Here is a 419338-nt window from a genome sequence, read left to right as displayed (position 1 = left end):
TCTAGCAGGACTGTGTAGATGGTGTGTGGCTGACCCGCAGCACATGTGCCAGAACACAGCAGCAGATCAGGCAGGGATCAGACAACAGACCAAGCAATCAGGCTGGAGAAGGGTATCAGAGTGTCACTTAAGGAGGGTGTAAGGCTCACTTTGTGACAGGCCTGCCAAAAAGGTTGGCCCTCACTGAGTAGATGATTCCTAGAAGTGAGATTTTTCAGAGGGGCCTCAAGGAATGTTAGCTCAGCAAGCAGCATAAGCCAAAGCTGCTTTCACTTTCAGTTCATGGCTTTCAGGGTGGACATGGGTTTGTGGTAGGGTGAATGTACTGAGGTTTAACTGTCATGGCAGAGAGATGGAATTGTGGCAAACACTGTCAATTGGGCAGCTCAGCACTGGGCTGGCTCCACTGTACAGCTCTGCCAAAGATCCTTTCCCTTGAGCCAAAAAAAATCTTCTCCATCCTAGTTTTGAAGGTCCTGCAGCTTTTGACCAGAGCTGGAATTCTTAGTGTTGTGGCCCAAAGCCACCTTTTGTCTTCCTGCCAGATGTTGATACCCAGGTCGCCTCACTTCTTACTGAGTTCTGAGACCAGGGGAGGAGGCAGAGGGGCTCAGAGATTAAATGTGACCCTGCTGTGGAAGGCACTGGTACGTGTAACGTCACCCGAGATGATTTGTCTTCAGAAACTAAACCAACGATCTTAAGAATAACACCTATGAGTTTCTGTTGGTTGAGCAGGACAGCCAGGCTGTCAGATTGAAGACAGTAACCGATCTAAGAACATATTTTTACAGTGCAGCACCTAGAGTGTGACACAGCTTCACTCAGCCAGGCTGGGACGGCAGCTTCCAAAAAGAAACCCTCTGTGCCAAAAAAATAAGCCCTTTTGTTCCCAAGCATGGGCTTCAACTAGTCTCTGCCGACACACTTTAATCCTTCCCTTATACATCCCCTCCTTATGTACTTTTAGAGATCTGCATGGGTCCTGCTAATGCATCTCACCCTTGCCCTACACCATTCTCTGCTATTTCAGTCCCTCTCCCCATTTCAAGCTCTCTTGATGTCCTTCCTCCTCTTTGTGCAGTGCCCCACCATTCCTCTGCAGGCCTTTTCCAAAAGCCAAAGGTAGCTGAATTGTGTAGAGCATGATGGTTTTATGCTGGGGAGAGCTCCAGTAAAAGGCTACTTAGAGTTCACCAGGCTGGAGGGCTTCCTTTCATGAGGCTGAAATCCCACATCCCTGGGAAAAATAGCATTCTGACTTCCTCCTTTCCCAGATATCTGACTGCTAGTGTTCACATCTGAGAGCTCCGGGCTGCTGCTGTGCGCTGCTCCTTGCATTGCCTTGTAGAGAGAGAGAGTGAGAGAGCACATAAAGGAGCAGGGGAAAGGGAGGGGCAGAGGGAGAACCCACACAAGCCTGGAGAGAATATCTCAGGGAAGGAGCCACATGTTTTCAGAATCCTGATGTGACAATTTGCTTAAAATGGCATCATGCTGATGTCAGTGCACTGCCAGTCATGCCCTCCAAGCTTTTCTTGGTGGCACCTGCATATTAGGAAGTGCATGTTATTTTAAACACATGCCCCAAAGCCCTGGTTCACACACCCACAACTGAAGTTGCTGTAAATCTTGCTTCTCTGTGAGCACAAGCCTGTTGTGATTTGAAGGTGGTGAGGCATCTTCATCCTCACTCAGATTTGCCTACTTCTCTTCCAGCAGTTGGGTCACTAATGCAGTTTGTTAGCCAAGCTTTGTGCTGGGATTTTTTTTGGGGGGTGGTGGGGGAAGAAGGAAGGGCCTGCAGGAGTCTTGACAGTCCAGTGGCTGCTTCTGTTCAGCCTCTCCTATGCTAGTTCTTTAGCCTTAAAACCCATACCAACCTCCTGCTTTGCAAACCAAAGACTAAATTCTGCCCTGGATGGAGTGGTTACAAACTCCCAGTGCAGTCATGGGAGATCAACACTGTTCTGTGCTCCTGGCACAGGTCTCCGGATGTGCAAGAAAAGTGACCAACCATCCCTTGAAACAAAAATCTGCCTGCCTGTCTGTCATCAGGAAACCCCATTTTCTGCATGTTGCATCTCTTGTGTCAAGTCTGACCTGGCTATCAAAGAAATACTTTTTTTCACCCCTTTGACTCTCCCAGATATGCTGGAGGTGTGTGCACAGACACCATAAATGTCCTAGGAAGAAGCGTAAGCCAGGTGCAGAGCAGAATCTAGAGTAATGATGAGCAGAGTAGCACGTGATCAACAGGAGCACGGGTGAAAGAGGCTTTCTAGGCATGGAAAGCATGACAAGCCTGCAAATGCTCTATTGATACTAGTAACAATGGATCCCTTTGCAGGGAACTATGTGCGAGAGATGAAAGACTCTCTTGCAGGTAGGCAATATGACAAATAGTTACTTGGCAGTATTATTATACATTCAAAGCAGGGCCAGAGTCTTGGAAACAAAAAAAAATTGCTACCACCCATTCAGAGTGCCTAAATAATCATCACGGCAATGTGCTCTGCATGAGTCAGAGAGGGTTTTTTTGAGGGTTTTTTTTGTCCTTTGTGGTATCCAAATTGGGAGAACTAGCTGTTAGATCTCAGGCAGGAAGGGGCTATGCTGGAGAAAGGTGTTTGCTTGAAAATGACTGCAGTTACTCCTCAAATATAACAGGTAACCAAATGTTGCTAGTAAGCTCCTGTGTTCATGATTCTTGATGTTGACTCCCCTCTTGAACAGTGTTTCCCTTTGCTTAGCAGCTGAGAAATTTCTCCCAGGAAAGAGACATCTGTTTGGCCTTTTAGGAAGCATAACTGTAAATATTTCCTTCCCTGTGGGAGCGAAAGAAAATGTTCACAGAATGGCAACTCCAAGAGGAAAAGAATATGAGCTCTGGGCCTGTTGGGCAAGCAGGGGAGGGAGGGCTTCATTATTTTCCTCTGAAATGCCCAGCTGAGCAAAGCTGCCATGCTCTTGAAAAGGGAGATCCCTCCTACTGGAAGGGGTGGGGAGGCTTTATTTGCTGCTTCCTTTCCACGGAGGACCCTGCACTGTTATCAAACTCCCTTGTGCTGGCTGCAGTGTAGCTCTGCTGGGAGGGCCTGTAGCCAGATGGCACTAAAGGTTCCGGGGATACTTGCATCAGAGCTCAACACACGCACCATTGCAAAGATATGGAAGACTCTTGACCTGCCCAGGCCTTAGCTATTCTAGTGAGACTTGTATCCACTACACTGGTGATTTTGATACTGCAGATTTCATTGTGGTGGGAAAAACATGGAGGCACATCTCACAAAACATGGAGGCACATCTTTGGTCTGGTACTGGCCAAAGTTGAGGAAGACTGAGTGTCCCATTGCCAGGGCAATATGTGTCTCTAGGGCTTGGACAGCACTACAATTGCCCTACCCTCCAGGTGTTCACCACTTCCCTCGGACAGGTGCTCTGCAGTCAGAGTAGTGGCATTGTTGGGAAAGTGTCCCTGATCTCAACTTCAACTTCACTTAATCCCATCCTGTTGCTTTTCCAAATGGTACCTGACATCTCCCTAGATAACTCCCCTCCATCCTCCCACTACTAAAGCTCAGTGACCTTTCTCCTCCATTGTTTCACTCTTTCCAGCTCTTGGGGAGCACAGCCCTCAGGTGTGCATGGTGCACAGCTGAGCAACAGGAAATCCTGTCCTAGCAACTAGTAAAGGAAGAAGCCAGCCACTGATCAGGTTTGTCCATGAGCCCAAGTTCTAATTCAGCCCTGAACCATAGATACGCTGCACAGGAAACTGAGACAAAGGGCCAGCCCATCACACCTATGCTGTCCATTCCAAGCTGGCACAAAGTAGCAGAGAGTCAAGGCTGTATCAATTTGGCTGGTGTTGAGGGGTGAGGCATGTGTTACCAGAAAATTTCTAACAGGCTGTTGCCCATAAATTCCCCTTTTCCCCCTCTTCTACAAAGTCCACTCCAGTGCCTGGCCTAAGGGCCAGAAGGACCCCATATTTTGGGTAGGTCTGGATTTAAAATAGCTTCCAACCTCTGCTTCCTCAGCAAGAGTTCAAGATATGTGGGGGATTCTACACACACAGGCCTGCTTGGATTTGGACCCTAGATTCATGCTTCCTCCATTTCCTAGGTAGACAGCACTCCTATGGCCAGGCCTGGAACCCAGAATTCAGGAGGGAATGGTAGAGAGAGTCCTTTAGAAGGATCTAAATCTCGGGGACCATCCTTTCCATCAGTAAGCAGCTGGACTGGGCCAAATGTTTATACATTAAGCAGGGCAAAAGCAGGTGTCTTGGGAAGGGATGGCACAGTGGTGTGCCCAGGAATCAGAGTGTGTCTCCTGTATCACCTGCTAGCAAAAAGAGATTGTGTGGTTTCCATGCAGGACTGGGAGCTAAGGGTCTGATTTCTCTTTCTGGCTCTGTCATGGCCTTTGGGTAACTGTAAGCAGGTGGGAAGCCCACTTTAACTCAATTTCCCTATCTGTTGATAGAGTTGATAGAAAATAATACAGCTTTTTTTAGCTGGGGCACCGGTGTACTTTATATGTTACAAAGTGGCTGATGAGGTGCAGGTATGTGCAGCAGCCGTTCAGTATTTAGCACTGTCTCACACACCCTCAGACACTAGAGCTGGTTCTGAAGAAGAGTGGGGAGGTGAAATGTTCATGAGGAGAACAGAGTTATTGCCTGGCTGTCTAGAAAAGGGCTGTGGGATCTCTTGTTACCCAGGTAGCCAACAGAGCCAGGCAGGAGGAACCTGACTTGACATACTTGATTTCTTAGGAGAGGCAAGCACCTGGATTAGAAAAGTTAATGTATTTTGTACATCATTGCTTTACTGTCCCATGAGGGCATAACATCCAGCTGCAACATACATTGTGCAATGAATATGCCTGTCTGATGTCATAACCTTTTATCTCTAGAGAAGATCCACTAGTCCTATATTTAACAGGAGCTGACACCGATTCAGTCAGTGTGTAGATGCTAAGGATTGCTAGCCAGCCCTCCCAGTCCTTCCTCCTACTGTCACTGCAAAATCAAAGTGGCCCTTTGAAACCAGAGCCCAGCCAGAGTCCTGGTCCTTTATTCCCCATGCTGGGGAGTGCTGTGTTTTATGCTGCAGCAACTCCTTCGGGCCAGTGCAGGAGCAGCATTGACTGGAGCCTTTTTGCCTTCTCTCACCTCATCACCTTTCCCTCACCAGTCCGAGAGAAATAAAGGGGGACTGGAAAGATGCTGTACTTCTAGGGGATAAAGGGAGAGTAGTTCTAGGACCCAGACCCCAGCAACACTTTGTAGATGCAGCAAGATACCTCCACCTTCACTGGGGTCGTAGAAGCTGACATTTTTCTGCTCTTAACTCATCTCCACCCAAAACACATGTCCTCGTAGTCCTGGTGCTGGGAGCTGTGGAGAAAGACTGGGAGCAAGATAATCTTATGGCAGAAGGGGTTTTTCAAGGTGGTTCTTTCTCTGTCTCGATGCATGTTAATAAAAAATGTGCCAGCAGGCATCACCATTCACTTACAGCCCCTGGTCTGGCAGTGGCTCCTGCAGGTTCCCCTGTACAAATTGTTCATGCTGTCAGGTACAGACTGCTGTGGGGTAGATACCAGCCAGAATATAGGCACAACCACCTGCTCCTTTTGCACCTGTGTGTCAGGCCTGATCCTTATGATAGAAAAGGGGACAATTTTCTGTTTGGCTTGCCCCTTGCAATCAGAGCTGTGAGGCATCAGTGTTGCCATCAGCAAGACAAGGGACAGAGTCATCGCAGGCCCTCAGGAATGTGAAGCACTGTGCCCAACCTAGATGTCTGTGGCTGTCTCCAGTTCAAGTCCACAGAATTTGTCTCTGCTACTGTGGGTGCTGGATTTACCCTACAGGCCAAGATTATTTTCTTGGCCTGTAAACTCTTCAGGGGCAGGGGCTGTCTTCATTGTATGTATATATGGGCTCATGAGCACCTAACATCTTCCACATGCACATCATGAGAGCCCCTACTGCTGGACAGCAAGTGTCAGGTGGTGAGAATCTCTTAGACCCTTCTCTTGCCTCTTATAGGAATCCTGCAAAAGGGGTCAAATGTCCTCTTGAACCTCTGGCACATCAGGGTGGCCTGGTTAATGTACACCAGTTTCAGTAGTGAGTATCACGTTCAGCTACCTGTGACTCCCCAGTCCAAATGATAGTGTACCATTTACAGGTAAGTGGGCTAGGACCGGCCTTCAGCACAAGTCTGAAGGAGTTGTAAGAGGCCTTGATCACACATATACTGCACCCCTCCTTGTAAGGGTGTATGTGTAAAGAGTATGTGGACATGCACAGCTGTTTGCTTCACTGCATTGTTAATAGCTGAGTACCCTCCAGTGCCCACAGACACTATTGATGTCCTCCTATTGATGGAGAGATGGGGAGAGGGTGCTTCAATGTTGTTATGACAACCAGGGAGCAGCTAGAATCTGTGATTGATCCATGAGAACAAAATGACCTACAAAGAGGCCTCAAAGACTTGAGGGGTAGAGAGAAGGGAAAACAAAATCTAAACACCTCAAAGAATCATGAGATTCATTGTGCTACAGGAACAAAATTGGGACAAAGTTGAGCTCAGATGTGTCTAATTCATATCACAGGCCCTCTGAATATAGGGAATAAACTGCTGAATATAGGGAAGAGGCCTTGCTTCTGGCTATTAGTCAGACTCCTGCACCAGTGCTTCCAGCAAAGTGAATTATACAGCCTAGGCAGTGCCCTTAGGATAGTTATTCCTCTGTTTGAATAGACCGTGGGCTCAGGTGCGTGTCTGTGTGCACATGTGTATGCATGTAAACTAATTCTTTCTGTGCTGACCTGCTCCTGGTATGCATATGAACCCTATGCTCAAGTCCAGATTCCTTTGCACAGAGCGGTCTGTTGCAACTGCATTTGCACCTGTGTGTCCTTATTCCTCCCATCCACAAGCACAAAGGGCAAAATGGTCTCGGGGTTTGTTTTTTTCTTTATTGTCTCTGCCTGCATGTTGACCCCCGAGATGCATCTGTGCTTTTTCTGCAACTAAACATCAGCTCCTATAAAGATGGTACGTACAAATCACTGTTGATCAATTAGCCATTTGCTGTTTCTCTGTTTTTGAAAACAACAACAAAAGTTTTTCTGAATTAATTGAAAGATGCCCCAGGACCATGGACAGCTCTTCTGGCAGAAGTGGCCTTTGTTGGTTTTTAGAACGATGGATAGGTCTGGGGCTTATACATCTGAAAAATTGTCCTCTGAGACTGGTCAAACCACTTCAGGTAGATGAAAGAGTGAGCTCCCTTCTGAGGCATGTAAGACACAGTCACTCCCTCCTGGCTCTGGTAGGAAAAGGAAGAAATCACCGTATCCTCTCTCCTTACAAAGTACTAATACTTCAAGGCCCAGAATAGGTCCTGCTGATGCCCTCACAAGCACCAGTCATTGTTCCCTGGTACCAACTCAGGCTGAATTTTTCTCCTCTCAACACGGATCCCTCAGAAACCAAACCCTTAATAGCATCCTCAATACCCACTTCACTGGTACACAACCTCCTAGAACCACCGCCATCATTGGTGTCACCACACTGGTACAGACAGCTTCTATCCATCTTCCCTTTCTTATGTCATTTCCAGAGCTAAGCAATCTTACAGTCTCAAAGGAGCCTGAATCAGCTTTGCTCTCCTCTAATTTGAATACCCGTCATAGCACCAACCACAAGAGGTGCTGAGATACCAAAACCTTCATCAGCATTAGTGAGAGCTTTCAATAAACATACAGTGATAGTGGCTCATTTGTGCAAGTATGGAATCCACACTCACCTGAGCCATGGCAATTTTTCCTTTTGAGGGAAATCACCCCAACCCACGAGTGACTCCACTCATCTGGCATTTCAGCACTTTACTACCTCAGGGCAGGATCAATCAAGAAAAGTCCTGGTTTTTGCAAACCCACAATTCTTTGTGTTGGCACTGGGTCCCACAATGGGAAAGGCCTGCCAGTTTGGGGAATAATTCAGTACCATATCAGATCAGCCAGCTGCAGGTTTATTCTCTGACACCAGTAAGTGCCTGCCTCAGACTCCTGGAACATGTGGCTGCATTACTTAAGGATGAGTGTTGCTTAAACCGTGTTAGAGCCCACTTTGCTCAGGCCAGGGCACTTAGCCGTGGCTTCTTTCACAGGTGTCCCCACCTCTGAAAGCTGCAGGCCACAATGTGGTGGTCAGGATACACATTTGTACAGCACTACTCCCTGGTTGCAGGATCTGAGGCCCCCTCTGGCAGAGCTGTCCTTAGGGATTGTTCCTAAAGGCTCCAAGCACCTTCCTGTGCAGCAGATCACTGCAGCAGTGGGTTGTATCTGGACAGGCACTTGAGGAAGAAGTTACTTGCAGTAAGTGTGGGTTTTTTTAAATGAGTTGTCACATGTATCCCACAGCCTACTCTCTTCCCCTGCTAAACCAGGGCACTGTAACACTCATATTCTATATTTATGAAAGAATGGACGAGTGGTAGGCCCCAGAGTGGGGAGAACAAAGAACATTAGGCTAAAACATGTCACATTTGTGCCAGGACAAAGTGCAGTCATTCAGATGTTTATGTCCATTGTCCCAGATTAAATCCTAAAAAGGTTAATGAGGTAAGAAGTACTAATAATTTATCCCAGGATATTGCAGAATGCACCGAACAGGTATCCTAGGATTGCATCATGGAATTAATAGCAGAAAAGTAGCAATGCATTCGGCCCTTCACTAGACCCTGATTAGAAGTGTGGTGTGTGTACTTACCAGTCCTGGGACATTTCTGTTCTGGGAAAATGCAGGCACAACTTATCCAGGGACAAATGTAACATATTTCTAGTTTAGAGCACAAATACAGCACCCAGTGAACACTGCTGATGATAGGAATCTGAGCTCAAGTGAGGAGTCATAGGCACCCAGAGAGGAATGCCGATGGACTGCACATCTTGGAGAGCTCTGTTACTATAGGTAAGTAATAATTTCTGCTTAATGCTCCTCCAATACTTTTAAACTGGACTATAGATAAGAACTGTAATACTGTAGATAAGAACAACTAATAGTCATTTTATTTAAATGGAATAACTCTCCAGTCTGTGGCTGGTTTTAAAAAGGGTTTCTTTCCTTCCATTGTCCAAGGGATAGGTCTTATATTCTGCTGTCCCATCTTAGTAGGAGAGCTGGCAAGAAGGGACTAAACGGAACTGCTCAGCATTCAGTAGATGAGCACTAATATGACACGGGCACTGAAAGAATAGCTGGCACAGATGCAGACGGAGAGAGCGAGTACATTTTCCCGACATGACATCAGGGCTTGGAAATTATTCAGGAATAACAAATACGCAGAAATCATTTGCATAAACAAGCAGCGAGAACAATGCATGTTATTTACACGATTGCTTGCTGGCAAGAAGAGCAAAATGCAGCTGAGATAAATCTACAATGCAAATCAGGCTTATTTAGAGCAAGTGTGGCTTGTTTATGAGCTTGTCCAGAGAGACCAAGGAGGAGGAGTGGGGAACATCTATTACATCTTTTTTTTTTCTCTTCCCTCTGCTTTTAGTTTTTTCCTTAAGAGATTAATGGTAACACTTTGTCTTGTAATGTGACTGTGCCTTATGAATTCTCTGTCTCACCCTCATCCTTTAAATTATCCACATAATAAAATATGTATTCAATGATTTCAGGTCATAATTTGATCTGCTTAGGAAAGAAAGAGAGTGATGGAAAAGGGTTGCCAGCATACTTCACTCTCCTCTATTTGTCTTTATTTATCATCTTTTCCTAATAATCTGTGTGCGTAGACTGATGGAAGCTGCAAGTACCTGGCTGCTGTTTGTGTGTGGAATGACATCATGCCATGTGTGGCCTAGATTCATTTCAATTCAGAGTGCAAGATTAGTGTTACAGACATTTGGATTAGGCCAAAAGGGCCAGAGGTTGTGACTGTGAATCCATTTTTCTTCTCCCTTCAAGAAGGCCCCCAAAAGAACTTGTCAGATCAATGCATTCATATCCATACGTTATTACTAAGCATCCTGGAGGGATTCTAAACCTTCTCTTAATTGAGCTGCCTGTTTTTAATTAATGGGGATGTGGATACCATATGTGTGAAAGGGAATTGAATTGTGGGCAACCAGCCCTACTTGGCATAAAACTCTGTCTCTCTCCTCCAGGATATTATTCAGGATGGCTAAGCCAATCGGAGTTTGTCGGATGATGTCATGCTTTGAACTTGGCATTTCATTGGATGGATGCCATGGAATGCTGGGTGTGGGATTCTTTGGCTACTCTGTGATTTCTCCTTCCTTAACACACTGCAGAGCTCAGCTCTTTAAAAATATCACTGCTCTACCTGGGCTCCAGGCCATTTCATCTTTTTGCATCAGGTGTACCACGTTAAAACTCAGGCTGGGTACCTTCTGCTTCAAAGCCATTTACCCAGTCAGGTAGAAGAACTGCTGCCAGGTAGACTTTGAGACAAATGAGAATGAGTAAGCAATTGGAACAGATTAATACCTATTCCAAGTGAAGAACTATTCTCTGTCAGTGGCCAGTGGTTAACTCCTTCCAAAAAAACATTCCCTAACCCCTCCATAATGCACTTAATTATGCAATGCAACTTAAACTAGAGAGAGATTTCTCCTGGCCCCTGTGATCAGCTTATGTCCAAGGACATAAGGATTCATGGCCCTTGTAGTGTTTATTATTAAGTACCAGAAGAGGGCAATGTCTAGTCCTCTGTACTCACATCATACATCAGAACAGTAGGTGGTGTTAACAGTGGGGAGTCTCACCAGTCTGCAAATAAAAGGTCAGTGAAGTGCTTTCAAATAAACATCTCATGGAGAGCTAAAGAAACAAGGCCTCAAAGCCATTTGACGTGCCAAGTTCAATCCCACACACCTCTTGTATTTGAAGGGGGCCATGAGAGGAACGCTGTGCATCAGACTTTTACACGTGGTAGTGTGTAGCCCTGGAAAAGATTGTGATGCTATGCATGTTGGAATGGGACATGACTGTACCACTCAGGAAAGAGGAGTATGATAGCAGCCTCTCCATTCATTCACAGGCTCGCATCTGTGGATTCATATGCTTCCTCTGACAATGGCCCTGTTACAAGAGCACATGATCTGGATTTAAGCAGATGCCAGGACATGACACTCAGAAATAGCATGGTTCTGTAGGACCATTAGAACTGATACTACCCTGCGAATGACTTCCTCTACTAGCTCTTTGTATGAAGCCCATGACATGTCATCTCTCTAATGAACTTCTCCTGGAAAATGGCTTTTAAATGTCAGATTAGTAATGGCTCTGGCTAACACTTGTTTTGCATGGTCATGTGGACCAAGAGCCTGGTTTCCAGCTCCAAGCCTTTTACATGATGAAGAGCTCCGATTTAGATGCTGTGAGTAGCATTGGTCATGTTTGTAGGGGCAAAATCAGAGTCCTAGGATCCTGCTTGGTCCAGCAGCCTCTTTGGCCAGGTCCAGTCCACTCTGATCTGTGTCAGAGAGAGTTCTTACCATGCTTTCAGATTCAGAAAAAGAAATGAATGTAGCATTGCTCCTATGCAAATATTTCAAACACAAAGGATTTTCTGGTTCAGAGACTGCTAGATGTTTTCACAAAAAGTTTATCTAAAATAGGTATTATCAGAAAATGGTGGAGGGTTACTTGGACATAAGACTTTAAATGATACATGGCCACTCATACCACAACACCAACATGCCAGTGACATAGGCTGAAGTACCAAATGCTGCTGAACCAACCAGCAAACAAAATCCTTGACCTGGAAAGATTATTGATTATTGTTGGTATAGTAGCTAGAGGGCCTACAGAGATTGGAGGCCCATGGAATGTAACTGGGATGAACCTCATAGGGCATCCAGTCCAGCCACCTGCGATCACAGACAACCTTGCAATACATGTCTGTTCACAAGGGCATTTATTCTGGTCCCTTCCAAGCTCCACAACCACATAACAGCACTTACATTAGAACCTGTAGAACAAACTCCCCCATCCCTCCCCCACCAAACAAAGCCATGATATACTATAGGGAGAAGAAAAGACAGACAAAAACACTCCCATTGTCATAGGCCCCTGAAATGGCAGGGAACTTGTTAGATAAAATATGCCTCAATGATTCTAATAAGTGGCCCACACCTCACGCTGCAGGGAAATGCCATAACCTTCCTCCACCCCCCAAAACGCACTTAAGCCAAGTGCCTTTGCTAATCTAACCTGAAGGAAACCTCCTTTCTGCCACTTAATCTAAATATTGGTTTGACCTTAAGTGTATGAGCAAGACCCACCAGCCAGACACCTGAGAGGGTTCTTGGTACTAGGAACGCCAGTATGCCCTGCCCAGTCCCCCATCTCTACCCATGACCTCTGTTTTTTTCCCACCTTCCTCAAGAGAAGCTAGATGATGTGTTCAAGGGGGGGAAGAACTTCTTTCTGGCCCTTGTCGGCAATCAGTGGAAGCCCCGTTGTGGTTGTGAGATGAGACAGTGTACACGTGCCCTCCAGTGCACATCCTGAAGAGCTTATAGCTGAAATGCTCAAGACCTGACCAATGATAAAAGGAGAAAAGGTTAGTCCATGGCAGGTCAGTGACAGCTGTGAATAGAACCCAAGTCTCCTAAATCCCAGGTCAGTGTCCTCACACAGCAGAGCCTGGTGGCTGGGTCAAGGGATATGCTCTAGTGCCTCTGAAGAGAGATCGCAGTCCAAAGTCCCTCTGCCAAGCAGGGTCTCCCTCTGGTGCTCTCCTCAACATTGCAAGGAGAGGCAAACAGATGCAGGAGGGCTGATCTGATTGGCTATACTCTTGACAGTGCAAGGGCCCAGGATGTGTTTAAGGCTCAGGAATGAATGGAAAGCAAATTACCTTTTAGTTATTCAATGTCTGGACATTTCTTATGCTCTGGGACCAGTCCTATATGACTCCAGGTATCAAGTCCTAATAGATTCTGCATCAGTTTACTAACTGGGACCCTCAGCAGGTTACTTTGTGTGGGTGACATTAACTCTGAGGGCACAGAGGCTGGAACGCTCCTGGCCATAGTGCTGTGCCCACGCGTGTAATATTCAGCATATGGGATGTCCTGAGAACTAAAAAATGAAAGCTTGTCTAGCAGCTGGTGCAAGCTGGGGACATGTTTAAAGGCCCAGCAATGGAATATTGCAACCTGCTCTGTGCGCCTGCCCCCCTCCCCCTCCCCCCTCCCTTGGCTTGAGTAGGTTTGAAATAGAGCATCAGTGGCAAAGCCCAGGCGTCAGGCTTACTTTCTGTCAGCATCTAAAAGCAGCAGGGGCTAGATCAACCAGGTCCCCTTGCACAGAGCAATATATTTATGTACTTGGTGCCTGGATAGATTTGCTAGTTGGGAGCCATGGCTGCAGTATTAGGAAGGGGATTTAGGATTTAGAGGATATTTCAGTGTGCAGTCTTAAACAACAAGAGTACATGAGATATCGGAAAGTGGGATGGGGCAGAAATCTGGATGCCTCTTCGCAGGTGGGCCAGAGGGGGAGAGGATAATGTGTACCTCTTCTTCCATCTCTAGTACATCTCTTCAGGAGCCAGCATAATATACAGTCCAGCCCTTCCATGAAGCATGAGCATGGGGAACAAAGAATATTATACAGCCCTCTGGTCCTGCAGAGACTTGGGCATCTGCTCCGGCCTTGGACACATTACAGTGTTTTGATGGAAGAACTCGAGTGAATACTCAACCTCCCCTGTGGCTGCAGAACCCTTCTTTCCACCAACAGAACTACTCCAGCTCTTCTGAGCAGAGCAAGACTTCTGCTGCCATCTGGCAGCTGGCAGAAGGCTCATCTAGGCTCTTCTGTTGGCTGCCATGATCCCTTCAGCAGCTGGTGCTTTCCCAGGGTGCACTTCACTCTCTGGCAGCATAGCTGCTGCTGTTCAGGGATGTGCATACACTCTGATAAATGGGCAGAGGTAGCTATTGTCTTCCACTAGAACTTCTGCCAGCAGACATAAGTGAGCAGAAACAAGGCCCCTATTTCCAGTGTCCAGGGGTATGCAGAGGACAGCATGCCATCTTCCCTTTTCTGCAACAGATATAAGGCATGTTGTAGTTCATTGCACTCCCTGTGTAATTCTGTCTGCTTTTGCCTCATAGGGTATGTCTACACTAGACACTTAATGTACAGTAGCCTAATAACACTGCACAGTAGTGTGCCGGGCAAAAACTGTGCTAATATACTACTGCAGAGTCATATTAGGGTACTGTGTATAGTAAGCATCACTAAAAAAACCCATGCACTGGCACTACTGTGCAGTAACTGTAGTTACTGTTCATTTACATAGTTCTTCATTAAGCGAGTAGTAAACTAAATGCACAATAATTACTGCTAATTAATGCTCAGTTAGACAATCATGCCCACAGTGTCCTAAGACAGCTCCACTCAACTACTCTTATGGTCTGGATGGTCTTTGGAAAGTGCATGACCATGGCCGGCCCGCACTTCATCCACAAGGGACCTTTCCTTCAGGTGCAATGGAGGAGAAGCATTTGACCTCTTAAAAGGAACCTGAAACAGATTCTGGTGCAATGCTGGTGAGAACTAAAACATGGACTGGCTGGTGTGAAGCATAGGGTCTGATCTCTCTCACCAGTTTCACAGTGGTATGACTCAACTGATTGTAGTGAAGCTATACTTGAAATATATCAGTGTGAGAGGACAGGGATCCAGGCTAGGAATTCCTGTTTGTTCAGTGTTTGGGATCTAGAAGTTATGGAGGCAAAAAGTGTCATTGCTGGAACATGCAAATTAGAGCAGTGCTCTTATCCAGACGAACAAACATACCTGTGGTGCCCACCTATTAGGAGTGCTATTAGAGCTTGCACTTCAGCAGCCTTAATCCATGTTTTGCAGCTGCTGTCATTTGATTAAAAGAATTTCTAGAACAAACGGATTAAGAGTGAGAGAGAAAGGGAGGAACTATTCTGCAATGACAAGTGTTGCCCCTGGCTGGCCTACCTTCGTGACAAATGTGCCTTCTAATCTCACTGGAACAGCTCCAGCACAGCACTGAAGTTGGGGTTTTAAATTGCAAATTTTCATTAAGGCCAGAGAATTCCTTTTGGGGAAATCAGTTTGTGGGAAAAGTTATCTATCTCCCTGCCTCATTATCTAATGAATTCTGTTTTTACTTTCCATGCCCTTCTCAACCATCAGTGCAGTATGGACAATGCAGCTAGCGCTTTATCCAGAAGCTAAGCACAATGGAAGTAGCAAGAACAACTACACCAACAGAAAAAGGGATGCAGTAGAAACCTCTGGAAAGGTAAGGGTTAACAGGAGAGTGGACTGAGGAGACTGTAAATGTACAGGACATTACTCCATTCACTTAATATAGAGGCAAGGTTGACCTGCAGTGCCTAGTACCCTTCCAGAACATCAAATGTACCTATTTTAATCTCTGAAAGCTGGGGAATAAAGTGTTAAGTTAAAATTAATTTAAGGCCTGGGAGTTCTTGTATTTCTTCTCCCACCCTCTGGGCTGAGAGCGATTTCCTTGTGTGATGTTGGACATGACATGGATGTTAGTTTAATTCAATTTTTTCAGATGGGAATAGTCCTGGAAAACAAACATAAGCAAGTGCTGGTTTGAGCTCTGCTATTGGAGTGGCTGTAGCAGTGTATTTCAATGTGGGATATTGAAATGAAGCTTCAGGTGATGTGATGCGATTTGTGCTGTGTTAATAAAGGCCTGTCATCCAATGATCTAGTCACTAGCAAAGAGGAAGGAGGGATTTCCTAATTAAAGCATAGGATTTGAACTCAGGTTTAATTTCTGGCTTTGCCACAGACCCTGGGCAAAGTCACTAAATCTCTCTGCCTCATTCTCCCATCTGTAAAGTGAGGATACCAATCCTTCCTTCACCCTGCCTATTAGGCAGTAAGCTCCTTACATCAGAAACTATTCGTACCATGCCACACCATTGAAGTTACAAGACAGAGCCATTTGTCCTCCCCCCATTCCCAATTTAATCAAATTCCATTTGATCTAAAATGTCTTTGTGTCCCTCTGCCCAAGATGAGCATTCATCACTGAAACACCCGGGGCTGTCAGATTTTAATTTTAATATTGGATTCTAGATTTGAATGTACGTTTTAATTGCTTTAATACACTCCTTAATATGCTATAACATTTGAATGAATTGCAGTGAATAATAGCAGCACTAAAGGGTATTTTGCATTTTTAAAAATGAATTTATAATGCCTCGCTGAATACTGATGCCTCTCCAGAATATTTCAATCCCCACCCCGCCTGGAATTAAGAAGCCACCTTTCCTTCCCCCAGTCGTCTGACAAAGCTTAGGGCTTCTAGGGGCTGTCAAGAAAGCTGTGAGAGATCAGGGTTCTGTTATTTGCTGCAGAAATGTTTCTACTGCTCATTTAGGGAGTCTCTGTTACTGAGCCACATCCAATAAATACCATCTTCCCAAATAAGTGGCAAACAAAAATCCCTGTGATAGTAGGTAAGTGACTGGGAGTGGGAGTGGGAAAAGTGACCATACTCTGAAAGATTCTGAGGATCACGTGCCTAATTTTTCCTTCCTGATTCCCACTTCTAGCTCCCTATCTTCCCATTTGTTTTATGGTAGGAGAGCATGGGCAGGCCAGGACTGCCCTGGGCAGGTGCCCCCAGGCCTATGTGCCCCCAGTAGAATCGGGCTCTTCAAGCCCTGGGCACATCTGACTGGCTTTGCCTTCATACAAAGATGTGCCCCTGGGAATCTCCAAAGCACATCTCTGTAAGCAGGGAATCCCAGCTTTCCCTGCTTAAGACATGTCCCATGTCTCTGCAAGTGGGGAACATGTTGCCCATTGTCCTGCATGATGAATGGGTAGGACACCAGGTGACATGTTTCACCCAGTGAAGCAGATCAGCTGTGCCAGGATAAATCTGGGCACAGACAATCCACTTCATTTGGCGACAGCTATTTATACCCTCTCCCGCCTCCTTGCCGTTTACATCCTTTCAAGATTTCCATCCAGTTGCATGCTCTCTGCCTCCAAACAAAATGCATCCTTAAATCCTTGCTGACCCATGCCTTGGTTTCCATGGGCACAGACACCTGCTTGAAGACAGTCACGTGTTTAAGTACCCTGCTGAATTGGGCCCTTCATCTTTTCTCAGGAATCAATGTCCAGTCACATTTGTGGTTCCTCTCTGAACTCTCTCCAATTTGCCTGTTTCTAATGCTTCTTGACAGCAGCCCTCTAAATTGGCCAAGTGGTATCTCAGACCCTTTGAAGCGTCTACCCCCTCCTGCCCTTAACCTCCCCCGCCCCATCCCTCCCTCCCTGCACTGCGTGACCTTCACAAAGTTCAATTGATCCTATGGTTTGGGTAGTGAGGACTCTTTCTCTTTTTCTCCCCCCCTTTCAGCCAGTCAAATTCAGGTTTATTGACAGGGCCAAAGCAGCCCCTGGGCTTTTCCAGCAAGCCGACCACAGTGCGCAGCAAAATAATTAGTTGCTGAGATGTCAGGAGCAGATGTTGAGCTGACATCTCCCGTTTGTGGGTGTCAGATTCAGCCATTCTCTGCCTCCTGCTAAATTATCAGCTGCTCGCCTGACACTGCGATTTTTCTGTCATTAAACCTGGAGTTTCTCCCATACAGAAATAGTGAAAAGCCTCTTGCTGCCCTTTCTCCAGTGCCCTTTGCCTTTTTGCTTCCATCTCCCCCTCTCCCTTCTTTATTTTGAGGAAGTGTTTTGTTCCCCTTCTCCCCTGGAAATCCCAAGTGCTTAAAGAAATGCTCCCACTCTTCCTCCTAAGCCTGCTCATGGATAGTGAGGGTCAGCAATGGGGATCTAGCTGTTTGGTGACTGTTAACCCCTGGCACTTTCCTGCCTGCATCCTGCTTTGTTTACAGCGCTGAAGAGGTCATAGGGTGATGCAGGGAGATCTGAAGCAGTTCTGATGAGCAAGGGATGGATTTTTCTCTTCTTCTAGCAGTTTTTCTCATGAGGCAGCCTCGTTTCTTAAAGAGGCACTCTTGCCTCATGAGAACTGCCAATAAATGTTCCATTTAGAAGCTGTTTGATCTGTGGATCCCAGAAGAGGACTTCAAAGCAACCAAAGAGGTTTGGATGCACATCTGCTCAGGGGAAAAGAATCAGTGGGAAGTACATGGTGGCTAAATCCCTCAGCTCTGTAAATCTCAGCCCTTCTATTTCCTACAAAGAATTGCTTGAGCCATTGGTTCAGCAGGTTCAAATCTTGTCAATGCTAGTTCAGCCTTTCACCTTGAGACACATGTACGGTGCAGCACAGGGCTCCTCTGAGTGGCTTTTACACAGGGATAGGAGAGTGCAGGCACGCAACATATGAAACTCCACCTGCAACCCTGACCAGGCTGTTGTAGGTTAGAGCAGACCCGTGGGCTATGTTGACTCCTGGAGCAGCCTAAATGCAGCATGGTCTCAGGCAGGGTGTGCGTGTGTTTCTCAAGATGATTTCTTTAAAAAGAAAGGTCTTGGGTAGCCACTTGGCATTCCTTAATAATTTTCCAAGGGATCTGTCTTTTTGGCCCTGTGCTAAGTTAACTCTCCGTGACCCAGAGCTGTATGCATTTTAGTTGAGTTGTGCACCATTTACACAACTGTAAGGTACACTGTGATAGTTTCAGCTGAAAGGTATAAAGTCAGCAATGGGTGAAATAGGTCCTTTGCTCCTTTTTTTTTGTTTCCACCTGGCATCATAATCTTCTCCTTGCATCATAATTATCTCTGCAGCAACTAGCTCTGACATCCATGGTTATGACTTCAGCAGAGGGAACAGAAGAGGACTTTCTTCTGCTCCCACAATCTCTTGCTTATGAAGCTACCAACAGTTGTTTTAAATAAAGGGAGATGATAGAAGGGAAAGAAAAGCAGAACAGTCTCTAAGCAGGATGCTTTCCCTTTTATTTTCTTCTCAGAGACACCAGAAGCTTTGTCAAGTTGCATCTGGCCCTGCTGGCTGATTCCTTGTCTGAAGTCATACCTGTGTGATGTCATAGCTTGCTACCATAGAAGGGATTATGAAGGCACAATATCAGGCTTATTTGACTTCAGGACAGGAGGTGGGAGAAAGTGAAAGCAGTGGGAACCAAAATATCCTTTATAAAGACAAAGATTTTGTTTTCATGTAAATGTATTCTCTAATAATAATTACAAGAAAAAAACTCCAGGGGGGAGAGAGACAGACAGATGGAGATAGTGAATCTGCATGAAAGAAATCTAATGGTGTCCAGAGTGAATGTTTTCTGTTTTTGCTGGGATCTCCTCAGCTGTTTGGAAGGCATGCAATATAACTTTTGACAGTTATGCTGTGTGGAGTGACAGCCACTGCAATTATGCTCTATGCCTGTGTTACTTCAGTGGACAGCTCTGGTATATCCAGTGAAAGGGATTGGTTTCCCAGAAGGTGTGTAATCCAGTGGGCTAGGAGACATAACAAACAGTAATATTAATTTACTATTGGTATTGCAGTAGCATCCAATGACCTCAACAGGGATCAGGTGCTATGCAAGCACACACAGAGGAAGGTAGCACTTGTTTTGTCTATTTAGGTTGGTGATTCTCAGTTGGGGTGCCACGAGGTCCTTTTACGGGTATCACAAGGTGCCGTGAAACATTAGCATTGTTAGGTGCGTTAACCCCCGTACGTGATTCAAAAGATAATCCCAGAGGTTTTTGAATAGGAATCAAATCCATTCTGACCTGTTGTGATCTTGTTGAGTTCTTTGCAAAGAAGAATGGCTGTATTACTTTTCTGTAATCAGAAAATGAATGACAGCTAAGAAGGGGCACTTCCCACTTCTGCGAGTTCAAGCAGTTGCACTAGTGAATAACTTGTACATCTTCAAACAACCTGTTCAGGACAGGCCAGCGAAGTTCAGCTTTTCTTGCACAGCGTGCAATGTCACACTGCCATTTATATTGCTGATTGCCGAGTATCCCCCTGTGAACTGTGTGGTTTGTTGTGGTTAACAAATTCAAGATATTTGCATAAACTGCCAGGCTTAAGTGTTTCATTAATTACAATATAATATTATGGTTATTCATGAGTGGTTTTTTTCCATTTTGGTTAAAAATGTTTTCCCAGTCATGTTGGTTTTTTTATGTACTGCAATACATCAATTCATTATTGAAATGCCATGCTGCTGAAGTCAGAGAAGTTAGCAGCACCCCATTTAAAAAAATGTTCTCGTTCTTTCCCCTTTCACCCTTTGGTCTGAAGAACAGGCAATTAAAATCAATGGACCAAATGCCAAAAATGTAATGTAGCCATACTTTGAATGTGGTACATTCCTCTAGTGTTTCTGTCACTAGATGTGAGGCCAGGACCATTCTCCTACAATAAATTATTTTGGGTATTTGGCACATTCAAAGCAGGAGAAAGAGCAGGGGGAATTGCCAGGGTTGATCCAGCATAGCAGCACTGAGGCAGGATAAATATGCCCTGAGAAGTTGCACGGGGATGGAAAAGTGCACAGGCATCCTGCTGCTCATTTTACAACACTAAGTCATGCTGCACTACTTGTTCCTGCTCCATGCTGAGGTGGCTGTGCTGCCAGAACAGAAAGCGGCTTACTTAAGAGCAATTCTGTCACCTGCCAAGGTGCAGGGAGGGATTTGGGAGAAGCTGTGTGCCTGAGGCACTCACTCAGGAGTGGGGTCACTTCATACTGCTCCCTATGCAGGGCAGTAGCCATCAATCTACAGTCTACCTCTCCCATCATATGTCTATGTTTTCTTAGTATCCCTCACTCCCATCTCCTGTCTAGTGGTTGCTATCTGTGCGCGCATGCACGCACACACACACACGCGCGCACACACACACGCACACACACACAGAGCGTTTTACGGCCTGGGCAGGAGAACCCAGACAAATTTCCCTGCCAGTGGCAGGTGAGTATTCCATCCATCTTCCCGATCCCAGGCCGTGTTGCTGAGCAGCTGGGGGAGCAAGTGTATGTTTTTGTTTTACAGCCTATTCTGCTTATGGCACTGGAGGAAGGAGGAGGAAATGCCACAGTAGTGAAAAAACAAAGCTTTTTGCATTCTTGGCCCTCCGGCTGAAAAACCACCACGATACGGAAGATTGGAATCAATGCATTTCTCTCCCCTTCATTCCCAGATAACGTATCAGGAACTAGAGAAGAATTTCAAAAACAAAATCCAGCACTGGGGCAACTGGAACAGGGGGGGCTTGTGAAAAGAATGAGCAGAGGTGGTCTGGGCTTCTGGGACCAGCAGACAAAACTGGGATTCAATGAAAGAATTACAGGAGAAGAAAAGGGTTATGGGGCTTATTTGCAAACAGTTTGAAGATCCTGACTTTGGAAGTCAGGAGAAGGGTTGTACTGTTGGAAGCAGTTGGGCCAAACTTCGGACCCAGTGGAAAGCTTGACTGAATTGGGATTTCTGTGATGGGGCAAGGTGGGAATGGGGTCCCGCACGGCAGGCTTTGTTTACCAAAGGGTGGGTCTATCGTCTGCCCCCTCCATGCTGTCTTTTCCACAGGGAGCATGGCCATTGCACCTGCCAAGTTGCATGTAGAAGCTGGGTCACTCCCAGGACTCAGGTGCAAGTGGGGGCACCCCTCCACACTCAGTGATACTTCAATGCCTTTCTTGGCCTCCGTGGGCAATACAGAATGCAAACCCCTTTTTCTCATTCGTGTACTGTACTCAGCCTTATTTCACATAGCATCAAAGCCAAGAACTGGGACTTTTTAAAAGTACAATAAAAACCTATGGCATACTTTTTATAGCAGTAGAATTAGAACATGCAAAATGACCAAGGTCAGGTGAATGGCAATTGGCTAATAGCTGACAGAGAACAGGATTGTCAGGATGAGGTTTGTGTTCCCAGCCTCCTCTCCGCCAACACACATTGCTTCCTGCAAAGTGAACTTGATCCAATTTCTTTAAGTGATTGCACACAGAGTCGTGGCTCCTAGGGAGTCTAATATTTGTGGTTTTCATTTTTCACAAGCTAGGTTGAATGCCTTAGGGAGCCCTTATTGGTCTGATGTTCCATTCATGGCATGATCAATACCAGGATTGTGGACATACCACAAAGGAGGCCTATTTCCTACCAGCTGCTTGAAGTATTAAAGCCCTCAGTTAGGAAAGTAAGGACACATAACATGGCTACATGGATTTATTCTGGTTTATCCCCAAACAACTCATCTCAGTTTTAGTCTAATTCCTGCAGAACCTGGATCTGCATTCCCAGCTTATTAAAATACCTCTGCTGTTGTCAAAGAATAAGCTGTTTAGGATTGTCTTAAAATCAAATTCCAGGGTGAAAAAAAGCCCTCTTTGTATTCTTCTCTGCTCCCTGCATGCATATATCATCCCCTTGCAAGCCAAATAAACGTGCAGACTCGGCTCCGGTCAAAGTGATGCTTTGTGCAGGTGCTTTTAATAAAATGATATTATTACCTATTACAATGTTATGATCTCCATCAAACCAAGCAAGCATGGGAAATCAGAGTGAAATTCCACAATGACACCTATCTCCCACTGAAGTTTTTGAAAGAGAGAATTTCTTTGCAGTTTGAATACTGGACTCTGGGACCCAGGAGATCTGGCACCTTATCCCTGGTATTGCCGCAACTCCATGTGGCCATGGGCAAGTCATGTAAGGCAGGGGTGTCAAACTCATTGGGCTCTGTAGCACCCCCACCCATTAGATCCAATACATGGGCATAGACTCCAGCCAGTCTGCGATTGTACTGCATGTGCTGCTGTGTGGGACCAGTCTGGGGTAGATGCCACACATGGAACTCACATCTGCCAGTCAGGGGCCCAGTGGGAATAAGCCTAGCATCCCAGGTGCTTGGCTACTGCCATGGGAAGAAGCCATAGGCCAGGCTTCTCCTTGCAGTGCTGCTGGGGCTCCAGTGCTGCTGCTTTTGCTCGGGGGCTTGGCAGCTGAATAGGCAAAAGCTGCAGGGCTGGACCCCAGCAGCATCACATGAAGAAGCTGAGCATGCTCAGTGCTTGTCTGCTACTCTGAAAACAAGATACAGTTCCAGGCTTGCTCCAGCAGCGTGGATCTCACCTGGGCATTTAGATGCTGCTGCTGGAAAGTTCCCCATCACAGCCAGGGTTAGGACAGTTTGCAGGCTGTATGACATGGCTCTGTGGGCTGAATGGTAAGCTCTTTGTGACAGAGACTAGGGGTGTCTATGCCATGGTGGAACTATTCCATCATGCTGCTAAGGCAATAAGCCCTGGCTACCTGCTTCCAATTCACCAGTATCAACCCTGGAAATGAGGTAGCAAGGCTGTCTTGTGGATATCTCAACACTGTGTGCAAAACCTGGGTTTCCAGAGTGCTCAAGAGCAGCAGCTTGGAGTGCTCACAGAGTATCCTCCTCCCTTCCCTTATTTCTGGGGTTGATGCACATGGAGCAGTCGCAGAGCTGTCTGCCATTGTGGTGTAGACAGACTCTCTGTGTCTGACTGGGTTTATACAGCTTCTAGCACAAGGAGACCTTCATCTTGCCTGGAGCCTCTAGATGCTCCTGGAATAGAAATAATAATCTTTGTGATGATTACAGCACATCAAAACTGCTAGGAGAGGGGCTGTCTGGCTATGAATAGAATTATCTCATAGCTACCTGTGTTATATCCCCACTCCTCTGCTCTGTGACCATATCATCAGCTGGTGTAACTTCACAAGTCCCTTTGAAGTCAATGCTAACTTGCATCAATTCTGTCTGCGCTCAGGATGTTGCCCTGTGCTCTGCTCTGAGTGCAGCTGTATGTAAAACTGAATGAACAACTCACTATTATTTGGTTACCCTGAGGCCCAAGAAAGTGGATATTAAAAAGCAAGAGATTATAAACCTAGATACATTACATTAAATATCAGGCAGAGAACATCTCAGATTTGTTTGTAATAAAATTCATGTTTTAAATGTTTTGCATTTAACACGCTCTTTGGAAAGACCCCGCCAGTTATTTTATTTTCAGCTGTTTATATTGCTATTTGTCTATCTGTGGGGCTGTAAAGTCTTCTCTATTGCATTGCTACAACCCTATTGATTTCATTACAGTTGGCTGGTATAACAGGGATCGGGATATAATGTAGGAGTAATGCAGTCAGCAGTTTATAAGAAAGGCTAGAGAGGTAGAAAGGGGCAGGGAGCATGGTGGAACTTGCAAAGGACGGGAAGCTGGTGGGGGCAGGGTCTCCCAGGAAGTTGGTGAGATCTCGCTAGCACTGAAGCATAAGAGCAGCACACTGGAGTTTCTTGTTTCCAGCCCTCACCCAAACCAAAGAGACGCACAGAAAAAGAAACCCAAACTGAGGCATTTTTTTCCCCAAATCTCAATAGGAACTTGTTCTGCGTGGTAGTCAAAGACTTGCATTGGTTTTCATTCCACCTAGAACTGCTTTGCCCTAACCTAGAGGGTGCAGTGCAACTAGAGGGCTTTGTGGGGAAACGCAGTCAATGAGAGAAACTGATTCAGGATGAAACTCTGATAGAAACTTGGGGCCCAGATCTAAAAAGTTGCTTCATGCTTGGGGAGTAATGTGTTGGCCATGAGCAAGAGAAGTGACCCAACAGACTCCCTCAGTGCTTAGAAATGCTAGCTTCTGCTGGGATGGCCTGAAGTTCCTGATGGGCATGCTTATGTGGATAACATCCCAAGCCGATGTAGATACAAGGCAGCCCTTTTAAAAAAAAAATTCAGGATGCCAGGAAGGAGGATACATGAGAGTCTGGTTGGCTCCAACAGCAGGACCTTTGTTGAAGTACCCCTGTGCTGCTTCCATCTGGTATTGCCAGCACCTTTAGGAGTCAGTTTCCTCCAAAGAATGTAGCTGGTAAAACCAGAGTGACAGGTTCTGACAGAGGTGTCCATTCTCTTACCAAGGGGGCAGTTTTTGTAGCCACACAGTTCACATTAAGAGATGCTGTTTACAGAGACCTTCTCCAAGACATGTACCCAAATCTTGTGATCCTGTCAAAGCAGAAGACCCCATGTGCTTCCCTCCTATCCTTAACTGAAGCCTAATGGGCACTTTCTACTCTCCTGTGATCTGAGGACCATCATGCAGCAAAATAAACTATCTTTCAACACTCGTTTTTAATGAGCAAGGTCTGATAATAAATATCAGTGTTGTTATTTTTAATTTTTATCTGTAATTTTAGGCCTAAAATTACAGATAAAAATTAAAAATAACAGCACTGATATTTATTAACTTAATTCTAGCAGCATTAACACAATAGTCTTAAACTGTCTTTACCTTGTTTAGCCTCTGTGACCAAAGTGGGGTACAGATATTCCTATAAGTCCTCAACTGAAGAAAAGAGAAGGACAAGCTGAAGGGCATTTGGCAGATGTAGCTTGTTTAAACTCTTGGCTTGTGGAAGGTGGACATGAAGAGGTGCATAATGTTATTTCCTGCTCCTCAAAATATCATGCAATGAGGTGGGGAAAGCACAGGACACCTGCAGTGAGGATTGGGGGAAACATTATGAAAGGGAGAACTTTAGGTTAGTTTTGGAGGCTTGATTTTTCTAGCCTGTTATACCATTTTCACTCAGAAGTCTAGGAGTGAAAGGTGTGAGCACTTCTGTATGAAGAAGTAGTCACACCTGGTCTTGTGCATGATGAGACAAACATGGGGAAGCCTTGAATTTAGACTTGGTCAAAAAATGCTGATTGTTTTTATAAGGAATTATGTTTTTTAATTTCCCTGTACACATTTTTCATGTTTTGGGAGGGATCCATTTTGCTGAAAGTGAGCCAACTTCCCTTGTGCTCATGAAAGGCAGTGACCCTGAGTATGCTTATTTGTCTCCAGGTCTGCAAGCATGTGTCCCTACAGCCGTTGCTGTGAGAGGGAAGGGTTGGGTGTCTTGAGAAGTCAGTAGTAAGGATTTAGCATTCACCGGCAGTGACAGCGGAGTGTGGCAGCAGCACATACTGTTCAGAGGCAGTTTAGCAGCTCATTTAAAAGAATACGACAGACATAGCAAAAATGAAGCAAGGGCTGTTAGCACTTGTTCACCAGCCAGGGCTCACCTTATTTCTCCTGCCATTTTATGTAGACACCAGAATTGCTGCTAGCCATGATGCTCAGTTAAGAGTAAATATTTCAAGTTGTCCAGAGTTATTTAAATAATGATGCATTACAACACAAAACAAAACACGATTTTCTTTCTCCCAGGAGCCCTGCAGCTTTGGGGACTCCCACAACAACCATCTAATTTAATTCTATAACACAGAAGGATTTTTATGTGCTAAATTGAATCCAACAGCTTGCTGGCACTGGGGGTGCAGGGAGGGAGGCAGGATATCCTGGGACTGTGGGAAAGAGCATGACTGATCTTCCAGGCTAATGCCAAACCTCTCCATCTTCCAAACCCCAAGGCTCAGAGAGAAACAGCCTCAGAATTTGTGAAGTTTGTGGTGAAGACCTGGATTTTATAGCTGTGCCCATTTCTACTCAGTAGGGTTTGCTTTGGGACGGTCACTTAAATGAAAAATCATGTGCTACCGATGCAGTAAAGGACTCTCAGGCCTCCAGTCCCTGTCCCATTTCTTCCTTTGGCTGCAGGGTTTCACTAGAGCCCTGATGTGCTCAGCTTCTGCAGAGCTGTGAGGTTGTGGCTATTAGCCACCAACTTTGCTATCAAAGTTATAAGTAGAGACTTCCAGGGAACATCATGTCCCCCTCAAGCTGGCTCAGAGGTGAGAGATGAAGCAGAGCGGTTAAGATGTGCTGCTGATGTCTCGGTGTGAGGATACTCCATCTCTTCAGCCGTAAGAAAATGGGGGGAGACAGCAAGTACTCACCGCCTAAGGACAGGACCTGCATGCTAGAAAATGGCCACTTCAAGTTTACAGTTTCTTGGCCCTGCCATGTTTAATGCACAAACCCCAAAAGGGTACTGGGAGAAAATATTCTAGTGAGAGCATCCAAGAAACCACCCAAGACAGGGACCACCCCCCGCCCCACCCTGAGGGAGGGATTGGAGGGGTGGCAAGTGCTACAGTTTCATACATGAACTTCTGATTTCTGTTCAGAACTCATGACACATTGCTACATCTGCTCTAGACTACAGGTGCTCAACCTTTTGGCCCTGTGGGCCAGGTAGGTAGCATAGGACCCATCTGTGGGCTGGATTCGGCTCTGGGGCCCAGCACCACTCCTTCCTGCCCCCTGCATGCCAGAATTGGGCCCCAGGGCCCAACAACACCCCCTCCCAGCCCTTGAACATACGATTTGGCCCCAGGAGGGCCCAATAATCCTTCCTCTTGCCCCCTGTGTGCCAGAGTTGGATCCCGAGAGGGATGGCACTGCCCCTTCCTGCCTCCCATGCACTGGGATTGGGCCCTGGGGCCTAGCACAGCTCCCATCTGGCCCTTTGCACTGGGATTGAGCAATAGGTCCATAAAGAAGGCTCAGGGCTTCCCATGGGTCTAGAGATTTGGCAGCAGGAGAGCAGTACCATTGCTCCCTCGCCACCAAATGTCAAGACCTGTGGGGAGCCCCATGAGCCTGATGACATGGTGCTCTGGGCTAGAGCTAGACCATGGGCCAGAGGTTGAGCAACCCTGCCTAAGGCCAATAGATATCAATAGATGCTCCATGGTTACAGGACTGGATCCTGCTTAATGTAGAAAACTCCCATTTAAGTCCATGGAAAGACTTCCACAACGTTTGTTGGGCTTTGGATCAAGCCCACACACCAGTGCCAGGCATGACATTATATGAGAGTGACGTGAGAGCTCAGTAATTGAGAATGTCATTGAAGCAGTTTCTCCTGCGTACTGTCAAGCATTGTTCAGCCATCTCCTACCGAGCTGCTCAGTAGGCCATCTCAGCTCTGAGCCCCAGGAGACTGCTTGCCTCTTGCCTCTGCTTTTAAGGTCTGTTTATTTTGAAGATGAGGGTACTATCTATGAGGATGCCATATATCATGCATGCAAAAGCAAGAGGCCCATCATAGTGACGAGGCTTTAATGGTGATGAAGTATCAATGCCAGTATTACTTATCTGGGAAGTTGGGAAGGGGGAGAAAGAAAAAGCAAGTGGGTGTCTAGTGACACTCGAGTCTGAGTAGACAGAAAATGAGCATCTGCCACTTCTCATGTTGGACAAGACCACCTGTACTTGACTTCACCAAGACATTGTCTCCAATCCAAGGACCAGAGGAAGCATAGTGGGTCCTTTTGCAAAGGGAAGAGACTATTTGACCAGGTGATTCACCCTTCCAGAAAAGGCTGGAAATCATCCGAATTCCCCTCCTCTTCCAAGTGCAGGGAGCTAGGCATGACTTCCTCTGGTTCATCCCCACAGCCAGTCCTTGCTGTCCAATAGCATTGAATAGCAACCCCCAGCACTCTTACAGGCTAAGAACATTGAGCCTGGCTACTATGAAGTTCCTTTTTGTCTGGATGTACCCATTTAAACATGAGATATAATGATCAGTCACCATCCAAAATACTCCAGAGCAAACTCTGTGTCTGCTTAGCCTTCCCATCTGTGTTTTCTCTCCTAAGAACTTAGTTGGGCTGGGCTGGGGCAATGGGGATTCACGCCTGCCTTGGCTTTACAGCAGGAGCTGCAAAAGGCACTGCTTGTTGTGCCGCCTACCCTACAATATTATCAGCTGCGTCCTTGAACAAAAGTGTATGGCATATGCATTTTAAGTGAAATATTTTTATCAGACTAACTGGAAATTGAGATGCAGCTTGATTTAGTACTGTTTCTCAACCAGTGAGTCGTGCTTCTGCAGCTTAGGGGGTCACAAGGTGGCCATTTCATAACAGTTCTAAAGCCACAGCAATGACACATTCCAGAATAACTTTAGAGCAGCCAAAACTTTGGTGTAGGAGATTGTTAGCATTAACATGATTTTTATTTCCTTTTTATTTTACTGGAAACAAGGGGGGTTATGGAGGTTTTTTACTTTGAATACGGAGCCACCGCTGCTGACGTGTGTGGCCTCAGGCAAGTTGCTTCACCACTCAGTTCCCCCTTCTGCTCTTTCAAGCCCCTTCTAATGTACACCTGTGTGCCTGGCTCATTCACAGTCCAGATCCCTGGCTGAGGCAAATTAGCATAGTGATAGTCCAATTTATGAATTGGATTGCTGATAGAAAATTGACCTAGAGTATGCAGCTCTTTGCTGTCAGCACGGCAGGATTTCATCCCAGAGAGATAGATTCTTCATTTATTGCAGGCAAGTTCTACAGAAGAACAGTGGATCATTTTTCACCTGCCGAGATGGCCTTGCTGCTGTGGCTGCTGTTTACGTGAAGCCAGGGAAAAAAAGTAAAATTCAAGGCAAAGCCACAATATCTTTTGTGCTATTTGCAAACCCATAAAAACATGATGCTTTGCCAGTGACAAGAATGATTACTTTTTTTACACTGCTCTACTGAAACTGGGATAAGAGGGTAATTTAAACCTCACGTCCTCCAAGAGAAAGAGAAGAGAAAGGAGGAGGTAGAAAAAAGGAAGAGGATACATAGTTCTCAGCCTTATCTTTACAGACTTTGCCTCCATTTTTCTTGTTAACAGCATTGCCAATATGCAGCAAGGCACTTAAGTACATGGCCTACTCTATGCCTGCAAAAAATTCCAGTTCACTTCAGTGAGACCACTCATAGGATTAAGGTTAGCTATATGCTTAGATAACTTGTTGAATCAATCTAAATATGGCAGGAAACCAGAGAAGAATTGTCCCAAATACAGCAATAGAGTTAGGAAGGTGGTAGTTGGGGTGGGCAAGGCAGGGGGATGCATTTCCTACCTACCCAACTTGCCCACAGAAAAGAATCATAGCTCGCAGGTGGCTCCTTTGCCCAGAGTATGGGTGCAGGGGGTGGGGGACAAGCTCTTTTACTCAGAAAGAAGGGCGTGCCCACTACTTTATACAGAAGCCCTGGGGTTCTCTGGAATTTCAGCCTAGAGAGGTTGACGTACTGAATAGAGAGATACTCAGACACAGAGGCAGATGCCATTTCAAGTCTGTGTTGTGTCTGTAGCCTGAAGCCATGTGCTGCTCCAAACTGAGAACATTAGTGGTTTGCATTCCAAATCTGATTGTTTGAGACAGACTCAAATCCTCAGAGGATAGTAAAAAGCAAAAACAACAGAGAGAGACATTTCAGGAGTTTAGACGGGAAGCCTTAGCACCAAGAATTTCTTTCAACACCACAGAGCAATTCTCTCTTTAAGGGTTTTATATATAATGTATAATTACATCTCCTAAAAACTATGCTCAGGGAGTGTTATTAAGGCTGCCAGGTCAAGCACTCAGAAGTTAGGAAATGCTGGAATTAAGGTTTCTGTGAAACCTTAATTCATCCTCCTTGTGCATGTGCATCCTGGTAGTCCTTAATTTACGTGCTTGCATACTCCATGTTCAGTGTTCTCCTGCCTCGTTAAATGCACAGAATGGACAGGACTCATTGAATGAGCACCTAGTCAATATTCTGTTTTGTCCTTATGGTCTACTATGTGGCCCTGTGCCATATTTAGTACACACCATTCAGCTCCTGCTCAGAGGACTGAATTATTAATTTCCTCATGGGCTTCTCTGTGGCGCTCATCATTATTGCATTCAAATGCTCCACAAACGTCCTATTTTCACAACACTGCTGTGAGGTGAAGGGATGTATTTTACAGATTGGAGACTGAGGCATGGAGAGCTTAAGGTCAAAAGCAGCTGGGTGCCCAGTTTGAGGTGCCTAGGGGCTGATTTTTCTAAGTGTTTAGCATTAGATATGCACAGCAGAGCCGACACTGATTTCGGTAGCAGCTGTGAGTGTTCCACCCCAAGCTTTCAAGCCAGGCACCCAGAAATTGAGGCGCACACGCTCTGTGAACAGCAGTGAATATTTAAATGACTTGCCCCAGGGTCAGGTAGGAACTCTGTGGCAGAGGCTTGACTGCAGTACTTTATGACTTAATCATGAGATGCATCATTTCTCTACAACACTTGAAGCACAGATTCTGTACACAACAACCTCCTTCTCTGTACAACCTTGATTCGGCTCCAAAGCAGGCCCATCCTGACTCCTCATCCAATTTGTCTCACTCCTGCTCTTCTTCATTCCCACTCCCACTCTTTCACTCCTGGCCCCAGTCTCCCCCGCAGGTTCCTATTCTAATGTATTCCCCCCACTCTGCACCCCAGCAGTCCCAGCTGGAGTATGCTCTGTTGGAGTGATGCATACACGGTCCGGTCAGCCTGTTCGAGCTGTGTAGGGGTAGAGCATGCTCAGTGCAGTGGGATTTACCTGCCCAGCTGTAACAAGTCTTCACTGAGCACAGCAAATGGGGTTTGTTGTCAAGTCTTAGAACATAGCCAGATTTAAACCAGGTGTACCAACCTGACTTGATCTGTTAACACACAGATGAAGATGGAGGTAGATCCTTGATCTCTATCTGCCTGGTTGCCTCTAACCAAGCAGCTGCTGCCTTTTTGGGAATTTCTTCTCAGCTTTCTGGAACACTCAAGTCTAGCCCCTCTTGCCAAAGATGGGGCCTGAGATGAAAGGTCTGCAGCTGGGTTAAGACTTGCCAAAGCTTAGGGTGCACAGCTCAGAGTTGGCTCGTTGTGGCTACCATCAATAGCAGCTGGTGTTCACAATCATGGCAGACTGCATGAGTTGGCAGGGGCCAGGTGCTACAGGGAGCACATGTAAACAGCCCTGGGTGCTACTTCTGTAGAAGAGATCTCCCTTTGTTCCACTAAAGCCTGTTGTCCTGGCTCTGCCTGCAGTCAAGTCAGTGTTGCTCCAACTGTGTGTGACTCCTTCAATGGTATGCAGCAGACAGCACTGCATCCTGGAGTTCACCAGTCACACTACCCAATCGTGACATCACCACTGGTAAGTTTAGCCTCACAAGCTCGTATGGACTGTGGGATATAGGGGATGAAGCTGAAGGAACAAAAGTCACCAGAAGAAATGCAGTATTGCCAACTCTCATGATTTTGGGCATTGTTCTTAAAATCTACACTTTGGGAATGTGAAAAATGTAGCTTTTTTTCGTGTGTGTGTGTGTGTGTGTGTGTACACACACACACACACACACACACACACACCCATAGATAAAAGGAAGAGCTACATTTTTCACATTCCCAAAGCGTAGCCTTTAAGAACAATGCCAAAATTCAGGAGAGTTGGCAACACAGGAAATGGAGAGGTTGTCTATACTGCAGGACTGGACTTGATGGCCCTGAGGAAAGAAGGAACAATTAAGAAAAGAACGGATGACACTATGCTTTAAAGTCCTCAAAACTGGGGTTCATTTCACCTTAAAAGATCATGTTTGTGAGCACAATAGCAAAGCAGTGAAAAGAGATGGGAAATCTGGGTGCTTTCCAAAATTTCAGAGGTTTTCTGAATTAGGGCTCTGGTTTGACACAGTGAGTGCTATCTTTTAATACAAAATACAAAGGTATCTTGCATCCAGACCCAAACATCTCCAGCACTTGGAGTGGTAGGAAAATAGAGTCAGCTTTGGAGCCATCACTAAAATTGTAGGTTTCTCAAAGTATGAGATTGTGCTACAGATATATATAAGCTATCACATTTTATTCAGTGTGGCTTTGTGATGCCCTCTTTTCGAGGTCTGCTAGCACTGAAATGCTGGGAAAAGTCTTTTTTCTTGCTGTGGCTGTTAGATTTTGCTTTTATTTATTTATTTTTTCTCTTGATGCCACACGCTGCAGAGTCCCCTGCCTGCAGATAAACACTGTCTGTGGCTTTCTGAAAATTACCATCTGCAAGAACGCGCCTCATCTTTAGCATGAGCTATAAAGCCAGGTTCTGAATCCCTGTGAGTATTAAAAATCTGGTGGCATATTTTTGTAAGGAGAAACGTTTGAACTAGTCCCTTGGCTAAATTCTAAACAGGTAATTGCATCTTGCCCTCCTGAATCAGTCTTGCAGTGTCAGACAGACACGTGATTTTCTCCATTGCCCATTCCAAACAGCTGTGTAGTACTTGGTAGGCTGCTCCGCAGCTGCTATGTCCCATCTTGGAAGTGGTGACATTTCAGTGGTAGGTGAAGATAAGGCTCTTTGGAGTTACAAATAGGATTGTGTATTGCTTTGGGGCTCCGGGGTGGAATTCTCATTACAAAAGTTGCTTGCTATCAGGTAAGTCATTATACTTCTCTACCACACTGTCAGCTTAACTCATCCCATGACAGAGGGTAAGAGTTTTTCATTTTGGCTTTTGTCATGCATCAGGCCACAAGTCTGGCCCCAACCTTCAATCAGTTTGGTAAGTTGAAGGCAAGAAGATGTTAGCTTCATTCCCAATGTTAAATTACACTCATGTTATTGTTCCCAATGTCATAATTAGCGCTGAGTGATTTTTAATTTTACAAATAATACAGAATGACCAAAAAAAAAAAGGAATGTTAAGGGTACCAAGTTTAATACAATTTGGGGTCAAATTTGATGATATTTTTGTTTGAAAAAAATGGGGGGGAAATGTTTCATTTTGGAAATGCTAAAATGTTTCATTTGGATATCTCCAAAATGAAACTTTTGGATTTTTTTTTATTTTGAAGCAGTGTTCTAATCTAAAACTTGACCTAAATTAAAAGAGTTTAAAAAAGATATTTCATTTTGGCTAAAATGAAACATCTTGAGTTGAATCAAAATGGATTTTTTTCTTCATTTCACTGAAACATTGCTTTCAGTTCAACCTAAACCAATTATTTTGTTCTTGACATTTTTTTCAGCTCAGCATCCAAACAAATTATTTATTAGTCACCCAGCTCTAATCATGACTCAGAAGTTCTGCTTCTCAAATTAATGGGGGAAGACCTTCCATGACATAAAATAAGTGCCATGACAACAAGCTTTGGGTAAGAACTCTGATGGAGTTTGGAGCTGAGGACTTCATCTGTGATTTATCTCTCTCCTGTCAGCTTCTAGGGAGGAAGTTGGCTCTAAGCTAGGCTGCTAGATGGCTAGCGCTAAATTAGGAAAGAGACTTCCTGTTCATCAGTGACTCGGATCTCTTGGGTTACTTACATGGCTTTTATCACTAATTCAAGTCCTTTTCCTCAACCACTCAGGTGAGACAGAGAAGACCTGTTATCAGAGAACAGGGGATTTAACAAGCAAAGAAAGAGACCAAGGTGAAATAGTCATGTTCAATGGCTCTAGCACTGGTGATATATTCTGTATTTGCAGATCTGGAGACTGGCAGTCCCTGTTTGTCCACACAGCAGGTGTGGTACAAGCAGCAGCAGTGCTAGTTTCCCCCATAGTGACTCTTCCAAAAGTGTTTAAATCCTGACCTAGAATGATGCATCTCCATGGGAATTCAGTCCCAGTTGATCCTAAGTGCCTCTGATGGAGTTCCTAACAAAGCACCTGTTAATGCCACTGGATGTGCTAGGTTTTTATGATGTGGGGATCACTGGGAGTAGGAAAATCCTACCAAATGCAATAGAATGGTCCATTCCCATTAAAATGGTCTGTTTTAGGAGTGGTGGGGTTTGCAGGAAAATGGGCGCTCCAGGCAAGAGGTTTGAGGGTGGGGTAGAAGGGGAGAGAGAACCCAGGATGTCTGAACTCGGACCCTCCCTAGATCAGGTGTAGAGGACCTGTGAGATGCAAGTTTCTGGAGTATTGGGCACATCTGGAAGACAGTAGTGTGGAGAGCAATCCTGCTAGTGGAAAGCCTCAGCAGGGACAGGTTTAGGATTCAGTTTAGAGAACGACCCTCTGAACTGAGGGTTGTTCACTGTAGTGGTGAAGAGGCTGTTTTTTGCATTCCTGATAACTGTTATCAACCCCTTCCCAGGAAGGGCAACACTCCCTAAATATTCTAAGCTTGACTTAGGTTAAGGGGAAGGATCTGGGATAGACTGGGAGGTACAGGACCATGCTGTGCCAGCAAGGGGACTGTTCTGAGATGGCATTTAGCTATTCCAGGTTCCTCTGTAGCTTAGAAGCTCTGTTTCAAGTAAGGGGGCAAGAAGAAGAAAAGGAGAATTCAGCTCAGAGTGACCATTGCATCTTTTCAAATATCTGTTGTCTCTACTCAGTCTTCTGCCCCCATTGACAGCTATCTCATCCTCTACCCCTGACTGACATCACAGCAGAGTAGACTGGAGTGAACATCAGTAGTGTTGTCCAGAGGTGAGTTCCAATGCCCTATTCTCTTGTGTTGGTCACTTGAGAGAAGAAGTGGTTGGTGATGCAGAGCTTGGAACATTTTCTGTTTGTAACACCAAAAGCATGTCCACCACTGATCCCAACGTGGAAGGAGGGTGAAAAAGGGTGCCTTTGGGGATGATCTTATGTAAGGAGGAAGGAAATCTGCTCTTTGCCCCCTGGCTTTTGTGCATGCTTAGACTATGACCTCCTTGGGGCAGGGACTGTGTTAGTTGCATGTGTTTGTACAGCACTTAGTAGCATTTGTGACTGACTTCCTATAACATATACTACCCAGCTCAGGAAATACAAACACCCATTCCCTCAGTTCCCATCCTTGAATTCAGGTTCATTATTAAGAAACAGATTGACACTCCAGATGTGCTCTTCTTAGACACTAGAGTCCCTCAGCTTCTAGCCTTTGGCCTAAGGTGTTTTTTACAACACTGAGGACAGAGCCAAAAAGAGAAGTTAATGCTGCTTAGGGTGGCAGAAGGGTTATGATTAAGACTAGCAGGAAGTAATCAATCCAGGGGAAATTTTAGGCTTTTTCTCTGAGGAACCCATTCCTCCAATTGATCTACCAGATTGTACAATAATCTCCCTCAGAGAGTAGGGAAAGCCTCGCTGCTTGAGATATTGAAAAGTAAAGTGGAGAAAACCTGGAAATAGACTGTAGAGAACAAGCCTGTCCTGGAGAAGGGATGGCCATGGAGAATAATGACCTGTAAAGTTAATGATTCCCATGGTCCTAGACTGCCTAGGAAGCCAGCTCTGCATATTTCTAAGACGTCTTACACAATTATCTCCTCCTCTAAAGGCAGGGAGGGTGAGTATCCTTCATACTGTGTTTTGGGCCCAGCCTCTGAAGCAGGAGCAGACCACAGGTTCTGGTGGGCAGGGGTCTCTCTGCCTTTTCTGGGTGGTGGTGGCAGAACTGCTGCCCTGCCTCCTTTACCCAGACTTGTGTGTCTGCCTACATTGTCTGTCTGTGAGCCGGTGTTGCCCTTCGTCTGTGTTCCTTCTCCGTCTATCTCACCTGGGTGCTTTTGTGCTGAGGCAGCTGATTACACGCATATCGGCAGCAGCAGATCAGGGGCTGGGAAGATAAACATGCCAGCTGAAGCTGGCAGTTTGCATTCAGCTGACTGATGCTGCAGCTTCATCTTTGTGGTTTCCAGGAGAGAACATGTTGCTTGCCTGACCAGAAGGATCTGGGATCACAGTGATGTGCTTGGCCAAAATACTTGCCTATCTCCCATAAAGACTCTTCCTATCCTGTTCTCCAATAATAGGGTATTCCTGCCATACCTTCTCATACAACCTCCAGGTTTCTCTCCTGCCTTGAGGTCTCCAGCCCAATCTTGCAGGCAGCTGGCTGGCAGCATTCAGGTCTCCACTACACTGCTTCCTTCTGACTAGCTGCCCTACCTGACTAGGTGCCTTTGCCCAGCCTGCCTCATTCCAGACTTTTGCATGTGCCCATCCTAATCTTGCCTCCAGCAGTAGGGTGGTTCAGCCCAGTTACCCAGCATCAGATGCATATGGTATCCTCAGTATGTTGCTTCTGCCTGAAAAAACCATGACCCATGCTGCTGCTGTCTCTGTGACTTCCTCTCAGGCATCAGGAAATTTCTTTGGGTAGGAATTAGGTCTGTGTCATTACTGCTGCAAAGGGAGAGGACTCCCTGGGGGATATGTTCTATTCCACTGCTTAATTTAGCTTCTTTTTTTTTAAGTAAAACCAAACAAAGTGTGTATACAAATCTCTGCCAAAGCACATATGCAGGTCCCTTCGTACCAGCACCTAGAGTTCCCTTCGTAAATTTAAGAGGGAAAGGAAGAGATTGGGAGAGTTCTCCTTAACTCGTTCATAGCTGTGAATACGTCTACTGGCACTTGCTTACTCTGATTTTTTTTATACTGTTCCATGGTATAGTGAAGACCCTGGAAAGTGAATCGTCCAGAGCTGTTATCCACTTGCCTGAGATTTTGCACAGGGTGCCTGGGACAAGGAAGGTGTTATATCAAAGACATTGGACCAGTAATTCTCACCCAGAGTGCCTTGAGATCCTTTCAAAGGTGCTTCAGGGTGTCACACGATGTTAGCACTGTTAGGTGTGCAAATATGAGTCACAAGATAAACACAGAGATTTCAAATAGGAATACTAGTGTTAAAAAGGTTGTGGTCTTTCTGAGTTTTTGCAGCAGAAGAATGGCTCTGTTATTTTTTATAGACAAGAAATGAGTGAAAACTAGGAGCTAGCATTTTATGAGGGGTGCCTTGAGTCTCTCAAGGGGTACCTCAAGTTTTATTGAGGGATGCTTCATGTCTAAAAGGGTTGAGAACCACTGCATTGGACTGACTGTCAGGAAATGTAAGTTCAGTCCCTCGCTCTGCTGCAGACTTCCTGTGTGTCCTTGGGAGGATACTCAACCTCCCTATGCCAGAGTTTTTCACCTGTGAAATGAAGATAATTCTTCCTCTCACTATCTAGGGCAAAGGGACCCCTTTTCTCTGTCTGCACAGCACCTAGCACAAACCCCCAGTCTCATTTGAGACTCCTACTGTTACTACTATGTAAAAGAAATTATATTTTAGAGGTGGGATATCCCCTTGCAATTCAAAGTGCCCTACTGACTTAATACAACATATTCAGGAATTGCTGCAAGCACAACCCTGCCCGACTAAAATTCATGAAAGTTTAGGACAGGAACTGGGTATTCAATCAAGCATGCAGTAAGAAATGTTAAAAGCCCCAATGGAATCTGGCCAGGGCAGTCAGACTAATAACCTTGCTGTTGGAGGAGGTTGGGGCAGAAGTTGTAGTGAAATGGCAAGAAAACATTCTGGCTCCCTGATGGGGAATAAATGTGAATTATTTCAAATAGTTATGTTCCAGTGGTGTGCAAAGAAAGGCATGACAGCATCCACATAAGAGAAAGCATCACCAAAAGCTTAATCCTCAACACAATCAGTAAGCACAACACAAGGAAGACGCTGTCCATATTGCAGGAAACCCACCAAACTAGTAGGTATGAACTGTAACTTCCTGAGCACCAAGGTAGAAGTATTCTAAGCAGTCTAGGTGACGTGGGGATACCCTTCATGTGTGGTATCTGGGTGTCTAGTTCCTTTAGAAAGGGTTGAAGATCTCAGTAGAGGATGCAGTCACTCTGTATTTGCTGATTCATATTTCAGAAAAAGCTCATTGCAGGCTGTAGGCCAGATTTCAGCTGGGGCTTCTTTGATGTCAATGCAGCTATTTTGATTTCTAGCAGTAATAGGTTTGCTCCTAGGACTTGAGGGCTGTAAGTTTTAATGGACAACAGAGCCCTTAGCAGTTATGCTGGGAAGTATGCTGTACATGTCTTTAACTGACTTGCTGGTGACTGATAGTTTATGTGTAGAAGCAAACTGGTTATGGGCCCAACCAGGAGAGGGGGAGTCAAAATGGTGTGATTTGACTCATAGCAGGTTTGGGGTCAATTAGTTCCTCCCTCAATTTTTCAGTGTCCTTTTATAGGCTCACTGCCTCTGTTTCTGTGTATATTCCCCTGGGGCAAACTCCCTCCTTGCAGGAGTCAATGAGCCTGTAGAACTTTGCACTGTGCAAACTACTTGTACATGACCTTCTCCCAGACCACCCAGTTTTTGGGTCCTGGCTCTGGTGTGAGACGCGCGGGTGAAAGCCTGCTGCACCCCCATGAGCCCAGGGACCCCCCCAGAGAGACCCCAGGACCTGCAATTAACCCCGGCCTGCCTGCAGGTAAGCAGGGCCCGTGGTGGGAGGGACATAGCCAGCTGTGAGGCGGCTGAGTGGAGCCGAGGAGGGTCAGGCCCCACCCCCCACCGGCTCCTACTGGGCCCAGCCCCCCAGGGAGCCATGCAAACAGGCCATGCAAATAGGTGCTCTTCTGGGCCCGGCACACAAGTGAGCATGGGAGTTTGCACAGGAGGGTGAATGGGAGGGCCTGTGGCCCTGCCAGTGCACCCTAGGGAAGGCAGTCCCAGCCGTAGCTGGCCTACTAGTGGCACAATTCAGATGGGCACATGCTACACCCTGAGGGTCCCCTCGGAGTCTGTGGCCCCCCCCCTTCCCCCCCAGCACCTCAGAGGCCTCCACCCAGACAAAGCCCATGGTTCCCGGCTCCACGCAGACGAAGCCCCTGGCTCTCAGCTGCGGGGGCTGCCTGGCATGTTTCCAGGCTCATGGGATCAGGAGCATGGCCAGGAGTCTCTGGGGCATCAGATTGAGGAGCTCCAGGCTGCAGAGACTGCGTGTCATCAGGGATGGCGAGCAGGAGATCGACTCCTACTGCTAGGCCCTTCACCCCCTGGAGGTGGGGGGTAGACCAAGGTCACCTCCTAGGACAAGGGAGGACTCGGGGATCTCCCATACTGCCCAGCCAGGGGGTTGGACCAAGGGGGTCAAATGCCCCAAGGCCTGCTGCACCAAGGTCCCTTCCCCTTTGGGGCTCTGCAACAGGTATGCACCTCTTGCTGCCCCAGTTGAGCCTGTGGAGATGCCAGCTCCTGCAGGCAAGGGAGGATCACCCTCCCCTACTCTCCCTAAGATGAAATGCAGATTGATCGTCATGGGAGACTGCCCCCTCAGTCCCCCTCAAGAGAGAATCTGCCGCCCTGACCCCGTAGTCCAGGAGGTCTAGTACTTCCCAGGGGCCCGCATCAAGGACATAGCAGAGAGATTACCAAAGATTATCTAGCCCTCCAACCGCTACCCTATGCTCCTTATCCATGTGGGCACAAATGACATGACCCAGCTGGGATTGCTCCGAGCCATGAGAGACTACAAGGCTCTGGGAGCAGAGCTTAGGGGTTGGGGGCACAGGTGGTCTTTTCCTCTCTCCTCCCGGTTGTGGGTCATGGACTGAGGAGGGAGAGATGAGTTGAGGTAGTCAACCAAAGACTGTGGCGCTGGTGTCATCGTGAAGGCTTTGGCTTCCATGATCACAGTCCGCTGTTTGGTGAGAGAGGCAGTGGTCTGTTGGAGAGAGACGGCCTCCACCTCACTCCGCTGGGGAGGAGTCTCTTCTCAGCCAGACTGGCTGACCTGCTCGACTGGGCTTTAAACTGAGCCCACCAGGGGATGGGGGGATTACCGCCGCTGCTGGCCCACTGGGTAACCCTTGTAAATCCAGCGGGCCAAGGCACTTAAGGGAACCCACCCCTACCCTAGCCCCAGAACGATTGGTGGGGAAGGCAAGAGCCCCCAATGGGACACTTGCCTGCCTCTAAACCAATGCCAGGAGCTTGGGGAATAAACAGGAGGAACTGGTCCTCCTGCTAAACAAGAATAACTATGACCTCATAGGGATAACAGAGACCTGGTGGGATTCCACCTATGACTGGGCCACAGGTACAGATGGCTATACTCTGTACAGGCGAGATCGTGCAGATAAAAGGGGTGAGGGGTGACCCTCTATGTCAAGGAAAGCTACACGTCCCTCCAAATTGATATTGGCACCCAGGAGGGATGACTGGAGTCTCTCTGGGTCAAAATACATGGGGAACATGGCTCAGCGGACATCATGGTAGGAGTCTACTACGGACCTCCTAACCAGAAACGAGCTGGACCAGGAATTCACCAGGGAACTGGCTGACCTTGCATGCTTTTAGTGCATGGTTGTCATGGGGGACTTCAGCTACCCGGACATCTCATGGGAAGAGCATTTGGCCAAATCCAATTGGTCGCAAAGTTTCCTCACATGAGCTCTACCTGACTCAAGAAGTCTATGGGCCGATAAGAGGCAAAGGGTTGTTGGACCTGGTACTAGTCAAAGCAGATAACATAGCCAGTGACCTAAGAACTGATGGAAAGTTGGGTGATAGTGACCACGACCTGATCACTTTTACTATTTGTTGCAAAGCTGGCAAGTCAGTCAGCAAAGCAGAAGTTCTTGACTTCAGGAAAACTGACTTTGACAAGGGAGCGATCCTGACGGCACAAGGGATGGCCATCCCATCTCGGAGGAAGGGTAGCAAAAGGGCGCAGCAACCCCCTTGGCTCAGCAGGGAACTCGAGGACCTCTTATGCCTCAAAAGAGACTTATAAAGGATGGAACGTTGGAATTACCTCCAAGGAGGATTACTCATTACTGGTCTGTACCTGCAGGGAGTGGATCAGCAAAGCCAAGGCTGCAACAGAACTCCATCTGGCTTCACATATCAAGGATAACAAAAAGTCCTCTTTCAGATATGTAGGGAGTCAGAAAAGAAGCAAGGGTAACATTGGACGCCTGCTGAACCAAATGGGGCAGTTGATAACCGACAACCAGGAAAAGGCCAACCTGCTTAACGGGTACTTCATGTCGGTCTTTCATCAGTCCAATGAGACTGCCCTGCCTAGCAAAACACAGGACAGCCAGGGTGAGGGCGTATTTATACCCAGCATTGTGTTTATCTAGTAAAGGATCACCTTGAGAGGCTGGATTACTTCAAGTCAGCTGGTCCTGACAGACTACACCCTTGGGTACTCAAGGAGCTGGCAGGTGTCATAGCTCAACCATTGGCAAAAATATTTGAAAATTCATGGTGCTCAGGTGAAGTACCTGAAGACTGGAAGAAGACCAATGTGCTACCCATCTTCAAGAAAGGGCAGAAAGTAGATCCCAGGAATTACAGGCCAATCAGCTTGACCTCAATCTCTGGTAAGATTCTCCAGAAAATTATCAAGGAGACCCTTCTGGACAAGCTGGCCAAGGGCAACATCCTGAGGGATAGCCAGCATGGGTTTGTTGCGGGTAGGTCTTGCCTGACCAATCTCATCTCCTTCTATGACCAGGTGACATCGCCTGGACAAGGGAGAAGAGATTGATGTCATATACCTGGACTTTAAAAAAGCCTTTGATCTGGTGTCCCATGACCTCATGGAAAAATTGGCCAAATGTGGCCTTGGCTACACCACAGTCCGATGGCTAGGAAATTGGCACCGAGGTCGGACCCAGAGAGTAGTGGTTGATGGCAGTGAGTCATTATGGCACTCCATAACCAGTGGTATCCCCCAAGGCTCTGTCCTTGGACAGGTTCTCTTCAACATCTTTATCAATGTTGTGGACATTGCTATCAGAAGCACACTGGCTAAGTTTGCCGATGACACTAAATTTTGGGGCACAGCGTCCACACCTGAGGATAGGCTAGTGATCCAGGCTGACTTGGGTAAGCTTAGTAAGTGGGCAGACACAAACCTGATGATGTTTAATACTGATAAATGCAAGGTACTCCACCTCAGGGGGTGGCAGGGAACCTGTGGCATACTTATAGGCTCGGGAGCACTACGCTTGCTAGCACCACTGCTGAATGAGACTTGCCACCAATGCGATGTCACAGCTGGTAAAGCAAACAAAACCCTGGCTTGCATCTATAGATGCTTCTCAAGTAAATCCCAGGATGTCATCCTCCCCCTGTACTTGGCCTTGGTGAGGCCACAGCTGGAGTACTGCATCCAGTTCTGGGCTCTACAATTCAAGAATGATGTCGAGAAGCTTGAGAGAGTCCAGAGGAGAGCCACGCGTGTGATCAGAGGGCAAGAGAACACGCCTTATGAAGAGAGGCTGAGAGCCATGGGACTCTTCAGTCTGGAAAAGCACAGGCTCAGGAGGGACCTGGTGGCTACCTATAAGTACACAAGGGGTGTTCATCAGGATCTAGGAGAACATCTTTTCACCAGAGCACCCCAAGGAAAAACAAGGACAAATGGTCATAAACTACAAAACCGTATTAGGCTGGCCATAAGAAAAAATTTCTTTACTGTCTGAGCCCCCAAGACCTGGAATAGACTCCCTCCAGAGGTGGTGCAGGCACCCACTCTGGACTTATTCAAGAAATGTTTGGATGCTTATCTTGCTGGGGTCCTCTGACCCTAGCTGACTTCCTGCCCCTGGGGCAGGGGGCTGGACTTGATGATTTTTGAGGTCCCATCCAGCCCTAACGTCCATGCAGCTAGTTCCCCATCCTTGTTTTACTCTAACCAGATATACAGTCTCTACTGCATACATAATCTCTCAGCAACTCCAGGAGAAAGGCAGTCCAGGCAGGGTCCTTGGACGCTGCTATGCTGACACTAACATGGATGGTCTGACTCTTGCTCTCATGCTGCCCCAACCCTCCCTTTCCTGGGAACCATCTTAACCTCCTGTCAGCTAATGATCTGGCCCCATTGCCGAGACAGCATGTAATCCCCTCTACTGCTTACAGCTGGGCTGTAAGCCCTGGCAAGCCTACAGACTGTCCCAGGCTACTTGAGCTGGCAGGCTGCTCCCTGTTACTGAATTGCTTTGTGACCTTGGGCAATCATCTAACTTTTCTTTGCTTCAGTTTGCAATGTAAATGTGCATCTAGTAATCTCAGCTTCATAGCTCATGTAGCTGTGTATGGTTTCCAAATATTTTGAGTCTCAGATGGTCTCTTTTTGAGAGGGTTGTTAGTAGTTAGAGGCCAGTCCACCCTGCGGTGTTACTAACTGCCAATCTGTCATGTTAGAAAGAAAGCAATGGGTTATCCTATAGCCTCTGTGATCAAGGTCTAGAGATGGTGCAGGATGAATGATTAGATCATAGAGATCAGTCTGAGGTGTAAAGTGGATTCACAATGTCCCAAATCTTGGAGGTTTTCAGTGCCCCTATACTGCTGTGTAATTGTCATTCTGGTGAACACTGTGGCAGAAACCTCCAATGTGCAATGTGCCTTAGCAATGTGCTTATGCTTAGCCACTGTGGTTAGATACAGTAGCAGATAGGGTAAGGGGGTGGTGTTGTGAATGCTGCATGCTTGTGGTTACTGAGCTAGGGGACAAGGAGTCCATATCCTAACCAAGAACATTTTGAGCCATTTCTACAGCCACCCATAACAGGAGGGAGGGAAAGAAGAGATGTGTCCTCTTGCCAGTTTCAAAAACCTCAGGAGTTTCCTGAGTCCATGCTTCAGATCCTCCACTGGTGTAAAGCAAAATAATTATTTTGACTTGCATGAAGCAACAGGAGTTTACAACCTCCCCCCGCCTAGTGTTGTATGTTCCAATATTCTACTGCCCAACTCTCAGTTGCCCATTTTACCCGCTTTCTCACCCCCATCAACCTCTACAATGCCTTTTGGAACACCAGTACAGCAAGTTGTGCAAAACAGAGCACTGGGGTTTCAGCTCAAAATTTATATAGCTCCTGGGAAACTGCTCTGTTTTATTCACTTCTGGACTGTTTTAGTGTAAAACACTGGGTATGGAGCTGCTTGAAACTGCCATACAGTTCCCATTTTGCTCCAGAAACTGTGGCCCTTTGGAGTAGGAGATTAGGCCAGTTTGCTTCAGATGAGGGCCTTTTTGGATGATAAAATGGCACCATGAACTCATCAAGCAGGACTTGTGTAGTAAGAGTCAGCTGCATACCAAAGGGATCAGCTCCTTCTGGAAGGACAATACCAAGAGCATTCACAAAATACCTTGGTTTGAGCTGAAAATATGACTAAATACACAGCCTAGATTATGGAGGGCAAACTAAATCAGTGGTCTCTCAACCTTCTCTGGCCCTTGGCAATAATGCAGAACAAGTAATGCAGCATAGGCGAAGTCATGCTCTGTTCTGCCTGTCAAACTTGGTTTTAACCTTTTTAAGTGGCTATGAGCAACATCAGAAGGTCTTACAGGCAGTGTGTCATCTGTGAGCCAAGGGATGAGGACCACTGAACTAGATAATTGTAATAGTGCCTCTGGTCTTACAACACTGAATCTATAAATGAATGCAGGGTTGGAAGCACATGTTCCTTTAGTGTCAGAATCCTTGTCTATTAGATATTTTTTGATTGATCTCAAAGAACCTTGCTTCTCATAATAGGTGACTGCTTTTTTTCCTACAGGTCTTTTGGGTTAGTTTAATAGAGACATGAGAAATATGCACAAAATGAGAAGGAACAAAGTTGGATTTGGTGCTGAAATTGCCCTAACCTGCTGATTGAACCCAAATACGGAAGGTGCACTGGGACCACTTTCACCCTGTTGACCACTTATTGTCTCAGTGTTTCTTTCTGTTCCCCAGACATCGGCATTCCTCTGTCTTCTGGTTTTGGTTTCGTTTCTGGTTTTTTTTTAAACTTGGGCTGTACATGGTTTGGGGCAAGAACATTCTTTGTGTTTTCTGTTTGTATAGGCCTAGCCCCATGGGCACTGATGTGCTACTGCAACATGACTAAATAAAACATACCAAATTTACACTTTTTTTTTTAGTTTCAAAAGAAAAAAATAACTTAAAAATAACCAGCTCTTCTTTGTGTGCTGCACCATTGCATTGGATCCATGGTATTACCCACCTAAAGGGAGTTTAGCCTTGTGGATAGTGGTTTGTGGTATTTTTTTGTACTTCTGCAAATCTGAGATGGGAATTAAAAAAATCTGTAAATAAATACAAGGAAAACTGTCCCCTGCCAAGAACAACCTGTTTTTAGTGTTTTAAGCTGCAGTGCTATTTAACCACTTAAAATGCAACAGATGACAATTCTATTTGCATTTTATCATATGCTGTCCTGGGTGTGTAAACTCTCATGCTGGATATTTTGGGTATACAGCTGTATGCAATATTACACCTATAACACACACACCCACATACACTATATATAAAAATGTGGAGACTTTACCTGTGTCTGTATCAGCTGCAGTCACCTTCACAAGATTTCTTGGATTTCAAGGTGATGCTATACAGTAATATTAATATTTAATACTTGTATACTCCTTCATATGTGGAATGCATGTGTCACCAAAAAGAAAAGTTTTGCTAGATTTGCACCAAGGTCTCTGATTTGACTTTTATCATGGGAAGTTAAACAAGCTCCATGAAGATCAATCTGGTTTGGTGTGTAGTGGGCATAGTAAACAACAGCAGCCCTTGATACACACTTTAGGTATAACAGCCAGGCTAGTAAGAAACACTTTAGAAAATGCAGTGAGAATGAAAGAATTTAAATAAAAAGTGATTTCAATAAGTTGCACTACGTATATTTTCTGACTGGGCCTAAACAGAGTGAAAACCCCTGTCGTTCTGAGGCTGCAGGCATGCAAGTCATAGAACCATAGAAATTTAGGGTTGGAAGAGACCTCAGGAGGTCATCTAGTCCAACCTCTGCTCAAAGCAGGACCATTCCCAAATAAATCATCCCAGCCAAGGCTTTGTCTAGCTAGGTCTTAAAAACCGCTAAGGACTGAGGTTCCACAACCTCTCTGGGTAACCTGTCCCAGTGCGTTACTACCCTCCTAATGCTTTCAGGTAGTTAAAGGCTACTACTAAATACCATCTCAGTATTCTCTTCTGCAGACTAAATAAGACCAGTTCCCTCAGCCTCTCCTCATAAGTCTTGTCCCCCAGGCCCCTAACGATTCTTGTTGCTCTTCATTGGACTCTCTCCAATTTGTCTGCATCCTTTCTGTAGTAGGGGGCTTAAAACTGAACATAGTACTCCAGATACTCCTCACCAGTGCTAAATAGAGGGGAAGAATCACTTCGCTGGACCTGGACCCAGTATGCCATTAGCCTTCCTGGCAACAAGGGCACACTGCTGGTTCATATTCAGTTTGTGTACTGTAACCCTCAGATCCTTTTCTGCAGAGCTGCTGCCCAGACAGTCAGCCCCCAGGCTGTACTGATGCATGGGATTACTCTGTCCTAAGTGCAAGACTTTCCATTTGTCCTTGTTGAACCTCATGCAATTTATTTTGGCCCAATCCTTGAATTTGTCTAGGCCACTCTGAATCCTAGCCCTACCCTCCTGCTCATCTACTACTTCCACAAGCTTGGTGTCATCTGCAAACTTGCTGAGGGTGCACTCTATGCCATCTTTCAGGTTGTTGATGAAGACATTGAACAAAAGCAGCCCCAGGACCAACACCTAGGGCACTGTGCTTGAAACCAGCTGCCAACTAGACATTGGGCCTTTGGTTACTACTCTCTCAGCCCGATGCTCCAGCCAGTTTTTTTTATCCACCTTACAGTCCATTCATCCAGCTTATACTTCATTAGTTTGCCTGAGAGCATGTTGTGGGAAACCATACCAAAAGCCTTGCTAAAATCAAAGTATATCACATCCACTCATCTCCTTGCCTCCACAGAGCCAGTCAACTCATCATAGAAGGCAATCAGGTTGGTCGGGCAATGACTTGCCCCTAGTGAATCCATCAGGGGCCAGTTCTAATCCATGGGCTAGGGGTTGAGCACCTCAGTTTAGACTCTAAAGTAAAATTACAGCAAATTCTTATCCCATTAGAATAATAGAAAATTAGGGTTGAAAGGAGGGCTATTCCTAATCAACTTGTCCTCCAAGTGCTTAGAAATGGATTCCTTCAGGATCTGCTCCATGATTTTTCCAGGGACTGAGGTGAGGCTGACTGGTCTGTAGTTCCCTGGATCTTCCTTTCCCCCTCTTAAATATGGGCACTATAATTTGTTAACCCCCTTCCAATCGTCTGGGTCCTCTCCCGATCACCATGAGTTTTCAAAGATGATGGCCAGTGGCTCTGCAATCTCATCAGCCAACTCCCTCAGCACCCTCAGGTTCATCCCATCCAGCCCCATGGACTTGTATCTGTCCAGCTTTTCTAAATAGTTTCTAACCTGTTCTTTTACCACTGTTGGCTACTCTCCTCCTCCTCAAAGTGTACTGCCAAGTGCAGTAGTCGGGGAGCTGATCTTCCCTGTGAAGTCGGAAACAAAAACGGCATTGAGCACTTCAGCCTTTTCTGCATCCTCTGTCACAAGGTTGCCTCTCCTCTTTAGTAGGGGACCTATATTTTCCCTGATCCTCTTCTTGCTAGTGACATACTTGTATAAACCCTTCTTGTTACCCTTCACGTCCCTTGCCAGCTGCATCTCAATTGTGCTTTAGCCTTCCTGACTTCATCCCTGCATGCTCAGGCAATGCTCTTATACTCCTCCCTAGTTGTTTGTCCAATTTTCCACTTCTAATAAGCTTCCTTTTTGTGACCAGTTGGCTGCTCCAGCACTTGCGCCTGGGTTGCCTGTGCACTGCTGTATTGTCCTCCCAGCAGTTGTCAGGGTGATTGAAGTCCCCCATAAGAACCAGGGCCTATGATCAAGCAACTTCTGTTAGCTGTTTGAAGAAAGCCTCATCCACCACTTCCTCCTGGTCTGGTGGTTTATAGCAGACCCCCACCACAACATCCCCCTTGTTGCTCTTCCCTCAGGCCTGTTGAAAGTTTCTGGGTTAGGGTCAATCTCCAGTTTCCTACTGGAGCTCTGAGCAGTCATGTGGCTCGTCTACATACAGCGCAGCTCCTCCTCTTCTCCCCTGCCTGTCGTTTCTGAAGTTTGTACCCATCCATGACAGTGCTCCAGTCATGCAGAGTCTCTGTTACTCCAACCACATCATAGTGCCATGACTGTGCAAGGACTTCCAATTCTTCCTACTTGTTTCCCAGGCTCCATGCATTTGTGTACAGGCACCTGAGGTAACTAGTTGATTGCCCTGATTTCTCAGGAAGGATGAGAGCACCTCCCCTGCTGCCCACTCCTGCTTGCTCTTCCTCCAGGTCTCCCGCTTCCCCACTTACCTCAGGGCTTTGGTCTCTTTGGTAAATGCTAAGATGTGGACAGGTCCCGCTGACATTCCTGGTTTACCCATGATGTCACCATAGTAGCCATCTTGTGACCATTAGGTCTGTGCGAAGTGGCTAATATTCACTTTGGATTCGGATCTGGCCAATTTGGGGGATAGTGATTTGATTTGGTGATTTGAATCACTGTCCTGAATCGATTCAGCTGAATCTCCGAATCGCCCAGGCCCCTCCCCCAACCCTGTCCGGCAATGGCTGCCCTGCCCACCCCAGCTCCCAGCACTTGTTAAAAAAAAGTGCCAACTCAGCGGCTGCTGCTGGACAGGGGGTGATCCCTGCTGCCCCTCACTGCCCCACGCTGCATGGGGGGCTCTGCCACAAGCCCCCGCCCACTGTGGCTCCGGCCCTTTAAGAAAAAGAAAAACAAAACACCCCTGGACTCACCACTCCTACAAGATGGGGGGGCAATCCCCACTGCCCCCCACTGCCCTGCACCATATGCGAGGCTCTGCATGAGCCCCCTGAAGCCCCAAGGCTGCTGCAGGAGCGGTGAGTCCTGGGGCTTTTCTCTATTTTTTTTTCTTAAAGGGCTGGAGTTGGCTCAGGCAGGGCACCCATGGGGGGAGGACTGGGGGGTTGGGGGGCTCATGCAGAGCCCCCCATGCAGCATGGGGCAGTGGGGGGCAGCAGGGATCACCCCCCTGCCCAGCAGCACCTGGTGAGCACCAGGGCTTTTTTTTTAAAAGGCCAGGAGCTGGGGCAGATGGGGCAGCCATGGGTGGAAGGGCTCGGGGTGCGGGCAGGGGCTAGCGGGGGCCCCCCCCATGGTCTCCCCCACACCCAAATCCTCTGTCCTTAGTACTTACCAGCTTGGAGTGGCTGCAGCTCCCTGCTGCAGCCACTGGGGGCTGCCCGAATCATCAAAGCTGTCCAAATCTCTTCCAAAGATTCAGAGAGCTTTGAATCGATTTGGACCTTTTCATTGGTTCTCTGATTTGATTCAGAGATTTGGCCACCAAATCGGGCTGAATGTCCTCCGAATCAAATCGCCACCCGAAACTTCACACAGCCCTAATGACCATGCCTCCTGACTCAGTCAGGGTTGAGTGAAGACTGGACTTTATTTTTCAAGGCCTACTCTACTCCATTATTATTTTTCAAGGCCTACTCTACTCCATTATCCATCTGAGTTTAACCTATGTACAAGCATAGCTCTAAATATGAATCTTATTCAATGGGGTCTCCTGCATCTTTCAACTGGCCTGTTCAAATAAGGTCAAACTCTTGAAAGAAATATGCTCAGGCCTAGGTATAGACTGAGCTAACATGGTTTGGTGCCATCTGGGAGGGGTGTCTAATCAAAATAGATTTGGTGCTTATCCTGCTTAACCAGGGTTCTGAAATGGTGGTGTTAATTAGGTATGAATGAGCTTTGGGGCTAAATATGATGCAAAACCCAGGAAAACTAGAATAGAGTTGATCTCTCGAACTGATTCGAGACAAACCTATTTCAAGACATGTCCCTTCGGGCATGCTGTTTTTGTAGAGTGGTAATTAGAAGCCTGGGCTCTGGTAACTTTGTGCTCCAATTGGTGTTGCCATAGCACTCCAGGTCTTGAGAGTTATTTTGGTGTGGGAAGCTTCAGCATTCCTGCTCCGTTTTTTTCATCGCCTTGTATCACATGGTATGTTGTCACATCCTTTGGCCCTTAAATAATTTCCCCAACCCCTGCAGACCTGCAATTATCTCAACACCTAGCATTGTCATTTTATGAAGAAATTATAAAACTCCATTTATTGTAAATGCCCTTAAAAAATTATTCCTACCTCATTTAGAATTTCCTGCTCTAATAACTTCAATTTTAGCCCTTCGGTTTGGGTCATTCGTCCTTGTTTTTTTTGTTTTAAACAGCCAGTTTGGCATGACTGGCCACTAGCAGCCTCTGAGGTATATCAGAAATACAGGGAAAGGAAAGTTGCTTTTACAGAGGTAAGACAGTGTAATGCTAACTCAGGGTATGGGCTGCTGGTGTGGATAACTTTCAGAGAATGACCTAGACCTGACTTGTGTTCCCAGACTTCACTGAGGTGAGAACGGGGTGTTCTTCAGTCCCCCTTTTCAGGGAGTGCTTGGGAGAACATTGCTACTTCCATGGCTAGATTTGCATCTTATAGACTAATTAAATCAGAGATTCATAGCATTAGCTTTAATAAGCGGCAGGCTTACTTCATCAGATGCTGGGAAGAGACTTGCAGGAAGCAGAGCTGCTAAATAGAAAGCATTGGTTAGAATACAGAGGGTAGAGAAAAGGCAGGAAAAAGAAGAGGAGGGGAAAGACACTGCTGAGAGAGGCAAGGTGGGTAGGAGTGAGAAAAAGCAGTTAACCCGTAGGGGGTATAAAAGCTAATCCAGGTAGGTGGGGGAATCCTCCATCCTTGGAGGTTTTTAAAGCCTAGCTTGACAAAGCCCTGGCTGGAATGAACTAACTGGGGAGGCCCTGCTTTGAGCAGGGGCTTGGACTAGATGACTTCCTGAGGTCCCTTCCAACCCTCATTTTCTATGATTCTAATGGGATAAGAATCTGCTGTACTCTTACTTTAGAGTCTAAACTGGGGTTATCGACCCCTAGCCCATGGATCAGATCTGGCCCCTGATACCACATCATTCAGCCCACGGGGCTCATGAGCCTGTGGAGAGCCTCACAGGCTGTGGCCCTGCATACTAAATAGGGTGCACAGGGTGGCTCAGGGCCTGATCCTGGCACAGGGGGCCCTGGAGCCCAGTTTTTTTTCTGATTCAATGTGGTAGTGATATGGGCACTGCAAACTTTCCCAGGAGTGTGCAAGAAATGAACTTGCTGAGGGGAGTAGTCCAGAGTAAGTTGATGGAGGGATGGAAGTTGTTAAAGACCTGGTAGAATTTCTCAAGAGATTCCTTCCTATGTGTCCATATAATGAAGATGTCATCAGTGTACATTTTGGTATACTGGGGGGCTGCGGGGTGAGAAGGCAGCTGTAAATCCATTTTTTGTCTCATGGCTACAGCTTCTGTCTGCCCCAAATCTTCATCCCAGTTCTCCAGAATGTGCATGCTCTGGTTGCTTACTGAATGCCAGAGTCTGAACCTGTGGAGCTTCACCTATCTCTGGTTATGAAGCAATACCCTGTGGCAACAGTTGCAAAGACTTTGCTCTGCAACCCCATTCCTAGAATGCAGAGAGGAGGCATTGGATCTGTCTAACATGGTTAGAACTAGAGATGAGCCATAACTAGAACCCACAACCCTTCAAGCTTTGGGGATGTACCACACTTGGGTCCCTGCCCAGGCCCATCTCTCTAGGATGGATTTGAACCCTGTCATGTTCCAGATCAGTCCAAGCTTATCTTCACTTGGACCCTAGCTGTCCCCAGCAGGAAATGCAATGAGAAAGGAGTGCACATGCTGTTTGTGGGGTGAGTCAAAGAGCTTGCATTGCACGTTCCCAGAAAGACTGAGCTAAGTTCTGATCAAGCTACGGCTTTGCTTTCCGGGGGCTTGATGCAAAGCCAGCATTTATTCCCCAGCTCTGTTTGCTGGCTTCCTCATATTGCCTAATCCATAGTTCTTCCTCCCTCACCCTCCTTTCTGCACATCTAGCAGTGCTTGCTGCCCATTCAGCTGTTGCACGATGGCAGATAATTTGGTTTTTGATTGTAGGGGATTAGATGGATTTAAAGATTTGGGTTTATTGCTTTCACGATTATAGTCAAACCTTCTTAATATCACTCCTGGTTTATAACGCATTCCCTCTTCAACCCCCTGAGCATTTATGATACCACAGGAGGCAGCTTTGTTTATTATTAACTCTTCTTAGTATTCAAGTATGTCTGCAGTCCCCTACATGTGACACTGAAAGGCCTGACAGTAGCGTGCCTACATATTTTGCAGGTTCTAATAAGTACCGTCTTACTTGTATCTTCTGTTCATACATCAAACCTTCCTCACGTGAGTAAAACTGCTTTATTTCCCTGCCTTGTCTCTATGGTTCTGTAATGCTGTAGTCACAGATGTGGAGTGGATGGCTTAGGTGACAGGTAATGGGTTTACTGAGCCTTTCATCTTGGTGGCCTGTGTTAAATGAGTTCATAGTCTTGGTTCTAAGGGATATGTTTTCACGCTGCAAAACTGGCATGTTTGGCATCTTTGTCTCTCACAGCTAAGGAACTCTCTCAAGGTAAGCTAGATCCTGTAAGGGGAGTCAGTTGAGTTTTACCTCAGCCCAAGGAACAGATGACTGGAGGACTGGACTTAATGACCCCTTCTTCTTATGTCTCTGAAGGGATGGAGGGGAATCTTGAGCTGAGGCTGCAGCACACTCTGGGGAAGTGTGTGTGTGTGGACCTGTCAAAAGTTTTTCACAGGGTGATCCGGGGACTATAAAGTCAGGGAGTATAGAGTATGGACAAGCCACAGCCCAGAACCTAGGTGGTGAGTCCCATAGGAGAGAATTGGCATGGTTTCCCCCTTACTGTACTATCTAAAGGGACAATGCAGGCTCCCCTTATTAACAGAACTGAAAACCTGGGTCCATGGGAGGGTCAGCCAGCAAGGAAGAGTCAGAAAAAGGGCAAGGGAGCCCTAGGGAAATGTGAAGCACCCCCTTGCTGGTACAGGTGGTGTGCACAGCCCTGCACTGGCAGGACAAGTGCCAGTTGGTATCCAATGAGGGCAAACTAGCTCTTTGGCAGGGGGCAGAAACCCCTGAACAAACTGGAGAGACAGACCACATAGCTTGCAGGACTTCCTTTCCAGAAGGGAAGGACTGTAAGAGGAGGCTTGGTCATTGCCTGCAACCCTCCTTTGCCTCAACTCTCCTTTCTGCTGGGGGAAGGACAGGATACCATCACTGAGAAGTGGAAGCTGAAGCTTGGCAGTGTGGTTGGTTGACAGGAGGGAGTAATACCAATGCCATAGTCCAAGTATACTGGATCAGCTGTGGGTGCCAATTTCCCTTCCTGACCCTTGGGTCTTGCATTCACTAGAAAATTCAGACCTGTTGGTATTGGCCTCATTGAGCTCAGTTTGTTTTTATGGTGTGAAACCTGGCTCTGTAGCCCAGGTGAGCTGGGACTGTTGTCTTGCACCATGCCATCTGTTTGTGAGCAAGCTCTGCAAGAACCAGGAGGCATCCACCCCAGAGCACATGGGAGTTACTTTGAGTAGATGTAGGGAAGAACACACCTGATGACTGTTCCAGTACTAACCAAAGGATTTGTTGTGACGGGGAGGTGTCAGCGCAGTACTAAACTAACCGGGGAAGGACATGAGAATAGTTGTCTGGAAAGAGACCATTTAACTGGTGTGTATAAATAAGACCCACCCTATGCTACCCAGCTGTTCTTGCTGCCCATAACACCCAAGCCATTTGAGCATTGGCTTTACCAGAGATCTCTTGCTTCTACCTTTTACATGATACCACATCAAAATCCTCTGGTTTGTGTGTGCACATATGTGAAATTTCTGGTGTCTCTCCCTCAAGAACGTTAGCTGAGGAAATGGAAGCTGCCACTCAGACCCTCAGGATTCTTTTCTAGCTTCCTGATCCCAGGCAGAAATCCTGCCCCTTTCCTTCCTCATCACTGCAACTCTGTAGAAGATGAGGAGTTAGTGTGCTCCCTGTCTCAAGGGCACCCCTGTATCAAACGGCCTGTGGGAGTTACATGCCCATCTCCTGCAAACCTGAGGGCTGGCATGTTTTTTGGGGGACAAATTGACCATGGTGCTCTCATTGCTACATCTTGTAGCTGTGCCCTCATAATGGAAATGTCATCCTGCCACTGTTCTCTGGCTCAGACTCTGCTAGGTGATGGCATGGCATTGCAACAGCCTCCAGGGTGGCGGGCATAAGGTATCCATCCACATGCTTCATCACCCACAGAAATATATCCCAAGTACCCCTGGCATGGAGAGGGCTAGGTGGCACAGCCTGATATGGAGTCAAATACTTAATTCACCATGAGATGCAGGAGCATATGCAATGAGAGCTAATGATGTCTAGCAGCACACAGATGGACTAATTAACACCAGCCCCCATATTGCAGCAGTGAAACCAAAGCACATGACCATCCAGGGGATGTGGCTGACAGACTTGCAGTAAGAGCTGGGATCAGCGCTCATGAGTCCATGATTTCTAGTCTGGTGCTCAGCCCACACTGCCTCTGTCAGCATGTGCTTCAAGGATAATAGACAAGGCGATAATTTCCTGTATGGTTTTCAAGTCTATTTAGAGCATCTCTGTGTGTGACTTTCTTGTGTCGGCAGGGGGAGCTGTTAGCACAATATATGCCATATGGTATAATGGATGTTGGGGTAGGGAGCCTGCAGTAGGAGTGCAGCTAGCATTCTGTGATTGGTGATGCCTGTGTACAGTTAAGGGCTAAGGTCACAGTCAGGTGGATAAAGCTGCTTTCCCAGATAGACCAGCTTCCTAACCCTACCCCATCTTAGGCAGGCCAAGACACTGAGGCTGGAGTACACATAGTTCAAACATGGGTCCACAAACAGAGGAAGGTGATGATGTGAAACATTGAGCTGTGAGTTTTCTAATTCCTTGCCTCCATTCACACTGCCAGGTGCAGGCTGAGTTATAGATTAGCCACAGAGAACAAAGCAAGTCATTAAAAGTACAGCACCCAAAATGTTCCCGTTCTAAGGAAAACCCAATCTGGAAGAAGCAATTGTACTGGATGATTCAGCTTACTCAGACAGGCTCGCAGTTGCAAAGCAGGTGACAAGCTGAACCTGATGTGGATTTCTGTGCTCTTCTGGTATAGATGGCATATGCCCTTGACTGTAATGGAAATAGATGGAATCAGAATGGATCGACACATAATTCCTTACCTTGGTGAATGGAGACATATGTTTAATTTTCTGTTAATGCAGTCTGGGAGCTCTGGCTCATTGTCTAGTGTACAAATAATGATCACTATTGGCAAGAGGCAACCCTGCTTGATACACGCAGGTTTGTCCAGTATTCCTCTGGAGCTGCTATCTATAATGTTGCAGTGGTGAAACAGTGGTCACTGCGTTAAAATCCTCCACAGACACAAGCTCTGTGGTTTGTTGGCTTGTATGTTTGCCCTGTGTGCTGTGTTGCTCATTCCTAAAATAGAACAGTTCTGTTCAGAAAGTCCCCTGCACCAGCTGAATGCATGGATCCATTTCTGTAACTTGATAGATGGGAGCCTGCGTATGAGGAAGAGAAGGTGCCAAGTCTGAATGTATGTGCTTGGCTGACATATACATAGTACATGCATTTATGCAGCCAGTGATGTTGACAGAATGGCAGTCATCCTTTGGGCTGAATGCTTATGAACCTCAGCTGTTTGGCTTGAATCTTCAGAGCATGCTGTCTTGCTCTCTGCTGGGGAGAGCATGTGCTAAGATGGTTTTATAAACAATGCCTAGTATTGCTACCCGACCTGCAGGAACCTAAGTTATGGGAGAGCATCCCTCTGCCCAGCCAGTAGATCTATTCTTTTTGTTGGCTCAAATTTTAACCTCTTATTTTCCTAGACAGGCTGGTTGGAGGAACATGGAGTGAAGACCCCCTTCCTCACAGTTCTCTGGAGGGGTCTCTGCTGTCCACTCGCTGCAGCCAGCTGGCAGCATTTAGGAATAGCATGTGGCCACCCAGAGTCGTGACAAAGTGGCCGCCAACCAAGCAACTTTAGTGAGTACGGAAATGCTTGCCAAAGCAGTGACAGATGCTGAATCACAGGTTATTGGGAGCCTGTAAATGGTCTGCTAAGCCTCATTATTAAGGTACAGAATTAGCAGCCTTAGTCAATGCATTCCACTCTGTGGGCCGAAGGAAGAGGCTTAAGGCTCTAGCCTCATTATGGTTGCACTGTGTACTAAGTAAAATGTAGGCTGGCATTAGCAGGAGCTGTTTGTTTTAGGCATTTCAAAGTCTGGGTCAGGAGTATGGAGGGAGCTCTTGTTTTGTTTGTTTTAAGGGTATCAGGACTGGAAGGATGATAAAGCTGTTTGATACCAGTATTCTTTTATGAAAACCCAAAGGTCTCTGCCTAGGATATGGGGACCTCCCTGTAAATGCATAGACTGTCTCTGCTTAAAGTGTAAATAGACCAGATTATTTTATCCCCATTTCACAGAAGAGGAACATAGAGATTACATAACATGGCCAGAAAATCACTGGAAAGGAACTGGGCTTGGAACTCAAGTCTTTAAGGTCAGTGCTCTAACCGCGAGATCACTTTTGCTTCCTGCACCATTCCATTGCAAGAAGCTGGATTTAACAGCACTTTGCTGACAGTGAGTCACAGTCAGGTTAAGTGACTTGCCCAAGGCCTTGGGTATCAGAAGGATTTGAAATAGAATCCAGGACACCTGACCCCGACCTTTTGTTCAAATCACCTGACTGCACTCTATGGGAATTAAATTAGACATTTTTTAGGCTGCAGGCAGCAGGACACAACTAGCATATACCAGCTTTTGTCCCTAACCAGGAAGATATAACAGCAGCTGAGTAGTATGAACAGAAAGCTCATAGCAAACTGTACAGGGATTTTGATCACTGTGAGGGTGGGTTTTGAGGGGTGTCCTGCTCATCTCCCTTTTAGCTCAGCTGCTGCAATGCTTGTCCAGGGATGGACTTCCTCATCCAACTGATGACTCTGCTATCAACATGATTTTCCTAATTGCAGCAGCATTGTTCTGCTGTTACGTAGATGTTTGTTTACAGGGCTGTGTGTATAACACCCTCAGGGTCATGTACTTGGGGAGCATTGCAGGGAATTTTATGTTGTGATGAGGTATGAAGGTGCACAGTAAGCAGCTTGCAGCTGGGCGTCACTGCCAAGTGGGCCATAGGAAAAGTTCCTGTTTATACAACATGTCTCACTGGCTCTGGTACGGCCTTGGTGCTCCTTTGATGAACAATGTTGTGTCACTTAGGTTTTAGTTGTAACCTCAATTTTAGTTGGGTGTTACTGCAATCCAAGTCCCATAGTGCTGTGTGCTGTACATATTGCCTTGTGGGAGAAAGTATATTTTACTTTGAGGAAAACCATTTTGCCCTGGAGGCAGAAAAACAACAGAAATGGAAGGAAAGGAAACTAGACTGAGAACCCCATGATCTGACCCTCCCTTTAACCATGACCTATGGCATCTGTCAGAGAGTTGGTGGCTCTAAGATTGGCCTTCCTAGACATCAATGGACTCATCTACAACTCTTTACATGACCCATGGGAGTGATCATCCTTGACCATGAGGGATCACTAGACATACAAAATAAGAGGAAGCCCCTTCCCCAAAGAGCTTGTAGTTTAAGCAAGCAAGACAGACGAAGTGGGAGAAGGGGCAGTGATGAGTGGGTGACTTGCCCAAGGGCATGCAATAGATCCTTGGTAGTACTGGGACTGGAATCCAGGACTTGGTACAAGGCATGTGTGTGCATGCCTGGATTGGTTCTGCTGCTTATTAGCCTTGATCTTAAATGTGTGCACAGAGTAGGGGAAAAATTAAAACGTAAATCAAGTGAAACGTTTTAGGACCTAATCCAAAGTCTTATCAGTGGGCTTCAGATTCATAGCAAAAGGGAGCAATACACTAGGAATTGCTTTTTATCAAACAAATTACTTATACTACCTTGAAATGGTCTCAGCTTTTCTGTGGCTCAAGTTTGGCTCCTATCCAAGTTAATGGCAGTGTCTCCATTGATTTTGATGGTTGCTGAAACAATCCCTTAGAGCAATGCTGCACTAATTCAAGTGATCAGCTGCTGAATTTATGTGGAACTCGAAATGGAGGATGAGAAGGAAAATAAGATGAAAATCAGAACAATGTCTTCTTTTTTTTTTTAACAGCTTCCTGCCTTGCATCCTACTAGAGTTAGGTACCAGATTGAGTTGAGAGAGGTTTTCTTCCCCACTACACACATGGTGGTTTGCTGAAACTTTTCAAATTTTCTTTGGAAAAATGAAATTGGCTTTCCAATGAAACAACTTAGAATGGTGTCAGACACTTCCTGCAGAAATTTCCATTTTGACTAAAAAAAAAAAAAAAAAATACATTTATCCTCTCACATCTCAAATGAAGAATTTCAGTCAGCTCCACTTGATGCACTTTGGCAGGACTGGTACACATTCTTTCAGGCTGAGTGAACCTTTCCAAACACTGCTCACCGGCCAGTGAACAGAAAGGAATGGAAAAATATAGTCTCTGCTCCTTGAGAGAAATGATCTCCCCGCTGTGCAGAGAGTGTCTTTCATACTACTTAATGGTTCTTACACAAGTTTTCCCAAACTACTTGCTCACTCTTGGGAGATTTCCTCAGACATATCTGACTCCTGGTTACAGTTTGCATCTGTTCTTTTCCCCCATCTCTAAAGGAGTTGTTCTTAAAACCTTCCTGTGATCACATCATGGAAAGCGGATTACTCATCCTCTTGACAACGTTTCCCTCAAGTATTTTTAGGGACAAGGTTTTCTGGCACTTTTTTTTTTTTCTTTCTGCCACATTGGTTTCATGTACAGTCCCTTTGTACCTATAGTGGCTATAGGGCTAAGTTGCTCTCCCTTTTCATTCCACTGCACATCTGAGTGGTATTAGACCTAGAAGCAATATATCCTGATAGCCTGAACAACATCATTCATGTCCTGAAGAGGCATGTAACATTAACTCTTTTGTCCTGACAAGAAGTGGCATGTCAAAAATACCAGACTTGGTTGGATTGCAGGTACAGTGATTTACATTGCTTAGGGAATACCGTGTCCTGCTTCACTGTATTCTTGATTTTAAGGCTGGGTTGTTACTGTTGGTTAAAATGTAAGGTAACTTTTGAAGTGAAATGCCATTTTGATACAAAAGTGAAAACAACATGAAAAGTTCAAAACAAAACATTCTGAATGTTAACAGGTGGGGTTTTTTGGCTGAAATGCTGATGAATTTGACATGAATTCACAAGCAGTTCTGGCTGATCTCGAATCCGCAATTGTTTTGTTGAATGGCATGTTACCAAACCCGTCTCTCCCAGTTCTAATGGTGACTGTTGGCAAGAGGACACAGATCTGGTCCGAACCATGTTGGTGACACCATCAAACTGCCAGAGGGAAGAGCAGAACATCCTGAACTCAGAACCTCGCAGGTAAACTGCAGAGGGACTGACTAAAAATCCCCTTGTCTTATGCCTTGGCCAATCTGGTGAACCTGCCTAGAGACATATCCTGCTCCATGCACCAGCAAATGACAACCAGCTCACTATCCACTTCATAACAGGGCAGTTCTTTTCCACTTTTGGGAAGCATATTAGCTGGGAGGAGAGACCCCCTTGTGTCCTCAAAGTGGGGTATCCAGAAGAAAGTGCTTAGCAGCCAAGTAAAGCTCCCTAAATTGCTGCCACCACCTCTCCAGAAATGGCTGCATTTCAGTCTTAGGCAAAGGGATTTAAATTTATGTTGGGCCTGTTTATTTTGCAAACCAGGATGGAAAATCCTTTTAACAGCCACCTACTGAGGAGCACCAAGTGAGGGAGTCTGTGTGGAGGACAGCCTGTTTCTGAGAACATGATCATCACCTCCTCTGCTGCAGAAACTCCCTGCAAACTGGCTCAGGCTCCCCCCAGGTCTCTTTTGGAAGCTAGTGCCTTGCTCCTTGCAGCAGGGAAGTCGGGACAGGCTCTGCTCCCTGGTGGTGCGGCATCGCTGAGGATTTGTTTTGCTTTGTGGGATCTAGGTTGGTTTCCTTTCTGCCCACTAGGTGGCTGCTTGCAGGGAAATCGGGGAGAGAGAGAGGCGAATAGAGGGGAAAAAAAAAAAGCCATGCTGCTGAAATTTAAGCAAGAGAGAGAAAGCGAGCGTGTGAGAGCGAGCAAGCAAAGCAATCGCAGGCTTTCTCCACTCCTCAACGCGGCTGTTGCAGCAGCAGAGGCCGGCTGAGCTGAGGCTGTTCACTAGATACAAGCAGCCTGAGAAGGACCGGGTGGGAAGGGACCTTGAATCCTGAGGGGATTTGCCACCATTGGAGTGGGCCGACTGACTTTCTTTACCTTCTTCCTCACCCCTCATCCCCACTCCCAACCTGTCATCTTGGCTGCTACTCTCTATGAGAAGGAGAAGAGGGAGGGCAGAGGTGTGCTTGGGAAGCAGGAGACCTAGTCGCCTTGAGTCTCAGGAATTCTCCCACCAACCTGCACCCTCTTCCCTGCTGCTGCTGCTGCTTCCCAGCTTGGGTAAGTCCTGTGCACTTGTTTCTTGAATTTCCTATTTTCCCAGATTTCAGCACCAAGGAGAGCTATGCCTCCAGCTCTGCTGGCCTGTGTGCGTGTGCATCCCCTTGGCAGTGCGTGCGCTTCCCGGGCCCTGAGCAGCAGATGTTAGGAAGAAGAGGGGGGCAGGAAAGCCTGCCCTCTCCCCATAGTTGTGTTAGGAAAGGCAGGTGAGGGCTGTGCCGCGTAGGTAGCACTGAGCGACTGTGCCATGGACAACCCCCAACTCCTTCCTGGTGCATCAGAAATAGACTTGGTGAAGGGGAAGCCAGAAGTTGAGTTGTTGTGGGGGGGAGAGAAGACAGGCGGATGCATTAAGTGGAAGGAATCCTAGCTACTCTCTGTCCCTAAATTGCCATCATGGGTCAGTGTGGGTGTAACAGGTGAACGTGAATGAGGGCAGTGCCAGCATCACAAGGTCAGGTCCTTGGCTGGTGTAAATGAGTGCCACCTCGGAGGCCTTGGCAGCTGTAAGTCCACCTCCCCCTCCCACCCTGGTGGCTCTCCCCAGGTATCTGTCAGTGGCATTGTTTAATGAGGAATGGCTCAGTCTTGTGCTGCAGCAGCAGGGTGTTCAGACACTCTGTATACTTTTAGCCCTTTCTCTGGCTGCAATGAGGTTAAAGTGATTCTGCCATAGTCTTGCTCCCAGCACCTGCAATTTAGAGAGAATGCGGGGGGGGGGAGGGGGGGAGCGTTGCTTGTTTCTGCATGTTAAGCAGGCAGCAATGGGCCTGAGATGAGCACTGTCTTGGACAAGCCTTTCTCTCTACACTTTTTCTCAAACCTGGATATCCCCAGCTGTCAAGAACCCCCCTCCTGCAGCCTCTGAGCCAGCCCTTCCTTCCCTCCCTGCTGACTGAATACTGGCATGCTCCCATCTCAGTTTTCTCCTTTTCTCTCACCTGCCTTTGCTGTGCCCCTCTTAGCCTTCCCACCTTCAAACCCACATCTTTCTCCAGTTCTGTGGGTCATTCTGTAGTGGAAGAGGGGGTCAACACCCCAGCACAATGGTAGGGGGCACTGCGTCATGGGGGTGCTGTCTGTCATCTGCTATTAGATGGAGGTCCCCACTGTTTATGGTCATTAACAATCCCATGGTGGTTTTGCTAAGAGGAGGGATGTTAACTCCAGTGTTACAACTAAATTCCAGCTTAAAGATCTGTATTTTTAAAACCTCCTTAAATTTCTTCTACAGTCTGAACTGGTTGTGATACTTTTTGCTGCTGGGTCAGGCTCTCTAAATTGCTTCTGCCTTCTATCCCAGAAGTGACTGCATTTCAGGGGTCAGAAATGTGATCTCATCATATATTGGATCAGGTCCCTAGTAGGGGTAAATGCTCCAATGGATTAAAACAGTTTACATCAGCTGGGGATCTGACCCAATATTTTGTTAAACTGGACTCATCGATAAATGTAGGATATGGTCTGATTTTGATACAGAGCCAGAACATGGGTGCAGAGAGTAGACTGAAAAGTCACAAATGGGGCAGAGAGAGGGAAGAAATGGATGAAACTGTTAACACCCAGAAAGAAGTGCCCAGCATTGAATTTTTTCATGTGCCCTTTCCCTCACATCGTAAATGTTGCCATTCCCTGGAAATGAAGCTGAAGATGTGTCAAGCTGACTTGGGGTTGGCTCTTCTGTTATGTTTTGGTTATAACTAAGTAAGAGAAGCTCTGATTTTGCAGATTTCAGGTTGGCTTCCCATGGATGGGGGAGGGGGAGCATCTGGAAAGGGGAAGGTTTGGTTGTTTCCAAGGCACAAATTAATTAAATGTGCTCTGTTAGCAGTTACCTGTAACAGCTCCTAGTAGGGAGCATCTGCCCTGGGGGCAGGAAAGCTGGGCCTCAGATAAAATGGTGGAGAAATAGATAATTTGACAGCAGGTGCTAGGGATGCCAGAGAAAATGTTTTCTGCCTATTCTGCTCTTCCCCAGTGACAAGTGCATCCTTTTGGGCATGAGATGGGGAAAGGGAATCCCATAGGCTCAGTCGACTACAGACATGGGGAGAACTAGGGATGTGCAGCACTTTGTCTTCACAACCCTGAGACCTGAGATTCCCCTGTGTTTTTAACCATTGTCTCCCACTCCCAGGGAAGATGACCTACTAGGGAACAACTAACATTGATACATGCTCTGCTTGCCTGCTGTGGGACAGTGTCCTGTACTCCTTGGAGTCAGAACTTGGGGGGAGCTAGCTTACTGGTTCATTGGGAGTCTGTGTTGCAAAAGAAATGTCTCTTTTTCCCTTGGATTTTTGGAAGGCTTTTTGACAGCTCTGCCTTTGGGGCTGCCACAGCACTGGGTGAATACACATGTGAGTTATATCATTGGACAGGGAAGCTGCAGTTTAATTAATGGCTGGAAAGAGTGAGCAAGGACAAACAGACAGGGAAGTACAAACTTTAGCGATGGATGGGCTCTGTAACCAGCTCCATGGCCTTGGCAAAGCATCAGCTTGCTTGTTTTCCAGGGTGTTGGGGGATTTGATGGCAAACAAAATACTGTTGGTACAACAGGAAGTATCTAATACAGACTGACAAGAGGCAGAATTGCTGGTGTTCATGCTTCTGAATTCAGTGCTCCAGGCCTTGGCTTCAGGGTGAGAGATGTGTTTTGGACCACGTGGTCAGCATCACAGGGACTTGATGGGAGTTAAGCAAAAGACTGAAGAAAAATTCAATCTGAAAAAAAAGTTGTCGTAGAAGGCTTGAATTGTGAATTTCTTTAGGACCAGTCTTCACAGTCCTTAACTACTGGCACTGGGAGGTTTTGCACAACCTGATCTTTGCACTTTGCAAGGGAAACAGGCATTCAGGTCAGATGGCTACACTACAGGTATAGTGATCATTGGGTTCAGTGAAGACAGTCAGGCATGAATGACAAGAATTAAATGAGAGTTTTACTGTGGAGCAGTAGTCAAGCCTCTGCAGACAAAGAATTTGTTTCTCTAACTGCCTACTCCCCAACTGAGGGACCATCTTCCAAGTCTTACCTCTTCTAAATTGGGGAGAATCTCTAAACTTAAATTATCACAACAAGAGGAACCAGGCAAAATGGGCCTGAGAACTGCTTTTGTTTGTTTGTGTCCACAAGCCAAAACCCATGCTGTAAGAAGAAGTGCTGACTCATTGATCTGGAGCAGTTTGAGGAGGAAGAATGTCTGCCCCTTTTCCCCAAACTCCCAGGGCCCAGTCCCCCTATCCCCCAAGAATTGCAGTTGCAGGAATATAAAAAAGACGACTTAAAAATAAGGAGCTGGAAACAAAATGGTGTGAAGAGTTGGCATCCTCAGTTGTTCAGGCAGAATCTGGTTAAAGGCAGCAGTCCATGGGTGGCTCCTTGGTTGATCTACAGGAAATGAATCTAGGGGGCCTCAGTCCAGCTGGAAGCTCTGAATGCTGGTAGCTGTAGGGGAAGAGGGCAAGGAACTGGTCAGTTTGGATAGGCCATGCATGAATGCTCCTCCCCTTAATATCTGCTTTCTACCACTGATACTGGGCTAGATGGACTTGGTATAGCATTTGTAATGTTATTCTCTAAGTGGATAGGTTTCCATGTCATAAAAAAAATGGGGGGCCTCAGGAGTCACTGAGGTCATGTCTACATGGCCTGATCCTTAGTTTGCCACTGGCAAAATAATCCTCATGCATTTGTTCACACCTGGGCTTGGAAGTTAGGCAGAGTAGAAGGCTTGTTTCCAGGTTTGATATGTACCAAGTGGAAAAGTGTGTGGGGGGTCAGCTTCTCGGCAGTGCTGTCAATAGTAATGAGTAGGGTAGGCATATGATGAGTACAAGCCTGAATGGTTAAAGTGGGCTTGAGCAGAAGGGAGGTGGAATCTTTAAAGCTCTGGGATACAGACAGAATTAGAGACGCTCCTATGTGATGCATGCTGGTATCTACTGATGCTGATGGGCACTCAAGACTCCAGTACTAAGAGGAATGGATTAGTGCAGTGGTTTTCAACCTGGGTGCTGTTAGATCCTTTTAAGGGTGACATAATATTAGCATTGTTAGGTATGCAAGCACCTACATATGATTCACAAGATGATCCCAGAGGTTTTGAACAGGAATCCACAGTTTCAAAAACATTCTGACCTGTTGTGGTCTTTTTGAGTTCTCTGCAACCGAATAATTGGTCTAGTATTTTTCTGTAGTCAAGAAATGAGTGAAAGAGCTGGCATTTTACAAGGCGTGCCTTGAGTCTGAAAAGAGCCTTTGAGTCTAGAAAGGTTGAGAAACACTGCACTAGTGGCTGCATGCAGGAGGAAGGACTCCTGGATTCTGGGTCTGAGCAGAATTTCTTGCGTGGCTATGGGCTAATTGCTCCAAGGGCCTTGCTGTAAGAAGCAGGTAAGCACCTGTGGCTTCAGAGACAGCAGCTGGAGTTCGAGGCCTTAATCTCTCTGTGATCCAGTTCACCACTAGCATGCAGAATGAGGGTTGGGACGTGCCTTGTAGGAGTATTTGTTGAGGCTTGTAAAGCTCATGGGGATCCTTGGCTGGAGTTAATTAGGAAGTATGAATTTGGGATTTCTTTAGGGCTGACCTCAAATGAAGTAACAGGGACAGAGAATCTGAATTTGTTTTAAGATCAAACTCTGTAAGTTTGTGGTTGGGGTACTGTGGCAACACTCAGTTGCAGGTGTGGTAGGTTTGGGGCAATCCCATGCTTTGTGGCTTTTACTGATTGTCTGTAGGGAACAGGAAGGAATCCTCTGCCCCCATGAATACTGCTGGCATCTGTTTCTTAACTTCCTCCTGAAGCATTGGATGTTTAGTGAAGTATGCTGGATGTTTAGATTGTGGTGTGCTGCCAATACTTATAAAACACAGAAGTTTCTGGCTAGAGGGTCTTGTTCCTTTTCTCGGGGCTCTCATCAACTTTAGTGCGTGGAAGGATTTTTTTTCCCCCTTGGTCAGACTGTCAGGGACTCTGGGAGTTTTTGCCTTCCTCTGTAGTGTGGGTCGTGGTCTTCCTCCTAGGATTGTCTGAGCATATATTAACAGCTACTTCCCTATTATTATAGTGGCAGGACACTGGCAGTACTCTCATCTCCATCCTATGACGTGTTATAGCGTGTTCCTAGTGTTCAGGTTTTTTTTGCCTTGTAGTCATGGGTGGAGGCTTAGAGTGGCAATTTTGAGGGGCCTGGACTAGGAGGCCCCCCTCCAGCTTTGTGTTTGTGTTCCCTGTAGTCCCTAATTAGACTGGACATAGGGCAGCTCTGAGGTGCAGTGTGCTAGCAGGCAGATCTTTGGTTAGCAACACAGTCTTGTCTTTTCAGGTGGATTATGAGAGAGTGGGGGTGGATGGGGCAGTTTCTACCTGGAGGGATGTGAGCAGTGGTGTCCCCCAAGGCTCTGTCCTTGGACCAGTACTGTTTAATTTCTTCATCAGCGATTTGGATGATGGTGTTGAAAGCACCTGGTCCAAATTCGCAGATGAGACTAAACTATGGGGCATAGTAAACACACTGGAGGGCAGGGAGCAAATTCAGGCAGACATGGACAGACTGGGGAGGTGGGCAGATCAGAACAGGATGCAATTCAACAAGAATAAATGCAAGGTGTTGCAACTGGGGAGAAAGAATCTCCAACATACCTATAGACTGGGGGTACCATTCTGAGTACCACAACAGCAGAAAGGGATCTTGGAGTCCTGGTTGACGCAAAAATGAACATGAGTCGCCAGTGTGACAAGGTAAAAAGCAAGGCTAACTACACTCTTTCTTGCATCAGCAGAAGCATCACGAGCAGGTCTAGGGAAGTGATAATTCCCCTTTGTGACACTGGTCAGGCCGCAGATGGAGTACTGCGTCCAGTTTTGGGCACCACACTTCAAGAGGGATGTGGATAACCTTGAGAGGGTTCAGAGAAGGGCCACTCATATGGTTGAGGGCCTGCAGGTAAGACCCTATGAAGACAGACTGGGAGATCTGAATCTCTTCAGGCTCCGCAAGAGAAGGCTGAGAGGCGATCTTGTGGCTGCCTACAAACTCATCAGGAGGGGCCAGCAGGGAATAGGGGACACTCTGTTTACCAGAGCACCCCTCGGGGTTACCAGAAATAATGGTCACAAACTGAAGGAGAATAAATTTAGATTGGACATAAGGAAGAAATTCTTTATGGTGAGAATTGCCAAAATATGGAATGGGCTTTCAAGGGAGGTGGTGCTTTCCCCTACCCTGGAGGTGTTCAAAAGGAAATTAGACAGGCATCTGGCTGGGGTTACTTAACCCCAGTGCTCTTTCCTGCCTGGTGCAGGGGGTCAGACCTGATGATCTACCAGGTCCCTTCTGACTCTAGAAATCAATGAATCTATGACCACCATTTGGAGAGAGTGCATATCCAACTTCCTACAAGGAGCCCCTACAGCGAGTACAAGTGAGATGGCCCTAGGGTATAAATGTCACTGTCAATGTCATTCCAGCTTTTAATCACATGGCCCCTAGTGTATAACCCACTCAAGTGTCACAGACTCCATGCCATAGAGCAGCTTTTAAGAGCAACAATCTCTTCACTATTGCTGGCTCAAAGCAGTTCCCAATCATGGGGTAATTTTATCTGAAGAGTCACAGACTGCTCAAGAAGAGTCACAGAAAGCAATGATACCACACAGCAGAATCCATGCTTCTCTGAAAGGCAGCGTGATAGTTTCATAGAGCTTAGGGTCAGAAGGGATCATCAGGTCCGACCCCCCCGCCCCAGGCATGAACAAGTGCTGGGGTCATAACACCCCAACCAAATATATGTCCAGCCTTCTCTTGAAGACCCCCAAGGTAGGAGAGAGCACCACCTCCCTTGGGAGCCCATTCCAGAGCCTGGCAGCCCTAACTGTAAAGTAATGTCTCCTGATGTCCAGCCTGAACTTTCTCTCTACCAATTTGTGGCCGTTATTCCTAGTAACCCCGGGTGGTGCCCAGGGGAACAGAGCCTCCCCCAATTCCTGCTGGTCCCCCTGGTGAGTTTGTAAATGGCCACCAGATCCCCTCTCAGCCTTCTCTTGTGGAGGCTGAACAGGTTCAGGCCCTTTAGCCTCTCTTCATAGGGCCTGCCCCGCTGCCTCTGGATCATGCGAGTGGCTCTCCTCTGGACCCTCTCAATGCTAGCCACATCCCTCTTGAAGTGCGGTGCCCAGAACTGGACACAGTACTCCAAATGCGGCCTGACCAATGCTGCATAGAGCTGGTCAAGGGGTGATGTGCTAGGATACCATGAGCCACCCAGTGAAATTTGTGGGCTGGGTTTGTTGGCAGTGCCAGGGAGAGCATCTAACCTCTGGCTCAGTAGAGTTCTGATTTACAGTGTATTTGGGAGAGGCAAGGGGGGGTGGGGGTTGTTTGTTTTTTGGTTTTTTTTAACCCTACATTTTTATGGGTTTTAAAGAACCATTCAGTCTGGCCTCCTGTATATCACAGGTCAGAATGATACAGACTGAATTTCAGCTGGGCACAAAGGCACAGCTTTCCAGCTGTCTTTGACTCCCCAAGGTGAATGACCAGATTTATAATTGGGAATGGTCATCAGCACAGACCAAGAGGAAAGCTCAAAATCCTGTTTCTGGCTCCAGAGTAAATACCTTCATTGCTCTGCTGCTTTGGTGTCTCCACCACACCAGCAGAGCCATTGAGTTCAAGACAGTTCTTCGACCTTGACCTCAGTATTGAGCTCAGCCACTTGTGCTTGATGCAGTGTTATAAATTACTTCTGCTTGCAGACTCTCAGTCCTTCCCTGGATAAGCCAAGGCTAAGACAAAACTCACCTTCTTGATCCTACAATTCCCTCTCTCCCCCAGTGAGTATGCCCATGTTTAAAAACCAGAGACCCCATCTTCCTCTTCTTTGCCCCTTTTGCCACCCCCATAAAAGAGAGAGGTTAACACGATTTCTTCTATTATCTCTTTATACTAAGGGGCATGTCTCTGGAGGACCAGGCCTCAAACTGGCTCTATGGTGTTTCGTTCTAAGACATCAGAACACATTATGAACCAGAGTGAATACAATGCTCAATTTACTCATGGCAATGATTGGGGACAGGTTACTTCACCTGTTTGCCTTGGGACTGTGGCATGTAGCAAACCACTGGCAGGGGTGGATTTCAGATCCTAGTATCCTGCATGTATGTTTTTGGAAGGTGGGGTGTAGCGTGGGGTGCAGGCAGGATGATGATTGCATTGGGAATTCCTCACTCAGCCATGGTTTCCTGGTTCGTAATCTGGGCCTAGTCTAGTTTTGTTAGCATTATGTCATCCACGAATGTAAAAATCTCACCCCTGGCCAAGATAACTGCACAGTTCCTAGGTAGATGTAGTTATACTGGCAAAGCAGCCCTTTTGCTGATAAAACTCATTTTCTTAGGGGAAGCAATGTAAACTATACTGGAAAAAGTTGTCTTTTGCCGATATGAGCTGCATTTCTACTGAGAGCTAGCAAGGCTGTTACACATGCCTAGTGATACTGTAGACAAATTCTGAGGGTACTGTTGGTGGTTCAGCACTCCTGGAGCATAATGCTCCAGGTGTAACTTTTACCTTTCTGGAAAAGCTAATTTGCAAACTCCACTCTGTTTCTGGAGTAACCTCATTAAGGGTTCTGGTTGGTTTTATAGAAAAACTCAGCACTTTTTGGCAAGTCCAGACATTCCTCCCTGAACCCTAGCTACTGTAGATAATTTGCTCTTTTGCTTTTGATGTCTCCCATTTGCTCATTGCAAATTTCCTGGGTTTGCCTCTCATTTTTGCAGACAGAGAAGGGATATTTTTGGATTATCGCGCAAAGTGAGTTTAAAGTTGGCTAAAGGAATGGGAGTCCTGTGAGCTAGAGTCCAGTCTCCAAGACAGGTACAGTGCAGATGGTGGCAGTGCAAGCTTCCATTTTGCTAGAAGCTTGACTGATTAAATGTTCAACCAGTTGAAGAGGAAGCAAAAATGAATAGAGGTTGAGGATTGGTAACAGTCCTGGCTGCTGTTTTGGTGTCCTTGGCCATTCATAAATATGGCATCAGCCTGTGGGGGAATTTTCCCCCTTCCTCTCCAGATCCGCTCATCTTTGTCCTCTGCTGTTGCTATCTGATGTGTACCAATCCTGATCCCTGAAATGGATGAAAAGGTTATCTAACTTCATGGCTTTTGCAACCGTCAGCCTTTCTGCTGGGATTGGTTAGCAAGGGTGTTTGATTAGAGCTAACTGGTATGTGACACCTGCTGTGAGAGGAACCCCTGACTGCTGGGAGCTGCACTGAGATCACCAACTGTTCTCATGCAGGCCACAGATGTTAAGAACGTTTGTCCATACTGTCCTAGATCAGGATAGGTCTGGTAACTAGAAGTGAAAGGCTTATAGCTGATTCCTAATCCCTTGAGCCATTCAGCCCTCCCCTTATATTTATGTGTTAATCTTTCTTGAGTACATGGCAAAAAGCAATAAACATATACAGGAAGAGGGAATGCTAATTAGCAAATGCAAGTGTGTAGGGTATAAAGTAGGCATTTAAGAATATATTATAAGCAAACGTAAAGCAGTCATAAATTAGATGGTGGAAGAAGTCAATTAATTGATGAAATTGCCCAAGCAGAAGAGAGAAACCAAGTGCACCGTAGCTGAGGCAAGGTGTAACTTGATGCGGCCTTCACTTGTAATCCTTTCTCTTTAATTATGTCCATAATGAGAAATGAAATGTCAGTTTCATTAGATTCTGTTCCCCAACCAGGGAGAGCTTGGCCTTTATCTGCTATGGGTTTTTAGTGATGGCTTCATGATTTTCATTGAGACTGCATCAGTGCAGTGCATGGCTTGCCAGCTTCCCTTAGTTGAGGATTAAACCACAGAAGCAACAGTAGTGGAAAAACACCCAGTGTGATCTTTACAGTGCCATAGCATGACCTGCTCTGGTGCAGAGTACCTAGGTTGGGGCTTGCATTATACGTAAACCAGTGATTAAAATCCCAGTGTAGACAAGGCCTAAGTCTAGAGGAAAAAGTAGAGCCTTCATGAACTATTGACTTCTCTCTCTTTAATGGCTCCAATAAGCTCTCCACAATGGTTTTACCTGGGCAGGTGGGTCTTGATTCCCTTCTGGAGCTAGGTGAGGCCACGAAGCTTGATGGCTCATATGCACCTGCAATCTGAAGGGGCCATCAATGTTTCTGTAAGGACAAAGGTAGAGAATCCACTCATTTGATGATAATGCACTAGTATCATACTACAGGCAGCCCTCAACTTACAACGTTTCAAGTTGCAACATTTTGCACTTACAACATTTATAAATTGACACCCTATTTCAACTTTACAACGCTTGATCCAATGCGATGCCACACCAGCGAACAAGTTCACTGCATCGTTCATCTCCCTGGAGAACATCTGTCCAAACTTCCTTGGACACTTTCTTTAAGAAAGCAGACAAGACTCCAGAAAAACCTGCATCCAAGACTCCTGAGAAGACTCCAGCCAAGAACCCTTCAAAAAGTCCAACCAAGAGCCTTTCAAAAAGTCCAGCAAAGTCGCATCAAAGAAGTCCTTGCAAATCAATATGATTGCTATTTACAATATAAATACATTAATGTAGCTATATTACTCATCTATAATTGATCGAGGATCTGAACCTGAGGGGGGATCTAGTGGCCTCTTACAAACTAGTCAGGGGGGACCAGCAGGCATTGGGGGAGTCCCTGTTCCCCCAAGCACTATCAGGAGTGCCTAGAAATAACGGTCACAAGCAGGTAAATTTAGATTAGACATCAGGAGGCGCTACTTCACTGTCAGGGCAGCTAGGATCTGGAACCAACTTCCAAGAGAAGTGGTGCTGGCTCCTACCCTGGGGGTCTTTAAGAGGAGGCTGGATGAACACCTTGCTGGGGTTGTTTGACCCCAGTGCTCTTTCCTGCCATGGCAGGGGGTCGGACTTGATGATCTGTCAAGGTCCCTTCTGACCCTACAAACTGTGAAACTATGAGTACAAAATTCTGGGGTATTTTTGTTAAAAATAGGGTATTGGGCCTTGGTTCAGGAACAAATCCCCCATTTATAACATTGTTTCTTATGAGAAAATTGGTTCCGAGTTACAACATTTCAACTTAAGACACGGTTTTCATGAACCAACTGTGTCATAAGTCTGAGGACTGCCTGTATTTCAAAATTGCTTGGTCCCAACTGCTCTGTTGTATCATGTCAGCTTTTTAAATTAACTGTAAGGATAGGCATTCTCTCTTTTCCTTCAGCCTTTCATGGGAAAGTCCATGAAGAAAATAAAACGTAGGACAAAAGACGAAATGTGGACTCTCTGGTGCACAATCCAGTCATACCATCAGCCCCTACCAGATTCAGAGTATTTTTACAGTAGCATGATTTTTTCACAGAATTGAGCATGCTAGGTATGCTTTTCTGCTTACAGTTTTATCCTATGAATCAAGCAATCCTGCACAGCAACCTTGTGTATTTGTTACTTGAGAGGCTTTTTTTCCCCGACTAATGTTCTCTTCTGCATGACTTACCTCGTACATAGGAATGTCCTGACTTAACAAAACATTCAAAAGTAATCCCAGGGTGTCCAGTACACTTTTATTTGACCTTTAATTAAAGACCATCTCTATACTGAGCAACTAACTCTCGTGCTGGTCTCATAGCTGGTTGCGTGATTCAGGTTTCAGTGTAATTTAGGAATCCTTTGATTCCATCCTAATTTTGGAGAAAAACATTTGCCTTATTCCAAGACAGACAAAGGACTCCATGCCAAAGGAGTGCCACCTTGCTTGCCCCTGCAAAGGTCAGACTAAAGGTACTGCAGTGACTACACTGTAGTATAGCCATACCCCAGCAAGTTTTATACTAGCTAACTTGGGCCAGGAGCAGTCTAGTTGTGGCAGCATGGAGGTCAGTAAAAGTTAACTTACCCTGCTTCCCAGGTGCTCTTTGCCTCTGCCTGAGTTACTGAGTTTGAAGCCAGCTCAGGTATGTCTAGGGTGAGGTGTAATCATAGAATGAGCATCATTTGAGTCACATGGATGAGTGTTGATGTACAATATCAAGGCAAGTGCTACAAAGACTACTGTCTGAAATGACTGGCTTCAGGACATCAAGATACTCTACTATGGCTTGTGGCTAATCAGCACATGGGGAACCTACAAGCTGGTATCCTCTTGTCAGTCAGTGACCAAGATGTACCAGTCTAGAACTATATATGCATGGTTGGGCGGTTATCATGTTTCTGAACATCTAACGATGCTCTGGGTGTCTCATTCAGTGCTAGCAGAACACCTCAGTGCCTTGTATTCTGTATCTGTCTCTGAGCAGTTGCCCTGTTCGTGGCAATTTCACTGTCATGTGTAGGTAAAAATAAGAAATCTGTACTGAATAGAACCTGAGCTGCTGTGTTTTGAGGTGCTCTGGGACTTCACCTGTGAAATATGGGTGATGCAAGAAGAGAAAAAGTTGTCTAGAATCTGTTCTACTCAAATCTGTCCAAGTGGCAATAAGAAAATGAGACTCCTATCCAGTTTTGCTGCCAAGCAGCCTGCCTTGTCCTGTTGTCATCTCTAGAGATGCAAATGAGTCTTGGATTTGGATATTTGGCCATATGTTAATCTGAGTCCAGACTAGAACTCATTCATGTTCAGGGTCATCTGTCAAGCATGAATAACCAGAAGCAAGCTAAAAAGGGACGCTGCGGATCAGGGAACATGGCCAGAGGAAACCTAGATAGAGCAGCTGATTTGAGGCAAATGAGCATGTGGCCATCAGCAGGACACAGCTTCCTTACTGGGGAGGGAATTGCCTCTTTGTACCTAATCTTTTTTGGAAGGAATATCAAGGATTCATAACGGGGAGATGATGGGGACCCCTATCTTATGGGGCTGGCCTGTCAAGAAGAGTGGCAGGAACACTTGGGTACTGGGGTGGGCTTATCTACTTTTGTGTGTTCCAGTTCATTTTCCTAAGAGTTTACAAGCACCAAAGTCTAAAGCAAAGAAAAAACAAGAAAAAAGAAACACCCCCCCCCTTAAAAAAAAATACATTAGTAGATGGGAGGAACCTTTGATTTTTGGATTATACAAGGAAGTTTGGACAGACGGTATAAGGGGTAAGGTGTTTCTAAACTTCAGTTGTATGTTCTTTGGATATGTCCATGTACAGGTAAAAGGCCAGTGGTCTCTGAACTTGTGATATACTTCCCTGCAGGTTGAAAGGGCATGGAATGGCTGCATTATTATAAAATGCAACCCATCGGTAAACAAAATACAATTTAACAATTAGGCCTGGTTGGGGATCTTCTGAGAAAATATTTTTCATCAGACAATGCCTATTCATCAAAGCCAAAGTCTCTGGAGGAGAGCCCATCAATTTTGACATGTGAAATTTCTGGTCAAAATGAGGGCTTCACCTAGCCCAGAATAGCCAATAAACAAGTGGTTAGGGCCTTCCTTTGGGAATTGGGTTGTTTGAATTCAAATCCCTCTGCCAATTTAACTTGGGACTTTAAATTGCTGTTTCCCATGTCCCCAGACAAGTCCACAGATCACCAGGATATTGGTTATTATAGGCTAGCACATGCAGATGTGGGTTTCTGCATGTAAGTAAAAAGCTCTTGGCTTTTTTCTGACATGAAAATAGAAAACATAGAAACTGTGAAGTCATTTGTGGGATGGGAAACCTGTTTCCTGGCCAGATCTACTTGTAGGGACATTTAACTTGGACAAATCCAACTGTGTGAAAAATAGTGTTAAGCAGCAACAGCACAGGAAGTTGTACTAGGTGTCCTACAGATTGTTTCCAGAGGTGCCTGGTGCAATGCCTAATTAGCCCACTTGAGAGGCTGCAAGCTTTCTGGGTTCTGTGTAGTACGAAAAAGCAATTCTTTACTAGCATCACTTGCTGTGTCATGGGGGACCCATGCTGCCAGACACCATGATGCCTTTTCACTATCCTTGAGGACTATAAGGACTAGTTCAGCTTTGCCTTGTAACCAGGTTCCAGGGAATTTTTAATTCTGGTAGCCTAACCCATGCCAAATCAATCCTCTTCTTCTGCAAGAGGATTTCCCTCCCCCTCCCACTCCCCCCCCCCCTCGAGTTAATATGGGTCTATTGATGCACTAAGACTTTGCTTAGCATCAGTAAGACAGAGAATTGGACCCATAGCCTTAGTCCTGCTTCTCATGAACGGTGTCCTGAAATGCCTCCCTTTGGCCATTTCCTATTCATGTAGTTTGGGTTAGTCTGTCTTGCTACTGTTGCTCTTTTATATCTTACTGGCATGGGTGGCCTGGTTTGGCTGGCATTTTGTATGTCTCTGGCATGGGAAGCAATGCCTGTGTGGCATTCTGCATCTCTGAAATCACCGGCTAGACTGTCTTGTAGTTTGAATCTCCTTGACACTAATGGTCAATGCTGGCTGGTATTTCAGCTCTCTGGGGCATTAATAAGCCTAAACTAGCTGGTATTGCATATCTCCTGGGGCATGAATTGTCTATGCTTGCTTGCATACTCTTTCCCTTGTGCTAGTAATGTAGACTGCCTCTGGCTATTAGTTGGCTCCAGCTAATCACCAGGAAATGGTCTTTTAATATAACTAGCCGGTGCCCTACACTGACAGCGGCCACTGAGTTTGAGCTGGTAGCTGCTGCTTTCTAGCCCCAGGGTCAAGCTGGTCTCTATACTTCCATTTTATGTCTGTCCCCTCCCCTCTCTAACTCTCATCTCTGGTTTTGATTTCTGAATCACACTCCTTTCTTTATAATTGTTCTAGTGCAGGGTGTAATCTCCTGCAGCAGCCTCCTGATGAAGCCCAGGTAATTGCTTGAATTTTTTTGATGCTTTGCAATGTCAGAGCCTTGAGTTTGTATAGATTGCTACAAATTTATCTCTGGCAAATGCATCCAGAGAGGGAGAGGGAACGGAGCCTACCTCATGAAGTATTGTAAACACTGCAGTGTGGGGAACAGCAGTACTTGTGTGTTCTGTGTTTGCCTAAATGGATTTCAGTAAAACACACACTTTAATAAGTCAGCTTTGTCAGCCTTGCCTTTTTAAGTGGCAATGGAGAGCTTCCCATCAGCTTGTAAATATCAAGGTCAACCTTGGCTGGCAAACCGGCATGGACCAGAGGTCAGGGGGTACAATATTTCTCCCTGTTCCTCCCTGCATTACAAGTTGAACTGCCTAAGGATTCTGTGAACGCTGCTACAACCAGTGCCATCCCAGGTCTGGAAGTAAATGCCCAAAAGGAGGTTAGACATGGAAGTGGACACTGGGGACAGATGTGGCTGACACCAGAGCTCAGGAAGTGTAATTACAGAAGTCTGTTTGGGGGTGGGGAATAAATAAAGGGGTAGATATACACAGAGTCCATAAAGGTGCTGTCTCCTCTGCAAAACATTGTCTCTACCAGAGATAGATGGAACTTATAAACTCCACAATAAAGCCTCCCATTCACAGCCGTATATATTTATAGATGTATAAATGAAGTTTAATGCTGTTGAAAGTCCCTGTAAAAAACAAAAAAAGGCAAAAGACTTCATCTGTTTCTATACATCAAGCAGGGATCAATATAGCTCCCATGTGTCTGTATTTTCCGAGCATATGTGTCCACAATGTGATATGTACATAAGCACACCAAATGATCAAGTCAAATACAACTGAGAGGAGGGTGCCTGTAGTGTTTATAGGAAGTGAAGGAGCAGCTGAGAAATGCTTCCTGGATGTTTGCAAAAAGCAGCTCTGGAAAAGTCCCTTTAAATGATGCACTTAAGAATTAATAAAAGGAGGGTTTAGATTTGCTTGGCTTTTAACAAGTCTGAGAGATGGTTATTTCCATGTGTGATAAGGCATGATGGAATGTGTGGTCTTAGGGCTGGGTTGTGTTGGATGGTATACAAGGACTTGGGTGGGGGGTGGCCAAGTGGTTTCCTTTTTCCTTATCAGCAGGAATCCAGGTTTTCCATTTCCCACAAAAAAAACAAACAAACCTGGAAAAAATGTGGATTTCCTCCTTTACCCAAGGAAAACAGATTTTTCATTTTAACAGAGAAACCCGGAGAAATTTATTATAAAATAAGTTCTAAATGCCTATAAATTTTGGTATTTGATTTTGGGTTTTTTTATCATGGAAAATCACAGCTTCCCCTGCACCCTTAGCTCACAGAATGCAGGTCCAGGCCCCTCACTCCCAAGCCACAGCCGCCCACTTCCCCTCCTTCCCCCCCCCACAGTCTCCCTGGCCCTGCCAGTGCCCTTCAATACCACCCCCACCATAATCCTCCCCCAGCCCTGCCAGTTCCCCTTACTTCCCCCACCCCCATATATACATAGCCTGCTCTTCACAAAGAAAAGAAAACTGTCCCCAGGGTATATACATGTATATAGTGGCCTTTAATTTCAATCATGAATTTAGGGTTTTTAATTGGAGAATTTTGCAGGGGGGTTTTTGGTTTTTTTAATCGGGGAAAACCAGGACCCCTCCTTATCAGCTGTTTCATTTCTCAGGAGCTACATCACATGCTAGAAGGAGGTGTCTAGCTGCTGGTACTTGTCACAGAGTGAGATCCCCAGGAGTGGCTGTGATGCCCCTGGGGGCTCTGTGACAGTGCAAGCTCTGCCCTTAGGGTGCCCTCTTACCTTACCTGCCATGTCTTTGATGGAAAAATAACTTGGAAGGCTGCCCACAAGCCTTCACTTCGTCTTGGTTCACTGAACCTTACTCAAGCTCTCTGATCTGTAGGCCCTTTGCCAGGCCTCTCTTCAGTACGGTGCTTCATGAGACACCTCAGGCCTTATGGGCCAATTGCATGGCTCCAGCCAGCCCTTTACCATGCCCCATGCCTCGCGGGTGTTATATTGCTGTTATGCTCTGTTGGAGCCTTGGCCTACTCAGACCCCGCCCCTTTGATATAGGTAGGCCTTCTAGCCTAGACCCACTGTGTTGGGCCTGGCTTTGAGGCATTAGCCCACAAACTCCTCTTATTACTGGGCTCTCCAGCCCCCTGCAGCTCGTGGTCCCCTGGCACCGGGCTCTCTGACTAGAGATGACACGAGCAGGGAGTGGGGCCTGGGCAAATCAGCCCGTGCGGGGTCCTGCCCCCAGACACAAGGAAGCCGGTGGGGAATGCCAGGTGGCTGGAGGTGAAGCTGGCAGCAGCACGGAGTTGCCACACTGCTCTGCCCAGCTCTGCAGGGCCCCCCAAAGCATGGGGCCTGGGGAAGTCACCCCGTCTCCAACCCCTTGCAACTTGTGCCCCCCTGGCACTGGGCTCTCTGGCCCCCTGCAACTACCGGTTGGAACAATGACACAAACTTAAGCCCCTGGGCTACAACTTAACATTAATAATAAAGGCAGCACTCTGCCCCTTTAAGAGTGCCAACTCCCCATCCCCCCTGCCCTCCCTTAGAATACCAGCCCCTTTTATCTCTGGCCCCCTTGTGAGCCCCTAGACTCTAACTGCATTTGGAGGTAGCAAAGCAGGCAGCCAGATGCATTGGACCACTCTCCTGAGCAGAAGCTTCTTCTCCTGGCAGTTGCCAAAGAGAGAGTGACCCTAAGCCAGCTTCAGCCCTGAACTTATATGTGCCCTGGGCCTAGTCTAGCTCCTTCCATTAGCTGACCGCCTGCAGGAGCCAGCTAATTACCTTGTTAGCCTGTCACTCCGGCAACCTGCAGCTGTGGGGCTCTGTGTAGCCTGCCAGGCACTTTTGCTAAGCTGCTTCTGCTCTTAAAGGCACAGGCACCCCTAGGTGCCCTGCAACAGTACTCTACAGGCAAGAGTTCTGCACATGGGATGCTGTGCTCTAAGGACTGCTTCATTGCTGTGGTCAGATTCTGACAATTCTTGTCAAAGCCTTAGGGTAAGGCTTATAAAAATGTTTATGAGTTTATAAAATGGTACCAAGCAGAAGATATAAAAGCTGGTCCACTAAAAGAAGGGATTGACACAAACACTGGCTACCACTGTACAGTCAGCTTTGTGGTTCATCATCTTCTATGGCTTTTGTTATTGTGGCACCTGAACACCTTGCAGCTTCCATTGAATTCCATGCAGGGAAAAACTCATGTAGGAAGTAATGGAAGTGTGTGAGAGGGAGAGGCAGATGGGAAAGGTAAAGGAGGAATGGGTCAGTGGAGCTTCAGACAGGAGGTAGCTTTGTGGCCAACTCTTGCAATTTCTGCTACAAGTCTCAGAGGTTTTTTGGTGTATTCCTTAAGGCTTCATTCTTGGCCTCAACATCCTCAAGAATAGTGAATTAAAAAACCTGAAGCAGAAGGAAGTTTCTAGCCCTCATAGTTGCTATGCTTCATTGCAATGTTACCTAACACAGTCCAGATGCAATATAGCCATACTGAGACTTTCTGTTTTGGGTGGGTAGAATTGTGTTCATGGAGATCCAAGGACCTATGGCCAGGGGATGGAGAGGAGGAGGGAGCAGAACTGTCTTAATAATGGACTTTACAGTTTTGATTTAGGTGTTGACATGTATTTTTAAATGCATAGCAGTTATTATCTTAAAATTTTCCAATGCTGAGAAACTGTAGATATTAAAATGTAAAGTGTGAGCTTGCTTTCCTTCCTTCCTGTATTTTATCAGCTTAATTTAAGTCCTTGGCGAATGCAGCCTGTCCTGTATTTATCTGGAAGGCAGGTAACGCTAAGTGAGTTTCTTCAACAGTGTTGCTCTTTCTCTGGTGGTACATTTGTGGAGCAGGCCTTCTTGTCAAGGCATAATAAGCACAAATTCCTCTCAGCTGTGTTCTAGAGCGTATGGTGCATGACTGATAATTAAAACAAAGCCCAGCTCCCATTGACTTCAGTAGGTGTTTAACTCCCCTGACAGTTAGGCTTGCCTGCCTCAAGATGGCCATGAAAATATTTGGGCTTGTGAAAGGAGCTGATGCTTGACTTAAAAGGGCCGGGGGGGGGAATGTAATTATCCTTGGCTTTCCAAAGATCATGGACTGCATCCATGCCATGTCAGGAACACAAATTCAGACTCTCCTCAGAGGCTCAGTGATCCTGTCGTAACACAACACTGATTTGCCTGGCTTTGACCTTTGTTACTGACTAAAGCCACTGTTCACTGAAGATCTGGTATTTCTAGCCCACCTGGATCAGTTATATGAATCTGGAGCTCCTTGTGATTTTTCTCCCAGTGTAAGGAGACCACTCCAACACCCTGTCTGCAGACCACCACAAATGTGATATTCAGGCTGCACGATCTTCATGTTTTTATTCCCTTTATAAGCAGCATGTTTGAGTTCTTTTCATTATGTAAAGTCTACTCGCCATGGCAAGTTCACCCCAAGAGTAGGTGTATTGCGTTCAGTGAGATTATCTCGGGGACAAATTAGGCCCAATTCTTTGTCTCCAAATACACTGTTTTGTTCGTCTCTTGCCATGGAGGGACCAGACAATGAACGCGTTAACAAAAGCTGGGCTCAAACCTGTTGACTGTATTCAGTGATATTAGAAGATCTTGTGCACACTCCAGCTGATTGTGGGAAAGTACTACAGCATGCTATCAGGTGCACATCTGGCCTGTCCTGCACATTCACAGCATCTGGCAGTTCTCATTGTAGTGCATTTGAGCAGGAGTTATGGGACATCTGCTTAGATGCCTTCTGAGTTAAGCTGATAAGAAATTGATACCACAGAATATGTGTATAGGATTTTAGGATTTGAGATTCAGCAGTTTATAAGATTCAGATTGGTTATAGGAAATTAATTGGCAAATTAATTTGGACTTCAATCCCCCTCCCCCCCCCAAAAAAACAAACAAACCCCAAAAACCAAACCTAAGAAGTAAGCCATGAACTGGTCCAATGTGCAGCAGTCTATTTTTATAGTAATGCAAATCAGCCTGACTGCATCACTCTCCTCTGCACTGGTTCAGTGTGGAGCACAGAATCCAGTTCTAAGTCGCTGCACTGATACATTTATGGTTTGAAACTGGTTACCTGAGAGGGGGCTTGCTACGCTGCTGTGGCCTTCCACCATAGCTGTGCTGCACCAGCACAGTGACAACCAGCAGGGAGAGCTTTGTAAAGGAGCAAAATTTCCACAGAAGTGGAATTAAATCCAGCAAGATTGAAGGCCTTGCTATGTCCAAAACCAAATGCTACACTTGTGTCTTTACCTTGGCTTTCCTTCAACTAGGTCACCCTCCCTCTCTTGTGCACACACACAAATCCTAATCAAACTGTTTCTCCTACAGCCTGTGAAAGAAGAAAGGGAAATAAATTATTATTTCTGTTTAAACACTTGGGCAGCCTTCAGCTGCTACAACGATTGCAGCCATTCAAGTTGCTTGCTAGATAGATGGGACAAGACTTTTTCTGCTGTGCTGTAGATAATTCTGCGTTACTCTGAGCATAAGTTTGTGCCAGCCCTAGCAATGTTTTCCATGAGGTGGGGGGTGTGTTAAAAAAATTTACACACACACACACAGCTATTACACAAGAAAAAGAAAAGAAAAAATATATATATTTCTTTCCTTTTCTTTTTCCTAGCTTTGCCTTAAACAGCCTTGAACAGGTTCCTGGAATGGTCAAATGGGATTCTTCCTAGTTGACCCAACTGGAGAGAGAAATAGTTTGGTTTCTCAAAAGAGATAAAGGGCTTGTCAGCAGAGCTCTCTCCTAGAGATGCAGAGCATGTGGACCAAAGGGTTTTTTGTGCTAGTATAATTACACCACCTCCCCAAATGACAGCAGCTGACCCAGGAAAAGCCTCAACATAGCTGTGTGGAGACTGGGAGTTTCATCAGTATGGCTATTTTGGCTGGGATGTGCATGATCTTTTTTGGGTCCATAGCTGTGTTGGCAAACTTTGTAGTACAGACCAAGCCAAAGGTTTAAGAGCTCAAAGCCTGTTGAGAAGTCAGTAGGTGTCAATTCCAATGGTTTTGGATTAGGTTTTAAGAACATGTGTTGGATACAGGAGCTCAGATGAAAGAGGCTGTGTATGTAGGGGGGGGTAGGGGGGGGCAGGTGCATTGCAGCCATGAGGAGAGCCAAGTGACAGGAAAGGTACTCAAGAGTTAGTAAGGGTTTCAGTGGTTTGGGGCAGGAGGAGGAGATGCAGGGAACTATCAACCCAGCTGAGTCTGCAGTATCGTTTGAATTTCTTTGCTAAATAACAGATTTACCAGTAGTTCGTGCTTCCCTGACTTCTCTCCAAGAGCTTAAATGCTACAGTGCACAAGAGAGAAGGTTAAAGAAGAAATTGTGCTTAATGAGCACAAAGCAGGAGGAAGGGAGGGGGAAGGAGGAGCTTCTGAATGCTCATTCTATGCAGCTTAAGTGTGGAGGCTGCCGTGGCTCTATTTAAGAAAATTGTCTGTTCTGTTTATTCAACTCATTTTCATCTTGAAAGAATGCGCAGCTTGGAGGCTCTCTAATGCCAGTGAATCCACTCAACAAGAGCACTTCCCTATTGATTTGTATGTCAGCAATCCAAATGGGGGTATTCATGCTGCAGCGAGCACCTAATAAAAATTTAAATTATTGTTTAAAAAAAAAAAAAGTGGTCAAGCAACAACAATAAAGGTGTAAAATACTAATGTCACAGGAAACCAAGGGAGGAGGGAGCTGGTGTTTGTATCTCATCTGATGCCCTTGTTTGCAACTTTGAGCTCCAGAGCAGAATTGGCCTGTACGTGCCTCTTGAAGTAGAGGGGAATGTTCATTAGCCAGTGTAGCTTGGTGGCGCACCATTGATTTCAGTAAAGCTATACAGATTTGTACCAGCTGAGGATCTCGTCCTTAGAAAGGCTGTTGATTCCACTCCTAACTCTTCACTCCAATGCACCTTGGTATTAAGCTTCTTCCATTCCCCTCCATGGGGATTTATCTTGCTTCTCACAGGCAAAACCAAATGACTTTGGACAAGTCTGTGTAGTTGAACAATTCTGGCTAGATCCAAGCTGCATTTCATCTGTCTCCACTGTCTGGGGGGGGAAGGAGTTGGGCAGCCTGAAAAGCTTTGTGATGAGGTCTCTCCTGTTTTTTGTGACTCTGCTCATTAAAGGCCTGGTGATTTAAGGCCTGGGTCTGTCAATTAGGAGATCTGGGGTTTTGCTGTTTATTTGCTGTGTGGATTTTGCCAAATCGATTTGTGCTGATTTTTTTTAAGTAGGTGGGCACCTCTGAGTCCCTCTGAGCTGCAGATGCTCTTGATGGAGAAACTGAGACATGTGCAAGCCACAGAACCACTTAATGCAAAATAAAGAGCATAATCCCTAGAGTGCATGAAACCAGGAACTGCTTCTAAACTGCCTCTGACATTCCATGGGCTTGTCTAGGGGAATTTTGCTTTGAGACCATGTCATCCCATTTCTATTTGGGCAGGAGAGTGAAGCCTGTATTAGAGAAGGGTGTTGCAGGACAAGACTGATGTGTCAGAAAAGTTTTGGTTTAGAACAAGACAGGGGCACATTGTCAGAGCTGGAGGGCAAAGATCTGCAGGAATAAGCTTATGTCTGTAGTACACAAGGGGACACAGATGTTGAGGCAAGATTGGAGAAGTAGTAAGCTGCATTGACATAGCTCCAGTGGGACCCAGTAGTGGTACAGCAGGGGGTTTGGAGGTCAGGGCAGCTTTGCTTTAGCAGAGTTTGCCCAGCGTGTCACTCTAGATGATATCGTAACTCTTGTCTATGATCTCTCTCAGTCCAAAAAACCAATATAAACCTGCAAGCAATTGTCCTGTGAACCCTATTCTGATTCTGTGGTGCACGGGATAGAGGGCCCAGGATCAAAGCAGAAATTACCTTTGAATTACTCTAGACACAAAACTGGAAGAGAGAACTCTCATGCTGTGTCAAGAAAATGAAGATCACAACACTGAGTGCAGAGGGAAGGGTGACATGACAGATGGAATGAAACCGGGAGCAGAGGAAAGGAAGAGGTTCCACTTATCAAATGGACAGGTGCTGGAAGAGCACCCAGTGTGAGTCTCAGCTGTGCTGCAGTCACTGAGCAGGTAAACCAGCACCATGTCTATACATCTAAAATCACTTATGGCTCTAATAGCAGGCAGGCAGCTGATGATTGAAGTTAAAAATAAATCCTGGGGTTTGGGCCAGCAAGACCGTTCTTGAATTGCAAAAAGGGATAGGGGGAAAAGGAAATTGCAGGCAGAGGCATGGGAAGAGAGTGGTGGGAGGTGGTGACGGTAGCAGGTTATATTACCTTGGCACTGGTAGTTCTGTATGGATGGCTGAGGGGAAAGACTGTGTGGGAGTAGTATGTTTCTCCCTCAAGGATGATGGGAGGAACATCATTCTAGAATCTCAGCTGATCAGAGGAACTTTTGTAGCAAAGCTCATCAGGTAATGATTTCAGAAGCACTCGGAGTCCCAAACCATATCAGGGGCCTGTTGTGTTTGATGTTATGCGAGCATGGAATAGGGAACTGCATGGGCATATCTGTGCTGTCAAGGAACTGCCAGGGAGTACTGCAATGAAGCATGGCATGCCTGATCCATGAGTGGACTGCATCCCAACCATGAGTGACTGGTGCCTCCTGATGGCGGCGGCCCCGTCAGAGGTAGCACCAGCCCTACTGACAGCATCAGTGTCGGCCATCAGGGGGGCACATGCACCCCTGTGCACCCCTATGAGTTGCCTATGATCCCAACCTGGATGCAAGATGCTCATTTTAGAACAGCATTGGGCAGACACCAATAAATGCGCCTATGACTGGGAGCTTATTGAAACATGTCTTTTGATAGTGCCAATGGGCCCTCCCCGGCCCTAAAATCCTATCACCTACACATGCCACACAGACAGTGGGAATGTTGTTCCAAATCTCTCAGAAACAGTCATGCAAGGAGTTGCCAGGCATCCCCATGCTGCTTCACAGAGCTTCTGGGAGTGTTACCAAAGGGCATACCCTCCAGCCCACCTTTAAACCCAATCTGGAAATGAGGCTATGGAGCCCCTGAGGTGCCCCTCGCTGCCAATCTTGAAATCTCTGTCCAACCTGCTTGGGAGTAGCTCCTATCAGGGCAGCTTCACCGCCTCCTTTCTGGGTTTGGCACATGTAGTGGGTAGGAAGAGCATGCATTTCAGGAGTTCTCTGGAAGCAGTGTAGACATACTCTGGGAGAGCCAAGAAGTGAGATGGTAGTCAGAGGGTGACTAGAAACATTTTAACAAATTTAGTGAAAGCAGAATGAAGGAAGGAGGTGCTGGGACTATTTACCAGCCCCCAAGAGTGTTATGAACCTAAATATGTGACAAAATTCTGCTGTATCAGTGCAAGAGAATCTGGGTCATGTTGCCAGCAACACAGGAAATTCAAACTGAGCAGTTGAGTCTGATCTCTTCAGGATACAGGGAGGATGTTTGTGCGGTTAGAGTACTGCACTGGGTGTCAGGGGCTCTGGGCGTTCTGCCTTAGCTTCCTTGAGCAAGCAGTGTCTCTCCATCTCAATTTCCCCATGTCTCTAAGATGGGGGTGAAGAGAATAGTAAAGTGTTAACTTTCTGTGCTATGCTTGGGTACTACAATGATGAGCTCCGGCCTTGAAATACAATAAGCTCATTTCACTGTCAAAGCTGAGTGAGCATCAAAGGGTGAAGAGTAAATGGGTTTTAAAAACTCCATTCTGCTTTTAATCATGCAGGTTGTTATTAGCAGCACAGGAAAGGAATTATTTTGTACTATTTAATTTTTATCTGGAGTGTGCCTTTAATTTCAAGTCTGGTAGCTTGACAGACATGCCTGAAATGGGACATTAAAAAAACTGAAATGTTCCTCTTGTCCAGATTTGAGCTGTTTCTCTCTCGTATGGGGAAAAATTATTTGAAAGAAATGTATTTGATATTAAGGCCCTACTATGAATGTCTCTTGTCAATATTAGGCACAGGGATTCATAATCTCTCATCACATTCAATTCAAAGCCCACTGAAGCTGATGGAAATGCTCTTATTGCCTTGAAGAGATCCATGTCTCCAGGCCTTTTTACACCATTCAGTAAGACTGTACAAATTATTCTTCAAGGAAAGAAAACTTGCAGAAAAGTTTCTGCATTTGCTTTGAGAGTTTCTATGTTTTGATGAAACAAAATGAAAACTTTGCTCAAATGTAGAAGGTGGTTTGCTTTGGTTTTGGTTTAAGTAAAACCAAAAGAAAATATAGGTTTCCATTTGCAGGAAAGGAGATACTTCCTATATTTTCCTTCCTTGGTCACATGCTTTTCAGAGGAGCGGGAAGATGCATTTATGAGAGAGAATCTTTTTTTTTCCTAAAATGGAAAGGCTTCATTATCAAATCCCTGACATTTTTGAAGAAATTTAAATTGCTTTTATTCATTTGGAGGCCTGTATATAACAGCCCTGACCTCAGTCAGGGCTGACTTATAAATACAGCCCCTTTTTTGCACTTACGTAAGTCCATAAATTTGGTTTTGCCTTTACTGCCTCAAAGGCACTTAAGTAGCTGCATAACAGTATCTGGTCTTCACATGTAGTTTGGAGTCTGTGTAGCTATGCTATCCTGTGCCTGTCTACTAAGCATACACAGGAGGCTAGACTAGGGCCACAAAGGTGCACCCATGGCCCCCAATAGCTTTTCTGCACTTTGCATTTTAATATTAATTAGATAAAACAGGAAAAGTGTGGACTGGCTCTGCTCCTTTGGGGATGGGGCTTCAGGCCAGGGCTTCCTCCCTCCCAGGACAGTATTTAGCTCACTGAGCCACTTTTACCTTTTAATTTGTGTACTTCTGAGACTCTCATATCTTCCCCTCCTGGAAGCCCAGTGGACCAGCTTCGAGAGGAAGGCTGGAGGGTGCCCTGGGCAAAGCCTAGACTGTGGTCTGGTGGTTTAGAACAGGGGTTGACAACCTGTGGATGTGGTACTTTGGCTTTGGGCTATGGGGACAGTAGCATCTGCAGCCTAGTTCCTCCCTGCCTGCCAGTCTCTGACCCAGGCTGGGTCATTCCAGCTCAAAGCTGGGTGCTCCCCTGAGTCACCAGTGTCCTAAGCAGCTTAGGGGAATGCACGGCTTTAAATCCACAGTTGAAGAAATTTGCTAATCCTGAATTTGGCAACACAAAGCCAGCACTTGGTAGACGTTGCATTTGCACACATGGGGAGGACTGCATGCCAGGCTCAAGATGTGAGGGCAGAACCAAAGCTGGCATAGAAAGGCTGCTTCAGATCAGGGTGGAGGTATATTGGCACAGCTGGTGGTGCAGGGCCAGAAAAGCAAGTGATGTTCAAAGTTGCAATTAAGATGTACTGTATTAACAAAGCTATGTATGGAAGCTTGTATCCCACTGTGTTCAGTTCCAGCAGCAATCTTTCTGACATGTCAGTGCTGTGGCAGTTGTCCATCCTGGGAGGAAATGATGATTGTTTGCCCTTTGTGAATTAGTTTGGGCTCATAACAATCACAGTTTGTGAGTGGGGACAGGATTGGAACCCAGGTCGCCTCCTACAGTAGAAAGTCTTCTGTAATAACCCCCTGCCCTCCCCCCAATCCTAATGCATGTTTTTCTATGAGAAGTCTCTGCTGATTATATGGGGGAAAAATTCACTACAACCAGGTATATCTGGTAAATAAGTATCCACTAGAGGACAGTATCACAGTTATTCTATCTGCTCTACCCTTCTTAACCTGTTACATGGCTTAATGTATGAGACAGCTTTTATGCAAAATGTATAAAGTCCTCCTCTCCTTAGTTTGGCATTATAATGTATTGCACATATTTATATATAAAACATCTCTAAATTAGATGTTCTGCATGAAAGCATAAAGGCCAAGCTAGATAATGAATCCCAGTCAAGTGCCTCTCATTCTGGAGTTAAGAACTGAAATAATGTCACTTGCTATAGCCAACAAAGGCTGAAGAAATGCTGCAGTTAACTCCCAAATGTTAAAAAGCTGGAAATCTCACATGAAGATTGTACTTTGCTGGTAAAAAGAATAAGCAACTACCCAATTATGGGAACCCAAGCAACCTTAACTCTGCCCTTATAAGGCCCCTCTGAGACTATGGCAAACTAATTGATATATCCTGCATTTTTACCTCTTGTAGAGTTACACGCATGAAAATACTTTCCTCTGAGTCATGCAGCAGTTGTCCAGACACCTTGTTTTCTTTATGACTATGAAAAGAGAATTACTTTAATTCCTGATGAGACAGACAGCAGACTGAGGTCAGTCATGCACTTGAACATATGCTTTTTAAGTGACTAATCAATTTGTGCTTCTGTGTTCACACAAAAACAGATTTTAAATCTGTTATGATTTCATGCTGTTTCCTATAGGGATTGCTATTAAAAACACTCAAAGGCCTCTCTACTCAAGAGAAGTGCACTTTGAAGTTTGCAGGTACAGCTGTTTCTGAGATATGATGAGCCACAAACACTAGGAAAATTGCTTGAAAGTGTTCTGAAATTACATTTGTGAACTTCTAGATTTCCAGGAAATGTTCTTTGATTTGTTTGATGGTTAGCAGAGTAATCTTTGCAGGGAAGAGAAGTGGTATGTGAAGTTCCAGGTCAGTGGCTTTTGATTTGGTCATGAGGCATAACTTTGGGCTTAAGACCTGTGTCTAGTTTTGGCCTGTATTACAGAAGGCAGAGAACACTCTGCAGTTTGACAGTCATTGGGAAGAAGAATAGCCCAGAAGTGCAGGACCTATCCCAGAATAGCTACAAGAGCTGAATTGAAGTCTTCACTTTGCCACAGTCTTCTTGAGTGGCCTGCATCAGGTCACTGAGGGCTAGATTTCCAAAGGAAACCAAGGGCCTATCTTAGTATCTTTCTCTTTAGTCATTTTTGTAATCTGACTGATGAGGTTAAGGAACCCCACGTTGGGGAGCAGAGAACTGGGAATACCAATAAGTTGCTAGTGACTTGAGCTGCTGGCTACCCTTGACTTCATCTCCTGGGGACTATGAAGTCAGTGTGCCAGGGAAGGAGAATGCATCCTGGTTTGGGAAGCCAAGGAAGCAGGGGATGCCCAGCTAACAGATGTAGAACTGGAAGGCTCTCAGTGAGGAGAGAATTTCCTAGTTGGAGGCCACGTTGAAGACTTTCAGAGTCCAGTGGCATTTCTGTAGTAGAGGAGGATGAAGCCCCAGAAAGGGACAATTGGCTCAAAGTATGAAGGAGCCTAGGGAATTCATGGCTGGAGTTTGAGAAAAGCTGTATGGGTTTATACGTACAGGTAGACAGGGGCCTGCCTGGGAACTTGGTAGAACAGGATGGATCCAACCTCACCCCCCAACTCACTCCCCTTGTTGTGGATGGTGTCAGAGGAGCCTCCACTGAGAGACTAGTGACAGTAACAGGTAGAGTAAACTGAGGCTTTGAGCAAAGGGAGGAGAACTGTAGGCTGGGTTTTGCTATGCCTGAGACAGTAAACCAAGCTTCATGGGCAAGGATGGAGAGCAAACCCCAGATGCAATCACACTGACCATACTCTTTCCCCTTGTTCCTCCTCTATAAAACTTCCCTACTTTGTAGGGGGGCAGGGGTGAGGATAAAAATGTTGGATACTGTGAGGTGTTCAGGTACTATGGTGGTAAGGCCTGTGTTAGTGCTGTTGACTGATTTCACCCAGGCTTGTCAAGATGCTTTATAGAGGTGACTAAGTAATTATTATTCCTATGTGGGGAAATTGAAGTGGAGAGAGGCCATGTGACTTGCAAAGCCAAGGACAGACCCCTGGAGCTCTGACTCTCTATCTCTCACTCCAACCACTTGACGTCCTCCTCTCTTCCACTAACAAGATTATTTTGTTGTCTTGTACTATGTGTTGTCATAAACAGGCTGTGCAGTTTTGCCCATTGATTTTCTGGTTTGGAATTCTTGGGAACTAGAAACAAAAGGGCACAATAGACAATAATATGAAGACAATTTCTAAGTGGAGAGCTGCTCTATTTGCATTAGCTGTGGCATGTGACTGGGTGATATAATTACTCTTTGCTGGCCTGACTGCGTTGAATTTGCAAATTGATTGTTGAGTCAATACTGATGCACATGAACATGAAGGAGCTGCTTGCTAAAGGAGAAGGGGAGTGTTATAGGTAGGCTTTCAATTAATAACCTTACATCTAATCTTCTTCAGAGCAGCCAACTATTTTGGCAGGCTACAGGCCAGCCCATATAACTCCCAAGCTTCCCTGATGGTTGAAAGACTGTGGAGGACTTTTCCATGGCACTAAGTGGCTCAGCCTATTGACATCTATGTTGTCTCTTACTCCAGGAAAAGATGGCAGCAGAACTCCCTTACTGTGGCATCCAGCTGCTGTTTCATATACTGTGATCACTAGCAAAATACACAGACAAATGGATTGTCTTGCCATATTTTTGACTCGCCCCCACCTCCATTTACATGCTCACAGCTCAACTGTCGCACAGGTTTTGTTTACCAAGAACAGAGCTGCGTGAATAACTTATTTTACAATTTGCTGGCTGAGCAGAAAGCCTAAAAAAATATTTGCAGTTGAGGTTCTTTAACTTTTATCTTAAATTTAAATGTAGATGGAAAATGTAATTTCAGAATGAGAAATCCAAAATGCTGTGTGTCGAAAACCTTAAAATGAGATGTTTCGGCCCTTAATTATTTTCTCAGTGTTTTTGGCCAAAACTCTTCATTAAATTTTGCACAAATTTTCAAATCTTTTTGATCTGATGGAGGACCACAGTAAGTCATACGAAATCAGCTGCACAGACACAGAGTTAATGTTTCATGCTTATAATTGGAGAGAGCTCAGACCTAAGCACTCACAAGTTTTTAGGGTGTCTGGTATCTTAAGTCAGATCTATATCTTGACTTTGCAAGAGAGTCCTTTTCGTTGGGACTGGTTCTGTTTAGCAGGGTATTACGCTTTGCAATAAAACCCCAATATATTGTATTCAAGGTCTGTGCAGTCTCTCTGTTTTGTGATGTATGAAACTATGAGGCATCTCTTGCTAATCTACCTGAATACCATGTATGGCCCATGGTGGCCAAACTTTCATAAAGCTCAGAATTAGATATTCCATTGCTTAGTTTTCATGGCTGGCTCCCATTTCTTTTTCAGCAGAGCTCAGTCTTGATTTTAAAAGAAGGCAAACACAACCCTAAACAGGCAGATTTTCCCAAAGGGCCTGGTACTTGGCATCTCCCTTTGGCACCACCAGCCAGACTTGACAAGGAACAGCATGTCCAATATATATATCGCATTTGAAAATCTTGTTCTTCCTTCATGTATTGCCTAATAGGGAGATGAATTCTTCTGAAGGTTTTTAATTGCTTTCTCTTTCTCTCTGGCATAGATTCTGCACTTCTCTCACCAGTTCTCATCTGCTTTGTCTGTTGCTGCTTACTTGTTGCTCAGGTTCTTGGTGGTGCTTACAACTCCTGGTGTTCCTTTATCTCAGGGAAGGCATTTTCCTTTTATGGCTGCTTTGAGGTCCATGGAGGATTTGTCCCAGGGATGAGTTGAAAGGACTTGGGAAGTCTTATCCACACCATCAGGGTGCTTCTCATGGAGTAGGATGGCAGTGGGAAGAACAGCATGACCAGTCTCCCTCGGGAAGATGTCAAGTTCTCATTGTTATCTCTGTTATATGGATATGGAGGTGGCGGGGAGAGATGTGAGTAACTGGCTCAAGGTCATACAGCAAGGTGGTGACAGAGGAGAAAGAAACTTAGATCTTCTGATTTCCCCATGTCTGTTTTCACCACAGGATGCCACATCCTTCCTCCTTAACTGGTGCCAGCTGACGAGCTCTCAAATTGAAATAGAGAGTCCATTTACAGAGCGTGCAGCTGGCCTAGTAAATAATAGGGGGAGAGAGATACAGAAAATACACCCTATAATATATATAAAATAATGGCATATTTTGTAAGTCTATAGTACCCCAGTCTCCTCTAAATGGTGGTCTGGGCACCATCAGTTGATTTTTAATAAGCCAGGTTCCACTGCTATATCCAATCTATACTTATGCCTGGGTTTGTTGGTGCATTCATGATCTCTGGGGCTCTGGCATCCGAATAATTACAGCAGAGGCTCTGATGAATTTGGGGCTAGTAATTAAAACTCCTATTGATTTCTTGCCCCCCTCCTTCCCCTCCCTTACTTTGGAATTCCCTGTAGCTGGAAGAAAAAAATGAGGGTGCGAGGAAAGAATAAACAACCCCAGGAAGGCAATTTCTAAGTAGTGGCTTGTTCAATTTACATTAGCCAGGGCCTGCAACTGGGTGACACCATTGTTTTTTATTGACCCAGATGTCTGGAATTTGAAAATTGATTCTCCCATCGATGCTGGTTTAGCTCAAAGCACTATCTGGGGAGGAGCAGGATTCACCAGTTCCACTAATCCCCCACCATGAATCTGTCTCCTTCCATGTCCCGGTTGGTTGGTTTGTTTGTTTGAATTATGCATAGTATATAATTGGCTCCTTTTAATCATCTGTGCTTATCAAGCAACGGGGGGCTTTTCACCAGGAGCACTGATGCAGGTTAAGTACAGGGTGATGCTTCCTCCAAACAGCATAAGACAAATTCAGAAAGTCAGAGAGAGAAGGGGCCCAGGGCAGGGGAAGAGAGAGAGAGAAGGGGACCTAGGTAAAATTTATTGGGGTCTGGATAGGGGCAGGGTGAAGTTAGAGCTAGGGAAAGGAGCTGAGGATGAAGGAGACATGGAGGGAGGGGAAGGTGCAGAGAGATAATCGTGAGAAACTCATTTTAGATCTTATTTAAAGATCCCTTAAGTCATTTGGGTGCATTTAAGTCTTAATTTAACTGCTTTTCCTCTAGCTAATTTGAAGCCTTTACAAGACAGGCTAATCAGTATAGGATCTGATGACTTATTTTCCAAGGCTGCCCTTGAGGTCTGTTCTCAGGCAGACCCCATCACTCCAGGTTTCTTAATTTCCAGACCTTTATACTCCCGTTCCTAGAAGTGACTTTTCTGCATCTTGATTCACTTTTTTTTTTACCCCTGAATTTCCATATTTCATTTGCTTTTGCGATTTAATGAGGATGATTTTCTTTGACGGGTCTTGAAGAATCGCATCCTCGGAGATGTTGAGGATGTGGGACTCTTTTTAGGTTGCTTTATATAGCTCCTGAAAGGACAGTATTGTGCAGCTTCTGGGTTCTCGCCTTTCCACTGACGAGGGCAGTGGCAGCAGAGCTTGCTCTGTACAAATCAGTGTCTTCTAGCAATGGTTCCTAGCTCTTGCTCTGCTGCTTCAAGCTCTTGCTTAGGTTCTTCATGTGGAATAGAAACTGCCTTACTGCTCACACCAGCACTCTAGTTTTGTGGTCCCCCCCCCCCCAACACAACCATGGCCAGAAGCAGATGTTTCAGAGGTAGAGGTGCAGGAAACCCTGCTGGGATTTTGGGATAAACCAGGACAACTGAAATCTTCAGGCTACCATGCTCCCAGCTGAGTTACTGCAATTTTTAGAGCTTAGGTTTGTTCTGAGGGTGTATTTTCTCAGAGAGGATCTTCTCAGCATCTGCTGACTCCAGAAATAATGCGGTGAAACGAGGCACATGTTTGGGTCAAAATTGTTTTGGGGGTTTTGTTTTTTGTTTTGTTTTGTTTTTAAACGATACTTGATTTGAGTGCTTTGATTTTTTTGGTTGCCTGACTGAGGCTTGTAGGCCTAATTTTTCTGCTATTACTGAGAGCCTTCACCAGCTGAACTAAGAAGGGGCTGCAGTTCATCTGTGAAAATCATTCATGCTCAAGGTATCTGAAGGCAGGCACCTCACATTAGTGGCCACTCCTGACAGTATCTCTCTCACGCATTCTTACTGAACATGGTAGTGATAGCGAGGACTAAATACAGCTGGCATTTGGGACTAGGCCATACCCACCTTTCTCTGTCGCCCCTATCAGTTTTTGAACAGTTTTTTTACTGCTTATATTCTTTTTAAAAAATGGAGTCCCTGGGCTTTGAGGTGATTATGAAGTATACCTGAATGTGACTTCATGCAGTGCTGTCTGCCCAAGTGTGCAGACTGACAATAACATAGGGCCAAATTCAGCCCCTGTGTCAGTGAGCACATTTTTTCTGATTAAGTCTTGCTCCAATTGACTCACGTGAAGTTAGGCATATGTCTCCATCCAGTCTAGCCACAGGTATACCCTGAGGACCTTTATGACCGATTTGTGGCTTCTGTGTTCTGGATTATGTGGCACAAAAGGCTCAATGACTCCTACTCTGGATATGCAAAATGAATGTGATCTTCACTTCTGGGGTAAAGCATGGTAGGTGGAGCTGGGAAACAAACTACATAGAGGTCCAGCTCCTGTTTCACAGGTTTCTGACACTTTCTAGCAGTGAGTTATTCTCATGTTCATAATGATACTTCAGGTCTGCAGTTTCTCTGAAATGGTGATAGGCAGACCCATGTAATGAAGAGCTTAGGGGTAATCAGATTGTACTCACCATTTAGAATAGCACTGACTGAAATGTTCATGCAAAACTTCACTTTTTGTTCTGCAAGTGGCTAAAACAAACACTTTATTTGTGAAAACCCATCATGAAAAATGGATTAATTCTTCAATTTTGAAATCATTCTTTTTTTTTTTTTTTTAAATATTGCCCTTCCCTTTTCTCTTTCCTTTTGCCCCTTGAAAAAAAGGGTGAAGAGCCTATAAGCTAGAACAATAAAAGGCTATCTAGCAGTGGCAGGGCATCTTTAATTTCATTAGCAAATTAGAAAAATTTGAAATAAAGCCAATTTATATTGAGGGAAACTTTAAGAAAAGACCATAATTTTTGTTTGAAAAATGTCAGCTAACTATAGTTTGGATTTGGGTCAGAGTAGGTGCAAAATTACTTCTCATTGGAGCCAGATAGTTTTATTCTGTCCTTGGTTGGAAAAGTGTAAGCGATTAGCAAAGAGGTGTGCCAAACAACCTAGGAAGGGGAGTCCCTGAAGAATGGTTGTTCCTAAAGAACTCAATCTTCAAAGCACAAGGGAAGTCCATCCTGTCCTGCAGGAAATGCAGTCAGATGACAGAGAAGCCCTCTTAGCTCAACAGGGAACTTCTGGGTCTCCTGAAACTTAAAAGAAAAGCCTACACCAGATGGAAAACTGGAATTATCACCAAGGAGGACTCCTCAGCACTAGCCCGTACCTGTAGGGAGCGGTCCAGAAAAGCCAAAGCAGTAACTGAACTCAGGGTCACCAGAATCAAAGATAACAAAACTTCATTCTTCAGATATCTGGGAAGTCAGAGGAAGGACAAAAGCAACATTAGCCCCCTGTGAGATCAAACGGGGCAGCTGATGTCTGACACTGAAGAAAAGGCCAATCTCCTAAACAATTACTTTGCATCAGTTTTCCACCTGCCCAAGGGGGTCACGCTGTCAGACAGGATGCAAAGCATCCAGGGCTTGGGAGATAGGCCCACAATTGACCTAGATCAAGTGAGAGAACACCTCAAGAGACTTGACATCTATAAGTCCGTGGGCCCTGACAAATTGCATCCAAGAGTCTTAAAAGAGCAGGCAGACATCATAGCATGCCCTATGGCCAAGATATTTGAAAGCCTATGGCACTTGGGTGATATACCGGAAGACTTGAAAAGAGCCAACGTGGTCCCAGTCTTCAAGAAAGAGAGGGAGGAAGGAAGGTCCAGGGAATTACAGACCTATTAGTCTTTCCATCCCTGGAAAGATCTTGGAGAAAATTATTGAGGGATTAATCCACAATAGGCTAATGGAAAGCAACCTACTGAATGCCAGCCAACATAGTTTTATTACTGGAAGATCTTGCCTGACCAGCCTCCTTCTATGACCAGGCAAAGCATTACCTGGACAAGGGAGACAAGGTTGATGTCATTTATCTGGATTTCAAGAAGGCCTTTGACTTGGTCTCCCATGATGTCCTCATGACCAAGCTGGGGAACTGTGGCCTTGACCATCTCATGGTCCGATGGCTGGGGAAATGGCTCCAGGGTCAGACCCAGATGATACTAGTTGATGGGAAGAAATCAAGATGGCACAAGGTTACCAGTGGAGTCCGCTAGGGCTCAGTGCTTGGGCCAGTACTCTTCAATATCTTCATTAATGATCTGGATTTGGGCGCCAGATGTGGACTGGCAAAGTTCATGGATAACACTAAACTATGGGGAGTCCTTCTAGAGGATAGGCTGAGCATACAGACCGACCTGGACATGCTTGCAAAGTAGGCAGACCAAAACCTGATGGCATTCAATGTAGAGAAATGCAGGGTACTCCACCTTGGGAGAAAAAAGCAGCATCATACTTATAGGCTCAGCAGTGCTACGCTCACTAGCACCACAACTAAAAGAGACTTGGGGGTCTTGATTGACCACAAGATGAACATGAACCACCAATGCGATACTGTGGCTGGTAGAGCAAACCAAACTCTGGCATGTGTCCACCAATGCATCTCAAGCAAAACCAGGGATGTCATCCTCCCGCTTTATTCAGCCTTAGGCTGCAACTGGAGTACTGTGTCCAGTTTCGGGCCCCACGCTTCAGGAGGGATGTGGAAAAGCTTGAGAGAGTCCAGAGGAGAGCCACCAGTATGATCAAAGGCCAAGAGAGCAAGCCTTAAAAAGAGGCAGAGGGACATGGGGCTCTTAAGCCTGGTGAAGAGAAGGCTCAGGGGGGACTTGGTGGCTGTCTAGAAGTATATAAGGGGGATGCATCAGGATCTGGGAGAGCACTTGTTCACCAGGGCTCCCCAAGGGATAACTAGGTCTAATGGCCACAAACTTCTAGACAGCCAATTCATACTCGATATAAGGAAAAACTTATTTATGGTCCAAGTGTCCAAGGTCTGGAACAGACTCCCCCAAGAGGTGGTGCAAGCACCTACTCTGGGCTCATTCAAAAGGCATTTAGATGTTTATCTTGCTGGGATCATTTGATCCCTGCAGACTTCCTGCCTCTGGCAGGGGGGCTGGACTCAATGATCTCACAAGGTCCCTTCCAACCCCTAATGTCTATGAAATCTATGAACTGTGTGGGAGATCTCTGTTTTCCAGCTCTTTGCCACTATTTCATGTACAGCTCAGAGGTGAGTGTGGAGGGGAAGAAAATCCCAGTTGCCTAAGAATGGGCAGGCAGTAGAGCTTTCCCTTCTTTACTGGAATCAGAGTATCACCAACCACAAGCATTTAAAAATATGGTGGGTACCAGGAATCATAACTATGTTATTACTATTATTACTTAATGCAGCTTGTTGTCTGTTTTGCCATCAAGTGTCTGAGCTTTTATAGTGCATGGGAGTTGGCAACACTGTTATCCTAGCCCAGTGACTGAACTTTATCTGTTGCTTCCAGCATCTCCCTGTATTGAATTTGCCCACTACATGCCGACAATGGTGGAATTACTCTTCACTTCAACATCAGAAGTTACCCAGTTTTGCACAGTGCATTGTAATTGCCTCTGTAATTGCAACTATTTTGTGTGCTCTTTATTCCAGCAAAGTTTCCTCTGTCCTTGTCCACTGCTGCAGGCTACTAGTTTAGAACAAAGGCTCACTTGAGAGTCAAGAGAATGGGAAAAGCGATGTCCTGTTACACCGTGACATTTGCAGAGAAAAAGTTAACAGGCTGAGCTGGTAATATGAATGTTATGCCTTATGGTATTAGAATATCAACCCAAGGTTGATTGGTATAGCACACTGTGGGAGAGACCTCTGTTGACTGCTGCTATACCTAGTCTGCCTGGGAGAAATTCTCCAAAAAATACAAAGCCTCCATTCTTGGAGTAGGGCTTGAAATGAGTTTTTTCTGAAGTGACAGATTGCAACGGGGAAGAAGAGTGGCTCAGAGAAGGGCTGGTAAGTTTGGGTGCTCATCTGAACCTCCCAGACCTCCTCAGTCTGGCTGTAGAGCATTCACAGGGGCTTCTTGCCGTGATCTCTGATGCCTCTGGATTTCCAGCTGCATTGGAAATGACAGGAAAAGAGACTTTCTCCTGCTACAGTGAAGCTTTTTTTCCTATTGAAAGCAGAAAATGTCAGGGTGAAAATACATGGAAATGGAGAAGGACCATGTATCCTCTCAAGAGACTTTGTGTTTGGATTATGGGGAAGGTTCAGTGCATGAATGGAGGCTTGGGGGGAAGGGACACAGTTTTGTAAGAAAAAAACCTAAGAAAAAACATAACAGAGATTCTCTTTTAGTGGAGGTGATTGATACCAGTGATTTTGGAGTGGAAGGGCTGTCAGTGCTTAGGAATCTGTGAAGCACTGTGTGTACAGCATGGTGAGTGACTGGCTAGCACAGGATCTTAACACCACCTAGAAACAGAGCCCAAAGGAGAGGAGAAACATTCAGGAGAAAAGGAAGGAAATGTTTAGCTTTGTAGTCAAACTGGGCTGCAACTTGCATTCTATGAAGATCTGAATTCAGTTCCTGGCTCTGCCACTGATGCCCTTTATGATCAAGGGATTAAGTCCCTTTATCTTGCTGTACCTCAGTTTCCTTTCTGTTTAAAAAAACAACAACAACAACATGGGGGAGGATGGGTACACTTTTTCCTTTTCCTTCTTAGCTCATAAGCTTTTCAGTGTAGGTGCTCTCCCTCATGCTGTGCGTACAGCCCCTTGCACAATGCAGTCCTGATTGGCTTCGGTTTCTAGCTGCTACAGCAATATAAATAACAATGTATGTGTGTTTCATTTCTAAAACCACACTTATGCTAAGATTTTCAAAAAAACACCCTTTGCAAAGTGCTAGCATTAAACTTATCTCTAATTACACAGTTAATTTATTATGTAACAGCAGTAACAAAGCAAACTAGACGAATGACTCAACGTCTCTGAGAGAGCACTCCAAGAATTACTTAATTTAGTAAATAATTTTAAGTTAAGTAATTATTTACTGAAAAGGAGAGCTTACTGGAGTGCCTCAGGGGACTCTTTACTCCTGGCCACATAACCAACCCTCTGTGTAATTCCTGATTAATTACTTTACATGAACAGCACATTGTTTACTTTGAACAGCAAAAGGAATTAGAAGGAAATTGTGGTATTTGAGTGATTTCATTCCTTCCTCACCTTGCACTCATCAACCCTTGGCCACACCTATTGTGTAGCCTCATGGGCATTAGAGGGCAACTTCAATGCAATGTGAGGTGCCTTCTTCCCTCACCAGGGACCAAAGGTCTGATCCAGAAATGTTCTGAATGCCTCAGTTATCTGTTGAGATCTGTGGGAGATGCATGTCATGAGCGCTGGACAAAGGCTAGATATATAGACGGTTGGTTGCCAGATACAGGGCCAGCAGATAGTGCTCAAGAAGGTGCACAATTGCTCTTCCTTTATATGGCCTTATAAAGTAAGTGGTTTCCTGAGTATAGCTCTTCCAAGTGTTCAACATTTTTCAGACCAAATCCTTGTTGACTGCTTCCCTGCTTTGACCTTGGCCAATTCCTTAGATTTTTTTTTTTTTTATCTGCACACTAGACTGGAAAAACTTTAAATCTCACCCCCATGATCCAAAGCCCATTGAAATCAATGGAAAGATTCTTGTTAACTTAACTTAGCTTGGAAGCAAGTACTGCCTCATTCCTCTAATGAGTCTGGAGAAGATCCAAGCCTTCTGGCCAAAATGATCATTTTCTGGCTTAAGGGGAAAGCCTGGGCATTGCCATCAAGGGTCCTCATTGATCCTCAGTTAGCCCAATGTTTGGTTTAAGCAAGGAGTTTTGAGAGGAGAGTGGCTCCCTTGTCCCAGGAGAGAAACCAGAGATTGAATATACCTGGAGGAAGAATTTTCTCCCTCATCTTTCCAGCTGGTCCCTCTAAGATGGGCGCAGTGGCAAGAGCAACCACCTCTGCTGGGTCTGCCACTGTGTGCAAGAAACACTTGCAGACACATCCTTCAATTCCTAGGCATGTAGGTGATGCCTGTGAAAGGTTACACAGCTTCCCTCTCTCATGCTGTCTTCTTCCCTGCCTCTTACAGCTAGCAGTGGAGGAAAGATGTGTGAGGTCATTAATTTGACTGATAGAAAAATCCCTTTGTAAACCAGGCACTTGTGACAAAGTCCCCTGCACCCTGATGGCAGCTCTGTGTGTGTATAATTGTATTTTAGGCCCTCTGGCAATAAAAGCACTCATGGGCAATGGCACAAATAGAGGACAGCTCTCCCAACTGAAGTGAGAGATGAAACCCAGGAGATGAATTCTCGGAGCCCAGGTTTTAACAGTGTTTGTGCAAAATTGGCATATGCCATTGCACATGTGATTTGTATTCTTAAATGTGTGGTTATGAGCTGTGGAGTAATAATACATGTAATGTTAGACACAAATAGCTGTTTTTGTTAGTGTGTGCCTACCTTGTGTGCAGTAGCGTAATGAGCAACTAGGACACCAGCAATGGGCACTCACTTAGGGGGGTGTGTTGCCAGCCCTGCCCTTGCCACCTTCCCTACTGTCACTGCCACCAAGGGCATAGACCCTCATTGTTTCACCTCTGCTTTTGTGCACCATCAAAGGCCTTGACCTCATCCTTAGATCTGTGTGGAGTGAATCCAGGTGTCTCTGTGGAGCCCCTTTGGAAGCAAATATGGCTCTGCACAGGCCTGAGGGTCCCATTACAAAATATAATCTAGACAGGTAATCGTATCTGTGTAGATAGGCAACTTGCACTCTTACCCTTACCTGCTCTTTTTTTGCTGCTCAACAGAAATGTATCTCTGCTGGGCTGTCTAATTTCAGGTGCGCCACCCCTTTTAAAATATCCTTTCCCCCCCCAGCCTTTTTTGGGACTTGTTGTAAGGGGAAATTAGCCAAAAAAAAAAGAAGGGGGGGGGGCGGAGGAGCCGTTGATAAGTTGCACTGAGCATCTGTGCAGGCACTTCTTAGGCTGAGTGACAGGTTTGCATGTAAACAGCCACGACTCATGAAAATAGCTTTTAATCTACTTGAAAGGCATATTCTCCAAAGGAAATCGAGTTCCCTCCAGGTGTAGAGAAGTGCTTTCAAAGAGCAGCTGCCACAGCAATGCAAACTGTTATGGGCAGTCTCCTTTGATTACCTTAGATTGTCTTCCTTCCACCCACCCAAATGAAACTGCTGCTGAAACAAGTCTGTTCTGAGGAAGCAGGGGTAATTCTCCTCTCCTGCCCCACTGGCCAGGCCTGAACTGCCCCTAGATACACTGGGAGAAGCCAATCAGAAAACTCAAGGGTGAAGAAGTGACTACAGAAACATTGTGGGGCTGAGATTCTCAGAAATGACTAGAGATTTCAGGTGTCTCCATTTTTTTAGGTCCCCCACATGAGACCCCAGAGGGGCTTCATTACCAGTAAGTACCCAGGTAGGCAAAGCTAGTTGTGCCTTAACATCCTGTCCCAAAGCTGCGCAGATGCCTGACTGAACTCAGATATCATAAGTGTCATATATCTTCCCAAAGCTTTTTTTGTCCTCAGGAGCCAAGATTGCACAGATGAAATATTCTTCTTCTTCTCCTCTTCCTCCTGTTCCTGGGTCTTGGATACTTTTGGCTCCCTGAGACATTAAAAAAGCTGTTGGGGAAAACCAGGATCACAAGGAAGGAACTGATGCAAGAGCTTCTTGAAATGGCTCCAGGTCAAATGTAAAAGGATGTCATTTTGTCTGCCCTTGTACTGGGATAAATGATAATGCAAGTTGCACAGCAAGAGATAATCAGGAACAAGTACAATAGCCATACCCAATTATTCTAGCAAGCTGGAGTTTTTGGTTTCCCCCCCAGCTCTGGCTCTGACTTCCTATGGAGACTGCATCTCCCTCTGCTTTACTGGGCCCATCTGTAAAATAGGGGCAATAAATTAGTCTTTCTTTCCCAAAGTGGTAGCAAGGTCAAAAGTACTCCACAGCCTAGATGTCCAGTCAAGCTAGGATGGTTAAGGCATGACAATTTCTGCAGCCAAAGGTACACAAGGAGCTGATGTGGCTGGCATCACATCCAGCCCCTTCTGACTCTTGAACCTGAGTGACCAAGTTCTTATTTATAACTGGGCTGACTAGGTCTGCTTCTGGCACAAATCCAGAGAAGGGCAGGAAGTCGCACTTCTGGGGATGTAGTGAATAGCTACCCTGCCACCAGCTTCCCTCGAAGCAATGTGGAGAGCAATAAGAGACCACGAGTCCATTCAGGCTGTGACTTCCATGCAAAACATCTAAATGTTGTGATGGGGAATATAGAATAAGGATCTAGATGGATACCATTAGACTGAACATTTGCCCAGTGCTTTCATTATGTTGGCTTATGGGACACTTACGTGCCTGTACACCAGAACCAGGAGCCTGGGGCATAAAAAGGAGGAACTGGTCCTCCTGCTAAACAAGAATGACTACAATCTCATAGGGATAACAGACCTGGTGGGACTCCACCTATGACTGGGCCACAGGTATAGATGGCTATACCTTGTATAGGAGAAATCGTGTAGACAAAAGGGGCAGGGGTGTAGCTCTCTATGTCAAGGAAAGCTACACATCCCTACAAGCCGACATTGGCATCCAGGGTGGATGACTGGAAACCCTCTGGGTTAAAATCCATGGTGAACATGACACAGGGGACACAATGGTAGGAGTCTACTACAGACTTCCTAATTAGGATCAAGAGCTCAACCAGGAATTCGCCAAGGAACTGGCTGAGTCTGCACACTCTTAGTGCATAGTTGTCATGGGAGACTTCAACTACCCAGACATCTCATGGGAAGAGCACTCGGCCAAATCCAAACAGTTGCAAAGCTTCCTCACGTGCGTGCATGAGCTCTATCTGACTCGAGAAGTCTATGGACCAATGAGAGCTTAAGTGCTGTTCGACCTGGTGCTGGCAAAGGAGGATGATCTAGTCAGCGACCTAATCATCGAAGGGAAGTTGGGAGACAGTAACCATGAGCTGATCACTTTCACTATCCACCGTAAAGCTGGCAAGTCAGTCAGCAATGCAGAAGTCCTCGACTTCAGGAAAGCTGACTTCGACAAGCTCAGGAGGCTTGTTGGCCAGGCCCTAAGGGACCATGACCTAAAGAGGAGGGGAGTTCAGGATGAGTAGCTGCTCCTCAAGGGAGCAATCCTGAAAGCACAAGCAATGTCTATCCCATCTCGGAGGAAAGGTAGCAAAAGGGCATAGCAGTCCCCCTGGCTCTGCAGTGAACTTGTGGACCTCCTGCCTTTAAAAAGAAAGACCTATAAAGGATGGAAGACTGGAACCACCTCAAAGGAGTAGTATTCTGTACTGGTCTGGACCGGTAGGGAGTGAACCAGGAAAGCTAAGGCTATGACTGAACTCCAACTGGCTTCATGTATCAAAGACCATAAAAAGTCCTTTTTTAATTATGTGAGGAGCCGGAGGAAAAGTAAGGGTAACATTGGACCCCTGCTAAACCAAATGGGACAACTGACAACCGATGCCCAGGAAAAAGCCAACCTGCTTAATGGGTATTTTGCATCCATTTTTCACCAGCCCCAAGGGACGGCCCTGCTCAATATGGTACAGGACAGCCAGGGTGAGAGAGAATTGTTACCCTACATCAGTGTAGACCATGTGAAGGAACACCTTGAGAGGCTGGACACCTTCATGTCAGCTGGCCCTGACAGTTTACACCCCAGGGTACTTAAGGAGCTGGCAGGCATCATAGCTTAGCCACTAGCATGGATCTTCGAGAACTTGTGGTGTTCAGGTGAAGTGCCCGCAGACTGGAAGAAGGCCAACATGGTGCCTATCTTCAAGAAAGGGAGGAAAGGAGATCTGGGGAACTACAGTCATATCAGCCTGACCTCTATCCCGGGGAAGATCTTGGAAAAAAATTATCAGAGACCATTCTTGAAAAACTGGCTGATGGCAACATCCTGAGGGACAGCCACCATGGGTTTGTTGTGGGTAGGTCTTGCCTGACCAATCTCATGTCTTCCTATGACCAGGTGACATATCACCTGGACAAAGGAGAAGAGGTTGACGTCATATATCTTGACTTTAAAAATGCCTTCGATCTGGTGTCCCACGATCTCCTCATGGAAAAATTGGCCAACTGTGGCCTCGGCTATGTCACAGTCTGCTGGCTGGGTAATTGGCTCCGAGGTCAGACCCAGAGAGTGGTAATAAATGGAAGTAAATCATCATGGTGTGCCATGACCAGTGGGGTCCCCCAAGGCTCTGTCCTTGGACCTATCTTTATTAATGTTGACATTGGTGTCAGAAGCAGACTGGCCAAGTTCGCCAATGACACCAAACTTTGGGGTAAAGTGTCCATGCCTGAGGATAGGCTGGTGATCCAGGCCGACCTAGACAGGCTCAGAAAATGGGCGGATAGATACCCGATGGTGTTCAACACCGAAAAAAACCCTGCAGCATGCTTATAGGCTTGGCAGTGCTACACTTGCTAGAACCACGGCCGAAAGGGACGATTGACCGCAATATGAATATGAGCCACCAATGTGATGTTGCAGCTGGTAAAGCGAGCAAAACTCTGGCTTGTATCCATAGATGCTTCTCAAGCAAATCACAGGATGTCATCCTCTCCCTATAGTCGGCCTTGGTGAGGCTGCAGCTGGAGTACTGCATCCAATTCTGGGCTCCACAATTTAAAAAGGATGTGGAGAAGCTTGAGAGAGTCCAGAGGAGAGCAACACGCATGACCAGAGGGCAGGAAAACATGCCCTATGATGAGAGGCTGAGAGCCATGGGACTCTTCAGCCTGGAAAAGAGCAGGCTCAGGAGGGACCTGGTGACTGCTTATAAGTATATAAGGGGTGTACATCAGGATTTGGGGGAACACCTGTTCACCAGAGCGCCCCAAGGGATGACAAGTTCAGACGGTCACAAACTCCTCCAAGACCCTTTCAGGCTGGACATAAGAAAAAACTTTTTTACTGTCTGAGCCCCCAAGGCCTGGAATAGACTCCCTCCAGAGGTGGTGCAAGCACCTACTCTGGACACCTTTTAAAAAACATTTGGACATTTATCTTGCTGGGATCCTTTGACCCCAGCTGCCTTCCTGCCCCTGGGGCAGGGGGCTGGGCTTGATGATCTTCTGAGGTCCCTTCCAGCCCTAATGTCTATGAAATCTATGAAGTATTCTTATTGTGAGAGTATTATATGAATAATGATGTAATTGGCCTTTTGCTTGGCAATACATCTGGTACCCACTGTCTGCACAACAGAGCTACGAGGCAAAGCTCTAGCACTGAACCTTAGATCAGGGATTCCTCATAGCTGGGAACTGAGATGTCAGTCTGATCATATTTCTACTGAAGGTGAGCTTTAAACCCATAATTTTACCATAGTAGTGTGGGAGCATGGCTATGTGTGTGTCTGCTGCAAAGAGCAGCCCCAGGTACCTCACTTCTCTTCCGCTGTCATTCTGCATGGGCGAGCTGCATGTGTCAGTTCTGGAGGCAGTCATATGCTCAGCCCAATGCCATGTGGACCCAAAGCATCGCTCTGACTTGTAGCACTCCAGCCAGGATGAAGTGCTTTTCTCTCTCTCTCTGGCTAGTTGCCTCTTGAACATACAGCTGGCTGCCTATGAGGTAGTGTCTTCTGGCAAGGTCAGTGCCTTTTGCTAGCTGTGCTAGTGCTTTTGGAGCTACTGTGTGATTTACAGAATGAGGGGCAGAGGGGCAAAGGGAAGAGAGCTATGATCCTGACTGTGGGGATTGTACAGAGCCGGGTCCATCATCTCTTTGCCTGGATAAAGCACTAGAGAGAATAGACTGCATAGTCTCAAGCTATGATCCATGGCACAGAAGAAGGTCTCAGATCCAGGAGACGGTCCTGGAAGTCAGCTGAGTGAAATCAGGCAGTAGGGGACTGTACTGTTGAGACAGGTAGTGGCTCCGGACTGAGTCTCTTACAAAAGGGTCTGATGAATGAGTTAGATATGCCAAAGGTCCCCATTAGCCATCAGTGGGCGCATCTACATGTGTGATTAATGTGAATGAATAAACTTATTGCTCTGGAGTTTTTTGCTCTTGGGTGTGCCATTTGAACGTGTGCCCAGGAACAAAAAGCTCCAGAGCATATTACTCTGGAGTTTATTCCTTCACAGCACATGGAGCCTAGTTAGAGCAGCCCAGCCTGGCATGGGACTGGGGAGTTTCAGCTTGCCAGCCCAAGGCTGCTCCAGATGGCCTCCACATGCTCCAGAGGGGCTGGATGGGGCACAAGGTTGCTTCAGCACAGGGCCTGCCTGCTGGATAGCCATGCACTGAAGCACCCTTTGCCCAAGGCAACCAAGGCAGTCTCTACACATGCACTGCTGCACACAAAAAGACTCCACTCTGCTGCGGAGTTTGTTTCATGCGCACATGTGTTCATAGGAGCACGTGTAGATGCCAAGACATTTACTGCAGAGCTAATCAGCCAACTGTGCGGTAAACATCTTGTGTAGATGTGCCCAGTGAAACCAAATCCAGATCTCCTGAGTCCTAGTCCAGTGCTGTAAATGCTTGACCACCTTTCTTTCCCCTACGTAGAGTATGGAGGGCTTTATTTATTGACACATCTAACATAACTGGGAAAGCTGCTTAACCTGGCTTGTTAGGGAAGAAGGAAGGAAAAAGTGACCTAAACAGTCTGTTCTAAGACAGTACCTGGAGCCACCCATATGGCAAGACACCATTGATGTCAAAACCCCAGCCAGTTGGGTCCAGCTCACAAGAGTTTCAGAAGTTGGCAGGGGATAAGTTAAATTTATAAGAAGAATCCAATAAGTCCCTGTGTGTTTTTTCAGTCTCCTGAATGCTGACATCAATCCAGGAAAAAACCCAGAGGAGATTATGCAAGCAGGAGCTGGTTTCACCCTTCAGTCTGTCTGGGGCTTCAAATGCTAGAATGACCTGAGTGTTGCTTTTCTGTTAGGCTTTTAACCAAAGAATGGGAGGTGATTTTATTTATTTTTTAAAAATCTTTTTATCTCTGTCTCTTGCTCAAGGCTCTTTCCTTGATTAAATAAGTAAAACCATCCACCTCTTGAGCCTGGCATTTCTGGGGCCAAGTACGAGTGAAGAAGAGAGAAATGAAAGCGAACCAAGGGTAAAAGTGCAGCCACCATATCTATCACCCTGTCTGCAGACAGCAGCTTCTCTCTTGTTCTCGCCAAAGGCATTTTGAGTGACCAGCAGTACAGGGACGGTGTCCTTGTGTGTTTCCAAGTCTGTGTGCACTATGCTGATTGAGAGCCTTTTGTCCAGTGGACTGGGGCAAGGATGGTTGTGCAGTAAAGTAGGTACAGGCAGGGCAGCACCTGCATAGGTCCCAGCCAAAGGGTTGATTCTTCTTTCTGACCTTGGTGAAAATGAGGACAATTGTCACTACTTGCAATGTAGTTAGCAATGAAAGGAGTTAGTGTTGCAGGAGCTGGGTCACATCAGGAGCAAGGTATAATGGCAAGGCTTTGGGGGTCGGCAGAAGAAGGTCATATACACTAGCAGAGCTATGAAGGATCCAGGATCTGTGTAGCAGATGGTATTGTTGATGAAAAAGGTATCCCAGGAGGGCTGTGCAGTGAGCTTTCTTGTCTAGCACCTAACATTCAGCAGTGGTATTGCCAGCTCTGTTTTCTCCCGCAACACCAGAATTGACCCCAGGGCATTAATAACCCCCCCCCCCCCCCAGGCTAATAGAAATCCTCTTTCCTAAAACAGAGTGGAAAGAAAGAGTGGCCCAGCAGAGCAGGGACAAGAGAAGGGTTAAAGGGAGGAGAGAATAAGAGATGGCAAAGGAGGTGAAAGAGAGAGAAAGAAGCAAAAGGGGGAGATGGAGGAGAAAGGGGAGATGAAATTGAGTGGAAGGTGAGCAGGGTAGAAAGAAGAGAGGAGGTAAAGTTGGGCAGGGAGAGAAAAAAGGAGAAAAGAGGGAGAGAGTTTAGAAAAGGAGGGAGGAGAGGGATTGCAAGAAGGAGAGAGAGGAAGGGCAGCGAGATGGAACAAACCCAGCTTTCATGAACAAAGGCAGAGTAGCTTGTTATAATAATGCCATTGATATTGCTGTTTCAATGTACATAAATATTGGTGCGCGCTAATAGAAATGGCAGTGCTGACGATAGCCGTGCTGAGAAGTAAGGTTATTGATGTCTGTCTGAGGGCCTCTGGAGGAGCCTTGCCAACGCAGTAACAAGCATCCTGAAGTTACATCAAGCCAATTGATTCTCCATCACCCTGGGAAGCCTCTCATTCAGGGGGAGCTGACAAGCGCATGGCCGCCTGTTAGAGAGTCAGTGCATGCACATGGCTGAGATCCTGTAGCCGTTTCATTTTATCAAGGATGCTGGCGGCTCTCCTGCTAGATCCCTGGCACCTTTGCCTTTTATTTATAATTCATTAATATTCATAGCACCACAATAAGCTTAAGTGAAATGTGGTGGCAGGATTCCTACTCCTTGCTAACAAGCTCCCCCTCCAGCAAAGAGAAGGCTGCTCAGGCTTGAGGATCAGAACTGTGCATTCCTTATTTTTAAAAACCCCATTTGAAATGGGGACTCAGAAACACAAGGCACAGGCAAACAGGTATCACACAAGCCTCCAGGCCACACCTCCTCATCCACTAGTATTCTGTGGTCCAGAACTGTAACAGCCCTGCTATTCAAGTGTCAAAAGCTTCACACAGATCTAGGAATGCACCTCACTACTGAAATGTTATCTGCTATTCCTGTCCTAGGCATTTGTATACAGCTGGGATAAAGCCCCTTGTTCCTGACTCCCAGCTTCCCTGATATTGCAGTTTAGGATTCCCTGCAGAGCTCTGCCAGCACCTGTCCATGCTGAACTGAATGGTCCAGGGTCTGCCAGGTTATTCTGGGGCTCCCCCACAGTTCATGCAATTGCTAGGGAGGTGAGTACCCGAAGAGATATTTGAGTGAAATATGTGAAGGCCTCTTTGTCCACACATTCTGATTTTTGCGTGCGTGCGTGCGTGCGTGTCTTTGGTTATAGGAATGTGAGGTCTGTGGTCGGTTGTTTCCCCCCCAGTCTTAAATAAAAAGGCAGAATATATGTCCAAGGCACGGATTAAAGAAAAATAGATTTCTGTTTTTCAAAGATCTCCAAAATAAGAATAGGGAAGGAGCCAGAAAGCATAAAAAATACAGTCTAGAGCTCACGGAGCACAGGATTTCTCTAGTGCAATTGAAACATGGGCCCATTCCATCTGGTTCCTTGACTTAGAAACTGATTGCTAAACAACACTGAAGAAGACCAGAAGACCATACACGTACCAGCCCCTGCCAAACCCAAGACTGCTACTGAGAAACAGACCCCACCTGTTCACTCTTGTGACAGAGAACCTGAGAGCAGCACTAATTAATGCACTCGGGACCCTCTGAGATGTCTAGTCCACCTGCTTAGCTAGCTCAAAAGTAGAAGTGAATGGACAGCAGGGAGATTGCTATACATGTAGCAATGGTGAGGCGGTGGAATGGACTGCCTAGGGAAGCTGTGAAATCTCCGTCATTGCAGGTGTTCAAGAAAAGATTGGACAAGCATTGGTCAGAAATGACCTAGAAGTACCTGTGCATCGAGTACTCTTTGAAGTGCAACAGTTAGAAACCCGGGAACAACCCCCCTTCCCCCAACACTCTCTCATGGGAAGAGCTCTGCAGTCCAAAGCAGGTAGATATTGGAGAGGACCATACTCACATGGGGTGAAGAAGGAATCATTTTCCCTCCCATTCTACAGGTGTGGGGAAGAGAGGATCACCTTTCTTAGAAGCATTGCATATTCACTGCAGCCAAGGCTTGGGATTTTGACTGGAATGTGCCAGTGATCCTGCTGGGACTAAAACCTGGGGGTTCCTGGTTAGAGGGTCTTGCCCCTCCAGTCAGGGTGACACTGATTGCCATATCTGGGATCAGGAAGGAATTTTACTCTGATCAGATTGGTATGGCCTTCTTCCTTGGATCTCTTGAGTACATTTTAACAGCCCTTGCAGCAGTGGGACACTGCAGCTCTCATCCCTATGCTTTATCAGGGGCTGGACCCAATGATCTCACGAGGTCCTTTCCAGCCCTAAACTTGTGTGAATCTATGGCAGGTTAGAGTGCCTTTGGTGTCTGGGCAATATGCCTTATAGTTGTGCCACAAGGTTGATTGCATAGTTTTACGAATAGGTTAGATGAGCACTTCTATGAGATGGTTTGGATAGGGATGCTTTTGCCTCTAGCAAAGGGTTGGACTAGACGGTGTCTTGAGATCCCTTCTAGCCCTGCTTGTCTAGAATTCTCTGGCGATACCATCTGGCATGCTGTGCAGGATTTGAGACCATTATCACACTATATTCCAGAGAGTCTAAACTAAGGGTGTAACACCTCCTGCCAAGAGAAACCCTTACTGGCTAGACATTACTAAAATTCTGGAGTTTAGGAAGCCTGGTGGTCCAGCTGTGGATGGGCACTGTGGGAGAATGGCTGGAGAGAGCCACTAGATCTTAGTATGGCTGGTGTATAAGGCTGCATAACTGAGTGAATAAAACTTGGGTTACTTAACACAGATGTTGATTGTAGTCCCACCTCCCTGAAGTGAGTCTCATCCTGTAGTTAGCACATGGAAGTATAAATTCAGTAGAAGCAAGATCTGTTCTGCTCATTCTGGGCATGTTCCATGAGGTGAAGGGATGCTTTTTAGAGAAGCTTCTTTATCTCCTGTCTGTATTGTCCCTACAGTGGCACAGGAAGCCTGAAGGATGCAAAATTGTACTGGGAAAACATGCCCTTAACTTTTTCTTCATGTGCAGGGGCTTGAACCTGGGACTTTAACTTTCATCTACAGATGATCGCAAAACAAATTAGGGTTTTGTTTTGGCATAATTTCTCTGCTGAATGCAGGTAAAGGTCTAATCCCACTGTGTGCCTGGAAAAGCTTGACACAACTGCTGTTGATCCACTTATATAATCAACAGTCCTGCTTATGGGCGTATATAGTAGCCAACACTGGAGAGTTGCTTGTAACTTCCTGGGATAGCTCCATATGGGAGGAGGAGGAGGAATGAGTGTGTTTCCCTTCAGTATGTCTGATTTAATTTACAGCTTGCCGTACGGCAGCAATTAGTCCATATTGTTTACTTTCCTTCTTAACACTTTCCCCACAGTCTCCTGGTATTTGAATTGCTCGTAAGTTCACGCTTGGCTTGTTCAGTGAGTGGATGGCACTTGGTGTGGGGTGGGGGCCCAGCCCCCTCTCTCCACAGACTCTGGGAGCTTGCAATACAGTGTTAACATCTGCATCTCAGCAGCAGCAAGGCAGACTTTTGCGGGTGACTGTAATTAATTCTACCCTGTCAACTTCTCTCTGAGAAACGAGGCAGCAAATGTCAGAGCTTTCGTGAACTACAGGCAGTGATGTGCCCTTCCCTACCTTCCCCTCCAGCGGCTCTGGGGATAGGGGTAATTGCAGGCTTACCAAGATGTCCTGGTTCCAGTTCTCCTTTCCTGACACCCATCTGAAGCTTTGCTGCCTCCCACACACTTGCTCCTGATTGGTGTGGTGTCTGTGAGCAGACATGCAGGCTTCCTGTGTTTTTGGCCTGGAAAATAATTGACTTCTATTCACAGCAGAAATAGTGGCAGTGAATCCCACCTCAGCTTGCCATGTATTTATGTTTGGAAACTCTCTACAGAAACCAATATGCTGGACTCTCCATTGCTTTATGTAACCCACTGCTTGGTGTCACTAACTTGGTCCCTGCTCCACACTGGTTCCATGCTGTTGGGATTGGCCTTGTCCATGTTGGAAAAGCAGCAGTAATCCCATCTTTAGGGCAAAGAAGGTCATTTTGCCTCTGGTTCAATCCTTTGTTTGGTTGTGGAAGCTGCCAGTAGAGGGGTGGTGGCTTTTGTCACATGAACATCTACATACCACGAATTCCAGTGAGTCTCCAAGGCACCTCTCCTATAGTTTGATTATTAACCTATAGCCTACTGAGTGCCAAGGACCCTCCCCTTCCAAGGAAATCAATAGGCTTTGAAGGTAGTTGATATCTTGCAAGATCTGAACCTTGGGAAAGGAAATCTGTGGCAGGTTCTCAGTAGAGGGCCTAACCACTCTCTTCTGCTGTCCATCATGCACTGTTAAGCTGCAGCTTAAATGTCTTTGCAGTTAAAGCTTTAATTAATATTAGACTATTTTAGAAACATTGTGCTATGTATGTTTAGTAGGTATGACACTGAACTGGGGCCAATATCAATCTGGGTACTGTTCCTGGCCCTGCCATGAACAACCTGCTGAAAGAGTGTGAGCAAGTCCTTCCCACTCTCTTTGCTGCTGGTTCCCCTCCCAGATTGCATCTGCCTTGTCTAGATGGTAAACTCTATGGGCTAGGGTGAGGAAAAAATCAGGTATTCCAGTGACAAAAGCAGCACAAATGTCATGTAAGATAAGGTGGAGAAAGATAATAAGACTCTAGTAGCTTCTGCTTTGTGTTTCAAGACGATAAGGTTAACGTGAGTGTTTGTAATGACCTGGCCTGTGGGTGAGTGGGTGTGTGCATGTGTATCTCCTCCACTTACTGAACCAAATTGGAAGGGTTCATTTGTTTGTCATAGGCCTTTCACAACTTAAGGCTAGCAAGTGTTTCTCATTTATCTCAAGCTGTTTTGGAGCAGGCGGGTCTGAATTCTCGCTCTGTTGAACTCCTGAAAATCCAAGTTGCCATGGAGTACAGCACGGTGACAGCTGTGAAGTCACTAGGTGTTTATGGATTTATTATTGCCTCACTGACTTATCTGTAGATCCATCACACTGTTGTTTCTGGCCCATTAACAAATGGGTCAGTGTTCTGATTCCTGACCTATGTAGCGAAGGAGTGAGAGACCAATTTGGTGAAAACCTGCATCTCGGTGTTTTGCTAAAGTGTCATTTCTTTTTGTTGGTTTTGCATAATGAAGACTAATCGCAGTGGGACAAAGATTAACATGTGTTGTGCTTTCCTGCTGGGTTAGTAGCAATGAGAAATGGCAGCTCAAGCGGCAGAGCTGTAGACAGGTGACATAAACAGAGTGTGCCATGGACCAGCCCTCATACAAGCCAGAGCTCTCGTAAAATCGTATTAGTACATCTCTATTGATGTAGGTGTACCAGAAGAAAAAATAATGGACTTGTGAATAAAGCATCAGGCTGAGTCTGGATATCTGGGTCAAACCATCCCCTGGGGAGGCATAAAGGAAAAAAAGGGGGCAAGGTAAAAAAAAATCCAAAAATTACAAGACAGTGTAAACTGCTCCTCTCATCATTCCATCCCCCAAGTGACTTAGGTAAGGATAGCTAGGCTCCACATAAGAGATGAGATTTATTCAAATGCTGCAAAAATATGATCATCTACATTTCAGGGAAACTTGAAGCACAGCAGACTGCTAAACAACAGCCAACAGCTAAAATGCAAAAGCTCTCTATTAGGCATAGTGTGCGCTGATGGTGGCAGCTGATAATGGCAACAACAGCAAATAGACAAATGGACCAAGTTGGAAGGAGGACAGAATATAGGAAAGCAGTCCTGAATCCTTGGAGAAATGAGCTCCCACCACAGCTCTGACAAATCAGAGGTGTAGGCAAAAGAAAAGCCCACCTGAATGAGCGCGCACACTGCTTTGGCCTGTGCCTAATGATGCTACCCAATTAGTGTTGTTCCTGCTGTATCGCAAGATGCATGTTAGCTCTGGGGTGTTGCTCTTTGTCACCAGTACAAAAGTGGGGCATAATAACATTCAGCCTAAAAAAATCTTGGTCATGTAATCAAAGGCACAGGGATTTGCATCAGCTTCTGACCCAGCGGGAAGGAGCGGGGGGCGGGCAGTCTGGGAAGAAGAAATTAGGTAGCTGTCATAAGGTCATTCAAGAGGAACTGTTGCATGGGTTGCTTCCACTTCTGACTAGTGAGTTAGGCTCTCTCATAGGGGAAGAGAGGGCCACCAGGTACGTTCTGTTGGAATGGCTTATACTTTGTGCTAAGACAGCAAGAAAACAGGAGAGGAACAAAAGTAAAATGTTTGGGGAAAAAATACAGTGTGAATGTCTCCATTGTGAGGCTGCGCTGGACCAAATGCAGAATAGCTAGCTTTCTCCTCAGACTAGAAATATACCACAGCTATATTTAAAAAGAAGAAGGAAACAGAATGGTGATACAATGCTGCCCCACCCCTGAGAGGGCAACAGGAGGGACTGAGGGATGGACTTGAGGGAGGGCACTTCCAAGTGGCCATGTGAAAAACCGAGGGAGATGGAAGCCACTGGGGCCTTGACAACATTCCTGCAAGGGCCGTGGTAGGAGAGAGAAGGCAGGAGGGTTGTCCAAGCTTGCTCTGCAGTACTTCCTGTGACCCTGGAGAACCTAAAACAAATGCTGAGAACAAATCTGGTCGTCTCCCTCACCTGGTGTGATTTCATGGTGGCCCCGGCCTCAGCATCTGCAATCCCTTTCCTGTTGGCTAGTCTGCACAAGTAGTGTGTTTTCGGCTGCTTGAGTCCTCTGTAAGGAACAATGGGCGAGTGTACGTGAGACGTGCTTTACTGTGCAGCAGACTAATTTGCTGCACAATAAAGTATCACCTTCTACATGTGCATGGCAATTAGGTGCAGTAGACTAATTTACCTCAGTGCTGGTTACCACTTGTATCTGATGGGACTATCCAGCAAAGCAGTAAATTATTGCACTTAAATGCACATGTAGATGGTGATGTCAGGATTAGTTTACTCCAACTCAATTAAGCCAGAGTATATTCAGCCACATTAATTGCACCTGTAGATGTGCCCACTGACCTTCATTGTCAGTGCTGGTGAGCTCTGGAGCTGGCACAAGGGGTGCTATTTTCTTTTTCTAAATTAACTGCAATTGGAAGCCAATTTTCTGTAGCTTCCTTGCACTCTCACTTACATGCACACTCTTGACCTGCCCACTACTGTAGTATTAGCTGCAAGGCAGATAGTTGCACACATGGCCATGTGACTGCCCTCCTTGCCCAACAGGAGAGGAAGAAGTTACACTATCCTCACCAGACAGCAATGACTTGGCTGCCTTTGAACTTCAGCCTCTAATGGCTGTAGCTCTTGCTTTATCCTGAAAAAGAGACAGCTGGGCAAGGAAATGTCCCAGCACTAGGCTGCCAATTCAAGTATGACCCAGATCAGGAGTAGCTAGAAATCATTCTAGGCTGGGGTCTGCTTGGTGATGCTGAGGTAAAATAAAATTATTGCTCAGTCTGATCAAATCAACTAAATACTGTCATCACCAGTATGGCAGATTTCCCCACTTCTTGCTGGTGCCCTTCTGAGCAGATTGAGTGGAAAGGTTAATGATCCAGTGGGTTGTGCCTGAGCTTCCCCCTCATCTTTCAAAATGGCCTGTCTTTGGGTCAGGTATGAGGGATGTGGGTGACAGTGGAGCAGGAGAAGCCTGTTTTCAAGAGATGTGGGTTTATGGTTGCCAGCCAGGCTCCCTCTGCCAACATGATGCTCACTTTTGATGGAGCCTGGGTTGAAGCAAACCTCTGGCAGGTTGGTTTTCCCATTGCAGGCGGCTAGGAGGAGCTTGGCCTGTGTAAATGTTCTGTTCTATGAAGATGCTGATTGGGGAATTTTTCCATCCAGAACCTGTGTTAGCAGAAAGCAGAAACATTTTCCACGAGCAAAAAGCATTGGTTGGATTTGCCTTGGTCATAAGCTTGGCCCAGTTTTACCCAAGTCAGTGACTGTCATCAATGGGCACTCAAACCCTCCAGTTAGACCTGCGCTCTACATGTTCCCTACCCACCATTAGGGGAGTGGTATTCCTTAATGTATCTGTTCCATGCAGTACCCCATCCCCTTGTTCTGCCTCTTGCTTTATCCCATAGTTCAGTGCTTTAACTAAAAAAAATATTTCAGACAGGGGCTAGTCATCTCACATCCCTCCTTCAAGGTTCCTCACAGCTTGCCTCTGTCCTGGTGCCTACTGGTAACTACTGAATCATCAATTGGGTTAACTGTTACCAGGTTGACACCTACCCAGTCAATTGGGTCACTAACTAGCTGGAGGGCCGCACCCAGAGGGTGGTGGTGGACGGGTCATTTTCGGCCTGGAGGGATGTGGGCAGTGGGGTCTCCCAGGGCTTGGTCCTCAGGCCTGCACTGTTCAACATCTTCATCAGTGTCTTGGACGAGGGGGTAAAAAGCACCCTGTTCAAATTCACAGATGACACTAAGATGTGGGGGGATGTGGGCACGCTAGAAGGGAGGAATAGGCTGCAATCAGACCTAGACAGGTTACAGGGGTGGGCAGATGAGAACAGGATGGGTTTCAACACTGACAAGTGCAAGGTGCTGCACCTGGGGGGGGAAGAACCAGCAGCACACCTACAGGCTGGGGAACTCCCTTCTTGTCAGCTCAGAGGCAGAAAAGGATCTTGGAGTCATTATTGATGCCAAAATGAACATGGGCCGACAGTGTGGGGACACGGTCAGGAAGGCCAACTGTACCTTGTCATGCATCCACAGATGCATCTCGAGCAGGTCCAAGGAGATGATCCTCCCCCTCTATGTGGCACTGGTCAAGCCGCAGTTGGAGTAGTGCATCCAGTTCTGGGCGCCGCGCTTTAGGAGGGATGTGGACAGCATGAAGAGGGTCCAGAGGAGGGCCACTCACCCTGATTGGACTGAGTCCTCTATATGAATGTTAAAATACTAGGGCTTAGGTCTCCTTTTAGCAGCTCTTGTACCAGTTACACTGTTGACACTGCTCTGATACCATTACCCCAGTTTCAGTGGATGGAGGATCCCTCGCCATGTCTTTCTTAAGTACCATGCAGACTCGTGGTGCTCTTTACAGGTGTTCAGTAATGAGCTACTTCACCCATGCTGAAATACAGCAAGACTTTACTAGTGCTCTTCACCGACATTGTACGCTGCTGTAGGTTACGAAGCAGAGCATACTGTAGGTGCACAGAATGCAGTTATCTTGACTAGAATGGGGTCAGGACTGCACAGTGGAGACTCCAGACTCTCATGAAGGGTGCCCTGAGGTCATTAATGGCCATCAGCACTCAGGAACTACTTGACAGCTCACCAAAAGGTGACACATGCATCTGCCTGGCACCTTGTACCAACACCCAAGCAAGTATTGGTCCCATACTGATGCTGGGGGAGAAATGTCCCCTATTGCACCCTGGATTTTCACCAGACTTTTCCTATGCACGTGTACCAACCAGAGCTAAACTCCCTTAGTCCTTAATCCAAGTCCAGCATAGCACGGCTGCAGGCATGTTGCTGCCTCCTCAGGAGGACAGTAACCTCTCCTTGCATGAAGCTACAAGACAAAGGGCCATACAGGATGCATCCCAAACCAAACAGAGTCCTCCTTGTTTGCAGGAAGTGGGTCACCTATGCCCAAAATATGAGAGAGCAGGTAGGGTGTGGAGATTGTAACAATGCCAGAGAGCACTTGTGACAAGCACAGGGGAAGTTGTTGCAACATGTAAAGCAGCAGAGACCCATCAGATTCAGACTGACACCAGCTGAGAAGCTGACCCTCTGCATAGGGGTGGAGGAGGGGCAGTGTGCAGCTGTTCTGTCTAAAAGCAGAGCAAAGTAGAACATCTTTTCCCTCTCGCTGATGTTCATAATGTTTGTTTGCTGATGGAAAGGACTAAGGTCTGAGCCCTCAGTTAGTGTCAATCAGTATAACCCCACTGACTTGAGTGCAGCTTTACACCAGCTAAGGATCTGACCTGTGGTTTATTGTGTCACCTCCTGGCTCCTTCCCTCTTCACATTCGCGTTTCTTGATCCTTGGGGCTACAGCAAATGGGCTTTCTTTTCCTCCTGTTCCCTTCAGAAGTTATTCTACCAATGCTGAAATGTTTCTCTCCTACTGTCTCTGCCCAGCCCCATCACTTCTTTCTTTTAACTGAGACCAATTCTTCTCTCTTCTGGCCCCTCTTTAAATCCTGGAGGGCTTATGTATCAGACAGACCCTGCTTCCCCTTCTGCCCTTACCCATTCAATACGCATGCCTTCTCACTTTATCTCACGTTTTGAGTGTGTGCTCCACACTCTGCTGTGCTTCTTCCTCCCTCTACTCACCTTGCAGCATGTTTCTCTCCTTTGCCTCCTTTTGCTTTTCTCTCTGATCCACCCCCTCCCTCACTTCCTTTCTCCTCTGTCTATTCTTTTTCTCTCTCTTGTCAGTTGCCTCTTCCCTTCCTTCTCTCATAGCGGTGCCTCTCTTTTATCTGTTATTTAGTGTCCCTTCCCCTTTTCCCTTTTCTTCTTCGTTTGTCCTGTGATCTGATTGTGTTCCCAGTACCTCTCTTTTTCTGACTCCCATCTCTTCCCCTCATCCATCTCCCCTCCTTTGCTGAGTGCCTCTTCTTTCCTTAGATCCAAGGCCTCCTCCTTTCTTTTCTTCTGCTTTTGTTAATGTCTCTTTCTTTTTCCCCTCCACTCCCTCACTCCCCCTCTCTGTCTCTGCCTCCTGTGCCCACTCACTTTCAGCTTCTTTCTCGTCCTTTGTTTCCCTCTCGGATTCTTTTAAAAGCGCTATTTATTACATTACGCACTAATATGAAGAGAGTCTCTCTCTCTCTCTCTCCACTGCAGATGGGAACCTTGTTCAATCCAAGTCCTGTTCTCTGCCAAAGAATAACAATGAACTCGGGATCTGTGGAGAGACAGAGAAAGAACATCTCTGTGTTTCAAGAGACATCTCTGTCTCGGGGGCCAAAATAACTTCGCTTGTTTTATTTATAAACTCAGGGGACCCAGGAGTGACTGGCATACAGATGTTGTTGCAGCTGGCACTGTTGATTGTGCCTGGGCGTCTACGTGCTTTGGGGCTCAAGGGCAGCCGAGAGTGGGATCCTTCTGAGTGGGATGTTTGGAGAAGTCTTCAGTGCTTTTAACTAATAGGCTCTGCATAAACAGGTTCTGCGTTTATGGCAGATGTAGAAAGGTCAGAAACCCTCATTTAACTAAAGCACAGGCTCCTTCAGAGACTCTGCTGCTGGGGAGGGTTGCACTGTGCTTGAAAAACAGCTGCATATGTCAAGAGCTAGGGCTGAGAGGGGGTACTAGATCATTTAAGGCAGATCATTTAAAATATGTAGCAGATCAAGATGGGAAAAATCATCTCTCAGAGGAAGGACAGGCACGTCATTCAAGTGGGAGTCGGGAGACCTGCATTCTGTTCTTGGCACTGCTACAGACTCATTGTTTGGACACTTACTGCATCCCTGCTTCAGTTACCCTACCTGGAGCATGAGGATGATTCATAGATGTTTGGGTCAGAAGGGACCTTAGCATATTATTGAGTCCGACCCCCTGCCCTGGGCAAGAAAGAGCTCTGGGTTCATATGACTCCAGCCAGATGCTTGTCCAGTCTCCTCTTAAAGACCCCCAAAGTAGAAGAGAGCACCACCTCCCTTGGAAGCCCATTCCAGATTCTGGCAACCCTCCCCGTAAAGAAGTTATTTTTGATGTCTAACCTAAATCTGCTTTCCATTAGTTTGTGGCCATTGTTCCTAGTTACTCCAAGGGGCACCCTGGTAAACAGAGCATCTCTTATTCCTTACTGTCCCTCTCCACCCCGATTAATTTGTAGGCAGCCACAAGATCACCTCTCACCCTTCTCGTGTGGAGGCTGAAGAGATCCAGGGCCCTCAGTCTCTCCTCATAGGGCTTTGCAGTCCCCTAACTGTAAGAGTGGCCCTCCTCTGAACCCTCTTGACGGTGTTCACATACATCTTGAAGTGTGGTGCCCAAAACGGGATGCAGTACTCCAACTGCGGCCTGACCAGTGTCACATAGAGGGGAAGCATCATTTCCCTGGACTTGTTTGTCATGCACCTGATAATGCACGATAAAGTGCAGTTAGCATTACTGATCACTTCATCACATTGACGACTCATGTTCATCTTGGTTTCAACAACGACCCCAAAATCCCTCTCCGATGCTGTGCTGCTAAGAAGGTCCTCCCCCAGCCAGTAAGCATACTGGTGGTTCCCTCTCCCTAGTTGCAGCACCTTGGACTTATCCTTATTGAACTGCATCCTATTATGTTCCACCCACTTTTCCAACCTGTCCAGATCTGCCTGGATTCATTCCCTCTAGTGTGTTAACTTTACCCCATAATTTGATGTCATCTGTGAATTTGGACAGAGTGCTTTCCATACCCTCATCTAAGTCACTGATGAACCCATTGAACAGCACCAGTCCAAGGACTGAGACTTGTGGGACCCCACTGCCCGCATCTTCCCAGGTTGATACCGACTCATCCACCACCACTCTGTAGGTGCGACCCCTAAGCCAATTTGCCACACATCTGGCCATGTAATCATCTACATCACAGCCTCTCAGTTTATCTGTGAGAATAGCATGAGATACCATATTGAAGGCCTTCTTAATATCCAAGTAGATCACATCTACTTCAGTTTCTGAGTCTAAGCATTTTGTGACCTGGTCATAAGAAGAAACAAGGTTAGTCAGGCAGGATCTACCTGCTATGAATCCATGCTGGTTGCTCTTTAGCGTTGTTTTCCCTGCTGGACTCCCACAAATGTGATCCTTAATCATTTTTTCAAAGGTTTTCCCAAGGATACAAGTGAGACTAGCTGGTCTACAGTTACCCAGATCCTCCTTCCTCCCCTTCTTGAAAATAGGGACCACATTGGCCCTTTTCCAGTCCCCCGGGACCTGACCGGAGCACCAAGAGTGCTCAAACTGCTGTGCCAGCAGCTCTGCTATGACACTGGCCAATTCCTTCAGCACCCTTGGATGAAGATCATCTAGGCCTGCTGACTTAAACACATCCAGCCCCTCCAAGTGTCTCTTCACTAAGTCAGTGCTAACAGTTGGTGGGCTGGTGTCCCTTTTGTGCCTGTCTATGATCCAAATGGGAGATTTGTCCTGATCCAAGTTCAGTAAGCACGATGATGCTTATTGACATCACAGGGAGGTTGTGAAGCTGAATTTGTGAGTGTGATACTTGGAGAAGTCTTTGGTACTTTTTACTGAGCTTCCTTGGTTTATGGCAAATGTAAAATAAAAAAAAAGTTGGAAGCGGGAGTAGATATGCACTTTATGGACTAGCTGAATAAGATACACATAGCACAAACTTTCATGAACTTGAATTCACCTCATCAGATGCTAATACAACTAACTACCCCTCTCAGTTTCTGTTTAGCTAAGATGCAGGCTTCCTTCAGCTTCTGTCTGCAGCTCTGGACAAGGAGGCAGCTTAAGGGAGAGTGACAGCGGGTAGCCTCAGCATAGCTTTGCTGCTGCACTTCTGGGTTTGGCACATGTGGATGGGAGTGCCTGGGTGAGATGTGTTCAACAGTAGTATTCCCCAGAAGAGCAGGGGTGATGCAGGTTGATAGAGAGAGATGGTAAAAGCCCAAAAGAGCTTGCAGTCTAAAAAGGCAATGAAAAGGGTGGAAGAAAGGTAAAGCATCCCCATTTTGTGGATGAGGACATGAAGCCATTGAAGAGTAAAGTGAAGGTTTTCCAAAGTTCAGCTCTGATTTAGGCAGTTTGGTTTTTGAAAGGGCCTGGTGCTTTTGAAAACCCCACTGGACACCTTACACCTTCCTCTTTAAGCACTGAAATACCTTTCAAAGCTGACCATGAAATAGGAGCCAGGTTTTTTACATTGCCCAACATGTTTTGGGGTGGGGCCAGGGGCAAAGGACCCACCTATATACCTGCCATCCCTCTGAGGTACAATGGATAAGGAATGAAGAGCACTTCAATAAATCTGACAACTTTATTTGGGTACCAAAATAAGAGCCATGAGTTGCTATGCTGAAAAATGCAGTGATAACTGATCTCCAACCTCCCTCGTTACTGCTTTAACCATTCTGTCCTGTTCCCCCCACAAATTCCAGCCCAGCCAGAGACGGGCATGCTTATTTAGATTCTAGGACTCGGATGTTTGGCCAGCCATCCTGTATGATACCAGGTTGTTATTTGTCTGGGATTTTACTAGGCAGCCTTAAGCCACATCTTTTTCTTGCTCTAGCCCCCACGTAACTAGACAAGTTAGAAATGTTACCTGTGGGGTGTATTTTTGTTCTCTCTGATACCAGAATCTGAACAAAGGAACACACATCTCTGCTGATGTCCAATGTAAACATTAGTTTTATTATTTGCAAGTAGCCATCACTTTTTGTTTGATATTCTCTCCCTGTCTCAATCTCTTTTTTTCCCTCTCTCCGCTTCTGTCACTGTCTCTTCCTTTGTCTTCTGCCTATGAAACAGGCAATCTGGGAACTTTACAAGCTATTTTCCTGTAACAGTGGCACTACGACATCACTTTAAACCCTCTCTTGTTCCACAGTTAGACCAGAGGTGGGAAATCTGCAGCATGAGTGCCACAAAAGGCATGGGCAACCTCTGCACGTGTAGCATGTGGCAGATCAGTTAGGGGCCAGACAGCACAGTGGCAGATTGTGCAGAAAGCAGAGCAGCAGATCAGGCCGGGGAAGGGGATCTGAGTGGAACTCTGCAAGAGTGTTGGGCTTAATTCTGGCACGCCTGCTAGAGAGGTTGGCTCCCACAGCGTTAGACCCAGGCCTCAAAGTAAGCTGGAGCTGATGTGCTGCAGTTGTCTCTGCAGGAGCCCTGAGTTGCCAGTGCCGCTTCTAAAGTAAAACAAAAAAACACAATAAACCAAAAATAAGAGCTAATTGTCTTTCTTGAGAAAAAAGAAAATGATGCAAAGACTGAATAAGTTATATAAGAAGACATGGGCAAGAGGCTGAAAAGGAAAAGAGGAGACAATCTTTTGGTTAGTCTTTGACTGGAATTTAGGAGAGTTGGGTTCAGGCCTTAGCTTTGCCACTTGCTTCCTGTGAAACTTTAGATAATGACATTATGTGACAGACAACAGAGTGCAGGTGAAGAGACTGCCATTGCCTCTCCGAGTAAGCAATGCATCTGGAGAGGAAAGGGACCTTAATCTCTTAACTGCAGGAGTCTCCTCACCCACCGCTGAAATGCAACCAGTGCTAAGGAGAGACTCAGGAGCTGCTCAGAAAACCCACAGCAATCATGTGTGATCATTTATGACAGGCAAATGAAGATATTCAGTTTAATTGGAATTGCAAAGGACTGTGTGCAGATAAAATGTAATTACTTCTATTGGAACTGGTTCTTTCCTAAAGCTAACTGTACAGCTACACATCTACAGGCATCCTGAACTACATATACTTGCACACATAAGGGCATCATATAAACTCTCGTAGCTGTAGAATAGTAAATAAACACTAGCATGTCACCAGTTTAATAGGAATTAATATTTAAATCTGTTACATGTACAGTACGGATAAAAATATATTGTTAATTTTCACTTGTTGGACAATTGTGAATGACTTACAAAATATGTAGCCAAAGCTTTTTATAAAACTCTATTGTTCCCCCCTCCACCCACACACATTTTTGGGGGCTTTTTAAAGTTTTAGATTGTGGGCTATTTGGGGCAGACACTTTGTGTGTGCAGCCAGAATACAACTGCTAATACTGTATTGGCAAGGGGAGGGATTAAATTACTGAACTATTCTTGTCCTAAACCAATCAACCATCCCCCAGTTTGCTGGCATGGTCATCAATCTGTGGGCTCAGTGTCCCCAGAGCAGGATTTTTGTCCTGAATTTGAAAAATCGATCCCCAATTGGGGCCAGGCAGCATCCTGCTATGTCTGCTGAAAAGACACAGTACCCTAGTGACTGGTACCATATGAACACGGCCACATTGCTTCTGGGTCAGGAGGTAGCTCTGGGCTACTAATGAGATAATTAGTCCATCTGCAGTGCTGCATTGAGGTTCTGCACTGAACCATTCAGGTCTGAATACATTCAGGTCTCGATGCCTATGGGGACTGTGTCTCGGATTTTGTTCCATGAAAGCGGTCGCTTTATCTTTTCAACTTCTATCTTCTCTGAGATGATAGCAGGATATGTGTGTGCGCACAGGGATGCATTGTCAGGTAAGGCCATACAGTCAGTGATTAGGGCTATGACAGGGGCTCATGTGACCTGGGTTCTCATCCCAATTTGGAACCTAACCCATTGTGAAACTTGGGCAGGTCACCTCACATCTCTGTTTTCCCTCCCTCCCTTTAAATAGAAAGGCCCAGGGGCAGGGCTTGCCCATACTCTGGCTTTGTACAGTGTAGCACAGCGAGGTATCAGTCCTTGGTAGGAGCACTTGAGTGTTAGTTGGATGTTAATAACCAGTATCCAAGGAGTTAACCAGCTGGCTGTCTTTGGAAGGCAGTTCAGTACAGTGCCACTCTCTATAAGGCACGTACAGTAATGACTGCTGTAAAACTCATTTGTTATCCTTGAGAACAGGTTCTACAATGCTGCATATTGCTAACAAGCTGGCTGCTGTTAGACCAGCACAACTGGATGCAGAGAGAATCTGAAGTGATGGAGCCTTGTTCTGCTGTCACCTAGGGGCTCCTGAGCTTACAAAAGGGAGCAAAAAAGGGCACTTCATCATCATTCATATGGCCTCAAACATGCACACACACACACAGTCAAATTAACCACAATAGCAATTTGGTGGATTCCTCCTCCACCTGCACCTGAATTTCTCTCACCCCCCCCCCTCTCTCCCACACACTCTTCCCATCTCTTCCTTGAGCTCCCACTAGTGAATTGGATTAGTCACATTCTTAATTAACTGTGCCGGTACGAGCTCTATTAGGTATTAAATGTTTGTCACAATCCAATTAAAAAATCCATCTCAGCAGGGCAGGTTTTTCTGAGTCGCTGCAGATTGATGCGTTGTGTTTACAGCTCTTGCCTGGCGGTCGGTAATGCGAAGCAGGCCCACCAGGGAGGAAATGTGGAGTTGTGGGGGTTGGAACAACAGATTTCATTTCCTCTCTGGGGGATGGAGGAAATGTTCCGCTTTTCCTCTTTGCAGAGATCTCTGAAGGTGCATCAGCTCAGGCTGGTGGCTGAACAGCTGGAGCACATAAAAAGTGGAAACAGGGTGAGATCACTAAAGATGAATATACCTCCTCTGCTCGTGCTTGTAGGGAGGCAGTTAGGCGGGCCAAAGCTACCATGGAGCTGAGGATGGCAACCCAAGTAAAGGACAACAAGAAATTGTTTTTTAGATATATAGGGAGTAAAAGGAAGGCCCAGGGAGGAATAGGACCGCTGCTAAATGGGCAGAAACAATTGGTGACAGATAGGGGGGACAAGGCTGAACTCCTCAACGAGTTCTTTGCCTCAGTGTTCCTAAGCGAGGGGCACGACAAGTCTCTCACTGGGGTTGTAGAGAGGCAGCAGCAAGGTGCCAGACTTCCATACGTAGATCCTGAGGTGGTGCAGAGTCACTTGGAAGAACTGGATGCCTTTAAGTCAGCAAGCCCGGATGGGCTGCATCCGAGGGTGCTGAAGGCACTGGCCGACATCATTGCAGAGCCACTGGCGGGAATATTTGAATGCTCGTGGCGCACGGGCCAAGTCCCGGAGGACTGGAAAAGGGCTAACGTGGTCCCCATTTTCAAAAAGGGGAGGAAGGAGGACCCGGGGAACTATAGGCCGGTCAGTCTCACCTCCATCCTTGGTAAAGTCTTTGAAAAAATTATCAAGGCTCACATTTGTGAGAGCCCGGCAGGGCAAATTATGCTGAGGGGAAACCAGCATGGGTTTGTGGCAGGCAGATCATGCCTGATCAACCTAGTCTCTTTCTATGACCAGGTTACGAAACGCCTGGACACAGGAGGAGGGGTGGATGTCGTATACTTAGACTTCAGGAAGGCCTTCGATACGGTATCCCACCCCATACTGGTGAACAAGTTAAGAGGCTGTGATGTGGATGACTGCACAGTCCAGTGGGTGGCGAATTGGCTAGAGGGTCGCACCCAAAGAGTCGTGGTAGATGGGTCGGTCTCGACCTGGAAGGGTGTGGGCAGTGGGGTCCCGCAGTGTTCGGTCCTTGGACCGATACTCTTTAATGTCTTCATCAGCGACTTGGACGAGGGAGTCAAATGTATTCTGTCCAAGTTTGCAGATGACACAAAGCTATGGGGAGAAGTGGACATGCCGGAGGGCAGGGAACAGCTGCAGGCAGACCTGGATAGGTTGCACAAGTGGGCAGAAAACAACAGGATGCAGTTCAACAAGGAGAAATGCAAAGTGCTGCACCTAGGGAGGAAAAATGTCCAGCACACCTACAGCCTAGGGAATGACCTGCTGGGTGGCACAGAGGTGGAAAGGGATCTTGGAGTCCTAGTGGACTCCAAGATGAACATGAGCCGGCAGTGTGACGAAGCCATCAAAAAAGCCAATGGCACTTTATCGTGCATCAGCAGATGCATGACAAATAGGTCCAGGGAGGTGATACTTCCCCTCTATAGGGCGTTGGTCAGACCGCAGTTGGAGTACTGCGTGCAATTCTGGGCGCCACACTTCAAGAAGGATGCGGATAACCTGGAGAGGGTCCAGAGAAGGGCAACTTGTATGGTCAAGGGCCTGCAGACCAAGCCCTACGAGGAGAGACTAGAGAAACTGGACCTTTTCAGCCTCCGCAAGAGAAGGTTGAGAGGTGACCTTGTGGCTGCCTATAAGTTCATCACGGGGGCACAGAAGGGAATTGGTGAGGGTTTATTCACCAAGGCGCCCCAGGGGTTACAAGAAACAATGGCCACAAGCTAGTAGAGAGCAGATTTAGACTGGACATAAGGAAGAACTTCTTCACAGTTCGAGTGGCCAAGGTCTGGAACGGGCTCCCAAGGGAGGTGGTGCTCTCCCCTACCCTGGGGGTCTTCAAGAGGAGGTTAGACGAGTATCTAGCTGGGGTCGTCTAGACCCAGCACTCTTTCCTGCTTATGCAGGGGGTCGGACTTGATGATCTATTGAGGTCCCTTCCGACCCTAACATCTATGAATCTATGAATCTATGAACACCACCCCACCCCCCCACCCCCCCCCCCCGCAAGGGAAGAGCAGCTTTGGTGATGATGCTGATTATTAAGATGGAGGGGTCAATAGCTGCATACCTTGTCTACCCCTGGATTTGTCTCACAAGGCAGCTTGTCTCACCACCTTCCTACCCAGAGGACCTAAGCACATCACGCCCACTGATAAAGACTCTAGACTAGAGGTTTAACATGTGGGAAGAGGATGCCACAGGGAAGCTTTTGCTCTGATCTAGCAGAGTGGGGAAGACCAAATAAAAGCTAGGAACAGAGGTGATCAGTTCCTGTTCAAACCTTCTTGGGAGCAGATCCTTAGCAGCTGTGAAGAAGCAGCTACAGAGTGATGTGAATAGTGCTATGTCAGTTTATACCAGGGAAGAATATTGCCCTGTGCTTCAAAAAAGAGCCAGCCTAAGATCATCCTGAGCTCTTCTAAGGTGAACCTTTGCTGTTCGTTCTCTTCCTCTCTCATCTTCCCCAACGCTCATTCTTTTGACTTCTAGCTCGTGGGCAGCTTTGCTGTATTTACCCTTCTGTGTCCCACCAGCCTAGGGCTTGATCCTGCCTCTTTCCTGCATCCCTCTCTGCCCACGATCCAGCTCCTTTCTTCCTTGCAGGATTTAAAGCTGGGAACCCTATTGGGAGAGCTGACCAGAGTATGACAATTATGCTATGTGGCAACTAATAAGGTTTTGAAATTTTGTTCTTGTTCTACCTGGCAAGGAAAACAAACAGCTTTCAAGCATTTTCACAAAAAATAGAACTGCATTGAAATGGCCACTTTCAAACTGAAGTCTATGCCACGTCTGCTTTAGAGGGATCTGAAAAAAACTGTTCTGAATCAGGCAGAACAAGGACCTGAATCCAGGTCCCCTGTGTCCAGGCCCTTTAGCCTAGCCACCAGGTTAGAGAGTATGAGAGAACGTCTCTGTTTGGTCCTCAGCCACCCAAACCTTTTAAATGAAGTTCTCATTGGCACCAGGGATAGGATAAACCTAGTTTATGATTCACCCTATTTTTAGTTTGATACAGAATTACATTTTCTCCTGTTACTCTCAGGCTGGGTTCAGTTACCTTCTCTATATTTGTATATAGCCCATTGCCAGTGTATCAGTAATACATTTTATCTTTTCACCTCATTTTCCCTCACCTGCCAGAGACTGTTCTATTTAAAACTAGGGCAGTAGCATACCAAGTCGGGAGGAATGGGGTCTCACGTGACAGTCTCTGACACATGCTGCCTATTAACATAAAAGAGAGGCATCGCTGGCATAGATGAAGACTTACAAATAAGAGTAATGTGAAAATCAGAAATGCACAGTACAGCCTGGCAGCTGATGGGTTAAGTCTTAGAGATCCTTGTGTGGTCTTTCAAAAACTCAGAGCTCTCAGGAGTGAGGTAGTCCCAATGGAAAATGATTAGGGATATTTTAAAAGCAGCAATGTATTGAATACACCTCTTCACAATCAGGCTGAGACATAGTAATCCCTGGAAACAGACTGAGTGTTGACAATTCAGGCATTGTCTCCATTAGGAGAGAATAACCAAACTCATTCATTTTGCCTAATTTCTGAAGTGCTCCTTTAAAAAAAAAAAAGGATTCCTGATCTGGTCCTCAACCTGTTAAACTTGGTGGGCTATGGGTCAGATCCACAGGCTTTGGAGCTTGAACTCCATGCAGCTCTTGAGTGAACTGGTGAAATGAGTGCCTTCCCAGAGACACAGTGCCCCACTGGGCTGTGATGCAGCTAAAAGATCTGTCACGTTAAACATGACTTTCCCTTTGGATCACTCCAGTACTACCCTGAGTCTTATGGGCTTTCCCTGGCAGTTGCCTGTTACAGATCATTTGAAGGAAAATGTCAAGATCCCATAATAAACATTTCCATGGGAACCTATATAATATGGAAGTGGTTCCTGTGGTGATTAGTGCTATGACATTTAAATGGATGCACAGAATGGTAGATAGATATTAGGACCACTTTCCTTTATATATTTTATGATCTTAGCCGGGGCAACTAAGACTGTTATTCAGATAAATACCTAATCCATGTTTCTATTGTCAAGTTCTTTCTTCTGTAACATCTAGTGACTGTGCAGGCCATGGGCAAAGGCATCTTGTGTATATATTTCTTTTTATGAGTCTTGTATATGCTATGTTTCAATTTCATGGGGTGACTCCTTGTTCCTGAATTATGAGGAAGTGAAAATGGAGGTTTCTCATTTCTCTCTTCTATACCATGCACTACTGCATATACCTCTGTCATGTTATTTCCCATCATCTCCACTCTAGGATGCTACTGTTATCACTCACTCTTCATATAGGATTCTTTCCCTGCCTTTAATATTTTTTCACTGCTGTTTTCTGGAACTTTTCTATTTCTGTCCTACTCTCCTGGTAGAGGAGATGACCAAAATTGCACATGCTATTCAAGCAGATGGTGTGCCATTGATTTATAGAATGACATAACATTTTTCACCATTATTCTTTTTTTTTTTCTTTTGTTAATACAGCCAAACATCATGCTTACTACTGCACATCTTTCTTTTTTTTTTTTTTTCCTTCCGGAGTGGTTACAGTTAATTTAGAACCCATCAATGTGTATGAGTAGTTCAAATTGTTCCTTACCTCATGCTTGTCTGCTCTGAATTCCATCTGCATCACGTCACCCAATTTCCTAGCTTTATTAAGTCCTTCTGAAGTTCTTCACAATTCTCTCTAGACACGACTACCCTAAATAATGTTGTATCCTTGTACGGCTCATTGGGGCACCCCGCTGGCAATCTACTTCCACAATGAAAATTGACCATTAATCCTCCTCTTTGTCTTCTGTCTCATAGTTGGTTTCTGATCCATGACAGAATTTTACCTCTCACCTTAGTTTCCATAATAGTCCTTTAGGAGAGGCTTTATCAATGTCTTTTGGAAAGACCAAATAAATTATATCTACTGATTTTCCATTATGCACTGTTTTGCTGACTTGTTCAATACAGAACTCTAATAGCATAAAGTGACACTATTTTCCTTTACAAAAGTTGGGCTGGTTTTGTTTCTAGCCTGCTCCATTGGGTGTTTTATTACTCTAATTATTTTTTTTCAGCTAATTGAAAGAGTCGCTGGTGTGTGATTCACAGGATCATCTTTTGTGTTTTATTGAAGGCTTGGTAAACCGCTAGCTAGCCCTCTGGTATAGTAGTTGATTTAAATGATAGATTACCTATTGTTTTAGCAGCTCAGCTGCTTCATATTTAAAACCATTCAAAACACGGGCGTGAATCCCATCTGCATCCCAGCTGTAACATCTCCTTTTCTGAAAGTGACCGGATAGAGAGCCTCAAAAATAAAAAATTCAGTCTGCAGCGGGGAGTGTGCTGCTTGCTCACCAGGGTGGCACGCTTGTCTCTGAACTAGCATTGAAGCCAATGTTACTTTACCTGAAATAATGTGATCCTGGCCTCCTGTCAAGGCCTGAAACTGAACCCTTTGCCCCTTGTGGAAGTTACCAATCCCATGACACTCTTTTTATACAGGTTTAGAGATATTAACTCTACTGTCCTGGCTGAACTTGAGGAACTGTATGCTGCCTCTTTAAATTTCCTTTGCTGTTTTAGTTGGGGATAGCTTCCTTTTTCAGCAATTGCTAAGAAATGTGCAGGATAAGGCTGCTGTGAGTCATTAAACAGCTGGCGGGTTGTATTCCACAACTGGCTGCATTTGGCTGTTAGGTGTGTAAAACCTATATCCAGTTTATAGTTAGCAAAATGGTTGGAGGTTTGTAGCTGCCTATAACTGCTATTAACAGGGATGGGACTGGACAGGTGACTCTGCCAGATCTGCAGACTCCAGGAGAAATATGCTTAGCCTATCTCCTGCTGTTTTGGGCGGGTGCAGCTTCCTGATGTCTCATGTGGCAGAGCTGCTGTCTGTAGACTGTGGGGGCCCTGGTGTGAATCTCAGCTGCAGTAATAGGCAGGATACACATACACGGTGGGGTGGGAGCTGGCCTCTAAGCTGAGGTGCATGCTGTATTCTTAGCCTGGTTGCTGACAGAAACAAGGGCCCTCTCTCCATCCTCTCTTTGTTAAAGGGCTGAGCTATGATGCTGCAGCAGGTGGAATTCTCCTTCCCTTCCCACTAAGCTGTTGCCTGTTCCATCAAATTCAGATGTGAACATGTCTGAGCTCTGGTCTGGTTAACAAGCTCATCAGCCGAAGAACTGAATGGGCTTCCCTGTGGAAGCCAGTGAGTGACAGGGGAGAAAGGTAGGTAACTCTCTGCCCTTTCAGTAGCAGCTTCTCATCTTGCAGGCACTGCATCTCTGCTAGGCAGAAATCCCACTGAGGCTGTCTGGGCATTGGACCTGGAAAAATTCAGGTTCTTATGCCTGTAACAAACAGGCTTCACTAATGGAATAATTGACAATGAGAGCCTCGACTTCCTGACAACATTAAATTTTCCACACCCGGATGTCAGAGCTCACTTATCTGGGGAGCGCATGCTGAACAACAGCAGTGAGCTGACACTGCCCAGGATCTGCCTAATCACAGCCTCCGGCTTCTTGGAGAAAGAGGAATGGGACCATCAAGGCAAAGTTTTGTTGTTTGTGGGGCTCCAAGTGAAAAGCACTCTAGACAGTGACATCTCCTCCCCGCTCCATTGCCCCCCACCCCCAACAGGTGGCAGAAGAAGAGATTGCAGCCATGAATCCAGCCCTCTTTCCATGCCATCAGACAGGGAGGAAGGCAGTGGTGAGACTGAGACACGGAGAGCTTGCATGGGATGGGTATCCTGAAATGGCCGCTTGCTTTGCCTGTGGCTAGCCCAGTTTTCCACACTGCCATGCAGAGTATAGCAAACAGCCTGTTTTCAGTTCACCACTGCGCTGCACTTTGTGTTGGCAGCAGTGTCTGTGCAAAGTTGGCATTACTTCTCACCTCTAGTGGACTCTGCCCACCTAATTCTGCTGACATGGTCCTTCCCTCATACAAAGTGGGTGTGGTGGCTGTGAGCCAACGGGTTAACTCCAAAAGATAAGTGATGGAGCCCAACTGGAGCAAAAATCTGCATTCTATTTATTCCCTGGGTAAAGCTGATGTAAGTGACTTGTGCAAACTAGAGTGAACACAAAGTTGCTCTAACTGCAAGTGCAAAGCTGTTGTGCATGGACTAGATTCAGTAACAATGGCTACTCATTTAGTGCTCCATGCATGCCCCTATGCTGATGTCCCTGAGTCTCTCTTCATGTTTTCCTCTCTGTAATGTATTTTTTTTCCTCCATGATCACTCCCTTGTATATAGGCCATAGAAACTGAAAGTTATATTTGCAACATTTAAAGAATCACCTAACTCTTGAAGAACAAGTATTCATGGATGCAGGAGGACCTGTACAAACTGGCAATATGAGAGAGAGCAATAAGTGGTCGCTGAGCAGCTCAAAGGCTATTAAAGTGCAGATCTCTCCAGATCAGAGACTTAACTAAAAATTTCTGCACCCTGGGTGAAAGCAGCCATGTGGCCAGGTTGCTGGTGGAGGCAGTGGCCAGGTCAGCAGCAGCCATGGCTGCTACCATTCTTGAATCCTTCTAAATCAGCTTCCAGGGCTGCTGCCCTGCTTGCCCAGTCCTACCTATGCCGCTAGTCCAGACAGTGGTAAGAAGGGCCATGTTACAGGCTAACACCTGAGCATGGCACAAGAGTACTGTTAGGGCAGTGGTTTTCAAACTTTTTTCATTTGCAGATCCCTAAAAAATTTTGAATGGTGGTGCAGACCCCTTTGGAAATTTAGAATGTAGGTGCGGACTCCTTTGAATGATGTGTGGGCATTTACATACTTTTGATTGGTCATAGTCATCTTTCATGAACTCCTTATTTATAATCTGTGGACCCCCAGGTTGAAAACCACTGAGTTCAGGAGAAATTCCTATGAGTGAAACCTTTTCCATAGAGGTGATTTTCCTCTCCAGATTTATTAATCATTTGCCTTTGCTTACATACAGCCCGTTTAGAGCCTTTTCACCCAGTGCTCAATTTCTTCATTCCCTCAACAGCAGTAACAAGTCCAGCTGTTCAAGCACTGCAGCATTTCTATAGGCCTCCACTTCAGCATTAAGGGAATGGACAGGGCCAGAACTACGGGCTCCCACTTTCCTTCCACTCCTCCTGTTACCCAAAGGAGCTCCTGTCTGCCCATGTGCATTTCTGGAGTGCAAACTACTGGGGAATCAGGAAGCTGTAACTTAGTTACAACTCGGTTACCCAGAGACTGGCTGCTCTAGCACTCACTTTACACCTGCAGCCTGGAGCCAACACTGCTGTGCCCATGTTTATTTCCATCCTAACACCTGGCAGGCCCTGACATTCTTATTATGTGTGATTTGTGAATAGGTTGTTTCACTGGATCTCTTGTGGAGGGAGGAGTGGCTAGGCACTGCCTGGATCCACAGGACGGTAGTGGAATACTGAGCCTGTCACCTGCAGGTTACTTGTTAGAATCCAGCCTACACGGACCAGGGCTGAGAGGCTTTGCTGGTGGATAATGTGGTTTTGTGTCTCAGCTGAGCCTGGTGGACAGGTGAGATCATTCCACAAAATGTCTTCCCTAATTGAGTGTCTCACTGCCAAGCACAGAGCAGAGAGGCTGGGGCTGTTCTACACAATATAGGTTCTTATGCTGGCCTTGTCACTGCAGTATTGGAGAGTATTGGAGTGCTTTCTGGTTATACAGCAAGTGATAAGACCAACATATCCCACCCCCCTCAACTTTCAGTTCTTTCACTCTTTCCATAGGGCAGGGGTTGGCAACTTATGGCCCATGGACCAGATCTAGGCTGTGGACAAGGGGGTTTGGCTGAAAGCACTCTCCCCATGCTGCTACAGAGACAAGCCCACCTATTTTTGATCCAGGATGGGTCATTCTGGCCTTCAGTCTACTCATCAGCCTACCTCTGCCCTAAAGGATAATTGTTTCTGCAGTAGAGAGTTCTGGTTTGTATGGGCTTAGGTTTGAGTAGGTTCTTAAATATGCTCATTGCTCTGTGTTTCGGTTGTTGAAGGCAGGTTGAATAGGTGTATCTTGCTTGTGGAGCAGGAGGGATTGAAGTTTGTGGTCATCCTTCATCCCAGAGAAAGTGAGTTCTGTAGTCTCAGCCCAGCACCTGAGACAGCTCCATCTCCTAAACAGAGGAGCTCCCCTTTGGGGTAGGGAGCTCCATTTTTTGTTGGAGAAGCAGAGCTGTCCACCAAGGCATTCCACCCAGAACCCTAGCCTCTTTTTGATATGCTGGGCCTCCATCATTGATCAATTTGAGTGAGATCTTGAGTTTGACCTGCTGTTCTTTGGGAAGCAGGTGCATAATTCAGGGGATGGGTTTGATGTGCTTATAACAGCCCCATGTTACTATAGAGACACACTGATGGGGTTTTCTCCATGAAGGTTTCATTTCCAAATATCTATCATTTCTGTACACCAGCTGACAGATGATAAAGCAAGAATCATTGAGACCTGGTCATCATCTGTCAAGACATGGGACAGATTCTCCTAGTCAACATGAGATGGGAAACAGTGTTCCTCCTGGATGCTGCTTTGCGAGCTAGCATTAGCAAGGAATCTACAAGCAATTTAAGCTATAGACTCAACTGGTCAATTGTGAGTGTCCATCCCAGAAGACTGACCTGTGCTGCCAATTCTCCCAAGTGCTTTTCTCTGGTCAGCAGCAGCAGGGTCAGTTTTGACCAGCTGTTCTGTATCCTTAAGCTGATTTTCCCCAAGCATGGAGAATCTTCTCCTTTCTCATCATGTAAGCTTCACAGAGTATCACATTTAGCTGGGTGGGGAAATGAGATGGGGCCATCTCTGTTCATAATGCAAGAATTTTCCAATCCAGCTGTGTTGGTCCTGGTACCTTTCCCCAAAATGATAGCTCCCTTGGATTTTTATAAAAACCCTATAAACTCTGCCATTGTGAAGGGGCCTTAAGAGTCATCAGCAGTGAAGGGGTCAATTATTTGATGCAGAATGGGCTGTGGAAAGTAGAGCCCAATGGGGAGTATCTCATTTGCAGTGAAGGCAGAAAACTTAATCCCGTTAAATTTCTCTTTATTGATTGCGGATTTACAGCTAAATCACTCGCTAAAGAAATGCATTAGCTTCCTTATTCCAAGTGCATTAACAGACTGAGTGAGTCCTCTACCTGCCTGGCATAGGCATGTGGGTGCTAGCTGTGTTAGGGAATGCTTAGAGCACAGCATTTGGCACAGTCCCAAGGAAATCCCAGAACACTTCATCTGAGCCCTGCAGGGCTTAAAAAGAGGTTGCAGAGAACTTCTGTCTCAGTTATTGGCCAGTGATGGGATTTCATTAATTTGTAACAAAAACTGGAGGGCTCAGCCCAGCTTCTCTTATAGCTAGTGAAGGAGGGTGGGTTTGTAATACTTGAGTGCAGAAGCCCAGTGTATACCAAGGTGAAAGGATCTGGATTCTCAGCTGTGGGGTGTGCCTGCAAGCTCTAGCTGACTCAGCTGAGGGAGTGGGTCCAGGCAAGCAATGCAACTTCCAGCGTGCTGCCAGTCCTCCTGGCAAAGGGTAGGAGCTCCAAGCCTATAAAATCAATGATGGACAAACAGGAAAATTGACCTGGGAGACTTGCATCCAATGCAAAGCAAACAGGCCGCAGCTGGAGTACTGTGTCCAGTTCTGGGCACCCCACTTCAAGAGGGATGTGGACAACATTGAGAGGGTCCAGAGGAGGGCCACCTGCATGATCCGGGGACAGCAGGGCAGACCCTACAATGAGAGGCTACGGGACCTGAACCTGTTCAGCCTTCACAAAAGAAGGCTGAGGGGGGACCTTGTGACCGTCTATAAACTCACTAGGGGGAACCAGAAGGGTTTGGGGGAGACCTTGTTTCCCCTAGCACCGCCCAGGATAACAAGGAATAACGGCCACAAGTTGTTGGAGAGTAGCTTTAGATTAGACATCCGTAGGAACTACTTCACAGTTAGGGCGGCTAGGATCTGGAACCGACTTCCAAGGGAAGTGGTGCTGGCTCCTACCCTGGGGGTCTTTAAGAAGTGGCTTGATGCCTACCTGGCTGGGGTCATTTGAGCCCAGTTTTCTTCCTGCCCCAGGCAAGGGGTCAGACCTGAAGATCTACAAGGTCCCTTCCAACCCTACTTCTATGATTCTATGAACATGAGCCTGCTCCCAAAGTCCACCCTCCCTCCCCCTTCTCCCACTGTGGACATCATAGCATGACAGCTAAATGCATCATGACTTGAAATAGATCCATGGGTGAATGGTTGGTGCTATACCCCAAGTGTGTGTGGATGTGGGTGACCCACCCTGCTGCTAAACCTTCTGGTGCTGCTTCAGAACAGGCCCTGATCATGAATGCCTGGCACATGGGACTCCCAAACAGCTGGTGCTTCCAGCACATGGACAGGCATATGGGGCATCGGACAGGACATGTTTGTCAGTGCTGGCCATAAAACCCAACACCAAGCTGTATTAACCCACCCAGCTCCTGACTCCTATGCGATTAGGAATCCCAGGTGTCACCATGTGGTTTCTATTATCCCCTTGTCTTCTGGCCTCTGCTGCTGGTTAGGACCCAGTCATGTTCAGGGCACCCTTTTTGTATTCATGCTAGTGAATTTTTTGCAGTAATGGCTACATCCATGAAGAAGAGGCCTGATTCACCAGTGTTTTGCCACTTGTATGGTCACATACCTGGGCAAAGTGGTTGGAAAACTGCATGTTAGTGAGGAGGACTGGGTTATACAAACATAAGATCAGAATCAGGACCATAGGGTGTCACACTTGCTCCGAATGGATGTAAGTCATGATGACACAGAGGACCAAAGGTCTGTCATGTGCCTTGGGCTCCTTCTGGGGTATGGGCTGCTTTCTGTATGTAAGATGGATTTGGGGTTGTATAATAATGTGCCTTTTTCAAACCAGTCTGCAGCTGTTTGAACCTCCAGCTGGGCTTGTGCATATTTCACCTTTCATGGCTTTTTCCTTTCAGAACAAAGCACATACTGTGCAATGCACCTTTGGTCCAGATTCATTAGTAACCCATCAGCAATTGAAAGAGTACTGGTGGGACTGATATTCCTTCCCCTCCTGTGTAGGCACTAGGCAGTGCCAGCTGCACACTTCCTGCTGCTGTGCTTTGCCTGTTTCACCTGAGGATCACCTGTACTGCCATTTTGAGGTTGGGACATTTCCCAAGGGCTTCCTCCAGTTCAATCTCATGTCCCCAGGCTGAGCTTTTGAGGACTGGGGCAGAGGGAAAATGGAAGTCCGACAGGTTATTGATCCCAGGAGCAGAGAATCTGCTGCTCTTGAGGATTTGCTTTCAAGCAATCAATGAAAATGTGTTTATCAGGAAAACATGTTTGACCTGGACAAGTGTTTTAGCAATGTAAACAAACCAGAAGAGAGAGAGACAAGAAGAGAGGTGTAGAGGGAGTTAGATATAAGATGTGAGAGGAGGGATAGACTCTGATATAAAGGAATATAAGAGAAAAAGAGAAAAGGAAAGGGGAAGAGAGGAAGGGAGAGGAAGAAGAGAATGTTTGGAAAGTGATTTGGAAGTGCAAAGTGCAGCAGTAAGTTAGGCATTGTGCCTGCTATTCAGGGCAGAAGTGCAGAAATGAAGGGAAGGCAATAAAGGAGACAGAAGGTGCGTGCACAAATGTTTAGGGAAAGGGATGAGGGAGGGAGAAAAGTTGAAAAAGAGATCTGGACTCCCTAGCAAGTTTTGCTGACAGAAGTGCTGCTGGCATACAGCAGCCCCTACTGTACAGCCACTGAACCACCCACACCTCGCCATGCTTCTTCATAGATTTCATAGACACTAGGGTTGGAAGGGACCTCGAAGATCATCAAGTCCAGCCCCCTGCCCCAGGGGCAGGAACTCAGCTAGGGTCAATGGATCCCAGCAAGATAAGTGTCCAAACGTTTCTTGAATGAGTCCAGAGTAGGTGCTTGCACCACCTCTGGAGGGAGTCTATTCCAGGTCTTGGGGGCTCGGACAGTAAAGAAGTTTTTTCTTATGTCTAGCATAAAATGGTCTTGGAGGAGTTTATGACCATTGGTCCTTGTTTTTCCTTGGGGTGCTCTGGTGAACAGATGTTCTCCCAGGTCCTGATGTACACCCCTTATGTACTTCTTCTGCCAGCACATATCTCCACTGCAAGCAGCTGTGCAAGCTGAGTGTGAAGCACTGTGTGTTGTACAGCAATTGTGTTGCTTTAATGCCACTATGGGTACAAGCACAAATTGTATTTGTCCTGGGATCATACAAACATATGCATCCATTATCCCACTTGTAATCCCTTTGAAGTACGCTGCATAAAAGGCACTAGCACTTTTTCCTGGGGCATCCTGTTGTACATCTGGTCAGTTGTTGGGGTGCATTTCAGATTGCATGCTCTCACTCACCACCCACTAGTGATGGAGCAATAATGCAGCTTGAAAGGGCAGCATGTGTACAGGTCTGTGCTGCACCAGCTTTAATTCAAGTCAAATAAGACACCTGTTCATAGCCGTGATTCTCATCCAGGCTGTTATGGTGCACTGAGATCCTTTCAAAGATAATGCAGGGTGCCATGCAATGTTAGCACTGTTAGGTGTGCAAACATGATTCACAAGATAAACCCAGAAAGTATAAATAGGAATCCATAGTATTAAAAATATTCTGATCTGTTGTGGGGTGGGGTTTGAGTTGGTTGAAACAGAAAAACTGCTCTATGATTGTTCCACAGTCAAAAGGCTACTGGCAACTAAGATCTGCCATGTTCCAAGGGGTGTCTTGAGTCTAACAAGGAGTCCCTTCAGTCTAAAAAGGTTGAGAAGCATGAGTTTACAGCCAAGTAGTATGGATGCAGTTGTGTCAGTATAAAGGGACCTTAAAACTATATAAACATATTTTATTCCCTTCCTTACCAGAGTAAAAAAGCATGATATCAGCATAATTCCATCCATGCCAGAGCCTGTCCTGGTACATCGGATAAAATCACACCTCTAACTGAAATAATTTAAAGAACTGGGTAGACAAAGCTGTTGGGGGACCAAGGAGTGGTTTTCTATCAGTTTAGTAAAATCAGTGCAACCCTCTGTTTGGACTTCCTTATTTCTATTTAGCTTAGATGGAAACAGATTAAAGTTTAACACACTGTTAGCATCCAACACCACCCCCACCCCCAAGTTAGTAATTTGCTCTAAGGTACAATGCAGGTTCTACCTCTCCTTTTGAGCTGGCTGAATGTTTTTCGGTAAATAGTAAATCAGTTGCAACATGGAGGTTCAAGAGGCCAAAATGCTACCTACTCTTCAGCCAAAATAACATTTATATGGGGGCTTACAGCAGTTTAACTTGAACCAGTTTAATTAAAACTAGTGCTACTTTGTAGTAAAGAGAGTAATGGTAGGAATAAGAAAAGAGATCAAAGAAGGACTGGGTTTCCATGGAAATAAAAGCAAAATGGAGCAGAGAAAAAGAATAAAATATTAGAATGAGAGGCAGTACACTGCAAAGGCATAAAGGAAAATTGAATGAGAGCTGTGAACTGACAGATGTTTTGCTGGGATATGAATGCATCACAGAGAAGACAGAACATGGACAGAAGCAGCAGGCTGGTGTGGAAAACAGTGGGGGAGAAATTAGTTTGGGTTAAACCAAAAAAAGATTTTTTTTTAGTTTTCCAGCAAACAAAACATGAAAAATATTGGTTTGGTCAACCCCAAATACATAGCTGAACTACGTTGCAATGTGTTGTTTCATATGGAGGTTAATAGGCTCTTCATAAGACTGTTAGTCTCTTTTCAGTTAGGTCTGTTTTTAATAAAAAATGCCATTCTGATAAATTACATCAAGGCATTTTAGTTTGAAAATACTCAAACAAAATACTCAACATTTTCAACCCTTCCTCCTGCACCAGTATTTCTGGCCAAAAATATGTGCTGACTTCAGCCTGTAATTTTGGTACCTCTGAAACTACAGTTTTCAGCAAATTTACCATTTGTTAAAAAAAAAAATCCAGCCAACTCCAAAGTGGAGAGAGAGAGCCCATAATCTACATTAGAACAGAGTAGTATCTGAAGGGAGCCTGGATACCAGCCAAACATTTAGCTAATGGGGACATTAATGATGCTTCCATTGTATAACTGCAAAGATCATTCATCTCTGTCTCCCCCTTCCCCTCCCACCAAAACTCCTCTTTGAGTGAGGATGGGCCTGTGGGAGGCAGGTGTTTTCCTGGAAGCAAAACGTTCCAGCATTATCTCCATGCCTAATCACTTCCCTTGGTGCCAGCCTCAATGAAGTAAGAATCAGCACATCCTTTGCAGGTCAGTGCTGTCCTTCTTGCCTAGCAAGACTAACACTGCTGTCCCTTGCGTCAGACCTGTTTGGAGTTAGCTGGTCCTCATTCATATACCCCCTAGCCGCCTTCCTTTGTCCCATCCTCTGTAATTATTTGATCCTGATTTCATGCTGGTGCTGCAGGGATGGCCAGTGCTGCCTGTGTGAGAAGTTGAGAGCTGACATAACAAGCTGAACAGCATGCATCAGCATGCATAGCACAGCCACAGTCTCTGCTGGCCCTAAAAAACCTTGTCCCTGCATAGCACCTACTGACACTTCACAAACTGGCTGTCTTCATCAGGGGTGCTCACTCAGCCCCCACCCCACAGGCCAGGTCTGGCCCCTGGTGTTGTGTCATCTTCCCACGGATCCAGAAACTTGGCAGCGGGAGAGTCGTGGCACTGCTCCTGCCAAATTTCCAGACCTATGGGAAGCCCCTGGCCCTGCACATCAAAGTGCGTGTGTAGGGCCCAATCCTAGCATGCAGGGGTTAGCCAAAGCCATGCAGCGTGGGGCTGCATCCAGCTTGTGAACTGGTGCTGTCCCGCTCATCTGGCCTGCAGCACCAGAAACTTCAGCACCACTGGTGTACCTGGGTGCAAGCATCCCTTTGTTATGGCACCCTTGTAACGCAGGTGTATCCCTCTGTGGGCCAGAGGCGCCCTCAGCTCCATGAGTCTCTGCTTGGTGTCCCTGACTGGCAAACTCCTTTTACACTTCTGACCTGTAATGGCCCCTCCCCACTTTATTTTCCTTCTATCATCCTGTTTGAATGGGCCTAGCTTATAACTGATCTATCCCCTTATTGCCTCTTCCAGAGGCTTGCTCTTCCCACTTATGGATAAGGGCAAGCACCTATTACAACCTCTAAAGTACAAATCTACAGAGCAGTGTTTCTCAACCTTTTTAGACTCAAAGCATTGCTCGTTAAACTCAAGGCACCCCTCGTTAGACTCACAGCACTCCTCAGAAATTGCCAGCTCTTGAGTTCTCTCATTTTTTGACTATGGAGAAATAATAAAGCAGTTTTTTCTGTTGCAAGGAACTGAGAAAGATCACAACAGGTCAGAAATGTTATTAACACTATTTGAAGTCTCTGGTTTCTCTTGTGAATTGTGTTTGACCACCTAACAGTACTAACATTGCATGGCACCCCTTGAAAGTATATCATGGCACACCCATGCTATAGTGCATGTGTAATGGCATGTACAGTATACGAGTGTATGTGTTTAAGGAATGTGCAATACGAGATGCTTCCTGAGGCAGTTCCTTTTGATACGACATGTTCTAGGCTACTTTGTATGGAGGACTACCGCTTTCTTACATTTCATCCTTAAAGAGGCTGTGGGTGCATCTAGACAAGACACTTGCAGGGTCCTGGTGCTGCTGAGCTCCAGCTCCTCCCAGGAGTTGGAAGCCAGGCACTGCCAGAATAGGGTGGCTCTCTGACCCCACCCCTGTCCCAGCACTGCTCAGCTCCAGGCTCCCCACAGCAGCTTAGTAGGACTGGGGAGCTCTCTTCTTCCCTGCCCAGCTTAGGGCTGGCCAGAAACTGTCCCACTTCTGGGGCAGCTCCAAGCCAGTCCCTGACTGGGCTGGGAAATGCCCGAGCAGCTGGGGGCTGGCTGGGCACTGTCCCTATGTGCATGGGACCAGGAGAGCTCTGACCCCATACACATCAGGACCTTCTCAATATGCACGGGTGGTGGGCAGCAGATAGCTGCTGCTGCAGCTGGCAGAGCTCTCCTGGCTCCATGCACATTGGGACCAGTCCCTGTGCTCCCTGCCAGCCCAGAGCTGGCACCCTGGGGGAGGCAGGAGCGCCTCCTGGATCCTGCAGGAGGCCAGAGCAGGGTAGCAGACCTGTATCAGGCTGCTCCTGTTGGGAACAGATTTGCTCCCAATGGGGAGCATGCGTAGACATGCTCCCAGGGAAGGCTTACCGCGCAGTGTCTCACTACTCAGTAAGCCTTTATAGCGTTAATAGCATGTGTAGGCATGCCCTTTTTCTTCTCATTGTAAGAAACAGTTTAAGGGATGGAAGGAGTGTGTCCTAAGGGAGAATTACTGGGTCAAACTCATCCCTACTGAAGTTAATGGAGTTAACACCAAGCATCGGTTTCAGGCATCATGGCGTTAAATTGAATTTTTTGTTCGCTCCTTGTGTTGAGCTTTTCTCTGGTTAATTTCCACCATCTCATTCTTCTCAACATTTGTCAGAGCCGAATAAGACATTGGATTATTGTACTTAAAAGCCTTGATTAAGGACTTTAATCATTTTTCTGTTGCGAGATCTGATGGCCTAATGTCCACTTTGATGATGTTCTGTATGTCTTCAGTATGGATGTGGCATCCAGGGATTCATGTTCAAATGGTCAGCTTCTTGTCTTCCTACTTGTTCATTTTTAACCTACTGGTTGATTGCAAAAAAAAACAACCCCAAGAAACCTGTTCCTTTATTGTAAAGCCTCAGGCTTAAATTTTGGGCCTTTTCATTATAGCATCTTATGTCTGGGCAGAACATCATTAGTAGGGCTGTGCGAAACAGCACCGTTTCATTTCAACTTCCATTTCGCCGTTTCAATGGGACAGTGTTTCATGTCGAGTTTTGTTTCATTTCGAAAGCACTGTTCCATTTTGTTGTGTCAAAACTGTTTTGCTGTTTTGACACTGTTTCAATGTTTTGCCCATAGCCTATAATGGGGAAGCATGAGATTGCCTATAACTTTGTCATTTCTTACCTGATTCGGATTAAATTTTCAGGAATGGTATCCCCTTTTGAGGCCATGAAGCCTGCCACATTTCAAGGAGATAGGTGCAGGGGTTTCTGGGAAACTGCACCTCCAGCTGCTGACAAGCAAAACTTGTGATATGTGTGACACGGTGTGTGTTAAGGCACAGTGGGTTGAAAACTGCAGGGATGGTAGCCCCTGATGCGGCCATGAAGCCTGCCAGGTTTCAAGGAGATAAGTGTAGGGGTTTAGGGGAAACTGCACCTCAAACTGTTCAGAGCAAAACTCGTGTCACTTGTAAGTGTGAAGGCACAGAGAAAGCTCAGTTCAAACAATGCTTTTTATGCTGTTTTTCTGTCCCTCCCCCAGAGCACTGGGATTGGAAGGGACCTCAGGGAAGGATGATATTCACTGGCCAGCTGCACAGTCAATATCAGACCAGTCCTTCTCCCCTCCTCCCCCTCCCTCGCCTTAGTTTCTCTTTAGCCCAGCTTCAGAACTTGAAAAGTTTCAAAACGTTTGAAATGTTTTGACTGTCCTTATTTCATTTCAAGGCTGTTTCGAAGCCTTTTGTTTAATTTCGATTTCACTGTTTTGAACTTGAAATGAGTCAAAACAGTGTCAAAATGAAATGGCCAGCAAAATTTCGCACAACCCTAATCATTAGTCATAAAGGATCCCACATAAATTTGCAAACAAAATATATAAAAATGTGTTCCTCCAGCACTGACATACTGCCTTCTGTGTAGTGGGATGTGACAGCTGTTTAATGGGTCACCACGACACTGCCCAGCGGTTCTATGGAGGATACTCTCTCCATTTAAAATGCCAATGGGATTTAAGTAGGGAAGATGTAGTTGCACAAGCTGGAACACAGCCAGTTCACCAGGGTTAATATGCTTACCCTTTGCAAAATGAGCCAGGGGATTGTAATGACTGCAAATGGTCAGGACCTGGTTTTACATATTTTCTCAGCAGAAGATAAAATGCTTGCCCTTCTGAGTCAATTGGAGTTGTGCCATTAACTTCAAGGAGGCCAGGGTTTCACCCATAATCTCACTTGCCCAGTAGCAAGCTCAGGCACTGGTTCAGGACTGAGACAGTAGTAGCATCTATTGAATCACTAACATAATTTGCTGCAGAATCAGGCTTTATCCCAAGTGGTCTTCCAATCACACACTGAAGAGACTCAGGTGCCTTTTGCTTGAGGATCAGCAAGGGTGGGGTGTGGTGAGAATCAGGCCCAGTATCTTTGCCAGCAGTTCCAAATGATCCACATAGCTGAAAATCAGGTCTCTGATGTTTAGATGCCAAAACACATATTTACATCTCTAAATTTGGTTACCAGTTTTTGGAACTTTCAGCTTCAGCAAAACTTAAAGTTGATTTGTACCAACAACCAGATGCATGTGATTTTGGAAAGAGCAGATTTCAAAAAGTCTCATTGCTTGCTGTTGCCACCATTTAGGTGTTGGGCCCTGGACCAGCATTTACACTGGTACAGTATGGGACCATATGTTGCTGGAGATAGGTCTGAAATAGAATTTTGGATGTGAATGCCCCAGAACACTTCTTCCTCAACACCATATGCATTATTCTCATTGTCTTCAGGGGGTGTTGATCCCATTTCTGCAGTAAAAAAATGGAATAGCTGTCTTGTCATGACCACTGAAGCAGATCATCTCTCTTTTGCTTAACTTTCTCGCTCGCTCTCCTCTGCATGCATACACATGCACATGTGCACGCACGCACACACACACACACCCCACCTCTCTCAACGGCCTGCTCACTCCCTATCTCTTCCTGCTGCTGATTGCCAAGTGTCAAACCCAGCTCAGATAATAAACCTACCTGATAAGTAGCAGAGGCTGTCAGTATTCCTGCTGATTTTATTTTCTTCCTTTGCCTGATTAATTGCAGGCTGCGCTAAGATGAACATGAAACCAATCAGCTCTAGTCTCTCTCTCTCTCTCTCTCAGGAAATCCAACAAATATGTAAGTCCTTTATATTCCAATCCAAAACTGCTCAGCTACTAAAATGGCTGGGCAGATACCTGGATTGTAGGGCTGTGCGAAGCTTTGGGTGGTGAATTGATTCAGCCTGATTCGGTGGCTGAATCTTTGAATCCAAATCGAATCAGGAGACCAATTTAAAGGTCCGAATCGATTCAAAGCTCTCTGAAGCTTCGGCAAAGCTTCAGAGAGCTTTGATGATTCAGGCAGTCCCCGATGGCTGCAGCAGGGAGCTGCAGCCACTCCGAGCTGGTAAGTACTAGAGGCAGGGGAGTGGGGGCTGGGGGAGGATGGAGGGGTCCATGGGAGGACCCCTCCAGCTCCCCCCGGTGCTTTAAAAAAAAAGCCCCGGTACCCACCAGGTGCTGCCAGGTAGGGGGCAATCCCCACAGCCCCATGCTGCATGGGGAGCTCTGCATGAGCCCCCTCAAACCTCCCCTGTGCCCCAGCCTCCCCACATCTGCCCTGCTTGCTGGGGCTCTGGCCCTTTAAGAAAAAAAAAGCTGAGAAAAGCCCCAGGACGCATGGCTCTTGGTGCAGCCTCCGGGCTTCCGGGGCTTGTGCAGAGCCCCCACGTGGTGCGGGGCAGTGGGGATCGCCCCCTGCTGGCAGCGGCAGTGAGACTCAGGGTTTCTTCAGGTTTTTTTATTTCTCAAAGGGCTGGAGCTGGCTTGTGTGGGGCACCTGTGAAAGGGCTGGGACAGCAGCAGGGTTCAGGGGCTTGTGCAGAGCCCCCCTTGCAGTGGGGGGCAGTGGGGATCACCCCCCACCTGGCAGCACCTGCTGAGCTGGGGCTTTTTTTTCCCCCAAGTGCTGGGAGCTGGGCCAGGCAGGGCAGCCATTGCCGGGCTGGGAGAGGGACAGGGGATGGGCCTGGCCTGGCTGATTCGGGGATTCAGCCAAATCGAATCAGGACAGTGATTCGAATCACCAGATTGAATCACTGTTCCCCAAATCAGCTGAATCCGAAGCAATACTAGCCACTTCGCACAGGCCTACTAGATAGGACAGCAAGAGCAATGTTTACTAATATGGCAGGACAGATACCTGGATAGGACAAGAACTACAGCAATGCTGATAAATCATTAAAACTCCTTTCTGAACTGGATGGTGCAGAGGATTGTTAGTGGGGTCTGGAGCTTAGGTGAAATCATACCAGCTGCATGGTCCTCTCATGCTGTTATGATCTAGGAGATGTTTGGTGAAATGAATAGGTGCTCCAGTCTAGTTCCTAAAGGCCAGTGTCAATATATTTGGTAAAAGTAGCCTACTTGTTAGCAGTCCTAACAGAGGTTAAATATTTGATCCAGGAAAAGTAAAATACCTGCTCCCCACTGGGATTCTTACCAACACAGCTGAAGTTCATGATGGGAGCAGGTCTTCAGGAAGAAGTTGGCATTGCAGCTGCTGTCACTGAACCTGCTCTGTGAATTAAAGACTTTGGTCTCCAGAGCAGCTGGTCTGGCATGAAGCTCTGTTTTTCAAAAAGGCACATACTTTGTTTCCTGGAAGTGAGAGAAAACAGCATTCTCTCATGCTGATTTCCAGAGCAATCTTCCACCTGAGCTCTCCTGGCATGCACACATATATCTCTGTCCGCTGTTAAATAACCGTAGCAATGTTTACTTTTGAACTAACCAGGAAACATGCAGCACTATCTGTCAGCTGGGGAAAGGCACAGTGCTAATGTTGCTGTGTTTCACTTCACAAGGGGAACGTTCTTAATGGCAGTATAAATAAGTCCCTAATATACCAAGAAAATGATGGCACCTTCCATTATTGCTTAAAATTTTAAACCAAGACTAATGCTAGCATCCACATCTTATTTAATTACATGCTCCCTGATGTGCTTATCTCAAGAGCTGTGGAATTCTTGTTTCATGGTATCTACTGGTAAGTGGGTAGAAACTTGTTTCCCTTGACATGTTGTAGGTTTTTCATGATGTATAAAAAACAGATAAGAAACTCCCCTGATTTCACTGCAGAAGAAAATAAAGCATTATCCTAACTTTATTTTATATATACTTAGTGAGTGTGTGTGTGTGTGTGTGTGTGTGTGTGCGTGCGTGCGTGCATGTGATATACATTCAGTTTTACAAAATAGTTTCCCCCTTTAGGGAACTGGATGAAATCTAGTCCTGCCCAAGTCAGTAGCAGTTGAAAGCTATTAGTCTCTGACAGCTGCCTGCTGGTGTGCTTGAAAGGCACTGCTGCAGTTCAAAATGGGCAAGAGTCCACATGCATTATCTTGACAATTGCCGCTTGTTGGTAATCCCAGCAGAGAGGCCAAGGATTGAATAGACCAGGGCACCTGAGATACCATAGAAATGATTGTTATGGATCAGACGCGAGCCACGTTGATGGAGAACAGTGCTGAGAAAGTAAGGATGGCTGTTAATAAAGCTGAGAGGTTTGGGAGACAAGTCAAGGAATCTAAGATCAGGTCTACCTGGAAAATGTGACCTGTCCTAACAGCAGTACCCTTAAGCACACCATGTTGTTTTAAGCAGGCTGTTTTCTAAACTAAAAGTAGTGTGGCCACATTGGTGCAGTATTTCAGATGTGCTAGTTACCTTGTTATGTCACATATTACATGCACCATTCTCCAGAAACCAGCTGCTGGAAATTTGAGTGCACATTATATGCGAGGAAGTATGGTAAGAGCTATTTCTGCCACTTACTGGACAAAAGGGAAAGTAAAGTCTACACGGGATCCACAGGGAGCAGAACAATGAGCAGACTCCGCTCCTTAGCTACTGCTGCTTGATTATTTACTATGAGGAAAGATCTTTTTTCTTTATTCTGCCTTTCAAAAACAAGATGTATATCTTATTCCAGAGTGAGTTGTATATATACAAAAAAAATATAATAGTACTTCTGTGTGTGAGAAGGTGTACCCTTCCAATGCCTCTCTGGCCATTCCACTGATATGTATAAAGGATGAAATTCAGCCTTCTTCAGGCAGCTTATTCCAGGCCTGTGGTTTCCTGGCCCATGTGGGTAACCTGTTCCATTTGATGCAAGGCTACTATGATAAGACTACAACAGTTTCCTAAGTGGGGAGCCCCATTCACTGGTCCCATTGTAGGAGTGTATGACTCAACCAGCTGGTATAATGTGCTGAGTGACACCAGTGCTGCAGCCTGGAGGTGCCAACAGCTGGCTTGCCCATACAAGCCATGCCCAGATGGTGTGTGGACAGACAGCTGTCCTGTTTGCTCCTGTCATAGTGAATGCTCTGTCCTCTTGTGGCATATGGTTTGATTCAGCCTGTCCCCTAATGACACTTCAATAAGCATTTGTCTAACATGAAGTCTAGAATGGTAGACCTGAGTGTGTTAGTGCCTGATTCTTTTATTGCTGGATCTCTGGTGTCAAGGGTGATTTGAGTGATACCTGTGTGAATTAAGCTTGGAGGGAATCAGCCTAATCATTATTTTGGAGGTTTGTCCATACCGTGCCCACCCTTCAATCATTTGATCTAGCGGATAGTCTCCAAGTAGGGGAGCCCCAGGATAGAAGAAGCCCCAGGCCAGTAGTGAAATAATCTGGTAGAGCTTCATGTAGGTCCTCAGGACTGGAATGATACTGAACACTACAGTTCAGAACTAAGGAATTGGGGCAAAGCTGAGCGGAGTCCAGATGTCACATAGGATTTCTTCAGGGCTCCACACTGCTCTCTATTAAGGTAGCTCATGTTATGGGGAAGAACAGCTATGGCAGTGAGCTCACATTTAACTGAGTTTTTCAGAAATGATTTGTGATTTGTGAGTGCCCAATAGAAAAGGCCTCAAATGGACCTGACTTTCAGAAACTGGAAAGTAACTGCCTCCCAAGAGTCTTGGGAACAGCACATTGCCAGTCATCTTTGAACAACTTTGCCTTTGGGTCTATTCAGTCCTTGTCCTATCCTGTAATAATGTTTGGTTGCTATGACACAGGATGGTTAAAAATTCATTCTCCATCTCCTGCTACCACTACTCTTGTGAACAACCAACTCTATAGCAGTTCTGCTTGACCTACTAGAGTGGGTATCAGCCTCCTTTTTGTGTCGGTATCTCTTTGTGAGAACATAATCCATTCTCTGTCTCCTAAACAATACTAGATTTATTGGAGTTGGTGAGTCACTGTGGCCAGGAGATCTCCAGTCTCAATAAGAACTTGTTTTCAATGTTTTCTTCCTGATGAGATAAAGGGTTTATTATCGTAAGGGGTCCATTCATCCAATAATGTTCCTGGGTGCCTCACACCACCACACAGATACAGGAATGAGGCTGATGTCTCAAGAGGAAAAATGTTGAGATGGTGGGATTCATTCTTCTGAACTTGCTAAAATCCAAATATGGGACAAAAACCCACAACTGAAAGGAGGACCTATACAGTTTATACAAGAACACATCAAGCTGTAGGATTCCTTATTCTGTAGTCCATTCCCAGTGTAAGAAAGTAATCCACAACAAGAAAAGTGAATCCAAATTTGTGTGCAGCCTGAAGTACTATTGGTGCCAAAAGGAATAATGTCCCTGAAAATGAGAAATAGTTGAGAAGCATGATCAGATTCTGGGCTGCCTATTACAGAAAACCACAATTCATTTCTCACCTTGGAGAAATTACATCTCTCTCTACAGAAACAAGATGTATTTTACTTGTGTTTTGTTGAATGTTTCACATAGAATATATTGCTTACATGGATGTACAGGGATTGACTGAAAGTATACAAGGGAGAAGGGATCTGTGATCCTGGCAGTACCTTCACCTCAGTTTCCCTATTTTGAAAGGGGCATTATAATTTTCACAGCCATGTTCCAAGGTAAATTCGCTAATGTCTGCAGAGAGTTTGCAGGATGCATAAAGAACGGGACAGAAAACAATTCTATCAATAGGATTATAACAGGGGTGCCTCAACCCCCAGCCTATGGGCCAGATCCACTAGACTGGGTGCACAGGGTGGCACAGGGCCCAATCCTGGCATACAGGGGACCACACAGGGGCAGCATGGGGGCTCAGGAGCCTGATCCCAGTTGGGCTGAGGTGACATAGTTCCCCTGGAACCTGATTCTGGCTGGCTGAAGGCTATAGAGGGCCCTCAGGACCCAATCCTGGCTTGCAGGGGCAGTGCACGGCCTGTTCCAGCCCAATGACCAACCTCACATCGTTCATCTGGCCTGTAGGGCCAAAACCATAAGTACCACTGGATTAAAATGCTCTTTTATTAATTAATGGTTTGGCCTCCCCTGGAATACTACGTTCTTTCAAAAAATATTCAGCAGAACTAATGTGTCCATAGTGACAGGGATTAAATGGCTAGAACCACAGGCCCCCTTTACTGTTACAGGTATGGCACAATTAACTGGTTAATTGCGCAATTACCTGGAGACCAGCTACACATGCAAAGTAACTTATCACACAATGAAAAGCTCCAACTAGCTATAAAGTTAGACCTTGAAAATGTGTACTAACTTTATAGCTGATTGCTATTGAGTTTTAATTTGCATGTGTAGCAGGGTCTCCCCTGAGGCTGTTAGCCCCATCAGCTGACAGGACTCCCAGCTGCAGGGATGTACCAGTGTAAAACCCCTGAGCCCTGGTGGCTCCTGGACCTTGGGGATTGCGTCTGCCACAATCCTTAGAGCTCCAGAGTGCAGGTCCTCTGGCTCCAGGGGTTTCCCACACCTCGAGTAGGAGAGGGGATTGCCCTGTGGTTTTCTGCACCCCCAGGGTGGGGTTGGTGGGGATTACTCCATTGTTTTAGTGTAGCTGCCCAGGGGCGTGATTGTTACCCAATAGAAAATTGAGTTGATAGATGCCATGCATGACATGGCAGGAAGCGCAGTTGTGTGAATCACTCATTACAGCTTATTGCGCTTTTACCTGCACACGTAGAGGGGGCCACAGAGAGATTTCAACATGAGGACAAGCTGAAAAGTTCAGCACTTCTTGATTTGGCAAGACAATAAATAAAGAGGGGATCACAGTAGTAACATGCAAGCTAATGAATGGTAGAGAGAGGAGGAAGGGGCACAGTGTCTTGCTATTGCTCCAGAGGCATGAAATCAAGCCTGGCTGTAGCCATGTGCCAACCACTGTGAACCCAGCTAGAAAGCAGGCAACTAGTCATTCAGACTGGGGAGTCAAAGGAAGCAGGAAGGGATGCCAGCCATAGATACCCATATGTGTGCCATTGGGAGTGCCTTCACTGTGCTAGCCCAATGGACTGTTAAACTCTGGGTGGACTTTGGATAAAGAAAGTAAATCAGGTGCTGCTATCCACCCTTATTCCTAATGCAAGAATAAAGAGACTAATGATAACAAAAGCAATCAATGTAACACTGACAAGTAGAAATATTTTTTATTTATTTAATCACAAGTAACCTGTGGTCTTTAGGTATCCTTGTGGCCAAAAGAATTTAAGCCAGAAGTAAGATTCAAAAGCAGTGGCAATTTATATGAATGATCGCATCATTTAGAGTTATATTAGATAACATAAAAAGGGAATTATAAAACACGTAAAACAGTCACGCTTTGGCGTATAAATGAACCACTAACTGCCTGTGGTTAAGAAGATACTTCTCCTCTGGGCATTTTATTCCCTAATTGGTCATTATGAGGCTTCTTCCACCTTCCATATGAGGCACTGCATAACGCCTGTCCTAGAAGATAGGATACTGTATGAGTTGGATACACATCTTGAATGGAATCACTGTTTCTATCCTCAAACATTTTAAAGACCTAAAGAAAGCAATTCCTCAATGTTTCTATCGATTCCAAGCCCGTTTCTTCATCTCTGTTAAATAATTCACCCCCTTTCCCCCAGAACTCTGTATAACACAGATCTCATGATCTTTTTCTCATCTCTGCTTCTAACTTCCAAATTCATTCTAAATTCATCCTGAATGTCCACCCATAGAACTTGTGCTTCAAAAAAGACTCTCAAACTTTTCTGATTTGAAGGCAGGAAAAGACACTTTTCTAGCACTTTCCAAAAAAACTCCACCATTTTACCAAGTAAGTGTTTTTTGGCCTTCTCCCCCACAGAGCAGTGGCTTCATAGAACAACTTTTCCATCACTGACACTTGCAAAACTTTTTAAAATCAGCTCAGAGTTCAACATGGTCTAATTTATCCTGCTGAGAAGCAAAGTTAATTAGCTCTCATCGAGCTCTGTGCTGTTGCAGCTAGGATGTCTTTGGTATCTGAACTATTTGGTATGTGCACACCCTAGAGCACCCTTCAGTGTGTACGTGAGATTAAGTGGCTCACTACAGGTCACCCCGAGATTCTGTGGTAGAGCCAAGAATCAAACTCAGATCTCCTGAATCCCAGCCCAGAACCTGTACAACATGTTGAACAGAGATTTTTTCACTGCTGGCTGGCAGGCTCAGGCTTAGAGCACACATCTGAAGACATCATGACCAAGCATATACCATGCTGAGCTGTATGGATAAAAGATTGTATACATGAGAGATCTAGACAAATACTGTATTTACTTGAATATAAAATTAGTTTTTCCCCCAATCAACATGGGGGAGAGGGAAGCTCCCTGTTTTACATTTTTGCATAAAAGGACAACACATTAAATACATTGCTTATCTTTGAATTGCTGCTAGAAGCAGCATGTGCTGAGTAAAGGAAACCAATAGGGCTGTGCAGAACTGCTGTTCCATTTCATTTCATTAAAACAGTTTTGCTGTTTCGCTGTTTCGCCCATAGGCTATAATGGGGAAGCTCGAAACAGCCTATAACTTTGTCCTTTCTGGCCTGATTTGGATGAAACTTGCAGGACTCGTAGCACTGGGATTGGAAGGGCCCTCAGGAAAGGATGACAGTCACTGGCCAGCTACACAGTCAATAATGAGAGTGCTCCTTCCCCTCCCTCTCCTTGCTTTAGTTTCTGTTTCCCTGCAGGCAAGCCCAGCTTGAGCTTTGAAACTCAAAACGTTTTGAACATTTCAAAACATTTCGACTTGCCTTGTTTTGTTTTGAGGCTGTTTCAAAGCTCTCTGTTTCTCTTCGATTTTGCTGTTTCGAAACTGCCAGCGAAATTTCGCACAGCCCTAGAAACCAGCTATGAGGTTGATTAAATGCAACCAACACAAAGCATGACCATAAAGTACATGACATATGGGGCAAACATATTGATGGGAACTTTTTTACTTTGCGGGGCCCTTAAAGCAAACAGGCAGCTGCTCCCTCAGAAGGGAAAGAGCACCAGGCCTGTAGGTACTGCATTACCAGGCCAGCACTCAGAGGCCGCATCCAGACAAATGCAGCTGTGCAGTATGTGGCACTACAGACATGTATTTTCCATAAGCTAGTTTCAACACTTGCTAATAAAGTCTTTATTAATGTTTCCTCCGGTCCCTTTGGTGTAAGTCCATGTAGTACCATCTCCCACACTAATGACAGGTTTATTTTGGTGACACTCAGAAAGCAGCAGACCCTTTCCTACACTCCCTTTGCGCATGTACGCTCCCAACATATATGTCCCACTGCTCCTCCGCATCTCTCCCTTGGACACCTTGATGAGCTTATCAAGCCCCATCTGTGTTGCACTTCTCTCACCAGCAAGATATTTCTTACAACCACCACCATTCCCCACACCTTCTTCATTTGTCCTTCCATGAAGTTTTCTACCAGTGCCATGCTGTCTCTCTTCCTTTATCACTTCCATCAAGTTCTTATGATCTTTCAGGACCTCTGGCCCTACTTTCCCTATTTTATACTTCTGCATAAGTCCTTCCATCCTGATGAAATGAATCAGTGGCTGCCATGTCCATAGACTCCTCAGAAAGGTCTGATATGCTGCCCATTTCCTCAAAATTGCAGCTGCATGAAATCAGGTTATACATGCTGCTTTCCCCTCTCCTTCTGTTACCACTCTGCACATTGTACTTACATATTTCACGTAGATTGACAAAACCTAAGTCTAGCATCCTCCATTCCCCCATCTCACTTGCTTTGTATAGTTCAGCTCTAGCCAACCTTTCTCTTTTGGCATTCCAGAAGAACACACTATTTCCCTCTGTACTTTTGCTATCTGCTGCCATGATGGTGGGAATACAATTCCTGTATATAGAATAATCAGTGGTAGCACAGCCTTAACCACCGTTACATTTCCAGCAAAGAACAATGTCCTTCCAGACCATAACCAAAGTATTTGCCATATCCTTGCCATCACATTTTCCCATGCTGTGTTACCTTTTCCTTCAGCATCCATTGAGATCCCTGACACTCTGATTTCTCTCTCTTATTTGAAGGTCCAACTTCTCCAAGTCCCGCCAATTCCCCCCTCCGGTTATGGTGCTTTTTGATCTATTTAGTTTAGCTCCCGTTGCTTCTCCCAACTCTGATGTATGCTTTAGCACCCTTTCTATTGAAAGTCTGTCTCTAACTGCTACATTTATAGCATCTATGTATAGTACACATTTTAGCTCTCCCCCTCCTGGTATTTTTACTCCGTTTTATGACCCTGTCTTCCCTTAGTCTTTGTGCTAACAGTTCCATGCCACACACAAATAGTAGTGGTGACAGGGAGCACTCTTGTCGAACCCCTGTATGGATTTTAAAGGCCTCACTTAGGTACCCGTTAATTTGGACTTGCCTTTCTGCTTCTGTATACAATAACTTTATCCAACATAAATTTATCTGGGAACCACATTTCTCCCAGCACCTCAACTATTTAATCATGATCCTCTCTGTCATATGCTTTTTCTAAACCTGGGTTTGCTATAACTGTATTTGTTTTCCTCTCTTGAATGTAGGGCAGTGTAACTCTGATCCTTCTACCTGGTGCTGCGCATACTTGGTCTTCATGTATTATATTTTGGAGGTTTTTCCTTGTCCTCAAAGACAACATCTTGGCCATTAACTTACTGTTCATATTAAGGAGTGTAATCAGTCCCCAGTTTTTCAGGTGTTCCTTCTCCCCTTCCTTGAAGAGCAAGATCACAATGCCTCTTGTAAAATCTTTCCCTGCCTCTCCTTTTTCTGCTATTTCCTCAGAAACTTCCACTATATCTTTCCCTATCCATACCCAAAACTTTTCATAAAATTCCACAGCCAGTCCATCTGTTCCTGGTAATTTCTCTCTTTTAAAGATTTTTAAACAATCTTCCACTTCCTTTAACCTTATCTTTTCTTCCATATTCTTTGCTTCCTCCTCTGCTACTTTCTCTTCAGTCTCTTCCAAGAAATCCTTCATCTTCTTCCTGTCTGGTTCCTTCTTCTGGTATAGTTCTTTGTAAAATTTTCTCATCAACTCCAACATTTCCTCCTGCTTTTCCACCCTGGCACCATCTTCTTCCCTCGCTGCTTTAAGCTCTCTTTTTGTTGCCTTCACTCTGGCTGAAAAGTATTAGGACCAGTCTTTGTTTTCTCCCACCCAGGGTGCTTGTGCTAAGAACATTTTCTCTCATCTTTTTTTTAAACCAGGTTTCTATCTCTTGTCTTGTTTCTTCTAGCTCTTCTTATACCTGTCTTCCTTCTGTGGCTTCCTTTAGCAGCTCCTGAATCTTTCTTTGCAGCTTTCTTAGCTTTTTTGTTTTTTTCCCCATGTATCTTGGGCCTTTCTTCCCGAATAATTTTCCTGTCCTCTTCTTCACCATCATCCACATTCTCTAGTACTCCCCAAATATTTCTTCAGTGTTTGCCACCCCTCATACTGTCTCGTGTACACTTGACCTATCTCTTCATCTTGTAACAGCCGCACATTTAACTTCTGCAGTCCCTTTCCTCTCACGTGGCACGTACCAAGACTCATTTCCACCTTCAGCACCCAGTAATCACTAAAAGCCACATATCTGGTTTCTTTCTTCCTTATCCCTATTCCTTTTGATACAAACCCAAAGTCAATTCTTGATTGTTTCTTTCCACTGGGGTGTGTTCTACTGAAAACTTTCTCCCCTGCCCATGCATCTCTTAGCAACTCTTCTTTTATTGTATTTGTTAACTGTCTAAAGCTCTGCTTCCTCCTTCCTCTGTTCTGTCACCCACTTCAATTATACAGTTGAAATCTCCCACTATTATGCATGGTCTCCCTCCAGCCATGTAAACTGATAGCTTTCTAAACAGCTCATTCCTTCCCTCCCTCTCCGATGGTGCATATACATTGAACATTTCTAATTCTGTTCCCCTGACTGATAGTATCATTCATTGCAATCTGCCACTAATGACTTCTTCTGACGGCTTTGCCCTCTGCTCTGGGTTCTTGAATAATATCGCTACCCCGCCTCTTTGTTCTTATTTGTCCCTGACCACCAAGATGCGTCCCCATCTCCACTTTTTCTCAAAGTGTTTATAATCGCTCTCCCCTGGTATACCACCACCTTGTAGGCAGATTATGTCTGCTTTTGATTGGTTCAGCACTGGTTCAATCTGTTCCCATCTTTTCCATGTTAAGATACTCCTGATATTAAGCCAAACTATTGTCAATGCCATTTATGCTTGTTTTAAAATGAATGTGCCTCTTCCTTTAAGATTCATCCAGGATTGCTGTGAGCTGAGTGCACCTCATCTGTGTTACTGCTTGGGGTGGTTGACACCTCCCTCTTCCTCACTTGCATTCCTGTAGCCTTTACAAGCTGCTGAATTGTTTTCATGTTTAGGAAGGCGTGCATGTTCCCACCTCCCTGCTGTTTCCCACTTTCTGATCTCCACTCTGGGCCAGAGCCCAGAGGTGTTAGCAGCAGGAAACTGCTCTCCAGCTCTTCCTCCAACTTACCTTCCTCATGATCAGGTTTCTTCTTCCTGTTCCTCAACTCCTGCATTTTCTTTCTTTTTCCAACCTGTCTCTCTGTTCTTTCTCCTCCTCCATCTCCACTTCTGTTGTCTGTAGGATGTCCTTCTTTCTTCCCCACCCCACCTCTGTGTCTGGGCTGGTCGCTGTTCCTGCCTCCCCTTCCATTCTGTCTCCTGTCTCCTCCTGGACTGCCTCAACCACAGAAACCACAGAACCACCCCCACCTCTTCTGTCTCACCCTCCTACAGGATTTTTTACCATCATTTCTACCTCTGAGTCCAACCCCTTCTCTCCTCCATTCTCCTCATCCAGATTTTGCTGTTGAGATGAGATGGGGGGGAATTTTGTACTCTCTCTCCTTATTTTAAAATTTAATTTCAAGGGCCAGATCAGTGCCAAATGTTATTGGGCAAAGCCTAATAGTTCAAATTCCAAATTCCTACTGAGCAGAGCTCAGTTGTTCCAATCTGTGTGTGTGGCTCTACCACTAGGCAAGTACCTTCCTCCCAGACCCATCAGTCTGGGAATTTGGATACTCCCCAAATCCAAGGCAAGCATCCTGTGTGCAAGCCCCAAGCCTGGAAGCCTTGGAGTTTGGATGCCCCTTAGTCTTGTTTGCTTCTAGCCAAAAGGCCAAGCACCAAGCCATGGGAGAAGCAAGAACACAGTCCCCCATTGCCACAAAATTGTGCAGTCAAGTTTCCCACTCCCTCTAAATAGATACAAAAGTACTGCTTAAAAGTATGTTCATGGAGTACCTGTACTAAAACTTGAAGCAATTTCAAAAAGGGTAACATACATCAATTCTGGATGAACTAAATTTATGGGTACCATATACAAATTGCTACAGCCATGTTTATTTCAAGGTCATTTTTTTCAAATTTGTTTCTTACTTCCATGTGCTCAGGGAGAGCAGGTGCAGCAGGAGGAAGAAGTTGCAGGTAGGCAGAGGGCAACAAAGCTACCTGAACCCCAAGGTTTATTTTCCTGGCTGTAGTAGTGGGAGATTGACAAATTCAAGACAAATCTCCAATAATTATATTATATACCTGGAAAATTATATCAAAATTATATTTTTTCCATATATAGAATCTAATTGTGGGGGGTTATCTTACAATCAGGATTGTCTTATATTTGAGTAAATACGGTATATCAGAGATGAATAGATAGCCTAGCTTGGATAATCATGGGTAGGCAGATAAATAGCTCAGGCAAGACAAATAAACAGCATGGATGGAGCAAGTGACAGAGAAAAGCAATATAAATGGATAGAGAAAAGTGCTAGAGAGACTCAAAAGGATGGCTGGATAAATAGGATAGAGACTCTAAGCATACAGATAGGTACAGACAGAAACAATGTCATACAGTACATGACAGGTGAAGGTGACATATCTTGATCCCACACAAGTGAGCACAGGTGATAATTCAGCAGGATTAAAACACCAAGCTCAGTACTGAGTATTTCACCCTCTGTTTTGAAGGAGTTCTTTCCATCAGGCTGTAAAGGGATCTTCAGATAAATTCCTCTGTAGTTCTAGTGTTGGCCTGCAGAGAAGCATCTTGTGCTAAGAGCCTATTCACTCTCATAAGCCTGGCAGGCTAAAGCTGATGCAGTACTTGGGTGGAAGAGCCTAGGTGCAGGAAGAAGTAGTGTTGGGTCATTCGGCAGGGCAGTGGGGGCCAACCTCCTGGCTGGTGTACCACAACTTAAGCTATGCACCCTCCCTGGGTGCCATTCTGATTCCCTTCCCTGCCTGCTCTGCGGTCCTGCTTCTGCTCCAGGCCAATCTGCTGCTCTACTTTCTATTTATTACCCTAACTGCTGCTGTGCTGCCTGCTTCTCTGATGTGCCACATGCCACACAAGAGGCTTCCCATGCCAGTTGTGTGTTGGCCACCCTGCTGTAGAGGGTATTCCAGACAAACAGTTTGTTTTTAGGGGGCACTGTGTTGCTGTACTGCTGATTCCTTACTGTTACAATCCTTGAAAAAACCCATGCAATATAGTGACCTCTCAAAAATATTGAGCAGGAATAACTGCAATCTTGGCCCCTGTTGGAGCCAGCCTTGCAGTGATTCAAAAAGCTCCAGCCTTTAGGAGATTTTTAGGAATGTTCATGGGCAAACTCTCTAATTGCTGCCCTTTGGAGAAGAACAGCCCACCACAGCTGATGCCTGGAGCAGACAGAGCTCTCCCCTGCCCCACGAACCAGAGGAATTTTTAGAGAAGTGATAGGGAAGAGGGAGCAGCAGAAACCATTTTCGATGGAGAGGAAGAAAGAGCAGAAAATCCTGATCTCTCCAAGTTTTTTTTTCCCTCCTCCCTGGGAAAGATAGGCGAACTCTTCTCTGCTCCTTCCCTTCCTTTATAATGCTGCAACACCAGGAGAATCACTTTGGGTGCTTTGTACATGTGATATCATTACCATGTACACATGATGAAAATGTCACTTTGTGTGGTTTAATGGCATCGCACTGTACATGTGCAAGAGTTTTGGGGGTTTTAAATGAGTTTGCATCGTTGCCATCTAAACTACATCCTGATGAAATTTGGTTTGCAACAATGCATTGCAGCTATTAGTTAGCTCCCCCCTGGCTGCAGGAGAGGTGGGCAGGCTCTGCTTAAAAAAAGGATTGGGTCCCTTGCCGCTTCTGCCATCAACAGGCACCTACTGAAGGCAGAAGTGGCAAGGGACCCAATCCTTTTTTTTTCTTCAGCAGAGCCTGCCCTCTTCTCCTGTGGCCGGGGTGGGGCAAGCTGCTGGTAAGCTGAGCAGCCCCGGAGCTGCAAGGGACCCCAGTCCTTCCCTCCATGGCAGCAGTCCCCCCCTTCCACCCCTGGGCCGCTAGTGGGCCAGGTGCTGCCCCAGTTTAGGGTTGGGGAAGAGTTGGATCAGGACCATTGCTGCCTCCAAGTTGGGGCAGCACCAGGTCCACTAGCAGCCTGCCCAGGTAGTCCTGGGGGACGCCACTGCTGTGGAGGGAAGGACCAGGGCCCTCTGCAGCTTAGGGGCTTCTCAGACCACCAGCAGCTCACCCCCTCGGCCACGGGCAGACTCTGTCCAAAAAAAAAAAAAAAAGAGGATTGGGCCCCTCACCATAACAGTGATGGAAAAATAAAGTTCCTAAATTGAAACAGTGGGTTTCAATTAAAAGCCCACTGGCATTTCAATGGCATAAAATGCAACCCCAAGGACTAAACCCTCGTCACGTATACAAGGTTTCTTGCAAGCTATGTTGCAGGCCCAGCTGTGCAAAGACCCTAAGGAGCCTGAGGATGGGTATGTGGGAAGACCCATTCCAGCTACAGGAGAAGCTGAGGTGGGCGAGGTAGAGAGGACAAAGTGTGTGATGAAAGGGGAAAGGATTAATGTGAAGCTGTGGCAAATGTCAGGGTGGGGAGGACAGCAGAAGTACTTAGATGCAGCTTCAGAGTCATTGTGGGAGTGAGGTACAATGTTATTTACAGTGCAGTGCTGATCAAAGTTGTATTTCTCACTATAAGTGTAACATGGGTGGGGGGAGTAAGCAGTGGGAGTTGAACATAAAGACAGCTAAAAAAAGTTGTTTTATATTTTAAAGATTAATTTTACGGCTTGAGGATCGAGTGTGTTTTGTTTGGAAGGACTGACTCTCCGTTTCTGTACTTTTGGGACCGGCAGTACTTTCCATGGCTGTTTTCTATCCTAAATGTAAGAATGCTACATCTGGGTGAAATTCTGGATCAGCTAATTACGCCCGTAGTTTCAGTTAAATATGGTGCTCTTCTCACTTCCTGTCCTAAACTGGCACTTTGTGTTCTTGCATAATTTAAAACAGATTACATGTTTTACCCCAGAGCTGGTTACATTTCAGAATTGGCTGAAGTTCTGTTCCTAAGCTCCTGTACCACACTTGTCACTATAGTATGTGAGTGCTTTCCAGGAGTGCATTAAGTAACCTGACCACCTCTGTCATGCATTATGCTCCCTCTGTGAGCCTTGACTGTAGCTGATAATGTTGGGCAGCCTAATTACTAATTGATATTTGCAAAGTGCACTAAGACTCTCAAATAGAGTTGTTGTAGAAAGGCAAACTATATTATGCTGTGTTCACCTTGTTCCATATGATGAAAACAACTGTGTCTTTGACCTTAAATGGTAGAAGCTGGTGACATCTGAAAAAGAGTATGCAAGAATGGTATAGCAAAGTATATTCAGAGCCTTTTCTACAGCCAAGAGTATGTATTGCATCCAAGAGTAAGTGATTTGATGGGCACTTGTGCAAGATCTTGTACAGAGTCCTAGGAACACAGGTATTGCCATCTCCAGTCAAACTTATGTTTCATCTACTCCAGTAATTGAAGAGTCAGAGAGAGCTTTAAACCCCCGTTGTGGGCAGTTCTGCAATAAATAATGTCCCTGTGAGGGAAGTTTCTTTCTAACCATGGCTAGTTAGTACTTGACTTATACTCTGAAGTATGAGATGTTTTTATCCTGTATCTGTTCCTATACGCTTTAACATAACCGAGGATGGATTTATTAGCTTATCAGCAGTTAATCTGTTCTTGAATCCTGCTGAGCTCTTGACACAGATGTGCACAACCTCTGGTAGTTACATATGCACATGGTGTTCCCATTTGGGGTGAAGGTATTTGGGGTCAGTCATGTGTCAGTACACTTTCCCTCGAGTTATTGGGCAAATCAGGACTCTGATGTGTCAGAATGGTAACCATCTGGCTGTGAGTGCTGAGAGGTTTAATCCACTACCTACTCCCACACAGGCCTTTGACTGAAATCTTGTAACCTTTGGTTCTTGGTAGGAGACCTGGAAGCAGAATGGAGGTGTGCAATGTCATCTCCAGGATAAGTTCAGAGGAGGGAGCAGGGCTCTGAGAGGCAGCCTGGACCCATCCGCATAGCAGTGTCAAGTCATTCTTGCAGTGCTATTTCCTCTCACATAAGGATCCTAGTGCTGCAGAAAGTCTGCTGCTCATAGAACTGGAAGGTCCCGGCAGCATTAGCTTCTTCCATGCCCTGCCCTACAGTGTGCCTCTCTCCCAGCAGAGAATGAGTTCTGCACTTTATTTTGCCTTTGCCAGTGACAGAACTGCTGCTGTAAGTGTTTTGAGGTAGATGCTGGGCAAGCTGTTGGAAGCAACCAACTCCTATCACATGGGGCAGTGACTTAGCAAAAGATGGTAACTTCAGGACACAACTTAGTTGCACTTGATTTTTTGTCTTTGTTATTTATGTATGTCACACTTGTGTGTAGAAGCCACAGCCAGGATTAGGACCCCATTAAGTTAGGCACTGGATGTACAGATAGCTTGAGACAGTTCCTGCCCCAAAGGGCTTACAGCCCAGGTTAGACAAGAATATGAGAAAAGCAGTGTGACTGCCAGTTTACAGAGGCTGAATTGAGGTGCAGAGAAATTAAATGACTTGCCCAATGTCACGTGGTGTCTGTGGTGGAGGTAGAAACAGAACCCAGATATCCTGAAACCCTGTCCAGTGCATGAGCCACAAGGCCCACACATGCTTTCTTGAACTGAGGAGAGAAAGGTTCTGCATCCAATCCCCTGCACAATACGGGCCTATGGGAGGTTCCCCAGGCCAACTTTTGTGGCGTGGGAAGCCTGAGAGCAGGTTAGTACTGGACTGCCTGTGCCTGTGCTCAGTACCATTACTACCTCTTGTCTTTATCCTAAGCACAGCACTGGCACCTGTTTCCATCTGGTTATTTTTGTCCAAGTTGCCTTCTCTCAACGCCCCTCCCACCCCCAATTCACGCTGTGCTGAGGTGTGAGCCAGTCTTGACTGACTTTACAAATTGCCTCCAAGAAAACCAGCACATTCCAAAGCTACCGAAAACACAGCACTAATACGCTAGTGGCTCTTGTCCTGATGCTTTACATCTATGTGCTGGTGATTTACATGCCATTGTACTGAGACTGACACCTTGGCAGCAACAGTGGCTTCTTCCTACACTCTTGTTGCACAAGTGGCTGGGCTTCAAACTTGCCCGGGGCTCTCTCTCCTTTCTGCCCCTCCCTTCTCATTCTCTCATTCATTTAAAATGTGTGAGGTGATAAGATCCCAGTCGCAGCATTTCTGATTTTTATAGCCAGTCTGATTAAATGAACTCAGCTACTGTGGGAAGCCCCTGTAATTAAATAATTTGGGCTACAGAATATTTAATTAATTGTAATTACACATGCCATCTCACAAGCCTCCCATTTAGCCCAGGCTGGATCACTGCACAAATGTATTTTTATTATTTTCTCTGTCTCTCCAGTGTTTCCCTGACAGAGAAGAGAGACCAGGAGAGGGTCTTGATCAATCAAACAGCATTAGGGGCTGGGATAATACAGGGATAATAGAGCCTGACATCTCCATTAGGAAAATTACTTCCACTGCAGGACGAACCCGTATTAGCAGTCGTCTGGCAGCAAAGAGGGGGTGTTGGAGAAGGGGATCTGAGCTGTGGGGATGATGTCACTTTCCCCTTCCCAAACAGGGCTCCACTGCAGAGACGAGTGTGTGCAGGGAAGAATCGAATTAGTTGCTATTGGTTCATTTCGCGTGGACTGGAGTCCAGGTCACAAAAGCCACTAGTGCTTTTGTCCCCATAGATTACCTTGTGTCATGCTTTCAGCAAAGCCTGTGACCGTGAGTTTGAGTCTTCTCTTTCTCAAGCACATACAATGGAAGTGAGCCATGCTAAGGGGCCATGGCTAATTTTGATGTGGTGCCGTAATTTTGACAATAATGGCAACAGGCTCTCACAAGCTTGAGGTGCTGGGTGCTGGATGTATACATTCAGGGGGATAGGTTGTAGCCATACTGATCTAAGGACACAGGCAGACAAGGTCTTTGGGTAAATCTGGTATCTTTTATTAGACCCACTAAAATAGTTGGGAAAATTCTTGTTTGTATACATTGTGAGATGCAGCCTCTGCCCTGACAAGATAAGATGGAGCAGGGGAAGAAGCATTGCTATCATACCTCTCCTAGGGGAACATGAATAAGTGATTCACTGGAGACATCACTGGATAAGGGAGATACAACATTTGAATACAGTTCTTCTTGGACATAGGCTGGCAGTAGTTCCACAAGACCATTCTTCTTCACTGAATAATGCCAGAGTTAATTTGCTCTTAGGGCTTGACTTGCTTAGGAAAGCATGTCTTGTAGACAAATCTCACACACACACACACACCCCTCCTCTAGGGGTGGCTGTCTTTCCGTTGCATGTGCTACCTGAACATCTTCAGAACAGCTGACAAGAAGCCCCTTGCTCCTCCTGGGCTGCATAGCATGAGCCAGACAAATAGATCCACTATACCAATTAAGTTAGTACCACCCAGGCATCAAACTGCCTCAACTTTCTGCCCTCCCATTAAACAAATAACTGACACAGGTTTAAACCTGTTGGAAGAAGAAATTCTACTCAGGTGGAGATTGTACATGAGTCTTCTCTGTTTGTTGTTCAATGCTCTTCTCTGGGATACATAAAATGCTGCTAAAAACAACAATGAACAAGTGATTACAGGCAACTGCCAGGCACCAGCAAGACTCCAGTGGATTAGAGAGGCAGATGGCATAGGCTTACACATGAAATGCTTTCCTTGAACCTGAATTTGCAGTGTCCTCTGCCATCCCTGACCACCTGGTGCACTTCTCAGTCTCTGGTCACGGTCTGATGGACTGACTGCACAGCTAAAAGCCAGCGAGTGAGAGTCCCCAATGCATCTCTGCTACTGATTTCCTGGGTGATTTTTAAAAAAAACCACGTAATCACTGTCCCCTAGTTTCCCCATCTGTCCCCATCTTTCCAGGGATGTTGCGATGTTTGTAAATTGTATTGAAGAAAGCCAGCCAAATTTTCTGTTGGTATAAAGGGGCACAGAACCACTTGGATTTCTATTTCACTAGAACCACATGGATTTGTACCAGTTAAGATCTGACTCTCACAGTGCTGCAAGAGCAGCACAGCAGCAGGCCGTGTGGTACTCTCTGCCTCTGCCTGCGAGAACTGGAAAGTAGTGTGCACCTCTCTACGGTGCCTGAAGAGCCTGAGCTCAGAAACCCCTTCTCAGAGAAAAGGAGATGAAGGAATCAGGCACTCCTTGCAGGTCCGTTCCCTATGCTGTGGGCTTTGCCAGGCTCTGTTCTGATAGCAGCATCACCCTGTGATGTAAATGTCAGCAGATGCCTTCATGTCTGAAACTTAAACCCAAGCCAAACTCGCTTGGGGGCCTTTTACCTTTGGATAAGCCCTCAATTGGTTAGCAAAGGTCAGAGCAAAGATGAGTTTTTGATCATAGTCTGGCCTCAAATGGAAGCATGCCAGCTTCACAAAGCTCCTGAACAGAATGGCACAACAGCCAAGATGCTCCTGAAGGGGCAAGGGAGAGGCAGGCACTGAGTGAATGCTACAGGTATAGGCTGAGGTGCACTGCATGTGCTGGGGCTAGGACTGGAATAGCAAGATGATTCCCATGATGTTCAGGTGTACTGACAGACCAGTAAGGAACCCAAGACTGGAATAACAGGGGTACAACATGTCGGCATAGGGATGCACTGGCTAAGCTGGAGTGTCAGAGCTGTAATAGTGGTGCCGAGATTCTAGTGTGGTCTCTCATACAAGTATCAGCCCGTCCCCGGAGCTTTAGTTCTGGGGCCAGGTGCATTCAACCCAGCACATCTGCTCTGTGGCCTACTTTAGCCACATAATAGTCCCTCCTGTAGTAGTTCACTGACCCTCCTCCTCGCCCATCCCGCCCCAGCTGCAGGAAGCCAATTGTCATAGCAGCCAAGAACTCCTTTTTCTGCACCCCCCTGGCTCAGTGCTGCTGTTAGGGGTGATCTCAAGCAAGCAAGGTAGCTGGGCTGCCTGTGCTTTCTTGGCAGGTCTCTGGAGCTGTTGGTTAGCCCAACAGAGTATTCAGAAAGCGTTAGTGTCCCAGGTAAATTCAGTGTGAAATAGCCCTGACAGCTACATGGGACATGTTTTATTTATTAAAGGAATAGGCAACAGTGTGAAGATAAATGCAGCCGTGGGAAAGGGGAGTCTAAACCCCCAGAGGAGAGGTGAGTGATATGAAACCCAGGACTTCCAGCTGCCACCAGTGGGATGAGGGAATACCCTTCCCACAGACTGCACTCAGAGCGGCTTCCAGGATAAGGGGAGGACTACATCCTGTCACTGATCTGCACCCTCTATCCAGAGGAACTGAAAGCCTTCACCCCCCAAACCAATCAGAGATGAGAGGTATCAACCCCAAACATGCATCTGTGTCTCTTATTCAGAAATGATTTGGGGGGGAGGGGGCAGGGTGGAGGTTTATCACTGTGGACAAAGCAACATCCCCACATCTGAATTCATAGCTCATCTTTGCTCACTTGCTCCCTCTTACACATGCATGCAGAATCCTCTCAGCAGGCCTTTGGCCATGCCAGTGTTGTGCTTCCACCAGTGGATTGAGAGGTAAGAGATCAGAGTCAAGTTTCTTGCCTGACTTATCTTTCCGGTGAGCAACACAGGGCCTAGCCCCTTAGCTGGTGTAATCAGTGGAGCTGTGCTGGTTTATACCAGCTGAGGAGGCCAGTCTGCTTGTTCCTCACCCCGAGTCTGGAGAGAGTGCAGAAGGGCAGGAGAACCCAACAGATGGAGCAGTGCTGTGGGGTGTCAGTTGTTCTCTGCTTGATGAATTTTTGGGGCATATTCCTAAAAATGTATTCATCTCTGCTGCCTGACGCGAGTCTTGTATCTTCCAGCAAAACCTCATATTTGTACAAATCTCTTCTAGGGTGGAGGGTCCCGTTTGCACTAAAACAGATATTGTGCTTTTCCAACGAATGAAACAGAAGGAAGCCATGTTCCCCCCTTTCCTGTAAACGTGTTTTCCCTTCGCAACTCCAGCAGCCCATGTCCCAGCACATGGAAAACCCAAATAACAACAATCAGGTCCTTTTTTGTCTGAGCTGATATGGCGTCATCACTTTCTCTCAATCCTCTTGACCACAGCAAAGCCCCGACAGGATTAGTCAGTTGAGACGGAAAGAGAACAAGCTATCAGAACAATCTTCCCCGCCCCCTCCGTGTCAGAGCTGCCCCTCCTCATGGCTGATGCCGAGTGTCTGCATCACGTGAGGCAGGAAGCAGTGCTATCGAAAATCCAATCTGATCCACTCGAACTGAGCTATTACACTCCAGCCCTGATACCATCATGCTTTCTCAACAGGGTAAAATTAAATTTGAGAGAAAATGAGCTTTCTTTTGTTTCCTCTCGAGTCCTGCAGATATATATTCCTGACGGCTTGACCTTGATAAAAGCAAGGAGCCAGGCAGCAGGCTCCAACTGAGATCGGATGCACAAATTAAATTAATTGGTGGGTCTGGCTGTATTCCTGAGCATACTGTGCCTTGGGTTGGTGGCGGTGGCTACTGCTGTGGAGAGCCAGGGCTCAGCCAGCCAAGTGCTTCTCCATAGCCAGCATCCCTCTGCTGAGGCCTACCAGGACTCCACAGGCAAGATGTGGCAATGAAAAGAGGTGGGAGCTCTACCACTGGCAGGACTCCTAACCTCTTCCCCATGGTGACTCCTGCAGAAAGAGCCTGGAAGTGCAGACAAGTGAGCCATCACACAACCTCACACCAATTTCTGTACAGTTTCTTGCAGGGAGAGACAGGCAACGGCTACCTCTGTCCTTCAAAATAGCCCGTGGTCCTGTACTCTGCACAGCACTGAACTGTAGTGGAGTGGTATGGAATAGATCTCAAGCAGTCATCTAGTATGGTGGTTCTCAACCTTTTTTGTACCAGGATCTATTTGTAAATAGTCTTGACCCAGTACCCCTCACCCCTGACTCACTGTCCCCAATCCCCAGCTCCCCAGTGCATGGGGAGGTCCAAGCAGCCCCTTGCAGGCTGCAACTCTGCCAGCCTGCAAGGGAAAAGCCACGGTTTCCCATGCTTTGCTTCTTTAAAGGAGAATCCATTTTTTGTTCACAACCCTTTCATATATTCTTGTGACCCACAGGTTGAGAAATGCTGATCTAGTACATCCAAGGTGAGATCATCCCACCCTTTCACACAGAGCTCCCTAGCCCAGCTGCAAGCTTCCCTCCCAAACCTCCCCAGGTAGCCCCCACATGTGCTCTATACTGCTTCCTGCTGTCACAGGCTGGAACTGCTGCAGCAGAGACTTTCCTACATAGCCAAATATCCTGCAGTTCATGACAACGCCACTAATTAGGGTCTTTTGGAATCCAAGCAATAATGTGCTGCCAATATTTTAATGAGACTTAAAAATCTGCCCCTACTTAGCCTTCAATACCCCCATGTAGAAGAGGAGCATGCACAGCAGACAGCAGGGGCAAGAGCCTAGGGAATGCTGCCACTGTTTCTTTCATTTCAAGAAAAAAAGCTCTTTCCAAACTGTAACCAGGAGGCAGGAGATGTGACATGGCAAACAGATTTTGTTAATTACATTTCCCTTGGAATCTTTATACTTGGTCCCTGAGAGAGAGAGAGAGAGAGAGAGTGCGAGTGTGTGTGTGTGTGCGCACGCGCGCACGCAAAGGCAGATAGATAAAATAAATGCATGCACATGCACACACATGCAAAATGTAATATATGCCCTGAGTAGATTGCTAGTCTGGCCCAGTGCTTGACCAGCCTATAATGAAATGGGAGGGAGGGTAACTCCATAGGGAATAGTCCTCCCTGAAAATTAATCTGAAAGCACTTGACACTTGGTGCATTCCACTTTGCTCTTTGGAAGGAGTTTTACGAGCCCCAGGGATGGCCCAGTGAGACAGCTTTCAGCAACACAAAGAGGTGAGGGGAGGAACACCTTTCCCATCCAGTTGTTAGCAGCATCTCAGCAAGAAGGTGTACTCAGTGCCTTCCAACACGTTGCTTTCTGTGGCTGAGCTACCTCCTAAGCCCCCTTGGGACAAGAGCTAGCTGTCCTGTCACCGAGTGAAGTCTTGGGGATATTAGCATTTCCCCACAGGCTTTACCCCAGCTCTCATGTCAGGGCTAACACAGTCCACATGCCAATCCTGTCCCCAAACCCAGCTTCTAAGATCATACCCTGTGTCTGCCCCTGCTTCCTTTTTTCTGGCATTTAGCAATGACTCTTTTAGTGTGAAGGGAAGAAAGGAAATATAGTGTTGTGTTTCAGTTATAGGTTATTTGGCAAAAAACTACCACTGGGACAGCTCAAAAGCCAAATCTTCAGCTCCTGGAGTCTGCCAGGGAGCTATTAGCAGTAAATAGATGCCTTCTCCTCTGGAGCTTGTTTACATACCACTGAGTTTAACTTGTTGTTTCCCATTGCTGTGCTGTGTGCCTTGCAGCTGTGCGCTTTGCGAGAATGCACTGTCGTCTCCGAGCACGCTAAATTGTTTTCCTGGATACATCAGGGCAGATGTTCGCAAATCACCAAATACAGCTGTGTAACATCTGCATTCTTGTTGGAGAGGGGACTTTGATCCAGGTATATGATGCCTTGCAAGCCTAGTATGGGGCTGAGGTAGGTCATAGGCATAGGCAAACAAGGATCAGGGATACATCTGGCAGTCTAAACCGGCAAGTTATGTTCAGCCATTAATTGCCTCCTCATCACATCTCTGTGCCAAGCTGCTATCGCACTCGATCGTCTCACTCACAGTATGGGAGCAGTTAGACAGAGAGATGGAGCAGAATGCCAATTAAAGGCCTAATAAAGACAAAACAAACAAGTCAGCCACTGCAAGACGCACTGTCCCCAGCAAATTGTTATTATTTATATTACTGTGGCACTGAGGGTCCCATTGACTTAAAGACTGTGCAGACATCACAAGAGAGTCCCCTGCTCTGACTAGCCAGTAGTGTAAATAGGCAAGAATGACAAAGGGTGGGAGAGAGGAAAGGTTATTACTCCCATTTCACAGATGAAACAATTGAATTTCCTGAGTCCCATCCAGTGCCTTAACCACAAGACCCACCTTCCCTGTACATTCAGGCTAGGGACAGACATTACATATAAACAGGTATAAGTGAACAGAAACCAGTTAAAATCTGTAACACAACAAGGCTAAGTACAGAAATTTGGGAGGTTAAATCTGGTTCAAAATGGCCACCTGATTTAAACTTTGCTTGTTCCAGTGCTGACCTTACAGACCTAGTCTCAGTGACTGACAATTACTCTAAACTTGCAACTGAACAGATGTTCCATGCACACAAACCAATCTAAAGATTGCAGAACCCAGTTTAAGATAAATCTGGATCTATGTAATATCAAACTCATTTGATTTGGGACAAACCAGTGCATAGAAGTCCTGTCTGCTTCCCCTGGGCAGCCCCAGGGCTGGGAAAACTCAGCCACTGGCCCTAGTCCTGGGGCTGCTCTTTTCACTCCCCACTTTCCCTGCACTGGGTTGTTTTTTGTCCCCCAGCGCCTTGCTCCCCTCCCCCTGCCAGTGCTGTCAACCCCCATCCCATAAGCCATTCCAGATGCAGCTGCTTTTATCAGTGTTTGCCACTGCCAAAGCTGAGCAAGTAAGTCCCCATGGGGGATGGGATAAGAGGGATGAGGGTGTAGGTTCACTGGGAGGGGGGGGCACCCCACCCACAGATTGCAACTGCCCCTCCTACCCCTCACTGGTTGTGCCTGTCTCCCCCCCCTCATGGGTGGCACCTCCCCCTCACTCCCCTGCAGGTCGTGCCTGCTCTCCCTGCCCCACCCACGGGTCATGCCTCCTCCACTACACCTCGTGGGTCATGCCTGCCCCCTCACCACACCTGCATGTTGTGCCTGCTCTCCCTACCCCACCTTTTAGTTGCACCTTTCCTCCCTACACCTCATGGGTTGTGCCTGCTCCCCCTGCCCCACCTACAGGTTGCACCTGCCCCCCTTACACCTCATGGGTCATACCTGTTCCCCCTACCGCACCTGTGCATTGTGCCTGCCTCCCGTCACAACACTCCCGGGTCACGCCTGCCCCCCATCCCCTGGCAGACCCCAGTCCCCCACTAATCCTTCCATCCTGACTTACCTGATTTTGGGCAGCCATTTGAATCAATTTATCCTCCCCTCTGATGCACCTAAATGTTTGCATGTAGCCCAGAAATTCAGTACACATAAACTGCTTTCAAAACAGCTGAAACCAGTTTAAGATAAACCTGTGTGGATGTAGTATCAGACTTAACTGATTCAGGTTAAATTGGCTTATTAAACTTCTGTCCCAGATCCCCTCCATATTCAAGTTAACTCACAGTCCCTCAGCATCCCCAGATACTTTGCACTTCCCCCGCAAACCCCCCTCAAAGGGTGGGCAGGCTAGCCTTGGTCCAAGCTGTCTGCTCCAGTACAGCAGGGAGGCATGCTCTAGCACAGGGATCAGCAACGCCTGTCACGCGTGTCGAGTGTGGCACACGAGGCCATTTTGCTCGGCACGCCACAGCCAGCCCCAGCTCTGGGTAGCTGCTGCCAGTGATGGAACCCAGGCTGCTCCCAGCAGGGCTTGCAGTATCCCAGCTGCCTGCTGGGAGCAGCCTGGGCTCTGTGGCTGGCAGCAGCTACCCAAAGCCAGGACTGGCTGCAGCTCCAAACAGCTGTACCGGGCTCCAGAGCACTGGCATCAGCTCTGTACCGGTGCCTGCACCCATGCATCAGAGCAGACAGTGGGGGAGGGCCCTGAGGCAGCACAGTCCCAGTCTCTCCCCCACTCCTGGCACAGAGCTAGTGACTGGGTTCTGGAGCCCAGCGCAGCTGTTTGCAGCTACCCTGGGCTCTGGGCAGCTGAAGCGAGCAGGCTGCAAACAGCTGCCATGGACTCCACAGCTCCAGCATCAGCTCCATGCTCATGGTGACTGCACACACACCTCGGGGCAGACAGCAGGGCAGCACAGCCTGCCCTGAGGTGCCCGTGCAGTCACCACCAGCATGGAGCTGATGGCAGAGCTGTGGAACCCAGCACAGCTTTTTGTAGCCAGCTCGCTGCTTGCTGCAGCTGCCCAGAGCCCAGGCTGGCTGCAAACAGTTGCACCAGGCTCTGGAGCCCAGTCACCAGCTCCGTGCCAGGAGCGGGGGAGAGACCAGGGCTGTGCTGCCTCAGGCCCCTCCCCCACTGCCCGCTCCAATGCACGGCTGCATGCACCAGTACGGAGCTGATGCCAGGGCTCTGGAGCCCGGTACAGCTGTTTGGAGCCTCCCAGGTACAGCCAGCCCTGGCGCTTGGTAGCTGCTGCCAGCCAGGAGCCCGGGCTGGAGGGCAGGGGTTTTGGGTGGGGGGCAAAGGGCAGCAGGTCTGGGGGAAAGGGGCTCTGTGTGGGGGGCAAGGGACACAAGCAGGGCATCCTGCCGTGTACCCCCTGCCCTCATTTTGTTTTTCTGGCATGCCAGCACTCTGGCACCTTCCAAGGTAGGCATTGTGGTGTTTTTCGGCACTCTGGCCAAAAAACATTGCCTACCCCTGCTCTAGCACTCCCTGACTTCTGTCCTGGGTCACTACAGGCATGTGGCTGCATTTCCGGTATCAAAATGAATGTCTATTAACTTGCTTATCAGTTCAATCTACACAGCTTAGACTAACCTGCAAAGAGTGAATTTATTCAGCCTTGGGCTTTTTGACTGTTTCTGCTAGCCTCAGGTAAGCTTCTGGATAGGGACATAAAAGATCTGCCCAAGTCTGGGAAGTGGAGTCTGGATTGCATTGAAGTTGGCTATCCAGACTGTCTAATTTGCTGAACCAGGTGCTGGGTAGCCCTTTGGATTCGCTCACCAGTACTGTTTAGCCCCCTTTGGGTTCCCATTCCCTTGTTCAATACCCAACTCCCCCTCTCCTCCTATCCACTCACAACTCCTCTTCCCAAAGCAGAGGGACACAGAGGGGCAGGACTTATTTGTTACAACTGTATATACTTGACAATGCCCATTATTCAGGGGCCTGTCTGGTTGGGGCAGAGTGCGTTTGGGTGCTCTGTACCAGTCCTGCTTTCATCCTGAACATACAGAGTAGGGAAGAATGTGGCTACACGTTACAGTGCTACAGCTCAGAGCTCCAGTGGGCCCCTGGGAAGCAAAGTACTGGTGTATATTACAAAAGCCATGACACTGGTTGAGGCAGTGCTGGGAGATGAGCAGAGCAGGGGCTGTCTCCAGAATATGGAGAACTCTGAAGCGTAATAGGGGCTTAACAGTACCATTGTCCCATCCCTCCATTTCTACACTAGTATGAGTATTGCTGAGCTGTGGTGAGAGGAAACACATTCACTTCTACACCGAAGCCTGAGCCCGATGATAGGTTATTCCAAATAGGAAGCTGCTTTGAATGCAATCACTTTAAATTACAGGGCAGACCAGCTAATTGTCCATCATTATTCTTTAATTACATGGTAACTACAAAGTTATTACTCTCTAAACCCCCCCAATTACATTCTAATTACAGGAGCCTCTTGATTATTTGGTAATGAGCATGCTTAAGCAGAGTCCAAAAGCAATTTGCTTGTAATTTGCACTGTGGTGTAGAAGAGGGAGCTAAAACCATGCTGGCTTTGTTATTGCAGGCCTTGTTACCCTCTCTAATTATCCCCAGGCCTCTCCAATAGGATGAAACCCTGCCTGATTAAATTGTAAATAGTACCTTGAAAGGAAAAATCTCTCCAAGGTATCTGGGTCATGCAAGCAAAGGATGGTTATTGAAGGAAGCATCTATTTTAGCAATACAAACTAAGGAAACCTTTGCCACTGCTCCTGAGTCTCAACCTGAACCCTTCCCACCAGCAAACAGTCCCAATGGAGAGTGGAAGGGGTCATGCACTGACTGCAGTTTGAGGCCCTAATCTGCCTCCTGTGTGGTTTATATTTTTCTCAGCTCAGCTCAGTCGCATCTGCTCAGATCCCTGACAAGGAGCAGTTTCGTTCCTTGTGTGTGTGGTGCAGAGTTGGTAACAGCTGGGGAACAGTGGAGGGCTCTGTCCTACCTTCTGATTCTAGGATAGTGTCAAGGCTGATGTGCAAAGCAGACAGAACACAGCTTGATTTCTAGATAGTGGGGCTGAGCTGGCAGGCAGGGGAAAAAAATCTTCCTCTTGTTTTCACTTGTAAGCTGAGCAAATGTGATGTGGGAGCCAAGCCTGGAGAATAAACGTAGCCTGCTGAGATGTCATCTTTACAATTGCTTATTTATTTAACAGCAAGGGAATACAGTAAGGGATGGATAAAATTTGGTAGAGACAGGCAGGGTGGAGGCAGGAATTGTGTGCAAACTTCCTGCAGTCAATCCACACTGCCTGAATAGCCCTGGATCCTGGTGGTCTCTCTGACATTTCCAACTCGGGTGATCCCAAAGTCTGTCAATGCACGTCTACCTGTTTTTCCAGTGCTGTGTCCTCATACAACTTTGCCAGTGCACCTCATCCCTGACCTCTGCTTTTGCAGTTGTGGGATGTCACACAAGAATCATAGAAAAAGAGGACTGGAAGGGACTTTGAAAGGCTTAGTCCATGCTCCTGCCCTGAGGTAGGATTGCTTATATTTGATGGATGTCTTTCCAACCTGTGCTTACATGCCTCCAGTGATGGAAATACCACCACCTTCCTATACAGTCTAGCCCAGTGCTTAACTCCCTTTATGGTTAGACGTGCACTCCTGACTCGCTATTCACATTCGGGGGGCCTGACCTCTTGTTAGCCCAGTTATGTGCTTTCATAGACATGTACTTATTCCTCATTCTTAACTTGCTATAGCTATGACCATTCAGATCCATGCCTTCTCATCTCTGCCTATGTACTTCTACCCGTATCCATCCCCCTGCTTTCAGCCCAGTGTTCATTCATGTGTTGAGCAGAGATTGCCAGCTGTGCAGTGGTTTCATAATATAAATGGGGGGGGGGGGTGTCTACGAGAAGGCAAGCAAAATGATTTGCCTTGTGTACCTGAATAAAAATTTGAACCCAAGTCTCTGACAGTGAAAGGGCAGCTGCATTTACCTAATGTGTCCCACAATCATATCCAGCATCCCTTTTCTTATCATACCCAACTTGGAAGCATTACCCAGCTGCAGTTGTTCTGCACTAAAACCATACTGCAGAGGAGATTAACATATCTCACTCGGGATACAAGGCTCGTGGCTGCACAGAGAAATGTAGTCCAACAGATGCAAAAAAAAAAAAAAAAAAGTGCTTTCCCTCTGCACCTCTATCTGCAGTAAAACTTCAAAGCAAAGTTAATCAGTGACTCATTAATGGAGTTTCCCTGTAGAGATGAACCACAGTGGATGTCTGCACTGACATTCTAATTGGTGTATATTGCATATTGGATCTGGAGAAATAATGAGTGCCAAGGCCAGAAAACTGGGATGCCAAGCAACTAAGTACCCCAAGATAATCTGAAAGAAAATAGAAATCCCCTTCACTTGCCTACCTCTCCTTAAATTGATGTAAATCAGCATAGCGTCACTGTAACTTGCACCAACCATGATTCTGACCAAAATCTGCATTTCTGTTGCTCCACTATCTAACAAACTTTCTTCAGTGTAAAGAGTGCAGCTCCTTGCTTTGTTTCCCAAATTGTTAAAAAGCCAGGATTGTGAGCATAGTTCTTAGCAGGTAGAAAAGTTTCCAAATCCCCTTTGAAAGGAAAATGAGTTTGAGAAACTGGTCATACGACCTTTTTAAAACAAATTTATTGCTGGAAATAGCTAGGAAGCAGTGGAAACCATGCTTTCTGAGTCCACAGATAAGGGTGGGAGTAGAGGCTGTAACAGCTGCTGGCACTCCAAAGATACAAAGAGATGAGAGGGGAACTTGGTTTTTGCAATCCACAACCTTTTGAGTTTGTATTGGTTTTAACAGAGGCAGGCAAAATATGGCCTGCAGGCCAGATCCGGTCCACCAAGTACTTTTATCCAGTCTGCAGAGCCCTCCACTGAATTGCACCCTGCCCAGCCCTTCTACCCACAAGGTGCCCACATGTACACACACCCCTAAACATACCCTATTGCACCTCACTCCCACCCTCATGGGCAGAAAGGCTCAGCCCAGCCACCACACAGCTTCCAGGCTGGGTTACTGCTGCTGCAGACCCTTGGGGAGCTGCTCAGCACACATGCCAGAGTGTGGCATGCAAAGGCATTTTGCTTAGCAATCGCCTCAGGGCAGATGGTGGAGAAGGGGCTGGGGCTGTGTTGCCACAGCAAGGATCAGGCCCTTCATGGCTCCCCCGCCATCTAACTGGAGGCATGCAATATGCACTGCTGCTGGCAACGAGCTAGGCCAGGGCTCCGTGGACCCCAGTGCAGCCACTTGCAGCCTCCTGACTGCCTGCCACAGTGGGCCCAGGCTCTGGCAAGGTCCCTGATGCCCACCATGGAGTCCAGGCTGCTCACAGCAAGCGGTGAGGAGTCTGCAAACAGCTGCACCAACATCTGTGGAGACCTGGCCTGGCTCATAGCCAACAGTGGGTGCATGCATACCTTGTGGAGGGTGGCAGAGAAGGGGCCTTGGCCACACTGCCACATAAATGCAGCTCCTTCACTGTCCGCCCCTGGCATGCCAACATTTCCCAAGTAGAGTTTGCAGGGGTTTTAGGCACTCTGCCCAAAAATGTTGCCGACGCCTGCTCCAGGCCATTGCTTCATCCTACTTGTTTCCACATCTCAGCAATCCCGCTGCAATCAAGGAACCTAGACAGGGCCAGGTCTGTTCATGGCCTGACTAGAGGAAGAATAAATAAAAAAGCACAATGGGACGCTGACACATGAAATCCAGACAGAAGACAGGAGAGACTGCCGAGTCAGAGACAATTTGTAATTCTTGCTCCATACTCATCAGTGATATGAGATTTTGAGAACCACCCACTGGAAAATTAAAGGGCTACTGGCAAGGCTGCAAGGGCAACATTATTCCTAATCCAGTTGCAAAAGTCAGTGTAATTCTTTATCCAGCAAGGGTTTCTTCCAAAATAAAAATGTATTAGATTGCCAGCAGCACAGTACACCTAAACCATGGTGTATGGAGATGTACTGTGGTATGAAGGCAGTACATGTTGCTATGTGGGCTATACTCAGTGTTGAATTCCTTGTGTGGCACTAGCTGATCCCTTAACCTCTCTCAGTACCAGTACTCCATCTGTAAAATGGGCATAATAATTCTTTTTTCCCTATCTTAATTTGGATTTAAAGCTTGTGGGGTGAAGGTTGTCCCTCACCATGGTTTGGGAGAATGCTCAGAAACATGGCCATAATTTTTGACCAGAGCTTCTATGCTAATATTTTTTTTAATTATCAGTCTTGATTAAGCACAACTGCAGTATTAGGGAGTAGGGTCTCCAAGCAGGTACCATGACTTGCACCAAGTTTCCTACTTTGTGGGTGGGTAATTTCCATTATAATCTCTGCAAATGCAGGTGAAAGAGACAAATGCACCACTGCTCCTGAAGCAGGAACTTTGCATCTGACACATCTTGACAAAGTTTTAATATCAAAAACCTCCAGTCCCCTGAGCTATAAAATAAGGTTTGCAACCTCATCAAATAAATTATCATCTGTTTAAAAGTGAAATCCTCCCAGGTTAGCAAAGCAATCCAAGAGACAAAACATTCTTTCTCCTGTCTCCCCTTACTCCTGTCATCTTACTGAGGCAACCAATAGAGCCACTTAACCCCAGAAGGGGTTAAGATGGGTTTTGAAGAACCATGATTTTAGCAGCTAGGAGAATATGATGGAAAGAAACTTGCCATCATATTGATGGGGATTACTATAGCAACAAGGAATTGTCCAGGATTCAAAAAAAAAAGAAAAGAAAAGAAAAGAAAAGAAAAACCCCAGTCAAACCAGACTGGGTATTCCTTAGGAGACATGTACAGTAAAATCTGTTGTAAGAGACCAGTCAAGTGACTTGTCTCATAGAGAAGGTTAAAAAAAATGGAGGGGGTTACAGTGGAAAAACTGTAGTAGAAATCTTGTGGATGGTTTTAATTGGTCAATTAAGACTGGGAGGTGGGAGATGAGGTGTACACAGTACATCTCCATCTCCCTTTTCTCATGCAAAGTCAAGGACAGAAAAGGCAACTGCAGAATTTGTGTGTATTCCTTTAGCTCACAAATCTCACATTAGCATATTCAGATATATTCATATTTCTCTTTGCAAAAGGGGTAATTGTACTCACAAGCAGGAAGCTGGAAGTAGGCCAAGCTGCAAGATTCAGAAAATCCCTGAGGTCAACATGTTTGAAACAGTGGTTTCAAGTCAGGCCGTTAAAGAACTATGGGCCAGATGTGAACTAGAGCACTATCTAGAAAAAGTATCTACTGTTCTAGAAATAGGAGATCTGGGGGTGGTTCTGGATCATGATGCTTCTATATAGATTTTAAGTTCAGATTTGGATGTTTGGATCAGGACCATCTAGTGTAGTTTGGCCTTTGTTTACTGGGAAGAAAGGTGGCTTTCTGCTTTGGAAGCCTCAGACTGACACCTCCTGCAGCTATGAAATGGAGTAAGCATCCTTCCCCAGCCCATGTGTTGTGAGGATACATTTTCCTACTTCTGTGGTGGCAGGCCATAGTCAGGACAGTATAGTACCGTAGGGTTAAGCAGTGACTGCAAACAACCTTCCAGATTTGGTCCAAATTCTGCTGTGCTATATATCCTCTGGGGCTCCTTGTTAATTTAGTGAGAGCACCTGGTGAATGTATAGGAGTTATAAAAAAGTGTGGGAGCCAGCCACCCCACAAAACCCTACATGCCAAGGAGAGCAAAGCTGAAAATCCTGCCCATTCCCAAGTGGGAATCTGAGGCCTGCGCCCAAGCAGTATCTGGCTGAACCTCCAAGAGTCTGTGCTGCTCAGAGGGGAGGAGAAGGGCTTTCACTGAAGTAGGCTGGTGTCCTTGTTTGAGCCTCTACTCCCTCTCCCCTTCTGCATGGCAATCAGAGGGGAGTGGAGCAGGAGGCAGCTTTTACAGTTGCCCTCACTCTTCCCGTCTGCTGTGGAGAAAGATAACAGCGATGAGAATCCAATATTCACTCTCCGTGGGAGCAGGAGATAATCAGTACGGATACAGTGCTCCAGAGCGCAGCCTGCTAGCTGTCAAGTTGCAGAGCAAAGGAGAGCACAAGCTAATCTATCCTTAAGCTCTCAGGTTTCAAATGAAAACTTTTGTTTCTTTTGCTCCTGATGCAGCCAGAGGGGTGACTGCACTGCCCACAAGGTGTCAGCTTGCTAGTATCATGGCCTGGGTTAGCTATAGCAGCAAATGTCTAGCTTTGCTCCCGCCTCACCTTCCTTGTGGTGGGCGGCTTCTCTGTTTCTCATTACAGACTTCTTGAAGGCCGATCAGCGAGTTAACTCGCTTGACTGGATGCTGGCCCCTGACGGAGGGCGCATCGCGGATGGAATTGCATTCTGTTTATTGAAAAACCTTGCAAAACAGCAGCAGGAGCCAACAATAATATGCAGTGACTGGAGATGAGCTTCAGCATGGGCCCATGGGCTGAGAAAGCAGTTGGCACTCCACTAGGGGACAGCAGCCAGATCAGAAGAGCTGGATTTGGAGCTTTCCCATGTAATCCAAGCAGGGGATACTTGCATTTTTAACTCTTTGAGGAAATGGCCAACCTTTTGTTTTGTGTTGTATAGCACCTAGCACTCTCTGAGTCCACAAGAGGACCTTGCTGGTGATACTACTACATAAACAATAATATCCCCGATTCATGAAAAGCCTGGGTCTGCATGAGAATAACAAAGACATCCTATGAAAAGTAGCCTAAGTATTGCAAAGCCTCTTAAGGGAATTGGGGCCCCAGCTCCCACTGGATTTCCCCCCATGCTCCTTTGAAAAGCCAAGGTTGGGCTTGATAGTGCTCTCTAGTAACCTTTTCTAACATGTCCCTTTCTAAACTGTTTATAACTACATTGTGTAGGAGGCCCCAAATAAGACCAGGGCAGAACCCTAGTATGCTAAGGACCAGTGTGTGGTGAGAGACCACCCTTGCTCTGAGAAGATTAAAGCCTAAATAGACAAGGGAGACAAAGGGTGGGGAAAGGGTTATTACTCCCATTTTCCAGGTGGGGAACTGAGGTTTGGAGAGACAAATCAATCTGCCCAAGTTCTTCCAGGAAGTTTGTGGCAGAGCCAGAAATTGAACCTGGATCTTCTAAGTACACCAACAATAGGCTTATCCTCCCCCTATCGTGCTAAAAGGCACACTCCCTGCATTTCAGTTCTGTGCTTTTCTCTTTTCATTTCCCCTCTTGGACCTTGTGGTCCTAGAGTATGTCTGAGGAGCCTATAAATTAGTAAAAGACCCAGGAAATGTGATCTAAATGCTCTCCTAGGGAGTCATAACATGCCCTTGATCTGTGGCAGAACTCATAGAGTCTGAGAAGTCAGCTGATAAAGACCTTGGAAGTCACGAGCCACATCTCTCTTTCAGGACAGAATTCATCTCTACCATCCCCTTTCTAGTCTTTTTAAGTGTCCCAACTGATGGGGCTTCCAGTACTTTCCCAGGAGACTACAAAACTGAATACATTTCAAAGGACCTTTGAGGGTGTGCTCATATTGAGTACATTTTCCAGAATTCCCTTCCCCCAGGGATCACACTGAATACTGTTTGGCTTCCCAGCCCTGTTAACCTGGCCCCTGGAATCACATTTGCTTTTGCCTGACCTCTCTCTTGCTTGTTTGTATCGTCCTGGTAATAGCACCGTACCTAGACTCCTGGCAGCCCTGGTCAAACTTTTACTATTGGGCCCCCCCATTGCCAGAGATAATGATAATAGTAATAATAAAAATTACCATTTTCAGGCCCCCTTTCTGTCTGGGCCCATGCCTGTGTCTGGCCCTGGATAATAAGGTGTCTGTTGTACTCCAGGTGTATCTGTTGCTTACATGCTTGAATCCAAGGCAGCCTCTTGCTCCTTGTTTGTCTCTCATTGCAGTTGTTACCACAATATCCAAGTGCCATGTAGTATCCTTCCTGGCAGAGGTGGGACATGTCTGTAGTCAATATAAAGGGGATTCTTCACCAAAGCTGCCAGACACAGAAAGGGCTTTGTCTGAAAAGGTGAGTCAGTTCCAACACATGGGTGGAGAACGTGTTTGTAACTCACAACACCCCACGTTCCAAAAAACCATTGGCTATAATCCGTATTTACATCATCCCTGTCCAGATGGTGATTGACTCAGGAGCTAGTGTCAGTTTTCTGGATGAAGAAGCTTGGGCATTGTGTCACACTTGAGGAGAATGTACAGGCTCCGTCTGTATCCAGATGCTGAAATAAAGACTCCCCTGTTCTGATCCCTACAGCTGAGTCCTTTTTCTTCCCTACTTGTCATGGACACTTTCATGCCCAAGGGTTTACATTCAGTTATCTCAGATCCAAGAACTCTTTGCTGTAAATGTCCTGTGTCTTGTAACTTTTTCCTCGCTGAGGTTTCTCTACTTTGAATGGTAGGCTTACCTGACCCCATTTTAACCACAGGCACCTAGTCACCAGTGTTTGACTTGAATCCCTTCTGTGACAGTAGACACAAGAGTCTAGACACTAGACACACAACATGTTTTCAGTGATGTAAAAAGGGGAGAACAAGCAAACACACAAAATAAACCCATATAGCTGAGTAACTGAAAACCTGGCATAGAATTACCCTGCAAAAAAGAGCAGTAAAATTTCTCTGCTGTTTTTCCAGTATTGGTGGCATCTGTTTGCAGTTATCTTGTCCAAGGCAAACAGCTATTACATGCTCTCTACTACCTATTAGCAAGGCAGTATAAGACTTCCTACTAAAGCAGCTACCCTGGGATAACAGATTGTCTGCCTGCACCAGATCTGAGTGTAATACATCAGCATATAAAATCAGTGCAAAGTACATACAAGTATATACTTTGCCGTGATTTTAAATACCGATGTATTATGCTCGGATCTGGTACAGACAGACAACTTATTATCCCAGGGTAGCTGCTGTTCTGTTTAATATGTTATGGTCCAGGACCTCAGTGAGAAGGATTTTTACCCTTTCATACCCCTGACACATGTCATATAATACACATACTCCAGCATTCCTGTGCTTCTCTTCTTTATCATGCCCTCCTCCTTCCTCACGTATTGACTGATGACCCTGCCTCAGCCAAAGGGTGGATTATATATAGAAATAGATACATACTTTTTGATCGCCTCATCGGTGTTGAATTTTCACACTGTTCTAGTTACTGGTTTAAATTGCTTTGTCACTTTTTGGGTACAGTGTGTGTCTTCAGAGCTGTTCCATTATCTCCCAGTGAAATCCACTCTATAGGTGTGATACAATCAAGAGCCTAGTCCTGTGTGTTCCTATAGACTTGGAAATGCAGCACATGTACAGGCAAGAACAGTCTCTTAGATGAACTTTCTCCTTCTCATAACTCTCTTGATGGGTGGAACTCAGGGACAGCATCTGAAGAAAGGGAAAGATATCATGTTTAAGTTTCTGCATTTCTCCTCACTTACCACAGTGTGTCTCACTTATTCCACAAAGTATGGAGCTGGACAGCAGTTCCACGGGGCAGGAAAACAGCTCTTCTAAAGGAGCCAGAGTTTTAAGCTGGCTCTGTCCTTCCAGCAAAAAGACCCTTTTCTGCAGCTATTATTAGCATTGCTCATGTCCAGTAGGGAAGCTGTATGGCTCTGCTCAGGGGAGTGCTTTCCACATACATACTCCATTTTTCACACAGGTGCTGTCAAACTAGAGAAAGCCCTGTTTGGGAGGGTAAACTGAATTCTGACTCTTGCTGTTAGGAGGTACCATGTTCTGGCAAGCATAGAGTTTGGGTAAGAAAACTGAGGAACATTCTCCTGATAGCATGGTGCAGCAGGTCAGCTTCTTACCTGATATCTGCAGGGTCAGGGACAGTCCCAATCTGTGTAGATCATTTCACTAAAGAGAGCTCCAAGTCTAATTGTATATCCAAAGAGCAGGTATTGTGTAACAGGAGTTCCCATCAAGTCTGGATCACACACAGTCCAGCATTGGAAAACACAGCACACAGTGACAATACCTATCTAGTGCATAAGACACAGTAATGTATTAAATATCCCTGTGCCTAGAAAGTAGGTAAACATGGTGAGTATTATCAACTCCATTTTAGAGATGGAGAAACTGAGGTACTGGGAGAAGTTGGGATTTGCCCAAGATCTCTCTGCAAAGAAGTGACAGGAAATGAACCCAGTTGTGCCCACTCCAGTCAGCCTGATCAACCACACTGGCCAGGAGAAGGGAAGCCTTCCGACTAAGTACAGAAAATGAAGCTGGAAGTCCATCGGCAAGTAAGTTGTCATATGACTGTACCAGAGTAACTCTTACACAGGTTTTGAAGGTAAATTCTCACTCCCCAAGTTAGGACAAATGGGCTTTCCTTGTCAGACAGATCCCCGGAATAAGAAAGCACACCTATCACTTCTCAACAGAATCATTTTATTGGAAAGTTAATGAAAGTTTAACTAGCATTCAGATCAGGCAATGGAAATGCAAAAACATGTACACGCCTGGCAGGATAGGTGTAAGCCAGAATCCAGGATCTCTAAACTCTTGCTGGTCATTCAGTTCCTCTGTTCCTTCATTCCCGGATCCTCCCCAGATTCACAATCACAGATATGCAGTCATTAATGACATGCATCTATCTACACTTTGGCTGGGAATATGTTAGTTGCACCCCCACTCAGTGCAACATTTATGATAAGCCTAAAACTATCCTAACCATGCATTTTACCCTATAAAGGATACCACCCCCAAGAATTTGTCTCTTATATGATAAGGTTCCACATTCATTGTTTAACAGCTGCTTAACTATGAAGGTTTTCAGAGGTTATTAGTTAGATTCCCACTCTTGACACTGAATACCATTCCTCATGGTAATGGGTTTCAGTTACGTTGTTTGTGTTACTATGGTTAGCACTTAGTGTTCTGCCGTTTAATTCAACAAAAAACATGGAATCTGACCTTGTAAGCCTGTTTTTACACAAGGTTAGCACAGACTTTCTATTATTTTAGTTACAGTTACAGCAACAGCTTAGAGTTCTTCTTGTTATATAATGAAGGATATATACAAGATGGAGACACTTATGCCAAGGTCTCTAATGTGTTGGCATTACATATTATAGCTCTCACCAGAGCTCCCCAAGGACTGCCAAGGTCCAAAAGCCACAAACTCCTAGAAGCCCGACTTAGACTGAACATAAGGAAAAACTTCTTCACAGTCAAAGTGTTCAGGGTCTGGAACAGGCTCCCCCCAGAGATGGTGCAAGCACCTACTCTGGACGTGTTAAAAAGGCATTTGGATTTTTATCTTGCTGGGATCATTTGATCCCCGCAGACTTCCTGCCTATGGCAGGGGGCTGGACTCGATGATCTCATGAAGTCCCTTCCAGCTCCTAATGTCTATGAAAGTCTATGGAAATGTTCCTTATAGTTTTTACAGCGAAGTAATGCCTTTGGTATGACTTCTGATTTACATGAGCAAGGGAGGAATGCCATGTCCATGCAGTTACATGCGAAGAAACCTCAAGCTCCATAGAAGAAACCTCTCTGCCTGCAATGCACCACCTGAGCAGTTCACTTTCAGAAATTCACCGTGGGAATCTTGTAAGTCTGAAAGTGGGTGTCTTTAGCTGGAGGCCCTGACCACAATGGTCAACCGCCTCATTATCTAGCCTTCTGGTGGGGCACCTCTCTAGGATATGACTGTTTTGCTGGTCATGCACAGTTATGTCTATCTCCATTCCAGAGGATTCCTTTGGTGAGACATGAGTTTTTGGAGAAATACAGGTGTGAACAACAAGGGAGGTAGTTGCACTGTAGTCTGCTCAACCCCTTACCTGGAGACTTCTTGCTCATCCTTTCCAAAGTAAAACCAAATACTGTGAAAATTCTTCTTCAGAGCCTGGGAGATGGTAGACAAAAGCCACGTGACAGCCTAGATAATGAGCATCTCAGCAAGACTCTCGAGGGAGAATGCAGCCTTGTTTACGGCATTGCTGCTTACACATACATAGGCACTTAGAGGCCTGCTCTTCCCTGAAAGGCTGCTTGTGACTTATTGTAGTTAAAGGGAGCTGCTCTCACGTAGCGTGGATGCCAAAGAACCTTTTATCCTGATAGTAGCAGCCACTGTAATATAAGTGAATTATACAGTTGTGCTCTGCAAAATCACAAGACTCAAATATTAAAATTATCATGCCTTACAGAGAGGGCCCGGTTCTGTTACTATGGCAACTGGCAACAAAGCCTACAGATCCCTTTAGTACCTACAGAGAAACATTGGCCATTGGGATATTGAGAGGGATTTTTAAAAATTATTTTTTTTAAATTTCAGGTGACTATTCAGGCTGCTGATAATAAGCAACTGCAATGAGTTGGGAATATCTGCATGAAAGCCCATATTCTGCAAGTGTTGATTCAGCTGGGAAAGGTTAAATGGATTCTGCTCACTCACTGAGGGCAGTGACTTTAGTTACTTTGCTTGGCTGAAAGAATAGGGAAGGGGCTTACTGAAGGACAGAGGAAGAAGAGTAAGGGTTGAGCTGTCCTGAAGGAGGAATCCTGCAGCAGCTGAGCCTGAGTTAAGCTTTATCTTGATTGTTGAAATCAAGCCCAAGACAGGTCTGGGGGCTCTTACAAAGTGTATGCATGGAAGTTGTGTTTTCTGTTTGTACTGTGGAGAAGGTTGGGAAAAGTGTCTGCTTGTAGGTGGTGCTGGAGAAATGTGCAAATTGCATACCTGCCCACACCTCTGATAAGGGTAACCTATGTACTCCATCCTGCCCCACAGCAGCCCCTGTCACTCCAGTTCTGGGTCAATGCTTTTGCAAAGCATGTCACTCACCCAGCCTGGAACCTCATCTTCTTGGGGCCATAAGCCAGCTAGAGACAAAAGTTTTCTCCTCTGACCAGCATAAAGAAACCAGTGAAACTGCAGATACATTACTAAAAAGAGGAAAATTCCTACAGTATCGGGGAGGGAGCAATAAAGAAATATATACAGCTCTTCCCAATGCGGGTCCTCCCGAGCTCTGTCGGGAGACTTTATGGAAGGTAATTACTGGGGAAAATAGAGAGTCCAATAAAAGAAATTCAGCACTAGTGTCAGTGCAGTCGCTCAGCTATCAATGTGAAATATCCCACCTCTACTTGGTCTCCACTGGGGAGGGCCTGTGGCACCATGAAGCAGTAGTTCTTCCACTACTGAAAGGGAAAACAATGGGCTGTAAAGCTAAGCTAGCAATCAAGCGGCCCACCCACACACTTTCCTACCTCCATTATTCCCTGAACACTCACTAAGTTATTCCATTGGTCTTATTGCATGGAAAGAGATTGGGCATCACTGACCCTCTCCATCTCCTGTGTCCCTTTCCAAGTTTTTTCTTGCTCCCCATCTCAAGTACTCTGTTCTCTCTCTCTCTCTCTGTTGCTGTTGATAAGAAGATCATGTAAACAAAGCAAGGAAATTCCATTGAGCACTACACTTGAGCCAAGGGAAGTTGTTAAATTTAGTAACAGGCAGATTCTCTGGTTACTTGCTAATGCAATTTAACCCCTTTTACTGCTCCTTAACCATTATCCCTGTTGTGCTACCTTCATCCAGCAAGCCTTCTGTTGACCTCAGTGGAATCCAGGCCATACAATGCAAAGGGGTCTGTTCCACCTTGATGTTCTTAGGATTTGCTGAAGAAAAGCAAGTATGTTCCACTGTAGGCATAGCTAGCACATCCAGAAGCAACCCATGTATTCTACTCTGACATATCAACATTATGTAGAAGCAAGGCCAATGCATTCCAGCCTGGATTTTTCTAGGGTGTTCATCAAGGGTCCAACATTGAACGTACCCATTTGACAGGGACTGCTCCTGCTTAGCTTGGAGTCAGTTACTTTGTACCTTGCATTCAGAAAATCTTCTTGGATCCTACATTTATTTGCTACATTAGAAAGTATGGGCACTGCAGATGCACTCATCATGCAGAATGAAAGATTAAATGCTGTTTATTTAAAGGAAAAATCCAGTGATGTCTCTCAGCAATTTCCACTCAATGAACAGTTTGGATAACATTTTCAAATGTGGCCAATGATTTTGAATGTCTGAGCCTCCAGCTTGACATGCTTTGGGCTTCATCTTTAAAGGACCTGAGCACCTGTAGCTCCCATTGACTTATGTTGGTGCTGCATGTGTCAACCCTGTGGGAAGTCAGAACCACACTTGTCTCAAATGGCAGCACTTGAAATCAGAGGCCATTTCTGAAAATGTTGGTCTAAATTTTTATTTAAGGCAAGAGGCTGAAATTTCCTTTTATATAAACAGCGTTGACCTCAGGGTTCTCTTTTGTCCCGTAATAACGAACAGATCTGTGTTTTACTGGAATGGCTCTAAGTGCTCTGTCTATGCAGAACAGGCTGGGTGGGCATTGCTCTGTCATCAGTCCCTTCTAATGGCTCCACCTGTCATTTTACAGACTGCTGTTTAGCGAGTTACCACAGGTGTTAAAGCTGAATAGCTTTATGTCTCTCTCCATCTGCAGCCTCCATTAGATTTGTTTTCTGCCTTTACCTGCCTCTCTAACATCCCACATCACTCTGTTTATCCATTTTGTTTAACTTCTCCATCTGTTAACCTCAGGTGTATTATACTGCATATCCACCCTGTCTAGCTTCTTCGTCTCTGTCTGCTAACCTGCACCCAGATCAAAGACGAATCCCAAAGAAGGATGCTTTCATTTCCTTTTAGCCAGCCTTGCCTGACTCTACAGCAAGAGAAAGTGACATGGAAGGGCTAAAGTCAAAAGAAATTCTCTTTCCTGGGACTGTGTTCAGAAGTCTGAAAGACTTGGAAGGAGATGAAAAGCAGGCAGGATCACTTCTCCGACAGCCACGTAGATCAGGGACAGCAGCACTGCCTTCATTTTTTACTGGGTGTTTTCCTTTTAACAACCCCAGCCTGTCACCTCTTCCTGCTTTTTTACTTACTTTGTTAATAAGGCCCCTGAGGTCTGACAGGCAGATTATGCCACTGAGAGATGCTCAGGCAGTGGCATGAAGAATATTTGTGTTGAGAAGTAACAGAGGGTCCAGGCACTGGGCCAAGTGCAGAGCCACATGATTTCCACCTTTTCGATAGGAAGGTGGAAAGGTGCTTTAAGCCAGCCCAGTCCCACAACATAAGCCACATTAAATCTATTCCCTGTGAGTGCCTACTATTACAAACCCCACTCCTGGAGCTCTTAGTCCTGATCTTCATGGATCCCTCCTACTGTGTTCCTGCACATCTCCTCAGCCAAGTGCCAAATGATGCTGTGTGGTCCGGACACTGCAGATGTCCTCCAAGCTCTGCGGTGGGACTGGTGCTGTCTTTGGCATGAGCATAACCGTGAGTCTCCAGGTATAATAGTAAACTCCCATAGAGTTGTCTAAGAATTGAACTGAATGGTACATGGTAAAGAGAATAAGTTGCCAAGTCCCAGAGAACTCCACCCTCAGCATAAGCCACCAGAATATCCAGAGACAGCACACACAGCAGGATGAAAATCTTTGCAACATCAAAATGGTCGGCCAATGAGAATGTGAGTGCTTTTATAAGCTATGCAGTAGCATCTAGAGATCCACTTGCAATCGGCACCCCATTGTGCTAGATGTTGCATATTCACAGAGCAAGTTACAGTCCTTATCCCAAAGATCTTATGTATAATAAACCCGGATGGGGGGGGATGGGGAATCCAAGGTACAGAGAGCTGCACAAGGTCACATCTCAGGTCAGTGGCAGAGTTGAACTAAAGATCAGGCCTCCCAATTGGCAATCTAGTGTCTTGTTCTCTAGGCAATGCTGCTTCTCGGCTCCAGGCTTCAACACTACTACTAGCTGCCTAGTATGTGAAAAGCTACATGCTTCACTTTTTATAGGGGAGTCTGAGGGCTCAGCCACAAACCTCATGTGCCATGTGGCTCTAAGCAGGGGTCAATTTGCTGCACATTGCATTTCACCAAGATGCTACTTGGAGGGTTAATAACAAGCTTAGATCAAAGATGACTTTGGAAGTAGGCTCAGTAGTACCATATCTACACGTAACCTCTAGCCTTCCCTCTACTTGTCCATCTGCCCAGGGAGCAGGTGTTATAATTGCACAGTGGGAAATCATTAAATTGTTTGCTGAGTATGCCATAGGTTTGGGACGATGTCCCTGATGACAGCAAAGTCAGATCATGGGAACTAGCTTCCAGTTGAGCAGGGAAACAAATCCAATGTGACAGCTTGAGAAGGGAGCTCACCAACACCACATAGTAACTAACAGTGGAATGTTTTCTGCTAACTGGGCAAGGGCTCTGGGACTGACCACGGTAAACTTGATAAATGTTAATAATGGAGACTATGAATTACTGACCATAAACATGGCACGGCTCACCACATCATAGTCCACAGTCTGTGAAACTGGCAAGACCCCAGGTTGAGCGAGGAAAATTTTGATGCTGGACCTGGCTAGAACCTAGTACTGGCTGTCAAAGGCAGATGGTGAAGATGGCAAGCAGCCACCCAGACTGGGACTTTTTCCATGTTGCTGAAATGGCAACACCCTTCACCAGTGTTGTCAAAGGCAGAGGGAATTGGCATTCCTGCCCCCAATATCACTATTGCTGGCTGCGAGGCGGCGACAATGAAAGGCAACTACCCTGTTATGGAAAGAGCAGTATCTTGGGTATAAATGCAACGATGGTGACATTTCCAAATGACCCAGAAATTTAAAGAGTAACAAAAATCACAGAAACCAACCCATAAAGTGTCCTGTGTAGAAATCATGGTAGTGGGGACAGGTGGCAACAAGGGAAAATTTGATACCAGTAAATATAAATTCTGCAGTCAGTGTTAGGCTCTGCAGCCCAAAGACAAACATTAGGGGACATAGCTAAGCAGCACTGCATTGCAGTGAGTTTAGTTTCATCTGATCTCTACAGACAAGTGTGGGATTTGGAAGATTGGCAAACCTGTTCCTAAAAGGGTCTACAGCTTCTGATCTGATCTGTAACTTGATGTCTAAAGATCGTGTGTCTGGGCATTGTGACTTGTGCTATGGGACAGTGATATAACACCTAAGTCAGCCCAAACTATGGTTTCAGTACTCAGACCAGTACTTTTCAATATATTCATTAATGATCTGGATCTGGGTGTCAGTAGTGGACTGGCTAAGTTTGTAGATGACACCAAATTATGGGGAAGTGCAGTCATGCTATAGGATAGGCTGGCGATTCAGGCTGCCGTGGACAGGTTTGCAAGGTGGGTGAATCAAAACTTGATGGCATTCTATATGGAGAAATGCAAGGTGCTCCACTTCAGGAGGAAAAAACCCACATCATACCTATAGGGTTGGCAGTGCTACACTCACTAGCACCACGACCAAAAGAGACTTGGGGGGTCACGATTGACCACAAGATGAACATGAGCCACCAAAGCGATGCCACAGTTGGCAAAGCAAATAAAACTCTGGCTTGCATCTACCGATGCATCTCAATAAGACCCAAGAAGTCATCCTCCTGCTTTACTTGGCCTTGGTAAGGCCACAGCTGGAGTACTGCATCCAATTCTGGGCTCCACACTTTAGGAAGGATGTGGGAAAGCTCGAGAGAGTCCAGAGGACAGCCAAGCACATGATTAGACTCTGGAGACTCAGATGGTAAAGAAGTTTTTCCTTATGTCCAGTCCGAAACGGTCTTCCAGCAGTTTGTGACCATTAGACCTTGTCTTCCCTTGGGGTGCCCCCAGAAGTGGATACTCTGGATACCTTTAAGAAATGCTTGGATACTCACCTTGCTGGGGTCCTCTGATGCCAGCTGACTTCCTGCCCCATTGGACTGAACCCGATGACCTTGTGAGGTCCCTTCCAGCCCTAATGTCTATGAAATCTATGAAATCTATAAATATTATGAAAATCCAGAAGAGCCAGAACTGTGCCTCTGGATGAGGATGGCCTAACCTTCCTGTGGATCTATGTGGTTTCCAGCCAGGTCCTACAGACTGTTCCATAGGAACATGGACACAAACCTGCCTTCCCACAGGACACTGTCAGGAAATCGTCATGCGGAAGTCCCTGTGAACTGTTCCACTAAGGCAGGACTGTCTGACTGGTCACCCATGGGCTGCATGCAGCCTGCAAGGAGTTAAACTGCAGCCCCCAGAGGTCCACAGCCACTCTCCCTAATGCCTCAGTGGCTGCTGCTATTGTCTCCAGGCTCCAGCTCCCTCCTCCTGCTTTTCCTGTCTGTTCACAGCAGGGTGAGACTGTCTGCAAGGCCAAACAGCTGAGCCGCAGGGAGACCGTGGAGGGAGGAGGGTGTCCAGTGTCCACCACATGGTGTGGGAGGGAGGCACATGGTTTGGAGTGCAGAGCAGAGCACAGGAGTGATGGTGCAGCAGGGGTCATTCATTGTGTGGCACGGTAAGGGGACACGTAACACAGGATGCAGAGTATGAGGCCACTGATACAATAGTGGGGAGGGGCTCAGTCCATCATGACTTTGTTGAGTGTAGATGGCTGTGAATCATTACTGTATGCCTCCAGATTACAAAGGATGTTCCCATCACAGCTCAGGGTTTTCTCTTTCATGTCAAATGTGGACGTCTGGGAATGTGTTTTGAAGCATTTCATGAGAACAGTTCCTGTCCTAAACTTCACTTTGATTTGGGGGTCAGTCAAATGCATCTCACAGTCAAATGCATCTCAGATTGTCAAACAAAACTCTGCTTTTGCATCCAAATCCTGGAAGCCCCGCAAACCTCCCCTGATTTAAATCAGGCTTTGTTTACACACCCTTAATTGAACTTCCTGACAGGGTCCCTGATGAAGTTCAAGTTTGTGCTGCCACCAGTGTGTTCTCACCCAGCTCTAGTGAGGAGGTGCAGTTAACTGTGTAGTATTTCTGTGTTTATAGTTCTCACCGCTACCACCATGAAGCTCTTAATGGAATATGGCACTGCCAAGCACAAGTGCTCAAAGTTCATGAGTCAGACATCAAAACATCCCGTGAGCTTTAAAAATAATAAATCGGGATCCTTTTTATTTGCCATCTGGCTCCTGAGTTTATGGTGTTCACATTTTTCAAACCTGTCTCCACAACGATGGGGGCTAGAAAATTATTCTTTTACATAAAGCTGAGATTCTTATGTGGTTACCTGACTGTAGGATGTGGAGCTTTAAGAAAAACAACAAATACTGCCAGACTCAGAAACACTGGGAGTAGACCTGCCTGTTGCTACTAGGGCAAGGTCCCACTCCCTGCTTCCTCTCCATGCATAAGATCCCTCCCCAGCCCCTTCTTGTCCTACTGTAACACAATCTCTCTCCAGCCTTCTGTAGGCTCCCAGGAGGGGGACACTTCCAAAGGAGTAGTCCCCGTCCACTGTATGTTGTACTCTGCCCAAGAGAGACAACCTCTTACCTGCCCGTTACCTGCAGCCCTTAACATAGCCATTAGCACTCACACCCAGGGAAGGGAAATAGCAGAAGGAAGAGACATTCAACTATAGCAGCGGCCCTGTTGCTGTCCCAGGAGCTTGAGCCTAGCAGCCATCGGAGTGACTAGCTGGGAAATCCTGAGCTCAGAGTTACTGTCTAATAACAGCCTTTCCCCAGTGGAAAGGAGTATCGTTCCCATGTGGCTTGACCCTAAGTAGTTGCCTTCCATTCTCCTGCATTGCACTGGCAGGGCTCAGAAGGGCATTTCCTGTGCATGGAGTAGATGCCCCAGAGATCACTTTGAAATTATTTCCTTTGTAATGGACCATGTGTCTGATCTGGATAATGGCTGGACAAGGAGGTGTGGGAAGATAGGTCATATGAACTCACTGGCTAATGTAAGCAAGATGAACAGTGTGATAGAGGGCATAAACAAGATTGATACTTTGATTAAAGAGGCAGGAAAAGCTAGGCAAAGGTTAAGAATATAAATAGGTAGGACAAAACAGGGGATGTAGATGGGAAATATCAGAAGAATATAAAGGGGCTGAATAGCCAGAGAGACAGAAAACATAGCATACAAAAGTGACAGCATGTATAGGGGAAAATAAGATGGATAAATAAACAGCAAGACAGATAGAGAACATTAACTAGGAAGACAGGGCTACAGAGAGAATTACAGAAAGATGAGTAAGCAGGGTAGATGGATACGGGCTATAAAGTGAGAGATGCAGAGCAGTAGAGAGGTGTCAGGTTTTAGCATCGTTAGTTAACAATTTTCAACTAAAGGAATCCAGCCCCTAATGGCACCAGCAACATGGCTTAATAATGAGATCCCTGGAGCAGAACTAAAAACAAACGAAAGCCCTGTTGGGATTTTGCTACTCTCCCCACACTTGTCTTTGAGAGGAATTTAAATTAGAACTATTGTGGCAATTAGTGTGTCAGCTAGCAGCTAGCAGAAAGGAAGCCAGTGCCCCAAATTCTCCACGGCATCTCTGCAGGGCCAGGTCTTGTGAAATGGGCATAGGGAGAGACCCACACAGGGGAGTGGGGTGGTGTGGGGAGGCGAGAGGTGAGGCTGGGGGAACTTGGCGTAGGGCACAAGGTGGGAATCTGTGAGTTGCTTTTCTGGTGCTCTACCACAAGAGGTATATGAAAACCTCCCCTGTGGGATCTGGTTACTCATCCACCCCTTCAGGTCAAGGGCAAACAAGCATGTAGCATCCACACCTGACAAGTTCATGATGTGGGATATGTCCTGGTTGTGATCAAGGGAGCAGCTCTGCCTGGCTGGTTCACACCCCCAGGAAGCTAATGTCTTACTTCTAATTGAGCATCCTGTGCCTGCTAAATAAGTTGTAGCTGCTGCATCTTTGTCCATTGGGAATCTCAGAAGAGAGGAATAAAAGGAGAGCAGATTCTGTGCTACCTCAATCGCTGTCCCTTTCAGGAACCAGCTCTCTCCTCACACACTGCAGACAAAACTGGCCTCATCTGTTTCCGTCAGAGCAGCCAGACACTGTCCTGCAGCTAAGAGATGCTTTCTTGGCATGAATATTGAAGGCTCCTGGCCTTGAAATGGTGGTTGCCCACCAGTGTGCCCTTGTTTTAGAAGGGCTGTCTTGCTGCATCCATCAGAAGGCAGAACTATATGTCTGAGATGAGAGATTAACCAAAGCATAAAACATGGCCGCATTGTCTGACTGTTGAGGGGTCAGACAGTAATAGAATTTGTGTTCACAGCTCTGTTGCTGGGGCAGTGGGTAGCCTTAGGCATGTCACGTTGCCTCAGTTTTCCAATCTGTAAAATGGGAGTAATAGCAGTAGTAATTAATCTGTGCCTCCCTTGGGCAGGCATTGGGAAACTGAATTAATTAATATACATAAACTCATTTGTTAGATAAAAGGAGCTGTTGATGTGTATTGTCTTACTTGTATTATTTGGTCCTTGGAATACTGAACTTGCATGTGTTTGAGCTGCTGTTGTGGGGGGTGGGAAGGGGGGAGAGAGAGAGAGAAAGAGAGAGAGAGAGAGTTGGTTATCTAACCAGTGCGGTTCTGTCCCCACAAGCTCACTTTGTGAGCCTGGCCGCAAAGTGCTGAGGATAAAATGATGGCAAAGTGTTCTTCTGAGGTCCCTTCCAACCCTAATTTTCTATGACTCTATGACTGGCTTGAGCTGATTGACTTTGGGTCTTACCAAGGAGTACCTCTCCCAAAGACAGCACCAAGGGATGTCTTGTAAGAGCCAAACATGTAACTTAATCTTGGATCATCTTGGAATGGGCTTTGCCCAATCTGTGCCAGCACTTGTATGGTCCCTATATCCAGTCAAAGGGGAAGTATTTAGGAACAAGTACTACTGCCTGTGCTGACCTCTGACAAGCTCATGGTTTCTTCAGTTTCACTCACTACTGCATGCAATGAGCAAATTGTATAGCTATATAATCTATTCCTCAACAGACTTCTCTGTCAGGCCTGGCCTCTCTTGGTCTGCTATCTGGTACCATGTAAACCAGTACAGTCTGTTCCAGGGTTGGGTTGTTGGCAACTAAACCAGCACCCCCACCTGGGCTTGCCTTGGTGAGGAGGGTATGTGGATACCCAGCAGGACTGAAAACAAGACCTGTCAAAGGGTGGATGAGCTCCCTGCAAACCAAAAGCCATCCATACCTGGAGAGGAGATGGGTGCTGCCAGGCCATTCTGCCTGAAGAATCACAAATGATGCAAAGCAACTCAACTAACCTTGGAGTAGAGGAGGTTGTTACAGCATCTAAAGTGGCCCAATGGTTGCAGCAGCCTAGGGATTGGCTTGACTTGACTAACAGACTTACTCTCAGTAGGAAAGGTGCTCCAGCCTCTAAGATTTAAGTGAGCTAACACTACAGTGCTGACTAGGTCTGGGTGGACATTCGCCAATGGGAAAGGGTTTCATTTTTTTCTTTTTGGGGAGGAATAAGAAAATGAAGATTTGTCAAACTAAATGTTTTGCGTGGGTGGTTTGATTTGGGTGACAGTCTGGTGGAACACAGTGGGGCACCAATAGGATGCTGACAGCCTGGTCTCCTGCCGGCTCGCCTTCCTGGCTCAACTGTAACTTGCCTGGTGGAGAGATGTGCCTGCAAGAGAGTCTGGGACGCCAAGCTTCTCGCACTCTGGGGACTTTGTAGCTTGACAGGGAACTGAGACGCTGGGAGCACTAGATCCTGGGTTTTGAGGCTCCCCACTCAGCCAGTCCAGCAGGCGAGGGCTCCTCTGCTATCTACCTGGCAGGGGGTTGTTTCAGATTACTGAATGAAAGGTTTTTGTTTTTCTAAATGCATGTTTTTTGGATTCTGTTTTGCGGGGAATCTTCCAAATATTGGGGTTCCAACTTGGAATGAAACCAGGGTTCACAGTCCTGTGCTGCCCAGTGAAGCTGAATCACCATTCTCACCTGACCATGGTTCTAAGCCAGGGGTGGGCAATTATTTTGGGCAGAGGCCACTTACTGAGTTTCAGCAAGCCATCGAGGGCCGCGTGACAGGCAGCCCAGGGCAGATTAATATTAATTTTCTGAATTTTTTAGGGGCCCTGTGAGCCAGATAAAATGGCCTGGCAGGCCGCATCCAGACCCCTGGGCTGCATTTTGCCCACCCCTGTTATAAGCAGTCCAGTGAAGGCACTCCAGGTTCTGGGCATGGCATAGGTTGCATGTTCTACACTCAAGCCATCCAGTATTGTTGCTGTAAGCTGTAGTGTGACTCTATATACCCCTTCAGTTCCCAGCTCAGTCACTTCAGTTCTGGGGATGCTAAGTACTACAAGTTTTGCTAACATGTCAGTAAGACATTCTCTTCCCATCCCATCACCTATGGCAGGGGTGGACAAAATATGGCCCACGGGCAGGATCCAGCATGCAGTGGATCTTTGTCTGGCCTGTGGTGGGCCAGACATCCCCACAAACATCCCCCCACAAACTTCCCATACCCACCCACTCGTGTCCACACCCACACCCACATCCTCCCCATACCCCACATACACACACATCCCCACACACCCCCACATACCCCCCACAAACCCCATACCCCCCCACCCATACCCCCCACCCCTCCACACACTGCTATAATATAGAAGAGTAATATTTCATTTTGAACTATTATGCAATCACCTCTTTATACACCACAAAAACACATGCAAATCAGGACAAAATATATTTTAAAATAAAATTAAAATATGTTATTGCCAATGTTTGATTTTTAGTACATAATTTGTTTTTTTTCTGGTTCCAAGATGTCAAACCCCCTTCCCAAAAGGAGTACTTCTCGGGGAAAGGGTGGGAGGGACTTCCAGCACAAAGGTTGGGGGGGGGACTTCCAGTCCCAAGATGGCAACCAGGGGGTAGGGCGCCTGTCAAGGGGTGGGGCTACGCTTGCGGCCCTTGACAGCTCACCAAAACTTGTTAAATGGCCCTCCACCTGAAATAGTTGCCCACTCCTGACCTATTGTATCTGCATATGCCCTGGAGAGGGCTACAAGTTGTGTTTGTGGTTTGATTTTCTGTGTCCACTTGTCACAACTGTCTATTGCTGATTGCTTTGTAAACCTGTGCTCTCTCTCTCCCAGGGCTAGGAGAAGCCTTTCCCTGTCAAAATGGCACTTCACACAAGAATGAACTTGTTTTGGGGAAAATCAACAACCGCACAAAAACTCCTGCTTATCTGTATTCCCCTACCAACTTCAAAGTTACATCATGTGGCTTTTCATTTTCCCAGTTGTCTATGTAGACATCTACTTTAGAGCCCAAGCCCCAAAATATATTCCTTAGGAAAGCAAGCCCTAGGTGGGGGTTAATTTCCTCATATAGAAAGTTACCACGAATAAATTCCTTTCCCCTTGGATTAATGAGCCCCCTACTGTTCACTCCATTCCACACACAGCTTGTAAAGCGGGTTTTTCATAGTCTTGCAAAGAACAGAAGTCATTGAACCATTCCTGGTCCCAGTTAGGGTTCCTTTGCTCTTTGACAACTAACCAGCTGCTGACTGATGTTTTTATTTATGCATATTGCAAAAGAACCTGCCAAGAGGAAAGGCTGCCTTCCCAATGAGAGCCTGGGCAGCAGTTAGCCTTGCACAAAGTAAGAGCAGAGCCCCAGAAGCATCTTCTCAGAGGTTTAACACAGCAGCTGGTCTAAATAATGGAAGCGATAAACCCCTTATATGGCTGTTGGGGGATAATAAGCCTTTAAAAACCAGCATGGGGTAGACCTACATTCCTAGTGTTATTACCAATGGGCTTATCCTGCAATCATACTGATAGATAATATCTCCCTTGGGACAACCACTTAAGATCAATCATTGCTCTGGTATATCCCATGGCTTGGGCAGTGCAAATGTACACCTCAGTTTGTGAAATGGCTAGAGGATGATAGTGTAAGACTTACTGCACTGGCTATACATGTGAGCATGTGTGTAAGTTCTCTGCGAGGAGCTGGGTTTCTTCCTCTAGGAGCAGGACACCAGGCTCAAGGAGCAATGCTGAAAGGATTTGTTGGTCAGCCTACCGCAAAGTAGAGGAAGAATATGCATATCCCAGATACACCCAGTAAATGTGTGTGTGTGCATGCATGTGTGTGTGTGGGGGGGGGGGGAGGGTTCACTTCCTGTTAGCAATACACAGTCATGTTTCTTTCATTAATGCACTTGTGCCTATTGTCATGATGTCAGGGCATGTGTCTGCTTGTCTAATATTGGGAGGACAGAAAGTTACTATGGCAGACATGGAAGCTATCTGGGGGAAAGGGTATTATCTGATGGCCTGTCTCCACCATGAGGCAGTTTGGAGGATCAATGTGGAAGAAGTCGCTCAGAAGACACTTTGGCATGTTCCCCTGTTTTTGAGGATGCTTTCCTAGCGAAGACGTTTTTGAACAATGGTGCAGTGCACCCCACATTCAGAAGCCAAAGATTTGGAATTACAGAGCTGTATTCCATCCTGCTAAGGGAACTTCAGATGAGTTTCCCTCCTTGTCCCCACACTGGGAAGCTGAGATAAAGGTTCACACCTGGGAGGCACCAGGGTGTGAGCCCTGCATCTGGGGACTTCAGTAAATATCTGGAGATAGAAGGGTGTGAGCCAACGTAAAGGCCTGGCAGTACAGGAATGTGAAGCCTATTCTGGGGGCTGAGTGGATTTAACACTGGACTGCAACTGAGGAAACCCAGTGACCTGCTGGGTGACCTTGACCAAGTCTCCTGCCTCACTGAACTTTCATTTCCCCTCACTCCCTTTGCCTTGTCTATTTGGATTGTAATTGCTTGAAGGCAGGGACTGATTTTTCCTCTATGTATGTGCACTGTCTCACATGCACTAGAGCTTTTATGGCTAAGTATAGAAAGTCAAAAAGCCTGAGGCTGAATCAGCTCAATCTTTGCAGGGTAGTCTGAGCTGCATAGATTGAACTGATAAGCAAGTGAACAGACATTCACTTTTTATTCTAGAAATGCAGCCACGAGCCTGCAGTGGCCCAGGCCAGAAGCCAGGGGGTGCTAGAGCATGCCTCCCTTCTGGGCTGGGGCAGACATCTTGGGCCAAGACTAGCCACCCATCCTGCAAGGGGGAGCTTGCAGGGGAGATGCAAAGCATCCTGAGATGCTGGAGGATTGTGAGTTAATTTTAATCTGGAGGGGATCTGAGACAGATGTTTAATAGACCAGTTTAACCTAAATCAGTTAAGTCTGATACTGCATCCATCCAGGTTTATCTTAAACTGGTTTTGGCCATTTTGAAAGTGGTTTATGTGCACTGAACTTCAGTTGTGTTACAGATCTGAACAGGTTTCTGACCACTTATACCAATTTATGTGTAATGCTTTCCCAAGCCTATGTGCTTCCGGTAAGAGACACCTTTCCATTTTGCTAGGGTTTAGGGGGTGCCCCCTTCAGAAGCACTCCAGTTCACTCTGGTCTAATCCTCACCTCCCAGGTGGTGGAACAAAGCTCAAGTCTCTTGCATCTCCAGAAAACTGTGTCCATATCCCCATCTCTCCCTCGGTATCAGCTGAAGGGGCTGCTATCAGAGGAGGATGCAACTCAAGAAACAGAAAGAAGCGTGGGAACAGAATTGTTCTGCCCTGCTGTTCAGAGAGCACTAACTTTTAGTCCAGCCCCAGGTCTCTTGCTTAATAGGCCAGTTAAGAGGGCTGTAGTTCATGCTGTGCAGAGAAGCTTCCTGCAGCTCCTCTCCCTTATGCATTACTCATTTCTCTGCCCCACACACATTGACAAGGAGATAAAATTTTCCCTTTTACAGTCTGTCAGAAATGATGTGCTGAGGTGGCAAAATTCCACCCCAGCTGAGGTTTGTGCTGGCTGCTCCTATGCTGCAGTCCTCTGGCTTTCCCCTGCCACAGCTCCTTTCTGTAATTAACAGGTCCCATCTCTCTTCCCCAACAAGGTCCACTCCCTATGTGCATTTCATCTGTGAAAAAGGGTCTCTCTGTATTCCTCTCTTTTCCAACAAGTTTGATGCTACTGAAAGGTGCTTTGACAGGTCTAGAGATTAGACTGTATTGCACAGCACAGGCACACCACACACAGGCCTACACCAGTCATCAGTCATATAACAAGGATTGAGGGAGGCCTTCTAAGGGCTCTAGTTTGATCATTGCAAAAAACCTTAATGTCAATGCCAATGACCCACTCCTATCACAAGCATCTCCTCTGTGTTTTATTCCAATTGGCCTCCTCTGCTACCCTTCCTAAGCCACTTTGCAAAGCCACACTCAAGTATGTCTTGTTGACCCACACCAATTGTGAAAGCTACAAAAAAACTAACCAATTGCCTGTTGCATGTGCGTGGATTTAGGGGTAGCCTGTATATCTTTTACATGACAAAAGCTCTGGTACAGGGATGTCATAAAGGTTGTAAATTCATGCACTCAGAAGTTAGGAGATACCACTGTTCAGCTTGCCTGTGCAACCATGCTGTAGTCCACTTATGTGTATGCATGATGATACAGTTAGTAATGACATGGTCACATGCTATTTTTCCCATTCATGCCACTGTGTTGTTAAGATAATATATTGCTAAAAGTGGTCAGTTCTGTGTATTGCCAACCTGAAACATTCAAGCAGAAGTCAGGCCCACCCAAAATACCCAAAAAGCATCAATTATCAGAGGTGCAGACACAAGTGCAGCTCCTTGATCTAACTCATGGCGCTTCACATAAAGCACCACGAGTTTGACTGATCCTCCCAACCCAATAGATATTAATTGTTGGATTGGGAGGGTCGGGGATCAAGCTCCAATTTGGAGATGATTCAGGGAGAGAGTCTGCATCTCTGCAGCCTCTTTTCCTAGCTCCACAACCCCCACACCCCATCCCCAATCCCCTGGCCCCAGCTCCCAGTGCTCTCTCACAATTGGACAGGGAGAAGGCAGAGGAGTAAGGTCCATACTGGGGTTTCCCCAGCCTATGATGGGGGGTGGGGATTGGAGCCCCCTACGTTGGGGGGCTCCACTCCACCTGCCCCACCCTCCAGCACTGGCTGGGCAACCCCCAGAACCCCTCATATTATAAGGGTTCAGATTGTTACAGGATCAGGGCCCTTTTAAAGCACCCTGCAGCCATGCAGTTGCATTGGGTCATAGCTGTAGGAAACCTGATACTTTTGTTTGTACTGTACATAGCACATTACTGAAGAGGGCCCATACCATGAGTGAGAGACAATAATCCATCCCTTGCCAGATGTCTAAAATAAAGTCGTTTCATTTGTCTTGGGTTCTTCTAGTGTCTCCTGAAGATGAGGAGATTGCAGTGTACCCAACATACAGTAAATGGCCAAACCATTTATACATGCATTTATACCCTGCATGGCTTTCTGAACAGAAAATATCATGAAGTTATTTGTATGGTTTCAACCCCATTGCTGCTGGCCAGAACATCAGACTGATAAATATCTCTGCCTTAAAAGTGACCTGCAAATGATTTTGTTTTAAAATTGGGCTTGTGCCCTGTTATGATGGATAGGGAATGCCTGGAAGCGTTCTTCTTTGAAAAGGTATGTTTTCATCCTTAGAAATGCCAGGAATAGTATATTTGTTTGTCTTTGATTTTCCTGGAGGACTTTTTGGGAGGGCGTCCATGGTGTGCATTATGATCTATCACAATGTACCAACAGGACAAGGCACTGCATTTTTAAATTAAGCTTGCTTTTATCCTACCTGTCCATTACACTGGTGTTAAACAGGTGTTAACCAAACCTGAAAGGACTCACAGCCACAGTGTTGTGAAAATCCACAGGAAGGTGCCAACAGGTGTTAGGGCCCTAAGATCCAACACACATCTGAAAATGCTTTGAGAGACAGCTTTCTTGTGAAAACATGTTAAATCATGAGCTTCCCAGGCCAGGAAATCCCTGTTACAAAGTGTTTGTATACTGGTCACAATGGGGCCCTGCTGTCAGTTAGGGTCTTCAAGGACTATTGCCATCATCATCACCTAACATAGGCTGCAAATGTGATTGTGCAGTTCCCAGCAAAATGAACGAGGATGCACGGGATGGTCAGTCAGATGGTGGCAATAGCAGGTCTGGTTATGGCTTAGGCACTCAGCTTTGATTTTATTAGCATATTTAAACCCCAGTCCTATGTCTTCATACACCCAAAACTCCAGGTCAAGTCTGAGGGAGTTTGGAGGGATTCAGGCCCCGGCCTGTGAGTTTACTTTGTTCCTCATATTTCTTCTCTTCGCTTTCTTTTGGATACTCCTTGTCTTTTCATTTATTTCCATTTCTCAGCTTAATATTCTTAGTCCTTCTCTGAGGCTGCCCTACCAAAGGTGTCTCCTTTATAATAGGGAGCATGTGTTCTCACATACAACAAATGACAGGCAATAACCTCAGTGCTTGCTTCAGTTTTAATCAAGATATTTCTTCTACGTGCTCGTTAGGTACTAGAATTAAAGAGGTGGTGCTATTCTGCGGTGGCTGTGGTACCTATGACAAGTGCTGTTGTAAATACAGGGTAGTATTATGCTTACTGAAGAGCTATGGGATGCAGAATATTGAACTTTAATGGCATCTCTGTATACTGACTCCCCATTTGACAACCAGTGTCAAATGATCTCTTCTACATTTAATAGTGTAATGAGCTGGCTAGCATGTGTCTGTGTGTAAATGACTGCCCTCTCCTGGAAGGAATCAGAATTGTTCAGCAACTTACCGTGAGCCTGGAGCTCCAGCTGCAGACAGCCCTGCTTGCTGATTGCATCCTCCCAGTGAGGTCTGAATGCTACAATATGCAGCATAGGGACCATTAGAAAGTCCTGAATGGCCACAAAATTAATAGTCATGAAAAACAAAAAATCTTTCTTTTCTCCCTACTGTCACAACCCAAGGGTGTGATTTTTGTTTGTGTGCGCTTCAGCACTGCTAAATTATTTCCCGCCACTCGTAGCTTTCTTTGCAGGGTGCATTTCTGAGCTGCAGAAAGGAAATGCACGTTGCAAGGAGTTCCCGCCATTTGTATTCAGATTCATGCCCCACTATTGGCCAGTTCTAAATTATTCCTACGTGGCGGCTAGCAATTGGCTTGCTAGCCATATAAGAGGCTTGAGTGGTTTCTGCCCAAGTTGGAGGACTCCACGACTATCAGGAGGAGGAGAACTTCATGTCTCGTGAAGATCTCTAAGCGCTGCGGAGCCTATTGGACCCAGCGTGTATCTCAAAAAGGCTACAGGGGTCTGATCAGCCTCTTGCCTCTCCCCGTCGCCGCCTGATCCCTCGACGTACCCTTCCCTGCGAGCGAGTTCCACGGAGCCTAGCAAACTTCGTGTGAGTGAATCCAGAGCTCTACCCGGGGTTCGAGTCCTGCAGTTTTTTTCTTCCTGTCGCCGAAACCCCATTGCGATGTACTCTCGAGGTTTTTGTTCATCTCCCGTCGCCGAAACCCCATTGCGACGTACCCTTATGTTCTGCAGGTTCGAGTTTTTTGTTTTGTTTTGTAACCGCAACTCAAGCAAGTTTTCCTGCCTGCACCGCGACCATCTTCGGTGTAAGTAAAATAATCTTAAATCAACCACTAAGCGTCCGTGCCTAATTCTAGCGTGCCGTCTGTCTTCCCCAACCCGGCGTGTCCGGGCTGCTGGCCACAGCCCGCCGCACGAGAAAAAACCCCCCCGAGGGCCTTGGACCGCTCCCGGCCTGCACACCTACATTCAAGGCGAAAGGCTTTGGCACAGACAAGCTGTATTTGGTTTAGAATGAAGAGTAGGGATTGATCAGTTTAGGCCTTGTCATGATGTAAAGCAGCCTCAGGACTGCTCTATGTTGTGCCCACTCCCCATGGCTGCAAGGGACTGTTCAAGGATCATGCCATGGCTACATTGCTGATATGTCTTTACATCAAGATGGAAGCATCGTTCTGTCAGGGAACCACTTTATTGGGGGCATCACCTATAAATATAATATTTATTATATTTAATTGGCTTAATAAGCCAGCTTTCTGGCTGCTTTGCACTTTTGGACCTACAGAACAGGGCCAAAATCTATTGATGTGATTAAGTGACTTCTGGAAGTCCCATTCAGCCGTACTTCTCTATGATTCTAGGATTAATGCATCCAGTGTCAATCAAAATGAGGCTGCTTTGGAAATCTCATTCTTATTTTTTAAATACAAATTCAGGTGGAGGTGTAGACAATAGCAAGACTACCACAGAACTTCCTTGGCAGCAACTCTTACAGCCTCCTGCCATTCTCAGGCACTGAAATGCTGAGTTGCGTTTTCAGTGGCTCAAAATAGTCTGTCATTAAAGTGTCAAGGTGGCAGTTTCCCTTTGATTGTTAATTTTTTTTTTATTATTATATTTAAGACACTCTCCAAAAAAAGTCTAGGTGATTTACACCCCTTTGTAATTAGATGTAGTGATTAGAATCTCTTTTATATTACACTGCAGTTTCCTTTAAAGAAGCTTTGCCATAATGAATTTTCCCAGCAGGCACACAGCACTGTGTGTGAATTTAAAATTATTCCTTAAAACAACCGGGGTCTCTTGTAGGGATGCCTGTTCACTCAGGCTGTCTGTTCCATGTCAGAGAAGGAAGAGGACACAAAGAGGATTTTCTTTCTCTACAAACCTCTAAAAAGGAGGAATCCTACAGAAATAGTACACTTGTCACTGACACTGATTCAGGGATTTTAAGGCTGGAGAGCATCTTTATGTTCATTTAATCTGACTTCTTGCATCAGCAAGGGCACAAAACCTCATGCTGTAATTGTTAGGCTAGGAGCCAAGCTCATTGTGCTCCATGACCTCATGGGGATATGGGCAAATGAGTTTGTGATAAGGACCCTGCAGGGTTGCATCACTTATTTTACAGTAGTGTCTGGAAACCCCAGTCAGAATTACCCTAGGTGTTATAGACTTCATCCAGAAACATCTGAGAGACAACTCCTACCAAAGAAGAGCCTACAATATAAATGACTGTCACAGGGAATTCCTACCAGCCTTAGAAATTCATGAATCACAGGTTCTACTCTAATGCAGATTTTAATCATGAAGTTATTTCCAGTGACAGGTATTTCTGAGAGGAGAATCAGGCCTCAGATTTCATAGTTGGCTTTGCATCCCATATATATTTGGGTGCTTTCTGGAGATGTCAGAATGGTCTCCCAAGCCTCCCCACCTGTGTTGTTGATACAGTAGTTGTTGATACTACTTTTGTGAGTCAAGTTATTTTAAATCCTTCCAGCGATACAGGTCCCTATTTTCTCTTCCAAATGTGACATAGAATTATGTAAGTACAATTCAGAGAGACAGCACCTTGCAGGGTCTTAATGAATTGGCTAGAATCCTTTTTCACTAAATGCTCCAGATGTGACTTCGTTTGTTCCTCAAGCTTATAATACAATTACCGATGTAGTGAATAAGAAAACTGGAACTGCAAAAATGTGTGAGATATATCTGAGAACTTTCCATTATACAAGCCCAAATGGGAGGATTTATGTATTTAACACAAAATGTAGCAATTAGAAGATAACATTTCTGGATTTATTGGCCTTAAAATAACTCAGAACCTAAGAACATGGATTACAGATTAAAAAAAAATACTGCTGCTGTCATACAGAAAATTACAGCTTCCTACCTATATAAGGGGATTCAATAAAGCTACTGGGGAAATACACAGCAAATATATACAACTGCTGAAGGAGGATAGAAAATTTTCATTAAATCCAAGTTGGTTCTGTTGGGAATTCCCTGATGAAGATGGTTCTACCTCTTTCTGCAAAGAGATGGTGCTACATTTTATTTAATGTTGTGCAGTTTTTAATGTGTTAAGCTACATGAGAAATCAGAGAAATTTCCAGTGGTCTTCCTGTATGTTCGCAATAGAAAATAATGACTAGTTTTCCACTGATTGGAACCTCTAGTAGAGACAGGGATACAACTTGCTCTGGTCTCCCTGTGGGTCAAATCCCCAAGGCAATGTGTACCCCAAATGGCAGGCTACCTGGACAGTAGAACACTTCCTCTAAGACAAAAGCATCCATGTGCAGATCCTCTGGTTCTGCCCTGCTGCTTGTGTGGCCTACCTCTCCCAAAAGCACTGTTCTCCAGAGAGCGCCTTGTAAAGGACTGCCATGCCCCCTGCACAGCATCCCATCATATCCTGCCTTCTAGCACAGTAGCATTTCACAGGCTTCACTGCAAGGGGCTTCTGTGGCTTTGTGAGCTGGGGCTGGATGTGTCCTAGGTTTATGAGAGCAGACCTAGCCAGATGGAGCCAGAATCTGTAGGAAGTGTGTTACCCAAGCTTATACATTATGGTTCCCTTTTTCCCACCAGGGGCTGGATTGCTTTACACACATTTCAGCAGTAGAGAGGCAAAGCACCAGTGACTGACATAAAGGATGATCCTCTGAAATGACTCTTGCTTTTATACTGTCTCCTAGACACTGTATCACAGTGATGTGTTAGAGGTGCATAAAATAGTTGAATATAAAGTACTTGAATAGATTAGATTAGACTCGATGATCCCTCAAGTATTTATCTGATGCTCACCTAAGCAGACAAAGGCTGTTAAATTATGTGCCTTTTTCTTTCTGTATTTTTAACTAGCAGCTTTAAAAGTCCTGTAGAAGAGAAGCAGTTCAGAATTGTCAAGTCTAAACATCTTATTCCTTACTCTATGTCAGGGGTGTCAGAATAATCTGGCCCTTTGGGCTGGATGAGTGGCATAGGGCTGGTCTGCAGGCCAGGCCAGACACACAGGCCTACCCTACATTTTGGATCTAGCATAGGCACCACATGTGCTTTGGTAGTAAATTTCTCCAGTATAAACCAGTTAAAAGATTAATTAAAAGAGTAGCAGATTTGGGGAATCCCAGTCCCAATTTGCTTTTTCAGTCAGCCTACTGTGTAAATGCTCTCTCTAGCACTGACTCCTTTTCTCCCTACTCAATATTTTGCATGTATGTCTATTGAATTTCAGTTTGTTTTCATTACAGTATGTAGCTAAATCATGATGCCCATTAGCTGACTAAAGGGGACCTGGTTAGCTCTGGCATTATTGGCTATGTCTGGGGCTGAAACATAAGCCTATATGAGTGAACTGTGACATGAGAAGCAGAGATGGGTCTGATCATAGACTCTGAATCTGAGCCAGATCCTAATTCACAGAACCATAGAAACATAGGTTTGCCCCAGCCCTCAAGATATCATTTAGTGTAACCCCTACCCTGAAACACTATCTAGTATGCCTAGAGCACCCTTGACAGATATTTGTATAAACTGCTTTTAAAAAACCTTCGCTGAAGGAGAGTCTATACTTTCCCCTGGTAGCCTATGGCAATACTTAATTATCCTTACAATCAGGAAGTTGTTTCTAACAGCTAAACTAAATCTTTTTCCTTTTTTTTTCTTTTTTTCTTTTTGCTGAAAGTTAAGCCAGCTTTTCTTCACCTTTCCCACCCATTGCTATGGAGAACATTAAATTCAGTCATATTCAAAGCTCAGGAGGGTTCAAATTCCAAGTGCCACTTCAAGCCCAGGAGAGAGATGGCCATGGATGGAAGTTCAGGTGTGGAGCCAAACTTGCCTCCCTTATGGAGGCTTGGGTCCAGTGTTCCCCAAAGGGAGGGAAGTGTTATCCTGTGGGCTTTGCTTTCCATGCAGACGGGAAGTGTGTGGAGTGGAGGAGGGGGTTGTAAATTGATAAGAAACCTCAGCATGTCTTCAAATTTCCAAAGGCTGAGCTCAGCAGGACTCAGCAGCAGGTGGGAATGGGTCCTTGCCTCACCAGGCATGGTGCAAAGGAGTAGGTTTGGCTTTCCTGGCTCCTATAGCTGGAAGAGAAAAGTATGAGTACCCAGCTTCCACAGGCAGCCCCTAGGCTGGCAAGGCAAGGAGCTGCCTATAAGTAGGATGAACTCAGATGTAAAAGGGAAGCTAGCCTTTAATCTGTTTGTCTCCCAAGGACCTTCTGGTCTTGACAAGGTCAGTGTCACAGCAAGGAGGCCCTGTCCAGAATTAAACATTGGACAGGTAGGGTGACAATATTTGGTCAGAGGTCTGGGGAGAGGTTTTACATGTTACCCACAGCAGCTCCCCCACGTTCTACTTCTCAGATCCCCGCAATATGTCCAGTGTGATAGCTGTGCCAGAGTAATGGGAGCCATCTCACACAGATACAGCACTGCCTCTAAGAGCATAGCCCAACCAACAGTGCATAGCATGAAATAACCAGCAGCAGGTGTGAAAGCTGCCAATAGCCTTTTCACATGTGTGCGCACGCACACACACACACACAGAGTCTACTGATCCCATGCAAACAAATGCCCTTCACCTGAACTATGAGCCTTTTTGCCTTGAATAAAAAGCCTTTTTAAAACCAAAAATAGAACTAAAAAGCTCCTTTTTAACATGATCCCTATGACGGCCATCAGGAGTAGTCACACATGTACAAATGCTGGCAGCGCTCAAGCTGTTGAAATCACAAAGCTATTGACTGTTTTTCTCAGCTTGGAAAGTCAGTCTTTGTTCATGGATCCATTTCTCCTCCCCCAGAATAAAGATGCAGACTGGTGCAATAGGAGAGAGGCAGCAACGTTTGAAGAGCTGTGAAAAGGCCAAGTCACCCTCCTCCCCCTTTCTCTCCGTACTCTTTGAGGAACTATCAGGGAACAAACTGGCCCATCTGCAGGCTCCATGCTTCAGAAACATGAAAACATCCTCAGTTCCTCAGCATCAGTGCCATAGTAAGGGTGGGGTGATGAGCGAGGAGACTGACCCAGGTGCTGAATTGAAGGGGTGCCAACAGGTGCTGCCCAGCTGGGGCGAGACACAGGACAGAGCCAAGAGCAGCTTGTTGGGGGGGGGGGGGGGTACGGGGACTGAGGAAGGGCAGCTCCCACTACTGCATGCATTCCTGGGCAAGCATGGGGGGGCATGTGCCCCCCTGATCTGTACACAGGGTGAGGGTAGGCTGCCGTTGCAGGCTTTGCCCTGGGCACCAAACTTTGTTGCTACGGCACTGATCAGCATGCAGCTTACCAGATGACTATTCAAGATGCCTGTCATCCAGGGCTCAGCAGTAATCCTTCCCTTTTGGCACACCCATAGAAAGAAGGCCAGGGCTAGCCCATCTCCCAGTATTCCAGTGTGTAAGATTGTATTGCTCACAGTGCTGATTGCTACTGTGCTCTAGATGTGGCATCTCCTTGTAATAGCATCAGTTCTGTCCTGAGCATTGCTGAGCTGCTTCTGGTATACAGAGGACATTGCTTGATGAGGAGCCCCAGCATTAGACAGTCAGCTGCTCTGCCCCTGTGGTGTCTTGTAAGTCATAGCAGAGTGGGTGAAGAAAGCAAACATCTCCGAACTCTGCTCACACTAGGCATGGCATTTTGTACCCTCTTTGGACTGTGGGGAAGTGACTGTCCCAAGTTGAGGGTGACTGTGGATTTCTTTGGCGTGCTGCAAAGTGGACCAGGCTACAGCAGCACGAGTATCAGGGCTCTGTTTATGCCTTGCTCTGCACTAGGCAGTGCCAGCTTCTCCCCTCCTATTGAGCCCTGCAAGACTGGATAGGCCTACCTCCATCAGGCCACACTGTGCTGGAGGAAGAAAAGGGCACCCCCTGTGTTCTCTGTCCACTCAAGTTTACAGACAGACCTAATTTATCCCATTAATTCAGACAATCTCACTGAAAACTTCTGCCTCCCCTTCCTATTTACGCCGAGGGGGGTGGGGTCTTTGTATTCAGAGATTGTACCAAATGGTGTGTAGACAGAGCTGTTCTCTACAGTGGTGGCCCTTTTGGGGCCATGCAGACTCAAAGATCTACCTTTGCCATGTTCCTTTCCTTCCCAAATCCACCCCTGTCTCTGGCTTCCTCCAGAAAGGCCCCTGCATGCAGGGCTGCCATGGAGGGAGCACAGAACTGGTGGAACTGGTCTGTGTCTACCATAGAAACGCCCTACTTCAAAGAGTGTTCCAGAGGGTGGGTTTCATGTCATCCCTGCAGGCCAAGGGGGCTGGCTTAACCATAAAGGAAATACAGCACACTGATGAGTCACAACTGGCACTTCTCTTGGCTTTGGTAACCAACAACACATCTCCTCCCCTTCCCTCATGCAACTCAGCTGTAAGAGGGAAGAGACATAATTGAGCTCCAAGTGCTTCAGAAGATGCTTTTCCCTCCCTGCCGCTTGTGGAAGCATAGTGATTCCATTAGTCCATTTATGAACATGTTTCTACTTGTCCCTGTTAGGAAACCCTGACATCTGAGTAGAGTTGGTTTACAGAGTCTAGTTTGAACTAATACTCTGAGCCACTTTTCTGTGTTTGTTGTTGCATTTTGTAAGGGGTTGGGATTGAAGTTCCTTCCAGATGCTGTAAAATAGGCTCTGCCTCTGCTTTAATTAATACAGAAACCCTGATAATTAGAAACAAGGGGAAAGAGTGGTAGGGATTTGCTGGAGGATCAAAGACGAAGCATTGTTTACAATGGTTGCTAGCAGCAGCCAGCAACTTGCAGAGGAGGATAATGATACTGGGGGATTATTACATTTGTACGTTTTTGTTGACACTTAGCAAAAGGCCTGAAAGGGAAATTAAACATCTGGGAGTAACAATTTCTAATAAGATGTCAGAAAGATGCCTACAGCCGTGGCATCGTATGCTGTGATCCAGTCAAATATCACACCCTGGCAGGCGTGGAATGTGGGTGGAGACCTCCAAGAATAACCCAAGGAGCTGTAGGAAGTAGACTGGATGATCTGAGTATGTGATGTTATTTTGATTCCAAGCCAACACATGAGCCTAAGGTTAGGGTGCACTGTGCTGCTGGAGGTGCCACCTTTCAGGTGAGGTATATAACCAGATGTCTGACCCTTTACACAGAGCCTTGCACATCCGAGCAGGGGACACGGTTTTAACTCTGATGTCCTGGCCAAACTCCAGTGCAGGTAAGTAGCATTCTACCTACCTAATTTTCCCACTGTGGTTGTAACTGTATACATATTCCTCTCCCCTCCTCCTGCTCTGCTGCTGTGAACTGTCAGACAGCTGCTGTCTTTCTTTTCAGTGCTGAGGGAAGCAAAGCCTTTATGTATGGTTAAGGTGAGTCAAGGACACAAGATAGAGAAAGAGCCTTAAAGAGCTTCCGTGCTTTTACTGCTTCCTTGTTTAGGGGCAGGCCACAACTTTAGGCTAGGTTTTTATCAGAATGTTGGTAAGAGTGAATTCTAAGTGCATGCTGATATCTGTGACTAAAAGCTCTAGCTTTGGTTTGCTAAGACTGGGGAAGCCCAAACTAGGGAGCTCCAATCATGTCAGGGCCAGAGGTTGCAACTGGTTAGCAGCTGGAAGGCCACTGGGGTCACTGGGATACCAAAGTACCACTTATACCTTTTAAAGTTTACATTATTCTATATTGCAGCTTACTGGTATACTGGATCCATTGCCCAGCACGTAACAGGGTAGTGTTGTGGCCCTGTCTATCCATGCGGCCCTCCTGCATATGGCTGTATGCAGTGGGTGCCTCCAGGAAGTAGGGAGTCACCATGCTCTCCTATGCACTGCTGCTCGTGTTCTGGTTGACTCCTACCTTGGAGGGAGAAGGCTCCTTATGCTGTTATTCCTGTCCCTGCTAAACATGCATTAAGCACTTGGCAGAACCCATTGCTTCTACAGCATGTGAAAAGCAGGACACAGTTTCCACCCCAGTGGAACTACAGTCTCTCATTGGCTCTCTGAGAGAGAAGCCAATGTTATAGGAGAGAGACAAAGAATGTTAGGCTAAGAAGGAGATTACCAGTAAGTTAAGCGAGGAGGATGGAGGAAACCTTTTGGGGGTGAAGACAGTAGGAAGTATTCTTGCAGAAAGTGAACATGGATCACTTATGACCCTCATGAACAGAGGCACAAATCCTCCGAAGGTATCAAGGCACCTAATTCCCTTAAATCCTCAGAAGTATTTAGTGATCAACTCCCATTAATGTCCATGAAAAAAGCAGGGAACAAGAGAAACAGAAGGTGGAAGCAACAAAAAAAGCAGGAGGAGAAGAGGGTGGAAAAGAACAAGAGCAAAGATGGCCTGTAAGAGCTGGACTATAATGCAGTGAAAGGCAGGAAGCCAACAAAGCAATACAAAAGTAATGTCCTCAGACATTACTAGAGAGAAGATGACCCCTTTGGCTCTAGCATTATCCATAAGACTGAGCAGGGGAGAGGCCAGACAAGGGAAAACTAAAGTAGTCAAGGCGAAAGATGTTGTCGGTAGGAACATGGGCTTTACCAAGGGGAGAGGCAGATGTTGGTAATAACACTGAGGAAGAACTGTGAGGACTCGGTGCTTGAAGGAAGCGACACTAGAGTTGGAAGCCTGAAAGTACAATCGAGTTGTCAATAGAAAAGTGCAGGACAATGAGGAAACACTCTTTTTAGAAGAGACTGAGCTTGAGCTGGTGGCAGTACATCTAGAGAAAATGTCTGAGAGAAAGACAGAGGGGTACAGACAGACAGGGGGTGAGGCAGACAAGCAGACTTGGGAATCTTGTGCAGAAAGAAGGTAGTCAACAAAGCAGAGGAGAGGCAGGGAAATAAGAGGAAACCAAGGACAGTTATTTGAGGGGTGTCAGCTGATACAGGGAGAGAGAAGATGAAGACAAATGACCAGTCATCATTCAGAAATGGCTTTAGATGTTTTATGTGCAGCCAAGTGAAACAGAGTCAATATTTTATAGTTCATCAAACTAATGTCTCATCTAACCTTTACTACCAAATACACCAGGGGTCTCTAGTGGATGTGCTAAATGCCATGGGGGCAGACTTCTTTCAAACAGCATTTTTGGGAGCCTCAGAGGGGGTGAAAAAAGACTATTTGTGCATCAGCCTCTTCCTATCATTTACCCCTGCTACATCCCAGTTTCCCTGGGCTGTTCCTCTTGTAGTGAAGTCATAAATTCTGAGTGGTAACACTATGTCTTTGACATTATAGCCTGTCACTGCAGTAATGATTGCAATACTGTAAATGCTGCATTACAAGTGGACTTTCCATTGAACAGGAGCAGCAGATGGGCTAGGAGCTGGGAAGCAAAGAGTTTGCATGGTTGGCAGATATGAAGGGAGCGTGTGTGTGTGTGGTCCACAGGTCCACACACACCATAAGGTCCAGGATGGAGAGGTTAGAAGGGTGAAGAAACAAAAATTGTGTGAAGAAAACAGGAGGAAAAGACAGAAAGGGGCTCAGGTTCCTTTTTTGCAGCCAAAGCTAAACATCAAGTTAAGTGCAGGGAAATTTCCCATTTTAGTTCAAACACACATCCGGATCCCATTTAATTGCTGACCCCTTTGGGTTAGTGTTCTGTGACGACTGACATGCTTGCAATCTGCTAGTGCTCATGCAAATGCCCACCACAATTTTTAAGCAGTCATTTTTAAGCTGAATCATCACCTTAAGTGAACTGTAACTGTCATCCCATCAGGGAAACCAAGCCTGCAGTGAAAGCTCCCCAGGATTTTGACCTCCCCAAGACATATTGTTCTGGCACAGACTGACATCCACATGGATGACATCTCTGCCACATTGACCCAAAGTTCTTTCTAGCCTAAACCTCTTTGGGGCAAGTTCTGAGCCTACACACCCAGTCTGCTACTCCTCATCACTCCCCAAATTTACACTTGGAACAAGCAGATGTAAGGAACCTACCTATTTTGAGGCTCTTTTAGCAGGAACTTGGCTAAGATCTGACTTTCTTGCAAGATTCTCAAGCTAGTCAATATGACCAAAGAGCAGCTTTCAGATGTCTTTGACACTTTGATTATCTTCACTCTTCTGTGCTGTGGGCCTTCCACCTGAGAGTCTAGAAGCACTTTCCAATATTTGCGAAATAAGCCTCTTAACCTTTCTTTGAAGAAGCCAAATGTTAGCTCCATTTTACAGAGGAGAATACTGAGAAACAGAGAAGGTTAACTGACTTGTTCAAGGTCACACAGGAAGTCTTTTGACACAAGCAGGAATGGAAGGTACATCTCCGGTATCCCCATCCCATGTTTAACCATAGGGTCATCTCTCTCGTTCTCATCTAGAACATGGGAGTGAGAAGGGGTGAGGAGTTTCCTGTAAGAATTAGTTCATTTTTAATCAGTTGATTGTAATGATCAGATATAAACAATCTTTCTGAGCCAAGGTTAATCAGTACCGAATGGCCCCTTTGCAGTGTGTTATTCAGAGAAGCAATTTATAGAAATAATGTTAGAGATGTTATTTAATCATATATTTGCTTTCCCTGTGTACCAAGTTTTTAAAATGGGCTTCCCAGTATTTAATGCTGACAGGTCTTATTTATTTTTCTTATTTTGTAGCGAATTTAGTACTGTTGAAATGTACTGGATTGATAGCATTGGCAGCCAGAGTAATCTGTTCCTAGTTCAGTCTTATAGCACAGGGCTTATGTAACCTTCTGCAACTGAAGATACCTGTCTACACCATCAGAAGACCGCATTAGAGAGCACTACAGTGAAGCACAGCACTCCTGCTTTGCACGTATTCAACCCAAAAGGATGCCATTAGCTCTGCACTGAATATGGACAATACGTGCACCCAAGACAGACAGCTTTTGGTATACGACCAGCACTGTATTAAGGTGCCAGGGGGCTATGTGCATATGGATAGGCAGGCCCGGCTTCATGGCAACACTCCCTAATGCAGTTTTTTTAACAGTGTAGGCATGCCCAGAAAGCTGTGTACCACTTTTCACCTCAGTAACCTCAGTTCTTTCTGTTCCCAGGAGTCTTAGTGGGTTGATGAGGTACTAGTGATGCTGAAGCAGCACTTTGGTTGTCACATGGGACCAGATCCTCAGTTGGTAGAAATCAGTATTACTCCACTGATTTCAAGCTGCTATACATCAAATGAGAGACAGGCCCTTAACACAGCCTCTGCCACTCAGCGATAAAGTTGCTTGGGGTTCCCCAGGTCAGAAAAGACCTGCCCTGTCAGAGGCATAACTTAACTAGGAATTTTGGTGCCCTGGCCAGGAAGGTTGGAAGGGTGCTAAAGATGGAAAGCCTTACCTCCCCAAACATCACAAACCCAGCTCTGAATCCAGATCCACCTCAAATACACACCTATTCCCTGCTTTGAGAAGTTTCTGTGGTAACCATGACAGCCTCATAGAAAGTCCAGTACAGAAATGGCTAGTCAAAAAAACCAAAGTGACCTTGGCTTCATGCTCTGATACCAAAAGGGACTAACTCTTCAATCGGTAATAAAATATGATACCCAGTCCTCATCTGCGACAAATTGACTTAGTGGTCAAACAAAGTATTTGTTCCTGGATTTGCTATGGTAACAAGTTGATTTGTTCACACATGGAAATACAGGATCCAAACAATAAAAACCTTCTCCTAAGACCTCTGTTCATCTGATAGTTCCTTCATGGATACCTCTGGGCAAGGTTTTTTCCTAAGGGAAAATAAGACCTTTGTCCCATTAGTGGCATTAATTATGTGTACTTTGGAAGAACCTAGTGGCCCGAATCAGGTTTGGGGGCTCTATTCTGGTAGATCCTCTGCAAACACAGAAGAGAAGACCATCCATATAGCAAAATACAAGGCTCACAAACAGATGAGCTCCAGCAGCAAAAAAACTGTGTCTGTCTCTGTCCATACTCCCAAATCATCCAGTACCCAGACTCTGGAAACGACTTTAGCCACTATCCAGATGGGAAGGAACAAACCCAGATGGTGCAGTGGGTTCTTGCCACCCTTAAAAATAGTCAGAAATACCCACTTTCTTAGCAGGTGCTTGATTTTAATTTACTAAAATGAAGTGTGCAGGAGCCCTGGTCTACTTTATTGACATGAACCATCACACTTAGTTCAGTAGAATTATATTTTACTATTATTACTCTTACTGTTTTTATTATGGTGGTGTCTAGAAGCCCCAGTCAATACCAAAGGGCTATTGTGCTAGATGCTGTGCCAGCATGTAGCAAGAAACAATCTCTTCCTCAAGGCATTTACAATCTAAATAGACAAGATGAAAATGTGAGAGACAGGGATGTGATGCAGGAGCAGAAGATTGGGAACTGAAGTCACACAGGGCATCTCTGGTAGATATGGGAATTAAACCTAGATCTTCCCAGTCCCTTCTCAGTGTTTATCCACAAAATCACCCTTCGGTGACATGCATGAAATTAACTTAGCTGCATGCTTGCAGGATTGACGTTTTCATCAATTCCTTGGAGCTAAAATGATGTAATCCATGAAAAGGCCCATGGGAGGCCTACAGCTTGCCCACAGTCCACAGACACATCAGTCGCACCATCAGTACAAGACATGACATGTTACATATTCTACTGGAGGATTACAGACAACTCATCTCTCTCTCTCTGTCAGACAGATACAAAGATTGCAGCATCTCCAAGTCCTAGGGAAACAGCAGCATGTGTAGAGTCTGTTTGTTTTTCGTTTTTTATCTTGTTGTCATGAGCAAAACGTATGTCTCAAGATGGTAAATTATCCCCTTGACTGGTGTATAACTAATGTAATTAAGCTACATTTAAGTGTTCTCCAAGGTGTTCCCTTTTCAATGTGGCATTTCACATTTTGTTATCTTTTAACCACTATGCACCAGGGGCCTTTAAATACTAAAGGATGTGTCAAAATCAGGGGACAGAAAACCAAGTTTCCATTATGTGTTACTGAATCCTCCTGTTGTCAGGAGCTTGTGATGAGGTGATGGGATTTTTGCCAGAAGGGAGGGCAAAGGGAGCTAGCCCTATTCGGGAGCAGAAAAACAGAAGGCTGGAACATGTCTTGTTTTTAACAATGTCCCTGAGCTGTGTGATGGGTTATAGACAGCAGACTATGATGTTCTGATGCAGAAAAGCCAGTAGAATATACTCAGTGGACTAGCAGTTTTCAACAAGTTTGCAAAGGCACATAATGAAAGCTGTTCTGCTGAGCTCCTAGAGCCCATTTAAACTCCCAAACAGAAGGTAATGAATTATTTGCAGTCTGCAATCATCGGTGTATAATGGAGATTGTCCACTGGTAGGGGACAGTGACAAGACCTATTCAAACTCTGCCAAACATCCAGATCAGATCCATGTTATGCATCAGAAAAGGTTGGGAATATATCCAAAAGTCTTCCTTTTAAAGAATGATATTTTACAGTTACTGTGTTTTATTCTAATTTGCTCCTTTTAAAGTGACAGCTAGAGACCTCAAAGAGGGAGCAGGGGTCCATGGCACTAGGTGCTATATAAACACACACAGGGAAATTGGGCTTTGACCTCAAAGGCCATGTCCAGATGAGCATGGCCATGTGGTATGTGGCACTGCAAAAGCGTGCAGTGTGTGGTGCTGCAGATATTTAGATGTTCTCCATGCTGCAAGGGTGTGCTGTCCATGTGTGCACTGCTCCACTTTTTTTCCCCATGGGTTTTTCTGACCCCTACTCAAGGGTCAAAAATATTGGTGGGGGGTGAAAGTGGAGCAACGCACACACAGGCAGTGCGTGCTGCTTGAAAGCAGAGCTGGACACCTGGAGCCATGCTCCAACTGCTGGCCAGGCTCTGTGCGGCAGAATCGCCACAGCTACAGCCCCAGGCGGCCCCCAGGACCTCTGGTAAGGCTGCTGGGGCCAGCCCAGTGCTAGCCCCAGTCTCTCCTACCCCACCCAGGGTAACTTGCTGCACGCCAAAGCACATGTGACACAGGTGGGGACAAGTAGCTGTGGCGCAAGGTGCACCACCACTACTTGTCCCTGGAGAACCAAACATCCACTCTCGTCTGGATGTGGCCAAAGAGTCTACAAAGTATACAGTCGGAGGCAACAACAAATACATGGAAATTTAGATGATGATGACTGGTATAATAAGCATCAGACACATTTAAATGCATGGCCCTTTACCCTTTCATCACAAAAGATCCGAAGGCACTTTGCACATTATGGGGCAGGTTTTCAATGGGCCTCAGCATGAGCTAAGGGAGACAGACTTTCCAAGACCTGGGACATATGCAGCAACCCCCTACTCCTTGGATTCCACAGGGAACAGAAGGTGCTCAGCATCACCCAGGGGGCACACAATGCTTCTCAAGATCAGGTCTAGAATTTGTGCCTGCAAATGTATAAACCTTTAAACTGAATGTGTGCGTACAAATGAGGCATCTACATGCAGAACCAGCTTAGGAAAAATGGTGCCCTGGGCAAACTTGCATTTTGGCAGCATTTCCCCCCAGCTTCCCCAAGTCAGCAGTGCTGCTGCAGGCAGAGTCAGGCAAGGAGGTGGAGACAGAGAGGCCAGGGCAGCATGGCTGCCCAGACAGGTGGCCCCATCCCTGGCTTGGTCCCCAGCACTGTGGGCTTTGCTCTGGCCCTGCCATGCGGGGCGGGAAATGTGCTCCCATAGCCACCTGCACTGCCTGGCCTGGCTCCTCCTGAGTAGTGGCTGGAGGTGTGGGGAGGGGATCAGCCAGGGTGAGGGTAGAGTGTTGTTGTTTTGTGTGGGTGGGTGGTGCAGTGCCCCCTGATGTCCCCTGATTATGGTACCCTGAGCAGTCACCCACCCTTAAGGCCAGCTCTGACTACATTAGACCCCAGCTCTCCCCCCTCCTCCGTGCTGTGCATTCAGATACCTACAACCATTGAATTTCAAAGCAACTTAAGCTCCAAAGTAATTTCTAAAAATGGGACTTAAGCTCCTAAGACACCAGACAGTTTTCACCTTTGTCTGAATCAGTCCTCTTTGAGGGAGGTGTCAAAATATTGGCCCAAAATGTATAGCTTGGACACATTTAGTCTTGTACTCATAACAGCTCTGACATGTAGCTGTCCCTGATGTAGAAACAGAGACCATATTAATGGCCTATTAGAACAGTTCAGGTAGAAGATTGTAGCTCTCAAACTATTTGGGGAATACGAGAAAGGGAGGGAGGCCACCTCTGCTAAGTAACCATTTCCCACCAGTGTGTCCTGCACCCCTCCCAGCCCCTGGCTGTGTGATTGTTTCAGGCAGAATTTGATGTGTTTTCTTTTTACAGCCTATTCTAGACGTCAATACAGAGAGCCATAAATTAAAATTAATTAACTTTTTAATGGATTGTAAAATGAGAGCATGAAGGAAATGTGACGGATGTATAATGTATTTAGAACACAGAAAAGTCTGGCACAATCTTCCTTGAATAATTCATTCCTATGGGTCTGGAGATGATGAGCACTCTCCAATGGATTGAAAACTGGCTGGTATACCAGAGAAGCATGGTAATGATGAACAGGATTATAAGAGGCAGAGGGAGCTAACTGGGATCAGTGGTAGGCCTAGTCTTATTTAATGTTGTCATTGAGAGGCTAGAAAGGTGGTTAAGAGGGTATTTCTACCATTTACAGAGGCTGCTAAATTGAGGGGCATCGCTAAGGCTGGTGAAGACAGACATGATACAAGGGGAAGCTACAGGGAATGAGAGTACAAAGAGTAAATGAGATGGAAGGTCCATAAAACATAGGTGTATTCTGTACATATAGGGGACATAATCCAAGGGTGTAATGGTGACCCTCTTAGGAAGCAGCAGCTCACATGAGTTGTCCCTCTAAAGTCACCAGTGTAAAGAGATAACAGTCCAGGCCTGTTATTCACTATAAGGCAGAGAGATGCAGCAAGACTCAGTCAATGAAGCACAACCCTGAGCAAGGGGGACCCTAGCTCCCCAGGAGAGCTCTAGAGAACACTGCTGCTATGCAGCCCTGTAAGTCCCTGTGTTTAGACTGGGAGGGAGCAGCAGAGGAATAAAAGTGGACAGCCTCAGCATTGGGGGTATAAGGGTATAGGGATGATTCATTGCTCTTCCCCCAACAGCTACACAAAGCTTTGCAAAACTCTAACCCTTGTGAAGTAATAAAGCTGAAAGGTGCCTATAGGTGACAGTAGGCAGCAAATTGAATTCTGCTGTGCACTTTTTATTAGTAGCTCACAGTCTGATCCATAGGTCCACAACACTGCATATTTGTGGGGCAGATCAATTCAGAACATCAGGTCTAAACCTATCCCCTAGGGGTTTTAATGTTAAAAGTCATCTGTTCTATGGTTTAAGGTGGGATGTAGCTAAAATCTTGTAAGAGCAGTTGATCGTGTGAGATTTCCCTCAGTACCAGCTGGAATCCCACCAGGGTAGTGCTTGAGACAGCAGCACTGTGGAATCTAGATCCAAACATGCACCTTAGCCCTGTTGAACAGAGGGGCCGCTACACCACAGAGCAGGGAGAAAGCAGGAACTAATGAATATAATGTCTCATACTTCAGTACTCTTGTCACACAAGCTCTGTTCCAACATAGAGAAGGAAGTTATGGGAGAAGGGTGGAATTGGTTATGGCTCTCTGGTTCTGTATTGGCAAGCCCCAACATGAACTAAAACAGTCCAAGGGCTGTTCTAATTTACACTATTAGTGTGAGGGCACCAGGGATGGTCTAATTTTAGATGGTCAGTGTGGCAGACTGCAGATACAGCATGTGCTTATTCCTTCTTCCTCCCCTTCTGGTAATGGTTGGCACAGTGGAGGTGGTACTTTGGAATGAGTTGGACTGTTCTGTCTGACAGAGCTATCCTAGACTAGCTCTGTTACAGCCAGTACCTGCCTCTTTGTACCTCTTGAATGACAGAAGCAGGACTTGGAAGCTCTGGGTTCTGAGTTTCTATATCACTGTGCCTCAATTTCCCCAACTGTCAGAAGGGGATAACTATATTAACTGATTGCACAAGGGTGCTGTACAACTTCATTCATTAATTCCTGAAACCCTCGGCGGTCCAATCACAAAGTAATTATATTACTAGGGCATAACAGGTCATTTCCATTTCTAATTTCTATGACTTTAGGAAACCTGATCAGCATAATCAGGATTATTTCATTTTTGCTAGGACTGATGTAACTGCAGTAGAGTACATTTGGGATGCAAAATGAATATTCTGTGGGCAATAGATGGTTCTGTGTTTTGCTGAGTGGAAATGATGCAGCAAAACAGAAGAGAGGGTGGGAAGGAGGGGAGGAGAAGGTTTTCATTCCTTCTGGGTTACCAGCCCCTCCTTAGGGAACTTAATGTCCTATTTTGAGAACCACTGGTGTAGGCTAATGCAATGAACAAATCAGAACATCATTTTTATAGTGTTATCCCCACAGGAATCCAGTAATAGCTGGGTACCTGATGACTGCTCTCTGAATTGCAGCCTTTTCCACCCCTCCTCCCTTTGACAGTATAATGTCATAAGCCAGTGCAGAAGATAAGGCACTGAACTCCACTATGTGGATGGGAGCTTAAGGAATTAATGCAAGGGCAAGGAAGAAGCCCAGCCAAGATGTGCCACCCTTTTGGGAAACTTGGGCTCAAAAATGCTTGTGTCACAGAAAGCTAGAATCCTCCAAAAAGACATCCCTCCACCATGAGATGAAAAGTTTTAATCTCTTCATCACCCTTTTTCTCTCTATAGGTGGCTACGGCATATCTGCCTGACAAAGAGTCTGGAGTTTTTTTGCAAACCACATACAGGAAACTGTGCCACAGAGGTGCAAACCAAGCCATCAACTTCAGCAGGTACTGGACCTTCTTATTTTTCATCCTACCCTCTTGCCCGATTCTCCAATTCCCGGATGGGGTGAATGGTCCCTCGCTGCTTTGCTTCGGGTAATTCTGCTGACAGCCCAAGTGGAACTCAGCTGCCTGCATGGTTGGCACAGCCTTAATGAAATGGTCCCAAACACTGCTTTATTTATTGAATGGCTCACAAACCAGGGCTCTAGATGGCTGGTATCAGTAGCGCTGACTTGAGGAAGCAGCTAGTACTAACCTTGTTGTTTTTAATAATGTACCTCAGGAAGCTGGTGATTATGTGGCTGGTAATAAAAGTGTATTACTGTGCTCAGTCATGCCAGGGGTTTGTTCTTTATTCCTGCAATACCTGATCTCAGATGGGCCAGCACAAATCATTTTTTGAATTATTTACTAACCTAACTGAAAATTTCCAGTGCTTCAAAGCACATAATAAAACACATTCACATCCCCCCAGCTCTCTCCATAACTCTTTATGTTGTGGAAGGAAAACTTGTGTTTCCTTTTAATTTCAAAGATTTCCAGATGTTTTCTTTCCAGAACTGCTCACCAGGTGTGCAATAAATGACCCAGGCAATGGAAAATTCTTCTAAGAATGAGTTGTTCGCAATAATATTTCATTCTTCTTAGCATGTTTTCCCCTTCCGGCTGCTTTTTCTGTAACTTCATCTTTTGTTTAGCTAAAGATAAAGTTTCAGGGCCAGATCTTCAGCTGCTGTAAGTTAACGTGGCTTTAGTAAGGTTGGTGGGCCGGTATCCCACCTGCTATAAATCAATGTGGCTCCATTGACTTCCATGCCAGTTTCTACCAGCTGAGGATCTGACACTCTGCCTCTTTGGGAGGAAGAAAACATGATCCAGAAATTAAAAACAGGATTGGAAGCCAAGAGATTGAGGGTCAGCAGGGCCATCCCTAGGTTACAGCAAATCAGGCAACTGCCCCAGGCCTGTGCTTTGGGGGCCCCCCACGGAGCCGGGTGGAGCAGCTGCGGCCCCTCTCGCAGGGCTCGCCTGGTGCCAGCGGCTCTACCCTGCACCATGGAAGAAGTGTGGAGATTCCACCCCCAGGCATGGGGGAGACCCCAGCCCGTACCCTGCCTTTGTGGGGTCCCATGGGCCCCACATGGTGTTAAGGGGGCCCCACACAGGCTGATTTGCCCCAGGCCTGCACTCCCCTAGGTTCGGCCCTGAGGGTCAGATTCAGTTTGGTTATGCAGGTGCCTAAACGTAGTTGTTGGTATATCTAAAAGGTAGCCATGTGGCCCAGGGAGGACAATCCAGCGCGACTGGGTACCTATGAACTCTATTTAATGAAGAGGGGGGCTCAGGTGCCTTGGGAGAGCAATCCAGGTAGGTAGTTTGGCACCCAGCATTCTCTTTGGACAGACAATGGGGAAAGGAAGCACCTCCAAAGAGTGATTCAGGAAGTAAAAAATGGTGCCTAGAGATTGCCAGTAGGAAACCCTAAGCACAGGGATGCGCCTGAACTCCTGCCACTCTCAGGAACTTAGGTTCCTAGTATTTTTGTGGCTTGCAGAGCAATTGCTGTTTGAAGCTCTGGTGCCTAAATTCTTGCTAAGTCCTATCAAGGTGTCTGTGGAAACAATCTGGATCTTGCTCTAAGTCCTGTTCTTAGTTCTGCCACTAATTCCCTTCCCTAAATACCTTTCTACTGTGCCTGTACTGATACAATTCAGGTACACATGCTTATGGTACTATGCTAGCATCTGTTCCTATTCATGTAAATCTAATCTGCCTGCCCATCCTGGATGGTTTTCTAAATCCTCTTCCTCCCTTATTACATCTGACCAGCATGATCACTTAGGTCAGTGGTTTTCAAACTGGGGTACATGTACTACCAGGGGTATGCAAGCTCTTTGCCAAGATGTATATCCTTGAATTTTAATAATGGCAGTGAAACTTCTAATTGGTCAACATGCAGTGAGTTATGGAATTGCCTCCTGTTGACATTGGTATCAATACTCTTCCTAAGAAATGAACATGAAAGACATGTTGGATATAGAAAGTGTAAGCAACAATCTTTTGTAGCTAAAGGAGATATGTGGCCAAAGAAGTTTGAAAATCACTGACTTGCATCTAGACAGAGTTCAGCCTGGGGTAAGAAACTGTGTGTAAACTGTACTGCCTCATGGCAAGGTAAAGAGTTATGATTCATCCTGTGCTCCCCTCTTGCTTACTTTTCTATAACTGTTAAGAGTACAATTATCTCCCCTGATCTTGCATCCAGCCATTTCTACCCCTTCCTACCCATTTTCTCATGGGGGCAGGAGGGGGTAGAGGCTGTTCTCTCTCTCTCTGCACCCTTGGTCTTAGAACTAGAAATCAGGCAAAGCAGCTGGACCAAGAAATAAAAGTAGATCTTATTCCTCTTGTAGCCAGAGCCACAATCCAGCTCTTAAGCACTTATTTGCATGGCAACAATCCCTGGGCCATTTAGTTGCTACATTACTATCCTGTGCAAAGAGATGTACAGTGCAGTGCACTGCAAGCCATGTGTTTCCTAGCTCAGGCTCAGAATCCTGAAAGCAGGGAACTCCAACCTCAGCCTAGCCTGTGAAATAGGGATATCAATATCATAGCACAGCAATTTTGTTTTATGCAGCTGTCAAACTAAAAAGTACAGATAAAAACAAGTCAAAAGAGTTTCTTACTAGAAGAGATCCCACAGCAAGCAAAACAATGATCACCATAAAGCAGATCCGGAGTTCCTAGCTGTAGCTGCTTTGTGCGTAAGCTCTGGGTTAAGTGGTTGCATTTCACATTTGGATGCTATAGTACCTTCACACAGATATTTTTTGGTGGTGAAGAGCTGTGTGGGGGGCGGGATTTGGGGGGCAGGCTGACAGCACTGCCAAGCTGATCGTAGCAAAACAGGTGGTAAACTATAACAACTGCTACTGATTTCCTTATTTATCTCCATAAACAAATAAGCTGCATCTACAAATTGTGCACACAGCTGGTCTATGCAAAAAACCTGCTGCTACTCTGTCTCCCACACTCACCTTATTTTTTTCACATGCCTATTGTGCCTTGTCTTAAAACAGAGGTGACAAATGCACAGCCTATGGGCTGGATCCAACCCAGAGAACCAATCTATCTAGCCCAACAGTAGTTGGGCAGAGGCTACCAGAAGTTGGGGGGTGAACACTAAAGGTGCCCTGCTGCAGAATTCAGAGTCCCTGGAGTCCATTGCTATCAGCGGCAGTGGGGCAAGCAACAGCTGTGTAGATACAGCCTTCACTTGCCCCACTGCAACCCACCCCTGGATCCATGCTGCTGCCACCAGCTCCCAGGCATGTGTTGCCACCTGTTGCTCTACCCACGTCCCTAACCAAGGTTCCCAACCCATGCTTCTGGCATCGCCCTCAGACCCATCGCAGATGCTGCTGGCTCTCTGGATCTGGCCCAGGAGGAGCCCCTACAGTCCAGATATGGCCTGGGGCCCGGAATGAGTTGGACACCTCTGTCTTAAACTGAAATTATACACACCTTAAGACAAGACTGTCTGTTAAATAAGCATGGCATCTAGCCCAGTTGAGCTTTAGCCTGAATGAGACCTCTAAATGTTGCTGTTTTAAGAATAATACTTAATAATTATGAACATTAACCAGTAAGAATATATCAACACCACCTTCTAGCTGCACCTGGGAGCTCTGCTCTGAAGTACATCCCATCTATTCGCTCCTACTTTGCACATGCCAACTGTCAAATAGGAGACAAGACAGCTGCTTTAGGGCAGCACTGAGCACTAGGCCTGTGCAAGTAGGCAGCTATTCGATCTGGCTTTGGATCCGGCTGCTTTGGATGCCAGGGATCCAATCCAGAGCTCCAGACTGGGTTCCCACTTTGATCTGGCTGAAGCGGCTCCAAAGCTTCAGAGCCACCTTGGAGATCCAGCCATAGGGTATAATGGGGAATCAATGAAATATCTATAACTTTGTTGTTTTTTGTATGATTTGGATGAAACTTGCAGGGGTGGTAGTCTCTGCTGAGAGCATGAAGTCTGTTAAGTTTCAAGAAGTTCGGTCTAGGGGATTGGGGGGAACTGTACCCTAAATTCTTGAAAGCCAAACTCATGTCACGTGTATGTATTGCACCACTGGGGGGGGGGGGGGGGGTGTGAAAACTGCAGGGGTCGTAGCCCCTGGTGAGGCCACAAAGCCTGCCAAGTTTCAAGAAGATCGGTGCAGGGGTTTGGGAGGAACTGCATGTCAAGCTGCTGGCAGGCAAAACTTGTGACATAAATGACCCTTTGTGTGGTAAGGCGCAGCAGGCTGAAAACTGCAGGGGTGGTGCCCCTGCTGAGACCACAAAGCCTGCCAAGTTTCAAGGAGATCGGTGCAGGGGTTTGGGGGAAACTGCACCTGAAGCTGTGGACGAGCAAAATTTGTGACATGGGTGACACTGCATGTGTTAAGGTACAGCAGGGTGACAGCTGCAGGGATGGCGGCCCCTGCTGCAGCCACGAAGCCTGCCAGCTGTCAAGGAGATAAGTCTGAGGGATTCTGGGTTCTGGGGCCCTGCACCTCTAGCTGCTGACAGGCAAAACTCGTGACATGGGTGTTTGTGCAACTGACTGTCCCTGTCTTGGGGCAGTTGATTGTCTGTACTGATTCTTTCCTCTCCTTAGTCTGTGGTTTTGTAGGTGTTAATTGTTGCTAAATAACTGGTTACATTAGCTAGCAACTGTGTATTGAGCTGGTCCCTGAGTGAATCATGATTGATTGGTAACTGGTAACACAATAGCTTAGCAGCCAGGCCTGCAGTAGTTTTCCCCCACTCCCTACCCCAAGACAGACAGTTGCAGAAGCACCCATGTCATGAGTTTTGCCTGTCAGTAGCCAGAGGTACAGGGCCCCAGAAGCCCCTGCACATATCTCCTTGACAGCTGGCAGGCTTCATGGCTGCAGCAAGGGCTACCATCCCTGTAGCTTTCACCCAACTGCACCTTAACACACACAGTGTCACCCATGTTGAGTTTTGCTTGTCCACAGCTTGAGGTGCAGTTTCCCCCCAAACCCCTGCACTTATCTCCTTGAAACTTGGCAGGCTTCGTGGCCTCATCAGGGGCCACCACCCCTGCAGTTTTCAGCCTGCTGCGCCTTAACACACACAGGGTCATCTATGTAATGAGTTTTGCCTGTCAGCAGCTTGAGGTACAATTCCCCCCAAACCCCTGCACTAATCTTTTTTAAACTTGGCAGGCTTTGTAGCCTCACCAGAGGCCACCACCCCTGCAGTTTTCACTCCCCTGTGTTGTAACACATAGACATGACATGTACCACCCCTGCAAATTTCATCAAATCAGACAAAAAACAACAAAGTTATAGGTATTTCATTGTTTCCCCATTATACCCTATGGCTGGATCTCCACAGTGGCTCCGAAGCTTTTCTGAAGCGCTTCGGAAGCTCTGAACTGCTTTGGAAAGCCTAATGAAGCCAGTGCTTTGATCTGGACATGCTGCTTCAGACGCCGAAGCATCCAAAACTTCTCCAGATCCAAAGCACGGTCCGAAGCCTTGCACAGCCCTACTGAGCACACGCTCAAAGCTGTTCTCAGGCATGCTTTGGTATACACTCAGGGCTGTCCTGTTTCTGGAACCAGGAATGAACTGGGTGGGGGACACAGCAGAGCGTGTAGGTACTGTTGACCAGCAGGTGAAAGGTGAATAACAGACCAGGTACTAGAAAAGCACTAGGATAGAAAAGCCTTTACTTCCCACATTTGGAATGACGAATGGTCTGTTAGCCTGTACCAGTAGACTAGGATTCAGGAAAGCTGCATTTGTTTCCCAGCTTGTCTGCAATCTCCTTGTGTGGTTTTGGGTGAGCAACTTGAGCATTTTGATCCTCAGTTCCTCATCAGTAAAATGGGGGTAATAGTAATTTTTGCTTCTATCTTGTCCATTTAGATCTCAAGCACTTCAGGGCTGGGCCCAGGTCTATGACTATATACAGGCTTTCTCTTCCTAGGACACAGATCTCAGCTGAGGTGTCTACATGTTACTGTAATACAAATAGATAATAACAAGAAATAGATACTTAAACTTATCTGGCTTTCTTCTTGCTTGTTTTAAACAAATCTGAGCTATAAACTTTCCCAAGAGAACTGCACTTCAATTACAGCATGGATTTGTTTACTATTTATTTTTATCTTGTACATGATGTTGAGCTAGATTGTGGTATTCTTTTTTTTCCTGTTATTTTCTTTAAAGCAGGCTCACACTTGGGTAGCTCATAGAATACAGCCTTCCAGCTGGAAAAAGGCTGGCAACTGAGTTTCTGCTATCCAGAATGAAGCGTGTCCCACATGAATGATTAGTGCCTCCCGAGACTGAGGGGGGGCACCACGGTGGCGAGCAGGAACCACCCACAGGCGCCAGCATCAGTGGCGGCGAGCAGGGACCACCCACAGGTGCCGGCGTTGGTGGCAGTGAGCAGAGAGCGGGGACCACCCACAGACACTGGTGGTGGTGTCAGTGGCAGAGGGGTGGCAAGTGGCGAGTGGGGACTGCCCGCAAACACCAGTGGTAGTGTGGCAGCAAGGTGGGGGGCGGGTGGCAAGCAACGGCTGCCCACAGAAGCCGGTGGCAGCCAATCTTGGGGGGCATGTGCCGCCCTCCCCATGGCCCCTCTAAGCATCACCTATAGTGTCCTTCACTTTTTATTGTATGCTCAAATGCATGTGCACAGCCTAGCATCTGGAAGTCAGTGCCATCTGTCACAGTACAGGTAGAGATTACACTGGTAGGGTCATTTAGTGTAGATACCCTGGCAATTTACAGGTTTAAGGCAGTGAAATGGTCCATTCCAAGCACAGAGGAGCTAGTTTTCTCCTGATAACTCTTCACATACACAAGTGTCATGTCCTACCTGTGGAATTAAGGCAAGCAAGCAAAGGGATGGCTTTCTTCAAGCACATCGCCCAGCAGTTTCAATTATGTAAGCTCAGCACTCTGAAAATATGGCAGGTAAGGAAATTCAGGCAGAATTGGAATGGCTGCACCAAAGTCTAGACTCAGCCCATTGGAGCGTGGCTGTCCTCAAGGGGCTCAGATGTCAGCTTAGCAACACAGCTGGTGAACAGGATGAAGTAAACCGCAGTTATCTGCATTCAGGACAGTAATATCAGTCACAGTGAATCTCCATGCCTGGTTCTGAGAGGAAGAACTGTGGCATACTTTTCAGTAGACTAACCTGTAGGGCATGCAAAGCTTCAAATGTTGATTCAATTCAGAGGAGATTTGGGCCAATTTGGTGGCCAAATCTCCAAATCCAAATCAAATCAGGAGACCAATTAAAGCGTCCAAATCAATTTGGAAAAGATTTGGAGAGCTTCAGCAATTCAGGCAGTCCCCGCTCACTGCAGCAGGGACCTGGACTCAGACTCCATTGTGGTAAGTGTGGGGGGGGCTAGAGGAGGGCAGAGGGGACCAAGGGGGGGACCCCTGCCAGGCCCCATTCCCTGCCTGCTCACCCAGCCCCCCTGAGCGCCTCCACCCCCTCTACCCATGGCTGCCCCATCCTCCCCAGCTTCCGGCTCTTTAAAAAAAAAGCCCCCACTCACTGGGTGCTGCCAGGCAGGGGGACAATCCCCGTTGCCCCCCACTGCCTCACGCTACGCAAGGGGATCTGTCATGAACCACCCAACCCCCCACTATCCCAGCCCCCCTGCCCCATGGCTGCCCCGCCTGCCCCAGCTCCAGCCCTTTAAAAAAAAACAAAAGAACAACAAAAAACCCTGGTCTCACCAGCTGCTGCAGCAGTGCCAGGGCTTCTGGGGCTCATGACAGAGCACCCACACAGCATGGGGCAGTGAGGGGCAGCAGGGGTTGCCCCTGGCCTAGCTGCAGCCGGTGAGTGGGGCCTTTTTTTTAAAGAGCCAGGAGCTGGGAAAGCAGGTGGGGCAGCCCTTGAGAGTGGGCAGGGGCTGTGGCCGATATGGAGATTTGGCTGATTTGGCTGTGGCCGAATCAATTTGGGACACCGAATCACTGAATCGAATCACTGTCCCCCGAATTGGCCGAATCCAAATCCGAAGTGAATACTAGCTACTTCACAAAGGCCTACTATCCTGCCCTGGTATAATGATGACCAGAAATCCTGGTTTTCTCTGCTAAAAAAAGTCTCCATTTTTCAGATTAAAAGAAATAACCCAAAATCCACATTTTTCAATGATGAAAATGAAACACCTGTGTGTGTGTGTGGTGTTTCATTTTCATCATGAAAAAATGTGGATTTGGGGTTACTCTTTAAATCCAAAAACTGGGGATTTTTTTTTTTAGCAGAAAAAAACAGGCTCCCTGGTGATGACAATGGGTGTACTTTAGATAATGCACAGTATATACTCCCAGTGCAAAAGGAGCCATTGGCCATGCTGAGGCTAAAAGGCATAGCACTGACAAGATGTATGGAGCCAGTATGCCACCATATATTTTGCCACATCTACCCCAGACCAGACATTGTAACTGGGAATGGGGGTTGGGTATGTATCTACATGAGGCTCTTTTGAAAATCCCTGCCTACACCATTAATAAAATAACTGTTTGTACTTTGTCTGTAGTCATTTTCCATCTCCTCTCATTTTGGCTAAGCAATCAGTCCATCTTATGGTGAAATGAGTTGTGGTTCAGGGGCTAATCAGTCCCAGAAGCAGGGAATGGCAAGCAGGAAGAGTATAAAATACAGAAGTCTTTTTGTTAGGAAAGTGGGTTTGGCCATAAGGGAACAGGGAACTCCATAAGCCAGTTTGCATAATCCCAACTTCCATATAGACCAGAATCAAACATTACTTGAAAATCTAAAATGATTGTTTCTTTTTCTGCCCTTCATTCCATCCAGGACTTTGTCTCCCATCCACAAATAAATGTAAGCATGGTCATGCTGTGGGTTGCTATGTCTATATTTTAGATGCATGGCTCCAGGAACAGAATTCACACACTCAAGCAAGGTGTTACACCTCAGTTATACCTGGCTTTTAGGGACCATTTCTATATTTTGAATTAAATAGTCATTGGATAAAAGGCATAAACAATGTCAGGAGCAGGTACCAGGACCAGGGCACAGCAAGTGGAATGACCTCATCACTAGGCTACAGAATCATACTCCCTCTTGCTTGCTCTCTTTCTGGCCCCATGAACCTTATGTTCCTCTCTGCACTGTGTCACAGTTTCAACAGTAGGGGGTGGACAGTTTCCTGACATCCCATCCTGCTGTTTTGGGTATCCTCCATTTTAGAAGTAGGAGAGGAGACTTGCTCTCCTCCATTCCCCCTCTTCCTCTGCAGCCTCCCTCTCCCAAAAGGGAGAAAGGTCTAAAAGAGGAGGGTCCACACACACTAAGCAAGAAGATATACAAATGATGCGTGGAACCCTTGCTGAATCTTTGATTAAAAGTAGCTATGCTTTACGCTGAGCTTAGCTCAGTGTTGTCCTCTTGGGTGAGGTTTAATCCAGAGCATGGCAACTGGACTAGGTCATGTGAGTGATTTAGGTGTGGGAACACATTTTTTGTGAATCTCAAATGGCCATAGGTAGGAGATGGGTGCTGGGCTGCTCAGTTTAGCAAGATGATGACAATGCCTTTGGGTGTGCACAGGAGCTGAATGTCTAGCATCTCCATAACTTTGCAAAGAGAAGGCAGTACCTTCAGATTCTCAGGTACCTAAGGCATCAGGCAGACTTTCTATGGATTGCTTCTTGACTATAGGCACCTAAATTCCATTTCAGTTTTACTTTAGGCACCTACATGCTTTTTAGGACCACACCCTGTGGGTCTCTGCTCAGTATCACAGGAAATGCCAGATACTGCCAAGAAAATTACTATTATGGAATTTCTCTTCTTGGAGTTTCAGCAGCTCTAAACTCACTGAAACTGAACTTCTGAAACAAAGACCAGATGCTTTCTCCATTGCCTTGCAGGGAAGGGAGAAAATGTGCATGGTCCAGAAGTCTGGCATTGGAAAATAGCAGATAAGGCAATATTGGGGCTTCTCATATGTCTGCCTAGAGCCCTTCTCTGCAAACAGAATTTGTCTGAGGCTCTTCTGAAAATGGGTGGAACCACAATCCTAGCCCAGTCATGTTGAGTTCCTGAAAAATATCACTGGGACTACTTTTGTAATACACCTGCACCATTATCTTAAAAGTATGCCACAAAAAGCAATGAAGAGGAGGAAGACCCACCCCTCTTTTGTGTTAACAGGGTTTCAGGGGCTCAAGCAGGATAGAATAGGATCACACTTAGATGCCCAAATATCACATTGGCACCCAACAGATAGAGCAGGATCTGGCCTCTAGTTTCTAAATTCTGGTTGGGCTTAGTCATGGGCGAGATGATAAGCTGCTTATATGGGGCAGGACTGAGGTGCTTCTTGTCATGCAGAGAAGCAGAACTTTAGGCATCTGAGAAACATTGAATTTGAGAAGAGGCATGCCTATGGAATTCAGGTGGCAGGTGAACAAGGGTTCTCAGGTTGATCATCTTAGCCTTAGATGCCCCCATTTCATCTGCATCCCACTTTTGGTGCCTAATTCCCTGTTTGCATCTGTGCCAAATGTCTTTACTATTGGAATGCAGTAGTGAGTCTGATATTTATTCAAAAGATATGCACTAAATAAATTATTAAGAAGAATATTAATCATGTGAAATACCCAGTGGAACTTGAACATGATGATCCAAATCATGTTTTACATCTGGAAGTTAATTCATGAGATGTTTAGAGAGTTTTCATTCCATTGTCCACTTTACTGTAGTAAAGGAATGATTCCACTTTTTCCATGTTGGGTTGGAGTTTGACTAAAAAATTTTAAAGGTTTTTTGGTTCTTTAGTTAATATAATGCCCAGTAACACTCTTGTTTTTATAACAGGGGGTAGCTGCATCTTTAGGTGAATTATACCCAATCAGACCCACTACCAGATGCTCTTGTTACCACCCACTGAAAACATCCATGTGATGTCAGCAAACAGTCAGACATGCATATTAGATATGTGAGTAACCACTGGGCATCTTCCATATATTTTAAGGTCAGAAGAAACGATTAGATCATCTCTTCTGTAGCTCATAGGAAATTACATTTCACCCAGTTACCCCTGTAGTAAACCCAATAATCTGTTAAATTATAAAGTGTATCTTCAAGAAAGGCATTCATTCTTGTTTGGAAGACAGCAAGAGATAGAGAATCCACTATTTCCCCTGAAAGTTTGCTCCAAATGCTAATCACCCTCACTGTTAAAAATGTATGCCTTATTACTAATTTGAATTTGAATGGCTTTGGCTTCCAGCCATTGGTTCTTGTTATGTTCTCTGCTGGATTAAAGAGCCCTTTAGTACCCACTATTTTCTCCCCATGAAGGTACTTTACACTGTAATCAAGTCACCTCTCAATCTTCTTTTGATAAACTAAACAGATTGAGCTCTTTAAATCTCTCACTGTAAAGCATTTCTCCAGCCCTTGAATCATTTTGTGGCTTGTCCTGTAACCTCTTCAATTTTTCAATGTCCTTTTAAAGATGTGTATGCCAGAACTGCATGAAATACTCTAACATTAGGTCAAATCACCTGCCTGCTCTTTCTTGCAACTCCCTTGCTTACGCATCCATAGGTTGCCTTAGCTTATTTTGCCGCAGCATCTGAGGGAGCCTGCATGGAATAGTTTGTCCATTGTGAACCCTAAGCCCTTCTTGGAATCAGAGCTTTCCAAATCCACATTTCCCCATTCTGTAAGTATACCCTACATTTTATGATCTACAATCTGCTTTGTGCTTATGCACAAAGAGCAAGCAATACAACTGCATAGTTGGGATAATACTCACCCTTGTAATTAGTAATTCCTGCGAAGTCAGTAGGTCTTCTTGTGGAATAAAGCCCTACTGTGTGTGACCATGACTGTATCACACTCCATTTCCATAAGATCCTGAGAAATGCAGTATAGATGGTTTCTTAGAATCAAGTAAAAACTAAGGCTGACACTAATATTTAGATGTACAGGTGATAATTATGACAGTAACTGTAATGATGGCTTAGATTACCTCACTGTCTCTGTACCTCGAACAGTAGTGATGGAGCCACTGGGCACTTGTACATATGATACCATTACCATGTATGTGTGATGAAAATGTCACTTTGTGTGGCTTAATGGCATCACTGTACACATGCAAGAGTTTATCCCAATGTAGTTTAGTTTGCAATGTTGTAAATTGCAAAAATGCAGCTGACAGCTGGCCCCCCGGCCGTGAGAGAGGCAGGCAGGCTTCACAGACAAAAAGGATTGGGCCCCTCCCTGCTTTTGAGTTCAGGAGGCTCCTGCAGCTGGCAGGAAGCCTGGAGCTGCCCTGGAAATGGGCTGGCTTGCCCCTGGGGCAGTGCAGGAAGGCAACGGGAGGGCATCTGGGTTTGCTGGCAGCCAGAGAAGGTGGCAGGGACAGTGCATGGGGTGCTGGAAGCCTGGGCAGGCTTGGGGAAGCATTAGATCGAGTGCCTCCAAGCTGGGGCAGCACCCACCTAGCTAGCAGCCCACCCAGGTGGCCCCATGCCCCATGTGCCATCCCCGCCACTTTTCCAGCTGCCAGCAAACCCAGCCACTTTCCTGCTGCCTTCCCGCACTACCCCAGGAACAAGCCAGCCCATTTCCAGGGTGGCTCCAGGCTTCCTGTCAGTTGCAGGAGCCTGCAGAAGGCAGAAGCAGTGAGGGACCTGATCTTCTTTTTTTTGGCGGAGCTTGCCTGCCTCTCCCACAGGCAGAGTGAGCCAGTGGCTTACCATGGGTCTCTGGTGCCTGGGAGCCAATGGTTACATTTGCACCCCTCCCCGTCTGCAGTCAATCACCAAGTTGGGAGGCGGGGGGTCCCCCAGCACCCAATCTCTGCTGGGGGGGAGGGGGGGGACAGCGGGGTGGCAGCTGATTGCTGAGCCCAGAAGTGCTGGCAGCGAAACCAGAAGTGCCACCAGGGACCAAGCCCAGCTGGCACCTGGGGCCACGCCCTCCTGTCCCCGCTATTGGTATGCCACTGGAGTGACCTGCCAGTGAGCTGTACCCTATGCTGCAGGGTACAGTTACCATATTTCCAGGTCCAAAAAATAGGATACCTGTCACAGGGAGCAGGGTGGGGCAGGTGACATGCCAGTGCCCTGCCCCTGCCCATTCTGTTGCCCCTCACAAATAAGCCACACACCCTCCAGCCCTGCTGCTGCCCCTCACTCTGGACACACTGACCTCAGCCCTGCCAGTGCCCCTCACTCCCAAACAGTAGTACCCTGCCCCCCACTCCTTGCTGGTGCCCCTCACTCCCAACACGCAGCTGCCTGGCACTGCCAATGTCCTGCACACCCAACCTGCAGTCACCCATCCCACCCCCTATGCCCCTCACTCTTGATCCACAGCCCCGACCCCCACCCAGCCCTGGTGGTGCTGCTTACTCCCTACCTACAACTCCTGCCCCCTACCAGTGCCCTTCACTCCAGACCTGCAGCACCCTGCACCCCTCCCAGCCATGCCTGTGCCACTCACTCAGCAGCTCAGGCAGTGCCTCTCACCCTCAATCTGCAGCCTCTGCCCCCTCAAACCTTGCTGGTGCCCCTCACTCCCCACCCACGGGCCCCCTGACCACAGCCCCCTGCCCCCCAGCCTTGCCAGTGGCCCTCACTCCTGCCCCACAGCCCCCTGCTCCCCAGTACTGCTGCCCAGGCAGCTCTTGCATTTCTCTCTCACTCTCCATCCCTCTCTGCCTCTCCATGGCTGTTTTTTTGCTGTTCTTCTGCTCTCCCACAAGGTGACTGGCTGTCCGGGTCACATGATGAGCAGCTGGCCCGGGAGGGCAGAGGAACAGCAAAAAACCCGGATATTTTGCTCTTATTTTAAAAACCCACCTGGACGCAGCACAGGGGGCCAAAAAAGATGACATGTCTGGGAAAACCCAGACATATGGTAACCCTACTGCAGCGGGGCCTGGTGCTTCTCTCCATGGCAGCAGCGCCACCCAGGTGGGCTGCTATCAGACTGGGTGCAGTGCCGTACTGGTGGGAGGGGGCTATGCCCCCAGGCGCTGGCTTGGTGGAGTGCACCGGCCAAGCTTGGTCCCTGGCAGCACTACCGGTTTCAACGCCAGGACTTCCGGTTTCACTGCTGGCGTTTCTGGGCTCAGCGATTGGCTGCTCCCCCAGTCAGCGATGGACCGCCAGGGGACCCCTCCCCCCCTGCTCAGTGACTGGCCATGGATGGAGGGAGGGATGCCAATGCAAGCATTGGCCCCTGAGTGTCAGAGACCCATGGTACACCAACGACTGGGTGCTGCCCAAGTTTGGGGTCGAGGAACAGTTAGATCGGGCCAGGTGCTGCCTCCAAGATGGGGCAGTATCTGACCTGCTAGCAACCCACCCAGGTGGCCCCAGGGGGTGCCACCACTGTGGAGGGAAGAACTGGGGGGCCCTGCAGCTCAGGGGCCTTCCAACCTGCCAGCAACTTGCCCTCCAGCTGCAGGCAGGCTCTGGCTCCAACAAAAAAAAAAAGAAAAAGAAAAATGATTGGGTCCCTCACCATAATGTGATGGAAAAATTGAAACAGTGGGTTTCAATTAAAAACCCACCATTTCAATTTAGGGGAGATAGAATAAAACCCTGAGTACTAAACCCCCATCATGTGTACAAGCACCCACTGATGTTAGGAAACATTTCGAGAGGATGACGTGGAATTGCTTTATTTGAAATGCAAATGGTTATGGTAACACTATCAGCAAAGAGCATCCATGCAAGATAGGGGGTGATCAAAGCTATATGTGAGGTGGTGTTGAAGATAATACAATCGTAGTGAGGCTGTTTTAGAGACAGTAATAGAAGAATAAATGTAAAAAGTAACATTGTAATAGAAGTGTTTCCAGCTGAAATTACAGGGATAATGAAAAGAGTGGAGTTGAAATGGAAGTTCTGGCTGAAGTGGAAACAATGATTGATTATGATGCTGTAACATAGGAGATGGTGTCTTCCACTGTGCTGGAATAGCACTGTTCAGATACTGATGACTCTGAAGGAGCTGGTCATCATGATCATAACATTTGCAATGGAGATAAGTTTGAGGATGATGGAAGTGTAATAGTAATAATGATGAATGCAATATCCATGGAGGTGACAGAATTGTAATGGAAGTGGTGCTGGTGAAGATAGTGACAATGAATCGAACAGGATGATTATATTGTGGAGATCAGGGTTATGAAAGCACTGGGCCAGATCAGCTGGTTTAAATCAGCAAAGTGCCATTGAATTCAGTGTCAGTTTACATCAGCTATTAATCTGGCCTGTGACATTGTAGTGAAATAGAGGTTGAGTGATGAAGGAAGCAGAAAAGACAGACAATAAAACTGTAATGAAAAATAATTAAAATATGAAAATTTGTATGGGGGTAATTATGAGTACAATAAAGGTGGCAATGATGAAGATAACTGAATTATATAATGGAAGCAATGAAGATAACTGAATTGTAATGGAGTAATGCTGCCTATGATAACAGGTGATGAAGATACGGAATTGTACGGGTGGGATGAAGATATCAAAATTGTAATGAGAATAATTATGACTGTAACAGAGGTAGTAATAAAGATAGATAATGGAATTGTAATTGAGGAGGTGATGGCTATAAAGAAGCAGGTACAGATAGCAGGAATGTAAAGGAGATGATAAGGCAGATAATGGATTGTAATGGAGTTGTTGTTAAAGGTAATAGAGTTATAATGGGGACAATGCTAAAAGGTAATGGAGTTATAATGAGGTGATGACTGCAGTAGTTGAAGCGATGATTGTTTTGATGGAAGACACGAGGACTGTGATGCAAGCGAGGAGTATATTTATAACAGTCATCATGACAGCCAGTGGTAGATGTGATGATGACAGTAACACTGAATGGATGTACTGAAGGTGTTGACTGGTAAGGCAAAGATGAACTATGATAAAAAGAGTCGTATTATATTAATTGGAAATATAATGGGAGTACAGATCATGTAGTGTTGTTTAGGGCTGTACTAGAGGAGGATGTCATGGTGAGGAGGAGGAAGTAAATATTGAGATCACTTGTGAAATTTGCTTTATGTACCTAGTGAATGCTGCCCTTCAAAGCCAAAATGCAGTAATACAACAGTGCCATGAGGGCTTTCCTAATGACTATAGGAGGAATGATAAAAGATTAGAGTTATGGTGATAACAATGACCTTAGTGAAACTGGCTCTGCAAATACAGGGGGTAAGAGGAAATGAACATAGGTGGTTGTGGATGACTGTAGTTAAAATGATGATGACAGTAACTAGCCAATGAAGACATGAAAATTATATTCAGGAAGAAAGGAATATGGATGATGTTTTCTGAAATTGTTGCAGTTTAACATTCCAAGATTTGATTAGTGAATGAATGAGACAGAAACGTGTGTACGTTCATGGAATAACTGGTTCTGAATGTTTACTGGCTGTAGGGATTCAAATAATGTTTTTAGCATTTCAGTTCTATGAAGGAGGAGTATTGTCCTAACTGAAAAACCTCAGATCAAAATTCACCTTTACAATACATTTATAGAAATAGAGATATACGCAGCCCACAGTATAGGCACTGGAACATGAATTGTGCATTAGGAAAGCACCAATGAGTTGTTTTGACCAGCAGCTACATTGTTGTAGACAGCATTACCCCTGATGCTTACTCTCACCAGAAAGATACCACCTATTTTACCATCCAGATTTAGAAAGAAAAATAAGGCAATTCTGGGTCGATACAGAAAAATGTTCCAAATGGAGAATGTATGCTCATTAAGAAAGTCCTACTATCATAAAGATTCAATTGAGGAAAAAATAACCTCCAAGCATAACACAAAAAAGAAACTAACTCTATCATACGTAGCATCTCCACCACCAGCCAAGTATCTCAGCTCTTGATTAATTAGAACCACGAATACACCAAGGTGTAGAAACTAACCACTCGGAAGGTAGGTCCCATCATTTGGATCACAACCAATAGTCAAGCAATATTAAGTTTAGTGATAAATAATAGCTCTAAGGAATAGCTCTGATGCCAGAAAAGGAAAGAGAACCTTACTATTTTTTCCCCTCAAACTCAACTTGAGTAAAGCATGCTTTGTTTATCAGTTTTTTACTTCTGCCTAGGAAATGCATGTAGTATCATATCTTGATCTGCAGGATTTGTTTTCTTTCAGATCTTCTCAATATTTTTTCATGCCACATGCGTTTTACAAAATTAAAATAGTTCTGTGCTTGACAGTTTAGGTTGACCATAAAAACATAAGTAGGTAGAGGCAGTGGAAGTTGTTTCTTTCCCTTCTCAAATCTCCAATGTGTTGGAGTATATTCACACTGTCCTTAGCCATAACCATGGTATTATTCCAATAAACCAGCTTAGTTAACAGTGGCTGTGTCTACATAAGACGCTGACTGTGCTGCAGCTGACTGACCTTATGGTGGTTTCATGAGAGTCATATTTCCTTAGTTTGCTTATGAGAATGTCATGCAGGACAATGTCAAAAGCCCTATTATAGTCAAAATATATTACTTCTACCACTTCTTCCTTATCTACTAGGCCAGTTATCCTGTCAAAGAAGGAAATGAGATTGGTTTCACATGATTTGTTCTTGACAAATCCATGTTGGCTGTTTTTTATAACCTTATTATCCTCTAGGTTCTTATAAACTGATTGTCTAATAATTTATTCTGGTATCTTCCTAGTTATTAAAGTCAGGCTGACTGGTCTGTAATTCCTTAGGCCGTCCCCTTTTAAAAACAGGTACTAGATTTGCCCATTTTTGGCTCTCCAGACCTCCCTGGCCCTCCTTGAAGTCTCAGAGATAATCACTAATAGCTCAGAGATTGCTTCACCTCAGTCCTTAAGTACTTTCATCAGGTCCTGCCAACTTGAATACATCTACCTTAACTAAAACTTCTTTAAACCCTGTGTCCCTATTTGGGCTTGCATTCCTGTCCTCCTGTTTAAATTAATTTTGTTAAATATCTCATCCCAGTTAACTTATGTTGTGAAGACTAAGGCAAAGAAGGCATTGAATACATTGTTCTTCTCTCTGTCATTGATTATTTGCTTTCTTCTGTATTAAGCAATGGTTTTGTTCTTCCTTATTTTCCTCTTACTTCTAATGTGTTTATATGGCCTTTTCTTCCTGCCTGTTTTGCCCCTTGCACATTGTAATTCATTTTGTGACACAGCCTTTCTGATTTTATCCTAATATGCTTGTGCTATTTTATTTATCTTTGGTCTTTATTTATGCATTGTTCCCACTTTTTGTACAGCTCCTTAAAGAGCTCTTGTTGGCATCCTAATGGCCTCTTAATAAGCTTAGTATGGTATTGTGCATATAAAAATAACTGCTAACAACCATTCCTTAGATTGTTTTTCTCAGAGACCCTACTTACTGGTGGGTGCCTTTTTTTTTTAAGTTTGTTATCCTTATTCTCCTCTTCTACCTCCTTTTTTTCTTTGAATAGAGAATTCTTTCATAAGAACATAAGTGCCATACTGGGTTAGACCAATAGTCCACCTATCCCAGTATTTGGTCTCTGACAGTGGCAGAAATGGAAGCTACAGAGGTGTGGCAGGACACTGTTGGTGCCTGCCACTTTAAGGGCCAAAAGGCAGCAGCCGGCAGGTACCTGATTAGGGCAGCCATTTTAGATTCAGGGCTGCCCATATAAACAGGGCAGTTCTGATGCTGGGGGCCAGGCAACACCATTGCCTAGCTGGAGAGCTGCTGATATCATCTGGAGGTAAGGGAGGAGCTGTAGGGAATGGTAAGGAGGCTCCTGGTCCTGGGTACGACCTAAAACAGGAAATGCCAGGCCAATTACCACCTCAGTGAAAGGCGGGTTGGGGCTCATTAACCCCTAGCCCCCACTACTGGGAGTGTAACCCCTTTGTGTGTATGGCCCAGAGGGCAGACCCCTGGAGAGAGCGAGGGGCTAGAGACTCGGACCTGATCAAGAGAGTACCCTCGACTGGCCCATGCTGGGGCCAGGACCAGGACGGTCAAAAGGGCCAGGGGCCCACCATGAGGGATGCCCAAGGGCTGAGGGCCTGGGGTCCTGACTGGCCTGGAGGTTGGCCAGGGCTGGTAGCCAAAGGTCCCAGGGGGACCACACCCGAGAGGGGAAAATGGTTTCAGGGAGCTAGATGGCCAAATGAAGGCAGGGTAGGCCGCCTGAATGGAGGGATCTTGGAGGGGTCCTGATAGAAGGATTTTGTGGCCCAGTGTGGGGTGGTGATAAGAACACCTAGATGCCATCTGCGAGGCTTGGGCTGTGGTGTAGGGGAGGAATGGAGCCGCAGATAGCACCCCCTGGCATCAGGGGCTGAAATGGGCAGCCTCCCACTTAATTGACATCTATTAATCAATTAACATCAAGGCGTGGCAGGCGAGAAGGCAGGTGGTTAGCCCAGGAACAGGTGGGCGGGCCCCAACTGAGTCGGCCCCAAGCAGGCACCCTATTACAAGAGGGAAAGCAGTAAACCAGAAATCTCTAGAGCCGTGGTTTTCAACCTGTGGCCCATGGACCCCTGGGGGTCCACAGACTATGTCCAAGGGGTCTGGGAAAGATGACTATGATCAATCAAATTATGTGAATACCCACACTTACAGTTCAAAGGGATCTGCACCTCCATTTGAAAATTTTTAGAGGTCCACAAATGAAAAAAGGTTGAAAACCACTGCTCTAAAGTGATCTATCCCTTATTCAGTATCCTTCCTGCAGTCCACCATTATTGGTTTAAAGATGCCAGGGGAAACATCTCCAATCATTTTGTTCAGTAGCCATTAATAGATTTATCATCCATGAATATATCCAGTCCCTTTTTGAACCTGACTATGCTATCTGCCTCCACCATCTCCTGTGGCAATGTATCCCATAAGTTAATGATACATTGAGTTAAAAAAGTACTCTCTTTTGTTAGCTTTAAACCTGTCACCTATTAATTTCAGAGGGTGCCGCACAGTACTAGTAATCTGGTACTTGGTGAACAACAATTCCTTGGTCACTTGGTCCACATCCTTCATGACCAGAGCATTTGGTCCATATCCAACAATTCCCTGGTCACTTGGTCCATATCGTTTATAGACCACTATCATATCCCTCCTCTATCTTCTCCTTTCCAAATTGAAGAGTCCTAGCCTAATCTCTCCTGGTATAGCAACTGCTTCATGGCCTTGATCATTTTGATTGCCCTCCTCTGTCACTTTTCTCCCCCCCCTCTGTCATTTTTCTAATTCTGCTACATTCTCTTCGAGATATAGGGCCCAGAACTACAGAAAGCATTCAAGATGTAGGCACACCATGGATTTACATAGTGGCATTTTGATGTTCTCCGTTTTGTTTTCAATTTCCTTCTTAATGATGCTTAACATTTTATTGGCTTTTTTGGTTGCTGGTGCATACTGAACTGATGTTTTTAGAGAACTATCTATAGTGACTCCAAGGTCTCTTTCCTGAGTCATAACCACTAGTTCAGAACCTATCATTATGTATGTATAGTTGATATAATTTTTCCCCAGGTGCATTACCTTGTGCTTGTTGACAATGAAGCTCAACTGCCATATTTTTGCCCTTTCACTTAGCTTGGTGAGATCTTTCTGCAACTCCTCTCTGTCAGTTTGGGACTTAACTACCTGGAATAATAGTTATTATGTGATAACTTCAACCCTAGTTACCTTCCACCTTTAGCAGGTTTGTTCGGTAATAATCATGAACGACGCATGCCCCCAGAGGCTGAGGGTACACAGCAACCACCTGCAGGTGGCAGCTACAGCAGTGGTGGCAGTGGGGGCATGACGGTGGCGAGCGGGGAACTCCTGCAGGCAGCTGCACCAGTGTCAGCGGCAGGGGCGGGCCAAGTGGGGAGGTCCTGCAGGTGGCCATGGCAGTGTTGGCGGTGGGGGGAGGAGCAGGGGTGGCAACTGTCTGCAGGTGCCACTGGCAGCATCAGTGGTGCTTTTCTCAGGGAGTGCACCACCAATCTCAGGTAATAGTAATAACTTTTATTGATTCAACTGTATAGTTGAGAGAGATGTTGGATGAGCTTTGGGGCACAAAATGCCCTCTCTCAGATCTGGGAAAGAAGCATATATAGCCTAAGCCAAATACCAGATAGAACAAATACTTTCCTTTCCTGCCCCATTCCATTTACATCAGGGCTATCCAATCTCTGAGTGACCAGGGGCCACACACCTCCCAACCTGGCTGCATGCCCCCTGGCCACATACTGAACAGGCCATGAGCGCACATCCCCTGAGCCATCTGTTGCGTGAGCTGCTAGCTACGCTACACTACACAGCAGGTGCCAAGCCACACCATGCCACATATCCTGTGACTGCACCATGTGGTGAATGCCCCCCTTCTGCACTGTGTCAGTGTCCCTGCAGTCTGCATACTGTACCATGCCCCCCACCCTGCACTGTGTAGTACCCATTCTCCTACTGTACCATGCTGACACACTGTGTGGGGTTCCCGTGTCTCCCCCTGACGCCAAGCCACAGACCTCCTTGGACCCACTGACAGTTTCTTCCCGCCTCCAGGGGCAGGGACAGGCAGTTGAAGCAAGAGGAGGGAGCAGGAGCCCAAACGCAGTGGCAGCAGCTGCCTGCATGCTGCAAATAGAAGCATCTGGACCAGAAGCCTGGGGGGCAGCCTCCCGGGCTAGACATTTTTAAATCTGCAGGTCCAGACACCCTCCACCCAAGGGTGTTGAGGGAGCTGGCAGGGGTCATCACAGAGCCCTTGGCCCGGCTGTATGAGCATTCGTGGTCATCTGGCCAGGTGCCGGGGGATTGGAAACTGGGTAATGTGGTCCCTATTTTCAAGAAGGGGAGGAAGGAGGACCCAAGTAACTATAGGCCTGTAAGCCTCACCTTTGTGCTCAGGAAGATCTTGGAGAGAATCATCAAGGAGCACATCTGTGGGGGGCCTGCAGAGGAGATCATGCTCAGGGGCAATCAGCATGGGTTCATCAAAGGCAGGTTCTGCCAGACCAACCTGATTGCCTTTTATGACCAAGTAACTAAATCCTTGGATGATGGTGTGGCTGTGGACATAGTCTTTCTAGACTTTAAGAAGGCCTTTGACACTGTCTCTCACCCCATTGATGCCTGCACAGTTGGATGGGTAAAAAACTGGCTGATGGGGCACACCCAGAGAGTAGTGGTGGATGGGTTGTACTCAACCTGGCGAGATGTGAGCAGTGGGGTACCCCAGGGCTCAGTCCTTGGGCCCGCACTGTTTAACATCTTCATCAGCGACTTGGACGAGGGGGTGGAAAGCACGCTGTCCAAGTTTGCTGATGACACTAAGATGTGGGGTGAGGTGGATACACTCGAAGGGAGAAAGAGGCTGCAACTAGATTTAGACATACTACAAAAGTGGGCAGACGAGAATAGGATGGGGTTCAATGTAGACAAATGCAGGGTGCTGCGCCTTGGGAGAAGGAATCCACAGCATACATACAGGCTGGGGAGTTCCCTTCTTGAAAGCACAGAGGCGGAAAGGGATTTTGGAGTCATTATTGACTCCAAGATGAACATGAGCTGCCAATGCCAAACTGCAGCCAACAAGGCCAGCCATACCTTGTCATGCATCCAAAGGTGCATCTCAAGCCAGTTCAGAGAGTTGATACTCCCCCTCTATGCGACTTTGGTCAGGCCGCAGTTGGAGTACTGCGTCCAGTACTGGGTGCTGCACTTCAAAAGGGACGTGGCCAGCCTGGAGAGGGTTCAGAGGAGGGCCACCCACTTTGTGAGAGGGCAGCAGGACAGGCCCTGAGGGACCTGAACCTGTTCAGCCTCAGCAAGAGGAGGCTGAGGGGGGACCTGGTGGCTGCCTACAAGCTCATCGGGGGGGATCAACAGCAAATAGGCAGAGCCCTTTTCTCCCCAGCACCACCTGGGGTGACAAGGAACAATGGTAATAAGCTGATGGAGAATAGGTTTAGGTTAGAGATCAGAAGGCAATATTTTACAGTTCGGGTGGCCAAAATCTGGAACCAACTTCCCAGGGAAGTGGTCCTCGCCCCTACCGTGGGCAAATTCAAGAGGAGGTTGGATGATCACCTGTCTGGGGTCTTGTGAACCCAGCATTCATTCCCGCCTGTGGCAGGGGGTCAGGCTAGATGATCTGTTCAGGTCCCTCCTGACCCTAGCTATTATGAAACCCCTCAGGGACCCAATACAGCCCATGGGCTGCCAGTTGGACACCCCTGATTCACAGAATGGGATTAACAGATCTATCGATGGTAAAGCTGGTCTAATAAAAGATATTACCCAAAAATCCTGCTTCCCTCATACTCTCTGTACCATCACAGCTACAACAACATGATCACATTTAATTTTTCAACCAGTATCTCCTTATCAGTCATAATCAAATCTAAACTAGCTGCTCCCCTAATAATTTTCATCAGTTTCTGAAACAAGACATTTTCAGCATATATTAAGAACTCCTTAGATTATCTCTTTCCTACCACATACGCCTTTCCAACAGATACCCAGGTGATTAATTAGGGCTGTGCGAAGCTTCAGGTGCTGATTCGATTTGGAGGAGATTTGGTGTGATTCAGTGGCTGAATCTCCAAATCTGAAAAGAATCAGGGGACCAATTAAAAGATGCAAATTGAGTCAAAGCTCCCTGAATTGATTTGGAAAAGATTCGGAGAGCTTCGGCAATTCGGGCAGTCCCCACTGGCTGCAGCAGGGAGCTGGACCCGGACTCCATGCTGGTAAATAGGAGGATGGAGGAGCTGGTAGGGAACCCTGACTGGCTGCTGCCAGGTGGGGGGCAATCCCCTCTGCTCCATGCTGTATGGGGGGCTCTGCCATGAGCCCTCCAGCTCCCGCCCACTCTCCCAGCCCCTCACCATGGCTTCCCCACCCGCCCCAGCTCTGGCCCTTAAAAAAAAAAACAAAAAACCCAGGCTCACTGCTGCTGCAGTGGCTTTGGGGCTTCTGGGGGCTCGTGGCAGAGCCCCCCATGCAGCATGGGGCGCCCCCCGCCCCCCCACAACTGGGTAGAAGCCAGTGAGTCAAGTGTTTTTTTGGTTGTTTTTTTTTTTAAAGGTCTGGGAGCTGGGGCAGGCAGGGCAGCCACGGGGGGGCTGGGAAATTGGGCAGGGGTCAGGGGACTCATGGCAGAGCCCTCCACACAGCATGGGGCAGTGGGGGGCAGCGGCAATCATCCCCCACTGGGCAGGAGCCGGTGAGTGGGGGCTTTTTTTTTTCCAAAGAGCCAGGAGCTCGAGCCAAGCAGGGCTGGGAGAGTGGGCGGGGGATGGGGCCTGCGTGATTCAGAGATTCGGACAATTCAGCAGCAGCCAAATCTCCGAATCTGATTCAGCCAAAATGATTCGGGACAGTGATTCGAATCACCGAATCGAATTACTGTCCCCCAAATCGGCCGAATCTGAATCCAAAGCAAATACTAGCTGCTTCGCACAGGCCTATAATTAATGTCCTCCATTACCACCAGGGGTGGCATTCTATTTCCCTTTGGACATCTAACTGGTTGTGTTCTAGCCATCTGCCTGGCCTTTTCTGGCTCTCAATTTACAGGCCTGTAATATGAGGCTACATGCATCTTTATATGTATGTAGCTTTGCAAATATACTGCTGCCTACACATGCAACTTCTACAGAGAAATGACAGTAGATAAGAAAGAGGCATTTACATAGTGGCATTCATGTTTTAGCTTCAGTGCTGAGGTATTAGGGCAGTTGCTTAGGAAGCCAAAGACTCAGAGGAGGGATATGATAGTGGCCTATAAAGGTGTCATCAGAACAAGGAGCAACAGTCTCAAGTTGCAGCAAGGGAAGTTTAGGTTCAACATTAGGAGGAATTTTCTCACTAGAAGGGTAGTAAAACACTGGAACAGGTTCCACAGAAAGATGATGGAATATCCATCTTTAGAAATTTTTAAGACACGGCTAGATAAAGCCCTGGCTGGGATGATTTAGTTGGGGATGTCCTGCTTTTAGCAGGTGGTTGAATTAGATGACCTCTTGAGGTCCCTTCCAACCCAAATTTTCTATGATTCTGGGAGTACTTCATGACTGCATGTATCCCTATAATTTTTCCCACATGGTACTCTAACCACCAATATGCAGATCAGGCATTATCCAGGTAATGGTAATTATTTGGTACTCTTTGAAGCTGAGCCACTAGCCCTTGAATTTACTAATCACTGGATGAAGCAGGTAGAAAGCAGTAGAGTGAGAGAGTTTCTGCACAGTTGGGAGGAAGAGCCTAGGCTGGAACCCAGATCCTTGCAGGCTAGTGTCTATCTCACCAAGCCATACACCTGCTTTGACTTCCTTGCTTCCTCCTGGCTCCCACATATTTCCCTCTCTTGACTGCCCAAGAAACCAGCATCAAAAGGAGCGCCAGAGAGGCACAGCACCTGACCTGTGGTGTGGGGATTAGTGCACTATTCCAGGAACAGAGAGAGACACAATTTCAATCTTCTTCTGTTGGGGGGAATGGTGGGGGGTAAGGCTGAGAAACTGGGTTGCTGGCTTCCTGGGCAAGCACCCTAACAGCTCAGCACAAAATATAGAAGGACACACTCTCTTCCTCTTCCTGAATCCAACAGTCAGTATTCTGACTGCCTACATTTTCATGCCATGACAACTGCATACATGCACAGCCTGTGGGTGCTCTTCTACATATGCCCAATCCATGTGCCCCTACTTACATGTCCACACTGCCATAGAAACTGAATTGTTATCTGCACATAAGTGGCTTTTTCAGAGGTACTCATAGAGGTTGTGCCTTAGGCAGCAGTGACATACCTGATAAGGTTTGCACCCTGGGGTGCCAGAATGGAGGTGGAAGGGCTTGAGGCTCTAGCTGTGCAGAGCACAGCAGAAGCAGAATGCTGCTGTATCACTGCCAGCTGTGAGTTTCACACTCCCCTGGCCCCGCAACTGCTGCAGATTTATATAATGAGCAACAATGCAAAGCCCTTCACTTTGAGGCAGCTGCAGGACCAGAAAAGGGGTTAACCTGGCTGTTGGTGGCAACACCTCTCCTCACAGCAGTGGCACCTGCCACGGGGAGGGAGCAGGAGGCTGACAGGGGGCCACCTGCGCCTGATTTGTTCCATGATTTATTCCATGTAGTCAGAGCTCAAGCCCCATTGCCTCCATTCTGGTGCCCCCATCCCTTAGTCAGTGCCTGGGGCACATATCCTAGTCATCCAACCTTAGTTACACTCTAGGACAGCGGTTCCCAGTGGTACAGAGGCAACCTGTTAGTGGTACACATTAATAGTTTTATTATACTGTAATTATTTTGTATGACAAAAATTTGCTGGTGGTACTTAAGGTTGAACTGAAAAATTTGCTGGTGGTACTTAAGGTTGTATTCTTTTAAATTGGTGGTGCACAATCTGTCAGAGTTTGGGAACGGCTGCTCTAGAGCATTTGGTTTTTTTTGCCACTTTTATGGCTAAAAACCTGCTATTTAGACCTGCAAAAGGAAGTAGAATTCCACCCCATGTTCTCTCCTTTTTGCAGTGAGCCTCCTCTAATTCCCCTGACTGATTGGGTAGCTCTACAGTAGATCCCTTTTCACAACATGATCCATGTTCTTTTCTCCTGAGACTTTCAACAAATTTGCCTCTCACTGCATTCTGGATTTCAGAGCAAGTATCGACATTCTCAACAAACAATCTAACAACTCCTGTTATATCCTCCTATATCAATATTCCAGTCCTGCATTTTGTGCCTACCAAGTCTCTGTAATGCTGGCTGTCAGAGTTTTGGGTGTGTATTAATACTTCTTGCTCTTTTCATTTATTCCCCATGCTCCTGGCATTTTTGTGTAGACATCTCAAATGTTCATCAGCTTGCCTTGTTGTTCTCCTTCTGGTCTATTTTATGGAATGGGAAACTCCTACTGGAGTTTCCTATTTTCCTCCCCATATTTCAGAACTTTAATTCAATCACTATTTTTTTTATTCACCTATAAGCTCCTGCCATTGCTGCCCGTCAAACCTGGTTCAAAGCCCCCCTTACCAGTCCCCATGCACATCTGTAAAAATTAAGATAAATTAAGATTTAATTCATGTTTGAAAAAAATGGGAGAAAGATAGGACAGTCTGACATAGGGACTGTCACCAATGTTTGTAACATTAATACCCCAAGGCTTCTCTTACCCTGTGGCCTGTCTTGGTCTGAACTGGACATCCCCGAGGAGGAGAGAGCATGTTTTTCCAAAGCAATAATGGAACTCCAATAACATACGTGCAAAAAATATTTTTTTCATCTTTTGCTGATTGAACAGCATATCACATGAGAGGGCTTGTTGGCTACAGGGCATCTATTGCATATTTGCCCCACCCAGGAATCTCACCAACCTTCTGGAGTTTCTACTGTATGCAGATTCTCAAACCTTATCTGCCAAGAGAAGATCAAAGTTTGGGGGAACATTAAAAGGATGCAGGTCCTTGCTAACAGTAGAGCAGGTTTATCTCCTCTCTTCTGCTCTGTGCCATGAACAGAAAGCATCTGAAAGCCAAATCCTGTTTTACCCATGAGACTTCTTCACATGCCACCATTTGCACTTAAAATCCAGGCTGTCTGGGGCAGTGCTTTAATACTAATAGTTTAACAGTCCACTGACAGGGCAGAATTACAAAGAGAGCAGTCTATGATGATATATGCACTCATGCGCATTAAACCTATAATCCCAGCTTTGATTCTTTTTAGAGGTTTTATTTTTATTTTTTTTTAATACTTAGTACAGGAAGACTTTCAGAGGTTTTGCAGCTAACAACTTGGTAAGAGGCCAGAATAAGTCTACCGTGTAGAGATAGACTTGAAAGCTCTTTTACAGTTTGGAGGGTCTCTCTCAAAAACATCCTTACCTGCCTCTGGAAAATAAAGAGGAACTGAAACTGTCTCTATGAACCCCTTCTACAATACAGCACGACTCTTTTGTAGCCAGAAATGACAGCTAATGTATTTACGGCACAAGGCTTTCAAGTTCAGCATAAGATTAATATTTAGGAAGTTAACTAAATGGCCTGGGTTTCAGAGCACCTGCCCCTTCTTCTGAAATTAATAGATGATTTTGGGGAGTGCAGTACCCTTAAAAATATGACCCCCAATACTGGACAAATATACTAGTGTTATTTCTAACACCTTAATACATTGCTCAAATGGCTCACTTCCCAAGCACCCTCCTAGCAGAAGAGGGTGGCATCTAGAAGGTCATTTTGGCAATGACAGTTCTTACAGCCTTGACAAGGGTCAGGAATACTGGAAAACAACTGAAGCACTATATTCTGTTTCTGCTGAAGTCAACAGAAAGACTTCTGCTGACTGCAGGGGATGTCAGATTAGCCTGAGGGCACCTAAGTCACTAACTACTTCCACATCTAAGGAGTGCATGTCTAAGTAAAGATTACCTTATTGTTTGTGGTCTGCAGCAGATGTAGCCTCAGTATGTCTAAAGCAGCAGAATGCTGCAGTAAGGGTAGCTGGGTGGGGGTGGCATGGGCCCTGGATTGGTCATTTCACGCTGTGATTCTGTCCAGTCGCTCAGGAGCCCATATTTTAATGTGTATAAGTTTAAGGTACCATCTACACAAGCCTGAGAAGAAGGGGGGAAATGTTCTTTAAATGCTCAGGCAACTGTAAAACACAGAACGGAAGATAAGAGCTAACAAAATCAAGGGAATGGCAAACAACTGGGAAGAGAAGAATATAGTAGATTGCACTTTCCTCTGAGACAATCTAGGAACATACTTTATCAACGAAAGTCCATTTTCAGTCACAGACAGAACTTTATTTATTTATTTATTTATGAGTTTCACAACTGAATAGTGAAGTCAAAATAACCTTATACATGAAAGGACAAGGCAATGGAAAGGTTTTTTCTGGCCACATGCCAAATAAACTGCTGTAAAGACGGGGAAATATATTATTGGGACGCATCTCCTGAGTGCTGGGGTACAGAATTGGAGCTAAACCCCTCTCAGAAGCAATTTATTCCATGGAGTAGGGACAGATATTCAGGCTCAGGCTTTTTGAATTGATTTACTCTTTGTGGGTTAGTCTAAGCTGCGCAGTTTAAACTGATTAATAACTGGACAAACATGCTCTGTTAAATCAGGAAATGCAGGGACATGCCTGCAGTGGCTCAAGCCAGAAGCTGGAGGGCACTAGAGCATGCCTGCCAGCCACTGCCAAAGGGGAGGGAAGAGACACCCTCCAAGGCTCTTAAGCCTCCCTGCTGGAGCGGAGGGGTGTGACCAGGCACCAGCCAGGGCTAGCAGGTCACACAGGATGCCAGTCACCAATCGTGGGGTGGAGCAGGGAGAGAGCTGCTGCCAGACTGAGGCATGAGGATGGAGAAAAAGTCTTTTCTCTGAAGCAAGTATGTATTGAACACAACAATTTGCAAAGCATACAACAGGGAACTACCAAAAATCTTTGCCTAAGCTAAGATACAGCCCAGTAAAACACAGCATACACAACTTAGTTTAACTTAAAGTGTAAATCAGCAAGACAAGAAAAAGCCTTGCATAAGCCTTACTAATCCTGAGGGCAGTGTTTCCTTACAGCCAGGCATTGAGAAAGGCTTTGTTTATGTTTTACAGGTTCTGCTTTATTATGTAAATGTAGCTCTTGGCATTCTTTGGTCTGCAACTTCCAGCCAGAAGCTGTCTGCAACTTCCCTTAACTCAATCTTCAGCACATAATGTGATGATTGTCGGGTCTTTGCCAACACTTCCCACCTCTCAGTCTGTTCCAGCAGGTCTTAGCTCTGGGCTCACAGGTGCAGGTCTTGCCTCTCTTCTCCACTCTGGGACCACTGTAGAATTAATACCCTCCCTGGCTTCAGGCAAGCTGGACAGAGGGAGGATTTAACTCTGTCTCTGCCTAGCTGCAGGAAAGCTGTGGAGGTGTGGCTGGGGCTGGCTAACCCCAGCTGTGGTCTGCAGGGTTTGCCAGTGCGGGGGGGAGAGGTGATGGAGGAAGGAATTTGCCTTAGGGGCCATGGCAGGCCAGCATCTGGCCACACCTCGCCCTTGCTGTGGCTAGAGAGCAGAGAGGAGGGGCCAGGCCTGCTGTAGAGTGGAGACCGCAGCCCAGCCCAGAGAGCAGGCCAGAATGCTGGGGGTCTCTGATTTAACTTAAATCAGTAAGGGGTCTGGGACAGACATTGCATAAACCAGTTTGAGCCAAATCAGTTAAATCTGATACTACATTCAACCAGGTTTATCTCAAACCAGTTTTGGCCATTTTCACACTGGTTTGTGTGCGCTGAATGTCTGTTCTGTTACAAGTTTAAACCAGTCTGTGATCACTTAAACCAGTTTATGTGTAATGTCTGCTGCTAGCCATAGTGACCTGCTTACTAGTGGACATGGCCCTGGTCTCACTGAAGCCAGTAGATAAATTTCTCATGGGTTTCAGTGGTGCAGGATCAGGCCCGAAGACTTAACACATACATGTGTTAGTGCTATAAAAGCATAGGGGAAGGGACATATTTTCTTAAACAGACACAGGGTAATTTTTGGTATGCACTAATGCAACAATATCATTCTTGGCAGGGATGTTTGCATTTGGGGTTTTACAAGGGTGGCAATGCAAAAAAAGGCCCCATCATGAAAGTTAGAGTAGAATCTACACCTAGATTTTGCTAGGGTTTGTGACATTTACATTTGGCATGCATAGGGAGCCTAAAAAAGCTTGACACATCCTCACATTAGGGGTGTGTGAAACTTCAGTCCCTGATTCAATTCAGCGGCGATTTGGCCCAATTCGGTGGCTGAATCTCGGAATCAGAATCAAATCGGAGAACCCTTTAATCTCTCTGAATCAAATCAGAACCCTCCGAATCGATTCAGAAAGACTTGGAGATTCAGACATAGACAGAGCTTTAAATGTTTTTTCTACATACCTCTAGGTAGCAGGCAGCTCGTGAATGCTGAGATGCTGGGGCAGATGAAGCATCCCACAGGAGCGTGGCAGGCTCCCCAACGTGCTCAGCAGCAGACCCAGAAGTGGACCAGAAGCACTTCCAGTCCGCTTCCAAGTTCACCGCAGAGTGCGCTGGGGGCCCCCCTGCACCTCCCTGGCTTGACAACTGGCAACTTCTGCATCTGGGTGGGCACCCAGGGTCTCCCCACAGCCAATCACTGAGCCTGGGGGGTGCAGGGGGACCCCCCCAGCATGCTTCCCAGCAGACCTGGAAGTGAACCAGAAGTACTTCCGGTCCACTTCCGAGTTTGCCACGAGCATGTGGAGGGCCCCCCCCGCTCCTCTCGGACACTCCGTGTGCCCCAGCATCACAGCATTCACAAGCCACGCTGGTACCTTGAGGTATGTAGAAAAAACATTTAAAGCTGTGTCTATGGCCGCATTGCTGATTCTCCAAATCAGCATCGAATATTCAGATTTGGATTCAGCCAAATTGAATCAGGGACAGTGATATGAATCAACAAATTGAATCACTGTCCCTGATTCGGGCCGAATCCAAATCCAAATCGACTAGGTCCCACTTCACGCACCCCTACTTCACAGTGGAAAAAAAAGAGCAAAAGAGATCCACTGAAGTCATTGGAGAAGCTTCTGTAGGCTTTAATACATCTCAGCTCAGGCCCATAGGGAGAGAGCTCCTGGTCCAATACATGCTACACTATTAGGAGCTCTGACCATGCCAAGTGAACTGCAAGGTACATTAAGAAAGAAAAAAAGCAGATGCAAAGATGAACATGGTATGCACACAGTTATCCCTTCACAAGCATTACAAGCAGCATTACTCACCTAGGACAGGATGGTGCCAAGTGGTGTGTGGCCTGGTGTGTGGATAACCCGTCCTTTAAAGCACTACATGAAAATGCAGCAGCAGAGATGGGGCAATGCATCGCTGCTGACCAGTTGTGAGGGAGAAGCCAGAATGGAGTCAAAAGAAACAATGGCAGCTCAAAGACAAAGTGTAGAGCAAGGAATGTGCAGGAGACAGAGACTAAGCAACAGCTCATTGCATGGTATGCCAGATCCCAAGATAAATCAGCAGCAGAACCAGACATCAGTCTCCTGGGTTGCCACACTTCCTGGACACACTGGGTTTCCAGGAGCACTTACTTTTTGTCAGAGTTAGTCATGGCTCTGGAAAAAAAGAATACCATGTTCTGCCTTCCAAACACAAGGTGTGTGTCATATTTGGGGGTGTGAGGTATGGGAGAAAATATGATAATAGATAAATGCCTAGTTTTTGTATTGCAGTTTGCACTAGTAGCACTCAAAGCACTTTATAAGTCAGATAAATATCATTAGTCTCAGGGCAAGGTGGGGAAACTGGAACAGGAAAGTTGAAATGACTTATCCAGGGTGGCAGCAGATTCAGGAATAGAACCCCGGTATCTAGATCATCGTGCCTGTATCCTAGCATCTGGCACTGATCCCCTCAGGCCTAGTCCAGCGTTCTGACCACTAGACATGGTGCCTCCTTTAATTAGTAGTGCTTGGCCACACACATGATGGTGCAGCTGGTTGTAGCTCTCTATATGGGCTTCCTTCTAGTCCAGCAGTGCTCATCATTAGAAACTCTGTGTGAACCTTATTACATCCATCCATCATCTTTTCCTGCCTTGTTCTGCATCTGTTACCTCTGCCGCTGGTACCAGAGTATCCAATGGCATGCTTCCAGCAGTAGTATGCAGAAAAACCACACCAGCCCTCCAGGCATGTGTTTTGTACCACTGAGTCACAATGGGGGAAGAGCTGGAGAGAGGTAATGGGGATAGGGGAAGAGGATGCAAAGTTCTCCACCTGCTGATCATACCCCATTCCTGCATAACTACTCTCTCTCTGTTGGCTATGGTTATGGCACACATAATTGATGCACATTTTGTTCTTCAGGACATCAATCTAGAGGGTAGCAGAGGACTCCTACTTTTATATGAACTGTACCATTTCCTGTGTGCACACCACTCGCTATAATATGGTTCCCTCTTTTGACATAGCACATAGGATTCTCTGGGCTGGAGAGAAAACAAAATAACTTTGTGTAAATTGTTTCCAGCAAACTAACACATCTAAAACACACTCAGATCATCTGACCTCAATCTTCCTTGCTGAGTATAAAGATGTCAATCATTCTACTGTGTATTGCTCTCTAAGTATTTCCCAGTGGTGCCTGGATGCCTCTTTCTTTACTGTTATGACTGGCACCATGCAACATAATCAATGTCTCTCTCCTCTATGCATAATAGAAAGAATTGAAACTGCTCTGAGACTGCTTGCCCACTGAGCTTGTGCTCTGCATTTCTAAATGCTGCAACGTTATCGCCCCTGATAAACACCTAGGGTTGTGTTTTTCTATCCACAAGAGCAGTCCTGTACTTTCAGACTGGGTGGCTTAGATTTTACATTAAGCAATATGCCAAGAAAGAACAAAAGTAAAGTCCACATAAGGCAGAGCATAGCAACTGCCCAAAAAAGAACAGTTCTCCAAAGTGGACAGCTTCACAGGCAAGGTGCTGTCTGATTTAAGGGGACAGTATGTTATAAAAAGAAACAAAAAGCAGGATTTTTGCTGTTCGGTTATATAGATGGGCATAAAACTTCCAAAACCAAGAATAGAGCTCTGGCAGTCTCACTTCTAGTTCTCTGCTCTAATCACTGGAACATCTGTACAGCCTGGCTGCAGGGCCAAATGTCTAATTCACAAGGAGCCTTGCCCCAGGCCTGGCCATCTCCTGGCTGACCTAGAAAAGGACATGGGCTTTGCATCTACTGTAATCAGTCAGTGAAAGTTGCTGAAACATTGGTTTGAATCTTAGCTCAGTATAAAAATCTCCAGCAGCAAAATCAACCCGACAGGCTTCTACCTACTACAAGATTGAGTATATCCCTATTCTTTAATCAGAATGTAGTAATCACTGAATACATCATGTACAATGTATTGGGGAGGGCAGGCCTCTTCTTTCTGACCAGCAGACCATGCAGAAACATCACTTCCATATCACGGAGCCCTTTATGATTTGCCACCAATATCAGAATGGCAAGGCATCATTAAGTCAAGTTAAATTGTTCATTCTCCTGCTGAAAAAGAAATGGACAAAAATGATGCAAGAACCAGGACCAGAGCCAAATCTGTCTGCCTATCAGCCGGCAAGCCAGAGCCCCTGCAGGCTATGTGCTCGACAGGTTTCATGAGTGGACTAGGCATGGACATGTTTATTATTTGGGTGGGAGGGCTGCAAGGAAAACTTGGCTGCAGCTTGTGGGGCTGGTGATTTACAAGGCTGCACTTCTCTAAGTCAGTGCTGCACCAGTACTCTGATGTGCCATATGGGTCTCAGAGCTCCTAGAACAGACCCCATAGGGTTTTTTGGGGAGTTGCATGGTGTTACTCCTGATGTCGTAGACACATTCCAGTGTGGCTAATTGCATTCTGCCTGTGTAAAATAACCCTGAGGCATTCTTTAATGCATATCCTAAACTGTGGTGTTGCATTGCCATACACTGTTAAGCAGCTGTCAGATTTCACCCCCAAAGTTCAGGCTATCAGTTGAGGTATATCAGTTTGGAAATTAGTGAAGGTATGCTAACTTGCATCAGCTGCGAAGCTGGCTCCACCTGGGGGTGAAAGTAGACAGAAATTAGAAAATAGAAAGAATTTGACATGCAAGTACAGGAGTTTTCAACCTTTTTTAACAAGTGTACCCCTTCTGTCTCAGAGTTTCAGCTCATGTACCCCTTTATATTTTTCTCTTGTTTTTAAGGGGGTGGGGGCAGATTGAGGCCCCACGGTGAGGGATGGGATGTGGCTGGGCTGGGGCTGGGGCTGGAGCAGGGGCAGGCACTGCCCAACTGGGGTGGAGTGCAGGACAGAGCTGCAAGCGGCTCACCTGGGGCTGCAGGGAGTGGCAGCTCCCACCACTGCACACACCCTGGGAGGGCGCGGGGTGGAAAGGGGCTATGGGAGGGACTGCAGCCACTCCAGAATATGCCATAGTCCCCCAACCTCCCCCTCCCAGCACAGCCCAAGCCAACACCCCTGCCGGGAACAGCCCAGCACTGCCCCAGCCCGCCCCTCCCCACACGCACCCGTGCCCTCCCAGGGTGTGTGCAGTGGCAGGAGCTGCCACCCCCCACACCCTCCCAGATGAGCCATTCATGGCTCCATCCCATGCTTCACCCCAACTGGGCAGCGCATGCCCCTGCTCCAGCCCCAACACCCCTCCCGCCCTCACCACGGGGGCCCATAGGAGCGGGGCTACAGAGGGGGGCTGCAGACACTGCAGAGTTCACTGTAGCCCCCCAACTCCCTCTCCCAGTACCGCCACAGCACAACCCAGCCCCTGCCAGGAAGAGTCTAGCACTGCCCTGGCCCAACGCTCCTGCCAGGAAGAGCCTGGCACAGCCCCTGCCCCAGCCCACAGAAACAGCCCGCCCGCCCTGCCCCACCCTGCCCTGTGTACAGATCCAGGGGCACATGCCCCCCATGCCCTTCTGGGGTGGGCATAGTGACAGGACCCACCCCTTCCCCCATGCAGCTCAGTCCCGTGCCCCATGCTGGCTGGGTAGCCTCTGCCCCAGCCCCAGCCCCAGCCCCACTCCCTCCCTTACACCTCTTCCTTCAGAACAGACTTACCAGCTGCTCTCTACATGGCTGGGCTGTGCTTCTGGCCACTCACGTGCTATGCTGCAGCTGCATGCACACACGCGACAATTATTGGCCACATCAGTTCTGCATACCTCCTACAACCCTCTTAATTACCCCTGGGGTACGTGCACCCCTGGTTGACTACCATTGTGTAAGTATTTCTGAATCACTTTAGGATGAAAGGGATGCCATATATCTACTCTTCTCAAAGGTGGATAATAACGTACAATGCCCCATATCCCAAAAGCAATGGAACAACTTACTTGCATAAGAATCAGGGCCAAAGCATGATACGCAGTGCCCAGCTGTGCTTGTTTATGAAAGTACGTAGTGTCTCCCACAGAGGCTTTGTATAGACATGCATTTCACTTGCACAGTGGTAGACTTCTGTGATGTTTTCTTTTTGTGTCTGTTCTTAACAGCATTTGGATTGGCTCTCAATCTTAGAGCCATGTTGTCTAATTATCCACTGGCGGGGGAGGGGAAACAAGATGTAAGTAACAAGAAATTCACTGATTCTTAACTCCGAAATGAATTGCACATATGACTCAAATTTTCTTGCAAAAAACCTATTCCTGCTGGAAAATCTGATAGGACTTAATAGGAATGAAACCAACAGGGCTACCCTTAAAAAACCTGCAGAATTTAATAACTCACAGTGCTTTCTTTAATGGTATTTTTAACTATCTGATAAAAACCTTACAGGAGAGAGACTAATGCTTTCACATTCTTGAGGATGGTCTAAAACACCTGTCATCAATTTCTATTAGACTCTGTAAGACTTAAAAAACCAACACATACCCAACAGTAGCAAAACATACTGACAAAGCCACATCTATTGATTCCCAGATTTATTTCTTTGCCTGCAGCAGTCTTGTGCCCACTCCTTGGAGTCTTCTGGTGGAGAACTAGCTGGGTCAAGGTTTGTGAGTTAGATGATGCCTATGCCACACATGCAGTGCTCCTGGGAGCCCTGCTGTCAAGGACACTCCTACTCTGCCAAGCCTAATGAATGCAGCGGTGAAGCCAGGCTGAGGGCACCCCCTGCCTCTGCTCATAAAAACCATCTCATGCATGTTTGAGAGAGGTGATGGTGACACTCCCCCAGAGCAGCCCTACAGTCTTATTGCCAGAACTAGTGCATGAAGAGCATGAATTGGTGGGAGGGGCATGGTTGAGAACAATTCTCCCAAAGATGCTTTGGAAGTAGTAGAGGCAGAGCAATAGAGTCTCCATGGCCCAGATCCCAAGCATTTAGTCTGGAGCAAGCTCAGTATAAAAACACAACTAAACTCATGTCAGAACAGCAATGATTTATATGGTGTAAAGGGTATCAGGCTGTAGAGCAGTGGCAACGCGTAAGGGGTGCACATGCACCCCTGACAGCCAGCATTCCTGGGGGGGGGGCAGGCAAGAGCACTGGTGCCCCCCCTGAGAGTGCTGGCCGTGGAGTGGGGGCACCAGGAGAAGCGATCCCCGCTGTCCCCCCACAGCCCATCACGCTCACCTGGAAGTGTCAGCACTGTGCTCGGAAGTGCCAGCAGGGCACCACTGCCACTTGCAGGATCAGCTGCAGGGGGACCATGGGGGATCACTTCTCCCCCAGCCCCAGTTGCTGACTGGCCACTGGGGGGGGCAAGTGCCAGTCACCCATGCAATGGAGTATCTACCTCTGTCTCCTTAACTCTACATGGATGTACAGTGAACAGCAGAATAGGTCCTAAATCTGACTTGAAGTCTGCAGGCACTACACAAAAGCATCATTATAGCAGCATAAAAGCTTAGACCTTTTGGCTGTGGCCATATCTGGGTGTATTTCAGTCCAAAGTTTTTTCAAACTATTAGGTTCTTAAAGACCTACCCCCACTTCCCTCCTCCCTTGCCATAGTAGCTGGACACCTCAGAATCATTAATGTCCTTCAGGAGAAGTAACAAATTAGAATCGTACAAGTCTTACAACCCTAATCATATATACTCTTCACACATGCCTTTGCAACCCATGCTGTTTTTTGTCCTGAGTCTGTGGGTAGAAACAGATAAGGAGGTTTATGAATCTGCTCCTGCCTCCAGCTAGCAGAGTTGGTTCTTTAGTTGAGGCAGAAAAGATTCATCCTCTTGGGCTAGATGTGCCCTGCTCACTCTTTGTAGACAACCAGGAAAGCCCAGGTTAAGAACACATACGGTGTCCTATTGCTGCAGACGAAGCAGGGCAGGAAAGCAGTCTGCGTTTGCCTCGGTTGCAGTGGGAAGTGGCAGGAGCTCTTACACGCATAAGGAAAGAGAACACACATGTAGCAGAAGCTGTTTCACTGTCTGGTTTGACAACCTACGTTTGGAACCGCTTAGCAAGATTAAGGCTGAACAGTGTCTCTAGTCACACATTCATAGCTCCTGCCTGCAGAAACCTGATAAATATTTCAGGGAGGGGATGGCCTCCTCCCTGTAATGTAAAGTAAGGCATTCAGTTCACACAAGGGGGCTCTCTGAATACAAAACACCCATCCCTCAGGGAGGATCAGAGAGGGGAAAGCTAGGGGAAAGTTGTTCTGGAGGAATGAAAAGGAGTCTCTAGCCCAAAGATGAGCTCTATTTGTCACATGGATACTGATAAGGTAGATAGGAGGGTTTAGGCAACCCCAGTGAGGACTGCAGAGGCTTTTAAAATCATTTTATTGTGGCTTCAATGTTGTACCATGCTTAGAATTCATCTAGCACTAGACATAGAGTATACAGCAAGTTTAAACTCAGTCAGCTTTATGCTTCATAGCAGCTGGAGAGGGCAGGGGAAGGAAGCTGAGCATCACTTCATTTCTGTTCCTTGTTGCACTTTTCCCTGGGGATGCTGCTCTCCAGCTTCCTTCATTAATAAAGAAAAACTGTGGCCAATACAGTCTCATCAATGAAGTTATCAGGATGTGACATTCTTAAGCTGGCAGTGCCATATGGAAATGATCAGACTGAATCACTGAACCACAAGTTGCTGAGCTGGGGGACCAGGACTCTCTGCATAGGCCCCATTTTGGCAGAAGAAAGTCCCATTTCTGCAGAAGGAAGAGTGACCACTGAAGTTTTATTTGGCCCAACAATGAGATGTCTGTTCCCCTGCCAGAGGCTGGCCTCTGCGCCTGCTGTCTTCAGAACTCCAGAACCCCTGTAAGTGGGAGTTTTGCCTTCCAGGACTGACCATTACAAACTTGGCTAATGCAGGAGCTGCTGAAAGTTTAAGCTAAACGAACCAACCATTGTCTGTATCTACACAGTGGAAGCTCCTAACATTGGAGTTTGTCTTTTCCCAGAAAACTCCACTGAAGCCAGTGTTTGAACTGAAGGAAGGAATAGAAAGTTTTCACCTGCCTATGGAATCCAGCATATCAAAACCTAAAACCCAGTGCCAAACAGCTCTGAACCTGGAGCAGGTTGTAGATGAATCATGAACAACGCGTGCCCCCAGAGGCTGGGGGGGCACAGCGCCCACCCACAGCCGGCAGTGGTGGCAGCGGGGAGCTCCCACAGGCAGCCGTGGCAGTGGCAGCGACAGCAGCAGCAGCAGCAGCAGCAACTGGGGGGGCAGTCACGAGCACTGACCATCAATCGATGACTGCCCACAGATGCCACCAGCAGTATCAGCAGTGGGAGGGGGGTGGCAAGTGGCAACCGCCCACAAGCTGTCTCTCAGGGGGTGTACCATCAATCTCAGGGTGCACGTGCACCCGCTATGCATCGCCAATGAGATGAATTGTGATCTGAAATCAGAGAATGGCACCACTGTGTGCCCTAGGGGCTTAAGAACTGGGCTGGTGTTCAGGAAATCTAGGTTCAGTTCCCAAATCAGCCACTGACCTGCTGAATGTCCTTGGGCAGAAACACTTCACTGCCCCATACCTCAGTTGCATCTCCCGTCTCCCCACCCCGAATAGTGCAGATAAGGATACCTACCTTCCATTGTAAAGAGTTAGGAAATCTACCGAGGATCAAGTGCTACATTAGAGTTTGGTTTTCCTGTACACCCCTCAGATTCACTTGTCATTCCCTAGGAACCCTGACTCAAGCAATCTTCACAAGAGTAGACCGTTGCCTTCTGGACCGTAATAGTAGTCATGCATTTAAACCACAATTATTCTCAGTAAAAGGTCCTCAATGGACCTAGATCTAGTTTCACAATTTCAGACTCTCTGATGGTCTGAAAGCCTAGAAGCCTTTAGAAAGGCAAATCTCCCCATCTATGAAGATCCCCAAATTTCAAAATCCAGATCCAGATTTTGTTATCTAAGACATGGTCTTCAGTCAGTGGAGCTTTCCACTACTAATAGGTTCTGCTATGTATCAACACACTTGCCCACAAAGTGAAGAGAGACATAGGCAGACTGTTCAGGAAGGTTTCCAAGATCTCATTTACTTCCCATTAAAAGTGCAATAAGATTAGAGAAATCAAGGAAGCATCCATGAAGCACAAAGGCAGTGCTAGATTTCAAGGTAAAATGATGCGTTATATTACACATGTTTGGCCATAAATTTCTCTCTTGTGCCCCTGTAACACTTGGCTTTTATATAATTTGATGCATTCCTTGCTGTCCTGCTTCGCTCTGCAGAACAGTAGATTCTAGTAATTTATTCTCCCTTGGAAAGCTCAGCTCACAGGCAGCATCTGGTTCTCAAGCAAAGGTTGCTCTGCTTTTTAACATAAAGTCTCCAGCCAAGTTTGGCAGAGACACAAGGAAGTCCCATCTGAGGTCTCAAGTTCATAAAGCAGTTAGTCACTCTGCTCAGTGTAAATTTCCTCCCAGCTCCAAATCTTTTTGCACAGCACACTAGACTCACATTTTTTATAGTATATTAGTGGTTTCAGGGTCACCTCTATCTAGTTTAGATTTTTATTGGGCAAGCAGATAGACTGACTGAAATAGGCTAGAAAGTATCAGGCAGTTCCACACACAAATGCACAAATACCAGTGTAGGCATTTTGGCTAGGGACAGAAGTTACACATAAACTGGTTTAAGTGATCAGAAACTGGTTTAAACCTGTAACCAAACAGAAGCTCAGTGCACATAAACTAGTTTCAAAATGGCCAAAACTGCTTTAAGATAAACCTGGTTGAATGTAGTAATCAGACTTAACTGGTTTAGGTCAAACCAATTTATGGAACTTCTGTCCCAGACCCCTTCCTGGTTCCCTCAGCATCCCAGCATGCTTTGCAGCCCTGGGCTGTGCTGTCTGCTGGATCAGAGCAGGGTTGCTCCCCCACCACTCCCTAGCTGGAGCAATGAGAGCTGGCTGACAAGGGGGTAGGGCTGGGAAACCCAGCTGGCACAGCCTGGTCTGACTGGCAAGGGTGGAGCAGCCCTAACTTCCACCCCTCTGGCCACTTGCACAGTGGTGGTGGGGGAGAGGAGGGTGGCCAGAGCTGGCTCAGGCAGCAAGACACGCACAAGCAGCCAGCGGAGCAGAAAGCCAGGCAGAACCCAACTGGGGTCCCTTTGCCCATGCCTGAGAGGGGAGACAGGTGAGTTGAATCCTGCTCCCTGCCCCCCCTTCACTTGAGGTGCTGGCCTGGTGGGTGTCTGGCCATGCCACCCACTCCTTAGGGAAAATTCCAGGCACACCCTGGCTGGGGTCCCTGCAGGCCAGGTTGGGGGCTTAAGCCCCTCCACAATCATACTCAGTGGCCTGCCAAGGCCTGGCCACACTCCTTCCCCCAGGTCAGCTTCCCTCCAGCCTCAGTGCTACTGCCAAAAGGAAGGGAGGGCTCACTCTAGTGCCATCTAGCTTCCAGCCTGAACCACTGCAGGCATGTGGCTGCAATGCCAGATTCAAAAGTGAATGTCTGTTCACTTGCAAATTGGTTCAATCTATGCAGGTTAAAATAACCTGCAAAGATTGAATTACTTCAGGCTTGGACTTTTTGAATGTCTGTACTTAGCCTTTCATCCTAACACAAGCACAGATCCAAGAACCCCCAGCTCATGGTATGTGCACAGACTTGTGACCTATAGCCTGACACACACACTCCTAAAGGCATATGTCTTCATATGCAAGGAACACATAGACACAAAACAGTGAGTATGCACACACATCCAAAGATCCAGGCATACACACGTGAGAGAGGGAGAGGGAGAGGAAGCAGGGAAATAAAGAGAGAACAGGAGAGAGACCTCACAGAGGCTAAGAAAAGATGGAAGTGCCTCATCGCAGCTTTCTGGGTTAAGTTGCCGCCTTCTTCTCACTTGCCTCACAAAACCATGTGGGCAGTGAGAAAGTCATTTTCATTAGGCAGCATCTGGTATCAGATGAGCTCACAGAGAGAAAGACGAATAAGCTTTGTACTACAACGCAAATAGCTCCCACAGGGAGGTATCCCCAGCCCCCTTGTGCTCAGAACAGGACCCTCAGTGTCAGCCTAGCAAAGGGGCACACCTCTGCCACGATCTGAAATTCAGATGTCAAGGTAAGCATCACCTTTGAATCTCCTGATGGTGGCTGCAAAGAGGGATGTCTAAAGCTAGCAGCCTGGCAGCTGCAAATGAGATAAGAAGCCATCCTCCCTTCTGGATTAACATTCAGGCCAAGACCTTTCCTGATGAATATTTAAATGGAATCTTCACTGTTTACCAACAAGAACTAAAGGAATTTGCAGCTGCCGGTGCCACCTGTGCCCATCAAGCTCTAGACAAGACAGTCTCCTCTTCATAGTCCCCAGCTGCAGAGTGAAGGAGGGGGTGGGAGAGAATCCAACTGCAGTAGCAGAGCACCAAGGACCTGGCACAAGTACCATAAGCCTGGAATAGGGTATGAGTGCAGATCAAGTTAGTGCTGGCCATGGATTGGTAAATCAAGCACCAGATGCATTTTCTCTTAAAAAGCTCTAGTTAGCCCGCACTTCAGATGCCTGGACAGCCAACTTAACTCTGATATAGCAGTTCCCATGACTTTCAGCTCAGCAAATTTCTCTTCATTAAGCCACAGGACCAAAGAAGTCTGAGGTAGAAAGGACCAGTTCATTCATCCCATTTAATACTGCCCCACACTGTATTGTCCTTTAACTGTCTCAAGTGACTGGGCTTTCATGCCTTCCTTTGAGAGATCAACCCGCAGCCTTGTAGCCCTCACAGGCAGGATTACTGACAGCTTCCATTTAGCTTTGTTAACTTTCATCCTCTTACTTCCAGTTATCTCTCCTGTGGCTTCTCTAGAACAATTCCTTTCCCTGTTTAGCATAAAGTTCTGCTCTCACTCAGATTAGTGTAAAATCCCTGGGAACACTGCTGAAGTTAGCTAAATTATACTGCATGCATCCCTGCAAATAATTGATTTTTCCTGTTTGCTTTAACAATCTGAAAAATTAAAAATCATTTGGGGTCAATCCAAAACAAAAAGTGTTTTCTTACCCAAAGACCTAAAAATAAAGTGTGTTTGGATATACATTCCCTTTTTATTAGTATAACGCTTTTAATTGGGTATATTTTGCTTCAAAACACAAAGATGGAAAAATGTTTTGCACTTTTTCTAATTTTTTCCAGGGGCTTTTTCTGTTAAGCTTGAAAAATTTAACAGAAATTTATTAAGTTTTGGTCATCTCAAGTTTGCATTTCTGAGTCACAAATTTCCACCTGGCGCTAATTCCATATCAATAACAATGGCGCTTAGAAGATGTCTGCATCACACCTGTTCTCTTCAAAATAGCCCCCAAGCTAGATGCCATGTAGTCACATTAGTGTGTCACTACAAGCATTACAGTTGGCTCTCCCTTTTGGCGCAAGTGAGCTACACCATGTAAAGCAGCATGGCTTGTCTTGAGTTGTACAGGCCTATGCTAACAGGCAAAGTCAGCCTTCTCTGTTAATACTTCTCAAATAGTCATAGATCAGCTGCTTGTAGTTAAATTTATGGCCTTTGTTTCTTCCTCCCTTTTCCATGCATCATCTCCCTGAACACTTTATGTTATCAAATCCCCTATTATCAAGATCTCATTTCTTTTCTCGCACCATCAGAAAGTGTGTAACTTCTGCTGTGTCCACAGGATTTTTATGGTGATTTAAACTTTGATTTAGTGCCATTTGGGCATGGTAAATTAAAAAAAAAACATTATTTTTTTAAGTGCCAAGGGATCTGGGTAAGAGCAGTAAGTCATTTCCCATCTCCTTGCCCACAGAAGTAATCTTGACAGCTAACAAAACCATAATTAAAACACCATGAGTAGGCAGCTGAGGGTACATAATTAATTATTGCTGATCCAGCGCCTGAAGGGCCTCATTCAAAACCCAATGAGAATCAAACTATTTTGGTTTGTTGAACTGACCCAAAACATTTAATTTTAAGTCAGTTCAGCATTAAGTTGTATTTCCCCTATGGAAGTTCATTGCCTCCTGGAAGTTTGGAAGACCTAATACCCCCACTTTTTCCTATGGGCCAGACTTCCGGGTTGGACTTCTTTCCCTATTATGCACCACAGGCTGAGTGGTATGTAGGTACATCAGGCAGCTAAACTACAGCTCTGATTGAAGCACTGTGCACCCACAAGGAAATGCAGTTTAATGTTGAATTGGCATAGTTCAAATGGAAGTGAAACGTTTTGAATCTGGAGTGTCAAAATTGTCAAAACAAAACATTTTACCACTTATGAATCAGTTTTTTGGAAACTTCTCATTCCATGAAAAACGTCAACTTTTCACTTGGAACAAAAACAGAGGTTAAACTATTAAAGGTTCCTGAAGGATGGAAATTCCAAAGTTCACTCAGTCCTAAATATAATGTCCTTTAAAAGGAATTTCTTGATGAGCAATATAATGTCTGCATATGCACCCCCACACATAAAAGTCAGAAACCACCTACAAAGTAAACACAACTGTGAAAATAGAGAAGTCCTCCTCTCTTTCTTGTGCCCGCTTTTCTTGGCTGTGTGATCATAACTTTAAAACATTTCTTAAGCTGATTGAGAGAAACGTTGTACTTCCGTTTTTAGCGCCATGTTCCAGTTGGACTTAGAGTATGCTAAAAGAATCTAGGGAGTCTTATTTCAGAATAAGAGCTTCCACATATGGAGTTATTCAGGAACTAGTATTCTGGAACACCATATGTTAAACAAGCACTTTTAGGCCAGGTACAGACGTTCCACTTTTACTGGTACAAGTGATCGGAAGCTAGTCTAAACCCCTAACAGAACAAAAGTTCAGCACACACAAACTGGTTTAAAAGTGGCAGAACTCAGTCTAAAATAAGCAACCTCCCCCCCACCACCACCACCGCCACCAAAGGGCAAGTGCGTGTTCCGTTCACTACCGATCTAAAGTATACCATGTACAGAAAACCATGTAACTTAGACCAATTTCACCTCAAGCCTTTTGAATCTCTGTACCTAACCGTAGATAAGTAAATTACAATTACAATAAAGGAAACTTGACCAGCAAAAAGTGCTGCAAACTCCAGTGAGATTTTACCTCTTGTCAGGACATCTTCAGCAGAACAGTGTGTATCACTGGTTCAGGACTCATGCAACGGCAAACACCGATTTCTGAATCACCGGTAACTTCTGGCTTTTCCATGAACATTTCTTACCCTAATACCTATCTGGATTGCCCTATCACAGTTTGAGTGGCTGCAGGGTATTTCACTAAATCTTGTTAAATCAAAACCAACAAATAACAACTTTTTCTGTTTCTGCTATATCTAAAGCATTTTGGTAATATGCTCTAAAATCCTAAAATGCTGTGGATAGTCAATGTGGTAATGGCTCCCAGCTTTGCAGTATATGTTTCTGTAGCTTCAGAGATCTCTGTTGATCAGCCAATTCATCAAACTAGAGAACTTACTGTCAATTGGGTCCCAACCCTTGGCACAGAAAGAGCAACTAACTTCATTCCACAAAGCTTCCCTGCAACATCCTGTTTTCCATTTGAATTGCTCTGCCTCAAAACACACAGGCTGAAAAGAGTTATTAGGTTCAGGACAGTGATGCTCGATATTTTGGTTCTGTGGGTCAAATGAATAGCTCTGGGCTGATCTGCAGGCCAGATCAGACTCCGTGCACCATGACTGGGCCCTGTACTGCCCTGGTGCAGCTAGATTGGGCCCCCAACCCCCACACCACCCCTATCCTGTCCCACCTCAGGATCAAGGCCTTGGGACCCTATACACTGGGATCAGAGCCCTGTGCCACCGCTGCCTGGCCTGGTGCCGTGCACCAGATCAGGCTGTCAAGCAGAGGGGTTAAGCAGTGGAAACTCAATGGTATTTAGATTTTAAAGTTTGTGAAATTCCTATTAAAATTGCCCAACCACTTCCAAAGCTGCAGGGGCAATGTGCAGAAGATAAAATAGATACCTTAAGAAAAGGGCTTCCCACTCACACCCTTACAAGTCATCACAGGAGCCAATCCTTTGTTTGTCACCAGCAGTCAACATCATTTTCAGTCAACTCTGAAGGTTTCAAAACTGTCAGATTTTTAATGCAAGTTTCCTTAGGATATGGATAATATTTAAAGAAAGCCAAATACCAAAGGCAATTCCTCATATTAACTGTTATGGGTGAGTTGTATGGTCTGTCCACCATCCTAGCCTAGTGTAGAAACAGAAGTATCTGCTGCACATGAAGATACACATACTGTTATGAGGGATATAAAGGCAAAAGGATATCAGTGTTATAGAGGATGGGAAGGGAGGAAAAAAAAAGCAAGCTTACCTGAGCTCAGGAGGCTGAGATCATGACTCCATAGTGTATGAGAGAACTGCATAGGGAACAAAAGAAAATCAGCAGAGCTGCTTAGTCTCCAAGGAGATGAACTCCTCCTCTTGATTAACTAGCACAGTCTTTCCCAAGGGGTTCCTGTGAAAGGGAACAATTATTACTACCGGGATATTGTGAGGAGATTGTTACAAATTCTGCATTTTGTTTAGTCAGCAATAGTCACCGGGATCAAGGGTAAGAGTGTTAATTCTAACAGGTTAGATCAAGACACACAGGCAGGCAAGGTTCTTTGGGTAGATGTGATATTTTTTATTAGACCAACTAAATAATTGGAAAAAAGTTTTTTCCAAGCTTTTGGACACAAACACTTTTCATCAGGCATAGGGAGACTCTGCTGGCATTATGTGTTCTCTCAGGTAGAAAAGAAGCTAATAAGCATATTTAGTTCCACTGAGGTGTAAGGCCTAGGGCTATACCCCTCTCCTCAGCAACTCCTGCAGGGTAACTGGAGTTGTTTTCCACTGAGCATGCTGGTTTTTATGGACTGTGTTCTGAGTTCTCACCTTCTCACTCATTGTTTCACAAGCCTAGGTACATTTTTCAGGGCTTGAGACCCCCACTAAGCAACAAGGTTAGGGTTAGGCATTGAAGCATCTTTGAGAACAGGATGGAAATCACAAGAAGTAGCATGAGGTACAGTACACACATCTTTGTCATTCAGGAGGCAAAGTGTCCTGCCATAACTATAGTTTTAGTGCTCCCACTGCCCCAGTCCCAGGTCATATAAAACATCTGCAAAATGACAGCAAATTAAAACATACCAAGTCCAACCCTACTGAAGTCCTTGCCTTCAATGGGAGGTTTTCTGGAATTGTGACTGCAGCAAGGCTGGCTATGCTGTACTTTAACTAGTAACTTGACTTAATTTGCAGCGAGCCCTCTGACCCTCCATGTTAATATTAGCCACTGTTTGAAGATCTGTTTTGGCATGCAGAAGCTCCCAGATCCCTCTGGTTCTCATGATCAGCATTTCAATTAGTCCATATCTTTTCCGCTCACAGTTGACTAGCCAGTTGGCAGTAATGAGTCAAGGCACAGTGTCAAACAAAAAATGCAGTCGTGGTTCAGTGTATCACCACTAAGCTTTAGATGAGAGGCAAAATCAAGAGTCATAGGACTAGGCAGCATTTATGCAGGGTATCAGCAGCAGCTTGAAATCCCTTAAACAGTCTCTAGTTTCCTGTGGCATGAACCAATGGGAACCACATACAGGATATCCAGTCAGGCCACAGGTGTGTGAGGATAAGTCATCATACTGTCAGTGAGAAAGAGTCCTGCTGAGTGATGAGCCCTTATCCTTCATGATATGTCCTGGTAAGAGGAAAATCCGCTACAGGGGTTTAGCTGCTTCTCTGCTTGCCTTGAGATTTCCAGCATGACCAAATCCCAAGTTTGCTCCATCTTCTTCTACAGAGCAGTGAATGGCTGATTAAACTGAATATTCTCCTTGGAGATAAAGACAAAACCCTGAGCAGAGCTGTATTTTAAAACCCCTTGTCCCACTCCTCTCCATTTGCAGAAGAATGTTTCTTTTTCTCATGTTTATAAAACCTTCTTCCATCAGACCAATCTCCCTCTTAGTCCAAAGACCCACACCTCCCCCCACACACTGGGACCTTCCTACCCAACATACTACTATCACCAATGTGGCATTGCTATTATATTCTATTCACAACACTAAATAACACTGGCCAGATCCTCAGCTGATGCAGAGCAGCACTGAAATCAAATCAGTCCAGGCTGATTTAAAGCAGCTGAGGATCTGGTGAGATATTTTTGAGTGTTGATACACCAGTCATTACTTATATTACCTAGGAGAGCTACATATACTTTGTATTTAAAATGTTAGCTTATTTCAAAGATGAATTTCAAAACAATTATTGGAAGTGCCTGTCATTCCATCAGCAACTCCCTAACAGTAAAAGCATGAGTGTATCTAGGAGACTAGGTCTCCTGCAGGGAAATATAATCATATATTAGAATGATGATAATACTCTGTATTTATACAGAACCTTCCATCAAAAGACCTCAGAGAGCTTTACAAACATTAATGAATTAAGCTTCATAAGCTTCCCTGTGAGGCACACTGGATTTGGCATGTTATGACCAGGCCATTGAGAAACTGCTAGGTTAAATATCAATATTTTTATATGTCCACTAATTTGGGGTGCCTCCATTTTGGGGGAATCTGAATACCAAGCCCTCACAGATGGATTTGAAGTCAGCGAACACTGAACTGATCTGCATCTCTGAGAAGTTATAGCTGTTCTTAGCATGTGATGGAGGGGACCCACATACCAAGGCATCTAAAACCAGTGGATACTTTTGATCTCTGTGATTTACCAATGAATCAAGCTGCTGTCAGAGCCAGACAGAGAGCCCAGGAGTCCCAGTCTCTTGCTTTAAACATATGACAACATTTCTTCCAAGTAAATAGTTTTCATGTCCCTTACCCAGGATTAATAAAATAGAACTTGCCTCCCAAGACCACTGGAAGTCTCTGATTCTCCACCCAGACTGAGCACCAGATGCTCCCCTGCACCTACTGAATGTGTGGGTGCAGCTTCCTCTTTCATCACTGTCTTTTAAAAATTATTTTCTACGCATTTTAAAAACCCTTTTTTTCATCTTTCTACAAAGCCTGGCAGAACATGAGGGAGATAAAATGTGTTAACTTTTCAACTGGGGTAAACTCACGGGGCTTTGTCAGTTTTAAAGGCGCAACGCTGATTTATGCCATCTGAAATTGGCCCAGCATCTTGCATATTAAACAAAACTGAAATATCAGCCAGCTTATACCTTCCTCCCTGTTTGCATATCAGCCTACATCTCTAGCCCAGCCCCACTCCTCCCTTTAAAGTTTCTGACCTCAGGCCATACTTCTCTCCTCCTACTCCTTCTGCTTGTTCCATCTTGCTCATTGCTTGATCCCTTCCTGGTGGTAGGTGGGAGCTCTCTTTCTATAAAGCCTCCCTCTCAACTCAGTCTGCCACTGACAAAATAAGTTTTTCCCACTTGCTCATGCTACAGCGTACCACAAGCCAGCCATGAGATAGAGAATATAGCATGGAGTGGCCCTGGCTGCATTATCAGGCTTTCTGCCTTGGGAGAATTTGTAAAAAGAACTGGGGGTGGTACTTAAATCTTCCATAAGTCAGCCAGGGACACCCATCTGCCCTGTATGCTGTCTAATTGCTAGTCTCTGGTGATGACAAATTAGAGAAAAAATAGGTGGGGCTTATTTTGTCAGCAGCAGACTTGCTCCAACATATCACTAGGGATCCTGGTTTTCTCTGTTTAAAAATCACAAATTCTTTGATAAAAATTGCATGCTGTCTGATTAAAACCCCCCAAATCCATGTTTTCTATGATTAAAATGAAATGCTGCTATATACATAGGCATCAGTTGAACACAATGTTTTATTGATATATTTACAATTTTAAAGCAATTTGGAAGTCTACCAGTGCCTCAATCGCTGTAATAAAATAAATTCTAAATACCTATACATTTTGATGTTTGGTTCTTTTATCACAAAAAATCAGAGCTCCCCCTATGTCCTTTGCTCATTAGGATGTATTTCCAACTGTGGCTGTCCCTCCTTCTTTGCTATGTGGTGCTGAGCAGCCCTGATATGCTGGTGCCCTGCCTATGCCATTGCCCCTCACTCCTCAGCCCTGCTGGTGCCCTTCACTCCCCACCCACAGCACCACCACCTCCAGCCCTGCTGTTGCCCCTCACTCCCCACCCACAACCCCCTACCCCCCAGCCCTGCCAAGGCTACAGAGCCAGGGGCCCGGGTTCATGGCCTCCTGCCCCGTCCCGCCCCCCTGCAGTGCCCAAGCCCCAGCTGCCACCAGAGCAAAGTGTGGAGCCTGGCTGCCCATCCTCCACAGGTAGCATGGCTGGAGCAGAGCCCATGGAGGGAGGGTGGATGTGGGCTAGCTGGTGTAGGCTCAGGGCTCCCTGCCCTGCTGCCCTCCCCCCCAGCGCCCCTGCAGGCCAGCGAGCAGGACCCAGCATGGGAGGGCAAAGTGGGGCAGAGAGGTTCAGTGCCACTTTCGGGAGCCCTGTGCTGCCATGGCGAGGTGCCCCTGCAGAGGCCCTGACAGCCACTGCAGTAGCCGGTGAGTTTGGGGCTTTTTCTTTCTTTTTCTTTAAGTGCTGGGTTGCTGGGGCCAGGCAGGGCAGCCACTGATGGGGCTGGGAGAGTGGGTGGGGGTCGGGGGGTGCTCAGGAGAACTGGGAGAGCAGGCAGAGGATGGGACCTGGCGGGGGTCCCCCCATGGTCCCCTCCCCACCCCCTACTTACTGGCATGGAGCCTGGGTCCAGCTCCCTGCAGCGGTGAGAGGGGACTGCCCAAATCTTCAAATCTTTTCTGAATCAACTCAGAGGATTTTAATTGATTCAGACCTTCTAATTGGTCTCCCAATTCCATTCAGATTTGGTGATTTGGCTGCCAAATTGGGCTGAATTTCCTCCAAATCGAAACAGCAACTGAAACTTCGCACAGCCCTAATGCCTAGTAGCTTTCAGCACTGGGAGAACTTTTGTAGTGACTAATATCCATTGTCAGGCCCCTTCTACTTTAGCCCCCGCTCCAGTGACAATGTGATTTGTGCTCTGACAGCTCAAGAAGAGGCAGTTGTGGTGAAAGCCCACAACCCAGTAGCAGAGCTCATCAACACCATGTACTTCATGTAAAGCAGCATTTTTATGACAAAGTCCTGTGAAACTGAGTATTAGGTATAAATGCACATTGAGTTACTCCTTATCTTTCAGTATAAATCATATATTAGAATACTGTTCTTCCTATTTATGCCATTTGCATTAGAAAGCAGCAAGAGGTGTGAAAGGCATCATGCCTCAGTCTTATCTCCCAGAATCCAGAATGACAACCACCTGGAGATGGGAAGGCCTTCGAGATAGGAGGAGGTCCCACCCAAACTTCAGTCTAGATCTCAAAACTAGCCATTACTACCTTAGACCTGTAATCCCTATTGCTCCCTATCCCTGCTAAATACAAGTTTCATCAGGTGGGCCAAGTGGCTTCCTGACCTTGTGTCTACTGTCACAGGCCAGCTGGGCACTGTGAGTGTATCAATTTTATCACAGGCCAACTGGGCTGCTTGATTCAGTTTTGGATCGAGGAGGCAAAGTTGGGAGTGAAGTAAAAGTACATTTATTATAGCTTACATACACACAACAGTTAACAGAAAGATAAATGTGATAAGCAGATAATGCGGTATTAAAGAGCTAATAGTAAATAACAGATAATAACAACAGATAGATCAATTCTGTCACTGGCCAGCTGGGCACTGTGAGGGTATTAGCCACTGGACTGTTCAAAACAACAGACAGACAGACATGGGTTGGCAACTTATCGATAGTCCCTCAATGCCAGGTACGCGTCAAGTGATTCCAGCAGTCAGGTGTCCCCAATCGATGCTGTCAGAGGGATTATCAGGGATGTTCCCTTGATCAGGATCCAATCCTCACTCATACCGGGAGTCCGGGGTCCGGGCATGGAACAGAAATGTCCATTCTGTTCCCTCCTTCCTGCTAGCTACCTGATGCCCACGCTTTTTATACCTAGTCTTATGCTAATCTGTTGTCTTTAGAGCCACTCACAATGTTGCCCTATAGCTGTTACCCTATGGGATTGAAAGGTGTCAAAAAATTATCATAAAAGGTTACTACCCAAACTTGCGTTTATCCAATAAGCAAATTATAATGCAGCACGCTTAGGTTTGAAATTGACATTGCTCCACCTAAGCCCCAACCCCTTTTAGGTTTCATTTGAATATGCTTTCTTGGGATGTGTTTTCCTGGAATGTGTTGGGGGTGCCATGCAGTTGGATCCAGTTTTTTATCGTTAAAGCTGAACCCTGAGCAGAAACTGTTAGGTCAGCTAATTTTGCATCTACAGCTTTGCCTATGGGGCCCAGTCAGTTCCACAAACAGTTAATTTTATCATTTTGGTTAAACTTATGACAGACAAGTTACATTTGAGGTTTACAAACTTACAAGCTTTATATTAACTAATATTACCTGTTTAGGCAAAATACCAAATACCTCTAAGAAGCACATATTTATTGCTTATTAATCCCTCTGGTTCTGGCCATCACAGTCTACACATGATCTAGACAAAACTTCATTTGGTCCCCTTGGGCTCCTATAGATGTGCTGCGAGGCTGCTCCAACATGCTGTAAATCCAGCACGTTGGAGCTGACTTGATTAATCAAATCAGCTGGAGCACGGAAATTAATGTGTTCCGGCAGCCTCCAGCATCACATGTATCAGCGTCCCCAAGCTGAAAAATGGCATCAGGGCGCTTTAAAGTTCATTCAATGACCTTTAGTTCAAAGCATCCCACTGCCATTTTTCAGCGCAGTGACACTAATACACATGACGCTTGGGTACTTTTAATTAGCACAACTCAGTAATTAAAGCACCCCCTGCCTCCTGAAGCATGTCTATAAATGCCTCTTGTTACTGCTTAGCTGATTGCCAGAAAGGAAACAATTGATGATCTTTTCATCCTAGACATATGCAATAGAAAATGGCAAGTTCAAGGCACAAACAAACATTTTTATTTGTAATAAGCAACAACCAAAGTATGTTGCATGCTAGCCCTTCTCTAACCACTGATGACCAGAACTCAAATGAACAGATATCCCTGAAACCAAAGAACAGCCATGTACTCAGGACCTATCTGCTTCAGACTATGATTTCCCCCCTGTTTTATGGGCCTGAGAAGATGGGGCCCCTTTAAGGAAGGGCTGATGAAACTAATGACAGTCTGGATGCCTGTATGTACAACTCAGGAAACATGCACCAACAGGCTCATTGGATGTAGTTACATGACTGCCCCCACAGACTAAGATATTTGAAAATGGTTCCTGACTATGCTTGGTCAGCTTTAGACACCTTAAAAGGGTTTGATTTTCAGAGTAGCCCTAGCATATTCTGAAAATGTATCCCCTTTAAGGAATATCAACTAGGTGGCCAGAAACTGAGGCACCCAGAGAGTCACTAGCATCTTTTAAAAATCAAGAATGCTGTATAATAGACCAAGGAGGTGTTTGGATGAGGAAAGGTAAAACAGGCACCCTGCTCTTTCCATGCAGAAGCTTACAGTGTAAATCCAACCCCACTGCCACACTTCCCTGTGACAGAATTCCCATTTTTCTCCCCAACTTTGAAAGACTGGTCAGCCTATGTGCCATAGGCCTGATGCTGCTAGCAGTTCCACATGAACTCCCATACCTGAGTCCATCCTCAAAAGCATGGTCAGAAGTACCTGCTGCAATAGACTTCATAGACTTCATAGACATTAGGGCTGGAAGGGACCTCGGAAGATCATCGAGTCCAGCCCCCCGCCCAAAGGGCAGGACGTCAGCTGGGGTCATAGGATCCCAGCAAGATAAGCATCCAGTTTCATCTTGAAGGTGTTCAATGAAGGCGCTTGAACAACCTCCGGCGGCAGGCTGTTCCAGACCTTGGGGGCTCGGACAGTAAAGAAATTCTTCCTTATGTCCAGCCTGAAACGATCTTGTAGTAGTTTGTGACCATTCGTCCTCGTCATCCCTTGGGGCGCTCTGGTGAACAAACGTTCCCCTAGATACTGGTGATCACCCCTGATAAACTTGTAGGTGGCCATCAGATCACCCCTGAGCCTGCGCTTTTCCAGGCTAAAGAGCCCCAGGGCTCTCAGCCTGTCATCGTAGGGTCTGCTTCCCTGACCCCTGATCATGCGCGTGGCTCTTCTCTGGACTCTCTCAAGCTTCTCCACATCCTTTTTGAATTGTGGAGCCCAAAACTGGACGCAGTACTCCAGCTGCGGCCTCACTAAGGCCGAGTACAGGGGGAGAATGACATCCCGGGATTTGCTTGAGAAGCATCTATGGATGCAAGCCAGCGTTTTGGTCGCTTTACTAGCCGCAGCATCGCATTGCAGGCTCATGTTCATCTTGTGGTCAATGATGACCCCCAAGTCTCTTTCTTCCATAGTGCTAACCAACATAGCACTGCTGAGCCTATAAGGATGCTGCGGGTTTTTCTTCCCAAGGTGGAGAACCTTGCATTTATCGGCGTTGAACACCATCAGATTCTCATCCGCCCACTTGCTGAGCCTGTCCAGGTCAGCCTGGATCACCCGCCTGTCTTCTGGCGTGGATGCTTTGCCCCAAAGTTTGGTGTCATCGGCGAACTTGGCCAGTCCGCTTCTGACTCCAGTGTCCACATCATTAATGAAGATGTTGAACAGTATGGGTCCAAGGACAGAGCCCTGGGGGACCCCACTGGTCACAGGACACCACGATGAGTGACTTCCATCAATTACTACCCTCTGGGTCCGACCCCGGAGCCAATTTTCCAGCCAGTGGATCATGGGGGACCCAAGGCGACAATTGGCCAGTTTCTCCAAGAGATGATCATGGGACACCAGATCGAAGGCTTTTTTGAAGTCAAGATATATGTCATCAATCTCATCTCCCTTGTCCAGGTGATAGGTCACCTGGTCGTAGAAGGAAATGAGATTGGTCAAGCAAGACCTACCCTCAACAAACCCGTGCTGGCTATCCCTTAAGATGTTGGCGTCGGCCAGTCCATTAAGGATGGCCTCCTTAATAAACTTTTCTAAGATCTTCCCCGGGATAGAAGTCAGGCTGATGGGCCTATAGTTAGCCGGATCCACTTTCCTCCCTTTCTTGAAGATAGGCACCACGTTGGCCTTCTTCCAGTCTTCGGGCACTACACCAGAGCGCCAAGAGTTTTCAAAGATCCGTGCTAGAGGCTGGGCTATGATGCTCGCCAGCTCCTTGAGTACCCTGGGGTGAAGATTGTCAGGGCCGGCTGACTTGTTGTATCCAGCTTCTCAAGATGTTCCTTCACAAAGTCAGCATTAATGGAGGGCAGGGGATCACCCTCACCCGGACTTCCCGGCCCTGTAGCAGGCACAGGCGTCCCATGGGGCTGATGAAAGACCGACGCAAAGTACCTATTTAATAGGTTGGCTTTTTCCTGGGCGTCAGTTGTCAGTTGCCCCATCTGGTTCAGCAGGGGTCCAACGTTGCCCCTGCTTTTCCTCCGGCTCCCCACATATCTGAAAAAGGACTTTTTATTGTCCTTGATGCTCAAAGCTAGCTGGAGTTCAGTTGCAGCCTTGGCTTTCCTGGTCTGCTCCCTACAGGACCGGACCAGTGCAGAATAATCCTCCTTGGAGGTGACTCCCATCCTCCATCCTTTGTAGGTCTTTCTTTTTAGCCTCAGGAGGTCTGCTAGGTCCCTGGAGAGCCAGGGGGGCTGCTGTGCCCTCTTACTGCCTTTCCTCCGAGATGGAATAGACTTAGTTTGTGCATTGAGGATCGCTCCCTTGAGGAGCAACCACTCTTCTTGAACTCCCCTCTCCCTGCAGTCACAGTCCCTTAGGGCCTCACTGACAAGCCTCCTGAGCTTGTCAAAGTCGGCTTTCCTGAAGTCAAGGACTTGCGTGTTGCTGACCGACTTGCCAGCTTTTCGGCGGATGGTGAAGGTGATCAGCTCGTGGTCGCTGTCACCCAGCTTCCCATCGATCACTAGGTCGCCGACTAGGTCCTCCCCAGTAGCCAGCACCAGGTCGAGCGGCGCTTTGCCTCTCATTGGCCCATAGACTTCTTGAGTCAGGTAGAGGTCATCCACGCACGAGAGGAAGCTCTGCGACCGCTCAGATTTTGCTGAGCGATCCTCCCACGAGATGTCCGGGTAATTGAAGTCACCCATGACAACCATGGTCCTGGAGCAAGCTGCCTCAGCCAGTTCCTGGGCAAACTCCTGGTCTAGCTCAGTGACAACCTATTCATCATCCTTGACACATTTCATCACTGCAAGTTTTAAAAATTACAGGGAAGATTTTCCAAGGCAGTTAGGTGCCTAACTCCTATGACTTTCAGTAAAAGGCAGCAATCATATTACGCTGCATAGCTAGTTAATGCTCACTACACCGTATTCAGGATGCAGGAAATGGATGGTGTAAGTTTTCACCTTCACCATTTCTGTTACTTCTAAACTCTTACCAATTCATAGAAAATGCTGCGTCTTAATTTTCCCCAGTCGGTTAGGAATGTATCCTCCTCCCAGTTGAAGTCAATGAGCATTTTCTCATCAATGTCAGCAGAAGTAGGATTGAGTCATTAATCTCTTTCAAATCATTGAACTCCAGTACTGAAAAATGTTTTGTTTTGTTTTGGTTTTTTTCTTTTAATTATTTACCACTTTCTAGCAATGTGCAATTGCAATCAAACTTAGCAGCCTCAGCACAGAAAACCACGCTTTCAAGGCCAGAGTATATTATTTATCAATATTTATGTATCCACTGGATCATAATATAATAATGACTAGAGGGGGTCAGCAAACAAAGAGCAGTCAACAGAAGAGCTGACATTGGGACTTGTATTTGGTGAAGAGTCCTTGTTCCTCAGGGGCAAATGAATTAGCTTGCATGTTTGTGCCCTGTTATATGGTAACTTTAAGCAGCTTCTGAACCTCTTAACCCCCTGGACTGGCTGCATGTTAACACCTTTTAAGTGGATTAAAGCACTCTTACTCAGTTTAATGTTACCTCACTCCAGCACAGTATTATCTCCAATCCACCTAAGTTTGCTTCTGTTTTATTAACTTGTGGTCACTCCACAGCTTTTCTACCCAAGTTGAAGTCCTCTAGCATCCCAGGAGGCAGTGGGCCCACTGTGTCTCCTGCCACCTCCTGCTCCAACCAGCTCTGCTCCTGGTGCGAGCAGAGCAAAATGGGTCCAAGCAGGGGAGGAAATCACATTGCCGCCACCACTCAGACTCCTCTACTTCCTACTGGGAACAGAATCAGCTGGTCTGAGCTGGTGAGGGAACCACATCACTTGAACCAGGCTGTGGTCCCCACTGTGGAGCTGAATCCAAGTGGCACAGTTCCCTCCCCTACTGAGACCCAACTGTCTCTGCTCACAGTAGGATCAGAACCAAGAACAGAGCTGGTCAGAGCAGTGGTGGGAGGCACCATCACTTCCAGGAGCTGGGGCTGCAGCACTCACTATGCCCTGAGGGAACAGGGAGCCTCTCCTTCCCCTAGCTCAGGAGCAGGCAATTATTTCGGACAGAGGGCCACTTACCCAGTTTTGGCAAGCTGAGGGCTGCATGGGTAGCCTCACCCCTTGACAGGTGCCCCGCCCCCTGGTCACCATCTTGGGACCAATGTCCCAATGTCCCAGGGCCAGCACCGGTGGGGCCCAGAGCAGGGCGCAGGCTGGCAGGGGTCTGTGGAGCCAGGTTGGGCTGCACCAGCAGGGAGAGGGGGGAGCTGGCCTGGCTCCATAGAGCCCCTGCTGGCCAGGACCCTGTACCCCTGCCTTCCTGCTCCGGGCTCTGCTGGTGCTGGCCCTGGGACACCGGTACAGGCCCTGTGCTCCCACACCTGCTCACTCCCAGTGCCCCCCCAGTCCCGTGGTACAAGCAGGGGGTAGCACACAGCCCTGACCCCCTGCTCGCTGGCAGGGAAGGAGCTGGTGCAGAGCATGGGGAAAAGTGGCCCTTCCCCCACCCTGTGGCCACACTCCCTGCTGCAGCCACTTGCAGCCCACATGGAGCTGTCTTGAGCAGGCACAGGCAGTCCCATGCAGACTGTGAGCACCTGAAGTGCAGGGCGACGGCCATGGGGCAGGTGAGGGACTGAACCCCCCCAAACCCTTCCCACGCTCAGCACCATCTTGTAACCCACCCCCACTGCAAGTCTGGGCCCTGTGCTGGCTCTGGGCTCACCTGTCGAGCCTGCACCATGGTGGCAGCAGCTGTGGCCCCCGCACTTGCTGCTCTGGGAAGTGTTTGCTGCTGCTGCCCACCTGGAGCTTGCATGCTGGGCAGCCCAGAGGCGGTGGTGCAGCCTCACCTCAGCGTACTGCAGTGCGAGCTCCAGGCAGGCAGCAGCAGCAGATGCTGCCCAGTGTGGCAAGCAGGGGCGCCACAGCTGCTGCCGCCACAGTGCAGCCCCAATGGGTGAGCCTGGAGCCGGCACAGGGGCGGGTTACAAGCTGGTGCTGAGTGTGGGGGGAAAGCAGCCCCTCACCCACCCCATGGCCAGCACCCCACGCTGGGGCTTCAGGCTGGGGGAGGTGGGGCCAGGCAGGCCCTGCTTTAAGCAGGAGCCCATTGAGGATTCCCCTGGGTCCTATTGCCCCTGAGTCCTGTCATTTTTGACAGGAACCAAGGACAGATACATTTTAATATTTGAAATTTTTTTAGGGGGGCCACACAGGCTGGATAGAATGACCTCATGGGCTGCATCCAGCCCACGGGCCATATTTTGCTCATCCCTGCCCTAGCTCCTTGTTCTGCCCCTGCTCACCAAGCCTCTAGTGGTAAGTCACAGTTGTGCAGGCAAAGGGTAATCAGAGCAGGGTTTTTGCCTTAACGTGACTGCTTCACTAAGCTGAACAGCACTAAGCCAATTAACGTTTGTTCATCTTACATCATAAGGTGACAAGGCCATTTGTATGCTGACTGGATGCAGAAAGGGCAGCATATACAAGGTTGCTTAAATCTGAGCCTGACAGAAGCAAAATGGCCAGAAGGACCTTAAAGAACTGCTAGAAGAAAGATTCAAGGACTAGAGATGCAGCTGGAAATGATGGTGGAATTTAGTCAGGGAATTGGTGAAGAAAAGATAGCATGGACAGCTCAAAATTAATGTACAGTAATTGCAGACATTGAACTGAGTTAGACCTAATAATTGAAACTGTACAAGTTTCTTTGGTCATATAAATTAAAAGGGAGCAAGGAAACAAGATGTAATGAGAAGTGGTAGAGATTAAAAAGAATGTAGGCGTGTACCAAAAACTAAATGAATACTTCGCCTCAGCTTTTAATGAAGATGGCAATCTTAAACAAAGGTAGAACGGCTAATAGGAATGAGCACATGGAAATAGAAATTACTGCTAACGTAGAATCAAAATTCAGAGCTGAGTGCCGTTAAGTCAGTAGGACCAGACAATTTCCATCCCAAAATTCAGAAAGAAAAGGCACATGAAATGCAGGTTCAGTAGCAAGGACTTAATGAATCTACTAAGTTGGGTGTGGTGCTATCTGAATAAAAAATAGCAGAGATAGTACCTATATTTAAGAAAAGGGGAGAAAAAGAGCTAAGCAACAATAGTATGCAAGTCTTTAGTACATTTTTTAAAAGAACAAATAATTTAAGAAAAAAAGATAAGGAAAAATGCAACATAGGTTTATAAAATGTAGATCTTCCCAGACTAACACACTGTTTCTCTGAACAAGGTAAATGTAGTAGATCTAACCTCCCTGGACTTCAGCAAAGCACTTGATATTGGAATCACAGAAAAGTAGGGCTGGAAATGACCTTAGAAGGTCATTTAGTCCAGCCCCCTGCTCAAGGCTGGATCCTCCCTGACTAAAACATCCCAGCTCCAACACACTATGTAAATAAAATACTTATTTTCCTGGCTACAGGGGAGACAACAACAGATCATGCTGGGATAGGGGTTACTGAGCTGGAGGGATACTACTAGTGGAATTCTTCAAAAGTCAGTCTTTGGGCTGATCTTATTTGATATTTTCATTAAAAACCACACAAAAGTAGGAATGTACTAATGCCATTTTTTATGACCAAAAAAGTTGGGAGGGGTTGTCAATATAGAGGAGGACTGGACATCCATACAGGAAAACTGGTTAATCAGGAAGAGTGACATAATAAGAAAGGGATGAAAGTCAATTCTACAAAGAGCAAGGTCATCCACTTAGGAATCAATATCAGGAATTTCTGATAACAGCTGAGAGTTCATCACTTAGAGACGACAGAGGAGGAGCAAGATCTGTATTCCTTCTGATATCATGTGATTGTGGAAAAGACAAATCAAATCCTATGATGCATCAGGCAAGGTATTTCCAGTAGAGATTCAATTCTAAGGCAAAGATTTCCCACCGCCCCGCTTTTAACATGGGGGTGGAGGGGCTCATCTTAGAATTGAGAACAAATGCGGTGGAGGGGGAGGCAGCTGCTGTGGCTTGGGCTCCAGCCCCTACTCATGGCTGCCTACCCCACCACCCCACTCCCTGCCGCCTTTGTACCCTGCCTTTCTCCCCTCCTACCCACTAAGTCTCTCTTACCCAGCCTGTCCCTTGGGCCCTGGGCACATCTCCAACCCAGCCCTTCTAATAACAGATATCTGGACTTCACCCAAGATGTCCATTCCTACCCCATGTTCCCTGGTATTTTTATTTTTTTTTTGGTACAAATGAGAACACCTGAAAGATTTTTAATTGTTCACTTATGGACTATTTACCACAAGTCCCCCGATATTGTCCTTAAGCAGGTAAATGAAAAGTCTACTTAGGAGAGACAGTACAGATCAGTTAACTTGTTCTCACATTCCTTTATTCTGTCCCAGCCCCAAACTCAAGATCATGTTACATATTTCTCCATGTTACTTAATTATGTACCTTAATATCAAAAGAAATGAACAGCAATAATAAATCCTACCTCAAATTCACAGTTGGTGTAAATCAGTGTAGTTCTATTGATTTCTGTGATTTACATTGGCTAAGGATCTTGCTTTCTCTGTATAATAAAACCCTGCGTTTGTTTCTCAGGAATATAAAATGTGGATGGATTAATGCATATTCCCAGTTGCTCTGGCTAATAGGGTGACTACAGTTTTCCTCCAAAGTCCAGCAGAAGCAAATATTTTTTATCCAGTTGCTCCAACAAAAGGCTCTAAGCCAAAAATGAAAATGATTTAAAGATATACTCTGCAGCGTATCTTGATTAAAGTAATTTTAGCTCAATTCTGCAATATAAGTTTTCATATATTTGCATTCAAAGAGCTTTAGGGACATAAAAGCAGGGTAGAATTTCAATCATTTGATTTATATAGCTAAGAGATTCCAAAGAGTTCCTCAGCTGCAAATTTATAAGAAGCACTTGTTTGGAAAGTAGGATCACAAACTTTGTTTCTCCAGAGATTTGGAGCTTGACTGTGGCCTGAATGATAGTTCCTTTCTCCACAATACTGGTGATGGCCTTATGCCATTTCCTCCTGGCCTACCTCATTTCAAAGGGGCAAAAAAGGTCATGGTGCTTCACAGAGAGCACGAGGAGTTAAACCAACCCTCTGGAGTCATCAGACATTCACTGTTGCATTGGGAGGGTGGAGGATCAAGCTCCACTTTGGAGTCAATCCAGCAAGAGAGGCTGTGTATTTGCAGCCCCTTCCCCTAAGCCTGCCCCCACCTCTCCCAGCTCTGGTGTTGTCTCAGCATCTCCCCCGATGCTGTCTTCAGGAGGTCCATTTGTGCGGCTTGCCCAGTCTGTGCTGGAGTGGGGGGGGAGGGCTGGTGGATTGGAGCCTCCCACCTCATGGGGGCTCCAGTCCACCCACCCTACCCTCCAGCACAGCTGGGGAAATCCCAGAACAGGCCTCCCTGCCCTGCCTTCTCCCCTTCTCATCCTAAAGACAGCATCCTAAAGGCTGCTTCAGTCTAGCTCTGTACTCAGCCCACCCTAATAGTAGTTAATGAAGGTGGTCTGCTATAGAGCACCTTCATCTGAACCCTCATGTAATGAGTGTTCATGTGTCATGCGATTGGGCACTTTATAAAGTGATCTGCAGCCATGCGATTCTGTCGGTGCACAGCTGTAAAGTAGGGCTGTGCGAAGTTTTGGGTGGTGATCGATTCAGAGGAGATTCGGCCTGATTTGGTGGCCGAATCTCTGAATCGAATCAGGGGACCAATTAAAAGGTCCAAATTGATTCAAAACTCTCCAAATTTTCGAAAAAGATTTGGAGACCTTTGATGATTCGGACTGTCCCTGCTTGCTGCAGCAGGAGCTGATAAGTAGGGGTGGGGGAAGAGGGTTGCAGGTGGGGGGAAGGGAGCATGGGGAGACCCTTGCCAGGTCCCATCACCTGTCTGCTCCCCCAACCCCTCCCTCAGCCCCCTGACCCCACCCACTCCCCCAGCCCCCCCATGGCTGCCCCACCTGCCCCAGCTCCTGGTCCTTTAAAATAAAGCCCCACTCACCGGGTGCTGCCAGATGGGGGAGTGATCCCCGCAGCTCCCCACTGCCCTATGCTGCATGGGGGGCTCTGTCACAAGCCCCCTGACCCCTCAACCCCCTCATGGGTGCCCTGCCCGGGCCACCTCTGGCCCTTTAAGAAAAAAAACAAACAAGAAAAGCCCTGGGACTCACCACTCCTGCAGCAGCCTCAGGGCTTTGGGGGGCTCATGCACAGCCTCCCACATAGTGTGGGGCAGCAGGGGGCAGTGAGGATCACCCCCCAACAGGCAGGAACAGTGAGTCCAGGGGTTTTCTCGGTTTTTTTTCTTAAAGGGCCAGAGCTGTGGTGGGCGAGGCAGCCATGGTGGGGACTGGGGGAGCAGGGGAGGTCGGGAGGCTCATGTAGAGCCCCCCATGAAGCATGGGGCAGTGGGGGGCAGCAGGAATCGCCCCCTTCCTTGCTTGGCAGCACCTGCTGAGTCAGGGCTTTTTTATCCAAAGTGCTGAGAGCTGGGGTGGGCAGGGCAGCCATTGCTGGGCTGGGAGAGCAGGCGGGGGATGGGCCTGGCCTGGGTGATTCGGAGATTTGGCAGCAGCAGAATCTCTGAATCAGATTCGGCCGAATCAATTCAGGAGAGTGATTCGAATCACCAAATCGAATCACTGTCCCCCAAATCGGCCAAATCTGAATCTGAAGCAAATACTAGCTGCTTCGCACAAGCCTACTGTAAAGTGCTTTCAGTGGCTGACCTCATGACAAAACATCACTTCTGTCAGTGCCCAGAAACTTCAAATAGGAAACCATAGTGTTAGACACATTATGACATGTTGAGGGCTTTCTGAGTTCTTTATAACAGGAAAACTGCTCCATTATTTTCCTGTGAATGAGTGAAAACTATAAGCTGGCCTTTTCTGAGGGCTGTCTCAAGTCTAAAAAGGTTGACAACCACTGTAGTAGCCCATAGGTGCCTGTGCAGCCATAATAGTCCTAAATAACTCTCAGTAGGAGAACTAGGGGAGCACAAAGTTGTATACACTGCAGGTCTAACTTTAGTTACATACAAACCAGGGGCAGAGTTAAAGTCCTTAGACACAGTTATTGCCTGATGTTTGAATGTTTAACTCTGTAATCTTAAAATCTTTTTTTATGGAATAAAGTACAGGTATATTTTCCTTTATGTATGCATGTATGTGTAAAGGCTTATACAAGGCTTATGTGTACATGTACTTACCTTGTGATTTTAAAGGTGGTGAAACTAAGTTCGGAATTGACTTGTTCATTTTGACTTGCCATGACTTCCGCTGGTTATAGTCCAAGGAACAATAAGTCACAGAGAAAGGAAAGCTGCCAAATGTGAATGCCATTAATTGACATTATTATAATATGAGCATGGGGTCATGGAGAAAACTGTGCACCAGGCAGCTTATAGAAACAAAATAAGGGTAATTTAGGTTGCTGTCTGAAAATGTCCTATCATTCCTTTAGAAACCTATCACTGATACTCTTGCTGCAGTCCTGATTTGGGGGCTGCAGCAAACAAAAAAAATAGGGGGAAATTCTGCATGCCCATCAGAGAGGAAGCAAAAATATGAAGGCTATCAAGCAAGAAGAACATGAGAGACTTGAGTGCAGGGTCCTGACCAGATAGACGGTGTGGAAGGGAAAATAACGAAGCCTAGCATTCTCTTAGGATACAGAACAGGCAGGTGTCTCCATTACAGCAATTAGAATAAGGATTTCTCTGGGCTCTTGGGAAGCCTGATAGCTGCCCTACATCTAGTAGCAACTGTGGTTCTGAGACTCACTACCTAGGGCAGGGATAGGCAACCCCCAGCATGCATGCCAATTAGTGGCACGCAGAGACACTTCCTTCGGCATGACAGGAGATATGCTGAGGAAATTGTTTAGAAAAGAAAAATTTTAAGTGCTGCTCTGGGCTCTCTGGACCAGCCACAGGTCCCAGCACCGCAGCAGGCACGGGGGGTGGAGTCAGGAGAACACAGGCAGGAACGCTGTCTGCGTTGTGCTGACCCTGCCCCTTGTCCCAGGGCTGCGCCCTCCAGCCCAGCCACTGCAGTGGAGGACAGCTGTGCTGGAGGCTCCCAGCTGGCTCAGCCCTCAGCACTGCCTGCAGCAGCTGTTCCTGGGGCCCAGGGGGCTCCTGCAGCTGGACCCTTGCACCGGGGCAGCTCCACAATGCCCGTGCTGTGCCCAATGTGCAAGGAGGCCGAGCCCAGAGCCAGGAGCTCCCGGAGCCCAGCATCCTTCCCTGGCCAGGCGGTGATCCCTCATGGGCAGACCAGCTGTGGCCTGTCTGCATGGAGCTGCATGGGCCAAGCCGAGCCAGGCCAGGCCCCACCTCAGGTGCTGCTGGGCACCCCCGCCCACCTGCCATGGCCCAGGTCGGCAAAGCCCTAGGGCAGCCCCAACTTCCCGCCTGGCCCCTGCTCTCCGCCAGCTGCTTTCTTCCCAAAGGCCCAGCTGGGCTGGCCTGCCCACAGTGTCTCCTCCCCCTGCACTTGTTTCTCCCCGCCCTGCTCGGACTTTGCCCCAAGCATTCGGTCCCAGCATTCGGCACCTTCGTGATGCCCCCGCCTGGGTGGGATGGGGCACCTGTCTGCCCAAGCCCCAGCAGGGCCCTCCCTCCCAGCCCTGGGCCCAGGCTCCCCCTGCTCTAGGACTCTGGGGAGGCCTGAGCGCCCCGACCCTGGCAGCGGCTGCTGGGGTGTCGCTGCCTCCCTCCACCAGACACTGCCCTGGGGGTGGGAGATGTGGGTGGCGAGGGACAAGCCCTCTCTTTTTCCTTTGTTTCTCTCTTCTCTTTCTTTTTCTCTCTCCTCTTTTTCTTTTCTCCTCTTTTTCTTCTCTTCTCTTTCCTCTTTTTCTCTTTTTTCTGTCTCTCTTCTCTCCTCTCTTTTTTCTTTCTTCTCTCCTCTTTATTGCCTCTCTTTTTCTATTTCTTCTCTTTTTCTATTTCTTCTCTTTTTTCTCTGCTTTTTCTCTTGTTCCTTTTCTTTCCTTTTCTCTCCTCTTTTTTCTTTCTTCTCTCCTTTCTTTTTTCTGCCTTAACCTCTTTCTGTCTTTTGTTTTTCTCTCTCCCTCCTCTCCTTTTTTCTCGTCTCTTTTTCTCTTTCTTTCTCTTTCCTTCTTTCTCTCTCTCTCTCCTCTCTCTCTTTTTCTCTTCTTTGTCTCTTTCTCTTTTTTCTCTCTCTCTCATCACAACATGTTTAACAAAAAAAGAATACACAAGAACAAAGGTAGTATATGATGTTTTATTTATTGCCACCAGGTTTAGATTTTTAGAAAACCTGGTATTTACTGTAAAAAAAACAACCCAACATTTATCATTATTAACTATATTAATATGCAGTGCATCCCGACATGTACCCCCACCCTGGTTGTGTTTTTCCAGCATGCTGGCACTCCAACACTGTATAAGGTAGACATTGTGGTGGGGGGTTGGTACTTTGGCAAAAAACGTTGCCTACTCCTGATGTAGGGTGTTCATAAATCTTGCCCTGACTGAGGCAGCCATGGAAAAGACAGGCAGCAGGCCTCTCATTAAAGATGGGAGAATTAGATACACTCTGATAACAGCTTGGGGTTTATCCAAGCTTTTTCAGAAGATAAACAAATTTTAGTTTGCTTCAATTCATCTGCACAACCAGTGGTCTATTTTTTGTTCCTGCCCTGATGCTCAGGATCATTCAGGTGACTTATTCCCACAATCAGACATATTCTCAAGGCCACACCTTCTCCTCTTTCCCATTCCTTAATACATCTTTGGTGATGCACATTAACCACACAACCATTTCTAATCGCCTAACACTACACAGTGTATTCTCTCCCTCCAGTAAATACAACCCCCACCCCACCCCCCCTCTCTGCTGCCTCCCCGACTCAGGTTAAAAGCCAGATTAACCTATCTGACACAACACAGAATGTTAACAGCCTGCTTTTCCTTTCATAACCCAGGAGCAAGCTCCAGTCATTCACTGCCTGTAAGGAATACATACACTATATGTCAAAACTTACCCTAGCTGGCTGAATCAGAAAAGAGCAGTTATTACTGCAAACTCTATATACATTATTTATCAAATGAAGTCTCTGCAGCAGAAATACAATTCATTTTTGCTCTCCCTGTCTCTCCCTCTCTCAGTCATTTCAATAGAAGCTGAAAGAAATAATTTACACAATCCTTTTGGATATTACAAATGCAGCATTCATGGCTGTGTTTAACCTCGGAGGAGTACTGTGGGAACTGCATTGAATCAGAGTCACGGGCACCTGACAGGCTGACTTTCTCAAAATGGAAAAGGACGTTTAGGTTGGATCTTTAGGACCCGCTGTCAAATTAATCTTAGGGCAGTGATGCAGAAAAGCAGGTAGCAACACAAGATACAGTTGACTGAGGCCAACAGGCCACCTGATGAGATAGGATTTGCTGCCTGAGGTGAAGGAAGGATGGATGACTCAAGACTTGAAGGGAAGTGACAGTCCATCTGTTTTGGGCAGGCTGTGAAGGAGTGTTTCTCCAGGACCCACTTTTTTTCCCCACTAACAGCACATCAAGTGCCTTCTGTAACTCCTCCTTTTGCCAGAGTATTTGTACACAAAGAGAAGCTATCCTTGATACCAGTCTTGTTCCTGGTCCCCAAGATCTCCAGTCAAAGCCTTTGACACTACAGTTGGGAAGACATCATCCTGAACCAACTCCTTGGCTCTGAACAACCTCAAACTTTGTGGCTGTTTAAAATCCAGGTCCTAGCTTGCTGGCATAAGCTCACCTGAGCCAGGAGGGAAAGACCCATCAGTCAATGTAAGATAAGAACCAGCCAGAACCCTTGTCTAAAACTTAAATCTTTTTCAGGTTCCCAAATGTTTGGATAAGCCTGTTTGCTGCTGCCTCTGCACTTCCTGATTCCAGGCAGGGCCAGAATTGCAAAAGTAGCAGATACTTTATTTTTTTGGATGTAGAAAAGCAGCAGGAATTAATCCCTAGTATCACTGTTGGGAGGGGTGAAATTAATAGAAATGTTAATGCAAGCATAACCTTAAAAGGATTATAACTGGTGCCTAGGGTATACATGGTAGGAAATAAGTCCAAACTAGGCTGTGTAGCCTTTGGATGGCAATCATGCTCTAAACGGTGTAGCCACCTACCATTCTGCAGACTTTGAGTAGCAAACTTCACATGAAGGGCCCTTAGTTCCCTATTTGGTCGGGTTCATATTTCCAATGTATTCTTCCCATCTTTCTCTGACGCAGAGAAAGATCCTTTGTGGAGATGCTGCAACTCACAAGAGAGTGGGAAGGCCATCACTCTGCATCATATAGTGCATGCAGGCTAATGCAAATAAGTGATGAAATCATGCCTCCACTGAGGCAGGGTGGCACTGGATTAACTGATTCAAAAAGGCATGAGTTTTTGTAGGCAACTTACTTCATCAGATGCTCCCTGAACCAGTTAGTCTCCAAGGTGCCACCTGACCTACCTTCTGCCTGACGTCAGACTAACAGGGCTACCTACCTCTGTACACATCATACCATGGATCCACGCCCTTAATAAAAGTGCTCTTGAGGGAACTGAGCTGTTGTGAAAGAAAAGTGATCTATACAGTGGTTCTTTAGACCTGAACAAGCCCATAGACATAAAAAGAGATTCTCTTCTAGGCTTTGGATTTGTCCCTTGGCCTCTGTGTTCTTGCTTCTTCCTCCTGCAAGCATCCTCAGATCCAGGGGCAGAACCAGAGGAGGTACATTGTCACGACTGCATCCCCTTTTGGATTGGACCATGCTGGGGGAGCCTCTGGGGACATGTTGAAGTCCCCAGAGGAGGTGAGAAGCCTCCCATCTTTCCCCTCCATGCTCAAAGGCATGCCTCTTCCCCTCCATGCCTCCACTTCTCCTCCTGCCACTGCTGCATTCCCTGTTGTCCTGCCAGGAAAGAAAGCTTCAGGCTTGCTCCTGCCCACTTCAGCCAAGCAGTGTGGTGTGGGGTCTGGGCTCAGCTGGGACAGGGACATCCAGAGCAGCAGTGATGATAGAGGGGGTTCCCCTTCCCCACGCCTGTTCCCGGGGGACCAGGCAGGGTGGGAAAACTCACCCCTCAACCACCTTCAGGACTACCATCTCAACTGAGCTCAGCCCCTGCACAGCCCAGCTGAAGGGCACAGAAGTGACTCTGAAGCTTCAGCCAACCCCGAGACAGCAGGAAAAGCAGCAGCAACAAGTGAGGGAGGAGGGAAAAGGCCGGGGGAAGGGGGAGATGTGACATCCACCAGGGAGGGGAAGTGGTAGATTCTTACTGCTTTTGGGACTTTAAAAGGTTCCCAGAGGTTTTCCTCTGCCTGATCTGTCCACACCAGTGGACAGGGGGAGGGGAGATGCTGAGATTGGGAGGTTTAGCCAACCACTTCACCAAATCTTGGATCCACCCCTGCTCAGATCTATGAAGAGCTCTAGATGAAGAGGACAGAGTGATAGGCCTGTGCAAGTTGGCAGCGATCCGATCCGGCTTCGGATCCGGCTGCTTCAGATGGCAGTGATCTGATCCAGAGCTCCAGACCGAGTTTCCGCCTTGATCCGGCTGAAGCGGCTCTGAAGCTTCGGATCTGCCTCGGAGATCCAGCCATAGGGTATAATGGGGGAATCAATGAAATATCTATAACTTTGTTGTTTTATGTCCAATTTGGATGAAACTTGAAGGGATGGTAGCTACTACTGAGAGCATAAAACCTGCCAAGGTTCAATAAGATTGGTGCAGGGGCTTGGGAGCAACTATACCCCAAATTCTTGAAAGCCAAACTCATGTCACTGCTGTGTGTCACACCACAGGGGGGTGAAAACTGCAGAGATGGTGGCCCCTGGTGAGGCCACAGAGCCTGCCAAGTTTCAAGAAGATCAGTGCAGGGCTTTTGGGGGAACTGTACCCCAAATTCTTGAAAGCAAAACTCCTGTCACATCTATGTGTTACAACACTGGGGGGTCAAAACTGCAGGGCTGGTAGCTCTTACTGAGGCCACAAAGCCTGCCAAGTTTCAAGAAGATTGGTGCAGGGGTTTGGGGGGAACTGCACCTCAAGCTGCAGACAAGCAAAACTTGTGCCATGGGTGACCCTGTGTGTGTTAAGGTGCAGTGGGGTGACAGCTGCAGGGGTGGTGGCCCCAGTTGAGTCCATGAAGCCTGCCATCTGTGGAGGAGATTGGTGCAGGGGGATTCTGGGGCCCTGCACCCCTAGCTGCTGACAGGCAAAACTCGCGACATGGGTGCTTGTGGGACTGACTGTCTCTGTCTTGGGGCGTGGGAGACACTGCTGCAGGCCTGGCTGCTAAGCTACTGTGTTACCAGTTACCAATCAATGCACCGATCTTTTTGAAACTTGGCAGGCTGTGTCCACTCAGCATAGGCTACCACCCCTGCAGTTTTCACCCCGCTATGTTGTAACGCCTAGATGTGACATGAGTCTTGCTTTCATGAATTTGGGGTTCAGCTCCCCCAAAACCCCTGCACCTATCTTCCTGAAGCATGGCAGGCTTCATGCTCTCAGTAGAGTCTACCACTCCTGAAAATTTCATCCAAATCGAACAAAAAACAACAGAGTTATAGATACTTTATTGTTTCCCCATTATACTCTATGGCCGGATCTCCTAGGTGGCCCTGAGGCTGCTCCGAAGTGCTTCGGAAGCTCTGAACCACTTCAGGAAGCCGAACGAAGCCAGAGCTTCGACCCAGACATGCTGCTTCGGACGCTGAGGGTCTGAAGCTTCTCCGGATCCAAAGCCTCGCGCAGCCCTACACCCTTTGTACGTGGTTAGAATAAGACAAATCCAAACTCCATCGCAGAGCCTCCATGAGAAGACAATTACATGGAAGTGGTAACTTGGCCTTTTCCTGTACAGGCGTTCTTTTTTGTCCTTGGATACTATAGAAATAGACTGAGAATGATCTTCCATTGAACAGAGGCCAAGTTTAACCCACTCCAACATCATTGCTTAGGTCATCCTACAATCACTACATTTATACAACATTAAATTCCAGTACTCTGTTGTGTGTTTTGGTCCTTCAACAAGTAGGCCCCTTTTAAATATTTAAAATGAAAAAATAAGGCACGGAGCTGCAAACAATATCTCCATAATTGTCACTGAATGCAGAGTATTTGAGGGTCAAGAAAGATGATTAACTCATGAAAAAGCAGTGATATATTTGATTCTTATAAAAACAATGCCCCTGCAGGATTTAAACACATTGCTTTTACAATGGGAGGCATGCATTTTGTCCAGTGGGAGTATACAGTCTCTTGTTACAAGCTGCTGCTGTCATTCTCTGAGTTCAAGGGAAATTTAGTAAAAATTACAATGGAAAGATTAATGGGAAAAATCAAACATAAGACATGTAGCATTCAAACAGCCTGATCCCTGCTGCTATATACCAGCCTTAATGTATGTTTTTCTTTTTATATATTTTATGCTAAGAAAAATAAGAATTTTCCCACATGGGGACTAAGAACAAATACCGGGCACAATCCAGTGGTCTTTTTGGGGCTGATTCATTTTTCTTCTGTACCACATTTAGCAGTTTGCACATATGAAAAATGAATACAAAATGCACGAAATCAGAATTTTACATTCATACAGGCAATCCCATTTAAACACATAATGCACAAATATAAGTGACTAGGCAAGTTGAAAGGCAGGGGAAAAATCATCTCCTTTGACTTCCCTTGGAGTTATGCTTAGGTAAAGACTTCAGAACTTAGCCAAAAAAGCAATGTTTCTATACTTGGTGTTGTTGGGAGAGTTACCTTGGGTTCCTATTCAGTTCCTTCTCTAATAGGATAATTATGGTAATAACTGTAATGGTAATAGCAGTATTTTTTTTCTACCTAGGTAATGGTGCTGTGATCTACTGAAAATATTGGTACATCGAGTCACTGTCCTGGGGATTATACAGTTTAATGGGATCAGGTCACAACCTTCACAGAGCAGAACAATGGGGCTGAGAGAGGCTTAAATGAGAGAGAATAGTGGCTGCTACAAGTGGAGAGTGGAGCTTCAAGGGAAATTATCTCCCCCATCTCCAGAGAATGCAGTTGCCCTCCCACTCTGATAGAGCCATGAGGGTTTTCCAGGGGAATAGTAAGACTTGATTGAAGAAGCAGGCAGACAAGTGCCTTTGGTGATATCAACCACTGCTAAACCCACTGGCTTTCCATTGGAAATTCCAATGGGGGTTAATTTTTATGTATTACATCTTATTGATGCCCCATTAACTCCCAACTCAATATGCCAGATGTGCATGCCCAAAATGGGGAGGGGGGACACAAGCACACGGGGGGGTGTGCCACCAGGGAAAAAACTATGTTCACAGAGCAGTAAGGAAGAGCTAACCCCACCCATTCGTATGCACCAAGATTATCCTGGAACTCAAAGTTTTAGCACCTTTAACAGGACACAGCCCTTCCGCTTCTTTGCACTGCAAACCCTTCCCACCAAAGGGGTGGGGTGGGGGGAGGTAGATAGTTGTGCTTTGAGAGCAGAAAGACATCAGGTTCTTCAGCACAGAGATGGAGAACCTGCTCTTATCTGGGAAGTACATCACCTTAACAAGTCCCACCCATACAACCCCTCATGATCCTGTCTACACAATGCACCAAGGTCTCTGTGGGTGCATCTACATATTCATTAATGTGCCTTAGTTACTGTGCATTTAGTTTAGGACCTCTGATAAGAGGTACTAACTGAATGCTCAGTAACTAGAGTTACTGCACAGTAGCACTGGCACATGGTTTTTTAGTGATGCTTCCTGTGCATGAGCCTAATAACACTGCACAGCAGGGTATTAGCACAGTTAATAACCACTACACTACTGTATAGTGTTATTAGGCTGATGCGCAGTAAGCATCTTGTGTAGATGCGCCCTGTGAGACTTGATTTAACTCCTTATTTTGCACATTTTCTGCACCTTCGAAAGCACTGACAAGCTGTACTATTTTTCATTCTTTCCATGTTGTTTCATAAGGAAAGGGCTGGAAAGAGGGAAGGACTTGCCTTATACCGTATATAGTTTTAAAAATATGTGTTAATTTTTTTTCTAGCCACTTCTCGTTTATGTTCACCACAGAAATAGGTCTGACTTCTAGTATCTCCAAAATATTTTATACATTGTTACAAATAATATTTTTTTTACACCAAGATATGTGACAAATCTGAGCTGACATATCGTGCACTGCGTGTGTAGGCAATGGACACCAGTGCTTTGATAGAGTCTGGAGGGAGGTGAGGCATCCCATACTGTAATTTGTGCCTGACAGGAAGCACACTGTCTAAGTGCAGAGGCCCTGAGGAGGTCTAAGTTGGCTCAAAAACTCTAATGAAACATGACAGCCATGTATTAGATACATGGGCACAAGGCCTGCTTTCACCTGAACTGAATAATGAGAACAATGGAAAAAAATAATATATCCAGCCAGGGTTGATAGTGACCAAAAGTCATTGTCATCTGGTATTGGGCTGGTGGCCTCTATGAAGTGGGTTTGATGGTGTCAACCTAATCTCCAGCAGATAGAAGGGAACAAGCACTTGAACTGAACATAGTCTCTGTATGGAGAATGGTTCAGGTGGAAGGAAAAGGGAGAGACAGGAAGCTTGGACTTCTGATGTCTCCATGATAAGCAGGAAGAAGGCTTCACTCTCTGGGACAATCAAACCAAAATACCTCATCAGCATCAAATTAACTAAAACAAAAACAACTTACATTAATTATCATGATAGACAGATTGCTCTGTTATTATGCAATCATAAAAAAGTAGCAATCAGGGGAAAGAGGGAATTCTGTTAACACTTTTGAGGCCAATGGAGTCACACAGTGCTTCAACCAAGTGAGACTCAAAAGTCCCAGCAGTATCAGGGTGGCTCTGGTCATGGACTTGGGTAGTTGTGCTTAGTTTTCTTCATGCTTTACAACAAAGCATCAACATGCCAGATTCTACCTTTGAAAAAGTCAGCAAGTTGGTGCCTGAAGATAGTGGTGGGCATGTAGAGGATTGAGGGAAGTGTTTAGAAGAGGCCAAAGTGAAGAATAAGCAGCTGAATCTATGGGCTGAGTCTGAGTCAGAGTAAAATGCTTAACAAAGTCAGTGGCAGCTGCTGAGGAAAAGAGTGACTTGCTACCAGAGGAAGCCAGTAGGAAGGGAGCAGCCACAAAGGAAGCAGATCTTACGGGAGAGCCAAGGCGGACGATGGGTGTGATAAATTCTGGAGCAGAAACATGGGACAAGGAAGTCAAGGTCAGTGAAATGGATTGAAGCCTCTCTTGAGTCTATGGAGGAGAACATGGCCGTAAATTGGGTCATGCTGAGGAAACATTTGGGAAGTACTGTCCAACCTAGAAGGACTGAATGGGTGATATGGAAGGGGATGATGAGATGCTCAAAGCAAAAGAAACATACCAGCAAGAGATCAAAGGAGGAACTTTGTTTTTAATGAAGCATAGGTTGGCTAAGAGGGCTTTCTGCACTAAGCACTATACGCATGTAGTGGTTCCCTGCCTACGGTTATCAGAACCCCTGTGAGTCACTGGTATGGTTTAGTGCTCAGAAATAGGAAAATGCAAGAATGAAATAAACAGAGTCACTGAGTACTCCCTGATAAGCCCAGAGACCTCTTGACCTGTACCTGTGCTAATTACCTAAAGTGCTAACCCAAGAGGTTGTCGAGAGCTCCTTGGTGCATCATGCTGTTAGGTACTTTTCCCTGAATCAAAGCCCTGTGTATGTTGTCCTTTGTCTGCAGCATCATCTCTCTTTATGTAGAGGCTGGAGATTAGGCACTCTCAGAAAGTCATTGTGCCATCATGTTTGCTTTACTGCTGAAAGCCATTAGTCCTAATGCTTGGATTAGGCAGGAGGTGCTTTCCACATGGGCCACTTGCATAATGCCAAACCAGACAAATGGAGACAATTAAAGTCCATTCATTTTACTGGATTAACCCACAGTTAATGTTACAGCCATTTTCTGTAAAGATAATGAAGAGAGAAAAATCCTTTACACTTAGCATGGGGACCCACCTGGCACCTGATCCTCAGTGTTTGATGCCAATACAATGAGTTCTTCCAGTTTGTACCATCTGGGATCTGGCCCCAAGGGTTCTGCTTGGTTGCCTGTGTGAATGGAAGTGGTGATCTCAGTCTGTTTCTTAGTGAACTGGAGTCTGCTTCACATAGATCACCATTAAATACCTTTGAGTGTCTCTGCACCTCAACAAAGGGCGTGTCCAGACGTTCATGGATGGTTGGTTCCCTGGGGACAAGGAGCAGTGGTGTACCTTGCACCACAGCTACTTGTCCCCAGGAAACGCCCATGCCACGTGCACTTTGGCACACACTGTGCTGGCCCCAGCGGCCTTACCTGGGGTGCTGAGGGCCTCCCAAGGCCATGGCGATTCTGCTTCATGGAGCCTAGCCATCAAATGCAGCACAGCTCTGGGCAGCCTGGTTCCACTTTTCAGCAGCACCTGGTGCTCGAGTATGCACTGCGCTGGGTTTTTTTTTACCCCTGGATATCCAGGGGTCAAAAAAACCCACAGGGAAAAAAAAACAGAGTAGTGCACACGTGAGCAGCGCGCCCTTTCATCACAGAGAACACTGGACTGTGCAGTATGTGGCACTGCAAAGGTGTTCACGGCACCACAAAGCACATGACTGTGCTCATCTGGATGTGCCCAAAGAGGCCAAAGAAATTCACTAGGCCTCGAGGATTTTGAATTCTGCTCATTCTCCCATTGGATACACACAGGCAGCTTTGCACAGTTTCTGCCCGCCACATGTCTACCTTAGGTACAGAGAAAAAGATTTCATTCCTTAGGAATGTCAGGCCTAATAACATATTTTACTGTATCCCCATGCTTCTGATTTGTTCCTCCAGTTTTAGGTGATTTCTGTTCCCTTGCCTGCCTTTCTCTCCTGACTGGCACTGCCCTTTCAGATCTCAGAGGTCAAATAACCTGGCATCTATCAGCAGTACGTAATAGGCTGTTATTTGTAAGGCCATCAAGGATTCCAGTGTTTTTCGTATTTTGAGTCTTGAATTGGGAGGCTGGGACTGAAAATGGTGAAAGCAAGAACCATGATCAAGAGTAACATAGACTCAGGAGGACTGAATTCAATTCCCTGCTCTGCCCCAAGCTTCCTGTGTGACCTCAAGCAAACCAATTAGGCCAGGATCCTCAGTGGTATTTAGTTGCATCTTTCCTACTATTCATGTCTACACATGTACATTTACTGTGCAGTAACAGAAATTACTACATAGTAACCGAAAATTACTGTGCAGTACTGGTGGCATCTACACGTGCATGTCCATACTGTGCCATAAATATGGTGACTTATGCTGACTTGGGCATAAATTTGATACCTGCATCTTGCAGGTGTCGATGTATGCCCGATTAATTACTGCGTAGTAATGCATGTGTAGACACCTTACTGAGCAGTAACACTGTGTGTGGGCTGACTTAGGACTAACTTTAGTCCCAAGTCAGTCCACACACAGCATTACTGTGCTTTAATGCCTACATGTGTAGATGCTGACCTTAACCTGCTTAAGTAAGTTACTGTGCAATAAATTGAATGCACAGTAAATGCATGTATTGACTTGCCCACTGATACCTAAATACCTTGAGGAACTAGGCCTCAGTTCCCTATATGTAAAATGGGGACATTAGCAATTCCCTGTCTCACAGAAGGGGTTGTGAGGTGTTTAACTGTGTACCAATAGGTGTTGAACAATGCACTAGGTACACAGATACTCTAGAAATAGAGTACCTGTAGGTATCTTATAGAGACGGTAATAAATATGGTCTTTCAAAGAAGACTCCTGATATTTCACAAGATCTATGGCTCTGTCCTCGAATTCAGGTAATTTTGCAAACTTTCTTCAAGGTTTCTGCTCATTTTTCTATTAGCTACATGGTAATTACATGTTTTTACATTTACTAGGTTATATATTACCCTCAAAATTAATTACCACATACACCATGGCCCTGATAGAGATAAAAATAAAGTCGTATTTATTTTTGTACTTCTATTTTACTTGCCATGTAATTAAATGATCAAGTGCTATGACATAATTAAAGAGGATTTACAGAGTGTTGCTTCCCTGTGACTTAACATAATTAGTGCTAATTCTTCCGTTATGACTTTAGAATACTATTGACTACACTATACTTGGTTAGACATAGGGATATGGGATTTGCCATACCAGAGAACATTCTTGGGCCATGTAACAGGGAGCCAGGGGCTCCTGTTTCTTCAAGGAAAATTTGCAGCAGGCAGCTGAGCAGGAGCTAGCTGCACCACAACAAGCAGGCTGACCATTAAGCCCAAAGGGAAACCCCTGTGCTTAATTAGGGTCACTTGACCAGAAGGGGCAATGCTCTAGGGCACATAAATCCAGTCCTAGGAACAAGGAGGGTCAGTCTGGCCTTTCAGACAGCAGGAGAGAGGAGCTCCTGAGCTAGCTGGCTGCAGGAGAGGAGCTGACCAGCACTCAAAAAGTCCCTGTGAGCTTCAAGTGAAGTGAAAGGGGGACTTACTGCTTGCAGGAGAGTTAAGACCCAGTGTGGAGAGAGTTTTGTTAGGTAGCCAGTGAGCTTGTATTTATGCTCTTATTAATAATGGAGGACCAGATGTTGCTATTGGGGGAGGTCTGGAGGTCACAGAGGGGTGTCTGGTAGGGCTGTGCAAAGCTTTGGTCCCTGATTCAATTTGGCAGAGATTTGGCCTGATTTGCTGGCTGAATCTCCAAATCAGACGACATTTTAATCTCTCCAAATCGAATCAGAACCCTATGAATTGATTTGGACATAGAAAAAACATTTAAAGCTGTATCTACACCCCTCTAAGTAGCAGGGGCTTACGAGTGCTGCAATGCTGGAATGCATGGAGTGTCCCACAGGAGTGCAGGGGACTCCCCAGCGCTCTCGGCAGCAGACCCGAACATGGACCAGAAGCACTTCCAGTCCACTTCTGGGTCTGCCGGGGAGCACGTGGGAGGGGGGCCTGCACTCCTGTGGGACGCTCCATGCACCCTAGCATTGCAGCGTTCACCAGCTGTGCCTGCTACCTCAAGTATGTAGAAAACCCATTTAAAGTGTCTATATCCAAATCCCTGATTCTCCAAATCGGCATCAAATCTTCAGATTCAGATTTGAACGAATCAGATCGGGGACAGTGATCCAAATCAACTAATCAAATCACTGCCCCTAATTCGGGCCAAATCTGAATTGAATAGGGCCCACTTCTCACACCCCTAGTGCCTGGCAGGCACTCAGTAACAGGCAGCCTAGCCTGAGGTCAGGGACCCAGGGGGGCTGAGGCTGGTGTGGTGCATTAGGCCAAAGCTGGGATAGCTAAGGCCAGGGTCAGGCAGCCAAGCCTGGGATTAGAAAGCTTCAGTGAAGTTGAATGTGTATGAAAGCCTTTGCAGGTGCCACCTTGCCCTGAAGGCACCTAAATCCATGGAACCTTGTGTTTCCACCAGTAGTCCCACAAGTGCCAAAATGTCTTGCATTTGGCCTGTGCGTAACCACCCAGTCCTGATGGCACTTAGCCATGGCAGGACTCCCAAAGCAGTCATATCCCACCTATCCTGCATATGAGGTCTGCTACCTTGTGTGTTCTTTGGACAATGCCACTGGATCAGGCCTCAAAAGAACAGGACTTCAATGTCTAGAAGTTTACATGTAAGCTCTTCAGGGAAGGGACCGCATTAGTTCTGTGTTTGTACAACACCTAGAATATGCATGTTATTTTCTCTTGGACTGGGGCTACTAGTTACTTCCATAATACAAATAAAAGATGATTGGTTTCTCAGAAACTAAATGCTAAGCCAGGAGCCCATATGCATTACCAGGTACCTAAGTGCCCACATTTGAAAATCAGGCACAGAGTGTATCCATTTAAGCCTCCATAGAACAGATTCAACAGCAGTTTAAAGTAATCGTGGAGCAATGCATGCATATTAGAAGGGGAATTATTTAATTGATATCTTGCTACCTGTAAATGGACATATATGGTGGCAGGAAAGTCACAAATCATTAATTTGAGAGCTGCTGGAATGCCAGCATGGACTTGGATTAGATGCTGCGTCCATGCAAAGATCAAAAAGCGGTATCCTACTAGAAGCAAACATATAGATGAGAATTCAGCAGCAATCCACTGGGTCTCATACTGGATTTAGACAGTGATCCAACAAACTACTTTGGATAATGCTGTAAGAAGATTTGAAGTTGAACATGCAAGAGTCATGCTTTACCTATTAAGGTACAAATGACCCAATATCATTCAAAACCTTTATATTAAGCCACTGGCTTCTTCCCTGTGGGAGCTTATAGAGACTATTGATATACAACGTGAAAATTCAATAACAGAATATGTAATGAAAGAAAGATATAATGTAGGCTAAAATCACAAAGGGATACATGAATTATTAAGCTGGGAGAATTTACAATCAGTTCAGGGAACTATGGATTTTTGCCTCCATTTATGCTTAGGGAATGCTGTTAAAAGCAGCAAAATATTTCATCCTTAAATATGCAATTAGCAGGACCAAAATCATTAGCTATCTAAAGGCTCCCTGGTGGTCTGCACAAAATCCTAAGTCCAGTCTCTCTAGATAATGCAGGCATCTCTGTCACTAATAAGAACACTTTTTCCTGGTTTTGGCCCTCAGAGAGGATAAGCATCTAAAAATCCCACTGAAAGCAATGGGAATTGATAGACCTCAGCAACTCTCAGTATCTGGCCCATAAATTAGCACCTTTAGAAGGGATCTCATGTTTTACTCTCCGTAATAGCCACTTATACCCACTATACTAGTGATTCTCAACCAGGTTGCCTTGGCACCCTGGGGTGCCTTGAGATTCTTTCAAAGATGCCACAGGGTACCTCACAATGTTAGCACTGTTAAGTTTACAAGCATGATTCACAAGATAAATACAGATATTCAAACAGAAATCCATAGTTGTAGTCTTTCTAAGTTCCTTGCAACAGAACAGCTGCTCTATTATTTTTCTGTAGACAAAAAAGTGAAAACTAAGAGCTGGCATTTTCCAAGGGGTGCCTCAAGTCTATCCAGGGATGCCTCAAGTCTAAACAGGTTGAGATCTACTGCACTATAAAGTTACAAAGCACAACTGAAAACAACACAAGACGGAGAACAGTGGAGAATCAGGATTAATAAAGACTGTATCTGGTTAGGTCACAGTCAGCTTCCACTATAAGCTCTAGTTTTAGTTTCAACTAGGACCTAAGGCTAGCAAAAATCAGTTTTTTCAGAAGGTTGCCAAGTTGCTAGGAAGACAAAGCTAAACTCAGTAAAGTTTTAAGTATAATTATACTAAAAGAGGTGAAAACATTACCTCAATTTACCATTTTATGTGTGTCTAATCTATCTTTGCAAAGTTATTAGTGCAGTGGTTCTCAACTTTTTTAGACTCAAGAAATCCCTCAGAAAATACCAGCTCTTAGCTCTCATTTGTTTCTTGACTACAAAAAAAAAACAATAGATCAATTCATCTGTTGTGAAGAAATCAGAAAGACCACAACTCCAAATGCTTTTGACACTGCTGATTCCTATTTGAAAGCTGTTGATTTATCCTGTGAAGCCTGTGTAGGTGTTTCCATACCTATAGTACTAATATTATGTGACACCCCTGTCACACATTTAAAAAGATCTCATGGCACCTAGGGTGCTGTGGCACACTGGTTGAGAATCGCTTTATTAGTGATTATTGTATTTGTGTGTGGTGTAATCTGGATAGACGTAGCTAAAGTGCAAGTTCTTCTAGGTTTGGATTCTGTTTACATACATGCATGAATGTACAATACCTAGCACAATGAAACCCTGATTTTGTTTGGGCCTTTGATGCAGACATGATAAAAACAGTTCAGTTACTTTTCAAAGAGAACATTCTTCCCTGTGGCTTGGAAGAATGTCTGTAGAACATATTTCACTTCTATATATATTTGATTGATATCCTTGGCTAACGTAAATTGGGATGAAATCCATGGAATTATGCCATTTTATACAATTTATACCAGCTGAGGATCTGACTAATTAAGATTCTGTAACAGCAGTAAGGCTCTGTAATAGCACCTACTAAGGTTCTACAGGATCTATGACAAGAACTCACCAGATCCCAGTATAATTTATAATGCTATGCATATCCAGTATAAATTACACTGATATTAATGTATCCCATGCCCAAGCCCAGAATCACAAGGGATGTGAAATGGCAGGACACCATAGATATTAAAAGAAAGTTTACACTAACACAACCAATGTTTCAGCTGCTCTCCACAGAAAAAGTCAGGTACAGGCTCCAGGGCTTTCAGCCTGTCTTATTCACCAGCTTTATTTTCACTTTAGACATATATACAATTAGTGCATGATTCAGAGTGTCCCCTGTAGACGTGATAACAAAATTCCTATGCTTAGCCAAAGGGGATTATTTTATTTAGGAGTGATTTAGAGAACTGAAATAGTGCTGCTGCTGCTCTTGTTGCTGAGATAATGTATATCAGCCTTATGGTATATAAACCTTAAGCAGTTAAATTATTTTTATTAATGCATATAATCTGATCTTTAAAAAATTCTACGATATTGCTCAACAGATATATAGATTGCCAATGGGAATGCTCACGCAAATATATGTGGATAAATATGTTGCTGTCTTCACAACTCATTGCACACCTATTACAGCCTTTCAAAAGAAAGCCTGTTTTTCACCCAAGGAAATATGTATGTACTTTACACATAACATCTGGGAAAAGTGATTGCTTATATATACATATTCTCTCCCTCTCTCTCTCTCTCACTCTCTGTGTAACATGCACAAACACAAATGCGCGCGCGCACACACATGCACGTTTGTGACTCTACTCCCTAGTATCATCTCAGTTGCCTGGAATCTAGTCATGTTCATGATTACCGTATTTTACAGAGTATAAGTCAACACTGTATAAATTGATGCCACATTTTTATCAAAAAAGATAGGTTTTCATGTCTGGTATATACGTCGATCTTCACTTTGATCTTCATCATATAAAAAACGATCGGGCTGTCACGTGCTGGCAGGCTCTGGGGAAGTTGGATCGGGCCCGTGGGAACTCAGGCAGCTAGCAGCCTGCCTGGCTGAGCCCAGGGGACATCGCTGCTGCAGAGGGACGGACTGCCCCCCCCGCAGCTCAGGGGCTGCCTGGCCCACTGGCAGCTCGCCTCCCAGATGCAGGGGGCAGGTAGGTTCCACCAAAAGCAGGATTGGACCCCCTCACTTCTTCAGCCTTCAGCAGGCTTCTGAGGTTGGCAGGACACCTGGTGCCACCTGGGAAAGGGCTGCCTCACTCCATAGCCAGCACGGGATGTCAGGCATGGTTAGGGGGGAAGGCCAGCCCTGCCTGACACCCGAAGCCCAACACCCCTAGCCTCCCACAATGCGCTGCCCATTGGGCAAAGCAGCCCCTTCCCGGGCAGCGCCAGGTGTCCTGCTGGCATCAGGAGCCTGCTGAAGGCACAAGCAGCAAGGGGCCTGATCCTGCTTTAAGCAGAGCCTGCGGCTGGGGAGCAATCTGCCAGTGGGCTGGGCAGCCCCTGAGTTGCAGGGGGGTCAGTCCTTCCCTCCATGGCAGTGACACCCTGGGCCCAGCTGGGCAGGCTGCTAGCTGACTGGGTGCTGCCTGAGCTCCAAGGGGCCCAATCCAACTTCTCGGGAGCCCGGATATGATATATAACAGGGGTGGGCAAAATGCGGCCCACGGGCTGGATGTGGCCCACCAGGTCATCCTATTCAGCCCACGGGGCCCCTAAAAATTTAGAAAATTAATATTTATCTGCCCCTGGCTGCCTGTTGTGCAGCCCTTGATGGCTTGCCAAAACTCAGTAAGTGGTTCTCCGCCTGAAATAATTGCCTGCCCCTGGTGTATAAGTCAAGGCGAAAATTTAAGGGTAAATTTTTGGGGTTCAAACTTCAACTTACACACCGAGAAATATGGTAACTCATCATTGCTGGTATCTGGTTCTAATACCTCTTTCCCCCTTCATTCCTCCTGCCACACACACTTTTGTGGGAGGGGAGGTAGTATTCTTTGGCACATCTTTTAGATTTCTCTCTCCTTTTCACAATTTGCTTTGGTAAATATTAACATTCAATCTAACAGCCATAGCTAGGATGAGCCATAATATTGGCAGGCACTAAGGGCCAGTCTTAACTACTCAATCAAATTTCCATTGATTTCACACATACTGGATAATACAACACTCTGCCAGGATATCTCAATTTGTCCCTGAGCCCTATTCATGCTAGTCTGGCTCTGGATCCTACGTGCCTAGTTTTCCCACCATTCTGACCTGCAGCACCCTCTGCTATTCCTCTCCTTGATTTGTAAGCAGTTCTGCCAAAGCACCTATGTTTTTACCAGAAGCATCCCTCTTATAGAGTCCATACAAGCCAGCCCTGACCAATGTACCTCATATTTTGGCTTTTGCTGTTCCTCTCATATGTACTTAATAGCTAGTCTGGCTAACAGTCGCATCTGTTTCCCTTCTGGTATAATTCCACAGCCAGTTCTTTTTAAGTCCAATTGATAAACTCCTCTTGCTCTGATTTATTAGCTTGTTTTATGCCTGTTAGCCCCTGGTGCTTCATAAACCAAGTGGATTCTGCAAAGCAGATTATTTAAAAAAAATAGAAGAAAGGTATGAAGCAGTGAGGCAAGTTTAAATTTAGTGCCCCACACTACTTGTCTGCTTTCTCCAGGGCTTCTACTTCTGAGAGATTAAATGCACAGGCACTTCAGTGAATCAGGGAAATACCACAGGCATCCAAAGGAATCAATCTTCAATGACGGTGACAAGAATTGCCCCTGTAAATCCTCATTCATCTGGCACACAGGATGTTTGCAATGAAAAAGGGACCGTGGCTTGAGAAAGGGGCCCCTTTGACGCCCATATGCTGCTCTTAGACTACTACCACTTTTATACTGTCTCTCAGCAATTCCTCACTCTCTTAGCTCTGAATAGTGGTCCATGTTGCCTCCAGCCTCAGATATGCCATATTTTCTTGCACATGACATGACTCTGAACATAATATGCACCTTGTTTTTGAAAGGCAGAATGAAGAAAAAAAGATTTTTCTAGAGTTATGGATTCCTAGAGCAGGGGCAGAGCCTAAACTCAGCTCACTCACCCTCCCTTTCCTTGTTAACTGAGTGCATCTACACAAGACGCTTTACTGCACAGTAGCATAGTTTACAGCGTAGTAAACATGTACTTCTACACGTGCACATGCTTACTGCACAGTAAACCTCACTAATCGTAAGTTTACTACCTGCAATGCAAGTAGAAAGTTTACTTTCGATGGTAATGGCACAGTAGCGCTCATGTAGACACCTCACTGGGAGCAATTCTGCTCCTGGTCAGCCAGCCACCAGGCGGTGGAAGATAGCTCCAGCCCCTGGGAGCTGCCTGCTGCTGGGGCAGGCTCTGCCACTGAACCCCAGGTGGGAACTATGTCCTCCTGCCCTGGCAGCAGGGAGCTCCAAAACCCCTGCTCCAAGATCATGACTCTTATCTCCCATTGCCAGCTCCACAGTTGCAGAGATGGTGCTGGGAGATCTTTATCTCCCAGCTCCATGATAGCTGCACTAGTGCTGTGAGATCCTTATCTCCCAACCCGAGCCCCAAGGATCTCCCAGCACTGGCCCAGAGTGCAGAGCTGGACAGGGAACAGACTCAGCTCTGTAAGCAGGGGGCTGGGTGGGGAACAGTCTCCCCAGCCTGTTTTTCACCCAGCTCCACACTCACACTCCCCATCCTCCATCCCACAATCGTGGAGTGGGGGCTGGGAACTGCCCTGGTCAGGGACAGGTCCTAGCTCCATGCCCTGATTGGGTGACCAAGGCATGGGGCTTCAAAAGAGCTGCAGGGGTAGGGTAGGTCCCATCCCCTGCCCCAATCTACCAGCAAGCTAGCTGCCCCACTAGCACATCACCTGGGCAATGACTTAAGGAGGGATACAAGAATGGCAGCTGCAGCTACCATCAGCCTTACTGCTGCAGCAACCACTGCTAGCCTGGCTAGCATTGCCACCACTCCTGCCTAGGGCACAGAACCTGCTTTTTGTACCTCTGCTAGCAATGCTCAGAAACATTAGGGGGTACTATGGGCTCTAAGTGAGGGTGACAAGGTCCACAAGTTAGCCAGGTTTGCTTTAAGCAGGTAAATTTCAAAGTATATTATTTCCCAGGCCTGTGTATCACCACAACAAGGAAAAGGTCATATATGTAAGAACTCATTTTCCAAATATTTGATGGCACAAAACAAGATATAACTCAGTAGGACAGGCTATATAACAAGAAGCCAGCACCCTGCCAATCTACACAATCAACAATAAAGTAGGCAAAGGAAACAGCAGTCTGAAAAGACACATGCTGCTGAACAGCTTCCCAAATCCTCTCCTGTTTCAGTTCATTTTCATGATGGTTTTGGCTTACAGAAAACTTCTGACACAGTTTGATATAAAACCCAACCTAATATGTTCTGGGGCCTCCTATATACCTTCATAGCAGCCAAATACCATCCTTATTCCAAACATTAGCTATAGTCACAGGGAAATTCATCAACACATTATGGTTCCCGAAAGAAAACCTTTGAACTGAAATGAGACTAAAGAAATAGGAGATGTGGAACAAATCGCAGTTCAAATCAGACAGTTCAAAGATCAGTTCAGAGACCTCTGGGTATTAGCTAATACTCAGTTTGCAATGTACCATGCAATAAAGTAAGAGAAACAACAACAGCTAAAACCATTTTGTTCTCCATTTCTGTGCAGCCCCAGTCTTTCATGCACCCAGCTGCAACAAGCACAATAGCTGAAAATGCTGCCTGGCTATCTACCCATATACAATTATTCTACAAGAACATATACCCATGGCTGAATCCTGGTCATGTGGCTAAGACACTGAACCAAGACACAAGAGGTATATAATCCATTCTTTCTCTACCACAACTTCCTGTCCAAGCTAGGGCAAGTCCTGCAAGCTCTGTGGCACAGATTATCTCTCACCTGCTCTTTATACTGCATTCAGCACAAGGGAACCCCGATGAGACCCATGTATATAACTCATTTTCCAGGTCACTGGGTGACCCAAAAAAGCAATAAAAAATCAGAACATAATTCATTATAGATTGATCCCAAACAAAAAAATATATATTCAGATTTTTTTCAACAAATCTGAAAAGTAAAACAAAAAATAAAACATTTTATGTGACCAAATCAGTGGTATAACTAAGGGGGAGGCTGATCAGGACACCAACTCTAGGTGCCAACTTAAGGGGTCACAAAAATAGTAGCTCCCACTGCTGCTCTCTCAGCCACATTGGCAACTCCATGTGCTACCCCACTCAAAACAATTGCCCAGTTACATCTCTGACCAAAATTGAATGTTTTATTCCATTATCAGTTTTATGAAAACATTTTTTTAAAGAATATGTCAATAGAAGTGAAATTCATTTCAAAACAAAATGTTTGGGATTGAAATATCAAAAGGTATCATTTAAAAAGTCAAAACAAAATGTTTCAGTGTTTTTCCAGGGTTTTTTTTACCAAAACAATTTGTCAAATTGACACAAAAATGTCAGATATGCAACAATGTTATTCTTAACCACAGTCAGTATTTTTCAGCAAAGAAAATGTTTTGTTTGGAAAATGTCACCCCAGCAGTAGTTGTGACCTCCTGTGGGGCCCCTTGGTGCTATTAGGATATATAAGAAATAGCATCCATTGTGTCATTTATATATAAACTGTACTAGCATGAATATGTGCTTTGCTGTTCAGGTTCAACATCGTTACATACATATAACAAAAACAAACCGGAAACAATACCGTACTAAAACATTGCAAACGCTGTATTTTCCTTGATTAGATTGTATTGTGTATTATGTCCTATGTAATGAATTATGCATATACATTTTGTCCCTACTTCTAAATTCCAGCTTCTTTCAAAGCACATATTATTCAGTCCAAACTAAAAGAAAATGGTTGAGGTAAGGAGGCTATAAATCACAAGGCCAACACAGTAAAGTGCCCCCACTTAGCTCTGGCTGCTATCTGCTTGTTTTGTTGCATTTGTAGATCTCAAAATGTTTTACAAAGTACAATAGTTAACACGTTACAGATGGGGAAACTGAGGCACAGAACTGGGCTATGACTTGCCCTGTGTCACCCAGCAGAACTGGGACACCTTGCCCTGTGTCACCCCTGTCAGAATCAGGAATAATCAAACCTAGATTTCCTGACTACCCACATCCTGTTTTCTGGGACTGTTGAGAAAGTAGTTTGCATTGGCACATAGGTAGGCAATTCATAGATTAGGTGCCAGTAGATGGGACACAGGAATGTCATTGGGTTGTGTAGGATCCATGGAAACTGTTGCTGTTCTTGATGCTGGAAATGGGTCTCTCTATCTCTGCAGCTATTTCACATCATGTCTTAACACAGGATGTCTCCCTGTTCTGCAATTTACAACATCAAAGACAAAAATACATATAGTAAACAAAAGAATTAAGCTGGATGCACTGAATGATTTCATGGGTCTCTTCTATTTCTTATGTCGGTGACCCATAAGACCACAAGACATAGCCCCTGAGAGACAGAAACTATTAATAGGACCACAGACCTAAATACTAGTGTTGTCAGTTTGCAAAACTTCTTGAATATTTTTCAAGTTGTATATTAGCATGCCTTTCACTGAACTCTGTAGCTAGTTTGAATCAGACTGGTATAAGCATCCCCTAAGGCTTGAAATATTTGGATCTGACAGTTTGGTCTGTGCCTATCTTTAATTTTAAAAACTGTTTTTCTAGGGAAATGTAATAAACATCTATATTTTTCTAACCAAGGAGAAGCTTGGCCTTGGCAAGAATGTTGATTCCTTTTGAGAGTCTTTTTAGCTAGCTTCTAGGAACATCTAGGGAATAAAATTAAAAATAATACAGCAGCCCAGAGTTTGTGCTTTGCCAGAGGCAACTAGAAATCAAATCTCGTTTCCATCCTATTTTAAATCTACAAGCCATGATTTTTGAGTGGGTTCGAAATATTACTAAAAGAGTCTTCTCATTGCTAGCTTAAAAGCTGAACAAAAATTAGCTAGGCAGCCCAAAACATTGTGTCTTCTTGAAAACAATCCGTATCTTTAATATTGGCAATAAAACCCAGGTGAAGTTTCCAGTCTTAACTTTGGATGGGTAGCAGAGCAAGAATTCCTGTTTGCATCTGTCAAAATCCTTTTTGGACAGTTTTAAAACGCTTAAGAAAATACAGCAAAATCTGACTTGCAGTATCACTCAGAGCAGAACCGATACACTTAAAAAAAGAAAAGATATATTTATTCCAGCCTTTTGCATCTTTTCATCTGCAGACAGTTTCAATCCCCAGCTTATCCCCAGGAGAAACAAGCTCAAAAGGAATCTTGTTACCCTTCCCTTCCTACACACATGCCCCTACTCATATAGGGCAAGGAGGCAATGGTTGTGGGGAAAGAGAAAGAGTCATAGTTCTTAGTTTTAGGATATTGTTGGGGAACCTTTTCAGTGAGTTGTTTGTCTGCTGTAAGTCATTGAGCCTTTTGTATAGGGGACGATATAAATCCAATAAATAAATAAACACACACTATGGAACTGTTAGTGCAGCCAAGGTCTATCTGTTGCATCCCTGGTGCCAATAGGCTTGTAGAATTGCCAGTATACTGTGAAAAAAGATCCATTTCATTTTGTTTCTGCAAACAAAGAGCTACAGAGACATCTCAGTCAGACTCAGTACTAAATCAACATAAGCATGCAGGAGGCAGCAAAGGGAGACTAATTGGTAGACTTTCATGGGCAACAGCCTACACTCTCAGATGCTGTAAGTGGACTTGCAGAAAGCAGACTAAAATGGGTTACTACCTCTATTTAGTAACTGTATGAGAAATTGTGGCTCCTATAACCTAAAAGGGGTCAACCCAGAGGCAGTGATATTAGAGAAGGGAATTACAGGGTGTGTCTACACGTGGCTTTTGGAAGTACTAAATCACGGTGCAGTAACAGCTTGTACTGTGCTGTACAGTTATTTTTAGCAGCTACTTCACCATAGCAGCGCACTATGCCGGGGAGTGCATCATTACAGCAAAATAGCTGCTGGTCACATATGGAGGCCTGCACATGCTACATCGCTGTAGCACATTGTGGCAGTGACAGAGCATCATGTGTAGACGTACCCACAGTATTCTTAATGGATCCCTTGGTAACGACTGGTTTAAAAATCAACACAAGTGGACTTTGCAGAAGGATATGATTCACCTTTTTGTAAGATTTTAGTCCAGCTTTTCAGACACAGCAACTTACTGGAATGTTTTAGAGGCAAGAATTCTTGTGGGTGATATATTTTATTGAACAAACTGCATGGTTGGGATGGACGTAGACAAGCACTCGGGTATCACAGTGCTTGAGTACTCTTCCTTGAGTCTTTGGGAAAGAAGCATACACAGCAAATCTAAGTAAATTTCAGATACTAATTCTCTCGAGTGAACCCAGACCATTTTCCTAAACTGTGGTTTCAGTTTAGATCCACATTTTGTAGCTAGCCTCCTTATAAGAAATAAGCCTCACTCAAATGCTAAGCACAGTTCCAACTTTAGGAGCATTCAAACACCAATCTGACCTTGTTATTTTCTTCCATCTTTATTTCAAATTGTCTAATCCTTGCTGGCCATTTCTATAACTATGATGAAATCTCATTTTCAGAATGACCTGCTAACGTAGCCCCATGGGGCAAAAACCAAAGCATCTGAACAACAGAGGGTGACAACAGGAGCACTACAAACTGACTTTCATCAGCATGACATTCCCAGCAAGGCCACAGTGTTGAAGGGAGTGATGCAAAAAGAACAAAAACACATTCAAGGAGCAATTATGCATTCCTGGAGGGCAAATTTGGCCTGACACTACTAATTTTATCAGTGAAGTAACATGGAAATTTATTGCTTATTCTTATACAGAATCTCTGCCTAGAGATTAAAAATACTGTTTTGGATCTGTTAGCTGTATCAGTGCTTCAAAACAGTTTTGCCCCCGGAGTGATAAAATGAAGGGATACATTGGTGGCAGAAGGCATTTATGGCTCTTCTTTGAATGCCTAGAATGCTGCAGTTCCTTGAATTTCTAGCATTATGCAGGAAGAGAAAACGTCTAAATGTTCCAAAAAGATAACTGGCCCAAACTCAAACACCCTAGTTGTAGAGTGTTTTAGGGCTGTTTGCAACATGCAGATGCCAAGCCAGGTTCCCAGTCCCTGGATGAGGAACCAACCATTTCCCAAAGTCTTCTCCAAACATAGATGTGCAGAAAAAAAATCAATAGTCACCCATGTAAATGTAAAAATGTAATAGCGATATGCAGAGCATAACTCTGAGGTTTTTAATCTAACCCAGGTAATGCATCCCAATTTGAAGTGCATTATGCCATATTCAGTTTTACACCCCGATCTTTAGCATGTTCCAGCAACTCTGGATCCCTCTCCAAACTATAAGTATAATGAGCTGTGTTTGTAGCTTATATCACTCAATCCAAAGTGTGACCCACCCTTCAGGTAAGAGAGATGCACTGAAGAATTTCAGTGTGTGCACATGTTAGAGAGGGGAGCTTCCAAAGTGTGCAGGGGGGGGGGGGAAATGCAAAAATTGCACAGAAGCAGAAACTTTCTCTAGTGATAAAAGTTATAATTTAGGGATATTCCCTAATTTAGAAGAGTTAGGAATTAGCAGATGATCAATTAGGTATCAACTGTTAGCTAGAGATGAAGGGTGCCTATACACATGCTCGAGGGCTTGGGGGGAAGCATTTTAATTAGAGTGGTTCTCAGAGAGCCACTCTAATTAAAATGCCACAGTGTCACATGCATTAAGCCCCTGCACATTTAAAAATGGCTGCAGGATGCTTTAACTAAAGCTCGTTCAGTGAGCTTTAGTTAAAGCGCCCCGGTCGCCCTTTTTAAACCCAGAGGGACTTATACACATGACTGCAGCAATGTTGGGGCATTCTAACTAATTAGAACACATCAGAGCACATATGTAGACACCCAAAGGGTATGCACAATTAAAGTTTGTTTTTAGTTTTTCTTATTCATTTTATGCCTGTATTTACTGAACCTAACAATTACTACATGGTGTCGGAAGTGAAGAATGAGAAAGAACTTGAAAGAATTCAAGATCTAAACTGAAACAGAAGTTAGAAACTAAGAGCAAGTGGAGCAACACAGCCATGTGGAAGGACAAAAGCCTCTGTATGTGATCTTCCTTTCTGCAGAGTTATAGCCTAAATAAAAGGACAGTTAGTCATGGAGGGCCTTGAGACAAAAGTTTGAGTGGTATCAAGCAGCCATAGGGGCAGAAGAGAAAAATGACAGTCATATCCTCAATCTTGCATATTTTGGGGAAGGAAGCCCTGCCTGTTTATAACATCTTTACCTTTGAAAAAGGTCAAAATGTGCAATTAAGTAAAATGCTGTCCAAATTTGAGAAGTGTTGCATGCCAAAGATGAATGCAACTCCTGAAAGACATAGATTTTTTATGTGCAAACAAACAGCAGAACAAAGTATAGATCAGCATGTTACTGGAGTAAAGAGACAGAATAAGAACTGTGCTTTTCAGAGCTTGACAGAATCTCTGCTTAGAGATAGGATTGTTTCTGGCATTGTGGACACTACATTATAAGAAAGGCTATTGTGTATGGGAGACTTATCCCTAGAAAAGACTATCCAAATATGCAGCACAGCAGAAACCGTGATGGCCGAAAGTGCAGAACTGAATGCACCAAAAGGGGTCATCCATGTGGTAGGCATGAAAGAATGTGGCTAGAACCAGCCACCTCTCAGGGTGGAATTTTCCATTGGCAAGGAAAATGCTATGAGGGAGAGAAAGCAAACAAGCAGACATCCCCTGAATGTGGAAGGCAACATGGGCCCAAATACTGGGCTTGCATTTGGAAAGCTCTGTTTTAACTGTTTTAACATTCCTTTAACTGTAACAAGAGGAACCATTTTGCCAGGTGCTGCAGATCCTAAACCCAAAACCCTCAAGTGGATGCAGCTGACAGCATAGCAGAAGAATTCTGCATAGACATGACAGTATTGAGAAAAATCAATGAGAGGGGTTGGATTTTGCCACTGGAAGTGCAAGGATCAGTGGTTTCATTTAAACTGGACACTGGAGCTCAGGTTAATATTTTACCAGAGCATGAACATAGAAAATTAAATTGAGACCAAAAGTGAGTCCATCAAATATCAAAATACCTGGCTATTCAGGAACAAATATACTAGCAAAAGGGAGATGCACTGCTAGTATCCAATAGAATATACAAACTCCCATTCTTGTATCTAGGGAGATGACATGAGATTTGGGTCTGGCAGCTTGTGGGAAATTGAATATAGTTAAGTGCACTGTTCAGTACAAGAATACAAAAGTTTCATGCCTTCTGATGGTCCCCTTGGCTATCACAGCCCAAATCCAGACTCTTTTCCTAGGAAATTTTTTTTTTTCCAGAACATGAGAAACAACCATGTTCTTATGGAAATAAATGCACCTATGGGAACAAATACCTATACCACCATGCAGAAAGAGAAAATCAGATTCAACAGACTCTTGCTAATGAAGTCTGTGCTATGTGCAGAAGCACAGCTGCCAAAAGTACAAATCAGTCCTAGTATATGAACTCTAGTCCATCAAAATTTGGAGGAAAAGCTTCCCACCAAAAATACAAATCAGAAATCAGATCTGATACTTCAGTGGCCTGAAAAGAAAGTGAAACCTCATGGAAGACTCAGAGACGCATTTAAAGAGCTTCAGAAAAAGCAGGCATAGGAAACTGAGTGGCAAAGACTCACTCCAGAGTGGCATGCTAGTAACCTCTGCTCTGTAGATGGTCATTGGGTTAATTGATTTTTGTAATTATTGTTAAGGGGAAGATGTAGTGATAAATGTCTATAATTCAGAGAGACTCTCTAATTTAGAAGAGTTGGGAATTGGCAGATCCCTCAGTTAGTCCTTCAGCTAGGTACTAGCTGTAAATAGACAAAGGGTCTACAGAGTCTGCTTACTGCTCCACAATTAAAGGTTGTTGTTTGTTCTTCTCATTCACTGTGGCTGCCTATACACATGCTCATTCGTGTTCTAATTAGTCTGCTCTGCGTTCCAATCAAGTCTGCTCCTCCTTCTAATTAGAATACTGCAGCATTGCCACAGTGTCACGTGAATTAAGCCCCTGCACATTTAAAAATGGACACCGGGTGCTTCAATTAAACCTCTTTAGATGAGGTTTAGATAAAGCATCCTGTCACCATTTTAAATGCGTGGGGACCTAATACATGTGATGCCGCAATGTTTTAATTAAGTGGCTGCCTGGGAACCACTCTAATTAAAAGCCCTCTCCCCGCCCCCCCCCCCCCCCCCCCCCAAACGTGTATAGGCAGTCTGTATGCTTACACTGTAGTGATCGTTGGGTAGGTCACTGGCCACTGTAGATCATTCTGAAGGCTTGTCTACATGGGAAATTGAGCCTTAATAATAAAATGTGAATTTAAATTGCATTAGTTGAAGTATATTAAGTCCCAGCAGGAATGCTCTAATTCAGCAGTAAAGCAGACTTAAGTTTATTCAAGTGAATTAAGCTTTAAATTCACACGGTTAGTGACACAGGCTGGGGTCTATTCTTTCCACTCCTGTTTGTGGTTTTCAAACTGTTATTGTCTACCATGCAACAGCCAGGCTGTAAATTTGATCAGTCAAAGCACTGAAGTGAAGTGTGCATCTTTAAGTCTCTACCCTCACAAAGCTGGAAGTTTTACCTGAAGCCAGATTTTTAATGTTAACAGAAAGGTGTCCTTAAACGACCAGCTGGAAACAGCTGTTATCCACAGCTAAGCTTTCAGAGATGTCTCCCAAACTTGTATTCCTTTCCAGCATTATCTAGCTCCTCATCCTTTACTTAATGACTTTCTAAAGAATAATGTCCAGGTGTTGAGTTAAGCTATTTCAACTCTACATAGGATTCACTTGGTGGAATTCCACAGCCTATGTTTTGCAAGTCAGACTAAATGACTGACCCGCAAATTTCTTTGGATCCCCGAATAATTCCTATTATAACATTAAAAGGAAAACTAACAGTGCAAAGGGCTGTTTTCAGAGTTATGCAGGTTTGGTTGCTAGAGAATAATAGATATAGAGACAATTAGGACTTCACAGACATCCCTGTGTTTAGCTGAAAGGTGACAGTGGGGATAAAATGTACACACAGACCCTAATCAAATAAAGGAGAGTCTTCTTTGGCTGTAGCAGTATTGCAGCCAATGACCTTCAGTTGATTAATGGCTAGAAGCTGAAGCTGAACAAATTCAAACTAGAAAATAGACACCAAGTTTTAAGTGAGGGTAATTAGCAACACAGGACTGAAGACAGCTCCCAGGCCAACAAGCCCAGTTTGCAGGCATCCATTTTTCCAAAAAGGTCTCTCTTTGCCTTCAAACTCACCTTTCTTTGCACTCCTTCACAGAAGTTTTTGCTTAGTGATTTCTCTTTTCTTCTCTAGAGCTTGATCCTTCCTTCAATATCTTAGTTCAGAAATTTGTAAATAAACATTTTTCTTCCCCCTCTGAAGAACTGAAGAATTGAGGTAGCAGGAAGGGGGAGGAAAATGGAGGGAAGAATAAGAGTCCTGCATGTGAGTGCTAAGTCCAGAGGTGCAGTTTTTTGAACCGTTCAGTTTTAAGGATGAATATCTACTTCTGAGAAGTGGTTTGCTGCGTTCCGGTTTTCTACTGTTGCCAAACCTTCTGTTGAAGCCACTAAACTTATTCACAGGCAACACAGATGCTATTAAAGGAACACAGGCTCGGAAACTAATATTCTGGCAAAAGGAGCTCAAATATAAGGTGACACAATTATACAGTTTATTCAGCCACGCAGGCAAGTAGAAAGATGCAAAGCACTCCTGTTTTTCAGAAGCACTGGTGTAGGTGAGAGCACTAGGGGGAGAGCAAATTCTGCCAGATTGCTACCTGCCCCTTTCCCAGAAAAGAGTAATCGGGGTAGGGCTGGGAATGGATGGAGTCTTGTGTCCAATCCCGTCGTCCTGTTCCCCCTCCCCTCCAGTATCTCAGATACTACAATAGCAGAATTAATTTGTGAAAATACAAGGATTGGGATGAATTTCAAAGCATTTTTTTATCTTGATTTTTCTATTGCTTTGAGCCGCTTTTTAAAATTTATTTGAGGCTCATTGACTTCCTTTCTTTTTTGAGGAGATCATCATTGGGTTTTATGATTAACCTTCCAAAATGAACATATTTTTTGCTTCATTCACTTTGATTATCAGCAGAAAATAGCCCCAGTGTGAAAACGTGTAACTAGTATCTCATACTGGGTTCAAATGATGCTCAGAGGTGTTTGGGCTTCAGGATAGGCCATCATTCCCAGTTTTAGCTGGGAAGACCCACACTCAGTTCCCTGCCTGTCCCAGACAGCCCAGGGGCCCTAGTGCAGAGTAGGCAAACCACATAAGCTAACATGATAGCAAAGGAGTCATGCCCTCAGGAGACAGTCACTCAAAATTTGTCCTGCCATTATACTACTTACAACTTGATATCTACCTGCAGATCTTTAGCACGAGTGAAGGTACTGTACAATTGAACACAGCTGGAATTAGTTCTGGCCGACTCATACCTCGGTTGAACTAAACCTCATACTGCTCACATACTCAGCTGTTAGATTTCTGACCCAACTTGTACTAATTTGACATTCCTTACTGCCTCCAAAAACATGAAGGAAACAGAATTTCTAAAGTCCTGTCTATGTGGGACAATCAGGAAAATTAATCTGAATTAAAGTGCACTAATTAAACTTCATTAAAACCCTTGCGTGAATCCACTTATTCAGAATTAAAAAGGCCTTAGTTCAGTTAATTCACTCTTGAAGTGAAATGTGCTAAAACAAAAGAAGATCACTTAAGTTTTGAAAGGTGTCCAAAGAGGCATTTAATGTCTCAGTAATATCCCCACACAGGTTTTTTTCAGTTGCTACTGTGCATTAGCGTTGAATCACAGTTAATGTCTTCCATTGCTAATGCACGATAGCATCTCATGTAGACGCACCCACTGGCACTTAATTTGGATTAATTTTCCTCATTCTCCTGGTGTAGGCAGGACAGGAAAGCAGTTTCCAGGGGTAGGGTTTAGATCTAGGAACCAGGGGCACACCTATACCATTTCAGTTCTAGCTTTTCTACCCAGTTTTAATTCAATTGATGAACCTTTTCTGCTGGGAATTTCTTGCCCTCTGGGCTTTTTCTGAAATATGACAGGCCCCATGAAGGCCATTCATTGCTCAGGGAGAAAAGAAGAGACCTGAATTCTTATGGATTTCTCTCACCTGACACAATGGGGCCAAATGCAATTGCACTGCAACCCCCATTCTCTGCAATTATCATTATCCTTAGCCTGACAAAGCAGTGAAACAATGAGGAAAGCTTTTTGTTTAATGGTTCCGTTTATAATAATGAAATAAATACCACAGTGATGTTTCCCCTAAAAACAACAAGCAGACATTGGCCTATTCCTCTGCTAAAGGCAAGAAGTTTACAGTGTATAAGATAGGCAAGGGGAGGGGAGGGGGAGAAATGGTGCAGATCTCACTTTTGCACTTCCTCACACTGGGGCCAGCTGCATACCTGGATGATCCCCAGTAGAAATTATAGTGACCTATGAGCTGCTCTAACTTACATTTGCTGCTAACAGCCCCAAGGAGCCAAGCCAGTTGTCAGTGATCATCATAAATTAGAGACATCATGGCGATCTCCATGTTAGCTTTGGTCACATTCTGTACAGTGGCACCAGAGGGAGTTGTGGAGGGTGCTACTGGCCCCTCCTAGGGTTTGTTATGTCAAATGGCCAAACCAGACTTGGTCAACAGTATGGTAACAGCTGCACTGTATCCCAGGTGCTACAGCAGCAAATGCTGGGCTGTTACCAGGAGAAACATGGCTGTTCTCTCAGGTGTGTGCCAAAGTTTTCATCTGCTCATCTCTGCTGGTGTAATGATGCTGAAAAGAGAAGAGTGCCTTTCTGGTCCCCTTTGAAATATGTACGGTGGAAGACAAAGAGGAAAAAAAAAACCTGCTCTCAGGAAGGGAGAAGGAACAGGCTGAGATCACAGCGCAGTATCTAGCATGTCTCATTAGGCAGCAAGGACTCAGCAGGAGTGATATGAACCATGCTGGCTCTCACAAGCCTGCTGACTCCAATGCACCCCCCAATCCACCTTATTAACACTATATTAAATAGGAATGATGAGAGAAGCTATTATCTACTTCTTGTGAATTAGCACTGGACACCATTCTTTGCATGCTGAAGACTGTTCTGATAAATACATTGATAAGAAGGGCCTGGATCGATGAGGCTGCAGATTTCTACTGTATTAGGTCATCAAATTACCATAGCTCGCTCGCTCTCTTTCTCTCTAGTTTATAGTTAGTAACCATCTAACCTGCTTATGATCATTAGCCGGTAATCTCTATTCTGCATCTGTTACCTTGCCACTACAACACGCCATTCATCTTCCGTATCCTTGTATTGTTAGGCTCTCTCTCCCAGCTCAGACTTTTATCTACCTCTCTCTCGCTCATTTCCTCCACTGGTGGATCTGTTTGCTCTTCTAAACAAGGTCTCATGTTCTTATTAAACCAGATTGAATTCTGCGGAGAGAAGAGCAAGGGGAATTATAATTTTCACACGTATAAGCTATTTCTACAATCTTGCAATGAGGTTTGCTTTGAAGCTCTAGCCTGACTGTGTGACTGCTTTAGAGCCACAATTACTTCCACTCTAGCATAAAAGGCAGAGAGGAGTCAAAGAGCAGTGAGTTGGTCACCAGTCCATCAAAGGCAGGCAGATCAATTGGTCTCTGGGCCCCTTCCACTGCTACCCACCCTTACCTGTGGAGAAGGGTCTCTCTTGGGGTCAAATACAGACATTGTGGAGTCACTGGATGTCCCTAAGGCAGAAGCTACACAAAATGCTACCTGACTGGAGAAAGGGCCCTCCCACTATGAGCCCTGCTTGGGAATGAAGTTGAAATCAATTACAAGAGGAAAACCTGTTAGCAATGGAGAGGCTAACAGCAAGAGTACTGCTTTATTTTGGAGGTTGTCCCCAAGAACTCTAAAGAAGGAGATTACGGAGACAGGTGAGGCCAACGGGCTGGAAAGTGCAGCCCTCTGAGACAGACATCCCTAGCCACAAGTACAACTCATGATCAATCAGAAGGGGAAAAGGGAGACTGCTCAGATAGTGTTAGTAGCACAGAGGTGCAGCAGAGCCTGAGACTCTTGTGACAAACACAGGTTTATCATTGCAGTAAGGGTGCAGTAAGGGGTCAGCTAACAATGTCAGGGATCATGGTCAGAGAGGAAAAAGGGCTGTACAATGCAGGGAAGAGGTTACTGTACACTGAGGTTTCCTGGTCGCACATGACCAGCTGTGCAAATACCTGCTGCTAATCACAGGACATGGGACTGAGCCAGGAAGCATGGACACAGATCTGAACATGAAAGTTCAAGGGTAGCAAGATCAGAACTTTCAGTCTAGACCTTTCTGACACATCCAAGTCCAAACCAGGAGGTTCAGACCCAGAGGGAAGCAAACTCAACCAGCTGTAAGTAAGCACCATGGGAAATCAATGAAAAATGCACCTAATTACCCCAAGACTAAATTTAAACCAAGTAGTGGTAGTGAAATAGGAACTGCTTTATCTGACTCCAGAGGTTAAATTACTTTTACTGTGACACCTGCTATCTACCTCCTTGCAATGAAAGTTTATTTACTCCCATGTTCCCCACAAGGCCACACAGAGTGTAAAGGGGATAGAGTTTGGGCACTAATGGGTAAATGGTGTTTCTTTTTGACATCCACTAAGTAAGTAAGTTAGTGAAAGAGATAAATAATAATATCAAAGAAGTGCATTACTGTACTTCCTAGACAAGTTTAACAGATGTTTGGATGCTGGATGTACTGTGTGCTGTACATATGCATAAGTGAGAGAGGGTCCCTGTTCCAAAGAGTGCACAGTCTAAATAGACAACAGATGAGTTACTTGCCCAGGGTCACAGAGCAAATCAGTAGCAGAGCTGGGAGTAGACCCCACCCCTTTGTCTCCCCATCCAGTGTCCACTCCACTGGACAATGTTCCCTTCCTGCCATTTACACCACTTACTCCTATCTTTTTAGCAGAACATGTTTCTATTTGCCTCATCACTGAAACCAGCAAGGGCCATCCACAGTAGGAGTTGCACATACCTACGACAGGTCTGAATTACATTTATTTTTTCTTGCTTTCCCAAGAAATCTAAAGAAAAGAAAAGAAAAAACAAGCCAAAGCGTTACCACGCATATGCTCATTAGCAGTACTCATTATGTACTAAGGCAGGAAGAGAAAGTACAGTAGAAAAATTGAAATAACAAAGGATAACAACCCTTGCAATCCTCAAGAGGTAACTGAGTAGTTATAGTTGCAGGCATCCTGTGGTATTGTAACAGAGAAACTAGTAAACAAATATTTGAATAGGGTTGGAGGGGGAACATGCACAGTCATTTCTGTGGAAAACAAAAGGTGCAATACAGAAAAAAAAAATAATGATAAGTAATAGAGGGTAATTTCACATGATTACTGCACTAGCGATTACTGATAGCACTGAGAATTTGGTATCAGTCCAGAGTATGGGCCAGCAGATGACTTGCAATGAATTTACACTCTGTTTCCATCCCCGGACCCCAGAATCTCCATGGGGACAACACATGAACCCTAGAACTGGGTTCATGAAGCTGCTCTTATATCCATTCCCTGCTGGCTGACACAATGTTGCCTGTTCTCATAATTAGATCACAGGCCACATGACATTTGGTGTTTTTCTTAAATCCCCAGTTCCTGGAGTCAAATGATTAGGTGAGACCCTTCATTTTATTTTATAAACTCTATGTTTATACCCCTTGTGAGTTGAAGCAAAGGCTTCAAAATGTGCCCCAAGGGCTCATGAAAAACAGAAGACAAAACAAAACCTAAATCTCTAAAAAGATCTCACAATCTTAAAGTCAATCTCATGATTTTTGAGGCCTGACTCATTATTTTCTAAACTTTGGTGTTGGTGACACTGTTCCCATTGAGCACCTCTGATCATTAGGCCCAGTAAGGAGCACAGTAAACATGTAAGTCTGCATTGTATGGCTTAGACTGGGGTGCTCAGCCTCCAGCCTGTGGGCCAAATCCAGCCTCCAGAGCCATTGCATCCCACCTATTGGCCTCCCCAAGGGTCAGGAAATTTGGTGACCAACAAGCAGTGACAGTTAATAGTGCCACCCTTCCCCCTCTGCCAGATTCCCAAGTCCTGCCACTGGGTCAGAGCTGATCCACACCCCATTCCCTCCACATAGCCAGGCTGCAGCCAGGCCATACCCCCTTCTCCCCATGGGGCTAGGTTATGGCCAAGCCAAGTCCCCTTCCCCCATGCCGCTGGATCAGGGCCAGGCTGCCCCCTGCTCCTCTCCATGTGGCCCTGCTGCACCCCACTCCGGGCACCAGATTAGGACCACCAGCTGGATCTGGACCATGGACAGGTTGGGCACCACTCATTTGGCCCACTGAACAAAAAGGTTAAGCATCACTGGCTTAGACCAAGGAGGATAGGTAAATTGCTCAGAGGATTAAGGACCAATGTTCCCATCCTCAACTGCAAACCACCTGAAAACAACCCAACCGTCCCTCCCTGCTCTTCATGCTCTCCCCAAAAACAGAGCTCACTCATCAGCTCCTTAATATGCTACAATCTTTGACTCTAAATGCCATGACTCCTCTCTGCCCTTCCTCATCCCACAACATGCACTTCCTCTGCTGACAAAGCAGCCTTTCCATTAACAGAAAACCTCCACCCTCTTCCTGGATGAGTTTTTTCCCCTCACTCACCACCCAAACGTTCGCTTCTAGCCCAGTGACCAGGTTGGAACCCACAAGGAGGTGCTCAGTCAGAACAGCACAAAGGTGAGTGATGTGTGTACTTGGATGGGAACCGTCCCTAAGGTTGGGGCTGAACTTTCACTCTGATTCAGCTTTGATTCCTCACACCAAATTCTAGATTGAGCCTCATCTGGGCCTGAAATGGGCACTTTTACATGTGCTCTGGGGGTGGGAGGTGGTGCTTTAATTAAAGCGGTTCTGAGAACCGCTCTAATTAAAGCTCCATAGCATCTGATGTATCAACATCCCCACACTTCAAAATGGTGGTGGGGCTGCTTGAACTAAAGCCCATCAAATGATCTTTAGTTCAAGCACCCCCCCCCCCCCCCCCCATTTTGAAGTGTAGGACATTGATACATGAGATGCGGGAGGATGCTGGAGCGCGGTAATGGCCTCCATGCTCCTGTACAGGCATTTGAAAACTGCCTTCTCAGGTAAGACTTCATTTTAATGTTTCCCTAGCCAGGATGACTAGCTGAGGAGTGCGGGCTTTTCCTTTTCGCTGCCCTACAATGCCATATGTACTTGGTATTGCTCTGCTGATTTGAGAATGTTAAACCAAAACCTAAAAGGTCCCATGGTGTTCTCACACCAATGTGCGCGAGGAATAACAACTGAAAGTCAATGGGCCTGCTTTCCCCTCATCTTCCACTGTGCATAGTCATTTATACCTGGGCAAGGTAAGTACAAGGGGGCCTCAGATGCTATGAATGCTGTACATGACTGCACAAGGTGCAATCCAGGAAAGAATCCACTTAAATTAGACTGCCGTAAAACAAGTAGACAGGAGTGGAAGGTCTGGCCTTGCAGTATCAGCCCTGAAAGTATCATACACCAGTATCATCCAGTAACATCTAGTTATAGGCACCGACTTTTATTTTGGCTGGGGGGGGCCTAAGATGATGGACATGTGGAAAGTTTTATGCATTTCAGGTGACAGCCCTCTTCCCAAGGGGGGTGGGGGCAGGGCCCTTGAGCCCCCACGTACTTGGCTCCTCTGCATCCAGTAATGGTCAGTAACAGTTCACAGCCCCCACAGACAAAAATTCACCATCTACAGCAATGCTCTGATAAGGAATGTCAGCATTCACAAGACCTTTTTCAAAGGGATGGAGGAAAGACTATACTGTATGGAGGGAAAGGGCAAAGTGGTGCTAAACCATATTTTTTTTCTCACATTTGGTCCTTTGTTCTGTCCTTATCCACATGGCTGGTCATCACCTGTGGTTTGCACTGAACTTCAGGAATAAACCAACCTCAGAACTAAGCTAAATAAAGGAATTCAACCCTCTTCCTTTTGGCATAAATCAATGCAAAAGAGCACAGAAGAAGGTCAAAAACATTTGTTCTTTAAAATGCTATGCAAACTTTGGTTAATGCTAGAGATGGGCACACATCAAAAAGCTGAACCCAAGTTCCCTGGAGTGCCAGGGCATATGAGAGCACAACAGCCAGATGCAAATCATAATTTAGCTAGTGTCTCCTGATTTTAATAGGGCAAACCACAAACCTGGATCAACCGTGCCTGAGTTGCAGGATGTTCAGTACTGAGATCAAAATGAGCCCTTCTCTAGTTTAAAAGGGAAGAAAGACAGTATATGCCAGGGACGGGCAATTATTTCTGGTGGAGGGCAGCTTACTGAGTTTTGGCAAGCTGTCAAGGGCTGCATGGGTAGCCCTGCCCCTTGACAGGTGATCCACCTCCTGGTTGCCCTCTTGTGACCAGAAGTCCTGCCCCCTAACCCCCAATCTTTGCCACCAGAAGTCACTCCCCTTGCCCCTGGAAATACTCCTTTCAGCAAAGGGTTTTGCTATCTCAGAACCAGAAAAATACCAAATTGTATTCTAAAAAGCAAACATCTACAACATTCATTATTTTGATTTCAAAAAATATTTTTGTCCTGATTTACATGTGTTTGTGTAGTGTACACAGAGGTGATTGCTTAAAATGAAGTTTTACTCTTGTATATTGTGCGGGGCTGGGGGGCATGGGGATAGGTTTGTGGGGGACTATTAGTGTGTGGGTATGTGGGGTGTGGGGGAGGGTGTGGATATGGGGGTGTGAGTGTGGGGTATGGGAGCATGTGGGTATGTGTGGATATGTTGGATGTGGGTGGATATGGGGTTCATTGGAGACTGTGTGGGGGGAGGGTGCCTGGGGTGTGTGAGAGGGTGTGGCTGTGGGGGTCTCCATTGATGGCAGTGTGAGGAGGGGAGGTGTGGGTGTATGTGTATGGTGGGGTATGCTTGTGAGACTCATACTATGAACACACACACACACACACACACACACATAGTCTCTCCCTCCCTCCCTCCCTCATTGCTCTGTCTCTCTCTCTCCCCCTCCCTCATTGCAGGGACATGTGCGCGCGCACGCACACACACACACACACACACACGCACATGTACCCTCCCACTCCTGGCCCTGGGATACCGGCGTGGGCCCCGGTCTCCCACAGTTGGTGATGCAGCCAGGGGCCACATGCTGCTGGAGCAGCCCAAAAGCTGTGGCAGGCAGAGACTTTCAGTTGGGGGGCGGAGGTGGGGCAGGGCTGGGCTGGCCTTGCTGGTGAGTCCTGCTGGATTCCCTGGGTCCTACTGGCTCTGGCTCCTGTCATCTTTGACAGGCATCCAGGACCAGATAAAAATACATTTTCTAAATTTTTCAGGGGCCCCACAGGCCAGATAGAATGACCTGGTGAGGCAGATTTGGCCCACGGGCCATATTTTGCCCACCCCTGGTATATGCAAATACTCTATGTACTGGTGAAAGGAGGGTAGTGTGTCTAAGGGCCTTGTTACTTGTCTAAGGGCCTTGTTACTTTGAACTGCTCAAATGTTGATCAGTAGGGCTGTGTGAAGCTTCAGGTGGTGATTCAATTTAGAGGAGATTTGTCCCGATTCGATGGCCGAATCTCCAAATCCAAATCAAATCAGGGAACCAATTTAAAGGTCCGAATTGATTCAAAGCTCTCCAAATCTTTGCAGCTGCAGCAGGGAGCTACACCTGACTCTGAACTGGTAAGTACTAGGGGCAAGGGTGGGGGGAGGGAACCATGGAGGGACCCCTGCCAGCCCCCCCGACCCCTCCCTGCTCCCCTAGCCCCCACCCCTGACCCCTGCAGGAATGGTGATTGGGGGGGGGGGAGTTTTGGGGGAGGGTTTCTTAAAGGGCTGGAGTTGGCCTGAGCGGGGCACCTGTGGGGGGGCTGGGGGAGCGGGGGCGGGGGGAAGGCCCATGCAGAGCCCCCCACGCAGCATGGGGCAGTGGGGGGCAGCGAGAATTGCCCCCTGCCCAGCAGCAGCCAGTGAGCCAGGGCTTTTTTTTTAACAAGTGCCGGGAGTTGGGGCAGCCATTGCCAGGCTAGGAGAGGGGCAGGGGATGAGCCTAGCTGATTCGGAGATTAGGCAGCACCCAAATCTTCAAATCAGATTCGGCCAAATGGAATCAGGACAGTGATTCAAATCACTGAATGGAATTACTGTCCCCCAAATTGGCCAAATCTGAATCCAAAGTGAATACTAGCCACTTTGCACAGGCCTATTGATCAGTGTTAATGCTAGCTTGAGTTTGAAGTACTCACATGTTGAAGGTAAAAACCTTCTCTGCTGTGACTTGCTGCTGGAGGGCTGGTGAGCAGGGCATGACTAGTAGCTACAGCTGTGAGTTGCCACTACAGGGCTGGTGAGCCAGGACAAGCTTCTATTTCTGCTGTAGGGGGGGTACACAAGAGATGGGTTGGGGAGGGCAGGACCATGAACCTGGGAGGCAGAGAGTTAATGGGATGGGGGTGGGTAATGAAATGGGAGGTGAAAAGACAATGGTGGTGGGGAAAGGGTGGGGAAATGAAGGAATTCAGCCAGTGGGCATGTCTACATGAGACACTTAATGCCCATTGGACTAATTCTACTGCGCATTAGCACAACTGGCAAAAACTGTGCTAATGCACTAAAGTGCAGTAGCTTAGTCCAATGGGTACTGAGCATCAGACAAAAAGTGTTTATCTGTGCTAATGTGCAACAGCTCTGATTAAGGCGCATTAACTTAATGTGCTGTAATTATAGCACATTAATGAACATGAAGACATGCCCACTGAAGGGTAAAATAAAAAGAAGTAAAAAAATACTAATTTAAAAAGAAATAAGGAGGAAGTAAATTAAAGGAGGTCTCATGTTTTAATAAATTGGGATTTGGAATTGGAGTGTGCAGGGTGCTGGTCGTTTTTCCAGAGGTGGCTGGGAGGTGGGAGTAGTAAGGGAAGATGCTTTTGGGGGAGCTACTCTGCCCCTGCCCTGAGAAGGAAGCCCCAGTTCATGAGGGCCTAATCCAACTACCTACCTTGTTCCCTTGCCACCTCACCTAGACCCCATTCCTGGACCATCCATGCCCTGCAGCCTGGCTAGCTGGTATGTGCTCTACAGGCTCTTTTCACAAGATTGCACCCCTGGGTGTTGGAGGGGGAGTTGGCTCAGTACCAAAGGGGTTGAAAGTTTGTCCACACAGAGCAGAAGGGTTGGGAAGAGGGCACTACATCCTGGGATGCTGGAGAACTGCAATTTCGGTGACTCATCTGTGGGGAGTGGCCACACATTAACAAAACTTTTTATAATGTGCTGGGTAACACAGATCAGAGATAAACCTGTCCTGAAGCGGAGTAACTTTAAGCTGCCTAAAGTGTGCTTAAAACTAGTTTCATGTGTTAAAGTATGGACAATCCAGGGGTTAAGAGCTCCAGGAGCTGCCTAAAATTAATGTGTAACAAGGCCCTAAGGCACAGGTGAGGGAAAGTAGGCTCTAGGATCTATTTCTGCTTCTGCTACAAACACATTCTCTGGCCTGTAGGTAACTCCCTGGGGCCAACATCTTCCAAACTAACACCTAACCTTAAGCTCCCAAATCCAGATTTGACATCTACATGGAGGTTTAGGAGCCTAAGGGTAGTCAACCATGTTGGAAATGTTTGTCCTTCACTGCTCTGTGTCACAGTTTCCTCCTTTTAAAAGGGGTAAAATATCTACCTCAAGGGAGAGCAAGATTCATGGAATAAATCATTAACGCTGGCAAAATGCTTTGAAATACTCAAATGGAAAGGGCTGCACAAAGAACACAGAATTAACCAAATAGAATCAGACTCACAACCCATTGGCTCCAGGGCCCTACTGCCGGTAGTGGCCAGCACCAGATCCTTCAGCAGGCATCACAATTAGTAAGCAGATGTGGGGTCACCTCCCCACCCTAGAGAGTCTCATCCTAGTAGAAATTGATTTAATGTGATATTTTACCCTCTGCATTTTTTGCTGGCATTAATTGTAATCCTGCATTCCTGTGATCCCTCCAGCCCCCCTTTGAAGGCTAAGCACAAAAATATGCTTTTTATTAAGTCATTAATTAATTAAACTTGCATACTCAAAGGACTATCTCCTGGCTCTCGGGTGGATATGTGTGGTTGCCCTTAAAATATTTTTCTTTCTTGATGTTGCTGCTCTGAGATTTTTAATTGTTTGCTTTTTGCATTGTGTATTTTATGATGCTTTAGGGCGCATGTAATGGCGTATTCTAATTATGTACCTTGTGTTTTTCATGCCCTGACGGTGGAGGGCAGGAAAAAAGGAGCAGACTGGGGATCTGAGGGGAAACATTTTCAAAAGTGCCTAAATGACTTAGGTATTTAAGTCCCATTAATTTTCAGTGGGACTGAGGCAGCTAAATCACTTCAGCATGCTGCAAAATATTATCCTTTTAATATAGAATTACTGGACCACAATACTGAGACGTACTGAGCTCTATTTGATCCCCATAATTCCACTGTCTTCAGTTGCTATTCATCGTAATTACTGCAGGAGACAATGCTAAAAATATAATACTACTTTGCATTTCTATTGCACCCTTTAAACCAAGGATCACAAAGCATTTTACCAGCTTTAATTAATTCAAGGCTTAGAAATTGCCTGTGAGGTTAGGTCGATAACAATAAACCCTGTGATTAGAGCTCCCTGGAAAAAGATTTGGGAACTCAAACGAAATGTTTCCAGTCAGTCCTTCTGATCTTTCCCATTTTACAAGCAAGCAAACTGAGGCACAGGGAAGTTACACAGAACTGAAAACAGACTGCACTAGCTGTGGCTTTAACTGCTAGCCTACCCTTTCTCCAAACTGCACTCCAATTATACAACATAAACCAGAAACTAATGACCCAACAAGAACAAAATGCAAGCCAAACAGATTGGCAGTTGGTAACTGATGTGCGATTCAATCTCTCCACTGCACAAGGAGTAATGAGAGTCCTTTGGCTCCCAGTCACGGTCCTGCCTGTCCACTGACTTTATCCTCTCTGCTACGTTACGCAGAAATTCTTCAAAGCAGAACAGTTGGAGTTAACTATTGGTCAAAATGCAGCAGCCTCAGCAAGAGCCCTGCAGCCAAATCCATCCCTTGGGTAACTTCCAATGACACTGGGGATTTTACACCTGGTATAGATGTGGCCCTTCAAGTCTAGATCACCCCCTAGAGGCTCCAAATCAATAAGAAGATGAAAAGTTGTCTTGTTCCGAATACAGATGCTCTACCCCATAATCCAGGCTGCAGGTGGGGGGTGAAATGACTTTAACAAGAGGTATTTGTGTGGTCAGAACATAAACCTAAACAAGCTTAATACTATACAGTATCATTGTAATAGTGTTTAAGGCTAAAGCTGCTGTTGCTACAGCCACTGCATTAAACTTGGCAGTCTAGTGCTCAGTTTCTGGGGCATAAAATGCCATCTGAGATCTCATATTGGTAGTGTGATTACCAGTGATCACCCAAGCATTTTAACCAGAGGCATAGCAAGCTCATTGTGGGCCTCGAGTGGAGGAGTGGGTGGGGTGAGGGCATACCAACCACAGTAGACTGAGGGATGGGGTTGTGGGGGAAGGAAGCAGCCTGGGAGTGGCAGGGAAGGGAAGTCTTACCTACCTGGGCTTGTTGCTTAGCATGGGCAGCGTCAGCTCTGGCATCAGCCCCATGGACAGGCTTCCTAGGAGCAGATCCTGGTGCCTCATTCACTAACCCCTCTCCCCAGTACTCACATGTTGGGAACAGGGCTGTGCCTGCTCTGGCAAAGGCTCCCCTGGGTGGGGTGAAGTACCATTCAGTTTGCCCCCCAGATACACTGGTGCAGCACTGCACTACCCAGCTCGTCTGGCTGTGCAGGAACTGTGTAGGGCTTTCTCTGCCAGAGCAAAGACTCCCAGCCAGGGAGATTCCTGGCACCCCCTAATAGTTGACGCCCTGGGCCGATGCTCTGCTTGTGCTACCCTAGTTATTCTACTGCTTTTACCCTTTTTTATCTTCCTGTATTTCATTTTGTTACTAAGTCCACAATAGACCCCGTTATGGGACTTTATGCCCCAAACATAAGAGTAAGCTGCTACCAAATGAACACTTTCACTAAAACTCAACCAACAAAGATGCAAAACTTGTATATTCCCTCTTAAACATTTGGGCTCTGGCCCCACTGAGGTTAACAGCAAAGCTCCCATGGACTCCAGATGGCCAGGGTTTCATCCTGGGGTTTATATTAGCTCATGAAGTGAAGCACTGATCACCTGACTAAAGCAGATGAAAGATAAGGATGCTTACTCTGCAAGTCGTTTCTCTCGGGGTGCCTTGAGGTCCTTTCAAGGATGCCCAGGGTGCCACACAATGTTAGCACTGTTAGTTATGCAAATATGATTCACAAGATAAGCCCAGAGACTTCGAACTGAAATCCATAGTTGTGGTCTGTCAGAGAGGACTGGGGCGGTGCGGGTGCTAAGGCACACGGTTGATAGCCCAGAGGTGGCAAGTTTGAGGCCATAACAGAAGCGCCTGCAGCACAGCCTGTCGGATTCCAATGAATCTGCAAATTCAGCTAAATACTTTGTCAGAGGGACACAAAAAAGGAAGGAAAGGTCTTTCAGAGTTCTTTTCAACAGAAGAACTGTAGTAAAGAAAGTGAAGACAGCTGGCATCTTCTAAGGGATATCTTGAGTGTGTCAGAGGTGTCTAGCCTAAAAAAGTTGAGAACCACTGGACTAGTCCCTTAATGAAATAATTTGGTGACCACATGGGTGAGTGAGGGAGGGAGGGAAATGGACTACAGTGAGCCGGTCAAATACATAGCAAGACCAATTCTGCCCTGATTCATGTTTCACACAACCAAAATGTGGTCCTTCAGTCACAACCTAAGGCTTCCAGTTATAAAAGGACAAACAGACAATGAATGCAGAGTTAAAACTGAGGGGGATTTTCTGTTGTCTCCTGCCCCATGGTAACTGTTTCACCTGTCCACTATGATCTCATGGGAATTGAAAGCTAAATTGAAGCATCTTGCCCCTGAATGAAATGGTGCTAAGTCACTGTGATTCGGATTCCACATACCCTGGAACAGGATAGGCCACAAAAGCAGCAGAATATGTAGCAAGTCCCCTACCCTTTAATTTGTTCATCTGTCTTCATCCCTAGTGGGCCACTGAATAGCACTATCCAAAGAGCTGACAGTTTACATTTAACCTTTCCTTGAAAATACACAGGTTTTCTGGTTTATACATATTTGATTTATATGTCACCTTTCCCAACAAAGGCTCAGGGTGGCTTACAGATGAGAGCAAAATAACTTATAAACAGGTGAACAAGAGAAGAAAATAGGCTAAATAAAATCACTTAGCCAATCAGGTATTAAAATAACCAATAGATCAAAAGACCCTAAGCAATATCCTAGCTTCAGTATCTTACAAAAAGAGGGCCAAATTCTGTGCTGATTATACCCTCTGTAATCACATCACTGGAAATATGCTCAGTTAAGTGTAGCCTGAGTCTAGTGCCTTGATGCAATGAATATCCTTCTTCTGATCTCAGCATGGTTGTCCTATTTAAAAGCTAGTATCATTCATGTTCTTCTTGTTCTATATCTCCAGGTCCTCACACAGCTTCGTTGTCTAAGGCTGGTTTAGAAGTCTCTTTCCTTTCTGAAGAAAATGGGGACTGACAGTGAAAACATAGTCCTGAGAAACATGATTATCAGTCTCAATTTGATATTCCTGGGATTAGTCCTCAAGCCCTTTGAGTGTCGGCTAGAAGTTACAACAGAGAGGATAAGGAGGCAGGTAGTGGATGAGGAAGGCAACTTTGCCAACTACAGCCCACCAATCAAAGAAAAACCAATGGTCTTCAACCATGTGTACAACATTAACGTGCCCCTGGACAGCCTCTGCTCAACACTGTTCGAGGCCTCAGCTGACCAGGAGGTGAGTTCAGAAGACGACAGGATGACGGAATACACGGAGCAGACCTCAAACAGCGAGAGCCAGGTCACCTTTACGCACAGGATAAACCTCCCCAAGCAGGCCTGCAAGTGCTCCACGTCCTCCCAGCTCATGCAGGACCTGCTGAACAGAATTGAAATGCTGGAGAGGGAGGTTTCCATGCTACGGGACCAATGCAACTCCAATTGCTGCCAAGAAAATGCAGCCACAGGTAGTAACTGATGCTGTTAGCTCTTGCTGGGGACTAAGGGCTCAAGAAAGCAAGGAGTATGCACTAGAATTGGAGATGTTGCTTAGATTATTAATGGAAGAAATCCTGTATTTGCTTATGGTGCTTTCACAGTGTATATACTAAAAGCTATAATAGTAATCTGCAGCCTCAACAGTGACCCAAATTTGTTAGGCAAAACCCAGATTACAGGTCCTCACATGCAGATAGTCCATTGGGAATGAATGTACTGTACCACAAGCCCCTACACATCTAAAGAACCCGAAGGCAGCCTGTATGACCCAGAAGGTGAATGGGGAGGGGAAAGGCCAGGGCATGCAGATGCAGCATATTTTACCAGCCCCTCCCTACCTTTCCTCCTCCCCTCTGCTACCAAAGTCCCTGTGAAGCTCTGGATGGATTTTAAAGCTCCCCTGCCCTCATAAAACCCATAAAGGAGTGTGATAGCAGCACCTTCTTGCAGTAGAAAAAGAGACCGTCTCCATGTCCTCTTGTTCTGGGTCATCCAAACCAGGTAAATTATATCAAAGGTCACAGTTACACTTGAGGGTAAAGATTTCTCAACAGATGAAAAAAGCCAGTCCTTGAGCCAAATTCAGCTAGAAAGAAGCAGGTAACACATCTACTGACAGCTCACAAATTCAGATGCAAATGGTGCTGGGTGTTCTTTATGTGCCAGGTACAAGTTGGGCAGAAAACAGGTGTCTGTGGTGAAGTGCTTCAACTTGGTATTCAGTGGATGTACCTCATGAATGTAATTTATATGCCAGGGAAAAAGAAGGCTTTTCCTAAAACTCTTCAGTACACTCAGCAGTGAACTGGAGGAGGTGAGAAGAAAGCTGAATTCTGTTGCTCTTTATACCCTGACCTTCCCCTTCGCTACTCCACCAGTGAGCCTAAAACCTTCCATCGGTGTACTTCTCCACACTGACTTTGACCCTCACCTTCTGTCCTTTTGCTGCTTCCATCCCAGGCTTCCACACCTCTTCTATTGACTGTACCTGACCTAGAGAAACAACCTTCTTGTGCAGCAAGTAGAAAATCTACAGACCAGATTTGATTTTAAGGCATAGGATTGGTGTCTGAGCTTCAAGTAACTCAACAGCATTGTGATGCAGAGAAATACCTGGGTCATAATTCTACCCATGCTTTCTCCTTGTTCTTGGAGAGGCAGCAATGTTTTGCTACTATCCTTTGTCAGCAGTAAGGAAACACACTTCCCCGCACAAGTTCAGGTGCTCCACCAAGATGTGGGGAGGAGGGAGCCAAGCCTCTGCACCTTTCCTGCCCTAGTGAGGGAGAAAGTGGTTCTAAACCCTACGTCCTGGACCCAAGACCTATGTCCTTGGAAATTTTCAAAAGCACATTAAATACATACTTGGCTGTGATGGTGTAGTCAGGGGTGATCTTACCTTGAGCAGGAGGCTGGACAGGTGACCTTGTAAGGTCCCTTCCAGCCCCAGTTTTCTATGCCTCGGCTAGCTCATTTCAGAGGGTGGGTGAAAAAAGTGGGAAGCATAATCCCAGTTATGGGACCATAGTCCAAGTACCAATCTAGCCATTATCTTCTGTTACAAATCCCAGAGCTTTTCCCTTATATCAACAGAGAGGGGAGAGCTTTCTAAAGTAATAAAGGTAAACAAGAACTGAACTCTGCAGTAGGATTAATCCACAGTGGGCATGTCTACACTTTAGCCCAATTTAAGGCTGGTTAAATACACATGTCTACATGTGTGCGCTCTTAATGTACCTTAAAAATGGTACATTAATGCTGTGTATGGACTGACTTGGGACTAACTTTAGTCCCACATCAGTCTGCACACACAGCACTAAGATGCAAGCCTAAATTGCTTTAATGCTTATTAAACTAATGCTCATTAAATTTAGGCACACCTAAATGCACATGTAGACATGCCCAGTGACTCCAACTAAAAATGTCATCTTCTGATACCACTGGAGCTGAAGCCCCTTAACTGGTAAATCATTCACAGCCACAGCTAACACCATGTTAAAAACAATAGCAGGGTACCAGCAAAATAATGAACCAGCCAGTCTTATATATCCTTTGCTCCTTAACAACCCTTTAGACTGATCTGTAACTTTCCATGGGACAGGGAGAAGTGATACATCTGCTGGTTGCTTCAGTAATCCTTAGCTGAATATAGCACCATGGGAATCAGCAATAAATGAGTTTTCTATCCTTGCCTTAGGAAGGCCAAATGGTTATGAAAATCATAGTTAAAAAAAAAAGAAATCAGGAGATAACTTTGGCTGCCATGAAAGGCATAAACAAAACCTTTTATAATGAAGGCACAAAATTATCAACACAGTATTTCATCTGAATAATAATGCACAAGCTTTGTGGAGCTTTCTATAAACCTTCCATTAGGGTTACTCTTTCAAAAGACACAGTTCAGTTCATCATCTCTGTGAGGCTGTTCTTCAGAACGAAGGAAATAGTGTGTGGCTATAATGAGATGGGTTAGGAAGGGTTGGTTTATCGAATGAATTTCAATAGAGCAAGGAGCCAATGCATTGATGTTTTTCTTTACATCTGAGGGAGTTTCATAAGAGGAATGTTTTCAACACAGAGTTTCATCTTGCTCTTTGACCAACTATAACAGCCCATGTCCAGGACTCTGTAAATGCTGAAGCATGGAAAATGAAACCTCTAATGGGTCTTATGAAAACTCCTCAAAGGGAAAAATATCTAAGCCTGGAATAGTGCTTAATGCTCTTTCTGAGGTGCTGAAAACTATCAGTGGACAGGGTAGACAGGGGAAAACAGGAACTGGGATTTTATCTCTGGTATAATTTATAAGTTACACTGAACTTAACCTAGCTCTTAGTTACACAATAGAGTAAATCAGAAGCAACTCCACTGAAGTCAGAGGTCCCAGACAGATGAAAACTTACCCCAGTATCACTTTAGTTTTATATACCTAGGATCAGAAACCAACACATACACTTAATTTGAGATGTCACACATAATGCCATTATTGCTGTACCTCATTACTAAGTGATTAGGAAGCTTCTAATAGGCTACTTGCCTTTGGCAAATGACTAACCCAGAATGGAGAGGGACAGACTAAACCTAAATCAGTGTAACCTACACAGGTAGAGTTTTACCATTGATTGTTTTGGAGTAATTCTCCACTGGACTGGGCAGAATTACCTAAGTTAGGAGTTGCATCATTTACTTACTACTTCTTTATATTAATGTTATTCTGATTACACCAGTGTAAATGTCATCTATTCAGAGGTGGCACTGTAAGTGAGAGGAAAAGTAGCCTTATGTGTATGAAGGGGCAGCAATGCACAAATACATATATATCATACTAAGAAGGAACATACGGTATATATAACACATATGGAGCAGGTCAGCACTTGGCATAAATCAGCGTAATTCCAAAGGGAACTATGACAGTTCATGCCAGTTTAGGATCTAGCCTCAAATCCTTAACGTTCACACATATGGTATATATTAGTAAATGCATTAAGTAAAAATTAAAAGTAAAATATTCAGTCCTTAAATTGATGTGCTGAATAATACGGGTTAAAAGCCAGTAAACAAAATACAAGAGAGAAAATAGGCATCAGCTTAAAATGATGATAGGCCTATTGGGACACTGGTAAAACAGGTAAATGATCTTATTTAATATTCATCACTCAATGAAATCTCCAGTCCAATCTCAGCTATACCAGAGAAATCTGAAGTAATTCCAATAACTGCACTGGTGTCACTCTGAATTAATAACAGCCAAATGAGATCAACATCTGTCCCTTAGAGCAGAGGCCAGATCCCACAGACCCCCCACGTGCTAGCAACCTTTCAAACATACCCTCTCATGTTTGGCAAATTAACCAGAATTGGAAGGCAATTTTTAACACATCTCATACAGACAGTGTATGCAATACATATTACATGTAATCCCAGTTAGGCATACTACAGTTTATAACTTCCTTATATGATTGTTGATCAGCCAGATATACTTTAGAGCTGGTCAAACCACCTTAAGTTAAGATTGCCCACCACTTTCTATTGAGACCCTGATTCAATTGCTCATATCCTTGCAACGCTTTAACCACTTGTGTTGAAATTTTCTATCCCAGGGGTCTGCTTCAGACTAAAATTTTCTGGCAGCTCAAACAGTTCAACTCTGTCTGAGAATGCGAATAAGGGAAAATATATGTTTTGCCTGTGCTACAAGACAAAACAATGTCTTGCCTCATGCATTGAAGCACAGCATTGGTCTGTAACCAACAATATACTCCCCTCCAGAACCCAGAAGTGAATAGAGAGTCCCAAAAGTGGGTTTCACTTTTGACGGCAAAAGTGGGTTTCCACTGGCAAAAGTAGGTTTCATCATCCTGTAGTGGCTGGCCCACACAGAAATAGCAGTCTACTATTGCTACTCTTTGCACAAAGATTCATATTTTGATGCCCAGCAAAAGGTGGGTAGCTTGTCTCTATGGCTCACTTCATCCAAATACTATTGGCCTGATGAAGTTATGTTACAACTATATCACCAGCACAACTATGTCACCATTAAACATCCCACTAACCCTTCCTTCCGCTCATTAGCCCATTGTCCCTCTGCATAATGTTCTCCAAACTCCTCTGCAACATCAAACGAATGCCTCCTTGCTTTAAATTATTAGGAGAGATGTTTCCTCCTTTTTTCTCACAAAGGCTTTGAGCAGGTTGGAGATTCAGTTGTGAGCCAGAAGCCAGTTTTCTATAGATAAAAATGCCACAACCCCCAGGCCTCAGTCCTGCACTGAAGCTGCAATAGCAGACCTCTGCACTGGTGAAGATGCAGAGCCTTAGCATCCACTGTCTTGTAGCCCTCCAGGTATGAAAGGTGCACAGGGCTCTATCCCCAATTATGTCTCAGCGTCAAAGCCCATCACCTCAGGGACAGTCAGCTAGAACTAGACACAAATGCTGGTTCCCAACATTCAGCTAGAAATCCCACCCTTTCACAGCCAAAGCAGAAGAGAATGTGTCATACCAGAACGCTTTCAGTCTGAGCCAAGGCTTGGGTCTGAATTCTCCAACCAATATACAATAATTATAAGTAAAAAAATATATGTTCAGTGCATCCTCACCTAGCTGTGAATGAATCTTTCAAGCTTATCAGAAAGCTAGTGCACAGCTTGGGGAAAGTCAGCACAACTGATACAAGCTCACGGCTGGAATTCTCCCAGGGCACAGCAGGTCACGACTGAGGTATATTGGCAAATTATGCACAGTCTAATCAGACTCTTGCACCCATAAGCATTAAAGGCCCTTTCCTGTTCACTTCTCACTAATGTTGTAGAAAGCTACAGCATTATTTGCTGTCATTACATTTTGGCTATAGTAGTTGCAGCTAGAGTAGCTACATAATTGATGTACAGTCCCTACTGATTTCTAATTGGTTGATTTTTGTCCTTCCAGGGCAGCTGGATTACATCCCTCACTGCAGCGGTCATGGGAACTTCAGTCTGGAATCTTGCAGCTGCATGTGCAATGAAGGCTGGATTGGAAAGAACTGCTCAGAGCCCCACTGCCCCATGGGCTGTTCCAGCCGGGGCGTGTGCGTGGAAGGCCAGTGCATCTGTGACAATGACTACAGTGGGGATGACTGCTCAGAGGTCCGCTGTCCAATGGACTGCAGTTCCCGAGGGCTTTGCATGGATGGGGAGTGTGTCTGTGAGGAAGGTTACGCCGGGGAAGACTGTAGCGAACTGAGATGCCCCAATGACTGCTCCGGAAAGGGGAGATGTGCCAATGGTACCTGTGTCTGCCAGGAGGGCTACGTGGGAGAAGACTGTGGTCATCTCAGGTGCCTGAATGCCTGCAGCGGACGTGGCATCTGCCAGGAGGGGATGTGCTCTTGTGAAGAAGGTTACAAAGGGCAGGATTGCTCAGCAGGTAGGAGGGACTAAAAATGTGCATGCTCATAGCCAGATCATAGACCACAGTGGGAACAGACTCAGACCCATGGTGAGGAAATGCAGGGGTAGATTCTGAGTTGCTTGGAGGCCTTTCTATACCATCAAGATGTATAAAGGACAGTAACTGCCACTCAGGACATTCTGGGGCCTTGAGATCTCCCTACCTGGGACTAGTGGCAAGGGCCCTTAACACAGGCCCTGCTCCCCACCTCTTGTGAAGAATGGGGATCAGGGGCATGTTATCCATCCATGCCTGCATGGCAGGAGCATGCCACCCTGCAGCAGTTCTCTGATACCCATGAGACACCAGGAGATATGGAGTGTAGTGTGCGAGTTAAGAATAGCCTTGCAATTGCTCTGACTTAACGTCTGGGGCCAGGCAGGACCCAAAATTGTAGGCAGAGCCTTAAACTACTTTTGTTAAGTTCATTTTTTGCCACAAGGGCAGAACTACAATAACAAAGACTCTGGCCCCTGTGCAGTCAGGTGTAGTTCGTTGTAACTATGCTGTAGGTTATGAAGTGACTTGTACCTTTTGGGATGTATGGGGCCAAGAATACTACCCTGTTGCCATAGCAGGTCCCTAACACAGCCAAGATTGCCCCATCCCATCCCAGGCAGCAAGATCAGGACTCCATCATCCTACCTAGCAAATAAACTCTGAATTGATTTGACAACAAGGAAGGGATGGTGATACTTGCTGTAATACTCTGCCCTGTGACTACCAAGCTGCCCCTTTTAAATTAATTAAAGGGAGATGCCCTATGACACTGATGTTTTGCAGGGAAAGGCTACTGCAAAACTCATGGCTGTTGCTATGGCAACTATAGGCCACTCCATAAGGTTAAGCGCATATGTTACTTCTTTTTGGGGCTTTTACTATTTGCCTAGAAACAAAGTGCCCTGTCCTTTTACAGACAGGCATGTGGGTCATTATCTAAAGTGCTTCTCCACTTGTTTATCCTGAAAAAGACCAGTTGAAAAATAGGATAAAAGCCCTGTTTGGCTTGTAAGGGCAGACACACAAGAGATAAGAAGCCTCTGTCTGCAGGGGATGAGGGGAGGGCCACTTCATCCAAACCAAACAGTAGGGCTGTGCGAAGCTTCGGTAGCTGATTCAGTTTGGAGGATATTCGGCCCGATTCAGCAGCCAAATCTCCACATCCAAATCAAATCAGGAGACCAATTAAACAGTCCGAATTGAATTGGGAGCCTCCAAATCAATTTGGAAAAGATTTGGTGCCAGTTCAGAGATTCAGCCATAGACTAAACAGGGAGCAGTCCTCACCATGTTGGACACAGCTGCCCACAGGACATGGAGTGGGCATGTGTCCCGGGATCTGTGTGGGTTGGGCTGGGCCGGACTGCACTCCAGAAAGCTAGCCCCCTTCCACCTGGAGTGAGCCGCACCTGCATTGCACCCCCACATGCCCCAGCTTGGCAAGTGGCAGCAGGGCATAGCCCCCGCTCCCAGCACTGCTGTGCCCACATCCCATGCCAGCCGCCCCCCAGCTGGGCAAATGGCAGCAGGGCATAGCACCCACTCCCAACACTGCTGCTCCCACATCCTGTACCCTCCGCCCTGGCTGGGCATGTGGTGGCAGGGCAGAGCCCCCGCTCCCAGTGCTGACACAGGCACGGCAGCTCTGGGAGTGGGGGCTATGCCCTGCTGCCGCTTGCCTGCGGGGGGTGGGGGATGATGCAGGTGTGGCTCGCTCTGGGCAGAAGGAGGCTAGCCTCCCAGAGCACAGATCAGCCCAGCCCGCCCTGTTCAGATCCGGGGGCACACACCCACTCCCATACCCCCCCAGACTGGTGGTACACGGTGGTGCTCAGTGGCAGGAGCCCCACTCCCTGAGTCCCATGCCCCCCCACCCCAGCTGGGCAGCCTGTCCCAGCCCCAGCCCCAATCCCTCCCTGGCTGTGGAGGGGTTGATCTGCCCCCTCACGCCCCTTCCCTCCCCCCTTCCCCAACCCCAACAGGTTTACCAGCTGGAGGCAGCTGTGTCCAGCGTGGTGAGGACAGCTGCCTGTTTAGTCTATGGCCGAATCTCTGAATCAGTGCCGAATCTTCGGATCCGATTCGGCTGAATCGAATTGGGACAGTGATTCGAATCACCAAATTGAATCACTGTCCCTCCGAATTGCCCGGATCCAAATCCAAACCAAATACTTTCTGTTTCACACAGGCCTAGCAAACAGATACAGTGTTTTCTTTTGTAAATTCTCCATGTCCCTGAGGAAAGGTATATGTAGGTATTGGCTAGGGGCACGTTTGAATTTCTGTGCGTTTGCCTGAGTGCTGTTCTCTTTCACAGCTGCCCTCTCCCCAAAATAGACAATTTAGATAGCAGAGCCATATACCCCAGTCAAGAAGGGCACGTTCGTCCCACTGAGTATCCTTGGAGGCTTGCGATTCGGGATACCCATCTGTTGACAAAAAAACTCTTGGGTTTAGGGCAATCTCTTTTATTAGAACAAATAAACAGCAGCAAAAAATGTTCTTTCTTTGCAGGCTTTTGGGCCCAAACACCCTTCTTTAGGCTGAGGAGAATTTAAAGATTGTAAAAAGCCTCCCAGGTAGAAAAGAAAATTCATTTTGCACAGGGGATGGGGAGGTAGGAAGTTTATTCCCCTGGGTAATTCAGTCCTTTTGTGAGAGAGTTGCTCTCTGATATGTTAATTAGGCAAACTTCATCCCTGGAGGTATCCAGTGTCAGTCAGGGAGGTTTAAAAATACTCTTTTTTGGCTAGCAATGAAGTTTACATTTCCAAACGGCTAAAATATGATATCTTCACTGAGTTACCCAGGTGAATAAACTTCCAACCCCTCTATCCCCTGTGCAAAATGAATTTTCTTTTCTACCTGGGAGACTTTTTACAGTCTTTGAATTCTCCTCAGCTTGTAGAAGGGTGTTTGGACCCTGAAATTTGCAAAGAATTTTTTTTTCTACTATTTAGTTAGTCTAGTAAAAGATATCACTTCCAACCCAAAAGTTTTGTTTGTCTTTAAATCTTAGGCTACAACATATCTGTTGACATAACACTATTTGATTCTTCTGGCCAACCAAAGGATACACTAGGGAAAGGGCTGTGGAGTTGTATAGAACCATTAACCCTCAGCAGGCTCTGCTAACCCTCTCCTAACGTGCATCACCTCTTCACTCTTCCCTACAGCTGGGTCTGGCTGCCACATACTGCTGATCCTTCCTAAGACAACTTTCATCCCACTGCAGCTGCTAAATGCAACCTGGCTTGACAAACAGCCACTCTTTTAGTTTCCACCACGCCGCTCTGCTTCCTACCCAGCCTCTAGCGTTACCTTCTCCATTCATTCCTTTCTTCCCCTTTACTCTAGCTTCTGCACAGCCTACTGTCCTGGACCCCTCCACAGTTCCCATAGTGGAGCTGTGCTATTGCTTTCCAAAGCAGTAAGAAAACCATTTTATATTGGGACAGGGTAGGGCTGGGCTGTGAGGACAGAAAGGGGGTGGGAAAGCCTCATCCCTAGTTCCTCTATTGATGTTCTCTGTGGAACACAGTATAACAGCAGGTTGCTTGGGAGAGGTGTTAATTATTTCTTTTGTTTTTTCTTGGATATAATTTAGGACTTGTCATATACTGCTAAGTAAGGAGCCACATCTCCCTCAATCACGTAACACCTCATGATTTCTATTTTTTTTCTTAATTTCTTTGAAGGCATTTTAAAACCACACTTTAAAGAGAACTTGATCAGCTATGAACACGTCAGAAAATAGTCTGATCAAGAAGCAAGCATACCATCTTTCCACTCCCTGAGGCAAAACTAATGCAAGATCAGCTCCCCCCTCCCCCTCCCCTTTTGGAAGCAAGAGTGGGCTCTTTGTTCTCTGATGGCTTGAGGCACCTCACACAGAAAGGCACTTCTCTATGACAAGGGCTCCTAGGTGCTTTTGCAATATAAAAATAAAATGGCATGAGTTGGAGCCAAACAAAACCCCTGCAAATGAACATTTCCAAACATTTGGGAAATTTCACACCCAGATCTGAATCTTGTAGTCCAGGGCCGTTGCTGCTTCAGAAATGCTCTCATCATAACCCAGCATTCAGATAGCAGATCGTATCTTGCCAGAGTACTGAGACCTAGCTGAAGAAGCATAGCCTCAGCTGATTGCCTCACCTTTAATTCCATTACCCTTATTATTATTTTTCCTTATAGCTTTAAGAGCCCCATGCATAGACCAGGATCTCACTGTGCTATGGACTGTACAAACACAGAACAAAAAGATGGCTCCTGCTTCAAAGAAGTTATAATCCAAGTAGACAAGAGACCACAAATGGATGCAAACTGGGGAGCACAAGGAAACATTGAGATAATATTGGCAGGCAGCCATCTCAGGGCACCAGCAGCCTGACCATGGTCAAGTTTTTTGTGGAAAAGGAAAATCTGAAGGAAGATGATAAGGCAATGTTACAGTTTATGGGGAGCTCCTCAAAAGCAGGGGGGGTAGCATGGGGAAAAGCACAAAAAGGCTAGTTGGAAAGGGCTAGTTTGAAAATTTAACAAGTGGATGATGGAGGCTAGCCAACTTTACTGGGCACTGAAGAGCTCTCGCACTGAGTTAAGAATATGCTACCTAAGGAAGAATTCATTTAAAAGAGCTTGGTTGGAAAAATGGATATTGGAAATAGCACTCCTTCCTCTCCTTCACATTTGGTGTTACTGAGGAGTTTGGAATAACTGTGTGTGCATTATCTATTATTCCCTGTGACAACAGAGTATAACATCTTCACTTGCTCACTCTCGCTCACTCTATCTCTCACACTCTCACACGTATACACTGAGTACATCTACATGTTCATTAATGTGAAGTGGTTACTACACATTAAATTTAGTATTGCATAATCAAGTACTAAATTAATGCACAGTAACCAAAGTTACTGCACTGTAGTGCTGGCGCACACCTTTTTAGTGACACTATTGTGCAGTAGCTTAATAAGACTGCACAGTCGCATATTAGCACTGTTTGTGCTGTGATGTGCTATTGTGCAGTATTATAAGACTACTGCGCAGTTAGCGTCTTGTGTAGATGTGCCCACTGGGTCCTCTTTTCTGGTTACTGAAGGTGGTTCACCTTGTGCAGGACCATTAGGAGCATTTAATGTTACTGAGTATTCGAAGAACTAGGGATCCTCAAGTAAGATTGGGTCCCTATTGTGTTAGACATTGGATGAATGCAGAGTTCCTGCCCCAGATTAAATCGACAAGGCAGACAGAGAAGCTGAGGGGAAACAGAGGCTCAAAGTGGTGAGGTGACTTACTCAAGGAACTAGGATGAGAACCTGGGTCTCCTGACTCTCAATGCAGTACCCTAGCCACACTAGGGACAGACATTTGAACTTGACACCCTACCAGGAGCAGAGGCAGATTCTCTAGACATTAAACCTATTCTAAAATTGACCTAATCAGTAGCCGAAGAACAACATCGCACTCCAGGGGTTGGGTTAGAGGGTGAATAAGCTATGTGTGCTCTGATACTCTCTGTGTGTACCGCTTTTCCCTTTAGTTGCTCCACCCGAGGACCTGAGAGTGGCTGGAATCAGTGACCGGTCCATTGACCTGGAATGGGGTGGTCCAATGGCTGTGACAGAATATGTGATCTCCTATCAGCCAGCAGTACCGGGGGGCATTCAGCTACAGCAACGACTGCCTGGAGACTGGAGCTCTATCACCATCAAGGAGCTGGAACCAGGCTTCACTTACAATATCAGTATCTATGCTGTCATCAGTGGCATCTTTAGTGTCCCTGTCACTGTGAAGGTGACTACCCGTAAGTATTGCTTCTGCTGTGGTATGGTTCCATCCCCAGATAACCAGAGGAGACTCTTTTGATTAGGAAGAAGAGGCATCTCCTAGACTCTTACTATACACAGCAGCGCTACAATTAGTCTACTTCTACTGTAAAGATGTTTGTGTATTATGCTATCACTGACCCTAATAGAAAGCTTTCCAGTCTAACACTGCTTCTGGGGTGTATTGGCTACAATGTAACACTACTTGATAAAGTTTATTGAAATTTTTCCTTCAAAACCGTTTGTCAATGGAAAACTGAATTTTTGACAAAAAAGGCTCCTTTTTTTTGCCAGAATTGTTCATTTTCCACAGAAAATTTCAGCAACTTTTTGAAGAAAAACTGAGCAGCTTAAAAAGCTTCCAGGTCTTTTGAAAACCAAAGTACATTGGGTAAAAAATCTAAATGAGTTTAATAAGAAACATAGCTACCCTGCCTCCTGGGAGTAGTGGCTTGGGTGCCTCAGGTGCCATTCGCTTCTGTGGCAGGGTCCCCCAACCAGACTGCATTTCCCATGAAGCACCATGGCCAGAGGTTCCCATGGCTCGGTAAGTATGTGTGTGCTGGGGACAGGGAGATTATAGTGCATCATGGGATTTTGATGGGAGACCCTGGCTGATAGAGGAGTATGGGAATACAAGGGACTTGAATGGCAAACTCCCGTTAGACACAACTGTAGCACTCCGTGAGTAGAATTTTCAGCTTATGGCCAAAAATGTTCAGCTTTTGATTTTTCATCAAGGATTGACATTTTTCTAGTGGGGTAGAGGAAGGTTGACATTTTCTAACCAGCTCTGTTGCTTGTAAATTAATGCTGCCTTGCTAGAAGCACATCTCTGAAATAAACTTAGCCACATATAGGACTTTTCCTGAATTAGCTTTGTCCACCTATGAGATTGTTATTGGCATAATGTTGTAGTCTGAATGTTTCTCTAAAACTTTTCCTGGTACAGAATCAGATCCAAAACCCAGTAAATTTAGTGCAAGTCCTTCCATTGGCTTCAGCAGATTTTGGAAGTTTATAAAGCTGTCACATGGGGCCCAAAACTTCAGGACTTCCAGGATCTACAGTTGTGGGGACACCCACACCATGAAGACTGCTTTGAAGGTGGGGGCTTAAGAGTTTCCAGCCCCAAGACAGCGGCTGGAAAGGAGGCTGGATAGGAGGTTGCCTATCCAACTTCCTTGACTCCAGCTACCCCATGAGTCTAGAAACCATGCAGCCTTGAGGTCCTTAGCAGCCCCATAGCAAAGAGGTCCTGGGGCTGCAGACTCTGCCTTACTAAAATTCACATGACACTACTTCTGTTTCACTGCTGCTGACCTTTGAGTAAGAGCAACACAGGGCTGCCAATGACTCCAATGCAGGAGCTTTCCTGAACAGCTCCAACTGGCAGCGACAAGTCTGTGTTCTTTATTTCAGTAATATCTAAGCACCTTATAGACTTCAGTGTGTTTATCCTCAGAACATCCCTGGTAGTTAAAGAAGTGAGCTCTATTATCTCCATTTACCTATGTATAAATAGGAACTGAGCCACAGGTACACAAAGGCCGAGATACTCGAAGGTGCTGAAATCAACAGGCATTTGGTATCTAGGTACCTTTACAGAAATGAGCCTTAGGGCACCAGTTCTCAACCAGCATACCATGGTGCCCTGGGTAGGCATTCTCTGGAAAGAAACATCTTTTCCAGAGCATGCTCTTTTAGGCAGTGGCCCTTTAAGCTGTTGCACTGAGAGGGTCTTTCCAGCCCTTGAGAAGATAGCTGGACTCTCACAGAGCACATGAGTGATGCCCATGCTCTAGACAAAGTACCATGAAACTGTTAGTCAGTGTCTCTGACTGTGATGATAGCTCTTTAAAAGCACTAAAGCTCCCCCCGTTAATTATCACCAGGGAGGACTTTAGGAAAGGAAGGAGCTGCCTGCTGGGCAAGCTGCTTTGTCTGACACTGGCTAGGAATTATTTGCAGTGTACTCCTCCTCTTATCCTTGACACATGGAACAGTTTGGGGGTTTAAGATAAATGTCATGTCATTTTTTTCTGCAGAACATGGCACTAGAAAGAATGCCTCATTTTAATAACCAGCTGCTCACCACCCAGCTATGGAAGTGAGAAAGGTGGGCAGCTGGATAGACTCATTTTGATTTTCCCAATGAAAACATTGAAATTTTAGGGGAAAAATTAAACTTTCCCTGTAGAATATCCTGATTTTGCAAAAACTCCTGATCCTCTCTCCTTAACTCTTGCCACCACTTGGAAGTGACAGATAGCTTTACTCAGCCTGTTCCCCAGTGTTGTAAAAGAAAACTGAACTGAAAAAGAGATGAGGAATCTTTTGCCCAGCACGATGGAGAACTGTGCTTCCCTGAAGTAAGAACAGAGCCACAGTTTGTGGCTTATATAGCTATCATCTACATTGCTGTGTTCTAGATCTCTCTGTTCCACGGGGATTGAAGTTCAAGACTATCACAGAGACCACTGTGGAGGTGCAGTGGGAGTCCTTTGCATTCCCTTTTGATGGCTGGGAGATCAGCTTCATTCCCAAGGTAACAGCAGCATCAGCTACCACTTTATCTTCCTCGCCACTGTCACTGTGTTATCAGTTTTGTGGACAATCACAATAGATCCTATTAAAAGGAGTAGTCACATACAGAATAGGTCACAGCACAGAGCTGGGTAAACAAAGTCAGGAAACACCATCTGAATAATGTCCCAAGGCTGCTCTGTGCCTACCAAAGCCCCCACCCCAAACTAAAAGTACTAAAACTTTATTTTGAAATTTTTCCAACTATTTTAGTTGGTCTAATAAACAATATTGGATTTACCCAAAGAACCTTGTCTGCCTATGTCCTTAGACCAGCATGGCTACAACCAACACCCCCAAAAACTTTAGGTTGCAGTTTTGAAATTTCTGTTATAACTTAGGATAAAGAATATCAGCTCTGCACTGAACTGTGTTTCTCCAGGGATCCTTTTTATTGGGGTATACCAGTACATTGTTTTACAAGGAATGCTATGAAAGATATCAACATATAACCATAAAAGTAATCATACCCTCTAGCTCCTCTTCCCTCTTACTCTGTCCTCTTGCTCCCTTCCCTCTCTCTCTTTCTCCGTCTCCTTTCCCTTACCACTCTCTCTCTCTCTTCCCCTCTCCCATCCACCTTCCCATTTCCATTTCACTTTCTTCCACCTTATGAACCCAAATTTGGCCAAACTTTTCAGAACAGTTCATAAATAATTCACCTGTCCTAAAGGATGACTTAAGAAAGGCGACATTTAATCACCACATCACACAAACCATTAAATAAATATACATAGGTGTCTAAACTTAGGCACCTAAATCTAATAAAATGTCTGATTTTCTGAAGTACTAAGCGACAGTCCTTAGCTAAATCATATATGAAAATAATTCCCTTGGCAGAATCTTCACTACAGTTATGAACAAATGAAATTTGTGCCTGCAGAAATGAAAGTTTAGGACTGAAAATGTTACTCTGACTATCAGCTATCTTTTATACACACCAATATTTAAAATATTCATCAACTGTTTAATATTTATATGTTATCTGTACCAAACTTTACATAAATAGCTTACCCTGTTTACAGCGCCACTCTACAAAAGTACCCTATGCTTTACGATAAAATTAATGTCAATCAAGAGCCAAATTATATAGTCTTTACTTCTTTTTTTTTTTTACATTAAAATTCAGTGTAATGAAGAATTGCAAAGCTTGGCCCTAAAGTTTTAAAATATAGAATAGTGGTAGTCTAAGTAGAAACAGTTCAAAAGTAAGATAAAAAATTATTTAAACAATTTTGTTTTCCAGGTTTAGTTTCTGACAGAGCTGGAGGAATACCATTGTAATTTCACACACAAAATTCTCTTATGAATGGAAATTCATATGTTGTATTGATAAGCCCAGAGGTAATTTTCTTTCAAAGTCAGGATAAACCACTAAAAATAAGACATTCTAATGGAAGCACTACCAAAGCCTTACATGAGCTAGCAAAAACTAGCATATCTTTAAAATGGTTTATAAATAGTTATGCATTAAGCTTTACAACACCCTGTGAGACAGATTAATGTTGTTCTATAGCAAGAGAGCTTCTGTCTCAGCTTAGTTCTTTGTTAGGACACCCACTCTCCCCAGATTCATCGCACAGACCTACTCCTGATCCTGTCCCATGTCTCAGGAAATCAGTCCCTCATTTTTCTGATGACTGGCAGCGTGGTGTGACATGGTGTGACAGGCTGCACTCACACTCAGTGACACTTGACAGTCACATTTCACTGAGACCCCATTGGGTGCTGGCACCAGTGTAATGATGCCACAGTGTTGTATGGCCTCTAAGACTCAGAATTCACCTCACACAATACAAACAAACCAGTGGCTCCTATTTTCCTATTAGACCTTTGATCTCATGAAACCTGTGCTGTCTGAATGGCACAGACTAGTGCAGATCAGTAAGTAATGCCTTAGAATAGAACAGGGCAGGCACAGCAGGGAAAGGATTCGGGCCTCTGAATTTTGTTAGCAGTGGCATGTCTACACATGTATTTACATGCGCCTAAACTTAATACGCCTTTGTTTAAGGTGCATTAAGGCAATTAAGGTGCACATCTACATATGGACGCGTTAATGCTCATTAAGGCACATTACATTTAGGCATGGATAGCTAAGTTGCATTAGTGCATGTGCAGATATGCTAATGCACATTAATGCAGTGTATATCCATTGATATGCACCACGTTAATACACATTCGTGCATCTACACATGCACTAATGCGACCTAGCTATTCCTTAGCTAGCACCTAAATTTGATACCTACTTTATGCATGTAGCCATATGCCCTTAATGTGCCTTAAAAATGGCAATTTTAGGCTAAGCCCACTTAAAAGAGGCACGTGTAGACACACCCAGTGTCACTTTATGTGATAAAATATTTAAAAGTATGATCTTTATCTCTCTCAACTGCAGTCAAGCCTTTACAGCATCTTAGACAATGGCAGCCTAAGTGTAGCAGTTGTGACCTTAAATGAACTAACATTTCAGGTCAAATTTGTTTCAGATTTAAATTTTGTGAAGATAAACACTTAAAACTCTTTGACCAATGGAAGCATTTCCAAGATTGGAGGGGTGGGCACAGGAGGAAGGAGAATCCAGAAGAGACTATTCCCCCTAAGCAGTACAGCAATGTATTGTCTTCATAAGACCTTAAAAGTTAAAATTGACTAGAAGCAAACTATAATACAGTGGTTTTCAACCTGTGGTCCATGGGCCCAACTACGATCAATCAAAAGTATGCAGATACCCACACTTACAATTCAAAAGGATCCACACCTCCATTCAAAATTTCCAAAGGGGTCCACACCTCCATTTGAAAATTTTAGGGGTTTGCAAATTAAAAAAGGTTAAAAACCACTGCTATGACAAAATTTAAACTAACCACTACATTTTCATTTGCCCATCTGAAGGAAATGTACACACTAAATAACAGAATAAAGAGTATAAAGATAATATATGCTGCAAGATCACGTTAACATTAAAACTGGGGTGTATATGTTTATAAAGTTCTGATATCATTGCTTTCTGAACAGTCTACCTTTCTGTAGACTCCTGTATATAAGGCAGTATCCATTTTGTTCTCACAAGGCGGGCAACCTCTTACAGAGCTATACATGCTGAGCCTTTGCAAGGAGACTGTATTTCTATTCTTCCTTGTTGGTGCTCCATAATATAAAATATAACTCGTTTTGGACTGCAAATATATGGTTGCTTTGCATATGGAAAAGCACTGTAATTTGTAGCAGTGAGAATGGTTCTACAAAACAATAAAGAGTAGAGAAAATGATGGAGCAACAAAGGGGTTAAAAAAAAAGAAAAGAAAATTAGAAACTATGAAATGGCATTTGTGGATCAAGTGGAAGATTTCCAATTTAATGAGAAACAAAAATTTGAATTGAAATCTATGTTCAAAGATTTGCTTACTGTATTATTAGTGAAGACAGTGGCAAGAAAAGATCTATTGTCCAAACACTGATAGGAAAGGTGACATTTGCAGTTGCTTAAAGAGGTACATTTTCCAGAGGAAAACCGTAGAGTACAATGACTTAATAGAAACACTTGAAAAGCACCCTGCACCAAAAACAAAGGCCTCCTAGTTTCACAGCTAGATATAAACCACAAAAAACAGCTATCACCCAAGGATCACCAGCAAAGAAACAGAGATCCATCCTGGGCCCCTGCTTTCTTTGCATGACCTCCTGTGGAATCAGGCAATCAGCTATACACGCAAGCACACGTGTACATGCATTAAAAATGAGGACTGAATAAAATGCCTCCTGCCTATAAAGTCAACAGTCTGAAAGCAACAACCCAAGGGTGAGGGAGATATATCTGATTAGTTTTGAGCCATTCTTTCTGGAAGAAATCACCTTTCTTTAGACATGGCTGATATTGTGGCCTGATTGAGAAGCCCTCATTCATAAGGATGAGCAATTCCTCATGCAAGAAATTAATTGAAAACAATAGAATTAATCAGGTAGTATTTTAGCTGAGTAAATAAAGGCCATTTATGAAATAGGTGTCCAGGGATTATGGCCCTAGAGTGTTGCATCATCCCTAGTGTCTGACCCTATGTATCAGGGCCCTGGTAGTCTCCTGTCTAACCCCATCATCTCCTCTAACTGTTGATTCCTTTGAATGTATTGCCCATTTCAGATGATTATTCTTAATCTCCCCAGAACAATGAAGGCGGCGTGATTGCACAGCTTCCTAGCAGTGTCACCACCTTCAACCAGACAGGACTGAAACCAGGGGAAGAGTACACCGTCAATGTCGTAGCCCTCAAGGAACAAGCCAGGAGCCCCCCTACTTCTGACAGCGTCTCAACCTGTGAGTGACTCTGCCCTTTACCCCACAGTCACAGTCTGTCTTTCCAGAACTCCGAGCAGTCATCAAGCACTGGGAGGCAAAGCACAACAAAACTGTTCAGCCCCAGATCACCAGCTTAAATCGAATCCAGTTAGACAGTTGCCAAAGGCCCTTATCATCAGATGGTAGAGATAGCTTGGTGGTCATGTGAAACAAAACATCAGTTATGATACAAAATTCCTGGGGAATACATACCTGTATCACAGAGAACCAACATCCCACTTGGGATGAATTGGCTCCATCACTGCCAATCCTGGTTTGGGGCCCAAAGAATGAAGAGGCCATGGATGCTGAACCTTCTTCCGGAGTTAGAGGTGGTCACGCTACAGCATGACAGAGGCACACAATGTGGTTAGGATATACTTCCCTTGCAAGGGGATTAGTAGTCCCAGGGGCAGAAACAGGACTCCAGATTTTAGGATTTTTCTTCTTGAACCTTTCACCAACAATACAGTCACACAAAGAGACAACTCCTCAGTAGCTCCCTTTGGCTCAAAACTGAAAAGTTCTTAAGCCTTTGAAGAGACACATTTGGGTTGACCTAGAGCCGTGAGTGCAGGTTTTGATCCATGTTATCCAAACACGTTTGTCCTCACCATTGAAGGTAATTTGCAACACTGGATTTCCATTTGCTCACAAACTCAGAGGGACAAATTCAGCCCTGGTATAACTCCACTGATTTGCACATGGCATGGAATTGGTCTGTGATATTTATGCAAGCAAAGTAATAATTCAAGATATCAGAGCCAAACCCTCCTACCTGTGAAGGAATTTCAGATCCAAATGCAAATTCTATAACCCAGGCCTATCACTGATAATACTTGACTAACTTGTGTACTTGTAGTGTCCAAAACACATTAATAATGGAAGAACTTCTTGTAAACTGAACTGTGATTTGGCTTAAACATGTACCTTAAATTCTGGCAGCTGATTTGAATCCTGCCAGGATGCAAAAGCAGTTGAGAAACATGACAACAACAGCCTCTCTTGCAGTGTTTTGTCACTATCAGACCAGCTCTGATGCCAGCAGCGAGGAAGCAGAGGAAAGGTTAAGTGAGCTCAAACAGAGATCAAGTGGAGTTCTGAGTGAAGGCTGAGCTCAGCTATTATTCTATCCAGTTAAAGTCTGCTTCTTCAATAATCTCCCCTTGGACATATTTCTGAGGTGAAAGGCTTAGTATTCCCAGCTCTCAAGAACTGCTCAAACAATGGCAATGTCCACACAAGGGACAGAGGAATAAGGTCCAGGTTCCCAAAGGTGCTCCTGCATGCCCTCAACTCCCATCCAGGGGCTGAGGTCAGGCTGTGAGTAGCAAAGTCAGGAACAAAACCTGAATTCCCTCATCACCATTTTTTTGTGCTAACTTCAAGCCCGTTGCTGCCCACATAAATTAGATTACCTTCTATGAGTGTACAGACTGAGGGCAAAGAAACCCTTTCTTTACTCAGGAAAATACAACACTGGGCAAAGTACATGCCTACCAAGTGTAGCATGTTCTGCCCTCACTCTGAATTTTTGCAAGCCAGCCAGAAGTCTCCCTCCATCCAGGCAATCTGCAAACAGAAACAGGCACTTAAAAAAGCTCTTGGAAGGTCATAAAGAGGCAATGTTCAAGAGAAGTTGTTAATTGGGGGTTTAGTGTTGTCAGGGACTGCCAGGCTCCTAGGAGCCTTTCTTTATCTTAAAAGCTCAATATAATAAAGCGGTCTTTGCAGTGCGAGTGGGAAGGTCTTCCGAACTTTACAGAATCGTTCATCTTGTTCTAGCTTTTAGTCTGCTTGATCTCAGCACACACAAACACAAATTCTTCCCTACTGTTTTGCTGCTATGTTTAGCAGCTACTTGCATGTGGTGGCTTAACAGAGCCATCTATTGGCCATGCCCCAACGTTTCCTTTCCCCAGGATAAGAAAGCTGCTTCAGACTTGATAATTTCAGTTCGTGGGGGATTGTTTAAACAAGGTTGGTAGAAATCACAGCTTGTCAGTCCAGAAGGAATCCTTGTGATCATCTAGCCTAGTGGGGGCCACCCTTTTTGGCAGGCCTGCCATAAATTAAGCCTGCACCCTCCCCAAGTGCCACTCTGATTCCTTTCCTCTGCTTTCTGCTTCCTGCCCTGACCTATCATGTGCCACATGGAGAAGCTGCCCGTGCCACTTATGACATGCATGCTGCAGACTGGTCACCCCTGATCTAGTGTAACCTGCATTCAGCAAGTCACTGAATATCATTCTGACACCTGCATCTACTCAGCACCTTGTGGTTCCTTATAATTACAAGCTGCCAAAAGATGGGTTCAGGCTTTTAAATTTTGGCTCCCACTGTTCCCATGTCCAAGGGTTAGATCTAGAGGTTTGGCTTGGCCTATTCTGCCTTGAGGGACTGGCCATAAAGTGTGACACTAAATTCTTCTGAAGTCCAAGGGTGTTAGAATATAGAGGCTTGGGTCAAGTCCATTTTCTTTGCAAGCCTTGCTGTTCACTTAAGGTTCACTGGGGTTTGCACCCCTCAGCTTGGCTTTGAATTTCCAGTTGAAATACACCCAAAATCTCTGCTCCACACTTAGCAGAGCCATCCAGGATTGGTCTGGCTTGAGGCAATAGAAGAACTTTGCAGGAATTCTACTCTAAGCCACGCAGTAGTCTAGGCTCAAAAACCTTGGGTGACCCTGGCTAATATAGCCAAAACCAGGGAACTTTGCCAGTATGGTTTAAAACTTTCTCTACTGAAATTTTACACAGTTCTTGTTGCAAGGAATTCAGCACATTCTGGATAGCCTGCTGGATTGACTGGGCTATATTAATACTGGCATGCAAAACCTTTACACAGAGACTGGGATTCTCAGAGGACCATAGGGACATTAAGGGGTCAAACAGCATTGAATTTCACTGGGATATATAAGCACCTAACTCCCTTTAGCATTTTGAAAAGCTAAGTGAAATGGTGCAAAAGCAGCATTTTGTTCAGTTACAACAGCAGTTTTCATGTTCAAAAAGCTCTCAGGGGCTTTTTTTTAAACTACTAATAACTCTTTCTACCTGAGCAGAAAGCCATGCAAGGGGGGTTTTTTTGGTGTTTTTTTTTGTTTGTTTTGGGTTTTTTTGTGGGAGGGGGAGGCTGCTTTATATTTATGTCCTTTGATTTATATACCTGGATCAATCAGAAAAGAATCTGTACAACTCCATGCTTGGGAGGGTGAGGAAGAAACAGTATTATACAGACATCCTCATTAAACTCAATGAAACATCCCTTCAACCATGTAGCACAGAGAAAAGAAATAGAATAATGTAATAAGGCCAGTGCACACCAAGCACAATAGAGTTTGGATTGAAATGTGATTTGTATTGTTGCTGTTCCTCATATCCCTCCTTTTTCTCCAGTTTTCAATATTTGGAGCTCAGTTCTGCAGTGCACTACCCCTGGTATAGTCATTTACGTAAGTGCCAAAGAAAGAGAGCCCAAACCATTCTGATCTGGTAACATTCCATGCTCACTTTGCACTGGTATAAGTGACTGGACAAGGCATGGGGTATACGGGGGTGGGGGGGTGAAATCTGGTCATTGGTCTCTGATGCCAGAACCTAGGAACAGGATCACTCAACTGCCCCATCCCTCCACTCTACTAACATCTCCCTTGCTCCCACAAATATCCCTGATTTCTGCACTCACTCAAAAATACCCAAGTCTTTCATACATCCTCTCTTCCGCCATTCCTCCTTGATCTTCCATCCAGAGACAAAGCTATAAATTTTGGCACCCTGAGAAAAACTTCAATGCAAGGAGAGGGGAGGGTGAGTATTCCTTTGTCAAATCTGGAGCAACCCTCAACCCCAACAGCCATAGGAACCAAGCTGGAGAAGCTCTGCACCACCCAGATGTAGGAGATGGATGCTAGAACAAAGTAGGAGCAGCTCTGAACCAACCACCTGATCCTAGAACCTGAGCTGGATCAGCCCCATGCTGCCTGGCCACAGAAGGGTCTTACCTGCCTCAGTCACTCCATCTCACCTTGGACATCTGCACATTTAGTGCCTATTACTTGATGACATTTATGACACATAGAAAATGCATTTTAAATATATCTTTTTTTTATATGCACTGAGTGAATCTTGACTTACAATGTCAACTTATTTATTACTAGTTGGTTAATATAATTTATGCTATCACTAGTCAAAGAAAACCCACACAATAAAAAGCTGGATAATAGGCCTTAGACCCCCAGATAGAAAATAAGTCTCAGAATTGGCTGCTTAGCAGACACTGAATGTTAATGTTGCTATGGTACATGAGCAATAACCAAGTGTTTGGCTGTTGTCTACCATTACAATGCTTAGGGCTATGAAAAGGTTATACTCCAAATGGCATTGACCCAGAATTTGAACCAAAACTTCTCAGAAAAGTACTGCTTTCTTAAGAATATTTTTCATGTCTATGCAGTCCACAATTCTGAGTTCCTTCTAAGGGAAAAAGCAAAAGGGTCAAAATGGTCAGGTGGAACTCAAACATCAACAGAGAGCAGTGGAGATCCCAAGATGCAAATCATTTTTCATACAATTTTCAGACTAGCTATTCCAGGCTCAAGAGACTTTGTAAAGGGCAGCTGGAGTATTGTAACTGATGGCTGTTTTCTTGACAACGCAAGCTGTTTTCTCATCTCCTTTCCATGTTTAAAATATACTAGAAATCCACAGGTTATAAGAAACTGGCTAACTGGTAGGTCTCCAAATGCACCTGTAAACAAAGAATCATCATTAAAACCAATGTGTTTCTAGTGAAGTTCCTAAAAAATCAGTTCTTCAACCTTAATCAGTGACCTGTAAGAAAATATAAATTCACCACTTTCAAAAAAATGTACAGGTGCCACAAAAACTGGGGAAGTAGTAAATAATACAGAGGAAGCAGCACTGATATATATCAATCTGAATTGCTTTGTAAACTACACACAAGCAAACAGTATGTGTTTTTAAGTGACCAAATTTAAGGAAAGAGAATGTAGACTACAGTTACAGCATAGCTGATTTTATCCTAGGGAGCAGTGGCAGAAAAACACTTGTGAAGGTTCACAGAAGATACTCAGCTAGACATGAGTTGCAGTACAACTCTAGGGTCAACTCTAGAAAAAAATGCAATCTTTGGAAGTATAAATATGAGACGGTTGAGGAGGAGATATAAGTTATTTCCTCAGTATTTTGCACTGGTGTATAACTGCAGAAAAGAAATGTGATAATAAGAACTAATTCAGGAATGTTATAAAGGGGAACAGATTATAGAGGAACACAAACTATGTGATCTCAATGGCCTCTTCCAGCCTTTCAACTGATTTATTTCTCAAGCGGGTGTTACTTTAGTAGCATTAATGGTGTATTACTCTTCCTAGAGTATAGACATTTTGGTCCAAACTGCCAAATTGCTTTTGGCTGCTGGCATTTTCTGAAGGCTCAGTTAAAAATTTCTTAAAGCCACCCAGTTCTCAGAAAGTGCTAGGCACCCACTCTTTGAAAAATTAAACCACTTGAAGGGGCCTGAAATTGAGCACCCAGAAACTGAAGCACCTAAAATCATCAGTAATTTTTGATAATGTGTGTTTTATGTTATTTTGTCATGGATAAAAATCCAACCCAAAGGCATTTTATTTAGGCAGCACATTAGCCTAATGAATGACTAGGTTATGCCTCTTTCTTTAAAGAGCTGTAATGATTCATGTTTTCCTTTTGGTTTAGTCCCACTATACATGGACTTTGGCTTATGGGTGGACAGTTCCCATAAGAATCCTATGCTTTGTGTATCTATCTGGACCAAACTCAAAAATTTATTCAGATCCACCCACCATTTAACTTAGAAATACAGGACTGGAGGGGAGCTTCTGAGTGCAGTCCCCATAATGCTTCTTGTAACATCTTATTACTTGGCAGCCAGGAGCAACTCATCTAAACAGTCTTGGATCACAACTCTTGTTTGTTCTTTTCCCACTTTGTTTGCCCAGTTATTGAGTTGAAACATGCAATTGGCTTCTTCAAAGACAAGAGGTATCAAATCTACCCACTCTTGTTCCAGGGCTGGATCCCCTGTAATTGATGTTTTGCCTTGATGTTTAATTCCCCTAACGAACATGTCTGTTTGGTGTTCAGTAATTGATGGGCCAACCCAGATCATGGTGCGAGACGTCTCAGACACGGTGGCCTTTGTGGAGTGGACCCCACCACGAGCCAAAGTAGACTACATCCTGCTGAAGTATGGCTTGGTGAATGGGGAAGGGGGAAAGACCACCTTCCGCCTGCAGCCTCCTCTTAGCCAATATTCAATGCAAGCCCTGCGGCCTGGCTCACAGTACGAAGTCTCCATAAGTGCTGTACGAGGGACTAATGAGAGTGATCCAGCTGTCACCCACTTCGCAACAGGTATGTTAATGATGCTTATAAATCTGTTGCTTGAGTCTGTTCCACAGCCAAGGACTAACATGGCAAGCTGGTCAGCTTGCTGGAAGACTGACTAACAGATGTACTAAGGATACACAGACTAAAACATGTCCTCCAAAAGGGCAGTTCTCTTTCTGACTGAGTGAGCAAACAAGCTAAATCTCTGCCTGACAGAATCAGCCACACCCAACTGGTTGCTGCCTGATGGACTGCCATGCTAACTAGGCAACTGTCTTGAAAAATGATGGACTGCCTGACAAACAAGCAGACATTGAAATTTAAGTCCCCTTTGGCCACTTGTGGAGAGAAGAGAGCGTTCCTTCCCACAGGATCATGCTGACTCCTTCTCTACTTGGTCCATGACCAAAGCTAGGCAGGAGAAGGTGACACCTTACTCCTCCTCTGCCACCTGCTGTGTATTTGCCCCTGAAAAAAATTCCTGACCTCCAGGAGACCCCATCTTATGAGAACCTGTCTGCTGTGCTGTGATTCACTGCCTCCTTGTGTGACCTCTCATTCTGTATGACTTCAGGGTAAATTTTTCTCAGGTGAAGGATTTTTCCACTATGGCAGATCTGTACAATATCTCTGTTTGAAAGCTTTTGTCTACAGCACAAACCCATCTATAAGTATTTTGCAGGATTTACCATCTGTCTATCTATTCTGTCTATCTGTCTTAACTGCAATGTGTATTTCCTAAGTGAAAAAAATAATTCCAGGTCTGTAGTGTAATACAGTAATTTAGATTCTCATCCATATTATGTGTACTTGGACTGAAGTCAATGGGGCTGTTGCATCAAGGCAATAGTTTGTAACCCAGAGACATCAGTTTGGTACAAGATAGGGCTGGATGATCCTTCCACGGGTGTGTGCTCTAACCTTTGATCCAAATCAGAAACTTTCCAGAATTCAGGTGAGTTCAAACCTAAGTTTGTATGCCACTCACATTACAGCATAAACATGCCTCACAAAGGACTGGGTTTAGGACAAGTATCACAGGAAGGGCTAGCCTCTACAAAAGCTTCCAAAATCATTTAGATCTTCAATTTAGTTTGAAACTTTGGCCAAAAGTGTCAAGGAACAGGGGGCCAAAAGTTAGCCTCCAAAGTCTATATAGGTTTCATAGACATTAGGGCTGGAAGGGACCTCGGAAGATCATCGAGTCCAGCCCCCATATGTAGCAACTTAAATCAGTAGCCTGATTTTCTATTGAGTCTACTCAGCATTTTGTTGCCAAGCAATTAGGAACCAAACTTTAGGTTTGCTTTTATTGAAAAATGTTATTCCTCTCTGTCCCTATACAAATTAAATAGATTAGATGGATGTGTTGCCTGAGACAGTCTGCAGTCAAGCAGCTGAAAACAACACAGTTAAAAATGTTATCTTATTTTTATATCTTATAAGAATACTCTAACTGGTCGGTAAAACTTTAATTAATAGTAAGCCTGTGGATAGCTAACAGGTTTAATTTACCGTGCCATAAAGGAGGAGGGAGACAGCACATTTCAGTGCTGTTTTATGGTTTATAAATTACCCTTCATGTATATTACCAGTAGATACTAGGGCTTCTATGACAATAATCATAGTATGTGTACTGTTTATATTTATAGTGAGCTGTACAGGTGTATTGATTTGCTGAGTCTGCCTTTCCTTGTTTTATTTCTATAAGAGCTTATAATAAAAAAAACCATAAAAGAAAATTGGCTAGTAGTTATACCCTACATACAACAACCCAGCATATAAAATGGCCAAATCCTGTCCTTAGTTAGATTTATGGGAGCCCATTGTTTCCAGTGGGTTTATATACTATGTAAACGAGAGGCAAATTTTGCTAACATTTATAGAAATATATAAGCAGTGCTAAACCACGGTGCAATCAAGATACACTGTAGGAGTCTGTAAATCAGCATGAGATCTTGTACTTAAGTCAGTTAAGAAGAACTCAGGAGTTTTTTGCTGTGCCCACTGACCCCTTTTCTGATCATTCCATGCTTCAGTTTACCCATTTTTAAAATGGGAATAATTATTATTCCTTACCTTAGTGGGGTGCAGAGGAAGTTCAGTGTCAGTGCAATTTAACGGAAGGGGTAATTTAACAGTCTTTGAAATAACTTATCAAGGGAATTAATTATCCACCATGGTGGGGAATTCTCCATCATTTGATATCTTTAAATCAAGGCTGTGTCATTTAAGAGAGATGTGCTAATGCTCTCACAAGTTATTGGGTTTCATCTAGGTCTTACTGGATGGAGTTCTACCACCTGTGTTGTGCAGATGGTCAAAGATGATGATTATAATGGTCCTATCTGGCCTTCAAATCTGTGAGTTACCACAGATGCTCAGATACCACAGTGATGGGGATCATATAAGCATCATGTCAGACAGACACTTCAGTAAGTGCAACTGCACCCAAAATGTGCATGTTGCTTGCTAGTCAGAGAACAGTTCCAGCAGCATCTGAGGTAGTTCAATACCATAGTCTCACAATAGCACAACTCAGATTCCTTACTGATGGGCAACAGTTTGTTTAACCAAGTATCTCACATTAAGAGGGGACAAGCCCAGGAAGTGAAACCACATTTGCTTTCTTACATTCTACAGAGATTGATGCTCCCAAGAACCTCCGTGTTGGGTTTCGGACATCAACCAGCCTGGAACTCGAGTGGGATAACAGTGAGGCCGAGGTGCAGAACTACAAGGTGGTGTACAGCACACTGGCAGGCGAGCAGTACCACGAGGTGCTGGTGCCACGGAAGTCAGGGCCAACAACCAAGACCACACTCATTGGTGAGTCCTTCCTCCACTGCTACAAATGTGGGCTAGGATCCAGAGTTACACCAGGCAACCTCTTCTCCTCCAAATGCCAAGTCAAATAGGGAGGTCAGCAAGTAAGCACAGAAGAATTCAAAGCCAGTGCAACATACAGCTTTGTCCACTGCCATCTCCATGTACTTACACTGCTTCCAGACAACTTGGGCAGCTACTTCACATCAACTTGGTTTCACATAGGTGTGGTGCCATTGACTTCAGTGGAATGTCCTGCTTGAGGCTGTTGCAAATGTGAGAAAAATCAGGCTCCCTTACACTTTCACTTATTCCCAATTATCTCTATTTGTACAGTCAGGACTAACTGAATGTCACTGCTTCTCTTTTTCTAGTGTAATTGACTGCCTCAGCTAAAGCTGTGTAATGTGTGTTGGCCAAACTGAAACATCTGAAAATCAAACCAATTCATTCCAGGTCAACCGCAAACAAAAAATGTACATTTTTCAGTGCATTTTTAAAAAAAATGTTCCTAGTCCAACAAAAAGTTTTATATGACTCAAGCTGAACTATTTTCTTAAAGAAGTCAGACACTTTAAATGCTTCTAAAATAAAATTAGAGGAATGAGGACTTAGGCACCCTTTACAAAATGGAGGAGTGGGAGCTTGTGCCTACCTTGTGCCCTACAACTTATCAGTTAGGCACTCACCAGGGAGGTAAGGGATCCTAATAGTAGCCTTCCTCTCTGTCTCTCCTGGAACAGAAAATTGAACTTGAGTGTCCCATCTCCCAGGCAAATGCCTAAACCACTGGGTATTCTGGGGTTAGTTTCCCTGTATCTATCTTCTTGAAGCTATTCCAGACAGTATAACTAATTAAATATCCTCTGGAACTAGAACAGGAACCCAACTATGTTCCCTCTCAGGTGTCTAACCATCAAGACTAGAAAAATGTATGCCTACATTCATGATATAGTGCAGTATATACCCAAATTAGCTAATGTGCCAGGAGCAGTCTAGCTGTGGCAATAATTTCCCATAATGGCTAATTTACCTTCTTTCTTAGCAGTGTCAATGAGCCTGCATGGAGCTTCTTGCTTTTTTAGTTATACTGCTTCTGGTACCCAAACTAGCTTGGGTATCAAGGGTATCATTACCCTTTCTTTCTGGCCCAAAGAATCAATTCTGTCAGAGTAGAACAGTTTTAATGGTGTGTCAGAGAAACTTTCCTGTTAAGAGCATATAGCCCAGGGTTAAGGCAGTCACCTGAGAAATGGGAGACACCAGCTGAAGTCTCTGTCCCACACCAGCAAAGAGAGTGTTTGACCCTGGCTCTCTCATCTTCTAGGTGAGTCCCACAACTGGAATCTTTTGTAAGTGGCCAAAATTGATAGGTCACTATCACCACCTTCATTTTCTGAATGACACCTAAATCCTATCATCAAAAAGCCAAATTTTCTGTTTCAGAAATGCCAAGACGAACCATTTTAACATGTCCAATTTTTTTTCACTGAAACTGTTTATTGAATTTTAAAATAGTTCTAGCTGTTCTACTGCTGCATTGTTTGGAGAATAAATGATTCACAAAAAAGTTTCAACAAGCTGTAATCCAGTTCTGGATTTAGGTTTAAGCTACTTAAAATACAGTTTAGGGCCTCACAATATGAGGGGCCTCTAAATAAGAAAAAAACTGACTCAATATCAAGTTTTATAATAATCAGCTGGTAAATAAAGGAGATGCAGGAAAATTATTCTCTAAATATGGACATTTTCATTCTGACAAAAATATAGATACCTGGGATTATTTTTATCATATGGGGCCTCTTAAAATAGACATAGTTTAGGGCCTCAGCATGTCATAATCTGGTACTGCTGTAATCTCATCTAGATCTTCTGCAGCACACAAAATCACATACTTCTCTTACCTTGCTGGAATCTCTTATGTTAACTGCAGTTGGGCATTTGCCTCCCTGGATCTCCCATGTATTTGTGGCATCTAGTTCCATAGTATATGAGGGATATCTGGGGTGGAAGAAGGAGGTGGGGAGTTGGGGTCAGATTATGGTAGATTGGAAAACCACAAACCTAACAGAAGAGGAACATAACACAAGACAGACAGCAAGGTCCAAAACTAATTAAAGCAGTGAGGTCAATATCGTATATGTGAAAAATAAAGTATTAGACTTGATTTTGTTATGCATTTCATAATGGTGAATACCTGAAGAAGCAGAATTTGAGTAGAGGGAGTTGACCCAGACTCACAAAATAAGGGTCTGCTTCTGCTCACTTGCAGTCTTTCTGCAGAAACATTACTAGATAAGGGAAAAAAGGTTATTGGTAAATATTGTAAATGAGCCAAATTCTAACCTCAGTTATGCTGATGTACATTTAGTGTTACTCTTGTCAATGTGAACATGACTCAGATAGAGTTACCCTGGATTTACCCTAACATAATCAGGGATATCATCTATTACTAAAACTGCAGTCATAGCACTGTGAGTTACCAAGTAAAACCAATTAACACAAATACAGTAAAAGGTGACCCCCCAGATAGATAGCTGGATTTGTATACACAGAAAGACTGAAAAAGGCTTGTTGAAGCACCTGAGAAGGCCATTTGAGCCAGCTAGCTAGTTTTCTTTAAGCCTTCTAGACCAGGCAAAAGCCACTGAAAACTAGACTGGAGCAAGTAGTAGAATTAGATATACTCAAAAAATAACTCCAGTTCTTTCTCCTTCATTTATCTACCTGGTCTATTTAGAGTATAAGTTCTTTGAGGAAGGAACAATCTCCTATATGTGCCAGTGCAGCAACCTACACAATAGCGCACTGGTCTTGGTTAGTGCCCCTATGTGCCGCTGCAACACAATTATTCATAATAACCGCCCCGTACGAGAGGGTGAGTCTGAATGAAGGGACGAGAGTGAGTCTGATACCTATGATACAGGGGCAGACAATTATAGAAGCAAGCCCCAATACTGTATTTCTGAAAAGATTAAAATGGCCATGACTTGAAAACCTAGACATGCCAAATCAATGGCAAAGCTGCCATTGTCTTCAGTGAGGAAAGGATCTCTTTGCAGAGCTATGTGGTTTGCCTAGGTGCTTTACAAACTCTTTATTTGAGTTCTCCCCATTGTTGCTATGAGGAGTCTATTCTGTATGAGAAAAGGAAAGTTGTCAAAGTCACATGGGCCACAAATTCCACAGGTATTTAGGACCTGAAATCAATGAGTGCCTTTTCATGGACTTCAGTAGGCTTTGAATGGTCATGAAAAGGTCACTCAGTAGGCCATAAGGTCATTGTTGACTACTGGCATAGTCAACATGTTCAGCTGGAAGGAAGAGAATACAAGGCCAAGAATACCTTGGAACCCCTATAGTGAGGCAGTATACAATTCCACAGGAACACTTGAGGGTGCAACCTCTTGTCACCACCAGCACCGCACCAATTTGGTTTGCACCTTTCTGGTCTTGCAGATTACATCAGCTTCTGAAGTCTAGAGGCAGCTTTAATTTCTTGTTCTCCTTAAAAACATGCTTCTTTTTAGGAGATCACCTGGGAGTCCCCTTTCCCATGAATCGCCTCCTAGCTTTTCTAGTAGTGATGAGTCACAGCTGAAAAGATTAGAACTGTACTCAAATATCCCTTCAGACCCAAAGGAGTTCAAACCTGGGGCCTTGGATCAGGCCTCTCTATAGACTCTAGCTCTGCAGAAATTCCCTGATTAACATGTTCACCGTGTCTGTGATCACTTTCAGACAGCGTACAGGCCAGAATTAAGTGCTGTAGTCCAAGTCACTTATACAGTGTCAGGATAATTCCCCCTGGATCATATTAACAAAATATTCATAGATAGCTCTGTTCTCTAGCTCTCCTTATAATTATTCTTTTCTCCTTGATGTTTAGTTAATTTTCCATTATATGACTTAACTCCATGGATATAGAAGCTCAGCCAGTAAAACTGACTGAATTTTATATAATGCTTTCTTCCACCAGTGTCATCATCATTATCATCATCATCATACAATTGTACAGTTTCCAGCTCCCAAGGCAGTGCATAACAAAAACAAATATGCTATAATTACAGCACAGTAAAACACCACTCTGTTAAAACAGAAATCACTTAAACTTGACATAAAGGAGTCACTTTCCCCATCACTAAAATTTGGCAGCTGCTTTACAGCATAGCAACACTCCACTACAGTTTACGAATGGAAGTGAAGAAGAATAACTATCCAATTAAACTGTGGGAGGAATTTCAGTCTGCAGAAGGTAATTAACCAAAGCAGAATTTGAGCAGGTCTCCAGAGCTACTGCCCCTACTTATGCAATGAATTCCAGAAAATGGCTAATGATCACAACCCATCAGGACTTGAGTGTGATGTGTCATCCAACAGCTAGCACCTCCATCAGCTCAGATCTCCTATACATTGCTCATAGGCACTGTGTCCCCACTGACTCTGGAGGAATCATGGCATCCACGTAATATTAATATCACCTTCTCAGCATCTGAGGTTTCCCTGGAGATCTTCGAGCTGAGTAATGGCAGAGGCCAATGCTGTTTTTCTAACCCATTTGGAGGAACTGAAGTCAGAAACAAAAACAAGGGAGGAGGCAAACTGGCAATAAAGGCAAGGGAGGTGCCAAACTGGCAATAGACTGTCAGGAAGAGCTGAAGGCAGACATCAAAGGACTGAAGGAGAAATTCTCCCAGTGGTACAAGCCCCACATGTGTGGCCTGGTATTTGTGCCCCCAGGCAGGCACCTGGGCAATGGGAGGATTAGCCTGCATTTTCAAATAACATCCTGTTGCCCTGGTGCAGATTTTTACTATACCCAGCCTCCTCAATCCTCTCTTCCCCACCAATTTTGTGGGGGACACCAAAGGAGAAAATTGGTCACTGAGTTATAGAGCATGAGTGAGCACCCTGTGGGTGGTGAGGCATTAGGGCAGTCTCAAAAGAGCCACAATGCAGTTATTTAGATGCAGCTAGCTTGGAGGACCCCAATGGCAACCTCACAGGTCAGCCCCTACTTCCACACCAGGATCCAGATAATTGCACCCAGAAACTAGAGAAGGCAACACAATGTGGTTGTCATGGCTGGAAGACAAGAGCACCTTTATTTTCCCTTGGACTACAAGAGCATGGTTGAGCCTTAGATCACTGGAACCCAATCTCTGCTACTTCCATGATATTCCCCTGGGTTTGCACTACTTCGGGCATCCTTCTGTCCAGCTTACCCTTGCAGCCAGCTCTGTTCCTTAAGGATGAAGCTGGTGTCTCCCTCAATCTCATGTTCCCTGTGACTTTGTTTTCAGACTGGATTTTAACTACTGTCCACCTGCCATATCTAGACATTGATATGTTAGTGCCTTGCATGCCAAGTTGTCCAAAGATTTTACAGTCCAACTGATTTTGGGGGGAATTCCCAAGACATTTGTAAACTGTTGTGTGGAACAGCACTGCCACAAAGTGGCTTGTTTAAGGAAGTGCATCATTTTTACCATATATAACATTTAGTTAACGTTCAAAAAAGTGCCTTTTCCCAAAAAGCATTCATTATGGATACCTTGCAGTTGTCTCTGACAGCTGCCTGCTAGATTTGCTCAGCTCAAAACAGAAAATATGGCTTCTTACTTAATATCCCATACCTGGGATCTGAAAGGCAAGCTGCATTCACCCTTTCCAATACATCCTCCTCATAACCAAAGTTCTGTGAAGGGAACTTTGTTAACAATTCTGTGGATGATAAATGAGTCAAAAAATACACCAGCTCTTGGCACTATATGTTTATTAGTTTCCCAACAGCCCTCTCCTACAGCCAAAGTAACAGAAGTCTAAAGCCCGAGTCTCACCTGGTATAAACCTAGTCCCTTTAGAACAGCTCAGGACTTGGCCCAGAGATCACTGGAGTAGAAAGGATTGAATATTGCTTTTTCATTTGCCACTTCTCTCTTATGCAGAAAATAGGCAGAAAAGGTGCTGCATGCAGCTGATCAAAATATTTGCAGTGAAAGACTTGGTCTGAGCATTGGTCCTTTTTCCAAAATCAGGAATTTTTGTAACTTTTAAAATAAACTTTTCCAGAGTCTTTTCCCAGCCTTCTTCATGTTTTCTGATTCAGTTAATCATTTTTCCTGTTTCTCCCTCCCCTTCTTTCATTCTCTCTTCCCTCCTTTTTAATGTCAAAAGGGAGATTAAGGAGGAAGAAGAAAGGACAACTGAAACATTTCAGATAAATAAAAATCCTACAGCCAAAACAAAAATGTCTTCCAAGATTTTGCAGTTTTTCACCAGTTTCCCTTCCCCTTCATTTTCTGGACAGATCTAGGATTGAGGTTGGCATTGTGGAATTATTCTCCCTTTCTCCTCATGCACAATCACATACAGATCTTGCAGGATTCCCTATCCTGAAAGAAAGAAAGAAAGAAAAAAGGAAAGAGCAGAGGAAGAATGCTTCCCTCACTTCTGTTTAACATCTTGGGAAAGCAGCACCTAGATGCTGCACAGATTCAGTAGATGGTCTGTACTGAATCTCACAACTGTGCTTACAGAGAAGTATGAAACATGCTTCCTTTAATTCCATTGGCAAGGATGTTCTGCTCTAGAGGGGGATTTATTTTTAGTGTTTGTTTTGTCTATGTCTCTCCGCATGAAACTAGCTGTCGCTGTTGCTTGTCTCCTTGCAAAGATACAGCCTGCTGGCTGGGTCCCTAGTTTTCAAAGACATTGCATCATTTATGCATTCCCACTCTGTGACAGCTCTTAAGAGTTCAGAGTAATGTGAAATTTGGAGCCCTGGTGATGGCAAAGGTTCCAATTTGTTATAGCTCATTCCCTCTTCTTTTTTTAACTTTCACATGCCTCTATGTTTCCTGGTTCCTTCCAGAACTTGAAAAGACCAGTCTCCTATTTCTAATTTCCAGCATGATCAGTATCAGGAAGTATTGGAAATTTCACACAATGAGCAAGCTGGATTTTTAGGCCCAAATGGTTTGGAGAGTTCAGATAGCATGCAGATAACATCTGAAAGTTAGGGATGCTTATTCAAGTATTAGAACTTTTGCCACTGCTGGCCCTGGGATTGCACTGTCCTTTGTGTAGAAGATGGAGGGCAGGCTCTTACTTCTCACATAGTAGAGGTGGAGAGGGTAAAAAGGGTAAAGGATATCATGGGATCAGCACAGTGCTGAGGCAGGGGGAGGGGGTGAAGGGAGGCAGGGACAGGGGTGTAGCAAGAAAGTTCTGCACCCTGAGCGACAGTGATGGCAAAAGCAGTGGCCAGGCTGGCAGTGGCTCTATTTTTGTGTCCTGGTCATCCACTCCTCACAATGCTGCTCGGGAGTCTGTCATTATGTATAAGATTGGTGTTCTTGATACTGTAGGGTCAACAAATTGAGGAAAGGATTTGGCCACTTTTACAGGCATGGGTAAGGAATCCAGCAAGCACTGGGTTCCCATTTTCACATGCTTGCTGTGAGGGTCTGTTCATAGAGCAGAGCCAGTGGAGTGTACATACTTGACCACCTTTCACTAATCAGAAGCCATCTGACTAGCTGGTGGAAGATCAGCTGCTCAACTTCACTGTCCTTATCCCACTGAGCAAAGAATGAAAACTGGTCTCTCACGATTTGGGGTGCCAGCAGAAGGAATCTGGTCCCATAAGCAGAATCTGAATGAATGCCACATTTCATTTCAACTGATGTATTAAGAGCTCTGAATCCCTAGGACCAGAGGCCAGTAACATGAACAAAGTTATAAATTCACAGATTTATAGATGCTAGGGTCGGAAGGGACGTCAACTGATCATCGAGTCTGACCCCCTGCCTGGGCAGGAAAGAGTGCTGGGGTCAAATGACCCCAGTCAGATGCCTGTCCAGCCTTCTCTTAAAGACCCCCAAGGTAGGGGAGAGCACCACCTCCCTTGGAAGCCCATTCCAGATTTTGGCCACCTTCATCATGATAAAGTTTTTCCTGATGTCTAGCCTAAATCTGCTCTCTGTCAATTTGTGACCATTCTTCCTTGTTACCCCAATTTCAGTTTCAAACCCCAATTTTAATTTCAATTATCCCAAATGCAATTTTCCTGGCAATACTATGGGCACTATGCTCTCATTCTGGATCAGGGTTATTCTAGATAGCTAGACAGTGAGGCAGTGTCCTGTGAGTGCTAGAGGTCAGATTTCCAGAAGAGTTCCAGGCCATATTACCAGGTGCTCAGCACCTACTATCTGAGCCATATTTCCAAGACAGTATGGCAGCGGCTCTCACTGCAATAAGCTCTCACTTATTTGGGTACCTGAATGATTAATATTTGCCTTATTCTGTCACCTAGAGACTTCACACTTTCATCGTTTCTAAGGTCAGAAGGGACCTGAACAGATCATCAAGTCCGACCCCCTGCCCTGGGCAGGAATGAGTGCTGGGATCATAATACCGCAGCCAGATATCTATCCAACCTCCTTTTGAAGACCCCCAAGGTAGAGGAGAGCACCACCTCCGTTGGGAGCCCATTCCAGAGCCTGACAGCCCTAACCATAAAGTAATGCCTCCTGATATCAAGCCTGAACCTCCTCTCAATCAATTTGTGGCCATTATTCCTTGTTATCCCCAGTGGTACCTGGGGGAACAGAGCCTTACCTATTTTCCACTGGTCCCCCAGTGACTTTATAGATGGCCACCAGATCCCCTCTCCGCCTTCTCTTGTGGAGGCTGAATGGATTCAGGCCCTCTAGTCTACCTTCGTAGGGCCTGGCCTGCTGCCCCCTGATCATGCAAGTGGCCCTCCTCTGGACCATCTCAAGGTTAGCCACATCCCTCTTGAAGTGCGGCACCCAGAACTGGATGCAGTACTCCAACTGCAGCTGACCAGCTCCACATAGAGGAGAAGGACCACCACCCTGGACCTGCTTGTGATGCATCTGTAGCTGCACGACAAGGTGTGGTTAGTCTTACTGACCGCTTCCTTGCATTGGCGGCTTATGTCCATCCTGGACTCAACAATGACTCCAAGATCCCTTTCAGCCACTGTGTTGTTGAGAAGGGAGTTCCACAGCCTATAAGTACGTTGCTGGTTCCTTCTCCCTGGATGCAGCACCCTGCACTTGTCTGCATTGAATTCTTTCTGTTCTCATCTGCCCACCTCTGTAACCTGTCTAGATCTAGTTGGATTCTATCCCTCCCCTCCAGTGTGCCCACTTCTCCCAACATCTTTGTGTCGTCAGCAAATTTGGACAAAGTGCTTTCCACACCCATCTCCAAGTTACTGATAAAGATGTTGAATAGCACAGGCCCAAGGACCGAGCCCTGGGGAACTCCACTGCCCACATCCCTCCAGGTTGACAACAACCCATCCACTACCACTCTCTGGGTGTGACCATGGAACCAGTTTGCCACCCATTAGGGCTGTGCAAGTCTTCGGATCCCGCTTCGGATCCGGACCCACTTCAGATGCTTCGGCATCTGAAGCGGCACTTCCAGGTATAAGCGGGATACCAGTAATGGTGTCCAGAGTGGGTTGGGGGCATCCGAAGTGCTTTGGACCCACTTCGGATGCTTCAAACCTCCTTCGGCCATTTTGAGGGAATTAGAAGATGGAGGGGGTGTGGGGGAAGGACAGAGAGTGGGAGCAGGGGAGGGAGGGGGAGCAGGGGCACGGGGAAGACTGACGTCTGTAGGTAGCCAGTGAGAAGGATTTCTCCCTGGCTACCTTTCCAATGGCAGCATCTGTGGGGTGGGACTAAAAAAAGTATAAAAGCCCCAGTTTCCAGCCCTTCTGTGCCTTTTGCAGTTCATTCCCTGTCAGCAGCTGTATGAGAGAGGAACGCTACGACTGAGACCTTCCTGCTGCTTTTTCGTGTTATAAAGGAGTGGTTAGGATTTAGCTTAACTTAGCTATTCAGTTCAATTATTAGTAGTACTGCAATTCAATTTATTTCTTTGAATTATTTTTGTGGGAGCTTGTTTTGGAAACTGCAAAAAGACAGTTGTGTTTTCCCAGCCAGTGTTATCTATCACTGTGCAGGGAGGCACAGATTGCTTGCTTGCACACATGCACGCACACATGCATGCACATACACAGAGACCCAGAATATAGAAAAAAAATCACAGCAGAAGAAGACAGACAGATATTTACAGAAGAGCAAGACACAGATAATATATTGAGACACAGGAACACACACAAATAATTTCATTCACACCAAAAGATAGACAATATAGTGAGAGCCAGAAAGAAGACAGACAAATAATTTCATTCACAGCACAAGATAGACACAGATATTCACAGGAGAACAAGACAGACAGATATACAAAAGGATTCACACACATACAGAGACCTTTTGCAGCACAGGAAAGATCAATATGAAGCGTGCTGGAAAGACAGGTGCCAGGTCTTCTGGCAGAGGAGGAAGAGGGGGTAAGGAGAGAGCTAGAACTGCAAGCCCCTCCCCCACCCAATCCCAAACACAGATGCATTCTATTCCTGAGCAGCCAACACATCAGTGCTACCAGTGGAAGCCAGGCGGTGGGAGCAGTGTCTGCACCTGACGTCCCTGCACCTGCACCACCTCTGCTCAGTCCAGAAGTGGGCACCAGCAGTGGAATCACTGCCTCTTCCACCCCAATTTCAGCTCTCAGCGTGAGCCTCCCACTGCCAGAGGAGGAGCTGGAGCTGGAACCAGGGATGCTGAGCATGCTGGCTCAGGCACTTCTGGGGACTGAAGGGGAATCAGAGTTAGTGCTCTACACCCCTCACATTTCCCCTAGACCCAGGCCTCCTCCAGAAAGCAGCACCTCGGAGGAGGCTGAGATTGTGAAGGCAAGTGGCTCAGCTGAGGCAGTTCCTCCTGCTGTTCAGCCTCAGCCTGCTGAGAAGGGGAAAAAGGCAGGATCCTCGCCCTCAACCCAGAAGTGGGGGAGTAGTGTAGTGTGGGATCATCTTGAGGTGACAGATGATTCCAGGTTTGCCATCTGCCAGCACTGCCGAAGGCACATGAGCCATGGCAAGGATGTGAGACACTTCCCTACCACGGCCATGCTGCTGCATCTGAGGAGGCACCATCCTCTTGCCCTTCTTCCTGTTGCTCAGCCTGGCACCAGTGCAAGCGTGCCCAAAGGGAAGTCCCCCACTCGCTCCAAAGTCCCCTTACCCTGAAAGCAGAGGCAGGCCACCCTTGGACCAGTGGGGGAAAGGTGGACAGAAAGCGGGGGGGGGAGGTGTTCCCAAGGCACGCGAGATCACCCAGAGCATTGGAGAGATGCTTGCTCTGGATAGCCAGCCCTTCTCCCTAGTTGAGCAACCAGGGTTCAGGAGGTTCGTAGCACTTCTGGCCTCATTTTACAAAGTGCCCACATGCACCACCTTTAGCAGGGCGATGGTGCTCTCCCTGTATCAGGCATACAGGGAGTACTTGAGGGAGGAGCTGCTCAAGGCAGGGCCTCAGGTAGCCTTGCACTTCATCGCCGACATCTGGAGCAGCCGGGGTGGCGATCACACCTACCTCTCCCTCATGGGGCACTGGTGCAATCAGTCAGGCCATCGGTGAGCTCTACTGCAAGCTGAGGTGCTGGATGAGTCCCACACCGCAAGGGAGATCATGGGGGCCATGAACCACATGGTGCAGGGATGGCTCATTGGGCAGGCTGAGCTCACCCACAGGTTCATGGTCACCGACAATGAGGCCAATATAGTGAAGGCTGTCCATGATGCCAACGTTGCTGGCATCCACTGTGTGGCACACAGGCTGCACCTAATAGTAAGGGATGCCTTGGAGGAGGACAGGGCTGCCAGTGATGGCACCGCCACCAGTACTGCTACAAGCCAACTGATTTTGAAATTTCATAGATTTCATAGACATTCAGGCTGGAAGGGACCCCAGAGGATCATTGAGTCCAGCTCCCTGCCCCAGGGACAGGAAGTCAGCAGGGATCATAGAATCCCAGCAAGATAAGTATCCAAGTGTGTCTTGAAGGTGTTCAAAGTGGGTGCCTGAACTGCCTCCGGCAGCAGTCTATTCCAAACCTTGGTGGCTCGGATAGTAAAGAATTTCTTCCTCATGTCCAGCCTGAATTGTTCGCAGTAGAGTTTCTGACTGTTCCATCTTGTCATCCCTTGGGGCGCTCTGGTGAACAGATGTTCCCCCAGATCCTGATGAGCACCCCTGATAAACTTGTAGGTGGCCATCAGATCACCCCCGAGCCTACGCTTTTCCAGGCTGAAGAATCCCATGGCTCTCAGCCTCTCATCATAAGGTCTGTTTTCCTGACCTCTGATCATGTGCGTGGCTGTCCTCTGCACTTTCTCAAGCTTCTCCACATTCTTCTTTGAATGGTGGAGCCCAAAACTGGACACAGTACTCCAGCTGCGGCCTCACCAAGGCTGAGTACAATGGGAGAATGATGTCTTGGGATTTGCTTGAGAAGCATCTATGGATGCAAGCCAGCATTTTGCTCGCTGTACTAGCCGCAGCATCACATTGAAGGCTCATGTTCATCTTGTGGTCAATCATGACCCCCAAGTCCCTTTCATCTGTAGTGCTAGCCAGCGTAGCTCTGCCGAGCCTATAAGCATGCTGCAGGTTTTTCCTCCCAAGGTGAAGAACCTTGCATTTTTTGGTGTTGAACACCATCAGGTTCTCATCTGCCCATTTCATGAGCCTGTCAAGATCTGCCTGGATCACCCTCCTGTCCTCAGGTGTGGAAGCTTTACTCCAGAGTTTGGTGTTGTTGGCAAACTTGGCCAGTCCGCTTCTGACACCAATGTCCACATCACTGACGAAGATGTTAAACAGTATAGGCCCTAGGACAGAGCCTTAAGGGACCCCACTGGTGACCACGCACCAAGACAATTGGCTTCCATCAACCACCACCCTCTTGGTCCTACTCTGGAGCCAATTCCCAAGCCAGAGGAGCGTGGTGAGGTCAAGGCCACAGTTAGCCAATTATGCCAAGAGGTGATCATGGGATACCAGATTGAAGGCTTTTTTTAAATCCTTTTTTAAAATGCAAGAAGGTGGCAGGCTACTTCCACCGCAGCATCAAGGGGGGCAAGATGCTGTGTGAGAAACAGACAGCTCAGCATCCTGCAGCACAGAATCATGCAGGATGTGGAGACTCAGTGGAGCGCCACATACCTGATGCTCGAGAGGCTGGTGGAGTAACAGAAGGCCATCCATGAGATGGCCTTGCTTGGGGAGATAGGGATCAGCGCCCCCCTGGACAGAGCTGAGTGGGGTACCATTTCCCAGATGTTGGTGGTCCTCAAGCTGTTCTTCGAGGCCACCAAGACCCTTAGCACTGGCGATGCCCTCCTCAGCCAGGTGATCCCCCTAGTGAGCATGGCTTCACTGCTGGGGTCCAAATGCACCAGACCCCAGCCTTGGACAGGCAGCGCCGAGGCTTCAGTAGCTACCTATCTTGCTGAGGACACGGAGCCACTGGAATGTGACCCCTTGGCCTACTGGGCAAGCTGCAGCCAGATGTGGCGCGATCTGGCCACGGTTGCCCAGCAACACCTGTCCTGTCCACTGACCAGTGTTCCAAGTGAGAGGGTGTTCAGCATTGCTGGGGATGTTGTGACACCACACCGCACCTGCTTGGATGCTGGTTTGGTGGAGTAGCTGGCATTCCTAAAGATGAACCTGCTGCTGCTGGGGTTCCCCAAGCTCCACCTGCAGATGTACTGAGTGCCACCCTCCTCACTCCATCTGCACCAATTTCCTTTTCTGAGGTTTTGAAAAGCCAAGTAATGCCCTGCTTGCTCTCAGCTAGAGGGGGCACTAACTGCATCACCAGCCAGCTGGGGTAGAACATGTCTCTGCTGAGCTCATTCCCCTGCCAGGACAAACTTGGAGGTATGGGACTGGGGCCATGGGGAAGGAGGAGGCCCCAGGTCCTTGGCATGGCCACTAAAACTGCATCCTGCCAGGGTTGGGAGGCCTGGTGGGACTGCAGGCGGTGGGGCAGCCCCGTAAATGCCAAGATCAACAATCCCCTGGTGAAAGGCGGGGAGCAGGCCTGTGCAAGTCAGCAGCGATCCAATCCAGCTTCGGATCCAGCCTCTTCAGATGGCCATGATCTGATCTAGAGCTCCGGATCAGGTTTCCACCTCAATCTGGCCAAAGAGGCTCCAAAGCTTCAGAGCCTTCTCGGAGACCCGGCCCTAGGGTATAACGGGGAATCAATGAAATATCTATAATTTGTTGTTTCTTGTCCAATTTGGATGAAACTTGCAGAGATGGTAGCCTCTGCTGACAGCATGAAACCTGCCAAGTTTCAAGAATATCAGTTCAGGGGTTTGGGAGGAACTGTACCCCAAATTCATGAAAGCCAAACTCATGTCATGGCTGTGTCACACTACAGAGGGGTGAAAACTGCAGTGGTGGTAGCTCTTACTGAGGCCACAAAGTCTGCCAAGTTTCAAGGAGATCGGTGCAGGGATTTGGGGGAATTGCCCCTCAAGCTGCAGACAAGCAAAACTGGTGCCATGGGTGACACTGCGTGAGTTAAGGTGCAGCGGGGTGACAGCTGCAGGGATGGCAGCCCCTGCTGTGATGCCTGCCAGCTGTGGAGGAGATCGGTGCAGGGAGGTTCTGGGGCCCTGCACCCCTAGCTGCTGACAGACAAAACTCATGCCAAAACTGTCTCTGCTGACAGTTGATTGTCTGTATTGATTCTTTCCTCTCCTTAGCCTGGTTTTGTAGGTGCTAATTGATGGCAATTAACTGGCTACATTAGCTAGGTCCTGCCTATTGAGTAGGTCCCTGAGTGAATCATGATTGATTGATTGGTAACTGGTAACACAGTAGCTTAGCAGCCAGGCCTCCAGCAGTCTCTCCCCTCCCCGCCCCAAGACATAGACAGTCCCACAAGCAACCACGGCACGAGTTTTGCTTGTCCACAGCTTGAGGGGCAGTTTCCCCCCAAACCCCTACACCGATCTTCTTGAAACTTGGCAGGATTTGTGCCCTTGGTAAGAGCTACCAGCTCTGCAATTTTGACCCCCCTGTGTTGTAAAACATAAATGTGACAGGAGTTTTGCTTTCAAGAATTTGGGGTACAGTTGCCCCAAAACCCCTGCACTGATCTTCTTGAAACTTGGGAGACTTTGTGGCCTCAGTAAGAGCTACCAGTCCTGCAGTTTTCACCCCGCTACGTTGTAACGCCTAGATGTGACATGAGTTTTGCTTTCAAGAATTTGGGGTGCTGTTTCTCGCAAACCCCTACACCAATTTTCTTGTAACTTGGCAGGCTTCATCCTCTCTGTAGAGTCTACCATCTCTAAAAATGTCATCCAAATCAAACAAAAAACAACGAAGTTATAGATATTTTATTGTTTCCCCATTATACCCTATGGCCGGATCGCCAAGACGGCTCTGAACCGCTTCGGGAAGCCGAACGAGGCCAGCGTTTCAACCCAGACATGCTGCTTCAGACCCCAAAGCGTTCGCAGCTTCTCCGGATCTGAAGCTCTGTCTAAAGCCTTGCACAGCCCTAGCGGGTAGGAGGCGCCATAACCTCCAGCTAGCACAGGCACGCACAAAGTCCTGGCTGAGGAACACCCAGACCTGTCACATCTTTGACAGGCCTGACTCTTGCTGGTTGCAGTGCAGTTGTGAGGCTCCCAGTGAGCTCAGCTTAGCTGCCCGAGATGCCAGTCTTAGCGTTGAAAACCCCTTTGTCAGGCTGAGGAAGTACCTGCAATTGGTCCTGGATGGAAGGAATAGTAAAGAAGCCAGAGGCTGGCCTGGCCCACAATGCAGGCAAGAAAGCCAGTCAGTGAAAATGAAAATGGAGGCGCCAGAGGGGGAGGGACAGGCTGAGGTTGGGGGTAGGGGGAAAAGGGGATGTAGCAGCTCAGGTGAAAGTGCAGAAGTGCCTGGGGTCAGATGTCTGGCAGGTTGCAGTGTGCCAGAACTCCACTGTGTGTATATGGAGTCCATGAGTTTCTGTACCTACTACCTAGCAGGCTGATGAAGTGCAGTTCACAGTCCCAGCTCTGAAAAGTGGTTTCCATTGTAATTTGTTCCCTCTCAGGATCAGGCCTGAGAGACTGGAGGCAGAGTATTTTTTTGGTGAGGAATGTGCCCCCAGCGGTAGTTGGGTATTATTGTGTTTGACAGATTCTGGTGTGCAGTTTGTGGGGGCACTGGAGATAGCTGGCAGGTTTTGTGTTTTGAGCTGTAGGAAGTTGGTTTCAGTTCTGGTGATGAGGTTAGGTGCTTGTTTGAATGTACACAGTAACTCATGGACTCAATATACACAGTGGAGTTCTGGTACACCGCGACCGGCCAGACACCTGACACCCCAGGCACTTCTGCACTTTCATCTGTAATGCATAGACATGACAGGAGTTTTGCTTTCAGGGATTTGGGGTGCAGTTCTCCCCAAGCCCCTGCACTGATCTTGAAACTTGGCAGGCTTTGTGGCCTCACCAGGGGCTACTACCCCTGCAGTTTTCAGCCCCCTGTATTGTAACACATAGACATGACAGGAGCTTTGCTTTCAAGGATTTAGGGTGCAGTTCCCCCCAAACCCCTGCATCTATCTTCTTGAAACTTGGCAGGCTTTGTGGCCTCAGCAACAGCCCCCAGCCTTGCAGTTTTCAGCCCCCCTGTGGTGTAACACACAGCTGTGACATGAGTTTGGCTTTCAAGAATTTGGAGTACAGTTCCCTACAAACCCCTGCACCGATCTTCTTGAATGCTGGCAGGCTTCATGCTCTTAGCAGAGGCTACCACCCTGCAAGTTTCATCCAAATCATACAAAAACCAACAAAGTTATAGATCTTCCATTGATTCCCCATTATACCCTACGGGGTCAGATCTCCAAGGCTGCTCCAAAGCTTCAGAGCCGCTTCGGCCGGATCGAGGTGGAAACCTGGTCCGGAGCTCTGGATCGGATTGCGGCCATCCGAAGCGGTTGGATCCGAAGCTGGATTGGATCGCTGCCAGCTCGCACAGCCCTACCACCCATCTGGCTGTATAGGAATCAATGCTGCAGTCGCCTAGCTTTTTTATGAGAATTGAGTGAGAAACAGTGTTAAAGGCCTTCTTGAAGTCCAGGTAGACACCATCCACCTCAAAGCCTGCATCCAAGGACTTTGTGACCTGTTCGTAAAAGGAAACAAGGTTAGTCAAGCAGGATCTGCCCGTAATGAACCCGTGTTGGTTGCCCCTGAGCATCACCTCCCATGCTGGGCGCCCGCAGATGTGCTCCTTGATAATTTTCTCAAAGGTCTTCCCAAGGACCGAGGTGAGACTAACTGGCCTATAGTTACCCGGGTCCTCCTTTCTCCCCTTCTTGTAAATGGGAACCACATTGGCCCTTTTCCAGTCCTCTGGCACTTCCACTGAGAGCAAGACTTTTGTGCTCCCTAGACAAGTATTAGGAACAGTTCCCACCTTGAAGAGTTGACAAGGGAAATGGACAAGGCAGGCAAAGGACTGGGAAGGGAAACAGGCACAAGAAATGATGTGACTTGTTAAGCTGCCTACAAAATCAATGTTAAACCATACCCTTGGTCTCTAACTTCTAGTTCAATGCCTTGTCCTCAATGGGCTTGCCTATAGTGCCTCAGTGCCATGTCAATGGGTGTCACTGTGAAAGCATGCCCCACCCACATGTACTAGGTCATGGAGAAGAGGGGGCAGCATAGCCACCATACAATGACTCTGAGCACACACCAGTGACCATGCTCAAGGCAGAAAACCTAAGAGCAGCTCTAGGCTCAGATTCAGTGCTGCTGTGAAGTGGCTACATCACCTTGCAAAAGTTGGAGCAGCTGCAAGTGAACCTCCTAGGCACAGTATCAAGGGGTATAGGCATGTACTCAATCAAACTCCCTCTTCTGAAAATCTGGTCCTAGTAAAATGAGATAAGTGTTTTCAGGAAAAGCTCCTGAGCTTTTATGTACTACAAAATGAAGACAAAGTGGGAATGAGAGGCTGTCCATGGGCAAGGCCCCTACACCCTACACCATCACATTTTGGCAGTGCCACTTCAGCAGAAATGAGTTTCATTTACTTGATATTTTTATAGCTTTTTCTACCTTGATGGAGGAAATCAATTACATGCAGGCAGAAGAGAAATAAACCCATCAGAAACCAAAGGGAAGTGACAGGCAAACCCATGAGATAGTCCACATAGATTAAAAAAAAGATCAGCATTCACTGCTGGGGAAATTAGCTAGATTAGTTAGGTTTTCATCTCTCTAGAGACAAAAAAAATTGCAGGATGTGCGTGCCATGGAAAGCCTGCTAGTTTCAGTGCTCAAAAAGATTGTCTTTTATTAATTCATGAGTATTTCACTCGCACTTCATAAATAAGAAACACAGATGATGATGTTAGATGTCAGATCATTTTGGTAACAAATAAAGGTGCTTTATCATCTCCATTTCCATTCAACACATATACACAGCTCATGCACATGAGCGTGTGCATGCACACATACACACACACACGCACACACATTTGCTGAATTTGTGCATCATTGTAGGTGACTACAATAAGTTTCAACAGCTGCTTAAAAACACTGCCAGATCTGAGGTAGAATAATCCAAGTTTTCTACACAGAGATATGCACAGGTCTCCTAAAAGAGCCTGCTGCTGCAGCACAACCCATGACATGCCTTACCTTGGGATTTGTTACCTAAGTTACTCAGTATTTGTAGTGTTTTGCATTTTCAAAGCACATTCTAAATAAATTGATGCTCACATCAATTCTGTGAAGCAGTAAAATATTATGGCCCCCATTTTATAGACAGGAGAACTGAGGCACAAGGTCAGATTTTCAAATGTAGCCATGCACCATTCTATGTATATATATTAGTATGCACCAACATAATACATGCAAATCAGGTATTGCACATAACACTAGCCAGCTTCAACATCCACCCAGGTTGAGTGCATGTACAGAATACTGATTTGCACTCATGTGTCAGGATTAGGTACATGTTTAACAGAGGCATCCAAACAGAAACACATGCCAGACCTACGCCTAACTGAAAACAGTCTGTAATCTTAATATACACAGATTAAGGTGATTAAGGCCTGATTTTGCAGATAGGCTAAACACAACGACCCTGCATGAAGTCAATGGAGCCTATAGGTGATAAGTATCTTTGCTAATACAACTCTAAGCACTTTCTATTGGATATATAAAAAAAATTCTACACCAAGTGTGTTGCCCAAGGTTTCACATCAAATGTCATGATCAAAATTAGAATTTCACACTTATGGCTCCCAACCTTCTAATCAGTCAGCCCAATCACCCTGTGCTTTAGGCTTGAAGCCTACCTTTTTGTATCATTGGTTAGCCTAACAAAATGAAGCCTGAGGGGGGCTATGATTGCTGGCTATAAATCTACTGGAGGGTAATCGCCAGGAAGAAAAGCTATTTAAGCTATGGGAAAAAACTGACATAAATGTATATAATCTGGGCATGAGTAAGTTTAGGCTGAAAATGAGGAAAATTCTTAACTGCCAGAGGAAAGTCTTTTGATTGGAGTCAGGGTACAAATGAGTTGTCATTTTTTAAGATGAAGCTGGATCAGTTTATGACAGCATTTCTCTAACGTGACTGCCTATGAGAAGAGGAAGGCCGCTATTTCACTATGGCCAGCAATAAAATGATTGCTACACTGTTCACACTACAGCCAGCAAGAAAGTGATTAGGAAGGCCCCTTCCTACTTGTTGCCTTTGTAGCTGCTGGGTTTTGTAGGGCCAACGATACTTGTATGCTGAAGATGGCTTCCTCCAGTAGCTCTTTACATCAGCTCTTACCAAAAGAGTAGGGTCCTCCACAGTTTCTCTTGTGATATCATCTCAAAAAATGATGCCCTCAAAAGCAATTTGGCATCACCAAATACTTTTGTTTAAAATTGTTCTAAATAGCAACTTCATCACCGAGATAACATAATGACCAGGCTATTTATAAACACCCAGACAAATGCAGTAGAGCATGGGGTCGTTAGTGCATAGAATATGCAGGAGAGTCAGGGAAGAGCCAAGGAAAAGCTGGTATGTGGTTAATCTCTCTCTCTCTCTCTCTCTCTCTCTCTCTCTCTCTCTCACACACACACACACACACACACACACACACACACAAGTATAATCCTTGTCTCTTGTGTCTGTTGCCAGATCTTGTGCCAGGAACAGAATATGGTGTTGGCATATCAGCTGTCATGGACAGTCAGCAGAGTGTGCCAGCCACCATGAACGCTAGGACTGGTGAGTTACATATTACAGGGGATCTCACACTTTTAACAGGCAAAATAAAATGCATGGTATAGTGGTCACTGGGGTCAGTCTTACAGTACAGCTCTGCTAACAGCAAAATCTAGCTTTAGCCAGTTCAGTGGAAGGGAGAGAAAACAGTGCCTTGGTGCTTCCTGTACCATAGGATTCCACTAGCTAACCTATCAGCCTTCCTCAGAGTGCTTGGTCTTCTCATTACTTGAGACAAAGTACTAATTGGCTCCCCTCCTGGCAGTGTTCAGCCCATTCACATCAGAGACTCCCTTATTACACCAGGGCATGCCCAGCAAACATGCAGCATCCAGCAGTGCTCATTTGCTGGTTCATTTTGCCCCTTGCACTCAATTGCATGTAATTCTAATACACTGAAATCCCACTTCTGCAAGTTGCCCTGTGGCCCAAAGCGACAATTCAACTGCTAACCTTTTCCCCACACAGAACTTGACAGTCCTCGTGACCTCATTGTGACAGCCTCCACGGAAACATCCGTCTCCCTGGTCTGGACCAAAGCCAAAGGGCCCATCGATCATTACCGCATTACCTTTACCCCAGCCTCAGGGATGGCCTCTGAGGTGACGGTACCCAAAGACAAATCTGAGCTCACTCTGTCAGACCTGGAGCCTGGAGTGGAGTATACCATTTCCATCATCGCAGAGAGGGGCCGTCAGCAGAGCCTGGAGTCCACAGTGGATGCATTCACAGGTACTGAAGGCAAAACTCAGCTTGGGCCAATGTACAGTGTATTAGCACCTCTCTCAACATCCCATCTGGTGCTTCAAAATCCCAACGTTCCCAGCTGTTATGGTTCCAAAGAAAACCCTGAAAATGTAAAGTAAGAACAAGTGTTAATACTTTATGATACCATTATGACACTCAGTAACCTTGCAAAAGCAAAATGTGCTACAACTCGTAACTATGTTACAGTCTGAGACACTGTCCTTGCAGGAGAATTATATCTTTTAAAATTAATGTTCTAGGATGGATGTCTATTCTCCCCTGGTGTCTAACCCCAGTGACAGGCTTGCAAGTAATTCCTCCCTTTGTCTACAGGTTTCCGACCCATCACACAGCTGCATTTCTCTCATGTGACTTCTTCCAATGTGAACATCACCTGGAGCGATCCCTCCCCTCCGGCAGACAGGCTTATTCTAAACTACAACCCCAGAAACAAAGAGGAGGAGACCAAGCAGGTCACGCTGGATGGAACCAAGAGACATGCCACCTTGTCTGGACTGCAGCCATCCACAGAGTACATCGTGTCACTGGTTGCTGTGCATGGCATGGTCAGCTCTGAGCCCATAATGGGCTCCATCACAACAGGTGAAGTCAGCAGTTCTCTGATGGGTTTTAACGCGCATGCCTCAGGATTAAATGTTTGGCATGGTAATTATTACAACTACACCACCTAACCCCCCTGCATCTGGCCTTGCTACATAGCACCAGCCCTACTAAGCAATAGTTTGAAGGGTTGAATCCACCAGTCTTTCCTGTAGGACAGTCTCCATGGCTGAATTATGCTATGCATGCTTCCCTTGGGCAGGGTGCATCATGCAAGTCATGTAGTTTCTTCAAATTTGTGGTCTGTTTGGCCTTCATAACTGCTATGGCCAAAATATAGCCTTACGCAGACATAATCTCTAAAGTCAGAGCTAATACACTGTGTGTTGGCCCAAGCTGAGTTTGCCCTTCAGTACCTGTGAATGCATCCACTGTGGACTTCAGGCTCTGCTGACAGCTCCAAAATATATAGAGCAGGCAGTGGAGACACCTGGCTTAAAGCTGGCTTCCAATGTTGGAATTAACAGTACAATTTATCTTTACACACAAAAAAATGCTGTCCCAGTGACTAATAATTTTAAAGGAATTACTCATTTTGGGATCTATTCCATGAGATCAATAGGCAGCCCATTCATCTCAGGATTCCAATTCTACCTCCCCCAGAGCCAGACAGTCCATCTCAGGGGCTTCCAGTACTCATAGAATATCATATTGTTTTAGTTTGGGGTTTGTTTCGATGTGGTGTCAGAATCTAAAACAATGCAAAGAGACTGAATATTTATCTTCCCTTAATCCTAGAACCTCAGCTCAGCCAAAAAGCAAATTTATTTAGCTTGTGTTCAGAGATCCATTAAAGCCTTCCAGCTTCAGAGAAAGCAGTCACAACAAATGCATTATGGGTTTAGAGAGACAGGATCTATAGAAAAGAGAGGCTTATATTGTTTGCAACTGTAGCCTGAGCCATAGAGGTGCTGCCCCCCACACATTTGGAGTCAGCATATACCATTTAGGATCCAGCTGCCAGCCCAGAAGGTAATGGGGGTCTTTCATTGATTTGTTCCAAGGAACTTAATTCCCCCAGTACCAGTTCAGAGCTCTGGAGGGTTTGATGGAAAAGAGGCAAAGCAGACTTCTGCATTCTTTGCTCATCTGAGTTGTTTGAAGATCACCTCCCCTGGTACGTCTTTTTGCCAAGACATCTTTGCCTATGACTACTGTTCTTAGAACCTGCCCTTCCTTACAGAGGAGGTGTCAAATATATATGGTTTCTCTCTTGGGCAACTGGGGGCTGTGGTATGAAACAGTCTGGGCAGCAGTTATCAGATAGATCAGCAACTGGTTAGAAAGCATATTGCTAAGCCAGTAATAGATGCTCCATGCCTTGAAACTCATGTTTGTGCTCCTCTTTGTGCTCTGCCTGGTCTCCTGCAGGGATCGATCCTCCTAAGGACCTTGCTGTGGGCAATGTGACTGAGAATTCAATGACCATCTTCTGGGCCCCACCCATTGCAGCTTTTGACCATTACAGAATTTCTTACCAGTCTGCTCAAGGTAACCTTCCAGTCAGCTCTAAATTATACTCCCAATTAGTCTGTGGCCTGTCCAGGTCTGCATCCAGCACACTCTGACCAGAGGGGATAGGTTGGGAAGAAGGGGGTGGGGCAAAGTTAGCTGCAGGAAGAATCCTGCACTTGGGAATCCCACTGCAAACTTGCAGAGGGGATAGGAGGCTAAATGGTATCTCCCTACTCAGGTGGTGCTGGGAGAGTGGGTGGGGAATGCAGTGGAACAGCTGTGGAGAAGAAAAATGGACAGATGACATGTGAGTTAGGGAGAGGAAGAAATGTGTAACCTGTTTTGATGACATGGAAAAGCTGAGGAGTCAGTTGCAGACACTGTGGAGGGTGGGGCTAGGACCCCAAATAACCTGGATAAACTGGATAAATGGTCTAAAAGAATCAATCAGATTGAATTCAAGATGGGCAAGTGCACAGCCTTGCATTTGGGGTGGAATAATTGCATACATATTTACAAACTGGGAAATGAATAGCCAAGTTGCAGTACTGCGGAAACAACCTAGGGGTTACAGTAAGCTGAATGTGAGCCAACACCCAAGTATTAACAAGAGTATCTCTTGCAAATTAAGGGAAGTGATTCTTCCAATTCTTCCAATCTTTTCAGCACTGGGGATCTCATCTGAAGTACTGTGTACAGCTTTGTCCCTGTCCATCCCTACCCCCTATCTCCACTTCAAGAAAGATGTGGGCAGATTTTAAAAAGTCCACAGACAAAATGAGTAGAGGCCTGGAAAGCATGACTTATGAGGAAAGCCTAAAGGAGATAGGGTTCCTTAGTCTAGAGAAGAGAAGATTGAGGGGGAATTTCCTAGCGGTTTTCAAATACCTGAAGGGTCACCACAAAGAGGATGGAAATGGCCTTTTCTCTGTGGCTGTATGGGAGAGAACTAGGAGCAGCAGCTTCAAACTGCAACAGAGGAAATTTAGGTTGGAGACTAGGAAGAACTTTCTATGAGAGTGGTTAAGCATTGAAACAGGCTACCTAAAGGAATTGTGGCTACACCCAGGAAAGGCACAGATTGATTTCTGAGGCTGCACTGCCCTCTGATGGAGGGAATGATTTGACCTCCCATATCCTCTCTGTTGGCACACTTTAGTTACCAGCAACCCTGTGCAGAAGTCAGCCTGAGAAAAGAGTGAATCTAGCTCAGGGGTGGGAAAAATATGACCCACAGGCCAGATCCAACCAGCCAAGGGATTTTGTTCAGCCGGTGACAGGTCCCTCAGTCTTCCCAGCCCAGGCACAGGGAGCAGCCCAGGCCATGGTGTGTGAGGCCAGTCCCGCCACCCCCAGACTTGCAGTGGGCCTGGGATGGCGTGACAGCCAGACTTGCTTCCCACCAGCCCCAATGGCAGCAGCTCTTTCTTTCTACTGCTGCTGCCATCAGACCCAGCCCTGCTACCTGAGCACCCCGACCTATCTGTTCTACACCCACCGCCGGTGGCAGGACTCACATGGGCAGGGTGCTCAGCCAGGCAGATGGGATGGGACTGCAGGTAGGTGGAAAGTGGTGTTCAGGAGCAGGACAGACAGGCAAGGCTAGGATCATGGTGCAGGATTGCAAGGCAGTGACAGCGTGGGGCCAGGGCTGGGGCAGAGCCATGATCTACTACCCACACAGCCCTGCAACAGCCCTGCAGGGGTATGTGAGGAGTGGATCACTGCTGTGGCCCAGGCTGTAGCTCCATGCTGTCACCACCGCAAGATCCTAAACCCAGCCCATGACATAGCTCCTTGTCTACTCACAGCCCCATCCCATCCACCTGGCCACACACCCTGCCCAGGTGGGTCCTGGCTGGTCTCCTTAGAGACCCTGGGATCTTGGGCCGGTAACAGTGCAGGTTGAGATCTGGGGCAGAGCTGCAATCCACTCCTTGTATGTCCCTGCCCATGGAACCCACACCCATTACAGGGAAATGCAGGCAGCAAATCATGGCTCTGCCCCAGGCTGCAGCCCCATGCTGTCACTGCCCCTTGATCCCAGCCCTGCAGATGCCACTCCCTATCCCAGCCATCCTGCTCCTAGATGCCACTTCCCATCCCAGCCACGCCCCATCCCAGCCATCCTGCTGAGCACAGAGCAGAACCACTTAGGGAGTTTTGGTGAGTTGTTGCACGGCAGTTGCAAGAGGTTGCTGACCTGACCCATAACAGCTCACCAAAACTCCCCATATGGCCCATGGGCCCATATAATTGCCACTTGGAGGGGGAGAGGGAAGCCGTTCTGGCATAGGCTGAACCAGCCCTGAAGGGCAAGTTTAACCTACAGCAGCTTCTCCATAGCTTTCAAGGGACTGCAAAGCAGCCCAAAATTCCCATAGTGCTCAACTTGGTGATGTCCAACAGGCCCTTATGAGCCTTCTGTGCTGGGGCATGCAAAAATTCAGACAACAAAGGGTTGTTTGTATTACATATCAAACATCTTGTCCCATTCATAGTCTGCACCAAGAGCCATGCACAGATCTCTATTATCTACAATGCAACTTCTCAACTTCTTCAGTCTCTTAAGAGCAGGATGATTTGGGGAGAAATAACTCTTTGCTATTCTCCTGCAGGAAGAGTAGACACCACACCAATTGCCAAAGACATCACTGCATACACTCTCAGCCGCCTGCGGCCAGCTACTGAGTATGAGATCAATCTAAAAAGTGTGCGGGGCCGGGAAGAGAGTGAGCGTACCTCCATCAGCATGTACACAGGTAGGCAGAAATTCTCAAAGCATGCTCACAGGAGGCTAGGATGCTAAGGGCTGCTATACAGTGCAGTTGTCCAGCAGTATGGGTACAGCATTTCAAAGAAAATTTAAAAAATAAGTGGAAGTATGGGATAGAGGACTGCCGCTGATTCACAGGGTAACTCTGCTTCTTTTTGAGCATCATGGCCATGAAAGTATGGTATTCATGGGGCACATGATTAGTTTGGATGGGAAGAGCAGAGCTGCTTAGCCATTTTTTACCATTTCCACATACTGAAGGAGGATCATGATGTTGCTCCAGGTTGGGCCAGCCTGATACAACTCAACAAGGCCCCCAAGTTTACCTCATACAAGTCCTTGTGGGACCCAGATGGACCTTAAAAACGTGTCCAACTAAAACCCTAAGGAAATCTGCATGCCCAACTGTAGAGAGGAATGATGAATCCATATAGCAGACAAACCCTAATCAGAGCCAGGTTTTGGGTGGTGGTGCTGGAAAGAATGTCATAGCACTAGCCAAGAAAGATACCACTAACCTCCAGAAACAGTCCCACTGGGAAAAAAGCACCAGCACACTGGGATGCATAGCCACATGCAGACAGGATAAGTATGTTTGGCAGGTGGAAATTTTTTATTTCTTCTACCCTACTGAGTTACCAACAGAAGCATAAAAAATCCCTTAATGCTCAAAAAAAAATCCTTCCTAGAAGGGATGGTAAGGCTTGAAACCAAGTGCAGTGCCCCAGGATGTCCAACTGCTGCTCATGCTCTTCACCTAAAGAATTTATCCTTCCTTTGCAGCCATGGATAATCCACTGGGTCTGACTGCCACCAATGTCACACCAACAGAGGCTCTGCTGCAGTGGAACCCCCCTCTGTCTGAAGTAGAGAACTATGTCATTGTGCTAACACACTACACAGGTATGTGTCTGGGAGTGAGAGCTGATGTGGGTTTCCCTCAGCCATTAAGTGTTCCAGCTGGCAAGTCTAAAATTCCAACCAGCTAGACTCCATTAACCATGTCATGAATAAATTAATCAATGTGACCACCAAGGCAGCTGGTTTAAAAGGAATTCCATTTCACAGGAAATTAGGAGGTTGACTTTTCTCTCTAAGTGGAAAGGAGCTGGAGCAGGGTAGCAGAGTTGAAGCTTACTATTTCCAACTTCTACCTGGTCCTGCTTAAATCACACCCTGTTCATTTTCTCTATTACGTGGCAATGCTTGCAACCTACTTCTGCCTGAAGGCACAGTCAACCCAACAGAGGTAACCTTAACACTTTAAGGATAGGGAGCATTCCTGCATTCCTGCTTTGCTGCTTTGAGAACCCAGGACCCTGAGACTGACCCTGAAAACTAAGCACCAGGTGACCTCAAAAGTGTCCCACTTTACCAGAACTAGATGCTAGTGTGCGGTGACCTCTGCTGAGACGTACAGAACCCCAGTACTGAAAGGGCTTCAAATTATTTCACTACAGCCAGCAAAAAAGTAAGAGTTCCCTATACCAAATCAAATCTCTGTATAAAGCTGTGCAGAACTGTGAAGACACAGGTCAGCAGAAAATAGAGGCAGGTGGGTTCTAAATTAAAATCTTGTGCTGACCTGTTTTGTGACCTTGAATAACTCACTCACCTTCTTTGAGCCTATTTTCCCATCTATAAAATGGGAATTGTGATTCTTGTGCCTCTTTCTAAAAGTCTTCGAGACCCTTAGATGAACAGTGCTGTTGGCATGGCTCATTTTTTTTGCTTTTAATGTGTGCAGAAAATTGGCCATTCTCATTCTTCTGTGATCCAAAAGAATAAGGAAATAAGTCACCCATACAGCAGAGACATGACAAAATGTTACCTGTTGTGCCCAGGCAGCCTGGAAAATAGGGCTTTGTTTTCAAGCGGGTCTTTCCCGGACACATTTTAATGGATCAACAAAGGGGCTCAATATTGAATTTAAAACCTCTCCATATGATTCCAGTGGCAGGGGAGACAATTCTAGTGGATGGGACAAACGAAGAATACCAGCTAACCAACCTGCTGCCCAGCACTGCCTATACAGTCACCATGTATGCCACCAATGGCCCTCTCACCAGCAGGACCATCAGCACCAACTTTACAACTTGTACGTATGGTAACTTCTCCCATTTCCCACTAAGGGTTCTGAATGGTTTCCTTATCCTTTGCCTGAGGAACAGAAGCCAACTAGACCCTTGAGCAGCCTAAGATTCTCTTATGTGGGGATACAGATGTGTCAGGGGCCTGTTGATGGCATGGTGGTGGGTAGGGTATAAAAACCAGAGTACAATAATGATATACATGAGCTGTCAGTTTCTGTAAGATGCCTTTCAACTTCCATCAATATTACTTTGTGCTGCTTCCTTCAAATTAGATTTCCTAATGGTTTCAAGAGGAAACCTTTGATCAAATACCTTTCTTGCCTGCTGCTGTAAGGTTTCATCCTCAAAAATTACTTGGCAAATATGCATTTCAGAGCACACTTTAAAGGTACCTGTAGAGAACTTTTATCTGGCTCTCAGTACCTTGTAAGTGGAACTCCAAAATAGGAATGGGTGAGCTGATCTGAAGATCAGAAGCAAGGACTGGTTTTTGGCTATAAGACAGGACCAGGAAAAACTGAATTCCTAGGGTGCACTCTTGCCAATGCAATTAGATGAGCAGCTGGGACATAACAGTAAGCATGTAAGACTTGCACTTCCCTGGGCTCCTATCAATCTTTGCAGTTTTGGATCCTCCAACAAACCTGACAGCCAGTGAGGTCACCCGCCGGAGTGCTCTCCTTTCGTGGCAACCTCCCATGGCAGAGATTGAGAACTACATCATGACATACAGATCGACTGATGGAAGCCGGAAGGTGAGTTTTCATAGATAGAGGGACTCATACCAAACATAAAAGATCACATGAGGAATGAACAGCAGGTGGGAATTAATATATGAGAAGATCCAATTCAGTAGGGAAAAATGATGTTTCCTAAGGTTTTGCAAAAATACTAAGGCACAAGCTGGCCACAAGAAAGAGATGCCTTTCTCTGTAGGCAATAGTTGAAGAGGCCACAAACCAAGAAGTCAAAAAAAGAAAAAATGGAGATTGTAAAGAATAAAAGCATATGTTTACAGGTCCAAATAGACAGGATACATCTGAAAGGCTTTAAAGAACTAGTGCAGGGAACTTCAGAACCTCTGAAAATTAGCCACTGGCACCAGGAGAAAGGTGTATGACAAATGGAAAGAGGCTAAAAGTAGTACCTGTCCTTAGGGGGAGTAGGAAGATAGATCCAAACAACTAACTAGCCCAACAGTACAATATGTTTGATCATCTAATGAGGGTATCAATATCTGTCCATCTGGAAAAAATGTGCTAACTTTTGTTTTACTGGAAATACATCGTTGAAAATCTGCCTAACAGTTTCTTTTCCAAGGTGACTTGATACTGGCTTTTCAGCATAGTTCTAAGCAGATACCAGCTAGATTCAAGTAAAGTGGAGCATGGATTAGGAACTGGTTAATAACCAGGGGTGATATATGCCACTCCTTACACTATTGTTGCCAGTGATGCCATGTCTCAGGAAAACAATGCATCCAGATCCTAGGGACAGCAAATAGACTTGGTTTACCTTTAAAATGAATGTGTTGGCAACATCTGGCCTTCGTGTGAGACTGAAGTTCACCCCTGTGCCAAGAGCCATAAAAAGACAATTGTGCTACCTGGAACCCACTTAAACCCTCAGCACAGGTGCCCTGTGGTTCCAAGGTCTTGTTTGTCCTAGCTTTCTAACCAGGGGAGAATTTCACCTAAGGTGACTTGGGATTGAAAAGCCTGCTACACAGTTTATTTTACTTTGTGAAGCATCCTGATCTTCTTCAAATGATGCTGCACAAAATGTCCCCAGTTCTTATGGGAAACAGTAAGTCCTGTCAACATGGACCCTGAATAGTGCTTAACTTTCACACCCTATTCTGAAGGACCTCTCCTAGTCACTTCAAACCTCCCCTTGGCTGATGTACAAAGAGAAGACATGGCTGAGCAGTTAAAAACAAAGGCCAAGGAGTCAGGTAAAGTGAAGGAGTCTGCTCCCAGTTTTTCCTCTGATGTGCTATGTGGTCTTTGGCAATTGCTTTCCTGGTGCTAAGGATTAATTCATCCATGCATATAAATGGCATTAAGTTCTCCATTCATATACCATATACTGTAGATAATTTTAGCTTCTCTTACCGCCTTACTTGCTTCATGGGTGTCTGGTAGCTTTCCTAGTCTATTAATTCTTGTATCCACCTTGTCTTGTGACCCACCTACAGGAGCTAATTGTAGATGCAGAGGACACCTGGATCCGCCTGGAGGGGCTGTCAGAGACTACGGAATACACCGTACGCTTGCAGGCAGCCCAGAATGCCATGAGAAGTGGATTCACCTCCACTACCTTCACCACAGGTCAGGGGCATATGCCACATTCATTTGATCAGCTGTGCCCTCCTATCAGCAGTTTTCAGTGAATTCTGGCTCAGACAAGGAGACTGTATATTACCTCTTTCTGCTAAGAAAGACTATTCTGTCTCTAACTAAGCACCATACTGCTCTTACTTAAAGACTAGCTAATTGCCCGTCAAGAATAATGGGGGGGGAGCAGGCGAAGACAGAGCCCCCCTCCCTCCCACCTGGACCCACTCCCCCTTCCCTCCTGCTGCTTGGGTCCTGGCCCACTCCCCCCCTCCCTGCCACAGCAGCAGAGGGAAGGGAGGAGTGGGTCCAGGCCTGATGCTGGGGAGGACTGGGCCTGAGGGTGGGGAGAAGCTGGGCCACCACAGCAGGGCTGGGAGGGAGCAGCAGGCCTGGGCCGACCCGGCAGTGGTGGGGGGACGGGAGGAGCTGACTTGGGGCTGATGCGGGGGAGCGGGGGTGGGGAAGGAGTGAGCCCTCCCCCACTGCTGTGGGATGGCGGGCTGGCTTTTCCCCCAGCTCAGGCCTGCTCCCCCCCAATGGTGGGCCCAGGCCTGCTCCCCTCCCCCCCTTCCAGCCACTCTGTTGCCGCTGCCTTCAGGGAGCAGGGCGGGGGGGCGAAGCCAACTGTGCTGGCCTCGGCCCCCCCCCCCCACTCCATCCCCCGTGTCCCCACCGTCATGGCCATGGGCTGCCTTCTGTCAGAACGCTTCTTCACACTCCGATTGGCTGTTTGTCAGCCAATCAGAGCGCAAATAAAGTGTGACAGACAGACAGACAGACTTAGGCTTTTATAATATTAGAATTGTGAGTCTCTGCCCCACACTTTGCTGAGATACACAAAAGCAAAGACCTTAATTTTAACTATCCCAAGTATTTTATCTGCCCATTTCCTTATAAATGGTTTAAAGCAGAGATGGGCCCATGGTACAAAATTAGAACCAAGACATGAATTCTGCCATAATTCAAAGATATTTGGACACAAAGTCTGATTTCAGATCGTATCTCTAGCATGAAGACCCCCTATTTTAACCCCCAATCTGCTACTCTGCTCCCAGTCCTGCGTTCAGAATCCACCTTAGATGTTATGGTTGCCAGATATCCATCCTTTCGCTCATTTTAGAGAAGTTCCATCTATTAAATATTCCACATTAGTGGAATGGATGTTGTTTGTTTTATCTATACACAGACTGATATCCAGAGTTGCTATGACATTCTTGTCAAAATGCTTGCAAGAAGCAGTCTGTATTGAAATGTTGCTACAACACTGCACTTAGCAAACACTTGTGTTAAAAATGTAAGGGCAACATACTGGCCACTGTGGAAAAGCTTACTGAGAAAGTATCACTCAGTAGGCACAATGCACATTGTGCTCGGCTAAATCCAAGTCCTTTTTTGCCAAGACTCTTCAAAAGAGGAGACAAAAACTCTGATGATGCTGTCCACTCCACAGTGCTGAAATCTGTCCCCTCTGTGTTCATTAAAAGGGTTTCTTTTGAATTCACTACAGTTATGTTCTCTATGGAGGCCTATGGAGAACCTCTTAACCTGCTTTTAAGTGATAACAGAAGTCAGCAACAACAGTAAAAACTCCTCTTTTCTGATGTTTTTATAGAACAGGGTCTTGTACATTATTCTTACCTCTGCATCAGTGGGCACAAAATACAAAATAGGTGGCAGAGAATGAAAAATACATATAATTGGTGGGGATGATCTTGAATCCATTGGTGTCAATGGACCTATTCTGAGGTTTCCATCAGCTGATAATCTGATCCTTTATAATATCAAAGAAGCTAATGGCAATGGCTGCTTCCCTGAGGCATGTTTAACATGCTTCTAAGTAAAAGCAGAAACTAGTAACAACCACAAATAAAGAAATCTGCTTTTATTTTAAATAGATTTGTGAAACAGAAGGATGTGGGATGGAATAAAACAAATGATCTCTAGACAACCTTTCTTTTGGGTAAAAAGCAGGGTTCACAATTCAGTTTACTCTGATAATGTATCTGGGAAACTTCCAGGAGAACAATAGGTTGTTTAAAAAAACCCCAACATAATTCAAAATATTTTTCTTCCTTGTGTTCACAGTACACATAACAGGACTCTTTCATTCTTTCCGACATGTTAATAGCTGTCTATCTCTTTGTTGCATGTTTGCAGAAGGTTCTGAGGGAATTGTATACAAACATTAGAAAGGAAAGAAATAGATACAATGTTTATCATTTATAATGGCTTGAAATTTCTTTCAAGGTCTTCTTGGCTTCTAAAGATATGAATATACATTGAGAACCAAGTAAAGCACAAGGGACTCCAAAGTGTTTGTCTGAGGCAGACTTCATTGTATGTTTAATGAGATAAAAAGCAAACAAGTCTCACAAGATTTTCTGTTAAAGAGTGTGGGGACTGTTAAAAAGGGCTCTTTGACCTTTGGACAAAATTGACTATTCACATACCAAGAAGTGATGGAGAGGCATTGCAGACACCCAAGTAGAAAACAATAATTTTAAAAAAGAAAGTATCCCTTCCTTTACCCTGCCCCCTTGCTGGATAACTTGCGCTAGCATTTCCCACCTACAACATCAAACACCCATTGCACGTGTAGCTGACACTGCCATTTAACTCATTTCATTACTGGAACTGACCCAGGTATATTCATGTGAGTTGCACCCACTTACACCATGGTCCAGACTCTCCTCAGCCTGTCAAAGATTTATGAGAGTCTAACACTACTGCCTTCTGGGAAGTCATTCATGTTTTACTAAGCCATAGGCATCTCTTATTTAAACAAAAATCACAAATAACTCCACTCAATGGGTCAATTTCCTTTCTCAGTTAGACCAATGTAAATCAATATACTTCTTATGTTGGTTGGTCTAGAGTGAGATGAAAACTGGACACAGGTTGGTGACATGGAAAACCAACTGAGATCACATGGAGTTGATATACAGGTTTCCCTCACTTTATACTGCACATGCATTCCTGGAAACCAGGGCATAACTCAAATCCTCATGAAGGGAACCCACTTTACAATGTAACAAATAGGGATACATTCCTAGGCCTCAACTATATTGACCCCTAGACCCATTTCTACCACTTTTGCAAGACAATATTGGTACTCACCAACAGCAGACAGTACAGCGCTGCTACTGGGCAGCTTCATGGCTCACAGCTCCCGGGGTGCTGTGCTAATGGGGCCAGACTGGGCCAGGCTGCAGGGGCCAGTGCTTCAAAGGAGCCGGGTGCGGGGCTGTCCCTGGGCCAAGGGCTTCACAGTGGTGCTGCTCTCATGCCGCCCCTCATGTGTGGCACTGGCATGGTGGTGGGGGTGAGGAGGGAGCAGGGGGGGCAAGTCCATCCCTGGCCACAGGTCCCTGCTGCAGCCCACACTGCCTTCCACTGCCCCACCACAGAGGGACCTCCCCCACCAGTGCTGCATGTGAGGGGTGGCATGCAGGTGGCGCCACTATGAAGACCCCAGCCCAGGGACAGCCCCATGCCCCACGCCCAGCTCCTCCACAGCACTGGGCCCTGGGGGTTGGGGAGCAAGGGGCACAAGCAGGGCCAGGGGGTTGTTGGATGGGGGCAGCACATGGTGCTGCTCCCTGGCCTATGGCATCACTCCCACAATGCACCATACAAAGCAGCTGACTGCGGGCTTCCACCGCACTAATCGCATAAGAATGAATTTACCTCACATATACCAAATTTTTGGTATAAAAATGGTAATTGTATAAGAGCAAATTCGCTCATACAGAACCTGCATAAAGCGAGGGAAACCTGTACCACTAACTTATGCAGTTCCTTCTGAACTTGCCTTTATTAAAAAATTGCAACAAGCTAGAACATGACTCTGATGAGCCATGATGCATAGTACAAGGTTGACCATAACTCTATAGTCTCAATAGTCTGCACACTGATTAGATGTACTCACAACTGTATCTACTTTATCATGGACGAATTTGCTGAATTTTCTAATGAAGAACATCTCTATATGAACTTGATATCCCTGTCATTTACAGTTTGGTATTTGGTAAAACCCTTGTGGATAAAAAGAGAACATTAGTATTTCCAAAACTACTCATTTATACTGGGGATAGTAATTTCTGAGATATCACAAGGTATGTGCGAAGACTTCAGAAGTGGTCACAATTTTGTTCTTCATTCCCAGTGGAGTTACTGAACATCATGCTATTATACTTCATGTTAGATGAGTTATTAGCACACGCAGGCTGCATCTACACAAGACACTAACTGCACAGCTGTTACTGCATAGTAGCATCACCAAATGGCTTTTAGACAACACTGACTGCACACCTTGTCACTACTGCGCAGTAGTGTCACATCACGCTTTGTGCCACACGATGCTATTGTGCAATAATAATGAGCTCCTGCGCAGTCAGCATCTCATGTAGACACAGCAGCAGTGAACTTTATTGCATGGCATTGTGCTGGTCTGTTTAAGTAAACTTTGAGATAACTTATAAACTTGGAATTACAACAGTCTATGGGGATAATTCTTGACATACTACAAAATGTCTTGCAAGTCAATTTACTTCCTTCCAGGGCTGCAGCTGACCTTTTTTTAGACTAGAACTATGTGAGTACAGCAGCACTGTTCCCCTGTTGAAGCTTTCATCTCCAATTTCACAGGAGGACGCGTGTTTGCTAATCCTCAGGATTGTGCCCAGCATCTGATGAATGGAGACACTCTGAGCGGAGTCTACACTATCTCCGTCAATGGAGATATTGGCCAGAGGGTGCAGGTGTACTGCGACATGACCACAGATGGGGGCGGATGGATTGTAAGCCAACATGCAAGGCTCATAATGAGCATTTTTCTTTCATCTAGTACTTTCCTTCCATCACAAAAGTTCTTTGCAGTGCCACTCATTCATAAAGCCAACACAGCAACTCTGGGACAGCTGTTTGACAGCATGTAGCAACAGTTTAGAGGAGGGGTATCAACCATGTCTGGCCCTGAATACCACCAGATAAGTGGTGCGAGGCCAGTCCACAAGCCAAATGAATGGCAGGGCTGGCCCAATGGGCCCACAGACCTCCTTCCCATGGCAAATTCAGCACACAGGTCACCTACCCTGACTGGTCCAGGACTCAGCAGAAAGAGACCCAGCATCCTAGGTGCTGGTTGCCACTTCAGGAACAAGCCATGGTACTATTGGGATTCCAATGCAAGGGGTCTTACCTAGGCACTTGGCTGCCGCTGTGGGAAGATCCCCCATTGTAGCCAGAGTAGGGACAAAAATCTTTAGGCTGGATGATCTGGCTCTGTGAGCTGGAGGCAGCTAATTAATGGTCCATATGTTTGGCACCCATGGTTTAAGGAGTTTAAGGCAATAATATCCCATTCAAAGTGAAAGAAAAAATGTCATAGACAGAATACAGCCTGGATGGGACACCAAGTTTCACTTCCTGCTGAAACCTATGAGTGGGTTGTGGCTGGCCTTCCAGTGGAGGAGCAGAGGATAGAACAGGTGCAAACATGCTACTTCATGCACACTGGCCTCAGTCACAGTCTTCACTGCTCTCCTGACCATAAGGAAATCTCTGTACTAACCCTCCCGAGGGCACAAGCCACTTCAAGAAGGTCCAGTCCCCACCCATGTTAGCAGGGAGCTGGCCAGCAGTGTAAGACAACATGCTATGATATCACCCCCATAAAGGCATAGCTGCAGGCCCACTCCCCCTGACTACCTGCCCAGACTTTGAGATCATATGGCCCACAGTGTTCCTGCTGGGACACTGCACTCCTGCCCCACCCCCAATGCATGGATATGCCTAAAAACAAATGAAAGTGCAAAATGTCATAGAATCATCCATGATCGGGATGGTTCTCCAGCATGACTCCGCTAATAAATGGTACTTCCACCTCCACCCTACCTGCTAGGACTTGGGAGCAATGAAAAGTGAGGTTTCTAAAATAATCCCCACTACATCCTGCAACAAAGTAGATTCCCTCCCTCAAAAACTAAGCAAATCCAACCCTGCTTGGCTTGAGAGTTATGATGAGAACATAACCTTCAGCTCTATGGCTATGAGCCATAGCAAAGAAACACTGCGTGCCCATGACAAATGAAGGCACAGCCCTGTCCAACCAAGCTGTGAAAAAGAGCAAAGTAAAGCACCAGGCAGAGACCAGAACATGCTTAATATTGTATACTTCATTTTCTGTGCCTTGGGGAATGGGTTGTGCTCCGTTAATAATAGTTACACTTGAAGAAATTCCCTGTGATTTATTTGACATGTTTTCAGCTCCTTTTGGGAGCAAAGTTTGAGACTGAAGCCGAAACTGATTTATTGCCCTATAAATGAAATTAATGGATAATAGCTTTCAAAGTGAATGATTCTCACTCAGACAGCTCACCATATGGTGGTGTCAGCCCTCAGCTGGATTGAGTTTGCACCATACTTTGAGGCACATGTCATTTTTTTTTTTTTGTTGCACTGCACAATTACAGCCTAATTTAGATAGAGTGGCAACTTAAGCAAAGAATGCTTTGACATCCCAGTCTTCCTGTGTCACATATGTGCTCTTTTGCATTACTACACAACAATCCAGTGTGTGTCCAATCAGAACAGGGCCTTGACATCATTCCTAACGAAGCTTTTCACTCTGCTTCAAAGCGTTCTACATAATATTGCACTACAGAATTTACAGAAATTACCAGTTAAAAGCAGAGTTGCAGGCTGAAAGGCTAGAGGAGGCAACATCCATGGCTTAGAGTCAGGGGACTTGGCATCAGTATTACTGGATTCCTCTCCCATCTCTGTATTGATTTGCTGTGGACATTATTTAATATCTCATCATTTTGGTTTCCCCTTCTGTAAATTGACTGTTATCAAACAGATCTAATTCACAGTCCCGTGATGAGAATGCACACATTAATCTACCATGGGCTCTGAGATAGACACATGATAGATGCCTTAGGGAAGCAAAGTATTATCTTGATTTCATGTACCACAAAGCCCATTCAGCTATGATCTGAAATTCTTCCTAACTAGTGGAAAGATTCCTCTACTTCTCTTCATTTCCTCTCCTTTTGTAGGTGTTTCAGAGACGACAAAATGGTCTGACAGATTTTTTTCGGAAATGGGTGGATTATCGAGTTGGTTTTGGAAACATAGAGGATGAGTTTTGGCTGGGTAATGCCTTTACTTTTTTGTCTTTCCTTGACAGGGTCCCTCTAACTGCAATCACTGGAAACTGTATTTTTGAATCGTGCAACTTACCTCTCCCAGCTTAATTTCTACCTGTGTTTTTGTTTCAATAGAAAACACAGCTGTCACTCTTTGGCTTTTCTTGGACCCCTCTATTGCCTTTATTTCACCACTGTGTTTCCTCCTTTATTCATCCATGCTCATGTCATTGGTGATGTGGCATATGGAGGAAATGTGACACAGAGGGGTGTTACCAAGGTCAGCTATTCTCTCTCACTGGTTATCAGAGCAAGCTAACATTGCCCTGGCCTTTCACCTTTACAGACCTGAATTCAGACCTCTATAGATCACAAGAGTGGAGTCTGCCTATTTTGCCTAATTCCCTGAAAAACTGTCGTCTGTTACAAATGCTATGCTCTTTGCCATTTAACATGAATGGCAGTTTATTCTTCAAAAAGACCCAAGGCCCAGAATGGTAGAGATTGAGAAATGTTGCAGATTAGGAATTGGCAACACTCTTTGAATAAGTGGAGCTTGTGTAACTGGTACCCATGATGGATGGCCCTTAGCTGTGTTCTTTGTCCTCCAGATGACAAGCTCACCTAAGAAAATATAAAGTGGGTAGGAGAAGGTCTGATGCATGTAACTAGCCTCTTGGGTCCACCACTCGCCCCCCAAGTGCCTGATGCCCCCTGGGGTGTGACCCGCTTGCTGCTCTTTCCAGCCCCACCTCGCCTCCAGTCTCTTTCCTGCCATGCCTTTGATGTTATTGTTAGTGTATTGAGGAGGTGGTCCCTGCAGCTGAGAGTAGTTTCTCTAGTGTTCCCCCTGTCCTTATTATTACTCAGTCCACACTCTGCCCTGGGGGTCTCTGTGCTTTCTTCAGGGTACTTCCTGTTTAAGACAGCACCTCCTCAGGCCTCCAAACCCCTGTTGGGGCTTCAGCCATCTCAGCCTTGAGCCTTGTTCTTCTGGTCAAGTCATCAGCCCTGGTCCATTGTCTAGGACCTCAGCTCCTAGGCCTCGGCCCAAGCTCAGTTTGTTCTATTTGCCCCCAGACCTTGGCCCTCTTGACCCAAGCCCAGATCACTCACCCTGCCCCCTTGACACCCAGTGTCCAAATATCCTATTATGTGGCCTCCAATCTACCCTTAAAGTCACAAACCTGTCTTACAGTCAAACTCAAACACAAAACGCCAACCTAACTGGTCCTAAATCAAATACAAACTCCTCTGGGTCATCACATACCTCTCCTGGGCTAGCCTGACTCCAAAATGCAGCTAGTTCCATGAGGAGCTCCTCACCCAGCAGCAGCCAGGGCAGACTGCCCCCTCCATGACCAGAGGCTGGGCCTAGATGCCCCAAGTCCATTCCCCTTGCAGTGATGTGACCTCATCCTCTGCTCTCCTGGCCCAAGTGCTGTTGAATTAGGCATTAGCAGCCTGTCTTTCTTTGGTCCATGGCTCAGTTCACATGGGCAGCTCAGACCTGCTGCAGCTTTGCCCTCAGGCTCTCACCAGCCCCTCTCTGGCTACATTCCCCTCTTCTTAGTAACAGGGCCAGTAGTTCCCTGTTACAGTGTGGCTCCAGATAGGAATGCTGCTCTGTAAGGATGGAGTTAGTTCATGTACACACTAAAGACATCCCATGGGAAAACAACCCCTTAACCTTTAAGGAAGGCTTGATTTTGAGAGTGGCCTAACCTGTACTGTAAGCCAGATCCAAAAGCCCCAAGGTTGGACTTCCCCTCCCCCAAAACTATACTGGTACCAACTCTAGATGAGGTGGCTTTATCCTATCTCATAAGCACATAAATGTGTCTTGTACTGTACCTAAATAGCACAGGTTCAGCCATCTAAGGGCAGAGATAAGAAATGAGCCAGCATGACTTTCCCTATAAGAAGTAATAACTCCCAATTCTTCACCTCTGAACTGCCTAGCTATGCATTTTCACAGAGCACTGAATCCCCTTCTGTTTTGCTCCCAGAGTTACTAGGGTACTAGAGTTGCAGGGTACTAGGTCTCACCTGAACTCTTTGCTGTTCCCTCCAGGTCTGGATAACATACACAAGATCACATCACAAGGACGCTATGAGCTGCGGATAGACATGCGAGATGGTCAGGAGACAGCTTATGCCTATTATGATAAATTCTCTGTTGGTGATGCCAGGAGTCTGTACAAGCTCCGGATAGGAGACTACAATGGCACCTCGGGTACAAATTTGGCATTAAGTGCTTAAGTGAAGTAGGAAGCTTGCAGGACCAGTGGCTCTGAAATGCCTGCAGTGCATTAGTATGAACTATGCAGGGAAATCCAAATGCCCTAGGAGTTTATTCCCCTTGTGGCCACTGCCACTTTGGGCTGTTCCTACACTAGGCATTCTCTGCCTCCTTGAAGTTTACCACACAAAGTGAGAGAAAAGCCTTGTCACCAAGATGTGTTGGTCAATCAGCACATGGAATTTTCCACTGGGAATAAGAAGTACTATATAGCAGCTGTTGCTATTGAGATACTCAGATCCATAATCAGAGGTGTGGCCTTGGACAAAAGTAGTAGCAGCTGGAGGGCACATTTGTTATTCTACCATAGGAACTGAAAGCCTGAAGTCATCTGTGTACTATCATGATATATATGTCAAATACTTGCTGTCTTTGCCAGAACATTGCCCTGCGTCATATCTTGGGTAAGGCAGAACTGCTGTACCTCACTCACCACAGAAATCATGGGAAGATGGCCTAATATCAAAGCATCTTTGGGTGAAAAAACTCAATCCCACAAGAAAAAGAGTAGTGAGTTAGATAAATAACAAGAATGGCTGCAGCTATGCTAGCCTGAATAAAAATGAACATTCATACTTCAAGTAAAAGCCAATACTGTCTGTTTGGGGCCTGCAAGAAACTTTCTACTATATGCAAGATGCAAACTTGCCCATTATGGGAATTTTATACCTTCCTATAAAAGGCTTGGTACCAGCCACTTGGAGTGAAAAGATCTTAGGCTAAACATGAAGAACACAAGAACACAGAACTAGAAGCAACCACTTGAGTCCAGTCCAGTCTCCTGCAGTTGTAGGCAACCAATAAAAGTCTGTCCAAGATGCACAAGGAAGCCATTCCAGCCCCTTCCAAGTAACATAGCTACAAAGCACCTGATAATACAGAAACAAAATTGCAGTCCACCATAGGAAGACAGCAAAAGAAATACATGCAGCACCAATTCCTTAAGCACCTGAACTGGTAGGGAAATTGGTCAGATATACCCAAGTGATGCGAGGAAATGGATCAAGGTAGGGGGGAAAAAGCCCCCATAGCATGGGCGACTAGTGCCACCTTACTCGGGGGAGGGGGGGACACGACACACACGCCCCCCCTAGCAACCAGTCAGCGGCCAATCTCACTCACCGGCTTCCAGAAGTGGCCGCGGCGCTTCTGGAAGTGGCTGCAACACTTCCACCCCTTATGTGTCACCGCTGCCCCATAGTCCTTTCCAGTCTGACCTGAGGTAAAATGCCATCATGACATCAGATTTGATAATCAGTTACCATTAGCTTGATACAATGTGGCAGTTCCTATGTCCTTATATCTTGGAGTCTGACAGTCCCTGCCCTGGCCCCAAAGCAGATGAACTGTAGTAATTCATACACAACAAGCCTCACTTCCAGACTTTATCAACATAATTATTAATAAGATAATGTGAATGCTCACTCTGACCTTAAAAAAATGGGAAAAAAGGTTTCCTGAACTATTCATTTCCCATGGATTTTCTGGACAAATATACTATATAGGTGCCTGTACCTCTTTCTGAACTGTGCACAAGTATTATTTTCTGATCTCTTTGGGACTTCTGGGGAGTTACTAAGACTTCATTTTTTTCTTGCTGCCATAATTTATTTAGGATCATTTTGAAATGATGTTCACTCAATGGCGGAGAAACAGATGCACCACACCCAAAAACCCAGATTTGAAACAGGTCCTACAACTGTAGGGAAGCTAAAAATCAGGAGAATCTGATCTGGATCTGAACTTGGCATTTAATACCTGCCTATAATGAGCTAACACACAACCCTAAATTTGAACAGCCCCTGCTTTTGTATCTAAGATTTCCTTCTAACTACTAAATGCATTATACTTGAATGGGCTATGGTTCACACAGGGCACAGTTTGAAGTGATCAATACAGGAAGCTTACAAGAAGGTCTATCCATTATCCCTGGGCTGTTTTAACCATCAGGCCAGGCACAGCTCCCCTGTATAAACTATCCCTAGCTATTAGAGGTAAGTTAGTATGGTGTTTGTGCTGAAAAGACCCAAGCTAATATTATCCCCATAGCATTCTCCTAATCTTGGAACCAGTGATCTACAGACCTGCAGAATGAGCAACATTACTGCATGATAAGTTACTCACTGTAAAGAGACTGGACAAATCTGACAGTGAGTTGCATGTGCAAATGGCAAGCACATGCACCAGACAGTCCTAACAGGATCTCTTTTTGCAGGTGATTCACTCACCTATCACCAAGGCCGCCCATTCTCCACCCAGGACAGAGACAATGATGTTGCTGTGACAAACTGTGCCTCTTCATACAGAGGGGCTTGGTGGTATAAGAACTGTCACCGAACTAACCTCAATGGCAAGTATGGCGAATCCCGGCACAGTCAGGTAAGACCAAAACCGAGAGACAGTGCTCTGCATTACTGTGAGATGCATGAGCCCTTTTCCCTTGCCCTTCACTCTCATTACCAGGGATCCAGGTTTTCCGTTTGCCACAGAAAAACATGGTAAAATGTGGATTTTCTCATTTTAAGGAGAAAAACCCAGATTTTCTCATTTAAAGGAGAAAAACGCTGATTAAGGCAGGTTTCCCCTTGCAGGCTGGCAGAGTTTCAGCCTGCAAGGTGCTGAGGCAGCAGGAGGAGGGCAATCAGGCAAGGGGCATCATGTGTATGTGCACACACGTGCATGGGCACCAGGCAGCCTGGAGAGCAGCTCCCCACAGGTAAGTTGCGGGGCGGGGGCTAGATTGAGGCCCCTATAGTGAGGGAGGGAGTTAGGCAGGGCAGAGCAGGCCATTGAAGCTCGGTGCCACCACCATGAGCCCTGTGCTGCCATGGCAAGGTGCCTCCTGTAGCATAGGCAACTGGTAGGAGGTACATGGGGGCGCACATGCCCCCCCCCCGATGGGGCCAGTGCCCCCCGATGGCTGACACCAACACTACAGGACTGGTGCCCCCCATGACAGGCCCAGCTGGTGCCCCCCATGACAGAGGTGCCACTGTTGGCCGCTTCTGCGGGTACCCCCCCCAGATTCAGGAGACACCAGTCGCTCATGTCCTGTAGGATTACCAACCCTCCCGGATTGGCCAGGAGTCTACCATAATCAGCATCGATCTCCCGGTGACCATTGAAACAATCCGAGAGATTGATATTGTGAATGGGTTGAACAGTACAATTAATGACTAGAGCTGCACTGATACATCAGTCCCATATTGGATCAACAGCGATATAAGGAAAATTGACAGTATCGGCAATCAGCTTTCTTTGGCTGATGTGGCCGATAATGTTACCAATAAATTCCCCATGTACGCACGCAGCCACAGTGCAGCACACAGGTAGTTAGGAGTGCAGCCAGGTCTGGCTGATAAGTCTGTCATGAGGGAAGGGGCATGGGGGTGGAGGGCAGATCGAGGTCCCAGCAGTGAAGGAGGGAGTCAGACTAAGGCTGGGGCAGGAGCTGTACAGCTGGGGCAGGGTGCTGGACAGAGCCACAAGCAGCTAGTCCAGGAGATGCAGGGGGGGAGGGTGGCCCTCACTGCTGCGTGTACCCCAGGGGGACATGGGGGGGGGTGCCCTCAGATTTGTGCACAGGGCAAGGGTGGTCTGCCGCTGTGGGCCGGGACCAGAGGTGGAACTGGGCTTTTTCCAGCAGGTGAGCTGGGCCAGGGCTGTGCTTGGGACAGGCAGCAACAGCACTGGGAAGGGACTACAGTGAATTTTAAGGTGGCTGCAGCCCCCCCCCCCCCCGCCCCCCCCGCCATAGTCGCCCGCCCAATGCCACTACCATCCACCCCAAGCACAGCCCATCCCAGCCCCCCACCAGAAAGAACTTGGCACCAGCCCTGGCCCCAGCCCACAGTGGGCAGCCCACCCTCACCCCACATGCAAATCCAGGGGCACACACCCCACAAGAACTCCCGGGGTGCACGTAGCAGCTGCAGCCCTCCCCCCCACCATCTCAGACAAGCCACTCAGCTCTGCCCCAGCTATGCAGTGCCTGCCCCTGCCCCTGCCCCTGCCCCTGCCCCAGCTCCACTCCATCCCTTACTGCAGAGGACTCAATCTGCCCCCCCCTCCCTTCCCCCTCCCTTTTCTCTCACAACAGACTTACCAGCTGGACACTGCTCTCCAAGCTGCCTGGTTGCGTATCTGCAATTGGATCGGTATCAGCCAATATGGCTGGTTAAAGATTGGCCATTGGTATCGGCCCAAAAATCTCTATCAATGCACCCCTGTTAATGACATTACCTCGTGTTGGAAAACAAAATCTCCAGGAATAGCTTCAGTCAGAGTTGGCAACCCTAGCCTTCTGCCCACCTAGCAGCAGTGGGGGTGGCAGTGTGGAGTTCTGCCCCTTGCTGCTGAGGAGTGGGCAAGAGATGCCTCACCATGGCAGTGTGGGGCTCACAGCATCAGCACTGAACTTGGAACTGCCTGGCTCTGCCCTGCTGCACCAGGTCTCATCCACTGAGCCTCAGAGGCCCTGGAGGGAGGGCAGCAGGGCAGGAAAACCTGAGCCCTCAGCAGGCAGAACACCACCCCCCCCCGCCATGCCACGCATGGGGGAAGGGGAGCTGGGCTCTGTGCTCCACTCTGCCACAGTAGCCACCGCCTCCTACAGGCAGGAGCCAGGGTTCAGGTGCTGCTGCAGTGATGCAGGGGGCCGAGTTCCTAGGTCCCTGGCCCCATAGCCCTGGCAACTGGGGGTCCCCTCTGACAGGGCTAGGGGGACTGGGGGCTGTGGGTGGAAGGTGAGGAGCACTAGCAGGGCCAGGGGGCTGTGGGTCAGAAGTGAGGGTCACTAGCAGGGCTAGGGGGCTGTGGCTTGGGAGTGAGGGGCAATGGCATGGGAAGGACACGGGCATATCAGGGATGCTCAGCAACACAAAGCAATAGGGGATGGAACAGCCACAGCTGGATCTGCATCCTAGTGAGCAAAGGGGGCAGGGAGATCTCTGATATTCCATGATAAAAAACCCCAAATCAAACAACAATATTTATAGGTATTTAGAATGCATTTTATTATAGTGATCGAGGCACTGGTAGGCTTCCAAGTTGTTTTAAAATTATAAATATATCAATAAAACATTGTGTTTAAATTTTATACACACACACACACACACACACACACACATAGTGGTGTTTCATTTTAATGATGGATTTGAGGTTTTTTAATCTGAGAATTTGCAGAATTTTTAATCAGAGAATTTGTGATTTTTAAACAGAGAAAACCAAGATCCCTGCTCATTACACTGGGCAGATTCCATTTGTTTTCATATGTCACCAGAGAATTTTTAAGAGGAAACTTTAAAAGGACATCTCTTGTCTTATGGCCAAGCTATAGTCAAGAAAATGAAGACAGGTTTGAAAAATTAGGAGTGAGGGGATAGATACAGCAAGCAAGACAGACACATGCACATCTCTTGCCCACAGTGTAACTAGAGAAAAAATTGTTTCATTCAATTCATTCATTCATTCATTTTGCTTCTCTTCTGAGTTCAAATCTGTTTCCTTCTTTTTCTCCCCCACCCCTTTTGTTTTTTCTTCCCTGTACTTGTCTCCTTCCTGCCAGGGCATTAACTGGTACCATTGGAAAGGCCATGAGTTCTCTATACCCTTTGTGGAAATGAAGATGAGACCTTACAACCACCGTTATGTCTCGGGGAGAAAACGGCGGTCTCTACAGCTCTGAGTCAGCAGGAGCCCCCACCCCCAACCGCCTGACCTTTTCTGTCATTTGTTTGTATTTTATAATATGAAAAGGAAAAAGAAAATACTACTACTCTGAGATAGCAACCTGCCCCATACATGACCTGGAAGGAATAGGTGATGTGTGGCTAGAAAGCCAGTGGGCTTTGGGAAGGGAAGGACGTCAATGTTTTTTGTTATTCTCAGTGAAATGCCAAGTTCCCAATTACCCCACTTCCTAGCCCCTACCCTTTTCATGGAAAGAGAGAGAACAAGGAAGGGGGGGGAGAGAGAGAGAGATTTTTAATATTTTAAAGGCCTATAAGTCCCAAGAAAACCCCATCAGAACTGTGTGTCCCCATACTCCTCCCCCCCCCCGCCATCTCTGTAATCGAGTTTCCTTCGCAATGCAGGTGCTGTCAACCAGGGACATCAGTGAAAGTAGAGTTGGCCAAGATGTGATGTGGGCTCTCTGTTTAGGCAGACTGTCTGGCTGGGCAGCCTGCTGCTGAGTCAGCAAGCAGCACCAGCCAAACCTAAACAAGGAGGAGTGAAAATAGTGTCCTGCCATTTATACAGACTCATAGGGAACAAGTCAGAGCCCCTATAAGCTAGGGTCTGAGACCCAGTCTTACCCTCCTAGCCACCCTTAAGGACCTGGGAGCTCAATTCTCCCTCCAGCCAGTGACAAAGAAACAAAGAATGACAAAGAAACAACAGCCCCTCTACCCCCCCGACACTACCACCACCACCATAATGACCAGTTCCTCCACTAGCCAAGAAGATGCAGCTGTCCCTCTCTCCCTTTGACCAAGAACATACAGCCTCCCTTATCTCCACAAGCTCAATACAGGCACACACACACAGATAAATACAGTGAGCATAAGTAATTTCAATGCCTAGCATTGTGTGCCAGATTACTGGGAGTCAGAGATCTCACAAAGAGAGCCTGAGGTATGACTGCATGCTCTCTCCATCTCCCTTTGCCTTTAGAAGGGTCCCTGCCTACCAGTTAACTCCACTATCACTATGCTTCTAGCATGCCCAAAGTAACCCTCTGTTTACAATGAACACATTAGCATTAGGGGAACAGATGGTGTACAGCATCTGCCGATAGGCAGGAACAACTGTACCAGCAGGCAACACTAGCATGGGCACAGAAGTGGCCCTTCTACTCCTGATTTGAAATCTTTCTATGAGTTATAAATATGATGATGATCCTTAGGTCAGGGGAGAGGACAGGAGTGAAAGAATCAGCAAAAATAGCTTCTAGGAATCTTTAAAGTCACCCTAAAGTAAGTAAATTTACTTTCTCTGTTATTTCTATATGCCACATTGTCATCTCTCATAGTTGTTTTAGGCCCTAAACCAAAGAGTGCTGTACGAGGGACAGTAACCAGAAGAAATGGCAAGTAGCTACAGTTCCATCCCGATTCTGCTAGGATAAGCTGCAGCCATTTGCCATGAAATTTGGCTGATGTGCAAGTTCTTTTGCATTTTGGAGGTAGGATGGTGTTGGGGTGGAGGCAAAAGAACCCCAAGTCAGGAAAGGTGGGACTCTCTTCCTCATCGTTTTGTAGTCAGCCTCCCAGGTGATCTCAAGCAAGTCACAACCTCTCTGTGCCTTGGTTTCCCCACCTCTGAAATGGGAAATTGAATACTTCCCTACCTCAAAGTGAGGCTTAATTCATTCAGATATGTAAAGCACTTGGAGATTTTTGAATAAAAGGCCCTGCATATAGTCAAGGCCTTATTATATATTCCCTCCTTATAAAGAGACACCTTCATAGGTACAAACCTGATACTTAGATGATCTGTCACCTCTCTACCTATTGTTACTGACACAACCTTTAATAATTAAAAGTGAATTTCAAACATTAAATTTACTCCTCATGACTGATGATGCTGTTTATGTTTTGCACTCTATTCAGTTTGGCCAGTGAAAATAACCTAGTCTCTCTTTCTGGCTCCCATGAACCACCTAATACCTAATCACCTTAGCATAGCCAAGAATAAGCCAATTGTCTCCTTAATCATCACACTTCTTGACTCAATGGTTTATAAGCTCTACAGCCAGCCTGCACCCATTGATGAGAGGGGAAGTTAAAAAGAAAATGCAGTCTCCCTTTCTGCTCCACTCATTGGACAGAAGAACTTAACTAACCCTGGGTTCAGGATTACATACAAGTCTCAACCCCTTGAGTATTCTTCTTCAGAGATAAGGGAAGGGATCCCATCTGTTGCTAACTTGACCTGAGGGAATGATGAGCTGCCCTTTAAACTCTTGTTTCTCTCTTACAGTAAATTAGCACTGGTCTGACACCTTAGAAGTATGTACCCAGCACTACAACAAAGTCAAGCCTTTTTTCCAATCCTGAAAGCTCGCTTTTTCCCCTCCTGGTGATCATATGACAAGATGAGGGGGTGCAGCCTGCTTAGGCCCAGTTTTGAACATACACTGAGTACGGAGTTTGCTCTACAACCCACTGTGGTCAATGGAATATTTCATCATGATGTCAGAGGTCTTCAGATCAGGCTTTATGTTACTCACTGGCCGTATCTACATGTGCAGTTTACTGCGGAGTAGACTAATTACTGGCAGAGTAAACTAATAATCCATGGAGTAAAGCATCACCATCTACATGTGCGCCAGTATTAAGCCACAGTAAACTAATTAACATCACGGTAAGATAGTACCGTCCGGGACAATAGTATCTTATGGAGGAGTAATTTACTGCGATTAAATGTATATATAGATGCTGACCACGAGCATAAATTGCACATGGTCAGCCTAGCCAGCAGAGGGCCAGATTCCTCCTGCCACCTAGCCACAAAGCTCTAACTCTACACTTTCAACACCATCATACCTTAGCCAGCCCCTCCACCACCCGACACTGCCACCCAGAACCCAGGGCAGAGCAGGGCAGGAGGGGCCCTGGCATCGAATGCTCTGCCCTGGCTCAAATTGCTACTGCCCCAGGTGCATGTGTAGATGCTGCACCCAGGAGTAATTTACTCCAGCTCCAATTGATCTGGAGTTTATTGCTTCAAATTAATTGCACGTGTGGATGCACCCATTATGAATTGGCTGAGGTATAGGTAGATCAAGGAGGAACAAGGTGTTCAGGATTGAGAGATTCCCACAGTAGGCAGTTAGTCCCACACAAGAGGCAGATATTATGAAAGAGAGAGAGCAGGAATTCAAAAAGCCAACAAGAAGCAGACAGGACTCAGAGAAACTTAGGGGACCCTTTAGCACTTATTTGTATGATGACAACTTCCTCTCATCAGCAACCTATAAATAGGAGATGACCTCATGAAATGAAAAATCTCCATAGCTCACTAAGTGCACAGTTAAGTGCAGAGGCTAAAAAAGCACTGGGCTTACATCCCATCTGAGCCAATGATTATTTGGATGTTTTCAGACTGGATTTGTCACCAGGTTTGATTGTCTCTGTTCAGATGAAAAACTGTGGCAGCTCAGTATTAGCTATTCAGCAAAGGGAAAAAAAGATTGGTTTCTTTGGACTGGTACAAAAACATGTCCATTCCAGATCACAACCTCATCAAAAATCAGGCTGAGGTGCTTTTAAAGCTGGTTTTGCCAGCAGGTAGCACTGCTCAAAAAAAGAATGGCAATATTTTCCTACCAAGCATCCCACATTCCCTAGCTACATCCCACATCAATTTTAACCTTATAGCTGAGATGGGAAGGCCCTACTAATAGAACTCCATTATCCAAGAACAGAAAATACAATGCAGTCAGCACTCACACCTCTGACCACATGCCAAGACAAGTCGTTGCCATAAAATTGACAGTGATGTTGCCACTGCTGTGTTGTGGCATGAGGTCCTGCCAATCAGCACCGCTAGGAAAGGGAATGGACAATAAAGGTAGTCAGTCCTCCCTTCACCTAAGTTTCTGTCACTCCAGCTTTATTTCTCTGCACTTGGCAGAAAATCTCTTCTCTCTATTCCCCCTTTTTGTCCCTTGCCTGTAAGAGGTTCAGTAAAAATCACTAACTTGGAATAAGCTGTGGAGAAACCCTTACTTTTTATGAACTTTTCTTCCCCATTTCAGCTATCCCACATAGTACCTGCCTCTGTAGTTCCAGATAAACAGAGACCGCCTTCACTCAGGCATCACCACTACTGCTCACCTGCCCTCAATCTCTGAGTCTACTAGAACCCTTGAAGGAAAGATGTCTACAATGTTGTGTTTCTTCTGCCTTGGTGATATGCTAACTGTCAGACTCCTCAGATGTCTAAAATGTTATGTTTCTGAGTAAATCTCAGGAACAATTGGCACCAACTTGCTACCTCACGTGGTCTTTTTCATCCAGTCACAAATGCCCATGAACAGGCTGTTGATCTTAGGAATGCATCAGCTTTTCAGCACTGATGAACTTTTGGGGAACACAGACATTCTGCCAAGGAGTCATTTGCAAGCTGCATTCAGTATGAGATCAGCCAGCTTTTTAAACATAGTCAGGTTTTATGCTGTGTCACCAGATGACCCGGCTTTTATCTTAAATTATTCTCTACCCAAAACAAATGGTTTGGTTTTGTCGCCCTGTTAGGTTTTCTTTGTAACTAGATGAATCTTGGCAAAAGAAGGCCTGACATTCACATAAAACAACCTTCACTCCTATGAAGGGTTCAAGAGAAACTAATCAAAAGAGTGCAAACTCAGGTGGGAGTAAATTTGATTCAGATGTTGCCGAGACATTCATGAATGTTCTTCTTCTGTTCTCATCTCTAGTCGTGGGCCTAACTGAGTTCTAGACTAAATGTCTCCATGGGCTTGATCCAAAACCCAGAGAAGTCAGTGGTAAGACTAATTTCAGTAGGCTTACTCTATTACAAGGTCCTTTTTTAAGGCCTTGTTGAAGTCACTGGGGACTCATCTGCACAGAGAGGGCTTGCAAATCAGACCCAGGATTTGATTTAAAGCCTGAAATGAATTAGAAACACTTGTCCAAAGTGGGTGAGGTGCAAAAGCATAAATTCACAGCATCAGTGGGGGAAGTGTTTTGGGGTTTTACCCTGCAAAGTGCTGAGCCTGAACTGTTGCCAGTGGCTCTGATAGGAGCAGAAAGAGCTCAGGACATGGCAGGATTGCACCATTCTTTCTCTGTTAATAACCTAAGGTGCTATTCAAATGGTCTTTCTATGAACCTGAGTTGTCAGTGTGACAAAGTCATCAGCAAAGCTAACTGCACTTTATCATGCATCAGCAGATGCATGACAAATAGAACCAAGGAGGTGATACTTCTCCTCTATGTGTCATTGGTCAGGCTGCAGTTGGAGTACTGCATCCAGTTTTGGGCACCATACTTCAAGAAGGATGTTGATAGACTTGAGTGGGTCCAGAGGAGGCCCACTCATATGGTTAGGGGCTTACAGGCCAAGCCCTACGAGGAGAGACTGACGGACCTGGACCTCTTCAGCCTCCACAAGAGAAGGCTAAGAGGTGATCTTGTGGCTGCCTACAAATTCATTAGGGTGACGCAGCAAGGGATCGGAGATGCTCTGTTCACCAGGGTGCCTGGAACAATGGTCACAAACTGACAGCAGATTTAGGCTAGATATCAGGAAAAACTTCTTCACTGTAAGGGTGGCCAAAATTTGTAATGGGCTTCCAAAGGAGGTGGTGCTCTCCCCTACCTTAGGGGTCTTTAAGAGAAGGTTGGATAGGCATCTGGCTAGGGTCATCTGAACCCAGCACTCTTTCCTGCCTAGGCAGGGGGTTGGACTCGATGATCTGTTGATGATCTTTTGAGGTCCCTTCCGACCCTAGCATCTATGAATCTATGAATCAGTGATTCTCAAGCAGGGTGTCTTAAGATCCCTTCAAAAGTGCCATGAGCTGCCATACAATGATAGCACTGTTAGGCATGCAAACACAATTTACAAGATAAACCCAGAACTTTCAAATAGGAATCCACAGCATTAAAAAAAATTCTGACTTGGGATGGTCTTTCCGAGTCCTTTGCAATAGAAGATTTGCTCCATTCTCTTTTCTGTAGTCAAAAAATGTGCGAAAACTAAGAGCTGGCATTTTCCAAAGGGTGCCTTGAGTCTAAAAAGGCCGAGAACCACTGTTTTAGATTAAATTCTTCTTAGCAATTTTCCTTTAAGACAATGCACTGAAGGAATTTCTGCCCTTGAGAAACCAACAGAGTTATCACTGAAGTACCAAGGCAATTACCCAGCAGTTCTTATTGGATTCCCCTGACTGGCTGTGATTCTTTTAAGGCTAAGCTCAGTCCCCATTAATTACTCCTATGGAGGAGTTAAAGTGGGAAGAAGTGTGTGTTGAGAGAACGCATCTCCCTCCTCCTTTTCTTGGGCTGCATTAGCAACTGAAGAGATGGTATTAAAGTCTAGCAAATATTTTTCTGGTAATGGGATGCTGCCTCAGGACTGAAAGTCACATTTGATTTGATTAAGAACACTGAAGTTTACATGCTTCCCCAACTCACAAGCCTCCAAAATCTATCCAGAAATCTTTGCAGAATGGGTTCTGTCTGGGGGACATCCTGTTTTCAGCCAGGTCAGAAATGGTAGTGTTCCTATTTACATTAGAGCAATACCTAGAGGCCACAGCCAAAATTGAGACCCCATTGATAAAGAAATTAGGCCTCCAAGAATTCAGCTTTACTGTGTCTGGTCCCATGTGCCAAAGTAGAGAGGCCTGCATATTAAAAATACTTGCTAGGGAATTTTTTAACACTTCCTAAGTAGGCTTCATTTGAGTGTGAGTCAAGTACAAGGGAAGGCTCAGCTCCATTCCAGTTTCATCTCAGCCACTTTCTCCTACCCCTGTTCTACTCTTTGTTCAACAGGAGTTTAAAAACTGACTCAGAGAGAAAGAAAAAAAAAAAGGAATGGCAAAGGCTTGAAAGGGAGAATTGCCTTTCTGATGCTTTGCAAAAAAGGTTTAAAAGTGAGGGACTCAGTAGGCGCATCTGCACATGCAATTAAGTCAACTGAATAAACTCCGACACAGTTTGTGCAGGAGTTTATTGCTCCCAGGTGCTGTGTTTACACGTGCACCTGGGTCTGCAGCACACTGACCTGAATCAGAGCATCTGTAGCTGGCAGGAGGCCCAGGGGGGACAGCCAGACAGCCTGCAACTGCTCCCATTGGCTCAACTGTGCTGCAGAGGGGCTGGCTGTACCATGAGGGTGCTAAAATGTGGGGCTAGCCATCAGGCAGCCCCCACACTGAAGCACCCTCATTCCCCAGCCAGCCCCATCAGCATCTACACGTGCATTGCAGCACGCTAAATAATGTCAGCACAGGACAGTACTTGTGTTTACAAGTACTACTAACCTATGACAGAGTTAATTAGTTTACTGTGGCCTAATAGCTTCACATGTGTAGATGCTGAGACTTTACTGAGGAGCAAATTAGGCATTAAACATCTCATATAGATGCACCCAGTGAGACCCATTTCATTACCATAAGCAGAAAAATATTCCTGAGATGTGCTCCGATTGTCAGTGAGTTGTCATTCAAGGATTTCAAGAAACCTTTGCCTCTACCCTTTGCCTTTGTACAAGTTTATAATAAAAATACTGCGAGGGTTGCAAAATTGCATTGTTAATGTAAATACACTGACCTTCACCTCCCTGCTTTGGGATATTATGCATCCCCATTGTATAATACACATAACTGGGCACATCTACACATGAATATTAATGTGAAGCAATAAACTAGCCTGCAGGCAGCCCTACATAGTACCACCCTTGTGTCCCAGCCAGCTCTGATCACTGTCTACACATGCACAACGGCGGAAATAACTCTGCCATAGAATAATACTTGTGTTAGGTAGTACTATGCTACAGCAGTGTTAATTAGGTTATGTTAATTAGGTTACTCTGGCCTAACATGTAGACAGTGATGCTTTACTGTGGAACTAATTAGGCAACTTTGCAGTAAGCATCTCACATAGATGCACCCACTGAGTCCTAAAAAACAAAAGGGGACAAGGAGAGTTCAAGTGACTTGCTGAAGTTCACATGGTGAGACAGACCTTCAGCTAGCATAAATTGGTGTCTCTGGTTTCAATGAAGTTTTTCTGATTCATACCAGCTGAGGATACAGCTCAGCAACTTCAGTTTAAACTGGCTTTGTATCAAGAGTTATTCTATGACAGAACAGGTTTCCATCAATCTGGAAAGTCCATGTTTAAAGATGTCTTCTCCAGAGGCACTGTTCTGGGGCTATAAACCAGGCTACAGGATAAGCTGTTAAGTATATTGTACAAGTCAGAGGTCAAAATATCTCTTGATGAACATTGCCCAATTAATCATGTCTACCATTCACTGGTTCCCTAACACCAGTGCTGAATCTTCACAAGAACACTCCTACAAGGGACTGACATGCTGGTGGCCAAGGTGTTTCTCAAGTCCAGACAACAAGGATTTAAAATATGAAAGGGCAGAAATTGCAACTGAGCTCTCATTCACTTGATGTCTAGAATCAGTTCACCTACCTATTCACAACTGGTCGCTTGAGAAATGCAGAGAGCTGCGGCGAGCAAATCTCAGTGTACGACTGACACCCTGTGGGGAGACCGGAAAACTGCAACTTCCTACATCCTTTAGGAGCCTTCCTCCTTCTTTCCTGCAGGTCAGGCAAAGAGGAAGGCTGGCAAAGGTCAGAGTTCCCTCCCCACTCCTGACAGTTTTCTGAGACCCTCAGGAGCAGAAGAGGGCAGTGGCAGAATGGGGACAGGCTTATTGACCTCAGCAGTTAACCCGTTGTGTATACGTATGTTTATGATGCACACAAATATCCATACACATCTTATAAACAAACCTACAAGCTTGCCCACCTGAGCAAAGCACAATTTGTCAAAGAAGCCACTGCCTCTACCAAACACTGCCAGCAAGGGTTATCTGTTCAGATGTCCCCCCTCCACATGCCCCCCTTCCTTGTAGTACAGTGAATTTCTGCCAAAGGGCCAAAAGAGAATCAGTAGCAAAGACCATGTGCTCTCCCATCTTGGTGGAAGGCAGCATTCCTGGAAGTTTCACTGGCTGCCCGTGCCCAGTGGGCTCTCTGAATTGCTACCTAAGACAGATACCCTGGGTTAATCTGGGAATAAGAATTTCCCTCTTGTCCTTCACATGCCTGCCTGATGGTCCTTAGTTCCTGTTCTGTCTTGGAGCTAGACTAGGTGCTCTTAATTTTTTTATATTGCTTAACTCCCCAGAGTCTACTAGAGATCACAGGCACAGCTTAGCCATGCCTGAAAGCAGAGACTATTGCCTACCATCCGTTTCAAAAAAGAAAGGGGTGGGAGAAGGGGGAGCCAGCCTCTGAGTATCAGTCAGTGGAAAAAGACCCTCTTCAACAGCCACCAGGGGATATAAACCAAATTCCAGGCTTTCAACATTGTCACTTTTTCAGGAAAATGACAGCAAAACAAAACAACCCCCTGCCCCTGCTGTACATACATTACTCTGGAATGATGTTTATTTAAGAAAAGAAGAAGACGAAGAAGAATGGAGGCAGAAACTTCCTCAGAGAGACTTTGATGAACTAAACAAAAGCGGGAGAGAAAAAATAACAACCGCCCTCCCAACCCTATAATGGAAACGTAGCTCAGAGAATGGGATCTAAGCTTGTTAACCATTGTTAACTAGTATTTTTAGTCCTGACAGCTCTTAGCCTATGTATAGTTCCTTTTTTTAATGCATTTTCTATACGTTAATAAAAGATTCCGAAGGAGCAACCTGTGAGTCTGGTCCATGAAGGTGGGAGAATGGCTAGGATGGAAACTGCTGGCATAGTTTTGTTTGGAATTCACTTCTGTGCTGAACCCCAGACACCACCCCCTCTCTGGGCCCTGGGCTTGGCCAAACCAGTCCCAGCCCTGCACTCTCCCTATCCAGCATATCTCTCCCTACAGTTCTGTTTCTCCATTTTCTCAGTCTCATCCCAATTCACCTTCTCTTTCTGCCTTTTTACCCTTCTGTCCGCCAAATTCAGTGTATCTCAGACTGCTTCTATGTGCACACACACTCAGGCTGCACTAATTGAATGAGCTCAGCCTGTTACCAAGCTCAGCTAAATCACTCTTAGCTGCTCAAGCTGACTTAAGAGCATCAGTGAGGGACTTGCACAAATTCAGCTAAATTGATTAAGAAAATCAGGATTAGTTCAGCCCAAGCAATTTCTGTTCAGACCAGTGCTCAATTTCCCTCTCTGTCCCAGCTGAATGTTGGCTGAACTAAGCAGGCCATGAACAAGAGCCAACTTGATCCAGCACTTAACTAGCTCTCCCCAAAAGAATGGCTCCACCAATTTATTTCTAGTATCCCACCCCCCCGACTCCCAAGCTCCCCCTTGTGTTCTCTAGTAAGTACTACACACATTTCTTCCAGAGCCACTCACCAGCAAAGATGCAGTCTCTCTCTTTCTCTCTGCTTTCTGTTTTCTTTACCTTTTATTCTGGCTCCATCCAATTTACATACTTTTGCTTCCTTTACTTCTCTCTCATCACCTCCTGGTCTCCCTCCCCACACAATTTATACAGCATGTCATTTCTGGGCACACCCAAACACCTCTTGCTTTCAGAGTCCTTCCTGAACGTGGCTCTGCAAGGTGCCAAAGTCAGAGCTCATTCCCACTGGCTGCACACTGAATCATCGTGCCTGGCTCTCCCAAGCCAACAGCATCCTCAGCCCACACAGGACCCCAACCCAACTTTCATGGCCTCCCATGGAGTCAAAGGGACCCAGCACCCAAGTCTGAGCAGCTGCCAAGACAGCACAAAGCTGGGGTGGGTAGGTAGGGAGGAAATCGAAGAAAAACACATAATACCCCTCCCAATGCTCCATGGCAGCTATTGCCAGGGTGCTCCACTCCTGCTTGAATGGAGCAGCTGACTCATCATGGCAAAAGAGCAGCCAGCTATTACCGTTCTCCAGGGGTAGGAATGAACAGGTCATCTCTCTAGAGCCCACCCTCAAAGAGAACAGACTCCTGGCAAGCCTTCCTGTTTGTTCCAAGTCAGTAGAGAAAGCCAGAACACAACCTTGCTACAGAGAGATCACTGCCAGAGGAAGCCAGACTTGGTCTCCTAAACCAGGGAAAGCCTTCCCCTGCACAGGGAAGAACAGATGCAACACTTCTTTTTAAATAGTTTGGGTATGTTACTAGTATCTGGGTATCTGATACACATACATGCACTTACCACTTCCATTCATGCCAAGTAGTCTAAATGCATACATCTTCTCTTTGTGTCAAGAAGCACATATGTAAGCAGGCATACACACATGTGTACACACCTTCCCCTTCACATTGAACTTTGTTGGAAAAAAATCAAGATAAAATTTTTCATTAGGTGGCTAGTTCAGTGCAAATCATATTTTTCTCTTTTTAAGTGGCCCAAAACATTTCATTCTGATTTGGTTTAAGGATATACTCACTCAGCTGTATTTTCCTAGGAGCATACTACCTTAAGGGAGATCATGTTCCAGCCCCATTTTCTTCTATGGGGGTGGGCTTCCTGTAGGACTGCATTCCCTATAATGCAACATTGGACTGTCTTCTGTTTAAAATGGAAAGAATATCCCTGAAATTAGGTGACTCTGTGTGCATTATGAGATGTGTAGTTTGGCCAAGGATCCTGTCCCCTAGGGCAGTGGTTCTCAATCTTTTTTGTACCGGGACCCATTTATAAATATTGATGGACAGTCCCGACCCAGTGCCCCTCACTCCCGACCCACTGCCCCTCGCCCCCAGACCTCAATCCCCCAGTGTGTGAGACAAGGGGTGGGTGTGCAGGGCATGAGGGTCCCCAAGCAGCCTGCGAAGGAAAAGCATTGTTTCCCATGTTTTTCTCCTTTAGAGAAGAATCCATTTTTAAAGTTTGTTCATGACCCTTTCATATATTCTTGTGACCCACTTTTGGGTCACAACCCACAGGTTGAGAAACACTGCCCTAAGGGACAATTGGGGTATATGGCTTCTGAACTGCAGTTCCTAGAAGGAAATGTACCACAATGCAAAAGCAAAGTTTAACATTGAACCAATTCTCAATTCTCTGTCTAGAGCAGTGGTTCTTAACCTTCATAGCCTCGTGGCACCCCTCTATAAGTGCTTGGGATTTAGGGGCACCCCATGGACAAACCCTGAGCTTAAATTTAGCTGGTGCCCTGCAAGGCTGGCAGGGTCAGGACCTCACCCCACAGTGCCCTGACTCCTCCACACCCCTGGTTTGTACCTGAAGGGGAAAGCACAGCCCCCATCACTGTGGCTGCTCCTCAGGCAACAAGCATGCCAACAACTGGAGTTACATGCACCCACAGCCCTTCACACCAGCCTTGGGAGCATGGGAGCAGTGGGGCATGAGCCAGGCTGTAAGATTCAGCCTCATGTCTGACCATCCATGCAGGCATTCAGCACATCAGGGGCAGCTGGAGTAAGGGCTGCTGTGGGGTGAGGAGCCACTGAGGTACTGGGGTACCTGGTGCTATGTAGGAGGGGGAGTGATCACTTATCTCCTGGCACAGGGACCAGGTGCTATATAGCTTTTAGAAAGGTTTCTCAGCACCCCAGTTGAGAATCACTGGTCTAGAGACAGTTCAATAAACAAAACTGAAAATTTTCATTTTGGGGCAGTTTGAAATATTCTCTCTCAAGAGAAAATGTAGAAACTAAACATTTCAGTATTTCCAAACAGAAGTTTTTGAGAACTGCCATTCAGGGGGAGAGGAGGACACAATATTTTAATTTTCATCCTGATCTGAAGAGAAAACAAATGTGGAAACGCTGGAAATTCCCAATGTCACTTGCTTCTAATAAATAGCAATTTCACATGGACTGTTTCATAAGCCCTGGATAGAAAGTGCCTCTAGAAGTGAAAGACTCTATTCACTATCTGTCTCCTGAGCTATCTTGTCTCACACTTGGAGAGAGAATCAGACACATCCACTCCGCCTCGCAATGCTCATACAGCACACACTGTTCAGCCATGCTGTGCTTCCAGGACAGAGCTCACCACCTCTCAGTCAAAGCCACTCTATTTCCCCTTCAAAATCTCCTGGTTCAATAAAAGCCTTTGCAGCTGAAAACAAAATGTCTAGTGCCAACAAGTGTCATGTGCTTGAATTCTACAGATGCCGCAGCTGCCCCAGTTCTAGTATACAGTGTCTTGCCCTCCCCTTCTGCCCGGCACCAAAGTGAGATTCTTCTCCAGCTGCAACTTGGAAAGGCTTCTCTTCACTTTATTGCTTCAAACCACTATCTCCAAAGAGGGCCAGAATATGTGAACACAGGGCACAGCCTGAGCTTCAGCATTCCCAGCTCACAAATGCCTCCATGATACAGTTTATTACTCAGTAAATGATAGAGAGAGAGCTTTGGGTGTCATCAGCATGCTCATGGCACCTCACTCCAAATCTTCACAGTGGTCTCATATACACATTGAACAGAAGGGGCAACAGTAGCATAACTGAGCAGTGTGGGAGAGGGTTGGTGATGGGTAGCAGCCCTGGGTGCCACCTTTACAGGGGTGGGGACAGAAAAATCACTGCCACTGCAGTAGGTGGCTGGTGGTGCCACTGCAGCCAGAAGCAGAGCTTCCCTGCTATACCCCTGGGTGGAACCCGGGGGAAATGGGCAGATCCAGGAGGAGGACGCAGGGGATGGTGATCACACACACTTTGGCTTTGTAGCATGTGTTCAGGGATCTCTCTGAGCACACCAGGTTGTCAGCACAGATCCTGCTAGAACCTGTGCTTGTGGGCAGATCTAGAATGCAGGGGAGGAATGCCACCCCCCACTCCCCCAACCCTTCCCCACTGCTGAATTCAGTGACAGGGGAAAAGGAGGGGAGGGGTGGAAGTGAACAGCATCAGCATTCACTCCCTAGGTTCTGGAGCCAGGCCAAGGAGGCACTTCTGTCAGGAGGCCTACTGACAAACTGGTGAGTTCAGAGAGCTCACCATGCATGCCGAAGGTGCAGACCCCCCTCACATACCCCCAGACCTGCCCTTGACTTAGGACCCCACAGGAAAGGTCCAGATGGGGTGATGAGCACTCACCCATCACCGCCCTCTGGGGCATCTCTACTAGGGAATTTTAAGTGATTTAAAATCAATCTAGAGTAGTCCCCATGAATACCCACCAGGCCATGAAAATAAATTGTTGACATCTGAGAGTCAAACTACGCCACTGAAAAATCTAGTAAGATGAACAAGGCATGATTTGCCCATCAGCCACAGATCAGGATCTCCACTGGCTATGACCCCTACAGAGACAGAGGAGCAGGACAACTGAAAAGGCACCTTTTCTCTCCCAACTGACATATCTCCCCCTGTCCAACACAACCCCAATAGGCACAGTGGCTGGCTCACTTGGTCCCTCCCAGTGCTCACACACCCTCTCTCCAACTCCTAGTAGTCACCACCAGGTCCCTGGGACTGATGGTCCGCATTAGTCAACAAACTCCCAGGGGGAATGGATAGCTATGCGGGTTGGACCCACTTGGAGGCTGATCAAGCAGACAAGCTGGTGATGGGATGCACCTAGCTTTCTTTGAAGATCCAGGTTCAAAACCCAGCAAAGAAGCAAAATGAGTCTGCAGAAGTCTCAGTCTAATATCAAATG

At 45.8% G+C, this 419338-nt stretch overlaps 1 protein-coding gene and 1 long non-coding RNA gene across 3 annotated transcripts; one reads left to right on the top strand and one right to left on the bottom strand.

The window, feature by feature from the left end:
- Positions 1-60655: 60655 nt before the first annotated feature.
- On the top strand, positions 60656-414455 carry TNR (tenascin R). Of its 2 annotated transcripts, none has more exons than XM_019500323.2 (23): positions 60656-61053; positions 221192-221295; positions 330840-331398; positions 336860-337336; positions 342906-343169; positions 345624-345739; positions 349942-350092; positions 356260-356529; positions 359149-359334; positions 379454-379543; positions 380009-380272; positions 380621-380890; positions 382280-382399; positions 384982-385125; positions 385923-386042; positions 387094-387237; positions 387857-387987; positions 389430-389562; positions 394219-394370; positions 396633-396729; positions 398797-398958; positions 401240-401403; positions 404591-414455. In XM_019500323.2, exons 3-23 carry the CDS (start codon positions 330900-330902, stop codon positions 404708-404710), a joined length of 4074 nt encoding a protein of 1357 aa, XP_019355868.2. In that variant the 5' UTR covers positions 60656-61053; positions 221192-221295; positions 330840-330899; the 3' UTR covers positions 404711-414455. The 2 variants fall into 2 exon arrangements, with proteins under 2 accessions (XP_019355868.2, XP_059584310.1); XM_059728327.1 differs by lacking the exon at positions 60656-61053 and adding an exon at positions 210504-210668.
- Positions 252924-257448, bottom strand: LOC132250808 (uncharacterized). The gene is made up of 2 exons (XR_009462439.1): positions 257247-257448; positions 252924-255953 (listed from the first exon to the last, which is right to left on the bottom strand). It is a non-coding gene; the product is annotated as an uncharacterized LOC132250808 (long non-coding RNA).
- Positions 414456-419338: the final 4883 nt, after the last annotated feature.

The sequence above is a fragment of the Alligator mississippiensis genome, chromosome 5 (assembly GCF_030867095.1).
Source record: "Alligator mississippiensis isolate rAllMis1 chromosome 5, rAllMis1, whole genome shotgun sequence".
NCBI lineage: Eukaryota > Metazoa > Chordata > Crocodylia > Alligatoridae > Alligator > Alligator mississippiensis.
Note: the sequence above shows the minus strand (reverse complement) of the source record. Positions and strands in the feature narration are given on the sequence as shown.

What these genes read in the sequence shown, in the direction of transcription:
- TNR (XM_019500323.2), top strand. Translation starts at nt 330,900, where the DNA reads ATGGGGACTGACAGTGAAAACATAGTCCTGAGAAACATGATTATCAGT. An exon ending in TTCTGACAGCGTCTCAACCT is followed by an intron (nt 350,093 to 356,259) that starts GTGAGTGACTCT and finishes TTTGGTGTTCAG; the next exon opens with TAATTGATGGGCCAACCCAG. An exon ending in CACCATGAACGCTAGGACTG is followed by an intron (nt 379,544 to 380,008) that starts GTGAGTTACATA and finishes TTCCCCACACAG; the next exon opens with AACTTGACAGTCCTCGTGAC.